Here is a 576716-nt window from a genome sequence, read left to right on the forward strand (position 1 = left end):
GAATATGATTTCCTCTGACTTTGTGCTCCTGGTTCCAATCTCTTGCACTTACTTATTACTCTACAATGAGTGGAATCAAGTGTAATATAACTCATGTATCCTTGCAGTCAACCCACTGCCTGCTTCTCTCCTTTCCTTGCATATGTCTTTATAAAGTTCCATGTGCCATAGTTCCATTCCCAACATATTTCTTCAACTCCTGAGCTACTGAAACATGTTCGGCAATTTTGTATCATCAGAGAATTCGAGCTAGGAGGTTGCTTCTAGTATCCTCCAAGGTCAAGCACCACCACATGAGTTAGATGTGCATATGAAGAGCAGCCACTTGGCCACAGCAGCAAAGGGCAGCTGGTTCCCATAATCATAAACCAAGATGAGAGACATGGAGAAAAATGGGCTGAAGAAAATGTTTGCTGGCAAGCCCACAACTTGGGAGGAGCCAATGTGGAAAGCAAGAGGTGAAGGAGCTTTTTGGAAAACATGGGCACTCCAGAGGCAGAATGGGTGATCTGGCTACAATTTGGAGCTGGGAGGAGATGATTAAAGAACATACAGGTGTGTAGTTCATTCTCATTTTATTCCAATGCCTGAAGAAAAAAAAGTACCAACCCAGATGATATCAAACATATGTTAAATATTTTGTGTATTCCACATCTGTTTAATATCAAAGTGTTATTCAGTGTCCTAAATGGCCACACATGTTGTGTAAATACAGTAAGTTTGTGCCCACAGCACTTTGGGCCCATTATTATAAATAAGAACTTCTTAATAATCTCACTGTTATAACAGGATGCATTAAAGAATGTTAATGGGAGGGAACTATACTAACTTCAAATATTATATTGAGATTGGTGGAAATATAGAGTGCTGGTTGAGTCTGCTGTGATTTTTTTTTTAACAACAAATAACATCCTTGTACAGTCTAAACATTTGGTCATGATAACGATATGTTTAGATCACGCTGCTGACTTGAAGACTGCTTTTAATATACTGTCCATTGTAAAATTGTGATGTGATTGAGAGCTTTACTCTGTAATCACTACTATCTGTAACAGGCTTTCCTACAGGTAATCAGAGTATTTGTTAACTGACCCTTTGTAACAAGAAGAAACTCTAAGCAACTTTGTTCAACTGCCAATTTTAAATACCAGTTATAAAAACCAAGATGGGTGTCCCTGATGGCTGTTGGTTTGTAATTTAGCCAAATAGATTAGAAGCTCATGGGCTGGATTACTGAGTCAGCAGATGTAATCCAGTGGACACAGAGTGGGACTGCTCCAGTTCACCATGATGCCACAAGTTAAGAGAAGAAATGATGGCAAGGATAAATGTTAGGTTAAGAATGTGGAAATATACACGTATCCACAGGAGGAAAAACTGTGCCAAACAAAAAGTGAGACCAATTTTCTCTTGTTAAATTGGTAAATGGGTTTATTATAATCACATATACCAAGGTACAGTGAAAAACTTTGTTTTGCATGCCATCCATACAGATAGTTTCATCACATCAGTGCATTGAGGTAGTACAAGGGAAAACAATAACAGAATAAAGTGTAACAGCTACAGAGAAAGTGCAGGCAGACAACATGGGCCAAAAGAAGCTCAATTCATATAGATGACATCATTATTACTGCTGAAAAGATTTACATATTCTTTGTTTTAGGAAGTCTGTAGGTAACTCCATGGAAACTGATATTCCAAATAGATGTCTCAGTGGACTTATGAAGACTCTTGTAGATTCTATGATTTAATGGGTAATAAGTGCACCAGTGAAGTAACTATTCACCAGACATTTTCAAAACCAAATGAGAAGTCTGCTTTAGCAATACAACTATTACACAGAAATGCATGAAAGTTATGGAAACAGGTCATTTGGCTTAACTAGATCATCTCAACAACTTAATATGGCAAAATGTCAGTTATTGATCCTGCACATAAGTAAATAGTTCTAACCACATTACCTACTCTCATTCCTTTTTCCTTCACCAACTTAACTGTTTTGATCTTCAGAATTATCATAGTTTCTGCCTAAGTTATTATCTCACAATTTTTTTGAGAAATACTTTTCTTTTGCTCTCTGTTCCAAATCATTTTCATTATCTATGGCCACTTGATTTCCACCTCTAATTTACTGAAAGCACTTTGATCTGTCTCTTTCTTCCATTATAAAATAACATTTCTGCAAGCTACTTCTCCCCATAATCTGCGTAATTATAATCAAATAAGGTTCAGCATTTCTTCATGTTTCTATTTCCTCATCAGAGTGAACCTGTGCTGCCGTTTCTCTACGGATTCAATGTTCTCCCTATTAATGAACCAGTAATGAACATGCTCTTAATGCAACCTTGCGAACAGTACTGGTGCTACAGATAGTGCAGCTGTCTCACATCTCCAGCGACCTAGGTCTAATTCTGACTCCGGTGCAGACTATGTGGAGTTTGCATTTTCTCCCTGCTACTGCATGCATTTTCATCATCCCTCCCTGTCCAAGTTCTCTGGTTTCCTCCAATATCGCAAAGACATAGCGGTTGTTAGGTTAATTGACCAGTATAAATTGTCGCCAGTGTAGGTACTTTGTGGGAATATCAGGGAGTGTCAATGGGCACAAGGTTACAAGAAAATAAGAGGGGGAATGGAATGGGAGGCATAGGCTTAATAAGCTGTTTGGGTGTTTTTAAGGCAGAGATTGATAGGTTCTTAATTGGTAAGGTAAGGTTACAGGGAGAAGGCAGAAGAATGAGGTTAAAATCAGCTATGATTAAATGGTGGAACAGACTCGATGGGTGGAATGGCCTAATTCTGCTCCTAAATCTTATGGTCTTTATATTTGGCCTCCTTGTATATTGTAAAGTAATATGAGAGTATGAAGTGCAATTTTTATGACTAGGCTTTTGTGTTTAGCTTAAATAAAACAAAATGAGGTTTCACTTCATGACTGGTAATTAATGGTAATGTGCGTAATGTCCCCAAATCCTCCTCACTTTCCACAACACTCCACGTCTACTGACAATTTTTACTAACATTGTTCACTTATCATCTTTAATTTACTGTTTGCAATTTATTCTGTCTTCAAAATAATGAACCATCTTTCTTAATTACGCAGCATCTACAAATTTTGATCCACTTCATCCAGCTCAATATCCATTTCATCGATTATACACTGAACAGAAATGTACCTCGAGTTGATTCTTGGGAATCTTAGCACTCTTTAATAAATGAAAACCTGCCCTTAACTGCACCTTCTGTTTATCACCTCTAGCCAGTTTTTAATCCAATTTGCTATTCATAACCCTTAATGATCTACCTTGATCTCCAGAGTGGTACTTTTCAATGCTGCTTGTTCATTTGAAGTATAGGAGAATGAGGTGAGATTTTATGGAGGTATATAAAATAATGAGCGGCATAGATAGGGCAAATGCGCACAGTCTTTTTTCCAGGGCTTGAGAATCAAGAACTAGCGGGCATGTGTATAGGATGAGAGGGGAAAGATTTAATAAGGATCTGAGGGGCAACTTTTTCACCCAGAGGGTGGTCAGTATATGGAATGAGCTGCCAGAGGAAGTGGTTGAGGCAGTTAATTAACAATATTTAAAAGGCACTTGGTACGTGGATAGAAAAGGTTTAGAAGAACGTGGAACTAGTTTAGATGGGAATCTTGGTTGGTATGGACCAGATGCGCCAAAGGGCTTGTTTCTGTAGTTTATGACTCTATAGTCAACGTGCACAACATCCTCTAATTTTCACTCATCCACAATGTCTATTAACAAAGAATTTGTCACACATGATCATGGCTTTTGACATTTTTGCTGGCTACTTCTATTTACTTCTTATCCTGATGTGATAATTTCATCCACGAAGACACTATGTCCATGCTGAACTAACTACCCTGTAATTATGTACTTTTTTTTTAAAAATGTGGTTATTACATTACCCTCTACAGTAATTAGGCAGATGCCCATATTCATCTGTTCCCTGAAATACAACTTCCATACCCCCAACAGTTTCTTCCCTGGCCTCCCCCACATCCTAGGATACATCTTGTTGGACCCAGATGTTAGAACATAGAAAACCTACAGCACAATTCAGGCCCTTTGGCCCACAAAGCTGTGCTGAACATGTCCCTATCTCAGAAATTACTAGGCTTACCCATAGCCCTCTATTTTTCTCAGCACCATGTACCTATCCAAAAGTTTCTTAAAAGACTCTATCGTATCCGCTTCCACCACCGTTGCCGGCAGCCCATTCCACACACTCACCACTCTCTGAGTAAAAAACTTACCCCTGACATCTCCTCTATACCTACTCCCCTGCACCTTAAACCTGTGTCCTCTTCTGGCAACCATTTCATCCCTGGGGAAAAGCGTCTGACTATCTACCTGATCAATGCCTCTCATCATCTTATAAACCTCTATCGGGTCCCCCCTCATCCTCTGTCGCTCCAAGGAGAAAAGGCTAAGTTCCCTCAACCTGCTTTCATAAGGCATGCCCTGCAATCCAGGCAGCATCCTTGTAAATCTCCTCTGCACCCTCTCTACGGCCTCCAGAGAGGCCATTCACCATTCATTGGCCTCACTTATTTTAAAAATTTACTTTCATCCTTTACCCATTGTATTCTTAACCACTCCAGAAATTATCTTTCCTCTCATTATCTTTTTATTAAATCTGGATTAAATAGCTAATTAAATTAATTTTATGGATTTTTTTTAATCAGGCACAAATTGCAATTAGCATTTCTTTTATTGATGTGAGAATACCGACACAAATTCACACATTTGAAGAGCACAGGGCACTGTCATTCCACAATTTCCAAAATCATCCATGAATTTCCTTACTTTCCAAAAACCTGATCTCATCTACTTTTAACTTGTGAAACCAATTGTGGGTTCAAAATAAAACACACATGCAGAGAAACCAACATATGGCAACAATGATTTTTAAACAAAATTCCACGTATGTGGACAAGCACCTTGAATGTTTGTCTTGTACATTGTACTGCTGCCACAAAACAACAAATTTCACGACGTGTCAATAATAATAAACCTGATTCTGATTCTTTTTGGAGTTCTTCTAAACTATGAATGATGGTCACATTTCTTGAACCAGGGAATGAAATGGAGAGTTCTAAAGGAAGCGTTCAGTTAGATATGTATGTGTATTGAATGTTCTTGACATTTATACCAACTGGAGCAATTACATGCAATTTTACTGCACCTCTGTGTAAAGCCAAGTGTTTTCCTTTTGTCTTAAAGTTCTTGCTTTTGTCTCTTTTTTTTAATGTTAAATATCTGGTTATTCAATTAAAAATGAGAAAGTTTGAAAAAGAAGTAATCTCTTACCTTTCACACAGAGATAAGAACTCCCACTTAATATATTCCCTTTTCACAACCTCAGGACATTCCAAAGCCATTTGCAGTTGATGAAGTGCTTTTGAATTGTAGCCATCATTGCATTGCATGAAACCGTGGCAGCCAAGTTACACACAAGATTCCATAAAATCGGCCAGGACTCCTGGGAGAACTTTACTGCTCTTCCTTGAATAGTGACATGGGATATTTTATGTCACTATTTAAGAAGGGAGAATTGGCCTCAGTTTAGCTTCACTTTCCCTAAAATAGTACCCCAGGCATCCAGTACTCCCTTGATCCTGAACTAAAGTTCTAGCCTGGATTATGTGCTCTGGAATAGCACTTGAACCCATATCTTCTAACACAAAGATGAGAGTGCTATTACTGAGCCAAAATGGGCATCTGAGCGGTAATAAAGTTGTAGACTAAGCAAATAGAGAGAGGCTGTAAAGCAGACTGTATAAATGAATTGATGCATTTCTGGAGTAAGACTATGGAGAGATATTGTGAGAGAGCCAGTGAATTGTTTTGCATCCAACATCCTGGTTTTGGAAAATACTGATTACAGGACTAAACTGTTGTAAACTTTCTTACTTCTAAGATTATACAGTATTAAGCATTGATATTTGTTTTCTTTTGTCATTGCATTTGTATAAAAACAAGAGTGAATATGCTTTTCACGGCTGTAGTACCTAATTAGCCAGCACCAATCCTTTATTGCTAATACTTTTGGCCTGTCTAGCTCTCCCTTGTAATCTGGAATTAATTAAACTTGCAGACCTACTGAGCTGGGCCATTGGAACAAGTGGCTTTTCTAATGTATTCCTTTGACAATTGTAGGCGGCGATGCTGGGGGAAAAAAGACCAAAGGGATGAGTAGTAGTCACTTGATAAAAACACATGCATGATCAGGAAATCTTGCATTATAATATTCTAAAGACTGTATTTGGGAATTTCCTTGGAATTGTTCCTGTTTGCCATTGTAGGTTTTCCAGAAGTATAACGGAAACCCTGACCCAGTGACTGTCCCTGGGATGCATCTGCACAGATATTTTTTGCTCACAATTAAGTAACTATTTTTAATATGTGAACTTCGATAATTAGTGTCGACAGATTTCAGGGAGAATCACAGCAGCAGCTCGTCTGATCGTAACCGGATGGCCCCACTCACATATGCACACGGGCACACCACAAAACATGTGTGCATGCATGCTCACAAGCAAGCGTGCATGCACACAATCACACACTCATGCACGAGCAAGAGTAGGTAATAATCAGAAGTGTGATTTGTTTGTTTTTCATTTCCTGGCACAGATGGAGGTCAGTTGTTGAGATCATTGCATTAAAATATTGAGTGTGAGGCCTTGCTTGTCAATTCCATGCATAGGAAAAAAAAATTAAACAAGTTTAATTAATTACTTTTCTTTCTGTTGTCTAATATGCAATATCCCAGATAAAGAACAGAATGGCAAGCAGGAGAAGTTCCTTCTGGCATTCCAGTGTAGCGTTGCTGAATGGTTCTAGAGCATACTGAAGAGGGAGGGTAAACAGCCAGAGGTCATGGTTCATATCAGTGCCAATACTACAGGTAGAGAGAAAGCTGGGGTCTACAGCCAGAGTTTAGGGAGCTAGAAACAAGGTTAACAATCTCTGGATTACTAATAGTGGCACATGCTAGTGAGCACAAAAAATAGCAAGATAGAGCAGATGAATATATGACCAGAGAGTTGGTGTAGGAGGGCTTTGGCTTTCTGAGAAGTTGGGGCCATTTTAGGGAAGATGAGATCTCAATAAGCATGATGGCCAACATCCTCACAGGAAGTATGGGGCAAGCGGATTGATGGTTTTAAACTAGTTGGCAGGAACATGAGAACCTGAGGCTTGAATATGAAGGGAGAAAAGCTAAGTTGGAAGTAGAAGATGAGGGTTTAGGTGAGAGGGCATTTCAGAAGGCAAAGAAAAAAGGCAATAGTGTAGAGCAATGATGGTTGATGATAACTAAGAGTGTGTTTGTAATCAAGGGGTTTTAGGGAGGAGAGGAACTTATTATGTATTACTGAACAAAACTATACCTGCTGATGGAGGTAAAGGCTGACAAGTCCCCTAGACCTGATCCTAGGGTCTTTAAAGGAACTGTCTGCAGACATAGTGAATGCATTGTTTATAATCTCTCAACATTCCCTGGACCCTGGAAAGATCCCAGAGAATGGAAAGCTGCAAATGTGATGCCACTATTCAAGAAAAGGAGACAGAAAGCAGGAAACTATGAGCCAGTTAGTCTCTCATCAGTTATTGTGAAAATGCAGTAATCCATTATTTAGGAGGTGATAGCAAGACCTAAAGAAAATAAAACAATCAGACAGAATCAGCACGGTTTTATGAAAAGGAAATCTTATTTGACAAATTTGATCGAGTTATTTGAGAATGTAACAAACGGGGGGAGGGTGGTAAAGGAGAACCAGAAGATGTGGCGTATTTGGACTTCTAGAAAGGCATTCAGTAAGATATCACCAAAGGTTACTCCACAAGATAAGAGTGCACAGGGTTGAGGGTTATTTTTAGCAAGGATAGGGGAGTGGCTGATAACAGATGGACAGGATACACATTTAATGTTCAGGGTGGCAATCAGTGCCACAGCAAACAGTGCTGGGACCTCGGCTATTTCTAAATCTATATTGATGACTTGGATGAAGGGGCTGCATCCACTATTGCCGAGTTTGCTGATGATACTAAGATGTCTGGGTTAACAAATTGAAGGAGGACACAAAGAGCCTGCAATGAAGCATGCATTGATTAAATAAGTCGACAAGAAGTTGGCAGATTGGAGCATGATGTAGGAAAATGTGAAACTATTTGGAAGGAAGAATGAAAATGTAAATTATTATTTCATAAGGTGTGGTACAAACATTGAGGTACAAATTAATCTGAGTGTTCTACTACAGTAAAACTCTGTTAATCTGCTATTCCATTATTCAGAAATCCCAGTGATTCACTGGGGGCCTAGTTCCCATGCTCTCTTTAAACATATCAGGTTTTGTTCTCTGCCCTCTCTTGAAACTCATCTGATTCACTGGAAAAATTATTTTTGACTGTGGACAATCTTTTCAAAACAGTGAATTAATAGAGTGTCAATGTATTAATAGGAGTAATAAGATATCTTTATTAGTCACGTGTATTGAAACACACAGTGAAATGCATCTTTTGCGGGCTGCCCCCAGAACACTACGCAAGTGTCGCCACTCTTCCGGCACCAACATAGCATGCCCACAACTTCCAAACCTATATGTCTTTTGGAATGTGGGAGGAAACCAGAGCACCTAGAGGAAACCCACGCAGACATGGGGAGAAATAAAGGACTGCAGATGCTGGAATCTAAACACGGGGAGAACATACAAACTCCTTACAGACGGTAGCTGGAATTGAACCAGTCAGGCACCACTGAAGTCCTGAGAAAACCAGATTTTCAGAGTTTTACTGTACTTGAAACACAATAAGTAAGCATGCATTAGGAAAGTAATGGAATATTGGCCTTTATTGCAGGGGTATGTTATGTAAAAGTAGGAGTTTTGATACAAATATGAAACACTGGGGACACTTAGCTGGAATACTGCATACAGTTTTGGTCTTCCTATTTAAGAAAGGATGTGCTTGTACTAAAATCAATGCAGAGGTAGATCATTTAATAAATTCCAAGGATAAAGGTGTTCATTTATGAAGAAAGGTTGAACATGTGGAGTTTAAAAGAATGAGAGGTGATTTTATTCAAACATCTGGGGTGGGGGGCTGGGGGTGGAGATTGACAATGGATGCTGAGGGGATATCTTCCTTAATGGGCCTATCTAGAACTGGGGGACATAGTTTCTGAATCAGGGGTCAACCCTTTCAGGTGGAGATGAGGAGAGATTTCATCTCTGAGGGTCATGAATCTTATCACTACAGCTCTCCGAGGGATTCCACAGTCATTGCATGTATTCAAGCTCATGAATGAAAGGCACTAAACTGCAAGGGAGCCGATGAGTGGAATGAGAGTGGGTGGATAAAGCTAAAATTAGAGCAGCCATGATCTTATTAAATGGTGGAACGAGTCTGAGGGGCTGGCAGGCCTACTCCTGCTTCTGTTTCTTATGTTCTTGCTGTACTTGGTTAGCCAATAGCTGGGCATTGTTGGATACTTCTTACTGGGTGTCTATAATTATGATATCTGCAGGGTTTTGTAATTCTGCTCTATGGGTTATTGCAATTGTTCTACAAAGTGATAACATATTGAAGAATGTCTAAATGTAGATTTAATAAAAGCCATACAGCAAAATATCTCATGATCAGTACAATAGTTGTGATGAAGATTACCTGTAGACCAGTGACTCCAATCCTGATCACTATCTAGTCGGCTCTATCACATCTGAATGCCAGATGAGGGAAGGGTTCGATTTAGTTGCATTGACTCATCTGTTAAGCAACCTGCCGCCTCCCACTCTATTGGTTTGTACGTGAAAACTAGTCATGTAAGATATCGCAGGACACCTACTGCACAGAATAACATCCAACATGGGCCAATATTATTGAGGAAGAAGGGAAAGAATTAAATGTTTAACAAAAATAAAACATTGGTAATTTTGCTTACCCAACAAATTTGGCCTGGAAATGTTTAGACAACTGGAAAGGTTTGTTACAGTTATTTTACTCAAAGGCTTTCTTTCCTCGGAATGCTCTGCATGCAGGTTGTGGGAGAAAGGGACCTCAAGAGTCAAATGGAAGAGGGGGTGGGGTTTTAGGGGGGTGAGAACCTTTCGAGAATCATCTTGGTTGGAGAGGGATTTATGGTCATGCTTGGGTTGCACTTGGCTTCATTCTTGATTTCTGCCTGAACTTGACCTCACCTATACACTGAACATTACCACATTTTCACTACTTTATCAGCTTGAGGATAAATGTCTCAAAGGCTGCTCTTATTGACAATACAGGTCTTCCCTGGGTTACAGCAGTGTTTCATTCCTGAGAATTGTTTGTAACCCAGACAGTTCGCATATTGGAAATATGGCTGTGAACAGAGTTCCCAGGGAGCAGAAGATGTCTGCAGCCCCTTAGCAGCCAGCAAATTCAAACTATCAGTCTCCCAAATGCTCATTCATATGTATGGGCTGTACATCAGTCAGGAGTTCATAAGCTGAGGATGTACCTGCCAGCCAAAATGTAAGTAATAGGGTGATTGCCCTGTCAATCAGGTTTAAGTGATTGAGCAAAATTTTATGCACATCATTTATACCCATCCTCCTCAATCTGCATTTATCTGGAGAAATTACTGTGGTCATTGAAGGACATTGCTGTAGTTTCTGTATCCTCTGCTGTATAGATAAGTGTTTTCTGAGTAATTTGATTATGTTTGTTGTACAACAAACTGCTGTAAGGAGTTTGCACATTCTCCCTGTGTCTGCGTGGGTTTCCTCTGGGTGCTCCAGTTTCTTCCCACATTCCAAAAAGACATGCAGGTTAGGAGCTGTGGGCATGCTATGTTGGCGCCGGAAGAGTGGCGACACTTGCGGACTGCCCCCAGCACATTCTCAGTAATGCAAAAACACGCATTTCACTGTGTGTTTTGTTGTACGTGTGACTAATAAATAAATATCTTGTAATAGGTCCCAAACCAGCACTGACTCATCGATTGGCATTTGTATAGAAAATGGTTTAGCAAAGAAAAATTTGCACTTTTTATTTTGTGTAAATTCTGCAAAGAGTTTCATACATGATTTGAAATATTTGCACCCATTTCCTATTGAAGTCTCACCTTTTGGCAAATTGTCATGATTCACCCTAACACCACATCACTTCTCCATCAAATTTTGCATCTGTGATAACATCATCACATATGCAGCACATGTTTCTAACCTACTGTCAGAAACTAGATCAAAAGATTTGCAAACTTTGACTTCTTTTTAACTCTCAGTTGAACATGGAGGACATCACAGAAACTTGGGAGGCTTACATGAATTAAAGGGTCCTCACTGGGCCATTGACTTTATTTTCAGTGACTCCTTAGCATTGAGATTAATGCACTCCCCATTGCAGACAGGTTAGGGTATCTGTGAACTTGAGGCTGTGATCTGTGGCCACCAATAATCGCTGTACGGTGGCCTGGTCACTGCATGGGACCCAACTGTTTTGTTCCATAGAGTGGGGAGGGGTCCATTGAACTGTGCTTTTTGACACCTCCCTGAGCCACCAATTATTCCCACATTCTCCCACCCATTTTTTTTTCTTACCTCTACAGCTGCCTGGAGAGAGCTCTTCAACAGTGCTGACCTGCTTCCCAACAGACAGCACATTGTTAAGATGGCAGCTGTGAGCTCGGGCAGCAGCTGCTATGAATGAACGTGTAGGTCAGTAACTAATGCTTTTAAATGGGAGAAAACCAGAACCGTGATTTTTCAAAGAGAACATGTCCTAATTTAGTCATTTTTTGGGGGTATTGGATGTGGCATTAGGGCCAAATATAATGCCCATTTATCACACCAAAAATAAGTAATAATCAATATCTAGGCAGCAGTGTTTCTCAAATGCTGCTCTCTCTGCCATTCTTACTTCACCTTTGCCTTTGCATCTTTGTCTGGCCTCGCTCATCTCCACCCGGTTCTAGGTTCCTGTGTCACTTCTTCCTCTGAGTGTGGGGGAACTGCTGCTTTTAGCTTTCTCTCTCTACTGCACTATTGCAAGCTGAAATATCACCCATTATGTCTCTTTGAAAGCCACTTTGACTCTGTCTTTAAAGCCCCCTCAAAATTAGGTGGAAAACCAGCCAGGATTCTTGCTCTCGATCTGTATTCCAATGATCTGCTGCAAAGTGCACACCTAGCAAGTCAAGTTAAGCCTAATAAAGGCCGGTTCATTATGGATTCTATCCCTCTACCAGATACTTTCATATCCTGCTTGGTGTCCACCTCTCCTTGTTTTCACAGTCCTTTAAAATGTTTGCTTTCATGAAAAGGACCAAAGCTACATATCAAGGAGAAATACTTTATTTATTCAAGCAAAGCCAGCATTTATTGCCCTTTAGTTGGTCTTGGCCAGATAGTGATACCCACCTTCCTGAACCACTAGCTTCTTTCTGGAGAAGACACTGCAGTTCCTCTCCAAATCTCCCCTTGTTCCCATTTATAGTAGAAGTCCTATCAGAAGGTCCTATTGGAAGTTGCTGCTCCCCGACCAGTAAGTGCAGCATATTTTGTACCTGGTACACACAGCAGCCATAGTGGAGCTGGAGTGGAGGGAGTGAATGTTTAGGGTAGCGGATGGGGTACCAATCAAGCAGACTGCTCTGTCCTGGATGATGGCAAGTTTTTCGAGTGGTTTTGAAGATGCACTCATGCTGGCAAATGGAGAGTGTTCAGTCCCATGCCAGACTTGTTCCTGTAGATGGTGGACAGGCTTTGGGATGTCAAGAAGTGTGAGTGCACATGCGGAAGACTCTTCTGGGTTAATAATTGAGAAAATGGTATCAGCAGTTGAGATTAGGTTTTAAAGGTGAAGGGAGGAAAAGTGAGGACAGCCTATGTAAATACACGTAAAACTATCTGTTTGTGGGAAGGATAAACTCTGACACAAAGTAGTTGGACTGGATAGTTTCCATGTTGTAACTTGTGTGTCTTTCTATTCCTATAAATGTAATGCTGTGGGTACATGATTTGCCTTGATGCTTCTGTGCTTGGGAGTGGAAAAACCAGCTAATGTTCCTGCTCCTGATCAATATTAAGTGAGGACAGGGTTGAATTGGCTATAATGCCTTTTGCCACACACGATTGAATAGTCTGGCAACGCTTGCTGTCTAAGCTCACACGTAATAAATGACCACTTGAGTGAGGTGAGGTACCAGAGAGCTGTCAGCGCCAGTGGATTTCTAGCCCAGCATGAGTCAATGCCTGCAGGAGAGGAGACCAAATTAACGAGAAAGAAATTTTTTTGGGGTTATTTGCATTTGGTGTTATCATGACTCCTTGGGGACCTTCAAATTAAAGAAAGTTACCAAACATATTTCCATAAAGACTTTTTCTTTATTTCATCATGTGCTTAAAAACAAAAGCTCAATGTGCATTATCTTATTTTGGAAGATGAAAAAGACTGAATGAAAGAGCTCTGAAACAAAGCCAAAATATTGTGGCATTAATAGAATGTACTTCAAGATGTTTGACTAAAATATTTTCAGGGATTTTTCAAGCAATTTATTTTCTATAAATAAACTGGTGTGTGTATTATAAATGCGTGAATATGCTGTTATAAAAACACACTAAAATCAGAAAGGCCCCAGGTTCAAACCTTGGACTGTGACGAGTTAGTGATCCAGCCAGAACTGTGATAGCGATGATGTGCTCACTGGTTTAGAGTAGGGAGGGGGGAAATCAACCAAGGTTCCCACTTCCAATCGGGTAATCCAGTGACTTGCTACAAAGAGCATTCCTGGCAAGGCAGGTGAAGACAAGGTCAGCCTAACAGGAATACACCAGGAAAGTAGCTATTGACATTCACAGCCTCAGGTCACATGAAAAGTAGCCACTTGGGAGATGTACCAGATGATGGTGGAAATGTAATTTTGCTTGTGCTATGCTGAAATGATGCATGGCTCTTCCCTTTTCCCAAACAGTGGAAAACATGGAAACATTGTCCCTTAATTATCTAATTTAAACAAGGCTGAAAGACTAGAAAAAATTGCAAAATCAAAGCTATGTTTAATCAAAGTATATGCTATATATGAAAATGTGCCAAGATGGTGAATTACCAGCAAAATATCCCACACACAATACCTAACTAACAGCTCCATTAAAATGGAGTGGGATAATTTACCAACATGCATTCTGTATCTCTTATTAATTGTTATTTGAAGAGCACATTGATTATTGTGAATTTGTGAATTGGTAATGTTTACTAAACCATCCAGTTTAGTATAATGCAGAACCCTCTTCAAACTGTAGTTGAAAATAATGGCTCTCCCATCAGCATGATTACAAACTTGATGTTATTTCTTTTCCTGTAGTCCTGCATCTATTTCCCCATGTCTCCAATTAAACTCAATTGCTGATATTTGTCTTTTGAATGGTATATTTAAGTGATTTTATTTATGGGGTGGTCTATGACTTTGTTTAATGCATGCCTCTATGTACACTGCTATATATGAATAATTCCCAGAAACTGTTTATTCCTGTGCCCAGCTGTTGTCATATTTTGTAACTGTAATGTACTGTTTAACCAGGACAGTGGGCAAACCTTAAGACCAGCTCCATGTTGGAAATAAATAAAAGAACCTGGCATCAATATTATTATGTGTATGTTTCTCTGATCCCTCAGCACATGCTTTGAGTTGTTAATTGATGTGTTATTTGGATCAACTTTTTATTTTACACACAAATGACATAAAAGGGCAGTGATTGTAATTCAAGGGATTGTGTGCCAGATCCTTGATCTATCATTTTATTGTTCATTTACCACCCTGTATGAAAGTGCACAAGTGATCTGTTATCCAAATTGCATCGCTGATCTTGACAGTTTTTTCCGGGCTTTTGTTTTCTTATTCCCTTCCATTCCTCAAAGCAGTGACTCATTTTGGTTCCATATGTTCTGTCAGGCATCAAGCGCACTTCCAAATATCCATTCTTCTAGGAGAAATCGGGAAAAACATTGGGCACATTTTCCCTCTGGAAGAAATGACCACTTAACCTAAACCCAGAGAACATCTGCACAGGTTGCCTCGAGCCAAGATTAGTGAACCTTGAACCATCAAGGTAGAACAGAAACATATGTTTTGGTGCGTAAGAAGAGTTCCTGGTTGCGTAGTGCGAAGGCTCAAGTCCATGCTTGAAATTGCTCAGTAGCCTCCACTGCAGATGTTAGCATGTTGATGTGCTCTGATGAAGGGTGAAATGTTGACTCTATTTCTCTCTCCACAGTTGCTGCCTGAGCTGCTAAGTGTTGCCAGAATTTTCAATTCTTGTTCCAGATTTCCAGCACCTTCATTGTTTTACTTTATACTTTATGTTCCTTAGGTAATAAGGTGTGGGCTGGTGGGGTTATCCAGAAGCCGTTGCACCCAATGTTAAAGATATGCCTATTGAGAACATTGAGCCAGACCTGATAGAAGTTTGTAAAATTATGAGAGACAGTCAAATCTTTTTCCCAGCGTAGAAATGTCAATGCTAGAGGACATGCATTTAAGGCAAGATTGGAAAAGTTTAAAGGAGATACTGTATGTGGGGAAGTTTTTTTTATACAGAGAGTGGTAGGTGCCTGGAACAGGCTGCCAGGGGTAGAGGTGGAAGCAGATAAGATAGTGGTGTTTGAAGCTTTTAAATAGACACATGAATATGGAGGTATATGGATCATGTTGGGAAGTTGTGTTGCAGTTATACAAGATGTTGGTGAGGCCAACAGAGTATTGTGTACAATTTTGGTCACCCTGTTATGGAAAAGGTGTTATTAAACTCAAAAGAGTACAGAACAGATTTACCAGGATGTTGCCCGGACTCAGGAGCCTGAGTTACAAGGAGCAGCCGTGTAGACTAGGACTTTATTCCCTGGAGCGTAAGAGATTGAGGGATGACCTGAGACTCTATGTGCAGACAGAAGAGATTTAGTTTAATTTGGCATTGTGTTTGGCACAGACACCATGGGCCGAAGGGCCTGTTCCTGTGCTGTACTGTTCTATGTTCACACTAGCTGGTCGATTAGCACAGGGCTGAGGAATACGGCAAACCTTAAGGGCTCGGATATTGGAATTCCAAATCTGACACCAAATTTCCAGACAATTCCAAACACTGTTCCCAACCCCTTGTCTGGGAGCCAAATGGACAGGAAAGAGATTCCACTTTGCCCTCTCAAGCTGTTTACTAATGAAATAGAAGAAGACCATTCAGTTCATTCTCTCCTCACCTATTTTCCCTGGAAACTATTCTCCCCACAACCCACAATCTCGTCAACTGCTCTCCGTTGTTTCTACCCCACCCCCCGCCCCAGATCCCAGCACTTACCTACACTCTGGGGACAATTTGGCAATTTACAGTGGCCTATTAACCTGCACACGTTTGGGATGTGGGAGGAACCTGGATGAAAGCTACACAGCTACAGGTGAACCTGCAAACTCCACACAGACAGCATCAGTGGTCAGGATTGAACCTGGGTTGCTGGAGTTGTGAAGTAGCAGCTCTACCAGTTGTACCACAGCATCATGCCTCGGCCACTTGTACTGCCCCTTTCCCAGTGTAGGTTTGAGATTTCACTGGGCATGGTGTGCAGTAGGACCTTTATCTGAATGCCATGTTAGGCAGCACCTTTAGGTGCATGTAATCTCACCGTCTGTTCCAACCCTGATGACGATGATGTACACCAAAAGCCAGTCCAGCAGTGGTCACAGAACTTCAGCAATAGCTGTTCATTTATATCTTCCTCCCCATCAAGGATTGGACCCTGGATCTGAGAGCATGGATTTGTATACCTGAGCCCACACCTTTCAGCAAGTCCTCATCAGCTGGCTAAAATCTACCCAAGACAGCTTATACAAGTTATATCAGAGCTCTGGACATCCAAGTCCAATGGCGATCTTACTGATGAGTACAAGTAAAAGAGAATTATAAAACTCCCACTGCACAATTCAGTCTTCCACTTTTACCAACAAAGTTACTAAGTGTAGTTCAGTGCTGGCTTTTTTCAGGATGACCTTTCCTCGCAACTTTGTTGCATCATCTTAATTTTCGCACATTCATGTGTGAAATGACATCAATTGGGAAATTACATAAACAGAACAGAAGAAATAGAAGCAGAAGGAGGCCATTCAGCCCATCCCACCTGCCCTATCATTCTGTAAGATCATGGCTGATCTTTTATCTCTGTGCGATTTCCCTTCACTTACCCCCGTATCCCATCCTTCTCTTATTGGCCAGGCACCAATGTGTACAATTTGCTTTTGCATGTCTGACATTTTCCCTGCATTAGTCACATATCTAGTGATGTCACATGATAGACATTGCCAGTTTCCCTTGCCCTGTCCTCCCTTAACTTTTGAATGCAACCTATGGCCTTTGTTGATCATTCACAAAAGGAAGACATGGTGCCTCAATCTTCAATGCTCAGAATCTCATCATTGGTTGCTCCATTGCTGATTTCAATCCTTTTATACTAAGCACATCAGTGCTACAATCTCTACCTCAATAAACACCCTGTACGTCAGATGGGGCCATACAGTCCAGACCTGATCAGGCCAGACTATTACTTAGATGGGACATACGTACACATGCATGTGCAGTACATGTGGGCTTTCTATGCTGCAACCCAGTGATCAGTGTGCCAATGACAGCAGTTGGAAGCTTCTTGTGCAGCTTCCATCGGGAAATGTGCAGGTCCCACTTTAATGTATAATTCTGGGTGTAAACCACAGAGCTTTTTCATGTCTTAGCCAATTTTACAATTGCTTGAGGGCCATTCCATTGGGCCTTAGCACTATATCCAGCACATGTTTAGTGGACCAAAAAATGGTGAACTCCAGTTTCCTGGTACATGCTCTGTATTTTTTTTATAGCAGTCATAACATCCCTGCTGGTCAAGTTGATAATTGCAATGTCTGCTGTGCCACTGAAACATAGGATCCAAGAGAGTGGATTGTCACTGAGTGAACTGTCCTTAACCCAAGCTGTCTTGCACTGTGTTAGTTAAGGAAGGGTAAACCGCAGAATTGTAATGACACAGAAAGAGGCCGTTGTGTCCATGCAGGTTCGTTGTGGAGCAGTCTATTGTTCCATTCATCATTCTTTCCTCACAGCCCTGGAAATTATTTTCCCTCAAGTGCCTATCCAATTCTCTTTCGAAAGCCCTTACTGACTCCATCCCCACCAGGTTTCCAGCTCTCTCTTGTTATACTCTGACCCCAATCATTGTTATGTCTGCCAAACTGGGATGGGTGTGGCCATGATGTTTTCCATGTCAGAACAGATTTTGTGCACTTGACTTTGTCTGTGGTACTCAGAGGCTTTGATCTGTTGCCAAACACAGACTACAGAGAGGAAGGTACTTAAAAGACCTCTCTGATTTGATAGGTTCTTTACTGTCACCATAGGCAAGGTTGGAGGTCTGACTCCTCCCTGCATTTTTCACATGACTTGTTCAGGTACTCATAAGGTGAGGCCAGGATTTTATTCTCCTGACTATGGTTTAAAGGCACGAATGTCTGACATTTTAATTAATTAAATGGTATCATACTTAACCCTAATGGCTTGGGCTTGAGCAGACATTTCCTACTAGGGAATGCCCTGGGTGGGTGCTGAGATTTTAGTGGATACCTGTATTGCAGCCCAACAAAAAGGAGGAGGAATACTTTCTGTAAAGTACTTTCCCTCTAATATAAGATGTTTATGATTGCCAATAAACTAAGAGATTTCCTGTGGTACTACTGACAGTGAATCAGAATAAAGGCTGCCTTATTAAAGACAGGAATGTTAAACTGTGCAGTATACCATTATATGGAGAAAGTGATTTTCTTGTTTGCAGTATTGAATGACAAATGGTGTGATAGTTACCCTCAAGCTTAACTTTTCCTGTCTCTTATTTAAACCTGCACATCCTACCTGCACAGGTTTGCAGCTGGTTACCCTAAAAGCTCCTTGTACAATTATGCAGCTGCCCTTAATCTGCTGGCTTCTAAATAATCCAAACTCTAATTTTAAACTATGCCAAGGTACCAAAGCTGGCCAGCTGTATAGCAAGCTTTCCAATCTTGAAATTTCCTTCTGTGCAGGCTGAAAGAAAACAAGCACATTAAGCATATTTGCTATCCAAAGGAACATCAGACGAGCAGTGATATTTATGCAGGCTTTAAGAAAATAGGCATTGGGAGAACAAGGAGGCTTCTCCCTCTGCTGAAAGACAGTGAAGAAGTAAATAGGGGATAGAGGCTATAAATTGTATTTCAATTAGTTTTGATGCACTAAACCATTGCAGTATTTAGCACCAATATCAAATTGGTTCTCCTTCAAAATATTGTAAGGTTGAGCAAAAACCAGTTTGCATCAGCTTTAGGGTATTAAAATGCAATCTGCTTGGTTCCTGATGGAACTGTGCTAAATTCAGTGCAACATTTTGCTCTGTGGCAATCAGATAAGGATACCAGCCTGCAGTAGCCAGAGACCAGTAAACACATTATGGCTGCTATGGGAGAGAGCTCCCAGATTCAATGAAACATCAAAGTCCTAAAAGTGGGATCCTGTGTTCCAAAGGAGTTAGGTAACCCACTGGCACTAACAGAAGCAGATCCCGGCAGGAGGTGACCTGCATGGTCTCCTCCAGGAGTGAGAATGCCTGAAGAATGGAGAAATGTCCTAAACCATTTCATGATCTCACAAGATGTATTAAGGTGAGCTGCCCACCAATAAAAATAAATACACATAAAATAGACAATTCTGCAAGTTTTGCTCCTAATGCCACTGAGATTGTTTCACTACAGTTGTTGTGTGGAGATTTAAACTCCACTTTATGCTGTTTCAGCAGAAAACATGGTTTGCTTCCAATGACAGGTGCGTCTCTGATGCCAGGAAAACGTGGATCACTTAGTCCAATTTCCCTATCACTGCAACTTCACCTGAAAATGGGTAAAATCTTGGATCACGTAGTGTTTAAGAGGCAGAAATGTGTGATTCAACTTCTAGGTTTAGGTGTGTTGCAATAATTTTCAGTTGTGTTAGAAACCTGAGTGACATTAAAGGATTCCAAACCCAATTAACAGATTCCTTAGGCAAAATGATAGGATGTTTCAAAGGTTTAAAAGTCCAGGGGTGGGATGGAACAGGGGGCAGATTTTAACTCATCTTTCCAAGTGGGAAACTCTCCGTATGCTGCAATAAAGAGTAAAATTGGAGCAACAAGAGATGGCAGATGCTGTAATCTGGAGGAACACAAAAGAGGCAAGAGAGGAACTGAGCGGATCAGGCAGCATCTATGGAGGCAAATGGACAGTCGACGTTTCGGGTTTCGACTCGGAACATCAACTGTCCATTTCCCTCCATAGATGCTGCCTGACCCATTGAGTTCCTCCAGCATCTCTATTGTGTTGCTTAAAATTGGAGCAAATGTGAAACCAACATTCCATCCAATCCTGTTACTTTCCCAAAAGGGTGAGGTTGAAATTGGTTCCATTGTATTAAGTGCTACTGAGTTACCAATAATAAATTATAGAGTAGATGCAAATACAATCCTGGCTAAAATAGTTCTTTACATGGATCAAGCAGCCGTCCCTACTGGCATTCACTCCAAAGGTATGTAAAGAAATGGGGCTGAGTTTTGCTTGTATATTTAACTGCTGTCATGTGGTCTGGATTATTTCCACTGATTGGAGAGAGGCCCATATAATCCCAATATTAAAAAGTACAATATGTCCAAACCAGATCATTAAAGGAATTCTGCAGAGCTGGGGAGAAAATGTGCCTTTTGTTAGTGGCAGTTTGTTAGGCCACATCCAAGAAAGTCTTAGTGAAGCAAACTGGCTCGAGGCAGCTCAACATCAGAAAGGGATCACGATAAAGCAGCAGGCCCTGATCAAAATACACTAGAAGACAAATGTTTGCATTTCCAATTTTGTGGAAATGAGAAAGTATCTAGGAGGAGTGGATTGGGATAAATTGTTTTCTGGCAAGGATGTGTTCAGTAAGTGGAAGGCCTTCAAAGGTGAAATTTTGAGAGTGCAGAGTTTGCGTATTCCTGCCAGGATTCAAGGCAAAGTTAACAGGCATAGGGAACCTTGGTTTTCAAGGAATATTGGCAATCTGGTTAAGAAAGGGTAAAAGGATAGTAAGGGACAAAATTGGTCCCCTAGAAGATCAGAGTGGTCGTCTTTGTGTGGAGCCTCAGGAGATGGGGGAGATCTTAAACAGTTTTTTTGCATCAGTATTTAGTCAGGAAACTGGCATAGTGGATATGGAAGGAAGGGAAACAAGCAGTAGTGTCATGGAACATACAGAGATTAAAGAGGAGGAGGTGCTTGCTGCCTTACAGCGAATAAAGGTGGATAAATCCCCCAGGCCTGACAGGATATTTTCTCAGACCTTGAGAGAGACAAGTGTAGAAATTGCAGCGGCCCTGGCAGATATATTTAAAATGTCCTTAGCCACAGGTGTGGTGCCGGAGGACTGGAGGGTAGTTCATGTTGTTCCGTTGTTTAAAAAAGGCTCTAAAAATAAACCAGGTAATTACAGGCCGGTGAGCCTGACATCAGTAGTAGGTAAATTATTGGAAGGTGTTCTGAGAGATCGGATATACAAGTATTTGGACAACCAAGGGCTGATTAAGGATAGTCAGCATGGCTTTGTGCGTGGTAGATCGTGTTTAACGAATCTTGTAGAGTTTTTTGAGGAGGTTACCAAGAAATTGGATGAAGGAAAGGCTGTGGATGTTGTCTACATGGACTTTGGTAAGGCCTTTGACAAGGTCCCACATGGGAGGTTAGTTCAGAAGGTTCAGACACTAGGTATCCATGGAGAGGTTGTAAACTGGATTCGAAATTGGCTGTGTGGGAGAAGACAGAGAGTGGTAGTGGATGATTGTTTCTCAAACTGGAGGCCTGTGACTAGTGGTGTGCCTCAGGGATCTGTGTTGGGACCATTGTTGTTTGTTGTCTATATCAATGATCTAGATGATAATGTGGTAAATTGGATCAGCAAGTTTGCTGATGACACTAAAATTGGAGGCGTAATGGACGGCGAGGAAGGCTTTCAAAGTTTGCAGAGGGATCTGGACCAACTGGAAAAATGGGCCAGAAAATGGCAGATGGAATTTAATGCAGACAAGTGTGAGGTGTTGCATTTTGGAAGGACAAATCAAGGTAGGACATACACAGTAAATGGTAGGGCACTGAGGAGTGCAGAGGAACAAAGGGATCTGGGAGATCAGATACCTAATTCCCTGAAAGTGGCGTCGCAGGTAGACAGGGTTGTAAAGAAGGCTTTTGGCATCCTGGCATTCATAAATCAAAGTATTGAGTATAGGAGTTGGGATGTTATGGTGAGGTTGTATAAGACATTGGTGAGGCCAAATTTGGAGTATTGTGTGCAGTTCTGGTCACCTAACTATAGGAAAGATATCAGTAGGATTGAAAGAGTGCAGAGAAGATTTACTAGAATGTTGCTGGGTCTTCAGGAGTTGAGTTACAGGGAAAGATTGAACAGGTTAGGACTTTATTCCTTAGAGCGTAGAAGAATGAAGGGAGATTTGATAGAGGTTTACAAAATTATGAGGGGCATAGACAGAGTAAGTGCAAGTAGGCTCTTGCCACTGAGGTTAGGAGAAATAAGTACGAGAGGACATGGCTTTAGGGTGAAAGGGGAAAGGTTTAGGGGAAACATTAGGGGGAACTTCTTCACAGAGAGTGGTGGGAATGTGGAATGAGCTGCCATCTGATGTGGTAAATGCGGGCTCACTCTTAAGTTTTAAGAATAAATTGGACAGATACGTGGGCGGGAGAGGTCTGGAGGGTTATGGACTGGGTGCAGGTCAATGGGACTAGCGGAATAAAGTTTCGGCACAGACTCAAAGGGCCGAATGGCCTGTTTTCTGTGCTGTAGTTTTCTATGGTTCTAGTAAACAACCAGGGACTGCTGGAAAAAGTCTCCAACCTAACGTGGGTCCAACTTTGGGACATGCAACACAGGTCCCTGAATCTGTTGCTCTTCCGAATCTTTTGCACTGAAAGTCAGTTAGAACTTGGTGGATTGGTGCCAACAGCCACAGTTTCTCCAAACTAAACTCAATAAAAAATAAATGCTGGAAATACTCAGCAGGTCAAGCAGCATCTGTGGGGATAGAAATGGAATTTATGTTTCAAGTTGATGAGCTTGCATCAGGAAGATTTTCCACGGAATTAGACTTTTCTTAATTCTAATGAAAGGTCATCAAGCTGAAATGTTAAATCTGCTACTTTTGAGAGTCTGATGATTGTAATCATGTCTGCATGAGTCTTCAATGATATTAACTACAATGGGGAATCATGGCTGTTTCGTCCCAGGCTCCAGAACAGACCAACAGAGCGCACTATGGGCATTCAATTAAATCAGTTCAAACCAGGCATTGAATTTGTTAGACGTGTAACCTCAGAGTAATAAAGAACTGAAACGGGCCCTTTAATGCACCATGGCCACATGCCAACCATCAATTACCCACCTACTACCCAGACATTTTATCCACTGGATCCTACCATCCCCCATCTGGTTACATCTATCCTTCACCTCTCCACTAATGGTTCCCATTATCATCTTCCGTACTTATCAGATTCCAGCACCGGTGGTGTGTCTCCAGCTTCACCCTCCCCTGCCCCCAGCTGGTTTCATCTGCCTTTTCTTTGCTCTGCCTCCACCTATCATTCACCTGCCTCTGTCTCCCAACTCCACCCCTCTCCCCTCCCTCCCTGGCTCCATCTGCCCATCATCCTTCACACCTCCTTGGTCCACTAATAAGTGACCCCGGGCCTGCTGGCCCCTGTCTCATGACTCCCCCTCTCCTCTTTATACGGGGTACCTTCCCTCTCCACTCTCAGTCCTGATGCAAGGTTTCAACCCAAAACGTCGACAATTCTTTCCCCCCAACAGAATCTGCTCAACCCACTGAATTCGTCCAGTAAATTGTTTCTCAATTACCCAATTACAGCAATACTGTTTACCAACACTTGCTCTGTAACCTTCCACGTCTTAGCCATTCAAGTGCTCATCTAGATATTTCTTAAATGTTGTGAGAATACCTGCTTCCAGTGCATTCCAGATTCCAGCCACCCTCCGGGTGAAAAAGTTGTTACTTTTATCCCCTTCAGACCTCTTCCTCCCCCAAGCTATACCTATGTCCCTTCGTTTTTGACACCTCCATTAATGGGAAGAGTTTCCTGCTATCTCCTCTGTGGCCTTCACAACCAGGCTCATCTGCTCCAAGGAAAACAAATTCAACTTACCCTCTCTCTCAAATTAACTAACATGCTCCATCCCAGGCAACATCCTGATGAATCTACTCTGCATCCTTCCCCATGAATTCACTTCCTTCCTACAGTGTGGTAACCAGAACTGTACATAGTTGTGACCTAACCAAGCTGTACCATAACTTCCCTGCCCTTATGTTCTCTGCCCTGGCTAATGAAAGCAAGTATCCCACAGGCCTTCTTCACCAGCTTATCTGTTGTACTGCCCCTCAATATTCCCTCAATGTGTATGACCTACTCTTAAGAGCCAATTGTAACTCCTCAAACACAGCTAACTCAATACAGAATGATAACTGATCCAGGCAGCATTATCCATGTGGTTCGGCTGTCCACTGACTAAAGTTATTACAAGAAGATGCTTCCATTTCTAAAGCACTTTTTAGGACCTTAACACATTCCAAAATGCTTTACTGCTAATGATGTACTTTTGCTTTTGAAGTGTACTCACCATTGTAACAAAGAAAAATTGTGGAGCAAAACAGCAATGAGATAATAACTAGATAATCTGTCAGTCAGTGTTGTCTGTTGAAGGATAAAATTTGGCCACAGTTCCCTTGCTCTTCTCTGAAAAGTGTCATCCGCATGAGAGGACAGATGGAACCTTGGTTTTAATGACTCATCCCAAACTTGGCACCCACTGACAACTAAACCACCCTAATCCTGCCAGAAGAATATTGGGAAAATTGGAGTCGAGAACAAGCTATTTATTTCAATTAACCTCATCTTTTAACTGCAATACCTAATTGCTTTCAGAATAACTCCAATGATAAAATTAAGTCCAATGCAGATGGGGACAGTTGTTTATGAGGAGGTTAAAAAAATGGTCAAAAGAACTTGTTGCCAACCATCACATAACCAGATCATTGAAGAAATAATGGAAATAAAAGCTATTGACTTATTCTCATTGATTTATTCAGTCTCATGATTTACTGCAGGGTAGTGCGTTCTGACCTTCAAGCACAAGAGCTGGATTTTCAGGCTGGCCCACATGAACAAAATATTGTTTATGTCTAGCTGCACACAGAGATACTATCTACAAATAAAATCACAGGATAACAAGATGCCGTTCACGAAAGCCAAAACAATTACGCCAATTTGTTAGGGAGTAAGCACAAACCTAAAAGAAGGACACTGGGTGGTGCAATGGGGTAGCAGATTATCTTCCACCTCTGGAGTCAGCATTCAAATCCAGCTCAGAATGACAGGATAAAATTTGATCTGTCCTTGAGTGCTGTGTAAACTAGTTCAGGTCAAACTGCATCCAGTTTCTAGTGGTGTTGGGTAGACCCACAGCAGTGATTCCGCAATCCCACCCACAATAATAATGATGGTTATATGGGAAATAAGTCTAGCAATCTTCATTCGAGCCTTGAATTAATCCTGTTCAATAAATTGAACTCATCTGGTTTGAGTTCTGCTGAGGCCTCAGGAAAAACTCCAGAATGTTCACAAATGGTTTTCACAGAGAACTGAATATCCCTTAGAAGCAATCTTAAAAAATGGTATTTGGCTTAGTTTCACTGTGTACCAGACCATCAACCTATCGTTGGCTAGCCCCACCCCAGCTTTCCAGCCCTATGTGCATCATGTGCTGTTGAATGTCCTTAGAGTCTAGCAACGTTTCCCCTGTGCATGTTGGTAACCCCGTTCCTGCAGTTTGGAATGGGGTTTGGGGCTTATGCCAGTGGCAAACTAATCCAGTCTGCTGGTTAGTTAAGGAAACTGGAATGTCATCTCCCCAGTTGTTTCAGATCATATGTGAATATGGGAGGTAAATGAGGTGACTGAGACCTTAACCCTCCAGAGAGTAAACTTAGGATTGATTTTGCACTAGGAATTGCAAAGGACACTTACAGACAAACCAGAGGTAAAAGGTGTTATAAAGGTAGCTGTAGTACAAAAGTAGGATTGGAAAGAGAATATTGTTAGTGTGAGAAAGGGAAAGATTTTTGGAGTGTGCTTGCACATTTCCTGCACCAGTACAGTGTTTCACCAACAAAGAAAAGTGGTCCTGGCTAATGAGAAGTAAAAGCAGTGTGACTGAAAACTTTTAAGAATCACTGATCACAATATGTCCGAGAGTATTTTTAACATCACACCAACCAATGAGTTGAAGGTGGACTGGGTCATGTGACTCAAGAAACAATCTTTTGTACAGGAAACAAAGTCAATTTACACAGAAAACAGAGTTTGTTTCCAGAATGGCAAAAACATAAAAGTGTAGGAACTTCTCTCAATAAAGGCAGGGTAAGTTCTCCAGAAAAATGCAGTGAGTTAAAAATAACTGTATGCAAATTATATGCATGATTTAACCTCAATTGTCATAGCTGGATGGTAACCCTGGTAGATTGACAAGGAAAGTACATAATCATCTCCACCTGCCTGGCTATACTGTTGTCACCTTAAACATATTTAGATTTGTTGTAGAATTAATAAAGGAAAAACAACAGAAGTCAGTGTATTTCATTGAAACAAAAATTATAATGCAATGAAATGGAATATCCTCTGATTAAATGGGACAAAATTGCCACTTAAAACCAAGCAACAGAGAAGGATGAAACAGATTGGATGTAAGTTGATTATATTACTATAAGGCAAGAAACAATCTCAAAGTCAAAAATTGCAAAGGTGAAAGGAATTGGGGGAAATTACAACTGAAAAATAATCATTGGGTAAACACTGAAAATGTTGAAGAGCTTTGAGAGGAGTTTGAGAGACCATTTGCAAAATAAATCATAGACAATGAAAGACCTTTTTATTGGCACATAGTGGGATAGTCAAAGGCAGACAGGATCGATAAGAGATAAAAGAGGCAATCTTATATTTGGGAGTTGGGGATTGCCAGAGACAATAAATAAACACTTTCTCTGTACTTGCAGAGGATCACAGAGTCACCAGAGATGGAATGAATAGATAAAGAAGAAAGAGAAATGGTACAAAAGAATTTAATCAAACTTGAATAAGACAGATATCTCAGACCAGTCGAAACTATACTGTGGTGCTGTGGGGGAAGACAGAGAAGAACTTATGGAATGATTTCCAGAATTTTGTATAGAGACAAATTATACCACAGGATTGGAGTATGATTCACTACTTCTAAAAGGGTTAGGGGATGAGGCAGGAAATTAGAAGCTGGTTAGTCAATGGTTGGTAAACGAGGAGCGTCTATAATATGGGAAGAATTAATCATAGCAAAGAAGCATGGATTGTGAAGGCTGCCAACTCTTGACCAATCATATAATAATCCACAGAGTAAAAGCAGACAGATGAGAAAAGAAATACAGTGAATGCTTTTTTTATGTATTTTCAGAGAGTATTAAATAAAACAGCAGTTTAAAGGCAAAAATAATAAGAGGAATTGGGTCTGTAGAGAAAGATGGCTGCTGGAGATGAACAAAAGAGTGTGGGTAAAAATGAGGTTGCTTACACTAGAAAATTCTGCTAGGCAGTTTTCCAAAATAATTTGTGATGGATTTATCATTTTCATAAATGATCTCGACCGGAATCAAAGGAATGATGCTAAATGTGCCACATTATGATGTGTATTCCAGGAAGGAATAAATAGGCTGGCAGGGTGGGCAAACAGATGATGGTGCAATTCAGTGTAGAAAAATGTGGAAGTTAGCATTGGAAGGGAAACAGGAAGATTTCAATCTGAGAGAGGAGCCAATGGACTTCGGTGTTCAGCTACTCAGGTCATTACAAATGGCAGCAGAAGTTAATCTGACCATAAACTGAGCAAATAAAATCTTTGGTTTGGTACGTGAAGGCTTGGAACACAAAACAAAGAGGTGGTGCTAATGTGAACATCACCACGGTCAGACAGCAGTTAGGTTATTGTGCACAGATTCCAGCTCTCACTGAGGAGGGATGTAAATACAATAAAAAAGCTGGAGTGTATATGCCTTAATAGGGGTTACAATTATGAAGACCTTTGAAATGTCAGATTTTCCTTAGCTGGCATTGAGTTCCAGCTGCATAGCAATATCCAGATTAGTGAACCTAGGGCCACAGGAATGTAATGTTTCCTTGGGGCTGGGTTAGACCAATATGCCTCCTGTATCCTTATTGCATTTCTTCCCATTTTCTTTTCTTCCTCCTCCTCCTTCCAGTTCACCTTTGTTTTGGGAAGATAAAACCATCCAGTTAAGTCCTCTGGTTTACCCTACTATGTCCCTTCTAATGTTAGACTTCTGTCTCTTGTGTGTGGCCTTCTGCCATAATAGAAAGGAAGAATTGCATTCAGTGACTTTCAGAACCTCAGGACCTCCCAATAGCCTTTAAAGACAGCAAGGCACTTTTGTGTAATCACTATTGTAATGTAGGCATTGATTACTGGCATTGGCTCAATGCAATGTGAGACCTCCTATTGGGAAAGAGAATGCCTTCAGGGATTGTAAAGGCAAAAAGTGCAGCAAGCAGATGGTGATTGTGGAAGGTGGTGCCAGTGGGCGGCACAGGCTGTGGTTCTGTAGGGTGGTGAGGGGAGAAGCAAAAGGAATTGTTGCCATATGTTAAGGAGATTGTGATGGCTTCCCACACAGTGAAATGTGTCAATAATGTTAACATAAACTGGTCCATGATGATGCATGAAAATCAAAAATCTGCAGATGCTGGAAATCTGAAATAAAAACAGAAAATGCTGGAAACACTCAGCAGGTCAGGTCGCATCTGTGCGAAGACAAATGGAGTTACCATTTCAGGTCTGATGCCTTTATCTCATATTGTGGCCTGCCATATTAGATTTTAGATATCTTTATTAGTCACATGTACATCGAAGACAGAGGGTTGTGGTAGACGGAGTGTATTTTGCCTGGAGGTTGGTGACCAGTGGTGTTCCGCAGGAATCCGTTCTGGGACCCCTACTCTTTGTGATTTTTATAAATGACTTGGATGAGGATGTGGAAGGGGGGGTTAGTAAGTCTGCTGATGATAGAAAGGTTGGCGGTGTACTGGGTAGTGTAGAAGGTTGCTGTAGATTACAACAAGATATTGATAGAATGCAGAGCTGGGCTGAGCGGTGGCAGATAGAGTTCAACCCAGATAAGTGTGAAGTGATACACTTCAGGAGATCAAATTTGAAGGCAGAATACAATGTTAATGGCAGGACTCTTAGCAGTGTGGAAGAACAGAGGGAACTTGGGGTCCACGTCCATAGATCCCTCAAGGTTGCCACGCAGGTCGATAGAGTTGTTAAGAAGGCGTATGGAGTATTGGCCTTCATTAATTGGGGTATTGAGCTCAAGAGCCGCGAGGTGATCTATAGAACTCTGGTTAGACCACACTTGGAGTATTGTGTTCAGTTCTGGTCGCCTCATTATAGGAAGGATGTGGAAGCTTTAGAGAGAGTGCAGAGGAGATTTACCAGGATGCTGCCTGGATTGGAGAGTATGTCTTATGAGGATAGGTTGAGGAAGCTAGGTCTTTTCTCTTTGGAGAGAAGGAGGATGAGAGGTGACTTGATAGGTGTACAAGATGATAAGAGGCATAGATTGAGTGGACAGTCAGAGACTTTTTCCCAGGGCGACAATGGCTAACATGAGGGGACATAATTTTAAGGTGATTGGGGGAAGGTATAAGGGGGATGTCAGGGGTAAGTTTTTTTATACAGAGTGTGGTGGGTGCATGGAATGCACTGCCAGCAGAGGTTGTGGAGGCAGATACGTTAGGGACATTTAAGAGGCTCTTAGATAGAATATAAATGATAGAGAAATGGAGGGCTATGTGGGAGGGAAGGGTTACATAGATCTTAGAGCAGGATAAAATGTCGGCACAACATTGTGGGCCGAAGGGCCTGTACTGCGCTGTAATGTTCTATGTTCTATGAAACACCCAGTGAAATGCATCTATTGCGTAGAGTGTTCTGGGGGCAGCCAGCAAGTGTCGCCACACTTCCAGTGGCAACATAGCATGCCCACAACTTCCTAACCCGTACATCTTTGGAATGTGGGTGGAAACCGGAGCACCCAGAGGAACCCCATGCAGACACAGGGAGAATGTACAAACTCCTTACAGAAAGTGGCTGGAATTGAACCCGGGTCGCTGGCGCTATTATAGTGTTACGCTAACCGCTACACTACCGTGCTTGCCCTTACAGTCTAGAACACTGATAAAACTATAATGCCCTTCGTAACATGTTACCAAGGAAACAGGTTCAGGCAATGGGGGAGAGGTTGGAAGTTACAATGCCATTTCTACTTCAAGTGGTTTTTTATGAGGATGGAAGGTGGACAAACAGATCAGCAATGCCTTTAAACTTAACAGTGAATCATATATATGAGGGTTTTATTTTTCTTTTAGTCATTCCCCCTTCTCCCTTTATTCTAAAGTGAATGCTTATACTGCAGCAGAGCTGCCAGCACCTTTCCAGTCCCTTAAAGCCAATGATGAGGATCACTGAACCTGCTACTGACCACAATCAGTCTTAGAATCTTCTCAGGATGAGCAAATAAATCTTCAGTGGTGCTCATTTAATCAGTGATACTCACTGTTCAGGATATCGTTCTACCTGGAAAATTTATGAAAGATGCTTTCAATGCCAACTGTTAACTGTTTCAGTATCATGCTTTGTACTAATCTGAAGAAACATCACAAATGTCTCGTTAATAGTAAGAGAATGAGCCATTCAAGCCTCCTTTTAAAATTTCTAACACTCTTTTCTGTCTGGCCTCTCCTGAAGGTTCTGACCACATGGATTATCATTCCACAGACTTCCAGTATCTTGTCCTGCTGGCCATTCCATGTAGTGTCTTCTTGAGTAATTGAGTCAGCAATTATGGGGAAAGAGGAAGGAGCAGAGCTGACAATGATCAAAAGAGAAAGTTCAAAGGAGATATGTGGGGCAAGTTTTTTACGCAGAGACTGCTGGGTGCCTGGAATGGGCTGCCAGGGATAGTGATGGAGGCAGATACAATCGTGGTTATTAAGGGGCTTTTGGACAGACACATAAACATGCAGGGAATGGAGGGATATAGGCAGAAGAGATTTAGTTCAGTTGGGCATAGTGTTTGGCGCGGACATCATGGGCCGACAGGCCTGCTCAAGTTCTGTACTGTTCTAAGTCTATGGTCTCACTCTCCTCTTCTTCTTAGGCAGTTCCTCGGAACTTGCTTATTCATCCGCTGTCAACAGGACTAAGTGGATGATGATCAGGAACAGGAATCCCGGATGATTTGCTTCAAATCCATGGGAACTGTTGCTGATCTGGCTCCTCCATTCATCCCAACTAATTCAGAGCAGAACAAGGACAAAACCTTCCTCAAGGGCTCAATATCACAATTACCAGAAATAAAAACAGAAAATGCTAGAACACTCAGCAGGTCAGGGAGCATTTGAGGAAAGAGAAGCAGAGTTAAGGTTTCAGGCCGGAGACTGTTTAACTAATGAAGAGGTATCCAATTTGAACTGTTAACTTTGTTTCCCTTTCCACAGACGCTGATTGACCTGATGAGCATTTCAACATTTTCTGATTTAATCTCAGGTTTCCAGCATCTGCAGTTTTTTTATTTCCACACTTACCAGATATGCACTGGCTGAGCAGTAAACTTTAAAAAATGAACACACAGAACAGGAATAAAAAGAAATGAACAACAGCATAAAGCTACATCACTAGGCTTGCTGTGAAGGATCAGCGGTGGGTAGTGTTTCCTGCAATTTGGCTGAGTGATTGAATATGTTTACGGTGTTCCCTCTCTTTGTCTGAAGGCAATTTTACCTCTGGAAGCTGCTCAAATCAGATATGGGCATCTACCAATGAGGCAAGCATCTTCACTAAATACCATGTGAATAAAATCAGGTCACGTCAACCTTTTCCGGACCTACCTGTGGGGTGGTTGAAGACTATCAAAATCCTAATCTCCAGAAATCAATACCTTTTAACATGTGCCAGAATTTCCAATTAGCTTTGCACAGCATCTTTAACCATTTTACCCACTGCTTCCAGGACTGAAGTTCAAAGTAATGGGGCAGCATTCAAAGATTGCAAATTTTCTGGCAACTGCACAGCTTCCACCATTTATAAAACCTGTACCTTTGTTTCCATCATCCCTTCCCCAACCATCCGCAGCCTCCCCATAGTGAGCTACATATTATAAATAATTCACAGGAGGCTTGATAGTCGCCCTATAACCTCCCTTTCTAAGATCAAATGTACATATTAAGACTAATGTACATTCAATCATCAGCCAAGCTAAAGCAGGGTTTGTGCTGCTGTTTTGCTGTCCTTTGATTATACTGGGAACGTGTGTGTGTGTGTGTGTGTGTGTGTGTGTGTGTGTGTGTGTGTGTGTGTGTGTGTGTGTGTGTGTGTGTGTGTGTGTGCGCGCGCGTGCGTGTGTGCGTGTGCGCGCGTGCGTGTGTGTGTGTGTGAAAGAAAGAGAGAAGGAAGGGAGGCTTTGGTATTGGATTTGGTTGTGCTGCCTCATGCAATCACCTTGCCAGCATTACTGTCAAGTCTCACATACAAACAATGAGTGTGAACCAATGTTTCCCAGTATCTGTGCAATCACACCATAGCAAGGAGGTGGTGAAGAGGGAAAAACTGGGAGATAAAATTGGAGAGACAACAGTTAGTTGGACAAGGGATAGGAGATTAACAGGCAGCCTGGAATCCCAGCAAGAGTAATGTGTTCAGATGAAAATCAGCACTAGAACATTAATAACAGACACGAAAAGGTTAAAGTATTGAATTCAGTAGATGCTAACAGATAGCAGCTGATATTTTTGTGTTTGTGCCACTTAGTGTATATGCCACAATCCTAAAAGTGTTTACTGGGCTGTGCAACACAGCAATGTCTACAGATTTAAGCTGATAGGATCCTAGACAACAGACTGCAAGTCTAAAGTAGTAATTACTGGGATTTCTATTGAATGTCTCCAATTTGACAGGACAGACTATAAACTCCATACAGTTACTTCGAAGAGGTCAATGTGAACTAAAACACTCTAATTATTTTCAATGCAGTTACTCAGTGTTGTATCCTTGGTTCGGTTGTACTCAAATGAAAATGGCCAGAAAAAGGTAATTACTCCAATCCTTGGCTCCCCACAAGCAGTAATTTCAAGGCAATATGGGGATTTGTGTTTAGGATTTTTCTTCCAATTTTTGCCCATCTTCTCCGGAAGAGTTTGACTCATGGTCCCCATATTTCCTTTCTCGCGGAAAGGATTGAGCAATGTAGCAAGCAGAGATAACAAGAAATATTAATGAAATCATTATGAATTAGATAAAACTGGAAACCATGCCAAAATAGCTCAGAATTTTAGGACTAATTAGAAGTAGGCCACTGAGTACTGAGAGACATAGTGAGCTCTGAGGGTGCTCACTAATCATCTCAAACAAGCCAATCAACAACAGGGATACAACCATGCACTAGAATGAAGCTAATATGGTTTTTAAAAAAAATTTAAAAAAACACATGTCCATGGAAACCATTCATTTTATTTTCATTCCATGCAAAATAGCAGGATCACAGGATAAAGACAAAAAACTGTCATAATCCAATTTCTCGGCAATTTATCTTTACTTCCAAATGTTTTCTCGTTAAACACTGAACTGAAAGTGGCTATGCAAGTGGATAGGCGGTAAAAAAGGCATATGGCATGCTTGCCTTTGTTGGTAGAAGTGTTGAGTACAAGAGCAAGCTATATAAAACTTCAATCAGACTGCACTTGGAGTATTGCATACAGTTCTAATCTCCCCATTAGAGGAAGGATGTGGAGATTGCGGGGAGGGTGCAGAAGAGGTTTACCAGGATGCTGCCTGGATTAGACAGCATGAGCTATAAGGAAAGGTTGGACAAACTTGGGTTGTTCTCCCTAGAACATCGGAGGCTGAGGGGAGATCCGATAGAGTTTTTTAAAATTATGAGAGGCATAGATAGGGTAGACAGTCAGAATCTTTTCCCCAGGGTAGAAATTTCAAACACCAGAGGACAAGCTTTTAAGGTTAGAGGGGGGAAGTTTAGAGGTGGCATGAGGGGCAAGTTTTTTACACAGAGAGTAGTAGGTTCCTGGAATGGGAAAGAGGAAACAGTGGAGTTTAAGAGGAGGCTTTTAGATAGACACATGAATATGACGGGAATGGAGGGATATGGATGATACACAGGAGGAGGACATTTAGTATAAATTGGCATCAAGATCGGCACAACATCATGGGCCGAATATCCTGTCCTGTGCGGTACTGTTCTATGTTCTATGTTAAACACCAGTCAAAAGACTGGCACACAAATACAAATTTAGATTCAAAACAATGGAGACACAGTTAAACCCTGAAACTGCCTTAAGATAGGAAACGAATGTTCATTGGATGCGTTATATCAGAATGGAGAAGAGGTAAGTACTTAGTCGGAAGTGTCAAGGCTTGATAGGGTATGTAAGTGTGCAGAACAATTGCTAAAGAGATTTAACACAGAATAGTGTGATGTACTGCACATGAGAGGAACAAAAGATGATGTATGTTCCAGGTGTGTTAAGAACTAAAGGTGAAAGTGCGATAGAGCTGGAAGTCTCAGTAGACTCAATGTGAAATTGTCAAAGAACTGGTTTTCACAGAAATGTTTTTTTTAAGCACTATGCAGCCCCAAATCGATCTGAATCAGAATATCTTACATCGGTGATCATTTCCAGGTGAAATCAAGCCAATCGTGAAAATGAATGAGGCACTCCCAGTCACAATCCAATTTAGCGTGCCTGACCTTTGACCGGGTACACACCTAATGATATCACTGGTTGCATGATACATTGATGTAAATTGGAGTTTAAAGCTCCACTTAAAGGCTGTTGTGAAACTGTCTTAGGAGAGGCAGAAACACAGCTTGCTACATTCTTGCTTTTCTCACAATGGACACCCTGCTGAGATCAGGAGACCCGACTGGGCAGCCTTGGAATTTACTGCAGAACCTCCCAAAATTCTTGGGAATTTGCAGGGTGTGTTTTCTTTCAGTATTTAGCTGCTGAGAGACTCATTCAATGGGTCCCTCAATGGCGATATTGCTGCCTGTACTCCATTATGGGAGGCCTCAGGATGACCAGGTAGGTCAGTCAGGAGAGACTGAGGATATCGGGGTAGGAGGCAAAGGCTTATCAATCTGAGAAAAGTCTATTCCCAGAGAATCTTCAGAGACACCACATTCTACCTGGACCTGTCAAATGACAACATATCCGCAGGTTAAGGTTTGCTATAGCAGCCATCACTGAGTTATACAGTATGGCATAAGAAAATATTTACCCACACTTCTATGGCTACTCACATAGAACAGTATAGTGTAGGAACAGGCCCTTCAGCCCATAATGACTATGCCAGACATGATGCCAAATTAAACAAATCCCTTCTGCCTGCACATGATCCATATCTCTCCATTCCCTGCATGTTCATGTGAAAATGATCATTATGATCTCATCCCTTGTGGTCTTCTGGTGCCAGTCTCTGAGATGGTGCTGTGGGATATCAGATACATTGATGCACATCGGTATCTCTCTCCTCCTCCCCTCTCCCCACTCTTCCCTCCTTCTCCTCCATCTGCCCCATCTCCATGTGCTTTTCTTGCATTTCCTACTCTTTATGATCAAGGTCCTGATGTTTGGTAAGGGGGAAACAGGGAACCTTTCCCCACAGCCTCCAAAGACACACAGAAGATGGTTGCACTTATAAGCTATACACAAAACTACACACACAGCAATAAAGACAGACTTGCCACTGTCACACTTCTCTTCCTTTTCTGGATCTCCCTGTCTCTATTTCAGGAGACAGACTTGCCACTGATGTCTTTTATAAACCCACTGTCTCCCACAGCTACCTCAACTACACCTTCTCCCACCCTTCCTCCAATAGGGATCCAATATCTTTTTCTCAGCTTCTCTGACTCTGCCTCATCTGTTCTCAGGATGAGTCCTTCTGCTCTAGGGCTTCTGAAATGTCCTCCTTCATCAGGAAATGTGACTTCCCCTCTGCCATAGTTGACGGGGCCCTCACACGCACTTCTGCCAGTTCCTGTACCTGATCTCATGCCCCCGCTCTCAGACAGAACAGAGATAGAGGTCCCTTGGTCCTCACCTTTCATCCCACCAGCTTATCTGACCTGCAGAAGAATGTGGAATGGGAGGGGAAAGATCCAGTTGTCGTAGTCCATGTGGGTACCAATGACATAGGTAGAATAAGGTAAGAGGTTCTGCTGAGGGAATTTGAGCAGCTAGGGACTAAATTAAAAAGCAAAACCAAAAAGGTAAAAATCTCTGGATTGCTACCTGAGCGATGTGCAAATTGGCACAGGGTCAATAAGAGCAGAGAGTTAAATGTGTGGCTCAGAGACTGGTGTGGGAGAAGTGGGTTTGAATTCATAGGACATTGGCACCAGTATTGGGGAGCTCCACTTGAACAATGCTGGGACCAGGGTCCTGGCAAATTGCATAACTAGGGCTGTGGATAGGGCTTTAAACTAAATAGTAGGCGGGGGGGGGGGGGGGGGGGGGGAGGGTTCAAAAGACTAGAAAAGTATGGATAAAGTAAAAGGGAAGGAGAGCGCAGGAGAGGTTACTGAAGTCTCCAGAATAAAGAACAAGACAGAAAGTTTAGAAAGGGATAAGAATTTAACTTCAGGCAACATGGAGACAAATTTGAGTAGAAGGGTGGTGAATGCAGGACAGAAGATGTTATATTTGAATGTATGCAGTATACTAAATAAGGTAGATGAGCTTATAGTGCAGTTAGGAATTGGCAGGTCTGATGTTGTGGGCAAATCAGAGTCATGGCTGAAAGAAGATCACAGCTGGGAGCTAAACATCCAAGGACACGCATCCTATCAAAAAGACAGGCAGGTGGGCAGAGGGGGTGGGGTGGCTCTGTTGGTAAAAAATGAAATCAAATCCTTAGCAAGAAGTGACATAGAATCAGAAGATGTATAATCCTTGTGGATAGAGTTAAGAAACTGCAAGGGTAAAAAGATCCTATTGGGAATTATATACAGGCCTCCGAATAGTAGCCAGGATGTGGTGTACAAATTACAACAGGAGATAGAAAAAGCATGTAAAAACAGCAACTTTATGGTGGTCATGGGGATTTCAATATGCAGGTCGACTGGGAAAATCAGGTGGGTACTGGATCCCAAGAGAAGGAATTTGTAGAATGCCTACAAGATGGCTTTTTAGAGCAACTTGTGGTCGAGCCCACTAGGGAAAAGGCAATTCTGGATTTGGTGTTGTGCAACAAACCAGATTTGATTAGGGAGCTTAAGGTAAAGAACCCTTAGGAGGCAGTGATAATAATATGATAGAATTCACCCTGCAGTTTGAGAGGGAGAAGCTAAAATCGGATGTATTGGTATTACAGTTGAGTAAAGGTAACTATAGAGGTATGAGAGAGGAGCTGGCCAAAGTTGATTGGAAGGATGACGGTAGAGCAGCAATGGCAGGAGTTTCTGCAAGTAACTCAAGACACAGGATCAGTTAATCCCAAAGAAGAAGAAGTATTCTAAAGGGAGGATGAGGCAACCGTGGCTGACAAGGGAAATCAAAGACAACATAGAAGCAAAAGAGAGGGCATACAATGTTGCAAAAATTAGTGGGAAGCTAGAGGATGGGGATGCTTTTAAAAACCAACAGAAGGCAACTAAAAAAGCAAAAGGGGAAGAAGGATGACATATGAAGGTAAGCTAGCCAATAATATAAAAGAGGATACCAAAAGTTTTTTCAGATATATAAAGAGTAAAAGAGAGGCAAGAGAGGCAAGAGTGGACAAGGAGAAGGTACTTGGGAAACTGAAAGGTCTGAAGGTGGATAAGTCACCTGGACTGGATGGACTACACCCTAGGGTTCTGAAGGAGGTAGCTGAAGGGATTGTGGAGATATTAGTAATGATCTTTCAAGATTCACTAGATTCAGGAATGGTTCTGGAGGACTGGAAAATCACAAGTGTCATTCCACTCTTTAATAAGGGAAGAGAGGCAAAAGACTGGAAATTATAAACCAGTTAGCCTGACTTCAGTGGTTGGTTAGATGTTAGAGTCAATTATTAAGGATGAAGTTTCAGGGTATTTGGAAGCACATGATAAAGTAGGCTGAAGTTAGCATGGTTTCCTTAAGGGGAAATCTTGCCTGACAAACCTGTTGGAATTCTTTGAGGAAGTAACAGGCAGGATAGACAAAGGAGAGTCAGTGGATGTTTACTTGGATTTTCAGAAGGCCTTTGACAAGGTGCCGCACATAAGGCTGCTAAACAAGATAGGAGCCCACGATATTACAGGAAATGTACTAGCATGGATAGAAGACTGGCTGACTAGAGAGCCTAGGTTTAAGGTGAGAAGGGAGAGATTTAATAGGAACCTGAAGGCCAACGTTTTCACCTAGAGAGTGGTCAGTCTATGGAAAGAGCTGCCAGAGGAAGTAGTTGAGGCAGGTACATTAACAACATTTGAAAGGTACTTAGGCAGGTACATGGATAGGAAAGATTTAGTGAGATATGGGCCAAATGCAGGCAAATGGGACTCGCTCAGATGGGAATCTTGGTTGGCATGGATCAGTTGGGGCGAAGGCATGCTGTATGACTCTGTGACTCTCTGGAGTTATTTTAAAAGGGCAAATGGGATACTGTTCACCTGTTGTCATCCAGAACCAAGATCACCCCAACCTCAGATATTGAGCTACAGTAGGCAGGTGACACCTACACATGCACACATTCGGTAGCTGCGCTCCAAGCAATTGTCGACTTGTTCACTGAAGCGTATAACAGGTCGGGCCTTACAATAAACTTCGAGAGGACAAAGGTCCTCTAGCAATATGCCATTTTGCACAACTTGTCCCTGACCATCAAAATCCATGACGAGACCCTGGAAAACATGACTTAGATTTTACATCCTGGGAACCAACTCTCAGCAAAGGTAGACATTAATGATGAAGTTCATCAATGTCCCCATTGTGTTACCACAGCCTTAATTTACTGGAGAAAACAGAGTTTGCAGATTAAGACCTCAAACTCCGCAAAAAGCTCTTGATCTACCCAGACAGCAGTGATCACCAACAGCCTGTCCTGGTCAAATCACATAGATGCCACGGCCAAGAAAGCTCACCAGTGCCTCTACTTCTTCAGGAGGCTAAAGAAATTTGGCATGTCCCCTTTGACACACACCAATTTTTATCGATGCACCATAGAAAGCATCCTGTCTGGATGCATCACAGCTTGGTATGGCAAATGCTCTGCCCAGGACTGCAAGAAACTGCAGAGAGTTGTGGACACAGCCCAGCACGTCACAGAAACCAGCCTCCCCTCCATGGACTCTGTCTTTACTTCTCGCTGTCTTGGTGAAGCAGCCAGCATAATCAAAGACCCCACCCACGCGAATCATTCACTCTTCTCTCCTCTCCCATCAGGCAGAAGATACAGGAGCCCGAGGGCACGTACCACCAGACTCAAGGACAGCTTCTATCCCACTGTGATAAGACTACTGGACAGTTCCCTTATACGATGAGATGGACTCTTGACCTCACAATCTACCTGGTTATGACCTTGCACCTTATTGACTACCTGCAATGCACTTCCCTGTAGCTGTGACACTTTATTCTGTATTCTGTTGTTGTTTTTACCCTGTACTACCTCAATGCACTGTGTGTATCTGTACGAACGGTATGCAAGACAAGTTTTTCACTGTACCTCGGTACAAGTGAGAGTAATAAACCAATACCAATACCTATCCCAATCCCTATCCTCGTGTATGTTTCAGAGACAGGGACTACTTATAGCAGACACCTCAAAGCACTGAAGAGATACCACCAACACTGTTTCCATAAAATCCTCCAAATCCACTCGCAAGATTGTTGAACTTTCCAGGCCAATATCCCCAGCAATGAGGCTCTAAATACATTCAGCTGCCTCCGGTGGGTGGGGTGGGGGGGCACATCATCTCCATCCATGGCTCTAGATTCCTGAAACAATCTACTTCAAGTCTCGTCACAACTAGAGGACAAACATGTAAGGACACACTCAAAGATTCTTGAAAACATTATATCGTCCTTGCCAATTGTTGGGAATCCCTGGGCTATGGCCTCTCAAGGTCAAGAAAGAGCATCTAGGAGGACACCAGGAATCTCCAGTCTCTACGAGGGGACCACTCAATGATTATGATTGAACAACATCGTAATAATCCCATATCTGATCTCACAAGCACCACCTGCCTGTCTGTGGTTGAGTTGGGGGTTTCACATAGAACTCTTCAACCACCTCAGAATGCATAGAACTGGCTTGTAGGCAAATCATCTTCCCCTAAGAAGAAGGGTGTGTGTGTGTGTGTGTGTGTGTGTGTGTGTGTGTGTGTGTGTGTGTGTGTGTGTGTGTGTGTGTGTGTGTGTGTGTCTGCGCGTGCATGCGTGCGTGTGTCTATTTCTAAACAACCATGTATGATAGAGCAGCAGTTTCCATGGTGTGTCGTTCTTCTTGATCTACCTTTCAGAGTTGCTCCATCGTCCCGGGATTCTCACTCCTGGACGGGACCATTTGGATCACTTCTTGCCAGCTGTTGTGGCCCTCACTGCACATAGGACCACCCCCCCTCTCCCCTCACCTGTTATGACTTTGATATCTCTTTCATTGATCTGGGAGCACTCATACTCGCACTCTCCCTCTCCTCTGCAGCCTAAGGCAGCCATAGTTTGTGTTGCTACTGCCCAGTTGCTATGGGGACTGTGGCTCCAATGGGTTGATGAAGCTTTCTCTGATTGCTGTGCAACAATGTGTCAGCAGTGGTGAATTGAGTGCAGGCCTATTGGGGACCTCACTGGTCATGTCATACAGCTGGTTCTGGATGTAAAACGCACCCTAACATTTTCAGACTTGTTTATAACTAATAGTGCTATTTGTTTTGAAGATGGCTCCCTTTGGGCCCTGTGCCTAAACAGTAATATTTTACTCATCACGATTTTTTTACAGTCTGTCCGAAAAATCCACCTGTGGACACGTTAAATTCAATAGGTTGTTAAACTGCTCTTGTCGCCTTGACTGATTCAGTCATCGGGTGGCCCTTTGAAAGAGACTTCCCGAGTAACTCAAGCTATTGAGGTTTCAGTCACAGCTTGATGGGGCCTCCTCTCTTTCATTTCCCTTTGACCAACCCCTGAAGTATTGGTTGCCAGTGGCTTTGTCTCCTCAGGACCTGGGGGAGCCAGTTTGCTCTTTTGAATGGCGGTAAAAAGAAACTCTTGAGGATGTTGAACTACATAATTGAAACAGTAGATTGTCAGTCAGAGGGGGAAGTGATTGTGTTCTGGCATACTGCACCTTGAATACAGCCATTAAGCAGCAAAGACATTCAAGAGCAGGACATTTAAAGACATTCTGTTTGCATGTATTGGTGATTTTTGTTTTGACAGGAGACACTTAGGCTTTCCAGCTTGGAAAAAGACATCTAAAGGAAGATCTTAATGATGCATAAAAGTTGTTAGGATTATAGAACTACTTCAAATTAAAGACAGGGGACTAGATGCACATGTTCAAATGATTTTAGTCTTAATGTCAGAAATTGTCCCACAAATGAAAAGTGATCAAAGTGCGGAAAAACTTCTGAATAGAGTAGTGAAGCAAAAGATTCCTTGAATCACTTATGAAACATTTCACTGCAGGGAATATTATGATGTCTCTGGATGGATTAATAAACTGGCCTTGCTCAGTCAGTGTTATCTCTGACAATACCCCCCACTCCCAGTTCTGATGAAGATTCTTCAACCTGAAATATTAATTCTGTTTCTCTTCCCACAGCTGCAGCCTGAACTGCTGAGTGTTTCCAGCATTTTCTGTTTTTACATTAAATTTCCAGGATCAGCAGTATTTTTTGATCTTCACAATATTAAATGTCATTCCTCACATTGGTGTACAGGTTAACAGGTGATTAGTTGATTGCCCTTTGCGACTATTCCCAGGTGACAGTTATTCATGTGCACCCCTCATCAGTGAATGTGAGGCTGTTTGATTTGGGAACCATCATGATCCATCCTTATCTTTCCCCAAAACCCACAAATATTTTTGCAAGAAGACAGAAACCCAGGTGTTTTCTATCCTGCCCACTGAATAAATTTGCTAACCTTGATTATCAAGTGCAAGGCCAGAGAAAATTGACTATTTCCAGTACCAAAGTGCAAATTGTTTATGAAAGGAATGTGAAACGAGAACTGTGCCTCTATAATGCTGAAAAATAACAGGATTTAAAATACATACAATGCAATACTCTGTTATAAAACCTACTATCAATTAAGTGTTTAGGGAAGATTACCTGAATCCTAGTGTGGTAAACAAAATGTTTCTACAGACAGTAATACTGGAGAAATTTATTGTATTTGTTACAAACAAGCTGTAACAGGTTGTGTGCTCCAGGTAGAACATACCTAACTCATCGCTTATTGTTTACCAACAAGCCAGGAAACCAGCCTTGGTTCAGGGGGGCTACACAAGGACATGCCTGAAACAACACTGGGCACACCTGAGGATGAAGCTGCACTACAGGACAACCTGTCAGTTAAACAACAAAAGCAGCAGGATGACCTGTCCAAAAACAAACAGATCAGAGCAAGGCTTTATAGGTCTAAAACATCCAGTCAAGAATCATGGCTGGTAATCATGCAACTAACAGGAGGAGTCAATATAAACTTGCTCATCTTCACATGGTGAGCACAGCAGGCAGGTGCAAGTATAAGGATGAGGTATTTGCAAGTGACTAAGGGTCTTACTTGGCTTTGTTCCAAGGACCCCACCACATCAGTTTGGCTTGCTCACATTAAGAAGCAGCTGCATACACAACCTGGAAAATGGATGACATAGCACTCATTCTTTTAAGCACTATGCAATTCAAAACCAATTTTAGCTGAAATAAATCACACTAATATTTATTCCTAGGTGCAATTCTGCTGATCACGAAATTGGACTGAGCAGTTGTAATCCATATTAGTAACCCTGAACTTTTCCAGGGGTCAGACACGCATCTAATGAGGTCACTGTCTGCACAACACTCATTTCCTCCCGCACACCATAAATGGACCTCCAAGCTCCAGACTACAGCCATCATGCACCAATCTCACTTGAACTCAGAGCACATTGTGCTAGTCTGTTGCTTTTGTCAATATTTAGAGAGAAATCTGGTGACTTCAGAAGACCTGACTGGGCAGATTCACAGTCGACTGAAGGCTGCACAAATACCAGCAGAGTTTGCTGAGTGTGCTTCAGTTAAGAGGATTTTTTTAGCAGTTAAGATACTCTTGCAAAGGGTGCCTCAGCAGTGACGCTGCTGGAAGATCTTCATACCTGGAGGCATTGTTATGGACATGGTTGACCAGTCAGGGTGGTTTGGGGCATTGAGATGGGATGTAAATGAATTCCATCATGGAAGCCTACACCCGAACATTCAGAGACACCACATTATACCTGGACTGCTCTGATGAACATTTCAAACTCAGGTTTTCCAAGACTATTGTCACTGAGGTATGTGACATTCTGCCAGAAGACCTCCGGCCAAATTCCTGTGCATGGACAGCTCTCTCCAATGGAAGTCAAGGTCACCCTGACTCTCAGATGCCACAGCCAAGAAAGCTCACCAGTGCCTCTACTTCCTCAGGAGGCTAAAGAAATTTGGCGTGTCCCCTTTGACACTCATCAACTTTTATCGATGCACCATAGAAAACATCCTGTCTGGATGCATCACGGCTTGGTACGGCAACTGCTCTGCCTAGGACCACAAGAAACTAGAGAGTTGTGGACACAGCATTGCACATTACGGAAACCAGCCTCCCCTCCATGGACTCTGTCTATACCTCTTGCTGCCTTGGTGAAGCAGCCAGCATAATCAAAGACCCCACCCACCTGGGACATACTCTCTTCTCCCCTCTCCCATCAGGCAGGAGCCTGAGGGCACATACCACCAGGCTCAAGGACAGCTTCTATCCCACTGTGATAAGACTATTGGACGGTTCCCTTATATGATGAGATGGACTCTTGACTTCACAATCTACCTTGTTATGACCTGGCACCTTATTGTCTACCTGCAATGCACTTCCCTGTAGTTGTGACACTTTACTCTGTATTCTGTCATTGATTTTACCCTGTACTACCTCAATGCACTGTGTAATGAATTGATCTGTACGAATGGTACGCAAAATAAGTTTTTCACTGTACCTCGGTACAAGTGACAATGATAAACCAATACCAATACCAAACTTCCTCACCATAACATCTTTCCAAGTGTTTGCAGAAGATCTCTGCAATGTACCACAACTTGCTGCTCACTGCTGCATCAGAGAGGTCATCCAGGCACTGCAACTATGAAGAATACATTCATATACTTTGATTTGAGGGAGGACAACATGGAACACAGGCACTGGGATGTGCCAGAAATGTTGGCTTCACAGGATTGCAGGTAGCCATTCACTGCAATCATGTATCCATAAGGGTTTCTTTTAAGAATTGTTTCCATTCCCTCAATGTGTAGGTTGTCATAAGATAAGATATCTTGAGAGAATGTACAAACTCCTTACAGACAGTGGCTGGATTTGAGCCAGGGTTGCTGGCGCTGTAGAGCGTTATGCTAACCACTACACTATCGTGCAACACAAAATGAATTCCCTGATGGTGCACAAGATTCCTTGATCCTAACAAGGGAATCTGCACTTGCCAGGCATTTTTGGGGACTTGCTCGGCTTTGTGAGGTGGATTGAAACCCATCAACTGAGAGGATTTCTGGTGAACACACGAGATTCTGCAGATGCTGGAATCAGGAGCCACACACAAAGTGCTGGAGGAACTCAGCAGGTCAGGCAGCATCTATGGAGGGAAATAGACAACATTTCGGGTCGAGAACCTTCATCCGGACAGGCATCTGGTGCAAGATTTACAAGAATCTGGTGAATCCTCCTCAGAAACATCTGTCTCTATTCGTTGTCTATTACTGATGACATGTAAGTTTTGATTCTAACCAACAGGTCAATTGCTGACCCTATTCTTGTGGAGGCTGTGGCTGTTTCATCAAACAAAGCTCTTCTAACCACCATTGCACATAACATCCAAGTGTGGTCTCACCATGCAAACTTGAATATAAAATTGGCTTGGTGGAAGGAGACAGAGGGTGGTAGTGGAGGACTGTTATTCAGACTGGGATCTGTGGCCAGTGGTGTGCCGCAGGGATCGATGCTGGGTCCCCTGATGTTGGTCATCTATGTGAACGATTTGGATGACAGTGTTGTTAACGTGGTTAGTAGGTCTGTGGCTGACACGTAAATTGATGGTGTAGTGTGCAGTAAAGAAGGTTATTTAAGTTTACAACAGGATCTAGATGAACTGGGGAAGTGGGCCAGGGGATGACAGATGGGATTTAACTCGGACAAGTGTGACATGTTGCATTTTAGTAAATTAAACCAGGGCAGGACTTACATAGGAAATGGTTAGAGCCCTGGGGAGTGTTGTAGAACAGAGAGACCTAGGAATACAAGTGCATAGTTCCCTAAAGGTGGAGACACAGGTAGACAGGGTGGTGAAGAAAGTATTTGGCATGCTTGCTTTCATTGGTCAGAGCATGGAATTCAGGAGTTGGGACGTCATGTTGCAACTGTTGAAGTCATTGGTGAGACTGCACTTGGAGTATCGTGCGTAGTTCTTGTTGCACAGCTATAGGAAGGGTGTCATTAAGCTGGAAGGGGTATGAAAAAGATTCATAAGGATGTTATTGAGACTGGAGAGCCTGAGCTATAAGGAGAGACTGGATAGGCTGGGACTTTTTTCCCTGGAGCATAGGAGGGTGAGGGGTGAATTTATAGAGGTATATAACATTATGAGGGGTGTAGCTAAGGTGGATGTTCACAGACTTTTTCCCAGGGTAAGGGAGTCTAAAACTAGAGGGCATAGATTTGTGAGAAGGGTAAAAGCAACTTTTTCACACAGAGTGTGTTGGGTATATGGAACAAGCTGCCAAAGGGAGCTATAGATGTGGGTACAATTACAATGTTCAAAAGACATTTAGACAGGTACATGGATAGGAAACGTTTAGAAGGATATGGGCCAAACTCAGGCAAATGGGACTAGCTGAGGTAGACATCTTGGTCAGCATGGACAAGTTGGGCTAAAGGGCCTGTTTCCATGTTGTATATCTCTATGACTCTATCCAGCCTCCCCTCCATGGACTCTGTCTACACTTCTCACTGCCTTGGTAAAGTAACCAATATATTCAAAGACCCCACTCACCCTGGACATTTTCTCTTCTCCCCTCTCCCATCGGGCAGAATATACAAAAGTCTGAAACCACATACCACCAGGCTCAAGGACAGCTTCTATCCCACTGTTACAAGACTATTGAATGGTCCCCCAGTATGATAAGATGGACTCTTGACCTCACAATCTACCTCATTATGGCCTTGCACTTTATTGTCTACCTGCACTTTCTCTGTAACTGTAACAATTTATTCTGCATTCTGTTATTGTCTTACCTTGTATTATCTCAATGTACTGTTGTAATGAAATGATCTATATGGATGGCATGCAAAACGAAGTTTTTCACTGTACCTTGGTACATGTGACAATAATAAACCAATTTACCAATCCAACAAACTTCCTCCTGAAGTGGAGTTATTCAACAGAACGAATGGGAAACTTCAACCTTTGCAACCTCCATTCCTGAACCAAGGTATCTCCTGTCAAGGACAGGATAATTGTATGTGGCTTTAGTTCTTGGATGCTCAGACAGCTGCCATATGGACCTTGTTTTAGAATCCACTCAGGACGTGGGCTATACTGTGCTATTCAGGTCTTGACCTATACAGCCCTCTAAGGACACTGGGCTATATAATCCCTTTCAGGCCTTGGGTTATATAACCCTATTTGATCTTTGGGCTGTACTGCACAGTACAGACCTGACGTGAGTTACTCTAATCCTTTTAGCCCTTAGGCAGCACCGGAAGTGTGGCAACATGAGTGGCCCCAGAACCCTCCATGTAAAAGATGCATTTCACTGTGTGTTTCAATGTACATGTGACTAATAGATATCTCTTTATATTTTGTTTAGGCACAACATGGAGGACTATTGATAAGCTCTTTAATAATTTTCTCACTGCTATATGGTCTGCAGTGAGGAAGTTATTAAAGCACAAGTCTGGAGCCCAATGCCATTATGAGGGTATGGGGCTGTACAACCCAAGGCTTGAATTGGGTTGGGCAGTTTTCATAGATCAATGATCATGTTACCGTCTCTCCTGATTTCAACATTTAGGAACTATGAGTATAGAATGGGTCAGGGTAGGATTAGTGTAAAGGGGTGCTTGATGACCAATGTGGATTTGGTGGGCTGAAGGGCTGGTTTACCTGCTGTATCTCTCTATAACTCCCTATCGCTCTTTCCTCATGACCCTGCTGTTTCAGCTGGATGTCATGGAGCAGTTGGGCTGAAGGGCCTGTTTCTGTGCTGTATGACTCTATGATCAGCTGGGGCAGGCCAGGTGCACCTGCATCTGTGGGAGTGCTGCATCCTCCATTTGTATCACCCCAGTGCACACAGGTTTAGTGCTGCCTGACATGTCAGTAACTCAGAGGTGGTGGGTAGCTCTGAGAGAAACACAAGGTTATGCAGTACTGTACAAGGAGAGTGTTAGAATCAGGAAGCATTTTGGAATGTGGAGTAGGATCAAAGCATGTTTTGAATAATATGCTGCTGTTTAAATGTGAAGAGAGTTTCATTTTTATGGTCAGTGTTGAGTCAATGGGTTAGTGGCCAATGCAGTTGCTGGAGATTTTCCCAGAGCCTGGGAAGTGTTGAGTGATGTGGGATCACATAACGATGTTTCCTCTCTAGGCTCACTCCAGGTCAGCTGAGCTGGTACCTGAATCGCATCCAATACGGAGAAGATCCTTCAATCTTCATTGAGCTCACAGGAATGGCCATTCTCTTTGATAATGCTCCACTAACAATGAATTGAACTTGAACTCTTGTTAATTTCTCAGGAGCTCCTGGAGCACACCGAGACACCAAAATGCTGACAGTTTAGCAGGTATTGCTCACTAACCCAGTGCCAACATCTCCTAGACACTTGAGCCAAGGTCAAACAATGGGTGATCCCGGTAAGGAAACTAGTTGATTCTACTAGAGCTACCAAAAACATAATGGTGATGTGAACTGCTGGACTGTCAGTAGCCAATTCAACAAGGGGGCACTGTTGTGTGACAGCTGCCACATAGACTTTTTCAATGTCCAATTAAGAACAACTATGCCAGTAGTGACTAAAGCCTTAAAATCATTGCAGATTGAATGACTTCCTGTCACTGCAATACATTGGCTCAGGTGCCTCTTTAATGTCATTACCATAGTATTAAGATAGCTTAATGCGATGGATTCTTCTGAAAAATTCATTTTATATACACAAGGAGCAAAATGCAGCAAAATTTGAAATCTAAGCGAGAAACTGACATGCCAGGCAGCTTCCATTGAGAAAATAAATTCCGTTGACTGCTTCAGACAAAAACCCTTCCACAGAAATACTATTGCAGATCAACATTTCAAAAAGGTATGAAAGAGAGACACAAGAGACTGCAGATACTGGAATCTGGGGCAATAAACCATCTGCTCGCAAATCGACACAACGTCCTGATGCAGGGTCTTGACCCAAAACATCAACAATTCCTTTCCCCCTGCAGATGCTGCTCGATCTGCTGAGTTCCTCCAGCAGATTGCTTGTTGTAAGAATACAAAAGCAAGGGAAAGGAGAAAACGACATACATCATTTTCACTTGCATAAATTTCCATGTAACCCACTAACTTGGGGAGTATTTTTAAATCTTCAGCCTTGAAACTGCTAAACTAATCCACCAAACAAACAGCAAATTTTCCATTTACTTTCAAGTTTTTTCCATCTTTTCTGGTGCATTCATTGTATGAAGATAATGTAACTGACTAACCTTCAAGAGAAAAGTGAATTGCAGTCACCAGCATCAATGTGAGCTGACTCCTGCTTTTCTGAAAAAAGGATTAAAGTGTTATTTCTACAGCATTGGAATAAGTACAGGAAAAAGAATGTAATGACTCTAGGCTGCTTCTGGCTTAATCACCATGGTAGGCCTCGTCACCATGGTTATATACCAATAAGCTTTGGAAAAGCTGAAAATCAAAACTGGATGAATTTCTATCCCTAATTAAGAACAGCCCCAAATAAGTCTAGGGCAAATATATTTACCCTTGGCTCAAAGATGCATCAGTACTTTCAACTCTGCAGAGTTCACATTCCTTTCGGATCAGAAGGCCCCCTTGGGATGCCATGCAGGCTGCTTCCAGCCATGCTCAGGGGCGGTGATTAAATTACCTGTTTGGGCTGAGAATTCCAGATTAAATCAAGAGAATTCCATCCTGCCCATTTCCTCTCCTGAAAACATTTGACTCCTTGCTGGTGTTCAGTTGTACAGGAATGGGCTGTTCTCTGCTACACCATTAAAATGTATTTGTGTGTGAGTCTGGTGTGTGAGTGACACAGAGCTTGTCAATTGCACGGGACATCACAAACAAGTCCAATCAGCCTAGAAGTTCGATCTAGTAGCAAAGCAGACATGAGACTCATATAGAACATAGAACAGTACAGCACAATACAGGCCCTTCGGCCCACAATGTTTTGCTGACCCTTAAACCTCGCCTAAGACTATCTAACCCCTTCCTCCCACATAAACCTCTATTTCAAATTCCTCCATATGCTTATCTAGTAATGTCTTGAACTTGACCAATGTACCTGCCTCCACCACCACCCCAGGCAGCGCATTCCATACCCCAACCACTCTCTGAGTAAAAAATCTTCCTCTGATATCTCCCTTGAACTTCCCACCCATTACTTTAAAGCCATGCCCTCTTGTATTGAGCATTGGTGCCCTGGGAAAGAGGCGCTGGTTGTCCACTCTATCTATTCTTCTTAATATTTTGTATACCTCTATCATGTCTCCTCTCATCCTCCTCTCTCCAAAGAGTAAAGCCTTAGCTCCCTTAGTCTCTCCTCATAATGCATACTCTCTAAACCAGGCAGCATCCTGGTAAATCTCCTCTGCACCCTTTCCAACGCTTCCACATCCTTCCTATAATGAGGCGACCAGAACTGGACACAGTACTCCAAGTGTGGTCTAACCAGAGTTTTGTAGAGCTGCATCATTACCTCGCGGCTCTTAAACTCGATCCCTCGATTTATGAAAGCTAACATCCCATTAAGCTTTCTTAACTACCTTATCCACCTGTGAGGCAACCTTCAGGGATCTGTGGATATGGACCCCTAGATCCCTCTGCTCCTCCACTCTACCCAGAATCCTGCCATTAACTTTGTACTCTGTCTTGGAGTTTGTCCTTCCAAAGGGTACCACCTCACACTTCTCCGTATTGAACTCCATCTGCCACTTCTCAGCCCAGCTCTGCACAATCTTCGACAATCCTCTACACTATCCACACCACCACCTACCTTTGTGTCATCTGCAAACTTGCCAACCCACCCTTCTACCCCCTCATCCAAGTCATTCAACCAGGAACTTCCATGAACTATTCATATTCCACTAGTGATGTTGTCCTAGCAGCAGGCACAATCTACAAATGATTTCATTATTCATGTAACACATGTTGCTGGCTGTACAGATGTAAGGTGGAGCAGAGAGCTTGATATGATTGCCACAGAACATTTGCAATAGAACTAGGAGACACACAACATTCTGAGGGAGAAACTTTGGCTGTTCTCCTGCAAATAGACAGCTCCCTCCGTGAAAGTCAAAATCACACCGACTCTCAGCTTCCTCACCACTGGATCTTTCCAAGTGGCCTCGGTGGGAGTAGGAGTTCTCTCTCCTTCTCCCTTGCAGCCTCTCACTCTCTGGTCAAAGTGGGTGCTGTTGAGGTGCAGCAGCCATTGGGAGTGTGCCATTAAGGGCTGTTTTCCCCCTCTCTGCATTCTATGCAGCAAAGTGTTGGGAGAGTTGCAAAACTGAATGAGGTCCCTTCAGGAATTGTGCTGATCCCATTTTGTGTTGGGGTGTCCACTACCCAATGCCATTTGTGTCTTTTATGTTCATGATGTCAGTTCCCCACAGCAGGTTCAGTGACTGCTGGAGAGTGTAACTGAAGAGGAATAAATGTAAGCATGCCACACATAGATATGTGAGAAGTGTGATTCAGACAGTCCTGCTGCTGTGTCCCACTGACTATTCAGTAGATATGTACACCACCTGATATGCTGCTGGATCACATAGTCCAGGGTGGGTACCATGTCTAGACTGCCTTAGCTGATCACTGCGGTCGTGGCAACAGAAGTACAATTGACCTCAGCACTCCAGGGTGAGTAAAAGATAAAATAATTTGACTTAAAAAAAAATTTGCATGAATATTGGTGGGACTTGCGTCCCTCACCCTTTACGATTTTCTATCATGAGGGGTATACACTTGGATGAGTTGTTGGGAGCCAAAACCAAAACAAGACTGTACCTTTAAAAAGAGCTGAGGAAGAAACTCAAAACACAGGCTTCCTGGGAAGGATGAAAGAGGGATTTAACTAAGTAAAAACTATTTAAAGAGTGAAAGACTATTTGTTCACAAAACAGTCTCTCATTCTTCCCATTCATGTTGTCAAAATGTCACAAATAAACTTAGTTGCTGAGTGGGAGTTATCTTCTGTGCACTTAATAATGAAGTGGTAAATGCAGGCAGGGAAAATACTTCCCTCCCATTGCTTCACCTGAAAGAGATACTCAAATCAATTTTTTAAATCAGGTGTACAATTTTATTTTTCCACTTGAACATAAACTCCTCTATTTAAAAAAAACATTCTTCTTGGTTTCAGCACCCATAAGAACACCAATTTGTGTTTGTTATTTAAATTTTGGCGTTTTTCATCTTATTTGCATTTATATTAAGCAAAGTGCATTTTTAATTGTCCGGTTTACACATTGCACAATACATAAATAATGCTATAAAACGTCTTCATATTTACAAGTAATATAATATATTTATATATAACATAAAATACACTTTTCTTTTATTAAATCTCATTACTTTTCATTGAAAGCATCTCTGCTAAATCTGAGTCCTTTAATAACACCACTCTATCGGTTATTGAGGAACACCTCCAGCCAGCAAGGGCAGCTGGTTATGAACTGTCTCGTGTAGCATTGGCCCCAGCCTTTTACAAAACTAATTTGGACGCTGAATCCAGACCATGGCTCGTGCGTGAAATCATGGTCGTTGGGTCTCTGCAAGGTGTAAGACTTCTCGTAGTCGAAAGCCTTGATGGAATAGCCCGGGAACACTTTGTGAACCAGTAACGTCCTGGAGTCCGGGTTGTCCAGTGTGACTGACTTGATGAAAATCGGGTAATTGCTGCGATTGTAGACCCACACCCCGTCTGGCTCTTTGCTCAGCTGGATACCATAACCGATTTTGCTCCGAACCTTGGTCACCAGCTGGCTCTTGTTGTCCGAGTTTAACTGTCCCAGGCAGAAACCATTCCCATGAGGTAGATCGTAGAAAATATCGAGGGAGGGTTCTTGGACAGTGTACAGACGCCCCACTCGTGTCCTCTCCTCCCAATATGCAACAACGCACCAGTGCGACTGACTTCCCAGCTCCTGACTTATTCGGGATTCTGTGGGAGAAAGGGAAAAAAAACTTTTAGCTTTTGACCTTTATCCAACATCATAAGAAGTCATGAGAATTTGCTAAGTTATTTGCAGAATTAACACATCATTGATATAAGCATATACAGGGAAGGAGATGGGTGGGGTTGGAAACTGTCCCCAGAATCAATGTCAAACCCATTCACCATTACCACCTTTTCCAAATATCACACACCTCAAATGATCAGTACACCGACAGGCAATAGATTGAAGGACAGAATCTTCTACTGACACTGAGAAGCTTTAATCGTACTAATTATCTGTCCGGCTGAGCGCCCAAATTCCTAAGTGGACGTATATTGCAATATTTTTGTTACAACCAGAGTTTCAGTGGAATATTATTAATGGAGTAGAAATGTTATGTTTATCAGGATATTTCATTGTAACCAGCAGTTCTTAATGTCCACACATACACCAACACATAACATGATCTTGGTTTACAGGCCATCCCTGGGTAATGAAGGGGTTCTGATTTTACAGACGACCTTCATCAATATTATCTGTAAATTGGAAAATACACAAAAATCACTCAATATGGTAGCCATACCTCCGCAGTATTTAATGAATGGCATCAAAAGCACATGAAACTGCTAGGAAAGAACAATTACTAAAAGTAGAGAGAAAGAGGAAACTGGTTCTGCCATTCATACATCAGACTTTTGAATTTAATATTATGAGAGATCGGTCGTATGTAGAGATGTCCATAAGTTGGGCATTCATAACTGGCGGACAGCCTGTATTTCACTTTTTCTGTTGTTTAAATTGATTGGCATTACCATCACCAAGTCCCATACCTAGGGAGTCGTCATGTCCAGAACCTCAACTGGATCAGCCACAAAAATCCTGCGGCTACATGAACAAGTTAGAGACTGGGTACTGTGGAGTGAAGCACTCATCTCCAGACACCCCAAAGCCTTTCCACCTTCTATAACGAATATGACAGGAGCATGAAACAAAACCAGAAAATGTTGGAAACATCCAGCAGATCAGGCACCTTCTGTGGAAAGAGAAACAGAGTTAACATTCCAAGTCTGATGAAAGGTCTGTTTCTCTTTCCACAGATGCTGACTGACCTTCTGAGTATTTCCAGCATTTTCTGGTTTATTTCAGATTTTTGGCATCTACAGTTTTTTTTTATTTTCAAGTCAGGAGCATGATGGAATACCCTCCACTTGTCTGGATGAGTGCAGCTTTAACAATTCTCAAGGAGTACGACACATCCAGGACAAAGCACCCACCTGACTGGCACCTCTTCCGCCACCCTGAAGGTTCATTCCCTCAACCACTGGTGTACAGTGGCCATCGCATCCACCATCAACAAAATGCACTGCAGTTACTCCGACACCAGCACCCAAACCCACAATGTGTACCATGAAGAAGAACCAAAGTAGCAGACACAGAAGAGAATCACCACCTGCAGATTCCCCTCCAAGTCATGCACCATCCTGACCTGGAAAGCTATTGCCTTTCCTTCATTGTTGCTGGCTCTAAGTCCTGGAATGCCTGTGTAACAGAACCGTGAGAGTACTTTCACCAGATAGGCTGCAGTGCTTCAAGAAGGCACCATCTTCTCAGGGGCAATAAGTGCTGGCCTTGCCCGCAATCCCCGGATCCCGAAAAATGAATAAACTAAAAGCCGTACAGACATGTAAATGCACAGAAAAAAGACAGCAACAGAGAGGGACTACAGTGCTGAGAAATGCACATGCACACACCTGCATACCCACACACACACAGGCACACAATGGAGCAAACATGCAACAGCAGCACACACACCCCCCCACCTCCCACAGATATAAACGGTTGCAGAAATAGGCATATGTGTGAAAACTAGACGTCCCTGATGTCAAAGACTCCCGCCCCACATGAGAAATTCCATATAATTCTAACTTTTAAGAAAATCACACATGGAATCTGTAACTTTAACAATGCAAGCAGCAGTAAATGATGGCTAGGAACAGGTGATAACTGTGTCTGGATATCATGCACCAACACCAGATGTGGCTTTTGAGCTGCTCCTTAAGCGGTGCCACACAGCATCTTGATCTCTCAATCTACCTCATTATGACCTTGTACCTTACTGTCTACCTGCACTGCACTTTCTCTCTAACTGTAACACTTTATTCTGCATTCTGTCATTGCTTTACCTTGTACTACTTCAATGCACTGTGTAGTGAATTGATCTGTATGAATAGTATGCAAGATTTTCACTGTACCTCAGTACATGTGACAATAATAAACCAATTTACCAATTTATAAGCAGACTTGGGCCATGTATTCTTGACGACCAGCGGACTAGCCTGCTTTAATATCCCTGCACAGGTTCCACAGACAAGTTGTGTCCCCCGGAACTGACCTGTCTGAGCACCTTCCCATACAGAGAGTGAGGGCCTGCCAGACAGTAGAGTACAATAATCACACAATGCAAGCCATACTCCTCTGGTTTCTGTTGTATCAAACTAGCCTGGCTATACTTTTAATTGATTCATATTACCTTCCAGATAAAGTCTGAATGTTCATAATAGGCCATTTGTGAGACTGAGTGTGTCACCATTACTGAGGCAATTACACTCCTCTAACTAACTGAAATCTAGACTGAATTATTAACATCAAGACTGTGCACACACGCACATGAATGTTTTATAACTGCTTGGTTTACTTACAGTGGTGATTCTCTCTTTTTTCTCTGTATCTTTGGTTAATCCAACAGCCCACAGCATTAGCTCTAATGATGTTTCAGTGTGCCTGACATTTGCCCCTGTCCTCGAAGCCAGAGCTGGGCAGCTGGTTAGTTCACTCACTTTTCTCAGTGCTACATTGAGGAAGTGTTGCCCTGGCCCTTTAAGTATTGCACCCTGTCACCCCTCCCCCACCATCTCCACTCCTTTCATTTTCCCTCCCCTTTGCAGTGCCCCTCGTAACCCTCTCCAGCTCAACTACATCCAAATGAAATCCTGGCAGAGAACAAGCAGGAAAAGGGAAAAAAAGAGGAAAGGATCTGTGTCAAATTACTTCCAACTCCCCTTCAAAACGCTCCATAAAACAAGCACCAGAATCAAATCGGAACACATTGTTCAATGGGGCTCTTTTCAACCCCACCGCAGTTCTCCGTGTTGCTCCTCTGCATATAAAAAGGAGTAAATTCACTGCCAAAGTGAAACAAGAAAAAGAAAACAAGAAGACAGGAATAACCTAAAGCACCAGAAACATTATTGCACTCCTGGGCTCTGACTGTGACCATCCAGCACGTGAGAGAACCCCAGACTGGTGCAACCACCCACCAATCTCAGGGTGACAGAGATTGTACCTTCAGAGATTCTGATATTTGCCATCCTAGACTCTGGGATCTGTTGCTGAATCCTTAAAGAGACAGCACAACTGACCTCAGCTTCCACTGTGGGTTGGATCGTAACAACAATCGTCCCTCTCCTGTGCCTTCCCTCACACCGTGAGCTTTCATTTCTAGAGTCTAAATTCCATTCACTGTGATATTGGCCCATTGAACTTGTATTACAGAGCAATGCGGCTCGGGGCAGGCACGGTAGTGTAGCGGTTAGCGTGGTGCTCTACAGCGCCAGCGACTTGGGTTCAATTCCAGCCACTGTCTGTAAGTAGTTTGTATGTTCTCCCCGTGTCTGCGTAGGTTTCCTCCGGGTGCTCCGGTTTCCTCCCACATTCCAAAGACATACAGATTAGGAGGTTTTGGGCATTCTATGTTGGTGCCAGAAGCGTGGCAACACTTGCGAGCTGCCCGCAGAACACTTTATGCAAAAAGATGCATTTCACTGCGTGTTTCGATGTACATGTGACTAATAAAGATATCTTATCCAAAAGATGTCTTATCCAAATAATTACTACTGAAGTTTTTGGAGTTCAGTTTTGATTCAGACAGACCAGGAACAACTCAGGTTAGATCCCAGACTGGTCCTTCACAGACACGACAGCTCAAGGTCAGCTTTGCCCAACCTTTACTCCTCTGGTCTAAAAGGGAGGCAGTGGGGGAGAAACATCTGTGCCTATTGCAGGCACAAGAGTCAAAAGGAATATATCCATGCTATTTATTATCCAGACTTTTGGCATTTTAAGGCAATGAATATGGGTATCTGTACAGTGACACCACCCACACACCCACCAATCTTGCTGGAAGGTGCAGCTGGTAGTGGCTTAGTATTAATGCCCTACTAAACTGGTACAGCCTTGTGACACCAATGCTCACACACACTTGTAATCATAGTGGGTTCTGGAACCATTCCTCACCGTAATGCAGGGTCTTCTGGAGACGGAAGCAACTATTTACATGCATCTGCTGATCTGGAATAGAATGAACAAATATATAAAGGTATCCCAATGAAGAGAGCCATACTCAATAAAACCATGTCTGCCGTTTAATACTTCATGCCTTTTGGCATTGCAAAGCAATCTCTGTGTTCCTCTCTTGCAACCCACTCCCTTCTATGGCTGTCATTTTGGGAGACACAAAATAGTAGGCATAAAATCTTAGAAGAAAGATATATTTCTATTGACTCTGGCCTACTTGGTAGGGACGTGGTTATATGTGACGCAGGTATACAGATAGATTCTCACTTCTCCTGACGTACTCTGAGGAACACCCTCAAAGCCTAACATTAACAATTTATGGAGGACTACAGAGATTCTCCCCTAAGAACAGGAGCTAACTATTATTGCTGAAGGCTCTGTGGGGGTAGATTTTAATTAATGGGGCTGACACAGTAAATGGCTGCCATGTTGCTGACAGGGTGGACCCTGAGGTTTTCTCAGGCAGTTCCTTGAGATGGAGGATGACTTGCTTCCATTCCAGTACGGAGGTAACTAATGAGGCCAATGTGGGACCTGTAAACTCTTCAATCGATGAGGCAGGAGGTGCCTGACCAAGTAGGTAGTTTGGCGAGGTTGTGGGCTCCTTCTGCCATTTACACTGGGCTTCCATGTGCTCTCAATTTCCAAAGGTAGAAGTGTGCATAGTCACCGAACCCTTAAATGGAAACCACATAAGCAAGTCTGGGTGACAAGGATGGGGTGGGGGGGGGAGGTGGGGAAGGATGGGAAAAAGAACACAGATTTACTGCCTGAAGACTGGATAATAGTGGGCATAAAATCCTAAGAGACACAGAGATATATACTCCTTTTAACTCTGGCCTCTGCAATAGGACATGGTTCTGTATGAAACTTAGGTAGGGGGAGGGGTGCTGCTTCAGGTTTGCAAATGCACCGTCAATAAAAGGACAGACAGGCCACACAAAGGCACTTCTGCTTCACTAGCTGCTGGAGCCCTCCCATTCGCTGCAGTGACTAGGGCCTGAACAATAAAACAAGGGAAAGAAAGCAAGCCTGGCTCCTTTTGTCTGCAAGGGCCTGTCTCCAGTGAATGGGGCAGACAGCTGATTACTGCTTCCTGCTGACATTCTTTATCCATTGGCGTAAACTCCTCATCAGCCAAGCAAATTACAGATTGCAACTCTGTCCGCAGGCAACTGCTGCACACACTTCACTCAAAGTAAGTTAAATCCTTAAAGGGAGGGCGGGGGACTTACAGTTTAAAACAATTTATTCCCAGACAGAGTGTAATTGTCTTCGGAGTCTTCATGTCCCATTTTTTATATATATGTGGTACATATAGATGATTATTTTATGCAGTTAAAGATTTAGGTATAAATTTAGTGAAAAGGCTAGCCATAATTTTCACACAAATATATTTTGTGCATGTAAATTATTGTGCCAAGCCTGGCTATTTATCTAAAAGAGACTAAAAGTGAGACTTTTGTTGGCAATACTGGACAGTGTTGTTGTATCTTCAGGGGGCTGAACAGCCTACTGAATGTCAAATGGTTTTTTGAGGGGTGGCCCTCTTGCAGAAAGGTATAGTGAGAGGTTACTCAGTCAGCGTGAGGAGAATAGTGTAACAGAGCCATGGGATAAATGATTTTAAACACAGTTCCTTTTTCACAGACTTGGTACAACACAAGTATCTGTCTGTAGCTATCAGTACTCTCATCATGATTATTAACTCAGTCCTGTTACATAAAAGGATCTCAGACAAATACCTTCAGCCTCTTTGGCAAGGTGCTCCATTGTTCTTGAGGACTAAGGATTAAGAGCTATCTATATTCCTATTAGGCATATGGACCTAAAAATTGCAGTTGCCCACGTGAGCATCTGTAGGCTTGGTGCAATTGTATAGAACTACCTTTTCTATGTTAATGTAGGCAATGAACTATTTGTTTGAAATGGGTTAATGCCTCCACTAAAATGACAGGCAATCATCGTCAACTGAGAAAGGGCGGGAGGCTGGGATTAAAAACTCTGCCGCAGCCATCAAATTGGCAAAGGTGGTTAGACAGGCTGGCTGTGAGGGCCAATTGTGAAAGATTTATAAGAAAGGTAATTGAACTTGTTTCTTTAAAAGAACATTTTAAACTTCCTTATTTTGCCCACATCACAACAGTTGCTGCATTCCAAAGCAGGTTAGTGTGTGCAAAGTGTTGAATGTGCTAGAGTTGTGACAAGGCTTTGTATAAATGTTCACCTGGCTATGAATGTAGATACTCATGGTGGCTGATGGGGGTGTTTTTGTTGGGGTGGGGTCCAGTAAGGGGGTGATGGGGATGTGGGGGGTGGGGGAGTGCAGTAGGGTTGCCTTAACAGGAAAATTCAACGGAAAAAAAGATGTTTTTATTTGCATGGGGTAGTGGGGTCACAATATCATCACTCAGTGTGCTGTGGGTGTGTGTGAAAACATTTTTAGTACTTTTCCCCCTATTAATAAGGGTTATTTTAAATCATATTCAAGCACAGAGATGGGAGAAACCTTTCTGCCAACCTTCATGACTGAACCCATTGATAACCCTCAAGCATGTGAAATATTAAGGGGGAGGAGCAATAATAATAAATAACCAACGTGTGATTTTTTTTAAAACACAGTCTACAGCCAAATTTTGCTCGGATCCATAAAAGGAGGATGAGGTAATTGAAACAGAGTGAAAAAAAGTCACGCTGAAAGGGAAAAGTCTGGTAATCATTTTAGTTCTGAACATGCCATCATTTCAGTGCTTGTTGGTTTTGACTCTTGAGTTACTTACTATGTGAGTGTCGACACTGAAACCAGTTCAAGGCCTCTGGTAGACAGAACTAATCCCTTTATGGAATGTTAATCTGGAGCTAGTGAACTTGGGGGCATTCTTTTGTCCCTTCCAGGATAGTTTCAGGAGGCCCCTTAATGACCTACATAATGGACATTGGTGTTAAACTACATCCAATGGTAGAGCTCTGAGATATGCAGTAGAACAAAGAGACCTGAGAATACAGATCCATGGTTCCTTGAAAGTGATGTCACAGGTGGATAGAGTTGTAAAGAGAGCTTTTGGCACTTTGATCTTCATAAATCAGGGCACTGAGTACAGGAGTTGGGATGCCATGTTGAAGTTGCACAAGACGTTGGTGAGGCCAAATTTAGAGTATTGTGTGCAGTTGTGGTCACCTACCTACAGGAAAGATATCAATAAGCTTGAAAGAGTGCAGAGAAAATTTACAAGGATGTTGCTGGGATTTGAGGACCTGAGTTATAGTGAAAGGTTGAACAGGTTAGGACTTTGTTCTCTGGAGTGCAGGAGACTGAGAGATCTTATGGAGGTATCCAAAATTATGAGGGTTACAGACAGGGTGAATGCATACAGGCCTTCTCCCCTCAGGTTTGGTGAGACTAGAACTAGAGGATATAGGTTTAGGGTGAAAGGTGAAACATTTAAGGGAAATCTGAGGGGAAACTCCTTCACTCAGAGGGTGGTGCGAGTGTTCAACAAGCTGCCAGCAGAAGCGGTAGATACGTGTTCAACTGTAACATTTAAGAGAAGTTTGGATAGGTACATGGAGGGAGGGGTTTGGAGGGATGTGGTCCGGGTGCAGGTTGATGGGACTAGGCAGAAGATCAGGAGGTATGGACTAGATGGGCCGAAGGGCCTGTTTCTGTGCTGTAGTGCTCTATGACTCAATAACAGTTGCCCCCACAACCTTCAAACAATGACAGGCCAGTAAACAGCAGCCACACTTCACAGGTAAGGCCTTTAAACTAAGAGCCGCATTCATTCCACCCGACCCATCCACCCATTCAGCTGGATGTAAGAGATTAGCATTCAGCCAGTACCACAAAAAACAGGCCATTACTGCTTGTGGGAGCTTCCTGTGCACAAATTGGCAGCTGTCACAGCTACAACAGCAAGTGCGCTACTAAATTACTTTACGGACTGTAAAGTGCTAAGAAACACCCTGCAGTCGTGAAAGGCACTATATAAACACAATATCTCCTTTATTTTACAGAAATAATTCGAAAGTAACAAGATAAATCCCACCCCCTTTCCCCATTACAGGCAACAGTAACTGCATGTTGTGCAGACTCTCAAACTTTGCAGGCGCTTCGGCCCACCACATCTGCGCCAACCATGATGTCAACATAACTAATCCCAACTGCCCGCACATGGTCCAATCCTTCCACTCCCTATCTGAGAATGGTACTTGTGGACTGAAAAGATGGACGGATATTTCCATCAAAAGAACCTTTCCCATTAAATTGCAAGGATTAGTGGGGGTGGATCATGCTTTCCACACAGCCAAATCTGGAAGGACACACTATGTACCCGGACTGTTTTTCATAGTCAATATGATTATAAAAAATATTATACACTCACAATTATACTTTACCAAGAACTCCTGTGGGTTCTCAGACCAACAAGAAATTCTCTTCTTGACCCCTCCCCTCCCCATTCCATGCCCCCTCAATCCCTCCAACCAGAAGTCAACTTTACAACCTGCAGGTTTGTGTCCCCATGGCATTTGAAGGGGAAAAAACAACACCACCCGGCAGACTGGAGACAGAAAGCAGCCTGAAGAAGTTAATGATTACTTCTGTCTGGCTTTATAATCAAATCATTTCTATTCCTGATCACATGGCCATTCTTCCCTGACGCACCACACAGGCACACAGCGAGGTTACAACTTGCGATATAAATCACTTGCCACCAGCATGCACTGGGTACATCTCCCACATCTTCAAAGTCTTTTTATCCTTAAGGTTTTCATTTGCAAGTAAATCAGTTGTCACACCCACCCCCATCCCCCGGCCCACACCACACACACTCTCAGAACCTATTCCAGCCCAAATAGCACACCGTGAAGTAGGAACAGACAACTGTCTGTACTGTACCGGGTGAAATGGAGGCTCAGCAGGTCAGTCTGAAGGACGAAAGCTTAGCCTGTGTGTTTTATTCCCCCTACAGTCTAGCTGGAGCCTCACTTATTGCTGTTCAATCATTATATCTTTGACTCTCTAAAGGTTCAAAAGCCTGGAGACGTAATTTATTAAAATTAGAAATTTAGGACTAAACAGGAAGTTCAGTTAAATAACTTATTTCAATTTCTGAGGTGACCTTACGGATGTTTTCAAAATTAAAATGTGGATGCTTTCAACATACTTTTTTTCACTGTAGCAAATGAACTCAAGTATACAAGTTAAAAATTAAAAATTTCAGAGCTGAGAGAGAGCAAAATAATTTTCATTTATCTGGCACCTTACCATATCCCTCAGCACATCACAAAGTGCTTCTGAACTCACAGTTTAACACAACCCCTGTCTTTGCAGCTAGGTGGGCAAGGCTTGCAAGACTCCTGTACACCACAACACTAAGGCGAATTAATTCATTTGACTTTGGTGAGAGTAGAATAGAACTTTTAAATTCAACATTGTGGGATGTTACCAATGAAATTGGAAAATATTCAATATAAGTTACCAATATAAGTTATATGATAATGTTCAAAAGATAATGGGGTGAGTTCCTGGAAATTTGATGAGAAGGCAGTCAAATGAGAATATATATGCAAAAAGAAAGTCAACACTGGACCTTCTGCACTGTAGGAATGAACCTCTGTCCACTGAAGCCAAAATTCCTTTCCGATCTTTTCACTGAATAAATGTGCTATTGCCAAGGCTCCAAAACTAGCAGAGAGATCTTCACAAAAACATGCCTGGGCAAAATTCAATGTTGGCCTTAGCATCAAGAGTGTTATTGTCATATGACCTGTATAATTCAGGCCAATCTTTAGGGTGCAATCAAAATGGATATAATTTCTCCAGCAGAATATTGAAGGCAGCATTCTAGCTACTGGCGTATTCTGATCAAAGCCTGCACATAATATGTGAGCAACTAATGAAACCTTTTGATTAAAAAATCAATATTCAATCTGCCCCAGTATACCCCTTTTTTTATTTCAGATTCCAGGGAAAAAGGGATTCCTTCATTGACATAGGATGAAACACAATGAAAGAGCCAGGGAAGATTTTGACTCTTTCTTCCTCCAAAATTTCTGCACATATACAGAAAAAGGCCATCAATAGGCTATAACATCATAGCAGCATTACACCATTGATACTTATTACTGATCCTGCCTAGAGCTATTTTCTTGTTGGCTCAAACTACTTCCCCTCACCAGCCATTACTGTTGACGTGGAAGTTTCAAATTTAGGCTGGGATTTTAAGAACCCCAGTGCAAACCTTCCCACACCATGCCTGGATAAATATTGGGTAGGAGAATGGGAATAACTCCCCTGAGATTATCAATGTCCCCCAGTTGAGCTGACGAGGCTCGGTTTAAGGTCCCGTCTTAACAGAAGTGATGCGTCAGGGAAGAAAGCCATGCAACCTGGAATATGGTGTCCAATCTCATGCCTGTGTGTGTTCAACTGACTGAAATCTAATGTTGACCAATTGAGTTAGTCTAACCTTGCTCCTTGCAACAAGTCCCAAACTGCACCTCCCCTTCTAATCCAGTTCTTCAGTTACTATTTCTCTAATGGCTTCCCACTGTTTTCACTGCAGATTCAGAATCTTTTGCTGCCTGGAAATCATTCAGGGGATACTGGAATATAATTTTCCCCGATCCACTCTTCTGTGAAAAAAAATTCATTACTGAGAACCTTGGGAGGATATGCAGAGCAAGAATAAATTCCAAACCACCACCATCACCCCACCTCACCCCACGGAGACTTCATTCAGTCTACTTGATAAAATGCCAGCTGTTTCCCAGCTATTAGCTCAAAGTAAACTATGTCATTAATAACAGCGGCACCCCACCCGCCAGAACTTTAACGAGCAGCATACTGGAGGAACACAATGCGTGACTCAGGCTGAGTGTTTTGGCTCATCTGAAACCGGAACAGCATCAGCCTTGTAGGATGTTAGTATGTCAATGTAATCTAATTGAGGAAATGACAAAGAAACCTGAAAAGTGTGTGTGTGTGTGTGTGTGTGTGTGTGTGTGTGTGTGTGTGTGTGTGTGTGTGTGTGTGTGTGTGTGTGTGTGTGTGTGTGTGTGTGAGTGAGTGAGTGAGAGAGAGAGGGGGGGAAGAGCAAACGAGGAATCGAGGTGATTATGTAACTCAGTAGAACTTGTGTAGATCAAAGACTTTCAGTTCTTAAAAAATTGGAACAATGTAGGAATAGCCTGCTTAAATTGGCTGTGACAAGTACTAAAGTATGTCAAAAACTATCAGGAAAAGCCACATATGTGTTTTGATTATAGCATCTGGTAGAAAAATTCAGAAAAGGGAGGGGCAGCAGCCCTGGGTCAGGAGGACTCCTAATGATAAAGTGCAAGAAGCTGAGGGAGCTTGAAATGAGTGCAGTAATTTAACAACCCCAAGCAGAACTTCAAGGACGATGCACAGGGGCTCTGTTGCTGCTGCCTTCAGATGGATAAATTTGAAGTGTTTTTCTCTGTTTTGAGCGACAAATTGTAGGACATGGTTGGAGGGGATGGAGGTGGGGGGGTGGATGCTCTCTCCAACATTTCAGTCTACCAATGCCAAAGCCTCTAGTATATGTAACCACTACCAGTTTACCTTTAAAGAAATCACCATTGTTCAGTCACAAGCTCACGGGGCCCTTAGAATTACCACTCAGCTCTGGAATCACCACCAATTCTGCAACATCGTCACCGGCGCTTTCGAGTTTAAATGTTGGTACAGGCAATCCACATGGGCTTTTCTATTTCAAGTCAAAACAAATTACCAAAACTCTTTCCAAATATCTGACAGATATTTTAGCAGATTGCAAGCAGTGTGACCACCAGGCCCGAGTGTGTATGGAGTGAAGTCCGCCTGTAGAAGCAGGATCCTCTTCTATTCCTCAGTGGGACAGGCAGTTGAGAGCAGTGTTACAGCTCAGGCAGCCGAGTTCCTCTCTGAATCCTGGCCTGCAAAGGATCTTGCAGCTTCTCTTATGCAGCCTCACAGCCTCAAAAATGGTGAGGCTTGTTCTCACGGTTTTGAAGCAGCCTTCCCCCCACCCACCTTCCTCACAATATTCTACTCTCAAACTTAAAAGTGGGTCGGAAATCCATTCAGCTGGGTCTCTGCTGCTTTTACACTGCATCCAGATTTCCCAGGGCTTTCCCTTTTGGGTAGGTAATGTTAGCGGAGAAACCATTCCTTATTCCTAGCTTCAATTTCCACTTAATGCAGAAGCACCAACACTGGTGGTAGTGGGGGAAATTTCCCAGGTGCCCCAGCACCATATGTTATGATGCTTTCAGATGAGAGGTTAAACCAAATTCCTCTCCACTCTCTTGGGCAGGCAGAAAAAAATCTCATGGCATTAATTTGAATAGAATACGGGAGTTGACCCCAGCATCCTGCCCGATATTTATCCTTCAATCAATATCAATTCTGGTCATTCTCACATTGTTTTTTTGTGGGAACTCACTGTTCACTGGTTGGCTGCTCTGTTTCCAGCATTATATTACAACAATGACTACACTTCATAAACACTTCAATGGGTACAAAGTCCTTCAGGACAGGCCAAGGTGGTGAAAGGCACTCACTAGATAAAGCCAAATCTTTGGGTGGTGCCCTTGTCCAGTGTCTGAGCTTGGGACGGACTGTAACACCAGAAAGTAATCCCTTGGGAGGTCATCTGGGGAATTAGGGAAGAGGATGGAGAGTTCCCACTTCCAACAAATGACAGTGACAGTACTAGAGCAACACTAAGAAAAAAAAATCTCCTTTGCACCGTTTCTAAGCAATTTGAACAATGTAATTAAAATCATTTGATAGCAATTCAGAGATGAGATGTGGAAATGTTATTCACTCTGCTGCATGCCACCATCTAAGGCCCACCACATGCCCCCCATAACTTACCATTAATGGACTTCAGTTTTCCATTGGCTTTCCTTGGAGAATTGATACATTCTTCTTTAAACTAATCATATTTGTTCAACAAGTTACAACACGTCTACTTCCCAGCCGGCTTTGACAAATCACTCTCACCCTCCAGTGCTCCTTTGCAAGCTGCCAGTTGAAACTTAGCTTCACAATAACAATGAAAACTATGATTAAAGGGAACTTTCTGGCCGCAATGTCCGGATTTAATATATTATTGATACCTAGCAAGCCCGAACCTCATGAAGCACTCCAGGCAGGAACACTCTTATCACTGCTCCACATCACTCAACAAGAGTTAATCTGCTGCGGGAGGTGTTATTTCTGAAATTTCCCTCAAGATTTGCACAGAGGAACAAATGTCACTGGACAATGGAATCTTGCATCAAATATGTAGAATCATTCACCCCTACCAACCAAGAAGCTGTTAAGGCATATAGAATCTACAGACAATGTCCATAAATTATTTCAAGGTTTCAACAGACATCATCCACCAACTTCCACCAACAAAGGCATTCCTGCTCCATTGCTCATGACAACTAAGGCGATATCCAGCTTTATAAAGAATGGAGCCACAAACCATGCAATGCCTAATATAATGTTATTGCTAAGGTGGGGCTGCTTTTTAAGATGTGCTATCTCTTAATGCCAGAAAGGCTGACTGCTATAAATGCTAAGGTCACTTCAAGGTTTACTGTAGATGACTCTAGTCTACAAATTGGCAGATGCTTGCACATTCCTAGCTCCAGGTCAGAGGAAACCAGTTGAGGCGACTACATTTCTCACCCCCTTTTTACATTATTTTCACACAGCAACACAGGAGCAGTAGACAAAGAGAAGTGGGTTCTTTCATAAGAACTAGTATGAGTGTTTTATACAGTTTCAGTATTAACGGGAGCCACTGCTTTTGAGTGCATACTCTAGTGTTTGTCATGATTTGTGTGGGCAAGAAATTCCTCTTTTGATGAAAAATTGGAGAATCAAAGCCTGTTTTCTTTCTTTATAATTGATAAACCACAAATGGATCACAGGAAGGTACAGTTTTAAAACATAAATTTTTTTGAATCATCAGTTACAGAGAAACGCTGTTTATCACTTCTGTGTCGTGAGGGGGCAACTCTAGGTCTCCAAGTTATGGTGGGGGGTAGCATCTTAAGACAAGTTCACATCACAACTACCCAACTCTTGTTCCCTTCCATCAAGGGGGCTGGTGGGCCTTTGCATTCCAGGTCACAATAGAGGTGACTATGATGTTGAACAGTGCACCTTATCACATTCAATGGATTTTCAGAACCAAAGAACTGAAGAACTCCACCATGTTTTCCTTTCCCCTGCAATCTACGGCCTTTTAAAACCCAAACTGGGCCTCAACAAACCACACATTACTGATTTAACTCGCCTGTTCTTTTCAACAGCACGGTACTTGGCCTTCACCTTTCACTGAAGCCGATCAGCAGCTAAATGTTAGGATTGGGGTCAATTCAGCAAAATGTTTTTTTTCCAGAATATTAATTTCTTTGGGGGCGCAGAGAAGAGGGAAGGGATCCAGACGAAGGTGTAATTCTTTTCCTAGTTCGTGCTGATGAGACTGGGTGGAGCTCAGTGTGCAAGACCCAGAGGACTGGGACCAAGCCCAAGTGCAAATCAAAACCAGTCCTCAGCCAAAAGCTTCCTTGGCTTCATAGCAGGGAAGGAAACTGGGAAAGGAATGAAATATCCATAAACAAGAAGCAGACGACCACATCCCTCTGGGTAATGATCAAGGCCGTAGTCAAATTAAAGAGAAACGTTACCATCCTACCATCAGGAGGCAAAGAAAAAAATTAAATAAATACAACACAGTACTTTCATTGTTTGTTTTCCTCTCCCGTTCTGCCGTGAAAATTTCTCCAGTCAGTGCTAGTTCTGCCTGCTTTCTTCACTTTCTTTGTGCTGTCTTAGAAAGATTGTATTTTTATTTTCTTTTTCTTCATATAGAGGCTCAGATTTCTTCCTCTCACACTCTTATTGCATGCTTTGAAGAAGCGCAGGCAGTTGTCCCAGTACTCTGACCAACATTCCTCGCTTAACCAATACCATTAAAACATATTAACTGATTCATTTCATCGTTGTTTATAGGACGTTGCTGTGCAGAAAATGGTTACTACAGCTGCATACAAGCAACGGGGCCAGCAAATCAAAGTTATTCCTGTGGACTTGCCCGGAAGAAGCGATAAAATGACAGACTTTGTTTTATGTGAGGCAATCTGATGTTTAAAGTAACAATGGAAAAAGGGAATAGGCAAAATTATACTCAATTTGATTTTAAATTTTTAAGGAAGTCTAAGGCATAGTTGGCTATGGACCGAGTGCTGGAAAATGGGATTAGTACCGATAGGTACTTGCTGGTCAGCATAGACATGGTGGGCCGAAGGGCCTGTTTCTGTGCTGTACTCTTTGAAAGTATGCAAGCTCTTGAAACTATATGCATGTGTCAAATAATATCAAGAGACTCCTGATGGAAGGGACTGTATATGATGCCTTACCTTGCCAAATATTTACAAAGTACGCACATAGGCGAAGAGCTGACTGGCTGAGGAAACACATATTAACAAATGAGGATAGAGAAATGAGTTACAAATCACATTGAAGCCATTGATTTATGCAGAAAGACAGGTGGACACATGATTCACCTTGCAGAGAATAGCACACTTTTAACTGCACAACTTATATTGTTCCTGTGCTGTTGTTAAAAACCTATGGTAAGATAACTCGTCATTAGTGATTGAGAGGATTATCAAGTCAACATGTATTCAACAGCCAAAACCTGTGGCAGCTCTTCCTCTAACAGAATGCTGCAGCTAAGCTCTAAGATGGTAACTGAAAGGACTGAAACTCAGCTTGCTACATGTACTGGCAGCTATGTATCGCAAGAACGTTCACACTAGTCGTTATGCTCCAATGTTGTGCCACAAACGTTTCATGTGATATCAACATTCATCACCTTCAACTACTCCCAATGGTAGTGAACAAGCCTTCATTCAACGTGAGGCATGGCAGTTCCAGATACACCATTCAGAAGCAACCACATTTTAAAACACTGAGCTGGTTGTTTGTTCCTTATTTTATTTAGGTGAAAATGAAGAAAATGCTACACACAGTCATCTTCTACTAAACATGGTGAGAACAATGGATACATCAGGAAGTGGAGCTCCCCCCTTCATTTCCCAGCTACCCTTCTCTAATGGGCAACCAATTCCTCATTCAAGCTCATGAACATAGTCTTCCTTTCCATTTGAGCCCATAACAGTAATCCCCGGCAGAATGTGTCCGTTGAGTGTGGCTTTATAATCGAGTTTCAATGCAACAAAAGTCTCCATTCCCCAAGTCTAAAGTGCACTGAGGTCATTTGTATCACCCTATTGCCAACATAGCTGAGAGAAGTAACTCAGCACAAATATGGGGGTTTCTGATCCTCAAAGAGCACACATTATAAATGATCAATATTTTGGTTGGTGGTTGGGGAGGGAGAGAAGGTTTACTTACAGCAACGGTTTACATGCATTCCCTTTTTTACAGTGTGATTAGGAGGTGCAGAGCTGTTGCTCTGGTTAAACCATCTGTCATGAAAAAGCATGAACTGGGGATAACCTGACACTGAGAGTTGCTCAAGAAAAAACACACACACACACACACACACACACACAAGAGGAAACATCTCCATGAAAGCAGGCAGGGAGCCAAGTTAGTGCCTGTGGGTCATTTAATCCCGAGTCCTGAACGGTGCCAGAGACAGTTCAGTGCTAGTTATCTTTTACACAGTGGAGCGCAAAGGTCAGTACGAGACGGCACCAGCAGGAATTCCATGTCCTCTTGGTGGAAGGAAAATGTGATGTGCAGTTGATAAGGGCTCTCTGACGCCCCTTTCCCCCACTACACTCCCTTCCCCCACCTCAAACAGTCCTCAATCAAGAGGTCAGCCAGTACCTATTATGAACATGGCCTCAACCAAAGGTAAAAACCCATGGGGCCGGGCCCACCCTAGTATTTGCTGGAGAGACAGGGTTTTAGCTGACTGTTGGTTCAGCACAATGTCTGTCTCAGGCTCCTCTTGACCTCTCTACCACTTGGCAGAATGCCGAGTGTCAAGGAAGCCAGAAGGACACACATGCCCTCTCAAGACACAAGTCAAAGAAAAAGTTTTGTGAGATTTAGGCATTTCTCTAGCAAATTCCAGATTAGTTGGCAGCAATGTCCAGAACAAACATTAAGATAGGAAGCTGTGCAGGCAGGCTCTGCTTAAAGGAGAAGTCTAATCCAATAAATATGTCACCACACCTAGGGCTACAAAAGGCCGTTTCAAGCATGATTTTCTTCAGCCTTCCAATCTTCCTGCTCTGTACCGTAGCCCTGGTGCCAACCCCAATCTCGTGTCCTCAAGAGTGGCTCCCGCACAGCTGCCACAGTGGGGGGACATGCACACAGTTTCAAAGAAAATTGCCTTATTCTAAGCAGAGCTCACCCTTATTCCTCAACCAATTGCTTCTGTGAATTCTTCCCTAGAAATCATGACCATAACGCTGTGCTGAAGTTACTGAAAGATGAGGAGCTACAAAACCAAGGCAAGAATCAGTAACTGCAAGGTCACATTGCATTTGGGTATTGGCCATTATATTTCACACCAATGCTGAGCTAACCCACCCTAGTTAGGGCAGCAGCTTGTCATGGTACAATCAACTTTACCGGTCTTTTGTCAGGGAGGCGGGTAATTCGTAAGGATGCCTGTCCCTGATTGGCATCCACACAGCTAATACTCCTGTTACCCTCTGGCTCACATAAATGGAATGAGCACATGAATGAAGTACGCTCAAGAAGGTGAAATTTTGCATGTTTACAAAGCTGTTGTGTGAATTCTGTAGAATGTGCCCCTCCTTTAGCTTCATTGAAATCAAGTACTCCCAAATATAATCTGATGATTTACAGAAGTCCTTTACTGTGGAGGTATGTGAAGCTTTCAATCAAGTTTTCTCCCAACTTGAAAGATGATCAGGTTGAATATTGTCCTGGGGCAAGTTTCGTTATCTAGCCAGTAGTTAGACCAGCAGTCTGTGAGATGGGAAGGAAAGGAAATGAACAAGGAGACAGTTCACAGGAAAAGACTGTGAAGAGTTTTCATATTGTATAAAATTTTGAAGCACAAGGTTTTATCGGGCCTCTTCAAATGTCAGACCCCTGTCCCTCTCACCACATCCGATTGCGAAGCGAAAGCCCACCCTCCTGACAAAAGAAGAGGTTTTAAACCAGGACAGCAACATGCAAAAAGGATTGGGGGGGGGGGGGTGCGGGGGTGTGGAAGGCCAACAGCTACAGGCAGACAGTGCCAAGTCCCAGGCTCCACACTTCACTGGCTGCTGCATTTTGTTCTAGTCATGTGACATGCGAGAGGCTAGCTGCAAGGCTCCCAGTCTGGCAGACGGCCTAGAGAGCAATAAAGGCTTTTCATGGCCAAGTTAACCCTTCAGTAATTTCCTGCAGTCTGCGATTTGTTTTACATTCAATAAGCACAAGTAAAACACAGCCAGTCCTCACAGCAAGCAGAGTGGCACAGTCTTGAGTAGCCCGAACAGAATTGCAGAGGCGACACTTAAAATTATCACTTTAAGTATTCCAATGCATTTGTACCCTTCAGTGCCCCAAAGTAAATCTATAAAAGGGGAAGGAGATTAAAGTCAGAAGGAGCTAAAGTGAAAATGGCTTTAACTCGACATTATTGCATGAGCAGACAGTTTACAAACTATTCTATGCCCTACAAGGGCAGCATAAATTAACTGCTGCCACCTTTTCTACATATTGTGAGGACTGAATATTTAGATTCATGGTCCCCCTCCTTCCACTGAACCAAGTACATTCAGGAGTTTATAGGCACCTTCCAGGACGATCACCCCATCAATCACCACCTCTTCCCCTCAATTGTACATGCTTAATGAAAGCTGAGACACACAACCTACCACTTAGGTTAGTTAAACCCAACAACAAGCATCCCAGAAATGTGTTGGTATTTCTGGAACCCACAGAATTTGCTTTCAGATTTGTGAAAAACAAGGAAAACTAAAGGTGCAGTAATCATAATTCGCAACCAATGATTTTGGCTTCTCGAGGGTTAATGAGGTCTGAAAATGTGCCCTGTGTGCTTTCACTGCCGAGTCCATGCTCACTCACCCCTCCCAAAACCTTCATACACACCATGAAAGGGCATGGCCAGCGAATTAAAGGTCATCGCTGTGCTTCCAGGAGGACAAACTTCTTTGTCGTGGCCCCAGGGATTAGCTTTCTTCCTGCAGTTGCTGGAGGAACTTGGCCAGTCTCTGGCTCCAGCCTCCAGAGCTTCCTCCAGCCCTGAACTGAGCCCCATTCATTCCTCGGGCTGACCAGGGCTACATTTGCCGGAGACATGGGTAAACAGAGAGAGGCAGTTTCAGGGAGGTAGTGATAGAAGAGGGGGAATAAAGGGAAACACTGAGGTAACAGAAGAATTAAAGGGGGAGAATGAAAAATATAAAAATATGGAGTAACTGAGACACAGAGGTTGTACGTGAGTATTAGGGTAGGTGAAGAGAATGCGGGGAAAACAAAATACGGGATTAATGTAAAATAAGGTAAAATTTCTTTATTAGTCACATGTACACCGAAACACACAGTGAAATGATCTTTTGCGTAGAGTGTTCTGGGGGCAGCCTGCAAGTGTCACCACACTTCCGGCGCCAACGCAGCACGCCCACAACTTCCTAACCCGTAAGTCTTTGGAATGTGGGAAGAAACCAGAGCACCCGGAGGAAACCCACACAGACGTGGGGAGAACGTACAAACTCCTTACAGACAGAATCATTGTCAATGGGTGGTTGATGGTTGGTACAGACTTGGTGGGCCAAGGGGCCTGTTTCTGTGCTGTATCTCGCTGTGACTCTAAGTGTACGGTGAGATAACCCAAGAGGTTAGAAAATAGCCGCGCAGAGAGAACCAGATTTGAGAGTTACAGTAATTGTGACAGGGAAGCAGGGCGGAAACAGCAGGATAAAAGTTCCGCCAAATGAAAGAGGGAAGGCGCAGAGAAAGAAATGCAGGCAGAGGCATAAGAAGCAAGGAAAGACGAAGAGAGCTAAAGACACAATCGAGTGTGCTGAGTGGTGCCACAGGCCCACAGATTGCAGCAGAGCTCCACACACAAGGTCATTGGCTTTAATGACCCGAAAATAAGCAACGGCACAAATCCAGAGCTCCACCCTCAGTCCTCCAATCAGTGCTTGCTCTGAGAATCAGTCCCACCAAGAGCACATCATACCTCACTTTCATGGACGGTGCTGGTGGGGGGAGGGGGCGTGCTGCAGAGAGATGCAAATGGGTCGGGGTTGGTGTTGGGGCCAACGAGGTGGAGGGCAAGACAGAGAAACAGGAACAGCAAGAGCTGGAGAGGCTAGAAGGTGAAGAGAAACACAGGGACTAAGACAAAGGAATGCAGAGTTGTAGGCAAAAAAACAGGAAAACAATGTACTGTCCAGCATTTAAATCTCTACCAATTCAACTCACACAACATTCCTACACAAAGATTAACTGGTACAAAGTACAGACTTTTTTAAAAATATAAAGCCGAGCAAATGCCGTCGACGTCTTCAAAGGGTTTTCAGTGTATTATATGTAATACTGGTTGTGGACAATAGTTATTGCTTTAAAGATTGTGGCTAACTACTCACTGGACTGCAACCATAAGGATAGAAAGGTCCAAAGGCAGTCTATGAAGAGTCCTTCAATTAGCTGCAATTCCTTGCTCAGTTCCTCATGCCTCAAGTGGATGAGTCTGTACATTCTACAATAGGCTTTGTTAGAGGTCAAGGACTCAGTGAACACACATACTTCACAGTTAGGAGCTTCCAAAGACAGACAGGAAGTTTTCTCTCAGGCTGAGGGAGGAATTGGCGCCTAGTTCCTCCCTCAGTTCACACTGCACTTTCACTCTCGTCAGGGTAGGTGCAGAGTGAACATAAAAGCAGAGGTGAAATCAGCCTGGACTAATGGGCTTGGTACTCAAATTAAATCTTCAAATACATAGTCAGAGATAAAAAGGACACAAAGGCTGATAGGGAGAGAGGGAAGGAGGTTAGAAGGGAAACAAACGGGTGGAAAAGAGCGATGGATACAGGAAGAGAAACTAGGAGGGAATAAACCAAAAAGTGCAGTGGGAAAATGTGGTGCAGGTGAGTTCCAAATTTAAATCCTAACCTGATTTATCGACAACATGCCATCCTTGACTCGGGGTAAAGCTGGGGCTCAGGGGAGGAGAGAGTGAGGGTGGGCAAGCTGAACAAAGACTGGCACATTCCCAATGCTTCCAATGATTCTGGCTGGAAGAGGTACATTGTGGGGTGACTGGGTGAGAACAGATGCAATCACTTCCTGAGATGAGTCTCTTGCCAAGACTCAACCATTGAAAGCCACAGGGCAAGAGTAACCTCTCAGATCAGGTGTTGCCCGCTGCTGACCTCTCCATCTCAACTAATTCAGGGAGGAAAGAGCGAAGTGGGGGTGGCTGGCTGGGTGGAGGGGAGAAAAACAGGAACTAGTAGATCCAAAACATCACCTTCATCACCCTCCTCTCTGAGCAAAACAAAGTAAAAGTGATTTGCAACAGAGTTAACTCCAGCAGCAAGACTACAAAGTCAATTAAAAATAATTTTTTATAAGAGCAACAAAGTCTTCCTCTGTGGTTTTCAACGATCAAAAAAAATCTAGCTTTGAGAAGCAAGAAAACTAAGCACCATCCCCACCACCCTGCGGTTGCTGCTGGCGCTTGCAAAGAGAAACAGATCCAGTACTCCAAGAGCAGCAAGCTCGACATTTAGAAAATGCAGAAGGATGCCAGAAGGGAGCTTGAAAAACTGAACTGCCTCAAATATTTACAGACAAGACATTGATTTTAAAAAAATGAAGTCTGGGTGGATTCAGGCAAACTTATCGAGGTCCTTAGTATTGCAGAAATGACTGGAGAGGAAAATAAAAGGATTACAAAGCTTTTATTCCATTTTTTTAAAAAAACAGATCAATTCCAGTCGACTCCCAAACCAGTTCAATGGTTTGTAGGTCCCAGTGGACAGGCATCTTGTATTCTCGGTTCTCCATTCCTTTCTCCTGCATGATCCTGGTCAAAATTAGCTCCTTCCCTCCTGCATTTTGCTGTCAGATACCGTCTTCTCCACCCCACCCCCCTTCCACCCCTCTTCCCCCTCACCAATGGGCAGACTGGCAAGAACCCATAAGCAACACCTTCTGTTAAGCACCGCTTTAAAAGATCCTAGGAACTCTGTTCACTCTCTTCTGCACAAGCCTCAGACCCAGGAGAATAGGTTCAGCCTTTCCAGAAAACTGTATGGGTTTCAGGAAATGTGATTGATTTTCAGGTGCAGCTGAGTTCCATTAAAGGCAGAGAGACAGAGACAGAGAGGGAAAGAGGCGGGAGACAGGGTGGGTGGGTAGAGGCAAAAGAGAGGGACACGGGGGTGGGGCTGTTTCAACTGGCTTCTATGTCTCTGGGTTACATTGCTGTTTTTGGGAGCCTACTGTGCACACATTTCCTGTATCACATCAGCGCCTACATTTTAAAAGTACCTTATTGGCTGCAAAGTGGGACATCCTTAGGCTATATAAATGCACACCATTCCTTTTCACACTCAAACAGCCTGTCAATACCGACTGCTGGAGCCCATCCACAAAGAAGCCACGAGTTCAGTGCAGCTGAGAACCAAGTTGTCTCACCATTGAGGAGTCAGTGCTGTTGGCATAGTCAGGGAGAAAATTAACTATTTAATGTTAGGTGCCTGGATGGTCTACTACATCCTTCTTCCCTCGCAGAGCTGCTGATCTTCGACTCAGCTGCAGTCTGCACAGTCCGACCAGGGCCAGCAGATTAAGCTGGCGGTCATTTTAATCCATCCTCTGTGTTAGAACCAGCAAAGTGAGTCAGGAATTACAGGATGGACAGTGGCTGCACAGGGCACTGACTGGATCCAGTGCAACCACAACCCATTTTCCCATCTTGGGATGCGTAAGTATGTACAGTGGGTCCCACATCACCAGAAGGGAAGTTGTTGCTGCCCCAGTCACCTCCATAACACCTGGCAAGAAGGAGTTCTGAAAGCCTTTTGGGCCTCAGGCTAATAGGCTTCTTGTTCCAAATTGCGACTTGGATACTTATTGGGTCTGCCACCCTGCTGCAGGGATCTGTGGCATCAACCACAGGGAATGACCAAGGCTTATCTAACCAATGGCCCAGCCCACTCTGGAACTTTTATACAGAGCAGGCAAGGAAAAGGCAGAGGATAACCAGTGCTTCAGGAGCGACGGCCAAGAACTTGAGCTGGAACCTGAATGTGGACAGGACTATTGGATTTTCCACTGCTCATCCATCCAATTTCTGTGTATCCAAGAACGGGCACATGCATGTGGCCAACACTGCCTGTAAGAGTGCAGCAGTGCGGCCAGGGTTGGGGGCATAGGGGCAGGTCAGATTACTGCATACGGATCTTCATTTTATCAAGCTTCTCCTATCTGTGCCAAGGTAAAGTCAGAACCTCCCTGCTCATTCACTTCACCATTTTTGCTCTATAGCTCCTGAGGTTCTAACTATTATGCTGCCTTATCTGGCCTCAATTTTACAGAAAATAAGAATTATGACTGGATTAATGAGAGCTTCTGCATTTTCTTGATAACAGGACCAATTTTTTTCCTGAATGAAATCATGAGCTGTAGAGGAACTGATCTGACTTCAAGTCTTAGTATGGAATTCATTCTGACTCCTTCCATATCCAGAGGATTCCACTGCTATGACTAACTTAATTTCAAACCCCTCAATGGGGGTTAAGTGATTCCACTCATTGAAAAGACCATGTCCCACAATAGTTGCCATTGATATCATGGGGCATATATTCCCTATTGGCACCAATATTGCCATATAAAGAATGTGAAGGAAAGTCCTGAATGAAGAACTTGAGAGCTATATCAGCCATTTCTTCTGTAAATTTGCTAATTATCCAGCTCATGTTGCTCCCATTGGCACTAGCAGGTCTGTAATTATCAGTGGTTCACCTTAATGCAATACAGATCCAAATCATTCCACACAGAATTCATATCGCAAAACACTTCAATTGAACAGTGGAAAAAATAGTACATGCAACCACCAATAAGGTTAAGTAAAATCAAACTGATAGAATTGATGTAACACTCCTTGTATTAGGACCCCATTGTGCGGGTTAACAGTGGTAAGTAGGACTGATTGTTACTCTAGGTTTCAACAACTTCCTACAATGTAGTACCACTGTCTAAAATTAACTTGTTGGATTCTGACCAGAATGTTAGTCACTGAAACATCAGCTCATAGATTTTATTTGAGAGGGAAAGCTATAAAGCTAACAATATCACTGGCTCAGGAAGAGATTCTACCTTTGCATCTTCATTTGTTTCCTATTATCAAAAACCACAATAACCATGGGTCTTAAAATCTCTCACTGGCCTACTGTTTTGTAATCAACTGTCTACAAGCATATCTGTGTGGGACACAATTAAGAATAGCATAAAGCACATGTAATTGGTCAAGTATGTTGACACATATATGTGATGCAGAGAAATAAGATGCCAGCTCTTCTGCTCCAAGTACCTTCTCCTCCATATTATTATTCGCCACATGATGGATTAAGAAAATTGGAATGTGGAAGCAAGAAAGACATTTTACCAAGGACGTCTCTGCCACTTTAAAGTTCAAGCAATTTGGTCCCAATTGACGTATTTTGTTACACGCATCTGATGCAAAGCCAGCACCCAAGTTTTACAAACAAAGTTCAAGAACTGTTCCTTTATCAGTCAAAGTGTGCAGAATGGGACTCCTCAGTCATAACTTCAACTCTTGGGAGCCCACACAGAACTGCAGCCTACACCTGGGTGTTGGTGGGGGGGGGTGGGGAGGGGTAGGAAACCTCTATATCGAGAACAAACTTCACCACAAGACTGCAGTCTTTGTTGGTTTCCAATATAAAATTGGCTGCTTCAAGAATGGTATAGTCACAGTTCACAGAAAAAACAACCATGTTCTAAAATGAAAAGGTTAAGATTGTCATATTTCAGCATCGCAGATTGGTTCAGGAAGTCCACTATTTTGCCCGTTAAAGCCACTCTTATTTTAATCTCACTCAACATCAAAAACTGGCTCAGCTGTAGGTTAAAATGAATCATTCATATCAGGAACATGTAAACCTTCATATCCTACCAGCACACCCAGTTACTGAAATGTGAAAACTCTCACAACAGGTACAATAATATAACGAATACAAAGCAAAGCAGCAGAACATAAAGGTTCAGTCTATGAAGTACACCCGATACACAAAGAATGCATATAGAGAATTCCTCACTACCATAGACACCTGGAATTCAAATATACTGTACACTGGTAATACAGTACACCTTGAATTTAAGATTAAGATTTCTTTATTAGTCACATGTACATCGAAACACACAGTGAAATGCATCTTTTGCGTAGAGTGTTCTGGGGCAGCCCGCAAGTGTCACCACACTTCCGGTGCCAACATAGCACGCCCACAACTTCCTAACCCGTAAGTCTTTGGAATGTGGGAGGAAACCGGAGCACCCGGAGGAAACCCAGGCAGTCATGGGGAGAACGTACAAACTCCTTACAGACAGTGGCCGGAATTGAACCTGGGTCGCTGACGCTGTAATAGCATTACACGAACCGCCCTATCATACAAATAGAATATCATAGAAAACTACACATCAAGCTTACTGGATTATAGTATGCACACACACAGGCCACAAGAATGCATGTAACAGATACCATTGCCTAGAAACTGGACTTTTAGTTACTTCTATGGTGCTGAATGGGCACTGCACACAGCATTAACAATAAATTGGAAATCACAGAAAATTAAGAAATTGGGACATGCTTGCTTTAAGAAATGTTTATCGTTGTTTGCTCCCCTTTAAGAGTGTTAAAAAACCATCCTGCACGTTTCACAAATGACAGCTGCTTTCTAGACAGGCAGCTGCCACGTCATTCACGCACTGATCCACGGGAGGTGGGTCAGACTCTTAAAGAGATCTCTCCATGGAAGCCATGGGTGGGAATGGGGGTCAAGGTACATGGGTCCTCCTGCCAAGACCCCTCTGATAGATAGAGTGGGCCAACTGTACCCACAGCCATGGATTTATTTCCCCAAGCACCCCCATCTTCCCTGCCACCCAATGGTCAGCAGCCACTGGGTCTCTTGCTGTATTTTGCAATGCACAGATGCCTTGATCTGTAGCAAAAGCTGTAGGCAACAATTTTTTTAAAAATAAAACTTCCAGGGGATGGTTTTACATATAAAAGCTATGACCCAGGGATCACTTTAATTCACACAGTTCACTAATTTCAGTGTAGTGTACTCTTTGTTTTATTGTGAGTTGAAAGGATGGAAATCAAGACCTCTTGAAGCCATTTCTGTCAGTATTGAAGACAAGTCATGCATGTTGATGACAAAATATGACAGGCATTCTGTTGGCCTGCAGTATTATAGTATCCTCTGTTACAGCGAATAATGGCAGCTCAAGCCTGATCCAAATTTCTTGCTGGGTGGGATTTTGGAAAGAAATGGTGCAAAAGCTTCAAAGCAGGCCCAATACCCTTACTGTGTGCAAATTACACTTTAAGTGGATCTAATTCCAAGGCATATATAACTTTGTACAGTTAGAATACCACAGTGTACCACAATACCACAGTAATACCACTTAGAACGCTACAGTACACCAGACAACTGACTACTCAGGTACTGATCGATCCCTGTTACTGTTCTGTCCTCACACACAGAGGGGGCAGACTTTTGACATTCCAACCTCGGAGGGAATCTGGCAGAACAGTTCTGAATTTCAATAGAATAAAGACCAAGCACACAATTTGCTTCACCAGATTATAACCTAGACAGCAAAGATAAAGAATCCTCCCTGAAATCGCAAGCCTTGCCCTTCCCCCACACAAATAATCCTTTACTAAATAATGATTTATTTTAATTGTGAACATCCTGTTTTAACACTCAAGAGGAATCACAGTATCATTAACTGGCTGGGAATATTACACAGTGTCTCTTACCTGAAAGCCCCCCAGGGGCCGTATAATGAGTTCCCCCAGTTTCAGTCGAGGGAGGCACAGAGTCTGGCAAATCTGCTGGAAGCAAAAGGAAAAACACACATTAAAGTAAGTCATAACATTTTATTTCCTGGCATCGTTTGAATCATTCAACCTGACTGTCACATATAATTATGAAGTCTCTGTAGTTAATATGCTCAGCAACACTGATTGACTAGGCTCACGTACAAGGAACAGTCAATTCAACAAGATACCAGAGAGTCACCAGTGTATATGGAACCGTAGCCCTCAGCAAGTCACCATCATTAGAGGCTAAGGAGCTCACCAGCCAGTGGGGACAAGAGTACTTTATGTCTCTTCAAAAAGGCAGGCAAGTTGAGCCATTGGAAGAATGATCCTATCTTAATTTCCCTCATAGCTTAAGCTGACATTTACCCAGGTAAGTCTGCCATACAGGCTGAAGCATCAGACACAGACTTACTGAAATATGGCTGCAAAGTTGTACTGTAGAGGTTACATCAGTGGGAGTGATATACAGCAGAGGAAGTACATCTCACAATGTCATGTTACAAAAAACAGTTTCTGATGAAAGTGCAGCATGTGTTTGGTGAACGAGTACAGAATCCATTCAGCCTTCAATGGGTTAACCTTCATTTCTGTTTTCCTGCAGTTCATTTTTGACTTAGCTGATGAAAGCCATCTCCTAAAAAGTTTCAGCCTTGTTTTTTCGTGCCACAGTTCAACATTAAGAGCTGGATAGTGAAGGAGTGATGTGGGCCCATTTTCTTTGGCTCTTCTCCAAGATATCTCCATTTCCTAGCCAGCCACACTGAAATACCTCAAATACTAGGCGACACACTAGAACCCAGAGTAGTGTGCCTTTTGGGAAGACCAAGACCAGATAAGACTGAGCACAATTACAGTGTGTCTCCACACATCTCTTCCGTTCTCTCTGCTAGGGAATGTTTGTTGATTCAGACTATTGCACTTAAATGATGTGTTGAACCTCCTTAGCTTTCAGCTGAAAATCTGTCAACAGAAATGGACAAGAACTACTTTTAACCTATACCTGCCTCTTGCTGTATTGGATCCAAATTCCACTCAACTCAAAACAGAGGAAATTTTTCAAACAGCAGCTTCTGATTTTTAACAGCCAGAGATATCTCATAATCAGCATAGGAGTTATTACTATTTATGTCAGAGTAACTTACAATAAACACTCATTTAAAACAGAAATTATCTGAGATATTAGGACAAATCCTGGGGCAACCTGGGCTAACCCCCACCCACTATCAGTGTTCATTGAAAGGGGAATTCTCAGAAGATTTTATGACCCTGAAATGGCCTCGGGTTTTCCTTGTGCTTCTCTCAGGAGCGTATTTGTCTGTTGAAATCACCGCATAACTAAATGGGACAATCCCAAAGACCAGCCTGCCATTTTTGTGGGTAACTCAGGGAAAGAGTGCACAGAATGATTGATTACAAAGAATGATTGCAACATTGCTGACTTTTGTTATGTAAATTTCAATTTGCTCACTCTTCAATTAATCTCCCAACCCACCAACAAAGTTTAGTTGATACCAAGTTTTCAATGCAACAAAGAGCTGAATTCTGGTGGATAAAACTTTGGGCTGTCCCACCAGTGCAATACTGAGAGAGTGCTGCCCTGTCAGCTAAAGCTGTCTTTTCCAATGAGACATTAAAGCAAGGGCCTATCTCCTCTCAGATACGTGTAAAAGATGCTGCTTTGAAGAAGAGCAGTGAAGATATTCCTGGTGTCCTTGCAAATATCTATCCTTCAATAAAAAATACAAAGCAGATGATCTGTTGTTATCAGCTTGGTTGTTTGTGAGAGTGGCTAACAGTATGGATGAGCAAACAGCAGGAAGAACCCTCCCTGAACCAAGGGCACCAATATTAGCCAGAATACCCCTTTAATCCACCCCACTGACACAGCAAGAGATTGAATGACTGTTGGATCTTTCTGGTTAGTTTGACTCACTTTCATACTGACCAGTGCTGGGATTTAACCTTCAAAATAAAAATTTGACTCAAGACATGAAGTAAATTAATAAGTGCCCTATTATGAACTGCAATGAGGCTCTCCTTGGAAATCCTACTCAGCCACTTTGACCTGTGGGAATGGCTGGCACTTCTGAACCAAGTGAATGAGAACCTTTTCCTCAGGTTCCAAATGCCAAAGTCGGCAATACTCTCTCGAAAGTAGCCGGGCTTCCCTTTCCATAAATGCAGCTTTAGATTGTGGCTTTCTGTTTACATAAATAACACTAACCTTTATGTCAATAGTTGCAGGAAGTAGTTCCACTCAACTAATGGGGCACACCGGGTGCAGACGGCACTGTTCATCTATTTCACTATAGGGTCCGGACTGTTTAATTAATCTCTTCTGTTTAGACTCCCAAGCCCCATAATGCCTGTGATATTTATCCCTGGTGGGTGGCGCCCATCAGATTTGACCAACCAATAAAATTTTATATTGATTTTTATATAGATTTTGTTATCAATTACCACATTTACCATTACTTCCCCTGCTGGGCAGAAATTTAATTAGTTGCGTGCAGAAACTGCATGGTATATTTGGGGAGGGAGTGAGTATGGCACTCAAGAACAGGACAGCATATGTTGCTTGAATTTGGAATATTTCTCCGACTGATGCAGAAGAGAGCACCAGAGGTATAGGCCTCGCCCAGATCAACAAATATCTGTACGTTCAAGTTACATAAAATACTAGTTCAATTAAAGAAATAAAGTGGCCAAGTTTATGAATGAGTAGGGAATTCAGATCATCAACCTTATTCAATTAGTTCAGTCCCTTCATTTATATCCCTTAATGTGCTTACTTAATAAAATCAATGCACGCTGGCAGTGGATGACAGCACATATTGGTGCCAAATTATGAGTATGTTCACCCTAATTTTGCCTCCTTATTGAGTGTCATGGAAACATGCTCGATTTCCTGCCAGTGGGTGACATGTTGCACTGTTGCCATGTAACACCAAGAGTCTGGACTGTAAGTCCTGCTGGTCATTGATTTGTCCACAATGGTTTGATGGATAGCAGCATAGCTCAAAGTCCAACATTGATCCTAGAACTGAGTTAAAGTTAATTGACCTCAAATGGAGTGATTGGGACACCAGGATCTGTTCGACATGAGAGGCAAAAGATTCCCACTCTCCAATGGGTATCAGGCGTGAGTCTTGGGTACTGCAAAGGATTGGATGTGCGTCTAGGGTAATCCCACTGGTACTGGGTGTAGGGCCTGGCAAGTCCCACAGGTATTAAGTGTGAGGGGTGGGCCTGGGTAATCCCATGTATTTTGGCTGTCTGGCCTGGGCAGTCCCAGAGGTATTAAGCCCAGGGGTTGTTCAAACTCTGCTGCCATGATCTTAACAGTCGAATAGGATGCCAACATAGACTCTAGCATTTAGGCTCACAGCATGAGGTTACCACAGCTCAGACACCAGAAGCATAATATAACTGTAATCAGTCCTTCAATGAACAAACTTTCAGGTGTTCATCAGACATAACAAACCAAACATAATTGGGTGAGTGTCACGGCTTTATATACATGAGTGCAGGTGAAAAGATGATATGATTTGTAGCTGGTTCCATCTCCCAACCGATAAGTGTGAAGAAAACTAAAAGTAAAAGTCAGTCTGGATACAAGATGAAATCTCTATTCCTCACTTCGTTTAAGTGGGGTAGAGGGAAAACCAGACATGAAAGATAGGCTGGTCGGGCAAGATACAAACCAATGGTAAATATCCATGGAATTGTACAGCTGTATCAGAGGCTTCAGAACATGGAAAGTCATGAAGCCTATGAACTAGTAGCAGCATGGCTGTATTTAATTGGAAAAATAAACACATTTCAACGGCAATACATAAATAGTGCATTTAACGTAGCACTTTTCACAGCAACATCCCCCAAGTCTCTTTGAAGCCACTGAAGCATAACTTGACATCATAAACACCACAGCCAATTTCCACACAGGAAGATCTCTCAAACTGCAATGAGTGTTGGTTGAAGGACTAATATTTGCCAGGGGACTGGAGAGAATTCTGGTTTAACACTCTTCTAAATACAGCTCTGTTTGATGGTTCAGCAAACGTCTGGCACTACACTGCAACATCAATTTGGATTTTGTGCCCAAATCTCTGGATTGGGTCTTCAATCCACAATCTTCTGACTCAGTGTTGAGAGTGCTACCACAGAGCCACAGCTTACAACATAAAAAGAATTCGTGTGTTTAAAATAATTATTGACCTATTTCCACAGATACACATCTCAGCCCACCTCACCCAAAGGAATATTACTGCCAACTTTCCTGCCTCTTTTTTCTAATGAAGAGCACTGTGTGCCACCAGGTGGCTTACTTCAGACAGCAACATTTCCGTGTCCAGCCCTGACGATCAACAGACATTGCTGTGCTCGACTCAGAGCTGCTCGACAGAGCTCATGTCAAGGAACCACTGTGCGAAAACAAATGAGAATTCTCTTACGTCAGCCACTTGTGTAAAGGAATGTTATTGAGAGTGCAATGTTCCTCTCAATATGGCAGCCTATGGGCTGGGTGAATATGGCTTTCATGGGTGGAAGGTGTGGTGGCAAGGTGAGATGTGTGCAATTCCACATAACCAAGTACAAAGTTTGAGTCATATAGCCTCTTCTCAAGATTTATTCTTGCCTGCTCCCTAAAGAATGGTCTTAACAGGTCATATCAAGAAATTAATGCCTTAACTAAGAAATCATAAAGGACTAAGCAGCATTCTCCCTTGAGATATGAACACGTTTTTTTCTAAACACACAAATTTTTGAAGTGTACTTTTAAATGTTGCTGGTCAATACCAACTCTCATCCAATTATCCCACCTGAAGCCCAGCTCCATTGCACACTAAATGGTAGACCAAAGAGCACAATCCTTTGCAAGAACAACCACTTTTAAGTGCAGTGGGGTTTTTCTTAAAATTGTCAAGAAATAAATTGTCAGAATCAGAAGACGTCATCCCCAATCTGTATCAAGTCGGTTTACTCAGCTAGCATGGCTGTGAATGGAACTTGCAACTCATATCATTAAAACTGAACACCTGGTAATTATGACATTGCAACCTGTGGGAGCTTGCTGTGCACAAGACCAGGTCGGTTGTGGTAACCCCATATGTTGTTTTATGGCCTGTGAATAATCAATGTCTATGCTCACAAAAAAGATCATGGTGTGGATGGTGGCCCAGAATGGATGTGGGCTGAACCTGGTGATTCCCATCTCAAATGTGACCCACTGTTTTTTTCCATACGAAAAGGAATGACAATATTTTCCACGTTTAAACCCATAGCTGTTTCATGCCACTACTGAAGTGAAAACCATACCTGGTACCTTGCCTTAAACTGTACCGAGGACATTTATTATGTTCTTTTACAGTAAGAATGTAAATGGTCTCCATTGCCTCAACTACAGTAAGAAGCACAAATTCCCCCAATTGATCACCTGATCATACCGATAATCCCCTGGAGGACCTACTTTCAAGCAACGTCCTGAATCAATTCTGCTCCCGGTGGAAACTTCTAATAACATCGCCCCTCCCCCTCGCCCGTGTTCCCAGGATTTAACTTAATGGAAATACTCGCTACATAAAATGGCTTTCATAAGTTTTCATAAAGAAATCATTACAACTCTTTTCTACAAATATATGTTACGTGTTTGGGGATTCTGGGATTACAGTTTATATTAAAAAGCAGAGAAAAGACATAAATCATAAATAATGAACACAGGACTTACCAGACTGTTTGAGTGAGTCCATTGGAAATCTGGAATAGGGAGGCGGGGGTGACTCTGGAAACATAAAAATAAAAGAGAAAAGGGGAAAGCCATGAGAAGAGATAGAAACTTATGATAACACTGGCAGGAGAGCCGGCATTCTTTCGTAAACTGTTTGTCTTAACTCTGGGGGCTGGAGGCAGAACAGCAGAGGCGGCGATCGCCTTGATAGTTAACAGTCACATAAACAAAAGAGTCAGCCTGGCGCCAGTCTCACTGATATGCAACTTGTGTGTCTAATCGCCCCTCCTTGGCTCACGTAAACCACTTCTGCTCTGGAAATTACCACTGAATCAGACTGGCTGAGGATCTCACCGCGCCATCTAACTGGAAAATCACCCATTTACCGCGGCGACAAGTCTTCCAGACAACTTTTTTTCTCATTTTTAAAAAACTTTTATCTACTTGATTGATACATTTAACAGGATTTATTGGATGTTTGAAGTAACTTCCGTCCTCAAGAGGATTGCGAATTTAAACAATAATTCTTGATATTCAGTTAATTCCAAAGAAATACTGGAGACATGAAAAAAATCAACCATTATCCCACCCATGTCCTTTACCTCTGCCCGCCTGTAATAATTTACATTTTCAGCTCAGATCACAATCCGGGATGCAAAAAAATTAAATATATGGAGTTATAAACATTTACATCCTTAAAAAGAAATAGCCAGAACCTTTCTCAGCAACGTTTGGTTTTAAATCAACGCACAGGACAATCCAACTTTTTGCAAACTCTTCCCCTGAACTAGTTTGGGATCAAAATTCTCTCTTTTAAACTGGTTCTCCGGGAATTATTTCTTAATCTTGATCAAACTGGATTGTCAGCAAGAACATAACGATTCTAAGTTAAAAACAAACCATCAAGAAGCAAATATAAACTTATTGAATTATATTGAGTATAAGATTCACAAAACTGACTGTTCTTAAAAAGGGCACGTTTCAGTGACGTAAAAAACTTGAGCGGAACAAGTTTGTAAAGGGCTGAAGTTAATATCTCTCCAATTGAAAATAAAGTTATCATTATTGTATCTTCCGAGAAGACCGACTCCCTCAATGTCCCTCCTGTTCCGTGAGAGATGGCCCAGGTGATCGCAATGTTGTGGGGAGGTCGTGACACGATTAGATCTCTTACGAAACATAACCGGCCTGATGTTTGCTTAAAAATGAAAATAAAAGCATTAAATAATGCAAGGCTTTCTTACCGAATTCACAGAGTCTACTAAGGTGGTGTGGGTTACAACAGACGGAATCCGGGTTGTTGGTTCCGTATGATTCACAGCAATAGAGTCTTTTCAGTTCCGAAGAGTTTCTCAGGTCAGGCCAGCGGAAGACTTTGCAGATCAGTACCGGTAGGGAGTAAGTTTGTTTGCTGAGTTTCGGCTCGATCATCTTGGGCAAGAGAAGGCAACCGGTACGGGCTCCCCCTTTACTATCCACCGCTTGCAGCAATAATTCCAACTGCTTCTCCTTCAGCTTTTTCAGCAGCGAGTGAGTCAGGGTTTTCAATTCAGGGTCGGAGTTTGAGTATTTCGACCCTTTGCCCCCGCAGCATCCACCGCCGCCACTGCTGCTGCCTCCTCCGCTGCCGCCTCCTCCTCCTCCTCCTCGGTTTGCATCGCCCTCGTTATCCGTCTGCCCGTCTGCTTCTCCCAACGTACGGCTTCTCCAAAGTCGCCGGACAAGACCCGATCGTTTCGTCCTGAACATGCGAGATGAAGCTCCGCCAGAGAGAAATCTGCTAAAATCCAGCCAGGTACAGCAAAAACATATCCGCAAAACATGAATCCAGCCTGTTCTCGATGGCAACAACACAGTAACAGCCGCACAAATCTGTAGCATACGCCACCCCCTTATTAAAAAAAGGGTTTAAAAATAAAAAGATCCGGAAAAAATGGTTTAAACAATACTGCAATTAAATATATATAAAAGGGGGATGGGTTAGTGCGGCTCCCCAAAGATACAATCATGCATTGTAACCCACCGATATAAAGTAGAAAAAATGTAGCCAAGAATATGTATCCATTGAAATGTAACCCAAGCGTTCCCTTGTTCCTTCCTTGGCTTTTGGGTAGATTAATCCAAACCCTTAATCCGGCAGGCAGCGCTCTTTTAATGACTGTGAAGATCGTTTTTTCCTTCGTTTTCCCTTCTTCCTTTCCGCGTTTACAGATACACAAGGCAGTGTTTTTAATATGTTCCTGCCTTCTCTCTCTTCAGCTTGACTTGTACGTGCGTCTGCTTGCCTCCCCTCTTCCCCACTTTCCTTTTATTAACTTAATCTCTCTTTCTTTATACATTAAAAAAAATCACGATTTAGCAAGAAAAAAAATATCAAGAGAGTTGTCGCCGTTTCCAGCTCTTCTCCACTCCGCCTGTGGATTTTCTGAGTGCTCCGGACTCCTGGCTGAAACTGACACAAGGGCTTGAAATTTACAAGCCCTGGTTTGGCTGCGCATTGGCGCGGTCGATCACGTGTGCGTCTAGACACTTTGTCGCGGCCCCCGGTTTAAAGTGATTGTTACGCAAACAAGCGATCACATTACTAACAGACCTTTTTACTTATAACCCGTTCCCCCTTCAACGCACCATTACAGCAAACTACTGTGAACATTAAACCACTATTAATAATGTGAACATTTAATACACTTTTTATTTGGGGGGGTGGGGGAGCAAAACGAACAATCGGCTAGAATTTTGGGAAGTGAAACTTGTTTCGGTCTCTTGTATATAAAAAGAAACAATTTTTGTCTTTACTGGAATTCTGTGCACTGCACGGAACCAGGTAACGGCGTCGAGATGTAGAGGCAGACGGGTTTCGTTTGGAGGTTATTGCACGTTGCTATGCTACGTATGGAGACGGGGCAAATTAGGTGTGAATCGAATTTTGCGGGTTGCCTTAAACCTCTGAAACGGTTGATTTGTGCATTTTAGATAGCTAGATCAACGTTAACAATCTGCTTCTTTACAGTGCCTTTCAATGAAGCTTGTGTCATATGCCCCACAGACACCGTGCGAGATATGGTCCAAGGTTTGTCGTGTAAAAGCCAACAACATCTTCCATTCATTTTGCACCATTGATATAGGAAAAATTTCTAGATGATGTTATTGCTCACTCAAAACTAGATGATAAAGCTGGATGTCATCAGGGAATGTGACGTTATTACTAGATTAGGAAAAGGACAGAACCAAGCGCTAAACCTTGCAGGACTGAGATCAAGGCGAGAAAGCAATTGGTGGGAGTTCGTAGGCTGCAATCGGAAATGTACGAGTGGATAATTCACATAAAGAACAAGCAACGCAGGCACAAATGTGATAACACAGGAACCGAAATTACTCATTTTGAAGAACAGAATCAAATTAGACATTTCCCTGGGAATTTCACGGCAGGAGGCATTGCTGAATCTGGTTGCCTTCTTTGAAAGCAGAGCTTAGAAAAGGAACGCATAATGGAGGCAAATGCATGTTCAGGCACTTCTGCACAGTGAGCTGCAATTGACCTAAGTACTTCTGGTCTGGTGAGGAAGAAAATACATTAAACAGTTCCCCACTTAGGTAGCCACCTGATTAACACGATTAACATGTTGTGACTGGAGAACTGTAGCAGGGACTTGGCTACTTCAGTGGGGAAGAGAAAACTACTGAATTAAAGCAGAAAAAGAACCCATAAGACAAGGTTCATTGACCTCCCTCTATAAAATCCATTATGTAATCTGGATAGTAAAACAGCTCAGTAAGCATTTACTTCATGGAATAATTCAGTTTATGCAATTATTTTCAAAGAAATCAAAGTTTTAGCTCCACTGAAGGGGCATTTTGCACATGGACTGCCCATGTGATGAGCTGTGGAAAAAAACAGTGAATGTTAGTACATTGTTTAACTAAATGTGGCATTACAAGTAAGACAGATTGTGTTCTCAACTGGATCCATCACATTTACAGCAGAGGACATGGAAAGTGTCCAGGGACAGCCATGCTTAACTAATTTTTTTCCCTTTCTGGTTAAGGGACACTAGTAACTGATTTATTGTTACCATTGACCAAGGCCAGGTAACTCAGTACGGAAACAGAACATGAAGTATCAACAACAACTGGCATTTATATAGACCTTTGAATGCAGAAAAGCATCCTGAGATGTTTCCCCAAAGCATAATCAGACAGATACAAATACTGAGAGAAAGAAGGAGAAATTAGGAGTGCTGACCAGAAGCTTGGTCAAAGAAATGAGTTTTAACAAGAGTCCTCAACAATGACTACATATATTTACACAATGCCTTAAACACCTTCAATAAGATTCCACTACCAGATATATATCCCCCCTTCCCACCTTTCAGTATTCCGAAGGGATGTACCAGCAGGCTCAATGACAGCTTCTATTATCAGACTCTTGAACGACCTCTATATGCTAAAGAATGAACTCTTGATGTCACGATCTACCTCATTGTGGCCCTTGCACTTATTTGTCTATCTGCACTGTAAACATAACACGACATTCTGCATTCTGTTTTCCTCTTTACTACCTCGATGTACTTATGTTTGCAATGATCTGTCTGGATGGAATGCAAATAAAATCTTTTCACTGTACCTCGGTACATGTGACAATAATAAACCAATACCAATACCAATTCTCTGTTCGGCTCCCTGGTGCTGCTTTATCTCCACCAACCACTCTCCTCATTGCACTTTCCTATACAACTGCAGGACATGCAAAACTTGTCTGTTTAACTCTTCCATTCCCACAATCCAGGGACCCAAACACTTCTTCCAGGTGAAGCAGTGAATCACTTGCATTTCCTCGAATCTAGTACTCACAATGTGGTCTCCTCCATGTTGGAGAAGCTAAACGTAGGTTGAGTGATTGCATTGCAGAGTGGCTACATTCAGTCTGCAGGGGTGGCCCTGACTTTCCTGATGTTACTTCTCCATCCCACTCCCACTCCGACCTGTCTGTTTGTGGCCTTCTGCACTGTTAAAATGGGACCCAATGTAATCCTGAGGAACAGCATCTCATCTTCCAAATGGGCACATTGCTGCCCTCCGGACTGAATATCAAACTCAACAACTTCGGGTAATTTGCTTTCTCTGTGTGTATAGAACTGGCCAGTTCTGCTGTAGGTCATCCAGCTGTAATATTAGTTCAGTTTTTCTCCCTCCATTAGAACAGCTTGACCTGCTAGATATTTCCTACAGCCCTGCATTCCACAGCTTTTATGTTCCTTTGTGTTGTGGCCCCCTAACTGCCCTCATTTCATAGCTTTTATGTTCTGGTTCTCTAACAGTTTCATCAACCTATCAACTGGGTGACTTCCATTCTTCAGTGAAATGGAAACCCTGGCCTGACCCTATCAGAGATATTCCCTTTGTCCTATCCATCCTTCCCCAACCCTCCCTGCAACTTAAAACTAGTTTGTTTTTTCTTTGATGAGTGTTTCCAACATTTTCTGCTTTTATTCACTCAGAATATTAAATGTTTATTCTTCTAAACTCCAGGAACATAGGCCCAATCTACTATTCTTTCTTCGTTTAAGAGAACCCATTTATCCCAGCAATTAATCTGGTGAACCTTTACTGCTAACAAGCCAGTATTCTTTAATTAAGAAGACAAAAATTGTAAAAAAAAATCCCTAGCGTTTAGATGGAGCTTGTTCATAAGTCATAATCTTTAATAATGGCACTTCCATTTCTAAGATCCATATTTAAATATTGTTTAAAATTGTGCGTTCACACAAAGTAATGGAAACACAAACAGTGCATTTGATTCTAGATTGATTCATACAAATTCCATGGAACATTTTACTTGGTCTGCAGATGTGAACCAAAGGTGCATTTGCCATTGTTTTCTATTCTATTGTCACTCTGGCCTCTTGGTCCTTAATCAGTTACACTGTTTAATGAAGTTTATCAAAAGCCTGGGGAACCGCACCTCATTTTCCAGCTGGGAACATTACGACTTTCCAAACTCAATGTTGAGTCCTGCTACTTCGAATATGTTTCTGCTCTTCCCATTTATACTTCCTGAGGACCCATCTTTTGTTTCTTTACTTGTCCCGTTCCTGCCTCCTCTTGTCTTGTCCTTTGAACTTTACTCTCACTGAATCTTTCTTGCTTTCTACCCTGTCATATTTCCTCTTTCCCTCACCTCTCACTGTTTCCATTTTAAACTCACATCATTAACATTTTCCAGTTCCAGGTGATCAACCTGAAACATTAACTGTTTCTGTCTCCACAGGGGCTGCCTGACCTGCTCCATATTTAGAATATTTTCTGTTTTTACTATCTCTGGATAATGGTTAGATATGCACTTCCTACATTGTAAGATCTTAAATTAGACTGTATGCAGCTATCTAATGAACCCCATCCCCCAACCCACCACCTATCCTGCCTATCCTAGTGAGGTTGGTATCAGTTCCTCTGACATGGGCGTCTCATGTGGCATCCTGGGCTGACCTCATCAAACAATTCAGTATGCCAGCATAATCATAAAACAAGCCAGAAGGCAAGTCCAAAGCAAGGCGGACAACATAAAAATGCTCCTGTGCTCCTGAACAACATAAACTTTGCTAATGTTCGCTTGGTTAGAGGGGAGTCCCAACTTGGGTTTTGGCATCAGATGTCCTGTTTCATTAATTCATTTACTGAACAGGTTGTCCATCTGGTGGGTGATGGAAGGTCAGTAATACTATATATCTCGATCTTAAAAAAGCCTGTTGAAAACCGTTAGACATGGATACTATTGTGAAATATGTTTTGAACCAGTTTGCAAATTGGTTGCATTCAGATAGACAGAGGGTGATTATTAATAGAACTAACATAAATTGGGGTCCATTTGTTAGTGGAGTCCAAGAATCTATATTTCTCTTCCATAGCCATCGCTAATTGGAATAAAGGCATAGAGAGTGAGATCCTTAAATATACACATGATGCAGATGTGTTTGTCCTTCAGTGTGACTCAATGCAGTGTAACCATCTAATTAGCAATAATTCCAAAGAAGGAAGGGAACAGGGGTGGAGCTGGTGGGTTGAGGGGGGTTGTAGGGGCAGGGATAAGAGTTTGTGAAGCACTATGGACCTTGTTCAGTACCATAGCGAATAAAGTGGTTGAATATATAGTTAGAAGTGCAGTTCCTATGTTATAGAAGTTTACAATATGGCCACATCTGGAATAGCACAGTCTGTTTTGATCTTTGCATATTATTACCTCTTCAGAGTATGTAGTACAGGAAGAGTGAGCTGATAGTGAACACAGGGTCTGGATTGGACTGGATGGATAAACCAATTATTCCATGTGTCTCATTTGTTTTACTATAGTTTTTGTTTAAAATGGGTAGGGTATTACTTAACAAATGAAGAAACCATGGTATATATCTGAGCGTAATTGATGCTGACCCAGAGTGGGAAAGTTAGAAAGTGTTTCATTTTCTCAGCACCTATATACTTGCCTTATGAGGGCTAAAAGTTGCCCAATAAACTATACATTTAACATGCATAGGAAAACTGTTTAGCTGCAAGATAAAAATGGAACATAGCATAACGGCTTGAGTCACTAATGTTTGTCTGGTAGAAAAGAAAATTCCAGAGGTTGATTATATCAGAGGCCATCTGTCACATCAGGAATTTGCTTGGATTATAACTTCAATTATAGTGAGAGAGCATCAAATCTGTAGTACTTGTAAAGGCTAGTATGCATTGTTAGAACACTGACCTAACATCAGGAAAGATCCACAACCGAAATCATGCATTAGTTCTGGTGTTGGCAAATCCAGAACAATAGAAATAGGTTATTTTCATCACAACCATAGCTGGGTCTTGTTATCAAACTATTGCAGTTGGAAGCAGTTTCACAGTATAACTTGGCTATTAGTGAGTAGAAAGGCAGTGCAGAGATCTCAGGATGTGGAAGTATCAAGGGTAAATTACAATATGTAACTTAGTTACACTGAAATGGCATGTTGTAATCTGAGCAAGCACATTGTAACTTCACTTTTATTTATATAATAAAGCACAGTAAAACATTAAAACAGGAAAACCAAGAGCAAGGAACTTGTATATCACCAATCTCCCCTCTTTACTTTTACAATGAGATACTGCTGGACTTCAGATTACCAACACCCAATAGCTCTGTCGTTGGAAAGATGAGAGATCTGCCACAATGTTTACTTTCCTGGAGTCAGCTCCTTTCAATCAAATAGCACATTTTTGTGGGCTTATCATGACGTATGCTCCTGAGCATGGGATATTTATACTATGGAGTGCATTGATGGCGGGAGCCACATGCATGTCAGTTTAGCTACACCCTTATAATACAGGCAAATGGATCTATCTGAGATATATGAAATGCATTCCATTCCATCCTCATAAAGGAAACACAGAGGTGGGTTTGTGAAGTTAGTTGCGATGATTGCAATGAATGTGCATCTGAATCACTGTAAATAAGAAAATAAACACTGTGGTGACTGGTTAAACTAGTACTGATTCAGGACATGTAGTTCAGTTATGTTGTACTGAATACTGGAAGTCAGATTGTGGAAGATTTTGTAACAGATCCAAATTTCAGTGTGCAGTATAATCAGTATGTCCAATTTACTGTGAAAGGAGAAAAATAAATGATCTTTTTTGCTGCTTTTTGTCTGCCATTAATGAGTGTGGAGGTAGTGTGGATCATTGAACTGAGTGTTGATTTTATTTAAACCATTTTGGGTCCTCCATTTCTCTTCATCTAGATCACTGTTTAAAAATAAGGGCTCACCCATATGAGACAGAGATGAGCTGAATTGTTTTGTCACAGAGGGTCATGGATCTTTGGAACTGAAGAAGCTGAGACTGTCACTTCATAAGGAAGTTTTTCTTCATGTCACTCCTGGTTCTTTTGTCAGTCCCCTCAAACCTGTGTCCTTTGGCTGATAACTTGTCCTCCCAGTGAAAGCAGTTACTCATTATTCACCTTGTCTAGATTCCTCATGGTTTTGAACATGTCCATTAACCTCCTCTCAACTTTCTTTGCTGCAAGCTGGACAGTCTCAGCTTCTTCAGTCTGTTCCAGTAACTCATCTACAGGTTCATTTTCATAGAACTTCTTTGCACCTTCTCAGAGGGCCCTCAATTGCTTCCTATAGTGCTATGTCCAGATTATATACAATACTACAGTTACTACTTAGTATGTATAGCTCAGTGAAAGTGGCATCTTATGTTCATCCCTTGTGAGTTTCAGTGGTTGCTGTATTTGCAGACTAATTAAATTTGCCGTAGCAACCATAGCACAGGCATCCTTGTAACAGCATTGAAACTGTTAATGACTCACAACCAACATCGCAGAAAATGAGCAAAGGAAAGTTTGAAACATGGAAAATAGGAGCAAGAGTAGGCCATTCAGCCCTACAAGCTCTCTCCACCATTTAATACAATACTCGCCATCTCAATACCGTACTGTGGCTCTCTCCTCATACCACCAGTGCCTTTTGAGTGTAGATATCTATCCATCTCCTTCTTAAGTATAATCATTGATTTGATATCCACCACCTTCTGTTATAAGGAATTCGACAGGTCCCCTCCTGCTGAGTGAAGAAATTTCTCCTCATCTCCTGTACCCTGAAACTGTGACTCCTCATTCTGGACCCCTGAGCTGGGGGAAGCATATTCCCTGCATCCACTCTGCCTAGACCTGTCAGAATTTTGTGTGTTTCAATGAAATTCCATCTTATTTCTTTTAAATGCCATTAATCTCTCCTCATAGGACAGTCCTACCATGCTAGGAATCAGTCTAGTTAACCTTCATTGCACTTCTGCCATGGCAGAAATATCTTTTCTTAGTTAAAGAGACCAAAACTGCATACAATATTGTGGATGAAGAACATGATGAACTCAGCATCATCGTTGTTTTTCATCTAGATTCCAGCATCTGCAGTCCTTTGTTTCTCCATACAATATTGTGGTATCACCAAGGCCCCACATAATTATAGATAGACCTCCTTGCCCCTGTACTCAAAACTCTTGCAGTGAAGGCCATTTGCCTGCTTAACTGCTTGCTGCACCTGAATAATACTGTGCTTTTCAGGTTTTTTTTCACCATATTGAATAACTTAATATTTATCCATGTTCCCTTCACAAACGTTCACATAACAAATTGTTTTGGGAGATTTTAAAGTGTTAAATTTTTGCTTTTCCTTTCTATTCCTTTCTCCCTTCCCTTTTTACCCCAATCCCTCTATTTTTCCCTCTATTTTCCTTTCTGCACCTACTTTGACCTAGATTTCACTCACTTGAGCTCACCTTCCTTAATCTCTTGTGTCTCTGTGTTACTCCTTTCTCTGTTTATTTCTTAGTCTCTGAAATGTTATTGGTTGAGGAGTATTCTATCTGGGTCCAGATGCCCTCACTGTGCACACTTCCTCTAACTCTGTGGACAAAAAAAAACAAGACAATGGCACATATTGTGAGATGCCCCAGTCCAGCAATATCTAGTTCATTATCTATTCTCACATATGTGGAACAGTACCATGGGACTTCTCTCCAAGTCTGTAGGATTTTGCTTTGGTGTAAATCATAATTCATAAAGAGTAGGGAAGAAAACTGGGCAGAAAATGGCTTTTGTCTCTAAGTTCAATGTTTTCTGTGCTCCTTTAATAGGCTTGAGTTTTCAATGTGTGTAGGATCCACTGCAAATAAAGGGATAATCCTTAGTTCTAACTTTTGAAAGGCAGCAAGTTTAGCAAAGGGGAAAAAGCAGCACTATCAGTACAAAAAATATTGCTCTATTAGTGTTGGCAACCAAAACTAAGTGCCAGCAATACAACAATTGCAGAAACAACATAGAACTCTCAAAACACTGTGTTTTGCTGCATACAGTTTACTTAGTTCCAGACAGAGAGATTTTGATGACCAGAGACACCATTCACCCCACCTCCTGGCATTATGACTGTTAAGAATGCTGTAAATAAAATACTGATTGCATATACTAGTATTCGGGAAATAGAAGCTGCCATAACTGAACCTGAACCAAGTACTCATCATTGTTGGAGTAAACTTCTACATTGTTCAGTCTGTGTAATGCAGGGTGATGGATCTACTGATAATGAAGGCAGGAAGCTGGTTTGCTGCTTAAACATATACCAAATATATCCTGAGATAAAGCCATAACTATTCCCCAGACTATGTGACTCCACATTCAGCAATCTCCCCTCCCTCAGCTACTGACATTTCTTCTCCCACCCCTGAAACCCAGACACAATTCAGCAAGTTCTCTGCAGCTTGATGCTTTTCCCATCCAAATAAAATGAGGGACATCAATCGGCTATTTAGCCCCTTCAGCCCTGACATTCCATGAAGTCATGGCTGGTTGGGGCCCTAGCTCCATATACATCTTTTTCATATTTCTTGATTAACAAAAATCCAGTATTCTCACACTTAATCTATTTGTAATTTGTTATTTCCAGTTATATTGCAAAGGATACCACCTGCCATCGACAAACTGGTTAATTAGTTTTCTGAACCATTAACAAATATTGTGTGTAGGTGAGGGCCAGTATAGATTGTGGTAGAACACCAATCAACTATCCTGTCAACTTGACTATCCCTACTTGGTCTCCTGCCACTCGTCTAATTTCCTAGCTAGGCCATTAATTTGCCTCCTATGAGAATTTTTAGCTAACACAATCTTATGAGGGTCTTTAACAAATGGTAATTGATAATGTTACCATTCAGAGATGGTTGCCTGTCCATTACTTAAGCCACTGTTTCAAAAAGTTCACCCTGATTTCCAGGCATTACCTACTGTTTATATATACAGCCTGCCTGCCTCTTTCTGATTATCTAAAAATTCTCAAGGTTTTGCAACACTCTAACCTTAATTATAGACAGTAGTAATTTCCCAACAACAGATGTTGGGTTAACTAGTTTATAATTCCTCTCTCACAGTTCTTAAATTGTGGAGTAATGTGCAATTTTCCAATCTACAGTAACAATTGCCAAATCAAGAGAAATGTGGATATTGTTGATAGACCAACTCTAATGTTCACAACTATTACCTTTAAAAGTTTGAGATGGAAACTGTATGGACTAGGGAATATTTAACCGTTTAATGCAATTATTTTCTTCATTATTGTTATTTTGCTTATGTTAATTTTATTGACTACCTGTCCCTGATTCAATATTAATTTCCTCATAATGTCCAGGATTCCACATCTACTGTAGCATAGAAATCAGTTTAAATGTCTACATTCCCTTTTTTTCATTTATGCAACATCTCAAGGATAACACGTGCTTTTGTGTTTACTTTGATATCCCTCACTAGTTCCTTTTACATATTCTCTTTTGAAAGCATTTCTTATTATTCTGCCATCATTTACTGTTCTTTATACTTCTCCAAACTAGATTTTTTTCCTTTTTGTGTGCCTTTTTTATTCTTTACTTCTTTACTGATCTGCAGTTTTATAGGTAGCATTCCTGTAGAATTCTTCCAAATCTTTAGAAGCAGCTTCAGCAGAAGATTACCAAAGATTCAAAGAGCATGAGTACACATTGTGCTCTTCTTGTATACCTGCTTTTAGAAGTAAATTTAGCAGATTATCAGACAGTCTGGAGCAAAGCTGTAAACAGGGAAATTCTACCACAATGTTTCTTTCCACTCACCCTCACCCCACACCAACTTTCTTCCCACCTCCCTAAGAAGGGTGGCATAGAATTCAATAGGTTCCAGCAGTCCTCTGGTCAGTTTTCATGCATGAAAATTAAAAGAGTATTATAAGCTAACTCCACCTTGCTTCTGCAAGTAGTAAAATGCACTGCAGGCTGGGCTACTACCAAGACCAGGATGTTCCTCCTGTTGGTTCCCTGATCACTGTTTAATTAGCGGCCTTCAGATATGCTGCCATTGTTTCAGAATTCCAGGGCTAAGCAGCTCAAGAAAATGGCTCACTTCCACCTCTTGTAAGGCAATTAAGGATGAGCAATAAACACTGGCCTTGCCACTTCTTGTCAGGAGTAGATTCTGTTAGGAAGTTCGTATCTGTGCATATGGGGTGAAGTGGGGTGAGTGGTTGTTGGTGGATGTTGGGGGAGTTGTGACAGGTGAAGAGAGGATTGACTTTGGTTATGTTGGTCTTCTGCAGTTGAATGGTATTTTGATAGACAGAGCTTAGGCTCTCACCTCCAATGCAGCCATTTACCTGTAGCAGGACTATTAACATAAGAGCAGGTGGAAGCCATTCATTTGCTCGAGCCTCCTCCCCCTTGCTGTTTACATGGCAGATCGCCATGCCCCTTATGCCATTAGTTAACAAAAATATATCTATATCAGTCTTAAAACTTCTCTTCAATCAGGATCCTGAACTTTAATGGAGAGCAAAAACCAAATTTCTACTACCATTTTTATAGAAATGTGCTTAATAATTTCCCTCAGAATTTTAATTTTAAGATTATAAAGAAAGACTTCCATTTGTATGGCCTCTTTCATAATTTCAGGAAATGGTTTAAAGCCACATTGATGTGTAGGAAACTCCAGTTATCATAGAATCATAGAATCCTACAGCATGAAAACAGGCCATTCGGCCCATCCTCCATGCTGACCAGTGGACACCCTTCTGTATTAACTCCATCGCTCAACACTTGGTCTATTGTCTTCAATGCCTAAGCAATGCAAAGTGTTCAACTGGACACCTCTGGTACTTAGCACTCTCTGGGAGAAAGTGCCCCTCAGATACCCTCTGAATCTCTTCCCCTTTACCCTAAAGCTATATGGGGAAACGTTTCCTGCAGTTTACCCTATCTATACATCCCATAATTTTATACCATGTCCCTTTTTAACCTCCTCTTCTCATAGATTCATAGTGTCATACAGCCTGGAAACAGGCCCTTTGACCCAAGTGGCCCATGCCAACCAAGATGCCGCATCCAAGCTAGTCCCATTTGCCTGTGTTTGACCTAACTTCTCCAGTTCCTCTGCATAACTGAAATGCTCCATTCCAGGCCATATCCTAGTAAATCTTCTCTGCACTCTCCCTAGTGCTATCACCTCCTTCCAGTCGATTTGTGCAGGCCATGGTCCCAGAAAGAGGAAGAGCAACAAAGGACTGCCGATGCTGTAATATCCAGATGAAAAACATAATGATGCTGGAGGAACTCAGCAGGCCTCCCACCCTGTCTCTTGCAAGGACGCTATCCCTTTTTCTCAATTCCTCTGCCTCTGCCGCATCTGCTTCCATGATGAGGCTTTCCACTCCAGGACATCCAAGATGTCCAACTTCTTTACTAACCATGGCTTCCACCTGAACGTGGTTGAGAGAGTTTGCACCCATAGATCTGCCATTTCCTGTACCTCTGCTCTCACCCCCACCACTCCCAGACCCAACAGGGGTAGGGTCCCCCTTGTCCTCACATTTCATCCCACCAGCCTACATATCCAAAACATTATTCTCTGCCACTTCCGCCATCTCCAACGGGACCCCACCGGCAAGCATACCTTCCCCTCCCCAACCCTTTCTGCCTTTCGCAGGGACCACTCTCTCCCCGACTCCCTAGTTCAATCCTCCCTCCCCTCCCATCCTGCTCCCCCCCTGGGGACTTTCCACTGCCCCACCATAGGTGTAACACCTTTCCCTACACCACCTCCATCACCTCCATCCACAGACCCAAACAGTCCTTTCAGGTGAGACAGAGATTCACCTGCACCTACCTCAATACCATCTACTGCATTTAGTGCTCCAAGTGTGGCCTCCTCTACATTGGTGAGACCAAACACAGACTAGGTGACCGTTTCACAGAACACCTGCACTCCATCCTTAACCACGACCTGCATCTCCCTGTTGCCAGTCACTTCAACTCCCCCTCCCACTCCATCACAGATATGTCAGTCCTCAGCCTCCTCCACTGCCAGGAGAAGTCCAAGCGCAAACTGGAGGAACAGCACCTCATTGTTTCTTGTATGGGTTGCTCCTGCACACCTTTCACTTCCTCGCCCTGGTCAGCCGGCCAGACACGCTGTGGCGGTCTGTCTTGCCGTCGGGCGGCGAGGAGGGTCCCCACTGGAGGTCTCTCCAAGCAGGAATCCTCCCCCTTTACATCGGGGACCTGGAGTGGAGGGTGCTGCACTGGGTGGTGCCGTGCAACTGATTTCTGAGCCAGTTCACTGACACCCCGGCCGCCTGTCACTTCTGCGGCCGAGAGGAGACGGTATATCACGTGTACGTGGAGTGCGAGAGGTTGCAGCCCCACTTTGTGTATCTGAGGGGGTGCTGCTCAAGTTCTGCCTGCATTTCAGCCCGACACTGTTGATCTATGGTCACCTGGTGCAACGCAGGGCGGGTCATACGAAAGATCTCCTGGTGGGTCTTCTGCTGCGCCTGGCCAAGCTGGCCATCCACTGGACGTGGTGACGGGTGGCTGAAGATTCCGGCCGGTCCACCTGCTTGCCCGTCTTCCATGTTTATGTGTGCGCGCGTGTATCCTTGGAGAGGGTGCATGCGGTCTCCGTGGGCACCCTGGTTGAGTTCCACGCTCGGTGGGCCCCTCAGGGGATTGCGTGTGTTGTGGACGGTACAAATGTGATTCTTATCTGAAGTGTTGCATGTTGCGTTAGTGGGTGTAGTTTTGCGTGTGTGTTTCGTGGGTATTTGTTCACATTATATTACTGTAGTTATGTAGCTGCTTAGTTGTTTCTTCTCTTAGATGTAGTGTATTGACACTGGTTGTCCTTTTTTGTAGAGCTTTTAGTTAATAAACGTTTATATAAAAAAAAAAGCACCTCATTTTCCGTCTTGGAATCTTACAGCCTAATAGCATGAACGTTGAATTATCCCACTTTAAGTAATCCCCGCAATCCACCCCCCCACCCCCCAACCATGCTTCTCCTTTTCTTCCCTTTCCTAGCCTAGCTCTCTTTTTTCTACCCTTTTGTCTTTCTTATGTTTGACCCATCCCCTGGTGGATCTACTCTCCCCTCCTCCCTCGCACCTGCCTATCACTATCTCTTACCTGCATCCATCTATCACCACCTTGTGCCCACCCCACCTCCCCTCTTTTGTCTACCTATCACTGCTCTTCTGTTCCCTCCTATATATTGGGCTTCCCTTTTTTCTATCTTCAGTCCTGAAGAAGGGTCCTGACCCGAAATGTTGAGCATCTGCTTTTCTCCACGGATGCTGCCCGGCCTGCTGAGTTCCTCCAGCATCATAGTGTTTTTCACCCAGAAAGAGGAAGATGGAGGGCCATAGGTAAGAAATGGGATAATCTGTGATATACCAGGAGGTACTGAATGACACAAGTAGATGTGTTGTAACCTGAAGATTAATGAATTGCAAAAACTATGCCTGAGCAAGGTGTTAATAGAAGGAGACAAATGAACTTTTTTCTCATATATTTTCTCATATTTCTTTATGATATAGCCCATCAAATCCATGCTGGGTCTCAGAACAAACCTATCAATCCCACTCCCCCGTAATCTCTTCTCTCACGCATGACCAATAATACCTCCACCTCACTGCCCCCAATAGTCCTCCCATCCACCTGCACTAGGGGCAATATACAGTAGCCAACTCACCTAGCAATCATCAGAGATCTGAAATTGCAGAAGAAGAAAGAGAAAAAACGGAATGCTGGAAATGTGAGCTACAAAACTGGATGGCTGATTATCTGAGAATGTTGAATTCAGTGTTGAGTCCAGAAGAAGAGTGTAATGTGCCTGTTGGGAGATGTTGTTCCTCAAGATTACATTGAGCATTGTTGGAGCAATGTAGGAGGCCAAGACAGAGTGGTTAGAGTCAGAGTGGGCTAGGGAATTAGTCTCAATCAACTGAAAGCTTAGGTTCACCCTTGCAGATGGAATAGAGGAGTCAACCAATCTGTGTTTGGTTTCTTCATTGCAGAGGAGACTGCATTGCAGACCACAATGGACAGAAAACAGAGAGTAGACGTCAACAGAGCATTTTTAGTTGCCACAGGAATTATTATTGGGACATCAGCTTTTCATCATCTGCATCAATGATTTGGATGCGGGAATCCAAATTTGTTGCCAGTACAAAGTTAGGTGGCTGTGGGAGTTACCAGGAAGATACAGAGGGCCTTCAGGGAGATATAAAAGCAATGAAAGGTCTCTGACCTGAAATTTTAACTCTTTCCATAGACGCAACTTTAACTCTTGTCTGACCTGCTGCGTGTTTCAGCATTTTTCTGTGTTTATATCAGATTTTCAGCATCTACAGCTTTTTTTTAATATGAGGAGATCTAGACAGGCTGTGAATGGGCATAGTATGAATATAATGTAGAAAAATGTGAGAAAAATAGAAACGTAAAGTATTTTTTAAATGGCACAAGATTGAAAGATGTTGGTGTTTAGAGAGATCTTTTTTCTCTGTATGTATCACTGTAAGTTAAGATGCAGGTATAGCAAACAATTAGGAAGACAAATGATAGGTTGTCCTTTATTGTAAGGGGATTTAAGTAAAGGAGTAGAGAAGCCTTACTTCAATTATACAGTGTCCTGGTGAAAGCACATCTGGAATATTGTGTACAGGTATGGCCTCCCTACTTAAGGAAGGCAATACTTGTGGTAGAGGGTGTGCAGCGAAGGTTCAGCAGATTGATTCCCAGGAACAGGGAGGAGTGTAGTTTTGAGCACAGATGAAGCAGACTGGGTCTATACTCTCTTGAGTTTAGAAGACTGAGATATTGAAGCATAAAAAAATTCTAACGGGATCTAACATAGTAGAAACAGGAATGATGCTTTCCCTGCTGGCTTCTCTAGAACCAGGGTCACTGCATTAAAATAAGGGAATGGTTGTTCAGGACAGAGATGGGAAGGGAGGGTAGTGAATCTTTGGAATTCTCTGCCCAAGAGGGCTGTGGAGACTCAGTCAATGAATATAGTTCAGAGATCGATAGATTTTTACATATTAACAAAATCAGTGGATATGGGTTTAGCGTGGGAAAGTGTACTGAGATAAGAGAACCATCAACCATGATCTTATTGAGTGGTGGGGGCAGCTACAAGGGACTGACTGGCCTACTCCTGCTTCTATTTCATACATTCCTATGTGAGCACTAAATGCAACTTACTTGCATTTCCAATATACTAAATTAGAAATGTAAGTAAATAGCTGCTTTGCCCACCCCCTTCTTCAAAGTAGTGTCATAGGACCTGTTTACTGACAGCATCAATTCAATGTCATGTTCAAAAGATGACACCTTTGACAGTGCCGCACTCCCTCAGTATTTCACTGGACCCTCAGCCTAGATTTTCACATCCAAAGGTCTGGAGTGGGACCTGAACCCACAACTTACTGACTCTGTGGTTAAAGTGCTACCAAATGAATTTTAAGCTAACTCCTAGCCTTAGGTCTCTTTGTACTGATTCCCCTACCAGAGGAAAGTTATTTAACATCTATCCCACCGAATCATCATAACATTTTAAACACCTGGATCAGTTTTCCATACTCCAGGATGCAAATGCCTTTAAGAACTGCCTCCAAATGGCCCAAGGAAAAGCTTTAAGAGCAAATCACACTTAATCCAAAGACTAGAGAATGGACTCAAATACATACTTATGGAGTTCTTCCAGGTTGCCTGAGGGCATGTAAATGAGATGAAAGGCACTCACTGAGGATGAATTTAATAGCACATTCAACTCCAAGTAAGCACATACTTAATCCAAGCATAATACTGACTCAAGTACAGAATTCCAATGGGCCAGCTCTTAAACCATTCACATATATTGTATAAAATTCTTGACATGTGTGAAGAAAGAACATCCATGCATAATGTGAGATATACATTCTTTAATTAAAATATATCTTAATACAAAATGATTGAAGCAATCACCATCATTCACTGCAAAACACCACTGCAGTAAACTCAGGTGCTTGGCTCTTCACTCCCAGTGAGGGAAAGATTTAAACTGAATATGTTTTTGTTCTAATTCTAGGAGATTTGCATCTGTGAGCCACTTGAGATCCATCTCCCTAATCCAGCAGGTAAACTTGTAAACCCAGTTTTCTATGAGTCTTCAATGTCTGTTACTAGAATGTATTGCAGTAAGCACCAGAAGTCGTGGCAGCCATACACCTGAAATTTGAGGTAAAATATTATCAGTATAAACATTAGTTCAGATGAAAAGTCATCAACCTGAAACATTAACTCTTTCTCTCTGCAGGTGACCTTCTAGAGGTTTATAAAATTATGAGGGGCACAGATAATGCAGATATTCAGTATCTTTTTCCTAGGGTGGGGGAGTCTAGAACTAGAAGGGTGGGTATATGGAACAAGCTGCCAGATAAAGTGGTGGAGGAAGATACAATTACATTTAAAAGACACTTGGACAGGTTTTTGGACAGGAAAAGAATAGAGGGATGTGGACCTAATGCGGGCAAATCAGATTAGTGTATATTGGCATCACGGTCAGCATGGACAAGTTGAGCCGAAGGGCCTGTTTCTGTGCTGTACAACTCTATGACTCTATATTACCTGAACCGTTGAGTACTTTGAGCATTTTTAGGTTTTATTTCATATTTCCAGCACTTTCAGTGCTTTGGTGTTGCTTCAGTATAAAAACTGTTTCAGAAAGTTCCTTACAATTCTAGTTACCAGGTGGTGGGATTAATAGCTCAGTGGGTGAGTGGAATAAAAGATGGGCAGGCACGGTAGTGTAACGGTCAGCGTAATGCTTTACAGCGCCAGCGACCCGGGTTCAAAATCCGGCCACTGTCTGTAAGGAGTTTGTATGTTCTCCCTGTGTGTCTGCGTGGGTTTCCTCTGGGTGCTCCGGTTTCCTCCCACATTCCAAAAAGATGTATGGGTTAGGAAGTTGTGGGCATGCTATGTTGGCACCGGAAACGTGGCGACACTTGCGGGCTGCCCCAGAACACTATGCAAAAAGATGTATTTCACTGTGTGTTTCAATGTACATGTGACTAATAAAGAAATCTTATCTTATCCGACACTTGCCAATTAGTGAAAAATTTTGACTGCTAATGTTCTTGTGAACTGACTTAAGACATTTTACTATATTAAAGAAGCTATATAAATGCCAGCTACTGTTACAGTATGAACAACGTGTTTCTTTGGATGTGTTTGGCTATCTAGCTCAATTTGGGACTGAGCCACTTAAGTCTGATTACCAATATATCCAGAGTTAGCTGATATCAGGATGAATGGAAACTAGAGTGCTCCTGGGGAGCTGAAACGTTAACTGCTTCTCTTCCTAGAGATGCTACCTGACTTCTCAAGTGTTCCCAACATTTTCTGGTTTTATTTCCAATTTCCAGCATCTGCATGTTTCTTAATTTTCAGTTATGAAAATGCAGCTAACCAAATATTGGATGAGTAAAGCACCTGTACTGTTGTGATGCCATTCAGAGTTGAATAGAATGCTAGTACAAGGCATGACTGCTTGTTTGAATTACTGGGAGTTGATGGTACCAGTAGAGCTTTATGCAGAAAATAATATGCACATTTTGAAGAGAAAGGGAGAACAAAGAGTCAGGCTCCCAGCATTGGCTTCTGGTGAATGCTGAATTTGTTTTGGTTGTTCATTCTACAAGAGGTTTTCTCTTGGCATACTTTAACGGCAGTATGCGTCTGTGGACTAAGATGGAGCCCACGCTTGGTGGAATTACCCCGAAGAGCAGCTGTCGGATGTCAGCCTTCCACGGCGCCAGTCGCCTGCTGAATGAGACGAGAGTTGTGGGGAATGATGGCACACACAGTCCTCACTTAATGTTTTCTCATTCATTATTGTTTTGTTATTACACAGTGAGCTATTAGTGACTAAGTGTTTACTTATCATTATCTAAACTCATTATGTTGATGACTTCCTCATACAGTGTTACCAGCGACAGTGCTCAGGTGCTCATTGTTCCCTACTCTGAATGACTGGAACTTCACAGAAGTCCTATGTTTGATGAAGGGTCTTCAACCTAAAACATTAACTGGTTTCTCTTTCCACAAATGCTCCTTCACCGGCTGACTTCTTCCAGCACTTCTGTTTTTGCTTCAGATTTCAGCACCTGTGGTTTTATTTGTCTCCCATATTTACCATCTCCCTTCACCCCATTCACTGCCCACGACCCCCAGATCTCTGCCTCCAAACCCCATCTAGCAACCTATCTGTAGCCTGACCCTGGGCTCTGACTAGCTGAAGGATCCACTTGGCATCATTTGGCCTCATGTCTCAGGTTCTAGGAACATAACTGTGATGTTAAGTGAAGACCTACTATCCGCCTAGAATTAAATTAACCAGACAACAGGAAGCCAATGGTTTGCTTGTTTGTACTGAGCTGAGTTTTTAAATGACATTGATTAAAGAGATATATTTTGTTTACTTTTACAAGTGCCTGTGGTGAAAGTGCAGGGCACGATTGTTGTCCTAAAATCTCCAGGCTAGTTGTGTATTTTATGCGAGTTGAATTGCTGATGGAGATGGCATCAGAGATATTCTGGTGCCTTGGCTTTGGATTTGCCTTTGAAATTGGTCATCGGCAAAGATCCCCACCACCTTCTCGCAGCTACCATCGGGCAGAAGGTACAGAAGCCTGAAGCCCCACACCACCGGGTTCATGAACAGCTACTTCCCTTCAACCATTCGGTTCTTGAACCAGACAGCACCACCCTAATCACTACAGTTTAGCAACACTCTGATCACTTCGTACGAAAACGGACTTTGGTTTTTTTTTGTTCATATTGTGTTCTTTCCTGTAAAAATAGGGTATAATTTATGTTTATGTTTTTCTTGTGAATGCTGCTTCTCTGATGCTATGTGCCTGTGATGCTGCTGCAAGTAAGATGCTTATTAAGATAAGATAAGATATCTTTATTAGTCACATGTACATCGAAACACACAGTGAAATGCATCTTTGCGTAGAGTGTTCTGGGGGCAGCCTGCAAGTGTTGCCACGCTTCTGGTGCCAACATAGCATGCTCACAACTTCCTAACCTGTATGTCTTTGGAATGTGGGAGGAAACTGGAGCATACATGTACTTGTGCATATGACATTAAATTTGATTTTGACTTTGACTTTGGATAGGGCAGGAAAGGTGAGGATGTGGAGGGTGTGGTTGGGTTTAGCACTAAATGGCAGGCCCAACACTGAGTTCCATTTCTCTCCATGACCGGGAACTAGGTTCATTGCCACATTCTATTGCACTGCAAGCCAGTACCCAGCCCTACGTTTACCTCTGGAGAGTGCCTGGACAATGGTGACAGCATTAGGTTCAGGATGCAGTGGTCATGTCCTTAAGATCGTTTTACGGTAGAAGCAGAATCAGATTTGTTATCACTGGCTTTAATGATGTGAAATTTGAGTCAGTGATAATAAATCTGATTCTGATTCTACAGTGGGAGTAGGATTTAGCGAAGCTCTGCCATCACATTGCACCAGCCTGACACACTCCCCCTGTTAAATTCTGGTTTCAATCAAGGACTGAATAAAACATCTAGGGTATTTCCACTTCAAGTTGCAAACCCTGGCTGGCATTAATATGGGAGGAATAGTCAAATGATCTGTCCACTTGTTTCACTGGCAGCTCTGGCAACTTGCTGAGTGGCCATTGCTTTTGTGGAACCTGGACTTGGCAGTGACTCTGATCTTGGAGGACATTGCTTTTGAATTTAACACCTGATATCTGTGCATCCTGTATCAGAGGTGGCCCACACGTCTGGGGCCACAGATAATTTTCTTCGCTCCCTACTCCATGAGAGGTGAGACCAGTCACTACACCTCATTAACTTTCTTGAAGATTGGCTGTCACGTCCATGCTGAACCATCCTTGATTTGAAAGGTAAGAGTTCCTGCATTCTATTCACCCTCTTCTGCGTCAGGAAGCAGATTTTCTGAGAAGCATATTTATATGCACTCACCAACTGATGCCCCAAGTATTAGATTTCAGATGAGTGCAACATTATTATTTGTGGAACCTTCTTGCACAAAAATGATTGCCATGTTTGCCAACATCACAATAATTTCTCACTTTCAGTTAGGACTTAGCTTTATCTTTGATAGACATTATGAGGTGTGGTGTCAATGATAACATTTCCTTTATTATGAAAGGCCAAAATATTGAGAAAGGGAAATATACCAACTAATGACAAGCAAGCCCTTGTCATTAGCTCCTGTATATTCATGGCTAAATTTGGAGCAAGGCCATACATTAGCTACCACATAATTTCACACAACCTTGAGGACACAACAAAATATTTGGATCCTTTATTGCACCATTGTAAGAACTGATCTAGTAAAAGGTATCAAAATATTTAGTCTAGTCTGATTACAGAGGACTAATGCAGGCTTAAAATAGTTTTAAAATGATTGAAAAGAAATATCTGCAGCAGATAAAATGAAGACATGATATTTTTCCGATTGTTATAAACTGCATGGTTCAGCCTCTGTCGAGAGTATCAGCAAACTGTAATAAGGAGAGTACTTGCAATTCAGACATCACAATAAAATTGGTTTAAAAAAACAGCAAATATAATAATTTTGTCCTTCCCTGTTTATTGATTTTCTCTCTAAATTCTCCTCTCCTCCACAGACACTGGTAGTTCTTGTTCGTTTGCAGTTCTGCAGGTACCAAGGCCTAAAAACAATGTTCCAGTGGCTGTAGCAAAAAACAAGCTGCTGGAGGAACTCAGTGGATCAGGCAGCAATGATTGACAGAAATGCCAACTGTCCATTTACCTCCACAAATGCTGCCTGACCTGCTGAGATCCTCCAGCAGCCCGTTTATTGCTCCAGATTCCAGCATCTGCAGTCTCTTGTGTCTTCAAGTGGCTGTAGCTGGAAGTTTGGAGCTGGCAGTCATTTGTATCACAGCTGAACAAGAATCCTCACTGATGCAGGCATGCACTTGTACATTATAGGTGGTGTAAAGGCTTTGGGGTGTGTCAGAAGCTGAGTCACTTAACCACAGGATATCCATCCTTTGTTCAGCTCTTGGAGCCTCAGTATTTCTGTGGTGGCTCAAGTTGAGTTTCTGATCCATGGTGATCTTTAGGATGTTGCTGGTAGAGTGCTTGGCAATGGTAATGCCTTTGAATATCAAGCTGGATGGTTAGATTCCTATGTTGGAGATGGTACTTTTGTACTGAAACTTTTGCCTGGTACTTTTGCACCACATATTCAACCTATGTCTGGATGTTGTCATGGATTGCTTCATTTGCTGAAGAGTTACAAATGGAATTGAATATTGTTGGCTGATGATTGCATCTACTTCTGACCTTGCAATGGAAGGAAATTCATCAATAAAGCTAGAGAAATACTACTCCCTATACACTCATGACTGTGTGGCCAGATTCTGCTCTAATTCCATCTAGAAGTTTGCATATGATACCACCGTTGTAGGCTGTATCTCAAACAGCGATGAGTCAGAATACAGGAAGGAGATAGAGAGCTTAGTGGAAAGGTGTCATGACAACAACCTTTCCCTCAATGTCAACAAAACAAAAAAGCTGGTCATTGACTTCAGGAAAGGGGCAGTGTACATGCACCTGTCTACATCAATGGTGCTGAGGTCGAGAGGGTTGAGAGCTTCAAGTTCCTGGGAGTGAACATCACCAATAGCCTGTCCTGGTCAAATCACGTAGATGCCATGGCCAAGAAATCTCACCAGCGCCTCTACTTCCTCAGGAGGCTAAAGAAATTTGGTTTGTCCCCTTTGACTCTCACCAACTTTTACCGATGCACCTTAAAAAGCATCCTATCTGGAGGTATCATGGCTTGGTACGGCAACTGCTCTGCCCAAGATCGCAAGAAACTGCAGAGAGTTGTGGACACAGTCCAGCGCATCACGGACACCGGCCTCCCCTCCTTGGATTCTGTCTTTACCTCTCGTTGTCTTGGTGTAGCAGCCAGCATAATCAAAGACTCCACCCACCCAGGACATACTCTCTTCTCTCCTCTTCCATCGGGTAGAAGATACAGGTGCCTGAGGGCACGTACCACCAGACTTAAGGACAGCTTCTACCCCACTGTGATAAGACTATTGAACAGTTCCTTTATACAATGTGATGGACTATGACCTCACGATCTACCCTGTTGTGACCTTGCACCTTATTGCACTGCATTTTCTCTGTAGCTGTGACACTTTACTCTGTACTGTTACTGTTTTTACCTGTACTACATCAATGCACTCTGTACTAACTCAATGTAACTGCACTGTGTAATGAATTGACCTGTACGATTGGTTTGTAAGACAAGCTTTTCACTGTACCTTGGTACAAGTGACAATGATAAACCAATACCAATACCAATACCAGAAATTGTTTGGGCGCAGAATACTGCTCTGGAGAATTCCTGCAGTGCTGTCCTGGAGCTGGGATATTTGACCTCCAACAACCACAACTATTTTTCTTTGCAAAAGGTGCAACTCCAAACATTGTTGTGCTAGCCCCTTAATGCCTGTAGGCTTCAGTTTTACTGGTACGCTTTGATGTCAAGGGCAGTTCTCTCATCTTATCTCACATCTTTGGATCAAGACTGTGATGAGGTCTGGAGTCAAATGGTCTTGGTGAGATTCAAGTGGGCATGGGTGAACAGGTTCTTGGAGAGTAACTGCTGCTTTATATCACTGCACTTAATACCTTTGCTGATGATTGAGAGGAGATTGATTGGCTGATATTTCACCTGATTGGATTTGTTCTCCATTTTGTGGACTGGACATACCTAAGCAAGTTTTCACATTGTTGGGTAGATGCCAGTGTTATAACTGCATTGAAAATGATTTGCTAGAAGTACTGCTAGTTTTGTCTTCAGTACAGCACCCGGGATGTTATCTGATCCTGGTTGCTGTACCCAGTACTCTTTGCTATTTCTTGATATAGAGTCATAATCATAGAGACATACAGCATAGAAACAGGCCCTTCAGCCCAACTGGTCTGTGTCGACCAAGATTTCCATCTAAGATAGTCCCATTTGCCCGGTTTGGCCCATATTCCTCTAAACCTTTCCTATCCATGTACCTGCTAAATGTTGTTAATGTACCTGCCTCAACCACTTCCTCTGGCAGCTCATTCCATATACTGACCACCCTCTGGGTGAAAAAGTTGCCCCTCAACTTCCTCTGAGATTCGGACGCTTTGGTGACAGGAAGTTCCAGATGGAGACTTTTTGAAGGAAAGCAACTGTAACAATGTCAGTAGTCTCTGTTAACTGTTTCATGGAGTAATCGATTAAATTACTGACTTTCTCCTGTCGTCTAAAGGGTGAATAAGGAAGATATTGAAACATGATGTTAGAATTACTGGCTGATGGAATTATAATGCTGTGTCCAAGTTGGAATACGGATCAGCAGGCATAATCTCTACTAATTATGGTAATTCATGGATGTGCAACCAGAGACTGTGTGATTCAACTGAAAGCATACACAATGGAACAAATAAAGTCCCCAAACCATTGAATTTCCAGCCAATCAACCTATCTATCTAAAGAGTGGAGAGAGTGGAAGAAAATGTTGACATTGGGTACTGAATGGTTATGGCAGATAAATCAAAGCAGATGCAAGCAAAGGTGTTATTGCATCTCATTGGTCACAAGTGAAAAGAATTGGACTACCACAAAGTCTTCAAATGTGACCCTGGTGAATGCATTAAAAACCCATTGTAATCTGCTTAGAAATGAAATACTCGACCATTAATGGTTCTTTACATCCATTTGTGCGATTATTAGCAAATAAGTGCAATTTCATAAATTTGAAGGACCCACTCATCAGAGATCTGATTATTTGTGGAAAACTGGGAGCCCAGCCAAAGGGAATTAATACTAGAAAAGATTATGCAAATATGGAAAACTATGGAACTGTCCAAAGCCAGGCAAGAAATGTTGGATGGTCAACAGAAGAAAGTACAGGCAGTGAATTGTTAGACAGGAGTCAAAAAAGAGAAAGCACTGCCAATGTTGCTTTGATATTGCAAGAACTGTGGATAGAAATTGAGTGGCTGAAAAAGAAATGACCCATTTATGGGAAAAATGTTTATGGTGTGGATCGGAAAATCATTTCTACAAACAGTGCACAAGGAAAATTTCATGGTGTGGCCAAGATGAGTCATGCATGGACAGAGACAGGCTCAGAATGAGAGTAGCAGTTGAACACAATGTACCTGGTATGCTTTGCGCGAGGAACATTTGTTGGATATTGCCATGCCAAACTCTTTCTGCAAGGGCAATCAGTGATACTTCAACCTGACTCTGGAGGAAATGCATGTCCTCCTGAAGCAAGCTAGTAATCTTGAGATGGTTCAGTTAAAATCACCAAGTCGTCGTCGTGGCTATCCCTCGAGGTCAAGGATGATGGTCTTTGTTCCATTGATCTATTTATGGGCTCTCAAGTGGCTTATGAGTAAAGACTTGAGAAGTAGCCCACAGAGCAAAGACGCCTGTGCGTGTATTTGTTTAACGTGTACTTGATGTTGCACTACAAAAAGCACACGATACTTCACAAATCAACCAACTGATTCCAATGGCATGGAAACCATGACAACTGGGGCTGATGGATTTGTTGCAGCCTTCATTCGCCTTCACAGCCGTTGAGTTCGAAGTAACTTCGTCCGCCTGTTCCACTGTTGAGGTCCTGGTTGGATTGTTCTTTGTCAGGGACCTCACCGTCGACCTTACCACCATGGGTGACACTACTAGGAGCATAGCTCCAGACAGCTTCGCTCTTGGAATCTCAGGACCACACAAGCTTCTCCACCACGACAAGGTGACAATCCACGGAGAAGTAAAATCACCAAGTAATGTACTGTTGATGTACAAAAATTGCATGTGGAGATGTTCTCTGAAGGTGGCAAACCTAAATAATCAGAAAAGATATGATGTGGATCCCATTTTAGAAATATCTCGCACTTGTACTTGAAAGTAGTACAGTTGTGCCTGGGATTCATAAAGGTTTAACATGACAAGATCATGAAGAGTGAATCAACACAAGCAACTGATCAGAGGTAATGATATCTAATTCACAGCAGACAATGTTGCAAGTTTCTCAGAGGTTGGCAGTTTGATTACTGGGCAACATCACTTCACTGCCTATAGAGTAATAGAAATTCAGTGAAGGCTGTGAAGGTGGCCAAGGAAATGCTGAAGACAGCGTGTCATCACACCCATACCCTGCTTGAAAAATCCGGCCTAATGCAACATCCCAACCCAAAAGATGACAAGGAGTCCTGTGTAGGGGCTTAACAGTAGATGCATTGGAACTCTGGTCCCAATGACAGAACCAGAAGTGCAAAAAAAAATGCAGGAAGACTACCAGAGGTGGCCAAAAGAAGACAGGCCACTACTACAACATAGACCTGCCATTGATGAATGCTAGAAAGATGGCATAGGTGAAGCCCACATTAAACTGAGACCAGATGTGGCAGAAGGCAATGTCAAGTCAACATACAGATCATAAGAGATCATCCAATATTGGATGAAGATACACAATCCTAGGAAGACATGGAGACTTGCTTGACTGAAGCAGAAACGGAAATATAGCACAAACCCTGCAGAGTGAGATCACTGTAGACAGATGGTTCAGTTCAGGAAGGACAGTCTGTCAACCAGGTGTCTCAAGGAATCTGTGCCAAAGTAAGTCACATAGAGGCTGGATAGTTACTTAGAGTTTTTTTTCCTTTCTTTTGTCTTTCATTATTAAAGAAGCAATATAACATATGCATCATATGTAACATCAGTCTGTGGACAATAATTGTTCCTTAAATGATGTCACCCTTTTAAGGATTGTTTGATGTGGTAATTGCTGTTAGTGCTGCAAGATGGTTTGGAGACGGAAAGATCCAGTAGGAAGTAAAAATAGAAAATGCTGGAATACTCAGCAGGTCAGACAGCATCCGTGAAAGTAAAACAGTTAATGTTTCAGATCAACGCCCCTTCATCAGATTAACCCTGTTTCCCTTTCCACAGATGCTGCTTGATCCATCAAATGTTTGCAGCTATTTCTGTTTCTACTTCTGATTTCCAGCATCTGCAGTTTTTTTGATGTTCAAGTGCTGGTAGGAGGTTGTCTGGTGCCAGTTAACTGCAGAAGCTGTTTCATTAATAAATACCGGTGCTGATGAGCTCCACCCTTGTGGGAAGTTTGTTGGAGACATTAGCTATTCAGAACTAATAGGAAACTGTTCACCCAATGGCGATTATGCTCCAGCATAAAGATTGCCAGATACTCCATAGTCAATCTGCAGCTTGCAATCTCACATGATAAGATAAGACTTCTTTATAAGTCACGTGTACATCGAAACACACAGTGAAATGCATCTTTTGCATAGAGTGTTTTGGGGGCAGCCCGCAAATGTCACCACGCTTCCGGCGCCAACATAACATGCCCACAACTTCCTAACCCATATGTCTTTGGAAAGTGGGAGGAAACCGGAGCATCCAGAGGAAACCCACGCAGTCATGGCGAGAACATACAAGCTCCTTACAGACAGTGGCTGGAATTGAATCTGGGTCGCTGGCGCTGTAATAGCATTACGCTAACCGCTACACTACCATGCCTGCCCATGAGGGGACGTCGTTACATGGGACTGGCCAGTTAAAACGGGGGTGCATAGGAATTTCTTTTCACAGAAGGTGGTGAATCTCTCGAATTCTCTACCCTGTAGGGTTGTGGAGGTTTGATCATTAGAGGTATTTAAAGAGGAGGAAAATAAATCATTGCAGATTGGAGAATTGAAGGCTGTGGGGAACTAGCACAGAAGAGAAGCTTAGATCTGGAGTGCATCAACGAAGATTGTTCCTGCTGAAATGTTCTTGTGTGTTCTTGTGTGAAAGCATGTTCAGTATGCATTTGGAGGTAGAGCCCCAACCCATCATTGACTGGAGCATGTAAAAGGATGGGCCTTACACTCAACATTTGCGAGACCAAGGTCCTCCCCCAGTCTGTCCATACTGCACCAGTCTGCCTTTCAGAGACCATGAACTACACAGATTATTTGCCAAAAGTCAGGAGCCACCTTTCAGCAAAGGCAGGGAGCAATGATGAAATTCATCATCGCCTTCAATATGTCAGTACAGTCTTTGATCAACTGAGGTAAAGAGTTCTTGAAGATCAATACCGTAGACCTACCATTGGTAAAAGCTAGAGAGGCCTCATACTCTACTGAGCAGCAGTGATCTGTGCCCTCCTCAGTCAATTATGTTGGGCAGGCCACATCATTAATATATGACATCAGACTCCTGAAACAGACAGCTTACCGAGAGGACAGATTCAAGGATGTGCTCAAAGCCTTCTTGTAAAAAATTACGCGGAATCTTGGGATCCCTGGCCCATGACTGCTTAAAGTGCTGAAGGAGCATTCAGGATGGTACTGAGAACCTCGAGTCCATGCATCGGGAGCACACAGAAGCCCTGCTTAAACAGCAGAAAGAGCAGTCCAGCTTCCACATGCCTGTACTGTTGGCATCTCCTGCCCCGCCTGTGGAAGAGTCTGGGGTCTCATTAGCCAATTCAGAACCCAGAAAACCAGAATGGAAGTAAGCCATCTTTGATTGAAAGGAACTAGCTTTGTTGATCATTTAAATTACGGACTACTTTCAGTATCTTAGAGAGTGAATAAGGGAGATACTGAGACAAGATGTACTGTAGGTTCTTGCAGGCATGGAAGAGATTCTGCATTTTTCACATAACATCAGTCACTCATCCAAACATCATCAAGACCTGGGCCTGTAGCACCTCCCTCTGCAACTGGATACTCATCTTCCTCATTAGCAGACCTCAGTCAGTGAGGATTGGTAACAACATTTCCTCCTCAGTGAGCATCAACACAGGTTCACCTTGAGGATGTGTGCATAGCCCCCTGCTCTACTGTGTGGCTAAGCACAGCTCCAGTGGCATATACAAATTTGCCGATGACATCACTGTTGTTGGACGAATCACAGGTGGTGAGTCAGCGTACAAGAGTGAGATAGGATCCCTGGTTGAGTGGTGCCGCAACAACAACCTCTTGCTCAGTGTCAATAAAACTAAAGAGCTGATTGTTGGCTTCAGGAAGGGGAAGAAGAGCGAACGTGAGTCAGTCTGCATTGGCGGATCGGCAGTGGGGAGAAGCAGCAGCTTTACATTCCTGGGCATTAACATATCTGATGACTGTCCTGGCCCCAGCACATAGATGCAATTACAAGGAAGGTGCACCAGCATCTTTACTTTCTTAGGAGATTAAGGAGGTTCAGCTTGTCACCAAACACTCTTAACAATCTTCTACATATGATAATAAATCTGATTCTGATTCTGAAAGTATCCTGACTGGTTGCATCATGGTCTGGTGCAGCAATTTGAATGTGCAGGAACGTAAGAAGCTGCAGAGAGTAGTGGACTCTGCCCAATACATCATGGGCACATCCCTCCCCACCATCGATAGTATCTAGAGGAGGTGCTGCCTCAAAAAGGCAACATCCATCATCAAAGATCCCTACCATCTGGGCCATGACATCGCCTCACAGCTACCATCGAGCAGGAGGTACAGAAGCCTGAAGTCCCACACCACCAGCTTCAAGAACAGCTACTTCCCTTCAACCATTCGATTCTTGAACTAACCAGCACAACCTTAATCACTACAGTTTAGCAACTCTATGGCCACTTTGATCACTTTGCACTAAAATGCACTTATGTTTATGTTTTCTTGTGAATGCTGCTTATATGATGCTATTTGTCTGTGATGCTGCTACAAGTAAGTTTATCATTGCACCTGTGCATACATACACTTGTGCAAATGACAATGAACTCGACTTTGACTATGTATTTATAGTAATTCTCTGTCAGCAATAGATGATGGGATTTGGGCAAGATTAAATAGATTGAGAAAGACTGTGAAATTTTTATATAACCCTCAAAGTAAGAAAACTATTTTCCAAAGTGGAAATGTTACATAATGGAATGTCTTATTATCAGTATATGGATAGATAAATGTTTAATGTGGAGAAGATTTTCTAATCAAATTGGTATTGTTATTATGAGGCTGATAGGGAAATGCCAAACTGTTACTGGCGGTGGTGCGGCAGACAAGTTGGAGCCAGAGCACATTAGTTTAATAGTTTTACTAACAGCATAAGGGCAGAATTCAAAGCAGCAGGTGTAAAACAAACAACAGGATACCTAACTATGCACATTCTTTATGGAGATAGCCTTCTTTCTGTAATTGTACAGGAAGGAACCACCATGTCAGATCTGACTGTGCAGATTTACTTATCTGCAAGTGCTTTAGACACCATCTATTCAATCTGAGTTGAAGCATGAGATTGTCTGACTTTTCCCACTGGCACTGTATACAGGTGATGCTGTCAAATTAAACTTTAGTGTCAGTGCCTGCAATTTTTGCAGTTTTTAGTGGTGGGTAGACTTATGCTGCAATAATTGATATAGACTTTCAACGTGGTCCTGGCTAAAAGGGGACAAGCGTCACCAATGTTTATAGTAGATCTTATCTTCGGTTTGTTGGTACGTTTGGTTTTTGAACAGAGCAAGTGAAAGGCTTGTGACAACCTAAAGCTTCTGGGAATGGAAACTGAGGCACATTTGGAATCTGCAGCAAATGTTATTGCATCCTACTTTTTACATCCACATCCATGGTTCCGATGTAATGACTGGGGCTGAGCCAGATTGTGCCGGTTATTGCAGGTGTAAAACTAAGGGGCCAGGTATGGGCCCTCCAGCTCAGGATTGGTAAATTGGTTTATTATTGTCACGTGTACTGAGGTACAGTGGAAAATTTTGTTTTGCATGTCATCCATACAGATCATTTCATTACAACAGGGCATGGAGGTAGTACAAGGGAAAACAGTAATAGGATGCAGAAGAAAGTGTTGCAGTTACAGAGAGAGTGCAGTGCAGGCAGACAATAAAGCGTCTGATAATCAGAGACCTTCAAGAACAGTTGAAAAGGCCTTTGACAACATAAGCTGTCAAAAGGCCTTCAGGGACAATTTGGGACAGGGTCTCAGAATCAGTCGCCTGAGGCTTAGTCACTGGTTTTGCTTCACAGGACAACCACAGCAGCAAAGCCTCAAACCTGGTTAGACTTGTGAGACTGTAGTTAGTGCAGCAACAGGGATTGCTCTGGGGGTATGGAGAGAATGTGAGGTACAAAATGACTCAAGTCCTATCCAGCCCATTTTAAGTTTAAGATCGAAGGTTTTTGTTTGGAGTTGACCCTATACTGAATCTTGACAACTCCATAACTCTGTGGGTGAAGCTATTGAACCAGGTGGGACAGGTGGGTGCAGGTTCCACTCCTGAATTATTTGTCCACTAATCTCAGCAGCACATAAATGCGAGAGATTCACATTGTAGTTCCTTCGTCCAGCACCATCCCATGATGCCACTGATAAACATTGGCTGTGCAATGTCAATCTAGGTCAACATCAGGCTCACCATGGCTGCACCTTTTTGCAGCTCCACAAGTGTAACCGAGCTTGAGGCCTTGCTGTTGCGGCTGTCTAGTGACTACGCCTCAGGCGACTGATCCTGAGACCCAGTTCCAGATTGTCCTGATGGCCTTTTGACAGCTTATGTTGTCAAAGGCCTTTTCAATGGTTTTTAAATGTCTCTGATAATCACAGACAATTAAATAGTTGAAATAGCCTCAAATAATTTTAACCAATATAAAATAATAATTGTACTTACAACACATTGACTGATGTATCATTGGTTGAATGGCCTGCAGATACTTCCTGCATGAGCTCAATAGACTGGTATATGTTGACAAAGCAGAAGGCCTTGAAAGGCTGTGGATCGATGATCCAAGATTAATCAACACTTTCGAGGAGGTTTAATGAATGGTGTTGATAGAATGAAGAAGGTGAAACTCTGGTCAGGAACTGGAGTTCACAGGTTTAAGGCAATTGACAATAGAACCAGGGGTGAGATTAAGAGCTTTTTTTTTAATGAAGGGAATTGCAATGATCAGGAATGTATCGCCTGTAATTGAGTTGGATGAAAACCTGAAGGGAAAGTAGTGCTGGGAAAAGGGCAAGGGAATGGGACTAAACGGGACAAGTTTCAAACAGCCAGCTCAAGCATGGATGCTGAATAGGGAGAATGGCAGCGTGATGAACCAGTTGCTGAACTTGAATCTCCACATTCCAGGCAAGAAATATAAATTCTAGAAAATAAATACAATTGGAATAAAAAGCGACAGTCATTAATGGTAACCATGGAACTGCCAAATTGTTCTAAAACCCATCTGGTATATAATCCTTTAGAGAAGGAAATCTCTCATCAGTCTTGCCTATGCATGACTTCTGAATCACCAATGTGGTTGGCTCATAACTACCCTCGCAAATGGCCCAACGAGCAATTAGGGATGAACAATAAATGCTGACCGAGTCAGTGGCACCCACGTCCTTGAATAAATGAATAAAAGAATGGCTTCCTTCTGTACTACTCGAGAAGCAGACAAGATTTACAAAATCGGGGGAGGAGACAAACTATTTCCACAGTCTATCACAGGCATAATGCATAACTCTACAATGAGTAAAACATCAATTAAACTAATTATCAAAGGGTGTATCTGGCTATAAAAAATTGGCAACTTGCTGGAATTTGATCATGGTCTGAATAGAAAGCAGTGTGTTTGAATTAGGTTTTAATGCCATGCCTCCATTAAAAAAGATGCCTTGTAAATTGTGCAAGAGATAGATTTGCTGCTGCAACTTTACATAAGTGTTTGTGGCTTTTGGCAATACATGTTGTTTTTTTAAATTTGATCCTTTGTTCATTTTTTTTCCTTTTGTTCCTTTCAGAAAGGCAATGCATCAAAACTTATCTGCATTGTTGCTATTTCTTGGACATTTAATGGACATAGTGTCCATGAATTTAGCAGTGGGATGGTCTACACTTAATCTGTACTGACACAGGTCACAGTACTTCATTGGTGTGACCTGAAATCTTGGTATCCTTTGCAACACACAATGAGAAGAAATCTCTTTGGTATTGCCATTGGTAGGGTTGGGGTGGGGCGGAGAGGTGTTCAATCAATTGGTCTGTTCTCAGGCTTGGTGATTTTGAATGGGGGCCAGCCCATTGCTCAAGGCTTACCACTCTTCCTCTACATTCCCAGACAGAGGGTCAGATAAGTGAGATGACAAATCTGCCAACAGAGGAGCTGACTGATGACATAACCATATGTACTATTGACAACTCAGGCTCCTATTCCTCACGGCCTTGTTCCTCCAGTGAGGGGCTTCAGTATTTTGCAGGGTCTGATTGGAGAAGAGCTTGGACATCTGGGAGCTGAAACTACATCCCAATTGAATACATCGTAACCTACAACTGCCCCTGGATTTATTTAACAAGTCTCACAAACTCATCCACTGACCAGCTGTTTCTATTGATGGATGAAAGAATGGGGATCTATAGCTTGGGTGAACTGAAGGTTTGCATGGGATATGACCTACGACTCACAGGGTTGATCACCCTGATCTACAACATATGATACATTCCACAAACACACGGTAATATCATGAGGGCCTAGGGAGTTAAAAGTACATTAAAGTTTTTGATAATCACTATTAAAATGACACTGCAGGGGTGAAAATAACTTAAATTTATTACCATCACAGTCATATTTCTAACATTGCTATTTTAACCCTGTTCTACTGACTGCGTCAGCCACTTTCCTTTTGGTATGAAGCAGGGTTTTGACCCAAAATGTCAACAATTCCATTCCCCCCACAGATGCTGCTCGACCTGCTGAGTTCCTCCAGTAGGTTGTTTGTTGTTCTTTATGGTATGCTGTACTGGTCCATACTGACCTAGTGTCATCTCTGACTGGTTTATAGTTTTGAGTTCATCTAGAGCTCAGTGTGACTTTGACGGGAAATGCCCTGGACACAGTAATGTAAACATGCTATATGGAGCATGAACTATAGTAACAAAGGATCTCTCATGTTCAATCTCTGATTTGTGCTGTTGATTGATCTTGATTTGGGGTGCTCTCATTGGCTTCAAAATTTCTAGGCAAAGGAGAGGAAACATCACTCAGTAATCCTAAATTTTATTGGGATTTTTGCTGAAGAACACTTGGCTGTGAATATCTGGAAACAGCACAATCTGGCTTGGCTGTGATGCACTCCATAATCAAATAGTTTGCCAACACACATTATGTCACACATGAAGTACAGCCACTTCATCAAGCTACTTGAGTAGGCAAGTGACAGGACTCACTACCTCCGACAGAGGATTGGAGGAACTTAGTAAGTAAAATGGAAACAACTTTGAAAGCAAACAGTTAAGTAAATAAAACAATATGCCTGGAAAAGTTGGCAGAAGTGTGGGAATGGTCCAGAAAGTTGCCAGTATTATGAGGAATATCCTTACTTTGAACTTGTTGTCCAAAGTTATATATGAGGAATAACCCAACTGAGGTTTGAACCATTACATAATACTCTCTGCTTACAAAACTCCATTTTGTATTCCCTGCCAGGGAGGAAGTCTGGATTAAACTGATGCTTAATTCACACCAATTGTTAAGGGAATGTCTCTAAATCACATGTTTAAACTAATATGTACATTTAACATACTCTGAAGTAAGATCAGTAAATCGCAAACATATAATTACATTTTCTAATTAGTGGATCACTATAAGCCTGTTTACAAAGGCAACCAATCTCTTGCTTTCCCCCCCAAAAAAACTTTATTCATTAAATACACAATCATACAAAACAGGACTTGGTATTGTCTTCAGTCACCATCCTGAGCATATCATTACATATGCTTACAATATTTACAATATGTCAACGTGTCATCAATTTTTCAGTCCCAAACATTTTGTCAGCAATAAGGTTAAGAGGTTGTTACACAGGGCCCAGCCCCTCATTGTCCAATGGCAGGAGGACCTTGTGCTGTGGTCTTTCCCCAGAGTACATTTGCAGTGAATGCACTGAGCTTCAGTGTGTCCCTCAGCACGTTGTCCCGCACATTGAAATGTGCCAGAATGCAGCTTTCATTTGTGGACAACTTCTTGCACTGGTAGACCAATGGGTTTTGGGCAGACTTCCTCAGACCGATGATCTTCCAGCAGCAGCTGTTGCTCACCTCAATACACATCTGTGAGAACAGCCCATAGAAGTATGCAACCTCTTGTTCTTGGGTTCAGAACGGTGGAGAACACTGTCAACCAACAGACGTATCAAAGGTGATCTTCTGCTATTAAACTCATGCTGTGTTAGTGTTTTACAAGATTATAATTGGAGAGGTTTTCTTTTGAACTTCAAGGTTAATTCCACGAATAGTATCTGGAGCTCAACATTTGGTGTCGATGAAAACATGACCACACTTAAAATGAAGCTTCCAGGCACTGTGAAGAAGGTCTTTGCATGCATTTATATATATACAATTTATTCAGCTTTAATGCTGCTAACTTAGTTAATCTATCCATTAAGACAGATCAAGTATTGAACCTCATAACTTCCTGATCAGTGTAGTTCATTACCACTACTATTTACTAGAACATCAGCAAGAACTTTTATTACCTTTTAACAACTTCCCCTCAAAAGCTTTGAGGGGGAAAGCCTTACTTCCAACATCTTTCTTAATGGATGCTGCTGGAGCTGAAGGAAAAGGGTTGTTAGAAATCTGTAGTTTACGTTCAGTATTACAGCATGGCCCCTCCCAACATTACTGCATGCCTGACAAACAGAAAGGGAGAATTTTCAGGATGTTTAAACTCATCAAAGTTCTCTTTGATCACAAAAGTACCTAACATACAACTCAGGATTGCCACATTCCTACCCTGAAAGGGACCCAAAAACTTGGGAAATGGGCATGCATTTATATAGTGTCTTTCACAAGCACGTTACAGCCAATTAAGTACTTCATAAGTGCATTCATTATTAGATTAGACATTGTCTGACAACCAATTGGAGCACAGAAATCTCCCAGAGAGAGCAATGTGATATGACATTGAACCTCGGTAGTCATAGTCATAGAGTCATACAGCACCTCCTTCACTAACAATGATAACCAGAAAATATTTTTTTAGTGTTGTTCACTGAAGGAAATGTACCGGCCACAGAGAAGTGCTCTTTTTCTCTTCAAAATAGTCCAATGGGATCTTTTACATTCACCTCAGTGAGCAGATGTGGCCTGACTATAATATCTCATTCAAAGGAACGCCACCTTTATTCACTTAGTACTGCACTGAAGCACCAGCCTAGACTTTCTCATTCATTGCTTGAATGACACTTGAACCTAAACCTTTTGGTTCAGAAGTTAGAGTGGCATCAGTTGAGGTGCAGCCGACCCTATGAAGAAACATACCCGGGTGGACATTAGGACCCAGCGCAGCTGAGGAATTCACAGCAGTGCCGTATAAGTAGATATTCTAACTGGCTCAGAGCCAAGCTTTAAATCCAGGCTAGGTGGATTAGGTTTATTTCCCCACATGGGTGTACAGGCTGTCTGTGTGATGCCTCCAGAATTCAGACATTTTGACTGCAAGTGAATCTCTTTGACTGCTTCCCTTTGTTCATGCTGGCTTGTGCTGAGTACACTTTCTTTTTTAAAAACATATGGATATCTGGGTCTCAGTGTTTGTTTGAGTAATGTGGCCAGTCTGTCGCCGTGTTTAGAAGTAGCATAGTAAAATCTCACCCCGACAAAGGCCTTTAGTAGAGTGTGTCACTGCTTCTTTCAGTTAACGCAGTGAGTGTTAGCAGACAATCTGATCATATTTATAGGGACGGCAATGGGGACTTACACAAGTGTAACCCTGTTCACAGCCAATGTCTGTACACATGAGCCTTTCAGGAGTCATCAGGCAACAAGCAATGTGGGAACAAAAAATAAACTGCTGGAGGAACTCAGTGGGCCAAGCAGCATCTGTGGAGGCAAAGGGATGTTCGATGCTTTGGGTCGAGAGCAAGCATGAATCCTGATCATTCTTTGTGTTTAATCATCCTCTGATAAGTTAATTCTGTTTCTCTCTCTGCAGATGCTGCCTGACCTGCTGAGTGTTTCATAGAACATAGAATAGAACATTGAACATAGAACATAGAACATTGGGGCGGCACGGTAGCGTAGCGGTTAGCGCAACGCTATTACAGCACCAGCGATCAGGGTTCGATTCCCGTCGCTGTCTGTAAGGAGTTTGTATGTTCTCCCGTGTCTGCGTGGGTTTCCTCCGGGTGCTCTGGTTTCCTCCTACATTCCAAAGACGTATGGGTTGGTTAATATGGGTTTAAAATGGGCGGTGTGGACTCATTGGGCCAGAAGGGCCTGTTACCACGTTGTAAATAAAAAATTTAAAAATTTATAGAACACTACAGCACAGTACAGGTCCTTCAGCCCACAATGTTGTGCCGACATTTTATCCTGCTCTAAGATATATCTTACCCTTCCCTTCCACATAGCCCCTTATTTTGCTATCATTCATGTGTCTGTCTAAGAGGCTCTTAAATGATTGTTGGCGTCATGTTTTGTGTCTGCTCTGTAGCCAGTTACTGTCATGGTGGGTGGGGCCACTCTGAGATCAGGAACTGTGACCGTGGATAATGCAATGAGCTATCTACTGGAATGTATCTGCCCCCATAACCTCTGCCGGCAGTGCGTTCCATACACCCATCACTCTCTGTGTAAAAAACTTACCCCTGACATCCCCCTTATACCTTCCTCCAATCACCTTAAAATTATGTCCCCTTGTGTTAGCCATTGTCACCCTGGGAAAAAGTCTCTGACTGTTCACTCGATCTACGCCTCTTATTTCTGTAAAAAAGTTTCCAACTTCTTCTGTTCATCTTCAGTTTCAGCATTCTCTGTATTTTGCCTTTGTGTGTTCATTCTAATTAATGCCACAAAAAGTGCACCGAAGAAAGGATTACATAGAACATAGAACAGTACAGCAAAGGAACAGGCCCTTTGCCCCATGATGTCTGTGCCGAACATGATGCCAAATTAAACTAAATCTCTTCTGCTTGCACGTGATCCATATCCCTCCATTCCCTGCATGTTCGAAGAGCCTCTTAAGAAGAAGCCTTTCCAGAATGGCTGCACAAAGTACATGATGAAATCTTGCCTTTGAATTTTCCCCAGTTGTTTCTCCTCTGTCTTATAGCTGGTGAGTCAGCCCAGGGATAGGTGGTGACAGCATTTTGTATTTCATTCATTGTTTGTTTGTGAACCTGGACAGAGGAAAGATAATCATAGCCAGACTTGAATGCCTCAGTTTCTCCATTTACATCCTATCCCATGAATGGAAACCAGAAGTGGATGTTCTAGTTGGATTTTCCCCTCCTTCATCCAAAAACTCATGGCCAAGTGTAGCACCTCACCACAGACTATGAGATTAGTTAACTCGGTACAGATTAGCAAACAGACCTGTGGCCTTCCCGACACTGACATGGATCAGTACTGCAGTACCGTTTCATGTTATGTGCTTTGGCATTGAACCAGTAAATGTGTTTCAAAAAACAGTGATGTCATTTGCAAGATGTCAAGCACCAGACATTGATGCTGTTGAAGTGGGCAGAGGTGCAGCGCCGTGCTGGCAGGTCCTGGCTTAATGACAGAGACCTGTCTGTCTGAGTCTGTCTGTCTGTCATCTCTAAGGATGTCACTGGGCCTGCTCTGTTGTTTCAGCCTGAGGCCTGAGTGTGGGAGCAGGGCAGACCTGCTGGAAGGGGGGCAGTAAGGTTGGAGGTTGATAACTTAGGTTTCGCTGTGGGCCAGGACGAGACTCTCCCCCTAGACCCAGCACTGAGGCCTGGGCATCTTACACCCTAATCTTCTTTACATAACATGCAGCTTGCTGCCTGCAGTCTTCCACCAGTGTAGCGGTTAGCACGACGCTATTACAGCGCCAGCGACCCAGATTCAATTCCTGCCACTGCCTGTAAGGAGTTTGTACGTTCTCTCTGTGTCTGCATGGGTTTCCTCTGGGTGCTCCGGTCTCCTCCCACATTCCAAAGACATATGGCTTGGGAAGTTGTGGGCAAGCTATTTTGGCGCTGGAAGCGTGGCGACACTTGTGGGCTGTCCCCAGAACACTCTACGCAAAAGATGCATTTCATTGCATGTTTTGATGTACATGTGACTAATAAAGATATCTTTTCTTCTGTGTTAGGGTGGCATTCCGATGCAAGTTATTTGAATGAGACGTGGGCTATTAGGATCAGCTGAGCCTTCACATCCTCAGGCCCAATGAGTGAGCTATCCACTTCAGAGTCTTTGTGTGTTGTACCTCCATTCCAACTCTGCCATGGCCCAACCACATACAACCTGGATACATGGAGTCAGAGAGAAATACAGCGTAGGTAACTGGCCCTTTGGCCCACTGAGTCTGTGCCGAACATCAACCACCTGTTTTTCACTATTCCTACCCTAGCCCCATTTTATTCCCCATTAACTCCCCCCAGATTCCACTGCTCATCTCCACAATGAGGGGCAATTTACTGTGGCCAATTAACCTATCAACAAACATGCGTTTGAGATGTGGGAGGAAACCCGAGCATCAAGAGGAAACCCTTGGGGTCAGAGGGAAAAGGAATCTCCTGATGAGTAGCAGCACTCCAGGAGCATTAGTGCTGAGGGCTAAATGGGCTACAGGTTCTGCAACGATGAGCAGTGTTAACTGGCGCCTCAGGACATTTGGGGTGGGTTCTCAATGAGCGAACAACAAGCTGCTAAGGATTTTCACACATAGAAATATTTGCCGAGGAATCTGGTGCTCAAGAATAGAATGCAAATATTTTTAGACTGCAAATATTTCCAGGTTTACAGGGAGGGTTATTTTTAATCCATGGATGTGATGGGTAATTTCACTGACCACAGCAGAGTGGGATTTCACACATGTGAAAATAAACAGAAGGTAATCAGTGGGTAACTATGGATACCATTTTCATCCCTTGAGTGATGAAGACCGCATTAGTCATGAGTGACTTATGGAAGTCTTCATTACCAGCAGTTTTAAATTCTGGGTCCCGTCAGTTTTCCCACCTCAAAAGGAGAGTAGCGAGGGCATGGCCATCAATACTTGGGTCAATGTGTGATTTAGATGTGGTGGCGTGGTTGGAAGGGATCCAGGAAGGGCGAAGGAACTCAGCTGTCCCAAAGGTTTGGAGAGGAAAATCAAAGGACTGCAAAGGCTTTTAAAGAAACAGCAAATAATTAAGACTACTTTAAATTAAATTAATTTTCTGGGCTTCTTATGGCTCCATATCAATTGCTGCCTATCTTCACAAGCACATCCAGCAATTCCCAGTTAAAATCATGCCAGAATCCTCAGTAAGTCATCGGACTCTGTCCGCAGTGATTGCCCTTACCCCCTGTAATATGCAGGCAGGCAGCTATAGCAATGATGGTTGGGTGGTTAAAATGGCATACTGCCATTTTAACCACCCAACCATCATTGCTATAGTCAAATGGATCAGGTTAAAAAGGATTGCATTTATTTAGCATCTTCAGGACAGTAAAGAACTCTTTAAAACCAATACAGTCATTCTTGGAATGTAGGAAATGGGAAGAACAATTTGTACACAACTAGTTCCTAGTGTGATGATGACATGTTTATCCATTTGGTAATATTGGTTAGTTGAAGGAATAATATTGGCAAGAAACTGGGCCAATATTTCAATTTCTCCTCTTGAAAATAGTGTCAAAGGACCTCCTCCATCCACCTGAGAAGACCAGTGATCTTTTGGTTTAATATCCCATCCAAATCTCAAATAGCACATCTAATACTTTCAATTCAGACTGGTACGTGAGCAACATTTGGCACTGAGAATGGAATCCAAACCTTTAGATCCAGACACCCAAGTGCCCGCAACTGAGGCAGAGTTTATATGCCTACAGATTCTTTAGTCAAATTCAAGCCTCGAGTTCCCACTGAGGAATCAGATCTCAGGGTGGATGGTAAATGGGAGTTCAGACATTATAATCAGCCTCGGCATCAGATGGCTTGGAGAGGAAATATTGGATTGTGTTGAAGGTCACTTTTGTTTACTCATTAAAGATCTCATTTGGGACTGATTAGGCCCATCTCAGTGCTGTGACAGAGGAGCAAACATGATTAGAGAGATTCAGATGTTTGGCTCTGTGTAAGAAGGGGGCTTTGAAGAAGAATGGAGCTGGTGTGGTATGAGGTAAGGAAACTAGGAAACAAAAGCGAGCGACCAGTGTCATCATGAAAATAGGAAAAAGAAGTTCTGAGGGGACGCAGGTAGAGCAGCATCTGTGGAGGCATCAGACAAGTTGGGGTTTTAGAAACGTCACATGACATGATCACCCTTATCCTTGCTCTTTATTCACCACAATGCATCTGAAGTGTTCTTGTGCCTGTTCTCTCCGCAAATGAAGGGGTTTCTTGAACTTAGCGTGGTTGATTTAGATTAACAACATTGTCATTCAGATTAGTTTATTGTCATATACGTCAGGGTGCCATGAAACTCCTTGCTTGTGAGAAGCTCACAGAGTAAACAGTTTTCGTGGTAATAATAAATACAACAATAAATACAGCAACGAGTGCAAAACAACAGAATGGTGCAAAATATAGTAGTGCAAACTGTAGTGCAAAATTGCATTTATAATGATCACAGATGGCTCAAATGGTCAGTTCTACTTCTTTCTTTGTCAATATTTTTATTAATTTCAAATAAGAAGTACAAAATGCATGAAACAAAGGAAAAAAAGAAAATGTTACAAAATAGATTGTATTGAATCACACAAGAAATCACAATGCTTCATATTGATAAACAAAAAAAAATCAATTGATATTGATAAGTTGGAATAATTTTATTATATAAAAAAACTAACCCCACTACCAAAACCAAAGCTGTTTAGTAACATCCTAAAGACATAGTAGTATTGGCCAATATCTGTACATTTAGCACCAAATCACTGGTTTTGAAAGTAGTTCAAAAAAGGTCCCCATAATATTTGAAAGTTCAGAATAGATCCAGAAATAGAGCAACGGATCTTCTCTAAATTTAGATATGACGTAACATCCCGTAACCATTGAGCATGAGTAGGGGGAATAGTTTCCTTCCATTTAAGCAATACAGCCCTCCCGGCTATAAGAGAAATGAAGGCCAATATATGTAAGTCGGAAGTCTCCAGAATTATATCTTTTTCTCCAACAATCCTGAGTAATGCAGTTAAAGGATTTGGCTTAAAATTTATTTTTAAAAGTACAGAAGAAGTTTGAAATACCTCTATCCAGAATTTTTCCAAACTCAGACATGACAAAAACATATGGATTAAGGAAGCCTCTCCATTATTGCATTTGTCACAATAAGGAGATATATCTGAATAGAAACGCGATAACCTGTCTTGGACAGGTGGACTCTATGGACCACTTTAAATTGAAGGAGAGAGTGACGTGCATTCTTTTTCTTTGTCTAGTCCCATATTTGCTAATTTTTTCTTTAAACTTTCTATGACTGATGTAGTTTTTAAAGAATGGGATAGATTGGATATTACTCGTTTTCAGGATCTGTTTGTTGGAGGAAATTTCTTAACGTTTGAACAATTGGCAACTAAATATAATTTGCCAAAAACTCACTTTTTTCGATATTTGCAAATTAGAGATTTTCTCCGATCTCAAGTACATACCTTCCCTATAAGTCCTGATAACTTATTAGATGTAATTTTTAATTTGAAACCTTTCTATGATGCTTCAATATCTAAGATTTATGGTAGATTATTAGGAATGAATAAGGTCCCTTTAAACACAATTAAAAACGCTTGGGAACGTGATCTGCAGATTTCAATTTCTGAGGAAACTTGGAATCAAATTTTTAAACTGGTTAATATTTCATCATTATGTGCACGTCACTCCCTCCTTCAATTTGACGTTCTCCATAGAGTTCTACTTCTGAGGCCACTATGAGTTGTGCTTTGAACTTTTGAAATTTGTCCATCCACTTTTTGAAGTCTTTTCCTATTTAGAACATAGAACATAGATCAATTACAGCACAATTCAGGCCCTTCAGCCCACAAAGCTGTGCCGAAAATGTCCCTACCCTAGAAATTACTAGGCTTACCCATAACCCTCTATTTTACTCAGCTCCATATACCGATCTAACAGTCTCTTGAAAGACCCTATCGTATCAGCCTCCACCACCATTTCCGGCAGCCCATTCCATGCACTCACCACTCTCTGAGTAAAAAACTTACCCCTGACATCTCCTCTATACCTACTCCCCAGCACCTTAAACCTATGTCCTCTTGTGGCCACCAATTCAGCCCTGGGGAAAAGCCTCTGACTATCTACCCAATCAATACCTCTCATCATCTTATACACCTCTATCAGGTCCCCCCTCATCCTCCATCTCTCCAAGGAGAAAAGGCCGAGTTCCCTCAACCTGCTTCCATAAGGCATGCTCCGCATCCCAGGCAGCATCCTTGTAAATCTCCTCTGCACCCTCTGTATGGCTTCCACATCCTTCCTGTAGTGAGGCGACCAGAACTGAGCACAGTGCTCCAAGTGGGGTCTGACCAGGGACCTATATAGCTGCAACAATACCTCCTGGCTCCTAAATTCAATTGATGAAGGACAATACATCATATGCCTTCTTAACCACGGAGTCAACCTGCGCCGCCACTTGTACTCCCATTTGTACTCCCATCTATCAATTAATCTTGGCTTTAAAGTGTACAGCCTGATATGAAGAAGCAACTGTCATTTTGATGTATCTCTATCAATATCCAATCTTCACAAGGAACATCCCCAGACTGGATGGCTCCATCACTTTCCTTCCTTCTCCCCTTGCACATAGACACCAAGTGCCTGGGCCACTGAGTATTCAGAAGTCAGCAGATGCGCCCATCAATTTCCCATCTATACTTGAAGTTGAGCAAGAATACATTGGCAAAACTTGGGAATAAAAGTAACGTGGGCCTGACTTCTGCAGTAGTGGAGTTTCTAACTCTGCCTAAAATGCATAAGAGTTAATATTGGGGCTGATGTAAATATAGTTATTGGGCAAACTAATGAGTTTCATTTCTTTTCTTTTTGTGAACTCCAAGATTATATCTACTAGTATCTAGTCTTTAGGTGGTATTCCAGAACTTATAGATGTACTAATATTTTATCAAGATGTTCAGCCCTTCTGTCACCAATTCCCATCAGGGCAGACACCTAATGGTTTACTGATGCTACATTCCTCAGTCAGAGAAAAAAAACTGATTGCAAAATTCATACCCTTTAACTTCTGTGACTGCAATAACTATCAGCTGAGGAAGATTCAGCCAGAAGGTCCTGATGTCAAGTCAGTGTCAGAGGAGGGAGCACCAGGAGAAACAGCATTAATGAGGAGGTAACTGAGGGGCAGGAATAGTTGGCTTAAGACCCCTAAGATCCCATGGCTTGGGTTGGTTCTATCTCTGGAACAAAAGAAAACGCACAATCAGTTCGTGGGAAAATGTGAAAGAAGCTTGCAAAGTATGTGATTCTATATATACATGCAAGCCAGGGGAAGCATGAGGATTATCTGGGCAGACACCTAGGAATCCTGCTGGGAGATCCAGGAACCAGGCTTCATGCATCTGTGAGGTAGTAACTCCTTAAAGCTAGATAGTATGACACACATGCTATAGATATGGATAGAGCAGATGCACAGCCACTTTACCACTAATACCTTTGTTAAATCTGAATATGTCCCACAGAGCCAGGTTTGGGATCAGGTGATGAATGGGTGTGAAAGTCTGATGGGTTAGGTGTACCACACAACACTATGTCATTTGCGTTTGTTGCTGCAGCCTGTTGCAGACAGGATGTAGTAACGCTAGGCCTGAGGGTTGTGGGGTTGGTGAGGAGTGGTGGGGCGGATTGGCTTCCTGGGTCAGTTGTCTATTAATATTGCTGTATGTTGTTTCTACACTGCCGCTGAGGGAGAGCTGGCAGCTCTCTCCCTCATAACTCACTGTGTTTCCTTTTTCCTTCCGAACTTTCCTTGTACCCACAGCAAGAATGTGCTTTATACTGCAAAATTATGCTGTCACTTGGAATTGGAATTGGAATTGGTTTATTATTGTCACATGTACTGAGGTACAATGAAAAACTTGATTTGCATATTGTTCATACAGATCAATTCATTACACAGTGCATTGTAGTACAAGGTAAAACAATACAGAATGCGGAGTAAAGTGTCACAGCTACGGAGAAAGTGCAGTGCAGGTAGACAGTAAGGTGCAAGGTCATAATGAGGTCGATTGTGAGGTCAGGAGTCCATCTTATTGTATTAGGGAACTGTTCAGTAGTCTTATAACAGCTGGATAAAAGCTGTCCTTGAGCCTGGTGGTACGTGCTTTCAGGCTTTTGTATCTTCTGTCCAATGGGAGAAGGAGAAGAAAGAATGTCTGGGGTGGGTGGGGAATTTGATTTCGTTGGCTGCTTTATCGAGGCAGTGAAAAGTATTTACTGAGGCAACAACAAGAACTTTTGAGACCTTTCCTGGGTTGCATTGCAATGCTACCCAGAAAAGCCAGTAGAATCAATGTTTCGGCATGCCTATTGGATAGTGCATCAGTATCCCTGTAGAGGCATGTGCCTCATTATAATTCCTTTCAGCTGCATTTCTGGGATTCCACATGACTATCATCAGTCATGACTCAGATGTTGTCCCAGAGCCTTCCAACTCAGTCTCCAAATAATTGGCCACGAGGCAGGTCAGAAGTCATCCAGAAGCATTGCTGGACTGGTGATAGGAGCTCCTGCCCACATTGATCCCATCAGTGAAGCCCCTCACTTTTGGGAAGGCAGCCAAAAGTGAAGACATTCGCAAACTGATGGTCAACTAGGTGAAGCTGGTAGAACTCAATTGCCGGTACTGTCAGAGGTCCAATCCTGGATGAGTTGCAGTTTCTTCCAATTAAAAGTCAGGAGGATTTAAACCATAATATTTGGCCCTTGTCACAGTTCTTTACTCCTCCACACTCTCCATCCATAGAACCATAGAACCATAGAACCACAGAACCATACAGCACAAAACAGGCCCTTCGGCCCACCATGTTGTGCCGTCCATCAAACCTCCTTTTCCTCTGCCACTCTCTCAGTTTAAAGCAGCGTTCAAAACCTTAACATCCTGAGGGACAGGATATGTATGAGTATTTGGATAGACAGGGCCTGATTAGGGATAGTAAACATGGCATTGTGTGTGGTAGGTCATGTCTAACCAATCTAATAGAGTTTTTTGAGGAGGTTACCTGGAAGGTTGATGAAGGGAAGGTGGTGGGCATTTTCTACATGGACTTTAGCAAGGCCTTTGACAAAGTCCCACATGGGAGGCTGCTCCAGAAGGTTAAGTCGCTTGGCATTCAGGATGAAGTAGTCAACTGGATTCAATGTTAGAAGCCAGAGAGTGATAGTAGATGGTTGTCTCTCTGATTGTTGGCCTGTGACTAGTGGTGTGCGGCAGGGATCGGTGCTGGGTCCATTGTTGTTTATCATTTATATTGATGATTTGGATGATAATGTGGTAAACTGGATCAGCAAATTTGTGGATGACACCAAGTTTGGGGGGCGTAGTGAACAGCAAAGAAGGCTGTCAAAGCTTGCAAAGTGATCTGGACCAGCTGGGAAAATAGGCTGAAAAATGGCAGATGGAATTTAATGCAGACAGGTGTGAAGTGATGCACTTTGGGAGGACAAACCAGGGTAAGACCAACACAGTGAATGGTAGGGCTCTGAGGTGTGCGGTAGAACAAAGGGACCTGGGAATACAGATCCATAGTTCCTTGAAAGTGGCATCGCGGGTAGGGTCGTAGAGAGAGCTATTGGCACATTGGCCTTCATAAATCAGGGCACTTGAGTACAGGAGTTGGGATGTTATGTTGAAGTTGTATAAGAAGTTGGTGAGGCCAAATTTAGAGTATTGTGTGCAGTTCTGGTCACCTACCTACAGGAAAGATACCAATAAGCTTGAAAGAGTGCAGAGAAAATTTACAAGGATGTTACTGGGACTTGAGGACCTGAGTCATAGGGAAAGGTTGAATAGGTTAGGACTTTATTCCCTGGACTGCAGGAGAATGAGGGGATATTTTTTGAAGGTATCCAAAATTATGAGGTGTATAGGTAGGGTGAATGCATGCAGGATTTTTCTCCTCAGGTTGGGTGAGACTAGAGCTAGAGGTCATAAGTTTAGGGTGAAAGGTGAAATATTTAAGGGGAATCTGAGGGGGAACTACTTCACTCAGAGGGTGGTACGTGTGTGGAACGAGCTGCCAGCGGAAATGGTGGATGCGGGTTCAATTGTAACATTTAAGAAAAGTTTGGATAGGTACATGGATGAGAGGGGTATGGAGGGCTATGGTCCGGGTGTAGGTAGATGGGACTAGGCAGTAAACCAGGCCGGCATGGATTAGATGGGCCGAAGGGCCTGTTTCTGTGTTGTAGTCCTCTATGACTCTAATTAACCATAGGTTAAGCTTTTGATTCTATACTCTTTCTTGCACAAATGCTGCCAACTTCCGTTCCTGTAATATCAGCTGCCTCTGCCCAATCTTCAACTTGATTGTGGAGACACAAGAGACTGCAGATGCTGGAATCTGGAGCAACAAACAATCTGCTGGACGAACTCAGCGGGTCAAGTAGCATCTGTGGGAGGAAAGGAATTGTTGACGGTTTGGATTGAATTCTGGTCCTGATGCAGGGTTTCGACCTGAAACATCGACAATTCCTTTCTTCCCACAGATGCCACTTGACCTGTTGATTTCTGCCAGCAGATTGTTTATTGCCTCAGCTCAATTGTTACTGAAGCCCTTATCCTTGTCTTTGTTTCCATGCAACAACAGCCAGTGCTTTCTTAGCTGGAGTCTCACCTTCCACCCTTCATAATTCAGTACATCTAAAATTGCTCCAGATTCCAGCATCTGCAGAATTTCATGTGTTTACATCTAAAATTCTGCTTGCTTTATGTCCAGAGCACCTGTGATATGCGCATGAGCCCTGTGCTTGGTGATCTGCATTGGTTCACAGTTTCCTAATGCTTTGAACTTAGACCCTTACCACTCCCTACATTTGAAACCTACACATTATCTCCATTTCTTTGACTCGAGAATCTTGATTCATCATCTGCAGTTTTTTTTCTTCTGTCACCCAGGTCTCACATTCAGGAATTTCCTCCTGAAAGTTTCCAAATTCCTCAATTTCTTTAAGATTCCCGTTGAAACTCTCCTTTGACTAAGCCCTTGCCTTTGCCTGTCCGGCATTACTTGAATAGAAAACACTTGGCAATATATTGTTTATCTTTGTTGGACATTCGGTATCTCAATCCTTGATTTTCAGCCCCATGTATATGGCATGGACTCACGAGCAACAGAAAACCTGCCCTCACACTGAGCACATTTCTTTCAATGATTTAAACATCAGTAGCAAAGCCAAAACTTATTGTCTATCCCGAATTGCCCCTTCAATTCAGTGATTTGCTGAGCTGTTTCAAAGAGCAGTTAAGAAGTGCTTGAAGTCATATAAAGGCTAAACGGGATAAGGATTGCAGATTTTTGCTTCTGAAGGACTTGCAGCAAAGAGATTAAATTTACCCCCAAAAATTACATTTTCACCTTAGAATGCTTTTATTGATGTTTTCAATTGGAGGCCTATGAGTTCCTAAGAATCTTGAGGTTGCATAATAATATTCATGAATAGAGCTGATTTTGTGTACTTTATTTCACCACGGAGGATCAAGATATTAGGAAAGTGTGAGATGGATTCTGTACACAGTGGACTTAAAGTAGACTGTGCCCTGAAATTATGGTTTGTATTTCATGGAGACTGGAGGCATTCAGCAAAGGATACATTTAGCGAGTTAAGAAGTGCTAACTTATCCAGCACACTCATCGTGGGACAATGAGTGCCATTCTTTTGTGGAATGGGTGGGAGAAGGCGGTACAGAGGTTATGTCAATAGCAGGCTAAGATACACAGAGACACCAGCAATGAGAAAGGCTCCAATCCTCCTCACAGCAGGTGCTGAGGAGAGATCCAGGATGTGGTTCGTTGTGCTGCTCACCTCCACATAGCTCTGCCTCCAGTGAAGCTAGGGTCTCCTTGTCAAGTCTCAAATCATCTAGAGTGGCAAGTTTGTACAGGACGCAGATGCTAAGAATATCCACGACAATCCACACTGTATGTCAGGGCCCCATTCCAGCAGCAAAAATACACCACTGAGATTCCAAGTCCTTTTCAGTGACCAACTCTGCAGAGGGAAGTGTTTCACCACAGCACTCTTGTGCTGTTGCTTGGCTAATGTTTTCTGGGGTCCCAGAGAACAAAGAAAGGTGACAGGATTTTCAGGGCTGAATATATTGTGCCAACTTCCAGAATGTTAGGGATTGATTTTCTGCAGGTTGTCTGGAGGAATGAAGGAATAGAAATTCTTCTTAAAATAGTCAATCAGATTTCTGCAGAGGTTGCAAGCAAGGTGGACGTCATTGATTGTAATATAGCTGCAGGCAGACTAATGAAAAGAAAAATCATTGCCACAAAGAAATGTGTAGAAATTTCTCCACTGTAGAAATTACTGAAGCTATCCGGACTCGTCAGACTTGGAACGTCTCACATCCACTGATGACAGCTGATCCTAGTAACTTACACTGAGGGTTATGGACATAAAGTTAGGAAAAACACTACGAAGCTGAAGGAACTCAGCAGGCCAGGCAGCATCCGTGGAAAAAAACAGGCAGTCAACATTTCAGGTCAGGGCCCTTCTTCAGGATTGAAGATAGAAAAAGGGGAAGCCCAATATATAGGAGGGAAAAACAGAGCAGTGATAGGTGGACAAAAGAGGGGAGGCAGGGTGGAAACAAGGTGGTGATAGGTAGATGCAGGTGAGAGATAGTGATAGGCAAGTGCGTGGGAGGAGGGGAGAGCAGATCCACCAGGGGATGGGTCAAAGGTAAGGGGAGCAAGGGAAATAAAAGGGTAGAAAAAAGATAGATAGGCTAGGAAAGGGAAGAAAAGGAGAAGCATGGTTGGTTGGGGATTACTTAAAGTGGGAAAATTCATGCCGTTAGGCTGCAAGGTTCCAAGATGGAAAATGAGATGCTGTTCCTCCAGTTTGCATTTGGAATTCTTCTGGCAGTGGAGGAGGCCGAGGACTGACATATCAGTGATAGTGTGGGAGGGGGAGTTGAGGTGACTGGCAACGGGGAGATGCAGATTGCGGTTATGGACAGAGCGCAGGTGTCTGCAAAACGGTCACCTAGTCTAGGTTAACCTTAAGCTTATCAACTCAGTCAGTGGCAATCCCATGTGGCTACTTTTTGTGGTGGTTATTGAAGTCCCATCCTAACATCACCTACCCTCCACCCCATCACCCCCACTCCATTCAGAATGCTTTCTGGATCTCTGCCCCTTTCATGGTGTTTAACTTGGAGGAAAACTGACTCAACAGCGGAGTGGCAGAAGATAACAATCAGAAAGAGCTTTCCTTCATAATGGTAGCAGAAAATGGTGTAAATGTATGGTAGGTCAGGCAGGGTCTGTGGAGAGAGAAACAGAGGTTATTGTCATATATACAAGTTTGGTGAGGTACAGATACAATGAAAAACTTGCTTGCAGCAGCTTCTATCCCGCTGTTATAAGACTATTGAACAGTACCCTAGTACGATAAGGTGGGCTCTTGACCTCACAATCTATATCGTCATAGCCTTGCACCTTATTGTCTGCCTGCCCTGCACTTTCTCTGTAACTGGAACACTTTATTCTGCACTCTGTTATTGTTTACCCTTGTACTACGTCAATGCACTGTTATAATGAAATGACCTACATGGATGGCATGCATAACAAAGATTTTCACTATACTCAGTACATGTTTCTGTAGTGTAGCAGTTATCACGTTTGCCTCACACGCGAAAGGTCCCCAGTTCAAATGTGGGCAGAAACATGATTCAGTGGCATGGTGGTGTAGCGGTTAGCGTAACGCTATTACAGCGCCAGCGACCTGGATTCAATTCCCGCCGCTGTCTGTAAGGAGTTTCTACGTTCTCCCCGTGTGTCTGCATGGGTTTCCTCTGGGTACTCCAGTTCCCTCCCACATTCCAAAGACGTATAAGTTAGGAAGTTGTGGGCATGCTATGTTGGTGCCGGAAGCATGGTGACACTTGTGGGCTGTCCCCAGAACACTCTATGCAATAGTAAACTAATTGAATCACAGACTCTCCTGATTATTTCCAGCTCTTTTCTGTTTTCAGCATTGCAGCGTTGTTCTTTAGCTGGAGTAGATCACCTCTGCTTTCCATGACTTGAAGCTATGAGAATTCATAGACTTTGGGGTGATCATTGAGGGATTGCAGGAGAATCTGTTTCACCTTTTTCTTTTTGTGGATTTTTCCCAACTACAGTGCAATGAAGGAGTAATCTTCATGTCTGTTGGGTTTACTAGTCTATGACACTGGGTAGCTCTGTTTTGGTCACATGTAGATGCTGGTATTGCTGAGTCCTGTCCTGTTATAATGTCTGGGTTGTTGCTGATAGGTTTCTCTGACATTTTTCTCATTCTATTTTGTTGTTTTACCACTAAGTTGCCGGGCTGCCCACACCAGAGAACATTAATTAACTAAACGTTATGGGACTGGAGCTGAACACAAGCCAAATCGAATAGGAGAAGCATGTTAGAATGGATGTTTGTGAACTATTAACAACCCAGCAGTTTTCCTGACCATTTTTTGATGCACATAACCTATTAGCCAACGTTTTCAGAAGTCAGAGAATAATTGGATCAGGGCTTGTAGACATAATTCAGACTCCATTTTAAAGTCAAACATTCCACCTTAATATTCTTGTTATAAATTCCCATGTGCACATTTGCAATGAAGGTTACTCTGTGACATCTTATACTGCAATTATTCCTCCAAGCAGCAAGGGTACTATAGCACCTTCATTGATGGGAGTACCAATTCAGCTTTGCAAGTTCACAATAGCAGCTTTTATTATAAATGTGGTACACTTTATATAAAGATGTACATTCGCAAAACTGGATGAATATGTATGTACAAATTTAATTTAAACTTTGTTTTGTATTAGGGCGTTTACAAGCTTGGAAACGTGAAATTTCAGATTTCTTGCTGTGGTACTGGTCTGCTGCCAAGCCAACTTAAAAATGCTGGACACCCTGTGAATGTCTTGAGAATTAGGTGTGTTTGATCCTATGTCTGGAATGCAGTTTACTGCATTAATAAAGCACCCCAGTTTTCCTCTATAAACTGCTTCAATTTTACTGGATTTTGGATAAATGATACTTCTCCTTCAGAAAAGTTCAGTTGTGCTAAAAGTGGCATTCAGCTAGCTGCCTGTCTATGTTTCCTTACGAAATAAAAAGATGCCATTTGGCCCACTGAGCCAATGCTGGCTCACAATGCCATCCCATCCCTGCACTAATTTTCCCTGTAACCTATTCTCCCCTTATGTCCATCAATTCTACCACCCACCCAGCTGGAAATGTGAAGCAGCAGCTTTACTGGCTGTGCCAAAATGCCGCCTTGAGTTGTCTTCTGAGCAGCAAACACCAGGGATCTGGGATCCATTCTGTTTCAGTTTAATTCTACATTATATCTTTTTCAGTTTAATTAACAGCTGTGCCTACCCTTGTGATGTTAACATTACAAATGTTGATTTCTCCCTGGATGGAATTCCTGTTGTCTTTATGTCTGTGTTTGTGAAGCTTGATGAATGCATGCATGTTGTTTGTTTTGGGGCCACGGTGATCTTCAAATTACAGTTAATCAAATATCACATTTTTTTGAAAAGGGAACATCCTTTTCTTCTGATGAATTTAATTTTCATGGGGATAGCTAGAATGGCTGTTTCCACATGAACGTCTGCACTTCTAGTAAACTGAAACTTACACTTATTCCTTTGGGTTTGTCTAGGTGGCATATATAAGACCATCGTTTATTACCAGCCCAAATTCCCATTGTGAAGGAAGTGATGGAAGTGCCTTCTTGAACCATGGCAGTTCATGTGATGAAAGTGCTTCCAACATGCGATTAGTTATGGTATTTCGGGATTTTGTTCCAGTGAATGAGAGACATATCCAAGTCAGGATGATGTCTGGCTTGGAAGAGGAAATTACAGGTGGCGCCATTCACATTTAACTGCTGTCTCCTTCTCTGTGGTGGAGGGAGCCCTGCCAATTGATTGCATTTCATCTGTGGATAGTACACTCTCTCCTGAGCCCTGTTATGGGAAAAGATCATCAGACGTCTAAAGAAAAGATTCAAGTATTTGCTCAAAGCTTCCTTGAAGAATTGCAACATCCCTACCGACTCCTGGAAATCCTGAGTCCACAGTCACTCAGAGTGGAGAAGGAGTTATCGGGATGCTATTGAGAACTCCGAGTCCATGTATTAAGAACACACAGAAGCCCTATGTAAGTTACTGAATAAGTGCACTACCTCACAAAACTATCCACCTGCCTGGCCCAGCAGGTATCTCCTTCCTACCTGTGGAAGGGACAGTGATTCCCACATTGGCCTCATCAGACACCTCAGGACCACAAAACTGGAGTCGACGTGAGTCATCTTTGATCCAAAGGGACCGCCTTAGAAAAAGGTGGTGCACACTGCAACTGCACTGATCCAGTAGGGGTGAAAGTAAAGGTCTAGGGAGTGGATACAGTGCCAATCAAGAAGGCTTCTTTGTCCTGGATAGTGTCGTGCTTCATGAGTGTTCAGGAAACATCCAGCCAGATGCAGGGTATAACACTGTACTTTTGTGCATAGTTTTGAACAGAAAGAATTTGGAGTGTCAAGAGGTGAGTCACCAATGGCAGAATACCCAGCCCGAGTCCTGTTCTTGTAGCAAAGCAATAAGCAGGTTATAACAACAGGGTCCTCACTGGAATTTTAAATGACTTCTGTTAACAGCTTTCTGAAGAATTGCACTTTGACTGGGGTATTTTCCTAGGTTTCTTCATGGGGTCATCTGAGAACAGTAAATATTGAATCAGTAGATGGAGTACTTAGCTCCAAAGGAACCAAATGGATGGACAGTTGTGGTATGATCTCTGACTCAATCTTCTGGCATTTGGTGGGCCCAATCTCTCCAGTGCATCTGGACACAGACTTAGGGATATGTCCTCTACATCACTGTGGTGGTGGGGTGAATGAATGTTTTGATTTTGATCAGTGTGGGACTACCTTACTATGTTAATGTAAGTAGCAATATACAATTTACAGGCAATCGTTTGTTCTCTGATGACAGTAATATCTTGCAGGAAATATTAATCTTCGCTATACTGAATTTCCTACCCCTTTTATTGTTTACAATATACATGGCCCTGAATATCTGCAGAATGAAGCCGATTGCTTTGGCCTGCAGATCTGCCAGTTAGCTCCAAGTCTAATCTAATTATATCTTGTCAACAAGTAGGTTGCAGAGTTATTAAAGGTACACCATGGGAATACTTTGAATTGGTGGGCCAGACAGGCTTGCCTGAAACTCTTACTATGTTTAATATGTTACAAGACATTAATTGAGTACACTGGAGCAGGAGAGTGGGACTAATCCAATAGTTCTTTAAAGAAACCAGCTCACGTACAATGGGCCTTAGGTCTCCTTTGGTGCTATTTAATTCTACAGCATTCAAACAAGGTGTGAACTGATATTCAGTCAAGCTGAAGCCATCAATAAGCTGCTATGGTATTGTTAATATTAGTTTGATTGACAGCTATGCCCCTCAGGCAGGGAATAAATATGACAAATTATCTGCATTATAGAGCACACTTGTCATATTAATCCTGAGCCTGGAGTCTGGTTTTCGTTTGTGAGTACTCTGGCTTTAGCTGCATATGTAATAGACTGCAGCAAGATAAAACTGCAGAGGATGAAGTGAAATTAAGGATTGTAAAGAATTTCTAAAATTTTGTCATCTTGTCTCAAAATAATTTTAAAGGACCAGTAAGCTTAAGGACTGCATTGTTATTATCTATTCATTTATTCCTGCTGCTATGAAAATTTACAGCTTGTAAAACAAATTGCAATACTAGCTTTAGTTCCAACTGGAGTCAAAAACGTTAAACTTTGGGCCCTTCTGTTGTCAGGCAGAAGCTAGAGAGTCACGACTGGGTTTTAAAGAAGAGCAGAGGGAACATCAATGGTGTCTTGTCGAATCTTTACCTCTCAACCAACCCCTAAGAAAACGCATTATTACCTTGCTGCCTGCAGACTGATTGTCACATTTATTACATTACAGCTCTGACTCCATCATATTTAATTGCTGTAAAGGACTTTGAGACACTGAGGTCATGAAAAGTGCAATGTAGATATAATGATGCTGATGTGTCAGAACACTCCTAAAAGAATCACTTTAAATCCACGCTATTAGTTTTTTTTGGTCTCAGTCTTTATACATGAAGAACAGCAGTTACTCACCCAATGCTCTTTAAGTGTCTATTTTGTTGTGAGGTCAGTGGATAGTTAACCAGAGCAGAAAGTCTGTCTCAATTTTATCTCCAACCCAGCAAAAGGGATCTGAGTCATCTAAAAGAAAAATAAACCGCAGATGCTGGAAATCTGAAATAAAAATAGAAAATGCTGGCTAGGCAGCAGCTGAGGGGAGATGAGCTTTGTGATGAAGGGCCATTGGCCTAAACCGTAAACTCTGATTCTCTCTCCACTGCTGCTGCCTGACCTGCTGAGTATTTCCGGCCTTTTGATTTCAAGGGTTCCAAGGTTCACTGTACCCTGTTCTCACTCCACTTCCCCATCCAGGCTGAGATTATCCCAACAAATGAGAAAGTCCACCTGGGATGCACAGGGTTTGTAAAAAACAGAAAGTAAATGAAAAGAGAGTTTGCATTTCTCCAGCAGTTTTCACACCTGGCTGCCTGGCTAATGAAATACAAATACTTCAGATGTAGCTGGATATACAATAGCAATACCACATTGCTGGGAGTTTTCTCTGGAATCCTTGCACTTAAAAATATAAAAATAATCTGTCAAATATTTTGTCTTGCAATTTCTTCTTCAGAGTACACATACAAACTGCCTTAATGGGCAAAGCTGGTAGGGGACACGTATCATAATATGTCTGAAGATAAGCATGAGAGTCAGATAGATTATATACTGCCAATCAGTTTACAAATTTTGACTGACTCCTTTTGACTGGCACACTTCATTAGAGAAGTTGCATGAAGCTTGAGATCCCAAAGTCCCAAATGAAGAAGTTGGCTACAGTACGTTTCTGATATGTGGAGCCCACTTCAGAGGAGGAAAGTCCTTCCCTACTTTTGTACAGTACTGGCCTTACAAGGCCCATTCACTACTTTTATCCAGTGAAGATATAGCCCATCTCCAGAATCAACAATAAAAACTTTCCTGGGCCCTCCCAATGCCACTTCTGGTAAATACACAGCTCAGTGTTCTGTCCCAAGTTTGTTCTGAGAAAATTAATAAGGCGACAGAGATGCCACCATTTGCCTCAACACTACACTTGCTCTCGTTCTGAAATAAAATATCAATTAATCATAAAAGAATCTTTAAGGTAAAAACACTGCATGTATATACAGTAGGTGTATAAAATCATGAGGGGCATACATAGGGTGAATGCACTCAGTCTTTTTCCCAGGGTTGGGGAATCAAGAACTAGAGGGCGTAGGTTTAAGGTGAGAGGGGAAAGATTTAATAGATACTTGAGGGGCACTTTTTTTACGTAAAGGGTGGTCAGTATACGGAATGAGCTGCCAGAGGAAGTGGTTGAGGTAGGTACAATAACGACTTTTAAAAGACGGACAGGTGCATGGATAGGAAAGGTTTAGAAGGTTAGGAGCGAAACGCTGGCAAATGGGACTAGCTTGGATGGGCATCTTGGTCAGTGTGGGCCAGTTGAGCCGAAGGGCCTGTTTCTGTGCTGCATGTCTCTACGACTCTAGGACTGCGGCCCATTTGACCACAACTGCCGTCACATTGTCTAGTTTGTTAACTGAGCCCAGACTATCGACTTTAGCAGTGTGGTACCTTCCACAACATGCATTTTGTACAAGGTCACCACACGAAGGTCCTGAATTTTGGGTGATTTATGAGCCCCTGGGTACTGTTGATGTAGCCTGTGTCAGCCCAGCACAGATCTGGCTGAACATCTTGGTTGGCATGGACCAGCTGGGCCGAAGGGTCTACTTCCGTGACTATGAGATCTGCTTTCCTGGTTCAGTTCAGTAAGCAGCTCACACTTACATCAGGCATTTTCTCAAAAAGTGTACACATTATACACAATGAATTACATCCATAGGAAGGCAAACCACTTTCCCTGTAAATATCCAGCAGTATGGCTTCAAACATGGAATTGACACAACACCTTCATTTTAAAAGTGTACGTCCTGACAGTACACTGACCAGGAAAGTCAAAGCTCAGGGTGAGTTGTGGGAGATCAAAGCTTTCCTCTGGCAATCTTGGCTCGCAACACCTGTGTGCTTTCCCAGGACATGATCTCAACACCAGCATAATGAGGTACATTCATGCACCAGAGTACGAATGGAGCGCTTATATTGCAGGTTAAAGGTAGCGGAATCTCAAAAATCATCGGGAGGCAAAGTAAGTAGTGCAGATGGGAGCAGAAAGTTACAAAAGGACACAAACAGATTAAGTGAGTGGGCAAAACTAGACAGAAAGAGTTTGTTGTGGGCAAGTGTGAAGTCATCCGACAGTGAGCCAAGAACAACAAACCAGAATATTTTCTTAATGGCGGGGAATTAGAGGCTATGGAGGAGCAAAGGGATTTGGATGCCAAAATGCACAGTCACTAAGAACTGGAGCACAAGAACAAAAAAAATAGTTACATTTTAAAAAGCTATTTAAATGGTAGACTTTATCTTAAAAGAGATGGAACAGAAAAGGGAGAAAGTTATGCCTTGGTCACACAGGCTTGAAATGGAATCATCCGGAATAATGACTTCAGTTTTGGGCACACACCATAGGATGGCTGTACTAGCTTTGGAGGGGAAGCAATGTAGATTTAGCGGAATATTAGAGCAGATTAACTGGTAAAATTAACATGTCTCTTTGCATAAATTTACTTCACATTCTTGAATTTACAGAGATGATCTAGTTGAGATGTTTAAAATGGTAAAAGCAGCTTATTCTGTTCCTTTCTCTCTTCTTCTGATCCACCCAGGTCCTCTCATACATCCCTTCTTTCCTAACACCCCCCCCCCCCGCCCCAGCCCCCTGTTACCCAGTTTCTTTCCCCTCACCCACCTGGTTCCAGCTGCCTATTGCCACTGGGTCCCCCATCCCCTCCCCTTACTGTTCCCATCTGATCACCATCCTTCCCTTCTCTGGTTCCACTTACCACCTTCCTTCCTTGTCAGATTCCATAATGTAGCCCTCTGTTGTCTCCACTATCTTTAGCTGTCTGTATCTGTAATTTATAGATTTTTTATGTCTTTGCACTGTATGGCTGCCACAAAACAACAAATTTTATGTCATAGAACATAGAACATTACAGTACAGTACAGGCCCTTTGGCCCATGATATTGTGCCAACATTTCTGCTCTAAGATCTATCTATCTAACCCTTACCTCCCATGTAGCCCTCCATTTTTCTATCATTCATGTATCTAAGAGTCTCTTAAATGTCCCTAATGTATCTTCCCCCACAACCTCTGAGAGCAGTGCGTTCCACGCACCCACCACTCTCTGTGTAAAAAACTTATCCCTGACATCCCCCTTATATCTTCCTCCAGTCACCTTAAAATTATGTCCCCTCATGTTAGCCATTGTCGCCCTGGGAAAAACTCTCTGACTGTCCACCCGATCTATGCCTCTTATCATCTTGTACACCTCTATCAAGTCACCTCTCATTCTCCTCTCCAAAGAGAAAAGCCCTAGCTCGCTCACCCTATCCTCATAAGACATGCTCTCCAATCCAGGCAGCATCCCGGTAAATCTCCTCTGCACCGTCTCTAAAGCTTCCACATCCTTTCTTATAATGAGGTGATCAGTCATATGTCAGTGATAATAAATCTGATTCTGATTCTGATTCTGTCACCTCCCAGCCTCTGTCACCATCTCCACCCTTCCCTCCCCCACCTGACTCCATCTGCCCATCACCCCCTCCTCACCTATCGCTTGCTAGTCCCTGCCTCACCTCTCCCCCTCACCCCTTTATCCCGGCTATCTCCCCTTTCCACTTTGGTAGTGGGCAGACACGGCAGTGTAGCAGTTAGCGTAATGCTATTACAGCGCCAGCGACCCAGGTTCAATTCCGGCCACTGTCTGTAAGAAGTTTGTACATTCTCCCCGTGTCTGCGTGGGTTTCCTCTGGGTGCTCCAATTTCCACCAACATTCCAAAGATGTATGGGTTAGGAAGTTGTGGGCACGCTATGTTGGTGCCTGAAGCGTGGAGACACTTGCGGGCTGCCCCCAGAACACTCTACGCAAAAGATGTATTTTACTGTATGTTTCGATGTACATGTGACTAATAAAGACATCTTATCTTATCTTAACTTATCTTATCTTATCTTAACTTAACTTAACTTAATTTAACTTAATTTATCTTATCTTATCTTATCTTACCTTATCTTAATGCAGGGTCTCAACCCAAACAGTAGGTTCCACAGATGCTGCTTGACAAGCTGAGTTCCTCCAGCAATTTATTTGTTGCCTTACAAAGAGTCCGCTTCAAGGATAATCTGATGTTCAGTGTCCACTGATAATTAAAAATATTTGTGGGCATAAATAAATATAAATATTTATTTAAAAAAGTTTGTGGATATTTTATTGCAGGTAAGTTGCTCCAGACTTGGCAAGAGGTCCTTTGGCCCACCACATCTGTGCTGACCATCAAGCAACTATCCACACTAATCCTACGGTTCTTCAAGTCACCCCACATTCCCACTAACTGCCTACAGATTCTACCACTCACCCACATTTGCAGTGGCCAGTTAACCTATCAACCCACAGGTCTTTAGGAATGTTGGAGGAAACTGGAGCACCCTGAGGAAACTCATGTGATCACAGGGAGCACTTGCAAGTTCCACCCTGACTGTACCGGAGGTTAGGATTGATGCCGGGACACTGGAGCTGTGATGCAGCAGCTCTACTTGCTTTGCCACTGTGCCACCAGTGCTCTGTTACTGAAAGAGATGCTGCAGATCTACTTTCTTCCATGTTCCTACATAAATCTCAACCCATCCTTTTCCTTTGGCTGGTAGCTTGTGGTCTGTAGCATTAAATATCTGGTTGGTTTCCCACTTCATATGGACAACATGGGTAGTTTTGGAAAGTACTGAAATGAACGTGCCCTTCCAGTTGCTCAAAGTATTACAGTGCATGTATAAATATTCCTTTATTATGTAAAGGAATACTTATACATGCAGAAGGAGTGAAGTATTCTGGGAAGAAGGGAAGAAGGTTAACTAAGATTACAACAGGATCTAGATGAACTGGGAAAGTGGGCCAAAAAATGGCAGATGGAATTTGACTCTGACAAGGGCAAGGTGTTGTGTTTTGGTCAGTCAAACCAGGGCAAGATGAACACAGTAAATGATAGGGCCCTGGAGATTGTCATAGAACACAGTCTTTGGGGTATAGTTCGCTGAAAGTAGTGACACAGGTAGACAGGGTGGTGAAGAAGGCAATTTGGCATGCTCGCCTTCATTGGTCAGGACACTGAGTACTGAAGTTGAGATATCATGTTGCAAATGTACAAGTCATTGGTAGACCACACTTGGAGTATTGTGTACAGTTCTGGTTGCCCAGTTATAGGAAAAGATGTCATTAAGCTGGAAAAAGTGCAGAAAAGATTCACGTGGATGTTGCTGGGACTAGAGGGCTTGAGTTATAAGGAGGATACTGGATAGGTTGGGACTTTTTCTCTCCCCTGGAGCATAGGGGATGACCTTATAGAGCTATATAAAATCATAAGGGGAATAGATAACGTGGATGGTCACAGTTTTTTTCCCCAGAATAGTTGAGTCTAAAACCAGAGAACATAGATTTCAGGTGAGAGGGGAAAGATTTAAAAGGGAACTGAGGGGCAAGTTTTTCCACACAGAATTGTGAGTATTTGGAACGAGCTGCAAGAGGAAGCTGTAGTGGTGGGTACAATTACATTTAAAAGATGTTTAAACAGGTATATGGGTAGGAAAGGTTTAGAGGGATATGGGCCAAATGCAGGCAAATGGAACTTGCTCAGATAGACACCTTGGTCAGCATGGATGAGTTGGGCTGAAGGGCCTGTTTCCATACTGTTTGACTTTGTTACCTTCTCCCTTGGAAACTAAGTCAATCTGCCATTATTATGAAACAATGCATTATTTTTAATCATCAACCATGGATAGCTTAGTGTTACTTGTTCTGATAGTTATTTGAAAATTCATTTTAACTTCCTTGGGGAATTACTGCGGGATATAGATCAGTTACAGATATGGGCAGAGAAGTGGTAGATGGAGTTTAATCGGGGCAAGTGTGAGGTGGTGCACTTTGGGAGGTCAAATAAAAGGAGAAAGTAGGCCCCTTAATAGCATTGAGGTACAGAGAGATCTTGAGGTCCAGATCCATAGTTTACTGAAAGTGGCTACACAAGTGGATGAGGTGGTAAAGAAGGCATTTTCACTTTTCAGTAGTCAGGAGCTGAGAGTGAGAGCAGGACTTGTAAAAACGGCCAAGTCTCATTGATTGACTAATTGGTACAGGAGCCTCAAGACCCACACCTCAAGGTTCAACAACAGCTTCTTCCCCACTGCCATCAGGTTCTTGAACTGACCTGAAAACCCTTCATTCTACGAACTATAACTTCTCGCAACTTGTACTAATGTATAATTTATGTTAACTTTATGTAATTTATGTTTGCCATGTTTGTAATATACTGTGCTGCTGCTGCAAAAAGCTCAGTTTCATGGCATGTATACCCTGGGTGTGTATGCCCATGACAAACTTGAACTTCAACTTTAGCATTATTTCAATTTCAGAACTCATAAATGTCAAGCAAACTACATTTGCTGCACACAGTGATTGACTATCATCTAAACCAGAGGTTTTCAACATGTGGTCCGCGGACCCCTAGGGGTCCGCGGCGGGTTGCCAGGGGGTCCGTGAGCAAGCCAAGAAAAAAATGGAAGAGCGACCTGTTACAAAGACGTAGCTTACTTGCTTGCTCCAGTTTTCCACTATTCAGAAAATCGGCCATATCTATTCTATCTGTTATAGGCGACAACCTTAGAGACTTAGACGGTGTTCCCTTCTGGTAAGCTGCCACTTAATATTCGATTTGTGTAGTCAGAGTAGTCAGTAGTGTTCACTACTCACTACTATTCTGTTGTGCACTGTAGTGTTAGCGAGACTGAGTGACGTTGTCGGTGTGCCTTAATAATATTGCTTACTTACCATGCATTTACGCCACAGTGACGTCACTGTTACAGGAAAAGTGCGCAAGCTTGTAAATTTTAGATAAGTTTTGATAATTTTGTTTATCAGTAATAGTAATTAAACTGTCCAGCGTGTATTGCTGACTATGGAGAAATTTCTACAGAGAAAAAGCTGACTAGAAACCGGAAGATTCTGATGACGAAGGGGATAAGGGTGACCGAAAGAGAAAAACAACGCAAGTACGATCCATAATACATTTCATATGGCTTCATCGCAGTGGGGACAAATGCAGACCAACCTCCCTGTGTTGTGTGTTTGCAAACACTGACAAACGATGCAATGAAACCAGCAAAATTGAAGTGCCACTTAACAATAGTGCATCCAGATATTGCCAGTAAGCTGAAGGAATATTTTGAGCGGCTAAAGGAGCTGTACCTCAAGCAGAAAGGCAAAATGACAGCCTGCGCCACTGTAATGAGAAGGCTCTTCGCACATCATATTTGGTAGCATTACGAATAGCACGTTCCAGAAAGCCTCACACAATCGGAGAAGAGCTTATCCTGCCGGCAGCAGTAGATATGTGTGAAGTTGTACTGGGAAAAGAATCCAGTCAAAAACTGAAAGCCATTCCACTGTCTGATAACACAGTAAGCAGAAGAATTGGTGATATGGCAGAAGATATACAGAGCCAGCTGATAGCACGTCTTCAGCAAGTCAGATTTGCAATTCAGCTCGATGAAAGTACTGATGTTGCCAGTGCTGCGCAGTTGTTGGTTTATGTTCGATATTGCTGGGAAGGAGGGGCTTTGGAATACTTAGGTTTTGCAAGGCGCTCCCAGGGGTACAACTGGTGAAGAACTTTTCCGTGTGCTTGACACCTTTTTTGTACAATTGGCATTGGCGTGGACACAGTGTATTGGAGTATGCACGGATGGTGCTGCCACAATGACGGGACGGAAGTTGGGTCTAGTCGCACGAGTGAAAGAAGTAGCTCCACTTGTAGCAGCAACCCACTGCATGATTCACCGTGAGGCTTTGGCTGCAAAGGATATGGATGAAAATCTTGCGGATGTGTTTTTCACATGCATTAAAATCGTTAACTTTATCAAAGCCAGGCCGCTCAATCGTCGTTTGTTTGAAAACATATGCCGTGAAGTGGAAGCCAAGCATAAGCATTTGTTGCTACGTACAGAAGTCAGGTGGCTATCACGAGGCCACATTGTGCAGCGTGTATATGAATTGCGAGATGAACTGCTCATTTTTCTAAATGAGCATAACGGATCATTGGCACCGTTCTTGACAGATGAGACGTGGGTTGCCAGATTAGCTTATCTTGCAGATATTTTCAACATTTGGAACAGCTTAAATCTATCATTGCAAGGACCTGGCTCAAATGTTCTGAAAACACATGACAAAATCAATGCCTTCCAGAAAAGACTCTGTATCTGGAAGGGAAGATGCGAGCAAGGCGTCTATGATATGTTTCCGTTGCTGGCTGACTTTCTGACAGTGAACAAGACTAAGACAGAGGCCATTGTGAGCACCATTTTGAACCATATTCAACAGCTGTCACATTATTTCCATGAGTATTTCAGCGACGATGACACGAGCATGTTTGATTGGATTCGAAATCCATTTGAATGCATGCTTACTGATTTAACTGGACGTGAACAAGAAGAATTGGCTGAACTGTCATCTGACAGGACTTTGCGCTTGCAGTTCAACCGAATGTCACTGTTGTTGTTCTGGATAGCATGTTCCCAGGAGTATCCACTGCTGTCTGGCAAAGCCGTCAATGTTCTATTACCATTTGCAACCACTTACTTGTGCGAAATAGCATTTTCTGCAGTCACTGCCATGAAAACCAAATACAGATCAAGACTGAATATTGAGGATGACATATGCGTATGTTTGTCGCACATACCACCACGTTTGGACAAACTCTGCAGTGCAAAATAGGCACAACCTTCACATTGAACTGAACACTGAAAGACACCGCTGGTAATTATCGGTGATTGAAATAGTCACTATTTCAATAGGGCCTGTGTGCAGTAATTTAAGTGTTGTATGCATGAATTATCAATTGTTTGATTTTGTGGGCTTTGGGGGTCCGCCATCTAACAAGGACATGTTCTGGGGGGGGGGCCGCAGCATGAAAAGGGTTGAAAATCACTGATCTAAACAAATGAACATTTATTGCAAAGTTGGTTGACTAATCTGTGATGGCAACAGACCTGGGGCAGGTTTGGTGGGGTGGCTGCTCACCCAGCCTGCAATGACCAACTGCTGCTCCTGATGCTGAAACACTTTAATGCAACAAAGTAGCTTCATGGACATTCAGTGTGCACCAAGAGCTCAGAGACTCAGCTTGTAAGTAGCTACGGTGCTCTTTGTAAATAAGTCTGTCTCTTCTCCATGAAAAATGCTGGAACTCAATGCATTCTGAAGACAATGCAGTCATATACTGCCCTCATTCAGGAGATATTCTTTTGATTAATGCACTAACAGTCCAGTTTATATCATTCCAGTGAACTGAGATATGATTATAAACAATTAGTTGAGTCTGTGGAGAATACATGAATGAGCAGAATTCAATTTTAGAATGAGATGCAGCCACTCTCACGACTCGTGAGTTAGCTGTTACTAAGCTAACCTGGGGCTGTTATCAGGGTACCAGCAAAGTAAGTATAATATGGCATTCTTGAGCTCTTGTGTTTGTGTGATGTCTCTATGTACCTGTGTCATGCTAACAAGAAAGATGCTTCTCTGCATCTCACACTTCCTTAGACTTCTTTAAACTCACACTGGTCCTCTGCCAACCTGCTCTCACTGGACAGCATTGCCCTCAGACAATAAAGGTACACAGTCAGACACAGGGAGATATGGACCACTTTTCATTCCTCAAGAACCACCTCTCAGCAAAGACAGATTTCAGTGATCACCTTCAATGCACCACCACAGCCCTTGGTTAATTGAGGAAAAGGATAATTAAAGATCAAGTTCTTAGAGCTGGCTCAAAGTTCATCATCTCCACCAGGCAGTGACCCCAGCCCTCCAAATGCTTCTGAGACCAGGACTGCAAAAGCAAGCGTTGCAAGGCACTGGAAAAATGCTGCTAATGCAGTTTTGTCAAAATCCTCCAAATCCACTAGAAGGATACGTCAATCGATGTCAGAGTCCTCCCCCAGGCCAATGTCCCCAGCACTGAAGGCGTAATCACAGTGGTTGGCTCCACTGGGCAGGCAATGTCATTTGCATGCCTGACACCAGAGTCCATAGTAGACACCCATTTCTGAGCTCCGTCACTGGAAGAAAGTGCCATGCCGACAGAGGCAAAGATTCAAGTATGTTCTAAAAGCATTCTTGAAAAATGCAACATTCCCATTGATCCCTGGGAATCCCAGGCCCATGAGCTCTCAGCTGGAGAAGGAGCATTTGGTATGGTACTGAGAACCTCGAGTCATGCATTGGGAAGGCCTATGTAGATGGCAGAAGTGTACCACTTCCCAAACTATCCACCCTGCCTGCCCGGTCAGGTACCTCCTGCTCTGTCTGTGGAAGTCTGTGGTCCTTGTCAGCCTATCAGTCCATCTCAGAACCCACAGAACTGGAATGGAAGCAAGCCATCCTTGGTCCCAAAGGACTGCATAAGAAGAAGGCTTTCTCTCTGCATTCTCTGTGTCAAGTCAAAGAATAATCTAGTGAATTGTCAAATTTCCAGCCTGAATAAAGGTCTGGAATACTTGCAGCACTCATACATCTGTCCATCAAGGTTGGGTGCCAGCACAGAATTAATGCCAGGACATAAACTACAATGGAACATTCTAAACAACCTCCTATTGTCCAGAGCTGACAAAACCAATAAACATACAAAAAGAAAATACTGCAGAGGCTGGAAAGCTGAGATAAAAATGGAAAATGCTGGAAATATAACATAGAGAACTCTTGTATGTCCTGTTGCCAGGACTCAAGGGCATGAGTTATAGAGAGTTGGGCAGGCTAGGACTTTATTCCTTGGAATGTAGGAAGCTGAGGGGTGACCTTATAGAGGTGTATAAAATCATGAGGGACACGGATAGCATGAATGCACACATTTTTCCCAGGGAAAAACTAGAGGGCGTAGGTCTGAGGTGAGAGGGGAAAGATTTAAAAGGGACCTGAGGGGTAACTTCTTCACACAGGGTGGTACAAGGGTGTACCACAGGGTGTACACACAGGGTGTTCACACAGGGTGTATCAAGCTGCCAGAGGAAGTGGTTGAGGTGGGAACAGTAACAACATGTAAAAGACATTTGGACAGGCACATGGACAGGAAAGATTTAGAGGGATATGGGCCAACCACAGGCAAATGGGATTAGCTTAAGTGGGCACCTTGGTCTGGATGGATGAGTTTGGGCTGAAGTGCCATTTCTGTGCTGTAGGACTATGACTATGACTATGACTATGTGCTGTATGACTATGACTCAGAAGGGTCTGTGATGGTTGGTCTGTCTGGAAGACCCATGGGAATGCTCAATGGGAAACAATTAGCTTTATAAGCTGAATTTGAGTTTGTACCATCACAATTTCAAAAAAGATCATACAGCTTATGGTCACAAAATATTACAAACTCCCATTTGTTGCAGCAATTCAGAGTTCCATAAGAGCCATGTCCGTGCACAACCAAAATAAAATCAGTGAAAGCATATTGTATATGTGCCTAAATTTGTTTCTAAAGTGACTTACACAAACTCCGCCTCGTCATAGAATCGTAGACTGGAGCTGCTGAACTCTCCATGGTGGATCATAGAAACAGGCCCTTCAGCCTAACTTGTCCTTGCCAACCAAGATGTCTATCCAAGCTGGTCCCATTTGTCTGCAATTGGTCAATATCCCTTTAAACCCCTTCTATTCATGTACGGTAGTGTGGCGGTTAGCGTAACGCTATTACAGTGCCAGCAACCCGGGTTCAATTCTGGCTACTGTCTGTAAGGAGTTTGTACGTTCTCCCTGTGTCTGCGTTGATTTCCTCCGGGTGCTCCGGTTTCCTCCCACATTCCAAGAGACGTATGGGTTAGGAAGTTGTCGGCATGATCTGTTGGCACCGGAAGCATGGCAACACTTGCGGGCTGCCCCCAGAACACTCTACGCAAAGATGCATTTCACTTTGTGTTTAAATGTACATGTGACTAATAAAGATATCTTATCTTATCTTACCTGTCTAAATGTCTTTTAAATGCTGTTATTGTACCTGCCTCTACCACTTCCTCTGGAAACTTGTCCCATATACCCACCACATTCTGTGTGAAGAAGTTTCCCTCAGGTCACTTTTAAATCTTTTATCTATTTATTTATTAGTCACATGTACATCGAAACACACAGTGAGATATGTCTTGTTGCGTTGCTAAGAATGTGCTGGGGGCAGCCTGCAAGTGTCACCACTCTTTCGGTGCCAACATGGCATGCCCATGGCTCCTAACCTGTACGTCTTTGGAATGTGGGAGGAAACTGGAGCACCCGGAGGAAACTCATGCAGACATGGGGAGAACATACAAACTCCTTACAGGCAGCAGCAGGAATTGAGATACCCCTAGCCAGGGAAAAGGGAAAAGACATCTACCTTATCTACACCCTACCATCATTTTATGTACCTCTATAACGTCTCTCCTCAGCCTCCTATTCTCCAGGGAAAATTTCCCAGCCTATCCAGCCTCTCCTTATAACTCAAGTTCTCCCATCCTGGTTACATCCTTGTGAATCTTTTCTCCACCGTTTCCAGCTTAATGACATTGTTCCTACAGCTGGGTGACCAGAACTGCACACTGCTACTGACTGGCACAAAGGTATGAATACGGGTTGGTTGGGCTGGTTTGTGGGTTGCAATTGGAACTTACTGTGATTAAGATAATCTTTATTTCATGACTACAAAGTTCAAAACCTTGTGGCTCCTGTGTCCTGCTGCGTAATCTGTGCCCTATCTTCCAACATGCACACATTGGCTGCTCATATTGAGACAGAGTTCCTGCCCATGTTCCCATGTTACTATTATTAGCCAGTGGCTACTGATTTGGAAAACAGATACAGGCCTTTCCTGGGTTATGAACACCTGACTTACGGACAGCATTACATATGAACAAGCTCCCATAATATTATTAAATCCAAAAGTCAGACATATGTACATATGTTCGTTCCTATAAACAACAGAACTAGTTTCCTCGCTCTCTCTACTTTCAGTAATTGTTCTTTCTTATCAGTCTTGTGTGTTTTTGATGCCATTTGTGACAATACTGTGGAAGTATGGTTACCATATGGAGTGACTTTTGTGTATTTTCCAACTTATGGACAAAATTGACTTCAGGACGTCTGTAAGAACGGGACCCGTGCATTACTTGAGGATGGCCTGTATAATGGTGACAACCAATTCGGTTAAGTTCCGTCTCATGGTCATTTGTAACTGATTAACAAGACAGTAAAAACTGGAAGAGACAGTTCCCTTAAATAGCGATAGTCTGAGCATCAGTAGATGAGTGAAGAGCTACCTGTGCATGTCTCCACTGTAGCTGGAGCTGCTGTACTCTCCATGGTGGATCAACCTCCGGTCTACCACATGTGCGCCTGGTGGATTCTTCCATCTGGTATTTTTGAAGCACCTGGATAAAACTCCCTGTGCTGGCACTAAACACATCCTATGTGAGGATTATTCTTTCAGAGGAGGGCTTGTAGTTTAGGTTATCTGTATCTTTGAGAAAGAAGCAACACATTATCAGCCTCAAGCCAACAATGACTTCTTCTTAATGTTCCAGCTCATTCTTGGCTTCTCTGCTTCCTTCTTTCTGAGGGCTGCTATCTCTGAACATGTTGATGTATCAATGAATATTGTGGGCTCCTGGCAATGCTATTGTCAATGTCTGATCTATACCAAGAAGGGAAGAAATACTGATTTAACAGAGCTTTAAGAACGATGTGAGACTTTCTTATCTATTGTTCAGTGATGGAGAATGGTGGATCCAATAGAACAAGGATTGTGCTGGAATATTCTCCACTTGCCTGGAAGTGTGTAATGCAAAGTATATTCATGGGGCATGGCACCATCCTGATAAAGTAACCTACTGGACTGGTATATCATCATCTACCATAATCATTCCTTCTCATTACCATACCAAACCTGTCATGTGCACCATTTACAAAATGCATGGACACAACTTGCCAAGGCTGTCAACAATTCTCCCCAAACCCAAGACCTAGAAGGACATGGACAGCAAGGGTGTCACTGTTAACAGGAGACATGCCCAATATAGGGTATTCTTGAAAGATGTTGTGGGCTTATGTTATCTTGACTGATCTGGAAAGATCATTAAAGTTTTTGCAGAACTGAGTGCCCATTTGTATGATCCACAGCACTGGGCATCTCCTTCCTTTGGTCACAGTGATTTGTTCTGAAGGCCCGTTTCACTTGGTCTTCCTTCTCTGCCTGCCGCTTCCATGGCTAAGTGCTCTCTACCCTCCTGCTAACCAGGTGGCTGTGGTCTATTGTAACTTAAGGCTTTTGTTGAAGGACGTTGACAGAGAAAATATCCAGCATTTTACTTTAGAAAAAAAAAAACACGCAGCCCTTTGGTGCTTTTTGCTCACCAAACTAAAAGAAAACTTTGCAAAAGTTTTTTTTGTCACAGAAGCACTGTGACTTTAAGGATGTGCTTGATTCAAAAATTGCCTCTGTGTAATCTATACAGTTAACTGTGCCAGAAAACTTGACAATAACCCAAATGTTTCAGAAAGGAACCTAATTGGAAGTCAACTTCCTCAATGTGCAGAATAATGTGGAAGTGCCTGTCGCCGTATTTCTGTGCAAGAGTCGTGCAGCCTATCTCGCAGTGGAGCTGGGTTATCAGTTATCCACTGGCTCAGGGGATGTGTACGTGTTACCGCGACTCACTGCTCACATCAGGCGCCTTGGTGCCAGGCTCATTTGAAAAGTGGCCAAGATTCAGCTAACTCATTTCCTACTCATATAAAATCTAGAATTAAGACAGACTGTCTGGTGTTCAGCCTTTACAGCTTGCGTAATAACTACACATACTACACACACAAGCGTGAGTATATATATATAGCTTCTCTTTTGAAATTGATCTTATTATAGTCTGTGAATGGAAGTTGCTAGGAAACCCCTCAGTGAGTAAACTAAAGCCCTTGGATCATTACTGCATAGTTGTTCTAGCTGAATGAACAAATTTTACCTGTAGGTTTAATGTTGAAAATGTTAATCAAATGTGTTTTAAAATGGTGACAATCTTTGAAGAGAGTTGCCCTGCTGAGGTTATAAAGGTGCTATGTAAATGTAATCCCTTCTCCTTGTTATTCCTCCCCTCCTGATGTTCCTGAGGGCAGTAACTCTTCCTGGCTATGACTCAATGAGTGTCAGCTGTTTTGTCCACATGTGACCTACACCCTGAGAGCTGCCAGGCTATTTGACCATGGCAGCATCATAGTCTAGCCCCATTAAACACCCAGTCTCCAAACATTTTGAACAAGAAGAACTAAAGTTCAGCCTAAACCTTGACTAACTTTTCTTTTTCTAGCCCAGATCTGGAAAGATCAAGGATGATGTCCTTACCCACTTTTGTGGTAGGCATGGTAGTGTAGTGGTTAGCGTAACGCTATTACAGCGCCAGCGATCCCAGTTCAATTCCAGCTGCTGTCTGTAACGAGCTTGTACGTTCTCCCCGTGTCTGCGTGGGTTTCCTCCGGGTGCTCCAGTTTCCTCCCACCCTCCAAAGGTGTATGGGTTAGGAAATTGTGGGCATACTATGTTGGTGCCGGAAGCGTGGCGACACTTGTGGGCTGCCCCCAGAACACTCTACGCAAAAAGATGTATTTCACTGTGTGTTTCGATGTACATGTGACTAATAAAAAAATCTTAATGTTGAGAGATGGTTGACTGTTTTGTCAACTTTTTATCCTTTCACTAGCTTCTCCTTTCTCTGCACTCTCAAGCCCATTAACTCCTTGCCAAGATCCAGTTCTGTGCACAAGTCTCACTGTCTGTTACAAAAAATGTTAGAAATACACAGCAGATCAGGCTGCATCTGCAGAATGACAAACAGAGTTAACGCTTCAGGTCGAAGACCTGTCATCAGAACTGGGAAAGAGAAAATCTGTCTGTAATATAGCTATCTGTTTCCTTGTCCTCTTGATCATTATTCAGTGAGAGTGAATTTTGAGGAGCCAACACCTGGGTTTGTTGCAATTGTTATCAATCCTGGCTTTATCCAACACCCATGAATATTTTTCAGGGGGATTGCTGAATAGCAATCAGCATTGGGAACTCTTCACCTTTCCCTCCCTATTCCAACCAATTGTTCAGCACTCAGGACAATATGTCTAATTAAGAATAAAGCATAGAGTAAACTATGAGCCTTGTGCACCAGGTCACTTAGCTGCTGAACAAACAGACCTGGCAAACACACAGAGAGCCTTTGTTGTATTAATAAATTGTTGAAATTGTCATCTCTTTCCACAGTGCTCGGTCCATTCACAACTTCTCTGATAATGAAGCACTACTGGTAAACATCCAGGCTTGTGCTAGTAAGTAGCAGGTAACATTTGTGCCACATAGGACCCAGGCAAAGGGCAAGGACTGTCTCATGTTTCAGTGCCCAATGAAATATTTTCCAAACTATACAGAAAAAAATAACAAGAAATATTTTGATTCATTAGAAGTTACATTCTGTCTGGCTACACTTTGATATCATAGTATCAGGCATAAGTCAAGAAACCATACATTAAAAGAATGTTAGGCTGCCTATATTGAGAACATAGTCTAACATTTGTTCCAGCACATAGAGGGGTTGATTGGCTAATCCAATTGTCAATCCAACCTTGGTATCATATTGCTGTGTTTGACTGAGTTGAAGCATACAGTTACATACAGTCTAATGTAACATAACTACCTTCCACTCACTACATTTATCTCGACAAAATACCTTGCTTTTATTGGAAGAAGGTTCAATAGCTTCATTTGTAAGTTGTTTTCTCTGGTCTTTAAACTATTTTCAGGATTTTATCTCACCTGTTTTGAAAGAAGGGTGATACCTGTACATTCCAGCTGTGTTTTACTCAGTGGGGTACATAAGTGTGTTCTATTAATGCTTTTATATAGTGCTTTTGCACTTGTCAGAAATTTGTTTAAAACTTTGCTCTTCTCTCTCCCTCAGGCCGTTTGGACGTCTTTCATACACTGCCAATGGTGTGACCTTTTGACCTGTCATCCCTTCCCACAGTTGTGATCCAATAATGCCATCATATCCCTTCTCCCCGTCCCTCTCCCCCTCCCACCCCAACCATTTTTATTCTCTCAAACCTGTGAGTTCCAGGACTTCCAGTGACAATAAAGGAACAGCTCAAAAGCTAATAGTATGGGTGTCGGAAATCTGAAATAAAAACAGAAAATACAGGAAACACTTGGCAGATCAGGCAAAAGAAACAAAGTTGACAACTCAGGCTGATGATCTTTCATCAGAACTGAGAAAACCTAGAAGCTAACTTCATGAGAGTGTGGCGGGGCTAAAAGAAATGTAGAGACCAAGAGAGACTGAAGGACTGGTGGCTGTGTTAGCTGAAAGTGGTAGTTAGGGCTTGTCTGGGGGAGAATGGAGGTGTTCTTCAAATTCATCTCCCCGTACGTGTTCAGTGTGTCCAACGTAGAAGAGACCACATCATCGATGCCAGCTACAGTACACTAGATTGGAATAAATAGAAGTGAATCTCTGCTTCACCTAATAGGAGTGCTTGGTTCCATGGATGTTGGGAAGGAATGAGGTAAATGGGCTGGTGTTGATTCTCATGTGGTTGCAATGAAAAGTACGGTGAGGACACACTGGGGGTGGGGGTGGGGGTGCAACAGTCCTTTTGGAGTGCTGAAGGAGGAGGGGAAGGAAAGATCGATCTGTTGGTGCCATCGCATTTGATGAAGTATGCTCTACCTATAGGTGATGTGATGTCTTCCCATAAGCCCACTCCTACTTGATGATGCAGATCATGGGTTTGCAAGATAATATCAAAGTAGACAATGCATTTTGTATTGACTGTGGTGGAGGCCATTTCTACCTCGGAGAAACCAAGCCTACACTAGGTGACTGTTTTGCGGAGCACCCGTGCTCTATCCACCATGGCCATCTTGAGCTTCTGGTTGTGTGTCATTTTAACTCTCCTTCCCACTCTCACAGTGACCTCTCCAGTGCCGTGGTGAGGCCAACCACAAATTGGAAGAACGACATCTCATATTCCACTTGCATAGCTTACAACCCAATGGTATGAACATTGCATTTTCAAGTTTCAGGTGCTCTTCTCCCACACACACTCACCTGTCCACCAAGATTTCTTTTAAATTTTTTAAATTTTACTTACAGCGTGGTAACAGGCCCTTCCGGCCCAACTAGTCCGTGCCGCCCATTTTAAACCCAATTAACCTACCCCTACGTCTTTGCAATGTGGGAGGGATCCGGAGCACCCGGAGGAAACCCACGCAGACATGGGAGAACGTACAAACTCCTTAGAAACAGCGACGGGAATCGAACCCCGGTCACTGGTGCTGTAATAGCGTCGCACTAACCGCTACGCTACCGTGCCGCGTTTTCCCTTTTTTCACCTTTCCTAACCTCTCCCACCTCCTCTTCCCGGTTCCATTTGACCATCATCGCCCCCTCATCTGGTTTCACCTATCAGCTACCAGATTCTGTCCCACCTCTCCCTTGTACTGCTATCTATTGGCAATCATTCCTCCTCCCTCTCAGTCCTGATGCAGGATCTTGACCTGAGATGTCAACAGATGGAGATTTGGAGTGGGAGCTTTGAAAAGAGGTGAGTGTCTGTGCCTGTGCTTGCGAGTTTCACCCGGCAAGAGTCTAAAAGAGGCACGTTTGCAAATTGTTACTAGTTGATTGGCTAATTGACAGTAGCGAATAAAAGGAAGGTAGATATAAGCAGAGCAGCCATTGTGTGATTGGACCAGTGTAAGAGTGGAGCGCTTAAGGCTTTGGCTCAAGAGGCTTCAGCGAGAGGAGATGGAGGCGGAGGTGGAGGCTAAGGTAGGTAGGTCTCTGGTAAGTTTCTTTCTGTCTTTCTTTCTCTGATTTTTCCTTTAGTGCCGGGCTGGAATAGTTAGAATGGCTTCAGGGTCAGTGGTGTGTTCATCTTGTGAGATGTGGGAGTTTCTGGGAGACCTCCAGTCTCCCTGATAACTACATCTGCATGAGGTGCATCCAGCTGCAGCTCTTTACAGACCGTGTTAGGGAACTGGAGCTGCAGCTGGATGACCTTCAGCTCCTATGGGAGAACAAGGAGTTCACAGATAAGAGTTACAGGGAGGCAGTCACTCCGAGGCTGCAGGAGGCAGGTAGCTGGGTGACTGTCAGGATAAGGATGGAGAATAGGCAGGTAGTGCAGAGGACCCCTGCGGCCATTCCCTTCAATAACAGGTAAACTGCTTTGGATACTGTTGGGGGGCACGACCTCCCAGGGGAAAGCCACAGTGACCAGGTCTCTGGCACTGAGCCAGGTCGTGTGGTGCAGAAGGGAAGGGGGAGAAGAGGAGGGTGGTAGTGATAGGGGATTCCATAGTAAGGGGGGTAGATGGGAGATTCTGTGGACGTGAAAGAGACTCCTGGATGGTATGTTGCCTCCTGGGTGCCAGGGTCAGGGAAGTCTTGGAAAAGGTCCACAGCATTCTGAAGGGGAGGGCAAACAGCCAGAGGTTGTGGTACATATTGGTACCAATGACAAGGGTAGGAAGAGAGATGAGGTCCTGAAGAGGGAATATAGGGAGTTAGGTAGGAAGCTGAAAAGCAGGACCTCAAGGGTAGTAATCTCTGGATTGCTGCCTGTGCCACACGCCAGTGAGGGTAAGAATAGGATGATTTGGCAGATGAATGCATGGCTGAGGAGTTGGTGCAGGGAGCAGGGTTTCAGATTTGTGGATCATTGGGATCTCTTCTGGGGAAGGTATGACCTGTACAAAAGGGATGGGTTACACCTGAACTGGAGGGGGACCAATATTCTTGCTGGTAAGTATGCTGGAGCTGTTGGGGAGGGTTTAAACTAGTTTGGCAGGGGGATGGGAACCTGAGTACCTGAGTGATAAGTCAGAGGTTGGTGCATTTAGTGTACAAGTAGATGCAGCGTGTAGAAAGACTGTGGGGAAGGATAGGCAGTTGAAAGGGCAAAATTACAGTCAGTTGGATGGGCTGGGTTGTGTCTACTTTAATGCGAGAAATATCAGGAATAAGGCTGATGAACTTAGAGCATGGGTAAGCACATGGAGCTACGATGTTGTGGCCATTACAGAGACTTGGCTGTCACAATGGCAGGAATGGCTGCTGGATATTCTGGGGTTTAGATGTTTCAAAGGGGACAGGGATGGAGGTGAAAGAGGTGGGGGAGTGGCTTTGCTGATCAGGGACAGTATCACAGCTGTAGAAAGGGAGGATGGCCTGGAGGGATCATCGACTGAGTCGGTGTGGGTGGAAGTCAGAAACAGGAAGGGAGCGATCTCTCTATTGGGAGTATTGTACAGACACCGCCCCCCCCCGCCCCCCACCCAATAGCAGCAGAGACGCTGAGGAGCAGATCAGGAGGCAGATTTTGGAGAGGTGCAAAAATAACAGGGTTGTTGTCATGGGTGATTTCAACTTCACTAAAATTGATTGGCACCTCCTTAGTGTAAAGGGGATAGATGGGGCAGAGTTTGTTAGGAGCGTCCAGGAAGGATTCCTGACACAGTATGTGGACAGGCTGACCAGAGAGGTCATACTGGACCTGGTACTAGGCAATGAGCCTGATCAGGTTTCAGATCCCTCAGTGGGAGAGCATTTTGGAGACAGTGACCATAACTCCTTGACCTTTGCCATAGCCTTGGAGATGGATAGCAGCAGATGATATTTTTTAAATTTTATTTTTTTAGATTTTAAAAAAAAATTTTATTTACAGCGTGGTAGCAGGCCCAATGAGTCCGCACCGCCCATTTTATACCCCAAATTAACCTATCCATACGTCTTTAGAATGTGGGGGGAAACCGGAGCACCCGGCAGAAACCCACGCAGACACAGGAGAACGTACAAACTCCTTACAGACAGTGATGGGAATCGAACCCCGATCGCTGGCGCTGTAATAGCGTCATGCTAACCGCTACGCTACCGTGCCATGGGAAAGTATTTAACTGGGGGAGGGGGAATTATGATGCTATTAGGCAGCAAATTGGAGTGTAAATTGGGAACAGATGTTCTTGGGGAAGTGCACAACGGAAATGTGGAGGTTGTTTAGGGAGTACTTGCATGGGGTTCTGGATAGGTTTGTCCCACCGAGGCAGGATAAGGAACCATGGTTGACAAGAGACATAGAAAGAAGCTTACCTAAGGTTTAGAGAGCAAGGATCAGACAGGGCTCTGGAGAGTTACAAGGTAGCCAGGAGGGAGCTTAAGAATGGACTTTGGAGAGTTAGAAAGGGGCATGAAAAGGCCTTGGTGAGTAGGATTAAGGAAAATCCCAAGGTGTTCTACACGTATGTGAAGAATAGGAGGATGACTAGAGTGAGGGTAGGACCGATCAGGGATAAAAGAGGAAACGTGCCTGGAGTCAGAAGTAGGGGAGGTCTTCAATGAATAGTTTGCTTCAGTATTCACCAGTGAGAGAGACCTTGACGTTTGTGAGGATGAAGTATAACAGGCTGATACACTGGGGCATGTCGATGTGAGGAAAGAGGATGTGCTGGAACTTTTGAAAAACATTAGGATAGAAAAGTCACTGGGGCCTGATGGGATATATCCAAGGTTACTATGGGAAGCAAGGGAAGAGATTGCTGCACCTTTGGCGATGATCTCTGCATCCTCACTGGCCACAGGAGTAGTGCCAAATGATTGGAGGGTGCCAAATGTCCTTCCTTTGTTTAAGAAAGGAAGTAGGGATAACCCTGGGAATTACAGACCAGTGAGTCTTACTTCAATGGTGGGCAAATTACAGGAGAAGATTCTTAGAGATAGGATTTATGGGCATTTGGAGAAGCATAGGCTGATTAGGGACAGTCAGCATGGATTTGTGAGGGGTACATCACGCCTCACGAGCCTGATTGAATTCTTTGAGGATGTGACAAAGCACATTGATGAAGGTAGAGCAGTGGATGTGGTGTACATGGATTTTAGTAAGGCATCTGATAAGGTTCCTCATGGAAGGCTCTTTCAGAAAGTCAGGAGGCATGGGATCCAGGGAAACTTGACTGTGCGGATTCAGAATTGGCTCGCACATAGAAGACAGAGGGTGGTTGTAGATGGAACGTATTCTGCCTGGAGGTCTGTGACCAGAGGTGTTCTGCAGGGATCTGTCCTGGGACCCCTGCTCTTTGTGATTTTTATAAGTGACTTGGATGAGGATGTGGAAGGGTGGGTTAGTAAGTTTGCTGATGACACGAAGGTCGGTGGTGTTGTGGATAGTGTAGAAGGTAGCTGTAGGTTACAACAGGACATTGATAAGATGCAGAGCTGGGCTGAGATGGAGTTCAACCCGGATAAGTGTGAAGTGATACACTTTGGGAGATCGAATTTGAAGGCAGAATACAAGGTTAATGACAGGACTCTTAGAAGTGTGGAGGAACAGGGGGATCTTGGGGTCCACGTCCATGGATCCCTCAAGGTTGCTGTGCAGGTTGATAGGGTTGTTAAGAAAGTATATCGTGTGTTGGCCTTGATTAGCAATGGTAGTGAGGTTCAAGAGCCGCAAGGTAATGTTGCAGCTCTATAGAACTCTGGTCAGACCACACTTGGAGTATTGTGTTCAGTTCTGGTTGCCTCCTTATAGAAAGGATGTGGAAGCTTTAGATGTGCAGAGGAGATTTATCAGGATGCTGCCAGGATTGGAGAGCATGTCTTATGTGAGCTAGGGCTTTTCTCTTTGGAGAGAAGGAGGATGAGAGGTGACTTGATAGAGGTGTACAAGATGATAAGAGGCATAGATCGAGTGGACAGTCAGAGACTTTTTCCCAGGATGAAAATGGCTAACACAAGGGGGCATAATTTTATGGTGATTGGAGGAAGGTATAGGGGGGTGTCAGGGGTAAGTTTTTTACAGAGTGGTGGGTGTGTGGAACGCACTGCTGGCAGGGGTTGTGGGGGCAGATACATTAACGATATTTAAGACACTCTTAGATAGCCACATGGATGAGAGAAAAATAGGGGGCTATGTGGGAGGCAAGGGTTAGATAGACCTTAGAGCAGGATAAAACGTTGGCACAACATCATGGGCTGAAGGGCCTGTACTGTGCTGTAGTGTTCTATGTTCTCTGTTCTATACTGCTTGACCTGCTGAGTTCTTCCAGCATTCTGTTTAGTGTATTTTTGGGTTCTTGTATGTCACATATTAACATACACTGTTTCCCTTTTTTGAAAGGAGAGATTCACATAATCAGGGTATTTACAAATATTACCTGTCTTCTGGGTCTCCATGATGTTCTCAAAGGAGCTTGTGATGAAGCGATTTATCCACATGCTGACTGGAGGAAGGCATCATTTTAAAGTCTTCATTTAGAGCCTTGTGTTGTTCCTTCCACTATCTTCACAGGATCAACTGCTGGATTGTACTCATGACCACATCATTTGTGATATTCCCTTAAGGGCGATGGGAGAGGTTACAAAGGAAGAAGAAACATGGGTGGACAGGTGAGTGTGTGTGGGAGGAGACTTGAAAATTCAACCTGAAACTTGAAAATTCAACATTCATTTCTTGCTATATTGAAGTGATTCATGTGCACACTTTTAATTCTGTTTCCTTTCAGACAGCCTTTGTAACATACTTCAACTAACACTGCAACATCCGATTTACTAGTTATTGTTAGCTCCCAAACTCTAACTGTCCAAAGTGCTTCTCTCTATCAGCTTAAGTCATAATTTTGCTTCTGTCTCAACTGCTTCTCTTCTACTCTCTCCTCAAGAGATGGTTGTACTGAGCTCTATCATGGTCTAAGTCTTGTATATATTAATAACTCCATCGTTAATCTATTATGGAACATGACATCATTCTGAAATTGAGCAAAATGTTTGCAAATCCATGGCTTATTGTTAAGCTCGACCAGCATTGTAATATTGTTAGTTTAATGTTTATTTTACAATCTACATCAATCTTTTTGCCTCACCTTTTGACGTTGGATGATCTGGTGAAGTGAATGTGTGCTTTGTACAGTTTTATTTCCGAAAGTGCTCAAGTAGAAATAAATGAATCTCAGGACCATTTTTGACTAGATTTTCTGTTAAGTCACGACAAGAAAAGAATAAATCTCAATGCACTAATCATACCCTCTGTTGTAGAATAGGAACCAACATCAGATATCTCAATTAATTTCTAGTGACTATCTGTGAGTACTAAGTAGTTATTAATCCCTTTCCCTCCTCAATATCTAGTGACTATCTGTGAGTACTAAGTAGTTATTAATCCCTTTCCCTCCTCAATAATTAATGTGTGGTCTTTCAAAAGGTCTTGTTGGCCATGCTTATCACTACCAGCCCTTCAAGATCCTTACCTAAACCAGGTCAAGAAACAAAATATCTGGCAATTATCTTCAAGTTCCAAGTACCAGTTTGTTCAGTGTGAACACCTTCTGAAATATGTCATTTCAACACTCAATATGACAACTCTGTATTCGGATTTAACATAACCTCGTTCCATTGACATCTCATATTGTCAGTATGGCCTCATGTCTTCATCTGGACTTTTGTCTGATTGAGATTAGCCTGTTAAAGCTCTTTTGAGAACAATATCTTTTTGTGACTTCTTGTCCATCACCATTGCTGCAACTTGAAATTTTCACAATGAAGAGGGATATCTGATGCTCACATGATAACCGTGCCAATTTAGCTGTAATTGCATTTTGTTTGAACTTCTGTATTTGGTCAGTCACTCATATTGAAACAAGAATGGCCTAATCTTTGCATTCTCGATGTAACCATTGTCAATATTGTCAAGATTTGCTTACAAAGTTTTCTGGTCTGTGACCACAGTAAAAGGTCGGCCCAATAGGAATTGAAACTTTTCATGCTGGAGACAATTTCCAATGTCTCTTTCTCAATTTGAGCATTGTTTCTGTCTTCGCCAATGTATGTAATAAGCAAAGACAATTACTTTTTCTTGACTGTCAGTCATTACACCATTTATGATAGCTCCTACTTCATTATTCGAAGAATCACACGTTTTAACATGTGTTTTACATCATAATCAGCTGACAAAGACTCACTTCCAAGGCTTTTACAAATGTCTATGCCTTTTACAGTTCTTTATCACAATTCCAACACTCACCATTCTTCAGTAACTAATGTAATGATGTCAATACTCTTTGCAAGATAGACCTACTACAGCATTGTACCATGCCTTAGAATGACCTAAGTTCTGCAAAGCCTTTAGGCTTCCTTAATTTCACAATTGCTTCCCCTTTTCATTGACTGGTTGCAAATCAATTGCATCTACATTTAGCCCAAGATAAATACTACTTTTAGCACAACTGAACTGCTAATAGTCAAGGACTTTCACTTTCCGTACTTGTAGTTATTAACACATCTTGATTATGCAGACATTGATCTGTACCCATAGTGTCTTTCCTTTGGTTGTTTGAAAAACTGTACGTGACGATTTCCACTGTAAAGTCCAATGTAAAAATATAGTTCCTTTATGTGTAGTTACACTCAAATATTTTTGACAGCTTGCTCACATTCGACTGATGCAAGTTCTACTTGTTAACTGTTGTTACTCCCTAAATATTTCATCTGATCTAAAGCCTGATCTAACGTCTTCAATAATTTTGATTTCATTGTGTTCTTCGTCAATGATGTTTGGCTGGACTGATTTAGATGTGTACACACACCCATGATTCAGTAATTTGTGTTTGTTTTGGTGCACTGATTGTTTGACTATGCTTTTGTTTTAAAGCTTGCTTTACATTACCACTAGTGGCATTCATGCTAATATAAACCCAATCCTCTATTGTTCTTACTGGCTTCAATATTACATTCAACTTCCTCTCTCATACTTTTGGTATGAAAACCTCCCATCTGTGAAAATCAATCACTACGTTGTTTAACCACCACAGCTTTAGACTTGCACGCTAAGGACATACACTTCTCTGTGACAATTAGAACATTTTGTTGTTTTAAACTGACGAATAGGCCATGGATGACTTCCACTATGTCCGTAACATCAATTGACGCTAATTTCACAAATGTGGTTTGAGCCTGTTTGTAACTCCAGCCTTTGTTACGGCTCTTTGGTTTCTCAACTATACGGTTCTTGTAGTTGCACCTTGAATTGAATGAAATTCTTTCGCATTCCTCTGTGCCATTTCCAAGTTTTCACACAAGATCAAACGTGAGATTCCGTGTGTTTAATAAATTTGACTGAATTAACTCACTGATTGAACTATAAACAAACTTGTTACCTGACAAGATTGGGGGAAAAGAAAACACCAAAGTTGCAGTGCTGAGACAGGTCCTTCAAAGAGACAATATGCTTGCTGACAATGTTGCCTGACTTCCAGTTCCTTGTTCCAGATTTGTAGCCCTACGCAGTTAGTGAGGGTTAGGATTAAAGTAATCTTGCAACCTTTTGCTTCCTATACTGAATGAAACATCCTTTGCTCTCTGTGGTGTTGGATGATTCTGTGGCGCTAATGTACTGTACATTTCAGAACCTATAGCAGTTAGAAGATTACTTTTCTTGTATGGCATCATTTTGTGCATGTGCATTCTCACAATTTCCACTACATTATTGCTTTTAAAAAATCATTTCCAGATATGAATTGAAATGCTCACACACCTAATCATATACACTGTAGCTTCAATGGGTCTAAGAAGCATTTTATCCTCCTTTTCTGATGCAGATCTTACCAAAACTGGTTATATCACAGCAGAATATGTGATGGCACTAGGTGCAATCCATTATACTAAACAGGCATTGAAACAGTATTCCCCACAGTTACAATACCTGTTTGAGTCAATGGCTGCACCATTGCAATGCCCTTAAAGAACACAACAAAATAGGAACAGGAGTAGGCCACTAGACCCTCAAGCCTCCCCACCATTCAATATGATCGTGGTTGATCTACGCTGGTCTCAATTCTTCTTCTGTGCCAGTTCCCCATAACCCTCAATTTCTCAATCTTTCAAATGTTTATCTATCTCCACCTTAAATATATCTAATGATCTGGCCTCCACTGCCCTCAGGGGCTGAGAATTCCAGAGATTCACTACCGTCTCGGAGAAGAAATTTCTATGCATCTCAATTTTAAATGATTGGTCTTTGTTTTGTAACTACAACCTCTTGTTTGTGACTCTCCCTCTAGTGAAAACATCTCAACATCTATCCTGTCAACCCCCTTTAGGATCTTATGTCTTTGAATAAGGTCACCCTCACCAGTTTTTATAGATGCACCATAGAAAGCATCCTTTCTGGATGCATCACAGCTTGGTATGGCAACTGCTCTGCCCAAGACTGCAAGAACTTTCAGTGAGTTGTGAACACAGCCCAGAGTATCACATAAACCAGACTCCCCTTCATTGACTCTGTCTACACTTCCTGCTGCCTCGGGAAAGCAGTCAACATAATAAAAGACCTCCTCCCACCCCAGTCATTCCCACTTCTCCTCCCTTCCATCAGGCAGAAGATACAAAAGCTTGAGAACACATACCGCCAGGCTCAAGGACAGCTTCTATCCAGCTGTTAGAAGATTCTTGAACAGACCTCTTATACGATAAAGATGGACTCTTGATCTCTCAATCTAGCTTGTCATGGCCCTTGCACTTTAATTGTCTTCCTGCACTACACTTTCTCTGGAACTGTACCACTATATTCTGCATTCCATTATTGTTTTTCCCTTTTGTACTATCTTGATGTGCTGATGTATGGAATGATCTGTTTGGATGGAATGCAAACAAAGCTTTTCACTGTATCTCGGTACATGTGACAATAATAAACCAATTACCCCTCATCCTTCCAAGGAATAGATCCAAACAGTCTAGCTTTTGATAGAACAAAGTGGAATCCCTACTCTGTTGGACTATTATGTATTTCCCCAGTGCACACACATCCTAAGTCACTCTGCTGACTGACATATTTGGACGTCCTTCCACTTCGCAATAAGAATTGTTTCAGTTACTATCCAAAATCTCACCCAGGAGCCCTTCTCCCTTCTTGAGCAAAGTTTTGGCTAGTTTTCTATCCTGTGCTCACTTTCCAGTCCTCACTCAGGGTTAGCCGCCACTATGCTTAGCATTGCTGATGGTGACTTGAACTGTCACTGTCATCACCAATGCTATCAGCTCGCAGATAAGTCTACCTGTTTGATTCAAAGTTTCTTTCTTTCTCTTCACACAAGATTCATTCTTTACAGTCTCATTACTAATTCGTATGCGTGGGTTCTCATTCTAACAGAATGCAGTGCCAAGAATATATAATCACTGAGAAACATGAAGAGCTGTTGAAACGTGTATTTTGTTTATTCCACTCTAACTACACTGTGCATTTGTACATACTTTATACATGTATATCATTTACATGCATTGCATTTAGAGACCATTAGATAAGATAAAATCAATCACCTTAAATCACTTAAATTAACACACCAAGAAGGGTGTAGCCTTCAACTATCAATGGCATGATGATGTTCGATACCTGTATCTACAGAAGAACATATCATATCTGCACTAGTATCTCAGTGAGTAGCGCACGAATCAAGTACCATGTGTTTTTCTGTAATTTGGTTCCATTGGCACCAGCAGCTCAACTTTCTCATGCAAATGACGATTCCCTGTGTAAACTCAAATATTGTTGATGGATGAGTCAACCACAGAGGCTTCATAGTTAAACTTATCCAATTCGCACTTAAGTGGCAGTCCAAGTAAGTGGCAATTACTGAAGATATAGTGAGCCTTGATGAGTTTTGACCTTCCTAATTCTAGGAACACTAATAATTCTCAACTGTGAAGAGAAACAAACTAATTCTGTGTGTCAGGAAATTAATTTGATTTGAATGTCTTAGTATCATGACAGGTAGCACATTTACCCACTGAATCATGTAGGCAGATGTTTTAAGAGGATTAAATGGTTGACGTAATGATGGAAGAGTGGATAACAAGAGCTCAAAAATTTTCTATCATCTGCCAATGACTTTAGTGGAGGTTAAAACAGAAGCATGGTCACATAAGTACTTTTTCTCTGGTTTGATTTCCTCAGATTGAATATGTAATCTGTCCATAGATCTATCTTTTTGATAGCTAACAGAACATCAATGTTCTTCCCCCTTCATTTACTGAACCTTTAATCAAAACTAGGAACTAACATTCTTGCAGCAACAACTAACACAAATAACATTTTATGTGGCTTATTGTGTGGAGGACAAATTGTTAATGAACCAAGTGGGTTTTTGGTTGAACTTAAAAACTTGGGAGAGCTGAAAAAGATAAATAACCTACACCTTGTCATTAACCCTGTGTTTAGTACGTCTTCCTAAACCAATCCTAGAAACTGTTCATTGGTTAGTCCCTTATTTCTTACTTGCTCAAAGGCTTTTGACATGAATGGCTGCATTTAATTTTCTTTACACTTATATTTATTTATTTATTTATTAGTCACATGTACATCGAAACACACAGTGAAATACGTCTTTTTGCGTTGCTAAGAAAGGCCGTTTCGAAAGGCAGCCATGCTAGTGTGGTACTGGAGTCACGTATAGACCAAGCAGGATAAAGGTTGCACAGCTCCTTCACTATTAGGCATCAGTGAATTAAATGGGTTTTTATGACAATCTTTACAGATTCAAAACAATTAGTACAGCATCATACTCATTCTGCAGTTTGGTATCCCTGAATCCCTGCAAACAAAGAGGCCAGTGAACAGACTACAAGACCATTTTTAAGAACAGAGGTAATTAATTCATAACAGTGCTCCCAATTCATGTTCACTTAGTTTATCTACAATAATGCCCCACTCTCCATGCAAATGATCTGCCAACTATCTACAGATTTTCTTTATGTGTGGATTATCATTCTTTCAAATATTTCAGGATTGTGTACCTGTTTAAGTAATGCAATATAATTTAATCTCTTACAGTTTATATTTCATCTTCTACCATAAGAAGGAGAGAAGGAGGATTAAGGGAGACATGATAGAGGTATACAAGATATTGAGAGAAATAGATAGAGTGGACAGCCAGCGCCTCTTTCCCAGGGCACCAATGCTCAATACAAGAGGGCATGGCTTTAAGGTATTGGGTGGGAAGTTCAAGGGTGATGCCAGAGGTAGGTTTTTCACCCAGAGAGTGGTTGGTGCATGGAATGCGCTGCCTGGGGTGGTGGTGGAGGCTGATACATTGGACAAGTTCAAGAGATTGTTAGGTAAGCATATGGAGGAATTTAAGATAGAGGGATATGTGGGAGGAAGGGGCTAGATAGTCTTAGGTGTGGTTTGAAGGGCGGCACAACATGATGGGCCGAAGGGCCTGTATTGTGCTGTATTGTTCTATGGTTCTATAATTGCATGTGCATGCCTCAATATTTAGTTTATGCCATCAGGATTGCAAAATAAGAAGTAATCGTGCTTTCGTTTGAACTTGTTAATTCGTTAATGTGCCTAAATAATAGATTGTTTCAAACTTTAGTTTTCAAAATATAAGTAAGCTTGCTAAGCACTTTCCAGGGGATGCTGTTGTCACTGCCGATTTCCATGTGTTTTGGTTCCCCAAGGAAATTCTCAAGAAATTTTGTTACAAGTTACCTCCAGCAAATTTGGTGTAGAAACTGATGTAAATTCCAGCATCATTTCAGTATAACTTAAGACAGGAAATTCCATCTTGATATTTGTTTTGGCTCTGAGCCTTTTGCCTTGCTAATCAATGCTTTCACTAGAGCAGCGGGAAGGAGACAGATCTCTGGGAACAAGGCCAAACACAAACATATATTTCCATACTTTTCCTTGGAAACATCACTAAAATGGCTGTACTGATTACCAAGCTGGTTAATGCACAATAATTTCAATAGCATGTTTGTCTATGAGCATTACTAGTTTCTCCTCTCTTGAATTTTTCCTAGCTTATGCTAATTCATGCAGAGAAACTATGCGGACCATATAAACCACCATCTCTGGGATAAAAAAGAAATAAAATGAGCCTTTTGGGGAGAAAAATATGATTGCAGTATTTGTAGAATTTTAGAGAATAGGACAGAAGGTGGTTGAAGTATAAATTCAGCCTAAAAGTGAGGAAAAATTATTAGGCTGAATTGATTGGAAACAGAACTGGGTATAAAAAATATAAGCACTTTGCCCTGTTATTGTTGAATAAATATCTTTATTTCACAGATCTATTGTTTACATGCGTGTGAAAACACAACAAACAGAATAGTAAGCAATGGATTTTAAACCACAAAATTATCTCCATTCACCATAATCTCTCTCTCTCTCTCTCTCTCTCTCTCTCTCTCTCTCTCTCTCTCTCTCTCTCTCTCTCTCTCTCTATTACAACACATCTAAAAGCTATACAACAGCTGTGCTGATGAGACAATATAAAAAAATCTCTGCTCCTCTGGTTTATATGGGCACCTTTTCAACAAATATAAACAGATCACGTATTTCCATGAAAGAGGTGTCTCAACTACTGTCTGTGGACTATTTACACCAGAAACGTGATGTAAAATGGTCAAATCCAAAAATAGTACGTGCTGAGAAGACCATCGAAGGTGAAAGCGCAGAATTTACACAATGACTAGGATAAAGTATGTAGGATGACAGAACAGTGACAGATGAAATTTAAAGCAGATTTACAATAAGGAGGAGGTTGTGCATGAACAGATGAAGAGGAACAAGAGCACACCAATCAGCTCCTTGAACTTGTTCTGTCATTCAGTTCGATCAACAGTGATTTGCGTAGCAACTACATTTAACTACCATAGCTTCATATTTTTAATGCCTTTAACTGACAAAAATCCTTCAACTAAATATTTCAATTGACCTAATGAAATACTGCAGATTTCTACTGCACTAAAAAGCTTGGGGAAAAAACTGAGACACGCTGCATAAAATCTGTCCAACCAATGGAGGATAGGAGTGAATGAAGCCAACAAAATGCTAAACTATGAGGTCAAATCCAGAGAAGGTACGATCAAAGTCTACATTGCCCTTGGTTGGCCACACTTAAAATACAACATCCAGACACAAAAGAGGCATTTAGATTCTAGCACCCTTGCAGCAAAGAGCATCAAAATGAATCCCAACTGTCAAAGGTCCAAAATATGAAAGAACTGATTCTCAAGAAATTCTTTTTCAAATAAAGATTGATCACCCTGTGGAAGTTTTCTATATTACAAAGTATTTACAGCACAGAAACAAACTGTTCACCTAACAGAACTGTAGTGATGCATATAATCCCTAAGCTCATCAACATATTCTATTGCTTTATTCTTTATGTACTTATTAACTTGCCTTTAAAGTTATTTATTCCCTTTAAGTGCATTTGTTCTCCTCAACTAGGTGGTGACTTCTGCTATGGAACATTTCTATGGGCGTTGCCGGCTCAACTCATCCAAGGGAGTATGCTTCAAGGGTGAATGTGAATACTAAGTATTAATAGGCTGTTGGGACATCCGAGGACAGGTTAACTGATTCCGAGCTTAAATGTCCACTTTTGCTACTTCTGACCAACCAGCATCCATGAGCATATTATATGGAGCAGCTCGGTCTTATATTCTTCCAAACTAACTCAAAAATGAACAAATCTCACTAATTCAGGACATATCACATATCCTGGAGACACAAGAGACTGCAGATGCTGGAATCTGGAGCAACAAACAATCTGCTGGGGGAACTCAGCGGGTCGAAAGACAGGAATTGTCGACCTTTCAAGATGCAGGGTTTCAACCTGAAACGTCACAGAGTTCCTCCAGCAGATTGTTTGTTGTATCACATATCCTATTTTTTAGAATCAGAATCAAAATCAGGTTTATTATCACTGACTTATATGTCATGAAATGTGTTGTTTTGCGGCAGCAGTACAGTACAAAATCATAAAATTACTGTAAATTACATAATAAATAGATAGTGCAAGAAAAGGAATAATGAGGTAGTGTTCATGGGTTCATGGACCGTTCAGAAATCTGATGGCGGAGGGGAAGAAGCTGTTCCTAAATTGTAGAGTGTGGGTCTTCAGGCTCCTGTCCCTCCTCCCTGATGGTAGCAATGAGAAGAGGGCATGTCCCAGGTGGTGAGGGTCCTTTTAGTGATGAATGCCAGGTTCTTGAGGCACCGCCTCTTGAAGACATCCTCGATGGTGGGGAGGGTTGTGCCCGTGATGGAGTTGGCTGACTGTACAACCCTCTGCAGCCTCTTGTGATCCTGTGCATTGGAGCCTCCATACCAGGCTGTGATGCAACCAGTCAGAATGCTCTCTATCATACATCTATTGAAATGTGCATGAGTCTTTGGTGACGTACCAAATCTCCTCAAACTCCTAATGAAGTAGAGATGCCGGCGTGCCTTCTTTGTGATTGCATTTACTAATGCGTGTTGTGAAAGACATGTTTGTAACTACAATATCACTAAGTTTATGGTGAGCCTCAGCTTTAACCCAATGAACAGAAGATAAAAATAACAAACATTTCCAATGCAATGATGAAGCTTTTTTTTAAATGGAAAAAAAACAAGGAAACAAATATGAACACAAGAAATTGAAGCTGGCTTAGATCAAATCAGATGCCTTAAGTTACTTAGAGAAACTGTTGATGAAGCAGTGTAAAAAACAGATAATTTATAAACAAGTGAAAGGTATAAGATAACATTTATGCAAAGCATGAAAATGAGAAGTTTTATTTGTAACCAGCTTTGGTGAAAAGTTGCTGAATAACTCAAATCTGGGGTGTTTTTAGCTTACCAGATTCTAATGCATTTGAAGCTTTAAGGTGCTGTGGAAAATAATAGAAGCAAACAAATGAATTTTGTGAAATATTCAACCATTTAGGGAATACAAGAGAATAATGACCGGATAATCTGTGTGTTTGTAACACTGGCTGATTTCCTCTTCTATAACCCATGAATGAGGAAGTTAACATAAGCATCTCAACCTCTGCCTTGATTGAGATTCTCTATTTCAGCAATAAACAGATCAAATCTGAGAACTTTCTATCCTGTGTAGTTTAGTGCAAAAAGTCCAGTAACTTAAGAAGTATGAGCAGAGGTTGGCCATATGGCACAGTAACCCCCCAGTACCATTCAATAAGATAATGGCTGATCCTGTACCATAGAACCATAGAACAATATAGCACAGTACAGGCCCTTCGGCCCACCATGTTGTGCTGCCCTTCAAACCACACCTAAGACAATCTAACCCCTTCCTCCCACATATCCCTCTATCTTAAATTCCTCCATATGCTTATCTAACAATCTCTTGAACTTGACCAATGTATCAGCCTCCACCACCACCCCAGGCAGCGCATTCCATGCACCAACCACTCTCTGGGTGAAAAACCTCCCTCTGACATCTCCCTTGAACTTCCTGCCCATTACTTTAAAGCCATGTCCTCTTGTTTTGAGCATTGGTGCCCTGGGAAAGAGGCGCTGGCTGTCCACTCTATCTATTCCTCTTAATATCTTGTATACCTCTATCATGTCTCCCCTCATCCTCCTTCTCTCCAATGAGTAAAGCCCTAGATCCTTTAGTCTCTCCTCATAATCCATACTCTCTAATCCAGGCAGCATCCTGGTAAATCTCCTCTGCACCCTTTCCAACACCTCCACATCCTTCCTATAATGAGGCGACCAGAACTGGTCACAGTACTCTAAGTGTGGTCTAACCAGAGTTTTGTAAAGCTGCATCATTACTTCGCGACTCTTAAACTCGATCCCACGACTTATGAAAGCTAACATTCCGTAAGCTTTCTTAACTACCCTATCCACCTGTGAGGCAACTTTCAGTGATCTGTGGATATGAACCCCCAGATCCCTCTGCTCCTCTACACTGCCCAGAATCCTGCCATTTACCTTGTACTCCACCTTGGAGTTTGTCCTTCCAAAGTGTACTACCTCACACTTCTCTGGATTGAACTCCATCTGCCACTTGTTAGCCCAGCTCTGCATCCTATCAATATCCCTCTGCAAGCTTCGACAGCCCTCCACACTATCCACAACACCACCGATCTTTGTGTCATCTACCAACTTGCAAACCCACCCTTCCACCTCCTAAGTTATTAATAAATATCACAAAAAGTAGAGGTCCCAGAACTGATCCCTGTGGGACACCACTAGTCACAGCCCTCCAATCCGAATGCACTCCCTCCACCACAACCCTCTGCCTTCTACAGGCAAGCCAATTCTGAATCCACACGGCCAAGCCTCCCTGGATCCCTTGGCCTCTGACCTTCTGAAGAAGCCTACCAAGCGGAACCTTATCAAATGCCTTACTAAAATCCACGTAGACCACATCCACTGCACTACCCTCATCAATCTTCCTGGTCACCTCCTCAAAGAACCCTATCAGGCTTGTGAGGCAAGATCTTCCCTTCACAAAGTCATGCTGGCTGTCCCTAATCAGTCCATGATTCTCTAAATGCTCATAGATCCTATCTCTTAGAACAGCTTACCCACCACAGACGTAAGGCTCACTGGTCTGTAATTCCCTGGACTATCCCTACTACCTTTTTTGAATAAGGCGACAACATTCGCCACCCTCCAATCCTCCGGCACCATCCTCGTGGCCAACGAGGACTCAAAGATCCTAACCAATGGTTCAGCAATCTCCTCCCTCGCCTCACGAAGCAGCCTGGGGAATATTCTGTCAGGCCCTGGGGACTTACCTGTCCTAATATTTTCTAACAACTCCGACACATCCTCTCTCTTGATATCTACATACTCTAGAACATTACCCTCACCAACACGGTCTTCAGCATCATCAAGACCCCTCCTCTTGGTAAATACTGAAGAGAAGTATTCATTGAGAACCTCACCCACTTCCACAGCTTCCAGGAACATCTTCCCACCTTTGTCTTTAATCAGACCTACCTTTACTCTAGCCATCCTTCTGCTCTTCACGTACAAGAAAAAAGCCTTGAGATTCTCCTTAACCCTACTTGCCAAAGCCTTTTCATGTCCCCTTCTTGCTCTCCTCAGCCCTTTCTTAAGTTCCTTCCTTGCTACTCTAAATTCCTCATGAGTCCTGTCTGATCCTTGCTGCTTACACCTTATGTGAGCTGCCTTCTTCTTCCTAACTAGTTGTTCCACCTCTCTCGTTACCCACGGTTCCTTCACCCTGCCATTCCTTCTCTGCCTCACCAGGACAAATTTATACCTAATATCCCAAAAGATCCCTGAACATCGACCAGATCTCCATAGTACATTTCCCTTCAAAAATGTCATCCCAATTTACACTCTCAAGTTCTCGCCTTATAGCCTCATAATTCGCCTTTCCCCAATTAAATATCTTCTCGTCCTCTTTGCTCCTATCCCTGTCCATGACAATTCTAAAGGTTATGAAGGGTAACCTTCATTCTAAAGGGTTATGTATTTCAAGTCCACTTTCTTATTTGATCCTCAAATACATCCATTTCCTAGGTACCTAAGAATCCATTATTTTCAGTCTTGAGTTGGTTTAATGACTTACCACCCATGAGATTTAGATTTCTGAGGACTGCCTCCATCTGAATGAAGAAACGGGCTACCCCTCATCCTGAGATATCATCCCTACTTATCCATTAAGCCTCCAATGCAGCCTTTCAAAAATACTATTTAGCCTTTGCATATCTGAGATTTAAATCACTGTCACGTGAACGCAGCCCCAGATTTTAACAGCATGCAATTGATTAAAATTTTGGTGGCTTTATTAAAATATCAGCATTATGCCATTATTCACTGGGTGTAAACAGAGATGCTCACTTCTTGATTGTGCTGAGGAGAACATTACAAAGCTCCATGCTGCGAACTCTGTGAGGCAGACAGTTGATTGTGACAACAAACAAAAGTTTTCTCTATGAATCCACTTATTCTCTCCCAGTGGTCTCCTAGCTTCTATCCCACTGTTAGAAGACTATCGGACAGCCCTATTGTACGATAAGTTGGACTCTTGACCTCACAATCTACCTCATTATGGCCTTGCACCTTATTGTCTGCCTGCACTGCACTTTCTTTGTAACTTTATTCTGCTCAGTTATTGTTTTTCCCTCGTACTACCTCGATGTACTGATGTGGTGAAATGATCTGTATGGATGGCATGCAATTCAAAGTTTTTCATTGTACCTCAGTACACGTGATAATAATAAACCAATCATGGCAGTAAAAATCTTTCTTTTAACAGCCAATGCCCCAACGATCATCTTCCTTTAATTTGTACGATAGCAAAAAGAGAGAAAGTCAAAGAACAGTGTTTACAATAATGATTTAAAATCGCAGTCACTTTTCTCTATGCATCCCATTCTATTTCATAAAACTATATTTTTGGACCAAACTGCATCATTAATTGTGAGGACAGTTGGGCAATTTGCTACCGTAGCTCAAAATATACTACAAATTGAAATGGCACAGTTTGAAGGGTGGCGAAAGACGAAAGTGGACAGCATCAAAATACATTCAAGCAGCAAGGTGATATACTCACTGATTAACTCTGGCAAAATTGTTCTCAAATTTCCACACAATAAATAACTGAAAACACATATAAGGATTTGGGCTAAAGAGAGAATGTCAAATGAAGCAATGTAAAGACTTCCTGACTAACAGGCTGCAATCCATCAGGATAGGCAGCAACACCTCCACCATGATTACCCTCAACACTGGTGCCCTGCAAGGCTGCATCCTCAGCCCCTTACTTTATTCCCTCTACGCTCACGATTATGTGGCCAGATTCTGCTCTAACTCCATTTACAAGTTTGCAGATGACACCACCATAGTGGGCCAGATCTCAATGACGAGACGTAGTACAGGAAGAAGATAGAGAGTCTGGCGACATGGTGTCAAGACAATAACCTCTCCCTTAATGTCAGCAAAACAGAAGAGCTGGTCATTGACTTCAGGAAGTGGGCCGGAGCACACACCCTTGTATGTATCAATGGTAGTGAGGTGCAGATGGTTGAGAGCTTCAAGTTCCTAGGTATAAATATGACCACCAACTGCCACGTATATGCTATGGTCAAGAAAGCACACCAGTGCCTCTACTTCCTCAGAAGGCTAAGGAAATTCCACATGTCCTCAATGACCCTCACCTATTTTTGCAGATGCACCGCAGAAAGCATCCTATTCGGATGCATGACAGCTTGGTATGGTAACTGCTCTACCCAAGACCACAAGAAATTGCAGAGTTATAAACGCAACCCAGTCTATCATGCAAACCAGCCTCCCCTCCCATGACTCTGTCGACACTTCCTGCTGCCTCAGAAAAGCGACAAACATAATCAAAGACCCCTCCCACCCTGGTCATTCTCTCTTCTTCCCCCGTCCATTGGGCAGATGATACAAAAGTTTGAGAACATGTACCACCAGGCTCAAGGAACAGCTTCTATTCTGCTGCCATTTGTCTCTTGAACGGACCTCTTATATAATAAAGAGGAACTTTTGATCTCTCAACTTCTCTACTTGCACTGCACTTTCTCTGTAACTATAACACTATATTCTGCATTCTATTATTGTTTTCTTTTTGTACTACTTCGATGTATAGAATGATGTGTCTGGATGGCATGCAAACAAAAGCTTGTCACTGTATTCCAGTACATGTAACAATAATAAACTAATTACTAACTAGAGGAAGAAAGGCAAATCTAGACCAATTATTTGATATGTTTGAGATGAATTTAATTCAGAAAAAATCTTGTGACATAAATAAAACTGTACAACAAAAGAATGGAAAATAAAATTACACAAATATGAAGATAGAATTCTAAAAACTTTTCCCAATTCAGCTGCATTCTAGTTCTGCATCAAAGCTTTACATCTCGGGTGTGGTCATTGTTAATTATGACAAATACAATCTCAAGGAAAATTCAGTGGAATTACTCTGATCACCATTTATTGAACTGTTGATCATATGCCAGGAACCTGGGAATGAAGCCTAGCAACATGTTCTCTGCAAGTATTGTCACAGTGCACACAGGCTAAGATGCCTGGGGTTTTCAGGGGTGTTTAGAAGCTTAACTAAAATTCAAGACACAAAACAGCAAATTTAAATTGACATTATTCTGCCAGAAAATGGTGCAATGAAGTGGCATTTGCATTTATTTATCACCATAAAATATCAATCAAATATCTCAAATTCACATAAATTAAATATTTAGAATAGTATATTTAGAACTATTCATTGATATGATGTCAATTACTGCAGTCATTTTATTCTCAGCAAGATGCTGCAAATGACACTAGATGAACCAGCAGGCATTGTTTTGCTGTTTGATTAGCTGAGAATGTGTTAGCTAGGATTCTGGAAGACCTCCCTCCTTCTCTGCATAATGTAATTTGAGATTGAGGTATAAATGACTACATAAATGTAAGCATTTTACATTGCTTTAATTCCTTTACTCATATTTTTGCATGCTGAGACTACTTTTCATAAATGAACGCTTCCTTAAATCACAATGGTGATTTTTATTCAAGCTAAAATAAAACAGATTGTATAATCTTGCAATATAGCTCATTCCGACATTAGTTTAATTATCTTTTTGTCTTTCCCATTTTTTCTTGCTTTTCTTCCATTTTCTCCTACTCAACCTGGACACAGTTCCATTGACACAAACTACCCCCCCCCCCCCCCCCCCCCCCCACAGTTTAGAAAATTTGCATTATGGGCTATGTCACTCTGGGAACACCATAGCATAACCTTGACTTTCACTGTCCAAACAAGATGTCCAGTGGATTTGCTCTCCCTTCCTCCCCTGCACCTGCCTATCACCACCTTGTGCCCATCCCGCCTCCCCTCTTTTGTCCACCTATCACTGTTCTGCTTTTCCCTCCTATATATTGGGCTTCACCTTTTCCTATCTTCAGTCCTGAAGAAGGGTCCTGACCCAAAACATTGACTGCCTGCTTTTCTCCATGGATGCTGCCTGGCCTGCTGAGTTCCTCAAGCACCATTGTGTTTTTCATCTAAATTCCAACATCTACAGTCCTTTGTTTCTCTAAACTTCAGTAAAGATTAGTGAAGAGAAAAAAAACAGATGATTTCTGCCCTCCCTATTTAAGATCAATTACAGTGCCCTTTTTTCTGACTGTGATCAGCTGATTCAATCAGGTTTCAAATGTATAACCTTTATTTGAAGGGCTAGAAAGAACACACTAAACAATAGATTTAACCACAGCACGAATTGCCTGATGTGTTAATATTATTCAATCGTAAGCTGCAAAAATTACATGTAAATAGTTAATGTGTCAAATCAATATCTCAGTTATTGGCTTGATCTGCAGTCTTAATTAATTTAATTACTGGTTGGTTCACCCTGAGTGGGACACTCCGGACACACTTGCTAAACTCTCTTCACCCTTGAACAGGGTCACCGAGACGTCTCCCCCTTGGCTCCTGTGAGCCATTGGGCATGGGGGTGGTTTAAAGTGTCCCAAACCACTGTCCAGCTGAAGCTGCAGGTGCAGTGGTGTGGTTCTGGCTTGGGTGTGGGGAGAGGGTGGGAAAGAAAAAAAAAATCCGTGCCTTATTAGGGTGGGGAGGGGGTAGGATTGGAGAACAGAGGCAGTTTGAGGGACAGGTGATTGGTAACAGAGGGTTGAGGAATGAGAATGGTATTAGCTGGGTAATGTGCAGTGGCCAAAAGCACATGACAGAAGTAATGGCATTTACTTTTGTGGGATCCCAGATCAGTGCAGTGATAATAAAACCCAGTTACTTCAGGGGTGACCAACGATGGGTGCTCCAGGGCCAACGTCGACCAACTTTCCCTACAATGCTGCAAATATGGTACTGCATGTGGAATTCCACTTCAGGCATGCATCAAATGATATAAATTAGGTCAGGCACGCTAGTGTGACTTATGCCAAGAAATACCTAGTTGCATTTCCAGAGTGATGTAAAATGATACAGAAATGATCACATCACATCACATCTCTCTCCAGACACAATGGTGAAATAAACAGTACTGTACAATCAAACATCCAGGCAAATGTGTTTCCTATGAGTTCTGGTGATGCCACTTGGTTTTTATTTCAACTCATTTGTAACAAGTATAAAATCCATTGGGCTAGCATAATAATTAACTGGACAAAATAATTCAGAGCCCTGTGCTAATGATGTGGAGACGTGCTCAAATCCCAACACTGCAACAGAAGATTTTGTTTTAGCCATCTATAGAATGTGGCCATTGCTGTCAAGCCCAGCTTTTATTATCCATCCCTAATCTCCCTTTGAGAAGGTGGTGGTGAGATGCCTTCTTGAAGGTATTCCCACAGTGTTATTGAGTAGCAAGTTCCAGGATTTGTTTCCAGCAACAATGGAGGAACAGGGAAATACTTTCAAGTCAGTATGTTGTGTGCACCACCTACAGGTGGTGACATTCAGTTAATTAAGTATTCTGGAATATCATGAAATTATCGGACTGTTGTAAAAAGCTCTTGGGATCATTAACGTTTTAAAAGGAAGGAATTCTGCTGTTCTCATCCGGCCCATGACTCCAGACCAACAGCAAAATGAATGACTTTTAAAATGCTGGTAAAGGGGATTTGGGGATGGACAATGAATGCTGGCTTGCCAGCAACACCTACAAACTATGAAAGAACAAAAACTGACCATCTAAACGTCGGGCCTCAAAACTGAAACACATGAAACAGTTACAAACGCTGCCGTTGTGAAAATTCATTCTTGATAATGGGAACTACTATTCTTACAGAATAAATACAGTAGGTCAATGTTCTGCAAAAATTTATGCACAGGCCTTATGCAGAGGTAACTCTATCATGCATTACAGAATAATATTAAGTAATATGAAGCTGGTTTTCCCTTGGACCAGCTAAACTGTGAGGGCTTATCATTCCACATCTACACTGACTTTGCCCAGTGTGCACATGCAATGTAGAGGCAAGATCTTATGTCATGGCATCATATGTGCTTGACAAACTACTATTGAAACAACATTTTCTGGTCCTACAAGACCTAAAAAAGACTGGGACATGAAGTAGATCCCAGTGTTATAAAATCTGGGAGACTTACTTTGACAATATCACTAGTTATGTTGATGGCAAACCAATAAGGAGCTCTATTTTGGATGCAATGTCTTGTTTGCTGACGGGTACTTAGTTGTTATTAAAAATTTTGCAGGTAAAAGTGTGGAGTTTCATTTAAGTAACAATTTGCAATGGTTTTCAGGATATAGCGAAGTGCTTCATGTATAATAAATTACTTTGAAGGTCTGAAAATCAACAAACTGTAGATGCTGAAAATCAAAAACAAGAACAAAAAAATGCTGGAGACACTCAGTAGGTCAGGCAGCACCTGTGGAAAGGGGTACAGAGCTATTGTTTCAGGCCAAAGAGCTGATGAGTGATTCCAGCATTTTCTGTTTTTGTTTACTTTGAAGTTATATGGCTTGGGCTAATTAAGTAACAATTGTATACACAAAGATGATCCCCCACACAATGGTTGGTTATTTAATTTGGTGCTGGATTGTGATTAGAATTCTGGAGAAAGCTACCTGAAATTCTTCATGCAGATTCATGGGATTTATCTTAATAGGCAGACAAGATCTTGGTCCAGTACCAAATCCTACCATGTTTTTGTTTAAGACAAACTTTTATTGTGTAATTTCTGCAAAGGATTTAAATGAGTATAGGTATTTCCCTCTCTAGTTCTAAATGTCAGGTATGGCATTAGTGACATGCAAACTGGTTAATTCAGATGAAGTCATTGTTTGGTTCTGCCATTTATCATCTGCAATTGGAGTGCCATCATCACTTCCTATATTACTAGGTACTTTGAGATAAGTATTTGTTGCAGTAAGTTACAGGTGAACTATTCTGTGAATACATCCAAAATTGTACTCTTCCTGGTTTATTTAGCTCTATATAACAACCAGGAAGGAACATTTATCCAGTAAGTAATCAAATGATATTAAAGTTTTATTTTAATCTAAATTCTTCAATTGAAAATACATTTCTACTGGTTTATATTTATCAAACAACATTCTGATTTTATACTTTGCTCATAATTGTGCACATAAGGCATTTCAAAATGCAATTAAGAACTTCCATTTAAAAAGTATTCATTTGACAGTATAATTGCTCGTTTGGTTGTCAAGATAAGAGCTGGACAGTACCTCCATCATTTGTCCAGAGCCTGCAATATCGCTACCGAGTACACAAATTCTTTTCTTAAAGCTTTTATTATCACTTAAATAAAACAACACCCTATTCTGTCTCAGTTTTTTTACCTACAAATAACTCGCCTGGATCAGGAAGACTGCATTCTAAAACATTTTAATTGAACATTATTACAAGCAACAAGCAATATTGGTATTCTGAATCTAGATAGGAAAAAGCGAGTGTTGCATTCATGGGATATTTCATATTCCTCTCCTCCCCCCATATTTACTACTTGGGCAGGGACATATCACCTTTTACCCTGGATAGGCAAAGTGATTCATTTTGATACAACTAACTATTCAAGAAATTGAAACGTTGACAATTATAATTAGTTGCTTCCGGCCATTTGAAGCAGTACTCTGATACATGAATGACAATTTATGTTGAGTCCTCAATTCTCTTTTCCCTGCCCATTCACCATTCTACTGAAGGTGCAGAGCATGTGAAATTTGGACGAAAGTTTCTTGCTCTTCTTATACAATTGTTTTGTTAACTTAGCCCCTTTTACCCCCTCCCCACCACCAATCATCCCAAGAAGCAGGTTATCAGCCAGAATCCATTGTAAAAAGCTGGACTTGCTGTGGATTCCAATACAATTCAGCAGTGGAGTTATAAGCCAATGACCAAATGTATGGAACAAAAAACTCCTCCGGCTGCTCCTCTTCAACATACTTGAACTTAAGTTCTGGGAACTTCTGTGGGGAAAGAAAGAGACAAACAAAAATGATTAATTTTATGCAAAGCATTCTGTCAAGGTCTTTCAGTAGCCAACTATCTTGAAGCAGATTCTCTGTATCCCTCTTTATCCTGAAGGGTCCACTCAAACTCCCCAAAACAAACCAAAATGTACATAGTCATTGAATTTTTATGAATGTGTGTATGATCATTGTGCAGCGGCCATGCTAATTTTCTCAGTATCATTCTAGTTTAGTATGTATGCCAATGAAGCATAAAAAACACTGAGGCTGAGAGGAATAGCCTTTTGTGTCTGCTCTGCCATTTAGTATCATCATGGCTGATTATCTATCTCAATATCATTTTTCTATTCCCTCCCCACATCCCTTTGATGCTTTTTGTGTCTAGAAATCTATCTAGCACCTTTTCAAATACATTCCATAATGTGGCCTCCACTACCTACTGTGGCAGTGAATTCCATGGGTTCATCAGCTTTGGAGTGAAGAAAGTTTTCCTCATCTTACCCCGTATCCCGTGACTATGACCCCTAGTTCCAGACACCTGAGGAAATATTCTCCCCACACCAGTCTGTCTGACTCAGTCAGAATTTTGTATATTTCAAGTAAATCCCATCTCATTTTTCTAAATGCTAGTTGACCCAACCTCTTCTCATATGACAGTCCTGCTATCCCAGGAAGCAGTATGGTGAACTTTTGCTGCAGTTTTCTATGACAAGTGTATGCTTTCTCAGAGAAAGAAACGAGACTAAAACTGCACACAATATTCCTGGGGTGGGTCTCATCAAAGCCATGTATAGTGAACCAAAACATCCTTGCTCCTGTACTCAAAACCTCTTGCAATGAGGGCCAACACATCATTTGCCTGCTTAACTGCTTGCTGGACCTGCATATAGGTGACCCCCACATTATTGGAGTTAGGGGTGGGGTGGAATGGTTACTTTCCTAGAAAACAATCTGTACTGTGATTTTCTGTAACACAAAACCACCTCAAGAAACTGAAGTGGATTAATTTACAATTATCCACATGATGCTGCATCTGTCGTGTACTTGCCCACTTATTCAATTTGCCCAAATCATCTTGAAGCCTTTGTGCTCTCCTCATAACGTCATTCAGTTTCGTGTCATCAGCAAACTGCACGGCACAGTACGGTAGCATAGCATAGCGGTTAGCGTAATGTTATTACAGTGCCAGCGACCTGGGTTCAATTCCCGCTGCTGCCTGTAAGGAGTTTGCACGTTCTCCCCGTGTCTGCGTGGGTTTCCTCCGGGTGCTACGGTTTCCTCCCACATTCCAAAGATGTACAGGTTAGGAGCTGTGGGCATGCTATGTTGGCGCCAGAAGAGTGGCAACACTTGCGGGCTGCCCCTAGCACATTCTTAGCAACGCAAACAGACGTATTTCACTGTGTGTTTCGATGTACATGTGACTAATAAATAAATATCAGATTTGGTTTCATGGTCATTGATACACATTGCAAACAGCTGCGTCTAAGCATTGATCTCTGAAGAACCCCACTAGTCACTGCCTATCACCCTGAGGAAATATCGTTTATTCCCATTCTCTGTTTCCTGTCTGTCAGCCAAGCCATTCATTTGTTATGCTAGCTCTGAGCTATAACTAACACCACTGATACAAGCATTGATCATCTCCAAACTCTGTGACATGCAAACTGCTTAATGCAGTTCAAGTCGGGCCTTTATCGTCTGCCAATGGGCTGTAGTGCACTAGGTTTGATGGCTTATTTTTTAATATACTCTGTATTCAAGCAGAGTCATTCAACAGATCTGTGCCATTCAAGTTCATTAAGCACATGATCAGAAGAGGAAGTCTGCTTGGGCTGAGGCTCGGTGGATAAGTGATTCTGTAGCTACTGTTCGACTTTGGACCCCTCCTCCACCACAGAATACTTGTAGATCAAGATTGTCCTGAACATACTCAATATCTCAACACTCTAGCTTGTCCTTAAGGGTCATAAGATAATGATAATGCCCACTGCGGCTGCTTAACATCCTCTATATGTTGGTTCCTTGTTTCCCTCAACAGAGGCATCATCAATTTAATTACAATCTTGTCCCGTCTAAGCCTACTTTACCCTCAATCCTTTTAATATCTCACATTGTCTAACTCAAATCACGAACAACTATTTATTTATTCTGATGCATTTGGGACCCTGTTGCCTCTTTTAGGAACCTGCCCTCCCTCACTGCTGCCTCTGCAATTCTGCTCTTCTCTTTGCGGCTCCTGGACCCTGCTCTTGCCTGCCGCCACTTTCACCAGCAAGGTTTGTGGACTGGGGAAAATTACTGGCCTGTGCTCATGCAGCATAGGACAAGGATATTCCCAACCATATGAGTCTGGGTGGTCTTCCTACTACTGCCATGTATATTTAGTTTAAGTTATACTTGAAAAAAACAAGCAAATAAATAGATGCGTTTTAAATGAAAAGGTTTCAAGTCCTCAGACCATTCTAAACTACTTCACAGACAAAGCTATTTTTTAAATGTAGTCACTTATTTATACAATTTGTGGACAGCAATGCCAATCAGTACAAAGTAAGGTTCCAGAATGAGAACCGATATATAAATGACTAGGTATTCCGTGTCGATGTTATTGAGAGAGAGTTGGAAGTTAGCCATGACGGCAGCAATTTCCTTCCAAGAGTGTTATGGAATCTTTACATTCAGCTGAAAAGGAAAATGGTCCCTCGCATGAAAGTCCTACCTCAACAATGTCACTCTTTGATAATACAACAATCCCTTAGTACTGTTCTTTAGATTACATTCTCAAGTCTTAGGCAAGGCTTGACCCACATCTTTGTGATTTAGAGGTAAGAGCCTTACTACTGAGCCCAGCCAGACTTTAACCTCGCTGTAATTGGCAACGTAGCCTTAGACCTAAAACATAGGGTAGTGGCTAGGTTGTAACTTTACGTTCTGAATTGTTCCCAGTTATGATTATATTGTTTATTTTTATTTGCTAATATTATACTGTTAGCATGTTATTTCCCATCATAAAATAAGAGAAAATTAATCACAAGACCATAAGATATAGGAACAGAATTAGGACATTCGGCCCATCAAGTCTGCTCTGCTATTTCATCATGGCTGATTTATTTTTCCTTCTCAACCCCATTCTTCTGCCTTCTCCCCGTAACCTTTGACACCCTTATTAATCAAGAACCTATGAACCTCCGCTTTAAATATACCCAATGACTTGGCCTCCACAGCCATCTGTGGCAATGAATTCCACAGTTTCACCAGCCTCTGGCTAAAGCAATTCCTCCTCATCTCTGTTCTAAAGCGACATCCTTCTATTCTGAGTCTGTGTCCTCTGGTCCTAGACTCTCCCACCACAGGAAACATCCTCTCCACGTCCACTCTATCCAGGCCTTTCAATATTCGGTAGGTTTCAATCCTTCAATCCTCATCCTTCTAAACTCCAGTGAGTACAGACCCAGAACCATCAAACACTCCTCATAAGTTAACCCTTTCATTCCCAGGATCATTCTCGTAAACCTCCCCTGGACCCTCTCCCACGCCAGCACATCCTTCCTTAGATATGGGGACCAAAACTGCTTACAGTACTCCAAATGTGGTTTGACCAACACCTTATAAAGCCTTAGCATTACATCCTTGCTTTTATAGTCTAGTCCTCTCAAAATGAATGCTAACATTGCATTTGCCTTCCTTACTACTGTCTCAACCTGCAAGTTAACCTTTAGGGAATCCTGCACTAGAACTCCCAAGTCCCATTACACCTCCGATTTCTAAATTCGTTCTCTGTTCAGAAAATAGTCTACACCTTTATTCCTTCTGCTAAAGTGCATGGCCATACACTTCCCTACGCTGTATTTCATCTGCCACTTCTTTTCCCATTCTCCTAACCTGTCCAAGTCCTTCTGCAGACTCCCTGCTTCCTCAACACTACCTGCCCCTCCACCTATCTTTGTATCATCCACAAACTTGGTCACAAAGCCCTCAATTCTGTCATCCAGATCATTAACATATAATGTGAAAAGTAGCGGACCCAACACCGACCCCTGCGGAACACCACTAGTCACCGGCAACCAACCAGAAAAGGCCCCCTTTATTCCCACTGTTTGCCTTCTGCCAGTCAGCCAATCAATAAGGTAGAAGCTTCTCAAAGGTCTGCTGAAAATCCATGTATTGATTAATCATATTTCTCTGATCATCAAAGCCTTTTAATGATTTTTAAATGTCTGATAATCGTTAAAACAGTTTAAATTGGCCCATATAGTTAAGAATAAATATTATTAAAATACATTTTTTCAAAAGCATCTTGAAGTACTAAAATTAAGACAAACAATCCATTTGCCTGCACTTAATTTTTTAGTCAAGGTATAAATTCATATGTTTAGGGTCACCATGACTGGAATAAAGTTGTGGGAATGGATCTAGGCCTTCAGCTCAGTATGTTAGTGCTCTGCCATTTGACTTCTGCATTTCAATGTGCAAACTCAAATGCTACAGAGGAGCTGACCAGAGAGGAAGGTTTTGCTGATTGTTGTTTATGAAACAGCAGGCCTGAGGGTTCATGATCTGGCTTGATGTTTCTGGCTGCTCAAACAACTTGAAGACATCAGGGCTATAAAATACCAAGTATCCCCAATGAAATGACTCCTGACAGCAGTAGATGATGGGAATGTGATGTTGAGGGGAACTTTGTTTGAAGTCTGTGATTAGGGCCATTGCTTTATCATTGATCACAAATCCTGGGTCATTATTCAACGTATAACAACATTTTGATTGGTCTTGACCTGAAACGTTGACTGTTTATTTACCTCCATAGATGCTGCCTGACCTGCTGAGTTCCTCCAGCACTTTGTGTGTATTGCATTTTGATTGGTTGCCTATTTGTCAATGTGTCACTAGAACATGAGTAATGGCAAGATAATCATCAAAAAGATGGAAGATATTTTAAAGGTTTCTTAAAGATACGCTTCAAGTTCCTGGAACATGTAACATCTCAAACTGATCTTGGACACCATACTTTCTACAAGTTTTTGTCTGAAACCAGGTATTTTGGATTTAACATAGAGAAACAGTGATAATTCAAAATACTGTCATGCCAGTTGAAGCCGACTCTGCTCTCTATAAAAGGACATGGTTCAGATGAGGGGCAGATTGTTGGCCCAACATGAGGGAAACATTGACATTACAAACTACCGAGAGATGATCATATGCCACTACATTATTAATGGGCAGTTGCCTCCCTGCCTTTGTCATCAATGTTCTAATCCTGTTGCGCACTAGTAAGTTTGTCCAGGGCTGTAACTTCATCCTAATGAATAATGAAGAGGGCTACATTTCACCTCTCCATATAATTTACTGTTCTATGCAACTTTATCTAATAGTTCTGCCAGTCTGCCAACTGCAAACAGCAGTTAAAGGCAGTGAAATTGATCTCTTAGTACTATATAGTACATTCACTTGCACAGAAGAGTTAGATATTAATTAACAAAAAAGAAAAACCTCATTTTCAGACCAAATGATCATGTAACTGGTGACAGCTGATACAACAGACATTTATTAACAAGGCCAGAAGCAAGATGGCAATTCTTAATGGTTTCCCACTGTATTTAAGTCTTTACTGGCATAATTTAAAAATGCAACAATTCACAAGATCTATCATCACACTTCAATTAAAATACAATTATATTCAATGGTAACAAAGTTAGCTCGTTAATTTATTTTTATAACACTGATTGCAATCTGTTGCCATTTTCTGATATTTTCTGAGAGCATTAAAGTCCAGGCACACCATCAAAGAATAAGGTTGGACAAAATACCCAGTGAGAGATTCTCAAATACTTCAATTTAACTTCAATTTAAAAAAGGAAAAACAATACCAATGTATGAGGAGCTGACCTACAGACCAGTCAATCAACAAAATCAAGCAATTCTCCAATGCTTCAGACTCCCTCACCAGCATCTCTAGTTATAACCTATTCCATCAGCAGGATGAACTCATTAGAAGTAGAGAGCGTGGTGAAATAAATTCAGATGGAAGTACCCTGGAGAACCACACACTTATACCTAATTCTATGTCACCTCACATATTCAGACAAGCACGAAATGGGAACCCCACTCCCCCCCCCCCCACACACACCCCTCCATTAACATACCTCTTAGTTCTCCTTAATCTAGATGAAAAATTTTGTAGAATCACAGCAGAGAAATTTATGACATAGAAAAGGGAAATTCAGCAGAATGTATCCAGACCATACAAAAAAGACGACGACTAATCTAGATCTTGATCTTTACCAATATGGATTATAACACTTAACTCCTCATCCAGGTACTTTTTAAATGTGGTGAGGGTTTGTGTCTCAACCACCCTCAGTTTCTCACGTAGAACATAGAACAGTAGAGCACAGGAACAGGCCCTTTGGCCCACTGTGCCTGTGCTGACCACATGCCAAACTACATTCATCCCCTCTGCCTGCACACGGTTCATATCCCTCCATTCCCTGCCTGTTCATGTGTCTATCTAAATGTCAATATCATATTTGCTTCTACCACTTCCCCGAGCAGCATAGCCTAGGCACCCACCATTCTCTGTGTAAGGAACTTTCTTTGCAAATCTCCGTTACACTTTTCCCCTCTCACCTTAAACTTACATCCTTCAGTATTCATTCAATACATTTCTACCCTGGGAAAAAGACTCTATCTACCTTACCTATGCCTCTCATAAGTTTATATACTTCTGTCACACCGCTCCTCAGCCTCCGACACTCCAAAGAAAACAATCCAAGTTTGTTCAACCTCTCCTTATACCGAATACACTCCAATCCAGGCAACATCCTGGTAAACCTCTTATTCACCCTCTCCAAAGCCTCCAGATCCTTCCTATGGTGTGGTGACCAGAAATCCACACAATACCCCAAATGTAGCCAAGACAAAGTTTCATACAGCTGCAACATGACTTCCCAACTTTTATGCTTAATGCCTCCACCAATGAAGAAAGCGTGATGTATGCCTTCTTTACTACCTTATTCACTTGTGTTGCCACTTTCAGGGAGCTATGGATTTGCACCCCAAGATCTCTCTGCACATTAATGCTCTGAAAGTCCTGCCATTTATTGTATACATTCCTCTTGCATTTGACCTCCCAAAATGCAACATCTCACATTTGTCCAAATTAAACTCCATCTGCCACTTCTCGGCCCGAATTTTCAAATGACCATAGTTCTATTAGTTTTAAAATAGTTATGGAAAAGAAAGGACTGATCCACAAGCTAAAGTCCTAAATTGGGACAAGGCTAATTTTGATGGCAATAGATAGGAACTGGTAATGATTGACTGGGAAAGGCTGTTAGCAGGTAAAGGGATATCTTGCAAGTGGGAGGCTTTTAAAAGTGAGATAGAGAGAGTTCAGGGCCAGAATATTCCTGCTAGAGTGAAGGGTAAGGCTAACATGATTAGGGAACCTGAGCAGAGGAGGGATATTAAGGGTCTGGTCAGGAGAAAAAAGGGGCATATGTCAAGTGTAGTAAGCTGGGATAAAATGAATCCCTTGAGGTGTATGAGAAATGTAAGAGTACACTGAAGACGGAAATCAGAAGAGCAAAAAGGGGACAGTAAATATGCTTGGCAGATGAGAATCCTAAAACATTCCAAAAGTATACTAAGAGCTAAAGGGTAGCTAGGGAAAGAATAGGTCCTCTTAAGGATCAGTGTGGTCATCTATGTGTGGAGCCATGGGAAATGGGTAATGTCTGAAATGAATAATTCTCGTCTGTACTTAGCGTGGAGGTCATGGAAGTTCAAGGATCAAGTTCAGAGAACAGTGACGTCCTGAAACATATTGACATTAGGAAAGTGGAGATGTTGGCGTTCTTGAAGTGTATAAACGTGGAGAGATCCCCAGTGCCTTATCAGGTGCTGTGGGAAGCAACAGAAGAAATTGCTGGGGCCCTGGGAATTAATTTTGTACCTTCCTTACCCATGGATGAGGTACCAGAAGACTGGAGGGTGGCTAAGGTTGTGCCTTTATTTAAGAAGGGCTGCAAGGAGAAGCCAAGGGACTACAGGCCAGTGAGCCTAACATCAATGATGGGAAAGTTACTGGAGGGGATTCTGAGACAGAGGATCCGTCTGCATTTGCAAAGGCCAAGACTGGTTGGGGATAGTCAGCATGGTTTTATGAGTGGGAAGTCATCACATGAATTTGATTGAGTTTTTTTGAAGAGGTGACCAAGAGGACTAATGAGAGCAGGGTTGTAGACGCTGTCTAGATGGACTTTAGCGAGGCCTTTGACAAGGTCCCACATCACAGGCTGGACTGGAAGGTTAGATCACATGGAATCTAGGGTGAGTTAGTCAATTGGATACAAAATAGGCTTGGTCGTAGAACGCAGAGGGTGGTAGAGGAGGGTTGTTTTTCAGATTGGAGGCCTGTGACCAGTGGTGTGCCACAGGAATCAGTGCTGGGTCCCCTGTTGTTTATCATACATATTAATGATTTGGATGAGAATACAGGTGGAAATGGGATGAGCTCAGACCTTCATCTACTACTACCCTCTGTCTTCTAAGCCAAGCCAATTTTGCATCCAATTTACCAACTCATCATGTGACTTAATCTTCTGGACCAGCCTACTATGAGGGGCCTTGTCAAGTGCTTTACTAAAGTCCATGTATACAACATCCACTGCCTACCCTCATCAATCATCTTTGTCACTTCCTCAAATTTGTGAAACAGAACCTCCCCCACACAAAGCTATGCTGACTATTGCTAATAAGTCCATGCAAGCGAATCCTGCCCCTGAGAAGCTTCCCAATATTTTCCCTACTACTGATGTAATGATCACTGGCTTCTAATTTCCTGGTTTGTCCCTGTTGCACTTTTTTAAAACAGGAATAACATTGGCTATTCTCCAGGCTTCTGGCACCTTGTCTGTGGCTAAAGAGGACACAAAGATCCTTGTGAAGGCCTCAGCAATTTCCTCGCTTGGTTCCGTGATCCCGAGGACTTATCCACCCTAGTGTTTTTGAATATACCCAGCACCAACTCCTTCTTAAAATCGACATGCCTAGACTATCAACATACCTCTCTCTGAAGTCATCATCATCCATGCCCTTTTCCTCAATGAATACCAATGCGAAGTGCTCATTAACAACCTCACCCACTTCTGGTTCCATGCATAAATCACCTCTTTTGCCCTTGAGTGGATCTATCCTTCCTTTGCTACCCTCTTGCTCCTAATATACATATAAAATACCTTGGGATTCTCCTACTTGGCAAGGACTTCTGGCCCTAATTTCATGTTTAAGTTCTTTCCTGCTTCCTTTATATTCTTCAAGGGCCTTGTCTGATTTCAGTGACCTAAACCTTATATATGCTTCCTTTTTCTTTAAGCAACAGGGTTGTTGCAGTAGATGACTTTAATTTCCCCAATGTTGACTGGGACTCCCCTAGTGTCAGAGGCCTAGATGGGGCAGAAGTTGTTAGGTGCATCCAGGAGGGTTTCTTGACACAGTACATAGATCATCCAAGCAGGGAAGGGTCCATACTAGACCTTGTATTGGAAAATGAGCCTGGCTAGGTGATCAGAGTTTCAGTGGGAAATCATTTTGGGAACAGCGCTCATAACTCTGTAGGTTTTCAGATGGCTATAGATGCCCTTTCTGTTAAGCTCCCTTGTTGGTAGGCATGGTAGTATAGTGGTTAGCATAACGCTATTACAGTGCCAGTGACCCCGGTTGAATTCTGGTCGCTGTCTGTAAGGATTTGTTCTCCCTGTGTCTGCATGGGTTTTGTCCGGGTGCTCCGGTTTCCTCCCACATTCCAAAAACATATGGTTAGGAAGCTGTGGGCATGCTATGTTGGCGCTGGAAGTATGACAACACTTGCGAGCTGTCCCCAGACCAGTTTACACAAAAGATGTATTTCACTGTGTGTTTCGATGTACATGTGACTAATAAAGAAATCTTATCCTTTCTGTCCACTGTCCAAGTCTCTTATGACATGTTATGCCACAAACAAGTCTCCCTGTATTTCACAAAGAAAATAATCCTGGAGAACTTGGTCTCTTCTCACAAATATAATTCTCAATAAACCTCCATCTTATAAATCTCTTCTCCTTCTCCAGCATTATCGGAATGTGCATCACTGCTCAACTAATACAGGCAAATATCCCATCTGCATTCTTAACCACTTTATCAACTGAGCCTGATACTGTCAGGGATCTGTGAATATGTAGTCCAAGAGTCCTCTTTTCATCTACATTGCAGCAGACCATCATTTAATATGCATTTCCTTCTCTTGTTTGTCCTCCCAAAATACACCACCTCACACATCTCTGGATTGAATGCCATTTAATCCCAATAACAAGCCCATTTATGCAACCTAGGATAATCTAATTATTTTCTCATTATCCCCCGGCACTGCCAATTTTGGTATCAACTGTAAATTTCTGAATTTTCACTTTTGACTAAGACTAACTTGGTAGTACCTCCATCAACCAAGCTAAGTGTTTCTTTAAAGCCAAAGATGCCAGACTAGGCATGTGGTAGATGGTGAGAGAACCAACTAATTGACAACTACCAAAGCAATCTACCTGCTGCTGATGTATCTTTTCATATATGAGGAAGTGAGTCCTCATGGAGATCAGGGGACCTTTTGACCAAGAAGACAATTGTGTTGTTTGGCAATGTGACTTATAATTGGGATAGTTTCAGAACGGATTGAGCAGCTCCAAAATAATCATCTACAAGACGCTGTGGGCTTTCAGCAGTAGTAGGTTTACACAGTGCTAAATGTGATCTCATGAGCTGGTTTATGTCTCATTCCTCCATCATCATTGAGCCAGATGACCAAACTTGGTTCAATATCGATTAAAGAAGAACTTGCTGAGCATGAGATGCCAACCTAGTGAAGCCACAGCAAAGGAATAAAAAGCAAGCTAAATCACAACAGCAGCATGCTATGGAAAATAGGTTAGAACAGAGGAAAAATATGCAAAATACTATTAAAACAGCAAGAAATGAATAAATGTTGGTTTAACTGAGGGATCGCAATGTGCTGGTTTATGAGATACAGAATGTAAGCATGCAGGAACAAACAATTTGAAATGTAAATCATATTTTGCTGATTATTGCAATAGGGTTGGAGTACCAAAGTAAGGAAGTTTGATGGAACTCACATAGCTTGAATGTCACTTTGTTTGGAGAACTATGTACAACATCGAACCCCACACCAAAAGAAAGATGTACTTGCCTTGGAGTCAGCGTGGTATAGGTTCACTGGATTGATTCTTGGAATGAGGGTATTGCCTCTGAGATGAGTTTGACTGGCCTATATACATTGGTGTTTGGAAGAAAAAGAAGTGGTCTCATTGAGCCATAAAAATTTCTGCCAGGGGCTAGCATAATTGCTGCCAAGAGGTAGTGCCCTGTGGCTCCAGTGTTTTGAATTAGGTGGTTTACTTTCAGGTTAAGGGATCTGCCGTCTAGAACTTAGAAGGGAAGCAATTTTTTTTGGCAGAATTTTTTGAACTCAAATTAAGGGGTAACAAACACAAAATATGAGGTCAGTCATTCAGTTCCAAGATGAGAAGAAATCTCATAGCAAGGATAATGAATCTTTGGAATTCTTGACCCAAGATGGCTGTGAAAGCTCAGTAGCTGAGGATAGTGAATTCAGATTGATAAGTTTTTAGATATGGAGTTAGTGTGAGAAAGTGGTGCTTTAGTAAAAGATTAGCCATCGTCTTTGTAAGGGCCTAAATGATCCATTCTTGCTTCTGTTTCTTATATAACATTAAGACACTTTAGTTATTTGGAACAAAGAACAGTACAGAACAGGAACAGGCCTATGACGTTGTGCCAAACTAATTAAGCTAATGACACCTAATCCCTTCTGCCTATACATGGTCCATATCCCTCTATTCTCTGCATATCCATGTGCCTCTTAAACCCCCCCTTTCTTTTCTGCCTCCACCATCAACATAGGCAGTGCATTCTAGGCGCCCACTACTCTATGTCCCGCACATCTCCTTTGAACTTTCCCCCTCTCACCTCAAATGCATGCCCACTAGTATTACACATTTCTACCATGGGAAAATGATACTGGCTATCTACTCATCTATGCCTCTCATAATTTTATAAACTTCTATCAGGTCTACCCTCAGCCTCTGCTGCTCCAGGAAAAACAACCCTAGTTTGTCCAACCACACCTTATAGCGTATACACTCTAATCCAGGCAGCATCCTAGTAAACCTCTTCTGCACCCTCTCCATAGCCTCCACATCCTTCCTATAATGGAGATGTATTACTTAAGTCTAAGAAATTCCTTACTTTCAGAGAGTTATGGATGTTCAGTCACTGAATATATGCAAGGCTGAACTCTGGTCTCTCAACCAGGACCATCCTATTTGTGTCATTCAATCTCTTATGGTCCACACCCTATCACAGAGATTCCCTTTGTACTCTTCCCCTTCCACTTTCTCTGTAACTTGAAGCATGTTTAACTTTTTCTAGTTCTGATGGAAGATCTGAAATATTAACGTTGTTTCTCTCTCCAAAGATGTTATCAAACATGTTCTGTTTTCACTTCTGATTTCTAGCATCTAGTTTTTGTTTTCTTTTCGGCCAATATCATGCTTCACCAACAAAGATTCCTTGTCATTAACATATTGCTTGTGGGACCTTGCTAAAATTGGGCTGCTAAGTTTCCTACATTACAGCACTTCAAAAGTACTGAATTTGTTGTAGAATTCTTTAGAACATCTGTAGGTTGTGGAAAATGCTGTTGAAATGCAAATCTTTCTTTTTAACAGTTTTTCGGAGTCTATATTTGAGAAATAAAATGACTGTAAACTTAAGAGTACAAGCTAGTACTACTTTTTAAATGTAAAAGTAAGGTTAGGGACTTGTTGCTGGGGAAGAAAATGCAATTTTTCCTCATGAGACAAATAATTTATTTGTTGAAAGGAAGGGAACTACATTTTTCAATACCTTCCACTGGAATTGCTTTCAATATTTCACTAATATTGCTCATCTTACTGTGATTGTGACTCCATTTCCCATGATTTATTACGTGATGAAAAGTGATCTTATTTAGGGGAGTGGTTCAATGGAAAAAACTACAAGGAATGGAAATATAGCCACAATTATTCACCATATGGACAAATTTATTGGGAAATATAGTGTGGATTAATGGCCTCAACAGTGATGAAATGAGGAACACTGGCCAGAGTTCCAGCTTATTTAATGACTGAACACAAACACACACAATGCTTGGGCAAGGTACCAAGTGGTAATCAGCACCCATGTAACAATAGCCTGCCTGGCAGAAATGGTGTGTATTGGAAAGTGTCAATGAAAGGTACAATAATGAATTAGCAAGGTCTATTCCTGTTTTATTTGACTTCAAGATAAATAATGTTCACATTAATCAAATGCAAACGAACTTTCAACAAATGATTGGAGCTAATTTCATATTTTATCCAGTTTGAGAGTCTCATCAGAACACAGTATCAATGCAGGATAAAGCAGTACTTAAAAAAAAATCCAAAACAATCATTCCAAATCTCTTTATAAAATCCAGGTTTCTATGATGCAGTTAAGTTTCCTGTACATACCATCCTGTTTACATTTAATGGAAACTCCCAAATTTAATTCACATGGTCTGCTAGTGATTACCATCAAAGGTATCCACCAAGCATCCATTGCGGATGTTGGAATAGGACGAGACTGGCATCTTCTAAAATGCTCCCATGACAGAAAAGCTTGATATATTCACTGTCTGGACTGAGAGATCAAGAACACCCACTGGAACAAGATAGTAGGTTATTGATTTGCATAGCAGTGGACCCCAGCATAGCATGATCTTTAGGGAGGATCATAAGTAGAGGAATGGAACTGATGGGAATGCTATGAGAACTGGTATAGACTCAATGAGCTGAATAGCTTTCTCCAATGTCTTATATATAAAAAAAATGAATATCTATGATATGAATAATATAATAGAAAGATCTGTGTATTCTTTACAAAACAGCTGGCAGGAGAGAGATTTGATCAATTTGGTTTGTATTAAAATATGAATTCCTGTGAACAGACAATAAGAACACAAATGGATAAAGCTAACCTCTCAGTTGCAATATATTATGAAATTGGACAAAAAAAATGAAAAGAGGGAAAATACTAGAAATGCTGGAAAGTCATAGTAATTCAGGTAGCATCAATGGAAAGGTTGAAGACCCCTTTCCACAGTTCTGATAAAAGGTCTTTGACCTGAAAGATCAATTCTGTTTCACAGGTGCTATCTGACCTGCTGAGTCTTTCCAGAATTTTTTATTTTTATTTCCAATTTCCACCATCGGTAGTTATTTTTTAAATTTTTTGAATAAGAAGCAAGATTGAAGTTCTATCGTTAGCTGCTCAGCAGTAATACTTCTGTTCATTGTGATATGATCCTAATGCCACACAAGCCCTAGAAGATGCTCAAGACGAAGTAGACTGTGCTGCGCAGAAAGGTTGTGTCCCTCACTTACTGACTGTCCCTTTACTGTTATTGAAATGCTGAGAAGTGAGCAGAGATGTGAGCAGAAGAATTCCAGAGAAATGTGTTTAAAATATACTTTAAACCTCTAGAAACCCAATGTCTTGGTTAGTAAGTTCACTTAGTACCACATGAAGTCTCATGTCTGATCTCATGTTTGTGCTGAGGCAACTGATTATAACACAGGCTGCACAGCTGAATGGGGGGTGGTGCACCATTGATTTCAGTATCCCTGCACTGAAATGAGGAAAAATAGCCAGATTTATTATTATTATTTAGTGAAAGCGAAAGAGAGGAAAAGAGTGATGAAGAATGGTAGGGACATACGAAGGGTGAAACGGGGTGGGAGGAGGAGGGAGGAGGAGGAGTAGGAGGAGTAGGAGAAGGAGGAGGAGGAGGAGGGGGAAGAGGAGAGAGAACAGAAACTGTGTTAGTTAATGAGGCATGCTAAAATGGTTACATGTCCAACTGGTGAAAAGCAAATGGGGCCATCCCTAATAAGGGCCAGGTACTTTGAAGGCAGTAAGTGAGAAGAAATTTGGATTTAAAAAACCTAAAATTCTGGAGAAATCCAAACCATGGAATAATTAACAATAAAATATATTAGCTGCAAATTTACTGCAATCTGTTATGCAATGCATAGGCAAGCACTGGCCATATATAAACTTATAAGAATATCAGCAGTAATAGGCCAATCAGCCCCTTGAATTTGTTCCTCCATTCAATAAGATCATGGCCAATCCAATCTTAGCCTCGACACCATTTCCCCACCCCAGGAATTTTTGCAAGTACTTCTGGCTACTTTAATACCCATCTGGAAATTTGTCTCCCCAGTAATCTTCACTGGGTTTTTCATTCTCCTTAGAACTTCCCCACCAGTGGAAAACTACCCCAAGTGGCGGTCAACAGTGGGGCAACATGCAAAATTCATCTGCAGTTAAATTTGCAGCCTTATTGGTCTCAAAAATGACAACTCTTACTCATTCACAGCTTTTACTAACCCAATTTCTCCTGAAACTATTTAAAGGGATAATACAAAATCTGCACTCTTTGTCCTCACTTGAGATCAGAGACATTCTGTGACCTCTAATAAAACATGACAAGTGTGCTTTAACTGCTTTGCCATAGAGGAAGGAGTCACAGTCACTCTCAATTTTCTAGCCTCAGGATCATTTCAGGCTGACATTGGTGATCTTTGACACATCTCACATGCAAAATGGGCATGGGCATGTCCCCAAAATGCATGGCTCCCTTGCATAAAGAACATGCCTCCTGTGAGCCACATTCTTCACCACCCTTGCCAGGCCCCTTTTGAGTATTTTCACTCCCCCCACCCCCAGCCCCCCAGCATCAATCAATTCAATAGCAGCAGAGCCCTATTGCTGAAAGAGAGTTGCAAGTATTGTGGATTCCCCCTTGAAGAGCCAGATGCAGACACATTACACCGGTTGCAGCACTGTATTACACAGAAAATGCCTTTGTTTTCCCTCATTCATGTGGCACCCTCACCCCTTCCCTTTCCCCTTCCCCATGACCTGCCCATCTATTTCCCACCTCCTTTCCTTTATTCCATGGTCTACTGTCCTCTCCTACCGGATTCCTTCTTCTTCAGCCCTTTGCCTCTTCTACCTATCACCTCTCGGCTTCTTACATCACTTTCTTTCATTCCCCCCCCCCCCCCCCCCCCCCACACCCACCTATCTTCCCCCTTCACCTGGACTCACCTAACACCTGCCAGCCCGTGCTCCTCCCCCACCCCTGACTTTCTTATTCTGGCTTCTGCCCTCTTCCTTTCTGGTCCTGTTGAAGGGCCTCAACCCAAAATGTCAACTGTTTATTTCCCTCCATAGTTGCTGCCTGACCTGCTGAGTTCCTCCAGCATTTTGTGCATGTTACTCCAGATTCCAGCCTCCGCAGAATCTCGTTTCACAGAAAATGCTATTCTGTAGATCTCCCAGTGAAATTCACGCTCTTTATACGAACTTCACAAACACATTAGTGTGTTGGTTTAATGCAAAATAAAAACATCTGCGTGATTTCTAGGTGATAGAGTTTTTTGACATCTGAATATTACTGTCGGTGCCAAAAAAAAACAAATCAAACCATAAGGTTAAGCATATATAATGGACTGATTTCAAACCAGCATTTAATTTCAGCATTGTCAGATCATTATAAACTGTCCATTTTCTTTTGCAGTGCTATAACTGCTTTTACTTTAGGAAGTGTTTGTACTACAGATTTCCATTCTCTGCTAGAGATACTGGCACATCATTTTAAGATACTATCATTCATTTTAAGTTAATAAATATTTTGAAGCAGATTTTTAATATGTCCTTTAACAAATATTGTTTATGATTACAGAGACACAAGAAATTCTGCAGATGCTGGAATCTGGAGCAATACACAAAAAGTGCTGGAGGAACTCAGCAGGTCAGGCAGTTTCAGGCCAAGACCCTTCATCAGGACTGGAAAGGAAGATAAGAAGCCAGAATAAGAAGGTGGGGTGAGGTGGAGGAGCACACACTGGCAGGTGATAGGCGAGTCCAGGTGATAGGTGAGTCCAGGCGAGAGGGGGAAGGTAGGTTGGTGGGGGAGGGGGGGGGAGATGTAATAAGCTGAGAGGTGATAGGTAGAAAAGGCAAAGGGCTGAAGAAGAAGGAATCTAGTTGGAGAGGGCAGTGGACCATAGAAGAAAGGATGGAGGAGGGGAGGACAGGAGATGGGCAGGTCATCAAGGCAGGGGAAAGGAGCCACAGGAATAAGGGAAGACAAAGGAGTGGGCAGGAAGAAAAAGAGGAGGGGTTACCAGAAGTTAGTAAAATCGATGTTGAGGCCATCGGGTTGGAGACTCCCAAGGCAGAATATGAGGTGTTGTTCCTCCAACCTGCGTCTACTCCAACCTTTGTCACTGACTCAGATCTAATGGTCAGCAGCAAAATGGATCACAGGAATGTTTGTTTACCAGAATGCAATAATATTACTGTGAATGCATTATAGAAGCTATTAGTGTCAATGAATAGCTAAAAACATCAGATGCTGGAAGTTGGACATCAAAACAGAAAATGCTGTAAGTACTTAGCAGCTCAGGCAGCAATTATAGAAAGAGAAACAGGGTTAATGTTTCAATGACCTTGCATCAGAACTAGGAAAAGTTAAAAATCAAACATCTTTTATTTTGTGGAAGAGGGCTAGGGAAAGAGAACAAGGAGTGGGATAGTGAATGGTGTACAAATGGTTACAGGAAAGATAAGGTGGAGATCTAGAGAGATGGAATGACACAAGTGGTGGTGGTGCTGCCAACTGAGAGAGGAGGTGAAGGCTTGGTAATCAGTGCTGATCTCCCTGTAAACAGAAAATGATGAATGAGAACACGAGGGGACAGAAGCAAAACAATGCTGGATCTCTCAATCTTCATCCTTTTACACTATTCCATTGAAATCCAACAGTTCTGATGAAAGGTCATTTCCGTGCAACATTAACTCAGTTTTTTTCTCTCCACAGATGCTGTCTGACCTGCGGAGAGTTCCAGCATTCTCCCCTTTATTTCAGATTAACAGCTGTAGTGTTTTGTATCTTACAGTTCTAACATTTTTTTTCTTTTCCCTCTTCTCTGTTCTCATTCATCTCCAGACAGATTAGCTGCGATTATTTTTTTGACCTGTCTGCTTCCTTCATAGCAGAACTGATTTCTTGATTAATAATTGTGCTTTCAACATCTTCTCTCAACAGGGATGATTCTTTTGTCATTCAGTCTCTCTTGGTGTCCACACTATCTCAGACAGTCCCTCTGTTCTCCACACACCTCTCCTTTCTCTACAACTTTGCTTTCCAATTTTTCCTAGGAACAATGAAAAGTTATTGACTTGAAAAATTAACCATTTCTCTCTCCACAGATGCTGCCTGAACTGCTGAATGTTTCAGCATTTTCTGTTTTATATCTTGTAAATGCACTTGTGCATTCTGTACTGTTTTCATATTGGTATCTTTCTATATTTACAAGCAAGAAAATTGATTTAAATCTTTGAGGGTCTAGGAGGGGCTTTATATATTACAACACTGATCAACATAGACAACAAACACAGTTTTGACGAGAATCATGATTTTCATCTGTGTTTTTGATCTTGTTACTGTGTTCAAGTTAAACAAAAACAAATGAAAAATGATGAGCAAAGTCCTATGAAGGTCTTTAAAACAACTACCCAATTTGTTCCACTCTTTCCCCTCTGATATGCAAAGCTTCCCATCACAATTTATTGAATTCCCTTTTGAAAGTGATTATTAAATTTGCTTCTATCAACCATACCAGCAGTAGATCCAGATCCAAACTACTCACTGTACAACATAATTCCCTTTTTCTCTGGTTACACAGTAGTATTTTTGGCTAACTTATTCTCCTTAATGCTCTTCCTAACTATATCCTTCTCATTGACCCCCCCACCCTCTTTTCTTGATTCACTCCTACAAGTGTGATTGCCTGTGCACTCACCATTTGTTCAAATTTTAGCTATAGATTGCCAAGCTCAGTTTTGATGCAGTTAAAAAAAATGTTTTAGCTCATTAGAGCGAAAGACGTCACTGCTGGTACCTTTCACTTTTGCAAAGTAATATAGGCATTAAATATACCCAAATCAAGACTATATTAACACAAGTCCCTTAAGAACTTTAGCGTGAATTTTTCCATTTCCTCGACCAGAAATCCTAATGGCTTCTCAGACAAACTGTCAATTATTGATGAATTAAATTCAGCTTTGGACTGTAGAGCCTTGTTAACTAAGATCTGTGCTGTGTTTATCTGACGCTAATTCATACGAGATACCTTTACGTCAGGCAGAATGAAAGAATTCTTAGACTGAAAGGCCACCAAGTTCTTGCTACAGTTGTATAATTATTAATCAAGTAGAGAGATCAATCCTGCTGTGAAGGAAGCAGACAGGTCAAAAAATAGTTTCCTTGTAAACAGCAGATTCGAGAAATCGTTTCAGTTTAGGCTACCCAACATAGACAGGGCTGGGGGATGGAATGATACCCCAAACTGTGATCAGCTAATGAATAAATTCAGGAAACAGACACAAAAATGTGGTTTGCTGCAAAGAAATGCTTGGGCTTGAGATAACATCTCCGGAGCAAGCTTAGTCTACATACAAATATGCTGATGTGAGATGTGGAGCAATTGCTTTTCCCTTCGCAAGCTATCATCCAGCCATGATGCATATCAGAGAGCAAGCCAACCCAGAGGCAGACAAGCATAGACTTGAAAGAAAATGATTAACAAAGTTCATAAAAAAATGAACTTACAAAAATAAAAATCATGGATAGCTGCAATGAAAAATAACACCAGCTTTCTCCATTTCTATAAATGAGTGTGGTAACTTCTATTAGCGTCATAGACGGAAATAACTAACACCATAACAATAAACAGAGCAACAGACACAGACATACTGTCACCATCCAATACTTCCCCAATCTGATTGGCTCAGTCACTTCTCTTATCTACTGTAGCTGGGACGTGTTGTCTGACATCCCCTCCACAGTGAAAATGGGAATTATTGCTTGATTCAGCCTTTAGTTTAACTCTTTAAACTGTGCAGTCAAGAAGGACTGTTCTCCAATTAAAGAGTTTCTTTTGTAGCAGGAACTTCTGCAATGGCTTAATCACCAACACAGCCTTGGTGTAAATGCATGTTTGATATATGAAAATAACATAAGACTCAGCTGCGATGCTCCTTACTCACTGTCCTGGCTCACATCTGAAGGCAGGCTACTCTGGAAGAGTATCAAGGGATTTTTACATCACAGGCACTTGTACAACAATAATGAGACAACACTTTCAGAAGAGGAGAGAAAAATTGAAGGAGCTATCCTGTCAAAACAACAACTTCTGTAAAATCCACTGCAAATCCTGAGTTTATTTCATTTAATCTATCATATAACCAACAAAATTCTTTGTTCTGCTTTTCCTCTGCAACTTGTAAGATCAGATACCTTTATTAGTCATGTACATTGAAACACACAGTGAAATATATCTTTTTGCGTAGAGTGTTCTGGGGGCAGCCCGCAAGTATCGCCACGCTTCCGGCGCCAACATTGCATGCCCACAACCTTCTAACCTGTACGTCTTTGGAATGTGGGAGGAAACCGGAGCACCCGGAGGAAACCCACACAGACACAGGGAGAACATACAAACTCCTTACAGACAGCAGCCGGAATTGAACCTGGGTCGCTGGCGCTGTAATAGTGTTATGCTAGCCGGTACACTACCATGCCTGCCCACCACATTATACAAATTGTATGAAACAAGAGGAAGCTATTTGGCCGATAGTGTCTGTGCCGGCTGATAAAAAGAAATGTAAATCATCCAAACATTATTTAAAAATATGATGTAAATTACTTCTTCTATCAAGCATTCATACAGTGAACTCCAGATATCTACCATGCTCTGGATGAAAGCATATTTCAACCAACTATTTTAAATCCATGTATCCTGTACTTTAAGCCCTCTGCTAAGGGAAGTAGGTCCTTGCTATTACCATTCTAGGCCACTCATTATTTCACACATATGAGCTGAATCTCCCTTCAGCCTCCTATGCTCTAGAGAGGACAATACTAGTTTATCCAATCTTTCCAATCCTGCCAATATCCTTGTAAATCTCCTCAGCGACCTCCAGTACAATCAATCTTTTCTGTAAAATGGTGACCAGAACAATATACCTGTGGATTAGACTACGGTGAATATAGTTTTAGCATAACCTTCTTGCTTTTATATTAAATGCCTCAGCTAATAAAAGAAAGCATCCCATATGCCTTTTTAACCACTTTGTTAGCCTGACTTGCCACTTTTAAGGATCCATAAATATGTATAGAATCATTGATTGAACTATGGAATCATATAGTACAGAAAGGGGTCCTTGCAGCTCACCTCCTCCATGCTGACTGCGATCCTAAGATAATCCCATTTGTCTACATAAGGCCCATTTCACTCTATTTCTTTCCTGTCCAACTACCTGTCCAAACGTCTCTAAAACATTGTAATTGTATATGTTCTACCATCTCTAGTAGCTCATTCCAGATAATCACACCCTCTGTGTGGAAGATTTCTTCTTTAAATTTCTCTCCTCTTACCTTAAACCTGTGGCCTCTAGTTCTAGACTCCCCTGTCCTGGGCAAAGACTCTGACTTTCTATCCTGTCTATGCCCCTTATAATTTTATAAACCTCTATATGGTCACCTTTCTGCCTCTTATGTCCCAATGAGAATAAACCCAGCCTATCCAATCTCTCCTTATGACCATAGCCCTCCTTTCCACATGATATCCTGGTGAATCTCTTCTGCACTTTCTCTATTGCTACCACATCCTTCCTGTGGTGTGACGGATGAGAACTGTACACAATACTCCAAATGCAGTGTAACCAATGTTTTGTACAGTTGCAATATGATGTCCCAACACTTATACACAATGCCTTGGCCTATGAAGGCCACTATACCAAATGCCTTCACTACCCTATCCACCTGCATCACCACTTTCAGCAAGCTATACACTTGCAGCCCAAGGTCCTTCTATACATCAACACCCCTAAGGTCCCTACTATTTTCTCAAATGTCCTACCAGAATTTAACTTCCCAAAGTGCATTACCACATACTTGCCTGAATTAAATTCCATCTGCCAGCAATCTGCTCAACTTCCCAGCAGATCTATGTGCCACTTTATCCCCAGACAATCTTCTTTGCTATCTACGACTCCACCAGTTTTCATGTTTGTTTGCAATAACAATCAGATCACCTACATTCTCATCAACGTCATTTATACAAATTACAAACAACGAAGGTTCTAGCACTGATTCCCCAGTACACTACTTGTTACAGATTTCTAATCAGAAAATCCCTCATCCACTACTACTATTACCAAGCCAATTTTGGATCCAGCTTGCCAATGCAGAAGTTCATGCAAACCACACTCCAAGGTTCCTCTGTTCTTCCACGTTACTCAATATTTGACCATTTATTGATTATTCTCTTGCCTTGATGCACCTCCCGAAAGTGTCACCTCTCACTTCTCTGGAATAATTCCATTTATTATTTTTCTGTCTGACCAGATCAATTATATCTTCTCCTAGTCTAAAGCCTCCTTATTCACTGTCACCACCATGGCCAATTTCTGTACCATGTGTAATCTTCATCATCATATTGCCTATATTTGGAGCTAAGTCATTAATACACATTACAAAAACCAAGGCATCAAGCACTGAATCCTATGGAACCCTGCAAGTTACACATCTCCAGTCACTAAAACAGCCCTCTTAACTTCTTGCCACTAAGATAATTTTGGATCTGATTTGCCACTTTCCCTTGGATCCTAATGGCTGTAACATTTTTTGAGCAGCCTGCTATGTGGGAGCTTGTTAAAGGATTTACTAAAATTCACGTAGACTACATCAAATGTATAGGCCTCATTGTTCATCCTTGTTATCTCCTCAAAAAATTCAAGTCAGCTGGTCAGTCACGAGTTTCTCTCACAAATGCCTGCTGACTATTCCTGATTAACCTGCATCTTTCCAAATGAAGATATATACTATTAGATCAGATTCTTACAATTTTCTCACCACCTAAGTTAAGCTAACTGCCCTGTAATTATTTGATTTACCTTTTCCCTTTTAAACAGCAATACGTTAATAGTCCTTCAATTCTTTGACATCAATTCTGCAGGCAGGAAGGATTTAACAATGATAATCAGAGGCTCAGCAATTTTCTTCCTTGCTTCTTTTAATGGCCTGGGATATATTTCATCCAGGCTTGACAACTTATCCATATTCTAAGGTGTTTAGCATCTTTGTTGGTATTGGTATTGGTTTACTATTGTCACTCGTACCAAGGTACAGTGAAAAGCTTGTCTTACAAATCGATCGTACAGGTCAATTCATTACACAGTGCAGTTACATTGAGTTAGTACAGAGTGCATTGTAGTACAGGTAAAGACAATAACAGTACAGAGTAAAGTGTCACAGCTACAGAGAAAGTGCAGTGCAATAAGGTGCAAGGTCACAACAAGATAGATCGTGAGGTCATAGTCCATCTCATTGTATAAGGGAACTGTTCCTCATGGTAGGCTTCTTCAGAAGGTCAGAGGCCAAGGGATCCAGGGAAGCTTGGCTGTGTGGATTAGGAATTGGCTTGCCTGTAGAAAGCAGAGGGTTGTGGTGGAAGGAGTGCCCTCGGATCGGAGGGCAGTGACTAGTGGTGTCCCGCAGGGATCGATTCTGGGACCTCTACTTTTTGTAATATTTATAGATGACTCAGATGAGGGGGTGGAAGGCTGGGTTAGTAAGTTTGCGGATGACACTAAGATCGACGGTGTTGTGGATAGTGTGGAGGGCTGTTGGAACTTACAGAGGGATATTGATAGGATGCAGAGCTGGGCTGACAAGTGGCAGATGGAGTTCAATCCAGAGAAGTGTGAGGTGGTACACTTTGGAAGGACAAACTCCAGGGCAGAGTACAGGGTAAATGGCAAGGTACTTGGCAGTGTAGAGGAGCAGAGGGTTCATATTCACAGTTCACTGAAAGTTGCCTCACAGGTGGATAGAGCAGTTAAGAAGGCCTATGGGATGTTAGCTTTCATAAGTCGTGGGATTGAGTTTAAGAGCCGTGAAGTGATGATGCAGCTTTACAAGACTCTAGTTAGACCACACTTAGAGTACTGTATTCAGTTTTGGTTGCCGCATTGTAGGAAGGATGTGGAGGCGTTGGAGAGGGTGCAGAGGAGATTTACCAGGATGCTGCCTGGATTAGAGCATATGGAATATGAGCACAGGCTTAAGGTGCTAGGGCTTTATTCACTGGAAAGGAGGAGGATGAGGGGAGACATGATAGAGGTATATAAAATATTGAGAGGAATAGATAGAGTAGACAGCTAGCGCCTCCTTCCCAGAGCACCAATGCTCAAGACGAGAGGGCATGGCTTTAAGGTTATGGGGGCGAGGTTCAGGGGAGATGTCAGGGGGAGGTTTTTCACCCAGAGAGTGGTTGGTGCATGGAATGCACTACCTGGGATGGTGGTGGAGGCAGATACATTGGACAGGTTCAAGAGTTTGTTGGATAGGCACATGGAGGAATGTGAGATAGAGGGATATGCGGGAGGAAAGGTTTAGATAGTGTGAGGGTGGTTTGATGGACGGCACAACATGGTGGGCCGAAGGGCCTGTTTTGTGCTGTATGGTTCTATGGTTCTTTTCACAGTGGGGTAGAAGCTGTCCTTAAGTCTGGTGGTATGTGCCCTCAGGCACCTGTATCTTCTACCCGATGGAAGAGGAGAGAAGAGAGAATGTCCTGGGTGGGTGGGATCTTTGATTATGCTGGCTGCTACACCAAGACAATGAGAGGAAAAGACAGAGTCCAAGGAGGGGAGGCTGGTCTCCGTGATGCGCTGGGCTGTGTCCACAACTCTCTGCAGCTTCTTGTGGTCCTGGGTGGAGCAGTTGCCATACCAAACCGTGATACATCCAGATAGGATGCTTTCTATGGTGCATCGGTAAAAGTCGGTGAGAGTCAAAGGGGACAAACCAAATTTCTTTAGCCTCCTGAGGAAGAAGAGGTGCTGGTGAGCTTTCTTGGCCATGGCATCTATGTGATTTGACCAGGACAGGCTGTTGTATTTCCTCTCTAACTACAAATATCCCATCCAGTATTTTGTATTCATTCATCTTAATGAAAACATCAGCATTACTCCTTCAAAGCAGCAAAATATTCACTTAGAACTTTCTGCTCATCATACGCCTCCAGTAACAGGTTATCTTTTGTTCCTTGATCGGCTCTTACCGTCGTTATCCTCTTGCTAATAAGGTACATAAAACATCTTTGGATTTTCTTTGACTTTACTTGCCAATAGTTTATTTGCCTGCCTGCTCTCGAATTAGAATCCCCTATGACTACTGCTTCTCTTGACCTTTCTTCTCCCTCCTTGCACGCACATGGTACAATGGTCTTGGCTCTGGCTGGACTCAGCATCTCCCCCATCAATATTCAGAGCTATGTTCTCATTAGACAGCAAGAACTTAAGGGGTCTCCTGAACAGCTGCTTCTTTTTTGTTTGTCTGGAAGTCGTTCATTCCCACTCTGAAGATACTCTCTTGAACTGTAGGGTGATCACCTCCTAACACATGCCATCCACAAAACACATGGACCTCGGCGATATCAATAGTTGCTTAAGCTCCAAAAGTCAGACATCAAGCTGACGACACTTCCTACACCAGCATTTTTCCAGGACATGGGAAGTGTCCTCGAGTTCCCACATGAGACAGGATATACATTCTGTAGGCATGAAATGCCTTGCTGTTCCTCTGTTTATTATATTAGCACATTAGGCAGAAACCAGAACAGCACCTTACTGCATCGAAAGTCCCCATTCAACAAAATCCTGGGTTTTGTACTCTGCAGAGATGGTACACTGTGGAACTGGGCCCTATGTTACCAAAATATATTTTGTGTACAAATTTCCTATGTGAAATGAAGACAAAAGAGAGTGCAGATGCTGGAATCTGGAACGAAAAACAATGTTGGAAGAATTTAGTGCACCAAGCCACATCTGTGGAGGCAAAAGGTGCAAGTCAATGTTTCGGGTTGAGACCCTGCATCAGGACTGAGAGGGAAGAGGAAAGATTGCTAGTATATAGCAATATGATAGGGTCAGAGAGAGGCTGGTAGATGATAGGTGGAATCAGATGGGGTGGAGATGTTGGCTTGATAGTACCAGCGGGGGGGGGGGGGGGGGGGGCGGGGTTGGTTGGAGGCAGGGGATGGGAGAGATGAACAAAGGGAGAAGAAAACTAGGTGGATGGGTTAGTGTGTGTGGGAGAACACTGGGATTGTTGGACCTGAAAGTGGAAACTTCAATGTTCATACCATTGGGTTGTAAGCTACCCATTCATTTCATTGTGTTGTAAGCTATTCAAATGGTATGAACATTGAATTTTCTAGTTGCAGGTAACCCACACCCCCTGGTTTTCTCCTCCCACACACACTCAACCATCCATCTAGTTTTCTTCTCCCCTTGATCACCTCATCACTTCTCCCATCCTCCCCTCTCCCCCACCTGGTTCCATCTGCCCATCATCCCCTCCCCATCTGGTTACACCAACCAGCCTTTAACCACCTCCCCCCTCCCCAACCCTGTCCTATTGCTCCATCCTGGCAATCTTTCCTCTTCCCTCTCAGTCCTGATGCAGTGTCTCAACCCAAAACATCAACTTGCACCTTTTGCCTCCACAGATACTGCTTGACTCATTGAGTTCTTCCAGAGTTGTTTTTTTTTTCTTATGCCTGATGGTTCATTTAGTTAATACAATTTCTTGATTTGCTGATTGAATCTTCTTTACAAAACACTGCCTAGAATGATTTCAGCATGATTCATTGTGGTTGCAGTTTACAGGCCTTCAGACCCTGACACCAACCATATAGGGTGCAGACATACACGACAGACATCAGTGTGGTGAGGTCACCTTACCACAGATTACCCATTTGAATAAAGCTGAGACATACTACCTATAAGTGGAACATAACTGGACGGAGATGTGTATGCTTGCACGTATAATAGTCGAAAGTATAGTCAGGTCAGTATCAAAGTTATCTCACCAAATTATTCAGTTATTAAGTTTGATATCAAGTGAGAGAAAGGGGCAATCTAAAACTCAATTCCCGCATTATGCTGAGTTAACTGATTTCTGAAAAGCCACCAACATTTATTTTGGTCTTTCCAGGTTAGGTAAGAGGAAGTTGTGCAGAATCGCTGTTCCTTATTGTAATTCAGCAGCCCCCACAGGAAATAAGTAAGTTGAAAGATGAAGGGAGGATATCTTGCTGACAGTGACAATTGAGTGTCAACTGTCAAGTACTACTTTTCGGGATGTGGGTATCAATGGCTAGTGCAGCATTTATTGCATATCCCTAATTGCCCTTGAGAACTTGGTGGTGAGTCATTTTCTTGTACAGCTGTAGTTCTTCTGATGAAGGAACTCTCACAGTGCTTTTAGGGAGAGAGCGTTCCAAGATTCAATGACACTATGGAATCCCACAAGGGATCACTTAGAAATCTTCCTCTTCAAGTCAGGAGGTGAAGAGAAAATTGCATGTTCATTTTTCATTTTTCAAACCAGCTACTTTCTTCTCAGCCTTAGAACAGTAAGCAATCACAGGAAGATTGCAGCTGGGGAGGGGACCAATCAGCACATTGCCTTAGTGTCGACTCAATGCTCAAGCAATCCAGTTGTCCCACTCCCTCACACTTTTATTCTTTTCAAGCACATACCTAGATCACTTTTAAATACAATAACTGAATCTGCCTATACTATTCCCTCAGCGGTGCATTCCAAATTTTGACCACTTGCTGTATCAAAAGGTTTATCCCCATGGAACTTTTGGTTCTTCTGTCAATCATCTTCATTTTATGTCCTCTGGCTCTTAATTCTTCTGTCAATGGGATCAGCTTCTCACAACCTATTCTGTCTAGGTCCTTCATGATTTTATATATCTCTATCAGATCTCCACACAAATCTAGGATGTATAATTTAAAATATCCAGTCTTTCTACATAACTAAAATCCTTCATTCCTCTTTCAAATCCCGAAGTTCACACCTTTTCTAAAGTGAGGTGCTCAGAACTGGACACAATATCGCAGCTGTGGCTAAACTAGTAACCTCTTGCTCTTGTACTCTACTGAAGAACCCCAGTAACCTGTTTGCTTTTTTTAACCCCTCTCTCAATGTAATCTGCCACTTTCAATGACTTATGCACGTATATATCAGATCTGTGTTCCTGCGCTCCTTTTAGAGCCACCTCTCCAGTTTATGTTCTTCTTCTTTCCACTGAAATATCACTGTATTTTTCTGCATTAAATTTCATTTGCATGACCTCCATTCCACTAGCTTGGCTATATCTTCTTGAAATCTACAACCATCCTCCTCACAGTTCACAATGCCAACATGTTTCAGAAAGGTGTCTTGCACACTCAAGCCCAAGTCGTAATGATACATATTTTAAGAAATTTAACCTCAGTGTCGACCCACAGGGATTTTCACTCTAATCTGAAAAGCCACAGTTCATAATATCTCTCTATAGCTTGTACAAGTACTTTTATTCCCTGAACTTTAATCAAGGGTTATATCAAATGCCTTTTGGAAGTCCATAAACACCACATGAATTGCAGTTCCCTCATCAACACTGTTTTACTTCATCATAAAACTCTATGGAGTTAGTTAATCATGATTTGCCTTTAACAAGTCCACCCAGACTTTCCCTAAACAATCCATCCTTGTCTGAGTGATTGCTAATTCCACCCTGATGATCTGTTCTAAAGATTTTCCATCACTAACATAAAACTGACTGATCTACAGTTGTCAGATTTATCCTGACACCCTTTTTTGAACAAAGCTGTAACAGTTGTAATTCTCCAGTTTTACAACTGTAACCAGAGGTGTTTTGAAGATTATGGCCAATTCTTTTGCAATTTCCGTCTTCGCTTCCTTCAAAATAGGGATGTAACCTTATTTCTCTCTCCACAGATGTTTCACATCTTTTCACATCTTAATTTCTTTATCCACTTCCCTTCTGAACTTTCTAAACCTGGTTTTTGACTGTTAGTGACTTGCCATCTGTCATGCCCCTTTATTTGTTTTGTTTTACTCTCTTTCTCTCTTTGATCATCCAAGGAGAATTAGCTTAACTTGCTCTACCTTCCTCCCAGTTGAGACCATATCTAGACTATTTCTGAACCATTTCTTCCTTAAAGGCTATTAATTGTTTTCATAGTATCATACAACATGGAAATAGGGGGGGTGGGGGATGTTGCCCATTTAAGATGGAAATGAGGAATAATTTCTTGCCTCAGAGGGCTGCAGCTTTTTGGAGTTCTCTCCCACAGAGAGCTGCAGAGACAGGGTTATTGAATACAGTCTAGGTGAGTTTGGCAGATATTTGAATGACAAGAGGGGAGAGAACAGGAAAGTGCTGTTGAGACCAAGATTGGATCAGCCATGGTCTTGTTGAATGGCAAGGCAGGCTTGGAGGAATGACTGGCCTTTACTGCTTCTGTTTCTTATATTTTCCATCTTTAGTTCAGATTTTCAAAATCTGTTCTTTCAACATTGGGGGTTCTCAGTTGGTAATTCACAGAGTATGCTACCACTGGTTGGAAAATGGTATGCTGCTACAATTTGTACTGTAGAAGGGAATTTTTTGTAATGTAGGCAGGTGGTGCTCAGTAAGGAAATTCTCATCATGTTGGCATACAGCCAAGGGGATCAGAAAGTTTAGAAGGTATACAATTACGAGTGGTCTGGATAGAGTGGGTGGGTAGAAAATATTTCCGTTCCAGTTAAATCAACAACCAAGGGCATACGTTTACAAGCATTAGACGAGTCCGTAATTTTTTTTCTCACTGGAACTATGGTAGGGTCTGGAATTCACTGCTGAGAAGGAGGTAGAATCCCCATATGAATTTGGTATGTTTCAATGAGATCACCTCTCTTCTAAACCTCAGAGAGTATAGGTCTAGTTTGCTTAATCCCTCTATCCCAGGAATCAATCTGGTGAATCTTCGCTGCACTCTATCTATTGCAAATATATCCTTCTTAGGTAGGGAGATCAACCCTACACACGAATATCCCAGGTATACTCTCACCAACATGTTATACAATTGCTGCAAGTCTTCTCCACTTTTGTACACTAATCCTCTTAAAATTAAGGCCAAATACCATTTGGCTTCCTAGTTGTTTGCTGCACATTAATTTTCACTACTGCATGCAAATGTAATAAATCAGTGTACTGAAGATATGAAACTGGGTAGCACTGCATGTTAACTTGCAGTGATTCACGTACAACACCCTGGTCCCTCTAGATATCAACATCTTTCAACCTTCAATCATTTAAAAAATATTTCACTTGGGTACTTTTTTTGACCAAAGTCGATGACTTCACATTTTTCCACATTACATTTTGTGTCATTCACTTTGCCTGTCTACATTCCCTGAAGTCTCCCTGCATCCTCCTCACAACCCACAATGCCACCCAATTTCATATCTTCAATCTTGATACACTGTATTTGCATGCGGTAGTGAACATGGAAGTCCTTAAGTTGTGGTCAGTTGTTCATGGTTGTTTTCCCAACTGTGCTCAGACGATTCCAAAATAACGGCAATTTCCCAACATTTACACTGGGGAATTTGAACAAGTAACCTGTGCCAAGTCTAACTTGGCAAATGAACAGCATATTCATTCATTTCATTGGAGAGGAACAGTTGCTAGTAGTTAATTTGGATTTTTAAAAATTGTTTGAGTGTATTTAAATAATTGGTTTAAGGTATTTTTATTTAAGCAAATTATATATTAAAAAAAATAAAAGTCTGAATAGATTTTAATAGATGTTGTATATTTCTGAATGTCAGCAACTTTCACAATATTTTGACAGTTCCAGTTAACCAATGGTCATAACTTAGTTGACTGCTAAAGTTTTCTTCTGCAATGGTTCTGACCCTTCCTCTAGTAAAAGGCCTTACCTACATAAAGGTTCTCACCAGGATTTGCTCCAGACCATAAGTTTTGGAAAGGTGAACTGTATAAACAAAGTTCAAACTTCCTTTGGTGGTCGGTATGGGCTGCTCGTCATCAATCAGAGCTAACTGGCCAAAAGAGACTCTGGGATAAATGCTGATCCAGGGTCATTCAGCATATCCTTTTGGGCTGGGATTATCCTGATCAAATATGGACAAGTGACCCCCAATGCTGCAGGCATACAAAATGCAGAAATGTAATTAAAAATTGAAGACAGTTAACAGACTTCAGTAAGAAAAAGACATACAGGCAAACTAGGTAGGCACATGACAGCTAGAACTTAATACAGGGAAATGTGAAATGACAGGAGGAATGCGGAGATACATGACCCAAACAGCAACTTTTAAAGAGATGCAGGAATAGAAATGTGGAGGTATACAAACACAAATCTTTGAAGCTAAAGGAGAAGTTGTGAACGCTGTAGAAAAAAGTAGGATCCTTGACTTTATTATTAGAAAAAAAGAGTGCGAAAGTAAGGAAGGTACTCTTAAAGTTTATGTAACACTGGCATGATCATGGATAGATTCATTTTTGTGCAACATAATTTAGGAAGAAGTCAAGATACTGGATTAGGTTTTGAAGTCATTTACAAGAATGGTATCAAGGATGATGGACAGTTATGTGGAGACACTGGAGAAACTGGGTTGTTCTTAGAGCAGAGAGGTTAAGAAGAGATTTGATGGATGTGTTCAAGTTGTGAGTTCAAGTTTTGATACAGTAAATAAGGAGAAATTATTTCAGCAGTAGAATGATTTGAAGTTAGAGGAGACACGTTTATGGAACCTGCTAAAGAATCATAATGAAACGAGAAAATCAGTGTGTCTGGAATACACATTAAATGTGATAGAAGCAGAGTCAACAGTAATATTAAAAGTAAAAATTGGTTAAATACTTGAAGGGGGCAAAATACAGGGCAATGGGGAAAGAGTAAGGGATTGAAACTAATTGGATAGGCTCCACCAGTTGAAACGGTTGTGACAAGCCAAATTGCTGCCTTCTAATCTGAGTCATTCTCTGATTCTAAGTGGCTATGCCATTTGGAATCCCAGCATAATTAGTGCAGTCAGTAGCAGGAAGAAAAAAGTATCTTTTCACCAAATTATCATGAGCACCAAAAATGTATAACTATGATTTATACTATAATGGAGTGCCACTAGCCAAATTAAGATGTTGTACACTGTCACACTATATTATCTTTCATCTAGAGTCCCATACCTTTATATAATTCATGGAGAGATGCTGGTTGTACTGGAATGTAAAGACACAACAATAAAGCTATGTGAGAAATTCCAGCCTATTCCATTTTCTGATAAACTACTGGCCAGATAAAAGTCAGCCGGAAGCTTGAGAATAAGGCTGCTAGTTGAGTCACTCCAGTCAGGAGCCAGGCTGTCTCTTCCTTATCACATTAAAGAAAAGCAGCACCAGCAGCTTACTTGGTAGCCTGACTCCCTTTATCCAAGTGTTTAATTATACACTGATCAGATTTGGGAAGGAAACTCAAAACTAAAACAACTCATGAGGACAGTCTTATTGCAAATTTTGGTGACTGATAAAAAGATGCAAATTTTAATTGGCCCAAGTACCAACCACCAGGACAACAAAACATGCAAATCATTTTCAGATGTGAAACATTACAGAAGTTTGATTTTGATTATTGTGATTATCCTTGCCTTATTCCTTAGAAACTTTGTTTTCAATTCATTTCCCCAGAAACAAAAACTCTCTTGTGTACAGTTCTTTTTATGACCTCAGGATGTCCAAAAGGCTGGCACAACATTTAAATACATTTGAGGGATAGTTAATGCTGTAATGTAAGAAACACAACAGTTAATATGTTCAGAGCAAGGTTCCAGAAGAAGAACTAAGGTGATGCATACCTGTCATTTTCTGGGTTGCTCTCCATATCCAGCATTCCCTTTGTAATCTTACCTTTTATGCCTTCACTGTACCACAGGTGGCCCAGCACACCTGATTCCTCTGTCTTACCTTCCATTTCCTCAACCAGGTCTCTCCTTTTCTCCTTCTCTCCCTTTAGGAGGAAGTAGTGAGGATTGCCCTAGTGAGGATTACCCCTGTGGCAGACAGCAGGGAGACTCCTCTGTATTAACATTGTGGTTAATCTACAGGACAAAGTGAAACCTATTCAATCTATGTTGCCTCCAGTCCAGAACCAAAGTGACTCCAACGTTAGTCATCAAGCGGCAGTATATAAACGATGCTTGCACATGTCCATGTTTGGAGGTTGAGCCTGAAGCATTGTTGACTCATTAACTGAGGCATGCAAGAAAATGGGCCTTACACTCAACAACAACAAACAGTGGTGCTCCACCAACCTGCTTCCTCCTCCCCGTGCAACACGGCTCTCTAACCATAAAGGTCTACCACAAGACTCTGGAAAACATGGACTACTTCCCGTATTTTGGAAGCCATATTCCCGTATTAAAGACAGCAATCAATATTGAAATTCACTATCACCTTTGGTACACCAGCACAGCCTTTGTCTAACTGAGGGAAAAAAAAATTTGAAGGTTAAGATCTCAAACCTAGTTCACAGTCCACCAGACAGCAATGATCCTTGTCTCCTATACAATCCGAGACCTGGGCAACCTATTGCAGACACCTCACAGCACTGGAAGAGATACCAGTGACATTGTCTCTCCAAAATCTTCCAAATCTTTTGGCAGGATAAGCAAGCCAGAGTCAGTGCCCTATTGCAGGTCAACATCCACAGCCATGAGGCCATTATTACACTCAGTTGGCTCCAGTCGGCAGGCCATGACACCAGTTTTCTAAAATAGACACATTTCTTCAAGCTCTGTTGCACAAAGGATTTCTAGGTGGATGGGAAAAATTTAACATCCCCGTTGACTCATGATAATCCTTGGAATGCAATTGCTCAAAGTGGAGAAGGAACATTGAGGTTGCCATTAAGAACCTCATTCTGAATAAGCCCAGTACAAATAGCACACCACTTTCCAAAATACCATCCATCCCCTTCCTGTAGCAGAGTCTGCAGGTCCTGCATTGGTTTCATCAGGCAACGCAGAACCAATAGGACTGAAGTAGAAGTGAGTTACTCTCAATCCTGATGGACTGTCATAGATGTAAATTTACTCAGGATGATGTATTTCTTCAGGTAAGGACCTTCAGGGTGGGGAGAATTATGTTCAAATCCTGTACATATTCACTGGTTAACAGGAGGAAGGGAAAGGAAAGGAAAGGATAGGGAAGAGAAGGACAGGGAAGGGAAGGGAAGGGAAGGGAAGGGAAGGGAAGGGAAGGGAAGGGAAGGGAAGGACAGGGAAGGGAAGGGAAGGGAAAGGAAGGACAGGGAAGGGAAGGTAAGGACAGGGAAGGGAAGGTAAGGACAGGGAAGGGAAGGGAAGGTAAGGACAGGACAGGGAAGGGAAGGGAAGGACAGGGAAGGGAAGGGAAGGACAGGGAAGGGAAGGGAAGGACAGGGAAGGGAAGGGAAGGGAAGGGAAGGGAAGGACAGGGAAGGGAAGGGAAGGACAGGGAAGGGAAGGGAAGGACAGGAAAGGGAAGGTAAGGACAGGGAAGGGAAGGGAAGGTAAGGACAGGGAAGGGAAGGTAAGGACAGGGAAGGGAAGGGAAGGTAAGGACAGGGAAGGGAAGGGAAGGACAGGGAAGGGAAGGGAAGGACAGGGAAGGGAAGGATAGGGAAAGGAAGAAGGAAGGACCTGTGATGCTGTTGCAAGCAAGTTTTTCATCACACCTGTGTATACATGTATTGGTATTGGTACAGTTTTTCACTGTACCTCAGTACAAGTGACAATAATCACAAGATCACAAGACAAGGGAGCAGAAGTAGGCCATTCGGCCCATGGAGTCTACTCCAAGGAAAAGGGAAAAAAGAAAAAGAAATGAGAAATTGGGGGGTGCAAAAAAAAACACTATTCTAACCCCAATTTCCGGCCTTATCCCCATATCCCTTGATACCCCAACTATTTAGATATCTATCTATCTATCTCTTCCTTAAACGCCTCCAATGATCTGGCCTCCACTGCTGTACCTGGCAAGGAATTCCACAAATTCACCACCCTCTGGCTAAAGAAATTTCTCCTCATCTCTGTTTTAAACCTGTATCCTCTAATTCTAAGATTGTGCCCTCTGGTCCTGGACTCACCCACCAAGGGAAACAGCCTAGCCACATCTACTCTGTCCAGTCCTTTCAACATTTTAAATGTCTCTATGAGGTCCCCTCTCATTCTTCTGTACTCCAGTGAGTACAGTCCAACAGCCGACAAACACTCATCATACGTAAGCCCTTTCATTCTGGGAATCATCCTCGTAAATCTCCTCTGAACCCTCTCCAACAATAATAACCAATAGCAATACCAATACCACTGAAGAAGATGTAGATGAGCTAATGGAATAGGGAGGCACATGGTTGATAAAATTTAACACAGAGAAATGCAAAGGAATAGAAGGGACATGGAAGGTTAAATTGATATCATGTGTATAATTTAAAAGAGGGATGCAGGACAGAGTGACCTGGGTATATATGTGCTCAAATCTTTGAAGATAGCAGGACAGGATGAGAAAATGATTAAAGAAAGCAATTGGGATCCTTTGCTTTATACAGTTGTGAAATACATAAGAGGTTATATTGAACTCTATAAAACACTTGTTTGGCTGTAACTAAAACATTGCATCCAATTCTAGTTGCTTCATCATAGGATGAATGTAAAGGACCACGAGAGGATGCAGAAAAGATTTAATAGAATGGCCCCAGGGATGAGGGACTTCAGTAAGACGGTAGATAGGAAAAGCTGGCTTTGTATTCAGGGCAAAGAAAGTTCACAGATGATTTAATAAAAGTGATCAAATCAAGACTCCAGGCAAAGTGAACAAAGAGAAACTGTTTCATTGGTGGAAGAGTTGAGAATTGGAAAATAGAGATTTAAAGTGACTGGCAAAAGAACCAGGGATGATACAAGAAAATAACTCTTCACACAGTGAATAGTTATAATCCAGAACTGGCTACAGGAAAGAATGGTGAAAAAAGACTCTACCGTTGCTGTCAAGGGATTGGACAGATATTTGTGAGAAAAATGTTGCAGGGATAACTGAAGAGCTGGTGACATAGGCCTGATAGGCCATGTGGATTAGTTCTATACAGCAAAGATTCTATTCCATGAATCTATATACATATTTGCTATAGTTGTCAAAGCTCAAGAACAAATAATTTTTAATAAATGTCTATGCTATAGATTTCTACATACCTATCGTGTCATAGAACTAAAATGTGCTAATTTTCAATGGTAATTTCACTCTTCTTGACTGAATTGTAGCAATTTCTTACAAGTAACACTTAGGGCCAACAGTCTGACAACGTCAACAGATTTGTCTGGTAGGACAAATGGTAGGGCCCTGGAGAGTGTTGTGGAACAGAGAGACCTAAGGGTGCAGGTACATGGTTCCCTGAAAGCAAAAGCACAGGTAGACAGGGTAGTGAAGAAAGTGTTTGGCATGCTTGCCTTCATGGGTCAGGGCATTGAGTAGAAGAGTTGGGTGTCATGTTACAATGGTTCAAGTCTTTAGTGAGACTATACTGTCTAATATTTTGGTAAGAGATAAATGGAGGGAAGCTTGCCTAGAAAATCAACAATGTAATGCTTTTTTCAGTAACATATAATTAAAATTCCATTTTTTCCGGGAATGAAATGCAATAACAACTACCTCCAGGTCATTTCATGTCTCTCTGGAAAACCAAGTGGGAACAATTCACACTCACATGCCTGTTTCTATTTCTACTGCAGTTGCGATGACATCATTCCCCATGCAACATTCCTTTTGAAGCAATGAGGGGGGAATTAGATTAAGTTGTCCTGGCAGTGACCAACATTCAGCATTCCTGGGACAGCTACATCCTTCGAGTGCAGCACTGGACTGAGACTTTTGTAAGGAAAATCCAATATTTGCCTTCAAATGCTTCAACTCCACCCTCACACTTCTCTAAACAACAGTATTACAATCCTCATCCTCTGCTGCACACCTCCCAACTGAGGCTAGATTTTCTGATGTAGATCCTGATCTTGTTTCCAAGATCCTGGCCAGGTCTCTTTTCTTACTCCTGATATCTAGGCCTTAACTTTCCTGTTTGGCTTGCTGTACTGATAACCAGGACACAAACCTTTTGAGATTGCTCCCTAACCTCCAACATGCCCTGCCCCAACTGAAGTCAAGGCCAATAAGAAAGCTTGGTTCTCCATTAACTTCCATTCCCAGAAACTTGGAATCGGAATTGGTTTATTGCTGTCACATGTACTGAGGTACAGTGAAAAGCTTTTGCTTGTGTACCATCCAGACAGATCATTCCATACACAAGTACATTGAGGTAGTAAAAGGAAAAACAGAATGCAGAATATAGTGTTACAGTTACAGAGAACGTGCAGTGCAGGTAGATAAATAAAGTGCAAGGGCCAGGACGAGGTAGATCAAGAGTTTATCTATTGGCCTATGAGAGGTCCATTCAGGTCTCTGATAACAGCTTACCTGATGTATACAACATCCATTGCCCGACCCTCATCAATAATCTTTGTCACCTCCTCAAAAAATTCAATCTGCTGCAATGATGTGTCAGCTTAGAACTTTGCATTTTAGTCTCTGGAGCAGGTTTTCAACCCACAACTTCTGATTCAGAGGTGAGCTTAAGCCCAAAAAAGCCAGGACAGGCCTTTCAGCAATTACCAATCTTGGCAAGACCATAAGACTCACCTTCAATTTATCTTTTGGCAATGCTACTGCTCCTTGTTTGATGACCTCCAGAACCCGTTCTACTGATAGGTCTGCTCCTGCCTGTTCCAGCCGAAGACTGAAGAAGCTGATCACCTACAAGGTAAAATGTGAACAACAGTCAGACCTCTAAACATGGAACAACCCGATCACCAATCAAATGCACCAGTATGAAGAAGAACAAGTATCTAGTTCTTTTCCCTTTTGTGTAATCATGCATGTACCCAACTCAAGTCCCTTTGTTTACTCTATTGGTCAATAGTCATAGAGTCAAACAGCATGGAAACATTCTTTCAGCCAACCGAGTCAGTGCTGGCCATCAAGTACCCATTTACACTGATTGTGCATGAATCCCATTTTATTTTCCCCACATTCTCAAAAACTATCCCCAGATTCTACCATTCACAATAGGGTCAATTTATAATAGCCAATTACTGCATACCAATCTGTACATTTTTGGGAAGAAATGGAGCACCTAGAGGAAACCCAGATGGTCACAGGGAGAGCGTGAAACTCTACACAACAGCACAGGAGGTCAGGACTGATTTGGTCGCTGAAGCTGAGAGACAGCAGCTCTACCAGCTAATTCTAACCTGGGTTAGATTTTCATATTTTCCATGTCGTAAGACAATATAGATGAAACCCAATCTTTTTCACACATGAAAAACTGCATTCCACAGTACATAGAAGAACTTTTCCTCCTATTTTTCAGTGGTCCTTATTTTTGAGTTTTAAAATGGATTGCTACAAATTATACTGAATTTTTAGGTGCTTTTGTGCAAACATGCCACTTAGTCAAATTTGTATCTGTGGAGTCTGTCCTGCAACCTCAGCTAGATGGATTCTACATCACAAAACAGAAATGCTTTTAAGTAAATTTCTACATACAAATTATTTTTTGGTACAAATACAGCAAAGGAGGCCTTCTCTTCTTTAGACAGACCCTTGGGGTCATGGATGACTTATTTCCACTGCAGTTTTGTGTGCTCTGTGGTGGTTAATGAGGCCTAGGTGGGACCTACAGACTCTGCTACAGGTGGGGCAGGAGGTACTTTATGAAGCAGATGGGGGTGCAGGGGGGCACACTGAGGGGCAATGCATTCCTTCTGCCAATTATGCTGGGCATTTTGCTCCCATTGAACTGACTCGAGCTTCCCCATGCCACCTTGAATGTTCCTTCTCCATTTTGAGAGGTCATGGGCTAGGGATTCTCACAAGTTAGTGGGATGTTACATGTTCCAGAGAGGCTTTGCAAGTTTCCTTTGTCTACCTGGTAATCTCTTCTGATGACAGAATTGGAAGAAGAATGTCCGTTTTGGGACAACAGTGTTGGGCATGAGAATGACATGGCTGGCCCAGTGGAGCTAACTGACCATAAATAGATCTTTGAGGCTGCTGTTGATCTGAAAGAGGATGCTGCTGTTGATTTCCTTAACCAGCCAGTGGATCTGGAGAATTACAAGGAGGCACCTCTATAGTGCTTTGATATGCTGCCTAAGAGTAGTCTGCATCTCAGAGCACAAGAGGGCAAGGATCTCTACTGCCCAGTAGGCCACAAACTTTATGCCACTTTAAGGTCTTGATCTTCAAATACTTTTTTGATCAGATAGTCGAGAGCTGTGCTGATACACTGAAGGCCATGGTCAATATTTGGTATCATTGAGAGGTGGCTCCTGAGATATTTTCCAGAGTCCTGCTGTGGACTTTTATTGTCTGGGAGTGGTGTTGTACAGTGCATAGTTGACAGAGGGCCTTTCTTTGGTGAATGTTTAGTGTTCATGCTTCAGTGAAAAAGTTGACAGTGATTGGAACCTCAGAACATGCACATACCCAAGCCTCACAAGAGATTGCAGATGCTGGAATTTGGAGCAAAAAACAAACTGCAGGAGGAACTCAGTGGGTTGAGCAGCATCTCTTTGGGGGGGGGGGGGGAAGGGGGGGAGGGGTAGGAATTGTTGACATTTCAGGTAGAGACACTGCATCAGAACAGGTGATGCAGGGTTCTGATGAAGGTGTCTATTTTTCCTGTAAATTAGCTCCATCCCTACATTAGGTTTGTTGGAGGTACGGTGCAGTATTGCAGCTAGAAAGTCTGAGAAAAGTGTTGGGGCGATGATGTAGCCTTATTTGACACCAGCCTACACTGAGATTGTATCTGTTGTGGACCTGATGATTACAACTTGCATGCCATCAAGTAGCAGAATGTAGGATGAAGACAAATTTCTAATGGCGGCCAGATTTGAGAAGGATGCTCCTAAGTCCCTCTTGTCTGAGAAAAACAAAGGCTTTTGTGAGGTCAAAAAGGCCTTACAGTGGTTGACGCTGTTCCATGCATTTCTCTTGGAGTTCTCATGTGGAGAAGATTACATCATTGAACGGAATGGAATTAATTACTGACAGTCAAACAAAAAGGACTGAGGGAATCAAGGGAAATAAGGTTAGTGCAGGAATATGGTGCTGCAATCTCCTTTCTCGAAATCAGTCACAATTATGGCATCTCTGAGGTCTCTTGATACATTCTCTGCTTCCCAGATGTGCAAGGCAAGGTTGTGAATTTGTGACTGAACTTTCTCTCTGCCAAATTTTAGAACTTCAGCAGGGATACTGTCTGCTCTCAAAGCCTTGTTGTTGCTTCACTTAACATATGATCTTGTTTATCTGGGGTGCTGGTAACGCTGGATGAGATGGTCTGTTGTGGGATGGTATCAAGGACACTTGTGTCAAAGACATTCTCAGTTGAGGAGTTCTTTGACATTCTCAGTGGAGCTCTTCTTTGGCACTAAATGCCTTTTCATCCTTGACAAGCTGTTCTCTGCTTTTGGCTCTCAGTGTGGTGGGCTCTCGGGTGGTTGGGTTGTAAATGGCCTAGAAATTGCTGAAAAATTTACACCTGTCTGGTTATCAATGAGTTCCAGGACTTCCTAGCTCATTCCACCCACCACCTTTTTCTTTAGGTTATGCGTTTTATGTTGCACCTCGGCCTTCAGGTGCCTTTGGAGCAGTTTCCTTTTCCTTGAGGCATGGCAGAGCTTCCAATCCAAGAAGGCATTGTGTTTACAGTTAATTAGCTCCTAGATCTTCTGCTTATTTTCATCAAATAAGTTCTCATGGTGTTGGTATTTAAACTAAGAGCCTCTTCACAGGTTCTAATTATGGTAAACTTCAAAAAAGGTTAAAAAGTTCATAAACAGTGAGAACACAGAATAACCTACCACCTATATATTCTTTCTCCAAGAATATTTGAATTATAAAAAGAGTAATTAGTGAATAACAATTAACTAACAATCTCTTAATAAGAGTTAAACATAGCGGTGATGATACACGAACTGTATAACAATAAGAACATATAGAAGACGTGAAGGAGACTGTCTATACTTAATAGAAAACTATTAAATACTAGTGGTACATAGGTAAGATCTATTATGTGTATAATATTCCAAAATTAGCTACAAAAAATGACAGGCTCCTGCAGATTTTAGGAATAAGCATTATTTCTCTAGGGTTTCTATTTGGATATGCATGCAGTTCATCTTAGCTAAATTAGAGTTGGGAGAGATCGGAGTTCATGGGTTAGATTACACGTCTGATAATCAGGTGACAGACAATTGGAGCCAGTTTCCAACAGCCTTAATCGTTTCAGCCATTGCAGTGGCGCACTACAATAGAACTGGACTTGCATGACAGCAAATATCTTTCTCTAGCTAGCAACTCATCAGAAAATGTCAACTGTAGCAATGCACACTGGTCTACATCAACGTTTCAGACAAGTCCTTTCAGAGTTTCATTTCATGATTACAGTTTTAATTCTCTGATTTCTGCTTTTCCCAGACTACTCATTAAATCTGGAGGAGCATTTTCATGGCAATAAAAGGTAAATCTCCATTCGTAAAGCAATTACTTTCCTAGTTTATTATACGTGAAAATTTGCTTTTTCACATCACTGCTAAATTTCAGCAGTGCTCAAGGCATCAGGTGCGTGTCATAATTTTTCATGAATGAAAATATGCTATCTGGGAGATTGGATGCAGAAAGGAGAGAGAGCTGGTATCAATGCCTCCAAATGGAGTCTAATGGCAGGACGTTATCTCATCCAGAGTCTCTTTATTCTTCTCTCCAGTATCAGAAAAGTTCATGACATGAGACTCAGGTTACATTTACTCCACAGCTACAAAAATGGGACTTACCTGTTGTATTTCTTCACGTTTCAGCATATAACTGTGGATGAAGCTTCAATCCCCATCTTCAAACTCTCATTCCTTTCATTGTCCCCAAATGTGTTATGACCTCCCAAATCCTGTCCACCTCTGCCATAATATATCTACATTCCATTAATCATTTCACCCACCAAAACAGTAAAGCCACCCTAGTAATGACAAAAGTGGCCCCTGCTGTAATGGTAGAGCAATATTTCTTCTAGGAACATGGGAACAGTGGCAATAAATTCTTTACCGTCTCAAGCCCATCAGACCATTGAATTAGTTCAAGATTGATTTCAAGATAGTACTGTTTTCCTCCTATTCCTTCTGGATGTTAATCCTGAACACTGACCACACCCACCGGCCGTGATCAAGCTCATGATTGTTGGCCCTCTTTGATTTCACCTCCAACCTTCTAGTTTGCATATTTTCAATTACAGAAAAGTATGACACCCAATCAATGACATTTGAGGCCTTGAACATGACAGATGTTTGCAGCTCTAGGCTCACAACCAAAATGGTTGATGGAGTGTTAAATAATGGCTGTACAAAATTTCTCAATCTCTGCATCCAAAGTCAATGATCTCTCACTTCTCTGCTTTGAATTCTATTTATCATGGTTTAGCTCACTCAATTAATCAGTTTCAGTCCTGTTGTAAGTGGCCCTGTCCATCCACTCTACATACACTTCCTCATAACTACATAATCTTCTTGGCCTACTATACCACACTATCCTCTACCACATCACTCCTCCACAGTGAATTTAATTATGATAGCACTTTATTGGTTCCACTCTTAGTATTCTGATAGTAGCCATAACAACTTCATATGATTTCAGTCCAATCCAGTACTGCATTGTTACCTTTGAACTCTAGATGAAAACATCTCAACTTTCTTCTTCTCAGCATCTTCCTTAAAAGACTTTGTTACCATTCTCAATATCTCCAGTTCCTGTCTGCTCATTTTTTGTGGAGTGCTTTTGAAGATTTCTCTCTGCTAAAGTGCAACATCAGTGCACATTATTAGTCTCAAAGAGAAAATGCTTGTGTGATAGTTACAGCAGAGGCTAGAACACATTTCCTAACAGTAGCCCAGAGATATTCAAGATGGACAAAAGAGGCAACCAATTTTTGATTGATGGAAAGTAGATGTTCCAAAAACTTTAGGATAGTTAGATAAAGAGTGAAGTAGAACCACACTTGACTGTGATCCTCATGGATGAACAGCCTAACATTAGTCAAATATTGAAGATGACACACAGTGACCTTAATAAAGCACTGGAAAACCACTAACACCCAAGAGCTGGTCCCCCTGCAGAAGCCAGTGACTTTAGGAAGAGAATTAGATTGGGGAAGAGTAAATAAAACTTAATTATATTAGATGTGAGGTGTTACTCATAGTACTCCACACTACTGTGGGGTGGAAATATGTGAGGTTCCCATTTCGTTCAGTGTTGGTTCTACAACACACATTAAAATGCTTAAGGATAGGAATATACAGAAACAAATACTGTTTTAAACTATCATCCTTAACTACATCATCTTCTTGACCTAATACACCAATCTGTCAGAAGCTCTGTTTCTTTTACATGGTGTGCTGCTATTTTTGTTGTATACTGGTCAACCGTGGCTGATGTGTCATAGTGTCAAATTTTAAACAAAAAAATCTTAGTTAGAAATCTATAGTCAAACTAAATCATTGCAACTGAGACTTAGGCAAGGTTTAATGAATGGAATGTTTGTCAAATTCATTCCTTACCATGTCAAGATTCTGCATCACATCCTGGAAGGAAGGGTGTGTGCGGAATTGTTCAAAGAGATCCCGTTTGTACAAGAGTGCATAAACCAGGTTGGGATTGTGATGTAGAGAGGAGGAAAGGCAGGAATTTATGATCTCCAACATCATTCGAATTACTTCTTCTATAACGTTGAGATCTTGAGCCTGTGTAAGAGAAAATGCAAAGAGTAAGTTCTATCTCAGAGAGAGCTCTAAGAACTAAACTCACAGTCCCATTGTCTGATTATGAATGCACAATTATCTATATCTGTGAAATTCTCTGCATACATCACAGAGCTTAAAAAGCTAAAGTTCCAAAAAATATAGGTTAGGTCAGTAACTATTCGAAAAAGATGACACTTATTACATTTATTATGATTATCACAGTCCAGCTTGATCCTTTTCTTCCACAATGTTTAATTTAAATGAGTGGAAGACTATTGCAGAAATGATTTCTCAGTTTTATTTTTAACATTTTCAAATGTTATAAGCGATAGAGTAGAGCAATTTAATGTCATGCTGTTGAACCAGAAGGGTGTAGAAGGATCCCCAAGAAATGCATTTATCTTGCAGATTCCATACTGGCAATCCATGTAGTTGTGCTTGGACCGTGTCCATTAATGCCCACGAACATCAGCCTCAGTGGAGTTTACAGGCCAGTGGGAGAACAATTTATCTGTATGGAATGGATAGATTCAAATGCTATTTTGGTATTATCTTTGGTGCCACATGCACATTGAAACAAACCATGGCCCCAAACCTGTGCCACTTTTTCCTCCCAAAATTTTTCACCCCAGGAGAAAGGGAGAAATTTGGAAGTGGATCCAACAGGAGATATTAGGAGTTATAAGAGTTGACAAATATAGATTTTTATTTGGCAAGGTTTACAAGGGATATACCTCAATGTTAGGAAAGCAATGATCAAATGCAGATCAAGAGTGAACCAATTCAATGGTGTCTAGAGCTACTGTTCCCATTTGCCAAGGAGGAATAATGCTCTAATCTCACACTAGGGACTATTTGACTTAAACAACGTTGAAAGGTATAGAGAGATACAGCACATGATTAGGCCCTTCGGCCCATTAAATCTAAACTGACCATCAATCACTCTTTTACACTAATCCTACATTACTCCCATTTTATTATCCCCATATTCTCATTAACTCCCCCTATATTCTACCACTCATGCACTAGGGGGCAATTCACACTAGCCATTCAACCTACCAACCAGCATGTCTTCGGGAAGTGGGAGGAAAACAGAGCAGTTGGAGGAAGCCCATGCAGTCACAGGAAGAACATGCAAACTCCACACAGACAGAGATCAGAAATGAACCTGCATTTCTGGTGCTGCAAGGCAGCAGCTCTCCCAGCTGTGCCACTGTGCCACCCAATTGGAGTTGTTTCAGTGCTGTGTAGGATTGGGGGGCAGAGGGGTAGGGATGGTTACATGGTACAAAATGGTGAATGGGGGTTCAGAAAATACTTACAAGGCTACCAAGAAGTGCTGCTGAGTTGACTTCGATCAGGTACTTGATCAGCAACCTGTGGTTGGGGTGTGATGAAAGTGGGGTAGGGGTTGGGGGTAAAGGATTGTAGGGGAGGCCAGGCAGGTAAGTGGGATGAGAGGGATTATTGGAGAGAGAGGAGGTTTGGGAGATGGGCAGATTGCAGTGGGGGAGGAAGAGAGAGAGAGGAAATACAGGGAGGGAGGGGAGGACAGAAGGTGAGTGGGGGCTGAGTAGGGGTGAGATGTGAGGTGTGTAGGAATCTGCTAAAGGCAAATGTGTGAATGATCTGTCCCATCAATGTATATGAGAGGAATCCCAGTGCATGTAGGCAATATGTACTGTACAAGTACATTTGTGCTTGTAGTGTGTATATGCTAAATTTGTACATCGGAGGAAAATAAAAATAAACTGCTGCCGATGCTGGAAATCTGACACAAAAACTGAAAATGCTGGAAGTACTCAGCAGATCAGGCAGGAACTTTGGAAAGAGAAACGTTAAATGTTTCAGGATGAAAACCCTTCACCAGGACCAAAGGGTATTTGGTTTGTTAAGGTCATGGTATAACTTAATAAAACTTTGGTTAAGCCACAGCTGGAATATTGCATGCAGTTCTGGTTACAATACCATGGGAAGGACTTGTGTTGCAGAGGGCGCAGAAGAGATGTACCAAGATGTTGCCTGCGATGGAATATTTCAGTTATGAGGAGAGGCTGGATAGGCTGGGTTTGTTTTCCTTAGAGAGAAGGAGGCTGAGAGAGGACTTGATAGAGTCTACAAAATTATGAGGGGCACAAATAAGATGGACAGTGAGAAACTTTTCACTATAATGGAAATACTTAAAACCAGAGGGCGTATGTTTATGGTGAGGAGTAAGAGAGTTAGAAGGGATCTGATGATATTTTTCTGCATACAGAGGGTGGTTGCAATCTGGAACACACTGTCTGAGAAGGTGGTGGAGCCAGGTACTTTCACATTTTAAAAATCATCTGGAAGAAAAGCAAGGTAACATGCCTCAATGACTACCGACCAGTGGCTCTGACATCCACCATCATGAAGTGCTTTGAGAGGTTGGTCATGGCACGCACCAACTCCAGCCTACCAGACAACCTGGACCCATTGCAATTCGCCTATCGGCGAAACAGGTCTACAGCGGATGCCATCTCCCTGGCCCTACATTTAGCCCTGGAGCATCTGGACAGTAAAGACACATCTGTTAGACTATTGTTTATTGACTACAGCTCTGCCTTCAATACAATAATTCCAAGCAAGCTGTCACCAAACTCCGAGACCTAGGACTCAACACCTCCCTCCGTAACTGGATCCTTGACTTTCTAACAAATAGACCGCAATCAGTGAGGATAGGCAGCAATACCTCCGGCACGATTATTCTCAACGCTGGTGCCCCACAAGGCTGTGTCCTCAGCCCTCTACTCTACTCCCTATACACTCACGACTGTGTGGCCAGATTCTGCTCTAACTCCATCTACAAGTTTGCAGATACCACCACCGTTGTAGGCCGTATCTCAAACAGCGATGAGTCGGAGTACAGGAAGGAGATAGAGAGCTTAGTGGAATGGTGTCATGACAACAACCTTTCCCCCAATGTCAACAAAACAAAAGAGCTGGTCATTGACTTAAGGAAAGGGGGCGGTGTACATGCACCTGTCTATATCAATGGTGCTGAGGTCGAGAGGGTTGAGAGTTTCAAGTTCCTGGGAGTGAACATCACCAACAGCCTGTCCTGGTCAAATCACGTAGATGCCACGGCCAAGAAAGCTCACCAGTGCCTCTAATTCCTCAGGAGGCTAAAGAAATTTGGTTTGTCCCCTTTGACTCCCACCAACTTTTACCAATGCACCATAGAAAGCATCCTATCTGGATGTATCATGGCTTGGTACAGCAACTGCTCTGCCCAGGACCGCAAGAAGCTGCAGAGAGTTGTGGACACAGCCCAGCGTATTACAGACATCAGCCTCCCCTTCTTGGACTCTTGTCTTTACCTCTTGTTGTCTTGGTGTAGCAGCCAGCATAATCAAAGACCTCACCCACCTGGGACATTCCCTCTTCTCTCCTCTTCCATCGTGTAGAAGATACAGGTGCCTGAGGGCACGTACCACCAGACTTAAGGACAGCTTCTACCCCACTGTGATAAGACTATTGAACGGTTCCCTTGTACAATGAGATGGACTATGACCTCACACCACTTGTTGTGACCTTGCACCTTATTGCACTGCACTTTCTCTGTAACTGTGACACTTTAATCTGTACTGTTACTGTTTCTACCTGTCCTTGGAGAGACGGAGGATGAGGGGGAACCTGATAGAGGTTGTAAGATGATGAGGGGTATTGACAGGGTAGATAGTCAGAGGCTTTTCCCCAGGGCTGAATTGGTGGCCACAAGAGGACATAGGTTTAAGGTGCTGGGAAGTAGATATAGAGATGTCAGGGGTAGGTTTTTCACTCAGAGAGTGGTGGGTGTGTGGAATGGGCTGCCGGAAACGGTGGTGGAGGCTGATATGATAGGGTCTTTCAAGAGACTGTTAGATAGGTACATGGAGCTGAGTAAAATAGAGGGCTATGGGTAAGCCTAGTAATTTCTAGGGTAGGGACATGTTCGGCACAGCTTTGTGGGCTGAAGGGCCTGAATTGTGCTGTAGTTTTTCTATGTTCTATGTTCTATATCAACACACTTTGTACTAACCCAATGTAACCGCACTGTGTAATGAATTGACCTGTACGATCGGTTTGTAAGACAAGCTTTTCACTGTACCTCGGTACAAGTGACAATAATAAACCAATACCAATACCAGATGAGCCCTTGAATCACCAAGGTGTTGAAGGTTACGGACCAAAATGCAGGCAAATGGGACTAGCTTCAATGGGCATCTTGGTCAGAATGGATGAATTGGGCCAAAAGGCCTGCTTCCATGCTGTATTACTATGACTCTAAATGGAATGCATATAAATGGGTTCTTGATGGTTCTCATGAACATGGTGGGCTGAAGGGTCTATTTCCGAGCTGTATGACTCTCTATGACTCTAAAGGTCCTCTACTGGCCTGCCCCTGCTGCACAACACAGCTTCAACAATCAAGTTCCATCATGAAGCCCTGAAAGACACAAATCACTTTCCATATCTTGGGATCCACCGCTCAGTGAAGGCAGACGTCAATGATGAAATTAAACACTTGCTTCAGTGAGCCAGTGTACACGTTAATTGAAAATTGAGACCTCAACACAACACTAAGCTCTTGGGCTTCTGAGCAGCACTGATCCCTGCTCACCAGTACGCCTCAGAGACATGGACAAGTTACTCTAGTCATTTCAAAGCTAATGGAGAACTAACACTGTCTCCACAAGCTCTTCAAAATTCATTGGTAGGGTAGGCAAGCCAATGTTATTTTCCTTTTCTGGGCCAAGATCCCTAGCATTGACACTCTGATCATTCTCAATCAGTTTCATCATCTGCAAGCCTGATGCAAGTCTCCAAAACAATTCCAAGCTCCTTCATGGTATACAAGGGATGTCCAGGACTAAAGGAACACATTAAGCTGAAAGAATGCAAGTCATCCCAAGCACCCAACCACCCTATCAAGCACCATCTGCAGCAGAGTCTGTGGATCCCACACAAAACTCATCGGCCACCTCAGACCTCGGAGAAATGGAGTGGAAACAAGTCAGGCTGGATCTGAAGGACTGAGTAAGGATGAAGGCCAAGCTCATGCAGTAAGGATGAAGGCCAAGCTCATGCAGAGATAAATGCAGAGGTTTCTGTTCATTGCTCTTTTGCTGAATGCATACATTTTACTTTATTTGCTAGAAGGTGTAAAAAGAGGTTGCTCACTAACTAAACAGCCTCACCAGCAGTAACAAAGCAATGATGTTGAATTTAAAAATATCGTTTTACCATTTACATGCAAACGTTGGAAGGAGCTTGCTTCTTTTAACTGTGTTTAAATTTTTGGCACAATTTCACACCTCGTGTATGCAGCTGACTCATGATTCAGGATTTCATTTACAGAGGTTGCTAGCTCTACTCATTGCCTGGATATGTCATTTTTTTAAATTTATAGTTTTAAGACAGCAATTAAAACACAGATATAGCTGGTGTATAACAAATTATGTAAAAATGTTTGCTGATTTTGTTTTGTTGACAGTACCATTTCACCTAAATCTCATACTCTGACAGACTCTCAAACAAAAAAAATACTTGAACAAATAGCTTATGGCATGACAATGAAATGCACTGCCTTTCAAATGCATATCAATATCTCAGTTTGGCTGAAGTAGTTAAACATGTTTTAATCAATTATAGAAAATCAATTATATTCTTTTAAAGAAGTATACATTCTACACTATATCAGAGATATACTATGCTTCCAAAACTATAGCCAAATAATACTACATTCTTTTTAATTACTGGGCTCATACCCAAACCTTTCTTAAACCCACCCCTGGATTGCATTTAGACTTTATTTGACCTCAAAGTACTTTAATGAATCAACCACTGCTTGGAATCTGGAGCATTTCCCTAATTTTTGGTTATTAAATTAAATGCATGGCTACAGATCAAAATGCATTCAGCCTTCTAAAAGCTCCGGGAATAAATGAACACACTTTGTTACAATCATTTTACTCCTTTTTGTCACATGAAAGAAAAATGACAAATGCATGACAACCTAGTTGAATAACCACTTTAGATGCAGGTCCACATAATGGTGATTATCTCTCAACAAGTGAGTTACAGACAGAACTTGCTTCAATTCACTTGAGCAATGTCTCTTCAGAGAACATAATGGTGACCTGGCAATAATGTGCCAATTGAGCATCAGTCATTCTGAGAGGTGAGACAGTAGACGGAGTGGGAAATGGTGTGCATTTGGAAGATAGAGGTGATAAAAGCTTAAGGTAAATACCATAATTGGTACAACTTCTGTAGCTCCCTTACTTCATTTTCAAACATCTGCCATTTCCCCTCTCATGTAGTCATCGACTCATGCTCAGATATAGTTCTATTGATGCTACTCACACCCTTACCTCGCTCAAATACGCATTCTTCAAATGCGAGCCAAGACTGTGAATGTTGGCAGACTGTTTAACCATACAGATTTGGTCTGTCTGACTCAATTCCATACCAGGCAGTGCAATAGTGAGACTTGAGAAACCAAAGTGAAAACCAAAGGGAGGATGCTACCAAGACACAACACTATATAAAAAAATAAAGTAAATGCAAAAGTAGTGATTAGGCAATGGCAGTTGAGAGTTTTAAACATAGAAAGAAACATTTGTGATTCTAGAATGGAATGAGTTAAGCTAGGAAACTGCAATGAGTCTTGATTCAACACAGTGTGGATGCAGGGAGGAGGAATAGTAATAGCAAATACAGTTTGAAGGAATGAGAGGGGGAAAGCCAAGAAGAATTGTCACAATCATCAGTTGTATGATGAATGCAGAGAGAAAGAGAGAGAAAATAAATAGTCATGGCTGGAGTTCACAGAGTGAAAGCCTTTGAGATAACAAACTTGTTTCTGTTATCCTCTGCCACTGCAAATTTGGTGCCTCATTCTTCAATCAATTTTCCACAGAAATTAATATGGTCAATAACAACACATTCTTCCATTCAGTCCATCTCAGTGTATGCCTGACTGTGTGATTCCCTATTGAGCTGTTCTGACACAGTTATGTGGTTACCTCTGAATTTCTGAAGGAAACCATTCCTGTCCACACCAAGTTTGCACCATAGATAAAGCACTTAAGTATGTAAAGGACAGGACAGGAGAAAATTTGTGCAGTTCATGACTGATTTCCACATCTGGCTTCATAGTAAATGAGACTGCTGTATAAGCCTGCAAATTTTTTTACTTTTGTGTCTCACAATCCTAAATAAGGAGATCAATTTTACTACACCAGAATTGCCCTCCTTAAGCAAAGGAACAACGTTGGCTATTCTTCAGTCCTCTGGGACCTAGCCTGTGGCTAAAGAGGATACAGAAATCTCTGGTAAGGCCACAACAATCTACCCTCTTGCCTCTCTCAATAATTTGGGGTAGGCACTGGAGACATCCATCTTAATGTTCTTCAAACCATTTGACCCATTATCAATTCAAAATTTTGATCTCACTGTCGACTAACCTCTCAAATGGAATTCCCTCATCTCCCCAATTATTGCTTTTTGTTGAGAAAAAGGCTATACATCTTTGCAAGAGGTTTGAATGAGATAACAAAAAGTTTAATTGAAAAATTGTTTTTGAGTTTAGGAAGACAGTAAGGCTTTCATTTGAGAAGAGAATGGCTTGAGACTGATGAGCTGAATGGCCTCCTTCTGTGTCACAGCAAGTAATTAAGTAAGCTAGTCTTTTGCATCTTTTTCCACTAAGTCAGCATGTCAGACTCATAGTGTTACCAGTACGATGTACCTAATGTGAAACCTGCCAACTTCCTAATTCATTTATATCTTTCTCCATTTCTCTATTTACCCATTCTGTGGTAGAAACACAATTGAAAGCTCTTGGACGTAATGCTGAAACTATCAGATTGTAGCAAAAGCCCATCTGAATGATTAATGTTCTCAGGATATTCACATCGGTATTCACCAAGGAGAAGGACATGGAAGATAGTGAGATCAGTATGCTGGTGGTCTAGGGAATGTTGATATCGAGGAGGAGGTGGCATTGGGTATTTTGAAGAACATTAAGTCCCCAGGGCTTGATAGGATCTACCCCGGATTATTGAGAGAGGCAAGAGAGGAGTTTGCTGGGGCCTTGACAGAGATCTTTGTATCCTCTTTAGCCACAGGCAAGATCCCAGAGGACTGGAGCATAGCCAATGTTGGTCCTTTGTTTAAGAAGGGCAGTAGGGACAAAGCAGGAAATTAAAAGCCGGTGAGCCTTACATCAGTGGTAGGGAAATTTTTGGAGTAGATTCTTAGGGATAGGATTTACACACATCTGAAAAAGCATGGACTTATTAGGAATAGTCAGCATGGCTTACTATGGGAGGGGTCATGTACTACAAACTTGATTGAGATTTTTGAGGAGGTGACAATGATGATTTAGGAGGGTAGGGCAGTGGATGTTGTCTACATAGACTTAAGTAAAGGTCCCTCATGGTAGGCTGACCCAAGAGATGAAGACGCATGTGATCCATGGTGACTTGGTCCATTGGATTCAAAATTGGCTTGGCCATAGAAGAGCAAGGGTAGTGGTGGAGGGGTATTATTATGACTGGAGATCTGTGACCAGTGGTGATCCACAAAGATCAGTGCTGGGACCTCTGTTGTTTATGTACATCAGTGACTTGGATGAAAATGTACGTGGGCTTGATCAGTAAGTTTGTAGATGACACAAATATTGGCATAGCTGTGGAGGGTTGTCAAAGGATACAGCAGGATATAGATCAGTTGGAAACATGGGTGGAGAAATAGCAGATGGAGTTTAGTCTGGGCAAGTGTAAGGTGTTGCATTCTGGGAGGTCAAATGTAAGAGGAAAGTATTCAGTAAATTGCAGGACCCTTAGGAACATGATAACAACCTTTCACTCAATGTCAGCAAAACAAAAGAGCTGGTCATTGACTTCAGGAAAGGGGGCGGTGTACATGCACCTGTCTACATCAACAGTGCTGAGGTCAAGAGGGTTGAGAGCTTCAAGTTCCTCGGAGTTAACATCACCAACAGTCTGTCCTGGTCCAACCACATAGATGCCATGGCCAAGAAAGTTCACCCACACCTCTGCTTCCTCAGGAGGCTAAAGAAATTTGGCATGTCCCCTTTGACACCCACTAACTTTTATCGATGCACCATAGAAAACATCCTATCTGGATGCATCACGGCTTGGTATGGCAACTGCTCTGCCCAGGACCGCAAGAAAGCAGCCTCCCCTCCATGGACTCTGTCTATACCTCTCGCTGCCTTGGTGAAGCAGCCAGCATATTCAAAGACCCCACCCACCCGGGTCAGTCTCTCTTCTCTCCTCTCCCATCAGACAGAAGATACAGGAGCCTGAGGGCACATACCACCAGGCTCAAGGACAGCTTCTATCCCACTGTGATAAGACTATTGAACAGTTCCCTTATACGATGAGATGGACTCTTGACCTCACAGTCTACCTTGTTATGCCCTTACACTTTATTGTCTACCTGCAATGCACTTCCCTGTAGCTGTGACACTTTACTCTGTACTTTGTTATTGCTTTTACCTGTACTACCTCAATGCACTTTGTACTAACTCAATGTATCTGCACTGTGTAATGAACTGATCTGTATGAATGGTATGCAAGACAAGCTTTTCAATGTACTTCAGTACAAGTGACAATAATAAACCAATACCAATAAACTGATGTACAGAGGGATCACAGGGTGCAACTTCATAGCTCCCTCAAAGTGGCAAAATAAGTAGATAAGGTGGTAAAGAAGGTGTAAATATTTGCCTTTTGCGTACTTATGCCCTCGTTTTAGACTTGTGTACTTGCCCTCATTGGTCGGGGCACTGATCCATGGTGTGTCGGCAAACTGGATCCAAAATTAGCCAAGTGATTGGAGGCAGAGGGCAGTGATTGAGGGCTGTTTTCCTGACTGGAGTTCTGTAACTTGTGGTGCACTGCAGGGATTGGTGCTGGGACCTTTGTTATTTGTCATACACTGTAATATAAAAAAATAAATAATTTGGATGAGAATGTAGGTGGACTGAATAGCAAGTTTGCTGATGACACAAAAACTGGTGTCATAATAGCAAAGAAAGTTGTGAAAGGATACAGAGGGACATAGATCTACTAGAAGGTTAGTGGAATGGTGGCAAATGGAATTTAATTCAGACAAGTGTGTTGTAATGCATTCTGGAACATCAAATACAAACAGGATATATACAATAAATGTCAGGGACCTCAAGATTGTTGATGTACAGAGGGAATTTGGCATGCAAGTCCATAGCTCCCTGAAAATGGCGACACAGGTGGGCAGTGGAGTGAAGAAGGCATTCGGCATCCTTGAGTACAAGAGTTAGGATGCTATGTTGCAGCTGTGCAAAACATTGGTTAGGCTGCACGGAGTATTGTGTACCATTTTGGTTGCCGCACTACAAGGAAGATGTGGCAGCATTAGGAAGAGTGCAGAGGAGATTCACCAGGATATTGCCTGGAATGGAGGACTTATTTACAAGGAGAGATTGCATAGGCTGAGTTTATTCTCACTGGAATATAGGAGACCGAGGTTATAAAACTATGGTTTTATAGCAGTTTATAAAACTATGAGGGGCATAGAAAAGGTAGATAGCCAGAGTCTTATTCTTAAGGTGGGAGAGTCTAAAACTAGAGGACGTAGGTTTAAGGTGAGACCGGAGAAACTTAAAGGGGACCTGAATTTTTCCACTCAGAGGTCGGTAGTTATGTGGAATGAGCTGCCAGAGGAAGTGGTACAGACAGATGCAATTACAGTGTTAAAAAGGTATTTGGACAGCTACTTAGATTGGAAAGGAGTAGAGGGATACAAGTCTAAAGTGGGCAAATGGGATTAGCATAGGTAAGCATCACAGTCAGCATGGATGAGTTGGGCCAAATGACCCATTTCTGTGCTGTACAACTCTATGACTTTAAAGTCTTCATGCAATCCAAGAAACAGATTAGATCAAAACCCTGCAGCTTTGCTGTTCCTTGTCATGAACGGTGACAGACAATTAAATGAGAGAAGGAAGCTCCAAAAACATTAGGGCCCAGTACAAGAAGGATGGGTTGCACCCAGAGTGGACGGGGACCAATATCTTTGTAGGGAGGTTTGCTTATGCTACTCAGGAGGGTTTTAAACTATTTTGGCAGGGGTGGGGGTGAGGAGGCAAAGCAGCTGTATGTCAGGTGTGGGGGTGGGGGGCAATAAATGAAGCGGATAAATCAAGTAAGTCCAGTGGGCAGAGCAGACAGTTCAGGAGCATGAGAGAGCTCACAGGTAAGTCAGATGAGATTACAGCATGGACCAACACTAGGAAGGGCAGGACTGGCAGCTTAATGCTCTGGAATATAGAAGTTTCAGACTGACAGAAGAGAATGCAAAAGAGGAGGGGGAGTCACACCACTGGTTAGGGAGAACACGACAGCATACTTAGAATGGATATCCTGCAGAGATCATCCCATGAGGCCATAGAATTTAGGAATAAGAGTTGGTTGATTATTTTGCTGGGGTTATACTGTAGGCCTCCCAATTTTCACTTGAAATTAGAGGAACAAATATGTAAACAATGGCAGAATGATGCAAGAGCGATAAGACTATCGGAGTGGTGGGATTTTAACTTTCCCAATATTGACTGGGATTCCTTTTAGTGCAAGGGATTTAGAATTTGTTGAGTGCATCCAATTAATTTTTTGAGATGCTATGTAGAGTCCTGCGAAATTTGGGGCAGTACTCGACCTTATCTTAGGAAGTGAAACTGGGTAGGTGGTGGAAGTGTTGGTGGGGAATACTTTGGGAACAGAGATCATAATTCTGTAAGTTCCGAGTTAGGGAAAGGGATAAGGTTGGTCCTCAAGTTAAGGTCTTGAACTGGGGACAGGATGATTTCAATAATGTAACAGAAAACCTGGTGAAAGTAGATTGGAAGCAGGTGCTTGCAGGTAAAATGACAAGTAGAAGTCTTTTAAAGAGAGTTACTAAGAGTTCAGGGCCAGCATGTTCTGCTAAAGGAGACAGACAAAGATAACAAGGTCACAGAACCTTGGAAGATATTGAAGATATTGAAGGTTTGATCAGAAATAAAGGAAACATATAGCAAGCATATGGAAAGCTTGTACAAGATGTTGGTGAGGCTGCATTTGGAATATCCTGTTCAGTTTTGGTCACCCTGCTAGAGAACAGATGTCATTAAACTGGAAAAAGTGCAGAGGAGATTTATGAGGATGTTGCCGGGATTCAAGGGACTGAGTTATGGAGAGAGGTTGAGCAGGTTGGGACTTTTTTCATTGGACCATAGGAGAATGAGGGGTGATCTTTTAGAATTGTATAAAATCATAAGGGGCATAGATAGGGTCAATGTGCACAATCTTTTTCCCAGGGTTGCGGAATCAAGAATTAGAGGGCACAGGTTTAAGGTGAGAGGGGAGAGACTTAATAGGAATGTAAGGGGCAACTTTTTCATCCAGAGAGTGGTCAGTATATGGAATGAGCTGCCAGAGGAAGTGGTTGAGGCAGGCACATTAACAACATGTAAAAGGTACTTGGACAGGTACATGGATAGGAAAGGTTTAGAGCGATATGGGCCAAATGCAGGCAATAGATGGGAATCTTGGCCTGTTTCCGTGCTGTATGACTCCATAGGCAACTGGGATTATGGGAGTCTCTTGAGGACTACAGAGCTTGTAGCAGAGAACTTAAGAAAGAAATTAGTAGGGCAAAAGGCATTCTATAAGCATATCAGGAGGAAGAAGGTAGCCAAAGAAAGCATGGGTCTTCTTAGGAACCAAAGGGTTACCTGTGTGGGCAAGGTCCTAAATGAATACTACTTATCTGTATTCACCAAGGAGAAGGACATGGAAGATAGTGAGTTCAGGAAGAGGTATGTGCTCAATCTGGAGCACATCAGTATTAAGGAAGAGGAGGTATTAGATGTCATAGGATGCACAAGGTTGATGAATCCCCAAGGTCGAATGTGATCTATCCCAGGTTGCTATGGTAGCAAGGGAGGAGATAGCTGGGGCCCTGAGAGAGATGTCTGCAACAGGATAAAGCAATCCACGTAACTCGTAATGAGCAGTCACATGACAATACTACGACATGAAGGTTCCTCCAACTTGCACAGTACAGTGACTTGGAAATATATCAGTTCTTTCATTGGTGCCAGGTCTAAATTCACGATAACTCCTCACCCATCTGCACTCGGCAGTACCTTTGTGAGAGAGATTACAGTGGTTCAAGCAGCTTCCACCTCAGGAGCAAAGCTTATAGTCTGAAAAATGAATAATTAAAGAGATGACTGCCAGAGTTTATGGGATGTCTAATTACAATATTCAGGCAGCATGGCTATTTTTGTCAATTTTGATGGACCAGATGGCTTTTTCACATGATCATAAGTTTGCTTGGTGGGGTGGTTCAAGGGGACCACTCCTGCTTTTATTTCTTATTTTCTTGATTTACCAAGAACTTGCAAGAAAAAAGAAAAACTGAGCATAATTCTTATTCCTGAATACCAACATAAGAAAAAGGAGTAGCGATAGGATATTCACCCTTGAAGGCCCCTCTCGATCATGTCAGTAAGGTAAATGTTCTTATGTCTCAACTGAACACTCCACAGTTGCTCTACATTTCTTAATTCTCTTAGTACTAAAGTACATCAATCTGTGTTTTGAATATACTCAAAAGCCATTCACTCACGGCCCACTGGGCAGAAGAATTCCAAAGGTACACAAGCTTATGGTGAAGAAATTGTTCCTTATCTTGGTCAAAAAAAGGCTGACCCTCCTATCTTGAGGCTCTGGCCCCCAGTTTTAGACTCCTGGCCCAAGGGAAACATCCTCCTTACCATCATGCTATCAGGCACACTAACTCATGTTTGATTCAATGAGTTTATTTCTCATTCTTTTGAAATCCTGGAATTACAAGACTAGTCTACTCTATCCATTCATCTCAGTGATCAGTCCAGTAAACTTTCATTTCACTCCCTCTTAGGCAAATATACCCTTCCTTCATTAAGGAGATCCAAACTGTACATAGCGCTGGAGGTGTTGTCTCACCATAGCCTTATACAGTTGCAGTAAGACTTCTTTACTCCTATAAACTAAGATACTATTTGTGTTCTTAATTGCTTGTGAAAACCACAAGTTAACTTGTTATGATTTACGTCCAAGGACACCCAGGTCCCATGGAATACCAAGATTTACTACTCCCATTTAAAAAAAACACCTTACTCTTCTATTTTTTTCTACCAAGGTGGGTAACTTCACATCCCCCAATTTTTATATTACCAATGAGATTAGACCATGTTTCTCTCTGCACAGATTCTGCCTGATCTGTTGAATTCTTACACCATTTCCTGTGTTATCTGTAGCTTTTTTTGCTTTTGAAGCCTTTATGGGTTAGAACAAAAACAAAGTGTGGCTACAAACCCTGCTATGCTTATTAGCTACATGGAGGACTGCTGGAATCCACAAAACTGTACTCAGCCAAGGGTTAGAATGGGTGGGAGAAAAATAGAAATAAAATATCAAATTGTTTTTATTTCCATAGTTGCATTTAGCATTAGAAGATAGATGACTAAGGAGACCTGAGATTTACATGGAAACAAAATAGAGGTACATGAGGTCAAAATAAGCTTGCAAGAAAGTATCAGCTAATTTGATCAAAGTGCTAGGTGTTGCCTACCTGTCAACTGTCTTAATGCTGCATGTTTAACAGAAATATATACTTAGATCTATAAACCTAGTCGGAATAATCTGTACAGGGTAATATTGCAATTAATTTGCTGGCAATGGTTATGCAACAGAGAGTAAAATATGCTCTCAAAAATCTTCCTCTATAGTTAAAGATTTTAAATGAAGCAGAACGTTCTGTGCTGCAACCTTTCAGACATCAGACTGTCTGCTCACATTACTGCTGCCTCATTTCCTCACAGTCACAGTCTGTACAGGATCCTCAGGTTTGTGTGGTAGGAAATGAAATCACAACAATACAAATTATGGCAACAATTTCATGTTCAATATGTCATCACATTGTGGTTATGTGTCACCACGTCTGACGCTATATATTAATACTGCAAATACGGACTACAGTGACAAAAATTCATGGGATGCAAAATTCTGCCACAAACCCAATTCTTATGACTCTTCAGAGCAGCCTTGTTTTTTTTATAAAACAGAAGTTCTGACGGATACATAAATACTCTGAGGCAGGAGCTCAATAGAAAAAAATTACTATCACCCTACTTCAACATTTATAAAGCAACAAATACTGGGTTTACAGAATCACTTAAGCAGAACCTGAAGCCATCTATTTGGAATAGAAGGCTGCACACAAAAGGTGGCTTCTGAACTTTGGATTATCTTAAAACACAAGCTCATAAGTTGTACTCACTTTAGGTGAAACCTAGAGTTTTTAGCTAAAAGCCTCTCAGGATTTTGTGCTTCTTCAAAGAGAGGGAGCCAACAAACATTCAAACATACGTCTGTGGTATAAGTCAATACACTATAATTCTCCACTGACTCCAACTGTGTACGCTTCTTGCTGATTCAAGAAGTTAGGATCTTCAATACAACTTAACCTGATATTTGTGAAACTTCTGCGTAAATGTAAATCTTCTTCACGTAACCTTGTTTACCATTTGCTACAATATTTCCCAAAGATAAACTGGATTTGATTGATTCCTTTCACAGAATCAAACAAATGAATCAAAGTTGTCAAAAAATGTCTTAATCTGAGTGCAGATTTGGTTTTCTATGATGTTGAAATGAGCAGCATGTAACTAGTGGTGACCCGAAGACCATGACCTATTATGTAACTTTACATCCTGTGGCATTAAATACCATAAACAGACAAAACTGAATACTCCCTCACACTCTCTCCTTAATTCATAAAATTTCCTGGAGTCTAAAGCTACCTTTTTAAATCTTGCAGTAGATTGTGCAAACTTCAAAAGAGTAATAAAAATAGAAACTGTGCTGAATGCTATTTACCCAAAAAATCCATTATCATCAATTTTGGGAAATTTTTGAGCTAGGGTAATGTTTAGGATTCAGCACCATCATAAAATACATAATGACAGAGTAAAAACCAAAATACAGTGAACAACCCCAAAGGTAAGAGTTGTTCTGGCTATAACATACACCTTCAATCTATTTAAAAAGTAGGCACTTATAATGTCATTACCATAACAATTTTCATCTCTTGCTTAAATCAATGAAACGGGAGAGACAAAGCCTCCATTCAGAGCTTTACTTAGTTCTTGATCGCTGTTATATCACAGTAGGAAGGAGACAGAAGCACTGATTGAGAAAGAATATTTGGCTCATTAGTGTTTTATTTTCTGATGTCTTCCATTGTTCATAAAATCACAGAAGTAGGAGGATTTGAATGATGAATTTGTGGCTGGAAAGATGATACCGGAAGAATGACTTTACATTTCATAGACACTGGAATAGTTTCTGGAACAGGTGGGCAGTGTACAAATTTATGGGTTGCACAACAGCAGGACTGAGACCAATATCCTTGTGTGGGGGAGGCTGGTGGGAGGGGGTTGCCAGTGCATGGGAATGGGAACCTCAAAGGGAATTTACAAAGGAGAGGAACAAAATGAGAAGGGAAAGTTAGAGAAGTAATAAGTGAAATAAATAAATAACAAAACCAAAGTCAAGCAACCAAAGGGGTTAAAATACAGAAAAATCTTAAAATAAAGGCAATGTTTGTGGGATTCACAACAAGGTAGATGATTTATAGCAGAAACAGAAGTAAATTGCTATTATGGAAACGTGGCTACAGGGTAACCTAAAATAATCCAGGGATTCAACATTTAGGAAGGACAGCCAAAAAGGAAAAGTGAGAGGTGAAGGACTATTAATAAGGGAGGATATCAGTGCATCGAAGAGAAATGACCTTGTAGAACTAGAATCAATCTGGCTTGAGTTAAGAAAGACAATGGTCAGAAAATAGTGGAAAGAGTTATTTATAGGCCACCAAACAGCAGTCACAATATTGGGCCTAGCATTAATCAGGAAATTAAGGGTGTACGTAACAGGGATAATACAGTAATCATGGGAGACTTTAGTTTACTCATAGAGTGGATGAATCATATTTGGAGTAATAAAGTGGAAGATGAATTCATGGAATGTATATGATAAAGCCTTCAGAATCAACAGGTTGAGGAACCAACTTGGGAAAACACTACTTTAGATCTTGCTTTGTGTAATGCGAAATGGTTAATTGATAATCTTGTTGCCAAGGGCCTTTGGGGAAAAGTGATCAAAATATGGTAGAACTTGACATCAAGTTGGAAAGTGGTAGCGTGTATTGCAAATTAGAGTCTCATCAGCAGGAACGATGAAACAGCTTACAGAGAGGAGGTGGAGAGGCTGGTGGACTGGTGCTCAGTCAACAATCTCTCCTTAAACGTGGAAAAACAAGGGAGATGATTGTGGATTTTAGAAAGGCCCAGGCTGACCACTCACCCCTGTGCATCAATGGCACCATTCTACAGAGAGTCAGCTGCTATAAGTTCTTGGGAATACACATAGCAGACGACCTGTCCTGGTCAACCAACACCTCCTCCCTTGCCAAGAAGGCACAGCAGCGTCTCCACTTCCTACAACGGCTGAAGAGAGCAAGCCTGCCCTCCCCCACCCTCACCACATTCTACAGGGGTACCATTGAGAGTGTCCTGACCAGCTGCATCTCTGCCTGGCACAGTAACTGTAACATCTCAGACCGCAAGACTATGCAGAGAATTGCGAGCACAGCTGAAAAGATCATTGGAGTACCTCTTCCCTCCATCCTGGACATCTACAATACACGATGCACCCACAAGACCTGCAGAATCACAGATGACCCCTTTCATCCCTCCCATGACCTATTTGTCCCACTGCTGTCTGGCAAGCGGTACCGGAGCATCCAGGCCAGAACTACTAGTCTGCACAACAGCTTTCTCCCCCAGGCTCCTGAATACCCTGGAGGCAGTTTCAGACAAATGCCGTGTGAAAAGTCCTGGTTTGCACAATGGCACACAAGAACTTTGGCTGCAATACACTGAGTTCTGTATTTTCTTTGTCCAATTCAGTTTTGCACTAACCTTGCACTAATTTTGTATCCTGTATATACCATTTTTGCACTATTTGTGTTTGCACAATTTTTCTGTTTGCATTTATTGTATGTTCTCTGTTCTATGTATGTCCTCTGTTGTGTGAGTCTGAGGGAAATGACATTTCGTTCTTCCATGTGTTTTATAGCATATGGGTGAATGACAATAAAGTATAACTTGAACTTGAACTGAATAAAGGAAGCTATGAAGGCACTACAGGAGAATCAGATCTGGTTGACTGGGATGACATACTGAAAGGCAATGTTTAACATGTAAAAAAATAATGCTTAAGTTACAGAGTCATAGTCATGCAACACAGGAGCAGGGCCTTTGGCCCACCATGTCCATACCAACCATAAATATCCACATATACTAATACCATTTACCAGCATTTGGCCCATCACCTTCTGTGCCTTGACAATTCAAGTGCTTCTCTAGATATCTGTTAAATAGAATCTCTGCTTCCACCAGGCCACATGTTCCAAATATCAACCACTCCCCAGGTGAAAAAGTTCTTCCTCACTTGCCCATTTCCTCAAACCTATGCCTTCTGGTTTTAGACACCTCTGCAATGGGAAAAAGTTTCTTACCATCTACCCTATCTGTGTCTCTCATAATTTTGCAGACCTCAATCATATTTTCCCTCAGCCTTCTCCACTCTAAGGGAAACAAATTCAGCCTCTTCACTTCATAATGGAAATGTTCCACCCCAGGCAATATTCTGGAGAATCTCCTCTGTATAGCTTCCGGTGTAATTCTGCCCATTTTGTAGAGTGGTAACCTGAACTACACATAGTACTCCTTCTGTGGCCTAACCAATGTTTCAGAAAGTTGTGCCCCCACCTCCACGTTCTTATATTCTGAGCCTCAACTAATGAAGGCAAATATCCCGAATGCCTTCTTCATTATCTTATCTACCTGTGCTGCCACCTTCAGGAACCTTTGGACATGTTCACTAAAGTCCCTCTGTTCCTCAATCTGCTCTAGAGCATCACCAACTATCATTCATTGTGTATGTCCTACCCTTATCAATCCTCCCAAAACGCACCATCTCACATTTACCAGGATTAAATTCCATCTGCCTTTGCTCCGCCTACCTTAACAACTAATGAATATCATTCTGTAGCCTGACTACCCTCTTCACTATTAACGACTCCACTAATTTCCGTGTCTTCTGTAAATTTACCGATCATAGCTCCTACATTCACATCCAAATCATTAATATACTGTATATGACAAACAGCAACAGCCCCAACACCAATCCCTGTAGTAGAAATTCAATCAAATTGGTCAGCCATGCTGATTAATCAAACCCATCTTTGATTAATCTGTGTCTTTCCAAATGTAGACTGTTTGCATCTGTCAGAAATTTTTCCAATAACTTTCACCACAGATGTTAGACTAACTGTAATTACCTGGCTTATCCTTGTTGTCCTTCTTCAACAAAGATACCATATTTGCTATCCTCCCGTCATCTGGCAGCTTATCTGTGGCTAGTGAAGATTTAAGAATTTCTGTCAGGGCCCCAGCAATGTCCTCACTTGTCTCTCATAGCAGCCTGCGTTACATCTCATCAGATCCTAGGGTTATCCACCTTTAAACCAACCAAGATATCTAACAGAGAGACAAAGAACTGCAGATGCTGGAATCTAGATGAAAAACACGTTGATGCTGGAGGAACTCAGCAGGCCAGGCAGCATCCGTGGAGAAAAGCAGGTGGTCAATGTTTTGGGTCAGGACCCTTCTTCAGGAATGAAGATAGGAAAAGGGGAAGCCCAATATATATAGGAGGGAAGAGCAGAACAGTGATAGGTGGACAAAAGAGGGGAGGTGGGGTGGGCACAAGGTGGTGATAGGTAGATACAGGTAAGAGATAGTGATAGGCAGGTAAGGGGGAGGAGGGGAGAGCAGATCCACCGGGGGATGGGTCAAAGGTAAGGAGTGAAAGGAAAAAAAAAGTAGAAAAAAAGAGGCTAGAAAAGGGAATAAGAGAAAAAGTATGGTTGGGGGGGGGGGGTGGTTTGGGTTTGTGGGGAAGGGGGGTGGGAATTACCTAAAGAGGGAGAATTCAATGTTCATGCCATTGGGCTGCAAGGTTCCAAGACGGAAAATTAGGTGCTGTTCCTCCAGTTTGTGCTTGGAATTCTCCTGGCAGCGAAGGAGGCCAAGGACAGTCATATCAGTGATAGTGTGGGAGGGGGAGTTGAAGTGACTGGCAACGGGGGGGGGGATGTAGACATCTAATACCTCTTCCTTTTTAATGATAACATATTCTAGAATTTCACTATCTACCTGTCTGAATTCTCCAACTATAAAGTCCTTGCCCTATGTGAATACAGATGAAAAGTATTCAACGACATTCACCCATGTCGTCAGGCGCCATGCACAGATTGTCCCCTTGGTCCCTGGTGGGCTCTGTTCTTTGCCTGGTTACCCTCTTATCCTATATATGCTTTAGGATTTTCTTTAATATAGTCCACCAGTGATATTTCTTGCCCCATCTTTGCCCTCCTATTTTTTTTAAATAGCTCCCACTATACTTTCCAAACTCCTGATTCTCTCTAATTGTCTTATGCTTCCGTCTTTTTCTTTACCCAGCCATTAGCGTAACGCTATTACAGTGCCAGCGACCTAGGTTCAATTCCCGCCACTGTCTGTAAGGAATTTGTATGTTCTCTCCTCGTGTCTGTGTGGGTTTCCTCCGGGTGCTCCAGTTTCCTCCCATATTCCAAAGACATACGGGTTAGGAAGTTGTGGGCATGCTATGTTGGCAGTGGAAGCGTGGTGACACTTGCGGGCTGCCCCCAGAACACTCTCCGCAAAAGATGCATTTCACTGTGTGTTATGACGTACGTGTGACTAATAAAGATATCTTATCAATAACTTGATTTTCCTTGGACTTGCTGTTGTTACCTTTCACCCTTACAGGAGCATAATGCCCTTAACTCTCATTATTTCACTTTTAAATAACCCTCCACTACCTGCATGTAGCTACCCCCAGTCACTTTTGGCAAGCCCGCTCTTATGATTTTGAAATTGGCCTTGCTCCAACTGCAGATAATTTTCAGTCCATGCTCCCCTATACAATCTTCCTTGCATAGAACTTATGGTCCACCTCTCCAAAGCCTTTCCCACTAACACTCCAAGCAGTTACCCAGCTACATTTCCAAGGATTGTGTCCAGTAATTGCCCCTTCTTCAGTAGAATGATCTACATACTGGCTCAACCTGGTTTCCTGGATGTAAAAAAGCATATATTCCCTTAAGGCACAAAAACCCAACAAGAAAAATGATTCATTCCTGGCTGACAAGAGAAATTAAAGATTATGTAAAATCCAAGGAAGAGGCTTATGGAGTTGCCAGAAATAGCAGTAAGCCTGAGGATAGGGAACATTTTAGAACTCAGCAAAGGAGGACCAAGAGATTGATAAAGAAAGAAATTATAGAATATAAGAAGAGATTGGCGAGAAACACGAAAATGGACCGCAAGAGCCTTTACAAGTATGCTAAAAGAAAAAGACTAACAAGGGCAAGTGTGAGTCCCCTACATACGAAACAGAAAAATTTATAATGGGGAATAAGGAAATGACAAAAGAATTAAATAATTACTTTACATCTGTCTTCAAAGACACATAAAACCTGCAAGATATATCAGAGAATCAAGAATCTAGCAAAAATTGAAATGGAAATAATTAAGTATTAATTAAAAATAGTACTAAAGAAATTGATGAGCGTAAAAATCCCATTGACCCATAGTTCCTTGGGACAAAGAAGGAGGCCATTCAGTCAATGCCAACATACAGAGCAATCCCATTCACCTACCAATTTTGCCCTGAGAGGAATATACTTCCTAAATTCTCATCAATTCCCCACAGATTCTACCCTTTATCCATACACAATGAATAATTTACAATGGCTAGTGAATTTACAACCCAGCATATTTTTGGTATGTCAGAGGAAACTGAAGCACCTGGAGGAAAGCCACACAGTCACAGGAATGACGTGCAAACTCTAAAGAGACAGCATTGGAGGTAGGATTGAACCTGGATTATGAGTGCTGTGAGCAACATGCAAAATGCTGGAGGAACTCGGTGCATCAGGCAGCATCTATAGATGTTTGGGTCAAGACCCTTCATCAGGACTGGGGCTGTGAGGCAGTAGCTCTACTAGTTGCACCACTGGGCACCCATCATTTACATCCCAGAGTTTTGAAAGAGAAATATGAAAACAGATTCAATGTCTCTTTCTGTAGCCTGGGACTGTATTCTCTCCACAATCAGACCGGCTAAATGCTCATTCAAATGCGGTGCTAGAGGAATGTCAGCACCATAAATTCTGATACATCATGAGTCAATGCTTTTGAAAGAGGAGATGATAAAAAGGGAAGGGAACTAAACTTACACTTGTAACACCAAATATACTGTTTGTATAGGCTTACCAATTTTCCACTTATAGCTCTTTAGATTATTTATGCTTCCAAAAGTTTTAAACATTTGAATCTATTGCTGTCTGTAATGCAATGATGAAATACTGAAAAAGATTTCATGCGCAGCCAGAAATCACTCCCTACTGCTGTAAGGTCCCGCATGGTAGGCTAGTCTGGAAGGTTAGATTGCATGGGGAAGCTAGGTAATTGGATTCAAAATTGGCTCAATGAGAGGGTGATGGTGGAAGGTTGTTTCTCGGAATGGAGGCCAGTGACTAGTGGTGTGCCACATGGATCGCTGCTGGGACCTTTGCTGTTCATTATTTATAAAAACAATATGATGAGAATAGTTGGCAAGTTTATGGATGCTACTAAAATAGGTGGTATCATAAACAGTGAACAAAGTTATCAAAAATTACAGAGGGAATCTTGATCAACTAAGTAAATGGGCTGAAGATTGGCAAATGGCTTTCAATTCGGATAAGTGTGAGCTGTTACATTTAGGACTTATACAGTGAATGGTAGGGGTCAGGAGATTTTGTGGAACAGAGGGACCTAAGACTACAAGCACATAGTTCACTGAAAGTGGTGCCACAGGTAGGTTTGGCACCCTAGCCTTCATCAGTCAGGGCAATGAGTAAAGGAGTTGGAACGTTATGTTGCAGTTGTACAAGGTATTGGTGAGGCTGCACCTGGAGAATCGTGTACAGTTTTCATCACCCTGTTATAGGAAAGACATTGTTAAATTGGAAAGAGTGCAAAGAAGATTTATGAGAATGTTGCCAAGACTCGAGGGCCTGAGTTAGAGGGAGAGGCTGGGCAGGCTGGAACTTTATTCCTTGGAATGTAGGAGACTGAGGGTGACCTTATAGAGGGGCATAGATAGGGTGAATGCACACAGTCTTTTCCCAGGGAAAGGGAACTAAAAACTAGAGGGCATAGGTTTAAAGAGAGAGGGGAAAGATTTAAAAGGGACCTGAGGGGCAACATCTTCATGGTGCATATATGGGACAAGCTGCCAGAGAAAGGCAGGTACAACAACATTTAAAAGACATTTGGATAAGTACATGGATAGGAAAGCTTTAGAGGGATATCGGTCAAACTTGGGCAAATAGGACTAGCTTAGCTGGGCACCTTGGTCCGGCCAAAAGGGCCTGTTTCCGTGCTGTATTACCCCATGATTGTGTGAAATGTACTGTGTTGGTTATTGCTCTAGGTGACTTGGTGTAGGTAAAAAACAGTGATGATTCTATAAATGAAGAATTAGTTCCAAATATATTCATGAAAATTATTCAAATTAATTTTAAACTGCTTTTAAATTGTATTTCCGATACTTTATTGTTGCTCAAGAGCATACCATAGAATGCATTTTACTGTGATTGCCCAAGTGTGCCCCAAGATCCACATGCTAAATGACCATTTATGAAAAACCTCTCTATAGCTCACTTGTATTTCATAACTTGTTTAAGGAAGTGCTATTAATCGCAGTTCCACCCTTTGTTGCTGTTAAAGGAAGGCAACAGAATAGGCAGGATACAAATATAGCTCTACCTCAGGCTGAAAGGGCGAAAGTCTCTCACTCCCTCTTGTGCAGTGAGTACAGCAGGCCTGCAGATCTTCCAAAACAAAGAAATAAAAGCAATTGGAACTATGCAAATAGAATTGGCTTCTGTGAATGAACATAAGAAATGGGAGTAGGAATGGACTTTATGATTCTTTGAGCCTGCTTTGCCTTCAAAGAACAGGTAGATCAAAATATTTGTTTCAACTCCATTTTTTTATAATAAGTTTTTATTGAAAAATCTTTTCTTTTGTTGTCCAATATTTTTAGTGTTCTGCTCTTAACTTATTTATGAATTTTAAACTTTCTGGAAGTAGAAGAGCAGCATATTAATTAAAATCAAATTGAAGAATCCAATGTGTAGGGAACCTCAACAGGATGATCTTTGAACTAGCCAGGATGAGTTATCCAGCTCACGATATGTCTCAAATAAATAATGCTCTCATGGAAAATCTTTCCTGAGCAGCCAAATACAAACAGGAAAAGAAGCAGAGACAGGCAGCTGGAAGCCGACAGACAGTATACATAACACATCCCTTGCCACAACCAAACCAAAGGGGAAATATGATGATCAACTAACTTGAAGATAACATTATTTTTCTAACCAATGATGTGCTGGCGAGAGAGGAAGAGCAAAAGCAGTACTTTGTTTTGTTTCCCAAAACTACTTAAAAATATATTCATTTTCTTGAACTTCCACAATGAATAGATCATAATGTAAAATGACATGTATTAACCACTCAACAACTAGATGCAACTGGTGATTTCAAATAATGTATTTAATTATTTCTGTTGAAAACACAATTCAATTTGAAACATCAAATCTGTGATGATTTCTATTGTAGTAGATTAAAAGAAGAATAGGTTGACTATATTTTCTTGGAATAAAATTCATTTTAAAGGTCAGGAAATTTAAAATTAAATTTGTAAGTACTTCTGAGCGTGCATAACTCATAAGAAATTTCCATCCACAGGTGTGGAACCAGACCATTCAGTTTCTTGAGTCTGTTCCACAATTCATATATTTCTAATCTGTACCTCAATATTTTGTTCGTTCACAGGATGTGGACATCACTGAAATTACTGGCATTTACTGTCCCTTCTGAGTTGCTCTAAACTGTAGAGGTAGCTAAGAATCGACCAGCTGGTGGATCAACATGTGTGACCATAATATGGAATCACATCTGGACAGATTTCTTTCCCAGATGGACATTGGTGAACCAGACAGGTTTTTACAACATCTAATAGTTTAATGGTGCATTATGGAGACTAGCTTCTTTAAAGTGTACTTTTAATTCTAGTTTTTAATTCCTTTAAGTTAAGTTCCCTCAGTTACCATGGTGGTCCAGAGCACTGGCTGTTGGTCCAACAACTTAACCACTTTGCTATTGTACCCTACTGCATCATCTTTTGTCACCAAGGCTCAACAGATGCCTAAGGTTATGATCATACAGTAGTGAATTTAGGGATGGGGGTGGGGAGGGGAGAGGATAATGAATTTCTTTCAGCTTATACTCTCATTCCAAACTTGTCAACAGACGCATAAAGATAGCTGGATATGTTAATAAGGTGGTTAAAAAGCATATTGGATGCTTTCCTTCATTAGACAAGGTATTGATTTTAACTACAGGAATGTTATATTGGAACTGTGTACAATATTAGGTTGACTACAGCTTTATAATTTGTAGTTCTGATCATCACTTTACAAGAAAGAAGGACACTGCAGAGAGTACAAAGAGGATTTACGAGGATACTGCCAGAACAGGAAAACTGTAGCAATGAGCAATCAATGAATAAGCTAGAGTTGTTCCCTTTTGGGAGGAGGCAAAGGGGAGACTTGTGATGTATGAAATTATTAGAAGCCTAGACAGAGTAAGTAGGAGCCACTTTCTTTAGCAGAGGTGTCCAAAACCTGAAGGAATTGATTTAAAGTAATTGCATGAGGATTACATGGGAGATGAAGAAACTTACTTTCATTTTAGAGAGCGGTAGGAGGCTGGAATTCTGCATGATGTACACAAGTTCCAGTATAACAATCCTGCATTGGAGTTTGAAACCCCCATTAGGTTTAAAATGTACTTGGCTGTGTACTTGAAGATCTGGGATATGCAAGGAAAAGTACAAAGTGCCAGAAGATAGTGTTAGGCCAGGTAGTTCTTTATTGACTGGCAAACATGACAGGATTAACGATCTTCTTCTAAATTGTCAATTCTCCATTATTCTTTGAACTCTAAACTCTTCAGCAAAATATACTGATCAGTTTAACATCACATTTTGTTTTTGATTTAACTGACTGGAGGTGGGAGGTGAAGTGATTACCTTTGACATCAAGGAATCCTTTTGATCAAATATGGCCTCAAAGAACCCTGGTAAAATGGAAATCAAAAGGCATTAGTGGAGAAACGCTCCACTGTTTGGAGCTTTACCTTGGAAAAAGGAAGATAGTTGTGGCTGCTGGAAATTAATTATCCCAATCCCAGGGCATTACAATTGGAATTCTACAGGGCAGTGCCCCAGGCCCCACTACTTTCAGCTACTTCATCAAAGACCTTCATGTTTGCAAATGACTATACAATGGTCAATTTAATTTGTAGTTCCTCAGGAAATGAAACAATTCAATTCTGCATGTATCAAGATCTCCACAACATCCAGGCATTGCTTGGTAAATGGCACACAGGTGCTGGGGAATAATCATCTCCAGCAAGAGATTATCTTTCTACTCACTTACATGAGCATATCTCCAACAAGAAGCTCAGTACCATCCAGGACAAGGCAGCTTGTTTATTTAGCAACCCACTCACCACCCCAATCATTCAGTTCCTCCAGCACAGCCACATCGTAGCTACAGTTTGCACCGTCTACAAAATGCTGCTATTACATGACTAAGCAATGTGACTGCACAACTAAAACCTGTGATGTCAATCACCAGGGAAGACAAGGACACTCAGTGTATTGGAACCACCTCCAGGTTCTCCAAGTTACACACCATTCCATTTAGGAAGTTTATCATCATTGCTACATCATTACTAAAGCCCCATTTCACAGCAGAATTGGAGTACCTTCACCAGAGGAGTCTTATGATGAAAGAAGGTGGCTATCTACTAATAAATACTGGCCTTGACAGCCAGATTATAAAAATGAAAAATGACTAATAAAAATAGGAGCAACAGTCAGAATAATAAACATCACTTCAATGTCACTATAATGCCAACAACCACTAACTTTGTAATTTGAAGATAACAACACTTCCTGTTTGACATCAAATACCTAACTTTACAAAAGGTCTTTTTCACCAATGGGCAACTGTAACTCTAGCTGGCAATAGCAAAGTGGTGAGTATGGGAATTATGGCTCACTCTAAAACTCACAGTAAGGTGACTAAAGTCGACTATGGTTTATATCAATACATATTAAAGGGATTGTCTCTTCCTGCTTCCAATTTTTTTTCCTTTCTTAATATGAGCATCATTGGTAAAGACAGCATTTATAGTCCATCCCTAATTCCCTTTGAACTGAAAGGTTTGCTACTGATCTGCAGTTGCATACAGGCTAGAGCCATTATGAATGGCAGATCTTCTTTTCCCTAAAGACTTTAGAGAATCAGTTGGGTTTTTACAAAAATCCAGTAGTTTTGTGATCATCGTACTGATGCTACTTTTACACTCTAGATTACTTAATTAACCAAAGTAAAATTCTGTGATGTGATTTGACCCCATTTCTCCAGATAACTAATGGGTTACTGATCCAGTAATTTAATGCTATACTACCAAACTGGTTTCCTCTTGCCTTCTTTTGAAAGCAATGAATTTGCCAAGATAGCACTTTACAGACACCAACTGCATGCCAATGATCATCCAGGGCACCATTCATCACATTAGAGAGCCCTGGTAATGAGTATAAACAACAGGCTATTTGACCATCTAACACTTTTTAATAAAGAAACACCAGTTACTGAACAGAGGCAGAACTTTGGCTGTCTTTTCTTCTCACAACCTGCATGCTGACATGAATGAACTGTTGTCAAAATTAGTAAGATACAGTGGAATTAAATGACATAATTTTTGATTGTTAAGCATGATGTAATTTACATAAGTTCAACAATAATGTTCTTCACTTTATCAAAGACAATTCAGAAAAAAAGTGATTACACACTCCAGAGGGATAAATGATATGTATTCTCCACAGGAGGTGGAGCACAGTTTACTTTAATCTGAGAAAATCACAAGCTGAATATCGCAAAAAAAAAGCTGAGACTGGAATCTGTTTAAAGCAACTATTCAGCAGCAGGCACTTAGGGGACAGAATTTTCAAAGTCAAAACGTGCAATCTCTGTTGCGTTTTCTTATAAGATTTCACAGTTTTTAACTTCTTCCTTTAACTGGATTGTATTTGTAGTGGCTGCAGCATCAATGTCCTATAACAAATATTGGAAGACAAGATGCTTGTTTACGGAAAGTCACATTCTCATTGCCAGATCCAAGGTTTGCTCTGCTAAATCTGGCTGCAGGCCAATAGTACTTGTATGTAGTACTAAAGATGGTAAATAAAATTGGAAAATTCCCATGATGTTTGAGCAATATCTGTGCAACAATTTGGTGAGAAATCCTGCCAAACAGATTCAGTGATACATCATACTAAATAACCTTATTTTCATTGGTAATTGTAATTTGCTTGGTATCTCAGTTTAGCAATTGCAGGTTTACCTCTTGCTTTTAGAATACTATTTTTGCACTTACTTAGTACCATAAGCAGTTTCATTGGTAAGGATAAGAATTCAGGATTAAGTATATTAGAAGAGGCTAAAGATGTAACGTTTGATGAAACTTTAAAGGGGCCGAGATGTACCAAGCTAGAGGAGGGATAAGACTTTGGATGGTTGACAAACATATCAACGTACAAATAATGACCAGATTTTGTAGCCTGGGATGATGTGATGGCATCCATTACTGACCTTGAAGAAAGCAGCTAACAGTGATCTACCAATCTCTATGGCAGGAACTTCAATTTTTTCCAAAATCAGTTGTCAAACATCAGTTTACTGGACTCTCTGATGTCCAATCATTGTTAGTTGAGCAGCAAATCACATCAAAATATTAAAGGAGGGCTAATTAGAATGAAAGCTGCCCAAGTTTTAGCTAATATTTTAACCATTTGGCAGAGAACAAAGATTAGAAGATATCCATTGATTAAAACTGAGGCTGGATTTTTTCATATCAGTGAAGGTACACAAATAACGTAAGAAATTAAAGCAGGCGTCGGCCATGTGACCCTCAAGCTTGCTCTGCCATTCAGTAAGATCATGGTTGATCATTTGTCTCATCCAATATCCCACACAAGCTCAGCTCCATAATCCCTTATTGTTTAAAAAGCTGTCAATCTCAGTCTTGAGTATAATAATCATTGAATAACAACAGCCCCATGAGGTAAAGAATTCCAAAGATTTACAACCCTCTGTATAAAGGAATTTTCCTGCACTTAAACCTAAATGGCTGCCCTCTTATCTGAAGAATATGCTGCTTGAAAACACAGCCTCTTAGCATCTACGCCTCAATCAGTTTCATAATCTTCAATGACCCAATATAGTCTCCTCTCATTCTTCTTAACCCCAATATCAGCCAAGCTTAATCAACGGCTCCTCAATTGATCTAATGAATCTATGCTGTGCTGACATAAAGCTTCTTTCAGATCGGAAACCAAAAAGGGACACAGAAATGAAGATTCACCTAAGCCCTGTACAAGCTAAAGAATTCATCCTTACCCGTGTTCAAATCCCCTTGAAATAAAGACCAATGTAGCATTTACCTTCGAAACTGCTTTTAGTGCATCTGCATGTTTATATTCTGCAAGTCCGGAACTAGCAGACAAGATCCCTCTGCATATGAATATTTAATAATTTCTAGCCATTAAGAGTCATACAGCTTGGGTAACAGGCCCTTCAGCCCAACTGGTCCATGCCAACCAAGATGCCCCTCCAAGCTAGTCCTTTTTGGTCATATATGGCCCATATCCTTCTAAATCTTTCCTATCCATGTCCCTGTCCAACTGTCTTTTAAAAGTTATTATTGAACCTGCCTCAACCACTTCCTCTGGCAGCTCATGCCATATACATACCACCCTCTGTGTAAAAAATCCCGATTAAATTCCACCCACACCACCCTCCCCCCCACCCCTTCATCTTAACCCTATGCTCTCAAGTTCTTGATACACCAACCCTGGGAAAAAGACTGAGTGCATTCACCCTATCAATGTCGCTCATGATTTTATACACTTCCATAAGATCACCTCTCAGTCTACTATACTCCAAGGAAAAAAGTCTTAGCCTGTCCAACCTCTCCCTATAACTCAGTCCCTTGAGTCCTGGATTTCAACATCATTGTAAATCCTTTCTGCACTCTTTCCTTATTTGAGAAATATTGTTCTACTGTTCTTTCTATCAAAGTGTGTAACCTTGCACTTTCCCACATTATACTCCATCTGCGACTTTCTTCCCTACCTGCATAACCTGATGATATCCCTTTACAGTTCTGTGCTCTCCTCACAACTCAGTGTGCACATGGCTTTGTATCAGTAGCCAATAAACTTGGATACATTATACTCTGACTTCTTGCCCAAGTCATCTAGTTAAATTAGGAAAATCCAGGATGGACCCCAGTGATTTCCCATCCTGAATTAACTATTAATGATTCTGTAAGCAACCATCTATTCATGCTAAATTGTTATCACCAACACACAAGTCCTTATTTTATTTATCAATGACTTCCTCCTGGCACTTCCACAATCACAGAATATATTCTTCAGTCAATTTGATTCACTTCATCAAATGGCTGACAGCACCAGATACAGCAAAGGCTAAAGGGCCAGAAAACTTCCCAGGTATAGTTCTAAAAACCAGCCATGCTTCTTGCTAAGTTGACCCACTAATTATTGCCCAGTCAGTTTACTCTTAATCAACTGCAAAATGCCATCAGCAGCATTATCAAGCAGCATATGCTCTCCAATAACCTACTGTCACTTGACACCCATGTCAAAAGTGGGTACGTTCACTGATGACTGCATAATGTTCAATTCCATGCTCAACTCCTCAGCAAATGATGCAGCCCCTACCTATATGCTCAGACATGAGCTAAAAAGTGGCAAGTAACATTCATGCTACAAAATATCAGGCAATGATCATCTTTAACAAGATAGAGTCTTAACTACCTGCTCTTGACATTTAATGGTATTACCACTGCCAAGTCCCCCACCATCAAATTCGTCAGGGTTACCTCTGACCAGAAACTTCATCTGCACCAGATACATAAATATCATGGCTACAGATCAGAGGCTTAGTATCCTATGGCGAGTGGCTCAGTTCCAGGCAGCCAAAAGTTTTTCCACTATCCTACACACAATGTAGGAGTCAACTTGCGAGAAGGAATGCTACTCAACGATTAAGAAACTTGGAAATATTGGTATTGGTTTATTATTGTCACTTGTACCGAGGTACAGTGAAAAGCTTGTCTTACAAACCGATCGTACAGGTCAATTCATTACATAGTGCAGTTACATTGAGTTAGTACAGAGTGCATTGATGTAGTACAGGTAAAAACAATAAAAGTACAGAGTAAAGTGTCACAGCTACAGAGAAAGTGCAGTGCAATAAGGTGCAAGGTCACAACAAGGTAGATCGTGAGGTCATAGTCCATCTCATTGTATAAGGGAACTGTTCAATAGTCTTATCACAGTGGGGTAGAAACTGTCCTTAAGTCTGGTGGTACGTGCCCTCAGGCTCCTGTATCTTCTACCCGATGGAAGAGGAGAGAAGAGAGAATGTCCCGGGTGGGTGGGGTCTTTGATTATGCTGGCTGCTACACCAAGACAATGAGAGGTAAAGACAGAGTCCAAGGAGGTGAGGCTGGTGTCTGTGATGCGCTGGGTTGTGTCCACAGCTCTCTGCAGCTTCTTGCGGTCCTGGGCAGAGCAGTTGCCATACCAAGCCATGATACATCCAGATAGGATGCTTTCTATGGTGCATCGGTAAAAATTGGTGAGAGTCAAAGGGGACAAACCAAATTTCTTTTGCCTCCTGCGGAAGTAGAGGCGCTGGTGAGCTTTCTTGGCCGTGGCATCTACGTGATTTGACCAGGACAGGCTGTTGGTGATGTTCACTCCCAGGAACTTGAAGCTCTCAACCCTCTCGACCTCAGCACCATTGATGTAGACAGGTGCATGTACACCACCCCCTTTCCTGAAGTCAATGACCAGCTCTTTAGTTTTGTTAACATTGAGGGAAAGGTTGTTGTCATGACACCATTCCACTAAGCTCTCTATCTCCTTCCTGTACTCCGACTCATTGCTGTTTGAGATACGACCTACAATGGTGGTATCATCTGCAAACTTGTAGATGGAGTTAGAGCAGAATCTGGCCACACAGTCGTCAGTGTATAGGGAGCAGAGTAGAGGGCTGAGGACGCAGCCTTTGACTGGCACCCCATTAACCACCTTAAATAGTCATTCTCTTCAACAGTGTACAGTGGCTGCAGTATGTACCATCGACACTGCAGTTATGCACATCCAAATTTGTCACCTTTACCACCAAGAAAGACAAAGGCAGCAGGTTCATGGGAATATCAGCATCCACAGGTTCCATTCCAAGTCATGAACCATCCTGACTTGGAAATATATTGTTGATCCTTCACAGTCACTGGGTCTAAATCCTGGAACACCTACCGAACAGCCCCATGGGAGTATCTTCACCAAAAGGACTGTAGTGGTTCAAGAAAGTGGCTCACCACTACCTTCTCAAAGGCACTTAGGGATGGGCAATATATGCTAGCCTTAACACTGATGTTCAGATCCTGAATATGAATTACAAAAAGGGAAAACTCTTCAGTGATTGGAGTCATACATCAGATAAAGGAAAGTGACTGTGATTATTGGAGGTCAGTCTCGGACACCACTGCAGGAATTTCTCAGGGCAGTGCCCTGATCTAGCCATCTTCAACTGCTTCATCTAAGACCTTCCTGTCATCAGGTCAAAAGCGGCGGCGTTCACTGATGAATGCTCATACACACAAACTGGGAAACGAGAAAACAGCATTTTAAGTTGCAGAGAGGGGGGAGGGTTGGAGACAACAAAAGGAATGTCTATGATATGGTGGAGACCAAGGATGTCCAAATGATACAATGCTTTTCCAAGAAGTTAATAGATGAATTAGAGAGAATGAGAAACAAAAGAACTTCCTGGAACTGTGAGAGGAGGAACGAAGCAGCTGCTGGAAATCTGAAATAATACAGAATGCAGAATTACAGAACAAATCAGACATTTGTGGAAATAAAAACAGAAGATGCTAGAAGCACTCAGCAGGAGAGGCAGCATCCGTAGAAAGAGAAACAGAATTAATGTTTGATTTTTAAAAAAATTTTACACAAAAGGTAGTTATATGAAACTGCTGAATTTAGCATTGAGTACAGGGGCTGCTATGTGCCTTGACGGAAGACGAGATGCTGTTCCTCAAGCTTACATTGGGCTTTGTTGGTACAGTGTAGGAGCTGAAAGACAGAGAAGTCAAAGTGGGATGGTGAGTTGAAGTGACAGGTGACTGGAAATTCAGGGTCACCCTTGCAGACTGAAGAGAAATATTCTGATGATGCCCAAAAGACTTTTGATAGTGAATCTACCTCTGGTTCTTCATTTCACATTACTGCCCTTGCTGGGGTCTTTATTATCATGGTTATTCCACCCTCCTCCTCTGCCTTTACAAACATATAGTATCCCAAAAAATTTTAATTTCCAACCTTGTCTTCAAGGCAGATGAAGATTACCTTACTCTTCTTACCCAAGTTCTTCATGATCTCCAGTTCAGCCACGGTGTGCGTCCCCTGTACATTTAGCCAAATAAGCCATTTGGCTCCTGACCATGCCACTTTCTCTGTCTTTATTCATAATGAACAAAGATGAAAATCTAGATTTCTCCAATCCACTTCTACTATACGTACTCAACAATGGTCTCCCACCCAACTACCTTCCCCCTCTCACCTGGACTCTACTATCACCTGCCAGCCTGTGCTCCTCCCCCTCCCCCCACTTTTGCCCTCTTCCTTTCCAGTCCTGAAGGGTCTCAACCTGAAACATCGACTGTTTATTTCCCTCCATAGATGCTGCCTGACCTGCCGAGTTCCTCCAGCATTTTGTGTGCATTGCTCCAGATTCCAGCATCTGCAGAGTCTTTTGCGTCTCTGAATGGTCGATGTCCATTGTTGTAGTATGGTTCAAAAGTGGCTTGTAGTTAGTTTCCAGAACTGATCAAGTCAACTGGAACCAATCACATTAAGTGGCTGTGGTTTGCTTTTTCAGGGGGTCAGCGTCAATGAGGCAGAGGTGCCAACTGAATGGATAGTGACCTTTGTTGATATAACTAAACCATTGATTTCAATTGGAGCTTACTGCTAGTTTCTTCATAATAGGATCGGTTAAAGGCTTCATGATATCAAAATAGAATATAACAGAAATATTGTAGATTGAAGTCTGGTGCTTGTGAATTATTAGTAGTTCCTATGAACCATAACTACTGATCACTGTATATCTGCCTTTCTCTGCCTTAACAGGTAGAATATCAAGACAGCTATAAACAATATCAGTGCCTCTTGCAGTGACATAACCAGTACAACAATGAATTGTGTATAGAGGAAATTATGGACAGAATGCATGCACAATGCTCAGAAGTTGTAGAGCTTAAAAATCTTTAAGAGATGATGTCAGTTTGGTAAATGAGGCTGGTATATATTGCTGATAATTTGCTTATACTGTTCCAGATCTGCTGATTTTCCTCTAATTAGATGTTATCAGACTGGAAACCTTCACACAAAAATATTAAAATACTGAAACTTGTTCAGTAAAAAATCCTAAATCTTGGTAACATTTGGAGAAGGAATAACTTGGACTGAATCATTGCAAAATCTTTGATTTTAGAATTCACAAGTTAATTTGTGAGTCTTTTACTTCTAAATTCCTATAATTTTAAATACTTAAGTATATGCATTTCTCCACTCTGGAGACATTTTGCTTAGCCACAAGTATAAGTTTGGGTTAGTGAAAGGAATAATGAATGTCATTTAAGATCATGACTCTAGCAGAAAATAGCATAACTTAACGCCTTTTAATGGTTTAGTTTTCAATAGCCAATCTCTATTTCAATTGTACATTATACATACAGAAAGTAGGAGTTACAAAATGTAATGCGAATTCATTGCTAACTGGTACCAGACATCTTGGATTTGAGTGGGAGTAAATAGGCAGAGGAAGGCATTGGCATCCTTTAATTTCTTTGAAAAGTTCTTTTGCATTTAAGGCTTTGAAGTTTGCTTTTTCCAACAGAGGTAATTACTGAAACTGTCAAATTTGTGAATCATCAAAAGAATTCTATGAAAAATTGTATTATGTTTAACATTTACTACTTTTTTTTAGGGAATACAGGGCTTAGAGAAATAGCCTGCAGAGTATTTATTTACAACTTTATCAAGTATAAACTGCTAGATTTTCAACAATTATTCATTTTTTACCTTTAAAGATACAGTGCTCACAAACATTTTTTCTTGAATTGAAACCTCTCCCCCATTTACCACTGCCTAGTTCAAAGATCAGCCTCTACTATCAGAGGAGATAGGAGTCATTTACTTGTTTCTCCTACCGCAAAGAATGGAACTCAGTAGAATGAACTACTGGCTTTTTTCCTCAAAATATAGGTGATGTTCTCAAACCCATCACCACAAATCTATTTGGGAACACATTCCAGATTTCGACCACCCTCTAGTTGAAAAAAAAATCTTCCTCAGAACCCCTCTAAACTCCTTACGCCTCATCTTAAACCTATGCCTTCTGGTCGTTGAAATCTCTGCAACAGAGATAAGTTTCTTACTAGTTACCCTATTGATGCACATCATAATCTTGTATGCCTCTATATACAAGCTTCCACCCTCAGCCTCCTCTATTCCAGGGAGAACAAATTCAGTCTCTCCTCATATATGTTCTATTCAGTTGGAATGCACAAAACCACTTAGCCTTAATAGAAAAGTTTGCGCAGAAAAACACCCTTGATCACAAATCAATCACTGGTCCGCGTGGAGTGTCCTTGAGGTCTTCCAGGAAAAGGAGATGGTGGATGCTTTTGAATGGTCTCCTGAACTGACTGTCAAGGTCATTTTGCAGGTCAGAACAATTATCATCAGAACGATTAAACAAACACTGAGGTTGCTTGGCCGTTGGGGAGAAGGGCCTTCCCCATCAGATCATTCAAGCATAGCTGGAGACTCAATCCTATTAAATGCTGCCCTTGTGGTGCAGATGAGACCATTGTCCCTCTCCTTCCGGTGTATATGTTTGCCAAGAAGGTCATGAAAGTGACGCAGTGGTCTTTGTCCAGGCTCATTCTCAGCAGATGTAACACGCGACTCTGTCCTCTTAAGGGTGTTCCCAGAAATGAACAAACATCGACTGATATTGTAAGAATCAATTGGGAAGGGCTACATTTTAGGGTCCTCCCCCCACTGGACACTAAGGGGCCGGGTACTATGAAATAATTTCTCAAATTTATCGCTAAAAGAACATTTGGGACTTACAATATTTACATTTGACATAAAGTAAATAATGTAAGTAAAGACCGGATAGAGTAAAAATGATAAAGTAATGCCTTATATTGTAAGACTACAAATCTTATTCAAGGTATATTTTTTGTGAAAAATATGTGTATTTTGGACATCTTGTCATTTTTTTTCTGTTTCTTTAAATCACTCAATTTCTTTGAAGGTGGACCAAATAAGCATTAAATGAAGAGTGGCTTAACCTAAACTATTAAACTGTTTCATTCAATAGTAAACAGATTGCACAGAGACATTAGTTAAGATCCAATTCTGTTCAATTAATCCATACAGCCTCTCTCCAAAATTACCAGAAAAATAATATATCTGAGCTACCTTACTTCAACGTGCACCTTTCTCAAGTAGCCACTCCATACTAATTTTTTTTTTAGTCAATCTTTGCAAATTATTATTACACGTGCCTGTGAGATGGAATTTGCAAATACCTTATTATAGTGCTCTAATTGGGATCATGGTTTGGAGATCTATAATTAGCATTTTTTTTTACTTGTTTTAAGAAAATTTTGATTTTAGGACTAGATGGGAAAAGGTAACGAATTGGAGGAGGCACATATGGAGTATAAATATGAGCAAAGACAAATTGGATCCAACAGCCAGTTTTTAATGTTGTAGGCTTAATGTGATTTAAAGTGTCTTGAAATTCCTTCCAATGTTGATCTTGTTAACCGTACAAATATATTGTCAATTTTTTGAGCCAACCATTTCTGTGATCTTTCTGCCTCAGCAATTTCTCTGGAACTCTGCTTTAGTCCTGCTTTCTAGGGTCAGAATAAAACCTAAGATCTTTTAACAAAATATGTATATATTTATTGATCAAGGAATAAGCTACCAATCCACTTATTTTCAATAAGCAAGCAAAGAACACCAGTGCTAACTCAATTGCCAGGCGGATATAAACATTCTTAGTGGCCAGGAAGAAGTCCCAGAGACCAACACTATTTGGTCAACACTTTGCTCCCTTCAAATCCACTTAAGGATAATTATTAAAAGACCTAATAATGTCCTTGTTACTGCTTGACTATTTGCTGTGATACTGAACCACAAAAATTAGGAAGATATCAGGTTCAATCCATTGCATGTGCTCACTTCCAATGTTTCTAAAAGAAATATTCTTGCAATGTCACTGGCAAGACAAGCATGTATTGCCCAGTTATAATTGTTTGTGAAAAAAGGAGGCAAGCTGCCTTGAACAGGTGAAATCCAGGTGGTAGAGGTACTTGCTGACTGCTGTTAAGTAGTGTGTTCAAGGATTTTGATCCAGTAATGAAGATTTTAATAAGGGATGACATCAGTACAGTAGTTAGAATGGATCTTGGGTTCAGTAATTCATAGCACAGAATTAAAATGCTTGGGTGGAGCTAAGTAGCGGCAGGGGGCAGAAAACCTTGCTGGGAGTTGTTTTTGCGGCCTCCAAATAATAATTGTGATATAGGCAATAGTATAAATGAGGAAATTAGAGGAGCATGTAACGGGCAACTAGGTAGCTGTTCCCACATGCTGTAATATAATTACTAAGGCAAAACCATAATGAAATCTCTTATTTTAGTAGAAGAATTATGTATTTTTCCCAAAGTCATCATTTGGATTTGATATCCAGAAAAGCATAATAGTTTGCTTTTAAAATTATTCTCTGGTGAATGACTTTAGAAAAAGAAAAACATTCATCACAAAAAACCATACTAATAGGCAAGTTCCAAAGTCTATCAGAGGGCGATGGCTATCCCACCAGCAAATATATATGGAATATTGTTCACACCATACATTTACATGCACCACTCCTGAAGGTACCAACAAGTACCTGAAGAAATGCAACAGACTTGATGATTGAATTATTGATGTGCCATCTTTCATATGAGACCTCATTTACTCTCTTAAATGAACATAAAAGACATTTAAAAAAATGCTAGGAAGCTATCAATTCTCAGTGTTCTGGCTAATATTTAGCCTTCAACCAACCTCACTCAGACAGATTATCTGATCATTATTGCATTACTGTACATGGAATTTACTGTACACAAACTGTCTGCTAGGTTCCCTACAATTTTTACTCACGCATGAGATTTGTACATTGCTGAGACTTACTGTCTATCCCAAATTGCCTTTGAATTGATGGGGCTGTATGGGCCATGCAAAGATGTCAGATTTCCTTCCCTGAAGGAAAGGTTAGTGAATCAGATAAATTTTACAATAGAGATAGATGTGACTGTAGATGCTGGAATCTGGAGCAAAATATAAACTGCTGAGAGAACTCAGTTGGTCGAGCAGCATTTGTGGAGGCAAAGGGATGGTTGATGTTTCATATCAAGACCTTGCTTTGTGACTGAGGGTGTAGAGAGAAGAGAGCCGGTATGTAGTAGTAAAAGGGAGGGGTGTGACAGGGGCTGGTAGGTGATAAGTGGAACCAGATGGGGGTGGGGTTGATGGGCAAATGGAGTCAGGTGGAGGAGGGGGAAGGGGTGTTGAGACAGAGGCTGGAAAGTGATAGGTTGGGCATGATAAAAGAAGATAAAAATAGGCAGCTGGAACTAGACAGGGGAGGGAATAGGAAAGGTGACCAAGGGAGAAGAAACCCAGGTAGATAGGCATGTGGGTGATGGGCAGATGGAATCAGATGGAGGAGGTGATGAGTCTAGGTAACTAGTGGGGGTGGTGGGGGGGGGGTGTGAACAAACAGACAACCTGGGTGGACTGGTGGGAGTGTGAAAGGAACATAGGGAGAGTGAGTTACCTGAAACTGGAAAATACAATGTTCATGCCACAGGACTGTAGGCTACCCAAGTAGAACCTGAGTTACTGTTCTTCTACTTTGTGTTTGGCAATGGACAAGGCCAAGGACAGATAGGTTAGCGTGGGAATGGGAAGGGTCAGGAGCTTCCCATCGCCACCAGCCTCTGTCTCAATACCCTCTCCATCTGCCCGTCATTGCCCATCAACAATCTGGTTTCACTTAACACCTACCAGTGTGTGGCTCCCCCCTCCCTCTCACTTCTTTATACTGGCTATCTTCTCTCTACACTCTGTCCTGATGCAGGGACTCAACCACAAACATCAGGTTTTTACAATGACCCAGTAGTTTTATGGTCCTGCAATACTGATACAAGCCTTTCGTTCCATGTTTAATTATTTAAATTTAAATGTTATGATGGCACTTATGTCTCCATGGTGTATGCTTCTGAACCAGTATGCTACCATACCATCAGTAACTATATTCTAATAGTATTTCTTTGGCTATAAACAACTTTTGAATGTACAAGGTCATGAAAGATATCATAAAACTATAATTTTTTTCATTTCATTGTTGTATACTGATGCCAAATTCAACGTCAGAAATGTACAAGCTACAGAATGATTTGAATAACTATGCTTTTTCCAATGCTCTAAATGAGATAAATTAGAATTGGTTATATATATGAAATATAGGAGAATTAGGAACATCGCCTCCTCACTGACAATCAACATAGGCACACTTAGCCCACTGCTCTACTCTCTCTACACTCATGACTGTGTGGCGAGGCACAGCTCAAATGCCATCTATAAATTCACCACTGACACCACTGCTGTTGGCAGAATCTCAAATGGCGATGAGGCGACGTACAGGAGTGAGAACAATTGGCTGGTTGAGTGGTGTCGCAACAACAACATCACACTCAACATCAGCAAGACTAAGGAATTGACTGTGGACTTCAGGAAGGGGAAGTCGGAAGAACACACATCAGTCTTCATTGAGGGGTCAGTGGTGGAAAGGGTGAGCAGCTTCAAGTTCCTGGATGTCAACATCTCAGAGGACCTATCTTGGGCCCAACACATTGATGCAATCACCAAGAAGGCATGCCAGAGGCTTTACTTCATTAGGAGTTTGAGGAGATTTGGTATAGAACATAGAAAAACTACAGCACAATTCAGGCCCTTCGGCCCACAAAGCTGTGCCGAACATGTCCCTACCCTAGAAATTACTAGGCTTACCCATAGCCCTCTATTTTACTCAGCTCCATGTACCTATCTAACAGTCTCTTGAAAGACCCTACTGTATCCGCCTCCACCACCGCTTCCAGCAGCCCATTCCATGCACTCACCACTCCCTGAGTAAAAAACCTACCCCTAATATCTCCTCTATATCTACTCCCCAGCACCTTAAACCTATGTCCTCTTGTGGCCACCAATTCAGCCCTGGGGAAAAGCCTCTGACTATCTACCCTATCAATACCTCTCATCATTTTATACACCTCTATCAGGTCCCCCCTCATCTTCCGTCTCTCCAAGGAGAAAAGGCCAAGTTCCCTCAACCTGCTTTCGTAAGGCATGCTCCGCATTCCAGGCAGCATCCTTGTAAATCTCCTCTGCACCCTCTCTATGGCTTCCACATCTTTCCTGTAGTGAGGCAACCAGAACTGAGCACAATACTCCAACTGTGGTCTGACCAGGGACCTATATAGCTGCAACAATACCTCACGGCTCCTAAATTCAATTCCCCGATTGATGAAGGACAATACACCATATGCCTTCTTAACCAAAGAGTCAACCTGCGCAGCCGCTTCGAGCGTCCTATGGACTCGGACCACAAGATCCCTCTGATCTTCCACACTGCCAAGAGTCCTACCATTAATACTATATTCCGCCAACATACTTGACCTACTAAAATGAACCACTTCACACTTATCTGGGTTGAACTGCATCTGCCACTTCTCAGCCCAACTCTGCATCCTATCTATGTCCCTCTGTAACCTCTGACAGCCCTCCAAACTATCCACAACACCCCCAACCTTCGTGTCATCCGCAAACTTACTAACCCACCCCTCCACTTCCTCATCCAGGTTGTTTATAAAAATCACAAAGAGTAAGGGTCCCAGTACAGATCCCTGAGGTACACCACTGGTCACCAACCTCCACTCAGAATACGACCCTTCAACAACCACTCTTTGCCTTCTGTGGGCCAGCCAGTTCTGGATCCACACTGCAATGTCCCCTTGGATCCCATGTCTCCTCACCTTCTCCATAAGCCTCGCATGGGGTACTTTATCAAAAGCCTTGCTGAACTTCATATACACGACATCTACTGCTCTCCCTTCATCGATGTGCTTAATCACATCCTCAAAAAATTCAATCAGGCTCGTAAGACAGGACCTGCCCTTGACAAAGCCATGCTGACTATTCCTAATCATATTATACCTCTCCAAACGTTCATAAATCCTGCCTCTCAGGATCTTCTCCATCAGCTTACCAACCACTGAGGTAAGACTCACCGGTCTATAATTCCCTGGGCTATCCCTACTCCCCTTCTTGAATAAGGGAACAACATCCGCAACCCTCCAATCTTCTGGAACCTCTCCCGTCTCCATCGACGACACAAAGATCATCGTCAGAGGCTCCGCAATCTTCTCCCTTGCCTCCCACAGCAACCTGGGGTACATATCATCTGGTCCTGGTGACTTATCTAACTTGATGCTTTCCAAAAGTTTCAGCACCACCTCTTTTCTAATATCTACATGCTCAAGCTTTTCAGGCCGCTGCAAGTCCCCACTACAATCCCCCAGATCTTTTTCCGTGGTGAATACTGACGTAAAGTATTCATTAAGTACCTCCGCTATTTCTTCTGGATCCATACACACTTTCCCACTGCTGCACTTGATAGGCCCTATCCTTTCGCGTTTCATCCTCTTACTCTTCACATACTTGTAGAACGCCTTGGGGTTTTCCTTAATCTTGCCCGCCAAGGCCTTCTCATGTCCCCTTCTGGCTCTCCTAATCTCTTTCCTTCCTTTTAGCCTTGTACTCCTCCAGATCCCTAACATTACCTAGCTCTCTGTACCTTTTGTATGCTTTTCTTTTTGTTTTGACTAGATTTATTATAGCCTTTGTACACCACGGTTCCTGTATCCTATCATGACTCCCCTCTCATCGGAACATGTCTATGCAGAGCTCCGCACAAATACCCCCTGAATATTTGCCACATATCTTCTGTACTTTTCCCAGAGAACATCTGTTCCCAATTTAATCTTCCAATTTCCTGCCTGAGAGCCTCAGAATTCCCCTTACTCCAAGTAAACACCTTCCTAGCCTGTCTGTTCCCATCTCTCTCTAGCGCTAACGTAAAGGAGTTAGAAATATGATCACTATCACCAAAATGTTCACCCACTGAGAGATCTGACACCTGACCAGGTTCATTTCGCAATATCAAATCAAGCACAACCTCTCCTCTTGTAGGTCTACCTACATAATGTGTCAAGAACCCTTCCTGAACACACCTAACAAACTCCACCCCATCTAAACCCCTCACTGTCTGGAGATGCCAATCGATGTTTGGGAAATTAAAATCCCCCATCACAACAACTCTGTTATTCTCACACCTTTCTAGGATTTGCTTCCCTATCTTCTCTTCAATAACCCTGTCACTATTGGATGGCCTATAAAAAACACCCAGCACAGTTATCGACCCCTTCCTGTTCCTAGCCTCCACCCACAGAGACTCCGTAGACAATCCCTCCACAACGTCCACCTTTTCCACAGCCGTGACACTATCTCTGATCAACAGTGCCACTCCCCCACCTCTCTTGCCTCCCTCCCTGTCCTTCCTGAAACATCTAAAACCCGGCACTTGAATCAACCATTCCAGCCCCGGAACCATCCAAGTCTCCGTAATGGCCACCACATCATAGCTCCAAGTATCGATCCAAGCTCTAAGCTCATCCGCCTTGTTCACAACACTCCTTGCGTTAAAATAGACACATCTCAAGCCTGTCTGAACACGTCCTTTCTCTATCACCTGCCTATGGTACTTACTCCTAGCCTCCTCTATTTGAGAGCCAAACACCTCTTCCCCAGTCTCTCCAGTACGGATCCCACCCCCCAACAGTTCTATTTTAAACTCTCCCCAGTAGCCTTAGCAAACCTCCCCGCCAGTATGTTGGTCCCCCGGGATTCAAGTGCAACCCGTCCTCTTTGGTATGTCACCAAAGTCTCTTGTAATTTCTATAGAAGTACAGTGGAGAGCATCCTAACTGGTTGCATCACCACCTTGTATGGAGGCTCCAATGTGCAGGATCAAAAGAGGCTGCAGAAGGTTGTAGACTCAGCCAGTTCCATCATGAGCACAACCCTCCCCACCATCGAGGACATCTTCTAGATGCGGTGCCTCAAGAAGGTGGCATCCATCATTAAGGACCCCTCACCAACCGGGACATGCCCTCTTCACGGTACTACATTGGAGAGGAGGTACAAGAGCCTGAAGACCCACACTCAACGTTTCAGGAACAGCTTCTTCCCCTCCACCATCAGATTTCTGGACGGTCCATGAACCCATGAACACTACCTCGTTATTCCTCTTTTGCACTATTTATTTATTTCTGTAACTTTCAGTAATTTTTATGTCTTTATGTCTTGCACTGTACTGCTGCCACAAAACAACAAATTTCATGACATATGTCAGTGATAATAAACCTGATTCTGATACATTATGGAACCAGTTTCTCATGAACACAAATAAACCGTTAAAAAGCTACATCTCTGACAATAAAGGCAGCAACCTTTATACTATGTCTTTATTGTCCAAGGGAGCATAATGAGACAAAGATGAACCTGTGCATAGTGTCTCTAAATGAAACATTTAAAAGATCAAGTGCTACTTACTTAAACCCACTATCTCATACTTTCCTCTTCATTTTCATCATAAAGAGCATCTAAATTCTGCCTAGATTAATTAGGAGTCAGGCACGACACCCGAGTCCATCATTAAGGACTTTCATCACCCTTCTCACGACCTGTTTTCCCTTCTGCCATTGGGGAAGAGATATAGGAGCATATGCTCTAGATCTAGTAGGATGCTGAACAGCTTTTTCCCACAAGCAGTCAGGATCATAAATGGACTGTGTCCCCTTCCACTTCCACTGACAAGCTCTCCCTCCACACACACATACATACATCAATACAGAAACAGTTTGATAGTTAGTTACCTGATACGTTGAACTTCATCTCGAGCTGAATAAGCACTTATTAATACATAAACGCACTTTAACAGATATGAATATGTGGTGTTGATATGTTTTTAGTTTTGTTTTAGAGGTGTTTTTATAGACTATTTTCGATATTATCACTGTTCTTTTTGTTGCACTGATATGAGCTGGTGAGAAACAGTATTTTGTTTTTTGTGCATGTAAATACTCAGAGAAATGACAATAAAGCAAATCTTGAATCTTGAATCTTGCATCGAGTCAGTTGAGGCAGGTAATAACACCATGAGGTCATAGCTGGTTGAACCTTAGCATAACTCAGACAGACAAGCAGCACACCCATTTTGGAGCCACATATTGGCTGTAAATAGTAATTCGGTTCCAAGTGTTTTTTTGGAAAAGACAAACAGCAGATAATACTGAGACTGACCATGGAGGGGTTGAGTTAATGGATTTCTAAACAATTGAATCATGTGAAAGTGATAAGCTTAACAAATATATTTGTGCCAAACAGTTTTCTCTGACAATGGAATTTTATCAAACATCAAAAGCTAATTTGGATTTTGGTGGAACTATTAAAACAAAACAAAGTGATAAAAGGTTACTAAAGTACTTGAAAAGAAGTCTGCTAAAAAGATTTAAAACAATAGGCAGTAATTTAAAAAGGATTACATTATGAAATCCAATTTTAAACAGGATTTCAAATGGATTTTTTTTAATGAGCTAAAGCAAACCTCCCCCCACCTTTTTTTTTACTTAAGCAATTCCTCAACATCATCTTCTGCTGAATGAGTGCACCCTTTGCTGAGGCGTAGATCCCTACAAACCCTTCTTTCCAAGGGGAGCAAACGGTCAAGGAAGGTGGGCAAGTGGGTAAGGTGGAGTAGAGCAGAAAAGAAGAGCAAGAAAGGTGGAGAAGGAGGAAGAAAGGAAGACCAAAGATGGGAAGGATGTGGAAGCAGAAGGGAGAGGTTGGAGAGGACGAGGAATAAGGTAGGGCAGAAATTTTTAAAAGGAGTAGGAGGGAGAAGGTAGGAATGAGGAAGGGGAAGGAAAAAGAGGAGGGGAAGAGGAGGGAAGAACGCAAAGAGGATGAATAAAGAAGGGGAGTAGGATGTGGGAGGAGAAATAAGGGATGGAGAGAGAAAGTGGGAATGAGGAAGTGTGGGAGGGAGAAAGTAGAAAAAGGAAATGAGGGCCAAAAGGAGGGGAGGGGAAAAAGATGGAGAGAAGAAAGGTGGAAAACAAGGAGAACAATGTCCCAAATTCAATATCCTGTTAATGATCAATTAACTGATCACAGGCAAGGTAATAGTTTCAGGTGCAATATCCCTTAGTTGTAAAAGCAAAATCTGTCATGATTTTGATGGCCAGTTGTCATTTAGCTGCTCCTCTCCTTCGTCCACTTCACCCGTGGCTAAGGACATTCTAAATATCTCTGTCAGGGCCTCTGCAATTTCTGCACTAGCCTCCCACAAGGTCTGAGGGGACACCTCATCAGGCCCTGGAGATTTATCCACCCTAATTCGCCTCAAGACAGCACGTACCTCCTCTTCCGCAATCTGAATATGGTCCATGACCTCACTACTCTTTTTTCCTCGGTTTTATAGACTCTGTGTCGGTTTCCAGAGTAAATACGGATGCAAATATTCATTTACGATCTCCCCCATCTCTTTTGGCTCCATGCATAGATAACCACGCTGATCTTCAAGAGGACCAATTTCGTCTCTTACTATCCTTTTGCTCTGAATATAGCTATAAAAATCCTTGGGATTCTCTTTCACCTTGTCTGCCAGAGCAACCTCATGTCCTGTTTTAGCCCTCCTGATTTCTCTCTAAAATGTTCTCTTGCATTTCTTATACTCAAGCGCCTCATTTGACCCTAACTGCCTATACCTTGCCTCTTATTTTTAAATTTAAATTTTTTTTAAATCTTATTTTATTTACAGCGTGGTAACAGGCCCTTCCGGCCCAACAAGTCTGCACCGCCCATTTTAAACCCCAAATTAACCTACCTGTACATCTTTGGAATGTGGGAGGAAACCGGAGCACCCGGCGGAAACCCACGCAGACACGGGAGAACGTACAAGCTCCTTACAGACAGCGACGGGAATCGAACCCTGATCGCTGGTGCTGTAATAGCGTTGTGCTAACCGCTATGCTACCGTGCCACCCAACAGTCTAACAGGAACATACAGATCTTGTACTCTCAATATTTCGCTTTTGAAGGTGTCCCACTAACCAAACATCTCTTTGCGGGAAAACAACCTACCCAATGCACGCCTGCCAGATCCCTTCTGATGGACTCAAATTGGCCTTCCTCCAGTTTAGAATCTTAACCCTAGGACCAGTCCTATCCTTCTCCCTAATTATCTTGAAACTAATGGAACTATGATCACTGGATCCAGTGTTCCCCTACACTGACTTCCGTACCTGCTCTGTCTCATTCCCCGAGAGGAGATCTAGTACTGCGCTCTCTTTAGTTGGGACCTCTACATATTGATTAAGGAAACATTCCTGAACACATTTCACAAACTCTATCCCATCCTGTCTTTTTACAGTATGGGAGTTCCAGTCAATATATGGGAAGTTAAAATCACCTACTATCACAACTTTATATTTCCTACACCCATCTGCTGCCTGTCTACAAATTTGCTCCTCTAAATCCTGCTGACTATTGGGAGGTCTATAATATAGTCCCATTAACGTGGTCATCCCTTGTTTATTCCTCAGCTCCACACAAATTGCCTCCATAGTCAAGCCCTCCAGTATGCCCTCGCTGAGCACTGCCATGACATTTTTCCTGATCAGTAATGCCATCCCTCCCCCTTTAATACCTCCTTCTCCATCATATCTAAAACATCGGAACCCCAGAATATTGAGCTGCCAGTCCTGCCCTTCCTGCAACCAAGTCTCACGAATGGCTACAACATCATAATTCCACGCAGGGATCCATGCTCTAGGTTCATCTGCCTTTCCTACAATACTCCTTGCATTGAAATAGACGCAACTCAGAACATTAGTCCCACCATGCTCAACCTTTCAGCTTCCATCTTTGCTTGTAGTCTTAACATCTACTTTCCCCACAGCCTCTCCACTTGCTGTTCTGCCACTCTGGTTCCCACCCCCCCACATCTCTAGTTTAACCACCTCCCCCCTCCTCCCCTCCCCCCAACCCAGGCAGCACTAGCAAACCTTCCCGCAATGATATTGGTCCCCCTCCAGTTCAGGTGCAAACCATCCTGTCATACAGACCCCACCTGCCTTGGAAGAGAGCCCAATGACCTAAAAATCTGAAGCCCTCCCTCCTGCACCATCTGCTTAGCCACTTGTTAAACTGCACTATCTTCCTATTTCTTGCTTCACTAGCACATGGCACAGGTAGCAATCCTGAGATCACCACCCTGGAGGTCTGTCTTTTAACTTAGCACCAAACTCCCTGAACTCACTTTGCAAGACCTCATCGCTTTTCCTGCCTAAGTCATTGGTACCAATGTGTACCATGACCTCTGGCTGCTCCCCCTTAAGAATGCTATGAACTCGATCCAGGACATCTCTGACCTGGCACCTGGGAGGCAACATACCATCTGAGAGTCTCGTTCTTGTCCACAGAACCTCCTGTCTGTTCCCCGACCAATGAATCCCCTATCACTACCGCTTGCCTCTTCTCCCCCCTTCCCTTCTGAGCCCAAGAGTCAGAATCAATGCCCGAGACCTGAGTGCTGTGGCTTTCCTCTAGTAGGTCGTCCCCCCAACTCCCATCTAAAATGATATACTTGTTATTGAGGGGAACGGCCACAGGGGTACTCTGCACTGACTGCCTATTCCCTTTCCCACTCCTGACAGTCACCCAGCTACCTGCAAATTAGGTGTTACTGCTTCCCTGTAACTCCTGTCTATCAACCCCTCAGTCTCCCAAATGATCCGATGGTCATCCAGCTCCAACTCTAGTTCCATAACACGGTCTGTAAGGAGCTACAGCCGGATGCACTACTTGCAGCTGTAGTCATCTGGGACACTGGAGGTCTCCCTGACTTCCCACATCATGCAAGAGGAACATACCACTGCACTGGGTGTCATTCCCACTACTCTACCTGTGCAATAATAAAGAAAGAAAGAGAACTTAACAGAACCTCACCTTAGCCTCCACTTCTATTTGCCGAAGCCTCTTCAGCCAAAGCCTCAGTCCCCTACTCTAACACTGAACCACTCACACAATGGCTGCTCCAAAATGGCCAGATGAAGGGTGTCAACCCGAAATATCGACTGTCCATTTCATTCCACAGATGCTGGCTGACCCTCTGAGTTCCTCCAGCATCTTTTTTTTGCTCCAGACTCCAGCATCTGCAGTCTCGTGTCTCAATTTAGCAAGGCTAGTTCAATGAAACTTGACAAAACCCATACCAAGGTAACCACTGTTTTGAAATGGATGTCAGATCACTGCTTATTCAGTGTTTGGTGAAGATAACTTGAATACTTTCAATGGCTGTGCAATGAAAAAATACCTTCAAGATCAAGGCTAAATCAAACCTTTATGTTAAAACATTATAATCAAATAACGTTATCTGGAGCAGTGGGAAACCACGGTAACAAAATTGCACAAATGGCATTAACACAAATGAGTTCCTGCCTACAAAGATATCTCAACACATTCCAGCATTGTTAAAGTCATAGTATTACCCCTCCCCCCCAAAGTGAAACAGGTCTTTATCTGACAAAGGTTCCTCCCTTGTTACCAACTTTCACTAGAAATAAGAGGTTAGTCAAGAGTCATCTGTAAAAATGCTAAGACACAGAAGCAAGAAATTGTACCTCTAACAGAAATCTGCTACTGGACGTCATCAGTGGCTTCTGAAAACACCACCTTTGGCTGGTTGGGCACAAAGAGTAACTAGATGCAGTACTCTGTGCTCCTAATCCATATTTTAGTAAAGGCCAGAGTTGTACTGGAAGATGTGAAGTTCCTACAGTGAAGGAGGTCGTACGAGATGATCACAAGGTTAACATTCTCAGGACAAATTATTTTACTCACTTTTAGGGACAGGGCATCACTGACAAGGGCAGTATTTATTGACCTTATCAATGGCCTTGAGAAGGAGGAAAGAGGCTGATTTCTAAAAACTTACTTTGTTAATGATAAAACTTCAAATTAGTTTGAAGTGGTTACCTTGATAACCAGCTTTTTTAAAAATTACAACATACAAACTTAGAAAATGGCTGGAACAATTGTAGTCTATTTTTAAAGCTAAGCAAATGTAAAGTGAAGACATGTGCCAGCACTCTTGTTCCTAATCCTTGACCAATAATTTCACCGTGGAAGTTACACAGGATTAATTTGATCCATGATCCCCTCAATGGCTGAATAGATGCCTGGCACTCAGATTCTTGGCTTACATGTAAAGTATGTTCATTTAGGATATTGGAGGATGCTTAGGATTCATGGGATTATATCCAGCACCATAATATATTCAAGAGAGGAGAGGATCAAAATCTAAAGACAAACATAAGACTGAAGGCTTATGAGAAAGCTACAAAATATTTAGTTTATATTTATAAATCGGCACTATCCAGTAGAAAGTCTAAGCAGACCCTAAAAATGGTGTAGGGAAATTTAATGCACCATTTGAGTTAGAGGAAAGACCAATCTTGATTTCTGTATCAGCAACGTGTAAATTATCAGTGACAATTGTGAAGGAAAATGGATGCACAATTACCTTTCTTTCTTTGGAGAAAAGTGGTTTCCTTCAATATTGTCTCAGCAGGTAAATGGGCAAATTCTATTTATCATCTGTGTCTTTCATTTTAAAATAACGAAGTCCATGAGCACTGCACAATGGCCTCAGAAGGTCACTACCAGAGTGGCTGTTACACCAGCATAGTTGCTCACATGCAGAGGAAGAGGGATGAAGGAAAATCAGCCAGGGCTACACTCTCAATTGTTGCTCATGAGCAAACCTATACAGTAAGCTTGGTGCAAATTAGCTTGATTTTGTTATTACCCAATATCCACATGTATACTTTTTCACCAAAGTTTATTTGTTTCTAATAAGGGAGATATCCTAGCTGATCTTTCCACTCTGGTCCAAGAATTTTGTAACCAATTGCAGAACTTATGCTGCTGTGACTTAGACCAGCCAGCTAAAAGATCTGGAACATTCCTGCTCCCAATAATTCCCACATGGGGCAATGCATTAACCCACAAATCCCTAGATGAAATCTTCCAACACTTGTCTTTTTCCAAATCTTTAATTAAATGAAAATGACAAGAGAAGCCCAGAGGTGAGACTCTATCATGCTAATGATAATTAATAGCTTCAAAGTTTGTTCTTCCAAGGCCATAATATCTTGCAAAATGTCTATAAATATTTCTACTAAGTACATCTTTATACAAGCAAAATACAGGTTGAAACTCTCTAGTCTGGCACCCTTTAGACCTGACTGGTGCCAGACCACAGAAAATTAAATGATCATTAATGCTGTCAGAAATAGTTCTTGTTTCATGAAATATGAAGCCTACAATTGAAAAGCTGGACTGTATTTTCACTTATGCACAATGCTGTTGAAATGTATGTATATAAAGTTTAAAACAGAAAATAAATACAAAGAAACTAGGTGGCTTGGCGCTGCTAATACAACTGCTCTGGTGGCCATTCTGTAAACTAATGGTGCTAGATTCAAAACGTGTTGGACCACGGGTGTTGCTGGGCCAAAGAATACCAGACCAGAGAGTTTCAACCTGTAGCACAAGTGGTGCAAAGTTCTGCACCTTTAATCACAGGTTCTTTTAACCATAGTCATAGAGTTACAGATTACACTTGATCTGAAATGCATTGTAAACAATATTAGCATTTACAGCATTTTAATCACATCTACTTCTAATCAATTTTCTTGTGTGCCCATGATCAGCTATTGGCAGGCTTTTGTGTTATATAGCTATTATTAGCCACTGAAGATGGAGATTTTTCTGCTGGGACCTGAGCATATTTTGCAGAACCAAAAACTTTAGAAAAGTAAAAAATTTAGCATGTAAGTAAAGACCAAAGTTCATAATGGAGTACACCACTGAAGCTGTGAACAGCATACTCTTATGTACTATATCAAAATTTTGAGTTCTTCTTCAAACTTCAATGCTACAATAAATACAGCTCCAGTTGTTTCATTTTCTCATTATAATTCTAGAAACACTCCTCATCCTTGTTGCATCTTTTTCATGACAGCAGAGGTTAATAAAATCTAAAACTACCTCTACCTGTTCCAGTTGTGCACCTGGACATTTGCACCCTCAGAACAGCAATCTGCACTATACCTGTTTGACAATTCCATCTTCTACTCCAGCCATCTTGTGTTCTGAGTGAATCCATCAATCTTAGTTAAATTACAAACAGATTCACACTGACAGGCTGCTAAGATTTATTTCACGTGGGGGACGGCAGATGTTGTTAAAATAATGAAAAGGTTCGAGAGACTAGACATGAAGAAAATGTTTCTATTTGAGGCAGAAGACCAAAACGAGAGGCTGTAAATCCAAGATTGTAACATCTCTTTTATTTACTCACAGGATGTGGACATCATTGGTAATGCCTGTGCTTAAACTGAGGAGGCAGTTAGAGTCAACTGTAAAGATGGGTCGGGAGTCACATATAGTTCAGACCAGGACATCTGTGAGTATTTTCTTATGACATAGGAGGCCATTTAGCCCATTAAGTCTATGCCAGCTCCCAGAGCAATCTCACTCCCCTACTTATTTGCCTGTAACCTATTCTTTCTCACATGCCCATCAACTCCACCCTGATTCTCTATCTCTACTAAGGGTAAGTTACAGTGTCAATTAATCCATCAATCATTGCATCTTTGGGATGTGTGAGGAAACCCATGCAGTCACAGGGAGAACATGCAAACTCCACACACTCAGCAATGGAGCTCAGGATTGAATCTGGGTCGCTGGAGCTTTGAAGCAACAGCACTACCTGTTGATCACTGTGTAGGTGGGTTTTAACAGTGACCATGAAACCACTGGCTCATTGTATTGAGACTAACCCATTTTAAAAAAAAATTCAGTGTCTTGAATTTAAAGTTCCTATCTGTCATGGTAGAATTCATATCTCTGGACCAAGAGTCAGGACTATGATTGCTAGTTCAGTAACTTAACCATTATCCTTTCATATTCCTGTATATCCAAGTACTCCAGATATCTAACAATGAATTCATGAGAAACTTCTTCACTCAAAGCATGATAGATTATAAAATGGGCTACCACAAAACACAGCTGAGGTTTTTAGCATAAATATGTTGAAAGGGAAGCTAGATAAGCACACAATACAGAAATACGGTTATATGAAGACAGTTAGGTGAGAATAATAGGAATGCCAGAAAAGACCAATTAGTGGAAATGGAATGTCATCAAAGACAGTAAACTTTATTTTACTCAATCAGGACAGGATTCATAAGTGAGATGCCAATATCCAATTCCCAGTACCATCCTGTCTTTAATTTATTTTGTGTTCAAGATGAGAAGACAATGTTAAAGTATACAATGAGATATAGATTAGTTACAGATATGGGCAGAGAAGTGACAGATGGGAGTTTAATCCAGCCAAGTGTGAGGTGTTGCACTTTGGGAGGTCAAATGAAAGGAGAAAGTATACAGTCAATTGTAGGCCTATAAATAGTACTGAAGTACAGAGGGATCTTGGGGTCCAAGCCATAGATCACTGAAAGTGGCAATGCAAGTGGATAAGGTGGTAAAGAAGACATATGGCATGCTTGCTTTCATTGGTAGGAGTGTTGAGTATAAGAGGAAGGAAATAACGCTGCAGCTCTATAAAACTTTAGTCAGACCACACTTGGAGTATTGTGTGCAGTTCTGGTCACCCCATTATAGGAAAGATGTGGAGACTGTGGAGAGGGTGCAGAAGATGTTCACCAGGGTGCTGCCTGGATTACAGGGTATGAGCGATAAGGAAAGGTTGGACAAACTTGGGTTCATTTTCACTGGAATGAAGAAGGCCGAGGGGTGACCTTATGGAGGTTTTTAAAATTATGAGGGGCTTAGACAGGGTTTTACTCCTAGGGTGGGGGAGTCTAAAACTAGAGGGCACAGATTTAGGGGAGAGGGGATCAGTTTAGAGGAGATCTGATGGGTAGGTTTTTCCACACAGAGGGTGGTGATTATCCAGAACGAGCTGCCAGAGGAGGTGGTAGAGGCAGACACAATTACAATTACAATATTTAAAAGGCAATTGGACAGGTACTTAGATAGAAAGGCATAAAGGGATATGGGCTTGATGCAGGCAAATGGGATTAGTATAGATCGGCATCGTTGCCGGTATGAACTAGGTGGGCTGAAGGGGCCCATTTCTGTGCTGTATGATTCTGTGGTTCTGATTTTTACCACTTCTCCAGCTCAAGTCTTGTTGTGCATCAATGTTTGCACTCATGCCTTGAAGTCAGATGTTGTGAGCTCAACTCTTACTCCATTTTTACAACAGTGCCATCTTTCAGATGACGTATACTAAGGTTATATCTGCTCTCAGACTGGCATGACACTATTTCAAAGAAGAGCAGAGTTCTCTTTCGGAATTAAGCCGACATCCTTCTCTTAATAACCATCACAAAATCACATGGGTCTTGTCATTTACACATAGCTGCTGGTGGGATTTTGCATTTTTCATAATGAGCTGTCATGTTTCCTACATTCAACCAGTAACTGTACTGCAAGTGTACTTCACTGGCTGCAAAGTGTTTGGAATACCTTGGGGGAACTGAGTGGAACTATATATACGTTTCTCGTTTTCTTTGTACTGCTTCAACAGTATAGTTTAAAATCAACCTCAGATAAGAACTTTATGCTGCATTATTGCAACATTTTTATTTCTTAAATTATCATTTTATGATCTTAGCGCCATGCTAAATAATGGACAGGAGCACCAGAAATGAGGATGGATAACTCTCATTGTCTCGTTTGCATGTAGGCACATATGTTGTGCTGCTGGTAAGGTTTTGGTCTTACGAGAATAAGCAACTTTCTGGAGGAGAGGTGGTGTGTGGGTAGTAAGTCAATGTAACCCTGTTAATCCTATCACCAGCTGCCTTTTGTCCTCCCCACTGCTTTCTTCCTTGTGCAGGGACCACTGCCTCCGAACTCCCTGGTCCGCTCATCCCTCCCCACCCACCCCTCCCTGGCCCAGGCACCTTTCGCTGCAGTTGCATGAGGTGTAACTCTTGTCTTTGCACCTCCTTCCTCACCACATCTAGGAACCTAAATAGCCCTTCCAGATGAGGTAAAGATTCATGTCCACCTCCCTCAACCTCGTCTACTGCATTCGGTGCTCCTGATGTGCCCTCCTCTACATCAGCAACACCAAGCACATCTTCATCCCCCTCCTTCTCGTGGTTCCATTTACCCATGACACACAACACGTAACTCACAGGCTTCCCCTGCCCACTCTTCCCTCATCTGCTTCAGATTCCTTCTGCCATTATCACCTCCCTTACTCATCAGATTCCAACACTGACAGCCTTTGTGTTCCTGCTTATCACCTTCCAGCAGCTGTCTCCACCTTCACACTCCACTCCCCCCCACCTCTTTTCATCTGCTACTCCTTTCTTTTGTCTTCTCCATCTATCATTCACCTGCCTCCATCTCCCAACCCCACCTCTTCCCCTCCCCCACCCCCTCCCCTACCTGTTTCGACTTGCCCGTCATCTTTCACCCCTCCTCAGACCACCAATCACCTTGGTCTCCTGTCCCCTCTCCACTCTCAACCCTGCTGAAGGGCTTTGACCTGAACCATTAACAATTCCTTTCCCACTACAGACACTGCTCAGCCTGCTGATTTCCTCCAGCAGATTGTCTGTAACCCTGTTAAGCTGTTTAACACATAAAGAAGGGGGTAGCTAAACAATCTTTCATAAATTCCACCATGTCTTTCTATTACACTGCACAGGGAATAGTAGAAACATGTTTGAGAATGACAAATACTACTGATTCCTTTTACTTCAAAAAATGTTCATTCCTTCTTTGAAATTGTGATCAAAATCAACAGCATTTTAAGTGATGGAACAAAATCACTTGGGTAATATGCAATGACTTCCTTTATTTTATACCAACTTAGTATCTGTAACCAAAAGACATAATAATCAAAAACAATGATTTTCTGAACAAAGCATTAAAATATTTGGCCTTCACTTATAGAAATAAACAGTTATTACTCTCCTCTGTTATTTGAACGATGGAGAAATGATGCAATCCTCTAAAAGAAAAATTGGAGAACAGTCTAGACTTATATTCGACGACATTGATCTCATGCTTGGCTTAGTGGATGAATGCAATGTGTGTTTTAGTATCTAGTTATGTAAAGCATGAAATTAGGTTTTGTTCTCTTTCTCTGAATAAGAGCTGGAATTGACGTCTGCAATTGGCCTAAGTAATTCTAGGGTAAGGGATGGTCAGAATTAATCAAGACTTCCAAACGTAATGACAATGAAGTCCTACTTGCTGGTAGGTCAGATGTGGGAAGAAGGATATGAATTCTACGGTTCTGTCTGCAGTTGAATAAACAAATTGTCAGTAGCTGAACAATAGGCATTCACACCGTTAGTGGAAAGCTGATTATCATTTTTTCTTGGGTAGGCATGGAGGTTACAAAATTAAGAAACAAGATTCCATTGCCAGCCTGTACATATGAGCAGAGAATCTACAGGCAGCACCTCAGCATTGTTTATTATCAGTGCCTGGACATTACACAAGACATAAAAGGTATATATTTGAACGTCTAACACTATCTTCAGGGCAGTATCCTAGGGCCAACAATATTTAGTTGCTTTATCAATTACCTTTCCATCATAAGGTCAGAAATGAGGATGTTCACCAATAATTGTGCAGTTCAAAAATGCTCCAAAAATGAAACCATCCATTGCTGAGTGTAGCTGAGATCTAGACATCATTTAAGCATGGGCTGCGAAGTGGGAAGTAACATTCACTCCATGGAAATGAGAGGGCCTAACCACTTATCCTGACATACAATGGTCTTACTAATAGCAATTACTTTACTATCAGCATCCTGGGAGGTTGATGGGTGTGGTGGTTGGAATATGACCACTGACCAGAAATTCAACTGCATTAGCTACGTAAATAGTCTGGCTACAAGAACTGGTCAGAACATGGGTATCATCTGGCACATGTCTCATCTCCTGATATTCCCAAAGATTTCCACCAACTGCAAGTTCAGGAGCATGAAGGAATACTCTCCACTCAGCTGGACGAGTGGTCCTTTAACAACACTTAGAAGCTTGACACCATCCAGGACAAAGGAAACTGTTTGACTGGTACACCACCTACCTCCTTAAACATTTGCACCACGTACATTTTTTTTCTTTTAACTCTGCAATATTTGAAGAGTTTTCTGCATATAAAATGATAATGTAGACTTGCTGTTTGTCTAGCTTGCTTCTCTTTTGTCTAAGTAATATCATTACATTTTGTCATTACACATATGGCAAATTTAGTTTGTGAAGTTCAGTTTTAAAGACTTACATGATCAGGTATTGGAGGATTCTCCTCTGTGCTGACTGAACCACTTAACGATTGTGTGGCCTGTTCTAAAACTTTGTTGTGCTTCTTCGAAAGTAAAGCAAAGAGGCTAAAAAAAAGACAAAAATGAGTAAAAAAGGAGAGTAATAATTTTAAAAAATCCACTACATAAATTATATGGCAATGTATCTTATTTTCATTTCAGACTATTATTAACAACGTCAGTATTTAATAAGCAGACACTTACACCACATTTGTAATGAGGATATTTTAAATGTAAGCTTTTTTCCTTCATAGTTATTTTCTAAGCTTAACATTTAAAAATTAAGGCAGCTTTTCAAAAAAAAATTGGAAAGACATTTAAGAAGTAAAATTTGTACATGTGCTTAGAGAAAATATGTACTTCCAGTAACCCAGTAAAGCCAACAAGCCAAATTTCTAAGGAACACTGAAATTAGCTTCTTCTAAAGCTGCATTATCCCTTTTCTTGGGGATTACACAGCCTATATTGAACCTAGAAAATGTAGACTGATATGTAATTATTTCCTTCTGATCCTAATTTTTGACCTGAAGTTATTTTCAGTTTTACCACACATGTAGGTCCATAGAACAGATTTCTCTTTTCATTTCAAGTTAGTTACATGCCACCCAGGAATTATTTTCGCTTTAGATTGGAAAACATCAAAAGGACCAAAACTGCCTATTCAATTTTAATTCCGAAACACTATTGTGTGGTACAAAGCAGGTAACTAACATGACCTTTTGATTGCTTACTGCATAAACATTTTCCCCTCAAAATATCTACCCATATAGATCATGATAGACCTTGGTTCAGTTGCTGCACTCCTAGTTCACTGAGCCCATCTGTACCACAACTGCTGATTTCAGTCATGGCACTGCTGTGGTTACTACAAATGGGCTTACTTTCATGCTGCAGGCAAGAACTGAGAATTTTTCAGCATTTCCATTTATGACTGAAAATATGTGCAAGGATTGCATAAGTAGCAGACTGGCTTGCTGTGCATCTTCTATGGTAAAACAACTTTCCAATGTTCACTACCAGGACTTGCAAAGAATAGGCAATTAGAAAGGAGCCAAACCTCAGGGGTATGTGCCTTTAAGGAGTATAGGGACATTTCTCAAAATGATTTACAAAGAACATGAAAAAAATGGACACGCCTAATCCAGTCCTTCTTCAAATGGAAAGAACAGAGGGTTAGCGGAACAGTGGGTTTAATGTACAGAAGGAGTCTATTCAACTCACTGACTCTGTTCCAGCCAAGAAATTGAAAGACAGCTTCCTCGTTTCCTAGGTGTATGTCTGTAACCTTGCAGATTACACCAGATCAAGTATTTACTGAATGTTCAAAGCACTCATTAGCACATCTGTTTAGCATCATTAGTTCATATATTGAACTTAGAACAGAAATTTACATTTGCCTGATTTTCATTCACTTAGTTGACAGTGAAACAGTTTGAGACATCCAACAATTTGAGGACATTGAAACAGAATGTGAATTCAAGTTCTCAAATGTTATCATAAGCAAAGTAACTCAAACTTTAAGCAATTATCTCTTCCTTGCTCTCTTCTCACCATGGGTTTAAATTTACAAAACTCAGGCATCTTTTCAACCTGACTAACAAACATCAGCATTTTTTCAGAAAGAAAAGTGGCTCTGTTACTTTAAGTTTGCAAGAAATACAGACATTTTTGGCACTGAATCAGTAAGTGATACTGAAAATGTCAGCTCCAGACATCATAAAAGCCATTCTGTGGATGAAGTGAGCTACAATTTCCTATTGGAAGTCACTTAAAATTTCCTCCTGTACCTTACTTTTCTTCCTGTTGCAAACCACTTCACAAGGAACATATGACAAATAATTCTGTCAATGGAATGATTTTGATGATGAAAGACTCTGCTTTCCAATAAAAATATATATTTTTAAAACAACACAAGAGAAACTTCTGTGTTATTTGGGGTTGCCTATAGACGACCATTCTAGTTTCTTCCGAAAACTCCGCCCTCAGTACATTTCCATAACACTGGGATAGTAGCTTTGCAATGCCATAGTACCTTTTTGGACCATGTCAGAGATGTAGAGCCTTGGTTTAACATGTCAAACAAAAGAGAGTACTCTTAACAATTTTGTATTTCTCAGTTACACGGATCAATCTAGCATGGAGCAACGACCTTCTGATTCTGCAGACTGAATGTGGCCATTGAGTAAATTGACAGGGAAGGGATTATTTCCTGCTGAATGAGTTTTTCCATAGTAGCTGGCAACTTTCCCAAGTGGCTTAAATGTTCTCAAATTGTAGGCACTGAGTGCCAGCAGCCGTTTCTCAAACTGTGATCTGATTCTAATTCTATGCTTACCAGATGCCCAAAGGTAATAGATTCTCTAATGGCTCAATTAGAAAGAAAAAAAACTTAAAATTAGATGGAATCTTCCAGCCAATGAAGCATTTTTGAAATGTTGGCATTCTACAATGTAATAAATACAGCAGTAAGGCAATAAGGTGCCATATCATAACAACAGATTTTTAGTGATCTTGATTGAGGTTTATGTAGGAGAGCACAGACCATTCCCTTATTCTTCTACAAAATAGTACCAAGGGATCTTTTGCAAACCTACTGCAGCACTGGTTTCACAATTAGTTCAGCATCATCCAGGAATTGACCCCAAGGATTGGGCTGTTCTCTAGGCAATGAAGTCACTTACCCAAAGCAATAGGGAGCCAGCAATGGGGAATGAAGGGAGCAAAGTGGTGTAAAGGGAAATACTATCTTTTAACACAAGTAGCCAAATCATTGATGGATTCTCCAGAAATTAACCCTCTCTGCACTCATCAGTTCACTGAGAATAAAACATAAGCTCCTTCACAGAGATGTATAACAGTTGCAATGTCATGGAGGACAAGAAACGAAATCATAAGTTTGATTGAAAAAAGCACAATATATAAAAGCACGAATATCTAGAGACAATTTGCATGTATAATCACAGCCATCGATATAGCAAGCTGCAACAGATAATTTGTGTCAGGTAAAGAAAGTGAAAAGTCATCAATGGTTTCCAAATTTTAACATTATTTAGTGAATCCTTGCTGGAAAATATGTGTGCAAATATGGGTTGACAATAGAATCAGGCATGGCTATGACACCCTATGAAACATAACCAGCTGACATTCATTCACTTGGACAAGTTAGTTAATGGCTGTTGCCGTCCATGAGACAATAAATGAGCAGCAGTTAATACATTCAAGGAATATATTTGGCTCGTAAGTATATGCAAAAAAGGATTAAGTTTCACATGCTCACATGCAGGATATGTTGACACTAATCTAAAAATAAAACAAGAAATGATGTTTACTGCATTTCCTAACTTAACTCTGTTGAACTGCCATCATTTATTAGTGTAACCATGTGGAAGTTTAGGCTCTGTGTTAAAGAGAAGTCCCACAGTTCCCAAAAGATGATCACAGGGGGTTTTCCCATATGAGTTCTGCTGTTGGAACTCTCCTTCAAACTTCCCACATCAATGCTAGGAAATCTGCCCATTAAACCTGCAGCAGTTTAAACCTGGTACAATTCCTGTGAGGTAAGCAATTTTAATGGAGAAGATAGACAATACAGAAAAGGGTAAGTAAAATTTAATTCACATGTCTGATTTAATTTCATTCTGTGTAGCGAATGTAAATTATTAAAACTGTTTTAATAATAACTCTGTTTTCAATAAAGGTAGAGACATCCACAACCTTTATTGTGAATTTATTGTCCCTTCCTATTTGCCCCAAGTGAGGCAGTGGTCAGCAGTCAACTTACTTGGTGGGTCTGGAGTCACAATTAGGCAGAGTGGGTAAGGACAGCAGATTTCCTTCCCAGAAAGACAATAATGAATCAGATGGGTCAACCACAGTGGAGGCAAATTCATTGGGGGCTTTAAAGAGGGGCTTGGATGGGCACATTAATGAGAGGAAAATGGAGGGATATGGGCATTCTGTAGGTAGGAGGGATTCGCTATGTCGGCACAACATTGTGGGCTGAAGGGCCTGTTCTGTGCTGTGTTGTTCTATGTTCTAACCAAGGTTACTTACCAAGGCTAGCTTTGATTAAAATTTCACATTTTACTTAATTGCATAAATTTAAATTCCTCAGCTGCTCTGGAGGGATTTCAACCCCTGCCTCTAGGTCAATGGTTAAGAAGTCTGGAGTGCTGGTCCACTGATCTACCTACATTATCACATTTAAATGTTAATAGCTTTTGAGCACTGCTGAAGGTTTAGAACACTGGGGAAATTAGCAAGCATTCAACTTCTGACAGTTTTCACAGATGCTGGCCCAGGGCATAGGTTAATTGTCTGTCAGAGTAACTCTGTGGGTAGAGCTTACCACATAACCAGCAACGAACTATGTTGCAGTGTGGGCCTTACTGATCTGCTGGGAGCTGGCTTACCTGTGGAAGGTTGCAGTGGACAGGTTTGAATGGTGACAGGCCTGAATGGCTTGCTGTTCAACAAACACAGGGGCCATTCTAAAGTTTAAATTTAAAACATTACTGAAGCTAAAATATGCCGGCACACGATCAGTTAAGAGCCTGTAAGTTCCTTTTCGCAAACAGATTAAATTCGTTATTTTGATGTCTCCAATATGAAAACATTAAGTTTTGGTTGTGGCCTAACACTAAGTAGTTATGTACTTTGAAGGGAAACTATGTTGAAGAAAAACTGAATCAAGAATACTTCCTTCTCCTCCAACTTTATGAATTCTGAATTGGCTAATGAAACAAATATGGGGCCTGCAAACTCTGTAATCATCTGGGCAAGAGGTGCTTACATTGGGCAGACAGGTGGGTAGTATGGGAGGTGGTGGGATCCTTCCACCATTTGCTACAATGAAATGAACTTATCCCCTTGGCAGGCTTGGTCTCACCCTTTATCCTATCCATCCCTCAACTATCTGCTCTGCAAGTTAAAATTAACTTGTTTTCCCTCTTTCCCAGACTACCTGGCATCCTATTTAACCCCGTGATGAGCTCTCATACCACATCCTCTCAATTGCAAAGATCCATTACTTCCATCTCTGCACTGTCACATGTATCCACCCCTGCTTCAATCCATCTGCTGCAGAAACACTCATCTCTGCTTTTGTTACCTCCAGACTCAACTATTCCAATATTCTCCTGGCTAAGCCAAGATTCTAATAGCATGGATGGAATGAAATTATATTGGAAAAACATCCGAGTTACTAAATTTGTTGAGGCTGGGCACAGAGGGAAATGTTTTCCATGTGATACTTTGAAGAAAATACAAACATACTAATCTATATCAAAGTATCCATTAATCGCAATTCAGGTTGGTGGTCAGGTGACACCAGTAAAAGAAACTTTTTTTCTTGTACTATGAGCAAAGAATTTGATGATACAGATTTAACAAAAGGCTTTCATTTATATATAATCATTGTTGGAAAGAATAATCAGGGTAAAAACTAATTGCCACTTGGAGAAGAATGAATATATAAAGGAGAACCAGCATGGAGTTGTTCTAGACTTAGAGGGTTCAATTAACCTGACTGATTTTTTTTCCAAGGGGTAGCAATAAAGCTGATGAAGAGAATGAAGCTGAGATTGTTTATATGGATTTTCAGAGGATGTCTGATTATGTTGCATACAAAGGCCCAGTTAGGAAAATAGAAGTCCTTGGAGTTAAAGTAGCATTAGCAGCATGAATAAAATATTTGGTAAGACTAGCGGAAGGTAGTCAGTGGCATTCCCCAGTATTCAGTACCAGGACCACTCTATGTAATGTATGATTTGAACAAGGAAATGTTGGGTAATATTTTTAAATCTGGAGGTATCACCAAGCTAAGTTCCTCCAGCAGATTGCTTGTTGCTCCAGAATCCAGCATCTGCAAGTCTGTTGTGCCTCCATAACACCAAGCTTGGAAGGGTGGTAAACAATGGGAGGACTGAGACAGGCTGTCAAAGAGCACAGCGATGTGGGAAATGAAATTTAGTGCAAAAATAAGGAGGTGTGACATTTACAAAATAGCACAATTTTAAAGATTGAGCAGGCGGAGGGGACTGTTCGGGCATGTGCAGTCTAAGTTACTGAAGTACATGGGATCTTGCAATTCAGAAATTGTAGTGTAGAGTACAAAAATTGGAAGGTTATGTTGAACCTGTATGAAATGTCAGTTATGCCACAACTGGAGTATTGCATTCAATTCTGGTCACCTGACTCCAAGTAAATATATGGGTTATAGAGAGGGTGCCGAAAAGAATTACCTGAATCATTCATGAGAACAAGGAATTTCAGCTACAAGGTAAGACAGGGAAAGTTGGCATTGTTCTCCCTGCAGCAAAGAACTTTGAGAGATTTTATGGAAGTGGACAGGATGATGATTGTTTAGATAGGGTAAACAGAGGGATGCTGTTCCCACCAGCTGTTGGTGCAACACCTGGGTCACAGGTTTAAACTTTGCACCAGGAGATAAAGGGAAAGGGTTATGATCTGGATATCACTGCCTATGTGTGGTGGACATAGAATCAATCAGTGCTTTCAGAAGGAAACTGGAATAGGCACTTGAAAGAAGATAATTTTCAGGGCTAAATGGAAAAAGTGCAAATCACTCTATCAAGAGCTGCCATAGAGTTGGTGGGGCTGAATGGTCTTCTTCTGTCCTGTTGCACCCACACAACAACTCAAAGCTGATCAATCATTTTTCTGAAGTTCTATCATTGTTGACCCAACAGCTAATCAGTTAAGAAATGATTAATTAATCTACTTTTTGATTAGCTGGTTGTAGGTTAAATGGTGGACAGCACTCCAAACATAACCCTGCACTTCTCAAACTACATGGAACCTTGCACGTGCAATTCATCAAGTAAAATCTCCGTTTACTGTCACATCGAAAAAATTGTATTCTCACCCGGGGTTCCAAATTCAACTGCAATTTAGTTTCAATTGTCATAATCAGCAGTGGAATCACTAAAGGATCGTGGCACCAGCTGTTTGATAAACTCATCTCACTGATCGTGGAGACCTTTTAAAAAGTAACTGCAGTTCACTTCTGGAAGGATTGAAATTAAGAGGAAATACCTCATGTTAACCTTATAAAAAAACCTTTATCACATTACATTTGGAGCACTGTGAACAATTCTGGCCTTCATATTATAAAATGACATTGAAGTACTGAAGAAGGTGTCAACATGATTTACTGGGACAATACCAAAATTGAGAAGTTATACCAATCAGGAAAAAATGAACAGATTGGGGCTTCTTTCTCTTAAAAAAAAGACAAAACAATGATGTGTTATAGAGCTATGTAAGGGGACGATCAGGTTTATGCTGACAATTTGTTTTCATTTGCAGGTTAGACCAGAACTAAGGACAATCATTAATCAATCTAAGCAGGAGAATCTGGAGAAACTTTTTAACCCAGAAAGTGGTTAGCATGCAGAACACTATCACAAGGATTGGTCAAGGAAAAAAAATGAACATGAATTTAAGCTAGAAATACATAAGTGAAAATGAAATGGAGAGATATGTTGAAGGTGATGTTAGGTGAAGAAGTGTGGGAGAAGAGACAATGGTTTGGTTGACTTAACAATACTTAACAATTCTGAGTTTAGGGGGCTAACAGCACCAGTAGGATTTCTGGATTCAGTCAATTCATTTTAGATTGTACAAAGGTTTCCAAGATGCAAGGCAATTTTCTTCTAAATATTTTCCATTTCCTTTTGAATTATATGTTTCTTCTAGGTCTAATAAGGAAAACAGTTTTGTTTTTATTTTTGGTAAACATTGTAAATTTTCAAATTGTGAACATTTAATTGGTATTAATGACATGTTTTCACATTTCCATTATAAATACTCAATTGTACCAGGACAGGATTATAAATTCTATTGATTTTTTTCTGTTGTTTCTGGGAATCCAGCCAGTTCTCTTTTCAAAAATTACCACAATCTGAGGAAATTTATCTTGTTTTAGGAGTATGATCACAATACACGTAATTAAGTATGATAGTTGACATACCAAAGAAATATGGAAATATAAAACATGCTCCCAGTCAAAACAAAAGCTTAAAAAAATCAATGCATTGCATACAACAGAATACATACCTATATCCACATGCGATACAAGGCTGCATAATTCATTTATATCGTATAATAGGATGTTCACTTACAGTTTTTAAGTCTATCACAGTTTCTATATTTTTATAACTGAGAAATAACTTGCATGTTTTAATTATAGTTTACTGTAAAATCAGTTTGGGTGAACATAGAACAGTAATAAGAAAGTCAGATGAACAGTATGAGTCAGGAGGGCAATAATTAACTAATACTTTAAATGCAGCCTTGTTTGCCTGCTAACCAGCTGCCATATATATTCTTAGTTTAACAGCTACAGAGAGGTTCAAGATGCTTTTGGAAACACTTCCTGTTACCTCTAGACATAATTATCAGTTTAGTGATGGAAAAAGTAGAGGAAACTGCTTTTGGGAATTGCACTTCTATATTCTTCAAACCAATGAATAACAAATGTATGACCTAGTATGACACCCACTGGTGTGATGCATCCCAGGTCTGTACATCAGAAAATATGCTCAGTGTTTGTGGGATTTGTATTTTAGTAGTTAAAATATTAAACTTGTCAGCTAAATAGCAAATGGCACCAAAATAGTAAGATTTTGAACTAGTGTTGAAAATTCTAAATTATTGATATTTGAGAGCACCAAACCACATTTAATTCTTAATGCCTCTAAAGTGATACTGCAAACCACCCTGATCACCCTGTACGCAATCACTATGAAGTTTAGCAATGTGAAAATGAGGTAGATGAAAAAAGGATAAAGAATCTCAGCCCAATCAATCCTGTGAAATTAGTTGTCTCAGAAATTAGTAAAGCCACAGATGGACAACCAATACTCTACTCTTTGTTTTATGATCATCATTTTCCTCTGTACCCTAGCCCACCAGCCCAATGGTACTTAGTCGGGTAAGAGTCCTTGACAATGATTAAATTCCATGAAGTTTCATAGCTTTAGTTCCAACAGGAAATTAACTGTATTTTGACCAACATTGAAGAGATTTAGGGTGTAAATTCCAGGGAGCTCAAGAAAGCTGAAGGCACTTGCTGTTGATAGAAGAAATGGAGGAATGTGAAGGGAGTGGGCAGAAGATGGTTATAAAGATAGGATGGGAGAAATATGGGTGGGGGAATAGGAGTGGGCAATGGTAGGATTTGAGGCATTAGAGAGATCAGAACGTGAGAATTTTAAGTATGAATGTCATTTGGAAGTTGTAAAGAAGGCAAGAGTACAGAATGTACTTTGGGTGGCGATGACAGAGAAATATCATCACTGACTCAACTGACGGAGCCTCGTCCGTTTTAATTGCCAGAGTGAGCTTGGGTCAGGTAATAAGGGAAGCAACATGGGTAAGTAACCAAATGAACCATGCTCTCAGCAACTTGACACACGAAAATCTGTCAACGACAGCAATTGGAGAAGTGACAACAGTGCAGTTCTTGCAATGTGGTTTGAGAATGTTACCATACAAGGAAGGATGTGCTAAGTGCTGACATAGTAAACTAAAATTGAACAACCTGGAAGCACTGTAGACCATCAGCATGATAACTGACCCAACACATTCTTTCATCATCAATCAATACCAGTCAGGGAGGCCAATTAAATGCAGATTGTTCAAGGGTACATCACAAGCAGCAACAAGAATACACCAGATTTTTGGATAAAGTATGCAACATTGTGCCAGATATGGATATCATTATTTATTGTTGTACCTAACATATGGATTGTTATGAGCTTTATGGTGACCAGGAGCATGCTACAGTTCCCCTTTTTTTTGGTAGATCACCTATAACACGTAATCATATGTAACTGTATTAGACTAGTGAAGATGTTTGATAGGGCTCCCTACTGGCTAGCCATCAGAAGCATCAGACTACAGATAGTTAAGTAATCCATAAATAACGATTAGAAGAAAAACACTGTAGCTAAACAACATTCAGCTGTGAATGGTGGTGGATAGCTCGAGAGTTAATGTTCAGGTCGATGACTTTTCACCAGAACAAGAGAAAGTTAGAAAAAGAGGCATATTTTAAGTTACAGATGGATAGGACAGAAGGAATGTTTGCAACAGGAGACTGAGAAAATGGACTGAGAATGGGTGGTGAAGGCTTAACAAAAGCAAAAAAACAATGCAAGAATTGAGAGATACAGAGCACAGGAGTTGCTGGAAATCTAATCTGGAAATCTATACTATTCCCAATATTTGCACTTAATCTGTAGCATTCTACGTCTTAGGATTCAAGTGGTTCTCCAGACACTACTTAAATTTCCTAACATTACCTGCCACCACCAACCCCCCTGCTAGCTGGTTCCAGATTCCAACCGTCCTCTGGATGAAATAGTTCTTCCTTGGATCTCCTCTGAATCTTTAGCCCTTCATCCTAAGTCTACGCCCTTTAATCTTAGATACTTTTGCTATAGGGAAAAGGTTCCTACTATCAACCCTACGTATGCACCTCATGATTTTATATACCTCAATATGCTGCCTCTGCTCCAAGGAAAACAAACCCAGCCTATCCAGTCTCTCTCATAACTAAAACATCCGATTTCAGGTAACATCCTGGTGAACCTCCTCTGTACCGTCTCCAATTAGGCCCTTCCTAAAGCGTGGCGACCAGAACCATACATAGTACTCCAGATGTGGCCTAACTAATGTTTCATAAAGTTGTACTTAACCTTCCTGCTTGTCTACTTTGTGCTCCAGCTAATGAAGGCAAGTATCCCCTATGCCTTCTTCATTGTCTTAACTACCCATGCTGCCACCTTCAGGGATTCTTGGACTTGTAAACTAAGATTCCTCAATACTCTCTAGGGCCCTACCATTCATTGTGTATGTCCTACCCTCATTCACCCTCCCAAAGAGTATCACATCACACTTACCCAGATTAAATTCCATCTGTCATTGTTCTGCCCATTTTACCAACTGATCATTATCATCCTGTAGCCTACAACTTCCCTTCTCACTATCAATAATATCACCAATTTTCGTGTCATTGCAAACTTACTGATCATACCTCCTACATTCATACCCAAATCATTGTCTATAATAAATAGTAAGGCCTCAGCACAGATCACCGTGGTACACTACTGATCACAGGCTTCCACCATCCCCTTTGTGTCCTATTATCAAGCCAAATTTGGATCCAATTTGCCAAGTTGTCCTGGATCTCAAATTCCTAAAAAGATCAATGGAACTTCATGGAATAGCAGTTCATATCTGGTTTGCCACCTATCCCCACCTTTGATGCAATTTAAGACTTGTTTCATTGTTAACTTTTCCTGGCATGAGCAAAAGGTCATCGGCCTGAAATGTTAACTGCTTCTATCTCCAAGGATGCTGCCTTAACCTACTGAGAAATTCCAGCATTTTGTTATTATATCAGACTTCCAGCATCTATAAACATCTCCCTTATATGCAATTTAAACGTTTTGTCCTATCAAAAAAGTGATTAAGTAAATATTGAAAAGGAAGACAGATCTTGAAAAGTGTAGATAATAGGACATAATGCAAACAAGAGGGAAGAAAACGGTGGAATACTCAGCAGATCAGCCAGCCTTTGTGGAAGAAGAACAGTTAACTTTTTAGGTCAATAACTTTGCATCATGTTAATTCTGTTGGTCACCACAGATGCCGCCAGACCTGCTGAAAAATTTCACTATTTTCTGTTTTAATGTCTACTGCAGTTCCATCAAAAACTTTCAGCATTATCCATGTTTTTCAGCCTTTATTTTCCTATAGTTACTGTCTCACTTACACTCTTGATTCTCAGCATTTTCAGTTTTAAATTCAGATGTTCAACGTCCACAGTATTTTGCTTTTGTAGTGTAGTAGATATTGTGTATAAGGACTTTTAAAAAGCCATTTAAAAACAGCAAAAAATAGGCTTGTTAGCCAAAAAATAATTTCCATAGAATTAAAGTGATTTGTTGCAGTATGAACGTGAAATTGGCTAAAGGACCTAAAGCAAAGAGCAATAGTGAACAGCTATTTCCCAGAAGAGAGGAAACTGTACAGTGCTATCCTTGATAATAATTCTTGAGGAACAATTGCTCTATTGATGTATGTTAATGAGCTCAACTTGGGTAAACAGGGCATAATTTCAATGTTTATAGATTACAAAGTTTGAGAATGCAATTCATGATGAGTTGATTATGAATAGATTGTAGGAGAACAAAGACAGACTGACAAGATGGGCAGACATATGGCAGATTAAATTAACTATAATAAATATTAAATAATGTTTTATCAGGAAGAATTGGCAAAATATTAACTGAATGGCACATGTTTACAAACCTTTGGAGATCACAAATTAAGTTGAGAAGGCTGCTAAAAATCATATGGAATCCTTGATTTTACTACCAGATCAAGAGGACTACAAGAGCAAGATGCTAAACCTTTATAAAACACTGACGTGGGCTCAATGGTCCCAGGCCACACTATAGGAAGGATGTTAAGTTTTTGAGAAGATGCAAAAAAAATTTACTCGATTGGTATCAGGAATGAAGGACATCAGATAGATGGAGAGACAGGAGGAGCTATTCTTTTCTCCTTTAAGGAGAATGAGAGATGATATGATAGAGGACGAAGAGTTTAATAAATAAGAATAAATTGTTTCTGGTAAAAGGACTGTAGCCAGAGGACACAGATTTCAGAATGGCAAAAGTACCAAAGGTGACATTGGATACAAATTTTTCCCTAGCAAGTTGTTCAGATCTGGAATGTATTTTCTTTAAGGAATGTAAATTCAAAAGGGAATTAGGCAAGCACTTGTAAGTGAAAAATTTACTGGGATGTGGGGAAGAGAGCAGAGAATGGAAATAATTAGATTGACCCGTCAAAGAACTTGATGGGCTGAAAGGCACTTTTGTGATGCATCATCTTACCTTTGCTTTAGGAGAAATTACGTCATGGAAACAAAACAATTCCAGGACTTAATGCATTAAATTAGGTTCCAGAAGCTTGATTTTAATTCTCTTACATTCAGATGGATGGTGGATATTACAATTAGCTGTTTAAAATGCTAAGAAGATTTTATACCAAGAGCTATTTTTGTTTGTAGGAAGTCCCAGAACATGGGAGTATCATCTCAACATTAGATCTGGAACATTCAGGAATTACATCAGATTACAAGATATAGAAGCCCCTCAAGCCTGCACAGACCTTTTCAAAAAGATAATGGTTGATCCTGTGCCTCATCTAATTTGCTACCCTTTCCCCAATTCTTCTGATTCTCCAATTGCCCAAAAATCTATTAATTTCAGCCTTGAACATAATGAATGAGGTAGGGAATTCCAAAGATTTACAACTATCTGTTTGAAGAAAATAGCCATCTCAATCCTAAATGGCCAACTCTTGTCATGAGACTATGTCCCTACTTGTAGGCTTTCCAGTTACAACAAACAGCCCTTTAACATCTAGCCTGTCAATCCTTTTCAGAATCTTATGTTTCAATGGGATCAGCACCGATTCTTCTAAACTCCAGAGAACGTGGGACAACGTCACAAGAATCTTACTCGTGAACACATGTTGTATTGACTTCAAGGCATGTATGTTTTTCTTTAGGAAACCAAAATGAAAAGAGAAACCTAAAGTTCAACTGTACTTGGATGATGGCCATCATGTTGAATAAGGAACTATAATGTAAAAAACAATACTGTGCAATTAAGAAAAATGCTTTTAAATTTTATCTGAACTATCCTGGGCCTGGGTCTACATGAAACACTTAGATTTGATATTGCGTATCAAAATTAAGACTGAAATTTTGTTAATTTCTTTGCTTAAACAAATAAAATGCATTCAATTATTTTTTTATTGCAATATTGTGTTAAAACTGAGAAAATTATTAGCAGACATCTGTAAAAATCTGATTGTGGAGTGCAGGGTCTTTTTTCTGACACCAACCACATCCTATATGAAGGAAGCAAAAAAAAACACCCCCTAGTTACAAGGATAGGTTCACATATTTCTCATCCAGACACTTGTTTTTCTCACCTACTTCCCTCAACCCTAATTTCCTGTCTGCGGTAATGAAGCACAAGTAGATGAGCAATACTGTATTTAGTACTGTACAAAACTTATGCAAGTGAAGTTATGGAAAGCAAATAGACCACAGCACAGACTAAACAACATTAAGAATTCGTTTTACCTCAATTAATTACTATTTTTTTCAGTTCACCTAAAACCTTTAAAAACTGACAATAATTTGAAAAGGAAAAATAAAGTATCTGATATTCTACCTGGGCAAGATATTCTATTGGTAAAGAATGATAAATCTGTAAACTACTAAAACAGTAAAAATGCATAATACAGGTGATTAAGAAAACAAGTAGTTGCAGAGTTGAATCTAACTGGCGACAGAATTGTTACTGTGGTTTAAAAAGAACCTTTTGTACTTGCTTTTGAGATCATTGTACATTGCACCAACAACTGTCCTTGTTTTCAAGGACAATTTGCATGTTATTGTAGGCAATGACTTCTGATTCTTTTTCTCTTGAAGGTGCAGTCCTGCTGGAGTCCATTTCAAGTGACACATATCTGGTAGTTTGCAAGCAGCCACTATTCATGTGTGCGTCAGAACTAGAGTGTTAGCAAGTTAGTATACTGGAAAACAAAATAGCAAAATCCTATTCTGCTTTCAATCCTTACACACAAACATGTATTTGTTCCAGCAGTGGTCATCATGAGTAGGGTATGAGAATAAAGGCAAAACCACAATTAGAACAAGTTAACATGTGAATTATGGGGCAGAATTTTTTGCGGGGTGTTTCACAATGTCCTCCTGTAAATTCGGAAGAATCCCTGGAAAAACAGCATAGGCTTCCAACAAGAAATCCCTGCTGAAATTAGTTCAGTTTTTAAAGTAGAATACCTTACACAAATTTATACAAGAAAACCACAGTTTGAAACCTTTGAACAGCACCCATGCACACTTTAACAAGGGTAATATGTGATCTGGCGCAGATTGTTCTGCAGTTGGAGGCGCTGTAGTGATTTAAGTTTCAATATATACATCAGTACATCTCACAACGTATGCAACACAAGTAGTGGTTTGAATCATGCAAATCCAAAATATTCCCTTCCCTCCTGCCTCATGTCAGTATATGGCAATGTTATCGAATAGGCTTGAAAAATTGCAACTACTCACAAAATACAACCTATTAAGATATATTGGAATCAAAAGACATTCTTAGAAAACATAAAATGCAGTCTTAGATTTAAGTAAAATTCTGGTGTTCCAAAGGGCAATGTCATCTGAGGATTAAAATTTAACATTTGTTAAAATAGAAAATACAAAATTTGAACTAAGTGCTATAGTTCACAGAACCTGAACTCCAGTCTTATTCTCGGTGGGTGAGCTGGGTTCCTGTCTGAGCTAGGTGTGTGACTTAACTTTAATAAACCAAAGATCAGGTCATTTCAATTAAAAAGATCAGCACATTCCTCATGAAGAGGCAAGAGCTACATGGAATAAATGACCTAGGATCACAGGTCAGATTTAGTCTGATGTGCAACCACAGATGCCAATACAAAGTTAACATATTTGGATCACAGTAGTGGGACAGGATATTTGAGGGAGGAAGAAGAGCAAGGTTAATCTAAAAATAAGTTTGAAGATGCTAACTTTCTAGCTAATTCTCAACAGAGCCTGTTTGCACTACAACCTTGTTTTTAAATAGGACGTATATGCCAGTGTTTGTTTGGTAGTCCTCAGAGTTCAAGAATGCATTGTGATATAATGGAGATATGCTGAACCCCTGTATAAAAGATTTTTCTACTCCTAGAAAAGCTAGATATTATTATCACAGCTGCTTCTCTCTCTGACCATTCAAAAGGATAGTTGTCTCTGTATTCCTTTTTATAACCAGAGCTGACCTAAAAGACTAAACCATCTTACCCCAATTTTCATGGACTGTGAGGCAATGAGTGTACAAATTTGTTTGATTTGTGTAAGGAAATGCTGGAACTATATCCAGGGAGAGAAGTCTAGGAGGTGGAGTAAATTTCACTGAAGGGCAGTTGGAGAGAGTGACGATAATATCAGGTTTAGATCAGTTAGAGAAATTATCACTTGGAACATCTGCCAATCTAATCATTCACTCACTCCATAATCAGAGCAGTGTGGCTGCCATGTCTATCATCCACAAAATGCACCGCAGTTACCCACCACAATTACACCAATAGCACAAAACACTACCACCTAGAAGGACATGAGCATCACATGGGGACACCACTCCTGCTGTTCCACAACATCCTGACTTGAAAAAATTATCACCATCCCTTCATCAGATTTAAATTCTGGAACTCCCTGCCCAATGTAATTCTGGGATTATCTTCACCAGAAAGACTTTAGTGGCTCAAGAATGTGGCCCACTGCAATCTTCTCAAAGGGATATCAGGGTTGGACAATAAAGGCTGGGCTTGGCAGTGCTGCTTACATCCCAAATAAATGCTAATCATCATAATTCATTTACTTAAATGTTCCAGTTTCTGTACTGGCATTCAATTCAGTTCTTCCCTCCCTATGAACTGCCTGGGATCAGACAGATGTTCAGTCAGACAGGAACATCTTTAAATCCTTCCTAAATGTTTGTACATAATATTCTGGGTAAGGGCTAATCAGATACTTATAAAGGTTTAGCATAACTCTTTCATTTTATATTCAATGTTCTTTTTCACAAAATCTAAATACTGAATATTTCCAGGACGTTATGTTTCATTCACTTTTTACAGTGCTAAAGATTACTAGGTGGACAGAGAGAAAGATTCAAGCCTCCTTGAAGAAATGCAATACCGCACTGACTCTTGAATCTCTGGTCCAAGTCTGTTCAAAGTGGAAAGCAGTATCTAGTATACTATTGAAAGCTGCAAGGCCATGAGTCAGGCGTACAGAGAGACCCTATGTGAGTTGTGGAAGAAGGGGATCACCCCACCAACTACCCACAACCTGGCCCATTGGTCACCAGCTGCCCCACCTGTGGAACAGTTTGAGTTCCCATGCCGGCCTCATTAGCCAACTCAGACCCCACGAAACTGGAGTGAAAGTCATCTTAGAGAATACCTAAGATGAACAAAGCTAAATACCATTTTTCTTTCTTAAAAAAAAATCTTTAAGCTAACCCCGTCACCTTCATGTTTCCCTTTGTTAACTGTTGACAAATTCATGAGAACAAATCATTTCAATGGAATTTACATAAAAATGGTCCAGTTAAGTTTCTGCTCGAAGGTGATCTCTCACGGTGTTGATTATGGGGATGGATTTACTGATGCCAATGCCAAGGAATGTCAAGCAAACGTGGTTAGATTCTCATGACCCTGAATTGTTATTCAGCAATTATTAGCCCTTGTCTTGACATTGTTTTGGTCTTGCTGCATGCAAGCATGAACTGCTCCATCTGCTGTTTACATTGGTCGTTATGTGCTTGTGACATATGGATTAAGCCTTTTGTGCTACACTGAAGTCATCTTCGGCACTTTGAGTGAATGGAATTGAACATTATGCAACCATTTGTAAACATAGGGTCCACTTCTGATCTTATGAGATTCACTGATGAAGCAGATGAAGATGGTTCGGCTTAAGACATGGCCCTAAGAAACTCCTGCAGCCATGTCCTGGGGCTGGGATGATGGATTTCCAACAAACACAGCTTTATCTATTTATGCAAGTATGACCATTCAAGTGTTTTGTGACTGGCATCCATTTCACCGGGATGTCAGAGAGCATGTTGCTGATGAATAAGTGCTGTAAGATAGCACTGCTGAATAGCTGATGATTGAGGTAGAATTTCCTCTCAGGTGGTTCTTTGGGCTGGAGGATGACTTGGTTCCATTCCAGTTCTGAGATGGCTGATAAGGCCAACGTGGAACCTGCAGACTCCGACACAGATGGGATAGGTGACATTTGGCAGGAAATGTGGGTAGGCAGTTTGTGAGGGGGTGTTCTCCATCTGCTGTTTACTTTGGCCTTCATGTGCTTGTGACGCATGGATGAGGTCTTCTTTGCTGTCCTGAACTCTTTTCCACTTTGAGTGGTTAGGGAACAGGGATTTCCAGAAGTCATTGAGGATTCTGCATTTAATAGAGGACGTTAAGTGGACATTGTCAAATCCCATTCTGTGATCGAGAAGCCACTGATGTTGGTTTGCTTATCATGCCAACGGATTTGCAGGATTTCATGGAAACAGCATTGGTAGCTCTCCAATGATTTAAAGTGTGGCTGTAAAGTAGTCTACATCTTAAAAGTATGCAGGAGTTCAGGATCACTGGTGCTTAATGGACCAGGAGTTTTGTGTCGGGTTTGAGATCTTCATCTTCAAACAGTTTTTTTCTTCAGATGGTTAAAGACTGTGAAGGCATGCTGAAGGTGATGGTGAATTTTTTCAGTGATGCCTGCCTTTGTTGAGGTGGCTCTGAGTTATATGAAGTGGTCCACATTTTCTGGGGTCTCATGGTGGACCTTTGTTGTCAGAGAATGGTGATGTTCATCAAGCAGCTAGTTCATAGAGGTCCTTAGTTTTACAGATGTTAAGTGAAGGATCCATCCTCTTGTATGCTTTGGTAATGAGAAGATGGCTTGGAGCTCAGTCTCTGAATGTGCACAGAGGCAGATTCAATATAGGTTGAACAGTTTCTCTTCAGTCCTACAGGTTATTTCCACTCTAGAGGGAAATACATTAGACATGAGGTGCAATTCTGCGTTACTGCCCCAAGACATATCTCAATTTTTCTCACTGTATTGCTCCAGAACCAAGATTGACCTAATTTAAGACAGTGAGCTGCAGTATGCAAATAATGCTGCAGTATGCATTGAGGTTGAGCTCCAAGCCATCTTTGACTCATCTCTGAATCATACAAGTGATTGGGTTTACACTTCATATCTGCAAAATAGATGCCTCCTACCAACTTGCTCCCCTTGAACATAAAGGTCCATAACGAGACTGTGGGAAACGTGAACCGCTTTACATATCTCAGGAGCCATCTTAGCAAAGGCAGACATTGATGAAGAAATTTTCTATCACTTTCAGATTCAAATTAGTTTATTGTCATATTCACCAGGGTGCAGTGAAATTCCTTGCTTGTGTGAAGTTCACAGAGTAAACAGTATACATGATAAATACAACACTAAATAAGTGACAAGTGCAAAAGCAACAGAATGGTGCAAAGATTGTCGTGCAGTCTGAAGTAGTGCAAAAAGAAATGCTAAAATGATAATAGCAGAATTAATAATGGAGGTAGAATTAAGTGCCCAAGAACATGGCCACACCACTAGGAAGGGGATGTGAAAGAGGCAATTGATTCAGAAGTCTGATAGCAGTGGAGGAGAAGCTGTTCTTGAGTCCAGCCTTCTGGGCTTTCAAGCTCCTGTATCTTCTCCCAGAAGGAGAAGAGAGAAAAATGAATGGCCAATGACCTTGATGATACTATTAATCTTCCTGAAGCAACACACCTTGAAGATGGATAGGATGGAAGGAAGTGACCAGCCTGTGATGGACTGGGCGGTGTTTACCTCTCTGCAGGTTGCATCAGAACAACCTTTGGTATCCCATGGAAAAGAGTGTTTGAAGATCAAAACCTCATACCCAGCATAAAGCTCATGGTCTAGCTGGCAGCAATGGCTTTCCATATGCTTCTGAGACAGGGACTTCAAGATATTGGAAATATCTTGAAGCTACCACCAATGTGGTCATTGCAAAATCCTCCAAATCCATTGACAAGATAAGTGAATCAATGTCGGCATCCTCTACCAGGTCTAAACTCCTGGAAATGAGGCCCTAATCAAACCCAATTGGCTCCAGTGGGCAGCTCAATTTATTTTGTGCCTGTCACCAGACCCTGAAACAGACACTGTACTCCAAGCTCTTTCATGACAAGAGATTATAAGGTGGTCAAAGGAAAGGACTGAAGGTTGTTCTCTAAGTCTTCTTGAGAAAGTGCAACATGCCCACCAAGGTCTGCCTATGTATATAACATGAAGTAATTCCAACTGAATGAAAATGGACCTGCAGTAGTATGGACTATGTACTCGGCACTTATGGCTGAAGATGGTTGCATACAATTTGGTATGGTTTATGCATTATTGTGCTGCACAGTGCTCTTGCAGAGGATAGGAATGCTCAAGGAGCTTCCAGTCTGCCTACTCCCCATTATCCTTATAATTGTTCTCCACTATTCATGACTGAATATGGGGTATTGAGTAATATCATACACCACAGAAACAGGCCCTTTAGCCTGCTGAGTTAATGCTGGCCATCAAACATCCATTTATAGTAATCCTACTCTAATCTGATTTTATTCTCCCCATATACCTTTCAACTCTTCCAGACTGTACCACTTACCTACACACTAAAGGCAATTTAAAGTGTCTTATTACCTGACCAATTTGCATGCCATTGGGATGTGGGAGCCCAGGTTTTGACCCCTGGGCTTAACTGGAAGACAGAGGGGTAAAGTGTAGCCTGGTGTATGTCTACAGCTGATGGGTCACATTTGAGCAAAATAGTAATGCTACACAAACCAAGAGCTACCAGATCCAAGGATAGCGGTAGTGGGGAACACTGCCCCTGAGCTGCCCAACTCTTACCGGCGTCCCTGCACTGCCACCATGCTCACCGGGGTCCAAGGTTCTCATACTCCCTTTAACCTTACTGGATTCACTGCAAATGTTATCACAAATGCTGCATGACATCTAAAAAAAAAGTGAATTAAAAATGTGTGGGCTCTTGTCTTGTCTTGGGTTTGTATTAATAGGAATAACATGCAATAGTCTGGAAAATCTGACAACTCGGCACCACCAAAGTCTTGAGGGTGCTGGGTTATCAGAGTTTTATCTACATCACAAATTGTTTTGCCTTCTAACTTATAGTATTGTCAGCAAATGTGGCTTAAGCACACTACATTGTTTCATTCTACTTTATCTACCCCAGTTACATCCTTGAAGAACTCTGATAAAGTTTGTAATTTCTAATAAACACGATTTTTGTTTTGTTAAGCTCTGGTGACAATGAATTCTAGCATTCTCTCAATGGCTGATATTAAGTTAGATGGTCTCTAGTTTCCTGGTTTCTATATGCATTATTCTTGAATGGGGGTGTTATATTTGTGATTTTCAAATCTAAAGAATTTTGGAAAATCGAAATTTGTACCCACTATTTTTCAGCAATTTTTTTTAATAAACACCCTACGATACAGGCCATCAGGTCAAGAAGATCTGTCAGCCTTTAGTCCCATTAGTATGTCTAAATAAAAGTACCCCCCACTCATCTTTCCCTCCACCCTCCCACTTACATTTTCCTATATTATTGGGATGCTGTTAGTGTTTGCTACAGTGAAGACCATTATAAATATTAGTTAAAAGTCTCTTTAATGTCCTTATTTCATATTTTTAACTGCCTGATCTCATGCTAGGGGGCTGACATTTACTTTAGCTACTCTTCCTTTTTAATATACTTTTAGAAACTCTTATTGTTAGTTTCAAAACTTTTACTCTTAATCTGTTTTCTTTTTTTTAGTCACCCTCTGCTGGTTTCTAAATTTTTCCCATTCCTTTGGCCCTACAATTAATCCTTGCAAAACAGGATGCCTATTCTTTCAATTTGATACCATCCTAACATCTATAGTTAGCGACAGTTCTTTCCCTTAGTCCTTATTTTTAAATGAAATATACCTTTGTTTAGAAAACACCATAGAACCATAGAACAATACAGCACAATACAGGCCCTTCGGCCCACCATGTTGTGCCGACCTTTAAACCACGCCTAAAACTATCTAACCCCTTCCTTCCACATATCCCTCTATTTTAAATTCCTCCATATGTTATCTAACAATCTCTTGAACTTGACCAATGTATCAGCCTCCACCACCACCCCAGGCAGCGCATTCCACGCACCAACCGCTCCCTGGGTGAAAAACCTCCCTCTGATATCTCCCTTGAACTTCCCATCCATTACCTTAAAGCCATGCCCTCTTGTATTGAGCATTGGTGCCCTGGGAAAGAGGCGCTGGCTGTCCACTCTATCTATTCTCATTTTGTATATCTCTATCATGTTTCCCCTCATCCTCCTTCTCTCCAATGAGTAAAGCCCTATCTCCTTTAGTCTCTCCTCATAATCCATACTCTCTAATCCAGGCAGCATCCTGGTAAATCTCCTCTGCACCCTTTCCAACGCTTCCACATCCTTCCTATAATGAGGCGACCAGAATTGGACACAGTACTCCAAGAGTGGTCTAACCAGAGTTTTGTAGAGCTGCATCATTACCTCGCAGCTTTTAAACTTGATCCCACGACTTATGAAAGCTATGAAAGCTAACATCCCATAAGCTTTCTTAACTACCCTATCCACCTGTGTGGCAACTTTCAGTGATCTGTGGATATGAAGCCCCAGATCCCTCTGCTCCTCCACACTCCGCAGAATCCTGCCATTAACCTTAATTATTTGTTGATAATTATGAAATATTCTCTAAAAAGTCCGCCACCTTACCTCCTCATCTATTTTCTCAGTCCACTTCACCCACTTCTGCCTTTGTAATTATGTCTATTGAAACTTTCATAGTGACTGAAATGTCTACCTACGCTAATCCCATTTTCCTACACTTGGCTCATATCCTTCAATTCCTTTCCTATCCATGTACCCGTTCAAATGCTTTTTAAATGCTTTGATTGTACCTACCTCTACCACCTCCTCTGGCAGCTTATTCCATATACCCACCACCCTCTGTGCAAAAAACTTGCCCCACAGATCTCCTTTAAATATTTCTCCTCTTGCCTTACACTTATGCCCTCTAGCTTTAGACTCCCCTACCCTTGGAAAAAGACTGCAACTATCTACCCTATCTATACCCCTCATAATTTTATAAATCTCTAGAAGGTCACCCCTTGCCTTCTGCACTCCAGAAAGAACGATCCCAGCCTCTCCAATCTCTGCTTGTAACTAAAGCCCTCCATTGCAGGCAACATCCTGGTAAATCTCTTCTGCACTCTTTCCAGCATTACCACATCCTTCCTATAGTGTGGTGACCAGAAATGCACACAATATTCCAAGTGTGGCCTAACCAATGTCTTGTACAGCTGCAACATAATGTCTGAAGTTCTCTACTCAATACCCCTGTCCATGAGGGCAAGCAAGCTAAACAACTTCTTCACTTCCCTATCCGTTTGTGTTGCTATTTTCAGGGAACAAAGAATTTGCACCACAAGGTTCCTCTGTATATCATCGCTTCTTAGGTCTCTGCTGTTTACTATTCATATCCGGCCACTATTAGACAACCCAAAATAAGATAAGATTTCTTTATTAGTCACGCGTACATCGAAACACACAGTTAAATGTATCTTTGCGTAGAGTGTTCTGGGAGCAACCCGCAAGTGTCGCCATGCCATCGGCGCCAACATAGCATGCCCACAACTTCCTAACCCGTATGTCTTTGGAATGAGGGAGGAAACCAGAGCACCCGAAGGAAACCCATGCAGACATGGGGAGAACGTACAAACTCCTTACAGACAGCGGCCAGAATTGAATCTGGGTCGCTGGCACTGTAATAGTATTATGCTAACCGCTATACTACCGTGTATTATCTTACGCTTGTCTGGATTGAATTCCATCTACCACCACTCTGTCCAACTTTCCAACTGATCTATGTCCCTTCCTATCCTTAGGCCACCATCCTTGCTGTCTACAGCCCCACCAATCTTCATGTTGTCAGCAAACTTACTTATCAGACCACAGACCTTCTCAGCCAAGTCATTTATATATATGACAAACAACAAAGGTTCAGAGTAAGGTTTCCCAATTTCAAACAGACTGATGTTAGAATAGTTTACAATTATTGCAGTATTTTTCTCTATTATTTTTTGATTTATATTCTGTCCTACAGTGTGCAACCCCCCATCAATGACTTCTTTCCTTTGCTTTCTCTTACCTCCAACTATATTGATTCTATATCTTGCTCTTTTGGGTCAAGGTTATTTCCCACTACAATACTAATCTAATCCTTTATTAACAAAGCTATATCACCTCCTTTTTCTTTCTACCTGTCCTACCAAAACATCATACCTCATAATATTCAGTTCCCAGCCTTGCAACCAGCAAAAGAAAAAAGCTGGTCATTGACTTCAGGAAGGGGGGCAGTGCAGATGCTCCTGTCTACATCAACAGTGCTGAGGTCGAGAGGGTTGAAAGCTTGAAGTTCCTAGGAGAGAACATCACCAATAGCCTGTTCTGGTTCAACCACAGAGATGCCACAGCCAAGAAAGTTCGCCAGCGCCTCTACTTCCTCAGGAGGCTAAAGAAATTTGGCATATCTCCATCAACCCTCACCAATTTTTATCCATGCACCACAGAAAGCATCCTATCTGGATGCATCACAGCTTGGTATGGCAACTGCTTTGCCCGTGATTGCAAGAAACTGCAGAGTTGTAGAGACAGCTCAGCACATCACGGAAACCAGCCTCCCCTCCATGGACTCTGTCTATACTTCTCGCTGCCTCAGTAAAGCAGCCAGCATAATCAAAGACCTCACCCATCCCGGGCATTCTCTCTTCTCCTCTCCCCCATCGGGCAGAAGATACAAAAGCCTGAAAGCATGTACCACAGGCTCAAAGACAGCTTCTATCCCACTGTTACAAGATGATTGAACAGTTCCCTAGTACGATAAGATGGACTCTTGATCTCACAATCTACCTCGTTATGACCTTGCACCTTATTGTCTACTGCATTGCACTCTCTCTGTAGCTGTTTGTTATGTACTGTGCTGCTGCTGCAAAAAGCTAATTTTCATGGCATTTATATCCTGGGTATGTATGCGCATGACAATAGAACATAGAACATAGAAAACCTACAGCACATACAGGCCCTTCGGCCCACAAAGTTGTGCCGAACATGTCCCTACCTTAGAAATTACTTGGCTTACCCATAGCCCTCTATTTTTCTTAGCTCCATGTACCTATCCAAAAGTCTCCTAAAAGACCCTATTGTATCTGTCTCCATCACCGTTGCCGGCAGCCCATTCCATGCGCTCACCACTCTCTGAGTAAAAAACGTATCCCTGACATCTCCTCTATACCTAGTCCCCAGCACCTTAAACCTGTGTCTTCTTGTGGCAACCATTTCAGCCCTGGGAAAAAAGCCTTTGACTATCCACATGATCAATGCCTCTCATCATCTTATACACCTCTATCAGGTCACCTCTCATCCTCCGTCGCTCCAAGGAGAAAAGGCCGAGTTCACTCAACCTGTTTGCTCCCCAATCCAGGCAACATCCTTGTAAATCTCCTCTGCACCCTCTCTATGGCTTCCACATCCTACCTGTAGTGAGGCGACCAGAACTGAGCACAGTATTCCAAGTGGGGTCTGACCAGGATCCTATATAGCTGCAACATTACCTCTCAGCTTCTAAATTCAATTCCACGATTGATGAAGGACAATACACCATATGCCTTCTTAACCACAAAGTCAACCTGTGCAGCTGCTTTGATCATCCTATGGACTCAGACCCCAAGAAATGGACTCGGACCCCAAGAATAAACTTGAACTTGTCGCAATGCTTGTGAACTACCAGTGATTTATGAGGCTGGTTGTTCTGCTCTATAACTCTTGGTGGATTCCATACCTTAAGTTTTGCAGACTGAACTGCGTTTACCCACAGGGTCATTGATATGCCATTCAGACTACAACTCTTGTGTTCTCTACTTCTGTTCTGATTCCTGGAGTTTTTAAAATTCTACTGAAATAAATGATTGCATATGCAAAATTATTAAGTGAAGTACAAGAATTTTGCTGTCTCCCAGTCATACTGGATGCATGACTCTTGGATTAGCATTTACAGATAGCTGATACACTAACTTTGCATTTAACCAGCAGTTACAAATGATGACACAGAACGAACAAAGGTAAGAAATTAGAATAGGGAGATATTCAACATGAATTTAGGGAATTAGTTAGCAGATTAAATAACAGAACAACAAGAACAAAGATGTTATCTCCAAATTATTTCTGGTGCCATGCGCCAGTGAGTATAGAATAAGAAGATAAATCAGATGAATGGGATGGGGGAGGCTTTAGATTTCTGGATTACTGAGACCATTTTTGGGGAAGCTGGGACCTACACAAGCTGGACAGGCTGCAGATGAACCAGAATTGGTCCAACTTCCTTGCGGGGACATTTGGGGAGAATTTAACTTGATTTGGCAGGGGAATGGAACACAGAGTAGATGTTCAGTTGGGTTGGGGACTGGTGAAGGTACGACCAAATGTAGAAGGAAAATTATCTCAATCTAACAGGGAGAGCATGGGCATGTTAGGGCAGGTGGCAGGAATGCAAGGCTAAATTACATCTATTTTAATGCAAGGAGTCTGACTAGAAAGGAAGATAAACTTAGTGCGTTGATTAGCACACGGGAAATGATACTATTGCTATCACAGAGACATGGTTAAAGGGGCAAGAATGGCAACTCAACATTCCATGGTAGAAGATCATCAGGCATAATGGAAATGTAGAAGAAGGAGATGGCATTGCATTGCAATTAAGGAATTCATTGAGAGGGGATATCAGAGAAGGCTCGTCAAATGATACCATATGGGTTGACCTTAGCAACAAAAAGGGGGCTATCACTTTGCTGGGGGTATACTTATCAAGCCTCCTAACAGTTAGAATATAGAGGAAGATAGAGGAACAGATATGTAGAAAATCACAGAGAGCTGTAAAAATAATTGGGTTATAGTAGCAGGGAATTTCAACTTCCCCAATATTAAGCCTTAATGCGTAAGACTTAGACAGGGTTGGAATTTTTAAAGTGCATCTGGGAGAACATTTTGAGCCAATATGTAGGTACTTCTACTGGAGAAGGTGCCTTACAGGACCTAATCTTAGGAATTGCAGCCAGGAAAGGGTTGGAGAGTCAGTGGGAAACCATTTCGAAGTTAGCTGGCCTTAACTCTGCAAGTTACAAGTAATTAAGGAAAGGGATAAAAGTAGTCCAGAAATTAAGATCCTGAATTGGGGAAAGGCTGATTTCAACATCATAAGACAGGACCTGACAGAAGTAGACTGGGTTCAGCCACTTGCAGGTAAGTCTGCACCCAACAAATGGAAGTAATTTAAAAGTGAAATAATGAGAGTTCAGGGCCAACATGCCCTGATGAGGATGAAAGACTAGGACAAAAAGTCCTGGATGTCAAGGGATATCAAGGGTTGGATAAAGGAAATAAGCATATGGCAGAGATAGAGAACAGAGAATGGGGGAGGACCTTCAGGGGTATAGAAAGTGCAGGGAATACTTTAAAAAAAGAGGAGGGCAAAAGGGGGCACAAAATATCACTGGCAGATAAGATTAAGGAAAATCCAAAAGCATCTTCTCAGTATATTAAGGGCAAGAGGACAACCATGGAAAGAATATTCCCCTTAAGAGTAAAAGGGCAATGTGTGCGTGGAGCAAGAAAACATGGGTGAGGTCTTAAATGAATTCTTCTCATCTGTATTCACTGAGGAGAAGATCATTGCTGTTGGAGAATTCAGGGAGGGAACAGTGAAATTCTGGAACATGTTGTTATTAAAAAGGAAATGTTAGATGTCTTAGCAGGCTTGATAAATCCATTGAGCCTGATGAGATGTATCCCAGGCTGTTATGGGTGGCAACTGAGGAGATTTCCAGGATTGTTATGTCTTCACTGGCTAGAGGCGAGGTGTCTGATGACTGGAAGACCACAAACGTTATACCTCTATTCTAGTGGAGCAGAGATAAGCCAGGTAATTATAGGCCAGTGAGTCTAAGTTACTGGAAAAATTCCAAAGGGACAGAATTAATCTCTACTTGGAAATGCAACGACTAATCAAAGATTATCGGCATGGTTTTGTTATGGGGAGATCCTCTCTGACTAATTTGATTAAATTTTTTTGAAGAGGTAACAGAGGGCAATGCAATTAATGTAGTGTACATGGACTTCAGTGAGATCTTTGGCAAGGTCCCACATGGGAAACTGATCCAAAAGATAGCCCATGGGATCCTTGCCAAGTTGGCAAATTGGATCCACAATAGGAGGCAGAGGGTGATGGTGGAGGGTTGCTTTTGTGATTGAAAGCCCGTTAATAGTGATGTCCCATAGGAATTGGTGCTGGGACCCTTACTGTTTGTTATAAACATTAACAATCTGGATGTGAATGTAGGATATGTGACTAGTAAGTTAGCAGATGACACAAAAATTAGTGTTGTTGTTGATAATATGAAGAGTGGTCATAGTCTACAGGATGATATTGATCATCTTGCAAGATGAGTAGAACAATGGCAGATGAAATTTAATCGTGATAATGTGAGGTGATATATTTTAGAAGACTAACAAGGATAGGGCATAAACAATGAATGGTAGGGAACGGGAGTACAGATGAATCTTGGTGTACAAGTCCAAGGATTCCCAAAGATGAAAGTAGATATGGTAGTGAAGAAGGCATATGCGATACCTGGGGCATGCTTTACAGCGCCAGAGACCCAGATTCAATTCCGGCCACTGTCTGTAAGGAGTTTGTACGTTCTCCCCATGTCTGCGTGGGTTTCCTCCGGGTGCTCCGGTTTCCTCCCACATTCCAAAGACGTACAGGTTAGGAAGTTGTGGGCACGCTATGTTGGTGCCGGAAGCGTGGCGACACTTGCGGGCTGCCCCCAGAACACTCTACGCAGAAGATGCATTTCACTGTGTGTTTCCATGTACATGTGACTAATAAAGATCTTATCTTATAAAATAGAAAATCGGGGAGGTTATGATAAGATCTTTATTAGTCACATGTACATGGAAACACACAGTGAAATGCATCTTCTGCGTAGAGTGTTCTGGGGGCAGCCCGCAAGTGTCGCCACGCTTCCGGCACCAACATAGCGTGCCCACAACTTCCTAACCTGTACGTCTTTGGAATGTGGGAGGAAACCGGAGCACCCGGAGGAAACCCACGCAGACATGGGGAGAACGTACAAACTCCTTACAGACAGTGGCCGGAATTGAATCCGGGTCTCTGGCACTGTAAAGCATTACGCTAACCGCTACACTACTGTGCCTGATACAATTTTAATTGAATCCGGGTCTCTGGCGCTGTAAAGCATTACGCTAACCGCTACACTACCGTGCCTGATACAATTTTATAAAATATTGATTAGGCCACTGCTGGAGTATGGCATTCAGTTCTGGTTGCCACATTATAGGAAGGACATGATTGCACTGGTGTATTAGTTACGAGGAGAGACTGGATAGGCTGGGCTTGTTTTCCTTACGGTGGAGGAGGCTATTAGAGCTGTACATGATTATGAAAGGCATAGATAGGGTGGATAGAAGGAAACATTTCTACATAGCAGAGATGTCTAAAGCAAAAGGGCATAGGTTTAGGACGTGGGGCAAGTGGTATAGAGGGGATTTGAGGAAGAATATTTTTCATCTAGAGAGTGGTTGGAATCTGGAACACAAAGCCCAAGAGGGTGGTGAAGGCAGAAACACTCATTGAAATATAAAGACAAATATTTGAATTGCCATGGCATAGAAGACAAAGGACCAAGAGCTGGTAAATGGGATAAGTATAGGTGTGTACTTGATAGCCAGTATGGACATGGTAGGCTGAAGGGCCTGTTTCTGTGCTGTATGACTCAATGACTCCAGAAATAACAAAATTATAGTCTGCTTAATTTGGGTTTATTCCCTCTGGGTGATCAGATTTCCTCCTGCAGCCCAAAGAAGTGCTAGTTGTTAGATTAAATCGGCTGTGTAAGTTATCCGTGGTACAAGTAGCTGATGGGAAACTGAGAGTTGTTCATGGGCATCTGTGAGAGAATAAATTACAGAGAAATTAAGTGGGAGAATGAGATTGATAGAATTACTCTGAGAATAGGCATAAATTTGATGGACTGAATGGTCTCCTATGTTGTAGGCAAATACGAAAACTTCAAATTTGCAAATGCGTACAACTAGTGCTGCCTAGCTCCTATCTCATTTCTGGTTTTGAAATCATTTTACTACACTTGGGAGAAAAGAAGCTGCCAAATCTGACATTTTTCAATGATGCTATCATTTTCAGAATGTCCTACAAAGAATTCAAAGAAATACTAAGGCATAGCCAAGTCTCTTAACAATAAAGAGAAGCCACATAACTGCAGGATGTATTTTTTCTGCTTTTCTATAATGGAAAAATGTCTAGGCAACGGAGTAACATAAATCTCACCACACATCTCAGGTGCACTGGCTTTGAGAAGTAACAGAGTTAAGGACAAATACTTCTTTACAATTAGTGCAGAGGAACAAATAACTGAACAGCATATCATCCTCAAGCTGCAGAGTAGCGTCCTAACTGGTGGCTCAATAGAGCAGATCATGCTGCACTGAGTAGACAACTGGGAACAAATGAGAAAAAGACATTTAAAAGGTAACTAGGATAATACTTTAGATTAAATACTAGCCTTTCATCTCTCAGATTTGGATCCAAATCTAACATCATCTGATGAAATAAAAGTCTCCATGTGTTAGCTATCAGAGAGCTATGAAATAAGCTTCAGCACCCAAACCCAGTTCCTAGTGGGCATTACAATGGACCTCAGGTTAGGGAAGAGAACAAAATAGGCTTCTTGCTCCTAATAACAGTACAACAATCCTTGCCGGAAATATACACGAGATGGATGGGATTCAGCACGTTTGTAAGGACCCCTGTAATGACTCACTGCCAAAGTTCACGTTAACTTAAATGAATTACAGTAGGAGAATCAATACTCATTAAACTTTATGTCAATATTAAGCTTTGGAGAGATAATTGGCAAGAACAGCTTCTCAATTCCAACTTTCTCAACATTAACAACTTATGTTAATGAACGCAAAATTTACTTAAACTATTGAGGAGAAAAGGAAAAGTCAAGTCTCCCAAATAGGTAGATTTGATTTCAAGTTCAAATACAACCATTTATCAACAACCAGGAAAGTTCATTTCACTTTTTGCAAATTTCTTTTTTTTAAAAAATGGCATGTTGCTAAGTCTTCCCCTTAGAACGAATCCACAAAGGAAATAAATCCTCATTTCCATTTTCTTAATTGCACCTTTTTAGGTTGGTAAAGGTGCAGGAGAAATGAATGACAAAAACCATGAGAAAATAATTAGAGATCATAGATGAACTGAATACATAACCAAAGGATTAGTAATAGAATATGTGTTTTTCTTTTATCTTTTGGCAAATAACACCACTGAGCTAATGCAGTATTCAGCTTCACTAGCTCATGCAAATGAATACTTCTTACAAAAGAAAAGTGGAACAATGGAGTACTATAAGAGAAACAGTCATTTTCCTGAAATTTCCATTATTTCAGACAAAGGGTAACAGGGCACTGAGGCCAATTTCAGAACGTCTGCTGCAGCATACAAATACTAATCCATTTTGTACTTAATGTCATAAATTAAGAGCTTTTTAACATGTCTAAATGTTGTATTTTACTCTTACTTGCATCACTATCATTCAAAGCTTAAAGAAAATTCTAGTTAAGGTTAGCGGTCACAAACCAATTTAGCACAAATTCTGTTTGGAAACTTGTTGAACATTCAACAGTATGTTACTAAACCAGGTACTAAGGAAGCTAGGAAGATGATGGCTAAAGCTTGATATAGCCAGCCTGAAATGGGAACATTGAAGTAAAGAATTACAGGGAATAGTAATGGAATGTAATTATCTTGTAGTATTTACTCAAGGCAGTAACGCTCATTGAATCTATGATGCTCCAAAATGCTTGTGTTGCCATCCAAAATCTTCAACTATGTTTTGAAGGTGAAATTTTCTGGGAACATGCAAGGATAGTTTTGTGTCACTTCTAAACACATTTTTAAAGTCACAACTTTAAATTTTCCTTTCCCTTAATACTTCTGCTGTCATCAATTTATTCAATTACTCCTGCAGCTCACAAAACTCACAATTCCAAGAACATACAGCAAAACAATAATAGCAACATTTTTCCTTTACTATCACCATTCAATTGCAACAAATATGAGGAACTCATGGTTTTGTTTATAACAAAGAGAGAGATTGTTCATTAATCTGACTTCCTGTCTGTGCTACAAAATCACTCCTGCCCCAGTCCTGGATGTACATCACCCTTTAGCTTCCTTCTCATTTCCTTAATGACCTCAGCTTACCCCTGGGGGGGATCAAGTAGGATGGATAAGGGAGAGGCTGTGGATGTTGTGTATTTGGATTTTCAAAAGGCCTTCGACAAGGTGCTACACAAAAGGCTGCTTAATAGAGATGAGAGCCCATGGAATTACAGGGAAGATACTAGAATGGGTGGAGCATTGGCTGATAGGCAGAAAGCAAAGGGTAGGAATAAATGGATCCTGTTCTGGTTGGCTGCTGGTTACTAGTGGCGTTCCGCAGGGGTCAGTGTTGGGGCTGCTTCTTCTTACACTATATATCAATGATTTAGGTTATGGAATAAATGGTTTTGTTGCAGATGACATGAAGATAGGTGGAGGAGCAGGAAGTGTTGAAGAAACAGAAAGGTTGCAGAGAGACTTAGACAGTTTAGGAGAATGGGCAAAGAAATGGCAGATGAGATTCAATGTTGAGAAATGTACGGTTGTACATTTTGGAAGAAGAAATAAAAGGGCAGATTATTATCTAGATGGGGAGAAAATTCAAAATTTGGAAATGCAAAAGGACTTGGGGGTCCTCATGCAGGATATCCTAAAGGTTAACCACCAGGTTGAATCAGCAGTAAGGAAAGCAAATGCTACGTTGGCATTCATTTCGAGAGGAATAACATAAAAGTAAGGATGTGTTGATGAGACTCTATGGGGCACTGGTGAGACCCCATCTGGAATACTGTGTGCAGTTTTGGGCCCCTTATCTTAGGAAGGATGTACTGATGTTGGAGAGGGTTCACAGAAGATTTACGAGGATGATTCCCGGAATGAAAGGGCTTACATACGAGGAGCATTTGTCGGCTCTTGGACTATATTCATTGGACTACAGAAGAATGAGAGGGGACCTCATAGAAACATTTCGAATGTTGAAAGAACTGGACAGAGTAGATGTGGCTAAGTTGTTTCCCTTGGTGGGTGAATCCAGGACAAGAGGGCACAGTCTTAGTATTAGAGGGTAGCCATTTAGAACAGAGATGAGGAGAAATTTCTTTAGCTAGAGGGTCGTGGATTTATGGAATTCGTTGCCACATACAGCTGTGGAGGCCCAATCATTGGGGGTATTTAAGGAGGAGATTGATAGATATCTAATTAGTCAGATTATCAAGGGATATGGGGAAAAGGCTGGAATTGGGGTTAGATGGGAGAATAATTTAGCTCATGGTGAGGTAGCGGAGCAGACTTGATGGGCTGAATGGCCCACTTCTGCTCCTTTGTCTTGTGATCTTCTGATGATGACCACATTAAAAATAATTTCTCCCCCAATTTTTCTTCTTTTATTACTTTAAACATGAGATTCAAGTAATATCCTCAGTAACTGTGATCCATGATCACTCCAGATCCTCGGTAACCTTTGATGCTATCAACCACTGCATTCTGTTCCAACATTATTCTTCAGCTCAGTTAGGCTATCTGTGTTTAGTTTCATCATTGTCAGAGCATCTCCTGCAATGATTTTCTTCTTTTACTAAAACTGTTATATTTGAATTTTCTTTGAAAAGTAATTCTTGGTCTCCTCCTCTATGCTGTTCTTTAATGTCTTCACCCTCTGATCTGGGTCATAGTTTCACAGCCACATTAATGTTAACCAATCCTACCACTCTTGAGTTAAAGAGTCATACATCATGGAAACAGCACAGATCCCCCCTCTGTCCCCTGTGCTCCAAAGGATAAAGTCCTAGCCTATCCGGTTATTTAGTGCTTTAGTACAATTGGATTGCTTTTTAACAGTCTTGCAAGAGGTGCAACTTTATCCAACATGATCAATATTCTTAGACAGACTCCATATTCTCACCATTACATTCTCTGGGTTGAACCAAAGTAACAATTAAGTCTGTAAAAGAAATGGCTGAGGGTTTCAGTAGCAAGTGAGCTAAGGCATGGGCAGTTGGGTAACAATGAAAATACAGTAGGTGGGCTTAGTGATGACCTAGATATGTAGCCAAATCTCATTTCAAAATATAAAGCTGAGGATTGGAACAGTCTGGGTCTTCCTCAGAGAGCTGCCAAGTGAAAGGATGGAAACAGTAGGTAGAAAATATAGTTTGTGATGGAGACCAAAGGCTAGGGTTTCTGTTTTTGCAATTTTTAGTTGAAGAAAATTTCTACTAATCCAATACTGGATGTCTGACAAACAGTCTGTTAATACAGAGACTGAAGAGAGGTTGAGAGTATTAGTGGTGAGAATGAGTTGGACATAATCAGCATGCATGTGGAAACCAATGTTGTCTCTTCGGACAGGATGTTGCTGAGTAGTAATATGCAGACTGAAGCAAGAGTTTGGGCAGGGGGTGAGTGTGGGGTGGTGTCCTTGGAAGAGGCGAGAAGAAACTGCAGAAATAACTGGATTCATAACAACTGATACAGCAAATATGAACCAGCGTAGAACTTGGATGTGAATGTAGGAGGTATAATTAGTAAGTTTGTGGATGACATGAAAATTGGTAGCGTTGTGGATAGTGAGGAAGGTCGTCTAAGGCTACAGCAGGATATAGATCAGGAATTAAAATAATGAGAGCTGATTGGTGCAATATTTTTGAGTCAGGGTGCAATATCAAGTGACAGCCTAACATATTCTAGTGGTTTATAATTAAAACTTTAAAACACAATTATCCTTTGTAATGATTTCAAGGTATTCATTATTCTTTAATACAGTATACCATTAGACCATTAAGGGTTGGGCTCACCAAATGAAAAAGGAATCCCTTTTTAAAAGTGTTCTTATAACAAATAACATTTAATTTCAAAAACACTTCCTCTTTTATTCAAATCATTTCAATACCAGCCACTGAAGTTACACTTTTTAAAACAAGTCAGTGTTCGGAAGAAATATTATTCTAAAACTGTCAACAGGCAAATGATCCAAAGGTCGAGCAGCAGCACCTGAATTCATTAATACTTAACATTTAGTAAATAACTGGTAGCACATTGTTAGAAGTTTGATAAGCATTAGACTAGGTGAAGCTAACAAGTGACGTCAATGGCTTTTGGGGCTGTTAATCAGAGATATTTAAAACCTATTCAATGGATTAGTTAAAAATAAAAACAAGTTAAATTCTAAAGATAAATGTCTTCAAATATTTATGAATTGTTTTTTGCTACAATGTTTTAGAGCATGATAATGATTCTACAATGTGGTATTTCTGTTCCATGAGATTTTGATTACAGCCAAGATTAAGAAAAAAAGTATCCACCATCTTTCAGCACAAGGCCATTGACCCACTGTCATAACATCAACCATGACCTTGATGAATGGCAGAAGAGGCTCGAAGGGCCAGATGGCCTACTCCTGCTCTCATTTTATATGACCCATTTGTATCACAGCATTATCTCTTAAGACACGACTGTAATATAAATCAAAACAAAATACATGGCTTGAGTAGTTTTGTTTTGCATGACCACCAATATCAAAGCATAACCAAAAGCCAATAGGAGTCCCACTTCCATTATTGGTGAATTCTCAGTTGATCTATACAGAAATATGATTTTAGCATTAATGTCTAGTATAGTCTTCCCGTTTTGGAGAGGGTTCATAGCAGGACAACTAATTCAAACATCTTTCCAGCTGTGCTAATTTCCAAACATACCCACAGTGCAATGGTGAATTTTAAACAGAAGGAACCAGACTACTGCAGAAAAAAATCCCTGGAATCATTAGATTAAGTGGCAATGCTGGCTGTGACATCAGACAATCCTAAAGATTTTGTGAAATTCACCAGGATAAGTTTCTTCTTTTAATTTTATATTAACATTCATTGAAACCTACACATTATCAATGAGGCATATGCAGAAATATTGCAAGAAGAGAACACAGAAAAAAAATCTCTATGAACTGAGTAATTATTAACAGCAATTTGTTCACAGGAAGAATCAGTTGGCTATGCAAACATTTTAATAAAATGAAATACATAACTGTTAAGATATAAGACTTTTAAAAAATCACATATACCATTTCAGCATTTTCAAGCTATAAAAACATAACAACAAAAGTAATGGTCTTTGAAAAAGAGATCAAGTCAGTGTTGTGCGTCATTTACAATTTCTACTCATCCTACATTTTCGAGGGAAACAAAATTAAAATAATGTTTTCAGGGAACCACCTGATGCATATCACTAGAATGGAAGACTGCCCAGAAGGTTAAGGCACAAAGGATCCGAGGTGCGTTGGCAAAGTTGATCCAAAACTGGCTTGATGATAGGAGGCAGAGGGTAGTGGTGGATGGTATTTTTTGGACTAGAAGTCTGAAACAAGTGGTGTACTACAGGGATTGGTGCTGGGACCTTTCTTGTTTGTAATACATAGATGATCAGGATGAGAATATAGGTGGCCTAATTAGTAACTTCACAGATAACATGACAATTGGTGGACTTGTAGACAGCGAAGAAGGTTATCTAATAATACAGTGGGACATAGATCAGCTAGAAAGTTGGGCGAAGCTGTGGCAGATGGAATTTAATCCAGACAAGTATGAGGTAATAATGCACTTTGGGAAGTCAAATTCTGGTAGGCACTTTGTATGCTTGCCTTCATAGATCGAGGCATTGTATAAGAGTTGGGATATCACCTTGCAACTGTATAAAACATTGGTTAGACTGCACTTAGAGTATTGTGTACTGTTCTTGTTACCACATTATAGGAAGGATGTGGTAGCAATAGAGAGAGTGCAGAAGAGGCTCCCGGGGATGTTGCCTGGAATGGAGGGCTATAGTTATAATGAGAGATTGGATAGGCTTTTATTCTTACTGAAACATAGGAGGTTGAGGAGTGACCTTATAGAAGTGCATAAAAGTATGAAGGGCATAAATAGAATAGATAATTAGAGTCTTTTTCCCAGGATAAGGGAGTCTAGACTAGAGGGCACAGGTTTAAGTTGGGCAGGGAGAAATTTAGAGGAGATCTGAGGAGTAAGCTTTTCGCACAGAGGGTGGTGGTTATCTGGAACAAAGTGCCAGAGGAGGTGGTAGAGACGGATTATAATTACAACATTTAAAAGATATTTGGATAGGTACTTGGATAGGAAAGGCATAGAGGATTACTAGCCTAATGCAGGCAAATGGGATTAGCACAGATAGGTATCACAGCTGGCATGGACGAGATGGACAAAAGGGCCTGTTCAGTGTTGTAATCTTCTATGATTCTATAATATGTCTGGGACAAAATTTACTGGTCATGTACAATCAACTGACACTTAGGAAGATGGCAAAGCAAGCTCAAGTAGCTAAATACAGAGCCTAACAAGTTCAGCTGCCGTGTCATTTACTAATATCACAATTTTTAGGAATGATTTGGAGTATACCCTTTAATCTCTCAGAAGCTGCAGGAGTTAGGAATCTCCAATTTTATTTGACTTGCTCATCAAATGCACGTTTTGAGATCTTTCATGGAGTCTGACTGAGGGAGCTCCAAGGGTAGAAATTAAGTCTGGAGCAAATCTGTCGAGATTCCTATTACTAATCAATTGCTCATATCCAATGATCCTTGTAGGAACACAAAAAAAATGGGTGATCATAGGACTGAGCTTGTCTGTGATGAATTACAAGATTGAATACAGTTGAGCAGTCTAGCTGCTAAACCCTCAGTATAGGCTTAAAAGTTAAAAATAGGCTAATGCAAGTACTTATTGAGTACCTTCCATATGTTCCAAATGAAGATCAGTGTGTTCAGAAGCTGAGGGAAATAAAATCAGGCCTGAGGGATATGATGAAGGATTAAGTATTATGAGCTAAGGGGCAGCATTCTCAACTTTCATTCGCAAAATTGAGTGTTCAGGTATGAGCAGAATTTAAGTACCTCAGTAAGGCTGACATAGAGCAAGAACTGGTGCAAATTTATAAATGAAACTAAAATTCTGATTATCTGTTTAGATAGACTGAATAAAATCAATTGCACTTTTTTTTAGGAGAAGCAGGGAGACATTCTGTCTGTCTGGCCAATATTCAGTCATCCAAATATTTACCTAATTTATATTCCGTGACACCTCCAATGCCCTTCACCACTTTGACCGTTTCCAATTCCCTGGTCCCAACAGGCTCACCTTTACCATGGAAAAGAAACCCCTTTACACCTTTATCCCACATCAGAATGGTCTGAGGGCCTCGGCTTCTTCCTTGACCAGAGGCCCAATCAGTTCTCCTCCAGCAACACACTCATTCACCCGGGTGAACTTGTTCGTACAAAGAACAGTATAACACAGGAACAGGCCCTTTTGCCTATGATGTCTGTGCCAACTATGATGTCAGTCCAAACTAATCGCATCTGCCAGCACATGGCCCATAACCCTCCATTCCCTGCCTGTTCATGTGTTCTTTATTGACTGCACCTCAAAAAGTAATTAAATAGTTCCACTAAAAAAATGAGAAATACCATAGTTTGTTTTTTCTGTTTACTTTGGATTGTATAATTGCACAACCAAAATTCCCAAAACATTTTTTTTGCAACCATGCATGGTTAAAATCATTTTCCACAGAAGAACCACTTCTGGAACTCCAAATTAATTCACTTGAAGAAAGAATCACAGCAGAATGATGAGGCAAGACAACTGAATAAGCACTAATTTACTTACTAACAATCTGATATTCCCGAATACACCTCTTAAGTAACCTCAATTTTAATTTCTAATTTTTAAGTTTAACAGCCAGCCAGAATACTCAGGTAAGACTCATAAATGAAAAACTGGCCAACAGAGGTAATGTGTGATTACCAAAGCATGTTATAGAACTGTATAGAACACATGCCAGCCATTTGGCCAATCATGTCTGTACTAGCTCTCTAGAAGGGCTTAGTAAGAACAATTTAGTAACAGCTGATGCATTCAGAAGGCTGGCAAACAGTTAATTATCAATCTCTTATCTGTGATCTGGGCAGTCAAACAATTGAATCTCTACCACAAATCACGCAACACCTATATCATCTGAAATGAAGTGACTACTTGAAACCATGCAGAATTCATGAAAAGTGCATGCTTAAATAGACCAATTCCTAAAACGTCTGTTTGAACATGGTATGGTTGCTGTTCAGTTTCAGTAAAAATTATTGCAAATTTAATAATATTAATTAAAATGGCACTGGAGAGTGACGTACTTCCAGGATCAGATTAAAAAAACTGGTTATCCTTGTGCAGAATTCACTGAAAGCTAATGTGCAGCTGCAGCAGGCAATTAGGAAGGCAAATGATATGAGAGCCTTCACTGCCTAAGGACTTTAGCACAAGAATAATTTCCTTACAACAATTATATTGATCCTTGGTGAGACCTCACATGGCGAAGCAGGCTGGTTCCTGGGATGGTGAGCCTGTCACATGAGGAGAGATTGAGTAGGCTAGGCCTCTACTCTCTAGAGTTCAGAAGAATGAGAAGTGACTTCATTGAAACATACAGAATTCTTAGAGGGCTCAGAAGAGAAAATACAAGGACATTTTCCCTGGCTAGAATTAGGGGTCATGGTCTTAAAACAAGACATAACCACTTTGCAATTGGATTTGAATTGAAATTTCTTCACTTAAGTGGTAGTGAATCTTTGGAATTCCTGACCTGAGACTGCTGTGAAGGCTTAGTCACTGATTGTGTTTAAAACAGAGATCAACAGATTTTAGGATATTAAGGGAACCAAGGGATATGGGAATAGGGTGGTGTCTGAAGTAGAAGACCAGCCGTAGCAGAGCCGATGCAGGTCCAAATGGCCCACTCCTGTTTCCTATTTCTTACATTCAATCAGCAATTGCATTCAAAGCTTTTAGGCAGTTTTTGAAGGGTTAAAAATTCAACTCAAGATTACATTAAGTTGTGCCATTTTTTTAAATAAAGCATTTATTATTTCTATTCATCTATGAGCAATATCACTGTTCAGCCCCATACTCACCCAAAGAACATTTGCTAACAGGAGCTACTGGGTGGTGAATACCAGTACCTCCTCACCAGCCCATGAGCTACTTAGAACAAGTCACAATGCTTCAACTGCTGCCAGATCAACACGAACTTTAAATTTAATCTGATTAATGTATTAAATCTGGGACATTATGGTGTGCAGCACACTGTACAAAGCATTTAGCCAAAAAAGCCACAGTGGAGCTTCCACAATTACTTTCTACGGGTAAGAAGCTGGAAAATTAAAAGGAGGAAACACAGCTTCAACACTGACAATTTAACACTGTAGTAGCATGCACGATCAGGCAAAGGGAATTGCTGCATGCAACACAGTACATGGAAGAGCAAATGTTAATAACCTGGAAGCATAAGACTTGAGAATATGCGAGCACGTAAAGTATATTAAGTCCTCTCCTGTGTCACTGCAAGTTGAAAACCACTGTTGCAATGTGGTGCTGTGAGAGCAAGGGAAATGTATTTTGTCGAATGCGTACAGGTATCTCCGCAAGAGGCGGCAAGTGTAACTGAAAAACAAAGTTAAGGGAGAAAGGGAGTTAAGGGAGGAATATGTTTACTCTTTAAAAAAAGGAATTCTGCAATTTTAAAAGATTTTGTATTTGCAATCACAATAAACACAGAAACAAGAGATGCAACTGACTTGAATAGTGAACAATATTATTACAGTACACTTGTATTGCAAAATGACACAAAATATCTTGTGGGAAAATAAAACTTGAAGAAGAAAACTCAATTCTTTAATTACTTACACTCCAGTGCATTTATTAGATGAACTGAAGTATTTAACAAAATAACAAAGAGCAAGAATAGGTCACGTAGCCCCTCGATCCTGGCCCACTATTCATGGTTGATCTGATCTTAGCCTCTGCTCCATTTTCCTGTCTGTTCCCCATTGCCCTCAACTCCCCTACATACAAAACAAAATATGTCTCTTTCAGTCTTGAATATACTTAATGATTCAGCCTCCACAGATCTCTGGAATAAAGAATTCCAAAGATTCATTACCATCAGAGTGCTCACCTCCATCTTAAATTCTGAAACTATGACCCCAAGTTCTAGATTCACCATATGGGGAAACATCCTCTCAGAATATATCTTATCGAGCCCTTTCAGAATCTTACACATTTCAGGAAATCATATCATTCTTCTAAATTCTAATGACCACAGGCTCAATTTGTTCAATCTTTCCTGATAAATCAATGTCTGCATTCCAGGAATCAGCCCAGTGAATCTTCTCTGAACTGCCCCCACTACACATATATCCCTCCCTTAAGGAGACCAATTTACAATAATGACCAACTTTCCATTTTCCTTTCTAATTACTTGCTGTACCTGTATGCTAACTTTGTGTCTTATGTACAATGACACCAAGATCCCTTTGTACATCCCTCCATTTAAATAATATTCTAACTTTGCATTCTTCCTGCCAAAGTGGATAACCTCACATTTACCACATTATACACCAGCTTCCAAATTTTTACCCACTCTATCCCTTCCTAGACTCTTTGCAACATGCTTTCCCATCCACCTTTGTCATGTCTGCAGTATTAACTAGCAACGCTTACCAATTATTAAACTGTTTACCTACCAATGCTTGGTTCTGCCAAAAACACAGACTTCACTTTAGTACAGATTTAAGTATGAACACAACCACTAGATTCAAAGGGCAGCATCAGACAAAGAGTGGCACCAGGGAGGCCTAGTAACACTTAAGTCAATTTGCAAACGGAAAAGAAATGCTCACGGCTCCAGTCTTAACTGGAAGAAAAGGAGATTTTGATTGCTGGAGACAAACCCTTTAAGCACCAAGACTTCACTGTAAGAGTTCCTCAGGGCAGACTACTAAGCCGAGCTATTATCAGCTGCTTCACCAAAGGCCTTCTCTCCATCCTAGATCAGAAATGGTGCAGTGTTCAGTTATATCCATAATTCCTCAGATAATGAAGTAGTCAATGTCCACAAGAAGCAAGATGTAAACAACATTCATACATGGGCCAAAAGTGGCAAATCACACTCATGATGTATAATTGTGATGCAATAACCACCATATAAAAGAGAGTCTAACCACTTTCTTTGACATTCAATTTCATTACCATCATCTCATTCCCCACCATAACCATTTTAGGGTTAATACTGATTTGAAACAAAAATGATCCAACCATAAATGATATCGCTACTAAAAGAGGTAAAGACAGGATAGACTACAGAAATTATGTACCAACTGACTTTCTAAAATCCCTCCATTACGTAGAAGGTACAAGTCAAGACAATCAAGGAATACACGATGATGCTGGAGGAACTCAGCAGGCCAGGCAGCATCTGTCGAGAAAAGCAGGCGGTCAATATTTCGGGTCAGGACCCTTCTTCAGGACTGAAGATAGGAAAAGGGGAAGCCCAATATATAGGATGGAAAAGCAGAGCAGTGATAGGTGGACAGAAGAGGGGAGGCGGGGTGGGCACAGGGTGGTGATAGGTAGATGCAGGTAAGAGATGTAGGTAATAGATTAGATGCCCAACTGTTCAGCACTTAGGTACTTAAAAGAAGATCGAGCTGAACAACCAGGCTTTTGAATGCAATAATTGGGGCCCCACATGGTAACATGATCTCAAATGACATATTCAGGTCATATGGGTGGGCCAGATCAAACACACACCAAAACGTCTGAGTAAATCTTTGACAGATGGCAAAATCATGCCATCTGTTTATTCAATGCATCAGAATGTCCCTGACATACAAAAGCAATTAAAAACTATTCAAAGCAAAGTAAAAAAAATTAAAAGCCAAAACACTTAAATAATTTAAAATATTACAACAAATAAGTGATTCGTACCTTTGTTCCTTACAGCCATAAAATCTCAAAGGCCTTCTACCAGTCTAACCAGGAGCAGGAACTGCTGAAATGCTAGGAAGTTCCAACAAGCTCATGTTCCACCAATGGATTCTATGCAGAGTCCAGCAGTGGAGAGTCACCTGCCAGAATCTATCAGCTAATTCTGCTTTCGGATATTCATGCAACAAAGTTCCAAATCTGCTGACATACGTACATGTTTACCACATAACTGCAGGCAAAACTTAGAAAAATCCAGGGTGATGTCTTTTAGTGCTTTAGACTCAAAATGTTTCAAAGCTATGCTTTGCACAAGTTAATAAAGAAACAGCACACACCAATCCAATATCTTATTAATATTTCCATATGTACACCTACCAGAAGACTTTCCTTCTCTATTTTATTTTGAAGATGACATGAGAATCAGTCATCTTGTGGATAGCAAGGAAGGTTGTCTAAGGCTACAGCAAGACATAGAGATCAGATGGAAAGTCGGGTGGAGCATTGGCAGATGGAATTTAATGCAAGGTGATGCATTTTGGGAAGTCAAATAGGGATACGACATATACAGTAAATAGTAGCGCAGTATGGAGTGTTGATGAACAATGCGACCTAGAGGTTCAAGTTCATAATTGTGGCAACACAAGTGGATAGGGCAGTAAAGAAGGCATATGGCATGCTTGCCTTCATAGGTCAGGGCCTAGAATATAAGAGTTGGGACACTATGTTGCACATTCACAAAACAGTGGTTAGGCCACACTTAAGACCACACTTAGTGTGTGCCACACTAAATGAAGGATGTGGTTGTGCTGGAGATTTGGAGATTGTGCAGGGAAGATTCATCAGGATGTTGCCTGGATTGGAGAACTTCAGTTATGTCAAAGATTTACTCAGAAGTTTTGGTGTCTGCTTGATCTGGCCCATCCATATGACCTGAATATGTAATTTAGTTATGGGGGAGAGGTTGGGTAAGCTGGACTTGTTTTCCCTGGAGTGAAGGAGGTTGAGGGGTGACCTGATAGAGGTACACAAAAATATGAGGGGGGATAGACAGGAAAAACAATCAAAATCTTTTTCCCACTGTAGGGGTATCAAAAACAAGAGGGCATAGGTTTAAGGCGAGAGAAAGGAGTTTTAAAGGGGATCTAAGGGGTATTTTTTCCCCCACACACACAGTGACAGTGGCTGATATCTGGAATGCACTTCCAGAGGAGATGTGGTGGAATCAGATACAGTAATGACATTTAAGAAGTATTTAGACAGAAACTTAAATAGGCAATGCATAGGAGGATTCAGTCCTATTGCAAGCGATGGGATCAGTGCAGACCGACAAAAAGATAGGCATGAATACGGTGGGCTGAAGGGACTGTTTCTGTGCTGAAAAAAGCTTTATGACTCTTTATCAAATAGTTCAATTCAATGCAGAATCTAAAGACTATGCACAGTTATGATGCTTTTAAATATGCTCCGTAAATGCTGTCCATGGATGAAAATTTATTTATAGATCAACAGAAAAAAAGTGAAAATTTTACAATACTTGTCAGGGATACAAGAAGCATATCCCTGACATCTACAAAGGTTTGCTAAACAGTTTTATGGGTGGGGCTTGTTCTTGCTCACCGATGATCTGAAAGAATTACATGTCAATTTTCCACAACAAATCCACACAAACAGCTATCTAAATCCAAAGTCATGAGCTTTAAATGCAGAAGGATAACCAATATTAACATGAATAAAAGTGTGATGGTGATCACCTGGGAGAACTTATAACACCATTGTGGAGAAGAAGCAGAAGAGTGGAACTAATTAGTTAGCTCTTTGCAAAAGCTGGCATAGGCATGATGGGCAATAGCATGCTCCTGCACAGTTTATTCCATGACTCCAAATTTCACACTTTAATTTACATACCATCTGCTGGTTACCTCCCAAGGGTACCAGTTCACATCCTAGTATTCTTTGAACTAATCACGTAAAACTGAGATCTTAGCTTGAATAACTATTAGTTCTTTTGCGCCACTCATATACAACTATTATACATAATTTCCCTCTTTCACCTTTCACCCAGTTTAGTTTATTTAAACTATAGTTTCTTTTGCTATAAACACTCACTCAGACATGCAGGAATGAAAACTTCATTTGTTTTCATTCGCACTTGCCTGCTACATTTAAAAACTGAAATGTGAAAATCAAGCAATAACACCTGATCTTGAAGTATCATCTGCAAAGAACATTCCACTTCCAAAATACAACCTTATTTCTAATAAAGGATGTGTGTACTGTTAAATAGAGAGTTGATACACTACAGTTAATTCATGATGACTCTAAACTGACTGCTTTCACAGACACCAGTGTTCACTAATCTAAAGGATGGTGACTGTGGGAAAACGTTTTCTTTTCTGCAGAGTTCTAAGATGGGGTCTTTTTTCCATTCATTTTTCAGAAATGTGCATGTGGCCAGCAAGGCCAGCATCTATGCCAACCACCAAATGCCCATGAGAAGATCCTGAACTGCCCCTTTGAACTGCCTAGTAACAGCTTCCAATTAACAGCCTAAAAGTCATTTCAAAGGGTATTCCATCACATTGCTGTGGGTCTGGAGTCACAAGTAGGTCAGACTAGGTAAGGAATGCAGAGTTCCTCCCCTGAAGGGCATTAGTGAACCAGAAGTGCTTTTAATGATTGTTTTCCACGGTCATGATCACTGCGATTAAATAACAGATTATTTAGTTAACAATTTAAATTCTATTACTGTCATGGCGGGATATAACTCACATCTCTGAGATTACTTATTCAGAACTCTGGATTACTAGTCCAGTAAATTAACCACTGCATCCCCATCGCACTCTGAGCAAGAACAGCAATGTTGTAAAGAAATGCTGTGTGGCGCAACAAACATGTCAAATGGGATCAACTCAGAACAATTTCAAAGTTCAAAGCAGGAAGTCCACGTGGACCATCATCATCAGCAGAAATATACACTACCACAATCTGTAACCTGATGGCCTGCTATATTCCTTGATCCACTATTTCCATCAAACTATGGGATTAACACTGGTTCAATGACTACAGAAGGGCATGCTGGGAACAGGGCAAAGCATACCTAAAAATGAAGTTCCAGCCAACTAAAGCTGCAATACAGGACTACGTGAATGCTAAACAGCATAAAAAACATGCAATGGACAAAGCTAGATCATCTCACAGACAACAGATCAGATCGAAACTCAGCTGTTCTACAACGTCATGTTGTGAACGATGGTGGATAATTACACAGCTAATAGGAGGAGGTGGCTCCCAAGATAATCCTCATCTTCAACAATGACAGAGTCCAGCATGCGAGTGCTAAAGAAAAAGTGGACGCATTCGCAATCACGTTTAGCCAGAAGTGCCACTCGACTTCTTCCTAACATTTTCACCATCACAGAAACCAGTCTTCAAGCAATCTGAATCACTCCATGAGATATCAATAAATGGCTGAGGCACTGGATACAGCAAGGCTTAAGGGACTCCCTATTCTAGGACTGAAGATGTGCACTCCAGAACTAGCTGTGCCTCTAGTCAACCTGTTTCAGTTCAGTTCCAATGCTGTCATCTGCCTGATAATTGCCCAGGTATCTACTGTTCATAAAAATTAGTCCAAATCCAATCAGCTATTTCCTATCCAATCACTCATAATCATCAGCAAAGTGATGGAAGTTATTGTCGACCATGCTATTAAGCAGCACTTATTCACCAATAGCCTATTCACTAATCCATATTTGGATTTTGCTAAGACTACTCTGCTTCTGACTTCATCAGAGGTTTGGGTCAAACATGGACCAAAGAGCTAAATTCCAGACATGAGGTGAGGCTGCCCTTGACATCATGGCAGCATTTGACTGAGTCTTACATCAAGGAGCCTTAGCAAAAATGGGCAGTAAAGGGAAAATACTCAAGTGGTTGAAGTCATGCCTGCATGATTGTGGTTGTCAATCATCCTATCCAAGTTCCTCAGGGCAGTGTCCAAGACCTAACCATCATTAGGTACTTCATTAATGATCTTCCTTTTACAATAAGGTCAGAAATGGGGATGTTCACTGATGACAGCACAATATCAATTCCATTTAGAACTCATCAATAGATGAAGCAGCCTAGACAACATTCAGGCATAGGCTGGAAGGTAACAATTGTGCCACTTAAGTGTCAGGCAATGATTATTTCTAACAAGAAAGAGTCTAACCACCTACCCTAGGTTTTTATATCACCTAGTCCCCTAATATCCTGGCTATCGCCATTGACCAGAAATTCACCAGGACCAGCCACATAAATACAAGAGCAGGTCAGAGACCGGTTATCCTGAAACCTCAAAACTTTTCCATCATTTACAATGCACAAGATAGAAGTTTGATGAAATAGTCTCCATATGCCTGGCTGAATGCAGGGCAAACAACTCTCAAGAAACTCCACACTAACCAGGACAAAGCAGCTCACTTGATTGGCAACCCACCCACCACTCTAAACATTTATTCCATCCATCAGATTGGGCATTAGGTTCTCTATTAATTTTGCCTCCCTCTCATAAATCAGTATGCCTCTTGGAAAAACCACTGAGTAGCAAGGACAGAGAACATTCAATTTCTACAGACTAGGTTGACAGAAACTTCAAGGACTGAACTGCTTGACTGGGCCACTGCAAGGGAGTTTTTTTGGCAGTACATGACGTGTTGTCAAACTCATATTTGTTTAAAATAGTTATCGATACTTATGTGATGTGAACTTGGGTTCACTGTCTTCACAGGAATGTCTAAGGTTTGAATAATTGGTTTCCGACAATGGTAACCAACTTCCTTTATGCCAGGTATGATTGCAGCCACTGGAGAGTTTTTCCTAGGACCCCAGTGAACTCATTTTAATTCTTGACTCTACACTTTGCCTAAAGCTACAGTAATAACAAGGACATTCACTATCACCTTATATTTATAATTTAGCCCTTGTTTCTAAAGTTTGAACCAAGGTTGAAATTAGTTCTGAAATTGAAACATGTTAGTGATCCTTTGTTGCTTGATATCATTGATATCAACTGCTTTCTCCCCCTCCTTTGTTGATTCTTCAGAGTAAGGTCTATTGGGACCATAATTGTTTGATCAGGGTTGCAGCTATACTGGAGGAACTTGCTGTGGGTAGTTTTAGAACAGTAGTCTTCAGCACTGTAGCTGGGTTGCTCTGTGGATCTACTTTATTTTGTGCTATCATGTGGAGTGAAATAAGCCAATCAGAAGTGGCTACTGTGATGGTCGGAACCTCAGGAGCAGGGTGAACTGAATTATTCACTCACTGCTTCAAGCCAAAAATGATTGCAAGCCCTCCAAGCTTTATGTACTCAAGGGCATTGTTCTATCATCACTGAAAACAGAGATGTTTATGGAGTCTTCTTCCATTTGTCACTTATTTATCCATCATTATTTCTTACCGGCAATGGCAGGGCTGCAGAACTTTAACATAATTAGCAATATGATTGCTTAACTTCCAGAGTTTATAATATATGTATTAAAATTTTATCTGGTGGGCACTGAACTTTGATGTATACCTGGTGCTGCTCTGTAATGTTATTGAGCTCATTTGAAGGATGAGTAAGAGATAGTGGAGCTCGATGTTTCTGACTTTAGGTGGAATATAATTTTGCTGTTACTGATACTCGAAGCATTTCATAAGGTCAGTTTTGAACTGTTTGCCCATTCTTTCTCTTTCACACTTAGTTGCAGTGCCAAACAAGAATGGAGGATGCCCTGAGTGCAGAAGGGAAGATCTCGAGTAAATCTGTAGGTGGTCACAGCAATTGACACCAATGCACTGTAAATTGACAAAGGCAATTACGATATTCCCACGTAAAGACAGTGGACTTAGGGCCACCATTTTCACATCACATAAGTACCAATAACTATCTAAAACAAATATGTGGCCGAATGCACATATTTGGCGTTATGGCATTCAATGGCATTATTATTGCAGATTTGCCAAAAAATGTCATACTGGAGTTATCATTGACCAAAAACAAAACCGAATCAGGCACATAACTGTGGTGACTAACAGTGAGTCAGAGACTTCCACCAATCTTTTCTAGTACCCTAAATCATTTCTGTCACCCAAAAATCAAAAAACTGAAAATGTGAGAAATCTGAAATAAAAACATGAAATACGGAAAATACTCAATAGATCAGACAGCAACTTTGGAGAATGAAAGGACATTAATATTTCAGGTTGATGACCTTTCATCAGTTCTGCTGTAAATTACCAAGACTTTTTCAACAGCACAGCTCAAACCTATAAACTCCACCATGGAGATAAATCCTCATTGTCCTGTCTGAGATACTAATGATGGCAATGGGTAATATTCTAATATGCCTGTTTTCCAGATGCAGCTTCTCTGTAACATCATATGAACAGATACAAAGACAAAACAACTTGATCTATGCAAAATTTTATTTACCTTATTCTGAAACAATTTTGTCTCCAAGTCAGAGTACCAGAAATGTAATGGTAACCATGACTAACCCAAACACATAGGTTACCATGACATCAGAGGTGTTTACCATCTTAACAGTTTAAGTACTTGCTGTTCTAAACATTTGTTTCATTCTCCAGCTTTTGTATGAAGTGTCCCACTCCTAACCCATCTAAGAGGATGATTAAAAAAAATAATTGTGCATATTTGCCACAGTCTAATATCAATCATCAGTTTTTTTTGCATGATGATACAGATCATCTACAGAAGGAAAAGAACTTTCAAGACTTCTACATGCCTCAAAGCACTTCCAACATCGAAAATATTTCTGTAATCACTCGTGTCCTATTAAAACATGATAATCATTATACACCAATAAACAATAATATAATGACCTGATCAACTCTAAGTGAGGAGGAATAGGCATTTCCAGGATGCTGAAAAAAAAACTCTGATCTTTGAATAGCTCAGCTGAGCTTGAGGCTCAGGAGCAGAACTTGAACCCACAACTTTTGAACTCAGAAGCAAAAGTTGCACATTTAATGTATCCACAAAAACTATAAGTTCCACATGATATCTGAAAGAAATCTCATCTCATTCAAGATGGGCGTAATATAGAAGAAACATGAAGCCATCCATGAAAAAGTAGCCTTCTTGATTGTCAAGCCAACAAACGTTCTAAACGTTCACTCTCTCCACTACCAGTATACCAGGGCCACAATGAGTACTATTATAAAGGACACAGCAGTAACTTGTCAAGATTACTCCAACAACATATGAGAATTTTTAAGAGGCAATGAAGTGCATCAATCAGGGTCATTCCCTTGATGCCATCTACATGGACTACATCAAGGTTCCACATAAGAGATGAGCCCAAACGGTAAGAGCCCATGGGATCAGGGCAATTTAGATCTAAAATTGGCTAGGTATTCATCGTATTCATTGGCTTGAAATAATAAAAACAGAAAATACTGGAAATATGTCAGCAACGTCAGTGATGGTCAACAATTGTTTTTGCAATTGGAAACCTGTGACTAGTGGTGTACCACAAGAATTGCTGCTGGGACCCTGCTATTATTTAAATTAATGATCTGATGTGACATAGAAGGTATGATTCGTAAGTTTGCAGATGACATGGAAAGTGATGATGTTATTGATAGTGAGGAGTATAGCCTGGTTGCAAAACCTTATTGGGAGGAATAATAAAGCTAATAATATACAGTGAATGGTGGGACCTGAGGAAGTACTAAGGATCAGAGGGACCTTGGCGTATACATGCACGGATGCCTAAACATAAGATGGTTAAGGTGGCATACAGGATACTTGCCTTCATTAACTGGAGCATAGGATATAATAGCATGGACATCTTGGTACAACTATATAAAATGTTAGATGGACCACAGCTGGAGTACAGTGTGCAATTTTGATCATCACACTATAGGACGTGATTGCACCTGACAGAACGCAAAGGAGATTCATCACAATGTTGTCTGAGATGGGGAGGGATTGGCAAAGCTGGATTTGTTTTCCTTGGAGCAAAGAAGGCTGGGGGTGGGGGGCCTGATTGAGGTATAGATAGGGTAGATAGTGAGAAATGTTTCCTCTTAGCAGTGATATTTAGAAGTAGAGTGAGGGTTAGGTGGTGGTTGAAATCAGGAATACACTGTCAGAGGTGGTGGTGAAGACAGGAACTTTCACATTTAGGAAATATGTAGATGAGCACTTGAAACACTATGGGATGGAAGGCTATGGGCCAAGTGCTGGAACACAGCACTTTATGGTCAGCACTGCGCCAATGGGCCAGTTTCCGTGCTGTATGACTCATCTACTAAACCCATAACCTCTATCACCAAGGACAGGGCAGCAGCTGCATGGGATTACCACCACATGCAAATTCTCCTCCAGATCATACACCATCTAATTTGGAAATATATTGCAAACTTCGTATTCTCAGGTTCTAAATCCTATAAGCTTTCTACAAATCAATGTTGAAGGAATACCTGTACTAGAAAAAATGCAATGGTTCAGGAAAATAGCTTACTACATCTTCTCGAGGGCAATAAGTACAGCCCTTGCCAGTGAGACCCACTTCTCCTAAATGAATATAAAATAAGAATCCGCAATTTGTTTAGTGCTGCCATAGCATGGTTTGTAGCAAAACAAGACTGAGAGTTTGGAGTGTTTTTGTAAAATAAAGAAAATGCAAAAAAAAAGCTGGCTTTATTACATTCCCATCTTGAATATGTATTACCTCCAAAAGAACCATTTCCTTAAAATCTGCTTCTAATCATAAGTTCTACCAAAATAAACTACAGAAAATGGAGCTTCTAAGAGTTACTGCAAAAGGAAAAAAAAACTATAGACTTCAAGTAATACTACTAAATTTGTCATTCACATAAGGCAAAACACTTATGAAAATCTAACATCCTGGCAAGTCTGCAGTCAGATTAAATGACAGCATTAATGCTGCATCACTGGCATTAGCACCTGCTAAAACAAAAGGCTCAGAACAGATCAGGCAGCTCAAAGCTGGACAATCATGAGCCTCATGGACCATCAGCAACACTGTAATGTACACTGCCTCAACCTATAAACTCATGACCTGGCATATCCCCCACATTACTTTTACAATTATGCCAGTAGATCAACCTTGGGGTTCAATGAGTGCAGGAGGTCATGCTGGGAAGAACAGAAGTGCCAACAGAGCAAAGCTGCAACACAGGACTACATGCCTGCTAAACAGCAAGCAATAGAGCTAAACGATTCCATAATAAATGGATCTGTGATCCTTCCTCACCCAGTCATGAATGATAGCAGACAACAGCTAATGGGGGAAGGAGGAAGAGGAAACAATTCCAAAAATATTCATATCCTTAGCAATTGAGGGCCCAGCATATAATGAAAAAGGCAAATCAGAAACATTTGCAATCGTGCTGTCAGAAGTGCTGAGTTGATAATCTAATACTGCTTTCTCTAGAGATCCCCTTGGCATTGGCATCTACCCAATAATGTGGAGATTGTCTAGGTATGTCCTGCCACAAAATGCAAGACAAAGCCAATCTGGCTAATTATCAACCAATAACTCTACTCCCAATCATCAGTAATAAACTGAAAGGTGTCGTCTTTTACCAATAACTCGCTCACTGATGCCCACTTTAGATTTTGCCTGGACTACTCAGAACCCAAACTCATCACAAACTTAATCCAAACACTGCTAAAAGAGCTGACTTCAGGTTGAGGTGAAAGTGACTAGCCTTGACATCAAGGCAGTGTTTGACAGAGTATGGCAGTAAGGAGCCTTTGTGAAACTGGTCAATAGGCTTCCAGGAGAAAACAGTCTAGTGTTTGTGTGTCAATTGTTGTTGCAAAAAGGAGCAAAAGTGTGGTTGTTGGAGATCAGTCCTAGCCCCAGCACATCTAAAGGCATTCCTCAGAGCATTCCTAGACCCAATTAGCTTCACCTACTGCCATAAAAGTCAGAGGGGGGATGTTCACCGATGATTGCACAATGTTAAGTTCTATCCACAACTTCACAACAAATGAAGCAGGACATGCCTGCACACAACAGTTTGAAAACATTCAAGCACGGACTGATAAGTGTTGAGTTACACTGCACCCCAGAAGTGGCAGCAAACAATCACCATAATAACAGAATCTAACCTTCCATCCATGGCATTCAATAACAATACCATTGTCTAGGATCATTAACATTAACCTTTTGACTGTATACCATTAAACAGAAACTCAGCTGGATCAGCCAAATAAATACCGTGGCTGCAAGAGCAGGTCGGACACTGCCTACCCTGCAATAAGTGACTCACTTGCTGATACCCATAGATAATCTACCTTCTACTAAACAGAAGTCAGGAGCGTCATGGAAAACTCAACACCATGTATGACTGTAGTTTCAACATTCAAGAACATTGACTACATCCAGGACAATACAGCCAACTTGCCTGCCACCCTATTAAGATTGAACATTCAATCCCTCCACCTCAAATGAACAATAGCTGCACTCAGTGCCACCTACAAAATGCACTGGAGTTTTTCCAATTAGGCTACTTAAATAGCACCTTCTAAACTACAACCTCTACAAATATAGGAACAACAGAAGCATAGGAACACTACCACCAGTAGGCTCTCATCCAAATGACACACCATCCTAACTGGGAAATATATTGCTGTTCCTTTATCATCTTTGGATCCAAGTTCTGGAAAACCTCACCCAAAAGCATTGTAGGATTACCTTCACCAGAAGCACTACAACAATTCACATATGTGGCTTACTAGCACCTTCTCAGAGAAAGTAGGGACAGGTGATAAACTCCAGCCTTGCCAGCATGTGCTCATGCCAAAAAATGTATTTAAAACATGCCACTTACTGAGAAAATACAAGAATCAGAATATAAAATTGTCCTTTACTAGATGGCACAGTGGTGATCCTTTCCCTTGAACAACTTCAATTCTATTCTAAGTGTTATTTCATCTTACAAGTAATTTTGTCTCAGATATGATCAAACGAAATTTTACACATAAGGTAGTGTGCAGCCTGTGGCTATGATATTTCTAATATTTTGTAGCCCTCACTGCACTTAGTATTAGCGATTATAGGGCCAAACTACTTTGATGAATTACTGCAGTGCCTTCTGCAGACAGAGATATGGTTTGCTGATGGTAGAGAAGATAAATGCAATGGTGGGCATCCATCATGTGGACTGTTCTCTGGATGGCATTAAGTTTTTTTAACTGCTACTACGACAGCACTTACTTGGGCTAGAAATCAGTATTCCATCTTTCCTAATTTGAATTTTACAGATGATGGTATTACTTGCCACTGTCAGGAGGTGTGCCACTCCAAAGAGAGAACCAATCTCTGCTCTATTCTTATTGAGAACATTAATGGTAGGCTCATTCAGTTAAGTTTTTTTGTCAATGATAGCCCCACGAAGACTTATGATACAACAGTAATACAAATCCAGCAAATTATAATACTTCCTTCTAATAAAAGCGGCTTCTTTTCAATTAAGATCTCACAGTAAATGCTAACCAACAAAAGAGCACAAATTCAGCAGATTACTGGACCTTACCATTCTTAGCTGCCAGAACCTAGCTGGTGCAAAGAGCACATTGCTCTGTCACAGGAGAATTTTAAAAAATATTAACTAGCACATCTGTGCCTTTTCACCATCAAATAAAGTATATACTAAATATGAAAGGCAAGAGGTTGGAGTTCTCACTGGAAAGGAAAAAGCCAAGGGGCAACCTAACACATGGGTCCTTAAATTATGTTAAATCATGATAGATATAGGGAGCATATTTCTACCTGTGAAGCTTGTTAAAACACAAGACCACAAATGTATTGCAGATATATACAACAATAAAAACACATTTATTTTGTGCCTTTAATGTATTAACATTTCCGAAAGCATTTAACAGTTGCATGGAATCCATTGCAGCCACTTAATAAAGCAGGTCTGCAAATGATCAAGGCCTGGAAGACAGGTTAAATGGCAGCAAGGATGAATGTTACAAAGATTACTTAATTACCCCTTTGAAAGGGACAGGATGCCAAGTAGTCTATTCTACGTTTATTCCACAAATCCTGTACAGATCTGGAAATGATGATGTAAAAAATCTATATGGATGCTCTCTGTTGGAGGCCAAATACAATGCTATTTTTTAATTTGCCAAGTTCTACAATCTATAATTGAGTTATTAACAAAAATCAAATTAAATTCTCTCACAGCATGGCTCTGAGCACTGAAGAATGGAATGGACATTTTCTTTTAAAAAAGACAATGTATTTATCTAGTGAAAACAGTTAGGAATATATGATTCCACTTTAAAACTTAGCAAAATGATCCTACGATGATCAAAGATTTTGCAAGAATATCAGAAAAAACGTACCTTATAATTCTCTGAGCTGCGTATTGATGTAATGAACGAAACTGAGCGGACATATTGGCTAATGCTGCCAAGCAATTTGTGTGAAGGTATTTGTCCTAACAGAAGTAAAAGTGAATAAAAAGGTAAGAAGTATGCACAACAAGGAATAAAATGATTCATTATACAATAGTGCCATTCACATCAGAAAATATCTCAAGACATTTCATAGAAACTTCCTTGGATAAAAATGGAACCCAAGATAAATTAGAGCATATTAGACAGAGTGAATGAAAGCTTGGGCAAAGAGGCGAATTTGAATCAAGATCTTAAAGGAGAGGAACAAGAGTTAAGGAAAGAATGGTAGGATCTGAGGGTCTGATAGCAAAGTACGGCAATCAATTGTGGAAAAGCAGAAATGGGAAGAGCAGATTAGAACATAAGAAATCAGGAACTGGAAGCAGAAGTAGGCATATGACCCCCAAGCCAGATCCACCATTCAATAAAATCAGAGCTAATTCTGTGCCTCAAATCCACTGTCTTCTGATTCTCATCTCTGATTCTTTTAGCACCTAGTGGACTATCAATGTCAGCCTTGAATATACTTATGCACAAGGTGTCAACATCAGCTTCCACACTGCTCCTAAACGAAACAGTTAAACAGTGAACTCAAGCAAGAGACAAGCACAAATAAATCAACAATATGTTCAAGCAAAACAAAAATTGTATCACCTAGCACACAAATTTTACCATTGCTCAATATTAATTTAGAGTGAAATGACAGGTCTTTGTTCAATGCACTCAGAGAAGCATTTGGAAGGCACTAAAGTACAAAGGTCCATTGAAACTAAAGCTGACAGATGGAAAAGAATAGTGATATATCTGCATAAAGCTTAGAAAAAAAAATTATAACATAGGACAGTACAGCACAGGAACAGGCCCTTCGGCCAACGATATTGTGCTCAACTAATTAAGCTAATGATGCCAAATTCCTTCTGCCTGCACATGGTCCAAATCCCTCCACTCTCTGCATACTCAAATGCCTATCTAAGAACCTCTTAAACATCTCTATCTTAGAGTACTGTGTTCAGTTCTGGTTGCCTCATTATAGGAAGGATGTGGAAGCTTTAGAGATTTACCAGGATGTTGCATGGATTAGAGAACATGAGGAGAGGTTGAGTGAGCTAGGGCTTTTCTTTTTGGAGCAATGCAGGATGAGAGGCGACTTGATAGAGGTGTATAAGATTATGAGAGGCATAGATAGAGTGGACAGCCAGCACCTTTTTACCAGGGCGGCAATGGCTAATACCAGAGGACATCCGTTTAAGGTCAGTGGAGGAAAGTTTAGGGCAGATGTCAGAGGTTGTGCCCAGAACACACTGCTGGGGGTGGTGGTAGAAGCTGATACAATAGGAACATGGATGTAAGAAAAATGGAGGGTTATGGGCTTTGCGGGAGGGAAGGGTTAGATTGATCATGGAGTAGGTTTATATAGGTTGGCACAACATTGTGGGCTGAAGGGTCCATACTGTGCTGTACTGTTCTATGTTCTATCACATCTGCCTCCATCACCACCCTTGGCAGCACCCACCACTCTCTGTGTTGAAAAATCTTGCCCCACACATCTCTGGGATCTTACATTTCAGCAAAGTACTAATCTGCAGAAATTTTAACAGGATTGTTAAATGGGTTGGGTTGATAATATTACATGTAAAAGCAGAGAACTTTTCAAAAAGTGACGAATACCTGGAAGTCTGAAGTGCCCTGCCAACAGTACAAACCAGCATGGCATTATTCATTTAATGAGTATTAAGTCTGCAGCTGGAAATTGCACAGCAGAAAGTGCTGCAGGTGATGCAAAAACTACAGACAAGTTCTCCGGTCGTGGCCTATGCACTTGTGTAATTATGTGCATTAGTTCCTGCAGAATACAAGCAATCACATATACACACAAGTAGGCTCAGGCGTACAACATCCTTGCCTACTGATTCTTTGTACCCAACCACAACTAACCAGCCCCTTACCATCAATCCTTCTCCCCCTCTCAGACTCTTGCTCTCCCTATCCTCTCTTGCACTCTGCCACTCAACTTCCTCCTGCCATTCCTGCTCCAAGCACCACCTTCCGTTACCTTCCTCTGGCCTTCCACCCTCCTCACTCTGCACCCTCACACCACTGCCTACAAAAGATCATGTAGCAGAGATTCATTTCCCATTATCTGGGACACCCTTACTACTAACTAGGACCTCAATTTGTCAAGTTCATGTAGTACCTGGTGTGCACGTTAAAAGAAGTCATGCACAGGCAACTTTCACACCTCCATAGAAGTTCAAAACCTAGAACATTGGCACCTTCAAGGAAAACCCCCAACAGCAACAGATCTGAAGGTTGCTCCACTATCATAGCCTAAGAACTTGGAAGCATTGGCATTGACATCACCACCCTGGGTGCAACGCAACAAGCAGGAGATAACCAGCTCGAAGAACAAGTCAGTGAGTACACCTTCTTCTGCTATCGCAGATTGAAAGAGAAATGGTGTCTTCATAGGGCTCATTTTGCCCACAAAAATGGGCTCATCTGGCATTCCAGTAACTCCCCTTATGGAACCTAATGCAGAAAACGCATACTATGGTTATCAGCACATTTATCCGAATCCTGGAATCTGCAGATGAGGCCAAGGAATAACACTATTACTTTTGGCATTGGAAAAGAACCCTGCTTCATATCTTCATATTACCTAGGGAGGCAAACTGATCTTCCTCGGGGACTTCATTATCAGGTCAGTAAGTCTGGTAAGGCATTATCAGCAGAGGGCGGGGAAAGCTAACTCCAACAAAGTCCTCTTCCAGACAAAATGGTTGGAGCATGGTTTTGTCATAACCAACACCGGGTTCCATCAGAGACCCCATGGCAACACTTCCGATTCATCACAGCCAGCTGTTAAACTCTGTCATCTGAGGGAGAGTCTGCAAGGATGTCCACATCATGACAAGTGTGATGACTGCTGGACTGACAACCACCTAGTATAACAATCCTCTGTTGTCTCCGTCAATCTGGCCCCAAAACAATGGTGCCAACAGAAAAACTGGCATTAGAAAAACCAGTGTTGAAGATCTAAAGGACTCCACCAAGATAACTCTTCTCAGACAGCACCTCACAAAACACTCAAAGACTCCCAGTTTACAGGAGTCGGAGAGTGCCCTGAAATCTATCATAATTGGCATCTGCGAAGATACTTTTGGCTTCCCTACCAGAAAATGTTAGTACTGGTTTGATGAAAGCAGCGAGGCAATTCGGGTGATAATTATCTGTAAATGCAAGATGTTTTCAGATTAGAGACTCCACCATGCCTCAGGGGAATAGAAATAGCTCTACAGGCAAACAAAGGCCAAGGCTCAAAAGGAAGCACATGACATAAAGAATAAATGCGATGAGGAAAGACTGAAATCCCCAAGACCTAATGATCTGTACCACAAGATTTTTAAAGAGGTGGCTATTGAGATGGTGGATCTACTGATTATTAGCTTCCAAAATTCCATATATTCTGGAACCACTGCCCTAGTTTGGAAGGAGAAAGAAAAAAAATGAACTATTGGCCAGTTAATCTGATATCAGTAGTTAGGAAATTGCTGGAATCTATTATTAAGGAAGTGGAAAAAGGGCAGTTAGAAAATAATAGTGGGACTTGGCAGAGTCAACATGGATTTACGCAAGAGAAATTATGTATTAGAATTCGGCAAACAATGACCAAGAAATTAATAAAGGAAGGGAAAATAGGAAACAAGAGTAAACTAAAGAGAAACAAAAGCAGATCTATGAGAGAAGAAAAAGACTGGCATAGAAAACATGGACCCTTTACAGATAATGAGAGAATTTATAAATGGGAAATAAGTAAACGACAGAAGAATTAAACAAATACTTTGAGCCTGCCTTCATGTAAGAGAGAAAAAAAACTCTCAGAAACCATGGAGATCTAGGGGTCATTGCATATGAGGGAATAAAGGAAATTAGTATTGGTAAAATAAACATACTGCTGGAAAATTTTTGAACGAGTTGGCCATAGAGATACTGGATACTCTGGACATTATCCAAAATCCTGCACATTCTGAAATGGTTCCTGCAAATTTGAGGGTAGCAAATGTGACCCCATTACTTAAGAAGTAAGGCATAGAGAAAACTGGGAGTTACTAACCTGTTAGTCTAATATTGGCCATAAGAAAAATGCTAAATCTATAATTAAGAATGTTGCATCAAAATGTTTAAAAATATGACTAAGCACTTGCCACTCCACATCTCTATGATCTCCTTCAGCCCTAAAATCCTCAGTCTCTGTTCCTCCATTTTTGAACCTGATAAACCCCAAACAAAAAAACTGTTCCACCAAAAGGCATCTTCAGCTGCCAAGGTCCTCAGCTCTCCCCCTCTCTTTTTCTTGCTCTGAAGTATGCCTTAAAACCTCACCTTTTTTTCATAACTTTTAAGCTTCTATGATTTTTCTCATTATGGATTGGTTTCAAATTTTGTTTGAGATAGAATTTATGAAGCACCTTTAGCAATTTTTTTTCCATGTTAGGATTGCTATATAACTGAAAATTATTGTTAACTTTTTTTCTGGGAACCAAACTTGAATACATTTCATAGACAAGGAGAGGAGGATGAAGGAGAGAAAGTTGAAATGAGGACAGGAATGCAATTTTAGTTTTATGTTTTAGGCACATTAATTACAATTTTATTGCAGTTATTTAAAAGTACAATACTTAAATAAATCATAAGGATTATATTGCTATGAATTTTGTTTAATTCATTTATTAAACTAAAACCTACATATAATTGGTTCCACGGTACTTTAAATAGTTCCCATTCTTCACACCAAAGATCAGAGAGAGGAGGTTGACGAAGTGAAAGGGGTGACAGGGAAACCCAAAGAGAAGGGAAGAGGGAGGGCAGGTAAACACTCGGTTCAGAAATTTAAAGCATACTTCAAAAGATCTTACCCTGGTTCTGGTCATGTTATATTGTACTGTTCTTATCACCACAAGGATGAGTAGACTTCCCAAGGAGATTTCTGTCAGAACACGTTCAGCATACCAAGTAATATTTTTTAGTATCTGTGAGAGACCAAGTAGGGAAAGGAAAACAAAATCTGTTTTTTAGAAGGAAAACCAGCAAAGGCAACAAGCATTCTAAACAAATGTTTTGAAAAATGTACAATTGTATAATTACAGCATGCAATCTTTCAACATTGTCTATAATATCAAAGCCTCAAAATTTTCTATGCACTGATTTTTTCAAATCAATCCATAGTTTTCAGAGGCATGTCAAGTATGCCAGCAATGTACACCATAAATGCAAGTTTTCATCCTAGCACATATCAGTATAACCCTAGTTCAAATAAAGATCTAATGCAATGCCAGAACTAAGAATGAAAGTGATTGTTGAGTGCAAATTCACAAGCATAAGAGTCTGGTCATGTTTTTAATTTTCATTAGTAAACTGGATAAAAACCTAAGCATGTCAACTTTGCATATTGTTGGCATAGAAAAAGTAAAGGCATATGCAGTTCAGCATCCTATTTACTTTGCTAATTGATGCACTGTACTGGTTGAGCATCAAATCTATCAAAAGTAGATCCTGCATTACCTATTTCAACATCTTTCTAGGAACTGCATCACATATTTTCCTTTCTGTCTCAAGTTGAATTGAACTTGCTTGTATTAAATTTTACTTATGTCTTACCTAAATATGTATTCCAATGCATGACTTGTCCAGGGCCCAGCACATAGACACAATCACGAAGAAGGCACGCCGGTGCCTCTACTTTCTCAGAAGAGAAAGGAGATTTGGCATATCACCAAATACTCTTAACAAACTTCTACAGATGCACTGTTGAAAGTATCCTGACTGGCTGCATCATGGCCTGGTACGGCAATTCCAACATACAGGAATGCAAGAGGCTACGGCAAGTAGTGGACACTGCCCAGTTCATCAAGGACACATCCCTCCCTACCATAGACAGCAACTACAGGAGGCACTGCCTCAAGGTGGCAGCATCTATCATCAAGGATCCCTACCATCTGGGTAATGCCCTCTTCTTGCTGCTATCATCAGGCAGGAGGTACAGAAGCCTAAAGTCCCACACCATCAGGTTCAGGAATGGCTATTTTCCTACAATCATCAGGTTCTTGAACGAACCTGCACAACCCTAATCCTACCTCAGCAACGGAACACTACGGATCACCTCTTGCACTGCTGTGGATGTCTCTGATTGTGTTTTTTTTTTGCACAGTTTTTTTTTCTATTCATTGTCTTGTATAATTTATGCTTTGTGTGTTATCTGAACCTACGTGCCTGTGATGCCGCTGGAAGCAAGTTTTTCATTGTACCTGTACCTCACCATACTTGTGCACATGATAATAGACTTGACTTGACAATGCATTCTGCAATTTCTGATCAGCTTCCTTCAATACCACTGAAAATCTATCACTTCTAAATGAGTTTCTGAATCCAGGTTATTTATGCAATTGGTAAAAAAAAATTGGTCTTAACAGCAAAACTGGGGCATCACTCTAGTCCATTAATCCTCCAGCTACCCTTAGCAAAGGTATACGAGATATTCCCACAGTTTTTAAGTTAACTTAAGCTTATTAAGGAACAATTTGTTTTTAAAGTCAACATACACAATGCCATTTATTTGTGGATTAAGCAGGAGCTTCCCTTTCTGAACTGATATTTGCTGCTCTTTACTAGGTATTATTGGAACAGATCTTCTGCTGACCTCAAAATTACTGTCACCTGCCCTAGACACATTCTTCCAGTTCAATGAGAAGACCTTGCACTCTGTGAACAGGCACATGTGTAGACAAGGAATAGAGGAATACAGACCATGTGCCAGCAGATGGGATTAGTTAGACTGGCATCGTGGTTGGCGCAGACAAGATGGGCTTAAGGGCCTGTTCCTGTGCTGTACTGTTCTATGTATGCATGGGACAGCATAACGCTTTCTTAGCTTAAGGGGCTAAGTGTGCCCCAAATGGCTTTGATATTGAGGCCCTGTCCTCAGACTCGCTGGCTTTCAAAGCTGTCACCAACACTTAATGTTTATGATCTATGTTAAAAGAATTGAAGTTATTTTAAGAAAAAGTTAAAGAAAAATACACACAGTTAGAGACCTTTTTCCCAGGGCGACAATGGCTAGCACGAGGGGGCATAATTTTAAGGTGATTGGAAGAAGATATAAAGGGGGTATCAGGGGTAAGTTTTTTTTACACAGAGAGTGGTGGGTGCGTGGAACACACTGCTGGCAGAGGTTGTGGGAGCAGATACATTAGGGACATTTAAGAGACTCTTAGATGGACACAAGAATGAGAGAGAAATGGAGGGGTATGTGGGAGGGAAGGGTTAGATAGATCTTAGAGCAGGATAAAATGTTGGCACAACATTGTGGGCCGAAGGGCCTGTACTATACTGTAATTTTCTATGTTCTATGCACATTCTTACTTAAAACAATAAAATACTTTTAAAGTTACTGGTTTAAATCATATAAAATGGTCCAAGTTTCAAGTGGAATCCACTGGTATAGCTCAGGTGTCGAGGGAATGCGGTTCGGCACATGTTCAGGAGCCTTTACTCAGTTACTTGCTTTAAAACTGGAAGGTCCAATGAGATCCATTGACTTTTTGGCAGAAGATCTGGGCTACTTTGCAGATAGTCCTCAAGTTTACTCCTGAAAATCAATTCCTTTGGGCTGGATTGTCTGAACTGACACTAGGGCTATGTCAGGGTTTACTTGCAGAAGTCCTCATTTCCTGAGCTGGATTGGACCTAACCCAGTGGCAGCATCTTGCAACCTACCATCAATGTTGTCTGGTGTCCCTGCATTGAACTGGTATACTCCTCAGGGCCCAACAGGGCAGTGAGCTTGCACCAAGTTTAAACTGGCAAAAGTACAGCAGTCCCATTCAACTGAATGATCACATCAGCTGCCAGAATAAAGGTAAATTAAGTCTTTTCAAATTTTGTAAATTTAATTAATTTATTTTGTATTTAATTGTTTTCTATCTGCTTGTGTTTTTTTTCTAAATAATATTTTTTATTTTCTGACAGGTTCCAAGTGTTAGCAAATGTTTGCAAATGTCAATAATTGTCACAGCTTTGACAGCAAAAAAAGCACGGAGGCTGGCCTCACCAGCTGTCAAAACTTATCTATGTGAAGCAACCTCAATGCTGCACTCTGCCATGCCGAAGATTGTGCCCAGAGCTACACTAGAAGAAACAGTACATGTCTTAAGGGTAGGCAACCAGCAACCTAGAGGCAATGGAAGTCTAATCTAATCAGATCTTTCCCATCTCAACCAAACTGCTCATAATGATTGTCAGTGGCTGGACACAATATAAATTCCAATTCTTTCTTTAGTTGAAAATACTCATCTTGATAGGGCCAACCATTATGTTCTCTTGTAGGTAAATATTAAAGCTATTAAGGCATTTTAAAAGATCACAACTTGCTGATATCCAAGTTACTTAATTTAGACTTCTATACTGCTGGGTCAACTTGCTCGAGATATATGTATAATGGTTTCATAAAATCATAAATGACAAGATTAAAACAATTGAAAAAGGATTTTTTTTCATTATGTAGTGCTTTCCACCTAGTGATAATTTTTTCTCTTTCCTTTTTTCTTTTGAAGGCGCACACACCAAAGTGCAACTCCAGAGCCTGGCTCTAATCCAGTATATTACTCAAGCAGCCATTCTTGACATGGACCTGGAATCCATATAACCACAGGAGCTTTAATGTCAAAAGCAATTTTTTTCACACACAGATGTGCATCCAATTTATCATCAGAAGTCACTAAGTAGTGGGAATTTGGGTGACGAAAGCTCAGTACAGTCACATTTCAGTTGCAATAGCCTAACTGGCACACCAGCTGAGATAAATTAATTCCAGACACTATTGGGACCTCCTGATCAGCATGGTCCAGTGCATCCTAAGTGGCCTTTTACTACAACCTTAAAAAATAGAATTGGGGTTGCAGACAATTCTTGTTGTGTTTCTAGAACAGAGATTCATAGATAATGGCCCTGATTTTCTGCTGAGGTCATCTTCTCTCTGGGCACATTGAATTCTCCAACTTTAGGTAACCTCTCTATATCAGAATTGGCCATCTTTGCCTGTCATAATTTTGGCTCAGTTTTCTCTTTCCATTAGAGCAGCCTGTCGTACATGTCCCACAGCCTTGCTTTTAACAACACATAACTTAGACTATGAAGTATAATGTGCTTCTACCTGCCACATTAAGTTATTTCGCCTCACCCAATTAGAGATATTCCCTTTGTTTTCGCCATCTATCTTCAACCTCCTCTGCTAATGAAAACTAACTTGTTTTCTCTCTTTCCCAATTCAGACAAAAGGTCTCTTGGACCTAAAATGTTAACCATTTCTCTTTCCACAGATGCTGCCTGGCTTGCTGAGTATTTCCAGCATTTTTTGTTTTTGTTACTATGAATAACAGCTTTGTAAATCAGTGAGCCTGGGGCATGGCCTCACTAGCTGTCAAGGCAATCCAAGGGGGCAAATCTGACACTTGTGCTATGCTGAGCCTCTCTCTCTCTCTCTCTCTTTCTCTCTCTCTCTTCCATTATTGTTATATGATAGAGAATTGAAGAATATAGTAGGGAATTGAGGGATATAGACCACATGGAGGCAGATGTGTAGTTTAAATTGGTGTCATGGTCAGCACAGACATCGTGGGTTGAAGGGCATCATAGGCTGTGCTGTACTGTTCTATGTTCTATCACTGATAAGTTTCAAAATTATTTGTTAGCATAGAAGCTTCAATGGCAAGATAATGGAGGAACAGCTAGAAATTGCTGGTTGTACTAATTCATCACAAAATAAAAAACTGAAATACCTCCCATTTAAGAATTTGTGGAATTGCAATTGAAGATCATAATTATTCAGCTAGGTTGACTACAATAGGTCTACAAATATGCCTACAGAAATTATGTCTATTCTATTTGTATCATCATGTACAGGATAAATGCTTGCGGTTGGTAGTAACTGGCTATACCATGCACTGATGAAACAGTTTGCAACCTGATGAATACTGTCACAAATTAAGTAGCTTGAACAAATTAAACTGTTCACAGTCTTAATCTTCATATGTCAATCAAGCAATCAGTTCTGTCTTAGCTGTGTTTCAAACCATTCCTTTTGGTGAACTGGGGATTTAAAAAATCCATCTTGTAAAGGATATAACGATAAAATGTATTATGGTTTATTCAATTTTATTTTTATAACAAATTTACAAGAGCACCTGGTACAACAGTTTGTGAAAAAAAAACACATGATAGAGATGCTGAATGGTGACCATCTTGAACAAATGTCTCCACAATCATGAACAATCATGTCAAATCAGAAATTGTGTCGTCAATATGAATACAAGGCAACATTAGTGAATGGGTACTCTGAGGAGTCAAGCAAGAACTCTTATTGCAAAGACTGAACTGGGGGTTGTAATAAAACAGCAAAGACTCTCCTGGATTGGTGCAGCCACAACACAAGAAAATGAACTGCATCTGGGAGAGAGCAATTTATTGACTGATGTCACCACCTTTATAATCAGTGCAACATACACAAAATGCCGGTCAGTCAGCATCTATGGAGGGAAATAAACAGTCAATGTTTCAGGCCGAGACCCTTCATTAGAACTGACGTTTTTGTGTTGCTCCATATTTCCAGCATCTGCAGTCTCTTGTGTCTCTTTTATGGTCAGTGCATTTTGACTGCAGTATGTAACACCTACAGATGAAATGCAGCCATTCTCCAAGTTTACCTCCACAACCTTTCTCTCCTCTGTGATCTCTACCACTTAAAATGGCAAAAGCACCAATATTGTGGGAATATCATTAATTCTAGGTTTTGCTTCAAGGGATATATAAACTCTTCTTTTGTTGCCATCTGGTTACTATCCTGGAACTCTTTATCTACAAGAACATGGTCAGAACAAAGACTGGCACAATTCCAACACAAGGCTTACCACCTTTCTGATGAATGGTCAGCAACACAAAACATTAACACTATTTCTCTCTGCAGATGCTGCTTGGACTTACTGAGCTTTTCAGCATTTTCTGTTTTATCTCATCACAATCATATCTGGGAAACTAGAGAGAGGAGGTCTATACAGCCTTCCCAGTATTGACAAGTGAGGACATTTACAAAAAAGTGAAGGGTTGCTTGTTCTTCAAACTGAATTATGGCATTTTAAATGTCTGCCTGAATAGCCAGGCAGTTCTTAAAATATCTCATGTACAAATGGGTTGCATGACATTGGAAACATTGCTCAATATTGCTGCAGGATTTCAGTTTAGATTCTCGTCACCAAACTGTAGCAGCCAAAATGAAGTATGGAAGTTTTTCTGTTCATGAAATACAAAATATGAAGCATATTTTTGGATTTTTTGAAGAGCTGACTAAAGTAGTGGATAGGGAAATGCCTACGCTTTATTCATTTCGACTTCCAGAAAATATCTGATGAAAACTGAACCCTACACAACTAAAGGCAAATTATTGAACTGGCCAAGGCAGTTGGCTAAGTGGCAAGAGACCACCATAGAGTAGGGATAACGTCATTCATTGACAGAATGTGACAAGTGGTGTCCCCCAAAGATATGCATTGGTGTTGAATAATTACTGTACTTATAAATGATTAATGACAGGATGGAAGCCAAATATCCAGATTTGCCATTGAAACAAACAAAAGTGCCATTGTACATTGAGTATTGTAGGACATTAGTTAAGTCACCAGATTAGTACCAGGAAGCCTGGATTACTGATGGGGATTCAGGAGTTTAAATCTCACCATGGCAGCTGTGGAATTTAAATTCAAGTGATTAACCAGCATTAAAATAAACTATCAATAATGGTGACCATGAAACTATTATGGTCGTAAAAATGCATCTGGTTTAGTAATATCCTTCATGAAAGGAAATATGTCATCTACCACTCTTACCTAGTCTGGCCTATATATGACTTCACATCCACCAATGTGGTTGCTCTCAAGTGACTTTCAAAATGGTCTAGCAAGCTAATCAGTTGGCAATTTAAGACGGACAATAAATATTGGCCTTACCAGCAACCTTCGTACAATGAGAATAACTGAATAAAGGTGAAGATAGAAATAATAAATTGCCACACAATATTAACAAGATATTAATAGACTCAGAGAAAAAGTAAAACTGTCATAAATGGATTTCATTGTGCACAAATGTGAGATCATCCACTTTGGACTTAAACAATAGAACTAGAGCTATATTTGATGAAATGTAAAAAGGTTAAGGGCAATTTGACTGAAATGTTCAAAATATTAAGGAGAATCTGTATGGTATATAGAGATAAACTATTTTTGCTGGTGGTAATGTCGAGGAGTAAGCGGTATAGTCTGTAAATTGGACCTTGTCTTTTAGGAATGAAGTTGGGAAGCACTTCCATACACAGAAATTTGGATCTCTCTTCCACAAAAAACAATGTTAATTTAAAACATGAGATCAATAGAATTTTGATAATCAAAGGCTTTAGGAATATGTGAAAAAGAGAGTTAGGTCAGAGATCAGCTAAGATCTCACTTCAAGACAGAACGAGGGGCAGACTGGCCTACTCTTATTCCTGCAAATGAAACTGGTGGCGTGGGGCAAGGGCGAGAAGAAACTGTTCTGCCGCGGACTCATGAAATGGAAGACACACGAAGCCTGAAGAAAACATCAGCTTTGATAGCATTTACTAGCAGTTAAACAAATTTGTCTATTTAAAAAGCAAATTCAAAGCTCCCCTGACAGATTAGTTGGAAGATACAAAGCTCATTACAGAAGTAAGCCAAAGTGGCCAGGATGCTCACAAGCTTGATCACCAGTCAAAGAGGGGTCAGAATACAATAGCTTTGGTATTTTCCAGAACACTAAATATTTAACTTATTTATCATTTTTATTGGGCATCTAAGTGTTTATTTTCTTCATGGTATAATGGAGTGCATCCATTTTTGGAAAAAATATTAGTTGGTAGTAGATTAGCATTTAGGTTTGATGCAATTGCAATATTCTCCCCAATGAAACTGTGGTTCCTTGAATAACAATAATGAGACAAAGTGGCTTTTCTTCAAATACAGATTTCAAATGAATATTTACAAGCTCATTGAGAAAGATGACACTGAGCCAAAGAGTGCCCTTGCCTGAAATATGTACATGTATATTTCCAACCAAAGATTACGGGTGGTGATCAGAAAGATCCTTAAAGATCAGTTGGTAACTCTCTTTCTTTAAGGTCAGAGGGTTGTAGATTCAAGTCCCACTCCAGACACTTGAGCACAAAGTCCAGGCTGGGACTCCAATAGTGCAAAGGCCGAAAGCACCATTTCAAAAAAAGCCATAGAGATTTTTCCTAGATGTCTAAATTAATATTTATTCCTCAATAATGTCACTTTAAGCTTCACCAGTTTATGGGAGTTTGGCAATATAAAAATCAGATGTCATGTTTCCCACAGTAATGTATTTTAAGACATCAAGACTGTGAAAACTGTTGCATAAATGAAAATTTCTTTATCTCCTTTGGAAGATGTTGTAGTCTCATGTTCTCAAGGAGAATTGCAGTGGTCTTTTTGCTGCAGCTGATAGAGATCAACTAACTCAGCACAAAATTTAAATCAAGCCTGAACCTTAGCGGTATGTACTACACACTTTCACAGGAGCTGGTACTGCAACTGAGCAATTGGAATCGTAGCATAAAAATTTTAACTAACTTATTTAAATTAAGTAATATATGAAAAATAGATTACTTGGCAAAAATGTTTTTGAACATATTACTATTCTAGTCTCACTAATTCCATATCTTGATGATTATCCAGTTATGAAATAAAATGTGTAATCACAAGTAAACCGAGAACTATACTTAGTGATCAGTACCGAAAGGTTCATGAAAGCAATTCAAAGCAAGCAACTCACCACTTCATGAACAGAACGATTAAATGAATCTTCCTCAGTTAGGATTAGCAAAATAATAAGTGCCATGTAGACATGGTGTGAATTTCGTTTTTCAACATGATATAAAATTTCAAGAATTGGAAGAACCTACAAATAAAAAAAAACAGGAAGGGTCATGCGCATTTCATCAATTTATTAATTTCCAGTTACTCTCTTAAAATAAATGAAAAATTTGCAGTTAAGATACTCGGTAAATAACCTGTACAAGTTCACCCCTCCACTATCAATTTCTCTTTTCTTCTTGAAAGTAGAAACCTAAGCTCCAGCACAATACTTGGGCCCAGATGCCAATTCTCCATGTGTAGGCACAGGATAGATACATCCATATTCAAAAAGGGAAAGCAAATACTTTAAAACCAGGCACAATAACATTACTCCCCAGGTGGAATTTGGATGTTGACAACAATTTGACCAACCTCCCTACCTCCAAGTGTAAATTCTGAACAAAGCCCATAAAGAGGCAAGGAAGCAAAAACAATTCACCATAACACCAGAGCAAATATTAGAAGAGTTCAGTGGCAAATCAATTAATAGTACAGCAGAGAGTCTAGTAGCATGGTGGTTATGGGCAGACAATCCAAAAGCAAGGATTAATGATCTAAGGAGGGCCTGTTTCTGTGCTATATGACCATAAAAAAAATATGCAAATGAAAATCCCACTACAACAGGTGAAAGATTTCTGATTAATTCAATAAATAATACTGAAGTAAAAAGTTAAAGTCAGTAATAGTTAAAACACTTGGTTAACTGGAGTCATTGAATCCAAGAGAAAAACAGCACAGAAACTGGCCTTTCAACCCACCAAATCCAAGCCAACTATCAAACACCCATTTTTACACTAATTCCACTCTCCACATTCCCAGCTCCCCTTAGATTCTGCCTATCATATATAGACTAGATACAATTTATTTTGGCTAATTAACCTATCAAGCCACACATTTTTGGGACAGGGGAAGAAAACTGGAGAACCCAGAGGAAACTCACGTGGACACAGGGAGAACGTACAAGCTCCACAGAGACAGGACTGGAGGTCAGGACTGACCCCGGGTTGATGCAGCTGGAAGACAGAAATGCTGCTAACTGCACCACCCATCGCTAGGGAAGAAAATTTGCCATCCTTGACCAGTCTGGCATTTTCACAACTTCAGCGATTCCTCTACATTTTCAGCCCTGATACAGGATCTTAACCTGAAATGTCGACCATCCCTTTGCCTCCACAGATGCTGCTGGACCCACTGAGTTCCTCCAGCAGCTTGTTTTTTGCACCACTTTCTCAAGGGCAATTAGGGACAGAAAAAAAACACTGCGCCAAAGACTGACACACAGTTTCAAATTTTTAAAATAATTCCCTTTAACTGCAAAAACTTTTTATAGGGTTTAGCATGTTCCTCTGAACCATTAGTTGCCTTACTGCTTATAGTCAATAGGTCACACTACTTTCCACAAGCCACAGCAATGACCCAGATCTAGAAGTCTTGGGTCTGTAACTCTTTAAATTTTCGCATTATTTGAACATACTTACAGGGGGTGCCAGAAATTTTGTGTGACCTATCTCAAGTACCACTCTTCATGTACAAGTTTTAAAGAGTAGGCTTGGACAAAATATCTGATTGTGGGAGACAAATCCCAACAACTACAAAGCATAAAACAAGCATGCAAACAGAATAAGGGATTACACAAATCAAAAAACTGTTTTTGGAGGGAAGGGTATCAAAGGCGATGAAAATCACAAAAACTGCTGATACTGGAAATCTGAATTAAAAACAAGTGCTGGAAAGACTTAGTAGGTCTGACAGCATCTGTAGGAAGAGAAACAGAGTTAACATTTCAGATTCAAGAGCCTTCATAAAGATGATGTATGAGATGAAGGTCGAACATGATGTAATTAGATAGGAGCACAGGTTCAATCATGGGTTTAAACAGCCTAATCCTGTTGCTATACATTGGGCTAATCAGGCAGAATACAAGAGTGGGAGACATAATAAAACTGTAATGCTGTGACCAGGCTACAATTTGAGCAATGCATCCAATTCTAATCACCAAGAAATCAAGCCAACTGGGAGCCAAGAACAAAATGTTTCCAGAAGGAAAATGTAGCCATGTGGTTCAGGTTTACTTCTTTGATCTGTATCTTTCCACTCTCTCATCGTGGCCTATTTTGACCCAGAGTACGATCTCCAAAATTCATTGTGGTTAAAGTACACCACCATCCCGGAATATTTTCAAAACACAAACACTTAAATCCATCCAACTTAATGTCAAAACTGAAATCATTCTCTTCTTTTGACTTATTCCATTGTGTTATGTCATGCATAGAAGAGATAACACAAACTGAAAAGCTTAGATTCCACTTAAGCCATCAATCATTTTTGAAAGATTCCAATCAAACTAAAATTATTCAGAAGTTATCATTTTCTTCCACATTCCAAAGATGTACAGGTTAGGAGTCATGGGCATGCTATGTTGGCGCCGGAAGCGTGGAGACACTTATGGGCTGTCCCCAGAACATCCTACACATTTCACTGTCAAAAAACATCAGTCATTAATAAGAATTTTAAATGCACTACCAGTAATTTTTTTAAAAATTTCCTTAATACGTTCTTTTCATACCTTTGTTTTCACGGATCAGGTACTGAAGCTGCATATACATACAATCTGACGTTTTGCCAAATTTTGGTTTAGCCAAAGAAGAACAGTGGCTCAATGACATTACCAAATTTCTTTCTATTGTGCAGTGAGTAGATAAAATGATTTGCTTAAAGGTTAATGTTTACATCCCACCTTAAAAAACTCTAAGAACCAAAAAGGATCAAAGAAGAAACTGAAGGACAAAGAACACACAGGTAGAAGAAATTAATGTATTGTTTTCAAGACAGGAATTTAAATGTGATCACATTTTGGACTGGTTTATTATTGTCACTTGTACCAAGGTACAGTGAAAAACTTGCCTTGCATACACATAAATAAACAGTTGGTTTAAGAGTCTAATTATTTTCAGTACGGGTTGTTGGGGGGAGGGGGGGCAGCAGGAGGGGCAGGGAATCCTGTTTAGTTCTCCAGGTTGTTCTCGTTTGCTCTGCAATCCTTTTTCTAATATGCTGGGATTATCAGGTTGGGAAATAAATGTTTTTGTAGCAAAAGGGAGCGTGAATAGAGAATGAAGGTTGCGGAAAGAAGGAACTTTATCTGAATACAATTAGTATGCTCAATCCACGTTCTATACATAAGAGCAAAATAATGCCCTGGTGGAACATTTCTATGTTTAGCGATAGTCTTCAGTCTAAGGAGTTCAGAGAAAAAAGAATTCCATTTCGTAAAATGAGAACAAAAATAAAATAATAACTGCTAAATCAAATTCCAAACTTTCTGGTATTGAAATCTAACCCCAGCAGATTTAAACCACAACCTGCTAATAACAGAAACACATTTGTGAAGTGTGGCAAATTTATATTCTCCATTTGGAATGAAATAAACTCTCATGACTTAGTGGATAAAAGCACCAACACTGTAGTTCTTGGCCACGCTGATCAAAAGGTAACAAATTTTATTTCTCATCATCGCCGACTTTAATTCATCTACTACTGCCAAAAAGTTCAAAGTAGACTCACCAGATTCTCCACATCAGTACGGGCCAAAACATACGTTCTCACATTTGGGTTCTGATGCAACAAGGTATACAGCAGAAGAGTGGCCTGGTCAGATTTCTGTTGTTCATACAATGCTGTGTACAGACTGTTGAAATTTATCTGGAAGGAGTGGGAGTTTGGTGACTGAATGGCAGTATTATCTGAAATGAAGGATTAAAACAATCAATTGAAATTATCCTCAATATCAAAACTTGAAAATTGTTCTTGATTTTTCGATCTATAATTTTCTACACATTAGCAAAATCATAAAACACTAACATGGTTTCTCATCTTGTTATCACTTCAGCAAATTGGTCACCTAAAATGTTTGATCAACCTGTTGTAGAATGGAATGATATGAACCAGAAGTGGAAAGTTCTGCACCTCCTGTGGTTCCACTGCACTGGGGCATGCCAAGTAAAAGGAAGCTAAAGGCTCAAATGTTGAGGGTTCAGTCCCTCCAAAAAGTAGTGAGAAAAAGGAGTTTGAAATAGATTTTGTAATGAATTTATTTCATATGTGGTAGAAATTGACCAAACCAGAAAATGAGAGGACTCAGCATGTAGCATTGACAATTTTGATGCTCTCTCACTTGCACTTTCCATTTTAATTTCAATCTGCTGCATTCACAACTTAATTACTTCCCTCCTTTCTGTACTTCACCTTATTTTCTCATTTATATGCCTTTCTCTCTATACTATTCACATAAACTGTATTAGTTTGGTGGTTTTAAAATCTCTATATCACCTATAAATTTATTTGTACATTTCCAAAATGTTGTTCAATCAACTGGTTAAACATGATGAAGAATTTATTCTCCACCCCCTTATTTTTCCTTACATATGCCTATTTACCCTTCAGTATTCATTTTTGAAGAACACACTAAACTTGAAACATCAATGTGTATACTCCCTTTCCAGAATTTTCTTTGTAAATTCATAGGCAGATTGCTTTTAAGGATGTTACTGAATCATGTGACCAATATTGATAATATAAAGAAATGAATGATACTAATAAAATGAAGCCAGTGGTATGATGCTTCAGGAGACCAAGTGCATTTGTTCAGACGTACATCAATTTAAAATAGAATTGAGAGGGTGCAGAGGAGATTTACAAGGATGCTGCCTGGGATGCGGAGCATGCCTTATGGAAGCAGGTTGAGGGAACTCGGCCTTTTCTCCTTGGAGAGACGGAGGATGAGGAGGGACCTGATAGAGGTGTATAAGATGATGAGAGGTATTGATAGGGTAGATAGTCAGAGGCTTTTCCCCAGGGCTGAATTGGTGGCCACAAGAGGACATAGGTTTAAGGTGCTGGGGAGTAGATATAGAGGAGATGTCAGGGGTAAGTTTTTTACTCAGAGAGTGGTGAGTGCGTGGAATGGGCTGCCGGAAACGGTGGTGGAGGCTGATACGATAGGGTCTTTCAAGAGACTTTTAGATAGGTATATGGAGCTGAGTAAAATAGAGGGCTATGGGTAAGCCTAGTAATTCTAGGGTAGGGACATGTCTGGCACAGCTTTGTGGGCCAAAGGGCCTGAATTGTGCTGTAATTGTTCTATGTTCTATGTTCTAGCATCCTTATTTTAATGTTCCACATTTGAAACCAGCTGTGTCATTTGTGAAACTAAACACCTCCTCATTTTTTTATAAAATAGCTACTAAATGCCTTTATAACATTTTGGTAATTGTGAGATGCCAGCAGAATTTGGAATATTACTGCTGTATAATATCATATGGTGGCAAAAGGAGCAGGAGAACATCTGGACTATTGATCCAGAGATACAAATTTGAATCCCAATATGACAGCTGGGATATCTGAATTCAGGCAATTAAATACATTTGCAATTTAAGAAAATAAAAAGCTAGTGTCAGTAATGGCAACCATGATATTAGTGTATTGTTGCAAAAATCCTTCTGCTTCACCAATTTGCTTCAGTGAAGAAAATTTGCCATCCTACCCAATCTAGCCTATATGGGAGTCCAGACCCACTATTATGATTGATTCTTATTTGTCTCCTCAGGAGGACTTGTTCCAGACCGTTAATTGTGACACTACAACTTCATGATTCGCTGTCCACTGACAGAACCAACCATACGAACACCACACAACGTAGGATACCATCGTTATCCAGTTAGACCACACAAACATGCACCTGTGTTCAATTAAGAAAAATTATCAACTTCAGCAAAAGAAATGACAAGTAACTCTTTCATGGTCATTTTCCAGCCAGTTGATGGAGAGTTCAAGGTTCAATTCACATTTTTTTTCAAAGGGGTACGAGTAAGACAAAGAATTTCCATTTACATATTGGTATTGATGGATTGAGGACTGTCCAAAGCATTTTTACAGTGAATGAAGTATAGTCACTGGACAGACTGCACGTTATCATAGTTCCTACAAAGGTATTCAGTGGCCTGAACCTTTGATCTGGAAACATGAATTTGAATCCTACCACTTCAGCTCTGTAATTTAAATTCAAATATTTAAATACATCTGAAATTACAAAGAGAATATCACAATAACTATGAGATTAACCAATTACATTAAAAAAGCCTTTGCTTTATTAACGTACAGGGAACTAAATATAATTGACACTAGTCTGCAACCCAGGGTACTTAAGGAAGTGGCCCAATAGCATCTGATGCACTGGTGGTCACTTTCCAACATTGTTGTTGGAACCACCACTTTCCAACATTCCAACAGCCTCTGGAACAGTTCCAATGAATTGGAGAGTAGCTAATGTAACCCCAATATTTAGGGAAAAAGGAAGCAAGGAGAAAACTGGGAATGATAGATTGATTAGCCAGACACTGGTGGTGGGAAAATGCTAGAATTAGTCATAAAAGATGTAACAACAGAGAACTTGGAGGAGAATGACAGTATTGAACAAAGTCAACTTGGATTCACAAAAGGGAAATCATACTTGACAAATGTACTGGAATTTTTTGATGACAAAACTGGCAGAATAGATGAGGGAGAACCAGCCAATGTGATGTATTTGAACTTTCAGAAAGCCTTCCATAATGAGCCACATAAGATGTTAATGTGCAAAATTGAAGCATCTGGGATTGGGAGTCAGGTCCAGATGTTCATAGAGAACTAGTTAGCCAACTGGAAACAAAGGGTAAGAATAAAACTGTCTTTTTCTGATTGGTAGGCAATGACTTGTGAGGTACTTAGGGTTCATAGCAGGGACCACAGCTATTCACGATGTCCAGTCATGATTCGGAAGAGTGAATTAAATGCAATATCTTGAGAAGGATGCAGAAAAGCTTGAGGTTGGTCTGGACAGGTTGAAATGGGTTGATACATGGCAGTAGCAGTATAATATGGACAAATGTGAGGTTATCCGCTTTGGTGTCAATAACAGGAAGGCAAGTTATCTGAATAATGAAAAACAAACTGCTGGAAGAACTCAACAGGTCAAGCAGATGTTTCGGGTCGAGAAACGAAATGTCAACCATCCCTTTGCCTCCACAGATGCTGCTTGACCCACTGAGTTCTTCCAGCAGTATGTATTTTGCTTTGCATTCCAGCATCTGCAGTCTCTTGTGCCTCCATTATCTAAATGATTGCGAAAGGAGGTGCAATGAGACTTTGGTGTCCTTGTGCATCAATCATGGAAGGTAGCATGCAGGTACAGTAGGCGATGAAGAATGGAAATTGAATAGTAGCCTTCATAATGAAAGTAGAACATAGAACACTACAGGACAGTACAGGCCCTTCAGCCCACAATGTTGTGCCGACATTTTATCCTGCCCTAAGATCTATCTAACCCTTCCCCTCCCACATAGCCCCCTATTTTTCTATCATTCATGTGTCTATCTAAGAGTTTCTTAAACGCCCCTAATGTATCTGCCCCCACAACCTCTGCCGGCAGTGCGTTCCACGCACCCACCACTCTGTGTAAAAAACTTACCCCTGACATCCCCCTTATACCTTCCTCCAATCACCTTAAAATTATGTCTCCTCGTGTTAGCCATTGTCGCACTGTGAAAAAGTCTCTGACCATCCACCCGATCTATGCCTCTTATCATCTTGTACATCTCTATCAAGTCACCTCTCATCTTCCTTCTCTCCAAAGAGAAAAGCCCTAGTTCACTCAACCTATCCTCATAAGACATGCTTCTCTAAATGCCCATAAATCCTGTTTCTAAGAATCTTCTCCAGTAATTTGCCCACTACTGAAGTAAGACTCACTGGTCTGTAATTCCCAGGGTTATCCCTACTTTCTTTCTTAAACAAAGGAACAACATTTGCCACCCTCCAATCATCTGGCACTATCCCTGTGGCCAGTGAGGATGCAAAGATCGTCACCAAAGGCGCAGCAATCTCTTCCCTAGCTTCCTGTAATAACCTTGGATATATCTCGTCCGGCCCCGGTGACTTATCTATCCCAATGTTTTTCAATAGTTCCAGCATATCCTCTTTTATCCCTGATCGGTCCTACCCTCACTCCAGTCATCCTCTTATTCTTCACATATGTGTAGAACGCCTTGGGGTTTTCCTTGATCCTACTCGCCAAGAACTTCTCATGCCCCCTTCTAGCTCTCCTAAGTCCAGTCTTAAGCTCCCTCCTGGCTACCTTGTAACTCGCCAAAGCCCTGTCTGATCCATGCTTTCTAAACCTTAGGTAAGCTTCTTTCTTCCTCTTGACAAGATATTCTACCTCTCGTGTCAACCACGTTTCCTTCACTCCACCATCCTTTCCCTGCCTCAATGGGACAAACTTATCCAGAAGTATTCAAGCAAAGAGGTCAGGCTGCAATCGTGCAGGACCTTGGTGAGACTGTGACAGCTTGAGCACTGGGTGCAGCTCTGAACTGCTTATCTGAGGAAGGATCTACTTGCAAAGGAGGAAGTTTAGCAAAGTTTCACCAAACTGATCCCTGGAAAGGCAGCACAGACGTGTGAAGAAAGATTGGGTCAATTAGGCTTATATTCCCTTGAATTTAGAAGAATGAGAGGGGATCTCATAGAAACTTACAAAATTCTAACAGGACTGGACAGATTAGATGAAGGAAGTATGACCCTGATGACAAGAGGCCTGGATCAAGGGTCACTGTCTAAGGATAAAGAGTAAGCCATTTAAGACTGAGATGATGAGGACTTTCTTCTCCCAGAAAGTAGAATTCTCTATCATAGAAAGCTGTTGAAGTCAAATAATTACACCCTTCAGGGGTGTTTTCACCTTGCAGAGTCGGGAGTTGGAGCGAGATTTGGAGCGGGACCTTTGAAAAGAGGTAAGTCATTGTGCCTGTGCTTGTGAGTTTCACCTTGCAAGAGTCTAAACAAGGCACATTTGCAAATTGTTACCTGCTGATTGGCTTATTAACAGAGTAAATAAAAGGTAAGGCAAGTGTAAGTGGAGTGGCCTGTGTTAGAGTGGGAGAGTTGAGGCTTCAGTGAGAAGAGAGGAAGGTATGTTCATTTCTTTCTTTGATTTGGTGTTCCTGTAGTGCAGAGTAGTGAGAATGGCTCCAGGGTCAGTGGTGTGTTCAGCTTGTGAGATGTGGGTGTTCTGAGAGACCTCCAGTCTCCCTGATAACTACATCTGCATGAGGTGTATCCAGCTACAGCTCCTTATGGACTATGTTAGGGAACTAGAGCTGCAGCTGGATGACCTTTGGCTCCTATGGGATACTGAGGAGTACATAAACAAGAGCTACAGGGAAGTAGTCACCCTGAAGCTGCAGGAGGTAGGTAACTGGGTGACTATCAGGAGAAGGATGGAGAATAGGCAGGTAGCACAGAGTACCACTGTGGCCATTCCCCTCAATAACAGGTATACTGCTTTGGATACTGTTGTGGAGGGTGGCCTACTAGAGGAAAGCTGTAGTGACCAGGTCTCTGGAACTGAGCCTGGTCATGTGGTACAGAAGGGAGGAGGGTGGTAGTGATAGGGGATTCCATAGTGGAAGGGGTGGGGTGGATAGGAGATTCTGTGGATGTGAAAGAGACTCCCAGATGGTATGTTGCCTCCTGGGTGCCAGGGTCAGGGACAATTCTGGGTCCATAGCATTCTGAAGGGGGAGGGTGAACAGCCAGAGGTTGTAGTACATATTGGTACCAATAATATAAGTAGGAAAAAAGATGAGGTCCTGAAGAGGGAATATAGGGAGTGAGGTAGGAAGCTGAAAAGCAGGACCTCAAGGGTAGTAATCTCTGGATTGCTGCCTGTGCCATGTGCCAGTGAGGGTAAGAATAGGATGATTTGGTAGATGAATGCATAGCTGAGACATTAGTGTGGGGGCAGGGTTTCAGATTTGTTGATAATAGGGATCTCTTCTGGGGAAGGTATGACCTGTACAAAAGGGATGGGTTACACCTGATCTAGAGGGGGACCAACATTCTTGCAGGCAGGTTTGCTAGAACTGTTGGGAAGTGTTTACACTAGTTTCCCAAGGGGATGGGAACCAGAGTGATAGGTCAGAGCTTGGTTCCTTTAGTGTACAAGTAGATGCAGAGTATAGAAAGACTGAGGAAGGATAGGCAGTTGAAAGGGCAAAATTGCAGTCAGTTGGTTGGGCTGAAGTGTGTCTACTTTAATATGAGAAGTATCAGGAACAAGGCTGATGAACTTAGAGTGTGGGTAAGTATGTGGAACTATGACAATAGTGACCATTAGAGACTTGGCTGTCACAAGGGCAGGAATGGCTGCTGGATATTCTCGGGTTTAGATGTTTCGAAAGGGACAGGTTTGGAGGTAAAAAGAGGTGGGGGAATGGCTTTGCTGATCAGGGACAATATCACAGCTGCAGAAAGAGGATGTTCTGGAGGGGTCGTCCACTGAGTCAGTGTGGGTGGAAGTCAGAAACGGGAAGGGAGCGATCACTATTGGGAGTATTCTACAGACACCCCCCCCCCACCCAATAGCAGCAGAGATGCTGAGGAGCAGATCAGGAGGCAGATTTTGGAGAGGTGCAAAAATAACAGGGTTGTTGTCATGGGTGATTTCAACTTCCCTAATATTGATTGGCACCTCCTTAGTGTAAAGGGGATAGATGGGATGGCATTCCTTTCCTGCATACAGGAAGGATTCCTGACATAGTATGTGGACAGGCTGACTAGAGGAGAGGCCATTTTGGACCTGGTACTAGGCAATGAGTCTAATCAGGTTTCAGATCTCTTGGTGGGAGAGCATTTTGGAGAAAGTGACCATAACTCCTTGACCTTTACCATAGCCTTGGAGGGGGATAGGAGCAGATGATATGGGAAAATATTTAACTGGGGGAGGGGGAGTTATGATGCTATTAGGCAGGAACTTGGGAGCATAAATTGGGAAAAGATGTTCTTGGAAGTACAGTGTAAATGTGGAGGTTGTTTAAGGAATACTTGCAATGGGGCTCTGGATAGGTTTGTCCCATTGAAGCAGGGTAAGGATGGTAGAGTGAAGAAAATGTGGTTGACACATGATGTAGAATATCTTGTCAAGAGGAAGAAAGAAGCTTACCTAAGGTTTAGAAAGCATAGATCAGACAGCTTTGGAGAGTTTCAAGGTAGCCAGAACGGAGCTTAAGGGAGCTAGAAGGGGCATGAGAAGTCCTTGGCGAGTAGGATCAAGGAAAACCCCAAGGCATTCTACACTTCCTCTTATGAGGATGACTAGAGTGAGAATAGGACCAATCAGGGATAAAAGAGGAAACGTGCCTGGAGTCGGAAGAGGTAGGAGAGGTCCTTAAATGAATACTTTGCTTCAGTATTCACCAGAGAGACCTTAACATTTGTGAGGATGGCATATGACAGACTGATATGCTAGGGCATGTTGATATGAGGAAAGAGGATGTGCTGGAACTATTGAGAAACATTAGGATAGAAAAGTCACTGGGGCCAAGGTTCCTAGTATCCAAGGTTACTACAGGAAGCTAGGCAAGAGATTGCTGTGCCTTTGGTGACTATCTTTGAGTCCTTACTGGCCACAGGAGTAGTGCCAGATGATTGGAGGGTGGCAAATATTGCTCGTCCTTTCAAGAAAGGGAGTAGGGATAACCCTGGGAATTACAGGCCAGTGAGTCTTTCTTCAGTGGTGGGCAAACTACTGGAGAAGATTCTTAGACAGGATTTCTGGGCATTTGGAGAAGCATAGGCTGATTAGGGACAGTCAGCATAGCTTTGTGAGGGGCAGGTTGTGCCTCATGAGCCTGATTGAATACATTGAAGATGTGACAAAGCACATTGATGAAGGTAGAGCAGTGGATGTGGCGTACATGGATTTTAGTAAGTTGTCTGATAAGGCTCCTCATAGAAGGCTGTTACGGACTCAGTGAAAGTCCCTTTAAGATAGAGTGTGTGTGTATGTGTGTGTGGGGCGTGCTTACGTCAATAGAAAATAAAGGACGTAATGACGTTGTTGAAAGAAGGCAGAAGAAGAAGGAGAGAGAGAGAGAAGGGAGAGAGACACCAGCCTGCTTGTTTTCTCTATCGATGGATGAGAAACAATAACTGTTTGCCACTGAAATCCATGTATGGAAGTTGGAAGTAATCCGGTGGAGTTCACTTTGTTGCTGACCTGTAGAAGGAAACGGGTATTTGTGTGTGGACGACCACGGTTCAGATGCTTTTCGGGGTGAGGAAGTCACTACCGAGTAAACACTGGAGTGTCGTTTGGGTTCCATCGTGGAACATTTGGATTTCGTATGTACTCTCTCTGTTTTTCTACATCTACATCTTATCTTCAGACAACGGTGGTTGTTGAAGAAGCCCTTGCTCATGTTTCACCTTATGGCTTGCGGAACTGAACTTTAAGAACAATTCCGGAACTGGGAGTTTTGGACTTTGTCACACACACACATGAAGAGTTTAGTTTTGGGGTTAACGTTCGAGGTTTAACATTCTTGAATTCTAACATACTAACATTTTTTTTAACTTTTATTTTACGTATTATCATAAGTAGTGATTAATAAAATAGTTTTTAACACTGAATCATGCTCAGTGTGTTTCTTTTGTTGCTGGTTTGTGACAAAATTGGGGGCTCGTCCGGGATAGTTCCCAAGGTTAACGAGATTCGTCTGGGATCCAATCCAAAGGTTAACGAGTGTCGTCTGGGATCGTTCCCCAGATTGACAAGATTTATTCGGGATTCAATCCAAAGATTTTTGAGGAAGGTCTGAAATTCTTTTTAATTGGCTTGTGTGTGTGGAAACCAGCAGCAATGGATATTAAGGCATTTTTGGAGTCACCAACCCAAAAGGGATTGGAGGTGGTGAAAAAGGATGATCTGATAAAGATTGCTACAAGGTTAAACCTTACAGAAGTAAAGCAGTCTATGAGAAAGGCAGATATTCAGAGACTGATAGCTGGCCATTCTGTGGAAAAGGAGAAACAGAGGCAGCATGAGTTACAAATGAAGCGTAAGAGTTTGGAATCTGATTCTGATGATGGTTTTTCAGCCAGCAGGGAGGTTCGATTAGTCCCTCCGTTTGAGGAAGATCAGGTTGATCAGTATTTCCAACATTTTGAAAAGGTTGCTGTGAGTTCAAACTGGCCAAGGAAAGGATGGGCTCTTATGGTACAGTGTGATTAAAGGTAAAGCTCAAAAAGCTTATTCTGCTTTGTCTGCTGAGGATGCAGCTGATTATACCAAGGTAAAACAAGCTATTTTGAAGGCCTATGAATTGGTCCCTGAGGCTTATAGACAAAAATTCAGAGACTTGAGGAAATCTGCAGATCAGACTTATATGGAATTTGCCAATGGAAAGAGAATATGTTTTGAACGATGGTGCCTGGCTAAAAATGTAGATGGGGATTATGATAAATTGACAGAATTGATGCTGGTGGAAGACTTTAAAAGATGTGTTCCAGCTGAATTAACAACATATTTAAATGAAAAGGGAGTGGAAACTTTACAAGAAACTGCGAGGTTGGCAGATGATTATGCTTTAACCCATAAATCCAAATGGGGACAACCTAAAACCTTTCAAAAGAGTTACAAAGACAATCCAGGTAAACCGGAGATTAAATTGGGAGGTTATCAAAAAGGAAAAGATGAAAAGAAGCCAGGGCTGGAGAAACCTGTTGAGCGTACTTGTTATTACTGTAGGAAACCTGGCCACGTGATATCTAATTGTGCCCTTTTGAAGAAAAAGAAGGAAGCTGGGCCCAATGCTTGCTTTCAGGCAATTAAAAATCAAAAAGGTTTAGGAGATGCTGTTAAAGATCAGTCCTTGCAAGAGGGAAAAGTGGAAAAGTTGGAGGAGGTGAGAAAGGAATTCCGTTCGTATGTATCAGAGGGTTTTGTTTCACTGAATGATGAGTCACCCCAGGTGCCAGTGAAAATTCTTAGAGATACTGGGGCTAGTCAATCTCTCTTGCTGGACAGTGTTTTAAATTTTGGTGAAGAAAGTGACACTGGTGAAGTAAATCTAGTACGAGGCATTACAGGTGAGACCATGTCTGTCCCTTTTCACAGGGTGATTTTAAAGTCAAAGTTCGTAGAAGGACCAGTCGAGACAGGGATAAAATACATGTTGGAAAATGATATTATTAGACATTCTAGTTCAAATTGGAGTTCGCCCTGTGTTATTGTACCTAAACCTGATGGAACTGTTAGATTTTGCACAGATTACAGGAAAGTGAATGCTGTAACAAAGTCAGATGCTTACCCTATTCCTAGGGTGGATGATTGCATAGACAGTGGGAAAGGCAAAATTTCTTACAAAGATTGACCTATTAAAAGGGTACTGGTGTGTTCCATTAACAGATAGAGGAAGGGAAATTTCAGCCTTTGTAACCCCTTCTGGATTGTATGAATACAATGTTTTGCCATTTGGAATGAAAAATGCTCCAGCAACATTTCAGAGAATGATTAATTCAGTGATTCATGGGTTAAAACATACAGATGCCTACATTGACGACTTAGTGACTGGGAATGATACTTGGGAAGATCACATCTCTGCGTTAGAAAGGTTGTTTGAAAGACTTTCCAAGGCTAACCTTACGGTTAACTTGGCTAAAAGTGAATTTGGCCATGCCACTGTGACGTATCTTGGTTATGTTGTAGGTCAAGGCAAGCAAGCTCCTGTTCAGGCAAAAGTTCAAGCAATATCTGAGTTCCCTATTCCCACAGGTACGAGGACTGTTAGAAGATTTTTGGGAATGGTTGGATATTATCGAAAATTTTGTAAAAATTTTGCTGATATTGCTCTTCCCCTAACTAATCTTCTGAAGAAGGGAGTAAAGTTTGTTTGGACAGATTCTTGTCAAGAAGCATTTGATAAGCTGAAAGCCATTTTATGCTACCATCCTGTGCTCAAAACCACCTGACTTTGAAAAGCCATTTTCATTAGCAGTAGATGCCAGTGATGAAGCTGCAGGAGCTGTGTTGTTGCAGAAGGGTGACCTTGATGATATTGACCATCCTGTAGCTTACTTTTCAAAGAAATTTAATGAGCATCAAAAGAATTATTCCACCATAGAGAAAGAATTACTGTCGCTTGTTTTAGCCTTGCAACATTTCAGTGTATATGTTTGCACCGCTCAGAAACCATTGACTGTGTATACAGATCATAACCCATTGGTGTTTCTGAGCCGAGTCAAAAACAAGAACAGAAGGCTGTTAAACTGGAGTTTAATTTTGCAAGAGTTTGATCTCATGATAACTCGCATTAAAGGCAAAGATAATGTGATTGCTGATTGTCTTTCCCGATGTTAAATGGGAAACATGTATCTGTACTAATCTGATAGTCTGTAGTTGTGTAGCATGATAATTATTAACATTACTAACTGTATGCGCGGTTAAAATTTTCTTGGGAAAAATTTTTTTTAGGTGGGAGGTGTTAGACTCAGTGAAAGTCCCTTTAAGATAGAGAGTGTGTGTGGGGCGTGCTTACGTCAATAGAAAATAAAGGACGTAATGACGTTGTTGAAGAAGGCGGAAGAAGAGGGAGAGAGACACCAGCCTGCTTGTTTTCTCTATCGATGGATGAGAAACAATAACTGTGTTTGCCACTGAAATCCATGTATGGAAGTTGGAAGTAATCCGGTGGAGTTCACTTTGTTGCTGACCTGTAGAAGGAAACAGGTATTTGTGTGTGGACGACCATGGTTCGGATGCTTTTCGGGGTGAGGAAGTCACTACCGAGTAAACACTGGAGTGTCGTTTGGGTTCCATCGTGGAACATTTGGATTTCGTATGTACTCTGTTTTTCTACATCTACATCTTATCTTCAGACAACGGTGGTTGTTGAAGAAGCCCTTGCTCATGTTTCACCTTATGGCTTGCGGAACTGAACTTTAAGAACCATTCCGGAACTGGGAGTTTTGGACTTTGTCACACACACACACGAAGAGTTTAGTTTTGGGGTTAACGTTCGAGGTTTAACATTCTTGAATTCTAACATACTAACTTTTTTTTTAACTTTTATTTTACGTATTATCATAAGTAGTGATTAATAAAATAGTTTTTAACACTGAATCATGCTCAGTGTGTTTCTTTTGTTGCTGGTTTGTGACAAAATTCTCTATGGTGGAATAGACAAAGGACCCTGAGTTGACAGAATTGAAAGAAAAAGCTCTCATGTGAGGAGATTGAAAAAGTGCCAATTGGATACTATGTCAAAAATGGAGTGTTAATGAGGAAATGGAGACCTCCTCATGTTCCTGTTAATGAGGAATGGGAAGTTATTCATCAGGTTGTTGTTCCAAAAGTTTATAGGGATGAGATTTTAAACCTGGCCCACAGTATGCCTTTGGGTGGTCATTTTGGTGTGAATAAAACTGTAGGGAAGATCTTGAAACAATTCTATTGGCCTGGTTTGAGAAAAGATGTGGTGATGTTTTGTCGAACCTGCCACACATGTCAGATGGTAGGTAAACCAAATCAAAAACCCCCTGTGGCTCCTTTGAAACCAATTCCTGCTTTTGGTGAACCCTTTTCGAAGGTGATTGTGGACTGTGTTGGTCCATTACCAAAGTCTAAGACTGGAAATCAGTATTTGTTAACCATCGTGTGTTTCTTTTGTTGCTGGTTTGTGACAAGGCTCATTCAGAAACTCAGGAGGCATAGGATCCAGGGAAATTTGACTGTGGATTCAGAACTGGCTTGCCCATAGAAGACAGGGTGGTGATAGGTGGAGTGTATTCTGCCTGGAGGTTGGTGACTAGTGGTGTTCAACAGGGATCTGTTCTGGGACCCCTGCTCTTTGTGATTTTTATGTGACTTGGATGAGGATGTGGAAGGGTGGGTTGATAAGTTTGATGATACAAAGGTTGGTGGTGTACTGGATAGTGTAGAAGGTTGCTGTAGATTACAACAGGACATTGATAGAATGCAGAGCTGGGCTGAAGTGGCAGATGGAGTTCAACCCAGATAAGTGTGAAGTGATACACTTGGAAGATCAAATTTGAAGGCAGAATACAAAGTTAATGGCAGGACTCTTAGCAGTGTAGAGGAACAGAGGGAACTTGGGGTCCACGATCATAGATCCCTCAAGGTTGCCACACAGGTCAATAGGTTTGTTAAGAAGGGGTATGGAGTGTTGACCTTTATTAGTCTGGGTATTGAGTTCAAGAGCTGCAAGGTGATATTGCAGCTCTATAGAACTCTGGTTAGACCACACTTGGAGTATTGTGTTCAGTTCTGGCCACCTCATTATAGAAAGGATGTGGAAGCTAGAGGGTGCAGTGGAGATTATCCAGGATGTTGCCTGGATTAGAGAACATGTCTTATGAGGAAAGGTTGAGCAAGCTAGGGCTTTTCTCTTTGGAGAGGAGGATGAGAGGTGACTTGATAGAGGTGTACAAGATAAGAAGCAGATCGAGTGGATAGTCAGACTTTTTCCCAGGGCAACAATGGCTGACATGAGGGGATGCAATTAAGGTGATTGGAGGAAGGTATAAGGGGGATGTCAGGGGTAAGTTTCTTTTTACAGTGGTGGGTGTGTGGAACACTGCCAGCAGAAGTTGTGGGGGCAGATACATTAGGGAGATTTGAGACTTAAACACATGAATGATAGAAAAATGGGGGGGGGGGGCTATGTGAGAGGGAAGGGTTATATAGATCTTAGAGCAGGATAAAATGTCAGCACAACATTGTGGGCCAAAGGGCCTGTACTGTGCTGTAAGTGTTCTATGTTCTAATACAAATATCTAGATATTTTTCTGAGGGCTAGAGGGATCAAGGAATATGGGAAGAAAGCTAGAACAGGGTACTGAATTTGGATGATCACCCATATTCATATTGACTGGCAGAACAGTCTTGGAGTTCTGAATGGCCTACTCCAGCTCTTTTTTTTTTGTACATTTCTTTGACTCCAGCCCACTAATCTGTGGAGATTCAACAGCCCTCTGAAGTGGCCAAACAAGCCACTCAATTCAAGAGACAACTGAGACAATATTTGCCAGCCTGGCCAACAACATGCCCTTTTAGGAAATACATTAGACAACTCGCAACAGCAAATTTCCACAATACAGGAATAACTAATTTTTTTCAATCATTTGGAACTTGGGTAATTGCAAAAACTAAATTTATGATAACTTGTGATCTTTTATTTCACACAAGAGGATAGATGGGAGCTTAATTTAAACCCACGAGTGAATGTAACCATCTCCAACAGTACAATACTTGTCACTGCAAGCAATGAAGCATCAGCTGAGAGCTTTGGTCTGGGAATGGATCATGGCACTTTTGAGGTCCCATGTGGTGTGCATGCTGAAGTTATTTTCTGCACATGCCTGCCAGCCACACTGATGGTCCATGCTCTGAGTTCCAATGAAAGGCTGTGGACTCAATTTTAACTCAAACTCCTTGCAGAATAAAAACAATGCTGGAATTATTTTCTATTACATCCCTGCAACTCTTCTGTCACTTGTCTCCTTCAGATCCAACCAGCCACTAACCCACAAACAATCTCAGCCAGTATTTCAGAGAGATTGTTCCTGTCTTTTGAGTCCAATAAATGCTCTATGGAACCTACAGCTCACTGCTAATAAGAAACAGGCCAACAAAACCAATCTGATGTGGTCCAGCAATTGATATGAAGCTCTTAATGAGAATAGTGTCCCTATTCTGCCATGATCCAATCTCTAGGTCAAACAGGCTGCATGTAGTTAATGCAATGAGAACATTTTTACTTAGCTGATGAGCAGTGAACAAAGGCATTTCATTTTTACGTTCATAAGCTTAAAACAAACCTTGTGTGTTTTTGAAGGACATTATTGACTGTCGGTATGGATTTGGTCTGTTTGGCATGTTACTCAGATTTGATAAAACAAGTAGCAGTAAGAGGCTCCGATTAGCCAGTGGGGATGATGGTTCCTCTTGCTGGGCTGGCTTACTCCCAACTCCTCCCAATGTAAGAACTGTCCACAGGCCGGCTGTTATAGAGAAAAAGAAATGTCAGGTGGAAGAAAAATAAAACAAGTATTTGCTCAAATATTCAACAGCAGTGATCATTTCTAGGGCCAGATTAACAAGAACAAAGCAGAGATGTATCCACATTACAACAGCATTACTATCCTGAAGTTGATTTTATGTGACAATTTGTATATCTGCCCTGGGATACTATCCTCAGGAACAAAAATAAAGTCCTGATGAAGGGTCTCGACTCAATGCAGACTGTCCATTTCCCTCTATAGAAGCTGCCTGACCTGCTGAGCTCCTCCAGCACTTTGCGCATTGCTGCGTAAAGATAATATTTTCTCTTCCTTCCCTGATGACAGACTTCTTTTTAAGGTCACTAACATTATACCCAAGTAACAACATGCATGCTTGAGTAGATGCTATTAAGAATCTTAATCATTACAACAGAGGCCGTTCCTATAACTCCCTAATATAACTCCCTAACTTGAATAGAAATTCCAACCAATTCTGATAGATCCATGCTATGATTCATTGCTTGAAAGTCAAAAACAAAGTTTTCCCAATAGCTACCAAAAAAATGAATAACTATACCCTATACCAGGTACTGTTCTACTTGAGGTGGATTACTGGCAGTAATGCAAAGGAAACCTGTCACCCATAATCACCTAAATGAACACAGCATCTTTCCTCCATGAAATAACACCTGTGTCCTTAGCTAGGAAAACAGATTTTATGGTGACATTTAAGATACTTCACTCAGCCAGCCAGCCAGTCAGCTAAGGGGAAATACAAGCATTGAAGCCAAACAGCCATGTGATGCAGTGAAATCAACTTGGAAATTAAAAATGTGAGTACTGACAAAAAGAGAACTTAGAAGAATCCAGGACAGGTAGCAGAATCTAAACACAAAGATTTTAAAAAGAGACACAATGGCTTCCAGTAAATTACTGGAATACTATTATGACTTTATCAACTAACTCTTTACTGTGTTGAGTAGATGAATCTGATCCTTTATTGCACCCTTTCATAACTTATTGCAATATTATTCTGAAGTGCTACGAAGACAACAGTTCCGTAGTATATTTTATATGCTTGTTAGGTTTAATCATAAGTATATTTTATTTACAGACTACAACTCTTAAAAACAATTAATGAATTGACACAAAAGACTGCAGATTCTGTAGTCTGGAGCACAAGATTAACTGCTGGAAGAACTCAGTGGGCCAAGCAGCATCTATGGAGGCAAAGGGGTAATCAACATTTCAGGTCAAGGCCCTGAATCAAGACTGGTTGAATATCCCTTTACCTCCACAAATGCTGCTCAACCCACTGAGTTCCTCCAGTTTCTTTTTTGTTCATACATTCTTGCTTCCCTAAGGGACAAATATATTCATAAAGACATTATTTAATAAAGCACTACCAATTCTATTTTTGGAAATGAAGAAAAGCCAACTTGATCTGCTACTCTGCGGCTTCTAAGATCTACTGTGGTTACTGTGTTTCTGGAACAGCTTCTTCCCCTCCGCCATCAGATTTCTGAACAATTCATGAACCCATGACCACTACCTCATTATTCCTTTTTGTTTGCACAATTGTTTTCTGTAATTTGTAGACTTTATGCCTTTGCACTGTACTACTGCCACAAAACAACAAATTTCATGGGATATGTCAGTGATAATAAATATGATTCTGATCTCAATGAATCAAAGTAGAAGTGATAAGCAAATTTAATATTGTCTACTTCAAACATTAAAAACTATCAGCAGTGCTTTAGAGATGCTGTCCCTCAAACTTGTCTGAGCTTCATGGTACATTATTGATTGTGGGGACAAATTAAAGTGACAAATGAATTAATAGTTAATAACAAGTTGTGGCAAGGTTGGTGGGGGGGGGGGGGGGTAGGTATTGCTTTGCCTGTTGTGGAAGCTGTGATCCATTTTAGTTCTCAATATGTCTCTGATATTTGAAATTAACAACATTGAAGTAAATGTTTTTTTAAAAAAAATGACTTAATTATTTTAATTGTTTTAATTAAAAAAAACTAAACAACTTAAAATCTATTTCCCCTTTGCCTGCTAATCCACTGTCCACAATTCTCAACTTAAAGGGAGTCTCAATTCATTCACTAGTCAAGTGGTCATTCTCATGTGGAGTCCAATGACAGATGTGATGCCTTATGTCATTCAATATGCCTCACACTTGCATGCTTGAAAGTGCAGATGTAAAAGTTGGGACCCACTGCCATTTATACAGTGTGTGATGGTGATTCTGATCTAAACCATGGGTTACACTTGGCTAGATCTAGCCACTTATGTTTTACCATGAAAATTATTAAAATGCCACAGAATTGGCAAAGCTTGTAAGGGTGCATCAGAAATGGGGCCTCCGCACTTGCTGTCCAGACCACACCACTAAGTTGCAGGGCTAGTCAATTAAGTGCAGGCAAGTCAAAGGCAGTTATTCCAGGCAGCAGGCTTTGTCTAACAAAAAACAGCCCAAGATCTTGGATCAATATGACTTTTCCCATGAAGTGCAGTGGTATGTAGAAAAGAAAAATGTTTTGTAACAGTTCTCAGATGTGCAATGTTTTATAAATAAATATAAAACAGGGTGGTAGATGTATTCTATATGGCCTTCAGTAAGGCCTTTGAGGTTCTGCATGGTAGGCTGCTATGGAAATTTAGATTGCATGGGATCCAGGGAGAGCTAGCTAAGTGGATACACAATTGGCTTGATTGTACAAGGCAGAAGATGATAGTGGAAGATTGTCTTTCAGACTGAATGCCCATGGCTAGTGATGTTTCCCAGGGGCCTGTGATATATCCCTTGCTATTTGTCATCTATATCGATGATTTGGATGAGAATGTACAAGGCATGCTTAGTAAATTTGCAAATGCAGCAAAACATACATCAGGCTGCTGTTTATTGATTACAGTTTGGCATTCAACACCATCATTCCCTCAGTACTAGTCAACAAGCTTCAAAACCTGGGCCTCTGTACCTCCCTCTGCAACTGGATCCTCGACTTCCTTATCAGGAGACCACAGTCAGTGCGTATCAGTAGTAACATCTCCTCCAGCTGACAATCAACACAGGCGCACTTCAAAGATGCGTGCTTAGCTCACTGCTCTACTCTCTATACACTCATGACTGTGTGGCGAGGCACAGCTCAAACACTATCTATAAATTCGCCAATGACACCACTGCTGTTGGCAGAATCTCAGATGACAATGAGGAGGTGTACAGGAGTGAGATAGATCGGCTGGTTGAGTGGTGTCGCAACAACGACATCGCACTCAACATCACGACCAAAGAATTGATTGTGGACTTCAGGAAGGGGAAGTCGGGAGAACACACCAGTCTTCATTGAGGGGTCAGCAGTGGAAAAGGTGAACAGCTTCTAATTCCTGGGTGTCAACATCTCTGAGGATCTATCTTGGGCCCAACATATTGATGCAATCATGAAGAAGGCATGCCAGTGGCTCTACTTCATTAGGAGTTTGAGGAGATTTGGTATGTCACCAAAGACTTTTGCAAATTTCTACAGATGTATGGTGGAGAGCATTCCGACTGGTTACGTCACCACTGGGTATGGAGGCTCCAATGTGCAAGATCAATAGAGGCTGCAGAGGATGGTAGACTCAGCCCGCTCCATCGCAGACACAATACTCCCCACCGTCGAGGACATCCATCATAAAGGGCCCTCACCATCCAGGACATGCCCTCTTCACATTACTACCATCAGGGAGGAGGTACAGGAGCATGAAAACCCACACTCAACAATTCAGAAACCACTTCTTCCTCTCTGCCATCAGATTTCTGAACGGTCCATGAACACAAACTCATTATTTTTTTTGCACTATTTTTTATTTATTTTTTGTTATGTATAGTAATTTTGTCTTTGCACTGTACTGCTACTGCAAAACAACAAATTTCACGTCATCTAAGTCAGTGACAAATAAACCTGATTCTGATTATTCGGATGCTGAGAAATCGCATCTAAGAACTATTGAAGAAGTGACCAAGAACACTAATGAGGACAGGGCAGTAGGTAGACAATGTCTACATGGACTTTAGCAAGGCCTTTTACAAGGTCCTGCATGATAGGTTGGTCCGGAAGGTCACGTGGGATCCAGGGTGAACTAGACAATTGGATACAAATTGTCTTGGTGGAAGGAGTCAGAGGGTGGTAGTGGGTGGTTGTTTTTCTAGACTGGAGACCTGTAACCAGCAATGTCATTTTGCCATCTCCAACAGGGTCCTTCTCTTGACAAAATGCATGCAGTATGAGATCTTTATAATGAACACCTTGTTTCATCAGGGAGACAAGCCCAACGTCTCATGACTGGTTCCTGCTAGATTTTGCCTGAGCAAGGGACTGCAAAGATGTCCACATCATCTGCGCGCAACAGGCAGCAATGCCCACTTCCAAATATTATATCTGTTAACCTGGCTCCAAAACATCAGCATTAACAAAAGTGTTGCCACAGGAAGATGTACAGTGGAGAGCATTCTGACTGGTTGCATCACAGCCTGGTATGGAGGGTCCAAATGCACAGGATCGCAAGAGACTTCAGAGGGTTGTAGACTCAGCCAGCTCCATCATGGGCACAACCCTCCCCACCTTTGAGGACATCTTCATGAGGTGGCGCCTCAAGAAGGTGGCATCCATCACTAAGGACCCTAACCATCCGGGATTGTTACTACCATTGAGGAGATATAGGAGCCTGAATGTCAATGCTCTCAAGGACCCACAAAGCTGGTTCTTTTCAGACAGTGCCTCACAGACAACCAGTCAACACCCAGCCTACAGCACTGTAAAAGCCAGTTATGGCCCCAATATGTAAGGAGCCACCCCACTAAGAACCAAGAAGAGGGGTAAACTTATCAAGGCCTGAGAGGCAGTTCAGTGGAAGGAACACTTAATATATCTCCTTAACCATCCCACAGTAGCCTATCTAGGCCAGATCTATCTCGAGCACTAATCCTGAAAGTAAAATTGTTCTATTGAGATAGGAAACCTACTTGAAATCAAGGACATAATGCAGAAATATTATGATAAGCAAATATTAGGAAATACTATTGCCATGGAATGTGATACAAAGAAACTTGCATGTGTGTTCTGAAAGAAAACTTTAATACAGAAAGCCCCTATTTAAATGCCTGGTATAAAGAAATACTATACCACACCAGTTCAATGTTGCCTATTAACTAAACCCACTCCACTGCTCTTTTATCAACAACAGAATAGACAAAGTGATACAACGGCACCAAAGCTTCTGAGCTCACGTAGAGTATCTCAGATAAAACCTGACATTCTTTTGCATTCTGCTACCAAGATAAACAGAACTGGCTGACAGTATGTCTGCAGTGAGGATTACTGCCCAGCCTGGTTGCAGATAGCTGGCTTGCCAAAGCTGACAGAGCGAGTGAAAAAGTGCTTGATGAGCACTGAAAAGGAGAACCAAATGTTTTGGGTATTTGTCCAGTCGTAAAGGAACCTGTGATTCCAGAGCTTGGATCTAACTTTTCTGCTATCAGCTACGAATAGGAGACACAAGTCACAAGACACAACTAAGTTAGCTCATGCTATCAACCACAGTGCATCACTGAAGACATGGTTTACTTAGTAAGGGGGTTTGTGTTTAAACAATTTACTGATGCAGTAATACAAAGATATCTGAGACTATAAGCTTGGGGGACAGATGGTTACACAATCAGATAGTAATGCCAGATTGCTGAATAAAGTTTCTACATTTCCTTACTTGTCAATTTGGTTAACAATATACCTATAAGGGCAACATTGAGATTATAACAAAACATTTGGGAGAGGTCTTAGGATTTTATCTTTATTGCAGTTTAACTTTAATATTCAAAATAGCCCAAGTACACACATGCAGACCTAAAGAAAAGCTATCAGGCAGAAGTAACCGAAATCTAAAGAAATACATTTCCTTCAAACCAAAGTTCAATCAGATCAGTGCTCAACCACTTTCAGCTGTTTCATAAATTACCCTCCCTCCATCCTTCGTTAGAAGGGGAAGTTTTGCTGATAATTATACAGTGTTCAATTCTACTCACAACTCTAAAAATAATGCACTTCCACTTGCAGCAAGACTTGGAACAATGTTCAAGTATAGGCTGTTTATTGGCAAGCGACTACATGCCAGGTAATGACCAGCTCAAAAATCAGATGAGTCAACAACCTACACCTGATGTTACCATCACTAAATACCCTACAATCAACATGCTGGCCAGAAACTTAATAGAATCAGCCCCATAACTACTGTGATTATAACAGATCAGTCAGAGGCTGAACATTTAGCATCAAATGATTTACCTTCTGACTTCCAAGACAAGTCACAGATCTGGCTGTATGGCAACTTGAACATTCAAGAACACTCAGGACAAAGTAGTACAGCCACTACCTTAAGGAATCACTCTTCCTTCATCAGCACCGCATAGATGCTGTGTGTTCCAGCTACAAAATGCATATGCAGCAACTTGGGGTGGCTTTCTTTAACAGCATTCCCCAAACGTATGACTTCTACCACAAAGAAGAGAAATAGCAAACTATGGGCAATGAGCCAAATTAGGCCTTGAACAACTTTCAAGATCTGGTGGATGATGGAGGGGGAGATGAATCAGGCAGATGATTGGGGATATTGCAGGGTGGAGGTAGTGGAACAGATAACTGCATGAGTGTGTGTGGGGTGGGTTGGGGGGGAGAAAGAGGTCAGAAAGATGATGGGGAAGATGAAGCTAGTGTTTTTTTTACACACATCTATCACATTGTACAGCCCTTTTGCAAAGTGAATAAAGAGCCCCTAATTTGTGGAAACAAAAAGACTGCAAAAAAGAACTGAGATGTCAAAAAATACTGCAGCTTCAATAAAGTCAGACGATGGTGAGAGAAGATTATGATCGGGGAGGGGGGTGTAAACAAAATACTGAATTGTTTTGTTAAAAATCAGAAACTACTGTCTGAGGATTTAATGGACTGAAATGTACTTATCTCTGGCTGATGATTCTAAAGGGTTAGTGGTATCCTCCTTGCAGCTCAACCTCAACTCAGCTCAGCTCATCTGACTTCCATGCCTGCACATTGAAATATAGAAATTACAGACGAGCTGAAGGTCAGATGTGAGTGCATCCCACTCTGTCCTTGGATGTGTTTCTGTGTCAATTCATGGAGCACAAACCTCACAACCATTCATTTGAACTGGGGTCAAAAAAAAACCTGATGAAAAATGTATTGGAGCCAAATGGTTTGTTTACATTACTTTAACTTTCTGTTTTAATTCATTTCTCCTGTTACTAAATTTAAATTTTAAAGCAAATCAAAGACCTTTGACAGCTAGAAGGGGGAAGTGCTGCAAGATCCATCTTGTTGTCTAGATGCTGCATGGTCTGCTAAGAATTTCCAGCACTTTGTTTTACTGTTCCCTGGCCTCTACTTTGAACATGCAAAAGAAAATTTCCTCATTTCCAATTTCTAGAACGTTACTACTGGCCTTTTTATTATTCTTTTTAGCCACTTACTATTGTAAAAGGATCTCATGAGAATGGCAGCCAAAATTTTCTAGAGAAAGTTAAAACTGACTGCAAAAAGAAGTGGTCATGTAAAAGCATTTCCACATTAATGGCAGCCTAGGTTAAAATGTAACCAATATATATAAAACTAAGAGCATAATAAACAAAAAATGGACACCCTCATGATCCACCTTCCATTTATTTGTAACCCTGAACAAAGAGGCCAGTTGGACAACTTTGCTGACCAAAATGAGAAGAAATAATCCCTTTTTTCCTGCTCCCAAGTAAATGCAAGAAAAAGTATAAAAAGCACATTAAGCTATTATGGTACTAAAACACATTTAAAAGGCCTGGTGTTAACACAAAAAGAACTTGGACAGAAGGTGGTTAATGTGCAAAAATCACTCCTGCAGAGAATAGGTTGTCATCCACGTCAGGGACAAATTCAACACTAATCTATAAATTAAATAAATGGGCATAACTAAGACCTCCTTTGCCTCCTTAACTAGCAGTATTATCCTTTTGCTAATCACACAAAATGAGGAGAGAGCCACTGAAATAGCCAGCCCCTTTAAAAATGAAGTAATTAGCCTGTCATTCAGCATGCACGATTTATAACCATGATCTTCATATTTTGGTTCTCCATTTAATTAATAATCTGGTTTATTATTTTTTCTTCAAGCAAATGTCACATCATCCCACGTTATAGTGCTTGCTAACTTTTTGCCCATTCATTTAAACAATCAATATTTCTCTGTAAACTATGTAACCTCCCCACCTATTTCTGTATCATCTGCAAATATGGTTACAGTAAATATTCCTTCCTCCAAATCATTTGCACTGTAAACAGCTGTGACCTAGCAATGATGCATATGACATTCTGTTGTCAACCTGAAAATAAGCCTCTTATCCTATTCGCTGCTTCCTGCTAGTTAGCTGAGTCTCTCTATATGGAAATATATTACCTCCCACACCACAAGCTCTTAACCTTGTGTAGCACTTTGGCGAAAGCCTTTTAAAAGTCCAAGTATATTAAATCTTTCAGTTCTCCTCTAACCAATTTAGCCATTGCTTCCTCAAAAAAAAATCTAATAAGTTTGTCAGATGTGATTTCCTCTTCATGATGCCATCCTGATTCTGCTTGATCAGATTATGATTTTCCAAATGTTTTTCTATTACCTCCTCAATAATTGATTCTAACATTTTTCAATAATAACTACTAAGCTAACTAGCCTATATTCTCTGCTTTTTGTCTCCTATTCTTTTTGAATTAGGGCATTACATTGGCAATCTTCCAGTCTTCTGGTACTTCTTCAGAACCTAAAGGAATTTTGAAAGATTATAACTGCTGCATCCACTATCTCCATAGTCACTTCTTTTAGAATCATAGGATGCAAACCATCAGGTCCTGCAGACTTATCAGCTTTTAGCCTCATTACTTTGCCTGATACTAATTTTCTAACGATGGTAATTAATCTCTGCCTTGTAAGTTTATTTTCATATTAATGGGATGTTTACATTCTGCTGTCAAGGATGATGCAAAATATCTGTTTAATTCCTCTGTCACTTCCTTGTCCCCATAACTCAGCCTCATTCCCTAAGGGGCCTATGTTCATTTTAACCTCTCTTTTCCTTTTTATAACTTAAAGAAGCTCATTATCAGTTTTTATAATCATATAACTCATTGTCAGTCCTGGTTTATTTTCTCCTTCTTGATTATTTTTTGTTAGTCCTCCTTTGCTGGATTCTGAATTTATCCCACCACTTTCTTTAGGCACTTTATGTGTTTTCTCTTTCAATTTGCTAACTTCCTTGATTAACCATAGTTGGTTCATCACCCCAACCCCCATCCCCTAAGTGGATATATTTTTGCAGAGTCACAAATTATCTTCTTAACTGTCTTCCACTGCTCATCTATTGTTTTATCTGTTAATCTACTTGTCCAGTCTACTTTAGCCAACTCTTACATCATTCCTTCATAATCCCCCTTATTAAAGTTTGCTGCAGTTGTTTCAGACCCTATTGAATGGTGGAGTTGGTTCAAGAGATATATTGACTTACTTGTGTATCTATTCTTACTTTTTTTAAAATCAAATTATTAGGTAATTATTGTCATTTTTGCTGATCCCTTAATGCAGAATGTAATTCTTTCCCCATCTTGGCATTGAATCAGAAATATCAAAAGATTAAAGGTCTCTTGGGAGCCATTTCTAAATCTTGCTTTATTCTGTGTTCAAAGACAAGTGAACTTCCCAGGTCAGAAAATATTCTGTATTAATGACTGAACCTTTTTACCATAAAATGGACAAAAATGTGTTATTCTGTTGCAAAATATAGCTGTGCACAACCACTCCAGTTTCCAGATAAAAGTATGTTGTTTTTAGGTATATCTTCAAGTAAATTAAATGCTAGGCTAGCTTTTCTTTTTGAACACACATAGTTGTTCTTCAAAGAACATAAGAAATAGGTTGTTTGGCCCAGCTGACCTTCATTTCCTCCAATGCACCCCCATTCTACTTATTCCCTTCTCCATCTTGTATGCATCAATCCTCTTGTTAAGTGTGGCATTGGCTTCTGCTTCAGTCACATTTAATGAGAGACATTTAATGTGAATCCACTTATTCACAGTGGATAAAGAAATTCTTCATCAATTGCAAGTAATAGCAAAACTGATGTACTTACAATAAGCAAAGAAACAGTAAAACAATATAAGCAAAATAGCATTTTTAAAATTTATAATATTTTAATTTTCATATTATTTCCATGCTTACATTTCAATTTTAATTAATTTTATGAAAATTGGTTGAAATGTGAATTATAATTCAAACTTTTTACTTCCTGATTTTTTATCTGTGAGAATTCTTCGAACTAATTACCTTATCAGCAAGTCTCCAGACATTATTTTAGTGAATACTACACCTTCTACAGATGATGCCAAAGTCAAAGTCCTGTCAGGACAATGAGAATAATTGCTCTGCCACCCAGCAAATCTCTGAGGGCAGCCTTTTGAGCATTCTCCTAACTCTGTTAACCACAAAACATACGTAGGCCAATGTTAGTGTTACTTATACCAGCTTTATAATCACAGATTCTGGAAATTTTAATGGTGAGGTGTGAACATAAGGTTACAAGTCCTGACCTCTTAAGTTCCTAGTTCATCATTATTGCTAACCAAGTCTATATTTGGATTGTTGAAGTCTCCCATTATGACCATTCTACAGCTTTCGCGTATCTCTGAAATTTTCCCTGCACATTTGCTCCTCAATATCAATCCAATTATTTGGCACCCATTAGAAAAGTCTCAGTAGTGTAATTGCACCTCAATTGTTTCTTAATGCTAAATTGATAGATTCGGCAAGACATTTTCTCCAACACTGCAACATTTTTCTTAATCAAGATGGCCTTTCCCTCTCTTCACTTCCCCATCTTTCTTAAACACCTTGCTGCAACTTAGTAAGAGATGTAAACAACTGAGAGGAAAAACTATAGCTGAAGATGAATATGGGGAACATGAGGATATACCAAGTCAAATTTAGATCTATTGTCAAATGTTCGTACAAATGATGAAGCACACTGCAAAACTCTGCCTTTGTGCATTGTGCCAAGTTGCCTTCAATACTATAGCAAGTAGTGTAGTGGTTAGCGTAACGCTATTACAGCGCCAGCGACCCAGGTTCAATTCTGGCCACTGTCTGTAAGGAGTTTGTACATTCTCCCCATGTTGGCGTGGGTTTCCTCCGGGTGCTCTGGTTTCCTCAAACACTCCAAAAAAAAGATGTATGGGTTAGGAAGTTGTGGGCATGCTATGTTGGCGCCAGAAGCATGGCGACGCTTGAGGGCTGCCCCCAGAACACTCTACGCAAAAGATGCATTTTACTGTGTGTTTCGATGTACATGTGACTAATAAAGATATCATATCTTATCTTATTAATTCCAAGCAAACTCATCACCAAATTCCAAGACCTGGGACTCAACAACTCCCTCTGCAACTGGATCCTTGACTTTCTGACCAACAGACCGCAATCAGTGAAGGTAGGCAGCAACACCTCCAGCACGATTATTCTCAACACTGGTGCTCCACAGATTCTCCTCTAACTCCATCTACAAGTTTGCAGATGATACCACCGTAATAGGCCAAATCTCAAATAACGATGAGTCGGAGTACTGGAAGGAGATAGAGAGCTTAGTGGAATGGTGTCATGACAACAACCTTTCCCTCAATGTCAGCAAAACTAAAGAGCTGGTAATTGACTTCAGGAAAGGGGGCGGTGTACATGCACCTGTCTATATCAATGGTGCTGAGGTTGAGAGGGATGAGAACTTCAAGTTCCTTGGAGTGAACATCACCAATAGCCTGTTCTAGTCCAACCACGTAGATGCCACGGCCAAGAAAGCTCACCAGCACCTCTACTTCCTCAGGAGGCTATAGAAATTTGGCATGTCCCCTTTGACACTCACCAACTTTTATCGAATCATCATAGAAAGCGTCCTATCTCGATGCATCACAGCTTGGTATGGCAACTGCTCTGCCCATGACCACAAAAAACTGCAGAGAGTTGTGGACCTAGTCCAGCACATCATGGAATCCAGTCTCCCTCCATGGACTCTATCTATACTTCTTGCTGCCTTGGTGAAGCAGCCAGCATAATCAAAGACCCCACCCACCCAGGTCATTCTCTCTTCTCCCCTCTCCCATCAGGCAGAAGATACAGGAGCCTGAGGGTACATACCACCAGACTCAAGGACAGCTTCTATCCCACTGTGAAAAGACTATTGAACGGTTCCCTTATACGATGCGATGGACTCTTGACCTGACAATCTACCTTGTTATAACCTTGCACCTTATTGTCTACCTGCAATACACTTCCCTGTAGCTGTGACACTTTACTCTGTATTCTGTTATTGTTTTACCCTGGACTACCTCAATGCACTGTGAAATGAATTGATCTGTACAAACGGTATGCTAGACAAGTTTTTCACTGTACATCGGTACAAGTGACAATAATAAACCAATTCCAATACCAATAATTAACCTTAGTATTTTGGCAATGGAGATGCTACACTATATATTCCCAATTGAGGTTAGTCAGCCAGAGTTCCTTATCATTACATATCAATTAAGTGCAAAGTATACATGAGTGAACAACAGATGAAAATAAAGATGAATTTCATTTTCTCATCTTTATTATGACATAATTGACTGTCACTGCCTCAATTCAATACAAAAAAATGTCCCTTGGAGAAAGATACCAGAGGAGGAAAAACAAAAGTATATCAAATGCTCAGAAGGAAGTGGCATCCTTAGTGCTGGGTATCAACTGAAAAGCAACAGAAATTAAATAGGTACTTATAATTCCTATAATCAAACATAATGTACTTACAGGCCACACCAGATGCTAATCCATATAGCAATCCATTTCCCACAGAGGTCTGCTCAAAAATCTGAGTTCCTTGAGGTGGACACTTCTCTTGCCTAATGAAGTTGTAAAGTAATGTTTTGACAACCCTGCTCGTGTCCTGAAGGCTGTGAAAAGAGGTGTGGAGGGAAGGAAGGGGAGGGGGCAAAAAGAAAGAATTAATACACTAAAAATCACTTGGTTGCACTGCCCAATTTGCCAACAATCAGGCACACCAGCACAAAAGATCAAGGATTACCAAACACAAATCAGATCCATCACAAAATAAGAGTTTCTGCAATCAATTCCATTAGGTTAAAAAATAATATGCAGTAAAGAAATTGCATCCACAAAACTGGACATGACCTCAGAATGAAAAAAATCACCACGACATATGTCAGTGACAATAAACCTGGTTCTGACTGCATCCACTGCAGTCCTTCGAGGCTCTTAAAATTAATCTTTATCTTTTCATAAGGGGTCTAACAGGCACCTGTTAAAAGCCTTAAAACATTTAATTTACTTAGAAACGCATTATTAATACCTATTAACCAGGAAATGTTTTTGTCTATTTTTTAATAAAGCAATTTTATTTACAATTTTCTGGTGGGATAAATATCCTGGCTAATAAGCAAAAAACAAGATGCTAGAGGAACTCAGTGGGTCAGGCACTATCTCTGGAGGCAAATGGACAGATGACTTTTCAGATCAAGACTCAAAACATCAACTGTCCATTTCCCTCCACAGATAATGCCTGACCTACTGAGTTCCTCCAGCATCTTGTTTGTTACTGTGGATTCTGGCATCTGCAGTCGTGTCTCCTGGCTAATAATTCCTTATTTCTTGTGATAAACCCACTCTCTGTGGGATTAATAAACCATTACCCTATAAATGTATCAAGGAATATAATCTAATGTTTTTCTTTCTTTTAGTTACATTCTAAAAATGCCCAATTACATTCATTCATGAAAAATTTATGTTTGCTTACATGGAAATGAGCTTGAATAAAAACCCGAGCAAAGAAATATAAACATTTCAATTTCTATCCAGATCACCATCTGTGCTCAAAGCAAGAATTCTTGGCCAGTATAGTAGCACTTACTCAGACATCACACAAATGGTAAATGCATAAGTGATAGTTCAACTTATACCTGTGTAGCTTCTTCAATGACTTTTCTACAAAGGAATCCAATGTTCTGATTTGAAATCTGACTTATGACCTTCTCAAACTTATTTCAAGAACACACCACAATTATACCTTGTAACATAAAGTCACATATTAGCAATAGTCAATATTACCTTCCTAATAAAACAAATTATTCTGATTTTCTTGAACTGTACAGATGAAAGTAATTTTCTTTCAATGGCATCACAGGCTAAACAATATTTTTGAGTATCCTCTTTTCAGGAGTATTGGTAAAGTTTGTTACATGACATCGTGTAAACTTAGCAACAGTTGATAAGTATCCAAAATATTAGTGTCTTTTTGATCAAGATTTTTTCAATTATTTCTTCCGTGGGAAAGCAACTTGGCCCTTGGCATCTAGAAATGACAGGCTACAACTAGTGCACTGAGATGGACAAGTGTGTTCTTGGATGACTAGATCACACTCCCCCTCCCTCTTACATACATGTGGAGTTTTTGTGTTTTTTCTGTGACTGCACTGGCTGCTCTGGTTTTCTCACACATTCCCAAGTCATCCTAGTAGGTTACCTAGAACGATGGCTATTGTCAGTTATCCCTTAATGTAAGTTAATGGCAAAAAATAGTTACTGGGGAGTTGATGGGCTTGTCTGAGAGAGAATAATTTGCAAGGCTACAGAGAAATAAGGAGGGGAAATGGGACTGCTCACCTGGGAGCAGGCATGCAACTGATGGGCCAAATCACCTTCCCTCCCCCCCCCCCCCCCCCCCCGTGTCATTATAAATAAAAAGTTATTTCTTCTCATTCTCAATACAATAAGCAGCCTCCGCATTGCTTCTCCCTAAATAGTGATATAAAATCAGGAACATACTGCAATTTGGCTGGGTAGACGTAACACTGATGTTTCCTGTGGCTGTGGTGACAAGAACCAGGAAGCAGTGTCTCAAAGAAAAAGTCAGCCATTCAGGACAGAGGGGAGGTTAAATTTCTTCCCCCAGAACGTTGTGAATCTTAGGAATTCTCTACCCAAGAGTGCTGTGAAGGCTCAGTCACTGAGTACATTCAAAATAAAAATTGATATATTTTTAGATATTAAGAAAGTCAAGGAATACGGGGATAGTGCAGGAAAGTGGCACTGAGTTAAAAGGTCAGTAATGACTTTATTGAATGAGGTAGCAGACATAAGGGGAAGGATGGCCTACGCCATATTCTGTATATTATGTTTCATGGAAATCTACTATACTGTGCTGATCCACCATCTTTAGTGGACAACAACTTATCTCTGGTCAAGAATATATTGACCCACTTGCAAGTAAATTATTCTAATTGAAGCAAAATTTTACTACTGACTTTAAGTAAGTTGAATTTGTAGAAGTATTAAATTTTAACTTTGAAGGAGTAATAATCTTTAAATTCTAATCTTAAAATAAGACAGGTTCAGATTTTTGAAAGCGTGTGTACCAATACCATTGAACTGAGAACTGACTCTTAAAACTCCTGATGAAGTAGAACTTAAGCAAAGGGCCTTAATAAGCATAAGCTAAACAAAGATGAGCCAGTACTTGATACTCAGGCTTGAGGAACTGTAATCACTAATATGCGAATGTAAGGATGAAAGTTCATCCTGCTAGAAAAAATACATTCATATAATCATGACTTTTCACTCCACTTTTATGCAAGATGGGCAGATCAAGTAGCATGGTCAATGCAGGTCAAATCAAAAACAATCTTATGGTTAACTGGTTCACAAGATTTAATGAATCCTTATTGATCTCTCCTTTCATGCTTGTTTTTAATTTTTTTATATAATTGTGTAAAGGCATACTGAGGGCTATGCAAGAGAAAGGAATAATAAGCAAATTAAAAATTTATTAACTGAAACCAGGTTCAGAACGATAACATGCTTAAAACCACAATCATTTGGTGTTATTATAAATCCTGTATTCAATGTACTTTTTATGCTTAATAAACCTCAGTTTTTCCTCATAAGTTTTCAAGAACCTTGATCTTTAAATAGATAGATCTAATCTAAAGAATGTTTCCTCCAACATTCTCCTTTAGGAGGCTAATAAATGGAACTCTTAACCAGCTAATCAGGAACTCTTATTATACATCTTTTATATTTTATTTGTATCAACAAATATACACATAAGAAACAAATTAACAATCATAAATTGCTATATGGATAGATCACCATCATGTCAGTGTCTGTTTCCTAAAGGATACCAAGTGCCTTCACTCCTGTACTCATTGCACTGGCTCCCATTTGAGCAATGCCATGATTTTAAAATTTTCATTCTTATTTTCAAATCCCTCCATGGTGTCATCCAGACCTATCACTGACTTCCTGCATCCTTACAAACCCTCCAGCATATTCTGCACTCTCCAAATTCTGGTCTCCTGAGCAACCCTGTTTTTAATCAGCATGCCTTCATCTGGCTGAAGTGTAAGCTTTGGAATTCCCTTCCTAATCCCTCCACTTCCTTTTCTTCCCCATTGGAACACTCCTTAAAACCACACTGAGTCCTAACTTTTGATCATCTACCCAATTTTCTCTTGTAGCTTTTCAGACAAAACTTGATACTAAAAGGCCTCTGAAGTGCCTTGGGATATTTCACATTGTTAAACATGGAATATAAATACAAGTTGTTGCTGTTAAAAGGCAGGTATCGTGTGCAAGAATTAGTAGTGGGAGAAGATAGCAGGAAATTAATCAAACACTCTGGCATTGCCATTCCTTCTCACCTTTAATGGTCCCACTTAGAGAGCTGAAGGTTGTTAGTCAAATTATTTGTCTTGTAAGTAAAGGAAAAGGAGTGAGCAAGTGGTGAAAATATATATCAGTTGAAAGTAGATTTTAAAAATGTTAAATTGAAAATATTGCACCCAAACGACAAGAACTTATTTTATCCCCCTTTCAAATGAAATTCTATACTGAATGCTTTTGAGTGTTATTTGGACATTATTGTGGATAGAATTATTAACAAATTATCTAGCAAATGCAACTACGGAAAACTTGTCTTAAAAGAATAAAATGGTTTAACTTAAATGAGAAACATCGCATTAAACATCTGTAAATACCTATATAGTGACCATTTTCTGTTGCTATGGCAAACAATGCTAAACATAAGGAGGATATTAGATCATGCTTCAAGTTCATTCTGCTCATCCATCAACTGTGGAAATTCCATAGCTGGAAGTATCTAAATTTCAGAATGATCAGTCCTAAAAAAACATTTAGGTAATAGCTCATGACTTTTGTTTGGAGAAGTTAGGGCAGAGTATTACATACTTTTTCAGTTGTGAAACTGTTGATCTAGTTACCTTCCTTTCAATGAATTAATTCCACATGACTGACACAGTCAAAAATAAGACAATGCCAAGAGCTTCCACTCCAAGCTACATTGATCCACTGCAGCTTGCAAAGTCTTGTTGACATACTCCACAACTTTGAGCTGATGATCAGCACAGGAATGGCTAAGTATCCTTCCAGATGCTTCCATTTTATTGGTTAAATATTACCAAAAGGGACGTGTTTAACCAGTGCCTATAAGGCTAGGCAAGTAAAATAGGAAAACCAACATATTGCAAAGCTTAGCAAGGTTACAGATAATGAACCAGCACTAATTGATAGATGGTGGCATAAATTGTGTGTCGTAAATTGATTCAGTAATGTTGACATCTTTGTTCTAAGTGTACATTCTTCATAAAATGAACTCCAACCAACTTGACATCATAAAGCCATGGTGGTGCAAAACAACACTAGAGGTGTGATGGTTAAAAAGTAAAGTTACAGTAAAGAAACAGCTTTGAATTACAAAGCATCTCATGATGTCCCAAAACACATTACAGCCAATAAACTACTTTTAAAGTACTATCAATTGGTTTGAGGAAAATGCAGCAATTAATTTCCAATCTGAAAAGGTCCTACAAACAGCAATATGATTCAAGGTCCCCAACTTTTTTTTAAAACAGCATATCACCAGCCACCCAGACATCCCCTTTAAAACAGCATATCACCAGCCACCCAGACATCCCCTATCAGCATGCTTTATAGTTAACCTTCCCAAACACCATTTTGTCAGGCATTGTTAAAATACTTTTAAAGCTGCCTCACTTCTTTCTGCTAACACATCACTTCATCTTTTCAAAGGCCGACTTATTTAATATAACTTACTAATATAACATACTAATCCATACAGCACATCATCTGTCTGATTATCTTGTGCCATGCCTTACTTACCTCACTGAAGGTAAATATCCATGGTGTTATAATTTCACATTTGAAATATTAGTTTTGATTGAAATCTCAAAATCATCATAGATTAAGAATGGCATCTATCCTGCCTTGTTATGGGACAGCCTCTCAGAGAATGAGATCCACGCTGACCAAAATGGAATCAATGGATACCTTCACCAATACTTCCAACTTCTAAATTCGAGCATGCCATAAGAAATGTATGCCAAAAAGCAAACTGTCACCCAATTATAACTCAATTTTCATGTTATTATTTAAATAAATTAGATTGACAATTCATCCTCATATTTTGAAAATAGCACATTGCACTGACCAGAAAAAAGGTAAATCTATGATGTGGCAAAACTTGCATTTAAATTTAGTTTCATGATTCAAGTCCTTTCTTTTATAACATACAATTTATGTTATAAAACTGGAAGATGTGGCAATTTTATTTTAAATAAATAAATCAGATTCAATATAAAATATTGCTTCAAGAAGATTCAGTAGAGGACATAGTAGTTAATATTAATGGCTAAGTAGTTTTTAAAAAAATCAGACAATAAATCAGCAGAATAATCTGCACCAGTGCCAAGGATACCAGGCTTAATCATTATGGAAAAATGAATGGAATTGCAGAATAAACACCCCTCCCCTACCAAACAAAATTGAAAAAAACAAAATGAATCTTGTAATAAAGAACAAATTTGCTACTTTTAAAAATTTGTGCAAATGGTTGGCCCTAGTGATTGCTCGTAAATGTTGATGAATTAACCCAGTACAGATTCTTGTCCTCCCAGCCACTACTTTTTTTCTTTTATCCAACTGAGCTATATCCAACTTGCAACACAGAATAAGAACGTTCCAGTGATCTATATTTTAAAAATTATTCAATACTAATACTTTGGAAAAAAATTGTGATAACAGTGCCTGCAACTCAGCCACTGTTCATACTTAACATTTCACAGCTGTTAATCTTTGTGAAGATCATTCAGACATCATAAAGTTTTGATAGAGATTATGTTCTAATGAGACAAGGATTGTGCTGATAATAAAGCGACATGTAAGCTATTTCAAAGGCAGATTTGTGATATGATATTCAAATGAATACAGTTAAATTAATTTTTTTTTAAATTTTATTTACAGCGTGGTAACAGGCCCTTCCGGCCCAACGAGTCCGCGCCACCCATTTTAAACCCATATTAACCTACCCGTACGTCTTTAGAATGTGGGAGGAAACCGGAGCACCCAGAGGAAACCCATGCAGACACAGGAGAACGTACAAACTCCTTACAGACAGCAATGGGAATCGAACCCCAATCACTGGCGCTGTAATAGCATCGCGCTAACCGCTAGGCTACTGTGCCACCCCACTACGCTACTGTACCATTCCAAATGGCAGAGTTCTGCCTTCCAAACCGATGTATTATTGTGTTATCTACAGCCAGGCCATTGCAGCACAGCATTTTCATATAGGCAATTCATTATAAAGAAAACTGGCTTCAGAAATTGAAGCAAGGTACCTCAAATAGTCCATGGTGTTGTCATGAAAATATACAAATTAAGGAATTACCATATTCATTTTTCAGGATATTAGCATTGCTGGCAAGGCCAGCATTTATTACCCATTCCTAATTGGCCTTGAGGTGATGGTGGTGAACTGCCCTCTTAAACTGAAGCAGGCTGGTGAAGATACTCCCACAGTGCTGGTGGGCAGGAAGTTCCAAGATTTAGACCCAGCAACAATGTAGGACTGCCGATAAATTTCCAAGTGCGCAACTATGAAGGGAACCTACAGAAGATGGCGTTCTCAAGCACCAGGTGCCTTTGTCCTTTAGGATGATAGAAGTTGCTGATATGGGACATGCTGTCAGAGTAGCCTAAGCAAGTAACTCCAGTGCATCTTATAGACAGTACACATTGCAGCCAATGTATGCCAGTAGTGGAAGGGATGAATTTTTAAGGTGGTTGCTGAGGTGCTAATCAAGTGTGTTGCTTCATCCTGAACGGTGTTGAGTGTTATTGGAGCTGCACTCATCCATGCATGTGGACAAGCTTCCAACACACTCCTGATCTGTGCCTTGTAGACTGTGAAAAGGCACTGAAGTCTCAGGCATTGGGTCACTCACCTTAGGATACTGGGCCTCTGACTTGGTGCTGTATTTATGTGGTTGGCCATGTTGTATATCTAATCAATGACAACTTCTAGAACATTGCTGGTGGGGGACTCATCAATGTTAATGCCACTGAATGTGATAGTTGGTGATGGTCATTGGCTGGCATTCACAGGTCTTGCTGTACGTAGGGATGGGTTGCATCATATTGCTGATGAGTTTCAGTTGGAACTCAACATTCTGCGATGATCAGCAAACATCCCCCCTTATGACCTAAAGATAGATTGAAGATCATTGATGAAATATTTGAAGATGTTTGGGTCTACAACACTACCCTAAAAGAACTCCTGCATGACGTGCTGGGGTTGGAATGCTTGACTTTACAAAACCACAGCCATCTTCCTTTCTAGGAGGTACTAATCCAACCATTGGAGTTTTTGTTTCCCTTTGATGCCCATTAACTTTAGCTTTACTTGGGCTCATTGATGTCACACAGTCAAATGCTGCCTTTATGTCAAGGACAGTCACTCTCACCTGTCAAAGTCGTTCCACCACATACAACGCAAAAGTCAGGAATGTGATGGAAGACTCTCCACTTCATTGGATGAGTACAACTCCGACAACGCTCAAGAAGCTTGAAGCTGTCTAAGATAAAGCAGTCTGCTTGAGCAATACTCTATCCATCATCCTTAGCATTCATTCCCTTCATCAGTGCACCATGACTACATAATGTACAAACTACGTAATGTACTGCTGTTACTTGCCTAGGATACTCTGATAGCACAAATTGCCTTCTCTACCACCAACAAGAGCAGCAGATCAATGAGAACCCCATCATCTTCACTGCCCTTCAAGTTGCACAGCATTCCAATCTGGAAATATAATGATGCTCATTCACCATTGCTGAATCCAAATCCTGTAACTCTGTACCCAACCGCATTGTGGGAGTACCTTCACCAGAAGGATGCAGAGGCTCAAGAAGGTGACTCGCCAATCTTTTCTCAAGGGCATTTCTCAAGGACAAATTCTTAAATATTTAGAAATAAAACTGCTCTGTACTGGACAAAATGTTTCTAAAATCAGCCCGATAGATACCAATATCAAAAATCTGTTTGGTACTATGCATCTAACAATATTTTCCACAGTCTTAACAATGTAATTCATAGACATAAATACTCCCTGGAACAAATTGATCCTTGTATGGCTAAAGCAGAATTAGGCTTGGAAGGAAGAATAGTCATGAATAAATAGGACAGGAGAGAAGTTTTTTTTAAATTTTCTCTGCTAAACAGTATTTACATAGAACCAACACCCATAACGATATTAGATAACGGATCAGGCCCATTGTGAACAATGTTGTACACATCCCGAGAGGCATCATGTTTGGAATGTCTCATTCCACGACATATGTTCTTGTTGTACTTTTGGGGTTTCTATGTTTAGTGAAACAGACAGAAATGCAATTTTTCCCACCCAAAAGTGGTTTAAGAATAAACAATTCCCTAAAAATAGCAACCATGTTGTGAAAGACACTCTGTCAGAAGCTTGACTCTAATTGGGTGATTAAGAACTTCATGCAAATCATGAACCAAACTCACTTGAGATGTCATAAAGCAACGAATGGTATAGACAAAATGCAAAGAAAGATAGAAGGTTTAAAAATAAATATGAAAACAAAAGTGGAAAAACAAAGCAAATTAAATCAAATTGAAATCTGAATGCAAGTCACAAAATAAGTCTTTTGTCAAGAGTTTACAGGTCCAGCATCACTCCATTACCTCAGCCAAATGTTTATTTTCATGCATCAACTTGACACTTAAATATTGGCAGGATAATCAACAGTGTACAGAATCACAGCAAAACCCAATCTCAAACACATACAAATAGACACCAGCAGGGGTCATTGGGTAGCAGCAAAGACTGGAGTCTCTCATTTAATTTCCACGCCATTTCAATCAGCATTAAGACCAATTGTGATGCTTCAATCAAACTCTGTTTAGTTAGTTATTTCAGACCAATGTCAAGGGGTCACACTCAATACCATAATAATGCACAGATACGTTATAATATTCTCAAATATTTTTAGCAGCAAAGAATAAGACAATTAATTGTGGAATTAGTTTAAAAGTAATCCTGAATTTTGTTAAAAGTTGAATAAAATTGATTCTTTCCATTACAATTCCATGTGCATTTCAATCATTTTAAGTTACAGATTTATGATTACATTCATCTGTTATCACCACTGCTCATGGGATCTTGCATAAAGCATTCAATGAAAATAAATACAGGCTCATTTTACATAAAACTTGCAGAGCCTTCGTCACAGGGAGTAAAAAAATGTTGATGCAATTGGGGTTACATAGTCTTGTTGATTCCCACAGGTCAATTTAATGGATGTACCTGGAAGAATCCAAGGTTATAATGCAAACATCTGTATACTGGATTAAGGACATTTAAGTTTCCTGCGGGTAATGACATGAGCATTGAATGGATGACAAGAACAGTAATGAATAAATCTCCATAATTTAAAAAACCTAGTAGATCCTGAGATCAGAAAATAAACACTGCAAAAAATAAGTTTTACATAATGCACAGTTTCCAGAAAAGCAAGGCATTGAGAAGGGAAGGAGGGTCTTGGCTACGTATAGTTAATTCAGAAATACCACACTCAAGTAGTTTCATCATTTTCTGAACGTCAATATCTCAAGAAATCCAGATTAAACTGGCAATTTGTTTCAGGAAACTAAAAGCTAATGTCTAGCACCATCTACTGTCATCGTTATGTACAAAAAAAAGGGGCTCAATCCATCTTAGATGAGTAGTAGAAATTTTTTTGAACATATTTACTTTCAAAAATATCCCGCATTTTGTGATCAAAAACTAAGTGCATTAAAAAAAATGCCTTTTCTTCAAAAAAAAAGTGTGCCATGTTTCTGCATATGCTTAAAGAATAGTGCTGTTTAAATATTTATCCAATTCCCTCCTAAATGCTCAAATTCAGTGATCTGGTGGTGCATTTCATAATTAGGTTCTTTGCACGTTTTCTTTTCTGGTCTCACTTAATGCTTTTAGTAGTAATCATAAGGTCTAAGCCCTTGTGATCAAGTCAATGGCCAGAGCAAGTGTTGTTTCATTAGAATATTACATTCTGAATACCTTAAAAGGCTGAAACCTTAAACCAGCGTCCTTCTCCAGACACTGCCTGACCTACTAAGTATTTTCCTCACTTTCTGTTTTTATTCCAGATTTCCTGTACCCTTGATATTTAATTTTTTTCCCTATTTATTGCCTCTGATTGGTGAGCACAATTTAAATTTTACAAGTCTCATCGGAACACTATTATCTCACTTCCTATCACTGTTTTGTTAAGGTTGTTACTATCATTTTAAGCACATAAACTTGGCCCAACCATAATCTTGAACAGAGTCATAGGCACATCCTAAGTTTAGAACTTGGTCTTCTATAACATAGGAAATCATTTGGCCTTTTTTTTGCAATCCTGAGAAATTCTGTATTTCTCATTCAATTGAAAGAGAAATGGTTTACTGTCTTCTCAGAGAATCTGCATGGTGATTCTGCTCTAATCTCCTCGAACAGATTAACAGTGGTTTCAAGATCACGGTGGAGAATTTACTGTTCACACTTAGACATTTCTCTTAAATTAAATCAGATAAAGTTTGAAATAAAATTGACATACCATTGTCCTTGCATTAAATACTTGTATATTACACTCTCTCGAATGATCTCTTTCTGGAATAGTTGGCAAGACAGTAGGACTAAAAGTGTGGTCACAGACTCGAGAAGAATGCTATATGTAATATCTCTGCAAGCAAAAATCAAAATAGTTTCAATTAACATGCCATCTTGTAGTAGCTTGCTGCAAGTGAATTTACATAAACCATCAAAACACATTATAGGATAAACAGATAGCTTTCTAATGGTTCATTTGAATAAAACATTAATTATATTATTTTGACCAAGACAGTTAGAAGATAAATTCCACTCAGTGCAATATTCAGCAAATCTAACATCAAGAAGAATATATGCCCAAGAAAAATTAGACTACTTAAGATTACTTAAGTAATTATCACAAGAAGAACGTCTGTAGATGTTAAATTTGACTGCACAGTTTTATCGTCATTGCCCATGTGATGCATCCACTTTACCTTTCTTCACTTAATTAAAAGCCAAAATGTTACTTTAATCCATCATATCATTTATTTCATTCTGATCCAATTCAGGATTGACTTCTTCAATATTCTTATTTTTAATAACATATTTTAGGTTTTAATGCAGTATTTTTACCTTCCACAAACCACCTTATCACACCCTTAACCTCTTATTTTCTCCTTTAGATTTCATTAAATATGTTGTATTCATCATAACACCCATCAATTTTAATAATTTTCTAACCACCTTATTTATGTGTGATATTCAATAATTAGTAGCAGTTTCCTTTTATAATAGAATACATATGTACTGTATTTTTGCCACCACTTTCCTGAAAAAAGAATGAAATGTTAACATCACTAATGCAGATGGGAGAAATGAAGATGCCTTAGGGAGTTAAAGAGATCCAGCTTTGATATGATCGGTATAGAATATCAAAATCAACCAATCAGCGAGTATACACATAATTAAGCTATTTTAGATTGATTTTCAGCTGTGTTATTGCTTACTGGATTCTCCCAGCAGTTACCACTATTGAAACCAGAAAGATAAATCTGTAGTTACCATCAACTGCTCAAGGTCTCATGTCAAGAGCCATTGAAACTAAGACAGCATAAAACTAACATAAAATGAGATTTAATCTGGAAGCTCCACACCATTTTTACCTTGCTGTAATAGATCAAGGTGGAACATGGTCATAATTCTATTTAAAAGTTTAAAAATGGTGGATCAATCTGATAATCTTAAATAGAGCCATAAAACAAAACAAATATACATATTTTTTGCTGCAGCTATCAAACTCTGACTTCCCTATCACCAATGCATCAAGCACTTCCCAAATCAGAGTTTTCATTGTTTCCAGTTTCAAAGGTTAACCTGAAGAAACATCTATGTAATTGCAGAATGATGCCAAAGAAGTAATTCTAAATAAATAAATTCAAAAATCACACAGGAACCAGGCTTTACAGCTATCCTTCCTGAAGGCCAATTACTAGACTAAAAGGTTAACTGCAAGTTGAAGCAAGGGATTCAGTTGTCTCCAAGTGCTAAACATCAAATAATAATTGATAAGAAATAGGAAATGATGCCTGTTTAAAGAGAGAAAAGCCTTTCCTCCGTTTCTAGTACATTTCAGGCTCGGTTACTATAGTGATTGTGGCCACAATGCTCAAAATGAGTCAACTAATAGAATTTATTTATTTTGAAAGGATACAGTACTTTAAGAATGGGAAGAAGAAAACATTGACAAACCATTAAATTGGTGCATGACCATTTATATTAAAATGGTTTCTTTGAGGGGTGAGTTGTACCAGTGCAGAATTGAGCCACATAGTACTGAGTGGGATCAAACCTGTTAAAAGTGAATCAATGTTACAAGGTGTCACTAGGCTAATACAAATGGCCTCAACATTCCCTCAGGCCAAACACTAATCTGTGAAGTCAGGTGAGAATAGCACTGAGAAGTATTCCAGTACAGTCCATAGCCAAATAACCTACTAGTGCTCACAGTCTGAACTTCTAAAGAAAGGATCAACAGTGGGAGAGTAAAGACATTCTCAGACTGAGTGGCAGGGATATTCATGTACCACTCAAAAAGTATTTTCATTTTTGGACTGAATCTAGCTGGTTTTCACCTCTGAAACTTCAGCAAGTCTTAGATTTAGAGTCATAGTGTTGTACAGGAGAGAAATTGATCCTTAAGACCACCAAGTCCATGCCAAACATTCATTATCCATCTATACCAATTACATCTTCTAGCACTTGTCATATAGCCTTCCATGATTTGGCAATTCCAGAGCTGGTCCAGATACTTCTTAAATATTGGGAGAATATCTGCTTCTGCTTCCACCATCCCATCATCCACTGTGTTCCAGATTCCAGTTAACCTCTAGGTGAAATACTGTATCTCAGATCCCCACTAAGCCTCCTGCACTTACCTTAAACCTACGCCGTCTGGTTTTAGAAACCTGCTACGGGGAGAGGTTTCCTATTATCTACCCTATCTATTCCCTCATAATCCATATACCTCAATGGTCTCCTCTTCCACCCCCTCCACCACCCTCCTCCACTTCAAGGAAAAAAACCTAGCCTACTGCACCTCTTTTCATAAATGAAACACTCCATCGCAGAGAATACCCTGATGAATCTCCTTTGCATTTTGTCAAATGCAAGCACTTCCCTTGAACAGTGAGGTGACCTGAACTGTACACAATACTCAAACTGTGGTCTAACCAATGCTTTGAAAAGTCATATCATAATCTCCCTGCTCTTATATTCTATGCCACAACAAATGAAAGCAAGTATCCTGTATGTCTTCATAAACACCTTTTCTGCCTGTGCAAGCAGAATCCTTCACCTTCAACATCAAGGTTACTCTGGTCATCAATATTCTGTGGGGCCTAACTTTCATTGTGAAAATTCTACCCTCATTCGTCCTCCCAGACTGCATCACCTCACATTTATCAAGATTAAATTCCAGATGCCATTGCTCTGCCCTTCTTAGGAATTCATCAATACCATCCCTGTAGCTGAAGACTACTTCCTTGACTATCAAACCACCACTGATGTTCATGTCATCTACAAACTTACTAATCATACATTCTACAATCTCATCCAAATCATTATTGAATATAACAAAAAGTAAGGGTCCCAGCACCGATGGTACATCATTAAGCATGGGCTTCCGATCACAAAAACTCCCCAATTCAACCTTTGTCTCCTAGTTATCAAGCCAATTTTGGATCCAATTTGCCAACCTGCTCTGTATCCTGTGACTACCATTTGTGTTAGACTCATAAGTCACTCATTACCTGGCTTATCCCTGCTGCCCTTCTTGAATAAAAGGTATCATATTTGCTATCCTCCAGCCATCTGGGACCTCAACCGTTGCCAAAGATGAAAATATCTCTGCTACAGCCCCAGCATTTTCTTCTTTTATCCCACGTAACAGCCTGAGATACATCTGATTAGGCCCAGGGGATTTATTCACCTTTAAGCCTGCTAAGAATCTAACACCTCCTCTATTTTAATGTTAATGTCTAGAATTTCACTGTCCCCCTCCCTGAATTCTCCAACTACAATGTTCTTCTCCTTACTGAATACAGACGAGAAATATTCATTTAAGACCTCACCTACATCCTCTGGTTCCACACACAGATTGTCCCTTTGGTCGCAAATGAACTTACTCTTTCCTGTTTCCCGCTTGCCCTTAATATACTTACAAACTTTTTTTGAATATTCCTTAATCTTGTCCTCCAGTGATATTTTGTACCCCCTCTTTGACATCATTTTTTTATTATGTATCTCCTACTCTTTCTATACTCCTGTCAAGCTTCCTCCATTTTCAGTTCTCTATTACCATTTTTCTTCAATATCCCTTAAGTATATTGTTCAGGAACACATTGGATCTCAACTATCACTAATACAATTTTGAGTGACTCCCATTTGTAGACTTATCTGCAAGTAGCAGCTCCTAATCTACATTAGCCAGATCCTGTTTTATGATGTTGAAATTGGCCTGCCCCCACCCCCCCTCCCTCAATTCAGAACCTTAATTTGCAGTCCATCCTTGACCTTTTCCATAACTCTGATAGTTGTCGTCACTATCACCAAAATACTCTCCTACTGACACTCCACCCAATTGCCTAGCTACATTCCTAAAGATTAAGTCCAGTATTGCTCCTTCTCTATTAAGGTTTTCTACAAGTCAAAAAAGCTCTCCTGAATCACTTTAAAAATTCCACCTCCTCCAATCCTTTCATAATTAGGAAATTTCAATTAATATTGGGGAAGTTGAAGTCCCTTACCTCCATAACCCTATCATTTTTATACTTCTCTGTGATTTCTGCGCACACAATTGAGATTTTCCGAGTGACAGACGTGGAGTCAAATGTGTGCGCAGAAATCACATGCTAGCCATGTTGAGTCAGACTGGCATTGGAGACCTCATTCATTTCAACATTTTTCAGCACTGATTTTGAAAGGGATCCACGACTTGCAGGTTGCGACAAACAGGAAAGTAAGCAGTTTTTCATTATTGCTAAGTGTTTGTTTTAATATACATCTTTAAATATTTCTGAGTGTTAGAGCTTTTTAAATACTCTTAAAATCCACTAATAGTTCTGAAAGAAGATAGAGTCCTGTTCCTGACTTTGCCTTCTGTCAAAGGTGAATTTCAGAGACAGGGCTCAGCACAATGCTGCATGACGGCCAGATGCCACAGTGACCTCTCTGCCCAACTCAAGGATACAGAGGGCCAGATCCAATCCTGGAGAGTGTGAGCAGGCAGTAATGTCAGGAGGCATCTCTGAGCAGAGAACAATCTGGTCTATTGTACTGTGGGCAATGCATGTCTACAAGTAAGCCAATAGGTAAAAGAGAATTAAATGAGGAGGAAAAGCAAAATACACAATTTTGGAACAAATTTGACAGGAATCTCTCCAAATACTAAAATAATACTGTCAACAAGGGAAGACTTTAGACCAGCACAAGATGCCCAGCATCTTGATGTTTATAAAACTCATTTCTGAAGTAGAATCTGAGACTTCTGTGCCATATTTATTTTATAATTAACCTGTAACTGTTCCTTGTTGGTACCTGAAAGAAAATTCCTAAATTCATAAGTGCAGGTCAAGTTAAATCTGCTCAGGCTTTGTTCTCCTCACTCCCCTGCACACTCAGATAGAGGTATATTCCATATCATGAGGAAGAGTTGTTTCCTCGGCTGTATCACTTGGTAGCTTGTCAATAAATAAATAAAAGTCATCAGCTGGAGGCAACTCATGCATTGATCTTTCTTCCTGAAGAGAAATGCGAGATCTCTAGTTAGCATCACTTCCAAACAAAATACCACTGAATGTTTATGCTCTCCATTTCTAAACCTAAGAACTCTGTCTACAAAATTAATGAGGCACTTTCCGCTTCTCACACAAATCATCCCAAGTGATATTGCCAATATATTGGCAGATTAGTGGCATTTTGACATGAGTTTGAGCCATTTAAGAACGAGATTAAGGTTACCAAAAATATATATATATTTGTTAACTTAGCTTCTTTCACAGCTTCCAGACGAATGTAGTTACTGTTGCAATGCAGGAAATGCAACAGCCAATTTGTGTAGACACCCACAAACACCAACTAGACGAAGATCAGATAATCTCTTTCAGATTGTCGAATTAGATAATTTGTTCTGACAAAGGGACTCCAACCCAAAACTTTGACTGTGCTTCTCTTCCCACATATCCGGCCTGATCTGCTGAGTATTTCCAGTATTTTCTATTTTTGTTTTATATCTCTTTTGGTGACGCTGATTTAGGAACAGATATTATTCCGAACACTGGGAATCACACGTGGGTAGACAGATAGGACCTAGGTTTAATGCCACTCACAGAATACAGTAGTGACTCAGACACCATATTGGAGTGTCTGCTTGGACATTTGTACATAAGTGAGTAAGGGGAAGCAGAGCATTCCAACTGAGACAAGGATGTTATCAGCTGCAGCAGTGGTGACATCATTCTGGGTTAAATTTGAACTCTGACCCGAGGAGCAAAAATTTCATGTGCAAACCAAATGCATCCACCACAACCATCAATGGAGAAAAAGAGATAAAATCAATGTTACTAGAATTTATGAATATTACTAAATACATGTAAAACAAAACATAATTCGAGCTAAATACCACATTAGCAACAAAACTTACAGTAATGGCAATTCAATAATGAGATGTACTAGGTTGCATATCAATCCCTCCAGGAGATCTTCTGGTTCAGCCCCTTTAATAAAAGATTAAAATATATAAAGGTAGGAATGGCTATAAAATTATCTTTACCTAGTGATTTTATGATATGAAATATTTGAAATCTCAGTTGACAATCCCCTCTCACTTTCACCCAGAACCCACATATCTGTCCTCAGTTCATGGACACAATTCAGCGGGCAGCTCAGTTTCACATTTCTCAGTACACATTAGTCCTTTCACAACTCTTCTAGGTACTGGTTTTTCACTGGTTAAGAAATTTTGCTATTTAGGGCACAGCCTCCCAAACTGAGGGCCCCAGAGCCTTGGACCTAAGAATAGGGATCCCAACGTCTTAATATCAGTGTCTTGTTGCCATTGGAATTGTCAACTCCACTTGTCTGCAGCCTTCCTACCATGGTATTTTTATTACTGTGTACGAATAAAACAATTTACTTTTATTGGCTTTCTTTGGGTAGCTGATGTGGTTTTTCAGAACAATAAAAACCAAGCAATTCGCTAAATGGACCATAAAAACATCTTTGAAACTTTAAGTATGCAATAAAACCAAGTAAAATGTGCGTTCATGCAAATCACAAAAGCAATCACACTAGAATCCTGGAAAATAAATTACTCCTATGTAATTCCAAACCCCCAGTTTGTGGCTGATTCATTTAAGTACTGTTATGCAATTTACAGAAATGTGGATATATTACATATTGTTCTTTCTATCACAGGATGTTTTATGGTGTTAGCCATGGCTCAGTTGATAGCACTCTCACCTCTGTGCTAGAGTAGCATCTTCTCCAAATGTTTTAGTCGGCACTTTTAAACACATAACCCTCACTTTAACCAAAAGGCTAAAATCTGGTTTCGGTGCATCAGGGATAGAGGGATCACAATGCACATTGGAAAGATGAGGACAAGGTTAGGCTCAACTTTCCTGTCTCCACTGACTGAATAAGCTGCTAAATTACACCATATAGGCTAAGGTACCATGAAAAGATGATGCTAATAAAACTGAACCACAATTATTTTGTCAATAAATGCAGGGTTATAAGAGAAAAAAGTAGAAAGACTTATTTTTAAAAGACATAAATAATGCAAGGTAAACAGTAACTGAAATTTAAAGACTCAAGTTACTCTCACAAATATGACAAGATAAATGTGCAAGAAAAATATAAATCTTCAGTTAATCGATTTTCCTTTCTGTTTTACTCACCATAAGTCAATGGTGCCCTCTCTTGGTATGTAAAGTTAAGCAGTAGCTCCTCCTCAGGCATCTGGCTAACGAAGATTTTCAGTAAACAGCGAATGATGAACAAGGCATTATGGGCCTGCCAAATAAACAGCTGGCTGATGAAAGAAACATAAATACAAGAAGAATGATGAATTTGCACGTTATAACCAGATAGCATAAGCCACATTGGAAGTTACAGAATATTATTTCGTAAACTGTTTACATTTCTGATTACTCAAAATTATGAAAATCATAATTACAAACCAGAAATAAGGTATTCATAAGTTATTTGTTTAACAAAATTGGTACACCAATGGGTTGCTATATAAAACAGCAAAAAACATGAAAAGGAATTTGAGACATTTGTGAATGCAGCCCAGTCAATTACGAAAAACAGCCTCCCCTCCATTGACTCTGTCTACACATCTCACTGCCTTGGGAAAGCAGCCAACGTAATCAAGGACCCCCTCCCACCCTGGTCATTCTCTCTTCTCCCCCCTCCCATTGGGCAGAAGATGCAAAATCTTGAGATCACATACCACCAGGCCCAAGAACAATATCCCATTGTTGTAAGACTCTTGAGTGGACCTCTTATACAATAAAGGTGAACTCTTGATCTCTCATTCTACCTCATCATGGCCCTTGCACTTTATTTGTCTACCTGCACTGCACTTTCTCTTTAACTGTAACACTATATTCTGCATTGTTTTTTTTTTCCCTTTTGTACTACCACAGTGATCTGTGCTGTACTTATGTATGCAATGATATGTTTGGATGGCATGCAAACAAAAACTTTTCACCGTGTCTTGTACATACGACAATAACAAATTGATTACCAATCAAAAATTTTGCAATTATAATAGGGATAAGAGGGTGTCAAGAGCTATATGGGCCACTTAAATGGATATTGTTGCAAAGAACAGGAAATAGGAGGCATGCTAAATAATGATTTAGCATCTGTATTTACAATAGAAGAATAGGATAGCATACTGAACTTCTGAGTACACTAATGCTGAGTTGGGGAAGGACTCAGAGAAATAATCATAAGCAAATTATGGGTTCTGAAGAAAATAATGGCACATGAAAAGACAAATCTTCAGGGCAAGATGGTTTCTATCCCAAGGTTTTAGAAGTTGAAAGAACACTGCAGATTCCCCAATCATAATCTTCCAAAGCTTTCTCAATTCAAGTTCCAGTCCTTTTGATTGGCAAATTGTACATATCACTCCACTCCTTAAAGTTGAGAGAGCTAAACCAGACCAATGAACCGAATAATTATTATTGAGAAATTACCAGAGTCTATAACTGAGAACAGTGTGACTATTTTCAGTTGATTAGAGTCAGCCAGGGTGGATTTGTAAAGTGACTTACAAACCCTACTAAATTTATTGAATGGTGACTAAATTAGTGAACAGGGGATTGTCATGGAGTCATACAGTATGGGAACAAGCCTTTAGCCCAACTCATCCATGCCGATCAAGGTGCCTGCCTGAGTTAGTCTTATTTGCCTGCAGGCATGGTAGTGTAGCGGTTAGCGTAATGCTATTACAGCACCAGCAACTCGGGTTCAATTCCGGCTGCTGTCTGTAAAGAGTTTATACATTCTCCCCGTGTCTGCGTGGGTTTCCTCCAAGTGCTCCAGTTTCCTCCCACATTCCATGCACGTACGGGTTAGGAGCTGTGGGCATGCTATGTTGGCACTGGAAGCGTGGCGACACTTGCGGGCTGCCCCCAGAACACGCTACACAAAAGATGCATTTCATTGTGTGTTTTGATGTACATGTGACTAATAAAGATCTTATCTCTCTAAACTTTCCTATCCATGAAACTGTCCTCTTAAACATTGTAATTGTACCCACCTCTACTACTTCCTCGGGAGTTCATTCCATATACCCACCCACCCCTTCTGTGTGGAAAAACTTGCCTCTCAGGTCCTCTTTAAATCTTGCCTTTTTAAACTTCAACCCATGCCCTCGAGTCTTAGACTCTCCTACCCTGGGACAAAGACTGTGACCATCCACCTTATCTATGCCTAGGAACAATGACTGCCTACGAACATTATTTATTTGGACTTAATGAAGGCATTTGATAAAGATCTATATAGTATAATTGTTAACCAAAGTTAAAGCTCATGGAATTGAAGCCACATTATTCACCCAAGGAAGAAACTGGCAGAATGACAGGAGAAAAACTGTTGAGATAATGAGGAGGCAGATTCTAACTGATGGGGACCTACAATGATCTGTTTTGGTACCTCAACAATATTGATGTTATATAATTTTATTAATAACAGTAAGACAGATAGGACTGGAAGCAATGTAAGGGAAGATTAAATTTCAAAAAGATATTGAAGAAATAAGCAAATTAGAAAATAAAATGTAGGCAAACATGAGGACCATCGAACTTGGACCTTAAAAGACCAAAGCAATTTGGCTTCTAAACAGTGAAAAGCTACAACAATGCAAGTCCATTGATCTTTAAACTGCCATGGACATTTACAGAAAATAATGATGACCAATGGAATGCTGTGTAGTTTAGATAAAATGTGAACATAAGTCATGAACATAAGAAACATAAGTAGGTGTAGGCCATTCAGCCTCTCATGCCAGCTCAAAAAGATCACTGTTGATCTTTTACCCTTCACTCTTTTTGTGCACTACCCCCAAATCCCAAGGTTCACCTAATATCTAAAATAAACCTTTTGATCTCCATCTTCAATCTACTCAGCAGCTGAGCCTCCACAGCTCTTTATGATTGTGAATTCAAAAAATTCACCACCCTCTGGGAACATTTCTTTTCATCTCAGTCCTGAATGGCAGATTCCTTATAAAATACTAGCCAGAGCGAACATGAAGTAATGAGTGCAGTTCTGGCCAGCACACTTTGGAAAGAATTTATTCACTTTGTAAAATGAGCAGCAGAGATTCACAGAATCACATCTGGACTCCTTAAGATTAAATGAGGTGGAGAGATGACTCCCTACAATTTAGAAGGTTTAAGGGTGATTTGATCAAAATGCCCACCGTATTAAGAGGAAGAGTTAACGCTAAGTTTGACATTTATTGATTTTTTTTTAACCAAAGGTTCTAAGGGATATGAGACAAATTTATATGGCATTAGGTCTCAGGTCAGCCCCTGAAAGGCAGAACAGATTTGAGTAACTACATAACCTGGTATTTTTCAACAATGTGAATGACTTGATTTCACTTCCTCTCAGTAACACAACCAATGACAATATGAAGCTCTACCAAATGAATTCTAACAGAAGAGAGGGGAACTGTCTAGTCTACTGGATGCAAATAATCATATGACAATACAAAACATGACAGATTTACTGCAAAATGCAATGGAACATTCTGGGCATCCTATAAGTGCTTCCTAACTTCCAAAATAAGGAAAGAATTGCTTCCTTATGGAGACATAATCAAGTGTAGAACACTGAACAGAGGCTGCAGAGGCGGGGCTAGATAAGCTAAGAAACATTTCTCATAGTATGTATTGTGCACAGGAGTGAATAGTTCAGTTGTTCAATATATTTTAGGAGCTCCTATGTAGTGAATTAGATATAAACCTGTCAACCAGTTGCTGAGAGTAGGGGAAAGTAGGGAAGCTGATTGATTTGCCGCCACGTGATATAGGAACCTGGGAGAAGGTTCGGGATCAATAATAAAACAGAAGTAAAATTTACCCTAACTAGCAAAGAATAATATATATACACTTCAACAGAATGAAATAAAGTTAACTTCAGAGACGTTGATAGCAGTAACAGTGCTGACGATTTATACATCAAAAATAGATTGCTGACTTACTCTTGACATTCCGCTGAGATCTTTAATTCATTGGTTCTACTAAGGAAGATCTTAACAAGAGCCTGAAAGTTCCCTGTACGAGGATTGTTCTCAACTGAAAGAAATACACAAAACCTTAGAGACATTTAATATCAAGAATATATGAAACAAGTATTAATCAGAAATGTTTTACAAGCAATAATGAAAAACCTTTTTCAAAAACAGATTTAAGTTTATTCCAAAATTAGTATATTTACTCTAAATATATATATCTTCTCAAAAGTAATGTAGCAAATTAAAATTAGATGCTCCTTACACTTCAAACAAAAAACTTTCCAGTACTTTGCCCAAATTATGATATTTCCTGTTCAAAACTGAACAAAATATGTAGGTGTTTATCCATAGGAGAAATTACTACAAATCTGGATAACAAGTTAATGGAACTATGGGAGTGCTCCAGTTTCCACGACCCACCCATCTCTGGTGAAAAATTTAACAAATCTACTTTGCTCCAGCTGAAATCATTTAACTCAAACTGTAAATTAATTTTGATTGCTTTTTGATAATTAAATCTCGAAGAATCAAAAAGGAAGAACTGTTAAATTAATATATTACAAAAATTGGTTGACTTCAAGGTTACATTTAGTTTTCAAAGTCAAATGATTTGATATGATTTTAAGTATGAACATACTTACTGAGTGATCTGGAGATTGGAAGTGTTGCCTCTTCCAAGAGACGTGTATCGGCACTGCAAAAAAAACAATTCCTCCACTTTAAAATAATAATTTGAGCATAGTAGGATTCTTGATTTAATGAAGCTAGTAAGAGAAATAACGTAGATTTACAACATGCTTTTTCACAAGTCCTTGGTATTTTCAAGAACCACTGATAATAACTACCCTGTACACCATTTGTAATTCTTCCTTTAATTTCCATAACATTAAAATCCTGGTATATGCATGGAATTTTGATGCACAAGGCTTACCGCATGCATCAAGATGTAATGCTATATTTTTATTGGCACAGATAATTTGTAAGTAAACATTTCAAATAGAAATCCAGAGGTAAACACTTATAATTACAGAACCAAATCCAATTGTTGGTAGTTTATTATATTTTGTTAATGATCCAGTAAAGTTATTTAAAATATTCTGGAATAAATTGTTTTATTAAATTCAGAATAACAGGATTGTCTGCTGTCCAAAGTAAGTTAATTGCAATATTTTAAAAATCAAAGATTTCAACACAAAAATGATTCAATTTACTGGCAATACATTGAATAAATGGCACAACAACACATAAATGAGCCCAAATCCACACTGATGTTTATACTTAACACAAGCATAACACTGAATTAATCAGATGGTTTCAAAAGTCAGGTCTTTAATTAGCTATATCTAATTCAGCATTTGAAAAATAAATTTCAACTACATCTTTATATTCTATGCATGTGCAGTTTGCAACATTTTCCAGCAGGCAATCTGATCATCAGCATCATTTAACATCACCTCATCCTCTGAGGATACAAAGATTTTTAAACAAATTGGAAAATAAATAACCAAAACAAATGATACCACCTAACTTCTATGCATGAACTAAGAATCATCCTCATTGAACCAGTTAATATTGAACACTAATTCTGAATCTATATACATGGAAAATGAAAATATGAAAAATGATGCTGTGGTTGAGCTCAAGAAAGCTTCTGATCCCTGAATTACACTGCCATCTTATAATATAAAACAACATATCAAATGACCTGTGCACTTTTACCAGTTAAATATTTTACAAATGGGCATTTCTGTTATGATTAGCTTACAATTAGACAACACCTGTGATCTAAGTCTTTAAATGGTGAACATAGAAACAGATAGACAAAAACAATTTCTCAATAATTATTTGCAGTTTACTTCTGTAGTAAATATAGTTAAATTCTTTGAATCTCTTTAGCCTCCTATTAACATGTTCAATAGCATTTTCTTTTAAAAACCCAAAAGCCATACCTAGACATTCCTGACACTGTAGTGCACAAAGGTGAGGTATTTTCTATTCCTGGCAAATACAATCAAGAAACTATGCAACCCAGTTGATAATTCTTCATCCATTGCTCCTGGTGCTTGATTTCCCAGAAGGTGCATTTAGCATGTGCTACGGTGGTGGAAGCATGGAATTTCACCATAAATGCTAATTATGGGATAGTGGGAGTCCAAGAGCAACAACTTGGAAATCATCAACGGCAGGGCTGATGATGGGTGGAACTGGAAGAGTGGCATACAGTGAATCATCTGGGGTAGTTGGGGTAGAGAAACAGACTGCTCAAGCCAACTAGCTCCATTTCAAGTGCTTAGAGTCCATGTAAGACTTCTTGGATTATTTTCTCTGGAGCATTGGAGGCTGAGGGGTGACTCTGTAGAAGTGTTCAAAAGTATGAAAGGCATAGACAGGGTAGATAGTCAGAGTCTTTTTCCCAGAGTGGAAATGTCAAATACCAGAGGACATACGTATCTTTAAGGCGAGGGGGGAAAAGTTTAAAGGAGATTTGCGAGATAATTTTTTTTTACATAGAGAGTGATGGGTGCCTGAAATGTGCTGCGGGGGAGGAGATAGAAGTAGTTATACAGTTTAAGGTAGTTCACAGGACCCATATGTCAAAAGATAAGCTAGCCTGTTTTTATCACCATATAGATCCTATATGTGACAGATGTAAATCGAATGTGGCTTCTCTGACACATATGTTTTGTCCTGTCCTCTTTTGGAAAAACATTGGAAAGGCATTTTCAACATTATCTCAACTGTATTGAATATTGATTTACAACCTCACCCTATCACTGCAATTTTTGGATTACCAAGGATAGAGTCTGGCCATTTATCTGCTTCCGCTTACCATATGATTGCCTTTGTCACATTAATGGCCAAACGATCCATTTTGCTTAAATGGAAGGATCCAATACCCCCTACTACTTTTCAATGGTTTTCTCAAACTATATCATGTTTAAACTTGGGAAAAAATTAGGAGTGGTACTGTTGATCCTTCGCTTAAATTTAAAGATATTTGGCGTCCATTTATTCAATACTTTCATATGATATAGATTCCTTTTCAATAACTTTTCAATTTAGAGGAACAGAGTTGACAACATAATATTGCTCTGTTTCTATTGAGAAATTTCAGTCCAGTTTTTTTTTCTTTTTTTTCGTCTTTTTTTTGAAATTTTCTTTTTAGATTGGTTTGTTATATTATTTACAATTTTTTTTATTGATTTGGGGATTTTTTCTTTTCTTTTATATACACAATACATCTTTTTCTTTCCTTTCTTTTATATTATATTGATCTACTAAGAGATTGTGAGATCTAAAGATTTTTTTTTATATTTTATTATTCTTTATGATTATCTATGCCATGATTGTTCTCTTGACCTCTTTGTATTACATGTACAATCATCGATGTTATATATTAATCTATATTAATTTAGAAACTAATAAAAAGATTGAAAAAAAAAGAAAGAAAGAAGTAGTTATGATAGCAATATTTAAGAGGCATTTAGACAGACACATGAACAGGCAGAGAATAGAGGATATGGACCAGGTGCAGGCAGATGGAATTAGGTTAGACTGGCATCATGGTTGGCGCAGACATGGTGGGGCGAAGGGCCTGTTCCTGTGCTGTACTGTTCTATGTTCTAATGGTTAAACAGGGCCCAGGACAAGCCAATCCTCATGCTGTCAATATCACCAAGCCCAATAACGCAAAGTCAAGAAATCAGAGAGATGTGAACACAGTCCAGTCCATCATGCAAACCAGCCTCCCCTCTATTAACTCCGTCTTCATTTCCCACTGTCTTAGGAAAGCAGCCAACATAATCAAGGACCCCTCCCACCCCAGTCATTCTCTCTTCTCCCCTCTCCTACAGGGCAGGAGATACAAAAGCTTGAAAGGGCTGCTTCTATTCAGCTGCTATCAGACTCTTGATCAGACCTCTCATATACTAAAGATGAACTCTTAAACTCCCGATCTACCTCACCGTGGCTCTTGCACTTTATTTGTTTATTGGCACTGTACTTTCTCTGTAGCTGCAACACCATATTCTGCATTGTTTTTCTTTTTACTACCTTGATGTAATTATGTATGGCATTATCTGACTAGATGGCATGTAAAAAAAGCTTTTCACTGACAATAATCAACCAATACCAATACCCAGCAAACCACTATCCCACCAAAATCTACTGCACCTCACTTCACAGCTCATTGAACCTTACCCACTGGCACCCTCAGAATCTTTTCCTACCATGCCTCCACACAACTCTCATTCTCCAGTCACCTCAGGACATCACGAGCCATCTTACAATAAGAGAAATGATTTGCATTCATATAGTGCCTTTTACAGAGCTCTTAAAATACCCCCAAAATAGTTTTTAGTCAATGAAGTACTTATGCTGACTGCTATAATTTAGGAAATGCAGCAGCTATTTAGCTCTTGGCAAGTTCCCATTAACAGCGGTAATACCACCAGATAATCTTTTTCAGAAATGTTAATTGAGGAATAAATATTGGCCTGATCAGCAGGGATAAGCCGCTTCTCTTTTTCAAAATAGTGCCATGGGGTCTTTCATGTTCATCCAACAGAGTGGATTGAACATCTGTTTCAAATCACATCTCAAAAAGTGGCATTCCCTCAAGTCTGCATTCGTGTGAAAGACTCAAAATTTGCACTCAGATTTTTGATACTCTAAATCTGAATTGAAAAGTCATTAAATCTGAAATACTGCTTCTCCTCAAAATTGTCTGACCTGCTGATTATTGTAAATTCTTAATTTTATTTCACATTTCCAGCATCTACATCATTTTACTTCTGGCACTTTGACTCACTTCAGTTATCCTAGAATTATAAATACATGTGTTCATTTATTTTGTACTTAATGCCTGCTAATTATCCAACAACAAATATCAGACTAATAGGTCCATAGTTGCTTGATTTCTCTGCCTTCTTTTTCTTGAAGGGCCACAGAGAGGAATGGTGTCAGCAGCTAAAGAATAGAATATGTGATGACAATGAAGACCATTGCTTGAGTCTAACATTTAATCAGAAGAAATTTCTGTTCATTCAATACCAAATGCCAGACAAATACTTGACAAATAGGCAGTTGTGAAAGGGCAAAGAATTAGAAGGTAGCATGCAACTAACAATTAAATGAATCCAAGATTTTTAACTCTGCTACCCAAGTTCCAAAACTGATCACCATGAGTGAAAGCATTTCCACACCATGGTCATAAATTAACCTTACATCAGTTTGAATGTGTGCTTCTTTATCCTAGGAGTCATTATTTAACTTAAAACTATTCAGTTCTGCCATTTCTACAATATTTACATTTTCAAGAGCTGATGTTACACCACTTTTCCTCATAGATCAATTCTTTAATGATGAGACAGCAGCCTCCTTACTGCTGCATAAAGACAGCATGCATTAAATGGTATCAACACCACTCATTGATTTACTGCAATGCACAATTTTACACACACCCTTATTATATTCACAGTAACTGGACAACTGTCTTAATCATTTTATTTAGTGCATTTCTACCCTTACAGATGTTTATTCTTCTCAATTCCTGCCCAGAGATTTGAGAATTTGTTTTGCGTTCTGAACCCAAACAATTGACATCAAATAGAAATGACCGAGAATCCAACATCAGTTCTGGAGGAACTTGTGGACTTCACCCTTCCTCCAATATTATTAACAAGGCTCACCTTGTCCTCAAGCAATATTTCATTCACATTCAGGTTTTATCTTGAATTCATATCCTTTCAATTTACTTCAGGGTTAACCTGGTCCAAGCAACAGCATTCTGTCCTTAGAGTCAAATCTTCAACAACTTTAAAGATGCTTTCATTATCCACCCCACTCAAACCACTGTCCTTACGCTGTTCCAATTAAGTTCAATACAAACTTAAGGAACAACAATTTGCTTTTAAATTAGGGATACAGAGTGTTGGTCTTAACAATGAGATCAACAACTTTAGGTCAGCTGATGGCTCTGCTGAAACTACTGAAATCTCCTAGGGGTATAATTTTAGTTTCTGGTCCCATTACAACTGCTTTGTCCTTTATCATAATCCCTTCTGTTATTTAGTCATTCATGTCTTCCACCCTTTCATAGATCTTCCCCATCCTTCTTTCTTCATTTTTTCCTTGTTCTTAATTAGAATTCTTAATTGTTTCTTAATTAGAGATCTAACAGTTTTAAATCATTTCCAGGGAGACACAAGAGACTGCAGATGCTGGAATTTGGAGCAACAAACAATCTGCTGGAGGAAACCAGCAGGTTCAGCAGCATCTGTGGGAGTAAAAGAATGGTCAACGTTTCTTTCAGTTTTGATGTCAGTGCTACATGATGACAGTGCACCAATCATTTCCAGTTCTTTAACTACATTTTCCCTCAATCGGAATCTTAACTATGTTTTTCTCTCTGCAGTTCCAGCCTGACCTACTGATAGCTTCTTACATGCAATTAACATTATTTAACCATGGAGGCATCACAACCAAGCCTGATCGTGTATTTACTAATGAGTTAAAAATCTACTTATTTATATATGCAAGGAAAAACCACAAACTGCAATCACAAATGAAAATCCCGGTGAATTTTTCTTTCTCTAACTCCCATCCTGAAGCTAAATGCAACTCTATACCAACTTTCACCAGATATTAGCTAAGTCAGCACAGACTGGGTACTATAACTAAACATCCTGATCTAAGTGGTTCAGCTGCATACTAGGCAGAAAACTTGTGAGCGTGTTAATAGGCCTTTAATTTCCCAAGTGAAATTATAGTGTGAGAACTGTATAACATAATCAATTAATTCACAAGTATAAATTCAGTTATGCCATTGATTAATATAATATGGAGTGTGAATTACATATACAGAAATAACCAGATATCCTGTGATGGACTAAATCACCTGATGCAAAAACATAATATCAAAGACGGCTGTTGTCCAATGTTTCAAAAGTAGCTCTATATATAATATAATTACAAGTTGTCAGAGTATTAAGGGGTAACTCAATCTTGCAGTTCAGCTGGCAAACTGCTTGAGCTCTAGACTCGCAGTTTGTAATGTTATCTCTACTCCTTGATTAGATTACAGTCTTTTAATCCCCTCCCTGACAACCATCTAATATTTATTCTCAGTTTACTTAACCACCAATTTTTTTGCTATTTATGGTTCACAAATGTACCAAGTTTTCAAATGGTACCAAATCTCCAATTGCAGCATATCACCTCAGATAAAGTCATGAATGTTTGTTTAACCAGACTTATTAATAGCAACTCAATGCAACGTTCAGCTGATATTTCATAAATTAAGCCAAATAAATATGACTGTATTGATCAACTTGTGCTAAATTCAAAAAATATTCAAAGAAGGATTTTTAAAGAAATCTGGCTTTCAAGGAAAGTGCCATAAGTTCTTTAGAATTTATGGAAACCTTTTTTCAACAATAGCAATTTAATAATTGGTCTGCTTTTAGGTATAAATACTTTTTGTTTAGGCTTTGCTACATAAAACAATGGACAAAACTTCATAGAAATAGGCTGTGGAGTTCTTAGACTACAGTGGAATTATCAATTATTCATACAAAAAAATTAGGGCATCATTTTCACTGGTTCATGATGTCTTCCATACCTCTTAATTAGATGACATATGCAGATGCATAACACTTGCTAATTAATTGACAAATATACAGACTACTGCCTGAATAATCCGAATATCCTACGGAACAAGGAGATCCTTTCAAGTGCATCTGCATCAACGGTCTTGAACTCATACCACATGGTTTGTTATCTGTGGTACCACAGCCCTGGCAAGCTATTAAATGAAGCTAAGACGCTTCCAAAGTAAATTCACAGAATGTCACTCCAGTGTGCTCTAATGCAATTCCCAGCAAACAGTTTCAGATAGATTTCACCAGGACCACTCAGCAACAGACCACATTGCAGATTTGTTTCCAACCTGGAATAAATGAAGTCTCTTGAGATCAAGATAGCATTTGATTGAGAGCAACCAAGAAGTCAATAAGGATTCATGGAAAATTCCATCTATCTGAGTCATACACGGCACAAAGGAAGATGGTTGCGGTGAGAAAAGGCCAGTCTTCACAACCCCAGTGCATCAATGCAATACTTCCTCAGAACTATATCCTAAGTCCATCTATTTTCAATCTATAATCATTCATCCATCACAACTCAGATGAAGGCTGTTCACTGATTGCAGTGTTCCATTTCATTTGAAATTCACAGCAAGTGAAACAGTTTATGCCTATATGCAGGAAGACCTGTACTAAGACTTGGGCTGAAATCTTCCAACACTGAAATGTTAAATGGTGAGCATCTCCATCAAGAGAGAGCCTATGATGTTTCCTTGACATTTTATGGGATTTCTACCATCAAAATCTTTACTGACAATTGACCAGAAATATAGAGACACAAGGGACTACAGATGCTGTGTGTTTGACCAGAAACATAACTGAATTAGCTTTGCAAATAATGTAGTTGCAAAAGCACACGAGAGCTTGTGTATCCTGTGGTAAATGGTTCACATGCAATCCACAATCTACAAGAGTTAAGTCACGAGTGTGATGGAACACTTTTCAGTTATTCATACAAGCACAGCTCCAACAGCACTCAATATGCTCAATAAAATCCATGGGCCATCCTATCCCTTAAAACGTAGGAACAGTAGAGCAGAGGAAAAGGCCCTTCGGCCCATCATGTCTGCACTGACCATGACGCCAATCTAACTAATCCTGTCTGCTTGAACACGGTCCAAATCCCTCCTTTCCCTGCTTGTTCGTGTGTCTGACTAAATGCCCCTACACGTTGCTGTTATATCTGCTTCCAGCACATCCCCTCACAGCGCGTTCTAGGCACCTACCACTAATCAGTGTAATAGAAAAATTTACCTTGTACCTCTCCTTTAAATTTTCCCCCTTTCAACTTAAACCTTCGCCCTCTCGTGTTTGACATTTCTACCCTAGGAAAAAGACTCTAACTATCTACCCTAGCTATGCCACTCATCATTTTATATACTTTTATCAGGTTGCCCCTCAGCCTCTGACGCTCCAGAGAAAACAACCCAAGTTTGTCCAATCTCTCCTTATAGTTAATACACTCCACAGAAGCCATGCTGACTATTGTTAATAAGTCCATGCTTTTCCAAATGCAAGTGAATCCTGGCCCTAAGAATATTCTCCAATAATTTCCCTGCACTCATGCAAAACTCACCAGTTTATAATTTCTTGGATTATCCCTATTGTCCTTCTTAAACAAAGGAACAACATTGGCTGTTGTTTTAGGCTTTCTGACTGACAAACCATTTACCATATTAAATATTTACTTCCAGTACCACTGGAACATTGCTTTTATAGGTTTACCATCTGCAAAATACAGATGATAAACTCTATAAAAACATCCTAGCCAGGACCTCAAAAACCCATCACCTCCACCAACTAGGCCAGGAGAGCATGGGAAACACCACCAAGTGGAAGTTGACTATTAGCCAGACTTGCAAAAAAAGTTTCACTTTTCTCTCATTGTTAATGGGTCAATGCCCTCGAATATCCTATCTTTAGCCTGCTTCATTCCATAGACTACATTAGTGAACAATACCTTCATCAGACACTAGCAGCTCACAGAGAGTTGCTCAACACCATCATCATGAGCAATTACAGATGGAAATTAAATGTTCGCCATGTCAGGGGCATACACAACCCATGAATAAATAAATATTGAAATAACCTACATCGGCACAAGTATTAAATATTACATCTTCTTTATCTGCTATATACAAAGGCAAATTTTTCAGCAAAGATCAAAGAAAACATTGATGGAGGTAGGTAGAGAAATATTAAATTTATTTTGATTTCTGCCTTTCATACACTAAAGGCACCAGGACCAACTTATAGTACCTGTAAGAAATAGCAAACAATTCAAATACATTCTGGTCAATATGGCTTTGTTCCTTCTTATTCTTAACAAATGAAAATAAAAAAGATCTAAGCAGCCTAAATTACATTGCATTAATAATTATTCTACTTAATTCTCCCATAAGTAATCTTGATAAATCAGCAGCCAGTGATTCCTATACTATGAGGTAGAGTCATATGCTCACTATGAGAGTTTTTAATAAAAGTCAATTAGTTAGAGAAGGTTCCATGCAGAAGGAGAACAGTTGTTTACACATGTACAAAGAGGGTTGCAAAATGACTTAACTCATCAAATGCAAGTCAGCTTAGACTGTAAGGACACAAGAGTTACCTCCAAAGTGCCACTAGAGATATTTGCTTAGAATTTCAAATCACATTTTTTGTTTTAACTATAATGCAGCTGAAAAAGATTAATTTTTAAAAATAGGCAACACAATAATGGCCATTTCCAGATAATGTCACATCACTCGGGAAACTCCATGGAGAATTTTGTGATATGTCACTTTTCTTAAAACCACTGACCCCATATGAGTCTGTTGTACACGACATGAGATCATTCTGCACATAGTGACATTATTTGGTACACGGGGCAACATAGACTAAGCTGTCCTCAGAACAGCCATTGTTAGATATTTCCAGGACAACATGACTTTATAAGATTGGACTCCCTTATTTATGAAATTACGAGCACCCACTCCCAAGGACTTGATACCCCAAGATTTTCTATTATTTCTGGTCCTCACAACCATTTGATCAACCCAGGCCACTTATGTGATCGCCTCCCTGATCACGTTCTTCAAGACATTATATTGTGACCCTGGGTGCGATCCTCCCAGACCATTCTCTGACCCACAGACCCTGAACATCCCAGATCCACCCCGATCCTTCCAGTGTATCAATGTTTCTACCACTCCCCACCTCAATGGAATCATTTAAAACCAAAGGGAGGACAGCTTGGCCTATTTTGCCTGTATAATCTCTAAACCAATCACACTCTCATGCATTTGTTTGCAATAGCTCCTAAGTGTATCCAACTCCCTTTTTGAATATTACACAGGAATCTTTCCACCACCTTTCCTAACAGTATATTCAAGAACACTTGCTGTATCATTAAAATATCTGCTCTCCTGACGCAGAGTGAGAGGGGGACAACGTAAATATTAAAAAGTGGAAGGAAAACTAGGGAAAAAGATTGGAAAGTGATTATTGCAAGAGGGCAACATCTCTGGAAAATGCTTATTATCCAACAATACATGAGTATACAATGTTACAAGTGGCAAGGAAAATGTCAAACTACAGTCCCAGTGATAATTTTATCCAGTGATAGTGGATTCATTTTACATACTTGTTTTTAGGGTGGGGTGGGTGGTTGATGGCAGAGGTGAACAAAATTTAATTCTACAGATTCAGATTTCTATTTTGAATTACCTGTACAATATAAATCATCTCCAATATATTTACACTTCATATCAGTGTAATCATGAGAGGGTAAATTTATACTCTTGTCCAAATTCCTTACCCTACAATACAAATTCAGTTCAATGGCATTAAATCCCAGACAAGGAAGCTTTCACATGACCAAAATACAAAATCAAGAAGATGAGTCAGCTCATCAAGTACCTTATTTTCCCATCAGACACCAAGCAGTATCAGAGAAAAAGGTTCATTTTGATCTTGGTCCAAAGCTTCAAACATCCAGCTGCTCCTATATACTTATAACCCAGCTCAAAAAGAGGATTCACAGGACTTTTAGAGCCACCCACAGCTGATTTTATCAGGCCTGATGCAACATGCTACAGCATATGTAATACTATCTCCATTTCCAGCATTTGAGGTTTCTCTAAAGCTCTTTCAATTTTTTTTTCTTGTTCATGCAAAACACTGTTAGTTATGGCCAGAGGAAATAGTTCAAAAGAATTGTACAAAAAAAACTGTTTCTTAAACTTCTGCGCAATTTGCGAAGCCTAAGTTCCACGAATTTAACGACAATGAGATGTTCAGCAATTTCCCTTACAAAATAACGTTACTAACTGAGCAAAGCATAATGATTGGTAGTATTTTAATAGGGATATTTTAATCTATTTAATCTAATCTAATTTAAATCTATTTTAATAGATTTTTAACAATAAAGGAACACTGTTCAGTGGTGCGAGTCTGAGGTAGTGATTAACAGCCTAGTTGGGAAAAAAATATTTAAAGCAGGTTTTTATTCATGAGATTTAAGGAAGTTTCTCTAAAAAAAATTGTCAAAGACAGCTGAAGGATTGTCATCCATCAAGAGGACAAAAGCCAAAGGGCCAAATAGCCTCCTTCTGTGCTGTGATTCTATGATTTACCCATTTATTCATTATGTCAGTTTGAAATCTTTACTTAAAAAAAATCTGTTCATCACAGCTTTGAAAACTACAACTGACCCAGCTTTTTGGGGAATGGAACTAGTAGGAAAGGAAAATGTTGCAGATTTTCATTAGCTTTTGTAGTGAAACATGCTTTCTGATTTCACTCTTAAATGGCCTAGTTCTAATGTTAAAACTATGTCCTCTTGTTATGGATTCTCCAGAAGCGGAAATAATTTCTCTGCTTCAAATCCTGCAACATTTTAAAACACTTCTAGTATATCACACCACAGCCTGTTAAATGTGAGAATACAAATCAAATTTATGTTATCTGTATGCGAGTTAAACCCTTTAGGTCTCAATATAATTCTGGTAAATCTGTACAACCTTCAAAACTGAGCCATAGCTTCTTCCAAGTAAACATGAAAAAATAAGTCATTTGACTTAAATCTTCATATAAACCATTCCCTAATCACTAAATCCATTTCCCTCCCCAGCCTCCGGCTCTGAATGAACCAGACTGCTTGTAAGCTGACATGGAGTGAAGCATATGAACCCCATGTCCTCTCCTTTCATTCCTCCCCACCTTTAACTCACTCTAAAACACTGAAGCATTCATTTGAGGTGTTTGATACCACCAGACAAGGCTCTTCTAGTGCTCTCCTCGCTGCCCACCTATATCTTTCAAATTTCTCACCTGAGGTAACTCCAGATCAAGTCCCAACATTTGTCACCCCTGGGCTTTCTGAATTATATTCTGCAAGCTCTCTAATAACCTCTTTGAACTTGTTTGCCATTTTCATTTTTCCTTTTAGACCTCATTCTAACCTATCACTTTAATCAAGGCATTGAGTGACAATTCTTAACATCATCATCTTTATTCTCAGTGCCAATGTTTATTTATTTTCCTGGTAAAGCACCTTAGGACATTTTCTTATCCTAAAGGTGCTAAATAAAAATTGTTATCACCACACAAAACAAAGAAGATTAAATTATTGCCCTGATATTAACCTTCCTATTTTGTGGAAGAAGGAGAAACCAGGAAAACAACTTCTCAGAATAACTATCTTAATAGCATTTGCAAAAGCAATTCAACCTGACATAACTGTGTTAGCTCTTTGAAAAAGGTGAGCAATTTGGTCCCAATTTTTTGCCCATAACCCTTTGAATTAGAATTCGTTGAATATACATCCAATTGTTTTTTGGAAGTTCCTATGGACAACTTAACAGTGCAAACCATCCTAGGTGTGTTTCACCAGGCAAAAACAAATACCGTAATGGACCATAATGAAACACATCTTTCCTTTGAATAATTTGGACCAAAGATTCAAGCAAAGTAGAAATTCATTACCAAGTAGAGGAATGGAAACTAAAACATTAACCATTGCTCATTTCTCTTTTTCCTGCACCATTATGTCTAAGTAAAATTCTCTGAAATTATATCACATCACTCATACAAATAAGAATTATCTTTCTCTGTAACTAATCTCTGACAAGGGGCATCATTAACTAAAACACAGTAACAGTTTTATTTATTTTGGGCTAGGTCAAAGGCTTTTCATACACTTGGAGCTGCACAAATCACTGATAAATTGCTTCTGACGTCAAACAGCCAGGGCTGAGCGCAGTCTAGAGAATCTGTAAAACACAAAGCTCAGGTTTCGAGACGGAGTGTGGGAAAATTTTGTGGCATTCACACCGTTCCCTGAATGTTATCATAAGGGCGACTATGCCTTAGAACACAAACACTCCAGTACCCATGTCTTATTATTACTGGCCTCCAAAGCCATTTAAGGAAAGCCTGGACATGGTTGTTTAAGTTTTATGAACAACAGGTTTGATATTGCTAATTTTGCTCTTCCTTATTGCCTTTTTTCTCACCATCTCCAAAGCAAACATATTGCCAATTTGGAATATTGTTGTGCACAAACTTGTCATCTTTGCAACTTAAATATATCTACAATTCAAAAGAAATTAACTGGCTGTGATTCACTTTAGGACATCCTGTTTACAGGAAAGACAATGAATACAAGTTCATTATTTATTTCTTGTCAGCCTAAATGATATATGGCAATACATCAAATAGTCAAAAGACGTCCAGCAATTCGTACACTAAATAATACCCTAAGATTTAGAAAGCAAGGCATAAAGGATAACAAGTGTCAATCACATACAAGGAATCAAATAAACAAAGCACTTTTGACTGCTGGAGCACTGGTGAAAATGTACAGAATGTGATTCCCCATTTAATTCCAGTTTGTCAATTATGATACACCTGTTGTTAATTAGCTAATTGCTTTAGAAAACTAACTTTGGGGGAATTCTAAAACACAAGACTATTACACAACTTACAAATATGTATAAGTGACAATGTAATCAAAGCAGTTACATTCAGATAAAAAATATCCAGATTAAATTAGAGCCTTCAAGTGCTTCATACATACATACAGTGTGTAGAACCAGGGAGTTTAAATTTACTTGTTAGTTGTAAAGTTTAAGATTTGTTGCAAAATTCTGCAGAGCTACATATATTCCATGCTGTCACTTGGATGTTGTTTTCTTTTGTCATATTGTTAAAAATCTAGAAATGTTATTTTTAGTGGGCTTTTGTGATCTTCCAGACACAGTACCAAATAAGTCTCTCAACAACAATAAACTTCACCAAATATAAATTTGTAGCACTGATGCCTTGAGTTAGCTTTTCCAATAATCACATTAAGAAAATGGGGCACGTATGCACACTCTCAATAAAGACACCTACAGATATCTGTCATAATAAAATATGTAAAAACAATTATTAAGCAATATCTGAAAACACGAACATATGCAAAAATAATTCTTATGTATGAATCAGAGTTCCTGACCGTTACTTGATTTTGCAGTTCAAATAATGCTTTTCAATAGTTTTCCAGAAGGCACTGTGGATACCATGTAATATAGCATATCACAGGACTGAACAAATATACACCAAATGGTCCCAGATTCAAATTTATACAAGTTAACTGATGACAGTACAATGTGACAGCACTAATTTCCCGACTAAATGTGTGGACAGAATAGGATGAGATTAAAGGAACAATCTGAAGAATTCCCACACTATGAATTTTGCTGAAAGGCTGCATTTACCTTTTCTTCTTTGGACGTCCCTAGGAACCAAGGATGCATCACCTTCTTCTATGAATTCCAAGGTGGCTGAATAGTCCTATGAAGGATCCACAGAGTCTGCTAACAGAGCTCAGATTAGAGTGCTTATTTCAGGAGTCTGATCTCAAGCATGGAGATGATGTGGCTTAACTCTGGAGCCGATTGAGCATGAATACAGCCCCCATACTGGTGATGCCTGCCAGGGAGAGTACACTGCTATTGGTTTGCCTATCCTGCCAATTTTAAGGATGAGGATTTCTTCAGTGGTACTTCTCTAGTGCTTTGAGGTATATACTGCAGGCGGTTCATGTTTCCAAAGCACACAGGAGGGTGGCAATTATTGTTGCTCAGCAGACCATGAGCTTGGTGCCAGATTTCAGATTTTAGTCTTCAGACACTATTTTCTCAATCAGCTGATGGCACTGGAAGCAATGATTTCATCACTGATGTCTGCCTTTGCTGAGAATGGCTCCTAAAGTACTCTCTCCATGGCCTTCCACTTCAGCAGAGTTTCTGTAGCCATCACCATGGTTATTTAGGGGCCAGGTTCATTGAGGTAACAGACCTGCTTAGGTGATGGTCAGTGGAGCAGTTGTCAACACCCATCATACAGCAGGTGATGCAGAAATCTGCAAAGTCCCTCCCTTAGATGAAGACTAAATCCATTAGGTTTATGGACTTGACAGGACAAAGTCTTAGTCCAATGACAAGCAGAACCAAGATGATTGGAGATCAGGCTCTGCTTCACAGACTTAACATACACACAAATGATCAGGCAGTAGCATTGCACCCAGTTTTTATGGAATACATAAATAAATAGCCTGCATAGATAAACAAGCTCCAACATTCATTTCAACCTAGTATGAATTGGAGCCTTTGGAGGAAGGATAGGGAAATTCAGAAAATACATCCAGTTTAGGATATAATCTGAATCAGAAGGTTAGTTTATTGTTTCAAGTTCATCCATTTTCATTTGATGTTCTTTATACCATATGTTCTGCCTCATGCTTCTTTCCTTTGTTTCTATAGTCTCACTTTTTGCTCCTCATTCTCCATCTCTTTTCCTCTTTCACCACTCATTCATAATAGTAACATCATTCACTTATAATAATGCACAGTTTGTGATGATAGCAAATAACACGTATATAATCGCAAAGGAAATAGATGCCATTTGACTTGTAAGCTGCAAAAAGAACACAAGTGCCCTCTTCTGGTTATTACACTGTAATTCAGGGAGCAAAACCAGCCTCTGTGAGAGTGCAAGTGAAAAAAACCCTAGTGATACCTTTCCCTATGACAGACAGCAAGAAAATCCCTCTGTTGTTACTGCAATCAGATTTGTCTTGTTTCGGGAATAAACAATCTCTGCACATCTCTCTGCAATTGGATCCTTGACTTCCTCACTGGGAGTCCACGATCAGAACAGATCGGAAACCTCATCTCCTCCTCACTGACCATCAATACAGGTGCACCTCAAAGCTGCGTGCTTAGTCCCCTGCTCTATTCTCTCCATACCTATGACTGCGTGGCTAAGCATAGCTCCAACACCACCTACAAATTCTTAGGTAACACCACTGTTGTTTGCAGAACCACGGATGGTGTTGAGGAAGCTGGTCGAAGGTAGGTCAGCTGCTGGAGTGCTGTTGTAACAACAACCTTGCGCTCCATGTCAGTAATACCAAGGAACTGATTGTGAACTTTAGGAAGGGGAAGTCAGGCGAACTAGCACCAGTTGTGGTGTAGCGGTTAGCATAACGCTATTACAGTGCCAGCGACCCAGGTTCGATTCCGGCTGCTGACTGTAAGGAGTTTGTACGTTCTCCCCACGTCTGCATGGGTTTCCTCCGGGTTCTCTGGTTTTCTCCCACGTTCCAAAGACGTACAGGTTAGGAAGTTGTAGGCATGCTATGTTGGCGCCAGAAGAGTGGCGACACTTGCGGGCTGCCCACAGAACACTCTACGCAAAAAGATGTATTTCACTGTGTGTTTCAATGTACATGTAACCAATAAAGATATCTTATCTCATCTCCTAATTGAATGGCCTGCGATTGAAAGGATAAGCAGCTTCAAGTTCCTGTGTGTCAACATCTCGGAGGATCTATCCTCGGCCCAGCACATAGATGTATTCACGAAGAAAGCACACCAGCATCTCTATTTTCCTAAAAGTTTAAGGAGTTATCTATCGAACACTCTGACAAACTTCTACAAATGTACAGTGGAAAGCATTCTGACTGGCTGCATCACAGCCTGGTATGGAAACTCCAATGCACAGGAACTCAAGGGACTACAGAAAGAGTTGGACTCAGCCAGTTCCAGCAGGGGCATAGCTCTGCCCTCTATCGAGGACATCTATAAGAGGTGATGTCTTAGGAAGGCGACATCCATCATTAAGGACACCCACCACCCAAGCCATGCCCTCTTCTCATTGCTGCCATCAGGCAGGAGGTACAGGAGCCTGAAGACCCATACTAAGGTTCAACAATAGCTTCTTCCCCACTGCTATCAGGTTCCTGAACCGACCTGAAAATCCCTTTTACTACCTGTGACTATATTTCCCTGAACATGCACTAATGTCGTGTTTATTTTGTCATGCAAGTCATGTATAATTTATGTTAATTTAAGTTTATGTTAATTTATGTTTGTCGTGTTTGTAATGTACTGTGCAGCTGCTGCAAAAAGCTAATTTTCAAGGCATTTATACCCTTGGTATGCATGCCCATGACAATAGCCTTGAAGTTTTTTGATTGCACAAAAGCCTTTGACTCCCTCAATTGAGGGGCCATGGAGGATCCTTCTCAAATTTGGTTGCCCTCAGCAATCTGTCTCAGTCCTGCATGAGCTACATTATGACATGCAAGTCATGCTCTTAACTGACAATTCAAATCCCAAAGCAGACTGGTGTCAAGTGACACTGTGAAACCAACACTTTTCCTAATATTTCTCATCACAATATTTCAACTCATCCACAGAAACTTCCTGCTGGAATGGAGGAAATCTGCAGGAGCAATGGAAAAACATTCAACTTGGGTTGCACTCACTTCAGAACCAAGCTCAGAAAATGCCGGAAAAACTCTACGAGTTAGGCAGCATCTGTGGAAAGAGAAATAGGGTTCACTTCTGAGGCCAAAGAGCCTTCATCAGAATTGTCCAACAAAGGATCTTTGACCTGGGATGTTAACTCTGTTTCTCTTTCTACAAATGTTGGCTTACCTGCTGAGTGGTTCCAGTATTTTCTGCTTAAGTTTCGTATTTTGAGCATCTTGATTTTCAGTCACTCCAAAACTTAGCACAGAAAACATAGAACAGTATAGCTCAGGAACAGACCCTTTGGCCCACAATGTCTGTGCTGAACGTGATGCTAATCCAAGCTAATCCCTTGTGGTCTATATCCCTCCATTCCTTGCCTAGTCATGCGCCTGTCTAAATGCCCCTAAAAGTTGCTATTGTAGCTGCTTCCACCACTTCACCTGGCACCTACCATGCTCTGTGCAAGAGATTTGTCTGGAAAATCTCCTTTAAACTTTCCCCCTCTCACCTTAAAACTATGCCTACTAGTATTTGACATTTCTACCCTGGGAAAAGGACACTGACTACCTACCCTATCTATGCCTCTCATAATTTTATATACTTCTGTCAGGTCACCCCCCTCAGCCTCCAACATGCCAGAGAAAACAATCCGAGTTTGTCCAGCCTCTTGTTATAGCTAATACTCTCTAATCTGGGTTACATCCCAGTGAACCTCTTCTGCACCCTCTCCAAAGCCTCCATGTCCTTCCTGGAACGCAGCAACCAAAACTGCACACAGTACCCCAAATGTACCCTAACCGAAGTTTTACACAACTGCAAACTGAGTTCCCAACTTTTATACTCAACACCTCAACCAATGAAGGCAAGTATGCCATATGCCTTCTCTACCACCCTATCTACTTGTGTTGCCACTTTCAGGGAGCTATGGAATTGTACCCCAAGATTACTTGAAACGTCAATGCTCCTAAGGGTCCTGCCATTTACTGTATGCTTTCCTCTTACAATTGACTTCTCAAAGTGCAATATCTCAAACTTGTCTGGATTAAATTCTCTGCCCACACTTCCAACTGGCCTAATCTTGTTGAATCCTTTGAAAACCTTCCTTATTATCCACAACTCCACCCATTTTTGTGTCATATGCAAATTTACTCATCAGCCCACCTACATTTTTATCCAATATCACAACAGAGGTCCCACTATTGATTCTTGCGGTACACCACTGGTCACGGATCACCAGTCAGAATAACACCGCTCCACCACTACCCTCTGTGTTCTGTAGCCAAACTAAGCTTGAATCCAATCTACCATGTCTCCATGGGTCCCATATGCCTTGATCTTCTGGATTAGCCTACCATGAGGGACCTTGTTAAAAGCTTTACTAAAGTCCATGTATACAACATTCACAGCCCTACCTCATCAATTATCTTTGTCATCTCCTCAAAAAAAAAATCAATCAAACTTGTAAGACAGGACCTCCTGCACACAAAGCCATGTGGACTCTCTCTAATAAGACCATGCTTTTCCAGATGTGACTATATCCTATCCCTACAAATCTTCTCCAATAATTTCCCTACCACTGATGTATGGCTCACCGGCCTATAATTTCCAAGTTTGTCTCTACTTCCCTTCTTAAACAGAGGAACAACATTGGCTATTCCCCAATCCTCTGGGAACTCACTTGTGGCTAAAGAGGATACAAAGATCTCTGTCAAGGCCCCAGCAATCTCCTCTCTTGCCTCTCTCAATAACTTGGGATAGATCCCATTAGGCTTATCCACTGTAATGCTCTTCAAGAGCCCCAATTCTTAATATCAAAACTCATACCCATGGCTTACTGAGCAGCCATGATTCCCACCCTCCTGTAAGCTACTGAAACATGGATTATCTACAGCAGGTACCTCAAAGCACTGGAGAAGTAATGCCAACCCAGCAACACTCTACATATCCATTGCCAGGATAAGAAAAACAATTAGATCTTTCCTCCAAGCCAAGATCCCCAGTCTCAAAGGTCAAGTTACACTCTGTTGTCCACAGTAGACAGACAACATGGTTCACATGCCTAACATCAGTTCCCTGAAATCAGCTCTCAACTCTGAGCTCCTTCATGGCAAAAGATTACCAAGGAACAGAGGAAATGATTAATGGATGTTTCTGAAGCCTCTTTGAAAAAGTGTAATATTTTCACAGATTTCTGGAATCTCTGTCACATGACCACTCAAATGGAGTAGCAATATTCAGGATTGGGAATCTCAAATCCACTTGTTGCAGAGCCCAGTGTAAACAGCTGGAGTACACCTTTCCCTGAATTAACCATCTATCTACTCTGTCAACATGTGAGACCAGCTGCAACATGACTTCCTAACTCCTCCTCCTTCTTCTTGATATCAACATGTACTAGAATATCAGCATACCCCTTCCTGATCATAAAGATCCACAATGTGACCTTGGAAAATATACCTCACTTTCTACATCTCTCATGACGCCTCTCAGCAAGGGTAAATGACAACGGTTAAATTCACCATCACCACCTTCAGGTGCCATTTAAGAAAAACTCTTAAGATCAAAACTCATACTAGATTTAGATGGAATAGCGTTATGGGTAGATAGATGGCAGGCGAAATTTAATGCTGAGCAATGTGAAGTTTTACATTTTGATAGGAAGAATGAGAAGCAACAATATTTACTAGACTACAGAGAAGGGTGGATTAAGAAGCTTAATCACATCCTTCCTATAGTATGGCAACCAGAACTGTACACATTATTCCAGATGCGGTCATACCAACGCTGTAACATGACGTACCAACTCTTGTACTCAGTGCCCTGTCCAATGAATGCAAAGGTGCCATACTCCTTCTTCACCACCTTGTCTACCTGTTTCACCACTTTCAGGGAATTATGTACTTGTACCCCTCAGTATCCCTGTTCTCCAACACTCCCCTGGGCCCTGCTATTCACTGTATGTGTCCTGCACTGGTTTAACTTCCCAAAATGCATTTCACACTTGTCTGAGTTAAATTCCATCTCCCATTCCTTTGCTTACTTTCCAGTTGATCTAGATCTTGTTGTAACCTGAATCAACCTTCTTCAATGTCCACCACACCAGCAATCTTCTCTGAGTCCTGCCTCTCTGGAACTCTCTACCTTAGAGAGCTGCAGAGGCAGAGTCAATGAACATATTCAAGGAGGAGACTGACTGCCATTTGAAATGTTAGGAAGTTGGGATTATGGGGAGAGAATGAGAAAGTTGTGTTGAGGCAAAGATTGGACTTGCAATAATCTTACTGAATGGTAAAGCAGGTCGAGGGGTCAATTGGCCTACTCTTGCACCTGTTTCTTATGTTCTCTGTGCACTAAGCGCACAATTCTAAAAGGCATTCAAGAGTACAGAAATCTAGGGGTATGTGTGCAGCTCATTGGAATCACCTGGGCAGCTTGAAAAATGATTAAAAGAACAGATGGGACTTTGAACTTTATAGAGACATACAATACAAAAGCAAGGAAGTCATGATGAACCTTTATAAAACAATGATTCAGCCACAACTGCAGTATTTGTGTCCTGTTCCAGGCTCCACACTTTGGGGAAAATGCAAAGACTTTGGAGAAGGTGCAGAAAAGACTTATAAAAATTATTCCAGGGATGTGAAAAGGCTGGAGAAGCCAGGCTTGCTCTCCTCAGAACAAAGGCGGCTGCAAGATGACCTAATACAAGTATTTTAAATAATAAAGGGGACAGAAACTGAAATGCACTGTGAGAGAGAGCAGCTTCATTTGTAGCATTCAAAACAGAACTGGATAAGTATCTGAAAACAAAAAACTGCAGGGTCATGTGGAGAGAACAGGGAATGGGAATAGATCTTATTTGCTGCTTAGTACAGACTTAATGGCCTCATTCCATGCTGTAATCATTCTGGATCTCTGTTTTTTTTCTGTACAGTAAATCTTTTCTTTCACCTAAACCATGGCCAGTGCTGCTTCTGAACCAGAATAAAGTGAGCACATGGTCTCCAGCTACATCCATGGTCAAAAGAGCTTTGAAAGAAAGCCACAAGCATGCTTATTGCGGATGAGTCACATTCAAATTACTACAGCGTTACTAAAGTTAAAGAAAAAGCAACATTGAAGAATGTAAAAGCATCATCATGGGGGTGAATTCTAATTTAATAATCACCATACTGTTTTCAGTTAATTTACATTGAATAATATTCATGTTCTCATTTCCTTACCCATTAGTTGGTGTAGTGAAGGAAAATGACAGAAGTTGATTCCAGAATGGATCATTCTCAGAGATGGATTCTGTACCAGCAAGACGCTTAAGGTAATCATTACTTGCAAGCTCAGCAATGCTGCTACTGTTTGCACCCATCTTCAGTTGTGCACGGTATCCACTTCAGGTTATTCAGACATAGTTTTAATTAGAACCTAAATGCAAAGACATCATAGATTGGTTACATAACATACACTGACAATTCATTTGTTTCCTTTATCCTCCTAAACCATGCAAGAGCCCCAAGGTAAACTGAAAACACTCATCTCATTTATTAGACTTGAGATTCCATTCCAGATCATCATAATCTACTGCATAAAAATAAATTATCTTTCTTGGTTTCTTTTGCCATATTTCATAATACCCAAAGTATCAGTGCAAATAATTTCTCTTGAATACCTGTACTAAGTTTCCCCTTAACCTTTGAAAGAGAGCATTCTCTACTTTCCTACATAACTGAAAACCCTTATCATTGGTGCTATTCTAGTAAAGCTCCTCTGCACCCTCTCCACTGCCTTGACATCCTTGCTAAAGTATGGTATGAAAAGCTGGTCAAAATACTATACCAAAGACCTAACCATTTATCTTGAGGTCAAGTCCGAGTTATTTTTAAATATACCATTTAGATCACATTGTGTGAAAAGATAACAAGATGCAAAGTATATTAATTTTGAAAGCAAATGGGCTAAATTTTTGATTAAGATTATATCAAACTGAGTTTATAACAGAATGACAGCCTGAAATAATCCAGCAGCAACATAAATATCTTATAAACCATGTGTGTGAAATTAAAAAAATACCCAATACCTTGAATTAAAAAATACCCAATATCTTGAATATAAACAAACAATTCCAGTCAACTTGAAGATCATGTCTAAAGCGTACAAGTGACAAGTTGCCCTTGACATCTTCAAGGCAAAAGCAAGATGTTCATAATAATGTAAAAGCACAGTTGTCATATGAAACATTCCATACCTGCTGTGACAGTTACTATTGGAATGGCCGGGGGGGGGGGGGGGGGGGGTGGTTGGTGTGGAGGGGTTGAAGATCAGTTAATACTGAGGACTCCAATAGGTCATAGGAGGACATTCAACAGAAAGGGCAAATAATTGGCAAATTGGCAAATGAAGTTCAACACAGATAAATGCAAGCTAGTACATTTTAGTGGAAAGAATACAGACCTCACATATTATTTGGAAAGTGAGAGTCTAGGTGGAAAGAGAAACAAAGTAATGCTGGAATACACATACAATAATAACTACAAATTAGCCACAGATTAGCAATGTCATTGAAAAAAAGAAAACCAAACACAAGGGTTTATTTCTAGATGCACAGAATTAAAAAGAAGTTATGCTGAGTCTGTATTGTACTTTGGTAAGATAACCCAGAGTACAATACACAGTTTGGAAGAAATGCAAGGGTATACGTTAGGAAAGCTTGGGGGGAGCAGTCGGGGGAGGGGGGGGATATCGGTCCCTTTCCTGTTGAGAAAAGGCAGCTGAGATAAGGTGATAAGGTCACCTCAAAGATACTTAAAATTATGATGGGTTTTGATAGAATGGGTGAAGAAAAAAATGTTATACATGTGGCAAAGAGCAAATTCAGAGGCCATCATTCTAGGTCACGAAGAAATCCAACAGGAAAGAGAAATTTCAAAACAGAAAATTCAAAAGAAACTTCCTTACCTGAATAAGTATCAGAACATAGAACTCATTACATCAGGGAGCAAATATTTAAGGGAAGGCTGGACAGGCATATAAAGGACGTGTGAAGAGGTTTACATTGATAAATTTAGATGGAAAATGCATGGAACTAGGCACAAATGGAGTATAAGCACCAACTGGGATTAGTTAGGTCAAACAGCCTGCTTCTGTGCTATATTTCTAATGAATTTTTGTACCGTAGAGGCAACACATCCTCCTGGATACTCAAAATGCAGAGGATATTCTCCAATTTCCTGTGGGAACACAGAACAGTACAGCACAGGAACAGGCCCTTCGGCCCACAATGTTACGTCAAACTAATTAAGCTAATGATACCTAATTAAATTGACCCCTTCTGCTTGCACATGGTCCATATCCCTCCATTCTCTGCAGATTCATGTGCCTATCTAAGAGCCTCTTAAACACCTCTATCGTATCTGCCTCCACCACCACCTCTGGCAGTGCATTCCAGGCACCCACTACACTCCATGTTAAACACTTGCCCCAGACATCTCCTTTGAACTTTCTCCCTTCTCACCTTAAATGCATGCTCTCCAGTATTAGACGTTTTAACCCTGGGAAAAAGATACTGGCTGTCTACTCTATACCTCTCATGATTTTATAAACTTCTATCAGGTATCCCCTCAGCCTCCGCTGCTCCAGAGAAAACAATTCTAGTTTGTCCAACCTCTCCTTACAGCACATGTCCTCTAATCCAGGCAGCATCCCGGTAAACCTCTTCTGCACCCTCGCCAAAGCCTCCACATCCTTCCTATGATGGGTCTAGAATTGAATGCAGTACTCCAGATGTGGCCTAACTAGAGTTTTATAAAGCTGCAACATAACTTCCTGACTCTTGAACTCAATGCCTCAACCAATAAAGGCAAGTATGCCACAAGACTTTTTTTTACCACCCTATCAACTTGTGCTGCTACTTTCAGGGAGCTATGGTCTTGGACCCAAAGCTCCCTCTGTACATCAATGCTGTCAAGGGTTCTTCCATTAACTATGTACCTTCCCTTTACATTTGGTCTCCCCAAGAGCAAAACCTCACACTTGTTCTCTTCCTTATTCTGCATCCTGCTTGAAGGTACCTTGATTAACTTTCTGGCCACTTTCCCCACACAAATCTTTCCCATAGGCAACAGAGGCCCTTTTCTATAGGTCCTTTTTCTCTACCTTTAATAGCCTTTCCCCCTGTACCTTTCATGTCAACCTGGTGCAGGGCTGTCATTCATTTTAAATGCACGACATACACAGCTCAGATATGGAGTTACCAAGTGGAACAAATTTTAATGGCGGATGTTTTAATTCCTGTGTACAAACACTGGCAGCACCAGTATTTCCCAAAAGTGCCCATTTCACCCATAATGCCTGGGCAAGTTCAATATTATGACTTCTATTCTTTTGTCACTGACCTGTATATTTTGTTCTTCCAATCATCTATCACTCCCATTTGAAATCAATATTAGTAGACACTTTAGCAGTGCATACTATCATTCAAAATAACACAAACATGCAAAGGCCAATATACAGCAGAGATGAAATATCTTATTCCTTTTGAAAGATCATATATCCCTACCGTGCCCTTATCCTTAATCATCTAACTCTGCACAAACAATATTTTGTGACCTACATCATACAGTCATAACGTACAACACAGAAATGGTCCCTTCAGCCCACCATGTCCATGCCGACCTTTTTGCCCATCCACGCTAATCCCATTTCCCTACATTAGGTCTGTATCCTTCCGTGCCTTGCTTATTTAAGGTAAAGAAAGCGAATGCTATGTTGGCATTCATTTCAAGAGGTATAATGTATAAAAGTAAGGAAGTGTTGATGAGGCTCTATGGGGCACTGGTGAGGCCTCATTTGGAATACTGTGTGCAGTTTTGGGCCCCTTATCTTAGGAAGGATGTACTGATGTTGGAGAGGGTTCAGAAAAGATTTATGAGGATGATTCCCAGAATGAAAGGGCTTACGTATGATGAACATTTGTCAGCTCTTGGACTGTACTCACTGGAGTACAGAAGAATGAGAGGGGACCTCATAGAAACATTTAGAATGTTGAAAGGACTGGACAGAGTAGATGTGGTTAAGCTGTTTCCCTTGGTGGGTGAGTCCAGGGCTAGAGGGCACAATCTTAGAATTAGAGGGTACTGGTTTAAAACAGAAATGAGGAGAAATTTCTTTAGCCAGAGGGTAGTGAAATTATGGAATTCTTTGCCATGTACAGCTGTGGAGGCCCAATCATTGGCGGCGTTTAAGGAAGAGATTGATAGGTATCTAATTAGTCAAGGTATCAAGGGATATGGGGATAAGGCCGGAAATTGGGGTGAGATAGGAACAGTTTTAGTTTAGCTCATGGAGCAGACTCGATGGGCCGAATGGCCTACTTCTGCTCTTTTGTCTTGTGATCTTGTGAAGTGCCTGTCTGAATGTCTCTTAAAAGTAGTGATTGTAGCTGCCTCTTCCTTTGCAACAAATTCCAGATACCAAACACACTCTGTGTAATATCTTTCCCCTCAAGTCCCCTGTAAAACTCCTTGCTCTCACCTTAACCCTAAGCCCTTGTAGCGGCCTGTACTTACGAGACTCGAACCGCCATCGGCGGCCGCGGGCGGACGTGCAGTAGCGCGTCACAAGCGAACCGCGGGGCGGGCCTTCCAGCAGGATCCTGATGTCACGTCCGCTGGAGAGGTTCTCGGGTAGCTGTGTGTGCGCACGCGTTTTGCTTCACACAGTAAAGTGTGCTCCGATTCAGCCACAATGTCTCCGAGTTTTCCTTTTGGGAATGCATTGCGTTTGGCTACATTTGGTGACCCCGACGCTTCCAGATGGCATCTGGAACCCGCGACATGAATTCCAACGACTCGCACAATGCAGTCTCGCTCAAGCTCCCAACTTTCTGGGCCGCTCAGCCCCACATCTGGTTTGAGCAGGCTGAGGCCCAGTTTAGCATCAGAGGCATTACAGCCAACACCACGTGGTATCACTACGTGGTCAGCGCGCTCGACCAAGACACGGCAGGCTGGATCGTTGACTTCCTGCACCAACCACCAACGGAGGACAGGTACGCTAGCATCAAGGCGCTCCTAATCCGTACTTTCGGACTCTCCCGCCGTGAATGAGCCGCGCGGCTTCTGCACATGGACGGCCTGGGCGACCGCAAGCCATCCGAGCTGATGAACGACATGCTGGTGCTCATGGATGGCCATAAGCCGTGCCTTTCATTCGAGCAGTTGTTCCTTGAGCAACTGCCGGAGGACATTCGCCTCCTCCTCGCAGGTGAGGATTTCAGCGACCCGCGCAGACTTGCGGCCAGGGCGGACATTCTGTGGCAGAGTAAGCAGCGGGGAGCGGCTTCCATCTACCTAACCACAACCGCGCAGCCCAAGGCCAAAACCCCACAACTGAAGCCACCGAGACCCGCAGGGGACAAGGATGAAGGTTCGGACCGATGGTGCTTTTACCATTAGAGGTGGGGGTCAAACGCGCGCCGCTGCCGCCCACCATGTGCCTTCCCGGGAAACGCCAGGACTGGCCGTCGCTAGTGGCTTTGACGGCTGGCCATTGAGACAGCCTCCTATTCCTCTGGGACCGGCACTCCAGGCGATGTTTCCTGGTGGACACCAGGGCCGAAATCAGCATTCCTCCCCCCTCCAACATGGACACCCATAACGTGGCCCCAGGCCCCGACCTCACCACCGCAAACAGCACCACCATCCGAACATACAGCACGCGCACCATCCCGCTGCGTTTCGGACCCAGCTCCTTCACCTGGACCTTCACGGTAGCAGCAGTATCGCGGCCGTTACTAGGGGCGGATTTCCTACGGGCTAACCGCCTCCTGGTCAACCTGAAGAGCCAGCATTTGGTCCACGCCGAGACCTTCCAGCTTGCAGAAGCCCACTTCCCAGCCCTCCACCTGGACTCAGTCACACTTTCGGGTGATGAGTTTGCCAGGGTGCTGGCGGATTTCCCCTCCATCATCACCCTGCAGTTCTCCACTACCGGTCCCAAACACAGTGTGCAACACCACATTCCCACACAGGGGCCACCGCTGCATGCCCGAGCCCGTAGGCTCCCACCCAACAAGCTCCACCTCGCCAAGGTGGAGTTTTGGAAGATGGAGGAGATGGGGATCATCCGTCGCTCGGACAGCCCGTGGTCATCTCTGCTACACAGGGTACCCAAGTCCACAGGAGGGTGGAGACCCTGCGGGGACTACAGAAGACTCAATGACACCACAACCACCGACTGATACCCGGTGCCTCACATCCAAGATTTCACAGCAAACCTGTACGGGGCAGCCATCTTTTCGAAAATCGACCTGGTCCGGGGGTACCACCAGGTCACTGTACACCCTGACGATGTGCCCAAGACAGCCCTCATCACCCCCTTCAGGTTGTTCAAATTCCTAAGGATGCCTTTCGGCCTCAAGAACGCTGCCCAGACTTTCCAGAGGCTTATGGACTCGGTAGGGCGAGGCCTGGATTTCATCTTCATCCACCTAGACGATATCCTGGTGGCCAGCAAGTCACACCAAGAGCATGTGGCACATTTGCGCCAACTCTGCCAGCGCCTGAGCGACCACGGACTGGCAATCAACCTGCCAAAGTGCCAATTCGGGCTGACGGAAATCGATTTCTTGGGCCACAGGGTCAGCTAGCATGGTGCCACCCCACTACCAGACAAAGTCCAGGCCATCCGCCAGTTCCCGAGACCCAGCACGGTCAAGGGCCTGCAAGAATTTGTGGGGATGGTAAATTTCTATCATTGGTTCATGCCGGAGGCGGCGCGAATCACGAGGCCCTTGTTCGGTCTGATGGCCAGCAAAGCCAAAAAGGTGGCATGGGATGCGGAGTCCACGGAGGCTTTCAAGCAGACCAAAGAAGCGTTGGCGAAAGTGACCCTCCTAGTACACCAGAGAATCGACGTGCCCATGGCACTCACAGTTGACGCTTCCAACACGGCGGGTGGCGAAGTCCTGGAGCAGCTCAAGGGTCAGTGGCGACCGCTCGCCTTTTTCAGCCAGCACCTGCGACTACCGGAGGTTAAGTACAGCGCTTTCAACAGGGAGTTGGCTATCCGGCACTTCCAGTATTTCCTCGAAGGGAGGGATTTCACCGTATATACAGACCACAAGCCCCTCACCTTCGCCCTTGCAAAAGTATCGGACCCATGGTCGGCTCGGCAGCAGAGGCACCTCTCCTTTATTTCGGAGTTAACCACATCGCAGGGAAGAACAATGTGGTCGCCGACACGCTGTCCCGCCCCCACATCCACTCAGTGACCACCTCATCCCCAGGGGTCAACTACACAGCGCTGGCACAGACGCAACAGGCGGACACAGAGATCCCGGCCTACCGCACCGCCGTTTCGGGACTCCAGTTGGAGGATGTCCCCGTCGGCCCAACTGCGGTTCGGCTCCTGTGCAACACGTCTACCGGCAGACCCCGGCCTGTGGTACCAGCAGCATGGAGGTGACGAGTTTTCGACACGCTACATGGCCTAGCCCACCTGTCCATCCGGGCATCTATCAAACTGGTGGCGGACAAATTCGTTTGGCATGGTTTGCGCAAGCAGGTCGGACACTGGGCCAGGACCTGCATACACTGCCAGACCGCCAAAGTCCAGCGGCACGCGAAGGCCCCCCTCCAGCAGTTCCAGCCGACGCTCGGGAGATTTCAGCGATGTCACATGGACATCGTCGGCCCCCTGCCCGTCTCCCGGGGCGCCAGGTATATCTTTACCATGGTCGACAGGTTCACCAGATGGCTGGAGGCCATGCCACTAACAGACACGTCCACCGAATCCTGTGCCAGGACGCTCATCGCAAACTGGATCGCCAGGTTTGGACTCCCAGCGGACATCACCTCCGACAGAGGGGCACAGTTCACATCAGGCCTGTGGATAGCACTGGCGCAGCTCTTGGGCACCCGGTTACATCACACCACGGCGTATCATCCCCAGTCCAACGTTTTGCTCGAGCGGTTCCACAGGCATCTCAAATCAGCCCTGATGGTGTGCCTCAGGGGGCCCAACTGGACAGACGAGACGAGCTCCCCTGGGTTTTACTGGGCACCTACACAGCCCCCAAGGAGGACCTGGGCACCTCCTCGGCGGAGTTAGTCTACAGCACTCCCCTGACGGTCCCAAGCGAGTTCGTGCTAGAGGCCCAAGGTCCAGCAGGGACGCCGGCGGAAGTGCTGACGAGGCTACAGGATAAGGTAGGGACCCTGGCACCGGTTCCCACCTCCAGACATGGCACTACACTGTCCTTTATCGCTAAGGACCTCTGGGGCTGTGAGTACGTTTTCATCTGCAGAGGCATGCACAAGTCACCACTGCAGAGGCCGTACGAGGGACCCTTCAGGGTGCTCCGACACAATGGATCTATGTGTGTCGTGGAGGTGGGTGGCCGTGAAGAGACTTTTACGGTGGACCGCCTCAAACCGGCGCATTTGGACATTGAACAGCCGGTGAAGGTACCCTCACTGTGCCGATGGGGCAGGCCACCCAAGAGGGACACACAGACTGGGGGTCCCACACACCCCCAATGGACACTTCTGGGGGGGGGGGGGGTGTAGCAGCCCGTATTTACGAGACTCGAACTGCCATCGGCAGACGCACAGTAGCACATCACGAGCGAACCACGGGGCAGGCCTTCCGGCAGGATCCTCACATCACATCCATCGGAGAGGCTCTTGGGTAGCTATGTGTGCGCACGCATTTTGCTTCACACAGTAAAGTGTGCTCTGATTCAGCCACAACGTCTCCGAGTTTTCCTCTCGGGAACGCGTTGGGTTTGGCTACACCCTCTTATTTTAATACCCCTATCTTGGGTATCCATGCCTCTTATAATTTTATACACCTCAGATCACACCAGAGCCTCCTTCGCTCCAGGGAAAACAAACCCAGCCCAAACTCTCCCCATAGCTAATGTCCTCCAATCCAGGCAACATCTACTTAATCTCTTCTGCATCCATCAGATGGCTTAATTAATCAGTTGTTGAAGGAGTTATCAAATATCACTTTATTCAAAAACATTGTAATAACAGGTTAAAAAAAATTAGTAAAACTATGCTCTCTCACTCATAGGTGAAACATATTTTCTTTGTAGTTACGCACCACTACACGCATGAGTACTCCATAATAATAAATCTATTTTATCACTTTCTTTGAAGTTGGCCTTAAAATGAAGTATCGCAACAACATTTTTCAATTGGCATTTTTTCAGGCCACACATCTTACATTGCTTATAGAAGTTTAATCTTTTGGATTAACTCACAGAAAAATTAACACTGCTCCATACGTTGAAGAGGGTTTAAATTAAATTAGTAGGTTTATGTGCACCAGCATGTTGTAACAGAAAACTGGAATAAAGTGCACTAATGAATGGTAATATTAGAAAGGAGAAGAGAAAGATATTGTACCGTATTTCATGGGAGCAGACTCATGGAATACAATATAACAGCAAAAATAGGTATAGGATGCAATTATATAAATACAAAATATGGTGAATAATTTGCAAATATAATCAGCCATATGGGACTACCTAGTTGTATAAACTGAAATTTGGCTCAAAAAAAAAGGACTGAACTGGTAACTTAATATTCCAGGATAAAAAATTGGGAAGGAAAGAAAGGTGGGATGGAAGTGCTAATTAAAGATATTATAGAGCTGGAAACTGAGGACATCATTATGAAACTAGAAATAGAATCCAAATGGTTAGAGCTGAGAAGCAAAAAGGGAGATATCCTGCTACTGAAGCTATTTTGAACATGACCAAATTTATAGGGTGTCCAGGAACTAAAGCACCTAGATGTAAATGTGCATGGATCTTTGAAAATGTTAAAAGAGTGGTTAATAAAGTATATGGGATCCTGGGATTCAGAAATATAGGCATGGAATACAAAGCAGAAAATAATCTTGAACCTGCACAAGGGTTAGGCCACAAATGCAGTATTGTGTCCAATTTTGAATTCCACACATTAGGAAGATTGAGAAGGTCCCAGAGATAAGAAGAAGGAAAATTTTACTGTAGTGGTTCCCTGGAAGTGAGATTCTGGGTTTGCTTCCCTCACCAAATATTTTAACATTTCTCTGTATTTCACCACCTACTGAGAAAGCTTTTTAAGATGTTTTTGAATTTGTTGATTGTGTGGATTACTTTTCATCATTTGACAATCAGCCAGTTTGGTGGGATCTGCAAATTTCAACCTATTCCTTTCTTAAGTATTAAACCACAAAAATGTCAGTGACCATCTCCACAGAGAGAATCTAACCACATATATTGATATTCTAATTGTTGAGTCCCTCACTTTCAATATCCTAGATGCCACCCAAAAGAAAGCTGACTAATTTTATTAGAATGAATCAATACTAGCTGCTTGCACTACCTCCCAAGAGAACATGTTTCATAAATTTACTACTCACTAATATTATGCCAGGTTTTTAATTATTCCCCCAAAATCAATCATCGTGGCAGCTGTGGCTGCACACAGAGATAATGCATCAAAATGTACCCTCTCTGACCATGAGATCCACCTCCAGCTCCGCTAACTGATTCTCTCTCAACTGTTGGCCACCTAACTTTCCATTATAGAAAGTTGCCTGTAAATTGTTTCCTTTCTTCAGACACTATTACCCTTTGCTTCAGAATCATTGTTAATGTTCCTATTCTACATTCCTAAATTCCTGCAATAGCTTCTCCTGCTCTACTTTCCTTTCAGCGTCCTGAAGGGATTGTTCCTTCAAGGATGCTCTAGTTCATACTTCTGTTTCACCATCACCCAATCCCCTTCTGATGAAGGACCTAGCTTTTTACCATAGGACCAGTCTCTCCATTAAATGGCCTGGTCAGGAAAATTACTCTAGTCAGGAAAAAGGAGGCATATGTCAGGTTTAGGCAGCTGGAATCAAGCGTGCCCTTTGAGGAATATAAGGTAAGTAGGAGTACAATTAAGGAGGGTGAAAAGAGGACATGCAATATCCCTGGCAGATAAGGTAAAGGAGAATTCTAAAATATATTAAGAACAAAAGGGTAGCTACAATGAGAGTAGGTCCCGTTAAGGATCAATGAGGTAATCTATGTGTGGAGCCTTGGATGGTGGGTGTGGTCTCAAATGAATACTTCTTGCTTGTATTGACAGTGGAGAAGAATATGCAAGCTAGTGAGTTCAGGGAAAAGAACAACACTGTACAGAAACATATTGATATTATGAAAGAGGTGTTGGCGATCTTGAAGCATATAAAGGTGTATAAAGACTCAGGGTATGACCAAGTGTATCTTAGGATGTTGTGGGAAGCAAGAGAAGAAATTGCTGGAGTCCTGCTAGAGATTTTTGTATCTTCTTTAGCCATGGCTGAGGAACCAGAAGACTAGAGGACAGCAGACATTGTGCTTTTATTTAAGAAGGGCTGCAAGGACAAGCCAGGGAACTAAATGCCTGTGAACCTAATATCAGTGATGGGAAAGTTAATGGAAGTGGTTCTGACAGACAGGACTTATTTGTATTTAGAAAGGGAAGACTGATTAGGGATAGCCAGCGTAGCTCTATGCATGGGAAATCATGTCTCCCGAATTTGATTGGGTTTTTGAACAGGTGACTGAGAGGATTAACGAAGGTAAGGTGGTACACATTGTCTACAGGGACTTTAGTAAGACCCTTGATATGGTCCTGGATGGTAGAATGGTCTGGAAGGTTAGAACATATGGGATTCAAGGTGGGCTAGCCAACTGGATACAGAAGTGCCTTAGGAAGCAGAGAGTGCTGATTGAGGATTGCTTTTCAGGTTGGAGGCCTGTGACCTGTGGTGTGCCACAGGGATCAGCACTGGGTCCCTGTTGTTTGTTATATATATTGATGGTATTGATGAGAACGTAGGTGGCATGCTTAGTAAGTTTGCAGATGATACCAAAATTGGTGGTATAGTGGACAATGAAAGAGATTGTCTAAGGCTACAACAGGATATTGATCAACTGGGAAAGTGGGCAAAGGAATGGCAGATGGAATTTAACTCAGACAGGTGTGAAGTAATGCATTTTGGAAAGTAAAACCAGGGCAGGACTTACACAGCAAATTGCAGGGCCCTGGAGAGTGTTGTAGAACAGAGAGACAAAGGAGTACAAGTACATAGTTCCCTGAAAGCGGCAACACGGGTAGTCAGAGGGTGAAGAAGGCACTTGACATGCTTGTCTTCATCAATCAAGGCACTGAGTACAAAAGTTGGCATGTCATATTACAACTGCACAAATCACTGGTGAGACCACACTTGGGAGTACTGTGTGCAGTTCTGGTTTCCATGCTATAGGAAGGATTTGATTAAGCTAAAGAGGGTGCAGAAAAGATTTACAAAGATGTTGCATGGACTGGAGGGCTTGAGTTACAAAGAGAGATTGGATACGCTGGGACTGTTTTCCCCAAAACAATGGAGGCCAAGGGGTGACCTTATAAAGGTTTATAAAATCATGATAGGCATAGATACGGTAGATAATCACAGTCTTTTTCCCAGGGTAGGGGAATCTAAAACAAGAAGGAATAAGTTTCAGGTGAGAGAGGAAAGATTTAAAGGGGACCTGGGCAGCAAGTTTTTCCACATGGAGGGTGGTGGATATATGGAATGAGCTGTCGGAGGGAGTTACAATTACAATGGTTAAAACAAAATAGGACAGTAAATGGAGAGTAAAGGTTTAGAATGATATGAGCCAAAAGCAGGCAAATGAGATTAGTTTAGATAGGCACCTTGGTCAGCATGGATGAGTTGGGCCAAAGGGTCTGTTTCCCCGCTGAGTCAATGAATCTGAAAAGGTTGACACTACAATACTTTCCAAGTTACAAACTTATCCCATGAATTCACAGCTGCCTTGGTGGTTAGTCCACTGACAAATTAGTTTTCAATGACTTCTGGTGAGTGACCAGGTAATTTCTTCCTGAAAGCAGCTTATGTTCTGGCAGTCAATCTGCTGAGGCTATTCCTTTAAGGCCAATCACTACTGGCTTTTAATCAGCTGCTCCCCCCCAGTCCCAGCTTCCGCCTTGATCTCTGATTCAGTTCCAGACTACCCCCTTCTTGGCCTTTGAGTGTAGTGGAATTCAGCTCAAACTATCCTATTTTTGTGTATTTTTTGTTCATTGTGTTAGCCTTACATTTATCTTCCACAATTTCAATAGATCACAGATCTACAATTAAATTAATGCAGATGAGAAAATGCACTGAGCGACACTGCATACCCTGCACACAACTCATTTTGCTTCTGCTCCCAGAACCTGGCCACCACGCTTTGTACCACCTTCATTCTGGTTGTTTGCTTTGAATACATGAGTTAACCAGTCCATTGTTAATCAGAAATAGAATTTGTTTTTGATGATTGACTATTATCATGTAAAGGTGTTCTGATGTGAAAACTTCTGGCTTTATCAGCATTTTGAAGAGCTGATTAAGGGGCCTCAACCCAATAACCTTCTGGCTATAGCACTTCTAAAGGCTTTTGGAAATGAATTCAGATTTGTTGGATTTGTTACACTTCTACAAACTGAAGTTTTGTGGACAGCTGAACCACGGGGTTCAGAGAAGAGAGGGTTAAAATTGCTACAGGTGCAGCTATATTACCTCCTTCCTTCCTATCATCCAAAACCACTAACACTTTCCATGTGAAGCAACAATTTATTTTGGTTTATTTTAATTTAGTGTGCTATATTCTCTGCTCACAAACTATATGCCACTTTGTAGAACATCTCTAGTTTGCAAAGATGTTCTTGAGATTCCAGTTGCCTGTCTCTTTAATTCCGTTTCTCACTTACACTCTGTGTCTCATCTACACTTCTGTCCTCCAACACAGATTCAAAAAAGTTTAATGGAAGGTTAAGGAACAACACTTCTGACAAAGTACAATACAGCCTTCTGGTCTCAACATCATATTCGACAATTTCAAATATTCAACATGTTGGCATTTTTATTTCAGATTTCCAGCATTCCTTCCAAATTCCTCAGGCAATTTCAGATAATCATTCTGCAATTTTGCCTCCTGCAATATTTTGTTACCATCATTTAATCCCTTTTGCTTTTCTTCTATCAGACCTTTCCTTTTGTTCCATCCTCCCTCCGCATTCACTCCTCATAGAACACTACAGCACAGTACAGGCCCTTCGGCCCATAACGTTGTGCCGACATTTTATCCTGCTCTAAGAACTATCTAACCCTTCCCTCCCACATAGCCCCCTATTTTTTTGTATCATTCATGTGTCTAAGAGCCTCTTAAATGTCCTTAATGTATCTGCCCCCACAACCTCTGCTGTCAGTGCATTCCACGTACCCACCACTCTCTGTGTAAAAAACTTACCCCTGACCTTCTACCTTCCTCCAATCACCTTATAATTACATCCCCTCGTGTTAGCCATTGTCGCCCTGGGAAAAAGTTTCTAACTGTCCACTCAATCTATGCCTCTTATCATCTTGTACACCTCTATTAAGTCACCTCTCATCCTCCTTCTCTCCAAAGAGAAAAGCCCTAGCTCGCTCAACCTTTCCTCATAAGACATGCTCTCCAATCCAGGCAACATCCTGGTAAATCTCCTCTACACCCTCTCTAAAGCTTCCACATCCTTTCTATAATGAGGCGACCAGAACTGAACACAATGCTCCAAGTGTGGTCTGACCAGAGTCTATAGAGCTGCAACATCACCTCGCAGCTTGTGAACTCAATACCCCAACTAATGAAGGCCAACACTCCATACGCCTTCTTAACAACCCTATCGACCTGTGTCACAACCTTGAGGGATCTATGGATGTGGACCCCAAGATCCCTCTGTTCCTCCACACTGCTAAGCGTCCTGCCATTAACCTTGTATTCTGCCTTCGAATTCGATCTCCTGAAGTGTATCATTTCACACTTATCCGGGTTGAACTCCATCTGCCACTTCTCAGCCCAGCTCTGCATTCTATCAATATCCTGTTGTAATCTACAGCAACCTTCTACACTATCCACAACACCACCAACCTTTGTATCGTCAGCAAACTTACTAACCCACCCTGACTGTCCCTAATCAGCCTATGCTTCTCTAAGTGCCCATAAATCCTGTCTCTAAGAATCTTCTCCAGTAATTTGTCCACCACTTAAATAAGACTCACTGGTCTGTAATTCCCAGGGTTATCCCTACTTTCTTTCTTAAACAAAGGAACAACATTTGCCACCCTCCAATCATCCAGCACTACTCCCGTGGCCAGTGAGGATGCAAAGGTCATCGTCAAAGGCGCAGCAATCTCTTCCTTAGCTTCCTGTAATAACCTTGGATATATTCCATCTGGCCCCGGTGAATTATCTATCCTAATGTCTTTCAATAGTTCCAGCACTACCTCTTTCCTCACGTCGGCATGCCCTAGCATATCAGTCTGTCATACGTCATCCTCACAAACGTCAAGGTCTCTCTCTCGTTCTGGTGAATACTGAAGCAAAGTATTCATTAAGGACCTCCCCCACCTCTTTCGACTCCAGCCATGTTTCCTCTTTTATCCCTGATCAGTCCTACCCTCACTCTACTCATCCTCTTATTCTTTACACATGTGTAGAATGCCTTGGGGTTTTCCTTGATCCTACTCACCAAGGACTTCTCATGCCCCCTTCTAGCTCTCCTAAGTCCATTCTCAAGCTCCCTCCTGGCTACCTTGTAACTCTCCAGAGCCCTGTCTGATCCATGCTTTCTAAACCTTAGGTAAGCTTCTTTCTTCCTCTTGACAAGATATTCTACATCTCGTGTCAACCACTCCTTCAGTTCCTTCACTCTACCCTGTCTCAATGGGGCAAACTTGTCCAGAGCCCTATGCAAGTATTCCTTAAACAACCTCCATATTTCCACGGTGCACTTCCCCAAGAACATCTGTTCCCAATTTACACTCCCAAGTTCCTGCCTAATAGCATCATAATTCCCCCTCCCCCAGTTAAATACTTTCCCATATCGTCTGCTCCTATCCCTCTCCAAGGCTATGGTAAAGGTCAAGGAGTTATGGTCACCATCTCCAAAATGCTCTCCCACCAAGAGACCTGAAACCTGATCAGGCTCATTGCCTAGTACCAGGTCCCAGTATGGCCTCTCCTCTAGTCGGCCTGTCCACCAACTATGTCAGGAATCCTTCCTGTACACACCGAACAAACTCTGTCCCATCTATCCCCTTTACACTAAGGAGGTGCCAATCAATATTAGGGAAGTTGAAATCACCCATGACAACAACACTGTTATTTTTGCACCTCTCCAAAATCTGCCTCTCGATCTGCTCCTCAGCATCTCTGCTACAATTGGGGGGGGGGGGTCTGTAGAATACTCCCAATCGAGTGATCGCTCCCTTTCTGTTTCTGGCTTCCACCTACACTGACTCAGTGGACGATTCCTCCAGGACATCCTCCTTTTCTACAGCTGTGACTCTGTCCCTGATCAGCAAAGCCCCTCCCCCACCTCTTTTCCCTCCGCCCCTGTCCCTTTTGAAACATCTAAACCCCAGAACATCCAGCAGCCATTCTTGCCCTTGCGACAGCCAAGCCTCTGTAATGGCCACCATGTCATAGCTCCACGTACTTACCCGCGCTCTAAGTTCATCAGCCTTGTTCCTGATACTTCTCGCATTACCTCTCACCCCTTTATCTGGAAATTAAAACCTGTGTCCCTCCAACTAATTATTTTGATAAAGCATGATCAACCTGAAGCATTAACCCTGTTACTCTCCCCTCAGATGCTATTTGACTTGCTATTTCTAACAATTTAGCTTTTGTTATTTTCTATATTGTTTCTCTATGTGCAACTTGAAATCTAACTCATTCAGCAGCGCATTCCATAATCATAATTTGGTCGAGAAATAACTTTTTGTCTTCATATTAAATAGTGTTTTAGTCAGTATCTGCATTTTTTTTTCAATTCTTGTTTGCATTGCTTATTTTTCGATTTAATTGTCAAAACCAATTAGTTCTTTGAGCTTTTAAGTTTTGGATATGCAATTTGCTGAATCTATAATAGTTACTGTAGTTAATTCACACACTTGCATATATTTGCAGTTCTGATGACACCAGAACTCCCTGGTAGGATACTGGTCCCAATCCAGTTAAGGTGCAATGTGCTTATTTTTAAACAGGTGCCTCATGCCCCAGAATCTGAGGTTTTCCCTCCTGCACTGTCTTTATCCATGCATTAATCTCCCTGAGCTTCTTATTTATATTCTATCACATGGCACTAGCAGTAATCCAGAGAATATTTGTTTTGAGATCTTACTTTCTAGCTTACTCTCTAGTTCCTGAAAATCTGACTGCAGGACCCCTATTCCTGTCTACCTTACTTCATACCAAAATATAAGACAAGTTCTGGCTTACTCCCTTTCCCCTGCAAGATGCTCTGCATGTTCTTAATGATGTCCTTTACCCTGTCACCAGGAAGGGAACACACTAAGTGAGATTTATGTTGACAATTACAGAAGTATTTGTCTGGCCCTCCAATGGAATTCTTTATGATTACTGCACTTCTCTAGTGCAGTACGGTAGGCACGGTAGTGTAGCGGTTAGCATAACGCTATTACAGCGCCAGCGACCCGTGTTCAATTCCGGCCACTGTCTGTAAGGAGTTTGTACGTTCTCCCCGTGTCTGTGTGGGTTTCCTCTGGGTGCTCCGGTTTCCTCCCACATTCCAAGGACGTACGGGTTAGGAAGTTGTGGGCATGCTATGTTGGTGCCGGAAGTGTGACAACACTTGCGGGCTGCCCCCAGAACACTCTAAGCAAAAGAAACTGTGTGTTTCCATGTACATGTGACTAATAAAGAAATCAAAAATCAATGTATGGAGAGTTTTCAAATATGCTTGGGGCGGCATGGTAGTGTAGCAGTTAGCATAACGCTATTACAGCACCAGCGATCCGGGTTCAATTCCAGCCACTGTCTGTAAGGAGTTTGTACGTTCTCCCCGTATCTGCGTGGGTTTCCTCCGGGTGCTCCAGTTTCCTCCCACATTCCAAAGACGTACAGGTTAGGAGTTGTGGGCATGCTATGTTGGCGCCAGAAGCATGGCAACACTTGCAGGCTGCCCCCAGAACACTCTAAGCAAAAGATGCATTTCACTGTGTTTCCATGTACATGTGACTAATAAAGAAATCTTAAATCTTAGAGCAAACAATTAAAATCCAACTCTTCCACCTAATTCTTCCTATAGAAGTGCAGAGCCACATATTTTCCTACATTATACTCCAATAGTCATCTTCTTGCCTAAACACTTAAACAGCCTCTATTCCTTTTCTGACACCATACATCCTCTTTCCCATCCTCAGCAGATTGGATTAGTGACACTTGTCATCTAGTTTCACATACTGCTAATTGTACATAGCCAAAAATATTCTAGCAGCAACAAAAAATTTCTTTTCTATGTAGCAACATATCCCAAGGTGCTTCACAGGATTGTAATCAGACAAAAATTACTGAGTCCCCTTAGGATAAATGTCTAAAAGACTGGTTTGAGACTGGAGCTGCAGGATTGAAGAGATGCTGGGAGGCAGAATAAGTTAGACATGGACTTGAAGAGCTCAGGGCCTTGGCAGCTAAAAGCATGCCCACCAATGGTGATGTGATTAAATTCAAGTGTCGAGACGTTTACAAATCAGAGTATCATAAATATTTCAGAAAATTATGGTGTTGGAGGGGACCACAGAGATTGAAAGGATTTAAAATGAGGGTGAGAATTTTAAACAAAACAGAGAAAGCAGGAAATTGTTGCTGCCTGACCTCTGGGGAGGGTTTGCTTCTGGCATCAGTAGAAAAAATGCAATGCGGGCTTAACATTAAAGAACTAATTGGAAGGCTGCACTTGAATGCAAGTTCTCTCATTAAAAGTAATTTGTCTTCCCTAATCCAATGCACGCTGGGAAATCCTTATGACAGATAATTTACTAGGAGTTAGGTTATTTACTACGTAAGCTTACCTCAGCAAATGCTATTGTTACCAGAAGCAACACTGCAAAGTAAAGAAAGTGTGAACAAGCAAGGATGAGGGAGGCCATTCAGCTAATGACATCACCTTTCCAATGAAATCCAGCCACAAATACAGAACTCTAGGATCAACATGTTTCTTGAATAATTGAAGCCTACTGCCTCCATCAACTTTCTTGGGAGACTATTACAAACACTAATCACTCCAAGAGGTGCTTTCCCTTATTGATGTGGGACATTGCTTTTAACTGTTTGATTCTACATTCTATCTACAACAGTTACTCAATTTCAAACTGTACTTTTTAGTAGGAAAGAAGGTGGGGAAGGGATGTCATCTGTGGAGAGAGAAACAAGAGTTAACATTTCAGGATTAAGACCCTTCATCAGAACTGGGTAAAAAAAGAAAAAGAAGTTATTTTTACACTACAGAGAGGATGGAAGAGGGATGGATAGGACAAAGGGAATAGACTTAATAGGGTTAGGCCAGGATTGCCATGTAGGTAAACTGTTAATGAAGCCATTGATGAAGCCATCTAATTGCTAGATTAAATGAAGGCAGTTAGGAAGAGATAAAGCAAACAAAAGTAAACATAAAATCCTTGAAATGCATATCAGAATGTGGGAAATGTCCAGCTAATCTGGCAGCATCAGTACAGAGAGAAAAATTGTGTTAATGTTACGGATGTATAAACTACAGCAGAACTAGGCAGTTCTAACACAAACTGAAAAACTGAGTTACCTGAAATTGTTGAATTTAATACTGAATCCCAAAGGCTACAATGTGCCCAAAGGGAGGAATGTCTATTCCTCAAGCTTACATTGCATCTCAATGGAATACCAAACCATAGACAAATCATCCAGAGTGGGAATGGAATGGAGAATTAAAGTGACAGGCAAGAGGCACGACTGGCCCCTGTGGACTGAAAGCAGGCTTGCCACAAAACAAATATCCAAATATCAGTTTCTCCAATATAGAGACCACATTATGAGCAGCAAATACAATACTCTAGATTGAAAGAAGTGCATGTGCATTGCTGCATCACCTGAAAGGATTGTTTGCTTCCCAGGATGGTGGGAAGGGACAAGGTAAAAGGGCAGGTGCAGCATCTCCTGCAGTTGCACTGGAAAGTGATAAGGAAAGGGGTGTTGCTGGAGATGGAAGAGTGGACTAGGGAGCTGTGAAGGAGAGGGTGGGGTAGATGTGTCCCTTTCACAACTCACTGGTGCAAACCCTTGCCTTCTTCCCTGATGCACCAGGAACTTGGTGAAATCTTGTCTTAGGTAGCAGGAAATGTAAAGGATGATCTTTTAAACGTGGAGGCTGTAAAATGAAAGGCAGGAACCAGAGGACTCTCTTCCTGAACAGAGCAAGGAAAGAGTGGGTGAGAGTAGAGGTTCAGGAACTGGGAAAATGGATTGGAGTTCTTTCCTTTCTTCAACTTGTTTCGCTGACACTACAGATTACCTTTGGCTTTTTCCCATCTTTGCACCACTTCATGTCATAGAATTATAGAAGGATACAGCACAGAGACAGGTAATTAAAATCAACTGTCAGACCTTTGATAGAAATGCAAAATTACTCTTCCTCATTTCTTTTTTCCCTTGGCCATGCAAAATTTTCTCCAACAAATATTTGTCCATTCTCCTTTTGAAAGTTATTTTGAATCTGCTTCCACTACCCTTTCCAGCTGTACTTTTCAAATCATAACTTATTTTCTCTTGCAACACCTTGGGTTCTTCTGCCCAATATCTTAGGAATCTAGAATGTTTCTTTTGCATCTCAGTGACAAGAACTGAACACAATTTTTAAGATCCTGTCTGAACAGAATAATGATTCTTTGTGGCACTCTTGGTCTACCGTTCAAACCCTCACTCTCACGCTGCTGTACTGGGAATCTGGTCTCCCTGCTGCCACACCAGGAATGACAATTCTATGCCCTCCACTGGAATTTCCCCAGCAATTCATAGCCCCTTGGGGACTGGTTTTGAGGACTCTTGTTGGGGCAAGTGGTCTGCTGTTCAGCATTGAGACATGGGACTGGCACAGTGAGTGTGGGCCTTTGTTGGTGACCAGCAACATCTGCTCCACATGTTTACAGACTGCCTCAATCCTATGGTCTCCATAGCCATGCAGCCAAACACGAGACAGGGAGTCAGCAGCTTCCATCACATTTAACAAGGGATGAGAGAAAGATCATAGAAACCAAGCAGTCTATCGACACATGAATCAGGTGCTGCCAGTACCTAACAACAACCCATGATAAATGTGCCAACCAGGATGCAGTCCTGAGCCCCACAGCACTGAGTGGCCACACTGTTCACACCAACTTGCCCAACATCAACCCTCACAAGCAACCTCCTCACACTGAGTTGGGAGAGGGAGAGGGCAATCCATTGCTAGATCATGCCATGATCACTGTATAATAAGAGGCAGGAATGAGGAGGGCAGGGATTCACATGAGCACCAGGTTCCCACCACAACAGCCTGAAGGTATTCATTGTTAAATATTTGAGAGAAAAATGACTTTAAACCTAGAGGTCCCAAACTTTTTCACCTCAAATGGACTTTCTTCACCTTATGCCCAAGTCTGGTAGATTATCCATTTGCCACGATTCAAAAGGAAAATACTGCAGAAGACGGAAATCAAAATAAACCAAAGACTGGAAACATGCAGTGCTATAGACAGTATCTGTGGCGATAGAAGGAGATTTAATGATTTAGATCAATGACCCTTCATTAAAACAGTTCTGAAGAAAGGTCAATGATCTGAAACAATAAACATATTTCTAATTTACTAAGAAAGAGCTTACTGCAAACACCATCAAGGCTGCCAATAAAGTATTAAATAAGAAGTGACTATCACCACCGGCCACCAAGATTCAGCAATCCCCGAGAAGGACACCACCAAAATGACAGATGCTGCCTGACCTGCTGAATATTTTCTTATTTTTAGTTACCTTGATTAGTAATTTACATAACATAGAAAAGCATCGAGAATCATTGTCTAAGCCATCCCATGAGTTAATACAATCAAAGAAAGCATCACAGTCAAATCCAGTCCTATTCTTGTTTCTAAGTACTATGCAAAGATACCCAACTGCTTTCAAAATTGAAAGTAGTGATCTTGAGACAGCTGGATATTTTCCCACCAAAATTCTAATTCAAGATCTCTGTCAGCATGTTGTTAATTCTGGCAGACTCGTAACTTCATATGTCTAGCAATTCCACTCTTTGGATAAATTTCCTAATTTTCCTAAATTAATCAGGAAAATTGCAAGGAAACATCTCCCTCCTCCTCATTCTCAAAAGGTAATACGCTAAATGTCAATGTCACTTATAACACTCGGATGACTTTGTAACCAGAAATCATACACCATTATCCATGAAGTGTTATAGTAGTGAAAAAAGGCATTTTATCTTAAAATTTATCCCATATGTCTATAGCTGTCATGTAAACTTGTTGTTAATCATACAGAAACAACGTAAAAACAAGCATTCAGTACAGGTAAAAGACACCATCTGAGAAGCCACATATAGTTCAAAATACTTATTTTCCAGACATTCTGGTGCGGGGCTAGGATTGTTACTTCGGGGAAATGAAGTTGCTAATTTAACATGTCTACGTTTTACATTAAAGCAATGGGTGATCCCTGACGCTTGAATAAACATTTTGTCCTGGGTTACCCCAACTACGATCAACGTTTTAAGGACATGGACAGCACAGTTCTCCGGATTAACGCCTCTGAAGACCAGTTCTCTCTCCAACAGGCCGGCGTTGACACATCTGACAACCTGAATGTAATCACCTCCCCCAGCTCGGGCATACACACGGTACTGGGCGCAAATTCTTTATGGTTTTACTCGCCTGTCGACCGTTTAGCCCACTGTACGCGACCTATTTACATGAGATGCGCTGGTCCTGTCCACCACGTACCGAGCAATCGCCGTCACCGTTGGCTGCCACTCCAACCGCCGTCTCCCCACACGACATCCACGTCGCACAGTTTGCGTCACTTGCTCCAAGTCACAGGTCAGACGTATACCCCTGCGTCGAATCGCAGGGTACTCTGGGAATTGTAGTGTCTGCATCAATCTTGTGTGCGTTGAGATTCTCAGACAGAAGGAATTACAGGTGCTCGTTTCATGGCCCCAGGACTTCCTAACGTGCTTTACAGCCAAATTTTACAGAGAAAGTTCGCGCAGTCCATTGCGATGCTCACCAGCCAAACTGTTTCCTGTTGAAATGTTGATTGTGTTTAGATATTAGGAATAAGTCCCCCCACCCCTGCTCTTTTTCAAAATAGTTGCCATGGGATCTTTTACATCCACCTGAAAGAATAGGGGGGCTGCGTGGGAGGGAAGGGTTAGATAGATCTTAGCACAGGATAAAATGTCGGCACAACATTGTGGGCCAAAGGGCCTGTACTGTGCTGTAGTGTTCTATGTTCTAAAATCACATCTAAGAACCAGCACTTTTGACAATGTACCCTATCTCAGAACTTAAGAGCAATGCTGAAACCCTATCACATAACCGTTTTGAGGTAATACTTTTGGGTGAAATGTGACAACTTTCTGATGGAGTGTCTCTTTAGAGCTGTCTCAGAAGTCAAATGCTGTGATTGATTATTTTGCTACTACTGAGCTAGGTGGCAGTGTGGGCTATGAGGAGGATCAGGGAGAGTTTGAGCAGATACAGACTTTAGTGAGCCCAGGAATAGAAAGATAGGCCAGATGAATGCATAGCTGAAGATCTGGTGCAGGGGGCAGGGATTCAGGTTCTTGGATCATTGAGATCTCTTCTGGGGTAGAGGCAACCTGTACAAGAGGGATGGGTTGCACTCAAACCGGAGAGGGACCAATATCCTAGCGAGGAAATTTGCTTTTGCCACCAGGGAGGGTTTAAACTAGATTGGCAGGGGGGTTGGGATTCGAGAGAGTGAAGTCAGTGAGAAGACAGGGGTATATACAGGCACAAGGAGTGTAAGCCTAGCAGTCAGGATAACCATGTTTACAGTAAAAGGACAGATAGGACCACTGCTTTCAATTGCATCTATTTCAATGCACAGGTGAGGCAGACAAACTGAGGGTGTGGATTGCTTCTAGGGACTGGGATATTGTGGCCGTAACAGAAATGTGACTGAGAGAAGGGCAGGACTGGCAGCTCAATGTTCCAGGATACCGGTGCTTTAGGCGTGACAGAGGAACAGATAAGAGTGGGGGGGGGGGGGGGGGTCTTGCCTTTTTGATAAGGGAGGACATAACAGCAGTGCTTAGAGAGGATATTCTTGAGGGATCATCTAACGAGGCCATTTGGGTAGAAATAAGAAGGGTATGGTCACCTTGGTAGGGCTATATTATAGACCCCCAATAGTCAGTAGAACTTGAGGAGCAGATGTGTCGAGAAATTGCTTGTAGTTGTGAGAATAGAAGGATGGTGCTAGTGGAAGATTTCAATTTTCCCAGTATTGACTGGGCCACCCAGAGTGCAAAGGGCCCGGATGGGGTGGAATTTGTGTGGCGTGTCCAAGACAGTTTCCTCACGTGATATATAGAAGAACCTACTTGGGTAGGAGCAATACTAGACCTCCTCTAAGAGAACAATGCGGGCCAAGTAACTGAAGTGCCGGCAGTTGGGGAGCACTTTGGGTCCAGTAACCACAATTCTATTAGTTTTAAAATAGTTACAGAAAAAGATAGAACAGGTCCACAGGTTAAAGTCCTGAACTGGAGCAGGGCCAATTTTGAGGACATCAGGCAGGATCTAGCTGGGGTCGACTGGGTCACTCTATTTAAAGGCAAAGGAACAGCTGTCAAATGGGAGGCTTTTGAAAAGGTCATATCAAGAGTCCAGAGGCAGCACGTTCCTGTTAGGGTGAAGGGTAGACATACCAAGTTCAGGGAACCCTGGCTGACAAGAGATATCGAGGCTCTGTTCAGGAAAAAGAAGGAAGCGTACATCGCATTTAGTCAGCTGGATATGAATAAATCCCTCAACAAATATAAAAAGTTTAAGACCAAGCTTAAGAGGGAAATAAGGAGGGCAATAAGAGGGAAATAAGGAGGGCAAAAAGAGGGTTTGAGATGGATTTGGCAAGCAGGGTAAAAGATAATCCCAAGAGATTCTTCAGTTATATTAACAGTAAAAGGGTGACTAGAGAGAGACTAGGTCCTCCTAGCGATCATCAGGGCTGCCTATGTGTGAAGCTGCAGGAGATGGCCAAAATTTTTAATGTCAATTTCTCCTCGATGTTTACTAAGCGGAATATCATGGATGCCAAAGAAATAAGTAGTGAGGTCTTGGATCATATGCTTATTATGAGGAAGAAGGTACTTGCAGCCTTGAAGCGCCTAAGGTGTGTAAATCCCCGGGACCTGACTAAGTGCACCCCTAGACCTTCGGGGAGGCCACGGAAAAATCACAGAGGCCCTTGTAGAGATATTTTCTTCATCGTTAGCCACTGGCAAAGTTCCAGAAGAATGGAGGATGGCTAATGTTGTTCCATTGTTCAAGAAGGCTAGCAAGGACAGGCCAGGGAACTACTGGCCGGTGAGCCTGAATTCAGTTGTAGGGAAATTACTGGAGGGGATTCTGAGGGACAAGATCATAGTCAGCATGGTTTTGTGCATGGGAAGTCATTTCTGATGAATCTTTTGGAGTTTTTCCAAGAGGTAACTAATGGGATAGATGAAGGCAGGGCTGTGGATATTGCCTATATGAACTTTAGTAAGGCCCGCATGGCAGGCTCAATGATAGGAAGCAGAGGGTGATAGTTGAAGATCGATTCTCTGACTGGAGGCCTGTGACTAGTGGGGTGCCCTGAGAGTTGGTGTTGGGACCTCTGTTATTCATTATGTATGTAAATTATTTGGATGTGAATGTACATGGCACATTTATCAAGTTTGCTGATGATACTAAAATAGGGGGTCATTGATAGTAAAGCAGGTTTCAATGAATTGCAAAGAGATCTTGATCAGTCAGGGAGATGGGCTGAGGAATGGCAAATGGATTTCAACTTAGGTAAGTGTGAGGTGATGCATTTTGGACATTCAAACAAGGGTAGGACTTATACAGTGAATGGCAGGGCACTGATGTGTTGTGGAACAGAGGGACCTGGGAATACAAGTGCAGAGTTTGCTGAAAGCGGCCGCACAAGTAAGCAGGGTGGTGAAGAAGGTGTTTAGCATGCTGGCCTCCGTCAGGGCATCGAGTTTCGGAGTAGGGACATTTTGTTGCAGTTATATAAGTTGTTGGTGAGGTTGTACTTGGAGTATTGTGTACAGTTTTGGTCACCCTGTTATAGGAAAGATATTGTCAAGCTGGAGAGGGTGTAGAAGGGATTTGTGAAGATGCTGCCTGGACTAGAGGGCCCGAATTGTAGGGAGAGGTTGGCCACGCTGGATCTTTATTCCTTGGAGCATAGAAGAATGAGAGGTGACCTCAGAGAAGTTTATAAAATCATGAGGGGTATGGATAAGGTGGATGGTCAGAGTCTTTTCTCCAGGGTTGGGGAGTCCAAAACTAGACGACACAGATAAAATATAAGAGGGGAGAGATTTAAAAGAGACCTGAGAGGTAACTTCTTTACACAGAGAGTAGTAAGTACCTAGAATGAGCTGCCAGAGGAAGTGGTCGAGGTGGGTATAATTGCAATATTTAAGAGGTATTTGGATAGGTGTATGGAGGGGAGGGGCTTAGAGGGTTATGGGCCGAACGCGGCCAACTGGGACTGGCAGGGATGTTGCTGTGGTCGGCATGGACCAGTTGAGCCGGAAGGCCTGTTTCCATGCTGTATTAATCTATGACTCTATAGACTTACTAATTGAATGAAATATTATATGGAAAAAATAGAAGAGTAGATGGTGAGAGATTGAGAGGTGTTGGAGTTTAATGGGATTTTGGTGACCTTATACATAAATAACAGAAAATCAACATGCATGTTATTCATGTACAAGGTCACTGACTAAGACGTCATACAGGATTATGATATAGAGGATATAACACAGACATAGTTTTAGAATGGATATGAATGTGATTCTAATCTACCATTCAATAGCATCATATGATCCAAATCAATAGACACACATTTTACCCATATATATTAAGCCCTTTGATTATCAAAATGCATCAGTCTTCAATTTAAAGTTAATAATTCATGCTTCTTATGATAGATTTCCAAACTTTCATCACTTTATGTGTGCAGAACCATGGTGTGTAACTATCGCATGGGGAGAGATTCAGAAATCAAAACATTTTGAAAGCCACTCATGTGAAAGTCTCAAACTTCCTAGGAGGAATGATGCTGTCAATTCAACTGTGCTCCTATGTTGGATTCCACCATGGAATCATGCAGCAGCCAGCTAAATTTCGGCGGTTTCCCTGCAAATACTTTGGGAACTTACTGCAGGTTCATTTTAAAGCATTTCAGTTCATTTGCATTGTTTGTATCAATCAAATTAACAAATACATTTATATAAATTTCAATTGCTTTAACTTTTGGTGTTTTAGAATTATGACGTGGAGGATTATCAGAAGCACCAACAGAGTAGATGTATACTGGCTCATTTGTCAGACTGTTATGTTTTGAACTAAGGAACACTGTGTCAGAATAAGGGGTCAGCCACTTAGGACTGAATTGAGGAGAAATTTCATTAATCAGAGGGTTGTTAATCTTTGGAATGTTTCCTCCTTAAATAACTGCAGGCGCTCAGTTGCTGAAGACTGACATTGATAGACTTTTGTATACTAAGGGAATGAGGGAACTTGACATTGTACAGAAAAGTGAATAAGCTACAGGATCAACCATGATCTTACTGAATGGTGGAGCAGGTTCAAAGTGTCATGTGGTCTAATCCTCTTTCTATTTACGTTCTTGTTCTTATGCTCTGAAAGCTGCTGCCTGACTCCCATTATGTCCTGTTTATCCATCATCTTCATATTAAAATTGCTCCATGGTCTTACCTCTTCCTTCCTCTGTAACTTCATCCAGCCCTACAATTTTCCATGAAATTTTTCTTTCTCCAACTTCTTCACTCCAATGTTAGCACCTGTCTCTTGAGCCATCTAGACCCTTAGCAGTGTTTTCCCCATAAACCTCTCTTACTCCTTTAAGATGCTCCATAAAACCCAACTCCGACCAAGCTTCTGGTCACTATTTCTAATGTCTAGTTCATTGACTCAATTCCAGTTTTTATCCAATGTTGTTTCTATGAGGTGATTAGATTAAAAGAGATAAATAAATGTAAGTTGTTATAGCTTGTTCTTTTGTATCCTGTGGCTGGGTTATTTAGAGCCATTCAGAATTGAAATGAGAAATTTTGTCACACAGAGGGTGGTGAAACTCGGATTCTCTACCTAAGAAAGCTATGGAGGCTCAGTCACTTTGTATATTCAAGACAGAACTGACAGATTTTTGGACATAAGACGAATGGGGGATATGGGATCAGTGTAGGAAAGTGGCACTGAGATTAAAATTCAGCTATAACTTTAATGAATGGCAGAGCAAGCACAAGGAGCCAGATGGCTCAGCATTTCACAAATCTGTTAAGAGTTTTTTGAGGAGGTAACCAAGACGATCGATGAGGGCAGGGCAGTAGACGTTGTCTATGTTGGACATTAGCAAGGCCTTTGTCAAGGTTGCACATGGAAGGCTAGTCTGGAAGGTTAGATCATACGCGATCCAGGGAGAGCTATCTAAGTGGATACATAATTAGCTTGATGGTAGGAAGCAGAAGGTGAGAGTGGATGGTTGTTTTTCATACTGTAGGCCTGTGATCAGTGGTGTGTTGGGATCGCTGCTGTGCCCATTGTTGTTTGTCATTAATATTATCGGTTTGGATGAGAATGTACAAGGCATGGTTAGTAAGTTTGCAGATGACATTAAAATAGGTGATGTTGTAGACAGTGATTTCCCCCAGTTTAGGGTTCTATCTCAAGGACCAACCTTATTTTCTTCCATTACTACACTGAGGTTTACCAAACTATGGTCACTGTTCCAAAAGGGTTTCTCCACAGACACTGATTTGATTTGCCTGTCCTCATTCCCTAAAATGAAGTCGAGTACCACCCCCCCCCCCCCATGGAACTCTCAGCATACTGCTACAAAAAAATCTAAGGATGCATTTTACAAATTCCACACCATTTTAAGCCCCTTTCACTAAGGCAATCCCAGTCAACATTGGGGAAGTTAAAATCCCCCACTACTACAACCCTTTTGCTTTTCCACTCTTCTGAAATCTGCCTTCATATCTTCTAATTTCTGCTGACTATTATGAGGGCTATTACATAACCCCATCAAAGTGATCAAACCTTTCTCATTTCTAAATTCTACCCATTTAGTATTATTGGCTATCCCTGCAAGATATTCTTGCTGAGTACTGCCATAATGTTCTCCATGATCAGCTGTGCAACACCCACTCCCCTTTTGTACCCCCCATCACTTTTGAAACTTCTGTACCCAGAACATTAAACTGCAGTCCTGACCTTCCCTCAACCATGTTTTCAATAGTGCAACAATATCATAATCCCATGTGCTGATCCAAGCTCTCAACTCATCTGTCTTACCTGTGAAGTTCCTTGCATGAAAGTAAATGCAGTTGAGCTTGCTGGCCCTTTCATGCTTCCCCTCCTGTCTCTGTCTGCTCTTCCCACAGGACTTCCCTGATCTATTTTCAACAGATGAGTCAGTCACCCCACCTGTCATTTCTAGGTCCCACCCTCTAGCCTCACTAATTCAAACCATCCTGAGTAGCACTAGCAAACCTTCCTGCAAGGATTCAGGTGCAATCTGTCCTTGTACAGGTCACCCCAGCCCCAGAAGAGATCCAAATGATTCATAAGCCTGAAGCACTTTCTCCTGCACCAGCTCTTTAGCCACATATTCATCTGTCCATTCTTCCTATTTCTATACTCATTAGCATGTGGTACAGGGAATAATCCTGAGATTACAACCCTAGATGTCCTTGTTTTCAACTTTCTAGCTAACTCCCTAAATTCATTTTGCAGGACCACATCTTGCTTCTGTCATTGGCTCCAATATGGACTATGACCTCTAGCTGCTCACCTTCCCCTTTTAGAATGTTCTGTACCCACTCCATAATCCTGGCACCTGGGACACAATATATCATCCTGGAGTTTCACTCGTGGCCACCGAAATGCCTGACTGTCAAGTCTCCTATCACTATTGCTCATCTAGACTTTGTCCTTCCCTGCTGTACAACGGAACCAGTCATGGTGCCACCAATGTGGCTGCTGTTGCTTTCTTCTGAAAGGCCACCCCTCCTAACAGTATCCAAAATGGTGTAGCCTATTAGAGAGTTGTGCATTAGGTTGAAAGCAGAAAATGGCAAGTAAACTCTTCATCCAGTGGTAGTCCTACTGGTTAAGCTGTCAGTTTATTAGTGTACTGTCACGAACCAGCAACAAAAGAAACACACTGAGCATGATTCAGTGTTAAAAACTATTTTATTTATTACTACTGATGATAATACGTAAAATAAAAGTAAAAATGTTAATATGTTAGAATTCAAACAAAATGTTAAACCTTGAATGTTAACCCCTAAAACTAAACTCTTCGTGTGTGTGTGTGGCAAAGTCCAAAACTCCCAGTTCAGGAATGGTTCTTAAAGTTCAGTTCTGCAAGCCATAAGGTGAAACATGAGCAAGGGCTTCTTCAACAACCACCGTTGTCTGAAGATAAGACGTAGATGTAGAGAAACATAGAGAGAGTAAATACGAAATCCAAATGTTCCACGATGGAACCCAAACAACACTCCAGTGTTTACTCGGTAGTGACTTCCTCACCCCGAAAAGCATCCGAATCGTGGTCGTCCACACACAAATACCTGTTTCCTTCTCCAGGTCAGCAACAAAGTGAACTCCACCGGATTACTTCCAATTTCCATACATGGATTTCAGTGGCAAACACAGTTATTGTTTCTCATCCATCGATAGAGAAAACAAGCAGGCTGGTGTCTCTCTCCCTTCTCTCTCTCTCTCTCTTCTTCTTCTTCTGACTTCAACAACGTCATTACGTCCTTTATCTTCTATTGACGTAAGCACGCCCCACACACACATACACACACACTCTCTATCTTAAAGGGACTTTCACTGAGTCCGTAACAGTACATTGTTAAAGAATGTTATTTTTTAACAAGATTTTGTTATATTCCCCACGGTCTAGTCATAATGCAAGATTTCTTAATAAGTTACATTTACCATTTCAATTGGTACCCATTTATGTATTCCCATTTAATTTATTGTCCATTTCCAAAGTGTGACTCAGTGTCTGTGTAATTTCTTCCTCCATCTCTGTATCCATTGAATCCAATACACTAAACTTTGAGAAGCTTTGATTCAATTTGTTCTGTAATAGTTTGCTCGGTCTCATGAAAGCCATAATGTTACTGCCCATTATCAGAGGGCTGGTAAGAGAGGAAAATCAACTGTGATGCTTACTCTTAATTAGAAGGGTTTAGGCAGTATTTAAAAATATGTACAATTAACACAGATGAAATTCAATACACATTGAAGCTGATATTAGTGAGACTGCGTTTAGACAATGTGAACGTAGCCATACCGTGATTACAATCCTTAACCGAACCATGACACTGATAATTAATATCAGAGAAAAGGTGAGAAAACCTCACACTTTTCAATTGAGGCTGAAAATAGGGAATAGAAAGGGGCCTTTATTATAGTTACACGATACACATAAAGTAATAACTTTCTTTCTGCAGCATGTTTTATTAATTCAGGATTTGACAGCTAATTAAGTGCTTTTAAAGTGTAATCCTGTTGTTTTGTAGGAGATGCAATAGACAGTTTGTGCACAGCAAGATTCTGCAAAACAGTTATGTGACAGCAACCAGGTAATTGGTTTCTAATTATGTTGGTTGAGAAATAAACATTGACCACCTGCGATAGCTGCAAGGATTATCACATTACTTCACCATTAATTTGAATGAAGACACAATTAAAACACAGTCATAAAATTACAATGCTACAATGAAACAATACAATTAACATTCTGATATTTACAAATTCAATCTATATGCTGGTTTCTTTGCTCATTGTAAGCCTAAGGATTGTGAAAATTTCAGAATTCAGCACACGAGGATCAAGACACTGATAAGGAAAAAAATGTAGGATACAAGAGTAATTCAGTAAGAAGCAAAACAGACTGTGAAAGCTTCAATAGATATGTAGAAAGGAGATCAGCAAAAGTTGAAGTGGGTCCCATGCAGGTGATATTATATTAAGGAAAATGAAAGTGGCAGAGAAATTAAACATTTTTTCTCACTTCTTGTTAGAAGATTAGGAGAGACAAATGTATTATCTTCCATTATTATTGTTTTACTGAGGCTTTGGGAAGGGTGTAGCAGAGGGTCACAAGAAGAATTGCAGTTTGAAGTATCATAGTTTCAAAACATACTCAGAGAACTGGGAGGGTCGTTTTTTAAGAAACTGGAAATCTAACGTTGCTCCAGAAACAGTGTACCTGTCTCTGTGCCATACTGTTTGTGCCACCATTCTGGATGCTAGCAGGAGGGTTGGTATTGATACTGAGAATGGAACTAACATTGGTGATAGAATCATGCAGCACAGAAACAGGCTCTTCTGACAATCATGTCCATTGTCAACCATCAAGTAGCTATCTATACTAATCCTGTTTTCCAGCACTTGGTCCTTAGCCTTCTCTGCCTTGGCGATTCAAATGTTCATACATCAATAAATGCTGAGAGTCTCTGACTCCACCACCCACTCAGGCAGTGCATTTCCAATTCCAACCATTCTCTGTGTGAAAAGTTCCTCCTCAGAACCCCTCTAAATCCCTTATCCCTTACCCTAAACATTTGCTCTCCAGTTTTATAAATCTCTACCGTGGGGAAAAGTTTCTCACTGCCTATCTATGCCCCTCAAAAGTTTGTATTACTCAATGAAGTCCCTCCTTAGCCTCCTTTGCTCCAAGAAAAACAATCTAGCCCTTCCCATCTCTCCTCTTGTGCTCTAGCACTGAGATCATAGATGAATGGAATTTTGTTACAAAGAAAGACAAAACAAGAAAATGTACTTTTTAAAAACTAAGATTGAATGTCCAGAGCTAATTCGAGGAAGCACAATGACATAAAATGCAACCTACCATCCTTTGCAGAAACCTATCCTGAGATCCTCACCTACACTACACTTGTTAATTTCCACACATGCACAAAACTCTAGTCTGCAACTGCATTGGTGGGCGTTCTAGCATATGGATAATATATTACAGAACAAAGAACTCTGGTTTCTTGTTATATATGGAAGAAACCTTAGTCAGAACTTCTGTGCAACCTGTGGTAATCATATTATCAGCCCCTAGGAACATGACAGAATTTTACATTGTTTGAACATCGTACCAATACACAGGTCATTGCACTTAAAACACAGAATAAGAAAAAGACAAATGTAGGCAATTTTGTTACTTCCGTTGATGTTTCTTCTACGTCGTGCCCACACGGTCCTTTGTTGCAGCTTAACAAGATTGATACCTTTTTTTTCTGAGGACACTTACTACTGCTTCTAGCATGCTTTTTTACACTTTTCATCGAACTCGGGTTAAGTCTTCTGGCTTGATGGTAATGGTGGAGGGATTTGCCAGTTTGTGCAGTTATATATTGTGACAGAATGCATTTCACCTACTGCTTAAGATCCTTAGCAACTCACCCATATCCTGCTTTGATCTTCTGGATCTTTTCTGAGCTCATCCCCTTTAGCTCAGTGATCAGCTGCGCAACATAAAATTGCCAGGGATGCTGGAACCAATTTTATAGTGGGTGTTCTGAAAGCCATTTATTGTAATGCAGCTACATCTGACACTACTAGCAATTGCTTCATACCTGGGATGCAGTACTACAGCACATGCTCCACACCTGCACCCTTGATAAGTGTAAAGACAGGATTTTATCTCTGTCACTTCTATCATTACTCGCAGGGACAGATGAATCTGTGATGGGTAGATTGTTGAAGATGAGGTAAATTGAGCTTTCCTCTCATAGGTTTTCTTGACACCAGCCTCAGGTCCAGTTTGACCACCACATCTGATGTATTTCACCAGAATGGTCAGTGGCAGTACTACACTGGCAGTCTTGAAGGCCATTTAAGTGCCCTATTTATATCCTTGCTATTCTCAGTGTTTCTCCAGGTGATGTTCTACATTAATCAGCTAAAGGAGGGTGTTAATACCCAACAGGTCATTTTGTTTGTATTTGTCCTGATCCAATAAAACTTCATGGAAGTTCAAGGATTGATGCAAGGACTCAGAGGGCTGTTCACTTGTAATAGTAAACCAATGAGAGTTTGTATTGTTGGTTGTATACAGCATACCACAGTCTCAGGCCTGCAGCTCCAAGATTTCGTAGCTGGCCCAGGTCAACAGACCCTCCTGTGCGATGTCGCAACAGGTCAGCCCCGCCCTATAGTTCCTGCAGCCTGGCAGAAACGCATTTTCAACTTGGTACACAGGTTGTCGCACCCGTCCATCAGATCGACTGTCCAACTAGTCACCAGCAAGTTCATCTGACATGGCCTGCGCAAATAGGTCAGTGAGTGGGCCAGGACTTGTCCGCACTGCCAGACATCAAAAATCCAACAACACACCAAGGTCCTGCCACAGCAGTTCGAGCCTACCCATAGAAGGTTCGACCACATTCATGTCAACCTCGTTGGTCCCCTGCCTGTTTCAAGAGGAGCGCGGTACCCCCTTACCATTGTGGACCGGTTCACGAGGTGGCCAGAGGCAACCCCTCTTTCATACATCATGACCGATTCCTGCGCCCGGGCGCTGCTCACAACTTGGGTCTCGCGCTTTGGTGTTCCGGCCCACATCACTTCAGACAGAGGTGCCCAGTTTACCTCCAGCCTATGGTCTGCACTAGCGAACATGCTAGGAATGCAGCTGCACACCACCACGGCCTACCACCCTCAGTCAAACGGGTTGGTAGAACGTTTCCACCGCCATCCGAAATCAGCCCTGATGGCCCACCTTAAAGGTCCTAACTGGGTCGACGAACTTCCTTGGATCCTGCTCGGCATACACACTGCCCCCAAGGAGGATCTCCACGCTTCATCAGCTGAACTCGTGTACAGTACATCCCTGGTCATCCCAGGGGAGTTCATACCCACCCTTAGGGGGCAAGAGGAACAACCCGCGGCAGTCCTAGGAAGGCTGCGCGAGAGGCTCAGCAGCTTGGCACCGATTCCCACTTTGCGACATGGTCAGTCCCCATCCTGTGTGCCCAAGGAACTATGAGACTGTAAGTTCGTTTTTGTCTGCAGGGGCACACCACGGGCACCATTGCAACGACCATACAAGGGGCTGTTCTGGGTCGTCAGAAATAATGGGTCCACCTTTATTTTGGACATTAGGGGCAAGGAAGAAGTCTTCACAACAGACCGCCTCAAACCGGCCCATTTCGACCTACAACAACCTGTCGAAGTCCCAACACCGCGACGCAGAGGCTGACCACCCAAGCAACAGCTAGCACAGCCCGTGAACTTTGGGGACTGTACCACCGGTTCGGGGGGGGGGGGGGGAGCGGTTGTGTGGCGACTCACTGTCCGCGCAAGCAAACTGGCTTGGCGGTCAGGGCACACATTGTCGGAGCGGCGAGGCCCAAGATGGCGCTGGGCCTTCGTCTTCCCCGAGCAACAGGGGAGAACCCGCACGCGAAAAGTTTTGATGACGTAGCACGTACGTCATTTCCGTTTCGGAGGGTGGGAACCACGCCGCTTAAAAGGCCGTGCAAGGTGGGTAAATAAATCAGTCTTGTTCTACAGCTTGCAGACTCGTGTCTTTATTCTCGCATCGCGGTAGCAGCCGCTACAAACTGTCCATTTCGCTCCACAGATGCTGTCTGACACACTGAGTTCCTCCAGCAGCTCAATTTTTGGTCCAGATTCCAGCATCTGCAGGCTTGGTGTCTTCAAAGCAAATCAAAAACAATTTTGCACAGTCCATCCTATCAATATGAATCTTTTGCCCTTTTGAGCTGTGCAATGACTAGACATCTGGGGGAGCTGTAAGATTAACCCAAGTGGACATCAGGAACTTGGAGATGAAGTGAAACTGGGGAAGAGGCACCAAGAAAAAAGAGCTCAATTACCCAGGCTAATCAGTGTAAAACCAGGATCATAAAATTGCTTTATCTGTGGCATTAATGGCCCTCTTTGGAGTATTAAATATTCTTTAAAAGGGGCCACATTTGGAGGAGGGTATTTTCATTCTGAATTTTTGACCCAATGATACCAAAGAACAACTTTCAGTCCTTAAAGTAGACAGATACATTTTTGGAGATATTTATATATGGAGATATATATGTACATAAATTGGAAACTTTGGACAAAGAAATTGATCTGTAAAAAAAAGTGAATAAACACACATGGCCCAATAGCCTTTCCTTACTGTTCATATTATAACCTGTATTTCAGTTTAGAAGCACTCAATCAGATGGCAACATGAAAGAGGACTCTTTCATACAAAAATTGGGGCATGCAATCACTGAATGTGCCAGAATTAAATGAAATTATTAAATGCAAGGGTATGGCAGCAATGAATAAATGTGTCTCAGTTACAGACATTTCCAACGAACACACACACACCCTCTAATATCATGAAATAAGATTTTAAAAATTAAGGTACCTTGGTTTGAGATGGTTAGAACCTAAATCCTTTAGGGTTTGAATGAACAACCTTACCACTGGACTACTGTAACTTAGATTTCATGCCTCCCTTGCATTTTTGCTTTTGAGAAATAACTAGTCATCCAGCAACACAATAGGCATTTACAAGAGTGAATACACACACTGCATTTATTTTCTAAAATTTACATATACACATCACTGAAAAATATTTTCACCTCAAAGGTACCTTCAGAAAGGAACTCTATGTCCATCCCAAGCACAACCTGGCAGTAATTGTACATTTTGTTTTCTTTAGCTGAGTGAATCCATGTGTCATTTTTTTTAACAGAACAAACCCACCGAAGCTTTACTGCACGTAATCAGACAGATGTGTTCATGATTTGACATTTCTGCCAAAAATTGACACCTGTTATATAATGTTGCAATAGAATCAAATAAATTTACATCAGAGTCCATTCGGGCCATCATGTGTGAAGTGCTAAATAGACTGATCCCATTTTCCACTTTGTCTGTAACCTTGCAACATTAAGAACAGCTTTTTAAATGTAATGCGAAATTCTGCCTCTAGAATCTGCTCATGTAGTTCCAGATTCCTGCCATTCTCTGGGTGAAAATATTTCTTCTCATCTCCCCTCTAATACTTCTACTAATTATTTTTAATTCATAGCTCTCTAGATATTGACCTCCCTGCTAAGGAAAATAAGTACTTCCTATCCACTCTATCTAGGCCACTTGTTTTATATATACATACACACTTCCATTACATCTCCTTTCAGCCTCCAAAAGAACTTCAGCCTATTCAGTGTTCGCTCAGAGCTATAGTATCAGTGCATTAAATTTAACCTTCCACCAAGGCAAGAATATTACCAACTGAGCCATGCTGTCAAAGGTATATTCCCTAAAATATTTGAGATTATTTAGCCATTTGATAAAAATAAAATTCCTGCAATATTTGGGAGATTTTTCTTCCATGGTCTCCTTTCAAAATAAAGCATTTTGGCTGGTGTTAACATTTATTTTTCAGCTGCAGAAGTATTCCAGAAATGTTTCAGCAGATATTTATCCAACATCATATGCATATTTCCAATTGCAATGTTTGCACAAATGGAGTGGCAAGTAGGTTCATAAAATCTGAGGTTAAATCTACTTAATGTGCAAGAGGTTAGTGAGGGAAAGTATTGGTCCTAATTAAGGACTGAAAGGGTAAACTTCATGGAGAAGCAATGGCGTGGCTTAAGAATAATACTTCATACCTTTATAAGGAAAGTGGACAACATGAAAGTTACAATGAGTGGCAAGTTTCAGACAGGATTGTAATACAGACAAAGCAATCACCAAACATAGGCAAGTCATCTAGTACAGGTGGAATGCATTCTACAGTGCTGCAAGCAGCAAAGGAACCAGCTGGACTGATAAGAGGATGAGAGAGTTTCTACTAGTGTGTACCTACCCAAAAGGAGAAAAACAGTCAGTCATTCAGCCTAAAAATGGAGGCAGGGCAGTCATTGGAAATTAACAAATTAGACAAAATAAATACATTCGGAGAGAATGTTAACAAAGGAGAGCAAGCACAGATTTGTTACAGTGTCTAACTTGATGCAATTATTTAAAGAGATATCAGTAAAAATGTTGATCAAGCTAGTGCTTTAGTAGTGTTTATAGGGTATTGGAAGGCATTTAATAACATTTACAAGGAGTCATATTAAGAAAATGGAAACCTATGGAATTCAGAGGAAACAACAGCGTGGATACAAAACTAGCTCAATGGCAGTAAGTGTAGTGATAGATATTTTTTCAAATTATGCTGGTCTGCAGTGATACTCCCCAAGTGTCACTTTTGGATCAATTATTCTTTTCAATAAAGGATGGTCCCAAGGACTGATCTGCAAACAATGCAAAACTTGGCAAAGTAGTATGTTGTGTGGGGACAGGTACAGGCTAGTAAAAAAAATGTACACAAGCCCAGTGGATGGCATTCATTGTGGACCTGCTTCAGGGAAGATCAAACCTAAATTACAACCAGTTTGAAATGTGTAGTGTGCAAATAAATACATCCTTAAGGTTGACAAGGCAAATTGCTATGGTAATCAAAAGTAAAGAATGTGGTTTACTTGGGTTTACTTATTAATAAAGGAATAAATATAGCAGAAACTATTCTATAACTTTCAAAATTACTATTTTGGTCTCAATTGGAGTATTATAGACACAACATTCCAGATAACATACAAAGACCAAAATCTAAAGGTCCAGAGGAATACCTAGACATTACAGTAACTTTTTTTCCCCTCCCATTCCCAATTCTGATGGTCTTCGACCCAAAATGTAAATTCTGTTTCACTTTCCACAGATGCTGCCTGACCTGCTGAGTGTACCAGCATTTTCTATTTTTATTACTGAGGTTAAGGGACTTGGTCAGGTTGGTTTTAGTGAGGGACTTGAGCAGAGTGAACATTTTCCTTGTGCCCTTCATAATAAAACTTTTGTTTCCAAGATTGGCTGGAGCAGCACAAGAGACACAACCATCCAGCAATTTACAATTCTATGAATGCTTTGGGACAAATGGATTATGTGGTAAGACCAAAGTCATGAGTAAAAGATACAGACCTTAGTCAGAGGAGTAGGTTAGTAAGTTATTGGCACTCAAAAGTGCGTGGGGAAAGAAAATATATGAATGCGTTATTAAATTAGCCTCAAAAAATGGTGTACTATAGAATTTGGCTATCTGTGAGAGGCGAGTCTTTAGCAGGGTTACAGAATGACATTGAGAATGATGAGTTGTGTCAAACTAGTTGAATGCTGTTAGTGCTGAAGGAGGATCTAGTGTGGGCAAAATATTTTCAAGTGTGATGAGGACAGACAGGAGGAGTTCTGAAAAGGTATCCATTGTGCAGCTCCTTAAATGAAGCAGAGAGTTCATAAATTAGGATTGTCCTTCTGTGAAGGTAGAGGTTTTGAGAGTTGAAGGAAAAATGTCACTCTGGCAAGTGGGTCAAAGTAGTCATAAAGTAATAATGATAACAATTCAAGGAGATGGGCAATTAGTGCTTTATAAAATAAAGTCTGCTGCCATGGTCTAGAATGTATTATTTAAAAAGGTAGAACCTGGTTCCATAAATATTTGAAAAGGAAATGGGATAGATGCTTGTGGATGAGGAAATTGTCAAATTAGAGAGAAAGTGTGCACTCAGAACTAAGCACAGCTGCTCTTTCAAATAACAGGCCAAATGTGCTCCTGGTGTACTACAAGTTTCTATGGTTCTATATTTAAGCCTCAATGCAGATACTTAATCTGAGGTGTTCTGGTGTTCTATGCATTTGAAGATACCATGGAAGAACAGTCTCCTTTTAGCCCATGCCCATGCATGCATGGATGCAGAGTTGGCAGATAGAGAGCCAGATTAAGGGCTCACTGCTACTTTAATTGCTCGAGCCACCTATGTGGCCCTAAAGAGGCAAATTCCAAAAATAGGGCACATTCAATGAATCAATACAGATAGACCACCTTTTAAATAGTAACTGTTAAATATTTTCTTTGCTCTTTTCACTCAAACAAATGGAAAGAAAAAAAAATCTAATTCCCAATGATATCAAAAGGATTTCAGCATTATGTGATGGTGCGTGTGAGAAATATTCCTACCATACAGCAAAATTAAAAAGTCTGGCTTTCTAAACATTGAGTTGCATAAAACTAGAAAAGAACCACTTACAGTTCATGATCTGATAATGAGTTAGATTTACCATACATCACACAAAGCAAAATTAAAAATGAGGCGCCTTAATTTTTCCTATTGCATATTGGCACCAGTAGTGAAATACAACTGCTGACAACACTTCTTTATGAAGATTCTGCAAAGACCAAATTTTTCTTTATTTCTCCATGTTCTTTCCTGCATATTTCAACAATATTCCCTGAAAAGAAAACAATAATTTGAAGAAAATGACATAGGCAGACTTAGGAAGGAGCTGCTTTTGCAGTATAAATACCTGTTCCATGGAAACAAAATGTTCAAACACTGGCCCTGACTTGAAGCCATTTAGGGTGGACGTCCAGCAACCCCATCATGGCTTAGCAGAAAAAAAAGAGCACGACCTGGTAATCCCAGGTCTCTGTCCATAGTTTTAGCAGCAGAATCTCCATCTGCTCATGAAGTCTCAAGAAAGCTTAAAAGGCAGATCTGGTGAGATGCATCATTTGCTGAATGCCTGGCAGCCCATACCTCCCAAGCTCAAAAGCTATAGGCCATTATTAGAGACTGATCCTGTACTTCAGAGCAACAAAATGAGGCCCACAAGGGTGTTCCACGCATGGGCCATGGAGTGGAACACGCCAGAAATTTAAAGATAGCCTACAAACAAACAGTCAATGTCAAAAACAGTCCCAGTTTTTGTAAGCAAGTGCCAAAGAAATTGCCAATACTGAAATAAACAACTTGCTCAAAATGTCTTAACCCATATTTTTCAGTGGGTCAAAACCTTCTTCAAAAAACACATTGCAATTCCTGTTTCATCATACAGCAAGGGGAAGGGAAATTGTGAAGAATCAAAGCCAATGTCTCATCCAGGTGATATTGTTCATAACCGTTATGGGAAAGTGCAGGGAGAAAAGGTGAATGACAAGATCTCAAGTATTGTGATATGCTGGTGATGTAACAGGTTGGAAGAGTTTCTAAAGGCTTTCCTGCATCTCGTACATTTGGATGGAGTCCTTCCTGTGTGAACGTTCTGATGGTTCAATAAACTGTGTGCACCCTTTATACGCACGCTTGAAGCTCTTCCTGTAACCAGCAAGTCTATATGGCCGTTCTTCCATGCGCACAGCCTGGTGCTGAATGTGATTGGATGAGTTCTTGAAACTCTTTCCACAGCCAGTGCAATGATGAGGGCTGCTGCCAGTAATGATGTGGTGTGTCAGTGTGCTGGAGCCCTTGAACCCTTTGTCACAAATGGAACACAAATGTGGTTTCTCCCCTACATGTTGATACTTCATCAGAGTTGAGCGCTGGTTGAACTTAAGCCTACATGCAGAGCATTGATATGGCTTCTCACCAGCACGCAAATGCTTCTGGTTCATTAGGTTGTGTGACAGACGGAACATCTTGCTACAAAAGGTACATTTAGATAGCAGCTCTCCTGTAATGAGCCGCTTATGTTTTGCCAAACTAGAATCCCGCTTGAACTCTTTCTTGTATTCCAGTGGTTTTTCTCCTGCATGTGTGCAACGATGATTCACCAAATGGCGTGACAACTGGAACCTCTTCCCACATGCGCCACACTTATAGGGCCTCTTGTCAGCATGTGTCCGCTGGTGCATCACTAATGAGGAGGATTGGCTGAATTCTTTCTTGCATGTTGGGCACTGATATGGCTTCTCTCCTGTATGTGTGCGCTGGTGTGACAATAGATGGTGAGAGTAAGTGAATTCTTTCTCACACATGTTGCATTTGAATGGCTTCTCACCACTGTGAATGCGTTTGTGACGGGACAGATTTGACGAGTCATTGAAACTCTTTTCACAGTCAGAGCATTTGAATGGCTTCTCTCCTGTGTGTGTGATCTCATGTTTCCGGAGGCTGGATGGGTGATTGAAATCCTTCTCACAGACACGGCATTTAAAGGGCTTTTCCCCTGTATGCACCAGCAGATGCAGTTTGAGGTGTGAATATTTGTTAAAGCTCTTGCCACACTCAGAGCAGATGAAGAGCTTCTGTCCATTTCGGGAACGCTGCCGACGTTCTGACCCTTTGGAAACCTTTGACATTATCTCCTTTTGGGGCACCTCAGTAGACTGAAGAGCCATAGAATCTAGTTGCTGTGTGTTCTCCATCGGCACCGTTAGAACCTCCTAAAAGAAGTAGATCATAATTATTGTCTTTCACATGTTAGCAAGTGACAAAGCAGGATCAAGGTCTGTATGGGCTACACCTGCTGCTGTGTCTTAATGTTCCACAGAATAATCAAACAACAACCTAATACAGTTACTATAAGAGAACCATACTAATGATCAAATGGCCCAAGCTCCACTGTTGATGGCCTTTTGTAAGAGTAACCCAGTTATCACATTCAACTGCTCATTCCCATTTTCCTGTTCAAGCATCCAATTCCTTCCTCTTTGAAATCAATTTAAGTCTGTTTCCACCACCCTTTAAGCAGGGCTATAGATGTTGTCTACATGGTCTAGCAAGATCCAGCACGGTAGGCTGGTTGGGAAAGTTGGAACACATGGGATCCAGGATGAGTTTGCCAAATGGATAAAAAATTGGCTTGGTGGTAGGAAGCAGAGGGCAGTAGTAGAGTTTTTTTTCCCCAGATTGGAGGCCTGTGACGAGTAGGATGCTGCAGGAATTGGAGCACTGCACAAATTGGTGTTGGCTCCCCAGTTGTTTATCTTATATATTAATGATTTGGATGAGAATGTATGGGGTATGGTTAATAAGTCTGCAGACAACAGCAAAATTGGTAGCACAGTGGACAGTGAAGGAGGTTACAACAGGATGTTGATCAGTTAGGAAAGTGGGCTGGGGAATGGCAGAAGGAATTTAATTCAGACAAGTGAGAATTGAGGCGTTTTGGAAAGTTAAACCAAGGCAGGACTTGCATAGTAAATGATAGAGCCTTGGGAGTGTTTTGAACAGAGAGATTTAAGGGTACTAGTACATAGTTCCCTGAAAGTGGCAACACAGTTAGACAGGGTGGTAAAGAAGGTGTATGTAATGCTTGCTTTCATCAGCCGAGGCAAGAAGTACAAGAAGTACAAGAATTGGGCATCATGTCCGACGTACAAAATAGTAGTTTGGCCGTACTTGGAGTATGGTGTGTAGTTCTGGTCACCACACTATGGGAAATATGTGATTAAGCTAAAGAGGGTACAGAAATGATTTACAAAGATGTTGCCTGGGTTGGAGAGCTTGACTAAAAAGGAGAGATAGGTCAAGCTGGGTCTGTTTCTCCTGAAGCAAAGGAGACTGAGAGGTGACATCATATAGGTATATAAAATTATGAGAGGCAGAGAGAGCCAGAGTCCATTTCCCATGTAGGAGTGTCTAAAACTAGATGACATAGGTTTAAGCTGAGGAGGAAATTATAGGTTAGTGAGTTTCATATCAGTGGCAGGGAAGCTATTGGAGAGGATTCTTAGGTATAGGATTTATTTGGAAAGGTATGGCCTGATTAGGGACAGGTTATAGTAATATAGTAACTATATTAATATATAGTGCTGGGACCTCTGTTGTTTGTGATATTTATACTTGGATAAAAATACAGATGGGTGGGTTAGTAAGTTTGCAGATGACACAAAGATTGTTGGAGTTGTGGACAGTGAAGGTGATTGTCAAAGGATACAGCAAAATACAGATCAGTTATAGATATGGGTGGAGAAATAGCAGATGGAGTATAATCCACGCAGTTGCAAGGTGTTGCACTCTGGGAGGTCAAAGTTAAGTGTAAAGTATACAGTTAATGGCAGGACCCTTAACAGTATTGAGATACAGTGGAATCTTGGGGCCCCAAGTCCATAGCTCACTGAAAATAGCCACTCAAGTAGATAGGGTGGTATCTATAAGATAGGCTTGCCTTCATTGGTTGGGGCACTGAGTATAAGAGGAAGGAAGTCATGTAGCAGCTATATAAAACTTTGGTTAGGCCACACTTGGAATATTGTGTGGAATTCTGGTCACCCCATTACAGGAAGGTTGTGGAGGCTTTGGAAAGGGTACAGAAGAGGCTTACCAGGATGCTGCATGGATTAGAGAGTATGAATTACAAGGAGAAGTTGGACGAACTTTGTTGTTTTCTCTGGAGTGTTGGAGGATGAGGGGAGACATGATAGAAGTTCATAAAATTATGAGTGGCATAGTTGGAGTAGACTGTTAGAATCTTCCCCCCCACTCCCAGAGTAAAAGTGTCAAATACTAGAGGACATGAAGTGAGAGGGGGAAAGTTTGAGGGTGATGTGCAGGGCAAGGTTGTTTTTTTTAGATACACAAGAGTGGTAGGTGCTTAAAATGGGCTGCCAGGGTAGTAGTGGAGACATTTAAGAGGCCTTTACATAAACAGAGACACAAGAGACTGCAGATGCTGGAATCTGGAGAAACACACAAGATGCTGGAGGAATGCAGTGGGTCAAATAGTATCTAAGGAGGGAAATGGACAGTCGACACTTCGGCTCAAGACAACACCTGAAGTCCAGATGGTGACGATCAGAAAAGTCAACTATCCATTTCCCTTCATAGATGCTGCCTAACCTGCTGAGTTCCTCCAGCATCTTGTGTATTGTTTTAGATAGACACATCTATCTAAAACAATACACAGGGAATGGAGGGATATGGAGCATGTGCAGGCAGGAGAGATTTCATTTAATTTGGCATCATGTTCAGCACAGATATTGTGGGCTAAAGGGCTTGTTCCTGTGCTGTAGTATTCAATGTTCTATGTTAAAGGGGACCTGAGGGGCAAGTTTTTCCCTACACAGACGGTAGTGAAGCTATAGAAATGAACTGCCAGAGGTGGTGGAGGAGGCAGGAACAGGAACAACTTTAAAGAGTCACCTGGAAAATACTTGATTGAGCAAGGCATTAGAGGATATGGAATTAGTGCAGTTAAGTGGGATTATTATAGATAGGCATGCTGGTTGGCATAGAAATGGTAGGGTGAAGGCCATGTTTCTACACTGTACCATTATGTAATGGAAGCATTTAAAAGCAGAGGGCATAGGTTTAAGGTGAGGGGTTAGAGGGGATCTGAGGAAAATTTTTTGCTCACCCAAAAGGTGTTTGCAACCTGGAACAGAGAAGGTGGCAGTGGCAGGTACTCTCCCAATATTTAAAATGTATCTGGATGAGCACTTGAATCGCCAAGGCAAACCTGATATTGATCTTTGTAACCATCACTGGAATATAACTAGAGGCCATCATTACAAGGAGGTCAAAAAATCCAATAAAGATTCAGAAGAAACCTCCTTAGCCAGGGAGAACTTGGAAATCACAGCAAGTGGTTCAAACAAATGATTATAGATAGGCTTAAGGGGCAGATGGACAACAGAGACACAAGAGACTGCAGGTGTTGGAATCTGGAGAAACAAACAATCTGCTGGAGGAACTCTGAGGGTTGAGCAGCAGCCGTGGTGGGGAAAGGAATTGTCAACATTTCAGGTTGAAATACTGCATCAGGACTAAGAGGGGAGAGGGTAATAGCCAATATAAAGAGATGGGGAGTGGCGAGATAGGGGCCAGAGGTGATTGGTGGACCGAGGAGTGGGTGGGTGAGGGATGACTATCTTGATCTACCTGTCATCCTCCCCCACCCCCAACAGATGCAGCTAGACCCACTGAGTTTGTCCAGCAGATTGTCTGTTGCTCAAATATACAACAAAGGGAATAGAAGATCACTCTGATAGAATTAGATGAAGAAAGACAGGTGGTTTCCTGCGTGGAACACAAACACTGGAAAGGACTGATTGGGCTGAATGGCGAGTTTCCTATAAAGTCCTACGCACTGGGTACTGTTTACAAGAGTTTTAACTCATCCAACTGGATCTCCGAGCCACGTGACTACTATCACTACGCTGGAGCTGCTGGATAAGAACTCTATTCCCCTGCAAGTCAGGGACCGTTTTGGGCTCTACGTACCGCAGATCCTTCGTTATCCCTCTGGTAAATAACGGTGAATTCGTTTCCCAACACCATCATGTGTGTCCCATCACACCAAGGTCCAGGAATGGAAGGAAGCTAGCTAATGTCTTCGCGGGGCAAGCAGGGATAATGACCACAGCCCCGTCATCGTTAACCAAGTCCCAAGAATAAATTATGAAAGCACGCAGCCACAATGTGCAACACCGCTAGAATTAATACCCTACTCTGTTATTTTTGTTTTGGGGTGGGGGCGGGTATATTCCGCACCAAATCCCAACTCTCTGACCGGTGCCAGGATACCTTAACCTGGGTCTGACCAGTCGGACCGGGCCTCGATGTAACCACCCATCCCATGCCAAGGACTTCTGAGGATGCCGCAATCCCCTCGGCACGGCACTGAGGCGTTGGCCTAAGCGGTGGCTTCGAGTAACCGACCTGGATGATGTAGGACGCCTGCTTTAATGCGACCCGACTGGGCCGCTAGACCCCTTTCCATTTGATCTCCAACCAAAGTGAGGGAAGAGGCGGTTAAAATGGCGGCACCATAATGGGGAACGGGCTGATGGGGGCAGGGAACCCGCTCCTCTCCGGCCCCCCGAGGGAATTCAAACCATCGAAAGCCGCCAGGCCTTAGTTTAAACTGTCCCTCGGATTTACCCGCAGCTTGACTTACCGACACCCGGCTTCAGCGCTGAATTGGCCGGTGATGTCTCACTCCGTCCACCTCGCCGCAATCACGGTTCGATTGCGCTCGGAGAACGCTGGACGGATGCGCACGCAGGCGTTTGGTCTGCGCTCCATCGATGGGAGCCTTTCTGGACTCCAGAGCACTCTGGGTAAAGCAGGCTGCCATTTCTTTCTCCTGTTAAAGGGTGTTTCTTTCGAGTTCTGATGAAAGCTCATCTAAAAGTGCCATCTGACCTGAGTATCTCCAGCATTTTCTGTTCAGTAAAGTTCCAGGACGTTGTCCTCCGTTCCAACATCCTTGCTGGGTTGGGGTGGAGGTTGTTAGTGCTGTTGGGAGAATTTAACCTAATTTGACAGGAGAATGGGACACACAATAGTGTAGTCGGGGGTGGAGGGGGAGGAACTGCCAAATAGAGAACAAAAACGAAGTCGACCTACATAGATGTACTCTTCAATGATGTTGATGAGTTGGTAAAATGGGGAGAGTAAGGTCAGATGAAATTTCATCCTTAAAAATGTGAGGAAATGCATTTTGAGAAGATTTCTAAGGCTTGGGTATACACAATGAATGGTCAGACACAGAAATATGAGGATCAGAGGGACCCTGATATACCTGTCCAAGGATCCCTGAAAACAACAGAAATAAGGTGGTGAAGAAGGCATATAGGACAGGACAGGAACATCACAGGAACAGGTCCTTTTGGCCCATGATGTAATGACCATGATGCTAGATTAACCTAATCCCATCTGCCTGCACATGATCAATATCCCTCCATTCCCTGCCTGTGTATGTGCCTGTCTAAATATCACTATCATATCTGCTTCCACCACCCACCCCCATGCCCCTACCGCCAGCAGTGTGTTCCAGGCACATATCACTCTCTATAAACAAACTTGCATCACACATCGCCGTTAAACTTTCCCCCTCTCCCCTGAAAGCCATGCCCTCCAGACATTTCCAACCCAGGAAAAAGACTCTGACTATCTACCCTATCTATGCCTCTCAATTTTATAAAACTTCTCATAGGTCTCGCCTCAGCCTCCAACGCTCCAGAGAAAACAATCCAAATTTGTCCAAATAGCTAATGCTTTCTAATTCAGGCAACATCCTGGTGAACCCCTTCTGCACCCTCTCCAAAGCCTCCACATCCTTTCTGTAATGCAGTGACCAGAGCAGCACACAGTACTCCAGATGGGGCTTAACTAAAGTTTTATACAGATGCAACTTGACTTCCTGACTTTTATACTCAATGCCCCAACCAATGAGGGTAAGTATACCATATTCCTTCTTTACCACCCTATTTTCTTGTGTTGACACTTTCATGGAACTATGGACTTGCACCCCAAGTTCCCTCTGTATTTCAATGCTCCTGAAGGTCCTGTCCTTTACTCTATACCTTCTCCTTACTTTTGACCTCCCAAAGTGCAAGACCTCGCACTCGTCCAGATTAAATTCCATCTGCCATTTCTCCACCCATATCTCCACCTGATCTATATTCTGCTATATCCTTAGACAACCTTCTTCATTATCCACCACTCCACCAATTTTTGTGTCATCTGCAAACTTACTGATCAGACCACCTGCATTTTCATCCAGATCATTTATATATATTGCAAACAACAGAGGTCCCAGCACTGATGCCTCTGGAACACCACTGGTCACAAACCTCCAGTCCACCACTCCACCATTACCCTTTGTCTTCGGCGACCAAGCCAATTTTGAATCCAATCTACCAAGTCACCATGGATGCCATGTGTCTTAATCTTCTGGCTCAGCTTACCATGCAGAACCTTGTCAAATGCCCTACTAAAGTCCATGTAGACAACATCCACTGCTACCCTCATCAATCATCTTCATCACCTCTTCAAAAAACTCAATCAAGTATGTAAGACATGTCCTGTCCCGTACAATGCCATGCCGACTGTCCCTAATACGTCCATGCCTTTTCAAATGCACATAAAACTATCTTTCAGGATCCTCTCGAATAGTTTCCCTACCACTGATGTAAGGTTCACTGGCCAATAATTTCTGGTTGGCCTCTATAATAATAGAACAGTACAGCACAGGAACGGGCCCTTCGGCCCACAATGTCTGCGCCGAACATGATGCCGAATTCAACTAATTCTCTTCTGCCTGTACGATCCATCTCTCTCCATTTCCTGCATATTCACGTGTCTGTCTAAAAAACTCTAAAACTCCTCTATCGTATCTACTTCCACCACTCCCCCGGAAGCTCATTCCAGGCACCTACCACTCTCAGTGTAAAACAACTTGCCCTGCATATCTCCTTTAAGCTTTCTATTGCTCTTCCTAAACAGAGGAACAACACTGGCTGTTTTCCAGTCCTCTGGGATCTTGCCTGTAGATAAAGAGGATACAGAGATACAAAGGACGGCAGATGCTGTGGCTAAAGAGGATACAGAGATTACTGTCAAGGCCCCAGCTATCTCCTCTCTTGCCTCTCTCAATAACCTGGGATAGATCCCATTAAAGCCCTAAGTTCTTCAAGAGACCCAACATCTCCTCCTTCTTGATATTAATATGTCCTAGAATATCAGCATACCCCAAACTGATGTCACTATTTTCCATGTCCTTCTCCTTGGTGAATACCAAGGCAAAATACTCAGTTAGTACCTTGCCCACTTCCTCTGGTTCCAGGCATAAATTCCCTCATTTTTCCTTGAGCGGTCCTACCCTCTCCCTACCTACCCTCTTGTTTTTAATGTATGTAAAACATGCCTTAGAATTTTCCTTAATCCTTTTCATCAAGGACATTTCATGGCTCCTTTCAGTCCTCCTGATTTCCTGTTTGAGTTTTTTTCCTGCTTTCTTTATATTCATTAAGAGCTCTGCCTGGTTTCATCTTCCTAAACCTTACATATGCTTCCTTTTTCTTTTTAACTAAATTTACGTCTCTCACCATCCAAGGTTCCTGAACCTTCCCATCCTTGTCTTTCTTCCTCACTTGAACATGCCAGCTCTGAATTCTGAATATATGGGATGGTTGCTTTCATTAACCAGGCCACACAATGTAAGAGCATGGATGTCATGGTATAACTGTATAAAATATTATTTAGGCCACAGACGGAAAATATACTGTGTGCAGATCTGATCAGCATACTATAGGAAGGATGTGATTGCACTGGAGAGGGTACAGAGAAGATTCAGCAGGATGTTGCCTGGAATGAAGCATTTCAGCTATGAGGAGAGATTGGATAAGCTGTGTTTACCTTCCTCAGAGCAGAGAAGGCTGAAAGGCATCTAATTGTGGTGTACAAAACTATGAGGGGCATAGATGTGGTAGATGGTGAGAAACTTTTCCCCTAAGCAGAAGTATCTGTAATTGGTGGGCAAAGGTTAAGGTGAGGGGTAGGAGGTTTAGAGGGGATATGAGGAAGAATCTTTTCGCCCAGAGGATGTTTGAAATCTGGATGGCACTACCTGAGGAGGTGGCAGAGACAGGTACACTCACAATGTGTATGAAATTTTTAAATAAGCACTTGAAATTCCATGGCACAAAAGACTAGGGCCGAGGTAGATTGGTAATGTGGATCAAAAGACCTGTTTCCATGCTGTATGATTCTGTGATCCAATAACTCTCTTATTTTAATTGTACTTTGTTGAGACCACACTTGGAGCACTGTATTATTTTGGTCTCATTAACTAAAAACAATATGACACCTGCTATGAGTGAGTGAAGCAAAGATTCATCAGACTAGTTCCTGGAATGGCAGGTCTGTTATATGAGGATAAAATGAGTGGACTAGGTCTCTTATTCACTAGAGTTCAGAAAAATGAGAGGTGACCTCATACAGAGCTTGACAAGGAGGAGTCTAGAACTAGGAATCACAGTTTCAAATAGGGGTAGGATATTTAGGACTGACATGAGGAGGAATACCTTCACCTAAGAGTGGTGAAGCTTCTGTATTTTCTACCCTGGAGAATTGTGGAAGCTCAGTCATTGATTGAATTCAAAACTGAGATCAATGGATTCCTGGAAATTAGAGGAATCAAAGGATGTGAGGATGGGACAAGTAAATGTTGTTGAGGTAGAAGATCAGCCCTGTTGTGTGGAATAGTGTAGCAGAACGGATGGGTTGAATAGCTTACTCCTGCATCTATTTCCTATGCTCTTACATGCAATACACATCTCTCCTCTGTATTATCTGTAACTAGATCAATATCTCAAGAATAAATTTCAAAAATTATGCAAAAAGCAGAAGATGCTGGAAATATTCGGCTGATCAGACAGCATCAGTGGAGATGAAAACAAAAGTTAATGCTTCACAAAAGCTGTCTGATCTGCCAAGTACTTCATGCTATTTCCACTTTATTCGGGTTTCCAGCATCTACAGTGTTTTACTCTTGAAATAGTATATAGTGTTGTTTATATAGCTGTGAACATACAGAAACTTTTCTATTCAATCATTAGAGATGTGTGGAACTGAATGAAGTGGTTGTAGAGGAAGGGTTATCATCCTTTGCAGATGAAGTTAAAACAAAAACTTTAGTTTTATATATTCTGCTAGTTTTCATTGGATAATGTAAGGACAGAACTACTCCAAAATAAATTCACAAGGAGTGACACGAAAATATATACCATTTTGCTCATGTGATAGATATCACTGAAAGTTCACTCTGCCACACAGGAAATTTACCGCAGGATTTAAAGGAAAAGATAGCAAATTCCAAATTCTTGTTCTCTTAAGTGTTGCAATTTTCCTGAGAAATTATTCCATAATTCCTGGAGGCTCCAAGATGAATTATTGGAGGTTTGGTTGTATGAGACATGTTTGCAGATGTTATTGCTTGCTTCACCTTAAAGATTGCAAAGCAAAAAATTGCAGATGCTGGACATCTGAAATAAAAACAGAAAGTGCTAGAAAATCTCAGCAGGTCAGGCAGGAGAGGGAAACAGTATTTCTAGTTAAAGATCTTTCATCAGAACTGGGAAAAATTAGAAATGAAGTTACAAGGAAGGACAGGGGTGGAGGGAATAAAGGGAATGTATGTGATAAAATGGAGGCTAGGAAGGACTGAATGACAAATGTGATGGTGATGAGCAAGGGCAGTGAAGGTTTGTTAATCACTGGTGATCTGTCTGGAGATGTAAACTGAAGGAGATAAATGAAAACAGAGGAGGGGAAAACACTTCTGGAACTGTGGGATACGAACTGGAGAAATAAAATACTGCAGATGCTGTCTTTCTAAAACAAAACCTGCAAATACTCAGTAGGTCAGGCATCATCTGTGGAAAGAGAAACGGGGCAAAGGTCTTTGACATCAAAAGCCCTTCATCAGGTGACAGGATGTGAACCTGAAGTGTTAGTTTTTCTCTTTCCACAGATGAAGCCTGACTAACAGTTTCAGTTATCATTTCAGATTTTCAGCAATTGCTTTTTTTTTGATTTTCACTTTGAATTAAAGGAGAAGTTGTTTAATGCAAAAACAAGTTCGGCCATGTGAAGTGTGGGGGGGGGGGGGGGAGGCGGGTGGTGGTGCAGTTAGTTCAAACTCTGTTGAACTCAGGCCATCCTGATATGGGATGAGGTGCAGAGGGAAATTGACCAGGGAAATGGAAATCATCAGTGGTAGAAGGTGTTATGGAGTAAGGGACTAGTTGAAAAAGAATAGAATTAGTAGGAAGAAATGGGTAGCACAGTGGTGTAGCTAGTAGGGATTCAGAGACCCGGATTCAATCCTGTCCTTGGGTGCTGTCCGTGTGGAGTTTGCATGTTCTCCCTGTGACTGTGAGGGTTTCCCCTGTGCGCACCGGTTTCCTTCCATGGCCCAAAGATATGGGGGTCGGTAGGATAATTGGCCACTGTAAATTCTCCCTAAAGTGTAGGTGAGTGGTAGAATCTGGGGGAGTTGATAGGAATTATCGAGAGAAAAAAATGGGATTTGTGTAATTGGGTGCCTAATAGTTGTCATGGACTTAATGGTCCAAGAGCCTGTTTCTGTGATGTATGATTCTGTGTTTGTATGACTCTCTGGGACTCCAAATTCTGTGGGACAAGAACAAACTGAATTAATGATTTACCAGGAGAGTACTTCAAGTGAATCTTAGGGAAAAGATCAAAGCAGGCTGTGCATGGTTTGAAGACTGAAGCTGGTTGTGGAGGGAAGATCTAGAGGAACTGAGGTCATTGACTGTCCAAGAGACAGTGGTCTGTCGTTCAATGGCCAGGTCCTGGTCTGTAAGGAGATATGAGGAGATGTCAGACAGCTTGAATACAGCCTCTGTGAGGTGAGGTCAGATCACCTGCCAGCCTCTGCCTCAACCCTCCCTCTCACCTCTGTATACTGGCTAACTCCCTGCTACACTCTCAGTCCTGATACAGGGTCTTGACCTGAAACATCAGCTATCCCATTGTCTCCACAGATGCTGCTCGACCCGCTGAGTTCTTCCAGCAGTTTGTTTTTTGCTCCAGATTACAGCATCTGCAGTCTCTTATGGCTCCAAATTTAAGATTAAAATTAAAATTCTTTATTAGTCACATGTACACCGAAACACACAGTGAAATGTATCTTTGCGTAGAGTGTTCTGGGGGCAGCCCGCTAGTGTCGCCACACTTCCGGCGCCAACATAGCATGCACACAACTTCCTAACCCGTACGTCTTTGGAATGTGGGAGGAAATTGGAGCACCCGGAGAAAACCCACTCAGTCATGGGGAGAACTCCTTACAGACAGTGGCCAGAATTGAACCCAGGTCGCTGGCGCTGTACCACCAGGACTACAGCATTCAAATTGGGTGATCCTGACTTTTACAAGAAATCAAGGTCGTAAAGCTATCAGGGATGCCAAGAGACAATACCAGTCCAAAATCAAGTTCCAGACCAGCTGTAAGTTGTGGCAGGGCTTACATCCTACAAAGTGAAGTTGGGCAGCGTCGCCAACAACAGTGCATCCCTTCCCGAAGAGCTTAACGCAATCTATGCACGTTTTGAACAGAAGGGGATTGGAATGTCACCATGCATCCCAACAGCCTCCATTGCCCCTGTACCCACAGTCACTGCTGCAAACGTCACATCAGTCTTCTGGAGAGTGAACTCACAGAAAGGATCTGGCCTGGATGGAGTCCCTGGCCATGTCCTGTGCAGATCAGCTGGTGGGGCTATTTGCAGACATTTTTAACCTCTCCCTGCTTCAATCTGAAGTTCCCACCTGTTTTAAGAAGACCACTATCTTCCTGGTACCAAAGAAAAATAAGGTAACGTGCCTTAATGACATCGTGACTCTGACATCCACCACCATGATGTACCTTGAGAGGCTGATCATGGCACACATCAACTCCAGCCCTCAGACAATCTCGACCCACTGCAATTTGCCTACCGCCGAAACAGGTCTACAGTGGACACCATCTCTCTGGCCCTACACTCATCTCTGGAGCATCTGGACAGTAAAGACACCTACATCAGACTATTATTTATTGACTACAGCTCCACATTCAATAGATATTTATTAAGATATTTATTTAAGATATTTATTTATTAGTCACATGTTTATTGAAACACACAATGAAATGTCTTTTTGCGTTACTGAGAACATGCTGGGAGGCAGCCCGCAAGCGTCACCACTCTCCTGGCACCAACAGAGGATGCCCACAGCTCCTAATCTGTACATCTTTGGAATGTGGGAGAAAACCAGCGCACCCAGAGGAAACCCACGAGGACACGGGGAGAATGTACAAACTCCTTATAGACAGCGATGGAATTGAACCCGGGTTGCTGGCGCTGTAGTAGCATTACGCTAACTGCTACACTACCGTGCCGCCGGTATACTACCATAATTCCAAGCAAACTCATCTCCAAACTCCTAGACTTAGGAATCAACACCTCCCTTGGCAACTGGATCCTTGAGGGACAATGCACATGCTCCTGCACATGCACCAATGGTGCTGAGGTCAAGAGGGTTGAGAGCTTCAAGTTCCGAGGAGTGAACATCATCAATAGCCTGTCCTGGTACAACCACATAGACGCCATGGCGAAGAAAGCTCACCAGTGCCTCGACTTCCTCAGGAGGCTAAATAAATTTGGCACGTCCTCGTTGAGCCTCACCAATTTTTATAGATGCACCATAGAAAGCATCCTATCTGGATGCATCATAGCTTGGTATGGCAACTGCTCCTCACATCACGGAAACCAGTCTCCCCTCCATGGACTCTGTCTACACTGCTCGCTGCCTCAGAAAAGCAGCCAACGTAATCAAGAACCCCACCCACCACGGACATTCTCTCTTCTCCCCCCTCCCATCGGGCAGAAGATACAAAAGCCTAAAATCACATACCACCAGGTTCAATGTCAGCTTCTATCCCGCTGTTATAAGACTATTGAACAGTTCCCTACTATGATAAGATGCACTTCTGACCTCAGTCTACCTTGTCATGACCTTGCACCTTGTTGTCTCCCTGCACTGCACTTTCTCTGTAACCGTAACATTCTGCATTCTGTTATTGCAGTTCTGATGAAGCATCATTGATCCAAAAAGTCAACTCTTTATTTCTCCACAGTTGCTGCCTAATAGCCGAGTATCTTTTTAAAATCTCAAACAGCTAAAACCTGCAAGAAAGGATGTTCACATGTTAATGGTTAATTTCCAGCGGCATAGGGTTGGCAGGCAGTAATTTAACATAGAGAATATTTGAGATTGAAAACCCCTCAGAACAGCTCTGACAAAGGGTTTTTGACCTGAAATATTAACTCTGTTTCCCTTTCCAGATGCTGCCTGACCTGTTGAGTACCTCCAGCATTTTCTGTTTTTATTTCAGATTTCCTGCATTTGCATACTTTTCACAGTAATTTAACATGTCACGGAAGTCAAAGTCAAGTTTACTGTCACATACACGTACATGTATGCATAGGTGCAATGAAAAACTTACTTGCAGCAGCATCACAGGCGTATAGCATTAGATACACAACATTCACAAGAAAAACATAAATTAAACATAAGTTATACCCAATTTCTACAAGAAAGAACACAATTAGAACAAAAAAAAACAAAGTTCATTGTAGTGGTCAAAATGGTTATAGTGTTGCTATACTGAGGTAGTGATTAGGGTTGTGTAGGTTGATTCAAGAGCCAAATGGTTGAACGGATGTAGCTGTTCTTGAACCTGGCCATGTGCGACTGCAGGCTTCCGTACCTCCTCCCCGATGGTAGCTGCAATAAGATGGCATGGCATGGCCTGGATGGTGGGGACCTTTGATGATAGATGTTGTCTTCTTGAGGCAGCGTCTCTTGTAGATGCTACCAGTGCTGGGGAGGGATGTGCGCATGATGCATTGGGCTGAGTCCACTACTCTCTGCAGCTCCTTACATTCCTGTGCATTCGAATTGCCGTACCAGACCATGATGCAACCAGTCAGGATACTTTCAACAGTACCTCTGCAGAGGCTTATTGCAGTGTTCAGTGACATGCCAAACCTCCTTAACCTCTTAAGAAAGGATGCTGGCGTGCCTTCCCTGTGATTGCATCTATGTGCTGGGCACAGGACAGGTCATCTGATATGTTAACACCCAGGAATTTAAGGATGCTGACCCTCTGATCCACCAATGTTGACTGGTGCACATTCGCCTTCCTTCCCCTTCCTGGTCAACAATCAGTTCTACTGATGTTAAGCAAGAGGTTGTTATTGAGGCACCACTCAACCAGGGATCCTATCTCCCTGTGATTTGTCCAACAACATTGGTGTCATCAGCAAATTTGTATATGGCATTGGAGCTGTGCTTAGCCAAATAGTCATGTGTGTATAGTAGAGCATGGGGGCTAAGCACCCTGTCTTGATGATCGACACCAGGTGCCACCTGTGTTGATGAGATGTTGTTACCAGTCCTCACTGATTGAGGAAGTCGAGGATTTGTACGAATGGTAATGCAAGACAAGTTTTTCACTGTACCTCAGTTCAAGTGACAATAAACCAATACCATTGCAGAGGGAGTTACAGAGGCAAAGGATACTTAGATTGAAACGTAGAAGACTTAACTGTATCTGGTGAGTTTATTTTCATCTCCCATGCAGATACAGCACAATGTTGACTTTAATGTGACAAATGGAGGGATAATAGTACCTGGATAGCCAAATCCAAACAAGAATGACGAACTTCAGAAGATAAATGTATTTGACGGTAATTGGATGAGATTTTTATACCAAGGTGGCAAATTAGAAATGTCAATACATATTGCAGAACACTGATTTTCATTACCAGAGATGCCATTAAGATCACTGGCAAAAAAAAAATTTAGGTAGGGAATAACTTTTTCATTTGCCAAGCAATGATTCAGATTGTTTAAAAGGGGAGTGAAAGAGAATCTAACAGTAATGGGATTGGGTATATATTTGAAAGTAGTATTGGATAGTTAACAGAACTGGGGCAGGGGCCTACTTGGCCATTTTTTTTTGGAAGGAGCTGGCACTGCTGCAGTTAGTTAAGTGGTCTCTTAAGCTATGCAACTGATTCCAAACTTAATTTCCATTATTGTTGAATGACTTATGACAGCTGATGTTTTCAAAGATGAAATATCACATACTGCGCAGCTGTTTATTTCAAAATACCTATAAACAACTACCTAGTCAAAATGCCTTCTGACTTTATACATGAAATACAATTTACATAAAGTAAAAAATACTGGTTTTCTTCCTTCCACGGGTGCATCTCAGGTTGAGAAATAATTAATTCCAGGTTTCTTCAAAGGGAACAAAAATAGTAGGGATCACCACATTCATCACAGATGATGTCATGAAAAATGGAGACAAAATACTAGGGGTGCAGGTGAGAGAAGGTATTTTGGGTGTGGGGGGGGTGGGGTCAGGGGAGGAAAGAAAGAAGAAATCTTTCATATCCTTACGTTCCAGGTAATTGTTTCACAATTCTTCAGTACATCTCACCCCAGCCTCAAAAGGAAGACTACCTTGACCAGGTGCAATTTACAAGTACAATTGTGCTGCTCTGCAAAAGGGGCATCTTCAGATTGTGCTCACATCTCTTACACCTATTGCAACAGTATTGGAGATCTACAGAAGATGGTAATGGTCAATTTTTAAAAATATATTAATAAAAAGGTGTTCCAGCTTGAATTTCCCAAACCTCCAGGCTGAACTAGAAGAATTGAGAACTTGCTGTTCACCCACTTACTTAGTATAAATATTCTCCCTGTTGGTTGTATAAAATTCTCATTCAATTCCCATCAAGCATATTTCTGCTCTCCTGAAGCTAACCCTTGCTTGGATTTTGCTACCTAGGTACTTTGTTAGTCTTCATGCACAAGCCAAACTAACATCAGACTATTTGCAAATAAAAGGACATAACCCAGATGAATTCTCCCAGAATCAACTAACTGCAAAATCTAACTTGGGTGGCAGGTAAGAGCCCTACCTTAACATCCAACTATTTATATTTAAAATTTCTATCTTAACCAAGTTCAGCACAATACAGACAAGTAATAAATCTGGAACTTCTGACCATTTTGACTAAATGATATCACATGCACCAGGAAGAGTCCTAAAAATAATTTAAATAAAACCAAGCCTTTAAGCTCTCCTTGTATCACTTGGATGAAAACAGATGTGCCCCAGCCAAGGCAGTTCTGAAGAGCATTTCCTTACAAATATGCACAAATTCTGAACTTTTAGCTAACTACAATATTTTCTTTGCCAACTTCCATCTTTAAAGTAACAAAAATATTCAGCCACATGCTACCTCAGAAATACCTGCATAGCAGATACTGATTGACTAAGGGCAAACTGTCAGATTAAACAGAACTTAAACAAGCTGTTAAATATGGAGATTCATCAGCACCTCAGCCAGTTATGTAATGAACAAAGAATTGAACACAGGCTTACTGGTCCACATTCTTGGTTTGATCCAAAATGGTGGCTACAAAGGAATGCTTCACACCAACCAACCACCAAAAAATCTTAAGCCATGCAACTAATTCCAAACTTAATTTCCATTATTGTTCAATGACTTATGACAGCTGATGTTTTCAAAGATGAAATATCACACACTTAATCAGGAGTCTTTTTATTTTTAAACTAAAGGCAGTAAAATTGTTGAGTCTGTTCTCAACCAAGGATCAGTACTATCAATGCAACAGCATTTCTATTAGAGAGTAAAGATCAAAAGATAACTATGGAATATTTGTCCACCATCACAGGAATAAATTATTATTACAGCAGTGCACAAAAGGAAGCTATTAAACAGAACAGCAAGTACAACAGAAAGTGGCAAAACATCATTGGATTTTTTTTAATATACATAAATTGCAAGCTGGTTAATAAAACTATTTATTCTTTTAAATAATGCTGTCACAACAGACATTATGCAAGGTCATTGCTTGACGAAGGTCTTAATCAGTCTTTTTGTCTGAAGCATCTGATGATCCTTGTGTGTTGATGCCATTTGCAGCTTTGTTAATGGAGTTCCCATCTCCCTTTGATGCATGGTCAGACTAAACAAAAAAAGGACATAAGATTAAGATATGTGATCAAATACAAAGCACTTATGGGAAATTAAAACAAAATTTATTATTTTCCTTTCCTTTCAACATGGTCACATTTTCAACAAATTTGGAGGTCATCGCTGGCCAAATGGGAGAAGTCATGTCCTCTCCCACCTTTCCACGATAGATGTCAACTAATTTTATGTACTTAGACTACCAGAATTGGCAGCAATGAGCGAATAAAACAACTTAAATTCCCAGTTGCATCAGCATTCTTAGCAATCCAATTGGAGTTCAGCATCAAGGTTGTTGTACCTGGTTGACCAGCACTCTGCCTCATAGTACAAGCTTGTATTCAGCAGCTGTCACCAGAAACAGGAGCATTGATTGCTTTCTTTTCCTGTGTTCCCTAGATGACAATAAAGTGAATTCTCTTGGCTCTTCTATCACATCAGGAGAGATGTACTGTACAAACCAAATCCACATACTGAATAAGGTATTTTTGTGATCCAAATCCCCCCTGAAGGAATGAGAGAATCATCCACCACTCCTACAATAAACACATTTATAATTTGAGGCAGTTGTGTAGAAAGTGTGGGGTCATAGCAAAAGGAATAAAATGAGTGAAGTTGTAGAAAAAGAAAAAAATACACATCTGCACAATCAAGAATTCCTTCGCAATTCCCAACATTAGGGCAACCTGTTGGACAGATGTGTTTTTCATATTACATCCATAATTCCATCACATAACAGGAAGAATTTCTAGTTTTAGAACAAGTCTAACCTATAACTGGGAAAAATAATAAACTAAAATTAAACTAGAAACAAACTGGCAAGGTAGGAATAAAACTGGCAAGATGCTTCCTGAATAGTGAGAAACAGAAACAAATCCGAGGGCGAGGTGTTGGGGGTGAGAGGGAATCACTACATCTGTTGCACACATTTTAGTCACTTAAAAAAAACTGCCTGCAAAGAATCTGGAAACAAGGTCCTTGTGTGGAACCCCCGGAGGGGATTTTTTTTTAATATTATAAAAATAGGCAGAAAGAAATCCACAAGAAAGACTACTGGGCTTCCTGTAATAATGTTGAAACTTTACAGGGTAATTAAGAAAAATAGCTAGAAATTACAATCTGCAAAAGTAACTACAAAGCAGAAGATCAGAGGTCTTTGGCACCAGCCAGGTTTGAGCTCCACCTACCACTGGACTCCACTTTATCAGCGACTGAAGCTTTTGCTAGGCAGTTAATGAGCATTTCTCAGAATCTGTTCTACATTACCAACAGAATTAAGCTGCTGTTGTAGCTAGGATCCACAACATGGGGCTCCACATCATTATACTTGTGGAGTCATGAATATTTAATTTTGACGTAGATGGAATACTATTCTGTTAAAACGGAGCACTAGAGCATATGTGAAAAATATACACTTTAACCACAAACAGAAAGATCCAATCTGCATCTTGCACAGTTCCTGTTTTAGATAACCAACTTTTCCCATTTCAAAGCTGGCCACTTCTGATGAAAAGATCATAAAACTGTGATACCAAGTTTTTTCTTCTCTCCACAGATGCTGTCTGACTTCTTGATAGTTCCAGAGTTCCCTTTCATTTGATTACCACTAACTGCAATGTTATGCATTTTATAGTTCCAGCATTGTTATTTTTTCCCCTCATTGAAGACCACGGCACTCTGGTACAGAGAAGGAGCCGAGGCCAGGGGCTGATCAGTCATGATCAGATTGAATGGCAGGGCAGGTTTAAGGGGCCAGGTAGACTATTCCTGTTCCTATATATTTGAGTTATTGTGTCATCTCACTTTATTCTTACCTCTTCTATCAATTAACAAGCCTTCATGACCACCATTTAGTCTCTCAGATTTCACACTTTTATAGACATTCCTGTTGCTCTCTCCACCCCATCTCTTCTCTGCAACATAAAACATGTTTCTTTTCTAGCTATTTCTCTCCACAGACACTGCTCAACCCACTTAATATTTCCAGTATTTTGTTCTTATTTAAGAAATATGGCAGTGGTTTACATCTTGAAATTCCTAAAGCAAGTTCTCTTGGTTAAGGTCACAGAAGCTGACGCTAGTGCCTCAGCAGCAGGGAAGAAAGACATCAAACAAGTGAACAAGGTGCTCACATATTTGGAAAGAGTTATACTGATAGAATGGCAGTACATATGTCTTCTCAGCTGAGAGTCAGCTGATAGGAAGCTGGGATTGGAAATTGTTTGAACACAAGGTTAATTCCCAGTTCAGCCAATTAGTTCTCTCAGTATTTTCTAGCACATTCTAAATTTGTATGGAACCCCAGATTTTCTCAGAAAAATAATGGATGCTGGTTGTGTAGAATTTTAAAGATAAATTGAAAAACACTCAAATTGAAAGGATCAAAAGGAAATTTCACTTTGCTAAACTTTGAATAAATACAGCCTTACTGTCTTGAACAATGAACAAAAACTATTACAGACTCTACATCAGAATAGTATTTGGTTTTATTCATGGCAGCTGGTTAATGATTTCCTTCAGTGGTCTGTGAAGCACTGCTGATATTAACTGTGCTAAAACCCTACAGGTAGCAGCTTGAACTTTGATCTCACATTTTCACTTTATGTTTGTTCTTTCTCCCCGTAATAATCATAACAGAAATATGAATATTGGAAAAAATCATGTGAATGAATGTGGTGATAAGTGGCAAGATAATAAAATGGAAGATGATTACAAGAATCTTATTCATTCTAAGCCTGCTTGATAATGTCACTGTATTCTAATCTGGTAGACTTATTAAATATTAGGGGAAAATCATGAGATATATTGTGCAGGAAAATTATGCCAAGGTAAATGATCAGCCATGTATATGATGATTCATGGATGAGGTTCAAAGGGCCAGATGGCCTGCTCCTACTCATTTCTTATGCCCCATTAGGCTGGACATTCCCACTGTATTGCAGGTTGGTTATTTATGACATTCATATTTCCTGTCTTTTCTTATGACACTGAAGACCACCACATTTATGCTGGCTCTAAGAACATTCCCATCAGTCCCACTCCACCATTTAATTTCCCTGCAATTTATTCTCTCTTAAATGGCCATCTACTCCCCTCTAATTCCCTGCCATCCATCTACACTAGATTATAGATTCTAGCTTCAATGCAGACAAGCTAAGCTAGCTGTGGTGGCCTCTGCAGTTGCCTAGTCCCATTCATAAACATTAACCCTAGTGAGGATATTGAAGGTCAGATGGAGAGACAAATTGGCTTTAAAAACACGAAAAGCAAGCCTTTTCAAAAATAAATTTATTTTTTTTAAAATAAAAGCTTTTAAATTGATTATGTACATCTTAACATAAAGAGCAATTTTATCCTGTTTTTGTAACTCATTCCCCATATTACAAATCTTTTTCAAGCCAAATTTAACCAGTTAATTGGATATCATATCAAATTAACTTGATATGCTTGGCCCTGTGCTTCAATCACAATTATTTCTATGGATGCAATTGAATGTACTAACCCACCACCTCTGCATATTTTTCCTATTGAGGGGATGGGGTGCAATTCCAAGCCTACACCATTAACAGAATGTGACCCAGAACAATCAAGATTGGAAAGCAGTTAAAAATTCAACTTTTCCCTATTGTTTTCCCTCAGGTTCATTTTGTACAGCTGAAATCTATAATTAACATGCAAGGAGGAATCATGAATGCAATTCATTGCTCATGAATCCACAGCCACAAGAACTACAGCTCCACTAGGCTGAATGACCCTCAGTATCAACCCATTTTAAAACTGCACAGTAAACCCATCTGTATAAAATTATGGAATGTAATAAAATGTGGTGCCTGCAATAAAAAAGTTAGACCCACAGCTTTATTACCTTGAATGTTCCATTATGTGCTTCAGTTTTTGGTGTGGAGATTTCTCCTTTCACAGCTTGTTTAGGCCACAGTCGGGAAATAAATGGAGAAATGAATGGATACAAAATAGGCTCCAAGAACTTCTTGTAAACCCACAATAGGACTGGAATGACGATGCAAGGAATGCAGACCATTGCTGTGGAACAGAATGTGCAGAAATAAACATTTGTTTAATGGGTGGAACAGGATGATTAGCATCAATACAATTCTTCTCACACATCTATCCTTCCAACAGCAGAACCAGTATTCATCATTCTTGTCAACCAAGTGTTGAAATTCCACCCCCACCCCCCCAAATTTTCCCCACATTGATTGCATTTTGCCAGAGAGTCAGGCAGCACAAATATAGGCTCTTCAGCCCACCAAGCAAATATTTTTGCACCATGGTCAATTTACCTACCACACATCTATAGGATGTAGAAGGAAACTGGAACACCTAGAGGAAACACATGCAATCACAGGAGGAACACAAACTCCACACAGATTGCAGTGTAGGTCAGGATTAAAGCCAGTCACTGGTGCTGAGAGGCAGTTGCACCACTGTGCTGTCCGTACATTGAGGTGCAGATCTACGATCATTGATAAACATCCTGTAGTTCTCCCTTTAGCTATTCTCCATATTCATTCTAATTAAAAGTGTCATAATAAGTGTCAACAGGCTATATGGCCTAATGAAGCATAAATTGTGAAAAACATCACTAGATTAAAAAAAATCAAGTATGGAAAGTGTGGCCTGGGAAAATCATGATCAAAAATAACACTCCAGACAAGTTGATCTCAAAACCATGGGGTCTCTTCAGCTCAATGGTAGAGCAACCATCATATGAGTGCTGCTAGTGACAAGCTGCCACAATTGAATCCAGTGCTTTAACTGGAATGCTGTTCTGATTTGCATGGTACAGGAAGGCAAACTAAAACCATCTGACTATTTGGGGTGGTCAAAGACATCCAATGACCAGGAACAAGTTTCCAAAACTAGGGCACATAATGTGTAACAAGCAAACATTTGCCAACTCTGCATTTCCATTTAAAGCAAAACAGGCAGGAACTAAAATGCCTTTATTTTTTATCTACATTAAACACATTTTTAAAATATAAAAATCTTTACACAGCTTTTTATGTACAGCACATACAACTTCACACACACTTTTCTAAATCAGTTTTCCTAAATGAGTGTGCAGTTGTTAAGTTTACATTGGAAGTCCCAGCTGATTTGGTAACAGCAACCGAAATTACATTTTCTAGCCAATAAACCTCATTCAAAATGTATCCAAATTCACAAATCAAGACCATTACATTGAAATTCTAGATCCAATATCCACAGGCTATACTCCAAGAAATATCAAAAACAGGACCTGTCAATCTCCCTCTTCAGTTTCAAGGAGTTAAAGAGAACAGCAAATGGCTAGGGGTAGTGGTTATACCTCAAGTGTTGCAGTTTATATAATGTTTCTGCTATCACATACTGTACATTATACTATTATTTCTACAAAAAGATTTTTAAAAAAACTTCTACAAACATTGATCACTTTTAGAAATCCATAAACTAATTTTCAAAATTAAAAGGACAGTTAAGGTTACAAGAAATATTTTAAAAATACAAGATAACTTATTAGAAAGTCAACAAAAAAGATAAACAATTTAGATGTTTTGGTAATTGGATATAGGGAAAGCCATCAATGGGTTATAATGGGTGGATCATATCCCTCAAGACCTTTCCCATCCATGAACCTGTCCAATTATCTTTTAAATGATGTAATTGTACCACTTCCTCTGGCAGCTCATTCCATATATGGACCACCCTCCATGTGGAAAAAGTTGCCCCTCAGGTCACTTAAATCTTTCCCCTCTCACTTTAAACTTATGCCCTCTAGTTTTGGACTCCCCTACCCTGGGAAAAAGATTGATCATCCACCTTATCTATGCTCCTCATGAGTTTGTACACCTCTAAGACAACCCATCAGCTTCCTTCACTCTAGGGAAAACAGTCCCCAACCTATCTAGTCTCTCCATCTAACTCAAGCTGTCCAGTCCCAGCAATGTCCTTGTGAATCTTTTCTACACTCTAACTTAAATCACATCTTTCCTGTAGTATGTGAACGGAATTACACACAATATTCCAGGTGCAGTCTTCACCAGCATCCTATACAGCTGTAACAATGCATCCCAACTTGTACTCATTGCCCCATCCAATGAAGACAAGCATGCCATATGCCTTCCTCACCACCATGTCTGTGTCACCATTTTCAGGGAATTTTGTATACTAGGTCTTTGTTCTACAACACTCCCCAGGGCCCTATCATTTACTGTGTACACCCTGCCTTTGTTTACTTCCCAAAATGCTTCACTTCACACTTGTCCAATTCCACCTGCCATTCCTTTGCCCACTTTCCCAGTTGATCAATAACATGTTGTAACCTTAGACAACCTTCTTTACTGTCTACCACACCACCAATTTTGGTGTCATCTGCAGACTTACTAATCATGCCACCTCCATTCTCATTCAAATCACAGGGGGCCCAGCACTGATCCCTGCAGCACACCACTCATCACGATCCTCCACAATCACCTTCTGACTCATTCCACCAAGCCAATTTTGCATCTAATTGGCTATCTCACCTTCCAAACCAACCTAACATGCAGGACAATGTCAAAAGCCTTACTAAAGTCCATACAGACAACATCTACCACACTGCCCTCATCAATACTATTGGTTACCTCCTAAAAATTGAGACAATTTCCCAGACAAAAAGCCATGCTATCTCTAATCAGTCCTGGCCTTTCCAAATGCAGGTATTTCCCATCTCTCAGAATTCCCTCCAGTAACTATCACCACTGATGTTACACTCACTGTTCTGTAGTTCTCTGGCTTGTCCTTGTAGTCCTCCTTAAATAAAAGGCACAACATTAGCCACACTCCAGTTTTCTAAAACCACACCCATCGCTAAGGAAGATAGAAAAATCTCTGCAAGGGTCCCAGCAATTTCTTCCATGATTCTCCCAACATACTAGGATACACATAAAACAAAGAGCAGTACAACATACGGACAGGCCCTTTGGGCCACCATGTCTGTGCTGAACACTGCCTAATCAAACTAAAATTTCTTCTGCCTGCACATGACCCATATCCCTCCTTAGGCCCTGAAGATTTATCCACCTTTATGCTCCTTAAGACCAATATATGAAGAGGTGGTGTTGGTGATATGTTACAGGACATCACTTCTCTTCCCTGAATTACCTAGCTTCCATGACCTTCTCCACAGTAAACATAGATGAGAAGTATTCATTTAAGACCTTGTTCATCTCCCATTGCTTCACACATAGATGACCACACAAATCCTTAAGGCAAAATATTCTCTCCCCAATTACCCTTTTGCTGTGCTGGGCAGATTGCATTACTTGCATGCCCAACACCAAACACCAAGAGGTCTGTCATGGAAGAAGAACAGGCAGATTGATGAAGAGATTCAAGGCTGTTCTCAGAGCCCCATTCAAAAAAAAAGGAAAGCAACATCCCTACTGACTCCTAGGAATGTCTGGCCTATAAGCACTCAAAGTGGAAAAGGAACTTTTGAAATGGCATTGTAAATCTCAATTCTACATCTAGAGTGCGCTCAGAGTAAACAGTGTGCATCATGTCACAAACCATTCAGGCAGCAGAGTAGTACGACTAGTACAGTCACTGCCTTGTAAAGCCAGAGACACAGGTTTAATGCTGACCTTGGGTGCTGCTGCGTGGAGTTTACACATTCACCGTGAGTTTCCTCTGGATGCTCCAGTTTCCAGCCACATCCCATAGAAATTCAGCTTGATAGGTTAATTGGCCACAGGAGGGAATGGTTAGATTGATCTTAGATTAGGTTAAAAGGTCAGCACAACATTGTGGGCCAAAGGGCCTGTACTGTGCTGTAATGTTCTAGGTTCTAAACTGGCCCCAGAGTGTTGATGAGTGGTAGAATCTGGGGAAGTTGATGGATACTATAGGAAAACATACTTAAAAAATGGGATTAACGTAGTCTTAGTGTAAACGGGTGGTTGATAGTCACAGACTCAGTGGGCCTCTCTACGCCATCCTATCAGGCACCTACTGCCCCATTTGTGAGAACCTGCAGAAACCCCAAATTACCTCAGAACCAGAGTGGAAGCAAGATTGAGGATATCTTCCCTAAGATGCTACTGCTTTTGATGAAGAGCAGCCAATGCAAAGTCTGACAGGGGGTCTTCAACCTTAAATATTCGTTCCGATTCTCTCACCATAGGTGATGAATGTTTCCAGCAGTTTCCGTTTTTACTTTAGATTTTTAATACTTGCAGTTTTTTTTAAATTGCCAAACTCCTTCACTGCATTTTGGGCGACTTGTTCCTACGTACACTGACATTCGTTATCAAAGTAAATACAACATCAGGATTCATCCAAAGCCTTTCCCTTTAAAAAAACGTTCCAACCAAATTCAATTCCTCCCCAGAGGTGCAGCGTCACCCCAATCGATTACTTTGCTGCAATTTCTCTGCTGCTTCGAGGTGCCTTTTATGCACGAAGTCCAGGACTGCGCACAGTACCAAGTCCAGACCCGGGTCAAAGCCGAGAGCCCGATCCCCCGCCCTCCGCCGGCCTCGATTCCTCCTCACCCACGCCGGGACGGAGTCTTTAAACACCCCGCTGCGGAGACTGAGAAAGCCGAAGGACTCACCGCCGAACGCTGAGGACCGGGCCCACCTCACCCGGGCACGGACACAGCCGACTTCCTCCCCACTACTTGACGACCGCGTCACGTGGACCGCCGCTCGCTTTTGAGTGGCTGGTTATGACCCAATGAGCTCCGTAGCCGTCGCCAATTGGTTGCTCGCTGGCCTCGGCTTGAACCGCGATGCTGATTGGTTGGGTCGCTTGGGCTGCAAGTCCCGATCGGCTTCCCGCATTGAGATAACGTCATAACTCTGTGACGTCATAAGAGGCTGCTGTACCCAATACCCGCTTGCACACCTGGCCGTGGGGTTGAAATTTGATTGGCGGGATTTCCTGGTCAGCTGACATCAGGACGTGTCACAAGGTTCTGTATTCCCAGACAACCCGCCGGAGGAGCCCTGTACCTGGACCCCGCGGACTCCTGCGTCTCCAGGTTTCTGTGCCTCACTGTTTACATTCACCCAGGCGTCAGCTGCAGATTGAAGACGAGCTCAGTTTACAGGGAGACGCGAGGGACTGTGGATGCTGGAATCTGGAGCAAAAAAACAAACTGGTGAAGGAGCTCAGCGGGTCAGGCAGCAACTGTGGAGGGATATGGACGGTTTTAACGTTTTGGGTCGAGACCCTTCATCTGGACAGAAAGATAGAGGGGAGGTAGCCAGTCTAAGGAGGTTAGGGGTGGGGTGGAGCAACAGCTAGCTTGCGATACGTGGATTTGGTATTGCTATTGGTATTGGTTTATTATTGTCACTTGTACCGAGGTACAGTGAAAAGCTTGTCTTACAAACCGATCATGCGGGTCAATTCATCACACAGTGCAGTTACATTGAGTTAGTACAAAGTATTGATGTAGTACAGGTAAAAACAATAACAGTACAGAGTGAAGTGTCACAGCTACAGAGAAAGTGCAGGGCAATAAGGTGCAAGGTCACAACAAGGTAGATCGTGAGATCATAGTCCATTTCAGTGTATAAAGGAACTGTTCAATAGTCTTATCACAGTGGGGTAGAAGCTGTCCTTAAGTCTGGTGGTACGTGCCCTCAGGCACCTGTATCTTCTACCCGATGGGGATCCAGATGAGGAGGGGGTGATAGGCAAATAGAAGAGGACATTATAGAAATAGTGACAGAGGCTGGGAGGTGATAGGTGGAGGCAACTAAGGGCTGCAGATGATGGACCTGATAGGGTTCCATGATCTAACATAGATCCACAACTGTGGTGTTGACTAACAACTCCATAGTCCACTACATGAGCAGCACTTTAAAGTGCCATGTAAACTACACAATGAACTTTAACATCCTTTGAAATAAACCTAAAAGACTTGTCGAACAAAGAAATTAGGCTATTTGGCTACTCAGGCCTGCCCTGCCATTTAATATTTAGCCTGATGCAGGGTCTCGACCCGAAACATCGACAATTCCTTTTCCTCCATAGATGCTGCTGGACTTGCTGAATTCCTCCAGCAGTTTTTTTGGCTCCAGATTCCAGCATCTGCAGCTTGAAGTTGAGTTTATTGTCATATGCACAAGTACATGTATGCACAGGCGCAATGAAAAACTTACTTGCAGCAGCATCACAGGCACATAGCATCAGATACACAGCATTCACAAGAAAATATAAATACAAATTATACAAAATTATACAAGAAAGAACAGATTTAGAACAAAACATTGTAGTGCAAAATGGTCATAGTGTTTGTATACTCAGGTTGTGATTAGAGTTCTGCAGGTTGGTTCAAAAACCAAATAATTGAAGGGAAATTCTTGAACCTGGTGGTGTGGGACTTTGGGCTTCTGTACCTCCTCCCTGATGGTAGCTGCAAGAAGATGGCATGGCTCGGATAGTAGGTATCTTTGATGATAGGTGTTGATAGGACACATGGTTGAGTGGTGCCATAACAATAACCTCTCGCCCAACGTCAGCAAAACTAAAGAGCTGATTATTGACTTCAGGAAGGGGAAGGAAGGTGAACATGTGCCAGTCTACATTCAGTGATTGGTGGTGGAGAGAGTCAGCAGCTTTAAATACCTTAGCTTTAACAAATCATAAGGAAAGTGCACCAGCGTCTTTACTTTCTCAGGAGGCTAAGGAGGTTCAGCTTGTCACCGAACACTCAGACAAACTTCTACAGATGTACTGTTGAAAGTATGCTGACTGGTTGCATCATGGTCTGGTACGGCAATTCGAATGCACAGGAACATAAGAAGCTGCAGAGAGTAGTGGACTCTGCCCAATACATCATGGGCACATCCCTCACCACCATTGGTAATATCCACAGGAGGCGCTGCCTCAAGAAGGCAACATCTATCATCAAAGATCTCTACCATCTGGGCCATACCTTCTTTTCACAGTTACCATTGGACAGGAGGTACAGAAGCCTGAAGTCCCACACCACCAGATTCAAGAACAGGTACCTCCCATTTCGTTCTTGAACCAACTGGCAAAACTCTAATCACTAGAGTTTAGCAGCACCATGACCACTTTGATCACTTTGCACTAAAATGGACATTTTTTTTGTTCTAATTGTGTTCTTTCTTGTAAAAGTTAGGTATAATTTATATTTAATTTGTTTTTCTTGTGAATGCTGCTTATATGATGCTATGTGCCAGTGATAAGAACATAAGAAATAGGAGCAGGAGTAGGCCACCTGGCCCTTTGAGCCTGCTCTGCCATTCAATAAGATCATGGATGATCTGGTCATGGACTCAGCTCCACCTACCTGCCTTTTCCCCATAACCCTTAATGCCCATACTATGCAAAAATCTATCTGTCTTAAATATATTTAATGACATAGCCTCCACTGCTTCTCTGGGCAGAGAATTCCACAGATTCACTACTCTCTGGGAAAAGCAGTTTCTCCTCATCTCTGTCCTAAATCTATTTCCCCAAATCTTGAGGCTATGTCCCCTGGTTCTAGTCTCACCTACCAGTGGAAACAACTTTCTTGCCTCTATCTTATCTATCCCTTTCATAATTTTATATGCTTCTATAAGAAGATCCCCTCTCATTCTTCGGAATTCCAGCAAGTATATTCCCAGGCGACTCGATCTCTCTTCATAGACTAACCTCCTCATCTCTGGAATCAACGTGGTGAACCTGCTCTGCACCACCTCCAATGCCAGTATATCTTTCCTCAAGTAAGGAGACCAGAACTGCACGCAGTACTCCAGGTATAGCCTCACCAGTACCGTGTACTATTTCAGCATAACCTCCCTGCTCTTAAATTCAATCCCTCTAGCAATGAAGGCCAACATTCCATTTGCCTTCTTGATAACCTGTTGCACCTGCAAACCAACCTTTTGCGATTCAGGCACAAGCACTCCCAAGTCCCTCTTGCACAACAGCATACTGCAGTTTTTCACCATTTAAATAATAATCTGATCTTCTATTTTTCCTGCCAAAGTGGATGCCCTCGCATTTACCAACATTGTACACCATCTGCCAGACCTTTGCCCACTCACTTAATCTATCTCTATCTCTCTGCAGACTCTTTGCATCCTCTGCACTATTTGCTTTTCCACTCAGTTTCGTGTCATCAGCAAACTTGGATATGCTACACTCGGTCCCCTCTTCCAAATCGTTAAAGTACATCGTGAATAGTTGTGGGCCCAGCATCGACCCCTGCGGCCCTCCGCTCTCCACTGATTGCCAACCAGAGAAACACCCATTTATTGCAAGTCTCTGCTTTCTATTGTTTAACAAATCCTCTATCCATGCCAATACATTACCCCCAATTCGACGTATCCTTATGGATAAGTCTTTTTTGCGGCACCTTATGGAACGCCTTCTGGAAATCCAAGTATACAATATCCACCTGTTCCTCTTTAACCACTGCACTCATTATATCCTCAAAAAACAGGACCTGCCCTTCCTGAATCCATGCTGTGTCTGCCTGATGGAACCACTTCTATCCAGATGTCTCGCTATTTCTTCGTTAATGATAGCTTCAAGCATTTTCCTGACTGTAGACGTTAAGCTGACTGGCCTATAGTTACCCACCTTTTGCGTACATCCTTTTTTAAATAGTGGCAAGACATTCGCTGTCTTCCAATCCACCGGAACCTGCCCAGAGTCCAGAGAATTTTGGTAAATTATCACAAATGTGTCTTCTATAACTTCCGCCATTTCTTTCAGTACCTTGGGATGCACCCCATCAGGACCAGGGGACTTGTCTACCTTTAGGTCCAGTAGTTTGCTCATCACAACCTCTTTAGTGACAGCAATTGTACTGAGGTCCTCACCTCCCATCGCATCCATAACATCTCTCTTTGGCATGTTAGATGTGTCCTCCACCGTTTAGACTGACAAAATAGTTGTTCAAGACCTCGGCCATTTGCACATTACCCAATATTAATTCCCCTTTCTCATCTTCCAAGGGACCTACGTTCACTTTAGCCACCCTTTTCCTCTTTATATAATTATAACTTTTACTCTCTACTTTTATATTTTGTGCTAGTTTACTTTCATAATTTATCTTCCCTTTCCTTATTGCTAGTTTAGTGCTTCTTTGTTGCTTTTTAAAGTTTTCCCAATCTTCCAGTTTCCCCACTACTCTTGGTGACATGAGCTTTTAGCTTGATGCCTTCTTTTATTTCCTAAGTTACCCAAGGCTGGCTTTCCCCACCTTTACTGTCCTTGATTTTAACTGGAATATACTTTTGTTGAGCACCGTGAAAAATCTCTTTGGAAGTCATCCACTGTTCCTCGACTGTCGCACCATATAGCCTGTGTTCCTGGTCTATGCTAGCCAACTCCTCCCTCATCCCATTGTAGTCTTCCTTGTTTAGACATAATAGACTGGTTTTAAATCGAACTATTGCACCCTCCATTTGTATGAGAAATGCAATCATACTGTGATCACTCTTTCCAAGAGAATTCCTAACTACAAGATCATTAATTTTAACTGCCTCATTGCACAGGACCAGATCCAAGATGGCATTTTCCCCAGCAGGTTCACTAACATGCTGTTCAAGAAAGCTATCACAGATGCATTCTATGAAGTCCTCCTTAAGACTGCCTCGACCAACTTGATATGCCCAATCTATGTGGAAGTTGAAGTCCCCCATGACAACTGCCGTTCCATTCTTACATGCATCAGGTATTTCTTGGTTTGCCTGTGCCACTGTAATACTATTATTTGGTGGCCTATACACAACTCCTCCAGTGATTCTTTTTCCCCTTTACTATTCCTGATCTCTACCCAGATGGACTCAACATTCTGCTCCTTAGATTTTATATCATCTCTATCGCTCTGATCTCATCCTTAAGGATGCTGCTGCAAATAAGTTTTCTATTGCACCTGTGCATAGATGTATTTATGCATATGACAATAAACTTAACTCTGACTTCTAGAGGCAGCACTTCATGTAGATACTGCCCATGGTGGGGAGGTATATACCAGCGATATATTGGATTGAATCCACTATTCTCTGCAGCTTCTTACATTCCTGCATATTCCAATTGCCATACCAGTCCCCGATGCAACCAGTCAGGACATCTGTAGAAATTTGTTAAAGTGTTCAGTGACATGCTGAACCTCCTTAAACTTCTAAAATAGACACAGGCTCGCCTTCCTTGTGATTGCGTCTATGTGTTAGGTCCAGAATAGCTCACCCAATCTGTTCATACCCAGGAAGTTAAAGCTATTCTCTTCACTGCCAATCCACCAACATGGACTGGCATATGCTTGTCCTCCTTCCCCTTCCTGAGGTCAACTATCAGTTATTTAAGTTTTACTGACATTGGGTGCGAGGTTGTTGTTGAGGCACCTCTCAACCTGGGGTCGTATTTCACTTCTGTACACTAACTCATCACCACCTGTGATTCATCCAAGTGATGTCATCAGCAAACTTTTATGTCTACACAGTAAATTTGTAGACAACACTAAAATTGGTGCTACGTTCCTGCACTGCTGCTGCAATTAAGTTTTTCATTGCACCTGTTCATACATGTATTTGTGCAAATGACAATTAACTTGACTTTGGTAGTGCACTGGACAGTGAAGAACTTTACAAGGGTATCTAGACCAACTTGGGAAGTTGGCCAGAGAACGGCAAATGGAATTTAACTCTTATAAAGTGTGATGTGTTGCACTTTGGTAAATTAAACCGGGGCAGGACTTACACAAGTAGACAGGGTGGTGAAGGCAGCATTTGCATGTTTGCCTTCATTGGCCGTAGCATTGAGTACAAGAGTTCTGATGTCATGCTATAACTATACAAGACATAGATGAGACCACACTTGGGAATACTGTGCAATTTTGGCTGCCTGGGTATAGGAAGGAAGTCATCAAGTTGGAAGGGATGCAGAAATAATTCACGAGGATGCTATCAGGACTGGAGGGCTTCAGTTACAAGGAGAGACTGGATAGGCTGGAACTTTTTCCACTGGAGCATAGGAGGTTGAGGGGCATCAATAAGGTGAATGGTCAAGTCTTAGGGGAGTCCAGAGGGCATAGATCTAAGGTGAAAGGGGAAAAATTTAAAAGGTATCCAAGGGGCAACTTTTTCCACACAGGGGTGTTGGGTATATGGAACAAGCTGCCAGAAAAAGTGGTAGAGACAGGTACAATTACATTTAAGACATTTAGAGAGGTACAGGGATAGGAAAGGTTTTGAGGGATATGGGCCAAACACAGGCAAATGGGACTAGCTCAAGTAGACAACTTGGTCAGCATGGACAAGCTGGACCAAAGGGGCTGGTTCCATGCTATGACCACCATACATAGTCTCCCTTCCCCTTTCTGCACACAGAAACCACGCCCTCTGAATCCACTTCCCTCTTTCATCAGCACCAACCATTCTCCTTCTCACATAACATTGTCAAGCAACTCCTGGAGATGCAACAGCCATCCTTTTACCTCCCCACTGCTCAACCAGTCCTTTCAGGTGAAGCAGCAATACACTTGCATACTTTCCAATTTGCTCTATTAACATTTGGTGCTCATGATCTGGTTTCTTCTAGAATGACTTCGAGCTTCCAGTTGCTTGTCACTTGGTCACCCCTCTTTGACCTACTTCGTACACAGCTCCAACAAAACTGAACACGATTTTAAGGAATAGCATCACAGCTTCCTCACAGGTACATTGCAGCCCTCAGAATTCTAAATAGATTTCAACAATCAGATAAGCTCCCCAGCCCGTTTCAGGTCTCCAGCAACTGCTGTTCCACATCTCTTCTAGGCCCCATAATTACCCAACAATATTCATACATCTCCCTCTCCTTAATCCCCATTTCCTAATGAAAATATTTTAGGTATTAAAAATCTGAAAGAAAACAGTTCCAATCCCACCTCCATCCCTATGCACCACTCACTCCAACATCCAACTCCCAACAGCATTAGACCCAATCTTCACTCTTTACAGTAAGACTCAGTTGTTGTAAAGGGTGCAGGACTGGAAGCTACAGAGAAAGAAATATTAAATTAGATTATATGTAGAATGAGAAAAAGACAGGTACCTGTAACTAGAACTAAAATGAGAAGTTCAGAAACACTAAATCTGTACTTCTTCAGTAGGCTGAAATAAGATGAATGCACAAACACTCAGTAGTTCCAACAGTTTTATTATATATACAGACGTTGCTGCAGAATTAGTAAAATCTAATCCCGTGCCATGAGTTTTTGTTTCTTCAGCTTCTTCTGGGAAACCTATAAAAGAACAAGTGGCACATTATCCAAGTGTTACATAGTTCATAAAGCTGAAGTAAATGCTAATTAAATGACCCAGCACAAGGACTCAGTAGTTATTCCAAAGAATGGTGGTAATGCAAAAGGGCCTTAAATTTAGTCCCACAGCAGAAAATTCTACTTAAATTGTCTATTAGAAATACACACATTACTTGTAATGTTGTAATTACTGATTACTGATTAATGTTGTAATTACTGATTAATAATTTTAAATACACTTAAACTACTCTAAAGGCTTGTAGGTAAAATTTAAATTTGAGCAAAAGAACAAAATTCCAATTACTCTGTACATTGAACTAGTGTAGCAGAAGCAATAAAATCACCTTTTTCTTCTGAACAACTTCCTCCTCTGGTTTTGGAACAATTTGCTCCTTTTCAGTGAGGATCATCTCTATGTGGCAAGGGGAACTCATGTATGGGTTGATACGACCATGGGCACGATAAGTCCGCCGGCGCATCTTAGGAGCCTTGTTCACTTGAATGTGCTCAATCACGAGGGAATCCACATCCAAACCCTTTTAAAAAAAGTTGTAATTATTTTAAACCAACACCTATAGCCTACAATTCCACCAACAGGGAGTGGAAACTAATCAACTGCTTGCAATACATTACACTTACTTCCATAAATCCCCAATTACAGGAAAGACATAATTCAAGTCCAAATCTATTAACAGGTACAGAAGGAACAAAGAAAGGATCTCTATGCATGATTAACTAGCATTTCATAAATATTGGTTCAATTTGAGCCTTGGAGAAAATATGTGAATATATATTTATTCACAAACAATAAAGATGTGCAAGTGTGTTTAAACGACAACATTGATAGCAGATATGAAGCTTTTTTTTAAAAAAAGAGCCAAAACAAGTCAAATCAGGCAGGCAGGCAAATCAAAGCCTAAAAGTGATTTGATTTTTATTATGGCTGATACATTTCAATGAAACCAGACGTTTAAAACTCTAGAAAGTAGTTTCTTTTCCAAGTACTGGCAAATTCAATATGAAAATTGATTAAAGCTTATAACACAAGCTTAGAATTTTTATTCTTGACACAGGTCTCTAGTTTGGTCATTCATTCTTAAAAAGAGACACTTTCTTATTACTGCACGTCTCATTGCAGAAAACTATGAAGTTTCTCCTTGCCATAGCTAAAATATAACTGTTTCTCCAAAGTTCTGAAACTACAACAAGCAGTCCAGCTACATGGTTGACCAAGATCAACAAAACACTGCCATTGCTCCTGCAATCACATAAGGGCCCTGATCACATTTAAAATAAGAGTACATTTGATCAGCACCATAATAATGAGAAATGCATAAGCTTAGCTGCAGCATCCATCACCAGAGGTTTAAAACCTTTTGATGCTAGTTTTAAGTGATTATTCCGCTACTAAAAAGTGTCAGCTATAACTCATGAATAACAACTCTGTTTTAAATTGACCTCTGACAAAACTATGAATGCTGATTATAAACAGGGAAACAGTACAAACGTGGTTGCTCAGAATCTATCGCTTTACATTGTTTCATGTATAATCTAAAGGTGTCCTAAGATAGTCATCATTGCAACCACATTTTAATGTTATATGTTCTTCGGGTTCTACACCAGATCAACATAACCTTGCAATCCAACTTGAGTATTTTAATAACAGCTACAGCCTAGGAGCCCTGACATGTGACCCATAAAAATCCTTCTCAAACAGCTAACACAGGAAAATATCATAAGTTTCAAAACAATACGCAGAGCCAAAGGGGAAAAAAAAACTGGTCAACATCACCAGTCAAGGAGGATAGGTAGATGATAAAAAGCAGAAACTTGGAAGCATTTTTGAACAACCAGTTGAGTACTGCAGTGTAAATTACCTCACCAATACCGTAATCTTTAACTTGTACAATACAGGAAACAGCATCTTCTGCTTAGAGCTATAACATCTGCACACAAGATACTCATGGATAAGTGTACAGTTATCTTACTAATACACAAACATCCACATAATTTCCACTTAAAAACCAAAATAGTCTTCCACATCACCCAATTATGCCTTTACTTTTCCACCCTGCTGGTGTAATCTCTATTCACACATTCATCAGTACAATCTTCATCCCATTAACCTAGAATACCCCCAAGTTCTCAACTGATTCCACTGAAGTCCAAAAGACTAAATAGTTTTAAAAGTGAGCATTCATTGACCAACAACACCTACCTTTAGTTCAGCGTTGCTTTCTGCATTCTTCAGCATATGCAGAAGGAACTCCGCACTCTTTTTAGGCCAACGACCTTGTGTCCAGCCCCAGGCCTTAGCCTATGTAACAAAACAATAGCTTCACATAAATAACTAAGGTAAATAGAATTATGTTTTTGTGGCAGTCACAAGTTATCGCCAGCTATTATTTAGTGCTAGTCATAGCTTAAATCAAATATTTAACAGAATCATGAAATAGGGAACATGTTTATCTTTGGAAGTTGCCAGACTTGGTACTTTTAAAATTTAAATCAACTCTGAAAAAGATCTTTGATCAAGCAATCAATGAACCATCAATTAAAAATATTTTTTTCATTTACATCCTCCCAAAATGTGGAAGCTCAGTAGAGTAACATTGTTTTCATTATTATTCCAAAGGTGTCCTAAGATGGTCATCATTGCCACCACATTTTGAGAAAACAAAAAATCCAGCAAGTAAGGCACCAAGGAATTAACTCAAAGTCAATAACTGACAATTTAAAGCACACAGCAGGCCAAATGCAGCCTGCAGATTACAACCCATCAGCTGATGTGAATCAGTTTGGGAAGCATAAGACAATTCCCCTCATCCCAGAATTCAATCAAGCATATCTACACTGTACAAAATGCTGGCTTACAAGCACAAAATCTACAAGATTTGCAAATGATACAAGTGATTTGGAATATTTACATTTAAGAAATACTACAGAGATTACTGTAAGATTTCAAGTAAATTTACATATGCCATTCACTGTTTTAAACTCACTTGAGCACACCTGCCAACTCCTCCATTGTAGCGCCGGAAAGGGACACACTGTCTCTTGATTATAACATCCTTCAGGAACTTCGTTGCCTTACGAATGTGCATGCCTTTGATGGTCTGAGCAGTCTCACGAGTATTCTAGGACCAGAATATCTTCAGTTATATCAGTCAAGCTACAACTACTGCTTCTGCCATACTGCCAATGTTAATGTGGTCACTCAGAATACTCTTATTTTTTTCACAGTCATTCCAAAGGTGTCCTAAGATGGTCATCACAGTAACCACATTCTTCAGATAAGACAAGGTAATTTCCTTGATCAATGGTTCAACTTCATCAGATAAACAATGGTCCAAAACCCAACTCCTTCCTCCAATGCCTTTGTATGACACGCAATGCAACTTCACAAGCACCAGTTCTCGTAGCCATGGAGTTATAGGGCACAGAAACAGGCCCTTTGGCCCAAATGTTCCATGCCAATCAAGGGTACTTGCTGACCTTGTTCCATTTGCCTGCATTTGGCCCATATCACACTACATCTTTCCTATCCAAACCTGTCCAAATGTCTTAAAATGTTGTAACTGTACCCACCTCTACCACTTGCACTGGCAGCTTGGTCCATATACTCACCACCCTCGTGTGGGGGGGAAAACTTGCCCCTCAGGTCTCCTTCAAATCTCTCCCTTCTCACCTTAAAACTATGCCCCTCACGATCTTGTAAACTTTTATAAGGTCCCCCATCAGCTGCCCTCACTCCAGGGAAAACAATGCCAGCCTATCCAGTCTCTCCTTATAACTCAAGCCTTTCAGTCCCAGCAACATCCTTGTGAATGTTTTCTGCACCTTCTCTAGCTTAATCGCATTCTTCTTATAATATTGCAGCCAGAACTGCACCTGACATCCCATACAGCTGTAACTGTGCCCCAGTTGTATTCAGTGCCATGGTTGATGAAGGCAAGCATGCCGCACAGCTTCTTTGCCATCTTGTTTACTCATTTTGTCACCTTCAGGGAAATGTGCACTTGAACCTGTTCCACAGTGCTCTCTAGGGCTCCGCCATTCACCAGCAAGTCACCTTGATTTACCTTCCCAAAATGGATCACTTCACGCTTGTCCAAGTTAAAATTCTATCTACAGTTCCTTTGCTCGTTTTCCCAGTTGACCTAGACCCTGTTGTAACCTTAGATCACCATCTTCATCATCGCAAACACCAACTTTGGTGTCATCCACAAACTTACTAATCATACCACCTACACCCTCATCCACATTGTTCACGTACATGACAACTCAGCACCAATCCCTGTGGCACATCATTGGCCACAGGCCCCCAATCTGGAAAATGACCCCCCACCCCCACTACCACCTGCTGACTTCTTCCACCATGCCAATTTTGTATCCAACTGACTAGCCCATTCTGGATCCCATGTAATCTCATCTTTCGAACCAGTCTACCACGCAGAACCTCATCAAAAACCTTGCCAACGCCCACATAGGCAACATCTACTGCCATGCCCTCCTCAATCCTCATGGTCACCTCTTTAAAAAAACTCAATTAAGTTCATGAATTGCAATTTCCCATGTACAAGGGCCATGCTGACTATCCTTAATCAGTCTGTGCCTTTCTAAATACAGGTAGCTCCTGTCTCTCAGAATCTCCTCCAGTAATTTACTCAGCATTAATGATAAGCTCACCAGGCTATAGTTCCCTGGCTCCTCTTTGCTGCCCTTCTTAAAATAATGGTTCTGGTACCTCACCAGTGGCTAAGATAGATACGAAAATCTCTGCTGGTGTCCAGCAATTTCTTCCCTTGCTTCCCACAACATAAATGACAGTTCTGCTACAGAATCTCATTCAGGAGACTCTTCTATTTGCATGCTATCAGCAGCCCCGACAGGCAATTGCATTACAATTAAAACCAATCCATTCCAAAGGAACAGTAAAAGTCATTAGAAAGTTACTACACTCTTCACAGCAGAGGCTATTTGTAATTGCCACTCCATCTCAAAAGTCTTACTTGGTAAAGATGCAGGTAGCACTTGATCATGAATAATGCCTACAAATTAGATGTAGGAACTAGTATTCATTTCAAAGTGGTCACGGCAAGGAATAATAACTCATACAAAATTAAAATCCATCTAAAGGGACAACAGGTGCAGGGAAGACAGGCATTTTGAAGGTATAAGACAAAAACCTCAACATTGGCAAGGTCTAGAACATCACAGCGCAGAGACAGACTCTTTGGCCCACAATGTCTGGCAGGATATTTGGGTCTGCCAAAGTACACAAAAAACAATTCATTTGTTAAGTGGTCATCTTTTGATGCAAGTCCACAAATTCAGTGTTTTTTTTCTAATTCAGTTATACAACTTATTCATGAGAATTCAATTGGATCGCTAATACAAAACAATACCCACCCTAAGATCAGCTCCCAGCTAAGGTATTTGGCTGTATACTGCAAAGCATTACACATGACACAACCACCAGGAGGAATGTTTTGGTTTACGTTAGATGAAAATGACCCAAAGGTCAATCTCGCACGTGCTTTCAAAACTATGTAACAATTTTACTTGGACTAATGGTCAACTCAAAACACTTACCTTAAAGTGTACTCTCAAGTTGGAACCCCTTGCCTTGCATGCTGTAGAAGATACAACAGTAGGTAAACCAGCTGCACTGGTATTCTCAAACCATGTTAAAGCTTAAAAGATAAATTACTTACATTTGGTGGGATTCTCTGGATCTAATGAGTACCGAACCATTTTCAGAGAACTGAAAGTCAAATTAAATTATTAGATATTAGTTAACCAATGATAATGCCAAGTTTTTAAAAACCAAATGACTAATAAACTTCAATTTCACCACATTGAACTCCTTACTGGTGGTGTTGAGTTTCAAAAGCCAAACTGGGTCGGAGCAAAAAAATGTCATTTTTAAAAACCAAAGTCCCACAGACGGAAGCTCAGACATGAATTCTTTTCACGGTTATTCCAAAGGTGTCCTAAGATTGTCATCATTGCAACCACATGCTGGAAAAGCCAGTTTCCTAAAATCCATTCTGTTAAGAGCAGATTTCGGAGAAGATCGCCAACGTCCCCTCCCCTATCTGCAACATGATATAGAGCGCGTTAAGAACCAAATCCCTCAATTCATTCGGACCAAACCACAGATCTTCCATTCTACCCGTGATCGTAAAACTAGACCACCAATTCTGGCGCGGCTTCGAGGCAATTCCACGGTGATGGCTCAATGCAGGCAGCCTCGGCCGACGGAGACCACAAGACACCGTGCAGACGAATACATTCGCGGTACACCAACGTGTACATTAGGGGTACACCAGCGCCACACTAACGTGTACCTTTGGGGTACACCAGCGCCACACTAACTGTACGCTCTGCAGGGCGACTCCCTCCAACCACCCAGCCAGCCATTTTGTTGTACACCAGGCCCTGGAAATTTTTACCATCTTCATCGTAAAAATTAAACCCGACTCGATCAATAATACAGGGCAGATGAGGTTCTTTATTAAACGGAAAGTCATATTTAAGTACAATCGGAACGCCTCAACTTCGGATGGCGGGAATTAGCAGCGGATTGTGCCCCCGCTCCAGCGCCCGGGAACCAACAGACACTCACCGTCGACCGCCAAAGGGGAAAGAGGGAGCGAGGGCTCACGGGAGCGCAAATCACACCATCCATATCGCGAGACTTCCTCAGTCTGGCGCCGCCCCTTCCAAGGGAACGCGGGCGTCCATCAACGGACAACCCGGCGGAGCAGCTCTGCGGCTCGGCCGGCGAATGTGGCGGGGAAAGGCATCGGGTCATTCAGGCTCTCTGTTTGTATTAACAGCGATCCTCAAGTATTAACAGTGACCCTCAAGGTGATTTAGACAAGTTGAGTAAGTGAGTAAATATGAAGCAGTATAACGTAGATAAATGTCTTCGGTAGGAAGAACAGAAATGTAAAGTGTATTTTAAATGGTGCAACAAACACGTTGCTGGAGGAAGTCAGCGGTCAGATAGCATTCCTCCGGCATCTTATGTGTTGCCCCAGGTTCCAGCATCTGCAGTCTCTTGTGTCTCTATATTTTAAATGGTGGTAGATTGGGAAATGTTAATGTGCAACAGGAGGGCTGGGTGTCTCTGTTCACCAGTCACTGAAAACAGACAGGTGCAACAAGCGGTTATGGTATGTCAGTTGACGTTTTTGGGTCGAGAGAAGTCTCGACCTGAAACATTGACCATCCATTTCCCTCCATAGATGCAGCCTGACCCGCTGAGTTCCTCCAGCACCTTTTGTGTTACCATAGAACCATACAGCACAAAACAGACCCTTCGGCCCACCATGTTGTGCCTTCCATCAAACCACCCTCACACTATCTAACCCTTTCCTCCCACATATCCCTCTATCTCACATTCCTCCATGTGCCTATCCAACAAACTCTTGAACCTGTCCAATGTATCTGCCTCCATCACCACCCCAGGCAGTGCATTCCATGCACCAACCACTCTGGGTGAAAAACCTCCCCCTGACATCTCCCCTGAACCTCCCACCCATAACCTTAAAGCCATGCCCTCTCGTCTTGAGCATTGGTGCCCTGGGAAGGAGGCACTGGCTGTCTATCTATTCCTCTCAATATTTTGTATACCTCTATCATGTCTCCTCTCATCCTCCTCCTTTCCAGTGAATAAAGCCCTAGCACCTTAAGCCTTTGCTCATGTTCCATACACTCTAATCCAGGCAGCATCCTGGTAAATCTCCTCTGCACCCTCTCCAACGCCTCCACATCCTTCCTATAATGCGGCGACCAAAACTGAACACAGTACTCTTAAGTGTGGTCTAACTAGAGTTTTGTAAAGCTGCATCATCACTTTGCAGCTCTTAAACTCAATCCCACGATTTATGAAAGCTAACATCCCATAGTCCTTCTTAACTGCTCTATCCACCTGTGAGGCAACTTTTTCAGTGAACTGTGAATATAAACCCCCAGATCCCTCTGCTCCTCTACACAGCCAAGTACCTTGCCATTTACCCTGTACTCTGCCCTGAAGTTTGTCCTTCCAAAGTGTACCACCTCACACTTCTCCGGATTGAACTCCATCTGCCACTTGTCAGCCCAGCTCTGCATCCTATCAATATCCCTCTGTAAGTTCCAACAGCCCTCCACACTATCCACAACACCGCCGACCTTAGTGTCGTCCACAAACTTACTAACCCAGCCTTCCACCCCCTCATCTAAGTCATCTATAAATATCACAAAAAGTAGAGGTCCCAGAACCAATCCCTGCGGTTGCTCTAGATTCTGGCATCTGCAATCTCTCCTGTCTCTAAATGGTATGTCAGCCTTCATGGCAAGAGGATTTGAACACAGAAACAAGGATGTCTTCCTAAGCAAGTTAATCTGATCCTCTCTCTCACATGACTACTTTTTGGTAGGCCTAACTGCTCTTTGGTCCCAATAGTCCCATTGAGCAGATCCAAGTGAGAAGGTTTAGAAGGAGCTGAGTGAGGTTCTCACACCCAATGTGCAGGCAGCAGGTAGTTGGGTGACAATTAGAAAAGGTAGAGGGAATAAGCAGGCACGGTAGTGTAGCGGTTAGTGTAACGCTATTACGGTGCCAGGTAGTGTAGTGGTTAGCATAACGCTATTGCCCGGGTTCAATTCTGGCCACTGTCTGTAAGGAGTTTGTACGTTCTCCCCGTGTCTGTGTGGGTTTCCTCCGGGTGCTCTGGTTTCCTCCCACATTCCAAAGACGTATGGGTTAGGAAGTTGTGAGCATGCTATGTCGGCGCCGGAAGCGTGGCGACACTTGCGGGCTGCCCCCAGAACACTCTACATAAAAGATGCATTTCACTGTGTGTTTCCATGTACATGTGACTAATAAAGATATCTTAGTGTGCAAGATTCCCCTCACTAACAAGTATATAGTTTTGGATACCATTGGGGGATGGCCTTTCGGAGAACAGCAGCAGCAGCAACCAAGTCTGTGACACAACAACGGGTTCTAATGCACAGTAAAGGAGGGCGGAGACAAGGAGAGCTGCACTGTTAGGAGACTCGATAGTTACAGGGACATACAGGAGATTTTTGGCCATGAATGATACTTAAGGATAATATGTCATCTCCTGGGTGCTAAGGTCAAGGGTGTCTCTGAGCAGCTGCAGAACATTCTCAAGGCAAAGGGTGAGCAACCAGAGGTCCTTGTACACATTGGTACCAACAACACAGGCAGAAAAAGGGATGAGATCCTGCAGAGTGAAAATAGGGAGTTAGGCAGAAGGTTAAAAAGCAGGAGAAACAAAGAACTGCAGATGCTGGAATCTTGATGAAAAAGATGATGATGCTGGAAGAACTCAGCAGGCCAGGCAGCGTCCGTGGGGAAAAGCAGGCGGTCAACGATTGGGGTCAGGATTGAAGATAGGAAAAGGGGAAACCCAATATATTAGAAGGGACTCACGAAGCTCCTGTCGAAGAGAAGACTAACTATCATGCAGAGGATCCTGTGTTCTAGCCATTTTCCCAGCAAACTATGACATGGACAATGCAAAAAGTAGCTTGGATTTCTCCTCTCCACAACAACAGGGCAAATCCAACCCACCCAATCAGCCTTCTTCCCACCAATAGCAAAGTAATGGTGGAAAATGTTGTAAACAGTGTAGTGCCACTTACTTATAACCTGCTCACTGATCCTCAGTTTGGATCTCTAGGTTTGCTTGGGTCCAGCCCTCACTAGAAATTTTAAGCCGAGATAATTAGTAGCCACCTGTTAATATAAATTTGATGCTATTCAAATCATATAAGATAAGATATCTTCATTGGTCACATGTACATCGAAACACACAGTGAAATGGATCTTTTTGCGTAGTGTTCTGGGGGCAGCCTGCAAGTGTCGCCACACTTCCAGCGCCAACATAGCGTGCACACAACTTCCTAACCTGTACGTCTTTGGAATGTGGGAGGAAACTGGAGCACCCGGACGAAACCCATGCAGACACGGGGAGGACGTACAAACTCCTTACAGACAGCAGCTGGAATTGAACCTGAGTCTCTAGCACTGCAAAGTGTTAGCTAACTGCTACACTACCGTGCCTGCCCATTAAGAGGTAGATCTAATAACAATGGCATATTGTAGGCTGATGGATTCAAAATGTGGCTTATTTCTCTTGTTTTTAAAAGGCCTACAAACTAATATAAAAAAAGACATGCTGTCTTTCTGTGATCGCAACCTTTTATTTAATCTATGGAACATGGCAAGGACGTCAACCTGTTTTTAATCAGCATCTTGATTTTCTCCTCTCACAAGCTTTGTTTGTCATCCTGCCTCAATGCTTAATAAATAATCAGTGCAAAATTTATCCTAATGCATTTATGAAATTTGTCCTGTGGTTTATCTTCAAAAACATTTTTTTGAAGACTAGCCAAGCAGTAATTGCCTGTAGCTAACGAAATATTTCCAGTGGTTTCACTTGTGATTGGTACTGTAACGTCACAGGAATCTGAGTACACTGAACTATTGTGTCATGCTGCACCATCACATCACAAGATGAGAGCTTGAGATAAAAATATTTAGTCCAAACCCAAGTCTGAGAGCTTCACAAAAACTTTAACAAAGGCATTAGAAGTTGCATTGATTAAATATTTTATATTGGTTTTTATGTAATAACTACTAACTAAATATGGTTGATTTTTCTTTCATAAGAATGCCCTTTACAAGTACTGGAATATTGTCAGCTGGAACAATCTGTAACCCTCCAGTCTGTAGCCCACCTAGAGGGAGAGACTGGTAGTGATTGGGAGGACTGGGTTTGTTAGGAATGGTGAGGATGGTATGGAAGATGGTGATATCAGGCTGTCAAGGCCTAACCCCTGAGGCATTTTCCATTTAAACACAACATGATCTTGAAGAACAGCACCTCATCCTTTGCATAAGAACGTAAGAAATAGGAGCAGGAGTAGGCCTTCTGGCCCGTCGAGCCTACTCCACCATTCAATAAGATCATGACTGCTCTGGCTATGGACTCAGATCCACCTACCTGCCTTTTACCCCATAACCCTTAATTCCCCTATTATGCAAAAATCTATCTAACTGTGCCCTAATGGGGTAGCCTCTACTGCTTACCTGGGCAGTGAATTCCATAATTCACTACTCTCTGGGAAAAGCAGTTTCTCCTCATCTCTGTCCTAAATCTATTTCCCTGAACCTTGAGACTATGTCCCTTGGTTCTAGTCTCACCTACCAGTGGAAACAACTTTCCTGCCTCTATCTTATCTATCCCTTTCATAATTTTATATGCTTCTGTAAGAAGATCCCCTCTCATTCTTCAGAATTCCAGCAAGTATAATCCCAGGTGATTTGATCTCTCCTCATAGGTTAATCCCCTCATCTCCGGACTGTTTACTGGATTTACCAGCCTACAACTGAGATTATTTAGCACCTGTTTCTGTGTGCAATCATGCATAAGTCATTTTAATGTTGAATCCATTAAAACTCATGATATAGTACCCATTATAAAACTAATTCTGTGAATTATTCATATTAACAAGTCTGGCATTTTCCCAGCATCAGACATGAACTGATGTTACAAATGTGCACAACTTCCACTCCCACCAATACCTGCATAAATTAGGCCATAAAATGCAACTTATAACCTACGTTGAATAGGCATAGCTAAAGTCATGCTACTTTTTTGTTTGTTTTTTTTAAGGGATACCTGACTGTCTGACTGGGCACCTTCAGTACTCACCTTCAACAGTCAGACATCTTCCATAGTCTTCAGAGTGTTCTACAATTGAGTGGGAATGCTTGTTGCAGTATTAAGCTGCTGAGAAACTCATATATTGGGGCCCTCAGTAGTGACACCACTGGCACCACAGAGAGTGAACTTAGGGAAGGAGGCATATGCTGATTGATGAAGAGCCTAATGCTGCTGAAACTTCTAACGTCAAATCCTACCTGGACCTCTCTGATGAATTATGTTTTTACAGGCTCAGATTTTCCAAGGCTGATATCTCTGAGATATGTTTTGCAGTATATGAAGACCTTCAGCCACACTCTCACACCTGGACTGCTGTCTCCATGGAAGTAGTCTCCAAAGAAGTCATAGGGTAATTGAGAGATACAGCATGGAAACAAGCCCTTCAGCCCATCAGGTTTGCACTGACCATCAGCCACCCATTTACATTAATCCAACATTAATAGGTGTCTTTTATTGCATCCGGTGCTCCTGGTGCAGCCTCCTCTAACATTGGTGAGACCCTATGTGGATTGGGGATCGCTTTGTCAAGTTGAAATGGGAGAATCCAGTACAGAAAGTCATACAGTGCTGGTCTGAGGAAATAGATGAGCTTCTCCCTGACTGCTTTGAGTCGGTGGACTGGTCCATGTTCAAAGACTCAGCTGCCAGCCTAGATGAGTATGTCACCACTGTCACGGACTTTATCAGCAAGTGTGTTGTGTACCAAAGAGGACAGTCAAAGTGTTCCCAAACCAGAAACCATGGATGAACCGGGAGGTACTCTCCCTACTGAAGTCTAGGACTGCGGCATTCAAATCAGGTGACCCTGACCTTTACAAGAAATTGAGATACGACCTCTGTAAACCTCTCAGAAATGCCAATAGACAATACCAGTCCAAAATCGAGTCCCAGACCAGCTGTCAGTTGTGGCAGGGCTTATATTGCTATATCGGGCTACAAAACGAAATCAGGTAGCATCACCGACGACAGTGCATCCCCTCATGATGAGCTTAACACATTCTATGCACGTTTTGAACAAAAGGGATTGGAATGTCACCATGCACCCCAACAACCTCCAATGCACCTGAACCCATAGTCACCGTTGTGGACATAAGATCAGACTTCTGGAGAGTGAACCAGTGGAAAGCATCTGGTCAATCTGAGGTTCCCACCTGCTTTAAGAAGACCGCTATCATCCCGGTACCTAAGAAAAACTAGGTAACATGCCGTAATGACTACTGCTTGGTGGCTCTGACATCCACCATCATGAAGTGCTTCGAGAGGTTGGTCTTGGCATGCATTAACTCCAGCCTCCCAGACAACCTCAACTCACTGCAATTTGCCGACTGCCGAAACAGGTCTACGGTGGACACCATCTACCTGGCCCTACACTATTCTCTGGAACATCTGGACAGTAAAGACATCTACGTTAGACTATTATTTATTGACTACAGTTCCGCCTTCAATACTATAATTCCAAGCAAAGTCATTACCAAACTCCGAGACCTGGAACTCAACACCTCCCTTTGCAACTGGATCCTTGACTTCCTGACCCACAGACCTCAGTCAGTAAGGATAGGGAACAACACCTCCGCCACAATTATTCTTAACACTGGTGCCCCACAAGGCTGCGTCCTCAGCCCCCTACTCTACTCCCTATACACTCATGACTGCCTGGCTGGATTCTGCTCTAACTCCATCTACAAGTTTGCAGATGATGCCACCATAGTGGACCATATCTCAGATAATGATGGGTCGGAGTACAAGTAGGAGATAAAGAGCTTAGTGACATGGTGTCATGACAACAACCTTTCCCTCAATGTCAGCAAAACAAAAGAGTTGGTCATTGACTCCAGAAAAAGGGGCATGCACATGCTCCTGTCTACAGCAACGGTGCTGAGGTCGAGAGGGTTGAGAGCTTCAAGTTCCTTGGAGTGAACATCACCAATAGCCTGTCTTGGTCAAACCACATAGACACCACAGCCAAGAAAGCTCACCAGTGCCTCTACTTTCTTAGGAGGCTAAAGAAACTCGGCATGTCCCCGTCAACCCTCACCAATTTTTATCGATGCAGCATAGAAATCATCCCATCTGGATGCATCACAGCTTGGTATACAACTGCTCTGCCCATGACCGCAAGAGACTGCAGAGAACTCTGGACACAGCTCAGCACATCACTGAAACCAGCCTCCCCTCCATGGACTCTGTCTGTACTTCTTGCTGCCTTGGTAAAGCAGCCAGCATAATCAAAGATCCCACCCATCCTAGACATTCTCTCTTCTTCCCTCTCCCTTCAGACAGAGGATACTAAAGCCTGAAAGCATGTACCACCAGGCTCAAGGACAGCTTCTGTCCAGCTGTTATAAGACTATTGAATGGTTCCCTAGTACGATAAGATGAACTCTTGATCTCACAATCTACCTTGTTATGACCTTGCACCTTATTGTCTACCTGCACTGCACTCTCTCCGTAGCTGTTACACTTTATTCTGATTCTGTTATTGTTTTACCTTGTACTACATCAATGCGCTGTGCAATGAATTGATCTGTATGAACGGTATGCAAGACAAGTTTTTCACTGTACCACGGTACATAAATCAATTCCAATTTTAATTCCACCTTCGCTCCATTCACTGTAACAGCCAGGATCTCCCGGTGGCCAGCCATTTTAATTCCACTTCCCATTCCCACATTGACATGTCTGTCCATGGCCTCCTCTACTGCCAAGTTGAGGCTCGATGTAGAGTAGAGGAACAACACCTTATATTCCATCTTGGTAGTCTCCTACCTAACGGCATCAACGTCGATTTCTCTAACTTACAGTATCACTCCTGTCACTAACTAGCAACAAAAGGAACACACTGAGTCATGATTCAGTGTTAAAAACTATTTTATTAATCACTACTTATGATAATAAGAAAAATAAAAGTAAAAATGTTAGTATGTTAGAAGTAAAAATGTTAAACCTTGAACATTAACCCCAAAACTAAACTCTTCGTGTGTGTGTGGTGAAGTCCCAAACTCCAAGTCCAGGAATGGTTCTTAAAGTTCAGTTCAGCAAGCCATAAGGTAAAACATGAGCAAAGGCTTCTTCAACAACCACCATTGTCTGAAGATAAAACGTAGATGTAGAGAACATAGAGAGTAATTACGAAATCCAAATGTTCCATGATGGAACCCAAACAACACCTCAGTATTTACTCGGTAGTGACTTCCTCACCCCGAAAAGCATCGGAATCGTGGTCATCCACACAAATACCTGTTTCCTTCTACAGGTCGACAACAAAGTGAACTCCACCGGATTACTTCCAATTTCCATTCGTGGATTGCAGTAACAGACACAGTTATTGTTTCTCATCCATCGATAGAGAAACTAGCAGGCTGGTGTCTCTCTCCCTTTTTTCCTCTCTCTCTCTCTGACTGACTTTGACTGACCTCTTCAACAACGTCATTACGTCCTTTATCTTCTGTTGACGTAAGCACGCCCCACACACACACACACACACACACACACACACACACACACACACACAACTACTCTATCTTAAAGGGACATTCACCGAGTCCGTAACACCTCCCACCTAAAAAGAATTTTTTTCCAGGAAAAAATTTAACTGCGCATACAGTTAGTAATCTTAATAATTATCATGCTACACAATTACAGAATATCAGATTAGTACAGATACATATTTCCCATTTAACAACGGGAAAGACAATCAGCAATCACATTATCTTTGCCTTTAATGTGAGTTATCATGAGATCAAACTCTTGCAAAATTAAACTCCAGTTTAACAGCCTTCTGTTCTTGTTTTTGACTCAGCTCAGAAACACCAATGGGTTATGATCTGTATACATAGTCAATGGTTTCTGAGCGGTGCAAACATATACACTGAAATGTTGCAAGGCTAAAACAAACGACAGTAATTCTTTCTCTATGGTGGAATAATTCTTTTGATGCTCATTAAATTTCTTTGAAAAGTAAGTTACAGGATGGTCAATATCATCAAGGTCACCCTTCTGCAACAACAGCTCCTGCAGCTTCATCACTGGCATCTACTGCTAATGAAAATGGCTTTTCAAAGTCAGGTGATTTGAGCGCAGGATGGTAGCATAAAATAGCTTTCAGCTTCTCAAATGCTTCTTGACAAGAATCTGTCCAAACAAACTTTACTCCCTTTTTCAGAAGATTAGTTAGGGGGAGAGCAACATCAGCAAAATTTTTACAAAATTTTCAATAATATCCAACCATTCCCAAAAATCTTCTAACAGTTCTCGTACCCGTGGGAACAGGGAACTCAGATATTGCTTGAACTTTTGCCTGAACAGGAGCTAACTTGCCTTGACCTACAACATAACCAAGATACGTCACAGTGGCATGGCCAAATTCACTTTTAGCCAAGTTAACTGTAAGGTTAGCTTTGGAAAGTCTTTCAAACAACCTTTCTAACGCAGAGATGTGATCCCCCCATGTATCATTCCCTGTCACTAAGTCATCAATGTAGGCATCTGTATGTTTTAACCCATGAATCACTGAATTAATCATTCTTTGAAATGTTGCCGGAGCATTTTTCATTCCAAATGGCAAAACGTTATATTCATACAATCCAGAAAGGGTTACAAAGGCAGAAATCTCCCTCTATCTGTTAACGGAACACACCAGTATCCTTTTAATAGGTCAATCTTTGTAAGAAATTTAGCCTTTCCCACTCTATCTATGCAATCATCCACCCTAGGAATAGGGTAAGCATCTGACTTTGTTACAGCATTCACTTTCCTGTAATCTGTGCAAAATCTAACAGTTCCATCAGGTTTAGGCACAATAACACAGGGCGAACTCCAGTTTAAAGCGGAACGTCTAATAATATCATTTTCCAACATGTATGCAATCTCCTGGTCAACAAGTTTACTTTTTTCCACATTCATTCGATATGGGTGTTGTTTGATTGGTTTTGCATCCCCAACATCAACATCATGAGTAATTATCGACGTTCTGTTTGGAACATCTGGGAAGAGATTTTTAAATTTTAAAATTAATTCTCTCATATGTTGTTCTTGTGAAACTTGTAAATGGTCCAACTTCGTTTCTAGGTTCTCCAGGATATTTTGGTTTTTTAGTTTCGATGGAACAATATTTGGTCTAAATTGGCCTTCCTCATTATCAATATCAGGCATTCTAGAAACAACCATATCATCCACCTGGCCACAACTGAATCTCTCTCATAATAAGGCTTCAGCATGTTTACATGACAGAGTTGTGTTTTCTTGCGTCTATCTGGTGTTTTGATTATATATGTCAAATCAGTTACTCAGGATTCAATAACATATGGTCCAGAAAAACGAGATTGCAATGGATTGTTTTGGCTAGGGAAAAATACTAACATCTTTTGTCCCACTGCAAATGTCCCAGGCTGAGCACATCTGTCAAAACGTCTTCATTCTTATCTGGCTGGTTTTCAAATTCTCTCTCGTTAGCTGGCAGATTCTCTCCAACTGAGTTTTAAATTTTTGAACATAGTCCAACAGACTCAAACGCACTTCCTCATTAGCCCATTGTTCTCTTAACCATTCTAAAGGCCCTCTCACCTGATGTCCAAATACAAGCTCAAACGGACTAAATCCTAATGACTCCTGTATTGATTCTCTAATGGCAAACAAAAGTAAATGAACGCCCTTGTCCCAATCCTTTGTGTTTTCAAAGCAATAAGTCTTCAGCATATTTTTGAGATTAGAATGAAATCTCTCCGGAGCTCCCTGAGATTCTGGGTGATATGCAGATGATACAATCTGCTTTGCCCCCAGCTCATAGACTAGTTGTTGGAATAAATTAGACATAAAATTACTGCCTTGATCAGATTGGATTTCTTTTGGCAAACCAACCAAAGTAAAAAAAATTTTAAAAGAGCCTTTGACACAGTCTTGTCCTTAATATTCCTAAGGGATATTGCCTCTGGAAATCTAAAAGTTGCACACATGATGGTTAACAAATACTGATTTCCAGCCTTAGACTTTGGTAATGGGCCAACACAGTCCACAATCACCTTCGAAAAGGGTTCACCAAAAGCAGGAATTGGCTTCAACGGAGCCATAGGGGGTTTTTAATTTGGTTTACCTACCATCTGACATGTGTGGCAGGTTGGACAAAACATCACCACATCTTTTCTCAAACCAGGCCAATAGAATTGTTTCAAGATCTTTCTTACAGTTTTATTCACGCCAAAATGACCAGCCAAAGGCATACTATGGGCCAGGTTTAAAATCTCCTTCCTATAAACTTTTGGAACCACAACCTGATGAATAACTTCCCATTCCTCATTAACAGGGACATGAGGAGGTCTCCATTTCTTCATTAACGCTCCATTTTTGACATAATATCCAATTGGCACTTTTTCAATCTCATCATATGAGAGTGCTTTTTCTTTCAATTCTGTAAGCTCAGGGTCCTTCGTCTGTTCCATCATAAATTCTTCCCTTGACAAAGACAAATCTTTAAGTTCAGGCTCACTACAAGGATTTTGATCCTCTAGCGAAGACAGAAACGTTTCAGACAAATCATCATAATTTTCTTCCTGTTTCGGACTGTCACAGGGAACCACATCAGGCTGCACAGGACTGTCGGTCTTGGCTAATTCTTTAGCTCTAGCTCGAGTCACCGCACAGGATGGGTAAACATATGGATCATTCTCAGACTCATCAACCCTTGGTTTGGTCGTTAACCGTACCACAGGGACAAATTCTCCATCTGCAAGGTCATTCCCCAATAACAAAGAAACTCCTTCCACTGGTAAACTAGGTCATATCCCTATCTCGACAGGTCCTTCTACGAACTTTGACTTTAAAATCACCTTGTGCAAAGGGACAGATGTGGTGTCACCTGTAACACCTCGCACTAGATTTACCTCACCAGTGTCAGTTTCTTCACCAAAATTTAAAACACTGTCCAGCAAGAGAGATTGACAAGCCCCAGTATCTCTAAGGATTTTCACTGGCACCTGGGGTGACCCATCATTCAGTGAAACAAAACCCTCTGATACATAAGAACGGAATTCTTTTCTCACCTCCTCCAACTTTTGAGCTGTCACCTTTGGCAAGGACTGATCTTTAACAACATCTCCTAAACCTTTTTGATTTTTAATTACCTGAAAGCAAGCATTGGGCACGGCTTCCTTCCTTTTCTTCAAAACAGCACAATTAGCTGTTACATGGCCAGGTTTCTTACAGTAATAACAAGTATGCTCAACAGGTTTCTCCAGCACTGGCTTATTTTCATCCCTCCCTTTTTGATTACCTCCCAATTTAATCTCCGGTTTACCTGGATTGTCCTTATAACTCTTTTGAAAGGTTTTAGGTGGTCCCCATTTGGATTTATGGGTTAAAACATAATCATCTGCCAACCTAGCAGTTTCTTGTAAAGTTTCCACCTCCTTTTCATTTAAATATGTTGTTATCTCAGCTGGAACACATCTTTTAAAGTCTTCCACTAACATCAATTCTGTCAATTTATCAAAATACCCATCTACATTTTTAGCCATGCACCATCGTTCAAAACATATTCTCTTTCCATTGGCAAATTCCATGTCCGTCTGATCTGCAGATTTCTTCAAGTCTCTAAATTTTTGTCTATAAGCTTCAGGTACCAATTCATAGGCTTTTAGCACACCTTATTTTACCTTTGTATAATCAGCTGCATCCTCAACAGACAAAGCAGAGTAAGCTTTTTGAGCTTTACCTTTAATTACACCCTGTAACATAAGAGCCCATCCTTCCTTTGGCCAGTTTGAACTCACAGCAACCTTTTCAAAATGTTGGAAATACTGATCAACCTGATCTTCCTCAAAAGGAGGGACTAATCGAACCTCCCTACTGGCTAAAAAACCATCATCAGAATCAGATTCCAAACTCTTTCGCTTCATTTTTAACTCATGCTGCCGCTGTTTTTCCTTCTCCTCCCTATCCAGCTCCATCGTCCTCAATTCCATCTGGGCCTTCCTTTCCTCTGCCTCAACCTCAAACTTCAACCGAGTTAGTTCCCATTCAGCCTCTAACTCTAGTTTCCTTCGTTCGGCCTCTAATTTCTTTTGTCCCAACTTGAACTTCATTCGTGTTTGTTCTAACTCCATCTTTGCTATCTGCACCTGGCCATCAGGAATCTCTGACTCACTCCCAGGAAACTGTTCTAACTGTTCTAACTCTTCCTCCTCCAAATCCTCCAACTCCACTGGTTGAGAAGTCACATCAGAAATCACTGGTTTAATCTCAGGAAACTCGACTACCTCGCTCACCTCGAACACTTCCTTCTCCAAATAATAGTCAACTATCATTCTATGAATAACTGCTTTTTTCATAGACTGCTTTACTGCTTTAAGGTTTAGCCTTGTAGCAATTTTTACCAAATCATCCTTTTTCGCCACCTCCAATCCCTTTAGGGTTGGTGACTCCAAAAATGCCTCAATATCCATTGCTGCTGGTTTCCACACACACAAGCCAATTAAAAAGAATTTATCAGACCGACCACAATTAGTCACCCACTAAGACCACAATTTGTTCAAACTTAGACCTCCCTCGTCAATCTTTGGATTGGATCCCGAACAAATCTCGTCAATGTGGGGAATGATCCTGGACGAGCCCCCAATTTTGTCACGAACCAGCAACAAAAGAAACACACTGAGTCACGATTCAGTGTTAAAAACTATTTTATTAATCACTACCTATGATAATAAGAAAAATAAAAGTAAAAATGTTAGTATGTTAGAAGTAAAAATGTTAAACCTTGAACATTAACCCCAAAACTAAACTCTTCATGCGTGTGTGGCAAAGTCCCAAACTCCAAGTCCAGGAATGGTTCTTAAAGTTCAGTTCAGCAAGCCATAAGGTAAAACATGAGCACAGGCTTCTTCAACAACCACCGTTGTCTGAAGATAAAACGTAGATGTAGAGAACATAGAGAGTAATTACGAAATCCAAATGTTCCACGATGGAACCCAAATCAACACCTCAGTGTTTACCTGGTAGTGACTTCCTCACCCTGAAAAGCATCGGAATCGTGGTCATCCACACAAATACCTGTTTCCTTCTACAGGTCGACAACAAAGTGAACTCCACCGGATTACTTCCAATTTCCATTCGTGGATTGCAGTAACAGACACAGTTATTGTTTCTCATCCATCGATAGAGGAACTAGCAGGCTGGTGTCTCTCTCCCTTTTTTCCTCTCTCTCTCTCTGACTGACTTTGACTGACCTCTTCAACAACGTCATTACGTCCTTTATCTTCTGTTGATGTAAGCACGCCCCCCCCCCCCCCCCACACACACACACACACACACACACACACACACACTACTCTATCTTAAAGGGACATTCACCAAGTCCGTAACACTCCCCTCTGTCCCCCTCCCTCCCACTTTGTTTTCCCTTATCCCTCTGGTCCCATTACCCTCTTTCCCCTCCCTCACCCTCACGACCTGCCCATCACCCACACCTTCCTCCCTCTGGTTCCCCACCTCCTTCCATTTATTCCATGTTCCACTATCCTCTCCTATCAGATTCCATCTTCTTCACCCCTTTGCCTCTTCTACCTATCACCTCCCAGCTCTCACATCATTCCCACTCCCCCCTCACCCACCTACCTTCCCCCCTCACCTGGATTCACCTGTCACCTGCCAGCTTGTGCTCCTCCCCCTCCCCCTCCCCCTCCCCCCACACTTTTATTCTGGTTTCTTCCCTCTTTCTTTCCAGTCCTGATGAAGGGTCTCAGCCCGAAATGTCGACTGTTTATTTCCCTCCATAGATGCTGCCTGACCTGTTGAGTTCCTCCAGCACTTTTTGTGTGTTGCTCCAGATTTTCCAGCATCTGCAGTCTTTGTGAATCCTACATTAATCCCACTTTTATTCTCGCTGTATTCTCATCAACTCCCCCCAGATTCTACCACTCACCTACACACTAGGGGCAATATACAATGGTAATTAATCTACTCTCCCACCCATCTTCTTGATGTGGGAGAAAACTGAAGTACCCAGAGGAATCCCATGTGGTCACAGGGAGAACGTGCAAACTCGACACACTTCGATTTGAACCCAGGTCTCTAGCACAGAGAGGCAGCTGCTTTATAAGCTACACCACCCCAACTCTCAACTCCTTTGCTCAGGATCCTTTTTTGCAATGTACTCTTGGGCATTATACTCTTGGAGAAATTTTGATTTTCGTGAAAACAATATTTTGATTTTGATGAGAACAATATTTTGGGTACTGGGACTTAACCAGCACTGCTGACTCATAATTGTATTGAGTGTCCTTGCCTCTCAGCACAGAGGATCTCCCTTATGGCATCAGTTTGAGCCACCAACCACTCAGTGTTTCACTGTGTAAATCTGGGAGCTCCCTCCCTCTCCGTTAGAGCCTTTATGTCTTCTCTGGCAGCTATGATGGGTGTTGCTGCTGCCTGGTTGTGAGGGAGAGTGTAACTTTAAGGGCTAATGCCCTTCTGATACAGGGATAACTGTTGGCAGCTGTGCTATATTGGTCTCTTCATGAAATGTCTGGGTCATGTTTTAACCTATAATTAATTCTATGTGCAAACCACCTAATGATTTTGTAAAGGTGTTTTTATGATTTTTTTTGTGTGGATGTATGTGTTGAGTGTTAGCACTAAAAGCAATGCACATTCATGGCACTAAGGAAGGGTGAGATCTAACTTCAGACTGCCACATTCTGCTAGCTTTTTCAGCTTTGTTGGACTAGTGTAGGAGAATGAAGACAGGGAGACCACAGCTGAGAAAGTGACAGGCAGCTTGGAGTCACCTTTGTGGACCAAATCAAAAGTAAAACAGAAAGTCCTGTAAGTACTCACCAAGTGATCTGACAAATGTACAGGTAAATGGATTCCTGACTGATATTTCATGTGGTTCTGTAGGTCACCCCATCAAACAGAGCCTAGGTAGGTGCTTTTTTTATATTCATTCTCAGTGGGAATGGTGCCAGGTTTGATGCCTGATTAATACCTTAACCGCGACTGGATAAGCAAGAAGATGGTTCACCTTCCTTATTGCCTTTTTAGTTGCGTACAACATCGCACTAAGGTGTTCAACTTAAGGAGGAGGAGTAATATCTCATTGGGGCATCTTCATCAAAATTAACTTCACAGTCCTTCGGGAGATCCTGAGGACCGGGGATGCATGTTTTAGACACTTCAATATTGACCTTTTTCACTGAGCCAGCAGCTCCTGGGAATGCACACATGATAGATCTAGTTCAGAACAGAAATGCAAGTGCAGTCATTAACAATGGAAATGAATGCTCCAGAAGGCACACCTTAACAAAAAATGTAAGCCTGCTTAAACTATATCTGTCAAACACAGTGACCAGCAGAGGGCATGTTTTGGTAGTGGAGAGGAAGATGCACATAAAAAGAATTTAACCAGGTTTATTTAAGGACAGTAGCTTGGATGTTGGTACCTTTAATGCAGTAAACATTGTAGAGTGATATGGGATATAGAATGGGATGATTTCAAATCTGGAGAGTGTTTGGGATAGCGAGCCAGCAGTTTGAAAAATCTTACATTATAACAGTGACTATATTTCAAATATAATTCATATGTTGGAAAGCATTTTGCAATGCTTTGAGACTACAAAACACAAACTCAAGATTCTTATTCACATTTATTGAAGCAGAGAATTCTGACAGTTCAAATAAAAACAATGCTCCAAATCATTAAAAAAATTAACAACTATTATAAAATTCAAACATTTTAAAAATGTTTTAAGAATTCTTAACAAAAGTTAAAAAGGAGCTAAAATACTAAAATACTTATCTCAGTATTATGACACTTTCATGTTCCAATCTATACTCACTTTACAACTGCTGATAAATTCCCAACATACTTAGTTTTAAATGTACTTCCAACAATCCAATGGATATTTTAGTTTGATGTAATGGAAGTAATTTATTTAACGTGTCCAGACCATCTGGGCCACGTCCTCTGCTCGATGCTGCCTGAAGATCCACACCACAAGGTTCAACAACAGCTTCTTACCCACTCCCATCAGGTTCTTGAATCGACCTGAAAAACCCTAACTCTACTTTTGATTATATTTCATTTCTCTCTCAATTTGCACTAATGTTGTTTATTTCATTATAATTTGTGTATAATTTATGTTGAGTTTATGTTAACTTATGTTTGTAATGTACTGTGCTGCTGCTGCAAAAAGCTCAGTTTCATGGCATATATACCCTGGGTATGTATACCTATGACAATAAGCTATTGTTAGCTATTATTGTAACATATATACAAAGATATGTGGAGGGGCAGGTAGTGTTGAGGAAGCAGGGAGTCTGCAGAAGGACTTGGACAGGTTGAGAGAATGGGCAAAGAAGTGACAGATGGAATACAGCGTAGGGAAGTGTATGGTCATGCACTTTGGTAGAAGGAATAAAGGCAGAGACTGTTTTCTAAATGGGGAGTGAATTCAGGAATCGGAGGTGCAAAAGGACTAGGGAGTCCTAGTGCAGGATTCCCTAAAGGTTAATTTGCAGGAGTCAGTAGTAAGGAAGGCAAATGCAATTTTAGTATTCAGTTCAAGAGAACTAGAATATAAAAGCAAGGATGTAATGCTTGATGGGCGTTGGTCAGACCACATTGTGAGCAGTTTTGGGCCCCATATCTAAGGAAGGATGTGCTGGCATTGGAGAGGGTCCAGAGGAGGTTTACAAGAATGATCCCAGATATGAAAGGGTTAACGTACAAGGAGTGTTTGATTGCTCTGGGCCTGTACTCACTGGAGTTTAGAAGTATGAGGGGGGATCTCATTGAAACCTACTGAATATTGAAAGACCTGGATAGAGTGGATGTGGAGAGGATGTTTCCAGTAGTGGGAGAGCCCCAGAATAGAAGGATGTCCCTTTATAACAGAGCTGAGGAGCAATTTCTTTAGCCAGAGGGTAATGAATCTGTGAAATTCATTGCCACAGATGGCTGTGGAGGCCAAGTCATTTGGGTATATTTAAAGCAGAGGTTGATAGGTTCTTGATTAGTAAGGGCATTAAAGGTTACGGGGAGAAGGCAGGAGAATGGGCTTGAGAGGGAAAAATAAATCAGCCATGATCGAATGGTGGAGCAGGCTCGATGGGCCAAATGGCCTAATTCTGCTCCTATGTCTTATGGTCTTATAACGAAAGGATAGCTGCTATAGCATTGGGATTTGGCCACAAGAGGGCACCAGGATATTTAGTAAATGCAACTTAGGGAATCATATTTGGAAACTGCAAAACAGCCGGGCTAGAACAGCTGCAGGCACCTACTTCTGCCCCACCATGCATTCCACAACCTATTTTGAAAATTTTCTTTTTTTTAAGTCTGAATGAATTCTGAGTTTGAAACTCCCATGCTCTTAATCTTAAGCACGCTGGCAATAATATTTTATTACTCATATTCTCCTAATACAGTGGAGGCCATTTGGCCCATCAGGTCCATGCTTACTCCAACAGCATGAGCATAAATGGCATCCTATCCAGAGACAGAAATGCGAGTAAACAGTGGTGTTAAATCCTGAGGACTCTGTGCCACTCCCCCCCTACTTAGTTTCAGAGAATCATAACCCTCTGTAGAATTTGCCCTTGGTTATCAGCATTAAGAGCAAAGATGAAATGAGACTATTAATGGGAGAATATCTGTGGATGGTGTTTGAAACAGAGTGGAAATGAAGGTCATGGGATCAGGCAGGGAAGTGGGTTTTAGGCCAAAATATGATCAGCTATTATCTCAAAGAATTGTAGAGCAAATGGCCTACTGTTGTTTCTGTTTCGTATGTTCTAACATTGTACTCATCTCAGCATATTTGGTTTTACTGACTGTCCTACTGCACACTTCTTATCTTGTTTTTGCAACAAAAATTAAACCCCTGGAGTCCACGGGGAACTCTGCCTTCTTGAGTGGAGGGGAGAAAAGTACATTTTCCGGGCGGAATATTTTTCACTCTCGGGGAGTTGGCTGCTCAGCTGTTGGAGAATCCACCTGATTATAATTTCACTGAAATCATTGATGTGAAAATCAAGCAAGTGTAATAACAGGTAGGCAATCCACTCTATTGATTCCTCACCATGTGCAAAAGTAGAAAAATACCCCTATAAAATTCAATAACATTGAAAGCTGGTTCTGGTGAAAACAAATTATGTTATTACAGCCCTGTTCACTGGTAAATATAGACTGAAATACTGAACTGTCAGATTATGAGCTACTAATCAACCAAGGAAATTTGTGGAATGTTGAATGTCTTCATCCATTTATAAAAAAGGATATGGTATTTCAATACTCTCACTAATTTTGTCATCCTAGCTAGAGTCACACAATAGCAAATTTTCATGGGTTATATGCAATGGAAGTGCATTGAATTTTATCTAATAAATATGGCCAAGATGCAAGAAAAATTAAATCATCCATCTATTTCATTTATGATTTATTTTTACCAATCTGCAATTGCACTCAAGATCTTTGTTCAGTCTAGAGGCAGAGTAGACTGGGATAGAGGCCACTCTTATAGGCAGAAGAACAATTTGTCTCTGCTTAAAGCTATTTGGACAAGAGATCGTTATCACAGTTTATCTGTGCTAGGGTGATAGAAACTGTCCACCTAAGTCTAGCTAGAGAGCATATTGTGTATTTTTCAGTTAGGCACTCTAGTTCTTGAATGAGTTGCCTTTCGGTTTCTAAATTCCACCCAAGGGTTGATTTTATGAATTAGTCCATTGTTTCCATTTTGCTTCAGAATCTAATTTTTATTATCTGAACCAGAACACAAACCATAGCCTTACAGTTTTGCTTGTAAAAGGTCTGCCTGCACTTATCAATCAAAGTAATCAAAATAATTATCAATCAAAGTAATATTGCCAATGCCAATTGCCAATGATTACAGATGAAATATTTCATTAACCAATTTACAACATACATACATTAGTTTGATTCCCTGGTTCTTTGAATGGAGTCATGCTCTTTCCTTTAAATACAATCTCCATGAATCTTTGGATTTATCTACCCAAGAGACTGAAAGGGTTCAATCCCTGAATATATTTTTAGTTTTTTTTAGATATTTAGATATTTATGTATTAATTTCATGTACATCGAAACACAGTGAAATGCATCTTTTTGCATTACTGAGAATGTGCTGGGGGGCAGTCTGCAAGTGTCACCATGCTTCTGGCACCAACATAGCATGCCCACAGTTCTTAACCTGTACATCTTTGGAATGTGGGAGGAAACTGGAGCACCAGGAGGAAACACACGCAGATGTGGGGAGAAGGTACAAACTCCTTACAGACAGTGGCGGAATTGAACCTGGGTCACTGGCGCTGTAATAGTGTTACGCTAACCGCTACATTACTGTGCTGCCTACTAGTGTAGGAAAATTTAGATGAGGTAAGAGATCAACAAAAAAGTGGAGCAGGTACAATGAGCCAAATGGTCTACTTCTGCTTCTACTATGTTCTTTAAACTAGACTTTTGGAGTACTGAAGTTAATTGTTTGTGATGACAATAACAATGTACTTTGATTAGAAAGGCTTTGCTTCATCCAAATCTTGATATCAGGTAGGAAATTTGGAATCTTGGTAACAACCTTTTAATTGTTACAGGAGACAGGAATCCAGTAGATCATTTAAAAGTACTCTGTCTAATGTCTTGCACCTGAAACGTGGATTGCGCTCATCATGGTCCATGCAATATATTTTGCAGTGAACAGGCTCAAACTATGTTGCTTGGTTCCCTTAATTTATCTCTTTATGACCCTTTCTATTATCTCTCTGACATTTTATGAGAATCAGTACTGGATGGTTAGGTTATTTCAGAACCCCACTGACCAGACAGTGCCTACTGACTAACCTAATTTTCCTTTGTCCCCCTACTCTCTGAACTGATAGTGCTGACTTTTAATGAGCTCCAGATGCTGATAGACTTCTCACCCAATCTATATTGTTTACACTTGTCTGTAGACATTGACCATGGGAGATGTGAAGCTTCACCCACAATCCTGTTGTAATGTGTGTTAGCACTTTCATTACAGAAAGGGTAAGAAATAAATGTTTTACAAATGAAATTTTAAAGGAGCACTGTTTTCACAGAAAAAAAGTAAATGTGAAAGGAATTATTTGAAACTTGGAAGAATTATGCAACAATTTTATTGTGGATAACATGCAAAATAATAAATAAAAAATTGTTTCAATATTTTGCTCTACTTCTACAAACAAAGAATGCATCTGCCTGAAGACAGATTCCTTTTAAAATATTTTTCCAGATGTTGTCTATCCATGCAGTATAAATATACTACATTAATAAATTTCCAATTACAGTAATGGTGATGTGTGGAGCATTTCACCAAAAGGGAGGAGATGCACAAAGTTTAATAGTAAATACACTGCAGCTGTGTTTTTTCTCCAAGTTTGCTGATGCCATGGGCTTATCAGCATTTTCTTTCTGCTGTGTTTTATGCAAACTTTTGTTTGCCGTTATGGTTCTTCAATTCTGAACGATGGCCAGAAAGATGATCGCCCATGAGGAAATGTCAGTGTTCCATTTACTATAGAATCAGTATTTTCACCCTCTTGACATGCATATACAAGGTCATGTCAACCATGTATCGGGTGGGAAGATGTTGTTCCCAGCCAATAAAGTTCAATTGGTAATGGAAACAGAATTCCATCCTCCTCATTTACTCACAGAGCAACTTTATAAAATGATAATGGCTTACAAGAGCCTGTTTTTTTTTTAAACCTTCCTCAATTTTCTCCTGTTTGTCCACCTTGCTGAGGTACAGTTCTACTGGCATAGACAGCCCTTTGATATTTCAGCAACATAGGCATTTTTACAGTCCAGGCTGCCAGCCTATTCATCCATGGCAGGCTTCATTGCTAAATCCAATTTTGTTTCTGTTTAAACACTTTCCAACAGAGGTGCCTGATCAGTGATTTTGCTGAAATCAATTTGTCTCTATTATGCATTGAAATAGAAACAGCACAAAAGAAGAGTGCTGGACTGTTCTGGTCTGTAAGCTGCCATCCACACTGACTAGTGAACATATTCACTTAATCGCTGCAGGAGCAATATGTTCATTCCTTGCACAATCTTTGCAGTGTATTTTATTTCATCATATACCATATTTCTTTATGACATAGAAGGAGGCCTTTTGGCCCATCAAGTCTATGCTGGCTCTGAACATTTCCATCAGTTCCATTCTTCCATGTATTTCCCTAAACCCATTTTCTTTCACATGACCTGCAACATCTGCTTAAAAGATATACTTACATGCCACTGTCGTTCTATTAGTTTCCAAAATAAGATAGTGGCAGTCTCAAAGAAATGCTGATACATCATGCTGTAATGTGGTGAAGTATATATACATGCTTGTGGATGGGATTTCCTACACAGCCAGGTAAGAGATTGCACATTAGCTTACAGAGTGAGAAATGAGGCAGAGGACAGCAGTTGGGTCAAGGTTGGAAACTTTATTCACTGACCAATCATGAACCCTTGTGGACCATTTATTTTGGAATTAAAGGTTATTCTTGAGTCCTGATTTCCTGCACACAATTCCACTTTCTACTCTTTGCGATAAATTTCTGTTTCAGTTCTGGAGATATTCATTCAAGAGCATGAGAAATACCACTACAAATTTAGATTGCAAAACTCCAATGTGAATTGGTGCCCAATCTGTCAGTTCACCTTTCTGCTTTCTAATGATAATAATGTATACCATAATTATGTATGTGTGATTTTCTGTCCAAGTGGGATATGGTGATGTGCCTCTAAAGAAGTAACAGTTTGCTTAGAAAGGGATGAATATCATGGGATTTAGCATGGAACAGTGCCAGCATTAAATTTTTTGGGCATAGTCACAGAGTTATACAGCATGGAAACAGGCCCTTTGGCTCAACTTGTCTATGCCAACCAAGGGATATTCCTGAGCAGCCAGAGATTATTCAAAGTAAAGATGCAGGAACAGTTTGGAAAAATTGTACTGGAACATGGTATGCATTGTGTAAGGTGGAGACACATCAGGCCAGTTTAGCAGTGGGAAAGCCTGTTTCAATCTATACAACCCCCTGTATTAAATATCTGAAGCCCACTATCTAACATCTCAAGGTGATGCTAAGTAAATGTCACCCTCCCTTGAGTATGTAAATTCAGGGCATGATGTCAATTTAAGAAGTCCTTTAAAAAATTTGTCAGTAAGGAACTAGTCAAATGTCTGGACTCTCTGCTTGGGTTTCTTCACTGAAACCCCCCCTCCCCACACCATGGCTGCAGACAAGGGGTGGGTGACTACAGTATTTTTTAAGAAGACTCTTGTTGATGAATGAGGAGGTGTTTCAGTGTTTCTTCCTGACTTCAGAGCAGCCCCACACTACTACTGGCTCTCAGTGACTCTTCTATCCCTCAATGTCCTCTGGTCATTCCCACCATTGAGCCCTCAGAGAGTTTCAATAATGATTATAATTTATGACTGGGAAAGATCTGTAAATTATGAATGGTTGCTTGATATGCTGCTGCTGAATTTGATTCCACATTAATTCAACGCCCAGTTTACTCTCTGGTCTTTAATTAGCTTGTGATCAATTAACAGTAAGTGAATTGTAGTATTGAAATGATCTCACCCATCTATGAATGTTATGATTTTCAATAAACCGATTTTACTAAGAATGAAACCAGTGTATATGCAAGCTTGAGTGAGTGAGAGGGAAAGTGGGAGGAAAGGAAAAATGACCTGCTGCTGACTGTTGGAGAAAATCACCATCATCACCAGGACCTCAACATTGTCGTCACTTCAACGTAGAATGAAAGAAAGAGAAACTTGCATTTATATAGTACTTCCATGATATCAGTATGTCCCAAAGCCTTTGCAGCCAATGAACTATGTCTTAAAGTAAAGTTACAGTCAAACTGAAAGTGTGAATTGGTAGAGCCAATCTGTACACCGCAGGCTCCCTCAAGTACTGAACTTTTAAGGAACCTTTAAGGACCAGATGATCAGTTATCTTGTGAATGAGGGATTAATACCAGTCACATCACAGGGGCTCTTTTGAGCTCTTTTCAATCCACGCAGGACAGCATGTGTTAAATTAATAGTTACGGTTCCCAAGCCCCACACTCACCACCCACCTCCCTCCATCCTACCCCACCATTGTCCATTAGATTCTTAAGCCCATTTATATAGTTTTGGCTGTCAGGAACTACATCTGGAGACACAGGAGAGGCTGCAGATGTTGGAATCTGAAGCAAAAGAAAACAAATTGTTGGAGGAACTCAGCGGGTCAGGCAGCATCTGTGGATGGTCGAAATTTTGGGTCGTGACCCTGCATCAGGACTGAAATTTTGACCATCTCTTTGCCTTCACAGATGCTGCCTGACCCACTGAATTCCTCAAAGAATTGCACCTGACTAGTTGCAAAAGGGAAAATTTGATAGTTGTTTGAAATTGGACATTGTCCAAAAGGAAAAGTTACGGTCATTATGCTTTCACAACTATAATTCATTGTAAATATAAATGATTGAAGACATCTTAGAGGAAAACTTTCTCAATTTGTAAATAAACACCAAACTATATATCTGTATGAAAATAAAAGATAAACTGCAAAAGTCTGAAAGTTTAAAATCTGAAACTAAAATAAATGTGGATAATCATTCAGCCACTAAAATATAACGGTAACTTTGCTGAACTGTGACAAACATCATACTTCAAAAATACTTAATTGACCATAAAGAGCTTTGAAACACGCTGAGATTTGTGAAAAATACTTTGTAAAAGCAGGACCTTTTTCCAATGTTTCTGACAGTTCATGTCACATGAAATTACAGTATATGAAATGATCGGATTCTAGCTACAGTTGCAGCTGCAGTTATCCATGCGGCGATTTTTTACTTGACCCCTTTACTGAGGTGCTCTGGCAGGCAGAGAGAATCCCCAAGAGGGTCAGAGGGAGACACGGTCTGTGCTGTTCACCTACTTTTTTTAAAATCATGATCCTGAAAACTTACAGACTTTTAAATTTCATTTCATGCCAACATTATGGAGTTAACTATATTTTTTAAAAGTCAAGTTTGATTACTTCAGAGATTTCTGTTGTGTACAATTGCCAGATGTTGAAATGGGTTTATGAAAAGCCCTAGGATACTTTCAGCTTGAGTACTAATTTACCACAATTCTTATCTTTCAAATCCAATGTTTTTAGGGGATTTGCTACTTTTCGAAATATATTGTGATTGCAGGCCTGGTCCTTTGTTTCTGTCTTTCACTGAATATTATAATTCCCACATTTCCTGCTTCTAATGAAAATCAGACAAAGAGATTTGATGCTTATGAATCAATTCTCTCTTTGTCAACAGCCTCTAGTGCAATTTTGCCGTCTCACTCTTACACAACATTTGAGATTTCATACTTTTTTAACTAATTCATTTCTGAAGAAAACATTTCCTATTAAAAAATACAGAGGTGTGATATTGGATTTTTTGAGACGTTGTTTCTTCCCTCACTTAAGAGCTGCCTTTTTTTGTTTCCCATGAGTTCTCCCAGTAAGACCACTGTTAGCAAGGAGTCCTGAGTGTTGAAGGGTTGCTTGTAGATGATGGTCTGGATACTTAAAGCCTGGGAATGAATCCAAGAAATAACTGATCTCAACAACACATGTCAATGGGTTTTCAGGACTGAAACCACCTTTAGTGCTTGTTGGAAGCCATTTCTGTTTCCTTTAAGATCCTCCTTCGTATTTATTTGCTGACAAAGATCTTAATTACATCCTAGTATAAGAAATCTTTATTAGTCACATGTACATCAAAACACACAGTGAAATGCATCTTTTGCATAGAGTGTTCTGGGGGCAGCCTGCAAGTGTTGCCATGCTTCCGGCACCAACATAGCATGCCCACAACTTCCTAACCCATATGTCTTTGGAATGTAGGAGGAAACCGGAGCACCCGGAGGAAACCTATGCAGTCACAGGGAGAACGTACAAACTCCTTACAGACAGCGGCCGGAATCAAACCTGGGTTGCTGGCGCTGTAATAGCGTTAAGCTAACCGTTATGCTACCATGCCTGCCCTCTTGGTGTTCATTTTTATCTGATTACACTACTGTAGAGTTCTTGGAGGTTTTGTTTTCCAGCTGCTACTGTGGGGAAGAGAAAAGAACCATGAGTATGAAGACAGCACAGGGAAGAGAGACTCTGTGAGTTCAAAAGCAGCACAGAAGCAGTTTTATCCACTTGGTAGTCTTTCTTCTGGTGTTCACCTGTGGCAACTATGTAGTACCTGTTGATCAGGAACACCACCTACTTCTCAATTTCTGATAAAACCTCATTACTCGGCTCCTTAATGGTCATATCCTGCTCTTCCTAAACCTGTGCTTTCCTTTAGTTATGAGTGTATTCTGGATAGAACTGAAGAGCTATTCCTCCCCTGCCCTTATATGTCAGACACACACTCCAGCTCAATGACTTATCTGGCATGTTCGAGATGGAGAAAAATCCTGTTGACTAATTTGCTTGGGATTGTCTTGCTGTGAGGACAAGGAGAAAGAGTTAAGGACAGACATCTGTAACGCAGGCCAACGCACATGGGTCAGAAGGCTGCCAAGGAGAGAACAAAACAGAATGTGACAGTGATACAGTGATAGGGAACTCTATAATTAGGGGGTAGATAGTATCTTCTGCAGACAAGGAGGAAGTTCCTGAAAGGTTTGTTGCCTACCCAAAGGATATCTTGTAGTGGCTGGAAAGTGAACAGGGTAAATCCAGTTGTTGTGGTCCATGCTGGGACAAACGATATAGGAGAACTTTGAGGAGGTTCTACTGAAAGTGTATCAGGAGTTAGGCTCTAAATTAAGCAGGCCTTGAAGGTAATCTCTGAAATACCCATAAAGTGAAGGATTTCCTATTGAAAATTTCCTATTAAAAACAATTCTCAGTGTCCCAAATAAAACAAGGGAGCAGGAGGCAATAGCATGTTGAGCAATCTCTGACCATTGCTGAATTATTGATTGAGCCAAGTGAGCCAAGAAGCAGACAGATTAAGACAATTTACAAATAGCTAGGGCTGACATGGGAAAGAAAGCTTTTCATGGAACACTGCATTGGTGCTGGGACAGGAAGGAGCTGTACTGATGAAATAAACTACACTTGAACTTGGGTGTGACCCATGTCCCAGTGGAAAAGGTAAATAGTGAGGTAGTCAAGACTTGAGATAGGGAGGGATCTACAAGAAACAAAGCAGAGTAAATACAAACAAAACAAAAGGGAGCAAAGCAAAAGAATGAAGCAAACGGGAGCAAACAAAGCTGATTATGCATAAAGTGAAGGATCTCCTATTAAAAATGAGTTAAACTGTGTATTTAGCAATCCACACTGTACCTGCTATAAAACCAGGGAGCTGGCAGCAGTTAGCAGTAATCAAGCATAGAGGTGCTAACTGATACATGGCAACAGAAAAATCAGGGCTGGTAATTAAATATTGCAGGGAATAACATATGAAAGATTGCGAGAGAAATACAGTGGAGTAGTGATATTACTAGGGATTACATAATGGTAGGGGAAAAAGGGGACACACTTATGATGAAAACAAAAATAAAATCCATATGGATCAAGATAAAGGACAACCAAGAATCAATCATGCTAAAAGGTGCAGTCCATAGTTGACCTAAGATTAAAGAGAGATGGAAGAAGAAATATGCAAAATCATTAGGAAATGAGCAAAAAAAAAGAATAGTGGGATTTCAACTATCACAATATAATTGGATTGAGGAGGTGTAGTTCTTACAATATTTACAAGACTCCTTTAGAATGTATGTAAAGTATGTAAAAATCCCAGCGAGAGAGGATTTGCTATTATATCTTATTAAAGGGGATTGCATCAGGGCAGATAAGAAAAGTATAAGTAGGAGAACAGTCAGGAAACAGTGACCAACATAGTATACTTTGAGATGACATCTGGAATCAAAAGCACAATTTCTAAATTTGCAGGCATAGACAATACTATGGAGGGCTGGAACAAATCAAAGGAAAAGATAAATAAATTAAATAATTGGCAAATAAATTTAACACAGATAAAAAATGACATTATACATTTTGTTAGGAGGAATAGAGAGATCATTCATTTGTTGGAAGGTGTGAATCTAGATGGGGTAAAAGAACAAAGGGATCATAGAGTACAAATACATCAATCATTAAAAGCTGTGTTACAGGTTAACAAGAACATAAATAAGGTAAATCAAACACTATGATTTATTTCCGGGGTGGATGAATTGAGAGGTAGGAAGGTTATACCAAACCTGCATTGAATCTTGGTTAGATCACACTTCGGGGACTCCCATCTCCGAATAGTTTTGATCATTGTGTACAGGTCACCACCGCGTTACGGGGGGAGGGGGGGGGGGCGGAGACACGGGGGTTGCATTCTTACAAAGCAGTCTGTAACGTGAAGCCGCATCACTGGTGCATGCGCCAAGAAACGCAAGTTGGCAAAAAACACATTTTGTGTTGATTTATTTACTTTTTACAAAAAAATTCGCGAGAGTGAATTTTATTCCGTTTCCCAATGCTATTGATTTGTGAATTCTATAAGGGAGAGTTTCTGTAACATGAATGCCCGTAACACGGGGGGGGGGGGGGGGTCTCCTGTATCACAGAAGGGTAACGAGGCACGGGAGGGGATGCAGAGAAAATTTACAATGGTGATAACAGAAATACGAGGATATATTTATGAGGGAAGGACCAACACGCAGGGCCCCATTTCTCTTTAAACAAAAGGTTGATGGGGTGACTTAATCCATGTATGTCCTTACTGAGAGGCTGCTCCCGAGATATGGGAAGACGTAAAGATTTAAATCTTTATGTTATCATCGTTCCATTATCCTAAAGAAATCCATCAGAAACTGTTGAAAGGTCAATCAGCAATCACTGATCTCATTGGTCTTGCAGAAGGACAAACTATAATTCATTTAGGTAAATGTTCCCCTTTCTCCAGGAAGCAAGGTGAATTGGATCAGAGGTTTCGTCTTCCTTCATTACATGCCACACAAGAAAGGAACCTGTTTCGGCACCTGTTAGCAGGTTGCTGGTTTAACATTACGCAACTTGTGAAAGTACTTCAAAGTCGAATCAAGGGGACAGCACAGTAATGCCATTTCCTTTCCCCACCTTTTTCTTAGAAACGCCTTCCCTCATTTATTTCGGACTGTCTCATTTCTGTGTTATAAGTCAGTCATACAATTTGCACCATTCACAAAGGCTGATTCTTTGTAACCTGCACGTCAGCGCTAGTAAAACAAGAGAAGTTACTCTCTGTGAGGCCTGAGACGCAAGCAGAAACCTATGAGATATCTGGGCTTAATAGTTGTCATTGTTTTGCCAAGTAAATTCCATCTTATTCAATTGAAAGTTCATGCCCGCGAAATGTCGACTGTCCATACCACATCGATGGTAATGTCATGTCACTGAAATCAGATTACACAACTTTCTGCGAAGTTTGCTTATTTCAGTGGCAATGACTCAAACTTACATCGCATCTTTTGACTCAGAAGGATTATAAGATTATGAGTATGTCGAGTTTATCCCGAACAAAATTTCTCACCCTCCTGTTGAGTTTGGAATATTTGACAGCAGTTCAGTTCTGAAATATCATTCATCCTATTGAATAAATCAGACTCCACCTTCTGGGTTCGACCAATGTGGAAAGCAGACGATGAATAAATTAGTCAAATATCTATGTGCCGATTAGTCGGATGACTGAAAATATCTGCTTAAAAAGCCAATTGCAGGACTAGCGTTGGCAAAAAGTTTGTACCGAGCTCCTTGGAGAAGTTTGAACTAAGTCGCAGAGTTTGCACAAACTCTTAAGATCACCGGTCTTGGTGCTGGTTGTTCTGCGACGATCTCATTTATTAAACGGCCCAAGCAGTAATTTATAAAATCCACCTCCAAAGTCGCCCGACGATCAGTGAGATATCGGGGAGAGGGCAATGAGTAGCTTTACTTTGTGTGTCAGTCTTTTATCTCTGCTATCTACCGGCTTCTCAGAGAAAGCTTCCAAGGATACACTTACTGGTAAGGATGCATTTTAAATTTAAAATTAAGAACTTTTTTTTACCAGTTATCTTCCATTAAACAAAAAGTGCTGCATTGGAAACGTTGCAGAGGTAATGTCATGCTCCTGAAACTGACATTCCTCCTCACCTCAGAATTTTCCATCGTCTAAGACATTCATTCGGGTTAACCCCTTTATGTACTCTTTTGAATATTTAGATTTCTAGTATGATGGACTTTCACCTGGCTCTCAGTAAATTAACTCCTCAATTTTCGTGTGCACTGAAGGCAAGGGAGCCCCGTCCCTCTGAAACTGGGTCGTGCAGTTTCTTGGATAATGTTTATAAGAAAGTATGTTGGGAGAGTTTAAATATGCATGCTTTTTGGACAGATAACAGGAGCGTCCTCTGGCACAGGCGCGTGGTTCGCTGCACAGGTAACGTTTCAAGATCGACCACTTCCCAAGTAGTACATTTGAGATGCTGCAAAATGTTTCGGAGCCCCGCACATTTATTAAATAGGGAGAGTCTCTGCGGTGTCGAAGTTGTACTGTTCTTCAGATATAATTTGGCACAAAGAGTTCACACCCACCTTCCCCATGACCTTTCCCTGCCCGCCCCGCTGCTGACTTGGTAAACTCTGTGCAGGAGGTTGAAAGGGGTTACAACACTGTATTTAAGGAAAATATTTCTGAACAAACCTGAGATGATCTTAAACTGGAATGTCCAAAAAAAAAAGCGCTAAAATTAAATAGCCAGGAGGAAGTAAAACTTGCAAAGGAGAAATGGAAGATTGAGAAGGAAAATGGGGAGGGTGGGGAAATGGGGAGAGGAGGTGAGAGAAGATTGGGCTTCAGAATTGGAGAGGGGATGATCAGCACAATCCAGCAGCCTTTTCCTCTGCATGTTTCTTACTGCCGTTCTCTAACACTTTCTTATCACCTTATAGTGATGGATAAACAAACAGTGCTACAAAGTTACACCCTGACCGATTAAAATGCGTTCATACATTACAACCAGTGATTATGCACCAAATAATCTCATCAGCTTTAAAGCACTTTGGGATATCTGGAAGTGATGTAAAATAAAAATAGAAAATACCAGGAGTAACAGCAGATGAGGCAGCATCGTGGGTGCTGCCAGATCTGCTGAGTATATCCAGATTTCCATTTTTATTTCAGGTTTCCAGATTTTGTGGATGCAATTGCAAATAAACAGCAGTCTTAAATATGATGCAGGGAATTTTCCTCACCCTGTGAGAGCAGAAGAGAGGATTGGAGTGAGGTGAAATAAAAGCATACATAATGTGATCTCAGTTTTGTTGGGAGTACATCTGAAGGTAAGTTATAGTGGTGCTGTGTCCCATTGCAGAGATGTAGAATGGACCATTGTAATGTATAGCAGTTAGGAGACTGATTTTAATCCATCAATGGCCAACCAGTTTTCCCAAGGTTTGAATAATCTGACAGTTGATGTGAGGTGGAGAACCAAGCAGGTAAATGCTTTTTTTTCAGCTCTGCCTGTCAGTCAGGAAGAGCAGAAGTACTTCCCTGCAGCCCCCTCCCCCCAAATGCCCTACTCCCCCTTCACTCTTTGATCTTTTACTATTGTCAGGGACTATCTTTAACAGACGTCCTCCACAGGCTCCCAGCGCAGACTCTCTTACCCATTGGGCAGCTACCCTGTCACTGCTGGTAGACTGGCAGTGGAATTAAAGATATGTGATGGCATTCTGCTTTCAAATTCATCAGGATTCCATGTTCCCAGTGAGCATCCTACAGTATAGAATTCAACCATTGCTCAACTTCAAGACCTCCTCCATTTCTCCCTGTGCCCTTTTGCTTAACTAATATGTAGGAAATTGGAAGAGGAGTATTACTATGTACTAGCTCAATCCCAGGCAGTCAGTACAATGGAATGCTCAATTCCTTCAGAAAAATCACCCTGATTTCTGTTGTTACATTTCAAAAGCATTTAGCTCTGGAGTTCCATACTATCTGCAAACTCTTTCTTATGTTTCACCTCTGCACCTTTAAAATTCTCCATAAATGCTGCCTGTTTGAGCTGAGCTTCCCATTTACTCAGTTGTTCTGGAGTCTTCTGCTCTGGCCAATTAATGAAACACTTGGGAACATGCCCTTGCACTCTAGGTCTCCTCTTAACATTTATCTAACTTGATACTTTATGAATATGAGCCATTGCATGGATTGCAGACACAGTAGTGAATAGTGGAAATTTACAGCATGAAAAGAAACCATTTGGCCCGTCAAGTCCAAGTTCAGAACTGAGTCTGATCAGACTCAGCTCTGAATCCGGATGAGTCTGATCAGACTCGGTTTTGAACTTATACTTGATGGGCCAAATGGTTTCTTTCTGTGCTGTAAATTTCATAAGAACACAAGAAAATATAAGTAGGTGACACAAGAAATTCAGCAGATGCTGGAATCTGGAGCAATACACAAAGTACTGGAGGAACTCAGCAGGTCAGGTAGCGTCCATGGAGGGAAATAAACAGTCGACATTTCAGGCCAAGACCCTTCATCAGACCACCTGGGCTCTCCGGCTTGGCCCACCATTCAATATTATCATGGCTGATCTGCCCCAAGCCTTAACTCTTCCTCAAGCCAGTTCTAGACAGTTTGCAGTTTCGAAAATTTATCTACTTCCTCTTTAAATACTCCCAGTGATCTAACCACCATAGCCCTGTTGGGTAGAGAATTCTAGAGATTCACCAACCTCTGTGTGAAGAAATTCTTACGTTTTTAATGTGTTCTGTGAACTCCGTTCCTCAGTTTTAAATAACCTCCCTGTAATCTTGTAAATGGGCCCCATCTTTTGAAATGCTTCCACCAGAGGAAACATTTTGACATCAACCCTGTCATTGTCCCCTCAGGATCTTGTATGTTTCAGTAAGAAAACCCCTGATTCTTCAGACCTCCAAAGAATACTCAATCCAAGAATTGCTCAATCCAAGTTATTTCTTCCCTAAGAATCTGAGATTTAAAGTAGTTTATTGTCATATGCACAGGTATGTGTATGCACAGGTGCAATGAAAAACTTAATTGCAGCAGCATCACAGGCACATAGGATCATAAAAGCAGCATTTGCAAGAGAAACATAAACAATTTTTACAAGAAAGAACACAATTAGAACAAAAACAAAGTCCATTTTAGTGCAGAGTGATTAAAGTGGTCATAGTGCTCCTAAACTGTACTGATTAGGGTTTTGCATGTTGGTTCAAGAAAGTGTGGTACCCACTGATTGGCATCAACTAACCAACAAACTAAACTAGCAGCACCTGACATCCTGCTACTCCGTATTGCTAAATTCTGCATTGGGCTGAGATGTCAGGAGAACTCCTGAGAAGTCAATTTTTTGACTAGTCCTTGCTTTTATTACAGTACTCATTGGTCTCTGACTACATTGACTATTGACATTTAGTTTTCTTTATATCATTTGTAGGAAAGAAATTATGTTACTATATAGCCAGTCACAGATCCAGTTAAATATTATGGCTATTCATGTGCTGGTTGGGCTTGCAGGAGAATATAAGAGAATACACTGCCCCTTTAAGTGTTAGCTGCCAGGAGTTGAATAGGCTGTTATTTTAAATACATGTTGATGAATGCTCTGACGTCTACACATGGGAATTAGAACATTCAGTTCCTGTCACAATAATACAGGATTGAGTTTCTAGGTAGACCCAATGAATGCAGAGTTCGTCCACTGGTATCTGGAATAGGGTAGTTCTAATTATAATAAAACTGACTATTGACAAATTAATAAGTAACTTTTTCTTCCTCTTTCCAAGCCTCTGACATGCAGTAATTAATTTCCTCTGAGACTGGCTACCCCCTTGGGGATTCTTTGAAATATGGGAACTGTTTAACCATGGAAGGAATTATAGCCATGCTTGATTCTGTCTTTTCCCCATGCCCTTGATGAAGACTGTCCTGCCTGGGTTACTAGTAGCATTTAAGATTCAGAATTCTGGTTTAATTTTCCCTGCTCAAAAGCAGCTAATTATAGTTCACCAGCTATTGCTCCAGCCAAGGTTAATTCATTCTGTGCAGCCTATGGGTTAAAACTGGAATTGGACTTGCTCTGATCTGCATCAGGCTGTGAATGTCAACTTTGACATCTTTGAGGCAAATGTATGAATTTTTATCCATATTACATTGTGTGGCTTTCTTCCTGCAAAGTTGCTTGTTGTGTTGGAAAACAGTTTGTTGCAAAACAAAAATGTCCATTAATACAGCATATAAACTTTGGATTCATAAAATGATATTAGCAAGTTGTCAGCCTTTATTACTTCCACCTTGAATCAGATTAGTGTCAGGTCTCTTTCATTCATTTTATGTTATCATGCAGTGTCAAAATTATCCCCATTGACTCACGTTAGATATATAAAGAAGGGGCAAAATTGATTCATTTAAAATGTGGTATTTACAGTAGCATCCTTTGAAATGAAGGGTACAGGATATAACTAGAAGCTGAAGCTTTCTATTCAACCAGTTTGCCTTGTTATGAGTTATTTAGATATCAGGCAAGTAAAGGCACACTCTAGGATAGTGATGGGTAATGAGTGTGGTTTGAGATATGGAATCTGAGGGGAAAAACACCAAGTGTAATAATTCAAAAATATATTAATTATTATGCTCCTCTCTTGGTGTCCTGACAAATGATATAAAATGGATTAAAGTCAGTAATATTCTATCTTGCTTTATCTTTCTCTATTCCTTCTTGCCCAGCCTCCTCCCCCAGGTGAACCAATTCTTCCAAAGGCATTCAGCTCACTGACTAAATTAGGATCCGACTAGCCAATGACACTTCAAATGGATTTAGGTGATGGGAGTGAAAAAATAGAAATATTTATGATGAACCAGCTTTATTCTGAAACAAGAGTGGAAATATCTCACCCTTGATCCCAAGATACTGCTGAAGAAGAAGATACAGTATAGGAAGCAATATACCAGAAGAACTAGTTGTCCAAAAAACATACTGTACTTAAATTCTGTGTTGAAGGTGTTAGGACATATTCCGCTTTGCTCATTTATGTTAGCACAAGTATACGTTTGCCATCATATCTCCTCTTCTAGAGACAGATGGAAGAAGCTTTATTCACATGAGTTTGTTGCCCACTGGTCTTCGGTTACTGTGAAGAATAGATTGTTGTTTCTGGTGATATTGGAGGAATGGAGGATTCTATTGTTGCCCGACTGTCCTTTATTTGATACCGATAAACAAATGTGCTTCTGCCAATTTTTGTTTTTATTTCTGCTTTCCTTTCCTTTTGTTTTACTTAGAAATTTCAGGAAAATATTTGCATAGAAAGCTGCCTCAAGCACTTAACTATAGAAGATCTTCGCAACTGATGTGAATTGTTGCTTGTCACAACCTATGTATTCTGAATTGAAAATTACCCATGCTCCTCATCACATCTTCACGTGTTTTGTAGCAGGGTTGGATTGAAAAACTCAGCCATTCTATTGTTGCACCTCTTCCAAAGCAAATACTCCAAAAATCCAGCTGACCTTTTGTTATTTTTAGCAACTGAATCAAGAAGTTCTCTTAATTAATAGTAAATAATGGTGCATCTTTCATTTGATTCAAGAAGATCTTTGGATCAAATTTCAGCCAGAGCTCAGATTTTTCCATCTTCTTCTGTATGTAAAAAGAAAAATCAATGAAATGCATTGTTCTCTTTCTCGACATGTTTACATGAACTGTTAATCCTTGGTAATAAAAAAAAGGAAAGCAACGTACATGTTAAGATAATACATTCCTTAGGTTGGTTTTGACTCAACAGCCGCTGGTTTCAAAATTGTCTACTGTACCATTTTGCTTATCTCCACCACCCAGCCCAATCTTGTTGAGCAGTCGTAAGATTTTTTTTTCCCTTGTCTCCTTTTCTGTCTCTAGACAATACACAGCCTTGGTGATTAAGACCAGTTATCAAAAGTTATTCATGTTGGATTGTGAGGCCATTATTATTTCATTTCAATTTAACTACAACCTTGTGCTTAACAGCAGCTTTACAAACTGACCTTTTGTGGCTTTCCTACAGGCAAAGCAGTTCAGGATGTGCTGCATAAAGAAAATCTAGATCAGCATTACAGAACTATTCAGACGAAATTTAACCTTCAGAGTTCAACAAGTACAGATGAAAAAGACTGTGCCATTATTGCAGGTGTGAGTGAAAGTCTAGGGAAGTGTAACTTCAATCGAACTTCCAAGACGTTCATTATCATTCATGGTTGGACGGTGAGTTACACAATCTGCTAAATCTAACCTTGTCCCAGAAACTTGGCCCTGCAGTCTTGACCATCTTGGATATAAAGATTAACCCCATGATACAAATATTTTCACTACTATTAGCAAATAGTGACAAAGGTGCATGGATCATTTTGTTACATTTCAAGAAATTGCAGCATAATTAAAAACTTATTTCTTAAAACATTGTCTCGCTAGAAAATTTTCAAATGAGAAATAGGAACATGATTCAGAATGTTGCTGGAAATGTTGCTAGTTCTTTTAAAAAAACTGGTTTCAAGTCATCACCCTGGTGACGTATATTCTGACATAAAAGTGCCCACTGCTTGATCTAGATTGGGTGTTTGTGATTGCACATTAACCTATTTTTGCCTCTCCTCCTGCCCCCTCACTAAACTCAACTTGAATATCAGATGCTGTGTTTGATCGAATCCTGATCCTAACTCTTGGTGTAATCAGCTAATTTACTGCAGGGAAAGCTGGGATCTTGGAAATATTCAGCAGGTCAGGCTGAATCTGTGAAGAAAGGAGTAGTCAACATTTTCAAGTTGATGACTACAAATCTGATGAAAATTCATCAACCTGAAATATTAACTCCTCTCTCTCTCTCTCTACAGATGTTGCCTAACCTGCTGAGTTTATCCAACATTTTATTTTAATTTCAGCTTTCCATCATCTGCAGTATTTTATACTTAAAAGTCTGGGTCTTGCTCTTTGTGTGACTTGAGGAATCGGATGTACACAATTTTTAAAACATGTTTCCCCTGTTGTAGTGCAGGGGATCATAGCAGTCACACTGTGCACCACAGAGTAGGACAGGAACCAGATAATCCATTGCAATTGGTTGAAATATATGTGTTGTTAAAAACAATAAGAAGACTCCAGGCTTTCCCTTATATAATGTTTAACTAGGCGCTGCCTAACAGTGCAGCATTCCCATTGCCTTGCCCATCCTACCAGTGTAACCTTCTTAAATCTGCAACTCCCCAGCATCTCTGCTGGCCTCCAATTCTGGCCTCTTGTGCTTTCCACATTTGAATCACTCTGCCATTGACAAACACATGCCTGTATAACCCACTGGCACTAAACATTAAACTCTCACAGCTCTCACTATCTCACCCTTGGCCTTTTTATGATACCACTTAAGGCCCACCTCTTTGACCAAGCATTTGGACAGCTGTCTTAATATCAACTGTTTTTTTTGATGTTCCTGTGAAATGTCTTGGGATGATTTACTATATGTAAAACGCTATATAAATGCACACACATTATTACTGTTGTGGTTCAAAGGACATAACAATTTTGTCAGCTGTTAGCTCCTGAGCTTTTAACTTTGCAATTTATGATATGGTATAATTTAAGACACATACAGAAAATAGCTTATTATAGACTCTAAACTGACCAGCCACATATCCCCATGTTGTATTGCAATAGATACTGTGTGTAATATCAGATTCAGCAGATCAGAATAAAACTTCTTATGAGGCAGTTCAAAATTTGTAGTCAATCATTGAGGGGATGCTAAGTGGTGAGATCCCAGAGTATGAGTGATTGCCCTTATGGGAATGATGCATGTGGTGTAAGGATTAATGTTCATCTGATGTTAGTTGGTTGATGCTATTGACACCAGCAATGAAAAGAATGTGCTGATCAGCTGCCTTGGTCAACTAGTTCAACCCCCTCCCCCCCCCCCGCTATAGTGCCTATAATTGTCTTCCAGTTGATCTGATGCTGACCTTGCCTGGGTTTACTCTGACTATAATCTGGTTCAAGTAAGAGTGAGCAAGGTCAGGATTAGATTAGTTGAAAGACTCTTATAGATAGTATGAAAGGGGAGTGGTTTAAGAAAGTACCTCTAAATATTGCTTGGGCATTTTTGTTTGCAATTTGACATTAATCATGAAAGGGAATGTGGAGGGAGAGGCTGAGAGAAACTCATTTCCATGTGAAAAATACCAGAGTTAATGTGTTTATAGGCCTAATCTCCTCAATGGTGTATGATTGTATCCTGTAGGTCACAGCAAGAATTGATAGGTTTCAGTTTCTTGGAATAATCTGTAGTCTTTTATACTTAAAACAGAAAATGCTGAAAACTCTTGGGCAGCATCTGTGGGAAGAGAAACAGAGTTCAAGTTTCAAGTCAAAGCCATTTGTACAGGAATGGAAAAAAAGAGAAAACATGTTCATTTTAAGTTGCAGAGAGGATGTGGAAGGGATGGATGGGGGGAAGGGGATATTTTTGATAAGGTGAGGCCAGAGTTACTGTGGTGATATGCTATTTATGAAGCCACCAGGTTGCTAGATTAATGAGAGAACCTAGAGAGCTGGAAAACAAAGAGACTATAAAAGCTGAAATACAGAAAAGTGACATATAAAGGAAAAATTTGGAAATGCCCAGCAGATCATGCAGTGTCTGGAGAGAGGAAAACAGGTAATATTACAGATAGATCACCATGTGCAGAACTTGCCAGAACTCTTCTAATACAAACAAAGAAATCAAGTTATTTGAAATTGTTCAATTTGATATTGAGTCCCAAAGGCTGCAGTGAGTCCAGATGGAAGGTGAGATCCTGTTCATTTTAGAATTATTTGGAAAAAAAATCAACAGGGCTGCTCTTGGTAATGTGACCATCCATCTATTTTCCTGTTGAACTGTCTAGTTTCAGTATGGCAATAAAATAATACAATATTAATATTAACTTGTATTTATATAAGCACCTTTAGCTTTGTAAAACATCCCATAATTTGTGGTTATCAAAGAAAATTTGACACTGAGTCATATATTCTGACTGGTAATCAAAGACTTGGGCAAATAGTTAGATTTCAAGAAATACCTTAAATGACAAGAGGTGAAAATTCAAGAATTTAGAGCTTGAAAGCACAGTCATCAGTGCTGGCACAATTAAAATTAGAAGATGCAGACCAGGCTAAAATCGGAGTAATGTGGAGATTTTTGGCAGCTCATAATGTTGTTGGAGGTAACATGGGGAGAGAGTTGTGAGGAATTCAAAAACCATAAAATAAAACAGCAGAAAATAAGTTTTCCAGTGCAAACTTGTTTTTTTTAAAGGTGTACACATGTGAATAAAGGGACAGTACTTGACTGATTCCCTCATTGTGTTCATGTGTACAGGCTATTTGCATTTCAAGTGGGCAAATCCCACTTTATTTTAGAGAAGTAGTTACCCTTATTATTATGGAGACTGGAGAAGACTTTGCCAAGCAGCAGACCTGTATAATAAGGGAATGTAAGTCTGAGGGTTAAAAAAAAGAATGGTACCAATAATACTTTAGACTATTGAAGTTTCACTAAAAAGTGGTGCCTGTTGAAGGTGAAGATGTGCCCTTTTTTTAACCATTGTTTTACTTTGTAGACAACAGGGTTAATGGAATCTTGGATCAATGGTATGGTTAAAGCTCTACAAAAACAAGAAGCACATGCGAACGTCATCGTGGTCAATTGGCTTGAACGTGCACACCAGCTTTACACAGTAGCTGTGAACAACTCTGAGGTGGTTGGAAAAGAAGTTGCCATCTTAATTGATTGGCTGAAGGTAAATAGAACCACACAAATCTTCAAAGCCCTAATGTATGCATTCTAAATGAGCCTTATCTTTTACAGTTATTAGTTGATGACACCTCTCTCAAAGGGCTGTGGCCTGGGGCATTTGGGAGGGATGTGGAGTGGGATGAGGGTTGGTTTGTGAATGGGGCTGAAATGAAGTGTGGGACTTAACTGAGTGAGGTCCCAGTCCAATGCTGCGCAATGAAAACACTATTGTCAATTGAGTGACCAATGATGATCACTTCTGGGAATAGCATGGACTGATTTCAACAGTGATGATGTAAGAGAAGCATTTAATCAAAAATGACATCATTAAAGCCCGACTGATTCTAACATCACTTCTGATGTACAAGTCTGACCTCCGACCCCACCACCCCCACCCCAGGAAGGGTCTGATCGCATCTCCAAAGTGATGCAGGGAACACCCCATTCAAACTATATTTTCAGTCATATAATGTTGAAATAAATGACATCATGCAAGCAACCTTCCAGGTCACAGAATACTGAAGAGTACAGAGAATTTAGAGTCCTTCATAACGTTGGGATGTCCCAAAGTCCTTTATAATGAACTAATTTTGATGCATGGTCTTGGTTATGTTGTACAAAATGATGTAAATCTCTTTCCACTTATTAATGTACCCATTACTATAGGGCACAAACTTAAGATAACCATCAAATGTAAGTTAAAGTAGAGATTATTGTTTCAAATTGAAAGTTGTTAGGGTATGGAATGCCCCACAAGAAACCATGATGGATGGAGGATTCTTAACCACTTTTAAAGGAAAGTGGATAAATATTTGGAAAAGAAATAAATTTACTGATGTAGGAGTTGGTTTCAGCTTTAATTTATTTTTTAAAATTCTGTTTAGTGCCACAGAATCACTTTCCATCTGAACAGGTTTTGGATTGAACATTCTCATCCAAAACATGACACGTTTGACTGTACACCAGTATCCAAACACTGTGCTGAATTGTTGGTCTAGACCATGATCTCAGGATCTGGAGTGACACTTGAACTCAAAGCACCTTGATTCAGAGCTAAGAATTTTGCCAACCGTGCCAAGCTGAAACTAAATAACATTCTGTTGGAGCAGAATTATTCATAGCTAACAGTTATTAATGGTTTCAACCATGCCTCATTTCTATTTATGATGTCAGCAAAGAACACAAAATATCTAAGTGTCCCTTTATGCCAAATCTGATAATTAGTCTAAAAGTAAATTAGGAATGAGGGAAATGTTGAGAACTCCATTATTTATTACATCTGAAAAGCAAAGATTAGAATAACACAGCTGCCCTTTTTCTTCTTTGTGACTTTACTTCTATTTGATATGGTTAGGCACACAAGTTATTGCTCATAAGGAGTTAATTTAAAATGGATCAGGATCAAAATTGCAAGTCTTAGTCATGTTTAGTACTCAACTTGGGAAGACCTGCTGATCTCAGTTTGGAACAAAGAAGGAGCTCGGCTACTGCCTGCTTCTGCCTCCATTTGTTTCCATGTCCCCAAGACTTTAATCTTTACCTCATTTAGTAGGCAGGTACGCCAGTGTAATGAATTTTTTTTTATTTTATGATCTGTTTGAATACTGACAAGCAGAGAGCGATGAGATCACATGGAAGGCAACTTCCACCAAGTCTGGTGAAATCATTAACTTCTTTTATATAGACTTGTTTATGATTTGTTCACATGTAGTGGGCTGAGGAAATGGCAGTCAGCACCAACCAATCAGAAAGTCATTCATTCTGACAGATATAACATTTCAAATTAAATATAGGTGGTGAAGAGTCAGTCAGCGAAACTGTCTCTTTGCCACTGGGACTTGATGAAATCCAATCTCAGCTGATAGGATGGTATATCCTTGTCTTGGGTTACAATTATCCCAACTTGGTTAAGATTGCTCAGTTCAAGTCCATGCATTTACACTGGCAGGTTAACTTTGAGGCTACAAAGATCACTGGTGCAGGAAATGAAAATCCCCAGATGCAGTGATTTTGTGTTCTGAAGCAAAGGAGGTGGAGAGGGGACAGATTTATTGTGCACCGGGCCTTGCGAATGCCAGGTGCTGAGGCGATGATCCGGAGCACTGATGAATGCAGACATCCCTTAGCCAAAATGTAATCCATTTAGTATAGTGAAGCTATAATTATCTTGTCATCATGTGTGTAATCTGCTTCAATTTTGCTGCTTTCTGGGCAATTAAGTTGGCCAATAAATGCTGGCCTAACCAGTGATGCTCGGATCCTGTAAATGAACGGAGAAAAAGAACTTGCATTCACACAGCACTTTCACTTAAATGTCGGAGCTCTTCATGGGCAGTAACTTTTGAAGGATTACCATTGTTGCTGTGTAGAAAAACACAGCAACTATTTTTTCTTCAGCAAGGACCCACCAATAACAATGAGATAATCACTAGCTGATCAGTTTTGGTGGTGAAAATTGAAGACTGAAGATTGGTCAAACTAAAAGTGTCATGGAACTTTCGAACCAAATACGTGTCATGGAATCTTTTATATCCATTTGATCTTTCACACCCATTTGCAAAAACTGTGATGCCAGCACAGAGTTAGAGCTCGAACCCAAGATCAACATTTGATCTGAATAATTTCTAACTCAAAGGTGGGAATGGAATTTAAAAGCAACTTAACTATATAAAACTTCTGCACATCTATATTCTTGAAGGCCAGGAATATTGATTTCTATCCACAATACCTGTGTATGCCATCCCGACAGCAGGGGAACTTGTAACAGCTTCAATTGATTGGAGATCAAACAGCACCTTAAGAACACATCTGCTTTGGAATGTTAACTTTCAACAGGTGTTGCTTGTCTAGCATTTTGTTTGTATTTCATATTTTCAGAATCAGCAGTATTTTGCTTTTCTATTTGGTTCAGTTTGCTGTTTCAGCATGACGAATATATTGAGTCAGTCCATATTAATCTGCTGAAACAGGTTGTCCCACCACAATATTAATGCCCTTCTAGTAAAAGGTCACTGAACTCTCAACCATAAGCATCAAGTAGCATACATGATTCTGAATAATTTTTTGCTTTTGGGAAACCTACTATAGATTTTTCATGGAAATGCCATGCTAGAAGACTCTGGCTCATTTTGATCGCGATATAGTGGTAACGGTCTTGCTTCTGGGTAAGGGCATGTTGAACTTGTCAATCAGTGAATCGAAGTTATTACATCAACACAACCTGCCGATCTGTTAGTTCAGAAAGTTCTTTCAACTTCAAGAACCACAAGTAGTACAGTAGGTGTTGGTGCTACTTGTCAGTTGAAACTGCAATGGTTGTAACTATGATATGTCTAATACTAGAGGGCATGCATTTAAGGTGAGAGGGGATGAGTTCAAAGGAGATGTGTGGGGCAATTTTTTTTACACAGAGAGTGGTGGGTGCCTGAGATGTGCTGCCAGGAGTGGTAGTGGAGGCAAATACAATAGAGGCATTTAAGAGCTCTTAAATAAGCACATGCATGTGCAGAGACTGGAGGGATATGGACCTTGTGTAGGCAGAAGGGATTAGTTTTGTTAGGCATTTAATTACTAGTTTAATTAGTTCAACGCAACATCATGGGCCAAAGGGCCTGTTCCTGTGCTGTACTGTTCTATGTTCTATGATTGTTTAACCATCGCTTAAAATTCTCCCATTGCAGCAGGTGACCAATTTACCTCTTCAAAAGTTGCATTTGATTGGCTACAGCTTGGGTGCTCATGTTGCAGGATTCGCCGGAAAAGCTGCACAAAAAAAGATTGGACGAATAACAGGTATGAACTGAAAAGCTTGCTATTCCACATGGCGCTCAACTAAGCAATCCCATCACTTCCATTCTCCCTCCTTTATATCCCTGTTTTGCAGCAAATTCTCTCTCAGATGTCCATCAGCTTCTCTTTTTAATTCTTTTTCACCACTTACCTACACTAATCTAGTATGTCTTTGGGATATGGAAGGAATCTGGAACACCTGTCAGAAACCAATTCATGGAGAGTAGGCAAACTCCATGGACAGTATCCGAGGTCGGGGTATAAACGGGGTCTCTGGAGTTGCGAGGCAGAGGTGCTAACTGCTCTGCTATTGTGCCATCCTAAAGCTGGGTTGAATTTTCTGAGCAAATAAGTAAAATACTTGGATTACATTTGACCAAGAAGTGAAACAAAGCGACTTTACAGCTGTGAACTCCTAGTAGTCTCTGCCAATTTGACCTGCAGGAGGTAAGACAGAATTGAAGCCCTTTTTCTGATTTGTGGGGATGCGTATACTGTGGTACTTGACTTCTAGGCTCATTGGGCCATTGGAAAAATACTTCATATAATGTGGCACTTAGAGGTTGTCTGAGCTGTATTTGCTGTTGGGGTTTTTGTTGATTTGAATTTTCTCCTGTTGTCTACTCAATAACAAAGTCTCAGACTGACCAAGAAAGAAAGTGGGAGCAATTTATCTATGCAGACTATTGTGGTGTTTGGATTCCTTGAGGCAAGGAACTATATAAAAAGGCAAATGCGCAAAAGTGAAAACAGGTTTTGGGGAGTGTCTGAGGAAGAAGGATTAGCTACGGATTCCTTTTGTAAACAGCCAATAGAAACATGAATTGATAGCCGGCTGCCTTCTGTGCTGTAAAGTTCCATAGTTTTGTCGTTCTATCCTGGTCAGAGCAGGATTTGGGATTTTGCATTTTGCTGCAGCTGAAATTAGCAAAATGGAATATTTATTTGTGTTCCAACTTTTAATTGCTGCAAAGTGATTCTTGTTGGAAAGTGTGTGCATGGACTTTTGATGAGATTGGCTTTAAAAGGCTTAGCTGTGATAGTTGATTAATATGATACCACTGCTCAGGCTCAGTTATGAAGAACTATCATTTGAGGAAGGACATGGTGATATCCTGAACAAGCCCTTTTTTTTCAAGGAAGAGTAGAGTAATAAGGCAAAAAAAAACAAACCCTTTCAAACACCATAAGCACTCAGCAACATAATGGCCTACCTCTGCACTGAGAGAAAGGTCGGAAGGGAGAAGAGGAATTTCTTCGTTGAATAAATGTGTATTTTCTCATTTCAGGTTTGGATCCAGCTGGCCCCATGTTTGAAGGTGAAAATCCTGATAAGCGACTTTCCCCTGATGATGCAGACTTTGTAGATGTGCTTCACACTTTTGCATACAGTAGGCTAGGGGTCAGCATTGGCATTGCGCAGCCCATTGGCCACATTGATGTTTATCCAAATGGTGGCAGTTTCCAGCCTGGTTGTGGTCTTCACGATGTCTTTAATGCCATCACCAATGGAAGTAAGTATATTTTGGTTATTGTGCCCCTTCCATTCTCTATTTGCCTGTTAGTGACAGTTGTTTGTTTCTCTGTTGGATCAGTTAGCGAATTCAGTGTCTGATTCCTTATTTTATTGCTGATTGTCCATATTTAACTTCCGCTGACAATTCTTGGCATGGCACATTTGAAACCATCTTGTGTCCTGAGGTAATAATGTGTAATGTTATTTAATTTAAAAAAAAAATTTTTTTTTAAAATTTTATTTACAGCGTGGTAACAGGCCCTTCTGGCCCAATGAATCTGAGCAGCCCATTTTAAACCCCCAAATTAACCCACCCGTATGTCTTTAGAATATGGGAGGAAACCGGAGCACCTGGAGGAAACCCACGCAGACACGGGAGAACGCACAAACTCCTTACAGACAGCAATGGGAATCAAACCCTGATTGCTAGTGCTGTAATAGCGTCGTGCTAACCGCTTCGCTACCGTGCCGCCCGTATGGATAATACAAAGATGGTTCAAGGTTTCATTTCTAAACTCTGGTGCACTGACTGATCTCATATTAAGCAGCAATTATAACATAATGGAATACTTAGGAGCAGGGAATTGCCATTGAGCTTTAAAAGCTTGTCCCCTGACTCTACTCTCTGTTTCCACATACCGTCTTTCATGGTTTTACAATATACCCACTGTACAGTATACAATATCTCTGCTGACCACAATCAATTATCTCTTGAATCCATTTAGATCTAACATTGTTTAACTTCACTTTCAATTTTTTGTTCTATGGATGAGCCAAATTTCAACCAGTTTCTTTTTCACTCATAGCAATGCAGATTTTATATTTCCTTATAACATAAAAGTGCATTTTGGCCCATCAAGTCTATTTTGGCTCACAGAGCAATCCCATTCCCCAGTAATTTTCTGTGTAATTTATAATCTGCATATTCCTATAAACTTCCCCCTCAACTTGTGATTCTAATGCTTGTGTACATCCTAGGGCAATTTACAGTGGCTAATTAACCTACCAACCTACGTGTCATGAGGGTATGGGAGGAAACCAGAAATCCATGCAGTCATGGGGATAACATGCAAACTCCACACAGACAGCACTGGAGGTCGGGATTGAATCCGGTTGCTAGAACTTATCCCTTGAAACACGTATCTGATTAGCACAATGTACTTTTGCCTGGGTCATTTTGTCTGCTTTCTTCAAAATCTCAGATTCAGTTACATTTCACTGGGATTCCACAATTTTACTGTGCCCTGTTGTATTGACTTTAAACTCAGATGAGATTTAATTGCAGACTTCAAAACTTGAGGACTGGCACTCTTGGCCAGTTGGCCTTCAAAAATTATTTCTTGTCATGGTATGCACGTCACCTGCTCAACAAATATTTACTGTTGATCACAAGTTGCCTGGTGGAAATCGTGTATAAATCTCAGATATAAATACTATCAGCTTGGCCGTGATGCTTCCCATATTTAGCTAGGCTGCTGCATCCACTTCTTTGGCCAACTTTGAAGAATGATTTGGAGTTGAGGATGTGGATACATGGAGTTGTACCTGAGCTCTTTGTTGGTTCCTTCAGGAGAAGGATGGAGGATGCGCCAGGTGTTGACGTTAGATTAGTTTCCTTATTTCTTTTGGCAGATCTTGGTGATGTCATTTATTGTGAGCATGAGCGGTCTGTGCATCTCTTCGTCGACTCCATCCTCAATCAGGATAAGCAGAGCTTGATGTATCGATGTCCTGACACCACGACATTTGAGAAGGGGATGTGCCTGAGCTGCCGAAGCAATCGTTGTAATAAATTAGGCTACAATGTCAAAGAAATCAGAAGTAAACGCAGCAATAAGATGTATCTAAAGACAAGAGCAGATATGCCCTTTAAAGGTGAGTAGCAGGATAGTCTGACATAATGGTGCGTTCCATATACCATAATCTTAAAAGTGGAAGTTAGAAGGTAATAAGCACATCATTTCTGCTTGGAAAATCTCATTTGCTTTTTATTGAAGAAACTGGATAGCTGGTAATCCTATAAAAATTGTCCCTTACTCACTGCATTCCACAATGTAAATCTGGCTGCAAATTAATGGAGAGACAAACCAAGATCTAGCACTCCACTAATTCTGGCAACTCTTAAGCTTCCTGCACCTGTTAACTAAGAAGGTGGGGTCCTTTGTGTAAAGGAAATAACCACTACTTTGTTGGCTTCATCATGGACTCCAAAGCTACAGTTGAATTAAATAGGAACTTTGAAGATGTATCATATTATAATGCATATGGATTAACATCTTTCTCTGCTTTTCATCTTTTTCAGTATTTCATTATCAGTTAAAAATGCACTTATTCAGTGCAGAGGAAATACAAGGCACAAACCCCAAACTGAATGTTAACTTGTACGGCACTGAAATTGACAGCAAGAAGACCAGTATTGAAATGTATGTAGCACAAATTGCATGTGTGTGAAACCCGAATGGGAGGCGCTGGGCAGATATTTCTGGAATGTATTTTGCATTGTGTATAAGAATAACAGAAAATTTTGGTGTGTACAGCAGGGATTAAAATTGCAACCCAGGGGAAGGCAGGAGAATTGTTGGGAATGAGTCTGCGTGTGTGTGTGTGGCCATTTTAATTCCTCCCCCTCACCCCCACCATCTCACAGTCCAGTCACCACTCCATAGCTTCTGTGACATGGCGAGGTTAAAACCAACTACTGAGAAAGTGGTAGACTGCCAAAGTCAGAGGAAATTTATTGTGTTTTATCTTCAGTAACTAATGTCAGGAAATGAAAAAGCAGAATTGACTGAGGAAGTACCTTAACCATGTCAAATTCACTGGTTCTGGGGAATATTGAGAAATTCTGCTATTGAACTCAATGGATTATCTGGTATTATGGGAGATTTACTCAATTTTCTAATTTAAAGAAACTGATGAGTATTTGTGCATCATGGTCACAGTTTGAGCTGGTGATGCTGCTGCAACTAAGTTTTTCATGCACCTGTGTATACATATACTTATATATATGATAATAAACTTGACTTGGACTTTGACAATCTGATAGCCTACCCATCGGCCCTATTACAAAAGATAAAAATATTTTTATTCTCCCACATTGTTCTCCTACTTGGAGAACAATGTGGGAGAATAAAAAGAACGTGTGTTTTTCATTTACTTTGGGGCAAGAATGAAGAAACAGAATATTTTTTAAATCATAAAGTGTGGATGTTGATGAACTGAGTTATCTTGGTGAGCTGGTTCATGAGACACGGGAGGTTAATATACAAGTTAATATACTATCTTCACCACAAAACTGAAGTACAAAAGAAAGGAAGTCTTGCTGCAGCTGTGGAGGGGTTTAGTAATACAGTATCTATATGCTATATACAGTTTCTCTAAAGTTAAGGAAGGATATCCTCATCCAATTGACTTTAAGATGATTTCTGGGTTTAAGGAGTTAACATACAAGGAGAAATTGAGTATGTATTCACTGGAACTCAAAATGAGAGAGGATCTCATTGAAACATCTAAAATTTAGAGAAATTGGCAGGGTAGATGCTTGGGAGCTGTTCCCTTGGGCTGAATTGCCAGAAGTAAGGAGCACAGACTCTGGATAATAGGATAGAGGGTTGTAAATCTTTCGAGGTCTCTACCTGAGACAGAGGAGATGCATAGTCACTGAGAATACTGAAGATTGAGATCATTGAGGGAATGGTGATGGGGCAGGGAAATGGATGTGAGAAATTTGTTTTTTGCATTTGAGCTAAAGATATGGGAAAAATGATCAAGTCTTCAGTGAGTCAGTTACACACTAGACTGGGACTGTCATCCCACTGGAGGGCAGAGAGGATGGCCCAGGCTAAGATCAGGATCAGGACACTTAGATGCATCCAAATATACTGCTTTCTATGTAAGTACTGGCCACCCAGGTAATGATTCAGGAAGATCCACATCTGACAGTTCCTTACTCTGGCTGCCTGTGGTTCAACACTGAATGTGGTTCAAACCCAGGAGATTTCCCCATCTCCTGTTTCCCAAACCTGATAGCAGAAGTTACATCCCAGGTGAATTTTGAGACCTTTTGCCACTCTACAGCAGGAAGGCTGCAGGTGATTTGATCGAGACAAACATTAGAGGTATGATGATGTACTGCTGAAATGTGTTTTGACATATGTGACTGTCATTCCCTTGTAGGCCTGAGCAAGTTATTGCAAACAGGACAAATTCTTTTCTTGTCTGCTTGGAAGAGGACATTGGGGACTTGTTGAAGATTAAGCTGAGTTGGGAGAAACCCACTTCATCCTGGTCATTTTGGACAAATTTTAAAAGTTTCTGGTATGGGTCGGATTCTGCTGAAAAAGAAGATCTGAATGAGCTGGAGATAAGGAAGATTCGAGTGAAGTCTGGGGAAATGCAGAAAAAGTGAGTATGGCCTTACTAGAGTTGATTCTAAACTTTAATGGTATAAATGTGGAAAATCCCAGAATGGCTGCTTGTTACTTTTTTCAGTATCATAGTTAATGAGGCAGATTCATTTCCCAATGTCAAAAGATGGCAGTGAATTTGGTCTTGAAAGTTAAATAGCTACTGAACTTTTTCACCACGTTCAGATAAGAGGAACCATGAAGGACTATGCTTGCCAGCTGGTGGGGGTTGGAGAGAAGATGAAGACTGACTGGTTAAATTTAGAACTAACCTGCTGAAGCAATGGGCCCTCTCATTAGGAGAAGGCTGGGTGACGATATCAGAGTTAAAATTGGGGAATGTGACTCCAGTCTGCTATGCACCTACATTAAGATCCTTGTGGAGTGGGAGATAGTCCAGCAAAGTCTAATTTAAAATTTCCTTGCTGCTGCTTGGGTTTCCTAGAGTTTTGGAAACCCAGAGTAAAAGGAGGGAACTAAGACAAGGGAGGAGATTCCCTATATAGAGAGTTCTCAGACTATCATTCCTCAGAAGAGGATGGCATTTTGTCAGCAGTATGGTCTCTGAGACTATTGATCAGTCATATGGCAGCAGTGGGTCCCCACTAGGAAGCTGGCTGGGGGATCCTCCTAAAGTAATATATAGCCCTCAGAATCAGCAAGTGGGCCAGATTTCTTGAAAACACCTGTGGAATGTAAAACAGGGCATACCCCTGATTTCTGGCAACATTGGAGATCCGGGATTACACTTTCAACTGGATTGGCTATACACTCTACTTCCAAGAAGCCAGCCAAGAAGCTGCCAGATAAAGCTGGGGTCTGGGTCTTGATTTTAAGTAACTTTGATGGGTTTTGTGCTATACTCTTACTGTGGTTATGGCAGGGAAGTACTAGAAAGACTACTATTTTATAGCACCCTAGTTTTGGAATAAGTTCACCTTGCATAATCAGAAGCATATTCAAATCCAAAACTGCTTTTGATCTTGATCTTCTATTTCCATATTTTACATATGCATAACTAGAATAATTTGTAAGGTATGTTAATGTCAGATTTCCAAATCAAATCGATAAATGACAAATTCTGCACAAGAGGTTTGGTCTGATCTTATTGGTTTTGATCCACACCCATTGTCACCATGACCTTGCAGTTCCTGTAACAATACAAGGCCTTGGTTTCGTTCTCGTTCTGCAAGTTGTGATACAGAATGTACTTGGTTACAAAAAGGAAGATAATAGTTCATTTGTTGGTATAAAATAGCTACTGTTAGAAAACGAGAAATAAAGGACTGCAGATGGTGGAATTCAGGTGAAAAACACGATGATGCTGGAGGAACTCAGTAGGTCAGGCAGCATCTGCGGAGAAAAGCAGGCGGACAATGTTTCTGGTCAGGATCCTACTTCAGGACTATAGTTACTGTTACACCTCTTTGGTTTTGCAATTATAATAGTGCCTGCATCATTTTTGTAAATTATTTTGTCCTGTTTTTCTTGAGAGTGGAGTAGTGTTTGTTCCTTTCTTGCTGCCTTGTTTTATTTATAATCTTCGCAGTGCTTCTGTTGCTCTGTCCTTTTTCTTACACTGTGGATGTTGTACTCTTTCTCTTTTCTCCCTGGGTTGAAATGAAGACTCTCCACCACTCCCAACATACCTTACTTTTCAGAAGCTCCAAGATGCAGAATTTGTAACATCCTGAGTCATAACTTCCTGATTTACCAGAACCATTTTTGCTTTTTCCAACTTGGATGGATACTGCCTGTGGATGTTGGTCTTATCATATAGAAAGTCCTTTGCTGGTTTTGTGAGCATTGCACAGAATCGATTAATAACATTCCCATCTTATGGGGTGTGTTCTCACTCTGTTCCAAGTTTCTCCAGATGTTTGACTTAACTCATTCTGGAAGAAATGTAATGGCAAGGTTTCTATTTTAAATCACTTTTACGTTAATAGATAATGTCAGCATTTATTTTCACACAAAGAGTTTCTCAATCCAACTCCATCTCTGGTGATCTTCTGTTGCAGACACACTCTTTGATTCCTGCAGATCCTACCAGCCTTCACACCCACTTTCTAATTGGCAGTTCGAACTTCTATAGCATCTAGTTCCATGGACCTTCAATCATTCACTATTTTTCCAAAGCATCAGCCTTGGGTTCACAACCACCCAGGGTAACGTTTGTTTTCATTACTTCTGCAGGAATGATAACTTAATGATAACCTGGTAGATGAATATCGCTCACACTACAACCTTGATCTTTGGTTACTACAAATAATATTTCATCTTCAATCTCTGTTTTGTTTCCTTGAATGTGTTATCTCTGCCCAGATGTTAGATTATCTTTCCCTTCAATTATGTTTCTGTCCCTCCTACAATAACCACCCAAACCAAAGTCCTGAAAAGTATTGCCCTTACTTATAATTGTATTATTGCTCTTCGATTCCCAGGCTCTGCCTAATCCACTGCTTGGTGGGACTATTTTCATCTTAAGAATTCCAGCTGTAGCCTATGCATCATTAGGTAATATTTCTCTTCTCATCCTCCTGTCAACTTTTCAAGGATCGATCTAAATGTTGCTTCTTGTTGACCTTCACAGACATGAATGTACACTTAGGATGCCTGACTCTATCTTCCCATCCTATCTCATACGCTTGCCTTTGGTTCTGCACTGTTGCAAATTCTTGCAGATATTAGGATGAACAAAACCTGAAACTCTATGCTTTTTCTTGTGGAAACTGCTCCCTTTCCCTATTCGCTATCAAAGGAAGTTGCAGGGAGAGAGACAGAAAATGAAAGAACCAGCTGGGGGAAGGGGAGGGGAAAAATGTTCAGAGTATTTTATGTTTAAATTCAAGCAATTTTTATTCTCAGATATACATTCTGTGCAAGCAATCCATCAGCCACAAAGATTTTGCCAGGCAAAGAATTGACATTCATCAAATGTCTGGATGGCTGGCCAGTTAAAAACAAAACAAGGTACTGAGCCATATTTCTCATGTACTTAACATTCTGATGCAAATTTAAGATGCACAACTTTAATCATTTGAATATGTGAATGGTTAGCATAACGCTATTACAGTGCCAGCGACCTGGGTTCAATTCAGGTCACTGTCTGTAAGGAGTTTGTACGTTCTCCCCATGACTGCGTGGGTTTCCTCCGGGTGCTCCGGTTTCCTCCCACATTCCAAAGACGTACGGGTTAGGAAGTTGTGGGCATGCTATGTTGGCACCGGAAGCGTGGTGACACTTGCGGGCTGCCCCCAGAACACTTTACGCAAAGGATGCATTTCACTGTGTTTCAATGTACATGTGACTAATAAAGAAATCTTGTGTTTTTGAATATGTTTTTACTATTGACCAGAAACTCACTCGGATTAGCCACTAAAACACTGTGGCCATAAGAGTAAATCAAAGGCTGAGTATCCTGTGGTGAATGACTCACTTCCTGACACCCCAAAGGCCTTTCACCATCCTTTAGGTGTAAGTCAGGGATGTGATGGAATACTCTCCATTTGCCTGGTTGTAGCTTCAACAACACACCGAAGGTCACAAGATGAAACAGTATGTCCAGCACCATAAAAATTCATTTCCACCACCACCATTGCACAGTGGCTGTAAGGAGTAGCATTTACAAAATGTACTGCAGTTGCATGCCCCAGGTACTCTTAGTGCACTTCTGTTACCAAGAAGGAAAAGGGCTATAGGTGCAGGAGCACACCACTATTTCACCTCCATATCATCCTGATTTGAAATAACTCGCCATTCCATCATTGTTGCTGAGTTTAAATGCAGGAACTGGGGAAGTAATCGCTAGAATGATTGCAGTGGTTCAAGAAAGTGGCTCATCTGAAGGCACTTACCATTGAGCGATAAATGCTGGCCTTGGCAGCAAAGCCCAGACTCCAAACAAAAAGTGAAATCTGATCTGGCCTGCATTGAGTTGCCAGAACTCTACCATGCTCAGAGATTTTGTGCAATATGATCACAGCTCATGCTTAATTTAAATTCCTGGAGTTTCCCATATTCTTGGTACAGTTATTCAGCTTCCACTACAAATAAACACTGCAAATTTTTAATGTACTACTCACTCCTTTTATTTGATGCTGTCAGACATTGTCATCAAAAGGTCATTTAATGCTGGCACTATCCACTGTGATGCTGTGTATGGACTTCCTCAGGGCTTAAGCTCCCTGAGGAAGTCCATACAGTCACAGGGAGAACGTAAATTCCACACAGCACCCAAGGTTTGGAGTGAACCCAAGTCTCTGGTGTGAGGCAGCAGCCCCACTAGCTGCACCACTGAGGTACCTGGCACTCTGCTGCAACCCTGTCCCGTTGCATCGAGGTGATTTCATGAGTCTCCGTCTTTCTTGTTTGCTTTTTGGAATTGTATTTCTTCAGTGGAGCGGGGGTGGAAAAAGAAAACCTCACTGGATGACTGGTGAAATGAAAAGTCTGGTGGATGGCTTTGATATTAATAAATGATGATCTAGGGATATAGTGGTCTTAACCTTTATCATTGTTCCTATCTGACTAGATTTAACATGGCGTGTATTTAACCTTACTATTTTCCTGTTTTATATTTTTAGCTTATTCAAGTTCATTACAAGGAGCGTTTGAAGGTAAAGTTACAGTATCTTCAAGGAAACCTGAAGGATGCCTTTAGCTGGATTCTATCCTGAAAATGCCAAAGCAGCCATGTCTAATAATAGATTATTCCTGCTGACTGGTTACTTTGTTTCCTCCACTGACTTGTTTCGCATGAAGTTCTCCATTGGAGAGAAGAGACAACCTGATCTTTGACTGTGTTGTTTGTGGAAACAAAGTGCCCATGGTACATTTGTACTTATTGCATGGAGGCTCACATTCATTCACCTGCACCAGTTACAGCTGCCATTGCAATGACCCGTAGAGCTATATGTTACATTGATTTTTTTTTATACTGCTGATAATTTAAAAGAAAATGTCTGTTTCATAGTCCTATTTGTATATATTGATTTGCTGCATTTTTGTACATTGCGGACTTACTTTCGCTAAATGCTATTTATATATTGAAGTGGAATACATTTAAAAATAAAATTATTTTTCTGTAATAATTGGAAAGAATTAATTAAAATGTGTGCACTGTTTGACACCTTTGAGCCACAAATTCTGACTGTTGGTGGTGTGTGGGCACCAATAGAGCTCCATTGTTTTTTGCTTCCTTGTTCTTTGACCAAGTTCCTTGGTTCTTGCCAAAACAGTCAAATCATGTACTGGGGAGGCCTCTCAGCCAAGCATGGCCCACTTCTCAGCAACATGTTCCATGTCCTACCAACAAGAAAGGACCCTGAATTGAGGGCTGAGTGCACCACAGAGCCGTGAGCTCATCAGCTGATCCCAATGAAGAAAATGTGAAATCGCCTTAAAGGGCCATGCATGAGTGGTTTGGGGGTTTATAAGGAAAACCAAATGGACATCTATATAGTCCATTCACAACTGCAGGGTGTTTCAAAGCGTTTGATAGTAAATAAATGACCTTTGAAATGTCGTCACTGCCATAAGTGTCTCCAAGGAAAATAATTAACCCCACATCTTCAGATGTACACGTCCCAGTTGGTGAGTTTCAATCACCGTGTTTGATCCTGCCAGCACATTTCAACAGCCATATTCAATGAGTTGTATAATGATTTTCAGTGAGTGTCAAAAACCTTGCTTGGTAGTTTCAGTAAACATACTTGCCCTTGTCGTTAATTTACAATAACTACATTCACCCCATTGGTAAGTTTCAATGCCCTTGTTTTCTCGCATCAGTGAATTTCAATAACAATGAAATGTTTCAATATGCACGTTCCTCCTTGTTGCTATCAATAACTATGCTCCGTTTGTATCAGCAACAATATTTGGCTGTTCAATAACCATGTTTTGTGAATTTCTATAACCATGTTTGTCCACGTTGGTGAGCTTCAATAACCATATTCTGTGTGTTTCAATGATCATATTTGAGTTTCAATAACCATGCTCACCACGACAGTGAGTTTGAATACCTATGTCACTAAACATCTTGGTCAGCATGGATGAGTTGGGCCAAGGGCTGTTTCCATACCGTGTAACTCTGTAACTCTAAATTTCAATCAATATATTCAGTGAGTTTCAAAACCATATTCATTCTTGTTGATGAGTTTCAGTAACCATGATCATTAACCATCGTTAGTGAATCTCATTAACCATAGTCATCCCTGTGGTGAGTTTCAATACAGGCCATTCCTGCTATACGAATGCCTGACTTATGGACAGCCCGACATATGAATGAGGTCCCTCAATATTATTAAATTCTAAAGTCCAATGTATGTACATACTTTTATTTGTTCCTATGAACAGCAGAACTAGTTTCCTCTACTTTTAGTAATTGTTCTTTCTTATCAGTCTTGATTGTTTTTGCTGCCATTCATTACAATACTGGTTACCACACTGAGTGACCTTTGTGCATTTTCCGACATATGAACAAAATCATCTGTAAACACGGAACCTGTTCGTTACCCGGGGACAGCCTATAACTACATTGTAAGCTTCAGTAACCATAGTTATCTCTTTTGATAAGTTTCAATAATCACAAGCATTCCTTTTGGTGTATTTCATTAACCATGATTGGTTCTGCCAGTGAGTTTCAAAAATCACATTCATTCCTGTCAGGGACTTTCAATTACCTCATTTGACACCATTTGTGACTTTCAGTCACTGAATTTGCTGAGTTTCAATAACCATATTCATCCTTATTGGTGAACTTCAATCACCACATTTGGTGAATTTCTCCAATCATGTTTGCCCCTTCCAGTGAGTTTCAATAGCACACCTTCAGTGAATATCATAGCCATGTTCAGTGAATTTCACAAACCATACTTGTTCCAAAAAGTGAATTTCATTCACTACGACCGGTCTGGTTGGTGAGTTTCAATAACCACATTGGGTGAGCTTCACTGCAAAGGTCCAAGGCTGAACCTCAGCTGTAAACTGACTCACAACCTTCATCCTATGGCCAGGTTAAGGCAGAGTTTGTGACCAGTCCAGGATTTCCTTAAAATTATAATTTTTGTTCACAAGCAGTGTAATTTGTTAACTTTGCCAATCAGAAGGTTGAAGATTCAAATCTTGTTCCAGATTATCACAATCTAAATTGGCACCTTGGTGCACTGGAAGAGTTTTGGCACCTTTTGGATGACATGTTAAGTAAACCCGATCTCTTGAAGTGACATGGGTTTTGTGTCATTATTTGGAAAATCCATTTATTGCTTAATCATCACCATGTATCTTTGCAGTTTGTGGGGCTTTGCTTTGTGCAAATCAACTGCCACACTTGTCTGAGTTACAATAGTGACTAATTTTCAAAAACACTTCAATGGCTATGATCTACTTTGAGATGTCGTGAAACGAGGTATTTAAATGGAAAATGAGTGATGAAAAATGGGTGAAGATCCAAAGCCTGAATGGTGATACCAAGAGTTTGTTTCAAATTAATGGCAGACAAAATCAGGATTAGGTGACATGAAACCTGGCTTTTAAAAGCCTATTAGAAGGGAGAGAAAGGTGGGTGGGGTGGGGGGGGGGGGGAATGATACATGGTTGAACAACACAAAATGTGTACAGTATGATTGTGCCTTTTAGATTTGTACTTTAAAAAGAGCATAAATTTGCCCAAGTAGATCAAAGAATAAAAGAAAGTTTTAGTAGCACAAGTATGAATCCTATATGTAGGCTTCAGTAAGATGGACCCAGGCTGCTGTTAAACTGTATTTAAATGTGTGGTTCCGGTATTCAGTCTTGTGCAATTACATCTATTTCATTCATAACGTTGTAATGATATTAAGAAAATATTTCTTTGGGACCAAAGTGTCTTGGCTGAAGCAGATGTGCAAAGAAATTTGCATTTATATTGTGCTTTATCATATTCTCATGTCCCCATAACATATCACAAGCAAGAGATCAGTTTTCACGGGTAGTCACTGTTTTAAGAATGACACTATGGTGGAGGAAGGTTATCTCTCAGGATGCAATTGTTCAGTTGATAAGAGGGACAAAACAATGGCAGATGGAATTTAATCCGGGTTAGTGGAAGGTGCTGCACTTTAGGAGGACTACTAAGGCTAGGACATACACAATGAATAGTATGGCTCTGAAAAGTATTGAGGAACAGAGAGACTTTGATGTACAAGTCCACAAATCCCTGAAGGTGGTGAAAAAGGCATACAGAATACTTGTCTTCATTAGGTGGGGCATCGAAGCTAAGGGAAGGGAGGTTATGGAGGTTATAAACATTGGTTAGATCACAGCTGGAGTATTGTGTGCAGTTCTGGTCATCACACTATAGGAAGGGCATCATTGTACTGGAGAGAGTGCCGAGGAGATTCCATGCTTCAATGTTGCATCCTCCGCTTGTATCACCCCAGTGCATACAGGTTTATTGACGCCACAGACCTTCCATGGATACTCTGCTGCCTGGCACGTCAGTAACTCAGAGAGAGTGGGTAGCTCCCAGAGAAACAAAAGATTATGCAATACAGGTGACCCCAGCGTTATAGGGGGGGTTGCATTCCTAGAAGGTGGTTCATATCATGTCAAGAAGTACAAATTGAAAAAAAATGTGTATTTATTTACTTTTTTCACATAAATTTTGTAAGAGTGGAGTTTTATTCCATATCCCATAAATTTTGGTAGTGACTTATGAATTCCGTAGGGTGAATTTCCATTACCTGAACTGCCTTAATGCAGGGGTTGCCTGTACTGTCAGGAGAATGTTAGAGTAAAACATCATTTTGGTAATGTGGAGTAGGATCAAAGCATGTTTTGAATAATATGTTGGTGTTTAAACATGAAGAGAGTTTTATTTTTATGGTCAGTGAAGGGTTGAGTTAATATGTTAGTGGCCAATGCATTTGCTGGAGATTTTCCCAGAGCCTGGAAAGTGTTGAGTGATGTGGGATCACAAAACGATACTTCCTCTCTCGGCTCACTCCAGGTCAGCTGAGCTGGTAACTGAATAGCATCCAATACGGAGAAGGTTCTTCAGTGTACCTTAAGCTCACAGGATTGGCCATTTAATAATGCTTTGCTTATGGTGAACAGAACCCAAACTCTTATTCATTCTTCAGGAACTCCTGAAGCACACTGAGATATCAAAATGCCTACAGGTTAGAGGGTTTTGTTCACTAACCTAGCGCCATCTCCTGAACACCTGAGCCATGGTCAAACAAAGGGTGATTCTGGTAAGGAAACTAGTTTGTTCTACCTGGTGATGTGGACTGCTGGACTGTCAGTAGCTAATTCAACAAGAGGCCACTCTTGTCTGACAGCTGCCATGTGGACTTTGTCCATATACGAACAGTATACAACTAGTGACTACAGCCTCCATTAGCTCAAAAGTATTAGATCGTTTTTCTAACATGCTGGACTGGATGAGAAGTTTTCCCCAGCAAATCTGGGGAAGATCAAATTCATTAGCATAGAAATTGGATTCATTAAACAACTCCTTATCAAACACAAATTTTGCATAAAACCAATTTTACCCTGTTAGATTGTGCTAGTGATCCTTTCCGGCTGAAATTGTGTTCTGAGGAAACTGGCCTGAAATTTAACCTTTTATTTCTCCATCAAACATGCATTCTGCTTCTTTGATCAAAAGTGTGAATGCGATATTCTAAAGGTGGTTTGACCTATCTGCTGTGAAATGTCAGACCCTTAGAATTGAACTCCTCAACAACCCTAGTTATAAGATCGGTCAGCTGTTTGTGTTCACTTCACTATTTCTGTTGGTTAGAAGTGATACTTGTTTCATTATACTTATATAATTGTTGAATTATATTTTTATGTTTAAAGGGGCCTAAATTTCCTGGGAATGTGATCTGGGCAGTTGTATTTAGATCATGTCCTCTGTTGCCCCTTTCCAGCAATTACACCAGATGGAGTACGCAGAGGGGATGGGAAATCACTGTATTTTCACAGGGATGATGGGCATCACACCATGAGGTTCACATTATAGGGCACCTAATTACTGCCTCACTTCTGACAGAGTGAATTGAAATGACCAGTTACCTGGAACCAGAATACTTGAACATCATTTCTTCCTTTCAGTT

General features: G+C 41.1%; 6 protein-coding genes, 1 long non-coding RNA gene and 5 other non-coding genes across 19 annotated transcripts; 2 read left to right on the forward strand and 10 right to left on the reverse strand.

The window, feature by feature from the left end:
* Positions 1–52034: 52034 nt before the first annotated feature.
* On the reverse strand, positions 52035–88567 carry smad7 (SMAD family member 7). Of its 4 annotated transcripts, none has more exons than XM_052010421.1 (5): positions 87361–88567; positions 86117–86170; positions 80323–80394; positions 57200–57253; positions 52046–52911 (listed from the first exon to the last, which is right to left on the reverse strand). In XM_052010421.1, exons 1-5 carry the CDS (start codon positions 87995–87997, stop codon positions 52373–52375), a joined length of 1356 nt encoding a protein of 451 aa, XP_051866381.1. In that variant the 5' UTR covers positions 87998–88567; the 3' UTR covers positions 52046–52372. The 4 variants fall into 4 exon arrangements, with proteins under 4 accessions (XP_051866384.1, XP_051866381.1, XP_051866380.1 ...); XM_052010420.1 differs by having other exon boundaries at positions 80323–80397; XM_052010424.1 differs by lacking the exon at positions 57200–57253 and having other exon boundaries at positions 52035–52911.
* Positions 88568–127342: 38775 nt separating this feature from the next.
* Positions 127343–140937, forward strand: LOC127567510 (uncharacterized). The gene is made up of 3 exons (XR_007955898.1): positions 127343–127361; positions 140072–140181; positions 140917–140937. It is a non-coding gene; the product is annotated as an uncharacterized LOC127567510 (long non-coding RNA).
* Positions 140938–182011: 41074 nt separating this feature from the next.
* dym (dymeclin) lies at positions 182012–457644 on the reverse strand. Of its 4 annotated transcripts, none has more exons than XM_052039219.1 (18): positions 457530–457618; positions 434891–435086; positions 412882–412934; positions 412208–412301; positions 408381–408514; positions 407123–407195; positions 400949–401074; positions 389741–389883; positions 376658–376840; positions 361508–361686; positions 357861–357986; positions 348863–348976; positions 343893–343987; positions 329021–329185; positions 288578–288683; positions 231198–231380; positions 225226–225339; positions 182012–187363 (listed from the first exon to the last, which is right to left on the reverse strand). In XM_052039219.1, exons 2-18 carry the CDS (start codon positions 435028–435030, stop codon positions 187214–187216), a joined length of 2178 nt encoding a protein of 725 aa, XP_051895179.1. In that variant the 5' UTR covers positions 435031–435086; positions 457530–457618; the 3' UTR covers positions 182012–187213. The 4 variants fall into 4 exon arrangements, with proteins under 4 accessions (XP_051895179.1, XP_051895170.1, XP_051895198.1 ...); XM_052039210.1 differs by having other exon boundaries at positions 457461–457584; XM_052039238.1 differs by lacking the exon at positions 329021–329185 and having other exon boundaries at positions 457530–457644.
* On the reverse strand, positions 187517–187619 carry LOC127567585 (U6 spliceosomal RNA). The gene has a single exon (XR_007955924.1). It is a non-coding gene; the product is annotated as a U6 spliceosomal RNA (small nuclear RNA).
* Positions 457645–471407: 13763 nt separating the features above from the next.
* LOC127567518 (zinc finger protein 501-like) lies at positions 471408–481670 on the reverse strand. The gene is made up of 2 exons (XM_052010513.1): positions 481569–481670; positions 471408–477111 (listed from the first exon to the last, which is right to left on the reverse strand). Exon 2 carries the CDS (start codon positions 477091–477093, stop codon positions 475936–475938), a length of 1158 nt encoding a protein of 385 aa, XP_051866473.1. The 5' UTR covers positions 477094–477111; positions 481569–481670; the 3' UTR covers positions 471408–475935.
* Positions 481671–493592: 11922 nt separating this feature from the next.
* LOC127586447 (UPF0729 protein C18orf32 homolog) lies at positions 493593–502731 on the reverse strand. Its single transcript, XM_052044412.1, has 3 exons — positions 502637–502731; positions 497906–498081; positions 493593–494035 (listed from the first exon to the last, which is right to left on the reverse strand). The coding sequence occupies exons 2-3, from the start codon at positions 498077–498079 to the stop codon at positions 493934–493936; spliced, it is 276 nt and encodes a 91-aa protein (XP_051900372.1). The 5' UTR covers positions 498080–498081; positions 502637–502731; the 3' UTR covers positions 493593–493933.
* Positions 502732–510178: 7447 nt separating this feature from the next.
* Positions 510179–516954, reverse strand: rpl17 (ribosomal protein L17). Its single transcript, XM_052010128.1, has 7 exons — positions 516930–516954; positions 516016–516065; positions 515894–515934; positions 513301–513435; positions 512517–512615; positions 510643–510834; positions 510179–510280 (listed from the first exon to the last, which is right to left on the reverse strand). The coding sequence occupies exons 2-7, from the start codon at positions 516053–516055 to the stop codon at positions 510233–510235; spliced, it is 555 nt and encodes a 184-aa protein (XP_051866088.1). The 5' UTR covers positions 516056–516065; positions 516930–516954; the 3' UTR covers positions 510179–510232.
* LOC127567590 (small nucleolar RNA SNORD58) lies at positions 511809–511881 on the reverse strand. Its single transcript, XR_007955928.1, has one exon. It is a non-coding gene; the product is annotated as a small nucleolar RNA SNORD58 (small nucleolar RNA).
* On the reverse strand, positions 512892–512959 carry LOC127567589 (small nucleolar RNA SNORD58). Its single transcript, XR_007955927.1, has one exon. It is a non-coding gene; the product is annotated as a small nucleolar RNA SNORD58 (small nucleolar RNA).
* LOC127567588 (small nucleolar RNA SNORD58) lies at positions 513511–513578 on the reverse strand. Its single transcript, XR_007955926.1, has one exon. It is a non-coding gene; the product is annotated as a small nucleolar RNA SNORD58 (small nucleolar RNA).
* LOC127567587 (small nucleolar RNA SNORD58) lies at positions 516251–516315 on the reverse strand. The gene has a single exon (XR_007955925.1). It is a non-coding gene; the product is annotated as a small nucleolar RNA SNORD58 (small nucleolar RNA).
* A 29851-nt stretch (positions 516955–546805) lies between the features above and the next one.
* Positions 546806–571751, forward strand: LOC127581841 (putative endothelial lipase). Of its 2 annotated transcripts, XM_052036621.1 has the most exons (10): positions 546807–547101; positions 553147–553343; positions 556727–556906; positions 560583–560694; positions 561981–562205; positions 563840–564082; positions 564510–564630; positions 566384–566611; positions 569482–569586; positions 571200–571751. In XM_052036621.1, exons 1-10 carry the CDS (start codon positions 547017–547019, stop codon positions 571228–571230), a joined length of 1527 nt encoding a protein of 508 aa, XP_051892581.1. In that variant the 5' UTR covers positions 546807–547016; the 3' UTR covers positions 571231–571751. The 2 variants fall into 2 exon arrangements, with proteins under 2 accessions (XP_051892592.1, XP_051892581.1); XM_052036632.1 differs by lacking the exon at positions 569482–569586 and having other exon boundaries at positions 546806–547101.
* The last annotated feature ends 4965 nt before the right edge of the window (positions 571752–576716 follow it).

This window comes from Pristis pectinata, chromosome 2 (assembly GCF_009764475.1).
Source record: "Pristis pectinata isolate sPriPec2 chromosome 2, sPriPec2.1.pri, whole genome shotgun sequence".
Lineage (NCBI taxonomy): Eukaryota > Metazoa > Chordata > Chondrichthyes > Rhinopristiformes > Pristidae > Pristis > Pristis pectinata.

What these genes read in the sequence shown, in the direction of transcription:
- smad7 (XM_052010420.1), bottom strand. Translation starts at nt 87,997, where the DNA reads ATGCTACAGATTTGTGCGGCTGTTACTGTGTTGTTGCCATCGAGAACA. An exon ending in GGACTCACTCAAACAGTCTG is followed by an intron (nt 80,398 to 86,116) that starts GTAAGTCCTGTG and finishes TTTTGCTTCCAG; the next exon opens with CAGATTTGCCAGACTCTGTG. An exon ending in CCAGAAGACCCTGCATTACG is followed by an intron (nt 52,912 to 57,199) that starts GTGAGGAATGGT and finishes TTTCTCCCACAG; the next exon opens with AATCCCGAATAAGTCAGGAG.
- dym (XM_052039219.1), bottom strand. Translation starts at nt 435,030, where the DNA reads ATGGGTGCAAACAGTAGCAGCATTGCTGAGCTTGCAAGTAATGATTAC. An exon ending in ATTATTGAATTGCCATTACT is followed by an intron (nt 401,075 to 407,122) that starts GTAAGTTTTGTT and finishes TTTTGCTTGCAG; the next exon opens with AGATATTACATATAGCATTC. An exon ending in ATAACATGACCAGAACCAGG is followed by an intron (nt 343,988 to 348,862) that starts GTAAGATCTTTT and finishes TACTTCTGTTAG; the next exon opens with GACAAATACCTTCACACAAA.
- LOC127567518 (XM_052010513.1), bottom strand. Translation starts at nt 477,093, where the DNA reads ATGGAGAACACACAGCAACTAGATTCTATGGCTCTTCAGTCTACTGAG.
- LOC127586447 (XM_052044412.1), bottom strand. Translation starts at nt 498,079, where the DNA reads ATGGTCTGCATTCCTTGCATCGTCATTCCAGTCCTATTGTGGGTTTAC. An exon ending in CACATAATGGAACATTCAAG is followed by an intron (nt 494,036 to 497,905) that starts GTAATAAAGCTG and finishes TTTTTTGTTTAG; the next exon opens with TCTGACCATGCATCAAAGGG.
- rpl17 (XM_052010128.1), bottom strand. Translation starts at nt 516,055, where the DNA reads ATGGTTCGGTACTCATTAGATCCAGAGAATCCCACCAAAT. An exon ending in GAGTTGGCAGGTGTGCTCAA is followed by an intron (nt 512,616 to 513,300) that starts GTGAGTTTAAAA and finishes TTTGTTACATAG; the next exon opens with GCTAAGGCCTGGGGCTGGAC. An exon ending in AAAGCAACGCTGAACTAAAG is followed by an intron (nt 510,835 to 512,516) that starts GTAGGTGTTGTT and finishes TTTTTTTAAAAG; the next exon opens with GGTTTGGATGTGGATTCCCT.
- LOC127581841 (XM_052036621.1), top strand. Translation starts at nt 547,017, where the DNA reads ATGAGTAGCTTTACTTTGTGTGTCAGTCTTTTATCTCTGCTATCTACC. An exon ending in AGCAGATATGCCCTTTAAAG is followed by an intron (nt 564,083 to 564,509) that starts GTGAGTAGCAGG and finishes CATCTTTTTCAG; the next exon opens with TATTTCATTATCAGTTAAAA. An exon ending in AAGAAGACCAGTATTGAAAT is followed by an intron (nt 564,631 to 566,383) that starts GTATGTAGCACA and finishes ATTCCCTTGTAG; the next exon opens with GCCTGAGCAAGTTATTGCAA.